The sequence below is a fragment of the Pteropus medius genome, unplaced genomic scaffold, assembly GCF_902729225.1.
Source record: "Pteropus medius unplaced genomic scaffold, Ma_sr-lr_union100, whole genome shotgun sequence".
Taxonomy (NCBI): Eukaryota; Metazoa; Chordata; class Mammalia; order Chiroptera; family Pteropodidae; genus Pteropus; species Pteropus medius.
In genome coordinates, this window is record NW_024349801.1 from 27,166,073 (window position 1) to 27,736,881 (window position 570,809).

General features: G+C 43.9%; 9 protein-coding genes, 1 long non-coding RNA gene, 1 other non-coding gene and 3 pseudogenes across 32 annotated transcripts; 6 read left to right on the forward strand and 8 right to left on the reverse strand.

Moving 5' to 3' along the window:
* Window positions 1–15,209: 15,209 nt before the first annotated feature.
* Window positions 15,210–36,919, forward strand: PLA2G4D (phospholipase A2 group IVD). The gene is made up of 20 exons (XM_039888423.1): window positions 15,210–15,320; window positions 19,627–19,699; window positions 19,913–20,049; window positions 20,631–20,762; window positions 21,497–21,537; window positions 21,907–21,949; window positions 23,805–23,889; window positions 24,207–24,349; window positions 25,199–25,309; window positions 25,427–25,464; window positions 25,647–25,782; window positions 26,103–26,239; window positions 27,414–27,636; window positions 32,891–33,008; window positions 33,426–33,563; window positions 33,802–33,909; window positions 34,055–34,246; window positions 34,529–34,692; window positions 35,256–35,442; window positions 36,573–36,919. Exons 1-20 carry the CDS (start codon window positions 15,276–15,278, stop codon window positions 36,797–36,799), a joined length of 2,478 nt encoding a protein of 825 aa, XP_039744357.1. The 5' UTR covers window positions 15,210–15,275; the 3' UTR covers window positions 36,800–36,919.
* A 34,964-nt stretch (window positions 36,920–71,883) lies between these two features.
* PLA2G4E (phospholipase A2 group IVE) lies at window positions 71,884–107,000 on the forward strand. Its single transcript, XM_039888422.1, has 21 exons — window positions 71,884–72,161; window positions 73,236–73,347; window positions 78,242–78,314; window positions 83,848–83,984; window positions 85,629–85,760; window positions 86,747–86,787; window positions 88,998–89,040; window positions 89,842–89,905; window positions 90,818–90,978; window positions 91,058–91,165; window positions 91,587–91,624; window positions 93,457–93,592; window positions 94,850–94,986; window positions 95,955–96,177; window positions 98,736–98,850; window positions 99,446–99,583; window positions 100,774–100,881; window positions 101,459–101,662; window positions 102,520–102,686; window positions 104,193–104,379; window positions 104,847–107,000. The coding sequence occupies exons 1-21, from the start codon at window positions 72,133–72,135 to the stop codon at window positions 105,065–105,067; spliced, it is 2,574 nt and encodes an 857-aa protein (XP_039744356.1). The 5' UTR covers window positions 71,884–72,132; the 3' UTR covers window positions 105,068–107,000.
* Window positions 103,108–103,225, reverse strand: LOC120580962 (uncharacterized; annotated as a pseudogene).
* A 5,857-nt stretch (window positions 107,001–112,857) lies between the features above and the next one.
* Window positions 112,858–179,659, forward strand: EHD4 (EH domain containing 4). Its single transcript, XM_039888442.1, has 6 exons — window positions 112,858–113,194; window positions 128,735–128,911; window positions 137,434–137,531; window positions 162,557–162,969; window positions 171,731–171,895; window positions 177,194–179,659. Exons 1-6 carry the CDS (start codon window positions 112,959–112,961, stop codon window positions 177,728–177,730), a joined length of 1,626 nt encoding a protein of 541 aa, XP_039744376.1. The 5' UTR covers window positions 112,858–112,958; the 3' UTR covers window positions 177,731–179,659.
* LOC120581054 (5S ribosomal RNA) lies at window positions 126,850–126,968 on the forward strand. Its single transcript, XR_005647141.1, has one exon. It is a non-coding gene; the product is annotated as a 5S ribosomal RNA (ribosomal RNA).
* A 4,009-nt stretch (window positions 179,660–183,668) lies between the features above and the next one.
* SPTBN5 (spectrin beta, non-erythrocytic 5) lies at window positions 183,669–229,429 on the forward strand. The gene is made up of 70 exons (XM_039888542.1): window positions 183,669–183,748; window positions 184,122–184,189; window positions 184,616–184,788; window positions 185,031–185,198; window positions 186,851–186,967; window positions 187,867–188,024; window positions 188,549–188,777; window positions 189,620–190,251; window positions 191,491–191,629; window positions 191,738–191,970; window positions 192,202–192,355; window positions 192,444–192,644; window positions 192,721–192,927; window positions 193,546–193,746; window positions 194,482–194,634; window positions 197,163–197,293; window positions 197,520–197,759; window positions 198,064–198,351; window positions 199,406–199,646; window positions 199,786–199,925; window positions 200,125–200,224; window positions 200,963–201,133; window positions 201,633–201,797; window positions 202,271–202,485; window positions 202,884–203,070; window positions 203,296–203,496; window positions 203,749–203,865; window positions 204,914–205,071; window positions 205,482–205,617; window positions 205,846–205,991; window positions 206,764–206,878; window positions 206,982–207,092; window positions 207,312–207,485; window positions 208,710–208,913; window positions 209,086–209,235; window positions 209,456–209,560; window positions 209,974–210,141; window positions 210,688–210,837; window positions 211,006–211,197; window positions 211,418–211,513; window positions 212,959–213,074; window positions 213,158–213,272; window positions 214,016–214,129; window positions 214,339–214,460; window positions 214,694–214,856; window positions 215,085–215,273; window positions 215,571–215,648; window positions 216,314–216,486; window positions 218,371–218,461; window positions 218,603–218,749; window positions 219,365–219,502; window positions 219,581–219,837; window positions 220,016–220,202; window positions 220,439–220,651; window positions 221,100–221,296; window positions 221,416–221,620; window positions 221,867–222,061; window positions 222,963–223,118; window positions 223,369–223,586; window positions 223,761–223,950; window positions 224,199–224,375; window positions 224,547–224,651; window positions 224,989–225,207; window positions 225,396–225,467; window positions 225,938–226,029; window positions 226,165–226,250; window positions 227,090–227,140; window positions 227,425–227,506; window positions 227,765–227,916; window positions 228,797–229,429. The coding sequence occupies exons 1-70, from the start codon at window positions 183,669–183,671 to the stop codon at window positions 228,862–228,864; spliced, it is 11,382 nt and encodes a 3,793-aa protein (XP_039744476.1). The 3' UTR covers window positions 228,865–229,429.
* PLA2G4B (phospholipase A2 group IVB) lies at window positions 227,791–240,468 on the reverse strand. Its single transcript, XM_039888543.1, has 22 exons — window positions 240,447–240,468; window positions 239,831–239,959; window positions 238,492–238,577; window positions 238,056–238,128; window positions 237,615–237,751; window positions 237,345–237,476; window positions 236,905–236,945; window positions 236,675–236,717; window positions 236,360–236,414; window positions 235,920–236,050; window positions 235,561–235,644; window positions 235,228–235,265; window positions 234,216–234,351; window positions 233,314–233,450; window positions 232,839–233,061; window positions 232,557–232,674; window positions 232,123–232,260; window positions 231,842–231,946; window positions 231,497–231,676; window positions 230,984–231,150; window positions 230,230–230,416; window positions 227,791–230,084 (listed from the first exon to the last, which is right to left on the reverse strand). The coding sequence occupies exons 1-22, from the start codon at window positions 240,466–240,468 to the stop codon at window positions 229,864–229,866; spliced, it is 2,583 nt and encodes an 860-aa protein (XP_039744477.1). The 3' UTR covers window positions 227,791–229,863.
* JMJD7 (jumonji domain containing 7) lies at window positions 240,354–246,955 on the reverse strand. Of its 2 annotated transcripts, none has more exons than XM_039888443.1 (8): window positions 246,864–246,955; window positions 242,958–243,111; window positions 242,630–242,883; window positions 242,240–242,296; window positions 241,657–241,752; window positions 241,346–241,422; window positions 240,979–241,138; window positions 240,354–240,865 (listed from the first exon to the last, which is right to left on the reverse strand). In XM_039888443.1, the coding sequence occupies exons 1-8, from the start codon at window positions 246,925–246,927 to the stop codon at window positions 240,777–240,779; spliced, it is 951 nt and encodes a 316-aa protein (XP_039744377.1). In that variant the 5' UTR covers window positions 246,928–246,955; the 3' UTR covers window positions 240,354–240,776. The 2 variants fall into 2 exon arrangements, with proteins under 2 accessions (XP_039744377.1, XP_039744378.1); XM_039888444.1 differs by having other exon boundaries at window positions 242,958–243,090; window positions 246,864–246,950.
* A 156-nt stretch (window positions 246,956–247,111) lies between these two features.
* MAPKBP1 (mitogen-activated protein kinase binding protein 1) lies at window positions 247,112–297,556 on the reverse strand. Its single transcript, XM_039888440.1, has 31 exons — window positions 297,408–297,556; window positions 296,661–296,880; window positions 273,372–273,463; window positions 263,633–263,695; window positions 263,383–263,440; window positions 262,517–262,687; window positions 262,010–262,147; window positions 261,599–261,781; window positions 260,865–261,025; window positions 259,890–260,079; window positions 259,174–259,320; window positions 258,784–258,959; window positions 257,864–257,955; window positions 257,465–257,590; window positions 257,014–257,084; window positions 256,729–256,850; window positions 256,370–256,445; window positions 256,151–256,262; window positions 255,907–255,970; window positions 255,529–255,663; window positions 255,186–255,322; window positions 254,921–254,976; window positions 253,636–253,872; window positions 253,004–253,170; window positions 252,617–252,762; window positions 252,295–252,492; window positions 252,039–252,123; window positions 251,460–251,743; window positions 250,640–251,236; window positions 250,123–250,208; window positions 247,112–249,516 (listed from the first exon to the last, which is right to left on the reverse strand). The coding sequence occupies exons 2-31, from the start codon at window positions 296,775–296,777 to the stop codon at window positions 249,289–249,291; spliced, it is 4,515 nt and encodes a 1,504-aa protein (XP_039744374.1). The 5' UTR covers window positions 296,778–296,880; window positions 297,408–297,556; the 3' UTR covers window positions 247,112–249,288.
* Window positions 297,557–299,679: 2,123 nt separating this feature from the next.
* Window positions 299,680–378,997, reverse strand: MGA (MAX dimerization protein MGA). 14 transcript variants are annotated; one of them, XM_039888427.1, is made up of 24 exons: window positions 378,949–378,997; window positions 365,511–366,637; window positions 355,621–356,566; window positions 354,788–354,866; window positions 354,576–354,671; window positions 347,453–347,584; window positions 347,130–347,234; window positions 344,024–344,682; window positions 342,356–342,704; window positions 329,608–329,834; window positions 328,368–328,541; window positions 327,712–327,784; window positions 325,914–326,431; window positions 323,368–323,665; window positions 321,454–322,080; window positions 317,709–317,999; window positions 316,023–317,527; window positions 313,103–313,230; window positions 310,774–310,825; window positions 308,435–308,641; window positions 307,446–307,557; window positions 306,949–307,182; window positions 305,783–305,959; window positions 299,680–304,960 (listed from the first exon to the last, which is right to left on the reverse strand). In XM_039888427.1, exons 2-24 carry the CDS (start codon window positions 366,569–366,571, stop codon window positions 303,684–303,686), a joined length of 9,327 nt encoding a protein of 3,108 aa, XP_039744361.1. In that variant the 5' UTR covers window positions 366,572–366,637; window positions 378,949–378,997; the 3' UTR covers window positions 299,680–303,683. The 14 variants fall into 14 exon arrangements, with proteins under 14 accessions (XP_039744361.1, XP_039744363.1, XP_039744369.1 ...); XM_039888429.1 differs by lacking the exon at window positions 378,949–378,997 and adding an exon at window positions 374,581–374,598; XM_039888435.1 differs by lacking the exon at window positions 378,949–378,997 and adding an exon at window positions 373,026–373,176 and having other exon boundaries at window positions 323,368–323,518; window positions 326,244–326,431.
* LOC120623182 (uncharacterized) lies at window positions 345,705–345,823 on the reverse strand (annotated as a pseudogene).
* Window positions 346,245–346,362, forward strand: LOC120581134 (uncharacterized; annotated as a pseudogene).
* Window positions 378,998–400,633: 21,636 nt separating the features above from the next.
* BICD2 (BICD cargo adaptor 2) lies at window positions 400,634–501,359 on the reverse strand. 7 transcript variants are annotated; one of them, XM_039888445.1, is made up of 17 exons: window positions 500,995–501,356; window positions 466,510–466,722; window positions 457,234–457,386; window positions 455,306–455,740; window positions 453,438–454,445; window positions 453,002–453,153; window positions 451,584–451,794; window positions 432,374–432,421; window positions 430,233–430,328; window positions 422,583–422,649; window positions 420,438–420,559; window positions 418,891–418,980; window positions 407,234–407,292; window positions 406,663–406,735; window positions 402,859–403,138; window positions 401,517–401,667; window positions 400,634–400,799 (listed from the first exon to the last, which is right to left on the reverse strand). In XM_039888445.1, the coding sequence occupies exons 1-17, from the start codon at window positions 501,232–501,234 to the stop codon at window positions 400,649–400,651; spliced, it is 3,549 nt and encodes a 1,182-aa protein (XP_039744379.1). In that variant the 5' UTR covers window positions 501,235–501,356; the 3' UTR covers window positions 400,634–400,648. The 7 variants fall into 7 exon arrangements, 6 of the variants coding, with proteins under 6 accessions (XP_039744379.1, XP_039744381.1, XP_039744380.1 ...); XM_039888447.1 differs by lacking the exon at window positions 466,510–466,722 and having other exon boundaries at window positions 500,995–501,359; XM_039888446.1 differs by lacking the exon at window positions 418,891–418,980.
* Window positions 433,266–440,403, reverse strand: LOC120622761 (uncharacterized). 2 transcript variants are annotated; one of them, XR_005658544.1, is made up of 3 exons: window positions 440,272–440,403; window positions 436,116–436,187; window positions 433,266–435,766 (listed from the first exon to the last, which is right to left on the reverse strand). It is a non-coding gene; the product is annotated as an uncharacterized LOC120622761 (long non-coding RNA). The 2 variants fall into 2 exon arrangements; XR_005658543.1 differs by having other exon boundaries at window positions 433,266–435,799.
* Window positions 501,360–570,809: the final 69,450 nt, after the last annotated feature.

Sequence of the window (570,809 nt, forward strand, 5' to 3'; positions counted from 1 at the left end):
AGTTACAGGTAAGTTACAGTTATCAATTTATCTCCTCTCAGCTCCAAATGCCCCTTTGGAAAATATGCCCTGTGATAAATGATGAGATTCCTGTAAGCCTCTCTCCTGTAGGGTGAGCACCTTGTTAAGCTCCTCAGTAGAGGGCACTGGAGGGACATGGCGGGAGGGCTGGGGATTGAGCGTGGGTGTGAGAACATCTGGTAGAGCCTGCCCAGGCTACAGGCCCAGATAAGGTCCTTTATGACCCTCCAGCCTCAGCCTGGTGATGACCTTTCCACCAATCAGAACCTCTGAGCACATAAAGGACTCCTGTCCCCACTGGTGCCCAGCTCCCACCTCACACCCATGTCCCCAGCTGCTGAACACTTGTTCCCCTACCTGCACTGCTAAGAGTGGCCTGGACTCCTCTGAAAGCCCCCACATGGCCCTGGTGCTTTGAAGGGCTCCTGCTCCTCCTCACCTGGTGCCTGGACTCCCACACCACCAGTTGCTGATGCCTGCCTGCTCCTCCATTTAAATTCCAGAGTGATGGCTATTGCTTGCCCAGCAACTCCAGACCAGTTCTGGCCTGGCCAAACCAGCAAACCTCTCTGCCATATGAGGGTTGAACCCACCTTCTCCAAAAGAGTCTGAACCCTTTCCAAGATTGTCTTTCCTTGGGCACTCTCCCCCAGTGCTAGGGTACCATATAAAGGTTCCTTCTATCTTATAGTTACTCTTTTACCATACATAGCTAATAATTCTTTATATTATGTTAACCTTCCCCTGTTTGATCTACTCTTTTTTAAAAAATAAATTTATTTATTTAAATTAGTTTCAAGTATACAGGACATTGGTTGGACATCTATATTATTCATAAAACGATCCACCCAATTGCTCCCTCCCTCCCCTGGTGCTCCACTTAGCCATCATATTAATGCAACCTGCATTCCCTCTGCCGTGCTTCCCATCCCTGTGCCCAAATAGCAACTACTAATTTGTTCTTCTTTAATTCTTCACCCCATTCTCCTAGCCCCCAATCTCCCTCCCTTCTGTCTGTCACCAAATTATCCCCTATATTTGTGAGTCTATTTTTGATTAGTTCGTTCTTTTTGTTCCTTAGATATCGCATATATGATACCATATTTATCTTTCTCTGACTTATTTCACTCAGCATAATAACCTCCAGGTCCATCCATGTCATTGCAAATGGTAGGATTTCATTTTTGTCTAATGGCTGAGTAATATTCCATTGTATATATGATTTCTTTATCCAGTTGTCTGTTGATGGGCATTTAGGTTGCTTCCATATCTCGGCTATTGTAAATTGTGCTGCCATGAATATTGGAGTGCATAGATCTTTATGAATTATTGTTTGCCTTTTCTTTGGATAAATACCCAGAAGTGCAATGGCTGGGTCAAAAGGTATATCTGTTTTAAATTTTTTGAGAAATCTCCATACTGTTTTCCATAGCGGCTGTACCAATTTGCAATCCCACCAACAATGTATGAGGGTTCCCTTTTCTCCTCATCCTCACCAACACTTGCTGCTTTTTGATTTATTGATGATAGCTATTTTGACAGGTGTGAGGTGATATCTCATTGTGGTTTTAATTTGTATTTCTCCGATGATTAGTGACCTTGAGCATCTTTTCATATGTCTGTTAGCCATCTGTATTGCCTCTTTGGAGAAATATCTGTTCAGGTCTTTTGCCCGTTTTTTTAATTGGATTGTTTGTTTTTTGTTGTTGAGTTGTATAAGTTCTTTATAAATTTTGGATATTAACCCCTTATCAGATATATCATTAGCAAATATCTTCTCCCAGTCAGTGGTCTTTTTGTTTTGTTGATGGTTTCCTTTGCTGTACAAAACTTTTTAGTTTGATGTAGTCCCATTTGTTTATTTTTTCTTTTGTTTCCTTCACCTGAGGAGATATATTTGAAAAGAAATTCCTGTTAGTAATATCAGAGAGTTCACTGCCTATGTTTTCTTCTAAAAGAAGAAAACATAGGGGTCTTACACTTAAGTCTTTAATCCATTTCAAGTCTATTCTTGTATACAGTGAGGGAAGATGGTCCAGCTTCTTTTTTTTTTTTTGCAGGTATCTGTCCAATTTTCCCAACACCATTTATTGAAGAGACTGTCTTTCCCCCATTGTATATTCTTACCTACTTTGTCATATATTAATTGAGTGTACGTTGATTATTTTATAATTTGGTTGTAATTTCAGTGCAGTCCTGGGAGGAGACAAACCCTGCTTTCCACCATCTTCCTCTGAACTCCTGATCTACTCTTGATTGGACCCAGACTGCTATGCTTTCCCTTTCTGGTTAATCAGAATTTTGCTTTTTTGATTAAAATGAGAAAGGGTTTATAAGATATCATGAGAATCCCTCATTTTGTTCACAAAGTGCCTTTGTGAAGAAATGCATAAAGTACTCCCTGTGGAAAAGCAAAATAGAAACCAATTGCCTCTGTGGGCTATATAAATTTAGATGAAGCTTGTCAAGTTTCATTGAAAACTGTTCTGGAATTTCATCTGGAATGGCATTAAATGTATAGATTATTTTTGGAGAGAATTGGCATCTTTAGATATGGAATCTATCTAGAAACATGGCACCTTTTTCCATTTTTTAGGTCTTTGTTAATGTTCAATTTTCTTTATCCGTAGTGACTTGCACGTTAAAGTCTCTTTTATCTATACACCAGTCTTCTTAAAATCGATGTTTCACTAATGTAACCTTTTCTAGTCTCTTACTTTCAACTTTTTTGTTTCCTTATGTTTTCAGTGTACCCTTGAAAGCAGCTATAGGTGGTTTTTAAGAAACTCTAGACTAACAGTCTGTCTCCCTATTTAAAATGTTTTATTATGATAAACTTTAATTATACAAAAAAGTAAATCTGTTTTTAAATTGATGAATTTAGTTCATTAACATTTATTATGATTATTGAAATGTTTGGATTCATTACTCTGCTTTTTCTAACTTTTTTCTGAATTCTTTTTAATTCTTTCCCCCTCTCTATTATATTGGGATTTATATGCTCTATTTCTATTATTTTTGTAAGTACCCCTAAATTTTAACCTGTTTACTTAAAGGAACAAAGTTTAAAGTTAATAAATTTCTTTACTCTCTTCCAGAACAATATCAGGTCCTCAGAATGCTTTAGCTCTAGTCAATTTTCTTATTTCACTTGTTATTGTTCTGTGTTCTACTTCTTTCTTTTTTATTGCCAGTATTAGTCATCATAATTATTATTATTCATATAGTCAATATTTTGGTTTATCTTACGTTTACTATTTCCCCATCAATACTATAATTTCATCCTTCGTTCTTAGTTCTATTTCCTTCTTCCTGTAGTAAAAGTGGTTGGTGTGGGTTGTTGTTGTTGTTGATCTGATAAGTTCTTCATTTAATACTCAGTCTTAAAGAATAGTTTGGCTAAGTTATAGTCCCATTTGGCAGGTTTTTTTTCTCTCAACATTTTGAAGATATTTTACTTTCTTCTGGCTCTTTCACTGATGATGAGAAGTCTGCTCCAGCCTAATGTCAATCCTTTGTAGGCAATTTGCTCTCCCTCCTGAGAACTTTTAATATTTTTATCTTTGGTCTTCTGCAGTTGTACTACAATATATCCAGGCTGAATGCTTTTATTTCTTCTCCAGATATGTTATGATTCCTGGATAACAGCTTATAATAATAATGATAGCTAGTATTATTGAATGTTGGCTATGTGCCAGCCACTATTCAAAGTACTTTAAAATGTTAACTCATTTCATAGTCATAACAATACAATTATTACCCCCGTATTATAGATGACTGAAGTATCTTGTCCACTTTCCATTCACAATGGTGAATGTTGAAGGTAGGATAGGAACCTGGGCTTCTCCCAGGGCTTCCCATGGGCATGGACTATATGACTTGCTTTTCTGCTTCAGCCAGTTGGAATATGGTTTCTGGTACTTGCACCTGAAAAAATTCTGACTAATCTATTGGGCAACTTGGTGGATGTTGCTGCTACTTACTGACATAGGAAACTCAGGAGAGGAAAGTTTCTCTTTTGGAAGAAGTAAGCACAGGAACCAGCTGAATGTCCTGGAGATCAGGAAGATTCAGAACCATCCCTGGAACTTGTTATTGCTGTACCTCTAAATTTCCCCTGCCCCAGTGCCTCCTCCTGGAACTGAACATCTGATGGGAACTAACTGCTTTCTGAGCTGTGGTTTGTAGTTATGGGCCCTGAAGCCCTGGGGAGTGGTAATAAATTTTGATAATAAGTTGTGTTGTAAGTGGTTTATTATTAATGACTAAGCGCCCACATTTTCAAATAATTTTCTTTATTTTTATTAAAGTTATTCATGTACTTAGATTTATAAAGCTTATGATGAAAAATGTTAATTCCCTGCCCCAACCCCACCTGCTGAGCAGCAACCACTTTGAACTCTTTTAGTTGTTTCTTTAGTATCAACCTCCACGTTTCTAAGCAACATGCTTATACTGCTGTTTCTTGATTTTTATTGAATTCCTATTATGGAAGATGAGGGGTTAATTCTTTTATTCTATCCTCCCTCATCTCAATATTGTTATATATTTTTGGTCCAATTTATTGTTTACATTATTGTGATCATGTAGTATATGATTATAGTTCTTTTATTCTTAACTTTTAGTTTTCCTGGGAGTTAAGATTTGCCTTACTTTTCATTTGCTAAGTTTCTATGTTACTATAACTAATTTGTCCTCAAACTCTCCACCAGAAGTATGTCTCCTCTCAATATGTCAGGTAATCATCAGTTTTATTATTTTCTCCTGTTTGATCTTCTCTTCCTTCTGATACTTCCTTGACATCCCAATTTGGATTGGTTGTCTTCTAGGCAATGTTCTGGGATTTCCCTTCAATATCCTTCTGGATATTTCCTTTGACTTGCTTTTACGTTCGATCCTCAATTTACTGGATCCCCTTTCTTTCTCTTTCTTGGTTTATCCTCTCATTTTGGTGGGACATAACCTCTACTACCTTACTTCTCAAAGTGTAATCTATGGACCAGCGGCCTTGGCATCAGCTGAGAACTTGTTAGAAATAATGACTCTCAGGCCCCACATCAGACCTACTGAATCAGAATCTGCATTTTAACAAGTGCCCCCCAGGTGATCTGCGTGCACTTTAAGGTTTAGAAATAATTCGAGACCTTGCATTTTTTGTATCTACCTATATTCTACTCTCACTTTTGACTCAGTTTGGGAATAAAATTCTAAGTTGGAAGTCATTTGCTATTCAACTTTTCAAGACATTTGCCCATTGTCTTTTAAACTTCAGTGTTGCTGTTAGGTTCAATTCTATTATGACTTCCAGTCTTTGTATGTGACTTTTTTGTGTTTCTTCTAGGTACTTTTATTTTCAGGTTTCTGAAATTTCTTGATAATGTGCTTTGGTGAGAGTCTTTTTGTTGTTGTTATGATAGCTCTGTGTACTCAGTGAACACTTTTAATGTGGAGGTTCTTCTGGTTCTGCAATCTTTTCTTGTATTATTTATTTAATAATTTATCTAACTGTTTTCTCTATTATCTGTCCCCAGTACTCTCAATAAGAAGACATTGGACTTCCTGGCATGCTTCTCGAAATTTTCTTATCTTTAAATATTTTACTTCTATTTCTTTGTATTTGTTTTGCTGTCAGGGAGATTTTTCTCAATTTTATTGACTAATTCTTCTGTGAATTTTATTTATTTCTGCTACCATATTTTTTAATGTACAGAAGTTCTTTGACTTCTTTGAATGTTTCATTTTGTGACATCTCATTTTTTCTTACATAGATGCATCATCTTTTTTTTTAATCTCAACAAAGATATTAATTAGAGTTTTTTAAAAAAGTTTCTTCCTGCTTCCTACATTGTCTCTGTTTGTTCTGAGTCTCTTATTTAGTTTTTGTGTTCAGTCATCAATAGACGACTTAGTGAGTTTCTTCAAGTATTTGGTGATCGCTGGCTGTTTGTTCACATTTAAGAGTGAGGCACCAAAGTGATCTCTGGAAGCCCTGTACATAATCTGACCTGGTTGAGTCAGGACCTCACTGTAAGTTGATCAGGCAGGAATCTAGAACTGTGTAGTACAACCCTTACCTGTTAGTATTGGTGGGTTTCGTGGAGTTTTTTTGTTTGGGGTTGTGCTGTTGTTGTTGTTGTTTGGTTGTTCTTTTGTCAGCAATTTCTGCTGGAAGGGAATCTCTGTTCTCTTGCCCGGTGGTGGTGATGATGGTGATTGCAGGAGTGAGGGGAGAGGTGTGAGGCTGGCTGCCAGCATTCTCAGGGCTGAGTCGGGAAAGAAGTCTGGAGGCGGTGACTCACATTTCAGTAGGTAGACTCCCCTTCAATCTGCCTGTTCACTGCTGTGCCTGCTGTCTTTGAGTTTATTGTCCTTGAGTCTTCCTCCACTCCAGAGAGTAAATCTTTAATCTTTTGCTGGGGATGGGCAAGTGATCTGTGCAGCTAGGATTTTTCTGCCAGCTTCCAACCAATCCTCCTATTTTCAGGTTCATCTGCACTTTTATCTTTAGGGGTACTTGAAATTTTCTAGGGGTTTGAACCATCAATCAGTTTACTTTTTAGCTCTCTACCCCACCCTCTACTGCAGACTCTTTAGTCATACTTAAATTTTTTTAATTGAGTATAACTTATACAGTAAAGCACAAAGTCATAAATATACAGCTGGATGAATATTTACATAAATGTACATCCGGAGTAACCATCACCTCAATCAAGATATAGAACATTTTCATCACACTTGAAGATTCCTTTGTGCTTCCTCCCAGAAAATAGCCCCAACCAAAGGTAACCACATTTTAACTTCCATCAGTAGATTAATTCTGTCCGTTCCAGATTCGGGAATATATGGAATCGTGCAGTATGTACTCTTCTGTGCCTGGCATCTTTCACTCAACGTTATGTCTGTATAGTACTTTGTTTTTAGTTGCTGGTCTTGGTTTCTGGTTTCTGGTACACAGTCCTTTCATCTCCTTTTTGCTCTTAGCCACTCCTGTCCCTCCTCACAACTCAGTGCCTTCTCTGCTCAGCCTCTGGAAGACTGTGGGGTGATGGACCCATGCTGGCACGGCTCCCACTAGTGGGTGTGCAGTTTCCTCCCTTATAAGCCACAACCAGCTCTTTGAACTTGGGCCAGGTGTTCAGCTGCCACCCCACGCAAACATGGGCTCATTCTTCTAGAAGCTAAAGTGTGTGTGTGTGAAAGAGAATGCCTGTGTCTGTGTGTGAGAGGACCTGGTCTGAATTCCTGGCTCTTTCACAGATGCATCTTTTGATCTGAGCAAGTCTGTTTCTCTTCCCGATTCCTATTCCTGCAAGCCACTTTGATCCACCAAATATTGAGAACTTCTCCAGGGTCAGCAGATTTTAGGTGGGTGAAAAAGACTCATTCTGACCCAGCAGTCTCATCCCTCCCCAGCTCGTCTCTCCTCCCTCAGTGCTGAGCCCCCAAGTCAGGCTGCTGCATGACCTATGCCCCAGTTCCCAGTGCTCTTTGACCCCCCATTTATATAAATATTAACATTAAATATATTATATATGATTAACATAGAATGTAAATAGAAATAAAGTATTTTAAATAGCAAGCTAAGCACTATATTAAAAGGTGAATATTTAATAGTGAAAAATTGAAAGAGATGATATTAGATTTTTTTAAAGTATATCTTAAGAAACTAACTATGTCAAATATATCATCTTAGAGCCAAGGTACTAGAAAGGCTCTTTCTGAATCTATATAAGTCAGGGAATGGTAAAAGAACTAGTTGGAAGTTAATATCAAACTTTCAAACTCTAACATTCTTTTGGGTCCTTTTTCAAATAAGGCTACCCCTTGTTTGATACTTTTGCGGACATCTTACTGAAACATGTTTAATATATTTTTGTAGAGACTGTAATCTTTTAATAACCAGCTATGTTTATTGTTTCAAAGAAAGCATTTACTGATTGTCTTGGGTTTAAGTTGCATTGTGTATAGATAGACTGTTCTGTTCATAGTTATCGTCATTGATTTCAGCATTTCCATGTTTATATTCCAGGTATTCAGTAAATCTCTCACTAGAGTGTACATAATTCTTGCAATAGAAGCTTTGCCTTGTTGATTATAATCTTCTTCCTTTTTCTTAAAGATTAAGGCAGTATAGATAAATGCTTTCTTAGAATGTACCTTAGTTTGATTCAAAATGCTATTACAATACCTGACTCTGCAAGGAAGGAAGAGCTGTGTTCAGCAAGTATTTTCAGCATACTGGAACAATGGAGCCTTTGACATTGGCCTCAAGATGTAAAGACTGATTTCATATTTTGCTTCTGTATTTTAAATGCCAAAAGAAAGGCTCATAGAAAGGCTGACTCTGCCACCTCTGTCTCAGTGCCCTCCTGCCTGGGTGTCCTTAGAGGGGTAGCTCCTGATGGAATTGGTTCCCTGTGTGCTGTCTAAGCTTTCTGGGGATGGACACAGGTATAGCCCAAGCCCCTCCTGAACACCAGTAAACAGATCATCACCTCATTGTATTTATAGAGTATTTATAGAGTATTTATGGAGTATTTATGGAGTATTTATAGGAAAGCTACCCCATTTCAGATGAGTCAGTGCTGAGTAGAGAGAAAAGGGTAAATTTCATGTGAACTCCTGGCAACAGAGCAGGCAAGATGCCTGAAACTCTGGACGTGGGGTCCGGATGGGGTTTTCCTATGAAATCTGGTGATGTGGGAGGAGGTCACCACTGGAGTTCAGAGAAAAAAATATTCTATCAAGATCAACTAATCCACAGAAGTAAAAATCATTAGAGGGCCTTATTTGTGCTTAAAATAGTTTTGGTTTGTATTTTGAAAATGATAAAAAGTCTTAATTAATCCTTTTTAAAAATTATGAGCTAGAATAAAAAAGTTATAAACATAATACATTTTATATGCTCACTCACATTTCCAATGTGTGGAAGGTTTATGGAAGACCAATCAGAGAAGGAAAGACCAATAGGACAGAGTGGGGAGCAGGGAGAGATCCCCTCTGCCCCAAAAGATGGAGAAGGCCAGATGGGGGGAGGCAGAGGCATCCTGAGGGATATTGGTCCAGGTACATCAGTAGTTCTTGAGACGTGCTCATATTTCTCATCCTGAAACTCACGTACCTGCTACCAATTGCCTTTAAAGTTAAATAGCTGAATGTTTGTTTATAGCTCTTCCATGGCTCTTTACCTTGAAATTACAGAGGTTCTATTCTGGATCAAACACCTGCCCCAGCACTCCAGGGCCTGCAGTGTAATGTTCTAGGTTCTAGAACTGATGTGCTCCAGTGGCTGAGAGACATGGAGTAGAGGCAGATTGTACATTGGTTGAAAGCTTCCTGAGGTGGTGATCAGGCCTGTTTTTACTCACCTGGCTCTCTGTCTGGGATACGGTAGGCATTCAATAAATATTTGTTAAATGAATGAGTGGATTGGCTGGTTGGTATCCCACCCCTTGCTTAGGGAGAGGCTCATCCTTTCCAATAGCTCTAGAATGAGGAAAGGGGCCGATGTTCCTTTCCTGTTTAGTGCTGAGCAGTCATGAACAGGAAATGGTCCCTTTTCTCTTGTCAGCTGAGTGAATAACCACTTCCTTGTGAGGCAAGTGCACAGATCTGCCTGTGACTTGACACAGTAATTAGCGCTGAACGCTGAAGGACGGGTCATCCCTACCTCACACAATACATCTTGCCACCTGTCCCACCATCTGCTTCAGGGCTTTTGCTTAGAATTAGCTAGGCCTCTTTCTGTCACCTCTTCCACCCTTGTCAGGTGCCTCCTCTCCTCTATGATACTGTCTTCAAGTGCTATTCTAGTGGAAGGTAAAGGGAAGGAAATGACTGAACCCTTCCTTCCCAGAGTTAAAGTAAATGGGGGAAGGGCTGAGACCCACAGAAAAGCCCAGAACTAGATTTACTCTTTTGGGGAATCAATAAATGTTTTATATAAAAAGCGCTTTGAACAGTGTGATGCACAGGCTAGATCCATGTTTTATTCAGCCTGAAGTTTAAACAAGTTGATACAAAATAAAATAAGCAAGTGAATATTTATTTTAGAGCAATAAAAGAAATCACACACAAATATAAATTTTAAAAGGCTGACAAATACCAAACATCATTAAAAAATTTTAAATAACATAGTATTTGTATGAATTAACCTCTATACCTTTTCCCTTATTGTTTGGTTGCATACTCCTTGATTGCCACTATACTCAAAACCAGTTTTATAATACCATTTTCTTTAGAGCAAATAGAAAGTAATTTTCTCTCTAGCCTGGTGGATTGAAATTTTTAAAAAATTATTGATAGTTAATAATAGTTAATTATTGATAGTTTCTGCTTCACAACTCTTCATTGGCAATGCTCTAAAACCTTATACTTCAGGATTGTTAGCAAATCTGGGAAAATCTCTGATTTAGTTACTATGACTATGTAGCAGATCACCCAAAATTAATGGCATAACACAGCAACCATTTTATGAGAATCCTATATTCTGTGAGTCAGAAATTCAGAAAGGGCACAGGCTGGAGGTGGCTCCACAGCTGGACTGGAATCATTCGGAGGCTCATTCATCCTCATGCTAGGACCTAGGCTGGGAGGATTTGGAGAAGAGCATTGCTGACTCTGGCACCAACTTATGGTCCCTCCATCTGGGTGGGCTTCTGCGCATCACAGGGACCTCAGGGGACTTGGACATCCCATGTGGTGGCTCTCAACGGGAGAAATTGCATGGCCTTTTATGACCTAGTCTCAAAGTCAAGTGGTGTCAAGTTCCTCACATCCTATTAGTTTGAGAGAATCTCCAGTCCACCAGATTCAAGAGGAGGGGAATTTGCCTCCACCTCTTAATGAAGGAGTGGTGATGTTCCAGAAGAACATGAAGGACAAGAGATATTGTTACAAACATCTTTAGAAAAATAAAATCCACCACAATTTCTCTTATATCTGAGCTATTATAGATGTGCTACTTATCGTATAGGAATATGACAACTTCTATTTCTTGATTCCCATCATATAAAGGGAAAAAGGCATTCAAGACATGATCAAAAACATCTCTTTTGGGAAAGAACTTCTGTTTTGATCAGGTGGCAATTGAAACTAAATCTTCCACTTAGGATTTTATGTCTGATTGGACGAATTTTCCACAGACTCGTTTCCTCCTCTGTATATTTTTGACCTTGTTTTTCTTCCTCTGATCTATTCTTCTCATGTAGTACAACTTCTGGCCCTGTGTATCTCTGCGTCACAATGCCAGATGAGTTGTCACAGTGGGTGGTAGGGATATTTTTAAAATTACCCCTACACCAGAATAGCTAACAGTAACTTCATTATATATGAGACTGACCACAAAATGTAACTATGTCCCACTAAACAGAAATTAAATGCAGCACTAACTCAACTTCTTAGTCAGATTCTAAAAATAGCCACAGTCACATCAACACTAACGGAATGGGAAGACAATGGTCTTAACCAGTCGTAGTTAAAATAGCTTACTTTTGCCTCCAGATTTCCTCTGCTTCTCTTCTACCTACTGGCCCTGATCTGTGTCCCTCTTGGCCTACCTCTCCTGTCCCAAATCCCTAATCACAGCTTTGCTGCTAAGGCAAAACTGGAGGCAGCAACTTTGCTTCCCCACTCCTGGCCCCTCCCCCTTTCTATCTTGGGTTTCAACCAAGTAAAATCCTAAGTTTTGGCACTGTAAGTCTTGAAACTGCTGTTGGAGGGTCCTATTTACCCTCGGCCATGCAAAACTCTGTGGCTGGCCCTCTTACAGACCTCTACTCTCTAATAAGGTAGCCACTAGCCACATGTGGCTACTACATTACACTTGAAATGTAGCTAATTTGAATTAAGATATGGCGTAAGTGTAAAACACACAGTGGTTTTTGAAGACTTAGTGTGAAAAAAGTGAAACATTTTAGTAATTTTATATATTGATTACATGTTGAATTGATAATACCTTGGATTAGTGCATTAAATAAAATACACTATTAAAATACTTCACCTGTATCTTTTTGCTTTCAAAATGTAGCTACTAGAAAATTTAGTATGACATATGTGGCTCACATGACATTTCCATTGGACAGTGCTGTTCTAGACCCTTTTCCAGAAGCATTCACATGCATACATGCCCACCTAATTTTGATTATAATTTCAGGAACTGATAGGAGTACCTTAAATCCCATCCATAGGCCCTAGCCCCAAATTAAGACTCTCTGAGTCAGGAATTTCACAGTGTTCACCAGGCTCAGCATCTACCACACCATTACTGCACAGATGGGGAAACTGAGCACCAAGATGCTCTCCTAATTCAACCAGCGGAGTCCTGGGACCTCTAGGGCATGGGGCTGCCTGACCCACCCATACTGGTGTGGAAGGCTGGCATTGGGTTTCGCCTCATGGAGGATGATGCTGCAGCTTTTCCTCTCTACCCCCCACCCCAGGTGTTTCCAGATGAGGCCCACATCAGTTCAAAGGAATTGTGAAATCACTCTCTAAGGGGATGTATTTTCTCAGGACTCTTGTGGTCCTGGGTTGGCTCTGGGACTGGCCCAGATTACGGAGGCCGCCAAAGACTCCATAGTGGGTAGGCTCCAGGCTAGGCTGAACCCAGTCTGGGAAGGGGGCACAGGCTTCCAGTACAGAGAACATAATCCCTGGCTCTGCCTCTCACTAACTGGAGACTGTGAATTGCTTCATCTATGACCCATTTTGGAAGAAGTTGTTCTATGTAGTTTTTTACAGTTACATTTATTTTTTCGTTAGATTTTATATCTGGTTCATGCAAATTAGAAATATTTTCCATTCAATTATTTTTCACTTGTTCATAGACGACTATTAATTTTCTTTTTTGGCTGATTCTGTAATAATACATTTAGACCCATCTATAATAATTTAACATTAATTCAGTTTTATTTGCCTTGAAAAACAAATCATTATTGTTCAATTACATAGTGAGTTGACAGTAATACTGAATTCATGTCATTTCAGAACATTTACTGTTATTGTGTACATTAAATAGTTTACACAGGTGATTTCACCAAGTTTTCTTTTTCTGCAATAGTAGTTATCTAAGAGTTTCCTGATTGGTCTCTTTATATTATTACAAAGTTTGCCATTCGAGTCTAATGGAAGTCCTCCAAACTCCTAGGACCAGCCAAATGGAAGGGGTGAGGGTAAGATTGAGGTTGATGGATCTAGAACCAGAGTCCAGAGCTCCATGCAGCTCTTCAAAGTCTGCTCAGGGTCTCCACCATGACTGCCCGTGTTATACACACAGGCTTGCTGCGTCCAGCAAGTGGTAAATCCTGCCATGTCCAGCACAGCTCTGGAAAATATACCTGAATGGGAACATTAAAACACAACTTTAATTTTGTATTACTTTACTTTTGGCATTTTAATTTCCAATCTTGTTTAGCTCACTTACATAAAATTTCCTCTCAGGATTTCTCTTCACAGATCTTCTACTACTTTCCTTATTTTTTCAGTTTGCCTCTTCTCACCTATTTAGAAATAACTAACTTTAAGACAAACACCTTTCCTTTAATTTCTTTCAGAATAAATCTCTATACTTTAAACCTTCTGTTACCAAAAACATAAATTTTCCTTTCTATCATAATTAGAATTCTTAATTGAACCACCATATTACATACAACACAGACATAGATCAGAGGTCATGCACATACTCATATCCCATCATCAGCATTTGTAACTTCCCTGGGGGTGACAACTCAACTGATTAAAGCACATTCCTGAGTGTCCTCTCCTCCCCTAGCCTGCTGATCTCTGCGAGCCTCCCTCTCTGTTTCTTGTTTATACTCAGAAGGCAATGGTGGCAGAAGGAGGTGGAGGAGCATGAAGGTCCTCATACCCCTCCAAAGTCCTTCGCAGTGCAGCAACCAACTCATTACTGTCTCCTGCCAGGAGTCTCTGATCTTCCCAGGTAGAATTAAGATAATCTCTTATTAAAGCCCATAAGGAGAATGTAAAAATGGGGATCTTATCAGGCCCTTTAGAGGTACAGCGCCCTCGGAGTTGCTTCCCAATCTTTTCCCAGGTCTGACTATTTACAGTTCCCTCCTCTGGGAACCAAGGACAAGTTTCTTGCACAAAATGTAAAAATTGCTGAATCTGGTGAGCGCCCACACGACATCCCCTAGTCCTAAGCATTTAAGCATTTGTGCAAAAATATGCCAGTCTTTTGACCCTTGCTGTCCCATATTTTACTCTTGACTATATTTTCTCCCTCCTCCTTATTACTTTTTGCGTATGCTTTTCCTGAGAGAGTCGCCTCACCTTACCTTAGTTACATGTATCCCCATACTTAGATCCCCTGTTTGGGCGCCACCCGTCGTGTCCAGCAAATGGTAAATCCCGCCACATCTTGAACAGCTCTGGAAAATATACCTGAGTGGGAACAGTGGGAGATGTAGGAAAGAAAGAAGACAGAAAGCTGGGATCAGGAGGTCCGCAGTCCACTGAAGGTGGAGCAGAGGCGCAGTTTTATTTTTGCAAGCTGCTTTTAGACAAGAACATACTAGTTGGCATAAGCAGTTTCCCTTAGGCATAACAACACTGTTTCTTCTACTTTTCCCAAGCCATATCTTATCACGACCTTCAGCTCATTTGCCTGCCTGTGGCTACATTCGTACTTTTTTTTTTTTTCCTCAGAAGGAGTTTGAGGAGGCAAAGTAATCCTTGGCTGCCCTCACAGACTGTAAGGACCTTGTCAGCTTATAGTCCGCTCTCCACGCAGGCTCCTGGCTGCATGGAGCTGTCAAGAAGGCCTGGCCTCTTGTCTGTCCCTGGAGGTGCAGCCCTGTTCCCCCAGAGGCTGGCCTGACTCAGGCTGGGGCTGGGCTGCAGGGGTTTCCTCAGCTCTGTCCCCACCTTGCTCTTAGACCCACTGCTTCAGGGGAGCAGCTTCCTGCCACTGCTCCTGGGACTTGTCTCCCCTCCTTGCTGCATCTGCAGTCCTGACACCCCACATCTGGAAGTGGTGCTCCACCTGCCGGTTTTGGAGCCCCACCAGAGGTTTCTAGAGATGCTGGTTGACTCAGCCTCTTAGGGAAGAGGGAATGTTCTGGGCTAAGGGAGTGACCTGAGGGTGGAGCTCCAACCTGTTTATAGGATCATGGCTCCTCAGAGGCTGGCACATTCCCAGTCAGTCCCATACCATTGGAATAGTCGTTGCCAGCCAGCCAGGGAGCTGGCATCTTAGCCGGAGCTGGGCCTGGAGCAGAGCTGAAAGAGTTGGCATGGAGCGACTGACATCTAGGGGACCACCTGGCCATCCTCATCAGGTAATAGTGTCATCGAGCCCATGGGTATCACTCAGGGCAGGGCCTGGGGCTGGGGCGCAACCCAAGAAGCTTGACACAGCTGAAACCAAGGTGATTCTGGTCTCTGAACAGAACCTGGGTCCCAGACTGGGGTATTTGCCTAGGCAGAGGCTGATGGTGGGAGGCAGAGGATGAGGGAGTCTGTGCTTGGGGATGGGGAGTAGGTGGAGTAGATGATCAGCATTCATAATAACAAGGGTTCAGGAGACCAGAGCCTCCCCTCTCCACCATGAGTGACCAGCCCACAGTCCCCTTTACAGCCCCTTCCCCTCTCATTAAAGGAACACAATGGCTGTGTGTCACAGGAGTTCTACCAGGCCTGCAGCCTACCACTGCAGGCAGTGGACTTCCTGGATCTGGCTGGAGCCCAGGGACCACCATGTGTGTCTCAGCAGCTCTGCCAGCCCAAATCCGCATCTACTGTCAATTATTTACTGGGCCCAAGAGCCATGAGGCTGCAACCAGGCCAGGGAAGCCTACAAACTGCTTACCTCACCTCTGCCATGGGCTTCCCCACAGCCCAGACTTTTCATTCTCTGCCAAGGACCAAGGCCAGAGAGAATGGCTCCTCAGGTCTTCCCTGGTACCCCTATCAGCCATGAAAAAGCTGAGTGTACCAAGCTCGTCATCCTGAGGCATAATCTCATTTGCACCTTACCAGGCTTCTGGAGCCTTGGCCTTGAGACCCAGGCCTGAGTTGGGTCCAGGCACGCTGCTCCAGACTGGTGGTCCTGGAGAAGACTCTCCTGGGGCAGGCCAGACACCAGGGTATCCTGAGGAAGATAGAGAGGGAACCCTCGATTGCCGGATAATACCTGCTGCCCCAGTCTGTGTCAGCCTGAGGTCTGGAGGACACTCTGCAAGGCAGACGTCGGTGGAAATACCCCGATGGGGGTCTGTGAGGAACCCGAAGCTGTAGGAGCAGGGCGGTGGAGGTGCTGGACAGCCCTGGATCCATCCGCTCCTTTGTCAGGAGCCTGAGCCCCAGAATCCAACTAGGAGGTTTCTGAGCCTTTCATCCTCATCTCCCTGGAGAAGGCTGGGCATTCTTCTTCTCCCACCCTCTGCCTGCTTCTACCTTTTGCCCAGCTCAGGGGCAAAACTAAAGCCCAAAGTTTAGTGACCCTGAGAGCCCGAGCCTGCCCTCACACCTGGGAAGCACCTCGCCTCCTGCTGATGTTCCTACAGCTGGCTGAGTCCCTGAGACTGAGCCTTTGACACCGAGCCTTCATGTCAGATCCTGGGGCAAGGGAACTTTAGCAGTGGCCTCACCCAGGCTCTTTCCTGCTCCAATAGAAAACCGGAGCCTGTTCTGGCAGCAGGAACTTGGCTGGCAGGACAGGCCAGGCTTAGAGGACTGACTCTGGGACGTGCCTGCTGTACTCAGCCTGACTCAGGAAGTACAGGGCCCAAGGCTGTGCCACAACTTCCACTCCTTCTCTCTCCAACCTCCTCATTGCCTCACCATGGTCACTCAGTGCCAGCAGAGGGAAAGGTGGCCTGCTCATTTTTCTCTTTCTACTGAAGACTCCATGGTCACAGATACTCTGGACCCTGGTCTGGGGACTTCAGCCCCTTCAAGCTCCCTCGGGCCACATCTACCATGATCCTCTCCATGGGGAGGAGGGTAGAATAGGTCCTAGGGTCCCTGCACAGGGGAGAGACAGTGGCTGGGTCTCTCCCATGATCCTATAGGAAGCTGGGCTGGGGTCCCTGCCGGAGGAACTTTCCATGAATGTTCAGGGCCAATCATCAATTGAGGCAGTATTTCAGGTAGGATGATCTTTCAAAAGGGAAGATAAAGTCCCAATGCCCTCAGGAGAAGAGAATCCTATTAGTTAATATGTTGGTTCAATAATCATATTCGGCTAAAACGAATCTATGAAATTCTAGTTTCTAGATATCCATAGGGCAGTGTGGGAAAGTTGCATGCTTTTACAAAGAAGCAAAGTCCTGGGAAGGTAGCGTAGCACAGGGGTTGTGAACGGTGGCCTTGAAGACTTGGGTTTGAATCTTAAAAAGGTCACCGACTAACTCTGAGACCTAGGGCATGGTAGCATGTCTGAGCCTTGAGTCCCTCATGTATAAAATGAGAGGAAATGAGAGTATTATCTTATGAGGTTGTTGGGAGGATAAATCAAGTTCATATATGTAATATGCTTAGTATAGTGCCTAGAACATAAAGAGCACTTAATAAATTGTAATAAGAGCAATTACTAGAAGCTGCTTGCTTTTTTGCTAAACATTCTAATAGCATTAACACATTTAGCCTCGGAACACTGTATGAAGTCGATACTGTTATTAACCCCACTACATATGAGGAGACAGAGGCACCCAGAAGTTTAGTGACTTGTCCAGGGTCACATGGCAAGTGAGCAGAGGACCAGGGTTTGGACCCAGACAACCTGGCTGATAGCCTGCCCATAACCACTCTGCTCTACTGCCCCCAGTGACTGTCAGTTGTTGTACTTATTGTCAGAGCCCACCCTCTGGGTGCTCTGTGTCAGTGATAGTCTAGAAGTGAAGAGAAATGGGGCTTCACCCTAGGAAAAATATCCTGCCAGGGGTCACAGGGCTTTCTGAGGTGGAGAGGCTCTCAGTGACTGGAGGGAGAAATGGGCAATGACACTCAAATTGGGCAGCGTGACTGGTTAACAAGGGAGCAATTGAGGGCACTTCTTAATAGCCCCAAGTGGTTTGAGAGCAGCTTTGAGGCAGTCGCACTGAGGATGGGAGGAGCCTGCACAGCCTCTGCCCTCCTCCTGTCTTCTAGTGAGCCTTGAAATACAACTACAACCCCCAGCAGGGTCTCAGGACGCCAGCCAGCACTCTCTCTGTGACAGGTGGTGATGGAAAGTGAGTGCGGGCAGTAGATGGAGCCAGGTGTCTAAGAATTCTGTAAATCCCTGCCAATGACAACCTCTGGTTTAAGGCATATAGAGTTGAAGTGTTGCTGGTGTCACTGGAGTTAATTCTGAAGAAGGGAGAGAAACAAGTCTGCCTCGATGGGAGGATTACATGTGCTCTGCCACGAAGCTGACAGGAGTGACAAGGACACTGAGCATGGAGCCACAGGAGAGGGATGATGCGGGGGCCTAGGGGAGAAGAGTAGGGGTGGGAGCACAAATCCTGAGTGGCTTTGCTGGGCCCCATTGTCCTGTAAGTCTCTCTGTGGAGAGTGCAGAGCTAAGTCCCGTGGACACTGAACCAGACCCTAGCAGGCAGCACCTGTGAAGAGCAGAAATCTGTTCCTGGCAGGAGAAGAGACTTCCTAATTACAAGCACCAAAATGGGACAGGCTGTGGAAAGTTGCAAGGCAGGAAGCAGCTTTGGTTCCCTCACCATATTGTCTCCCAACCATGCTATGACAAATGTCTACCTCACAGACGTGATGCTGCCTCGGCCACAGATCATAGGGGCTTATTATAAGAAACTTGTGCAGGGTGCCCAGAAAAAGCTACACAGCCAGGCCTCAGGAAAACAGAAACCCAAGGGGCCCCCCTGGATCCTAGCAGTGCCAAGCACCTCAGCAAGTGGGAGGTTTGGGGATACTCCCCTAGTGCCCTGTCCTCAGCAGGACTTGGCTATGCCCTACCTGCCCTCTGCTTTTCCTCCTGCCACCTTCTTCTGCTCATCTTCTCTGTCCCTCCCAGCTTTTTCTCACTCAGTTTCTTCTTCTTCCTCATTGGGATTGTCCATGGGCTGACATGACCTCGCCAGCCATTAATACACAAGACCTTTCACCCACTATTCACAGTAACAGCTCAATGCTCTTGGAGTTTCTTAATTTCCACCCAAGAGCAGATGAGTACCTGTGGCTATCACACCTCTGGGCTCCCCAAGGCTCAGCCCCCCTGGAGTCATGTGTCTACTTCCTGTCTAGAGGACTAGGGGCACCCTAGGCAGCAGAATCACATGCTTTACCAAGGGGCTGTCCTCCCTGGGAACTCTGGGGGTGGCTGACCCCAAACTGACATGTCCAGTGTGGTGGCCATCCCTTGGTCCTCAGTTGCCTACTTTCCCCACTACTCTATTCAACGATGTCCCTGAGGAGAGGAGAGTCCCATAAATTCCACCTCCCAGGTAGTCTGCCATTCCCTGACTGCTCTAGCCCAGGACCATGGCCCCAAAGACAGTCGTAGTCAAAGGCTGTTTGGTTCCAGAACACCTGGCAGCATCACCAAGCATCTCAGGAGAAACCTGGGCACAGATTGGTGGGGCTCATGGTTGAGCAGGAGGGACTTGGTCATCTGCTATTTCTCTCTAGGGGGTGGCCTCTGTCTGCTGGCGGCTCACGGTGAGGGTGCTGGAGGCTCGTGGACTGGGCTGGGCTGACATGTGTGAGTAACTGTCTCCTGGGCTCCACAGCTGCAAGGGTGACTGGATCCAATGGGAAAGGCCCAGATATGTGCCTCGGGGCTGGGTTGAGCAGCCCACTGTAGCTGCAGGGAGGGGGTGGGGGGGCGGGAGGGATGGTTGGTAGGAAGCTAGTAAGGCTCCTGGAGAAGGGTGTGAGGAATTCTCTTTCACCATGGTTCCCTGGATGTTGGCAGTGAGCGAGGCAGACCCTTACGTGGTCCTACAGCTGTCAACTGCACCTGGAATGAAGTTTAAGACAAAAACTGTCACCGACTCCAGTAATCCTGTGTGGAATGAGACCTTCAGTTTCCTAATCCAGAGTCAGGTCAAGGTAAAGATCAGACCAGCCACCTGAGGACAGGCTGTACCCTGCATAGGAAGGGTTCTTGGGGGCGGAGCACACCTTTCTCCACGGCTTTGTCAGAGAAACTGGGATGGGGTGTCTTTGTGCCCCAGCTTGGATATGCCATGTGTGAGAGAATGTGTGAACTCACCAGCTGCCTGTGGGCCAGACCTCCAGCAAGGGGCTGGTCCTCTCTAAGCCCAACTATAAAATGGAAACAGTAAGAATCCCCTCCCGGTCTGGGTTGTGGTGAGGTTAAATGAGATAACGCACTCCCAGTGCAGTGCCTGGTGCATATGGCACCAGCAAATCAGGGGTGTGGGGTTAGGGGAGAGAATTCCTGGAAATAATTTTATTTTTTATAAAAACAAAAATTAGCAGGGGGGAATTAGGAAATTTGCTGAGCTTCCTTTTACTGCTTTTAAGTTTTACCATTATTTTTATTTTGAAGTACAAAGTATGGAGGCATCATAATCTTTTCTGGCTCTGACCATTAAGTAAGTGTTCAACAGGTGTGGGCTACAGCTGTGAGTAAATAATGCACTAAGTTGTTGTTCTTGGGTCCCTAGAATGTTCTGGAGCTGAGCGTCTATGATGAGGACTCAGTCACGGAGGATGATGTCTGCTTCCAGTTTCTCTATGACATCTCAGAAGTCCTGCCTGGCAAACTTCTCCGGAAGACCTTCTCCCTGCGTCCCCAGGTGTGTGGAGAGTCACTGTGGGGCTCCAGGCTGAGGAAGTTGCACAGTTTCTCCCCTCTGTTGGGATGCTACTGGGCTGAACTCATTCACAGGAAGAGGCAAACCCCTCCCAGAGATATTTACATTCTAATAGGAAAGGAGAAGGCTTAATTTGACTGTAACAGACTGAATCATTCAATGGTGGACTCTTACAGTGTGTGTGTGTGTGTGTGTGTGTGTGTGTGTGTGTGTGTGTGTGTGTGTGTGGAGGGAGGGGTTAGGTGGTGGAGAACTTCCTAATGTGCCTCAAAACACAGCTCAGTGTAACTAATCCTTTCAGCATTTGTGGCTCCTGCTCATGATGTCCCATGTGCCTAAGGCCTGCTTTATGAAGGTCTCTGTGCTCTTTCTCCAGCAGGTGAAGGCCGGGGTGGGAGAAGGCACAGTTGTGGGGTCAGATCCCACTCAAGAGGAAGATGAAATGGGCTCTGGGCATTCTCAAGCCTCCTTTGGCTTGCGCTCCTTGTTACCCCCTCAGTCTTGCCAGAGACCTGTTCTCTGCACTTACTAGCTGTGGCAACTTGGGCTGGTAGCCCATCTGTCCCTAAGCCTCAATTTCCTCATCTGTAAAATGGGAAGAATTGTAAGATCTCCCTTAGAGATTTGAGATGATGAAATAATCAATGTAAAAGAATGGTGTCAACTCTGAAGACGTATATAAATGTTGACAACTTGCTCATCTTCTTTAATTCCAGAGACAGGAGGAACTGGACGTGGAGTTCCTGATGGAAAAAACGTGAGTAATATCCCAGGGAGTATCTCAAGACCCAGGCTTTATTTAGGAAAATGTCAGTGACCCAGATCTTCCTGTTGATCTGTCCAGCTGAGATTCCGTCTCTTACCTCCCCGCTTCTGCTAGTCTGGATGGTGGGAATCTTCGTGGAGAAACGAGGAGAGGGAGGTCAAAGTTTTCTCTGCCTTCCTCTCTCTCTTCACCTTTCACTCTTGAGAAGCTTCTCCCCGCACCCTGAACAGGACTTTGAGACCCTTGGGATCACCCAGGGAGCGCCCCCCATGGGTGGAACCTCGGCTCTGAGCCGGGCAGGTGAGCACAGGGAGCTTTTGCCTTTGCGAGGCTATACTCTGGATGGTTTGATTTTTCCAGGTCAGATCGCCCAGAAAACCTCATCACCAACAACGTCCTTGTGGTAACCAGGCTCGGGAAGGGGAGCTGAGGCATGGGCCCCAGAATGGACACTGCGGTGGGGATAGGGCAGGGCAGGGCACCTGCCCCAAGTGTGGGCTGGAACAGACAAAGCAAAGACAAGGCTTTGTGGTAAATCCACTCTGGACTCTCAGCTAGGTGGTCACCTGGGGCTAAGGTCAGGGGCTGGGGGCTTGGAGGGGTCTGAGGCAAAAGAGAACATGGAGAGAGGGGAGGTTGAGGCACTGCTGAGAGGAGGTTTTAGCCCAAAGCTCTATGGTTGAGGGAGTATTGGGGGAACTGGAGGTGCTTTCTGATGTGTTTAGTCACCTGTGATGCACTAATAGTTCTCAGCCCTTGAAGAGGAAGTCCTGGTGAAGAAGTCACGCAGGCCAAGGCAAGCTCAGGTTGTCAATATCGAGGTGACTGAGGCTCAGAGAGAGTTTCCAGGCTGGTGTGCTATCAATACGGAGGCTTCGGGATGGGTTCAGGGGATCAGTCAGCTCTTCCTTGACATAGTGGAGCGTCCTGGTCAGCTCTCCTAAAACACAGCAAGCTCCCGAAGCTGCAGTAGACTGGAATGGGCACAAGGTGGTGAAACCTGCATTAAAAACTTTCTATTCAAAGTGTGGTCTCTGACCAGAAGCTGGCCTGGGAGCAGAGCCGGGCGTGCCTAGAGTGAGGTAAAGCACCTAGAGCCCCTAATTGAACAAGGCACCACCTCAGGATCCTGCAAATGCCTATTTCAAGGGCTAGTATTAGTTGTTTTTTGTTTTGTTTTGTTTTGTTTTTTTAGTATTAGTTTTTCAAATACATTCATACCTTGTTTTACTGTGCTTTGCTCTACTGCACTTCACTGGTGCTGCATTTTTTACAAATTGAAGGCAAGACATTCCACCAGCAAAAAAGATTACAACTCCCTTTCTTGCGATACTCACTTTATTGTGGTGGCCTGAAACTGAACCCACAATATCTCTGAGGCATGCCTGTATACATTAAGATAGCCATACCTGTGGCTGCTGCCTCTCCTCTGAGGCGATGGATACCAGTGGTACGTCGATGGACTCAGCAGTTCTACTGGAAAAGGGTTAGAAGCAAGAGTTCATTGGGCTGCAGGCATCAGCTGGCATGCATTACAGAGCGAATGCAGCAGGCTCATTTGGCAAATCGGTTAATTGGAGGACAATCAGGAGATACTCTGGTTGCTAAAATTTTAAAGGTTTCTCTGATCTATTACATCATCCTGTAGACCAGTGGTTTACATCAGGGATCTCCAACCCCCGTGGCTGAGCACGGTACCAGTACGTGGCCTGTTAGGAACCAGGCCGCACGGCAGGAGGTGAGCGGCGAGTGAGCAAGCAAAGCTTTCATCTGTATTTGCAGCCGCTCCCCAGCGCTAGCATCACCACCTCAGCTCCACTTCAGATCATCAGGCATTAGATTCTCATAGGAGCACCAGTCCCTGGTGCCAAAAAGGTTGGGAACCACTGGGTTATATAATACTCTTTGGGAGCAGTTGCAGTAGAATGCATCCTCCAGGTTGAGGCTGTAGAGAAAGAGAGAAGAATGAACTGTGCCTGAGAGCTGGGGGGCCTTCAGAGAGTCCAAAAGTTTGTAGGCGAATGTAGGACAGCTTGGAGTGGGTAGAGATGGGGCTTTCTTGGCTGTTCCAGGGCATCTGGCTTAGCAGTTACAGCGGATCAGAGGTGGGGTGAGGGGTTTCTTCATCCAGTCCCACTCTGGACCCTGCTTTTTGTTCTATGTGTGGTGGATTTGGGACAGCGGGGCTCGATGGGTGAGGCTGAAGGGACCTCAGCTTACCCAGCAGAGCCCCCTGCCCATGATGTGGTCTGCCCCAGGCGCGGGAGCTGTCATGCCTAGATGTCCGTCTGGAGAGCACGGGGAGCACAGCTGTGGTAGCAAGTGAGACCTCCTCAGAACCAGGTCTGGCCTTTGCCTGGAATGTGGGGGTGAACAGGGGTGTCTGGGAAGCCCACCAAGAGGTGAACAGCAGGGCAGAGCTTGCCTCTTCCTTCTTGTCCACACAGCACAAGGGCCACAGGTCTCCTCTGGGCAGGTGGGTCCCCCTGACCTGGGGGAGGGCATGTCACAGGGTTGGGGGGCAGGCTGTGGAAGGCCCTTTCCAGAATCCTGTTTGCCATGGTCCAGCCACTTAGGCCTTGACCATGTCCTGGAAGTACTTTCGGTTTCTCAGGTCCTTCCTGGGGCTCTTGTTCCCCTCATGCCCACTCTCTCCTTAGATCAGGACAAGCTGGCGCCGGAGTTAGAGCTGGTGCTAAAGGGGTCATATGAGGACACACAGACATCTGCCCTGAGCACAGCCTCTGCCTTCCGCTTTCACTACATGGAGGCTCAAGAGGCAGAGCTGAGTGGGCATCTGAGGGTGAGTCTTGGCTCTGGAGCTCTCCCACCAACCCCAGCCTGGGGCCGGCTCCAGCTGCTGCAGGCCCCTCCCTGGCCTACCCCCTGCCAAGGCCAGGTTCCCGTGGCCTTGTCAGCCTCCTCCAGTTAGACACCATGCCCTCGGCAGACAGAGAGGATCACCAGGGCCTGGGGTGGGCATGAGGGGCTGCGACACTATGTCTATCTTTGTCTGAACCCTTTAATGGCTCCTCCAGTGATGCTCTTAGAATAAAATCCCATGTCTGTGCCCACAGGCCCTGCACAGCCTGGACCCTGTCCACCTCTCCTGCCTCATTTTGGTCCAGGCTCTGCCTTGTGATGCTCCAGTTATACTCATCTCTTCTTGCTTTTCCAGCATGCCAAGTTCTTTCCCTGCCCTTCTCTGGCTCCTTCCGAGGCTGCCTCCTTGTCTTCCTCCTCCTGTTAAAGATCTCAGCTCAGTGGCATCTCTTCAGAGGGACCCCCCTTGATCCCCCCATCTTAAATGGATCCCATACACCCCACCTCTGGTTATTCTATCTCATTACACTGCTTATTTCCTTTACAACACTTACTAACATCAGTTCATTACCTCTTTCTTTATAAATTCTTTATAAATTCATACACACGATTCGGTTAGAATAATAAATAAATATTAGCTATTATTACACTAAATAAATATTAGCTATTATTTTTGTAATGATTAGTATTATAATTATTATAATTTTAATCATTTAAATATTGAGATTATTTTTGTATTATCAGGGAGGTACTGTGTCTGTCTGGATCGTTGTCTAGATACTCAGTAAAGATTTGTTGAATGGATGAATGAATGAATGTTTCTCTCCAGAGCTCCAAAAGCAATGACTGGAACTCAGATAGTTCAGCTGGGCACCTCACTGTGCCCCTGAAGTCCTTGGTCGTGGGGAAGGAGATGACCATTGATGTTCCTGCTACGAATGTGAGTGGCCTCAACTGGATAAGAAGCACCAGTGAAAAAAAGATTGGGGAGCTCGAGGTTCCCAGGGGGTGTCCACATTCGCCTCATTCTGAGTGAAGTCTCTTGCTTTGATTTCAGGCCCCAGGAGTGAGGCTACAGCTCAAGGCTGAGGGCTGGTAAGGGACATTCATATCTGTGGGGGACAGTGGGGGATGGTCATGGGGCAAGAGAATGCTATGGAAAGAGTGGTCCTTGAGGTTGGGAGCAAAGAGGTTATTTGGCAGCTACTGTGGGCTTGACCAGCCAGTGGCTGAGCTCGGCAGGTGCCCCCTGACCCTTGGATCCTCCACCACCCCAGCCAGAAGGAGCTGGCTGTTCGCCTGGGCTTTGATCTGTGTGCGGAGGAGCAGGCCTTCCTGAGCAGGAGGAAGCAGGTGGTGGCCAAAGCCCTGAAGCAGGCCCTGCAGCTGGACGGAGACCTGCAGGAGGACGAGGTCTGGGGGATACAAGGAGATTTGGGTGCAAATACCCTGGACTGGCCTTAAGAGAGTACCTGATTCCTATATCCTCTCTAGATACACCAGTCTGCAGAGAATGGGGAGTAAGCATGTTGGGGCGGGGGTAGATAATGGGGCATAGGTAAGCTCTGGGGTTCTCGCTCCCTTTGGATCTCTGTCCAGGTCTGAGAGCTATCACTTCCTGGGGAGGGCCTGGGTGCTAGCTCTAACTCTGACTCATCAGGCCTTTCTCTGGAGGCAGGAGGCAGCTCTATCCTGGTCCTTGTGAAGCCAGCCTGTGTGTTTGTGCTGTCCAGGTCCCCGTCGTGGGCATCATGGCCACAGGTGGAGGTGCCCGGGCCATGACTTCTCTCTACGGCCATCTGTTGGCCCTGAAAAAGCTGGGACTCCTGGACTGTGTGACCTATTTCAGTGGCATCTCGGGAGCTACATGGTGAGGGCCCTGGGGACTGGACAAGCAGCGGCGAGTGGAGTGGACATCAGAGGGACCCTCTACATGGGGAAGCCAAGTGGGCATGAGCACTATGGTCTGATGGGTGCCAGTGGCTTTCTCGAAAGGGAGGAAACAGACATGAGTGAGGCATTACAGAATGTCCACTCCATGCTACTGAAGAGGCAGCTGAGTCAGAAGGAGCTGGGTTTGAGTCTCCACAACGCCACTTTCTGACTGGGTGACCTTGACCAATTTATTTCCTCTGATTCTCAGTTGACTCATCTCCAAAATAAGGGTAATAATAGCACATCCTCCATTGGACTGGAGTGGGACAGGCCAAGTTAAACACTTAACGTATCTGAAATATGCCGGGAAGTCCAAATTGGTAGCTCTTTTTTCTTTGATATGACCTCATTTAATCCTCACAGTACTCTCTAGGGTAGTTTCTATTATTGTCCCTATTGTATAGATGAGGAAATTGAGGTCAAGAGATGCTATTTTACCTAAAGACAGTATCGTCTCCCTACACTCCACCCTGCCTATAATAAGGTGGGACTTTTCACTGTTGGAGATTCATTCTCTTGAGTCTTATTGAAATGTGACTTTAAAAGAGTAAAATAGGAGTAAACTCAGGAGTTTAGGTGACAGCTGTTAACAAGCAGTCTCAAAGGGGCTTCGGGACAGACCTGTGAAGATGTGAGCAGGGTCCAAAGCTGTGCTGCACAATACAGTAGCTGCTAGTCACATGTGGTTATTGGCCACTCAAAATTTGGCTAGTCCAAATTTAGATGTTTTATAAAAATGTAAAATACACAGTGAATTTTGAAGAGTTTGAAAAATATATAAACTATGTTAATTTTTATATTGATTACTTGTTGAAATAATGATTTGCGGATATATTAAATTAAATATATTGTTAAACTTAATTTTTACTGATCTTTTTACAATTTTAAGTGTGGTTATTAGGAAATTTTAAATTATATATGTGGCTCGTACTACATTTATGTCGGATAGTGCTCACCTAGAAGGAGGGAAAGCCCTGAGACACTGTCCAGACAGGCATGGCTTTGGTGGGAGAACCCACACGCTGGGAGAAGATGAGGGTGGGGATGAGGAGTCTCAGCCACCCACACTGAGCCTCCCAGCCCACTATACTGTCCCTTTGTTCTCCCAGGACAATGACCCAACTATATGCGGACCCTGAGTGGTCACAGAAGGACCTCGAGAGACCCATTCAATATGCCCGGGAACACCTCATCAAGAGCAAGCTGGAGACCTTCTCCCCAGAGCGTCTGGCAAACTACCGCAGGGAGCTGGAGCTGCGGGCGGAGCAGGGCCACCCCACGACCTTCGTGGACCTGTGGGCTCTGGTGCTAGAGTCCATGCTGCACAGTCAGGTAAGGAGCCTGCGCCTGCGCCTGCGCCTGAGGGGTGGAGCGTGAGTGCAAGGGCGGGGCTGGGGTGGCCTCTCAGCTAGCTGATGCAAGTACGCATTTCCTTCAGGGTAAAAGAGCCCGGATGTGGGAACCACTGTGTTTAAGTGTCTGCCTGGGTTTGGGATGCTGCCTTTTTTGAGTCAGGCTATTCTTCAATTAATTACCATGAAACTGAAGTTTCTGGGTCTCCCAAGAGCTAGGGACAAGTCAATGACAAAATCAGTTAAGCAAACAAAGCTTTTGCACTAAATCAGTGAGATTTCTCAAACTACTTTGTTAAAAATTTATACTACACTATGAAATATATTATTTTTCTTCATTTTCGTGGTAGTGTTAAAAGCACAGGCTCTGGAGCCAGATTCTCTGGGTTCTAATCCCTGTGCCTCTTACTAGATATGTGTCTTTAGGCAAGTCACTTAACTTCTCTGTGCCTATCAGTTTTGTCATCTGTACAATGGGAATGAGAATGATACTTACCTCATGGAGTTGTTGTGAACACTCAATGGTACCTTGGCATACAGTAAGCATTAGTGTTAACTATATTTCTTTACTATTATCCTAATACCATTAGGACAAAATTTAGCATGTAAGTTTTTATACACTGCCTCTTTAGGGAAAGCTTAGTAAGTTAACTGCTGAATCTTTCATTAACTGATACAATTTTAAGATAAGTGACTTTTTTCACACTATTGTTTTACCATATATAATTATCTGAACAAAGTTTAAGTCATTTGAAACAACTAAAACACAGAAAGTATCTTAAACATGCATAACGAAAAGTAAACTATCAAATCTATTAGTGGAACTATATTTGAGGAAATAATTTATAGTGGAAATAAATTAGAGAAAAGATTCTTATCTTTCTTATCTTTGGGTATCAGGAGTTTGACCAAGAATGAATATCATGTAAACAAACCAACCAAAATGAATTTGCTTTGAATTTTTTAAAAAAATTTTATTCTTACTGGTAAGCACAATGCTACTTAGAAATTACCAACCATTCTTATTTTTATGTATTTGTTTTAAAATACTTATGATAAAAATCGTAATATTTATTATTAAGTATTATGATCATCTTTAGACCTAAGAAAATGCATAAAGCATAAAGAATAATGTAATAAATATTTATGATCTCACCATCCAGCCTAAGAAATGAGATGTTACAGAAAGAGTTAAAGCCCCCAGTGGATCCCTCCCCAGTCCCATTTCCCTCCCACTGCCATAAGAAACTCCACATAGATAGCAAACTTTCCCTGAATTTAGGTTTATGATCACATACATGTCACATTTTACATACCTTTATTATATGCTGTGTTATATTTATGTATACTTTATTAAAAATATGTATTCTTAAGAAAAATACAGTATTTATGCAAATGGTTTTGTACAATTCATTTCCTTGTGCACATGTGTTAGAGATTCTCTACACCTTGAAAATGTACGCCCAGCAGTGGAATTGTAAGGATGTTGGGTTTGTACACCTTCAACTTACCTATCTATGGCCAGTCGTTCTCCAAAAGGGTTGTATTAATTCACACTCCCACCATCAGTGTATCATAATTCCTTTTCTCTACATGCTCTTCAGACTTAAATTTTTGTTCATTTTATCGGTGTAACATTTTAATTGTAATTTTCCTTTTCCTTGATTTTATCGGTGTAAAATTTTATTGTAATTTTCCTTTTCCTTGATTTTTAGTAAGACTGATTATACTTTCAAGTATATTTGTCTTTGGGACTTCCTCTTCCATGGATTACCTATTCAAATCCTTTGCCATTTTTTTTTATTTAATTCATCTTTTTATATTATTTTGTAGGAATTCTTTATGTATTCTGGATGTTAATCCTTAACAGTTTTAATAGATTTTGATGCATAATTTTAATATAATCAAATGTATTATTTTTTTCCTTTATCACATATGCTTTTAAGGTCTTAAAAAATATTTCCTTTGTCTAAACTTATAAAATATCTTCCTATGTATTCTTATAAAAGTTTTAAAGATTTGCTTTTCGCAGTTAGACCTTTAATCTTTCCAGAGTTTATCTTCAGGTATTATATGATTAGGAATCCAGTTTTATTTTTTCTATGTGGATAGCAAACTTTCTCAATATCATTCATTGATTTTTTTCCCTCCACTGTGTTGATACTTCTGTCATATGTCAGCTTTCGTATATTCATGGGCCTCTTCCTGAACTCTCCGTTTCATTCTGATGGGGCTGAATGTGCTGGTAGAGCGGCCTGCCTGTCCCTATGCCAGTATCGCGCTGGCATGGCTACTCTACCTTTTGTAATAAGCCTTGGTATCTGACAGGGCAAATTTACCCCCATCTGCTACCTTGGTTCTTCTTAGAATGATCTTGGCTACTTTTGGCCCTTTGTTTTTCTGTAAGTATAATGGAATCAGCTAGTCAAGTTTTATGATAAATGTTGGGATTTTCATTGAAATGGCACATCTAAAACCAACATAATTACTTGAAATCTTTTTATTTTATTATATATCCTATGTATTCTTCGGATTTGTGGTTTAAGTTTATGTTCAGTTTTGAGGGTGTTGTGAGTTATTAACTAACTTTTCTGCTGGTGGCAGTAATTATGTACTATAGATTGGGAGAAGATTGTCTTAACAATTCATTTTACGAGGTGCTAGAAAATGCAGTTTGATCCCAGGCTATAAAGAAGATTTTAATTACCATTTTATCCCCTAGTAATGACTTAATGCGTGATTTTATGTACAAGGTTTATAGTAATTTTTTTAAAAGACAAACTTAATTAGTTCTTCTTTGTTTACAAGAATAAAAATTATTATGTGAACAATATATTCTAAAAAATGAGCACCCATGAGGTTTTAAAAATTTGTCCCAGTAGGAAAACTTCTCAAATATTGTTTCTTTTTCCACAGTTATCATGCTTCATCTCTTAAAGCTAAAATTAACTATATACTTTTAAAAATAATTCTTTATTCAAACAAATTTAGTGTTGATTTCAAATTTAAGTCTTTAAATAAAAATAAGTATCTCTGTACTATACTAACCTGCAGTACCAAAAGTCATTTTAAAATGCCAGAAAATATAACTCTATAACAATTCACAATTTCATTGATGTTAAGTATTATTAGAAAAATATTATACCTTAAATTTTACTCTGAACAACTTTATTAGTTCACATACTTCTATAATGCTGCTTTGGTTTCTGTAAAACTCCATATGTAAAATACAGCAGTTATAATCAGTGCTCCTCAAACTATCTCTTTGAAACTTTTTTCTTTAATCTTTTGTGGGCAAACACTGAACTGCTTAGAAGCTGCTCACCATTCCTCAAGGAGAAATTCATAGTTTTTCTCTTGTCTTTTCCAGAGTTGTTTTTCTTCAACTCTGGAAACCTTGTACATAAAGACTGCGATGCTGACAGTGACACCCCATCCCTGCATCTTGTGGTGTCAGTGGCCCCATCTTCATGGGTCGAAGGGTGGATTGGATGTGGACCTTGAAACACAGTCACGAAAGCACTCACACACACCACACCCTTGCTCATATGCACATGTATTGCTTTCTAGAAAGGACAGAGGAATCCCAATTTAAAAATAATGGAGTCATCAGAGTGGTGTTCTGCAAGGTTGGGGATCCTCATTTGGCAACTGGGGGGGCTTCAACCCCAGAGGCTTGCCTGCTACAAAGGAAAAGGAATCCAGTTTCAGTCAATGGAAGGGTCTGCTGATCCTTTTCTAAACCTTGCCCCAGGGCAGAAATTGTGCATCTGTTGTAAAAGAACACATATCCTCTCATCATATTCATAACCAGGCAAACAAGACTTAGAGAAGGGAAATTGCTGGTAATAATCAAGCCCCCTCCCTTCTCAACACAAACACACATTCACACCTACGGGACTGACTTGTAGATATGACAAATCATCAGTGCCTGAGGCTCGATCCATATCGGGGGATTTTCCCGCGGATTTCCTATTGCGTGTCACTGAAGAAATGGGGGAGAAGATGACTATGGTTGACACATGTGTGCTCTCATCGAGTGTCAGACAGAGGGTTGACGGAGAAGACACCACTGTGCTGAGTATTTGCTATGGGTGGGAGGGAGACTTCGCAGGATAGGCTGGGATAGAATCCTGGGACACACACCTGGCTGATCCTTAGACTCACCTGAGGAGATTTTTAAAAAGGCAAATTCCTAGGTGCCATCTGCTGATTCTCAGAAGAGATGCCGTAATCTTGTGTTGTTACACACTCTCTAAGTAAATCTGAGGATAAGAGCCGATATGGCAGAGGGGAATCCCCTAGGTCTAGCTGCTGAGGGAGGTGCCTTTCAGCTCAGAGAGCCTAAGAGAGGGATCGTGTGTTCACGGTACATGTATTGCTCTGTCAGAAACAGACTGAGACCTTCTCAGGTGGGGCTCCAGCAGTCACCACCATTAACCTTGTTGATGCTTGAAATGAACCCTGTTTGCATCTCTGGCCTAGGATAGAACAAGACCTTTCTGTGCTCCTAGAATTCAGCGAGGTTCTGTGGAAACTCTCCTAAAAGCAAGCCACAGTCCTTGCCATCAAAGACAGAGCCTAGAGTGTTAGTGAAGAGAAAATTAGAAACAGAAGACAAGAATAAACAAAGGCATACAACTTCACATTGTGCAAAGCGGGAAAGAAGGGGCTACTGAGGAGGAGGCAAGGATGTCAGGAAAGCATTTGGGAGGGGCTGAAACTTGAACTGCATTAAGTTGAACCTAGAAAGGGCAGCTCATCCCCTGGCAAAGTTTACGATGTATACTGAACATGGGATTCCTCTGTCCTTTCTAGAAAGCAATACATGTGCATATGAGCAAGGGTGTGGTGTGTGTGAGCGCTTTCGTGACTGTGTTTCAGGGTCCCCATCCAATCCACCCTTCGACCCATGAAGATGGGGCCACTGACACCACAAGATGCAGGGATGGGGTGTCACTGTCAGCATCGCAGTCTTTATGAATGGCACTCTATGGAGATTTGTAGTGCACAACCTTCATAGCCCTACGTGGCAAATCTGCATATGGGGCTGGTTAGAACATCGGGGGCAGGAGGAGAAACTGAATGTGTATACCCACCCATGCCACTGAGATCATAGTGGGGGAGCTGCTGCCCCACCCCCAGCCCGTGCCCCTTCCCCACCCCTGTCCTGGTAGAGTTGCTGCCTTCAGGACACTCTCAGCTTCACTTAGGCCCTCATGCCCCCACCACAGGTGATGGATCAGAAGCTTTCGGGACAGAGAGCTGCACTGGAGCAGGGCCAGAACCCTCTGCCCCTCTACTTGAGCCTCAATGTCAAAGAGAACAACCTGAAGACTTTCGACTTCAAGGGTATAGTCCTCAGTCCTGTGCACTCTACCATGTAATACACACACGCACACATGCACACATGCACACACTCACACCTCTGCACCTTGCAGGTCTCCAGAGAATTCAAATGGGAAACTCCTGCACAGATGGCCCAGACTGCTGGAAGAGTGGCTATTCTCGTGGGCTGATATGCCAGACAGTGGAGGCTCACTGTTCTGGATGTGGGCTGGGGGTGGGAAGGTAGGAGAAGGGGACTGGAGGACCGGGAGGATGTGATCAAGGAGCTGGGTGAGTGGCAGCCCAGCCAGGAGCCAGCCAGGCAGCGGGGAGGCTGAGGCTTGCAGGGGGTGCAGGAGGCAGCATCTTCAGTCCTCGTCAGAGCTGTGGCTCCGCCTGCTCACTCTTCTCTCATTTCTTCCTCTCTCTCCTGCCCCTTAGAGTGGGTTGAGTTCTCCCCTTATGAGGTCGGGTTCCTGAAGTATGGAGCCTTTGTCCCTTCTGAGCTCTTTGGCTCCGAGTTCTTCATGGGGCGGCTGATGAAGAGGATCCCAGAGTCCCGGATCTGCTTTCTAGAAGGTGAGAGGTGGTCACCCTGAAGCCCTGGCCAGTCCCAGGCCAGGTGTCTCTGATGACATGACTCCTATACTCAAGTCTGGCAGAAGCCCCGGTGAGGGCGGAAGTTGGGCTCTGGGGAAGAACCATGACAGAGGTAGCCTACTCCCCTTCTTAGTTTCCACCTGGACCCAGGGTTGGGGGCCACCGGCTTCCAGGCAGTGGAAGGCAGGGCCCTGAGGCCTGAGGGTTTGGCCTTCAGGTATCTGGAGCAACATTTTCTCCCTGAACTTGCTGGAAGCCTGGTATGACCTCACCAGCTCTGATGACGCCTGGAAGCAACACATCAAGGACAAGATCAGGAACCTAGGTAGGAAAGGGAGGCAGCAAGGTGAGCCCAGGATGAGGCCGCTTCCTCTTTATATGCCAGCGGCGATGGTGGGGCTGTTAGGGGGAGGCAAGGCAAAGCACTTCCAGGCCCCTCACTGGATCCATGTCTGTTTCTCTGGGCCCAGAGAAGTCCCCTGCCTCCTCAAAGACTTCCTCATGGCTGGAGGCCTTGTGGCTACAGCCTGGAACTGCACTGGCCCAGGCATTTAAGGGCTTCCTGACAGACAGGCCACTCTACCAGCACAGCTCCAACTTCCTCCAGGGCCTTCAGCTGCACCAGGACTACTGCAACCAGAAAGATTTCTCTATCTGGGCAGGTAAGGGCCACTGCCGTATGTCCCCAGATAACAAGGTTGGGCTCCTGGGTGGAGATAGACTATGGCTGAGACTGGCAGAGGCCTTGGAAGGCATGGCATCCACTTCTGGGGTATGGCATAAGGAAGGTCTTCGATAGGGCTGTCATGTGTATCCAGGGAGTGACACCAGAGGGGTGAGAAGGGGGTGTGGAGTCAAATGCAGTATGAAGGGGAAGGGGATGGGGTGCGTGGGTGATCTATGGTGGAGTGGCTGCCTCTGACTATCTCTGTCTCCCCCATCAGACAGCCAGCTAGACTCCATCCCTGGCCAGCTGACCCCGCAGGAGCCCCATCTCTGCCTGGTGGATGCCGGCCACTTTCTCAACACCAGCTGTCCCTCCATGCTCCGGCCAGGCCGCAGGCTGGACCTTATACTCTCCTTCGACTATTCCCAGAGGCCTTTTGAGGTGCCTCTGATCACACCATGAGATCTCCAGAATTTCTGCTCAACCAGATTGAGCTCCGGGGACAAGCAGCAGGGCCACTGGGCTATGGGCCTCAAGGGAAGGGAGGGGTGACAGGCTCCCAGGACAAGTGGACAGGGAGGAAGTTTGCCATGCCCAACCCAAGAGGAACAGCTGGTCAAGTGCAGGGAATAGACCTGGCCTGTCCACATCCATCCCACTAGGGACTCCCTGCAGACTCTGGGGGACGAGGGTAGAAGGCTGTGATAAAGAATTAGGTCCCCTACTGAAGCCCTCTAGGCTCTGGGACTTGAATAACCCAGCAATAGTAATCATAAATGGGGCAGAGTGCCAGGTCTGTACCCACCTATAGATTTTAACCAAATAGCATTGCAAGCCACTGGCATCCTTTGCCTCTCCTGAGCTTAAATGGGCCATGAACAGAAACCAGGTTGTCTTGACACTGAGCAGTCAGTTGAGTTAGAGCCATCCTAGCATTTTCTAGAGTACTGACCTGAGATGGCCAGGAAGTAGCTGGTGTGGTCTGGGTTCCTCTTCCCCTCCAGGTGCTGCAACAGACCAAGCTGTACTGCCAGGGCCTGGGACTGCCTTTCCCCGACTTGGAGCCCAGCCTGCAGGAACAATGCCAGCCCAAGGAGTGCCACCTCTTCTCAGATCCCACCTGCCCGGATGCCCCTGTCCTATTGCACTTCCCACTGGTCAACATCTCCTTCAAGGACCACTCAGCACCCGGTGAGGCAGCCTCTCCCTTCTTAACCGCCTGGCAGCCAGGCCCCTCCGACACACTGCCTTAGGCCCAGTGCCCCTGTGGCCAGCAGAGGAGGAGAGAGTCTTAAGGCTAGTTCCCTCAGTTTGAGACACAGCAGTGCCCTGGCATGTGTCATGGATGCCCATGTCCAGGCAGAGGCCCTCTGTTTGCAAGTCACTGTGTGGCTGTTCTCTTTGTCATGACCCCAGGCTCCTCTGCCCCTGACCCCTAGCTACACCTGGGCCCCTCTGCTCTCCTGTTTTGTGGGATAGAGTGAGAGAATCTCTGCATCCAGAGACCTCCTGCTTTGTCACCCTCTGCAGCCATCACCACCGCTGCTCAGGCACTAAGTTGTTGGAGGACTTCATAAAGGCTGTCCAGGGTAGACAGCCAGGAAAGAGAGGCGCCAGTTCCCATTCTCTCAAAGTCCCCTAAACCTACCTAGGATTTCAGTTGGCCTCTATCATCCTCCCCCAATCCAGAAAGCCGGGATCCTTTCTCAGGGAGCTGGGCTTCTATCTGGGACCCCTGAAATCTAAAGCCTTATCACATTCCTTCCAATCCTCACCTTTCACCAACTGGTCAGACTTTTTCTCTCCTTTCGGTGGGAAAGAAAGAGAACAAATTTCTGCCCTTGTGCATTATTCCTGGCTTTCTAGTTCCTGCCACAGTCCCAAACCTTCCAGCTTTACTCGCAGCACGCTCAGCCCACATCTTGGAATCCTCTTAGCAAAGACTGGTTCATTGCAAAGCAAAAGTCCTTTAGTTTTTCAATCTCTTGTTGCCATATGAGTTTTAAGAATCCGTTCACTAACCTAAGCAACTTTGTTGTTCTGGCTTTTTCCACTTTACCCGTGAAGGTAATATAGAGGTTGCCTGAATAGTGGAGGAAGTATAATCCTACGAGGGAATCGGGGAGCAGCAAACTCTTCATATCTCTAAATAGTATCCTATTTTCCACACATATTTCTGGGCAAAGGACACAGAGGGCTGGGAGAGAAGCGAAGAGCCCCTTTAGTTGGGAGCAGCCCACCCCTGTGCCCACCTGCAAGGCTTAGCTCCAGCTGTGGAGGCCTCTGGATCTTGCTGCTAACTCCCTCCCACCCCTGGGCAGGTGTCCAGCGCAGCCCTGCAGAGCTCCCGGACGGCCAGGTGGATCTGAATCCGGCCACCTCACCCTATTCCCTGTTCAGCACGACCTACAAGGAGGAAGACTTTGACCGCCTGGTGCAACTCAGTGATTACAATGTCCAGAATAGCCAGGGCTCCATTCTGCAGGCCTTGAGGATGGCTCTGAAGCGCCGGACCCTGGGGGCCAGGCTTCCAAGGGCCCAAACTTGAGGCTGCTCAGGGGCCCCAGCACCCTGAGGGCCAGATTGTTTTCCAAAGCAGCTGCACTGTTTTAAACTCCTGTCAGCATTGTACGAGGGCCCAGTTTCTCTATACCTTCCCATGCTTGTTATTGCCTATCTTTTTTATCGTAACCATCCTAGTGGGTATGAAGTGGTATCTCCTAAGCATTTCCCTAACAACTAATGATGTTAAGAATCTTTTCACGTACTTATTGGCCTTCTGTTTATCTTTAGAAACATGTTTATTCAGATCTTTCACCCATTTTATGGGCCCAGCACGCTTCTGCCGAGCCACTCTGCTATCTTCTTTTGCCCATTTTAATTGGATTATTTGTCTTTTTATTGTTGAGTTGTAAGAGTTCTTAATCTATTCTACATACAAATCCCTGGTTCAAAGTATGATTTGCAGAGTTTTTCTCCACATCTGCGGGTTGTCTTTTTACTTTGTTGATGATATCCTTTGAAGCACAGTTTTTTAAATTTTAATGATGCCCAGTTGATCTACGTTTTCTTTGGTGCTTGTGCTTTTGTTGTCATATTTTAAGAAACCATTGCCTAATCTAAGGTCATGAAGATTTGCCCCCATGTTTTCTTCTAATAGTGTTTTAGCTCTTATATCTCTGTCCTTGATCCATCGAGTTAACTTTTGTATCCTGTGTGAAGTAGGGGTTTGACTTCCTTCTTTTGAGGGGTATATTTAGTTATTGCAACATCATTTGTTGAAAATTCTGCTCTTTCTCCCATTTAATTGTCTTAACACCTCGTTGAAAATCAATTAGCTGTAAACGTGAGGGTTTATTTCCAGATTCTGGTTCTATTTCATTGATCTATTTGTCTGTCCTTATGCTGATTGCACACTGTCTTGATTACTACAGCTTTATACTAAGTTTTGAATTCAGCAAGTATCAATCTTCCAACTTTGTTCTTCCTTTTCAAGATTGAATTTTCATATGAATATTAAGATTAGCTTGCCAATTTGTGCAAAGAAGACAGCTGAGATTTTGGTGGAGATTGAACTGAATTTGTAGATGAATTTGGGGGGTATATTAACAATTATAAGTCTTCTAATTCATGAATATGTGATGTCTTTCCATTTATTTAGGTCTTCTTTAATTTCTTTCAACAATATTTTGTAGTTTTCGGTGCACAGCTCTTAAACTTCTTTGATTAAATTTATTCCTGAATATTTTATTTTCTCTGATGCTATTATAAATTGAGTTATTTTCTTAATTTTATGTTTGGATTGTTCATTGCTATTATAAATAAGTACAATTGATTTCTGTGTATTGATCTTGCACTCTGTAATCTTGCTGAACTTATTTATTATCTCTAATAGTTTTTTTGACTACTTAGAATTTTCTACATATAAGATCATGTCACCTGCAAATAGAAATGGTTTTATTTCATCCTTTCTGACCTGAATGCCTTTTATTTCTTTTTCTTGCTCTGACTAGAACCTCCAGTATAATGTTGAGTAGAAGTGACAAGAGCAGACATCCTTATCTTGTGCCTAATATTGAAAGGAAAGCATTTAATCTGGAACCATTAAGTACAACATTAGCTGTGGTTTCTCTTAGATGCTTTTATCAGGTTGAGGAAGTCTCCTTCTATTCCTAGTTTGTTGAGTGTTTTTGTCATGAAAAGTGTGTTATTTTGTCAAATGCTTTTTTGTATGTCTCTGGACATAATCATGTAGTTTTTTTTCTTTATTCTATTAATGTGCTATGTTGCAATAATTGATTTTGGATGCACTCCTGGGATAAATCCCACTTGGTCATGAGATATAATTCTTTTCATGTATTGCTTTTTATGTATTTAAGACCTCCCACACTCAAATGGACATACACACACCTCACAACTATAGCTGCCCTAGCTCCAGATAAGTGTCATAGTGACAGACTCTAGCTCTGGGATTGCCCTCATCTGATGACCTCTCCTCAGAACCCTCTTCCCTCTGCCTCTTATGTACTTGGCTTTATTTTAATCCTGCAATTTCTCCATTTTATCACAAACTCTTATTTGTCAATGATGTTGATGATGGTATCTACTGGTTTGTGTAGGAAAAAGTACTCTTGAGTTTCTCTTTTACTACTCACACAGAACACATCTGACACCTCCGGTCACCAAACAAGTGGGTTGTTCTCCCACACCAAGCAATTTTCTGTGACACCAACTGGATGTCCTCTAATTCAATTTAATTCTGACATCACATACCTGGAGTTAACATCAGATTCCATGAGATCAGGGAGCAATCTTAAAAGACTGTCTTCAGGTGCCAATCGCAAGTCCCAGGTCGTCATCTATTCTTCTGACTAACTGGCTATAAATTGGGGTTCCCACAATCTCCTCGTTGGGTTTAATAATTTGCTAGAATGGCTCAGAAAACTCAAAAACTGATGTTTACCAGTTTATTAAAGGACATGATAAAGGATACAGATGGACAGTCAGATGAAGAGGTACATAGAGGGAGGTCTGGAAGGGTCCCAAGTACAGGAGCTTCTGTCCCATGGAGTTGGGGTATGTCACCCTCCTGGTATAGATGTGTTCACCAACCTGGAAGGAAGCTCCATGAACCTCACACTACTGAGATTTTTATGGAGACTTTATCACATATGCATGCTTGATTATTAGCTGCATTTCCAGCCCTTCTTCTCCCTCCAGAGAATGGGGAATAGGGCTGAAAGTTCCAAGCTTCTAATTATGGTTTGGTCTTTCTGGTGACCAGTCCCCAAACAGAAGCCCACCAAGAGTCATCTCATTAGAACAAAAGATAGCCCTATCACCCAAGAAATTCCACAGAGCTCGGTGTCATATGCTCCTATCATGCAGGAAATTACGAAGGCCTTAGTATCTCTGTGTCAGGAACTGCAATTAAAGAGTAAATATCAGAAGAAATGATCTCCTAGCACCCCTATTTACGAGAGCTTTAGGAGCTCTGTGTCAAGAACCAGGAACAGAGACAAATATATATATTTCTTGTTATTTTACATGACTTGTGTTTTATTTTATGCCAGGCATTTTACATTATTTCCCTTAATTCTCACAGCTGCCCAAATATTCAATAGAATTATTATCCCCATTTTATCAATGATGAAACTCAGGGCTGAATATGCGACAAGCCCTCAGCCAACATTATACTTAATGGTGAAAAACTAAAAATTTTCCCTCTAAGGTCAAGAACAAAGCAAGGTTGTCCACTATGGCCACTCTTATTCAATATAACATCGGAGATCCTAGTGAGTGCAATCAGACAAGAGAAAGATATAAAAGGCATTCAAATAGGAAACAAAGAAGTCAAACTGTCACTATCTGCGGATGACATGATTCTCTATATAGAAAACCCTAACGACTCCACAAGAACACTACTAGAAATAATAAGCAAATACAGTCAAGTCTCTGGATACAAAACCAACATTCAAAAATCCATAGCATTCCTATACTCTAATAACAAAACGTCAGAAAAGGAAGTGGAAAAAATAATTCCTTTTGCAATTGCAACAACAACAACAAAAAATAGCTAGGAATAAATCTAACAAAACATGTGAAGGACCTATATAATGAAAACTATAAGACCCTATTAAAAGAAATTGAAGAAGATACAAAGAAATGGAAAGATATTCTGTATTCTTGGGTTGGAAGAATTAACATAGTTAAAATGACCATATTACCTAAAGCATTATACAGATTTAATGCAATCCCCATCAAAATCCCATCAGCACTTTTTAAAGAAATAGAACAAAAAGTCATCAGATTCGTATGGAAGCACAAAAGACCCCTAATTGCCAAAGCCATCCTGAGAAAAAAGAATGAGGCTGGAGGCACCACTCTGCCCGACTTCAAATTATACTACAAAGTGACAGTAATCAAAATGGCATGGTATTAACAGAAAAATAGACACATGGACAAGTGGAATAGAATTGAGAGTCCAAAAATAAACCCATATTTATATGGGCAAATAGTTTTCAACAAAAGCGCCAAAAACATACAGTGAGAAAAGAAAGCCTCTTCAATAAGTGGCGCTGAGAAAACTGGAAAGCCACCTGTAAAAGAATGAAACTAGACTGTTGTCTATCATCACACACCAAAATTAACTCAAAATGGATTAAGGACTTGAATACAAGACCTGAAACAATAAAATACATAGAAGAAAACATAGGAATGAAAACTCAAGGACCTTGGACTTAAAGAGGATTTTATGAATTTGACCTCAAAGGCAAGGAAAGTAAGAGCAAAAATAAATAAATGGGACTAAATCAAACTAAAAAGCGTCTGCTTAGCAAAAGAAATCATCAACAAGGTAAAGAGAGAACTATCCGAATGGGAAAATATATTTGCGAGCAACACCTCCAAAAAGGGCCTAATAACCAAAATATACAAAGAATTCATACAACTCAATAACAACAAAAAACAATCCAATCAAAAATGGGCAGAGGACCTGAACAGACACTTCTCCCTAGAGGACATACAAATGGCCAACAAATATATGAAAAGATGCTCAACTTCGCTAGCTGTTAGGGAAATGCAAATCAAAACCACAATGAGATACCATCTCACACTTGTTAGAATGACTATAATCAACAGGACAAGCAATAACAAATGTTGGAGAGGATGTAAGAAATAGGAACCCTCATGCAGTGCTGGTGGGACTGCAAATTGGTATAGCCACTATGGAAAGCAGTATGAAGGTTCCTCAAAAAAACTGACCTACCATATGATTCAGCAATCCGCCTATGGAGTATTTACTCCAAAGACTTGAAAACTCATATTCGAAAGGATATTTGCACACTGATGTTCATAGTGGCATTATTCACAGTGGCCAGGACATGGAAGCAACTGAAGTGTCCTACGATAGATGATTGGCTAAAGGAGCTGTGGTACATACATACAATGAATATTACTCAGCCATAAGAAGAGATGAAATACTGCCATTTGCAACAACATGGATGGACTTTGAAATAATCATACTAAGCGAAGTAAGCCAGACAGAAAAGGTTGAAAATCACATGATATCACATATGTGGAATATCAACCTAAAAGCAACAAATGAACAGGACAAACAAACAGAGACTCATGGAAATGGACAATGGATTAGTGGTTAGCAGAAAGCGGGGGTGGGATAGGGTTATAAAAAATAAAATGTTAAAAAAATTATGTATATATAGTATAAAAAAATAAACTGGCATTTAAAAAAAAAAACAACAACTCAGGGCTGAGAAAGAAAAAAGCAGTTCGTGTTCTGCTGAATATGAACACACTTTCACAGAAAACCAACATCTGATGACAAATCACTATGCAACTGTGATGGAGCGAGACAGGAATAAACCACTCCATAATCATATCTGGGCATGGACAAGATCACTGTGAAACCACCAAAATGACTAAACTTCACTCATTCCTGTTTAGCATGAGGGATTGCTGCTTCTTACCAATTATAGTTTTAGCCCCGCCCCATTTCCCCACCTCCTAGATAAAAATTAAGATACCCAGTCATAGAATTGCCATCATTTTCTGATAACATCCAACCTGGAGCAACACTTCACTTCCTTGAACATTCCATAAATCACTTCATACAAGCCCAAATCCACCAATAAACCCCTTCCACTCCTCCTGGACCTGCCTTGTGTGTCTCTTTCTTTGGTTACTTTCAATTCGTATCCTTTTACTAGTAAAAAAAAAAGCACACACAACAACCTGTAATCATAAATATAGAGCTTTCCTGAATTCTGTGAGTTGTTCTAGCAAATTATCAAACCTGAGGGTGGTCTTGGGGACCTCTGAATTTTTGACTGGTGTCTGGCATGAGAGCCATCTTGTGGGACTATTCTCTCAGATGGCACAGTTTGGTAAGCTCCCTTGCAAGTGGGTCACAAGTCCTGGGCAGATCTGGCAGTCTAGAAAACTGTGTCCTCTATCTTGCAGTTTAATGGACTCAAGGCACCTATGTTCTGAAGAATGAGAGGGAGTACAAGTAGAAGAAAAGACTCATTCAATTTGGGGAACTTTTAATAAAGCCAAAGAGAGAGTCGAGGAGTTCCATACAGCCCTAGAGTGGACTGGGTTGAGGCCTAAGGCCGTACCTTAGTGCATCGATGTGCAGATATGCGTGCATGCTTGCGTGCGTGTGCGTGTGTGTGTGTGTGTGTGTGTGTGTCTCTCTCCCCCATCCCCTGACTGGCTTCTGTTATTCCAGCCCCCTGACTACTGGAGGGCCAGGAGGTCCCGTCAGCCCCACCCTGATCTAGGTGAGGGCTGTGACTCCAGCAGCTGTCAGGCCTGTGCGGATTGCACAAGCCTCTTCCGGCAGCCTGAGGTCCCCTTCTGGGCCGGGCGGAGGCAGGAAGGCCCAACAGGCTGTTTCAACACAGGTCCTGGGACTGGGCTGGCACTTTGCCTAACACAGGTGGTGGCAGTGGGAATGGTGAGCGAAGGGTGAACTGAGAGATCTCTCTTTTTTCTGTTGGATTTAGCGCAACAATGCAAGAATTGTTTTATATTACGGAACTTAGAAATTTTATTTAACGATAGATAGGCCAAATGAGACTAGCTACATAAAAGTAATTGCTTGATAAAATTCAACACAGACTGAGGATTTATATAAAGCTCTTCAAAAAACTAGAAGTAGAAGGGCATTTACTTAATCTAATGTAGGGCATCTGTGATGGTTAATTTTATGTGTCAACTTGGCTGGGCGACAGTGCCCAGACACTTGGTCAAACAGCATATTCTGGATATTTCTGTAAAGGTGTTTTTTGGATGAGATCAACATTTAAATTAGTGGACTTTGATCACTGGTTTGAGTATAAATTACGTTCTGGATTGTAACACTTGGCAGTAATGCCTGGTTTTCTGGTAATTAACTTCTTCTGAGTCATGGTTGCAGTTAAGGCAGCTGTCAACAGGGGGATGTGTTGCTACATGACAGTTACCAGGAAAAAAAGTGGCACGGAGTGTTGGGCCCCAACTGTGCAGAGCATACTCTTCACTTTGTAAACCTTTCCAAAAAATATACTTTAAAACTTATGCGGTGAGCTTAAATATTAATTAGTAACCAGTACTTACATATAGTTATGTATATTCAAAGAAAGACATAATTCAGAACAAAATTCAAAGACAAACTTTTAGGTAAAGCCTCTCATTGAACTGGTAACACAGACCAATAGCACTTGGAATTTACCTATTTCTTGCTAGGATGTTCATCAAAGGTAAAATGGATAAATAAATCCTGGTGTATTCATGCAATGGAACACTGTGCAGTTATGAAAATGAACGCAATGTCTACCCACAACGATATGGATGGATTTCATAATGTTGAGTGTGAGAAGCCAGGCATAAAAGAATAATATTGAGTGATTGTATTTATATAAAGTTCCAAAATTAATAAAATGAATTAAGATATAGAAATCAGGAGTGTTTACCTTTGGGAGTCAGGCGAGGAGTGATTGGAAGGAAGCATGAGGGGGAGTTTCTAGGATAATGGTAATTCTGATCTGTTTGTTGATCAGTGTGCTGGTTCCGTAAGTATGTTCAGTAGTGAAAATTCATTGAACTGCACACTTATGATTCACGCATTTGTCTGTATGTACATCAAAATTCAGTTAAGAGTTTATTTTAAAATTCTGGGGATACCAGCATCTGCATAGAGAATTGTTGTAGCCTTCAATTTGTGCCCACCTTTCCATCACTCTTCTGTCAACAACTCGTGGCCAGTGGCCTCAAGTGAGAGAGTGTGACCAGGACTAGCCTATCACAGTATGTCATATCCTTGGCACTGGGGACTGACCCAGGAGCAGACACTGAACTCAAGCAAACTGATCAGAGCCCTTTCCTAGAGCTCTTTTGTAAAAACAAGAACAAACAAAAAAGAACAAAAACAAACAAACAAAACACTAAAATTCTTCCTTGATGTGGGGTTTAACATCTCCGAACGTGGAAGGAGACAATCTATATTAGGAGAGAACAAGGTCAGGATAAAGACAAGCAGAGCAAGAGGAGATGGGAGACAAAAAAAAAAAAAAAGTCCCGTTGCTTCAAATCCCGGGTTCTATCCTTCCTCAGCTTCCCAGGATCTTCCTTTCTCAATTGCGTGAGTTAATCCAGGGTCTTTACAGGCTAAATGAAGCAACACATTGCTGTTTATGAAAGAGTCCTCATTAATCCATTGAGTACCTGGGTGGATGGCAGGGCCGCTTACCGAAGGAGGCAACAGGAAGAGGAGGAGCATTCTCTTCTGGAGAAAGTGTGAGCATCGTAAGTCTGTCTCATTCAGGAAGGGGACACATGCTCTCCAGATGTCAGGAAGTTTTCACAATTACTCTCCTAGTTGGGGGTTCAAATTGAGATTATGTTCTTTTTCATTATCAATCTAACTGACTTTGAGCTCTCAACCAGTCAACTTTGAATATGTCTTTCCTTTCTGGATCTCTCCCATCAGTGACAACCATACATTCTGCAGAGTTGCTTACGTAGGCCAAAGGGGTGGGTCCTGAACATTAAAATCCTGAGGAGAGGAAACTGAACAACTTCTCTTCAACTAAGGTTTTCAGTTGACTTTTCAGCTATTTTTGTTTTCATTGCCACATGATGTCATTGTTGAAGCACAGGCAAAATCTTGGATCCAGGTAACTGCCCCCTGCTCTTGTCCTGCAGCTCTGATAATGAAATACAGATGCTCACCCTGCTCTGAGGTTGTCATTGCCCACTGCTAAACCACCTGGGTGGGCTGACCATGGACCCCACCAGCATCTGCTGCCTGTCACCCCATGCCTGAGAATGAAGCTGAAGGCTTTGCAGAGCACACACTTACAAGCTCCAATTCCCTAGAGCAGGTGGGTTTTGGCTTGCCCACTAGTTTTTGGGCTCACACTCACCCTGGGTTCCTCAGCTCACGATGTTTGCACCAGCCCACAGCCACTTTCCCCAAGGCCTGGAGCCAGGGTAACAGTGTCTAAAAGGGTTTCTACTCTGCAGCTTCAGCTACACACTGACCCTGAGCTACTTTCCTTTCCCTATTTCTGCATTCTGGCTCCTGGAATAAGGAAAATTTTAACTCGGGCCAAGCCCTGTCCCCTTTCCTGCTTTGTGATGAACTCCTAAGTGTGTGTGGGAGGGGATGATGGGTGTGGGGGAGTGATGCTAAGTGCATCGCCCTTAAAGCTGGTTCTTGAAGGAAAGTTAGGAAAATAACCACCCTCCCCTTCACGAAATAAGAAAATAAGACTATATATATGGCATTATATTATATTAAATTATCTCAATATAATAATAACTTTATATATGTTATTGTTATATTGAGATAATTTAAGAAGTTGCAACAGATCTATGATATTTATATGAATCTATTCTGATAGTAAGCTGGATTATTGAAGCTACCCTTTCTGTAATGGGAGATTGAGCAGAACAGGGACTAACATTGATCATGGTCTAGTATTTGCCGGGTGTGACTTCTCACACTTGTATGGGGCTGGCATCTGGCATCATCTTTATTATCCCTGTTTTACAAACAAAGAAACCAAGGCTCAGAAAGGTTGGGTAACTTGCCAGTACTATGCTCCGGAGCTGTGGGAATGGCTGCCTGCCCCACAAACCCACACCAGCTCCCTAATGGCCTCGCTCCACCCATCTGGAATCAGGACTGGGGAGAAGCACCAAGCCTTTCCATATTTCCTGATGTCATTCGATACTTTTTTCCATGGACCAGTAAGGAGATATTCTAATTGATTATTACCCCCTTGTATCCATGGCTGAATATGAATCAGCTTTTGATAGAACTCCGTTCCCCTTTTTTGAGCAAAATGAATTGAGCTTTTTGTTGCTTAAAAATCACTTCATCTTCCTTCTCTGAGGCAAAGTATTTTAGGTACTTTCTCCCAAGAGCTGAAGCACAAACCAGAAGCGAGAAGCAAACATGGACTGGCGGTAGATGGGGCTGAAGCTTCCAGATGTGGGGTTGGAGAAGAGGGAACTGTTCGTAAGGGTTCCCTGTCTCCTCTCTCACCCCTCCAAGTTTCCCCCATCCTCCCACACCCCCACCATGCCTGACTGCCCTATCACCACAGTTCCTGCCTTGGAGCAGCCCTGGAATCAGGACTATGGTAAAGGGAAGTGGTCCCAAGCAATAAGAGAGTCTTCGAGGGCAGAAAGAAAGGAATCAGGGGAAGGAAGCCCTGGGTCCTCCCTCCCTCGCCCACACCCAGTGCGTGCAAAAGGTTGTTCTCTCTGCTAACTCTTCAATGAGCCACGGCCTCTACTCTTCATGCTGGACCCTCCGCTTCACCACTAACCACTAGCATCAGATTAGCCCCTGACCAAGGATCTGATTGATCGGCTGCCTAGAATCAGCACCCATTCTGGGTCTCACCTGCATGGGTGGGCGTGGCAGTCATGAAGAGCCATAGCAGCCCCTTCCAGGTGCCCTCTAAGATGCTATGGGCAGGGCAGAGGGCTCTGAACGGTGGTGCGTAGGCTTCCTTTCACCTTGACTAAGCCTGAAAATTATTTACCAAAACAACTTTAAAACTACTCCATTGTAATACTTATATTTATTTTTTCATTATAATCCTGATGAGATTTTGAGAAATGAGAACATCTAGGTACAATTACTAATCTTCAGCAATCACCTGTCAATACTTAGTCTAACCTAGGTTTCCACTTGGCATTTTGAAAGTTTACCTAGAACTAGGAGTTTTTTTGGTCATACAAATGGCTTGGACTGTAAGGAATCTTGGCTTCAAATGCCCTTGTAAGTTAGAATATCTCCATCCACAGAATTTTTTTCTTCCAACCTCAAGCTTCCTCTCTCGTAGCAAAATGAAAAATAAGACACGGTAGTCATATCTGGCATCTGCACACTTACTTGACGAATAGTTGCCTTTTCCCCCAGTCATTTGCTGGCACTAGCTTCTAATAGAGGTTTCCAGAAACGAGGCCTCTAAGAAATGGAAAACATAAATGAACCTGCTTTGCAATCTGCTAAAGTCCAGGCTGCTAAGAGATTTGACCACTATGCAGTTCTCTTCCAAACTGCTTCTTATGTGTAAAGCCACCCTGAGTGCTTTAAATAACATTACCTCCTTTTATTATTATTATTACTGTCATTAAAGCTTCCCCGCTACCCCCCCCCAACCCTCCAAATAGCACTGTAGGAGATGGAAAATCTCCTATTCATTTTAGGTTCTCTGTCTGGGATAATGTAAATTAGACTGACAAAAGGTAGATTAACAAGGGAAAAACTACCAAATTTATTAACACATGTATGGACCATGTAACACATTGGAACATTCAGTGATAAGTAACTCCTTTGAGTTAGTGGTTAGGACTTGGCTTTGTATAGAATCTTAGCAAAGGGACAATACATTTTTAGAGAAGTGACAAGACAAAAAAAAAAGGACACTGAGCCTCTAGGGCAACGAATTGTAAGAGGGCAAACACATGGAAGAACTAATGGACGATAAAAGTTAGTTAGGAAAGATTGGCATGTGGTTTCCTCTGGTGCTTCTCTGAGCTGATGAGCGTCCGGAGCCGTCCTTGACGACTACCTGTTGTCCCTCCACTTAGAGAGGGGAAGAAGAACAACTTTGTAAATTGATGCCTTGCTTTTAGACAAATAAAGGACCTGCTTCTTCTTAATTACTTTCAGTTTGAAATACTCCTTATGCCAAAGTGGAATATGGAGAAGGCGGGAATTCTGCTGCCCTTCAGCACAAACAGGAAAATGATGCTTTATACACATCTCCCACTTAAACACATGCCTCTGGTCAGTCGACTGTGGGCCTGGCTGTTTAGACCAGAGATAGTCACCACTGGAAAATCACAGCCTCAGGAAAGAGAGTTCTGAAATGGAGGGTGACAGGGTATCCCCAACTAGAGAGTATGCTGCATCACTCAGAGTCAACGTAGGGAGAGAGACAGAAAGTACACGTATATTTTAAAAAGTTGCAAACAGAACACAAAGAGGGTTTTTCATTTTTAGTTTTGTATTTTTTTCTGTAACATGAAGCAACAATGTGTTGAATGACAAAAGTAAAACAATTTAGTAACAAGTTTAATGTCCTTTATTCAAGGGGAAACAACTCAGGGACCGGGAGAGTACGGTGCCTCACAAGCAATGGAGCACTCTTTCCCAGGAATTTGGGGCAAGTGTGAAATTTATTGAGCATTAGAAGAGGAAATGTGAAATGGTGTGATTGACTAGGAGGTGGGGGATTTCCTTATACGCCCGCAGGTCTTGTTTTCTAGGGTGAGATAAACTAGCCGAAGCTGAGTTGGAGGATTGTAATTGTTGTATGTCAGATGTTCTTAACAGGTATTTCCAGTAAGTGTAGGCTGACTTCCGGTTAGATTTGTGACTTGAGCCAGGCCACTGCAGCGGCCTCCATTTTGGGGTCCTAATAGACAAATTAACTTCATCAAATGCATTCTCTTTCAGCTGCCAGACACAGCACCAATTAAATTTTCTTCTGGCCCGTGGCCCACACCATCAGCCCCGAACATGAGGCCAGGGATTTATTTTCATGGCTCAAAAGAGAGATCTGGAAATGTCAGCTGAAAGCCAGGTGAGTGGCTTTATCTTTCCAGGAAAATGAGCCTCCCTCAAGAGTCTGGATGCCTCAGCCACTCTACCTCCAGCCCTCACTTCCCTCCTCCTTCCCACTAATATATTGAGTTTCATAACTTTAAAAATAGCTCCTGAGCAGTAAGGAGCTATCTCTGAGCCTGGATCCCAGCCCGGAAATGCAGACCTCCCTTGACCAAGAGCTGCCCTATATGCGTGTAATTCTAGCTCTCTGCTTACTTTTCATGCAGCACAAAAAAGTTCTCTCCATCAAAGTAAGCCTGGGTTGTTTGAAATATTCACGGAGATGTGGGACTCCTTTAGTTAAGCCCCGACTTCCCTCACCGCCTTAATAATTCATCAGGATATTTATCTTCAGAGGGAATCTGATGGCATTGATTTCGCTTTTTTGCAAAACTCTCTTGAAATTTCCCGAGAATGTCTGGACACTTTGATGCTAAGAAGCAGTCTCAGCTCCACACAACCTGTCTGGAGCCCCAGAGAGATGGATGTGGCTGGGTTGATGCTCCAGGCCCTGGAAGGCCATGCTGGCCTGGGAGCTGATGTGTTTGTCCCGCAGAGCCTACAAGGGGATGGAGAAGAGAGCAGGTCAGGAAGAAACGTCAGGGAGTTTGAGCACACGCAGGACCTGGAAGCTCCCAATCACCTACTCCTCCTTCTCATGGCCCCGTGGGGCTCTCAGGTATGTCTGCATTACTGGGTAGAGGTCTCCTGGCCCTTTAAATTTTACCCCCCCTTTCCTGACTGAATAAGCAATGCTCACCTGCATTGCTGCAAAGTTAAGAGGTTGTGTTTTTGTTAGTTCCTTTCTTTCCCGGAGGAGTTCCTTCACTCCCACCCTCATTACCTACCTGTCCTTACCTGCCTCTGCGCCGAAAAGAACTGTTAACTAAAACAACTGACAACATTTTACTGAATGTGTTCTATGTGACTGACACTCTGCCAGGAAAGGATTGTATTTCCATTTGATGAAGAAACTGAGACTCCGAGGGGTTAAGGCCACACAGCTTGTTGATGAGAGATCTGAGATGGAAGATATTTCTATTACTATGATACTGAGAAGAGTGGATGAGATCCTACATGTTAAGGACCTAGCAGAATGCCTGACACATAATAGATGCTCAAATTGTGCAATCTAGCATAGTGGTAGGGCAGGGACATAAATATCTTCACATGCAACTCAGAGAGAGTTGGAGGGAATGTACTGATTTGGCTTTCCTCATGGACCCCACCTATTAGTGAAGAGAAAACCTTAAATAAGTCTCATCTGGTAAATTTAGTGAGCTACAAAAATTGAATAGTGTCTTTAGGTAATCCTATCAGTGGATCCAGACCTGCCTCCCCCAGCTTCTCCTCTAGATGGTGTGTGAGTTCTCTGTAGGCTTCTGGCGGATGAGGAGGAGACAATGTTCTTGTGCCTCTTGGGTTGCTATGGTCTCGGTATCCATGCCAGGCTGAGCACTGCAGGGACCTAGCCTTGCTTCCTTCTGTGTGCCTGAGCCTCCCTCACAGGGAGCGCTGGTCATGGTTCCTTGGCCTCCTATGGACCTCTCTGTCTCTGTCTCTTCTTCACCCTGTGTCTGGACTCTGGTGTGGTAGGTCCATGCTGGGCCTCAAGCATGGAGTCCACTCGCCTGGCTGCAGTAAGTCCTACCTCACAGTTGTGGCTGTCAACCCAGTGTCTGCCACACAAGGTAACTGAGGGCTGCTGGAGGTTGACACCATCCCTTAACCAGAAAGATCTCCCCACGGAAGCACCAGGGCCCCTGCCTGTGACTCCTCTCAGAGTCACAAATGAGGAGTGATCCAGAGTACCGTCTCAGTGCTCACCTGCGCCCCACCAGTCCCCAGCCCTCCCTGCAGTCCTCCTGCCCCAAGAGCAAAGTTTCCTCTGCTTTCTCTTCCTGACTCTACCTCCTGTCCAGAAGACTCGGTGGTCCAGTAGGCCAGGCCTGTTCCTCATACTCTGCAGGGGGCAATGGGCCCAGCTCTTGCTCTGCTATAGAGGTCAGCGGCCAGCCACTTCAGAGGCCTCCTGACTCACACTTAGAGATGGCTGGCCAAAAGTTACGAGAGCCATTAAAATACTATGGTTTGATATTCGTAAGAGTGTTGTCCTCGTTAGAGTGGTTGAGAGCATGGGTCACGGAATTGGACTGGGGTTCCATATCTTTCTACATCATTTGCCAGCCCTGAGACCCCACACCAGTTCCTTCAGCTCTTTAGACTCAAGTTTCTTCACCTATGGGGGGGGAAAAAATGTGCAGAGCAAATAAAGTGCTTGTAACAGTGTTGATCATTGTTGCAGTTGTTGTTATGACTGCGATTATTTCTTCCCTTCTGCCCCGTCATCATGATGCCTGACATGGTACAGAAATGAGGCTGCGCCCACAGCACCTTGTCTTGTTCCAGCTGCTTGAGGAAAGAGCAGAAAGGCCACATGGCTGGGACAGAGGCAACCACACAAAGATACTGTATTTAATTTTTACATTTTCATATATATACATATTATATAAATACACACACACACACACACACACACGTAATTTCAAAAACTGTTTGGAAACATAAAGGAAAAATCCACCATAATCCCATCAACTTGACACAGTAACTATTCCCTTTCGGTCTTTCTTTTTCTTAGATAATGTTGATATAGTTGTGCTTATAATATTTATACCAAATTTATGCCCGGATTTTTTTCTTAACCTAAAATTATAGTCATGATTATTTTCTAGGTTGATATTTAAACTTCATAATTGTCACTTTAACAACTAAATAAATATTCCATTATATGCCTGTATTATAATTTATTAAGATTTATGGTGAAATGTCAGAGCTTTTATAGGTGCTTTGTTTTTGCAAATTTCCTTGGAATTTCTCAGAAACTAGTCAATTATTCATTCTCTAAGAGCTTTATGAAATATCTGAACAAGATAAGAAGAATTACAGTCAGCTTTGCAAGAGGAGGATATAACGTTAGGGAGATCATGTGTGTGGGGTGTGTTTGGTTGGGGAGGATGTGTGTGCATTCAGTGACAGAGGAGTCCTTGATTATTTACATGGCAAATTTGGAGGGAACCAAAAAGTCCGAACAATCTTCAAATAGCTCTTCATCTGCCCTCCACTCTTGTCCTTGAGGGGTTTCGCTCCAGGTCCACCCTATGGATCATACCTTCGGTCTTTCTAGGGCCCTGTTAGAGGCTGGCATTACTGGGTAGCATATTGTCATCCAGCAACACTTCAGCAAAAATCATTTTCTCAGATTAGCTGTGACTCATTGCTTGGAGTTACCATTTCCTGCACTGTATTCTTAGGTAACTCTTCCTGTGGCTTGTTACATATTTTCCAAGAAGAGCAGGAACCACATCCAATGTTCATTCATTGAACAAATATTTATTGAGCTTCCACTGTGCATTTAGTGTTGTTCTAGGTGTGGGAGATAGAACATTGAGCAGGTCAGACACGATCCAGTTTATTTTAATGGGGGAGACAGACAATAAATAAATATATCAAAAGCTATCAAAACATATGATAAAAAATATATGATAGGAAGAGACTGGCAGCAGGAAGGAGACATCAGATAGGATCTGAACAATGAGAATATTGATAGAAAAGTGTTCCAGAGAGTGCAAATCTTAACTGCAAAGCCCCTGAGGTGGGCACAAGGTTGGTGTGTTCTAGAAACAGATAAAAAACTAGTGTATCTAGAGAGCAGAGAGCAGGAGAAGAGAGGAAGAAGTCAGTGATATAAGATGAGGTCAGACCTTACACTGGTCCAGTGCTGCAGAAAGCAGCTCTGGTATTGTTCTTTAAAAAAAAATTTTAATGTATTTTTTCAATTACATACAATTGACATACAATATTATGTTACATACAATATTATTAGTTTCAGGTATTACTCTGGTATTGTTCTAAAGCGGTGGTGAGCCATCAGAGGGCTTTAATCTGAGGGTGGACTTCATCTTCTTTGTGTTTTACACAGATAACTCTGACTGATCTGCAGAGAATGGATTAACTGGGAGACAAGAGGGGAGACAGAAACAAGGAGAGTTTTGCTTTAATTTAGGAGGAAATGGTGGTGGCTCGATAGTAATGGACAGTAGGAATGAACAGAGTCTGGATTTTTCTGGAGGCAGAACTTAGAGGACTTGCTGATAGATTGAATATGGAATAAAAAAATCAAAAATACATCCTAGGTTTTTGCCTTAATAATTTGGAGGACCCCTTTACTCAGCTGGGGAGCACCAAAGTAGAGAGGGATTGGTTTGGAGGGGACTGGAAGTCTTGGACATTTTATGTTTGATGTGCCTGTTACGCATACAAGTGGAGATGTCAGGTGGACAGTTGAAAATACAAGGCTGGAAATCAGGAGATAATTGGTTTGAATACATTAAGCAGAATATAGATGGTTTTTAAAGCTATGGAGCTGGGTAAGATCTCCAAAGGATGAGGTGAAGAGGCAGAAGAGAAGAGATGCAGTCTGTGCCCTCCTGCTCATCACCTTGTAGATGTCTGCCAGAGGCAGAAGAGCCATGAAAGGAGACTGAGAACGAAGAGCCAATGAGGTTGGAAGAAACCAAGGAGAAGGTGGTATTCTGGGAGCCAAGAGGCTTTTTCTAGAAATGCCCCATACCATCATCAGAGCAGGCTGTCAGTAAATATCTTCAGGAAGTGCAAGGTTTGTGGCTGCTTATTCGTGTCTTTGCAGAATCTGGCACAAATCTGGAACGTTGAGTGACAGGTGGCTGCCTGGCTGGCCGCCTGTGGGTCTAAGAACCCATACAGCTTCCCATTATCTCTGACATCAAAGCTGATACCTCTGCCTGGCTCCAGAGGCCTGGCGTAATCAGGCCCCACCTTAGCTCCTTCCTAATCCTGTTGCACACCCTGTGGCCCAGTGTCCACCCTTCCTTCCTGTCAAGACTCATCCTACTCAGTGCCACCTACATGGTATGAGGCAAGCTCATTCCCACCTGGTCACCTGGATTTTGCTGCTTCCCTCCTAGAATGCTCTCCCTTCCACCCTCCTGCTGCCTTTCCTAACCTGGCCCACATTTCAGGCTCAGCTCTAGGCTCAGTTCTCCAGTCTCTCCCCTCCACGCTCCACTTTGGTACTTGATAGATGTCTCTTTGGGATCACCCTATGGATTACACCTTTTCCCTACAAGGTTATTGAAGCCCATTGAACATCCCCTACCCTACCCTTCATATCTAGTCCAGCCTCATACCATGTAGGTTCTACCCCGAAATACTTCTTGAATCCCCCATCCATTCTCTCCATCTCTGCACCTCACCCTTGCCCAAGTCACCATTTGTTTCCCCTCTGAACCACTGTAACTCATCTTCTCACCTCCAGTCTTGTCCCATCCAGTCCTTCACAGCACCCAGAGTGATCTTAATTCACATTACATCTCTGTTTAATACCCGCCATTGGCATTTGATACCTTAAGATAAAATACCAAATCTTTATCCTGGCTTTCAAGGCCTTGTGTGATACAGCCAACTGTCCACCTCCCCAGACATAGTCACCTCATTCCTCCTTACTCACGATGCCCCAGACACATGTGCTCAGTTCCTAAACACACCAGCTTTTACCACCTCTCAATGCTTTGCACATGTTGTGCCCTCTGCCTGGAAGGCTCTTCCCTGAAGCCCATGTGACTATAACTCTAACCTTCCTTTAGGTTTAGCTTAAAGGCTGCTCTTTCAAGAGGTCATCCTTGATTCCTCCCTGAATCTAAATCAAGAAACTTCTGTTAGTGTCTTTTATAGTAACCTGTTCTTTTTCTTGACATAATTAATTATCATAAATTGCTTTTTATTTGTTCATTGCCTATCAGCTCTACTTCACTGGAGGCTCCACAAGCCCAGATATCACCTCTATTTTGATACTCAGAACATGTAACATAGTCCCTAATAATTAGTAGGTGCTCAAAAGTCGTCATCGGCGAACGAAACTTCCCCTGACTTCTCCAACTCATACTACCTTTAGATTCTTTGCCTTCTAAGTTCACTTATAGTTAGTTCTTCCCAATTTATTTGTCCTGTAGCAAAAATACTAAAAACAGCTATAGTTACAATTTATTAAAATTTATTATATGCCAGACTCAGCATGCCTATCACATATATATAATCTCCAATCTTTACAACAATCCTGCAAAATAGGTAGTATTAATCTCATTTTACAGGTTAAGTAAATGAGTCTTAGAGACTCATTTGTAATTGCCTAATGCTACCCAGCTAGTAAGCACCACAGCCGAGGTATGAATTCAGGTCTCTGACTCCAAAACTCTTTTCTTTCTTCTATATTTTCTACATGGGTATTATCTCCAACAAGGTTGTAAATTTTTGTTGTAGTAAGCATTTTGTCCTTTATAGGTTTCTTTTATTGTATTCCTCTTTGGTTTGTGATTTGGTCGATTTCCTTTCTTTCTGTCTCTTTTGGTATCTTCTACCTCTACAATGCAGGTGGTCCCTCACAACTTGCCCTTTGTGAGCATATGTCATTGGGCAAATAAGAACCATGCAGGATAAAAGATTCCATGTTTCTGGAAAAGTTGCCCTGCAAGGTGAGTTCCAAGGCTGGGTCTAAGAAAGATAGCATGGATGGCTACCCACCAAATCTGACTTATGGGGGCCCAAAGATCCATCTTCCCCAAGTATCTCTCTCACCAGGCCAGGTGGGCCCTGCCCTGACCCTCTCTTCCTTACCTAGTGAAAATTCTACCCTTGGAGTCGGTTATACATGAGGCAACAAAAGGTTCACCTAACCTTCAGAAGGCTTCTCCCATAGGTGCTTCAAGCTTGGGATTAGCAAACTGTTCCATGGATCAGGGGCATGGCTGGATAGAGTAACAGAATCTCAAAGATGAAACAGATCATCTGGATTCTAGAACAGTCTCCTGCCCAGGACTCTCCTCTGTGCCACCTAGGCAGGTACCTCTTATACAATTCCAGCAATGGAAACTTATTACCCCCCAAGTAACCAAGTGCTTTCTTACACTGAGGTCAAATCTATCTACCCACAGAGGTCCCATTTCTACCTTCAAGTGTGACCAATATCAGTCTAATCATTTTCTATGCTTGACAGTCCTTTTCATATCCAAAGTTGGCTTCCATATCCGGGGGTTTCAAGGCCCTGCTGTCCTGGGCTCTGTATCTGCTTCAGTCAAGTTTCCAAAGAGCCATGGCTTTGCCCTCTTCCTTGTCCCATGTTTCAGGTGGGGGGCGGAGGGAAGGAGGACCTAGGTGGTGGGCAGTGGACCAGCTGCTTGGCAAGAGGAGTAGAGGGCCTCTCTGCAATTGAGGAAAATGCTTCCCCCGGATGGACATGACTGATCCTGTCTTTGCTCAGCGCTTCCTGCTGTTCCTGAGCAGGGGAGAATATACTTGCATACTTCTTACAGAGTTGACATATATAAATATCTGGTATGATGGCCTGGCACAGCGTAGGCATGAAACGCATGTTTGTTTTCTTTCTTTGTCTCTTTATTTAGTTAACATATAATTTTATCTATTTATTTAGCATATAATAATTTTCTTTTTTAAAAATTGATTTTCTGACTATAAAGAACATATAATGTCTGTTCAATATAGACATTAAAATTTTTAATTGAATAAAGAAAATAAATTCCAATAATCTCATCATCTAGACATAATTTCCTGAATGCTTAATAAATTACCGTTCAGTTATTTTCTAGGCACATATATAAATAGAAATCAGTTTTGCTTATATATACACACATATTTACACATGTAAAATTGAGTTCATATTGTAAAACTTGTCTTTTGTACCTAATAGCAAATAGTGATCATTTTCCTCTGCCATTAACATGTCATCTAGGTTGTTTCCAATGCTATGAGTATTACTCAAAAACCTAGAAAACATGTCATTAGTATCCAAATTACGGTGATTCCTCTCTCCTCCTTGCCAAGCTGGCAGAGAATTCAATATTTCCCCAAGATTTTCCTCCAAGTAGACCAGGGAACTCCCAGAGCTACTGCCCTTGACCATGAGGCAGCAACCCCATCACTTGTCTCATGAGTCAGACTTCTCTACAGAAGCAATTATTCTGATTTGCCCAGGCTAAGGAATGCACCTGCCCTGTCAGGAGAGTCCCCCAGCAAAGACCTGGTTATCGCCTTTGATATGGCTCTCTCAAGCCATACACACAGGGAGCCAGTTCCCCCAAAATCCACCAGTGGTGGCAAGAAAAGTAAGTACAAAGGAGTTCTAGCATTGTCCTTGTTCCTTAGTTTCCAGTAACCTAAGACCTAGTACTGAGTCCAAGACACTGGCTCAAGCTTTCCTCATCCTTATGGAGCATTTCCTCTCTGGAACTCTCATTGTCCTTTCTGTCCATCTGACCTTAGTGGATCTCTTGAGGATCTCTTTGTTTATCATATACATTTCAATAACTTGAATTCTCAATGGGAAGGAGTCAGAGTCCCAATCTCTTTTTCTCTGCTTCTATGTAAATTTATAGATTTATAGATTCTTAAGGGAGCGTGCTACATAGTTCCATTTAGCAATGTCCAAGGCCCAAATGCTATGGATATATATTAGGAAGGGGAATGACTTCTAAGCTATAGCCCTTGTTAAGCCAAATAAACAAACAACAAAAATAAAAAAGTGGTTATAGAAATAATGCTAAATCTTACAACTTTGAGGATTTGTGCAAGAGTTTATATACAATAAATTCCTAGAATTATTTTGCGTAATAATAGAGATTACCAAATTGCCCTCCAGAAAGTTTGTGCCAATTTATATCTTATCAACAAAGTCTTGCTGATTCTTCCCCAGACCTTGGCCAACATTGAGTCTTATCAACTTTTCAGCCTTGCCAATTTGATCAATGAAAGATGACATCTCTGTTGTTTTAATTTACATTCTTATTATTTGTGATAATCTTTTATATGCTTATTGCATATTCCAATGATTCCAAACTTTGTTGAACATTAGAATCACTAGGGAAGCTTTTAAAAATCCCAGTGCTCAAGTCACACACCACATCATTTGTATCAGAATGTCTGGGAGCCAGGCATCAATATTTGTTTAAAAATCTCTAGGTGATTCCAATGTTTAGTAAAGTCGGGGAAGCGCTAAAATGGTAGTAATGTACATTACTAACATAAATCGTCTGTTTGTATCTTTTGTCAATTTTTCTATTGAATTGTTGGCTTTTTAGTATTTATTTGAAAGAGCTTTGTGTTTATTGGAAAATTAGCCCTTCACTATAAATTTGGCAAATATTTTTACAAATTAGTCTTTTACTATTGTTTATAGCCATTTTGACATAGAGAAATTTGATATGTATATAGTCAGAATTATCCATTTGTTTTCCTTCCTGCATCACAGCTTTGTCTTATTTCCTCATCGATGGTAATAAAACAATAACCAGTTAGGTTATGACATCTGGAATTTATTTTAATATAAAAAGTGAGATATGGATCATTTATTTTTTCTCCAAATGGTAAAATGGTTATTTTTTCAGAAAATTATTAATTTTTCAACATAATATTAAATACTCCATCTTTCTCCTATTAATTTGTAATGCCATCATTTTCACATGTAGATTTTTAATTTATTTTCCCTCAGGTTTATTTATTGCTATTCTATATGGGATCTTGTTTTCTTATACAATAGAAAAATTTATGAATTTTGCTCATTTATTTTCATAGTCAGTCATCCTTATTATATCTTAAATTCAAATAGATATGTTCTCTTTATAGTTCTCTTTTTAATGGCTGCATAGAATTCAATCATAGGAATGTGCCATAGTTTATTAATATATCTACCAATGTTGAGTATTTGGGTGATTTTCATTTCTTAACTATCAAAAATTTAGGTGCAATTAACATTTTTAAGCATGTAGCATTTTTTTCCCTCTGAGTTTGAGTTTCTAAGAGTAAATTTACTTGGACATAATAGTTTTGTACCTTTTGATAACTACTGCTGTATATTGATAAGTATTGATGGTGGTTGGATTTGACTATGGTAAAAGGAGTGTAGAGGCCTAAATCAGGGATGACAAGTCCCAAGAATATGGGTTGGAGAAAGTAAAAGATCTTGAAAAGGTGCCCAAGATTATTGACAATCAGGGAAATGTACATCAAAACCACAATGAGATGTCATTTCATACCCACTGGATTAGCAAAACTCAAAAAGTCAGACGATACCCCTTGGTATGCCTCAGTAGGAACTCTCTTACATAATGGTGAAAGTGTAAATCAGTAAAAACTACTTTGGGGAACAATTTGGCAATATTAAGTAATACGGGTGATAATAGAGCTTATAACCTAACAATTTATACTTCTGGGAGTATATATGCTAAAGAAACATGACATGAACAAGAAAGCTCACAGTGGCATTGTTTGTACTATTCTTCATCAGCTCCAAGGTACATTCACTAATGGAAAATACTGCCAATTAAAGTATTGCATATCATCATTTTTAATAAGTATCCTTTAATACAGGGAATTTACAACAGGAAGAAAAATACATGCCATAGGATTGATGAAATACAGTAATAGCAAAACTTAGAAACAGTTTAAATGTCCATCACATAAAAGTCGATAAATTGTAATATAGTTCACAGCTATGAAAATGAATGACCCAGACCTATACTTACCAATATAGGTGAATCATATAAACATAATATCTAGTGGAAAAAAGTTTACTGCAGAATATGTATCCTTTATATGATATCGCTTAAAGTTTAAAACATGCAAAATAATTTCAAATAGAGCTTAGAAATACATACCTATTGTAGAAAAAGAATAAAGATATGCATGAGAATGATAACAATGAATCCAGGTTACAGATTATCCCTAGGAAGGGAGAGGGGAAGTGACTAGGTGAGGGGCCCACAAGGGGATTTCAACTCTGTTACCAGTGTTTATTTTTTAAGCTGGGTAATGGATTCATGGATGCTAGTTTCATTACTTTCTATACATTTTGTATGTCATAAATATGGCTTAATACTTTTTTAACAGGAGATATTCAAATTTGAAACTAAACAGGGAAGGTGTACTTTTCTGGGACTCTGTTTTATTTGGGCAGGAAAGCAAACTTTTGGCCTCCCCATATGCCCCCACCTCTCTTTTCTCTCCCCAGCTTCTCCCTGCTGGATATCTTTGGGTTAAGAGGTCATCCTGAAGGTCAAGCATTGAGCTCATTTGTGAATTGTTATCCTGACTTGGATTTCCTTGTGGTCTTTATGCCACCTGCTTCTTCCTTTGCTTTGTCTCCTGGGCCCCATCCTGTCTGCTATTCCCTTCCCTCAGCTCACTGGGAGAGTAGGCTGTCTCTCTCCATCCCTAGCCTGGGGGCAAGAGTGAGCCTCCCCTCTCGCAAGGCTCAGTAGGAACAATAACTAATGCTCTTTCTCCATCCCAGTTTATCAGGCGTCGAAATGGAATGATTCAGGCAATTGTTGATCCTCCTGCAACTGAGGGAGGCTTTACCTATGCTGGAGACGTCATAAAAGCAGGAAGGTATGTGAGTGGGAAGTGGATGCATCACAGGGTTGACTTCTAGAGTCAGGGACGGAAGAGAGAGCCCAGCAGATCCAGGAGAAAGACGGGCAGATTAGAAAGAGGACTCTCTATTATCCTCAAAAGAGGCCCCTGAAGGCATAAGCACAGACATGTGCCTTCTACAATAGATATATCCTGGAGGAGATATGGTTTCCCTAATCTAAAGTCATAAGGAACTCAGTTCAGGAGACAGGTGAGAACAAACCCTGGGTGATCCTCTCCTTCCCTCTTCCTGCTGGAGAGCCCCTAGTGGAGACCTGCCACAGATGTGGTGATCAGGTATGTTAGTCAGAACTCCTTCAGCCACAAGTGGCAGAGTAACTAAAGTCGAATTTAAATAAGTGTAAGGGAGGGAAAAGTGCCTTTCTTGTCTCAAGTCCAAGTGGTATGTGGGCTTCAGGCACTGCTGGATCTAGCGTTGCAGACCATGTCTTTAGAACTTTCTTTTTCCTCCCCATCTCTCAACTTTGCTTTTTTCTATGTCAGCCTCATTTCTTAGCCTGAGTGTTTCCATATGGTGACAAAGATGACCACCAGTACCTCAACCTCTCTCTTTCTTTCTCCTCTCTCTCTCTCTCTCTCTCTCACACACACACACACACACACACCCCTAAAAAGAAGGAGAAGGAGGAAATTGAACTGTTCCTGAATCAATCACTGGGTCTAAAGGATAGGAATGCTGATTGGCCAGACTGGTCAGCGGGAAGATCCCCGTGATTGACAGCCACAAAATCCCGAAGGAAAAGAGTGTTATCAGAAGAAAAGAGAAGGGGTGCTGAGGAGGTCATTATGTCTACTGTGCCACAGTCCCACACACAGGCTCAACCACCCCTTCACCTCAGAATTGGCCTGAACACTTGGAATTGTCCCATATAGACTCAGAAAACATTTTGCCTCAAATAATTATAAAGCCTACAAATAATTATAAATAATAATAAATATAAATAATTATAATCCCAGATATGGCATGCCAGGTATGTCTCTACTTCAAAAAATATTTTTTCTAGGGAAGTTAGGAATAGGGTAGCCAATCATTCTAGTTTGCCCAGGACTCTTTGGATTTAGCATTGAAAATTCCTTGTCCTATACAAACCATGTCCGTTGTTCACCCTCAAATGAGTCTTTGGTTATTGTTTGTAGAAAACAGGAGCTGAGGGCTCCCAGCCAGGAGCAACGGGGGTCAGGTCTATACTCTTGGAGCCCAGAATCCTTACCTCTGAAAATCTGCATCACCAGAAAGAGGACAAGAACTCCCACCCCCACCCACTGCACCCCTATAAACAAATGTGTAGAGAAGGCAGAGAAGGTGTGCAGCCAGCTCCCACACATGGGAGACACATAGGGCCTGAGCCCAGCCCCCGCCAGGGCTCACTCTGGACAGCCGGAGGCAGCTTTCCCAGACTGCTGGAAGCAGACAGGAAGGGGGCTCCAGGTGATGGCTTCTGCCCCTCCCTGCTCCCCAAAGACTGGAGGCCCCCTTCTACCAGCTTGGGTCACCCACATCTTCAGTCTCATCTAGATTACAGCAACCCAACTGCAGAGTCCACCCCAAGGACCAGCCCCACCCACCCTGCCACCCCAGGATACCCTTTTCCCAGTACGTCCTCCTGGCATCTCTGCTCTCCATGCCCTGGTGCTGGATCCCACCCACCACCAATCTTAAAGAACCTGTAAGGAGGCTGAGCAGGCAGCCAGGTGGGAGTGGGCCTCCCAGAAGTCACTGCTGTGTCAGGGCCAACTCAGCCACTCTTCATTTCCTCAGTACAAAATTTTTTAGCTCAAACCCAGATCATTACCTTAAGATCAACCAAGCATCACTAAAAAAATCCTCAGGGTATCTTGCCTGGACCAGTTTCAGGCTGACACAGATCCTGAGTCTGGCAAGGCAAGTGAGATTGAGGTTTGTGGGGACAGTTTGGAAATGGGTCTTTAGGGTCATGTTTCAAGCCCCCTGGGGCTGATGACACTAACCCAGTTTGGTGCAACAAGAGTTTATTCTCCATTTTGAGCTCAGACCTTTTTCCTCCCAAATGTCTGCACAAGAGAGAGCACACATGCATTCACTTCCCAAGGGGCAGGGGGTATACACACATACCACACATACCCTCTCTTACACAAAGCACACACACATAGCACACACACATATACACACTCACATAACATACACACAAAACACACACATACACACAAAAACAAACTCATACACACAATGTGGGGGAGGAGGGTAAGAGGGGGTCTCCATACCTGGATCCTGCCAAGAAGAAGACATAAGCTCTGTTTATGTACACAGCCCATGCCCTCCTCATCAGATCTCCCATCCTCCTCGCCAAATATCAGCCTATTTTAGTCACTTTTAGCTCTTTTCTAACCATATCCTTAGCTGTTTCTCCTTTCTGGCATTAAGCACACTGCTTTTACAGTTTGGCATCTGTCATATCTTATACAGAAGGACCCTGAGAATTCCCCATTTATTTTCACTCTGAACTTATGCCTAAGCATGGCACAGCCTCTATGGGCAGCAGGGCAGGCCAAACCCCAGCAGGCAGCAACATGAAGGGACTCTGAGGCCACCTGGATCCATGGTCTCTCTGTGGCTGTGTCAGACTCACCTCACGTGTTGAAAGATGCAGATGTCAGGGCTCACTCATGGAATGCTCTACTGACCTAGCCCAACCTCTCATTTAGGGTCATGTTTCAAGCCCCCTGGGGCTGATGACCTCTCTGGGCCTCACTTTCCCCTTATAGAAGGGGAAAGTGAGGCCCAGAGAGGAAGAGCCATTTGTTTTATGTCACATGGCAGAGCTGGAACTGGAGCCCCCGGCTCCTGGCTTCCCGTCCAATGCTCTGCCCACCACACCACAGTGCCTTTCTGAATATGAATGGTTGTTGACTTTGAACCCAATAGGCCAGGGCATTCCTCAACTCTGCTGGTCCCTGTCAAACCCAGGACTTGGTATGAAGGCATCTCCTGTTCATGGACCATCCCAGGCCAACATTACCCTGTCCCCATCTCTCCTGCCCTACGAGATGGTGGGGAGGGGCTCTCAAAAGTGACTGCAGAAACTTAGCTCGGGATCTTGAACCAGATGAAACTAGTGGAGTAATATGTTCTTCTGTTAGAATTTGTCTGTTATAATCAAATTTAGTCAAAAGACAGAGCACCAGTGAGTGGAGTAACCTAGAACCATCGGATACAGTTCTTAGAACAATGACACCAGGACAAACCTAGCCCTGTCAAATTACTCCAGAGCTGATCTTGCTAGAACCTCCGCTGCCTTCTCCCTGTGGAGTCTGGGAGTCCCCCCAGGTACCCTGGCTGAGGAGCTGTCAGGAGACCTAGCAGAGTTTGGTGGGGGCGCTTCATCAGCCAGCCTTGGACCAAGAAAATTGATGGCCTCGTTACCTCTACCTCTCTGTGGGAAAAGCCAGGAACTCAGTCTCCCACCCCCATCTGCCATATGGTTTTCCTCAAGCTCAGCGGGAGAGGCCTGTGGGATGGGAAGGCAAAAGGGAAACCAATAGGAGAAAGTAGGATGAGGAAGAGAAGAAAATGAGAGAAAGGAAGAAGAGTAGAGAAGTGCCAAGGGTAGAAGGCTCTGTCCAGGGGGGCTGGGATTGTCATATGAGCCAGATATGACCTCATTCTCAGCTCTGAGTCTTGACTTTGTAAAAATCAATCTGAACTAGCCATTCTACTCGTAGGTATTTACCCCCCAAAAATGAAAACTTACATTTACATGATAACCTGTGTGTGAATGTTCATAGCAGCTTTATTCATAATTGCTAAAAATTGAAACAGCTTTATCCTTAAACCAAGGAATGGATAAACAAACTAATATTTTTACCATGGGATTAAAAAGAACAACCTTAATAAAACGTAGATAAATCTCAAAAACCTTATGTTAAACAAAAGATGTTAGGCACAAAAGACTGAACATGATGATTCTATTTACATGAAGCTCTAGAAGAGACACTTATATAGCAACAGAAAGCAGATCAGTGGTTCCCTGAGGCCCAGGAGAAAGGGGAAGGATTCATTACAAAGGGCTATGAGGCAACTTTGGGGGGTGATGGAAATAGCTATGCCTTAATTGTGGTGGTTACACAGTTGTATATATTTGTCAAAACTCATCAAATGGGTTTTGATGAGTTTTGACAAATATATACATCTCCCGCAGGGCCACTGTTCTCTTAACTTCTGAGACCCCTTGGGCAGCCTTGGGGAGTTTACATGACTCTGCCCAATCCTCTTCCCTCTACTCTCTGGTGGGCAAAGGGCACCACTGTGAGGCTGCATCTCCCAGAGGTCAGCAGGAAGCAGGACATGTGTGCTCTCTAATCTGGGATCCCAAGTCTCTGACTATTAACTTTTTACTGTTGGATGGTGGAGGGGGGCACAAAATAGGATAAATATTTTTCCATATCTATTATTTTTAGGAAAACTGAGACCTAGAGAAATTGCAAAGCCAAGCTTTAGCTTCTGTTTCTCTTTGTGTTTTGGAAATGGCCGCCTTCCTCAGGGCAATAGAGGCCAGGGGCCAATTGGAGGGAAGAAAGAACTATAAGGATTGCAAGGTCAAAAACATAAGTCAAAACTGTATAGGTTGAAATATTCACATTTTATCTTTTTCTTTTTTAACTCCTTAGTAAATCTTTGATCCTCAGGAAGGGATATTTTCTAACCAGAGTGTCCCTTACTTGCAAGATGTCTGTTCAAGATCAGTTTCTCCAGAATCAGAGTCCAGCGCTGAGCATCTCATGAGGGTTCAGTGAATATTCTCCACCGAGATAATGTCAGCTGTTGCCATTTAGCAATGTCATCTGTTGCTGGTACTTGGTGCCATGTGGAATCCATGGCCAGGTGACTCCTGCTTGACTTGGCCTCTGCCAAAATCCAGCCTCTCTTCCCACAAGAGGCTTTTCTGCCCCTGTAAAACAGCTGGAGAGAAAGTCAATGTCTGCCGGCATAGACTTAGCAGGACCCAAACACAGATGGACAGGACTCTGCTCTGGTCTGACCAAGCTGACCAGAGGCAAAATGAAGAAATGAATGGCACCTGCAATCCTACCTCCTACCATCTCCCTCTGACACAGGCCATACTCCAGATTCCTCCTTCTTCTCCTCCACAAACATGTTGATTTATCTTGCAGAGCTCCATCCCTAGGGCCCAGAATGACAGCTAAAGAATCTAAGGTAGAGTCTGCATGGCACTGGGAGCCCTGAGAGACTGCAGGATTTTGGATAAGATGAGGCCCCAGCAGCCATTCCTTACAGGTGAAGAGGGAGAGGCATTTGTCACGAACTTTTGCAGGCCAGTGCTTGCCCCAAGGAGCCACAGGGGGCTGATGAAGGAGGCACACCTCCCTTCCAGCTCACCCAAATCATGCAGTGCTGATTGTCACCTGTTCTACCTGTAGGAGTAGAATTTGCTCTCTTTCTCAAACACTCTTTGCTCAAAAACCTTCCAATGAGTCACCACTACTAACAAAAGAACGAAATTCTTCCGCCTGATATCTGAGAGCTTCTTTAATCTTTCTGAGTCTTTGTTTCTTTGTTAATGCTGTCTCATCTGACAAAAGTGCCCTTTCTTGCTTTTTCATTCATCAGATTTCTAGCCTTCCTTTAAGGTCAAGTTCAAATTCTTTCTACTTAAGGCAGCCTCTTCTGATCTTCCAAGCCCTGGGTGGCCATGCTCTCTGAGCAGCATATTTCCACACCTCTCCTCATATGTGACATGATCATTTTGAGACCATTTGCATGACCTTCCTGTCTCTCCCAATGTAGGCTGTGAGATGCTTAAGGGAGGATGATGTCTTTTTGTCTCTGATGTTACTGTACTGTGCATCACACACATCCCTTATAGTGAACCCATCACTGATTAAGTTTTAGCTATGTGCTAAGACCTTTTATTTCATTTAGTCTTCACAACCACTCTATGAGGTAGGAACAATTATGCTTCCCATTTTACAGATGGAGAAACTCAGGCTTAGAGGGATATATTTACCCAAATTTGTGCAGCTAATATGTAGCGGAATCAGGGTTCAAATCCAGGTTTATGAAACTTAAAAGTCTAGACCCTTAAGCAACTATGTGATGTTTAATGTCATCCTCACAGAGGTGACCAGAGACAGAACAAACTCAGTGTATGAAAGGCTCCAGGCAGTCTTTCTATGCAAGAGAGTCAGGAGCTAGAAAATAAAACCTATCGTCTAGTTGAAACCACAGTCAACATGTTTGAGCTGTGGACATAGGTACTTTGAAAATGCAAAGCACTGAGCTGACATTAACATCTTATTATGAAGATAAAGAAGGACAGAAAATATTTGTGAGCTAGATCCATCGATAACACTAAGAATATAAATATTACTTACATTGGGATGCAGGTCCTTTCTTGTCATCTTTGTATTTTTTTTTTCTATCTTGTCATCGTGAAGTAGAGTCATGTCTAGTTTGTTGGCCAGAGTTCTGAAACTTCTTAACACATTAACTTCAATGGTTGATTTGTATCTCCCATCACTTGAGAGCGATATTTTATGTTGTAAAACTATTTATGCATTGAATGTTAGTTTTAGGAAATTTAACTTTGTTTATCAAGAAACATAGGAGTATAAAGAAGCTTTTAAAAAACTAATCAGAAACAGATTCACAAATATAGTGGAGAATCTGGTGACAGACAGAGGGGAGGGAGGGTTGGAGGGCTGGAAGAATGGGGTGAAGGGTTAAAGAAGTACAAATTAGTAGTTGATAGATGGTCACAGGGATGGAGAGCATGGCACAGGGAATGCAGTTAGCATTAATATGATGACTAGGTGGAGGTCCAGGGGAGGGAGGGAACGAGTAGGGGATTGTTTTATGAACTATATAGCTGTCTAGCCAATATACTATATACTTGAAACTAATTAAAATAAATAAATTAATTTTTTTAAACTAATGGAGAATCCCAATTTTTCGGCACAGTTAGCAAATCCTGAGAGGCTGTGTATGGTGGTTAAAGCCAGAAATTCTGGGGTCAGACTGACTTTCATCCCAACCCTCTCACTTACCCTGGTGACTCTGAGCAAGTTACTTAACCTCTCCATGTCTCAATTCTTCTTTAAAATGAGAATAATAGTATCTACTTCACAGGTGATATAAATCATGTAGAATAGTCCCTATCACTTTGTAAGCTTTCAATAGATGCTAGCCATTTCATTCTTTTGACATCTGTGATATATTCCAGTGTGTGAATGTGCCATAACTAATCTAACCATTTCTTTACTGATGGGCATTAGGTATTTCCAGTTGTTGAACAAAACAAGCAATGTCCCTGCCTTGAAAAGTATTGTGGTCTGGTGGAAAGAGACAAAAGAATAAATGAGCAAGATAATTCAAGCTATTATACATTAAATTAAGTTAAATTAATAGCAGCAATACGGAAGCACGTAGGTGGGCAAAAGGCACACACAAAAGGTGGTCAGGTAAGGGCTGCTGGAGAAAATGACATTTGAGCAGAGCCATGTTGGATGACAAAGATCCAGCTATGCATAGTGGGAGGTCAAGGACTTTAGGCAAGGGAACAGCAAGTGCAAAATCCCTGAGGTGGGAAAGAATTTGGCACGTTCAAGGCAGAGAAGGCTACTGTAGCTGAATCTTGCGTGTGTGGGAAGGAGTATGATAGATGTGAGGAGCCAGACTACATAGGACCTTTCAGAGCCATGGCAAAAAAATAAAGGCAACCAGAAACTGTGGGAGATTTTTAATCGGGGCAGTCACATACCTAGTTTATGTTTCTAGGAGATCACTTATGTTCTCCTGTAGAGAATGGCTTACAAGAAGGCGAAAGTTGAAGCAGAGTTTCCATTAACCAGTTAGGCTAATACAGTAGTTGAGATGAGTGAAGATAATGGCCTGGACTACAGCAGTGGCAGTGAAGCTGGGGAAAAGCTGTATGGAAAAAAATTTCACCTGAATGCAAGGGCTGAGGACATGGCCCCTTATCTTCCTTGATCCCAGAGAGGATCTGTACCTGCCTTCTTGATTTAGTAATTTTCTATATCCACACATCTTTTCCCATTCTCTCCCTGAAGAAAGGCAACCATTATATAACTTTCTCCGTGTTTTCCAATTTAATAGCTGTAGTGAAATCTCATTGTCATTTTAATTTCCCTGATTATCAATGATTTGGAGCATTTCCTCAAAAACCTGTTAGCTTTTTGGGTTTCTCTTCCTATAAATTGCAGATTTAAATCTTTGTCTATTCGTATGTTGGCATGGCCATCTTTTCCTGTGGCGTATGTAAGAATTCTTTGTATATATCAGATATTACTCCTTTGGTGATCTGCAAATGCATTGTGAATATCTTCTGTCATTTTGTCAACTATCAAATTATTAACTTTATCTGTGTGTTCTTAGTTGACAAAAATCCTTAATTCTTATGTAATCAAATTTAGAATTTTTTTCCTTATGGTTCATGATTTCAAAATGTTGTCTAAGAAATCCTTCTTGCCCCCAGATGACAAATAGATTCTCCTACATTGTCTTCTACCAATTTATAGCTTTCCATTTCACATGTTGATCCATTTATAACCCATCTTTTTAAATGGGGTTAAGTGCGGATACCATTTTATTTTACTCTATATAGAGAATAACTCGTGCCCGTTATCTATTCAACAGTTTTTTCTTTTCCTATTGATCTGTGATACAATTTTATCATATATTAAATTCCTTTAAATATCAGGTTCTGTCTCGACTCTTCTATGTTGTTCCATTGGTCCTGTTCTTGCACCAACAACCTACTCTTGGTGTTATTGCAGCTTTGAAGTTGATCTTAGTATCTGGTAGGGCAAGACTCTCCTCTTTATTATTATTCTTTAAGGATGATTTTGTTAACCATGAATATTTATTAACAGGAGGAAATTTAGGATATATTTTGGAGGCGGAACTGTGCTTATGGTTTCTCTTACTTTATTGCAGTTTTACGCTATATGTTCAAACCTAGCAATATTTTTCCCTATGGGCTTCTAGGTTTTATACTTTGCTTAGGAAGATCCTCCTCATCCCAATGTGATCTAAATATTTGGTAATATCTTATTTTAAATCTTTTATACTGTTATTTTAATAGATATTTAATATGTGGAATTTATTTTTTATAGTTATGAAATTGGGATCTAACTTTATTTTATTCTAATGGTAAGCTAGTTTTTTCAGTAATAAATAGTCCATCCTTTCCCCCACTGATCTGAAATATTTTCTTTAACACAGACTAAAATTCTATATATACATAAAACGATAGCCTAGGCTCTCCTTGGATTATGGAAGGTTTTGAAATCTAAAATGTGTTGGCAAGAATGGAAAAGCATTAGATGCCTTTGAGCAGGAGAATGACAGGTTGAAGGGGATGGTTACAAAATTTACTGGTCAGCTAGATGTGTGTGGGATGAATCTGGGAGAGGCAGAGAAGGCTGAGGGAGAGATGCTGCTGACAGAGAGGGCGGGAAGGAAGGAACAGGAACCTGAGCCATGTTGAAAGAGGAAAGGTGAACAATTTGACTTTGCTGGATTGACAAGGGAGCGATGTCAGCTGAGAGGAATGTACTTTTCAATGCTGGGTTACCTGAGGCCAAGAGGCTGTGTGCAAGAGGCAGGTCCTGGTCACCTCATCTTTGGGAGCCAGTTAACAAGCCCCCAGGCACAGCTAGAAGTAGAAGCTTCAGACTCCTTGCTCCTCAGGGATGAGAGGGTAGTGAGTGAAAACTTTGTGCAGAGATAGCTTCAGAATTTCCACATGAAGGAACTCTGGGGGCAGGGAAAGAGGGCCCTTGACTTAGAGCATCAGGTGTGTACCAAGACCAGTGTTTTAGCTTAAATTGTATGTTTATTCAGAGACACCTTCACTCTGTTGTGTGGCTGCTGCCTCTCTGTCCGGCACTCCCTACCTTCTCAGTTCACTTCCCACCGTCCCCACACAGGAGTTCTCTGTCCCACCTAGAGTCCACACTGGACAATTTATCACTTAATTCAGCCCCTCTTCCTTCTCACTAGTTCATAAATTCTCCGTACTTCCTTCTAAAATCTGCTCTGAGCCTTTAGCACCCAGCTGGGCACACAGTAGGTACTCAGTAAGTGCTTGCTTAGGTAGATTGTTCATTCAATTTGCACCAGCTCCCACCTGGGTCAGAAGCTATGGTGAGGGTGTGGAGAAGAACCCATCTTCCTTTCACTCACCTCCCATTAGCCTCCTATTCAGCTTGATTTCATTCAACTACAGCAAGGCTCTGCTCTTGAGGAGTTTATGCACAATGAGCAAACACAAGGATCAGAGAGCTAGATTTTCTATGCACTGCCTAAGATGGATGGAATGGGGTGGGGTAGGGGTATTTTGTGGCTGGGCTCCTTCAGGGAAAAGAGGATCAAGTCCTAGGGTTGAATAATGCCCTAGAGTTTGGGGCTTGCCCTAGGCCTATTTCATGGGGAAGGGTAGAGGAGTGGAGGGAATGAAGAGACAGGTAGGGTCCTCAGGGAGGTCTCCTGGACCTCACCATACCCCCACCCTGTCACTTTCAGGCTACTGAAGTGCCGTGGGTTAGGTTGACCACAACATCTCAATTGGCATTGCCTTTTTAAATTTCAACTCTGATCATGTTACTCTCCTGCTCAAAAACCATCGATGGTTCCCCATTGCCTAGAGAATAAGTCTGAATTTAGAGCATGGCCTTTGAGGGTCACAACTATTGGGCCTTAATGTATCTTTCCATATTTGTTCCTTGACAAAGCCCCCTTCTCTCTGCTTAGCTTCCACCACCCACTGTGTCCTACTCTCCACCCCCACCACATTCTCTTCCATACAACTCACTACGCTGACATCAGATTCCTTGCATACATGCGTATATCCTGCTTTCTGAACCCCCTAGTCTTGCTCATGCTGTTCCTTCCTCCTATCCTGCCTTTTTCATTTCTCATTAGCTACTGAAATCTTATCCATCTTCCAAGTCCCAATGCAGATGCCATCTCCTCCATGAAGTCTTTTCAGCCACTCTTTCCCTTCCTAGCTAACATCCATTTTTCATCTTCTGTGCTCTCTAGTCAGTTATTAGCTCTGTAAACCATAGACGTTTACAAATGTGAGAGATTTATATTGACCCTAGGATACCCGGTTACCACAGGAGACTCACACCTCAGCCTCTGAGGAATTGGAAGCATTTGGCTCCCACATGGACTGCCAGCAACTTCAAGCATGGGATTTTCCCTTGTAGCATGTATACTGTACGTATTCACTAGATGCATAAGCTAAATTGAAGAGTGTGGGTGCCGAATTTGTGTTCTTGGCAGTGAGGTAAATGGCAGGGGCAGGGAAATACGTGAGCTGGTGGGATCCAAGCTAAGGCTCCATCCCCCCAACTGGAGGGCCTGGCAAGCAGAGGAGAACAGAATGGAGGACATCCTCTACCTAGCACAGGAAGAGGTCCCACAGATACCAAGGGCCAGGTTTCATCCCTGTGCTTGGGCTCAGTCGGCTCTGTGTTCAGATCTCACCCTAAGTTTCATAAAAGCACTTTAATCTGTGGGCCAGAAAAGCCGGTTATAAGGCCCCAGGCAATAGCTCAGGCAGGAAACTCCTACTATACCCAGCTGGGCAGCCGAGCAGGAGCAAGCAAAGCCACTCGCCTGGCCCCCTAGTGAGCGAGCTACCAAGTCGGAGATAGGCATCAGCTAGCTGGGTGGGACGAGAGCATCTTCTAAGCTATCCTGAGACCAGGCATTGGCTGGCCACACCCTCCCTCCACCTGGCCTCCCAGGAGGGAGGGCTAGGGGCACTTGCCCTTGACCAACCCTCCTTACCAAAGATTTGGGCATTATTTTCTTTCTTCACCTTCTAATCTTGGGAGTTCTGGCCATGGTCTCTGCCTCCCATGAGATTCCTGCCCGCATCTCCTAGGGCTCTGAGCCATGGGACCATGTGGATTTAGAAGGGTGGGCACCACCCCACAGAGGGACATCTCTGAGCCAGGACCTTGATAAAATGAAGGGTGTGGGCTTATTCTAAAGTTGTGAGGGTCCAGCACTCTTTTCTTGCCACCCCCTGTTCCCATAGATAGCTTAGACATTCTGAGCTTCTAGGGGCAACAGATCATTGACCCAAGGGCCAAAGCCCCTGCTGGTCCCTGCATTTCCAAGATCTGAAGACCCGAGGGTTCCTCGATATTAAGAAGCCTAGGCCTGGGTTTCCTATCTGCTTACCCACCTTTACCCCTCCCTGGGCAATCCCAGCCAGTGACAAGAGGCATCCAGAGGGTGGAGCTCTGAGTCACAGTATAAATTTCCAGTCTCACCACCCAGCTGGAGAACTGCCGTGATGTTTCAGAAGCAGATACCCACCTGGATCCCTCACTACCTGCCAGACCCATGCCAAGCGGAAGATGACAGACCCTCAGCTACCTGTGCCTTGGAGGTGAGGGAGCAGTACTGGATGAATGGGGCCAGGAGCTGAGGGCAGGAGACAGGTTCAGGGAGGCTAGGGGCATTGTGGACTCCAAAACATGGAGCACCTCCACTGGGGCAGCCCCAACTTAGCATGTGGGGATGTGTTCTGGCCCAGTTGGGGATGGGGCTCCAGGGTGGATGGCTCAGTTGTGGTTCCCCATGGGCTTGACAAGATGCCATGGAGTGGCTCAGGGCCATCGTGGGGCCAGGCCAGCAACAAGGTAGACATCGCTCAGCTCTGCTAGGGGTGGGTCCACATTTGGCTTGTCCTAACAGCGAGCAGCCTTTTACCCTATGGACATCCTAAACTGCTATACTGTGTGAGTGTGTGGTGGGGTGTCTGGTGAGGATCAGTGACATTGCCAGCCTGTCACCATCAGCCAAGAAGTCTTCCACCTGGGTCTGTGGTCAGGACTTCTGGGTTTTCCAACTCCTCTCAGCCTGGCAGGAAGACCCCAGGTTCGTGGTCAGGTTGCCAGGGCTCTGGACCTGCTCTGCTTCAGCTTTTCTACCTGATCTCAGCCTTCTAACTTGCTGTAGGCATGCTGTGGCAAGGACTGCCAGCAGCAACTTATTCCTCATTCCCTCCCCCCACCTCAGCCCACGCTAAATCACCGAATGAGATGAGTGTTGCCCTGAAAGTGTCTTGTCCCTTGGGAGACGGAGATGCTGCTCAGTCTCTGAGGAGCCCAGGAGGAGAGCTCCGTGCTGCATGGTGTTGGTGCCCTGGCCAGGATAGACATGGCCTTCAGAGGTGTGCCCACATTTCCCCCACACCCTTCAGGGACACTTTATTTAACAGCTAAATACCCCTCAGAAGCCCAGAGGTGTGAGTCTCCTGTGGTAACAGGGGTATCCTAGGATCATTGTAAATCCTTCACACTGTAAACATCTGTGGTTTACAGAGCTAATAACTGACTAAAAAGCACAGAAGATGAAAAATCGACGTTAGTTGGGAAGGGAAAGAGTGGATCTGAGAAGTCTTCATGGAGGAGGTGGTCAACACTTGCTCCTCCTCCCTCTTCAGTCTTACTGAGCCTCCAGGAGCCTGGGCTGGAGAGACCTCCACAGAAGGGACAGAACCTACCTCGAAGTGGGGAGTGAAGCAACTGAGAACTGTGCCTGTACCTCTCAGGTCCTGGAGGGTCCATGACTCTGAGCTGGGACTTTTTGCCCTGACCCCTCACCTAGACTGGGTGATGAAAAGGAAAACAGCCATAGTGGCTCCTCACAGGTGACCCCTGTTCTGAGATGTTGTTCACAGTAGCTGGGAAATGTTCTGGGGTCCCATAAAGTCCCCACCCCAAAGGTTTCCTTTTAGGAAGGGCCCGTACATCTTGGAAGCTATCACCAGGCTGGTGCGATCTCTGACGCAGGTGTTGCAAGGAACTGTTGGATCCACCCAGCTCTCTGGGAAGGAGGAGGTAGCATCACCAGCCTGTCCTGCCCTGAGAAGCCCTGGGGAGGGGAGTTCCCACAGGCTCCCTGGGAACTGTTTTCCCTGCTCCAGCACCCCAGACCTTGTGGGCTGGTTTGGTTAGGGTATGTTTGACCCAGAGATGAGCCTCAGACTCACCACTTCTAAAACATCGTTGTCAGATCCTCCTCCCTACCCCCACCCTCACCTGGGAGCCTGATCCTGAGTGACTATCTGTAACTAAATATTCTTCTAACTAATTTATAGAGATAGCTAAATTCTTGGAATTTAGGGAGAGTCATGAATTGAGAGCTGAAGGTTTTACTCCTGCCTCTGCTATGAACTAGTCTATGCGTGACCTGGAGCAAGCTTTTAGCTGATTTGGTTAATTCAGAGTGAAGGCCAGCCTCTAAGTAGTTGAAATGTGTCCCAGAAAACTGCTTTCCAGTTGTCTTCCTTACACAGCTGCACCTGTCGTTAAACTGTTTAAATGCACCCCTGTACTGTTTGCCAAAGAGTCCCTGCCTGGAGTTCCAGCACTCTGAGTGCTTGCTGGTCCTCACCCCAGGACCCTTTAATGACCCCACAAACTGCAGGGTTGATGCCTGTTCCTGCCCCAGGGCTGCGGCCCAGCTGGCATGGTGTCTGATCATGTCTGTTTTTAGATATTTCAACTTTCACCTTAATACCCAACCAGGGCATCTTGCGCTAAGGTTGGGTTTGTCCAAGTTTAGCATACCATAAGCTACCCCGTAAACTTGGGTTCCCTAATTTTACTGGTTTCTGGTTCCCAGTTCTCATCTGCAGGGTCACAGACATTGTACTTTATTCTTTTGCATCTTTCTGTGTACCAATTACCTCTGGGGCCATGAATGTTTGCTTATCTCTAGCACCACTTCAATTGAGCATATTATATGAGGAGCAAAATACATACATTCATTTTAAGCCAAAAAGGTTATATTTTACAGATCTGGTTCCTGGAACCATCTGGGCCCAAGACCTGAGTCACATGTTCTCGCTGCCTTTCTCTCAGCTTGGCCCTCTGGGCTCTCTCTCAAACCCACTAGTCTCTTCTTCCCTGCTGGGAGGTGTAACTGGACTTTGTAGAGGGATTTGAAATTGGGTCTCTCCTGCAAATGCCCAGGCTAGAAGACGTGATCTGAGGCTCAAGGTAGACCACAAGGATCCCTCTGATGTGCCTTGGCTGTTTAAAAAAGGGAGAGATCATGGAAAGTGTCCGTAAAATACTGTAACTGGAAAGATGACCAGAGTTTGGGGGTTATTTGGGGACTTTGGGGAAATTCAGGGTAAAAAGAAGAATCTGTTGGGAAAATAGATTCTAAGAGGCAAAAGACCAATGAAGAAGAGATGGGGAAAAGTAGCACCCATCTTCATGTTTGTCGAGGGCCACTTTCGAGTGAGGTGACAGTGTTGGTGTGGTTATGAACACGTGCTTAAGAATTAGAATTAGATTCAAATTTGAGTTCCTCTGATTCTAGTGGAGTGCCTGAAGTCAAAGGACTTAGGCTCAGATTCTCTATCTGTAAAGTGAGGCTAATAATAACTGCTTTGTGGGGTGTTGTAAGGTTTGAGCAAGATATAATGTGGAGGTTATATACAACACTTAGCATATGGCAAACACTCAGCACACAGTAGCTGGTGTGGTTATTGTTACTGAGTTAGAGTAGAAAGAAATGGTCCACCTTATTGGAAGATATTAGGGTTAGATGACAGCAGAGAGCATTTTCTAGAAGGCAGGGAGACCTCAAGTGAGGTCCTATGGGAAGCTGTGAAGGCTCATTCCCTTCCAGTAAAGACACAAGAGAGCTGGCAGGGTCAAGGGCAACCCCTCCTGGAGGCAGGAGGAGGGCCATGATGGCCAAGAGGAATGTGGCCCTGGGTTCGGAACACTTTAACACTACAAAATGTCCCTGAGGGCTGGCCCCTGCCTAGCTGAGGCCTTGGGCGGCTCCCAACTTGGAGCCCTCTAGTTGGCCTCTGAGAAAGTGGGCCAGTGGGAACAGGCTTCACCAGAACTGCTCTCCTGGGTGAAAGCCGACTCCTCCTTCCTCACAAGATCAGCCCAGGACACCACTCTGCTTAGGTAGGGGCTGAGAAGTGAGGAGCCTACTGGGCCCAGAGGGAGTCTGGCCAAAGATCACAGCCATATTTCCAGAACCAGAAGAGGAATATGTGGCCTTTGGTCCAAGTTACAAAGCTCGAAAAAGAATCTTGTTAGAGTAAGTTATCGGCCATGAAGATATTCAATATTTCAAAGTTAATTTCATAAAAGGAATCCTTAGACTACATATGACTGTCAGTTTGGCTTTTGAGGCAGTTATTGGGGAGAGAGGAAGAAGAAAAATTGACTTAACAGATCTATCTCAGGGACTAAGTAACAGCCTTTTCAGTCATTATTCTATTGTTGCTGGTTAGAATTAAGCCCCAGAAGAGACTGGAAGGACAGACATCAAAATGATAACAGTTCTCATAACAAGTAAAAAAATCATAACTGTGTGTGGTGATGGATGTTAACTAAAGATATTGTAGTGATCATATCATAATATATAGATAAAAATATATATGTCAAATCATGTTAGACACCTAGAACTAGTATAATGTTATATGTCACTTATATCTCAATTTAAAAAAAAAGATAGCATCACCTCTATTATAAAGGTCTTATAAGATTAGAAACCAAGAAAAGAAGATTAGAAACCAAGAAAAATATCTGATAAACAGTAAGTGTTCAATAGATGCTAGCTATTACAAATATTATCTTTGATAATAGCCGAGGCAGATGAACTATCTGTGGACGGTCTAAATTGAAAATAAAAATAATTATAATATTGAAAAAAATAATAGTGACCATCTGAGTGATAGGATTATGGGAACTCTTTTTTCTTCATACCTTTATGGTTTTCCCCAAGCCCCAAGATTATTTTAAATAGAGAAAAACTGCATCCTCTTAAAAAGATATAAAGTGATTTTAGTAACACGGAGTAGACAGTATGGAGTGTAAAGGTTCTAGTTTGGAGGCCTCTATAAATATAGTCACAACTTGATGGGTTAGAGGAGCCCTACCGTGGGCCTGAGCCGGAGTGGACTGGAAAAAGACAGTCATCTAAGCCTGGGTAAAACTCTCAGAGAAAGGGCTTCAAATCCTGAGATTCAAACAGGAAAATACAAACAGAACAGGCCTGAAGCTGTTCCTCTTTCAGGGTATGCTGCCTAGGAGTAAGATGAGGACAAAGCCCCTCACTTCAGTGCCTGAGGTCCCCTGGGAACCAGAGAGTCCTCCAGGGCCCAGATAAGTTAATTGACTTTAGAGAAGCCTTCTTGAATCCAGACAATGGAAGCCTGTGGCCAGCTTAAGCTGCTCTCTCCCTCATGGCCACCTGCCACCATTGCCTGAATAGTGAGTCCACTGCCTCTCCATCCACAGGAGGGGCTATCTCCATGCCACCTGCTAACAGTGAGGATCATCAGGATGAAAAACGTCCGACAGGCTGATAGGGGTGAGTATCTTCCTCTCGCTTCCCTCCTTCTCCTTTGCCTGTAGGGCCTTATAGTAGAAATGGTCAGGGTGTGTGTGAATGTGTGTGAGTGTGTTCTATACTCAGGTTGTAATTTTGACTTTGGGTTTTATATCAATTTTCCAGGCCCCTCCCACTAGCTGAACCTTGGCACTACTAGCCCTGTGTTCTGCCTGCATCCAAGAGCACTGTTCACTACACTCCTCCTCCCACAGCCCCCTCCCTAGTGTCCATTTCCAGGAGTGCCAGCCTCTCCCACACTGGGTGCTCCTTGCTTCTGCATGAGTTTATAGGGACTGTTCAGGGTAAAGGAGAAGGAGAGGCCTTTAGGCATCATGGAGCTACCTGCCAGCCTACTGTCAGTACTCCTTCTTAGAATATAGATCCCATATTCAGTTCTAGGGTCCAGGTCAGAAACCCCATAGCACCCAGTTCTTCAGTTCAGCCCCATGATGTGGTTTGACTCACTGAGACTGTTTGTGCAGCCTCAGCTTTACCTTCATCCCAGCCCCTGCGGCATTCCTAGGCCATGGGAGCTCAGGGAAGTCTCTGGCTTCAGGAAGAAATGATGGCATCTGGGTGGGCAGGATGCTCTCCCCAAACTTGTCTTTGTAATGGCATTTCGAGAGATCAAGAGAACCAAAAGCCCCTCTCTATGCTGCCCTCATCTTCCCCCCGGCCAGAGAAGAAGCTTGGACCTCAAGGAGGAGAAAGCTTAGTGTCAAGTTCCCACTCAGGAATGGTCCAAGGGCCACCAGGGTTCTCCAAAGCTCCGTTATAGTCTCCCTGCCCTGGGATTCAACTCAGAGGGGTAGAGTATGCACAGAGCCATGACTATTCCATAACTATTTGGGGCATAGAAGATGGCATTCTAATCTTGTGACTACAGCATTTAGATCCAGAGGAGGATACTGAAAACTGGGAGTAGCTAAGGAAGGCTGTGCTGGGGCCCGAGGTCTGAGAGAGCTAGAATGTGAGTATCCAGAGGCCCGGGAGCCCAATCTGGGAGGGAGTGTCCTGAAGGAGGGAGAGGAACACATTCCCAGACCACCTGCTGAGGCCAGGGTAGGGCCAGATGGCCAAATACCATTTGATCCTCCTGACAAGTTGAGGGTAGTGCTGTGAGGCCCATTTTTCACTTGAGAGTTAATGAAAGAGTGTTTGATCCTAGATCTGGAGAGCTGAGGAGTAGGGGGACAAGCCAGGAGAGGAGGCTGGGGCCAATGGTGGAAAGCAGGGAAACCAGGCAGAGCAGAGATCAGAATCTAAGTGATTAGGCACCTGAGTTCTTCAGGAAGGGATTGCATGACTTCCGCAAGGCTCCTATGCAGACTGTGCTGAAGCATAGGTGGGGAGAGGCTGAGAAATTCTCTGGGAAGCTGTCCCTAGAATGAGTGAGACAGGAATGAGTATGACAGGGATGAGTGTAGAAGGTGGAGGAGGGAGGGCCTGGGAGCCCCAGAGAAAGCAAAGGGAGTAGGCAGGATTCAGACCAAGTCCCCTGGAGGGTGAGTATCCAGAACCTGTGTCAGCAAAAGCTGTTTCAGCCAGCATCCACCTTGGGCCTGGCTCTGCCAAGAGGCCTGCAGAGGGCCAGAGATTTCTCCTTGGGCTTCTCAGGGCCTTCCAGCCCACCAATGAGTGATCTGAGGAGTCCGGAAGTGTCACATGGGCCCGGCTGCCTCTTTCACTCTTCTTCCCCATGGCACGGTGAGTCACTCAGACATGTCACCCAACTCCCCTGAGGGATAGCCACAGCTTTCACATGCCCACTGCTACACCCACCTGCCTCAACTCCTCTCGAGGTGTGTCTGTCCCAGCCCTGCAGGTCGTCCTGGCTGCATATCTCACGGCATGCCTATATCGGTGCTCAGACATTCCCTTGTCGTCCCCCTGCCACACTCATCACTAAAGGTAGGGGGTTGGGGAGCAGACAGCCAGAGAAATGGACTGCGGTCAGGTCTACCACCTCCTCTTCCCCTTTCCCACATGCCCCTCTGCACAGAGGCTGCCTTTTGGGTGTACTTGATCCCCTTTGAGTACCCCTTGTTGTTTATGGTTTTTCATTTCCCCTGAGGAATAGAGTTGGGGAGCATGCATGGTGTCCGGGGTGCCAGACCCATCATATTGTGTCTAGACTCCACAGTTGTCACAGGCTAGGCTCTGTTGCAGCCTTGCCTGGTGAAGTTTGAGACTATCCTGATGCCTTCCAGGTCCTGGGTTACCCTCGCCACCCCAGAGTGTTCTCTCCTAGTTTGGATCATAAACACACTGCTCTCTGATTCAGCTTCTAATATGTGTCTGAGTTTCCAAGAGTTCAAGGAACCTGAAAGGGATGAGAGTCAGGGATGACCCCCCTCAGGGAACGTGCCCTTCAGTCCTGGGTCAGGACTGGGAGGGAGTCCTCCAGAAACCTCCCAGCTGTCAACCATTTTCATTCCTCTTAGGAAAATAAATGCAAACCAGCACCCCAAGGGGTATGAGACAGGTATCTCCAGCGGTATTAGAGAGACCATGTTCTCAACATCTGTAGAGATTAATGAGTCATCTTCGCTACCTACATTCTAGGAAAGGAGATATGTCATTCAGATGACCAAGCCCTCTGTCACTCCACGAAGAATAAGGATTAGAACGTATCTATGCCTAGGAAATCCCCTATGGTCCCTGAAATTCTCAGGATTGTGTCACAGTTGCTTAACCTTCTAGCACTACCCTTACAGTCAGCTGAGGACGCCATCTGGGCTCAGCCAGATTTCCTCCTTTGTTCCTCCCTCCCAGGATTACCTCTTCTTTGGGCTGCACTCTCTTTCTTTCCAACTTATTGGGGAGGAGGAGGAAATAGCTCTCTGCAAAATGACTCAAAAACATATCAACACTTTAAGTGTGGTTGTCTGATTAACCCTGTCCTTTCCGGGAGTATTTTTATCTTAACCAGAGGTTTAAGCTTTAGGCTAAAAATACTGAGATTTTATTTAACGGGTTTAATGAGAGAATTCTAGGAATGGACTGATGATAGGAAAAGGATTTTAGAGGGAAAGGGTACTTTACAGGGCTTCTTATACCGTGTTAAACAGTTGAGTGTGGAGTTGGTGGAGGTTCCTAGTGTGCAGGAGGTGGACACAGGGACAATGTTACAGGCCCAAGAAGAGGGGCTGGTGGCCAGGAAAAGCCATGGGAAGCATCCAGAAGGAATGAACTGGTCCCCAGGGAGTCTCGCTGTGGGCACCACAATTGGACATGCCAACTTACTTATCTGTAGCTGCAAGGACTCAGCCCAGAATTTCTGGAGGTACTGATGTAGCCCAGTAGGAGGAAGTTGAACTTTTCCATTCATTCATTTGTACAACAAATATCTAGTGAGTGCCGACACACGGTCTCCCAGGCCTGCCAGTGCTCAGGGTGCAAAGAAGACAGATGCACCGACATGTCGTTGCAGTACAGTGTAGCCAGTGCTCTAACCAGGGGAAGGGCAGAGGGTTGTGGGGAAAAAGGGGCACCTGGTCCAGACTTGGGGGCTCGAAGAAGGCTTGCAGAGGAGGTTGCTTCTGAAATCTGAAGGGGCAAGCCAAGGGAAGGGCGGGGTGAAAGTGGAAGAGAAGGGTGTTCTAGGTAGGAGTGGCAAGACAGCATGGCACCTTCAGAGACCTACAAGTATTAGCTTGGCCAGAGTCTTGAATGCGAGTGTGAGCACATGTTTGCATGTGTGTGTATGCATACACATGTGTGCGTATGCAAGTACGTGTGCGTGTTTGGGGGCTGGGGTATAGGGAGGGTGGAAAGATAAGGGCGAGACTGGGGAAGCTGGCAAAGCAGCCATGTTGAGTGGTTGGGACTTCTTCCTGCAGGTAAACGAGAGCCATTAGAGGATCTTAAACTGGGGAGTGACATGGTTACAACTATAAAGATCCCTCTGGTTCATCTTGAGAGAAAAGATTAGAGCAGGGCAAAACAGAGGACAGGATGCCCAGTGGGGAAGGGGCAGCAGATATGAAGGTAACCTGCACCAAGGTAGTGGCAGTGCAAATAAGGAGACATGGATGGGCTAGAGGGGTCAAAGAAGTTAAATCCACTCAATGTGAGTGAGGGTCAAGGATGATATTTGATATCTGGCCTGGACACTTGAGTTGATGAGGAGGAGCTGGTTGGGCATGGAAGGGATGGTGGGGATGATGAGGTCATTATTTTCTTTTGATTCTTTTGGGTTTTGGTCATTCTTTGTGTCTGGATCAAATGACGATTATGATATTTAAAGAACAGTTTATTCAATGGGAGGAGGCCTGTGAATTCCAATTCACTGAATGGTGAGCCCTCAAAAGTTAACCAGATGTTGGGGATAAAATCAGAAGCTAAGAATTCTTGTGATGCAATCAATGCTTATCAACTCTGATCAAGTCCTCAGCGTAGTGACAATGTAGGAATAAGTCAGTTCAGGGGTACACCTCTCATTATTAATAGCAGTTGTGAACTAGTTTGGATCAGTCTTACCAGTATAGAACTCCAATCTGCACACCAGCTTTACTGCCTAGAGGACTCTCTGATGCTGGAAACTATTGACTTTTCTCATTTTCTATGTATCTGGTGTGTACCCTGGGAATTAACTCAGCAGATTGCTAGGAGGGTGACAAGGGCAGTCATGACACCTTTTCCTTCCACCTCCCTGGTAGAATGGAGGGAGGGAGCCAGGCTGGGGTGCTATTTTTCACCCTATGCATTCTGGTGCTCCAACCAGAGACCTAGGATGCCTTCTTCCATTTGGGAAGACTTGTTGGGATCACAGCCTTTGTCCCTTCTCCAGAGCACATCCAACATCAGCACACTTGGGTTGTTCATTTCAAATAAAAAATAAATAAATAAGTATGTGGTTTCAGATGTGTGAGATGGGTCACCCACCCCATGCTGGGAGACCAGTGTAGGTATGAAAGCCCAGCAAGTGCAGTTGAAACATTTAGTCATATGTAGATGGTAGTCCTGATGCCTATATCCTGCTGCATAACTTGTTCCTCCAAAGCCCTTTCCCTCTGCAGTCCTCTGGGATGACTCACAACAGACTGTGTCCCTTCTAATCCTTCTCATTCAAGGAAAGAACTGGGCCCTACTTTGGTTTTCTTGATGCCTTGGGCTAATGCAAGTAGTAAACTGGACCCTTTGGGGCTGGTCCGCCAGATCTTTCCCTGGCAAAGGGAAAACTGTGCAGCCATACCTTGTTGCAAATCAGTAGGCATTTTCTTGGAGAACCAGGGTGCTTATGATAAGAGCAAGAGGCCATCTGTGTCATGAGAACAGTCAGTAAGACCTACGTCCCCCTCTGTGAAACCCCTAGCCTGCAGTCTATGACCTTCTCAAGGTTTGGGACAAAAGTCTCTGGAGAGTCAGACCCATGAGTCAAGAGGGGACCTGAAGCTGAGACAATGCCTTGCTCTGGAGATGACTTGCCTGGAGTTACCTTCTGACTCCACACTCTCTCCTCTCTGGACCTGGGTTGGCACCTCACTCTTCCCTTGTCTTCATTGGACAGTGAGCCAGACAGACTGCTATGTGAGCCTCTGGCTGCCTACCGCCTCTCATGAGAAGCTGAGGACTAGGACCATCTCCAACTGCCCAAACCCAGAATGGAATGAAAGCTTCAACTTCCAGATCCAGAGGCAAGTGAAGGTGAGATGTGGAAGATTGTACCTATCTGCTCTGCCTGCATTTCTAGGTCCCTCCTTGCCTGCTTGTCCTTCTCTTTGCTTATGTGTCCTTCTTATGCCCATTTGTCTTTCTTTTTACCTACTTCTTGTGATCCTATCCACCCATCTTCCCACTCATCCACTCCTTCCTTCAGTCTGTCTCATCTTTGTCCCTCTCCAAGTCCACTAATCCCTCTACCTTCTTTCCCGTCTCTCTTGTCCCTCTACCTAATTGTTTCTAGAACAGGGTGCCTCTTCTCCCCAAATAGAGTGTGTTTCCAGTACCTTCCAGTACATACTCCAAGCCTGAGAATACACAGAAGAGTCATTCTATTCACGAGGTTCAAGGCCAGTCTAATTCCATTTAGAGGGCTTTCTCTATCTTAAATTCTTTTTAGATTGCTTTATTTCTTATTCTTTGGGTGTGTGTTCTTTTGTTTGTTAATTTGTTATTTTGTGGTGTTGGTCTTATTAAGATATATGGAGACTCCAAGTTGAGTTCACATCTCCTGTGGGAGAATTCTCCCTTGAGCATCTTGAGTTGTGACAGCCCCAGTAGAGTACTTCTTAAGACAAACTTGACCTCATTATGTAGGCATCAACCACTCTTGGGACACTTGTGGCCTGACAGTTCTATCCAGCTCACTGCTTTCATATTTAAAGGATGTTTATCCATTTCTGGTTCACAATGAGTCCTTTTTATAGTTATTGTTTTTAAAAGATCTTTTCTGTCATACATAAAATTCTGGCAAGAACAGGGATTTCCCTGTGGGCTCAGTCTGCCATCTCGAAATCAGAATTTGGGCTTCCTTTGTCAAAAGATCTAAGGGGCTTCTGGGCTGGTTCTAGGACATATCTGGAATTCTAGTAATTTCAAGGGCAATAGCTCTTATTCAGAACCACCTCAGTCCACAAAATAGGTACCAAAGGGGAAAACCCAGCCCCCACCCACATCTTCCAGGATCCTTAGAACAAGAGGCCTCAGAGGTTAATCCATGTCACCTGAGACCTCTGGCCTCAAAGTTCAGTCAGTTGACAGGGTAGCTGTTCAGCTCTTGACATGCACCATAGGACCATCTATGAGAACTCATTAGGGGCTGATGAACCAAAGGATAAAGTTCTAACACCTTATGCCATCCCCATAAAGTATCGGAATGCTATAGTCTTTGCCACATCACTCTCTTGGAGTGCTAAGATGTTAGCTTCCCCGATCTGGGTTTTCTAACATCACAGGGGCTATCTTCAGCTCCTGAGGCCCGGGTACTGAACACATTCCATATCCTGGCTAGAGTCTTGCTTGCTCTGCCTTTTTACCCTTCCCCAAGGTAAAATGAAATCCCTCACACTTCACAGGCCCCTGCCAACCTTGCAAAATTCTCCAGTAGGAGAGTCAGAGCAGAGGGACTGGAAGGCTTCAGAGAGTTGGAAAGAACAAAGTAGACACTTTCCTTTCTTAATTCATTGCCCTACAAATGTCTCTCACACCTGAGCAGGGATCTCTGTGTTGGTCCCTGTCCCTCAGACCTACCACCTTGCTAGGACTGGGGTCAGACCCCTTGTCCTGGGAATGGGTCAATGGGTCAATGAAACCATGGTAACCAGACTTGCACCCTGCCTTCTCCCCTAGAACGTGCTAGAGCTTAGCGTCTGCGATGAAGACACAGTGACACCAGATGACCATCTTTTGACAGTTCTCTATGACCTAGCCAAGCTCTGCTGCCGGAGGAAAACCCATGTGAAGTTCCCACTTAACCCAGAGGTAGGCAGCTGCCCAGCCCCTCAGCCTTCTGCCTCATGAGGAGCAGCTGGTCATTCCCATGATGCCTTCCCACGAGCTCCTCTCTGTGTAATAAGCAAGTCAGGGAAAGATAGTACTGCTGGTTCAAATCCCAGCACTATCACTTACTAGCAGTGTAACTTTGTGGAAATTTAATTCCTCTGAGTTCTGTTTTTTCATCTATACAATGACATGACAATAATAGTGCCTACCACACACCAGATCTAAATGTGAGATCTAAATCGGAAAATGTAATTAAGGCACCTAGCACTATTCATGGTACAAAACCAAGATGCAGTAAGTTTGGTCCCCTTTCCTCCTTTCCTTCCCTTAGCATCCTGCTGCTATGATGGCCCCAGAGGACAGATGACAGATGAGAGTAAAGGAGGGCAAATCTGCAAATCAGAGAAAGTCAAAGCTGGAAAGGACCAGGATGTTATAGATTTGATCATTCAACAAATAGTCGAAAGTCTACTATGGGCCAGGCACTGAGGACACATCAGGGGACAGCATCCCTGCCCTCACCTGGCTTGTATTTCAGCAAGGAAATTAAGGTCCAGTGAGTCCTGACTTGCCTAAAGTTATACAGCAAGAGGTGGGAAAGAATAGGTGAGGGAAGGGGCCCCTACCCTTCTGAGTTGAACTTTCTAGGGGCAATATCTCAGCTCTCCCTTGCCCCTGGCACTGAGCCCCTTGGGAAGGCAGGAGAGCAATGGCAAGTAGAGTCATGGGTGTAGAAGATGAAAAGAAAATGTTCTAGGGCTGGGGGTCAACTCACTTGAGTGGTCAGTAATTTTCCTGATGTCCAAGACTTGGGGACAGATGGAGGCGGAGGGAACGATAAGAGCCAGGAGCAGCTGCCCCAACTCCATGTCAGCAGGACAGCTTTGTGGGAAGGATGGGGCAGGTCTACAGAGGCTCCTGGGACACTTACAGCTCACAGCTGCCCTCCCTTCCTCCCCCTGCAGGGCATGGAGGAGCTGGAAGTAGAGTTCCTGCTGGAGGAGAGGTGAGTAGGCCCCAGCTCCCAGGGGCTCCTCCAGGATCCTGAACCCCAAGTAGCATTTCAGAGCCTGGTCTGCCTTTTTACTGTCTTCTTCTTTTCTTCTTCTTCTTCTTCTTCTTCTTCTTCTTCTTTATTCTTCTCTTCTTCTTCTTCTTCTTCTTCGCGCGTTGTTTGGCGCGCGTGTTGTTTATTTTGTGCGCGCGTGTGCGCAGTGTTTTGTGTTGCGCGTTTGTTCGCGCATATTTTCGCGCGCTGTTGTTTTATGCGCAGTGTTTCTTGTGCGCGCAAGCGCATTTATTTCTGCGCGCGTTGTTTTTCCATTTTGTCACCGCCTATTTGTTTATTTCTTCAGCGCGCTGCCTGTTCTATGCTGTCGCGCTGTTCTTCAATGTGCTGTTTCTTTTGTTGCCATCATTTTTGCATTATTTCTTTTTTCCATTTTTATTTTCTATTTCATTATTTTTTTCTCTCTCTGTTTCTCTCTCTGTTTCTCTCTCTGTTTCTCTCTCTGTTTCTCTCTCTCTCTCTCTCTCTCTCCTCACCTCAGACTCCTCACTGTGCATCAGAATCACTGGGAACTTCTAAATACTGAAGGTGCCTGGGCCCCACCCATAGTAATCCTGTCCTACCAACATCAGCATTGCTTTAAAGATCTACTACTCTAGCCAAAATCAGAGTATTAGAATACTCAATTCCCTCTGCATCTCTGGAGTGGCCTCTGGGAAGAATTCCTGCCACCTTAGTGACAGAGGCTTGTTGAAGCCAGGCTGAGAAAAAGGTCAGGACCAATGAGTCTCCTCCTTGACCTGAAACTATTGAAACAAACTCCCCCAAACCCTGTCCTAGAGCAGAGGTTGCCCTCTCTCTGTCTGAAGCCCACTCTGGAACCAAGTCGCGGAGGCTCCAACCCAGCATGTGGGGTTATTTCCTGTCATGTTCAATTAGAAAAATGACCCAGGGTCCTGAAGGTCTGACTATGTTGGAGACTCGAGTAGAATTGGGTCACAGAGCTGTAGGATGGGAAGGACAAGGGGGCAAAGAGAGAAGGAAGGAAGGGAAGAGGTAGTGAGGGGGGCAGCAGAGTCCCTGCCCTAAAGGACAAGCCTGCCCCAGGATGGCAGTATACCTTGTGTTGGGGCAGCTGACTGCCCCCGTCTTCGTAACCCTGGCAGAGCTAAGCCCCTTGAACTTGTGATCAGCCAGGGTCGCGGAGGATGAGAGGAATGAGCTACAAGAGGGCTTGACACATTCCACTCAGAGAATCCTCTGCCTAGGCTCTCTTGGAACTACAGCAGGACCTCAGAATAATGTCGTTTTGTTCAACGTCATTTCATCATACGTTGATGAGATGCCATTGAAATATAACTCTTGTTCGTTTCAATTTGCCTGTGCCAAAGTTTGTTTCATTACACATAGTTTCGCCGCAGTTTCAAGATCCCATCAACGACATTAAGCGAGGAACTGCTGTATTGGGGGTGCCTCATTTCCCATCGACAGCTGATTGACAATTTGAAATCACCTTTGTTCCACGCTGAAGGAAATCTGGGCTCTCTCCTCTAGGTCTTGATTCGACAAGAATTTTTTGCGGGGGAGGGCGGGGGGATCCTTGGCCGAATTAGAAAGTGGCTTGCAAAATGAAATATGTCAAAATTGGTAATAAGAGTTGATCTGGAGACACAGTCATCTTGGGCTGATGTGGACTGCTAAGTGCAAACTTGGTGGCTTATATGCTGGGCTTTATAACACAAAGACACTTCCTGTACACAAGGCGCTCCCGGCCTGGGTCAGAACTGTTCATTAAATATATAAATTAAATAAAGCACAGGACAGTGAATGGGTCACTTTTGCTACCAGCACTATTCCTATCTGCTCTAGGTGGTGGTCCGGGTTTTACTCGCAACCCCATAACTCTATGCATTTTCATTTAGTTGGACATAAAGGACAGTTATCCTTTAAGGGTAAAAAAGGGAACTCTTTTTCTACTCCTTCTGACATGTGAAACTACTTTTTTCCCTGGACATTCTATTTAAAATGTATGCCAGTTTTCTCTTTGACAGTCTACAAATATGAGGTTTCTTAAGCCAATATTTTTCATGAGGACCAAAAAAGGCTCCGCTATCTTACTATTAGCCCTATTTAGGCTTTCTATCTCCTGTGTGAAAAATCAGTCAAGAATGATATAACTGACCAGGAGCTCTCATTTTGTTTTTCAGTCCCTCTCCACCTGAGACCCTCATCACCAACGGCGTGCTGGTGGTAATTGTCCTTCCATGTTCCTGTAGCTCCACATGTGGCAGCTGCCGTCAGGGGAACAGACTGCGGGAGAGCACACCAGGCCCTGTCCTGGAGGCAACTAGGAATCAAACCAACTGAAGCTAGCCAAAGGGGATGTAGGCAGGGCTGCAGCAGCAGCTAGGCTCCTGCTCTTGGGGAGGAGGTAGCTGAGACATCAGTTATTCTGGCCCAGCATCCCATAACCCACGATGACCCCTCCTCTTGGGAACCTCTCCAATAAAACCACCCACTGGGAGGCAGCCTTCTCCCAGAATCAATCTGGGTCTTATTTTCTCCCAATCCCAATCTCTCCATAAGCACAAGTTCAATAATTCAGGTGTTGGTATAGCCATTTCAGTTAAATGCATCTAAAACTCCAGGATTCAAGATCTTTCCCCCAAAAATCTGTCTTTGACAGTTTGTGGTGAAGGAATTTGACCTGTCTCTGCTTCTTTAGAAGGCTTTTCCATGGAAGTTGTTTGCTTTCAAAGCCCAGAGAGGTAGGTTCCCTCAGGTTCCACCCCCAACCTGCAGCTGAGATCATGACCCCTAGTAAGTGGTGACTGTACATCCTAGATTTTTCAGGAGAGCTTCATTTTCAAATATCTGATCTCCAAATGAAATGACAGGTCTTGATTGGGTTCTGAAAATGTGATTGGCACACTCAGGCATCCCCAGGCAGAACAGTGCTGAATTTAGCCTCTAGTTCTTCATCTCCTCTCTTAGGCCTGGCAGAGAGTGGAATGGCTTGTACTCAGAATGACCTTCCTTTCTTTGTTGCAGGCTAGACAAGTCTCCTCCCTAGAGGTTCATGCAGAATCCAGAAGGCAGAGGAAGAGGGGGAAAAGTGAGTCCCTTGACCACTTCTGCCTGCTGCTGGGGGGAGGAGGGCAGTACTGCTTTCAAACTGCCAGCACCAGAGTTGGCTGCTCTAGGGCTGCCCTGGGCTCAGTCAGGTAACCAAGAGTTTGGCTGAGATGCCTCAGGATCACCTCACCCTCAGGGATCATGAAACCCTGTCTCCCACTCCACAGCCCCTCCATAAGGGGTGTGCTCTTCCAGGCACCCACATGACGTTGGAGCTTCCCAGGCCTGACGAGCACCCTGGGTCAGCAGTCAATGGCACAGTGTTGCCCATACTGGTCCATGCAGCACCCCTGCCACACCAGGGGTTCCCTAGATCTGGTGCAGTGGTCAGTACTGGGGTAGACAGGCACTGACAGTCTCCAGGTCCCCTCTAGCTACACCCCTTCCTCTAGCCAGATTATAATTCATAGAGTCCTAAGAGATCTACAAACGTGAGACTCTCCTGCTCATCGCTCCACCCCACCCCACCCACTAAGGACTTCCAGCCCTGTCCCAGGGGAGGGGAGCAGCACGACCCCACAGACATGAGGGAAGGAAGAAGGAAGAGGCCACTACCCCCAAACTGGCAGTATGGTGAGGGCTGCTTTCAGTGCAGTAGGAGATGACTTTGGAGTACTTCCCGGAGAAGCAGAACCTAGGAGGACTAGTCCAGAGGACTCGACATCTCAGGGGCCTTTCTGGGGACCTCATTTGTCAGTATCACACACAAGCCTTGTTAAAATGCAGATTCCTTAGCCAGCCCTTCCCTACAAAATGAGATCTGGGACAGTGCCCCAGGTGATTCTAAACCCCTGTCTTGGGCACCACCAGCTACGCTTTTTGCTGGGCCAGGATGGGCTGGGGAGAGTGAGAGTCTTTCTGGCAGTCTCAGCCTTCTTGTCTCCTCTTCCAGAGAGGGACTTCCTGGTGACAGTGACAGAGTCCTTCGAGCACACGCAACGCATCTCGCAACACCTGGAGCCCGGCTGCCCAAAACCTGCCTGCTTTCACTACCCCAAGTACTTCCAGTCTCAGATGCATGTGGACCTGCCCAGGAGCCAATGGAGCTGTGGGGTACAAGGAGGCATCAGGGGGTGATGTAGGGAACTGAGGCAGGTGGGCTGCCAGAGGAGCCCCTCACCCCCACTCACAGAACCACTTATCCTTCCAGCTTTGCTGCTGTGGTGTGCACAAGAAGATCAGCCCTGTCTGCCAGCCCCTCCATTGCCTCTCGGACAGCCAGATGGTGACCCTGCCTGCGGTGAGGGCCTAGGTCTGGGACAGGGCCCCCAAGCAGCTTAGCCTGGAGCTCCTGTGGCAGGGAGATGGGGAGAGCCTGGGGGGGCCTTTGGGGGAATGTGACTCCTGGGGTCTCTCAGGCAGGATAGAGGAGTCTTGTGGGTAGGGGATGCTGAGCTGCAGTGTGGAGCCAGAGGGTGTGGAGGCCAAGGTAAGGATGTTGGGGAGGGTCGAGTCCAGAAGAGGGAGTGGTGTTGGAGCACTTGTGTGTGAGCATGTGTGTATGCATGCCTGTGTATGTGAGAGCATATGTGTGTGTAGACACACATGTATGCTGGGTCAAGTCAGGAGGTAGACAGTGTGGTGAGTCCGTACTTCTTTGGTTGGGATCACTTGGCTCTGAATTGTCATCTCTAACAAGCTTTTCATCTTTTGCATCCCAGGGAGAGAACTGTGAATTACACATGAAGTCTACACCCTGGTAAGTACCCTTTCTGTCTGTCCCTCTGATTTATTCATCCTATGTAGTCTGAAGTAGTATCTCAGAGTGGTTTTGATTTGCATTTCCCTAATGGTTAATGATGTTGAGCATCTTTTCATGGGCCTATTGGCCATTTGTATATCTTCTTTGGAGAAATGTCTATTTAAATCCTTTGCCCATTTTTAAAGTGGGTTGTTTCTATTTTAAGTTGTGAGAGTTTTTTGTATATTCTGAATAAAACACCCTTGTCAAATATATGATTGGCAAATATTTCTTTCATTCTAGGGGTTGTCACAGTCTTGATGGTGCCCTTTGAGGCACAGACATCTTAAGTTTCAGTGAATTCTAATTTATTTTTTTCTCATGTCACTTATGCTTTTGGTGTCATATTTAAGAAACCATTGCCTAATCCAAAGTCATGAACATTTATTCCCATGTTTTCTTCTAAAAGTTTTATGGATTTAGCTCTCACATTTAGGTCTATGATTGATTTTGAGTTAATTTTTATATTCAGTATAAAATAGGGGTCCAACTTCATTCTTTTGCAAATGGATATCCAGTTGTCCCAGCATTATTTGTTGAAAAGATTATTCTTTCTTCATTGAAGTGTCTTGGTGCCCTTGTCAAAAATCAAGTGACCATAATTCCCATATATAATTTGATTTGCTCTCTACCCTTGGACAAGTTATTTAACCTCCTCTCTAAGTCTCAGGCTTTTCTCACCTGTAAACTGGAGCAAGACCACAAATATTGACCATCATTCGTTGCTTTGAGGATCCAGTGAGATAGATAACACATGTGAAGAACTCACTGATCTCTTTGGCAAGTGGAATGCTCAGCAGTTATCAACTATTGTTATTATTGTTGTTCTATTATCCGTTCCTTGTTGAGGTCAAGGAGTTATTCTCTCACCACTGTGTCTACAAGCCTGTGCTAGACATGGAGGAAATGTTATGGAATTGTTCCTAGGCCCTGCAATCAAGGAGATGTGACCCTGTTAGTGATTCACTAAGACTCAGGTCAGATATTGTCAAGGTCCATTTGCCTAGAGTCACTGAGGAGCTGGGCATTGGAGGATGCAAGGGATGTGGGTGGGCAGAGGGAGGAAGCTTCTAGTGAAGGCGAGGACCTGTGCAGATGAAGTGCTCCTGAGCTTTGAGAACCGATGGGCCCTTTTAGGAAGTACCAGGAGGTGAGGTTGGACAGATCATATAGGATCTTGGATGCCAGGCCAGCAGCCTGGACTTGTTCAAGGTGTGGATGCGATTAAAGAAGGTTACACTGCAGCAGCTCCTGCCCTACCTGCCTTGCAGACCTGAGGGGTGACATGATGAGATCAGGGATATGAAGGGCTTTTGTCAACTGTACAAACGCATGGAATGATTATTCTTTCGAGAGCAGGAAGAGCCTAAGGAAGAATGTGAGCTCCACAAGAATGGGGTTGTGTTTTTCCAGAGATAAAGAGCCCTTACTGTAGAGTTTTGTCCAGAGAAATTGGCCAAAAGAATCTCAAGGCCCCTTGAGAATCTCAAGGCCCAGGTCTAGCCTCAGTCTATAGAAGATGCCTGGAGGAAGCCTTTCTGGATTTTCTGGATCTTGCTGAGGAGACAGAGGGCTCAGTGAATCCCTAATTTTGTTGAATATCGGCTTACAATGTACCAGCTAAGGCCTTGGGGCCTTACTTCTATCTCATTAAGTTCTTGAGGCAGTGCTGAGAGTTAAGCACAATAAGCCCCGTTTTACAGATGAGAAAGTAGAGACCCTACAGCCACATCTTATCCATGGAGGTGAAATCTATAGGCCCGCTCAGCCAAGGTTCTCTGTGCCCACAGCCCCAAGACACTGGATGTGCGACTGGGCTACAGCCTGTGCCCGGAGGAACTGGAGTTTCTGCAGAAGCGAAAGGTGGTGGTGGCTGAAGCACTGAAGCAAGTGTTGCAGCTGGAGGAGGACCTGCAGATGGATGAGGTGGGTAAGCAGCAGTAACCTGGGCTCAGTGCCTGCTCTAAACGAAGCTTGTCTTTCTGACACTGCATCCTGCCAGCTGCCCCCCAGCCCTTCCCTGCCCAGGGCAGCCTCAGTGCTGCCTTTCGTGGTTGCTCTTAGTACTAAGGTTCCAGGTAAGGGCTGTGTTGGATGTGATTCAGTTATGTGTTCACAGGAGCAGAGAGAGCAGAGTAGAGAGAGAATGGAAGAAGCACTAACAGATCCTGAGGTGATGGAACGGCCTCCTCTACCCACCCAGGAAATATGTGAGGTTCCACCACCTCCCACACCCCACACGTCCACCCAAAAGGCCTTAGGACCCTCATTCTTCAATTCTCCCTTCCCTCAAGTATGCACACATACACATATTCCCCCAGAAAGAATAGCAGGTAGAGGCTGGAAAGAAGCAGCTTCCACTTGCAAGGTCAACTTCTTCCCACAGAGTAGATAGTGGTCCCTTTGTTGGAGCCCTCTGTCACCTCCCTGGTATGGACTGAGGCCCACACTCCCCTAGGCAGCAGGTCAGCCCTCCCAGTACCACCTTCTGAGGCCAACTATAGGTGTGGACAAAGACCTCATGGAGGGCTGTACTGGGCTTTGGCCTACAGAAGGATCTTACAGTCCCCACTCAGATGAAAACAGTGAGTCTTGATGAAGAGCCCTCTCCTCTCATCTTTAGTGAAACACACCAAGGGCATCTTAAACCTATGTCAACCCAGAGGTGACAACCCTGCTCCTTTCTGCATCAAAATTCACTTCTTCCTGCTCTTACACATATATATGGTACATATTGGGCACATACGAAGCACCAGGCCTGGTGCCTTCACATCAAATCCCTCTACAGAAGATATCAATTTGCAGCCATTAAAGAATCACACACTCGCTAGGTTTTTGAGCAAGCCAACCAGCTCCCTAGACCCCTGTCTCATCATGTCTTAACTGAGGGCTAGATTCGCAGTGCTAACTCTTTCAGCCATGACTTTCTAATTTACAAAGTCTCTGTAAGGCTTCAGAGCCCTTTATTGATGCCAACTATTGAGGCTGGAGCTAAGGTCTAATTCTAGACCTACCAGGTGGACCTCTATTCTCTGAAAGGTGATTTTTAGGACACTCAGTGCCTCACTCTCTGCTGCGTGGCCAGCTATCCCTTCTCCACTGTTCCCTCATAGCTCCTGTCTGGCACTCCAAGTCTTCTCCTACTCAGCACTGCCCCAACAGTCTGTCTCTCTGTGCCCCCAGGTACCACTCATAGCCATCATGTCTACTGGGGGTGGAACAAGATCCATGACTGCCATGTATGGGCACCTGCTGGGGCTGCAGAAGCTTAACCTCCTGAATTGTGCCAGCTACATCACTGGCCTGTCAGGGGCCACCTGGTAAGAAGCTGGGGGACATTGTCTGCTGGAGCCCAGAGCAAGCAGCAAATGGTCTGGCCTCAGATCTCTAGTGAAGCTCTCCCCCATCGCAAATTAGATTAGCTTATGAAGCCTGGGTAGCTCTACCAATTACAGCTCTGTGACCTTGGGCATACAACTCAGCTTCTCTGAGTTCCAATAACCACACGAGGTCAGTGCTATTATTATCCTCACTTTACAGATACAGAACCTAGAGTCTCAGGTTCTGTATCTGTAAAGTGAGGATAATAATAGCACTGACCTCGTGTGGTTATTGGAGAGGCTCTCCCTGTACTGGGTACACAAGGGACACTATATACGTTATACACGTTGGTCATTACTGAAGTTACTATTTCCCTGGGGCTGTGCAGGGACCCAGGAGCAGGATGGCTAGGTATGAACAAACTCCTGGTGCCACTGACCCCATCCCACTGGGGAGACATAGCTGCCCTCTCCCAGAATCTGCCAACCCTGAGTTCAAATGTTGGCTCCATCACTCCGTGGCCTAGCACTTACTTTGAGCCAAGTACTAATCTAACCACTTTATATTACATTAAGTCATGTAATCCTCACAATAACCCTGTGAGGAAGGTACAACTATTATAACTCTCCCGTTTTTACAAATAGGGAAACTGAGGCAAAGAATGGTTAAGTAACTTGCCCCAAATCACATAGCTAGTGAGTGGCCGAGTCTGGTTTTGAACCCAGGAAGATCTGAGTCCAGAATCCTCAATCTTGAGCAGCATGCTATACCTGGTACACAGCAGGCAATCAAGAAATGATAGCAATTGAGACTATGAGTAATAATGTCCCCCCCTTTCCTCCAGGCTTCTCCTCTGGCAGGTTGGGGTTTCCTAGTAGCTGCCCACCTTCCTTCTTGCCACGGTCCAGGGTTGATGGAACCTGGGCTGGCTCAGCTCTATCAGCCACACCTGTCTCTCTCTCTCCAGGACCATGGCTACTTTGTACCGTGACCCTGACTGGTCCTCCAAAAACCTGGAGTCTGCCATCTTCGAGGCCCGGAGGCACGTGGTAAAGGACAAGATGCCCGCCCTATCCCCAGACCAGCTCTCCAGATACCAGGAGGAGCTCCGGCAGCGCAGCAAGGAAGGCTACAAGGTCAACTTTACAGACTTCTGGGGCCTGCTGGTTGAGGCCTGTCTGGGAGATGAGGTAGGTGCCCAGCTTCTCCTGGTCTGTGCCCTGCCCTGGCTGATGTTCAGTTCTTTTCTTCATCAGGGTATCTGGGCTTAGATCCCAGCAGGAAAGAGTTAGGTGAGAACTGCAGATGCATCTTTAAGTTGTAAAAGAAGTGAGATGCCCAAATGAGAAGGATGTTGGAGGTGGCTTAGGTGCAGTCCCTCAGAGAGGCAACATGTCCTCTGAGAGCCATACCAAGACACCTTTGAGAGAAAATGGGGAAGGAGCAAGAAAAAGGTGAAGAGTCACCAGACTGTGATGCAAGTCTGACCCCTTGTGGAGGAAAAAGGAAAGAAAGGCTGGGTGGAAGCATCCTAGACGGCTTATGTGGTCTAAATCCGAGGTCCCCAACCTTTTTGGCACCAGGGACCGGTGCTCCTATGACAATCTAATGCCTGATGATCTGAGGTGGAGCTGAGGCGGTGATGCTAGTGCTGGAGAGTGGCTGCAAATACAGAAGAAGCCTTGCTGGCTCAGCCGCTGCTCACATCCTGCTGTGCGGCCTGATTCCTAACAGGCCATGAACCTGGTACCAGTCCATGGCCCAGGTGTTGGGGACCTCTGATCTAGAAGGTTCAGCAAGGCCTTTGAGAGTCCTCCAGCCAAAGTGGCCATCAGAGGAGTCTGACGCCACCAAGAATTGTCCTGCCTACTGTCCTACTTAGTCATGGGCTGGGACCACCCATGGGAAGCGTGGCCCCAACACAAACTCAGCATGGATTTCAGAGCACAGCAGCTGGGGCCCTTAGTCAATGACACCCTGTGGTCTGCAGGGCTCATTCTCATGGTCACCACACAGAGGATGGGCCCAGTAAGGTTCCTCCCTGCTCTGAGACCTAGTGATCTGAGCAATATGTGCCCAAGAAGAAAACCGGCCTTTGTTGAGAGCTGTATGGGACGTGGTGGAGGAGTGGGATTCCCATGGGAGGCTGTGATCCTGGGCATTAGGGTGAGCTCAGCTAACACCCGAACCCGTGGGGCCGTGCAGTCCCCAGGGAGGACCAACTTCGGCTGTTGCCTCATCCTAAAGCAATGCTTCCTACCTAACTTCTATCCAGGCCCATGGCTGTCTGCCACACTCCCAAAGGTGTCTGAGGATTTCTGATTTCAAATCAGAATTTTCCAGAAGGAAAAGGGATAGCAATTAGTTTCTAATCGGTCCCCTCTTCCGGAAAACCCAAACAATTTGAACAACCAAGGATGGCGCAAACCACATCTTCGACATTCTTTCATTTCCTCATTCAATCTTTCAATAAATTAAGTACCTCCTGCATGTCAAGGGGATTCAGACATGAGGTGCTCACAGCTATTGATAGATCCCACTCTACCCTTTCCCCCGTTGATAACCCACCATCCAAACAGTCCTCATGGTGAAGCAGGGCAGGTGGAGACTGAGGATGTTGGCTTTTGGAGTCAGGCAGTCAGGCAGGATGGGGTTTAAATTCTGGTTCTGTTCTGTGCTATTCCTTAAATGAGAATTATATCAATAAGTGGTAGTTAATATTTCTAACAAGAGTTAGTGCCCCATGTGATGAGGAAGAAAGCACCAAGGCTTTCAACATCAGAAGTCTGAGTTGTTGCCCCTAGGGTTTGATGTGGGGAGGAACCAGGGTCTCCAAGAAGTCTAGGACTGATATTAAGAGGCCTCTGCTCTCCTACTCTGTAGGAGCCAAATGTAGGAGCTCCTTTCCTTCTGGCCCCTTTGACAATGAGTGTGAACTGGGACTGGCTCTACCATGAGTCTGCAGCTTCTTCTGCTTCCAAGACCATCAGCTCCACGGTGCCCAGATCTCTGAGCCTAGTTATGACAGGCACCCTGTTTGCCTTTCAAGGGAGGCCCAAGAGTCTTTCTGCCCACACAAGTTTTGTGGCCCTCACAAGCTCGAGTAACCATGCGTGGTCACCCAGCAGGCAGCTGTTTGGCCTGGGATCAGAGCCTGGGCCTCTGAGACCTCAACTGGCCTTATCTACAGTAGCTGATTCACTTTGGGGGTGGGAGGGTGGCGTGTAACTCTAGTTGATCTGTAAGATTCTCTGATTACACAGCACAGTGCTCTGGGAACTTAGAGAGACCCTGGCTGTCATGTGGTACCCAGGTTTCTAACTCTTTCATACAGAGAGAGAGAGAGAGAGAAGCTTTTTTTTTCACATCCCAAACATATTTTATGCAACATGCAAAGCAGATATGAGAAATGGAGCTGCTCTGGTTTGATGGCCTCTCCCACTTCTACCTTGCCATTCTGTGGTCCATGAGACACAATGAGAAGAATCCTGGGACTCTGAGGGACAGCCCTTAACTGCAGATTCAGTCCTTTCCCATCTATGTATCTGGGGTGGTGCATGGTCCAATGACAAGTGTACCTTCTACATTTTAAGAGCAGGTTTGACTGGTATCAGCCCAAGCCTACACAGTAGCCTGGTGGGCTCAGGAGCTATGAAATGGGCTGCTAGAGGTCCAGACTGTGACCTTATTCTGCGCTGCCCAGGGGGCTACTTATCTGCTTTTTCTCAACCATTTTGTTTCCCCACAGAGAAATGAATGCAAACTGTCAGAGCAGCGTGCTGCTTTGAGCCAAGGCCAGAACCCCCTTCCCATCTACCTCACCATCAATGTCAAGGATGATGTAAGCAACCAGGATTTCAGAGGTAACACTGGGGGCTGGGAATTTATCAGAAGGTCACTTTCCAACAGGCAAAAACACCCAGCACCCCAGCATACACACACACACCCCCACCACACCTTTGCTAATCTCTGCATCAAAAGGCAGTCCTGACAGCTGAAGAAACCTACTTTGCTACCCACTTCTTCCCTGCTGCCTGGTTGGTGTAGAAGGGAGGAGGGGAAGAAGAGGGGAGATGAGGGAAGGGGACAGGGTCCCCTAGCTTCTCTGGGTGGTGGTTTGGTGAGACAGGGAAATAAAAGTCACGGAGAGAAAGGGTCCTAGATATTTCTTAAGCTGCCCAGACAGAGAGATTCTAGAGACCAGCCCTGCTTCGGGGTCAGCATTGGTCCCATTTATCGGGTTATGAGGACCAAATGAGCCCAGCAGGTTACAAACCTGCATTTTGCCGAACCAGCAAATGCTGGCCGCCTGGCACCCCCATGTGTCCTGTGGGGTAACTGTGATGATCTCCCTGTCCTCGTCTCCCCAAAACCCTCGAGCCAATTCAGGAGGTGAGGAGGGAGGGCAGGGCTGTCCCAGCCTGAGACTGACACCCTGTCCTGCTACTTTCTGTGCAGAGTGGTGTGAGTTTTCCCCCTACGAGGTAGGCATGCAGAAGTATGGGGCCTTCGTCCCCACCGAGCTCTTCGGCTCCGAGTTCTTCATGGGGCGGCTGATGAGGAGGATCCCAGAGTCTCGGATGTGCTACATGCTTGGTAGGCAACTTCTGGCTGGGGAAGGCCCCTGGGCACTCTGCCCCATGCTGGGCAAGGCCTTGCCTTTATATTAGAGAAGGACAGGGAAGCATGCTCTATTCCTCCCAGGAATTGTCTCAGGTGAGACTGGGAATGGCAGGCTGAGATGGAAGCTTCTGGAACTCCCACCCCCTCTGGCTCCAGGCACCACCATGCCTACTTCCAGGGGCCAACCTAGTCCCTGGAATACAAGGGGCCAGAAGGGGACCACAGAGCGAAGGCAGAGTCGCTGGGAAAGCCTGGCCCAGCTTCCTACCCTATGCCCCTCCAGAGCAGGGAGCCCTGAGTGCAGGGGTCTCTCTGTGGTATCCACTGGTTCAGTTCTCCCCTTCAAAGTCCAAAATGCATCTGCCAAAGGGCAACCTCAAAAACCAGACCGAACCAGTTATGCTTTATTTAAACTAGTTGCCTGCACCCCCCTCTCTTTCATTTATCCCAATCCAACCCATTCCAGAAGGTCCAACCCAAAACCTATATCTTCCATGAAACCAGTGAGAAGCCCCCAGCCCATGGTGGCCAAGCCTTCCTCTAAATACCTGTGCTATTAGGCATGTGGTTCAGAGCTCCACAGTCAAGACACTTGGGCCTGAACTCTGACTTATTTATTAGCTGTGTGGAGTTAGACAAATTACCAAATCTCTGAGCCACAGTTTTCCTATCTGTAAATTAGGCTTAAGAGCAAAACCTACCTTATAGAGGATCCAAATGGGTCAAAGTATGTGAAAGATTTCATATGAATATTATTAATGCATTGCATTTTAAAATCATGATAATAAGAGATAGCATTATGTTTATCAAGTGCTTGCCATGTGCTGGGCACTGTTCTAAACTAGTGTATTAGTTTAGAAAAGTCGGCATTTGGAGCTGAACTTGAAGCCTTCACCTGTCAGCATTAAGTCACTGCTGGGGCTGTGCCTCATATGCCTTCACACCCTCTCACAGCCTTAAGAGGAAGATGGAGAAGAGTGAGGGCTGGGGATCATCAGTCATCGGGGTAGAGCTGCACCATGAGCAGAGGGAAATCAAAGCCTGTCCCACTCCCCAGAAGCCTGACCCGGAGAGAGAATCAAGGCCAAGGCAGAACCAGTCAGTGTGTGGGTGGGTCTGGGGCCTCTTAGACAGAACTGCTCATGGCTGGCCCTGCTCCGTAGGATTGTGGAGCAGCATCTTTTCCGTGAACCTGCTCGATGTTTGGAATTTTTGCAACACCTCAGAGGAGTTTTTCCACAGGTGGACGAGGGAGAGGGTGCAAGACATCGGTGAGTGACCCACTAGCTTCTCCTCTTGGTTGAGTGAAAGAAGGGGAAAGTGGAGAGACGTGGATCACAAACTGAGGACTAGTCCACCTTCCATGTGTTTCAACATCATCTCTGGGGCTACAAACATGGGAAGGCAGCTAGGGCTGGAGAGTCTTCCCTGCCTTGGAGGGGAGAGTAATTGTTGGTGAAGACACCCACTCCAAGGTCTAGCCAAAAACCCCTGGGGTCAGCTCAAGGGTGACTGGGGGAGTGGGTCCACTGTGTAGCAAGCTTGGCACAGCTGTGAGGAGCCTAGGAGATGTGAAGAGGGTAGAGATTTACGAGCATAGTTAAAGGTCGCTCGTCTGGGACCCTTCTCTGGGACCCCTCCTTACCTATCACCTTCCCACAACCCACCGCCCCTGTTCTATGTCTCTCACTTGGGTACTCCAGCTCCAGGGTCTTGAGAATCAGGCAAGGAAGGTGCAAACGGCACTTACAGTGGCTCACCCCAAGGTGCCAGGCCACCATGCAGGGCTCCACCTGGGCAATCCACCCAACTCTTGTGACCTGCTCTCTATCCCCATCTCCCCTACAGAAGATGAGCCTCTCCTTCCTGAAATTCCCAAATGTGATGCCAACGTCCTGGACACTTCGGTGGTGGTCCCAGGGTCATGGCTGTCCAATACCTTCCGCCAAATCCTCACCCATCGGTCCTTTGTGTCTGAGTTCCACAACTTCCTCCTGGGGTTGCAGCTGCACACTGACTACCTCCAGAACGGCCAGTTCTCCATGTGGAAAGGTACCCCTACCTGGCTGCTGCCTAAGGCCCGCCTCTGTTTGGAGGCAGGAGAAGTAGATCTTAAGGCTGCCATAGCGACAAGATGAGAAAACTCCTCTGACCACATCCATGGGGTCAGAGGGCAGAGTTCCCCCCAACCCCCACAGAGTATTCCTGCATGAAGTGCTGAACAGTGGGTGGAGTGGTGTGCATATTTAATTAATTGAACCTGTACAACTCTAAACGGAATCTCTGCAGGTAGAAGTCGGCCCATTTCATAAATAGGGAACTGTGGGCCCTGACTTTCTGCAGTTGTGCTCCTGAGGCACCTTTTCATGTGAATGGTGCCCTCTAGAGTTGGGCAGGGATGGCCCAGCTCAAGAACCCCCAAGTGGGAAGTAGCAGAGCCAGGCCTTAGACTGTAGTCTATGCAGCCTCCTCTCCACCTTGTTAAGGCTCTAAGGTTGACTGTCAACCTTCTTTGGTGTTTTACTTGGCCACAGCCTACAAATGGCTTCTTGGGCTTGGCCTAATGATCCTCATCCTCACTGTCTGGGTCAGAAAGGGCAACTGGCCCTGGGCACCAAGTTTGCACCAATTTATAGGACAGTAGCTGTACACCCCTGCTACCCCACAAGCTCTGTGGTTGAGTCACAGTGGGTTTTCTGTGCATATTTCATAAAAGATTTGCTAAAACCTCAGTCCATCCAGAGGGGCACCCACTCACCTGGGTGTCCTGGCCAGAAGTTCAGGGCCGAAGGCCTAGGCTGAGGTGAAGCTGCTCAGGGAAAGGCACTTCATCCCTACCAGGTGCCTCTAACTATCTGTTGAGATTAGGGTACAGAAATGTGATGGTAACTGGAAGCCTTGGATTTCAGACACTGTGCTTGACGGCTTCCCGAACCAGCTGACAGAGTCCGTGAACCACTTGTGTCTACTGGACACAGCATTCTTCGTCAACTCCAGCTACCCACCCCTCCTCAGGCCCGAGAGAAAAGCCGACCTCATCATTCATCTCAATTATTGTGCGGGGTCCCAGACAAAGGCAAGTGTGGCAAAGAAAGCACCCCTCCCACTCCACACACACACACACACACACACACTGAGCAGAAGCAGTGTCTCTTCTGAGACAGGCCACTGAATGAGCTCCTAGAACTGGGAAATGCGAGAACGTGTGCTTTCTGCAGGCTCCAAGACATAGCCGGATAGAAACCCAAGCCGCTATGCATGACGTGAGGGGAGCCATCCAAATCTCAGGAGGCAGCCAGCTGACTCTCATGCAGTGGGGCCGGGGTTTGTGTAGACTCACTAAGTTAATTCCAATTCTTGCATCTGAGCATTTGTCATATTTGGCAATTCTTCAGCTACAAAAAAAATAAAACATTTTTGGAGCGAGGCAACCCTTGGTTGACCTCGCAGATTGCAAGGACCTTGTCATCTTACATTCCCTTATTTTTTATTTGTTATGCCTACACACCTGGTCTTCCTAGGTGGTCTCCCATCCAAGTACTAACCAGGCCCAACTCTGCTTAACTTCTGAGATCAGACAGGATCGGGCTTGTTCAGGGTGGCTTGGCTGTAGACCAAAAAAAGAAGTTTTAAAAAATAATCTTAATGGATCCCAATCAATTCCAAGGTTTTATACCACTTCAAGAGCTTATAATGTTCTAGTTTAAAAATAATCACACTGTCTCCCACTCCCAGGGAATATGACCCTTCATATAATTATACTAAAGAACCAAGACCAGAGGTTTTTTTATTTATTTTTATTTATTTACTTTTGAAATGTTCTGGCTTTTTAAGAGACAGAATCTGATTTTTAGTCTTTGATCTAAGTCCCATCCTGAAGCCTGAAAAGGGCAGTGTAGACAGATGATAAGGATGACAAACAACAATGATAATGACCTAAGTTTGTAAACGAGTGACAACGTCCTCTCCTATGCGTGATCTCACTTGATCCTTATACCAGCTCTTTGAGGTAGATGGCACACTCGCTATTATTCCCATGTTGTAGCTGAGGCAGCTGAGGCATGGAGAGTGTAAGAGGCTTCCTTCAGATCACGCAGCCAGTGAGCATGGAACAGAGGGCAGAACTAAGGGCATTCTGACCCTCTAAGTCCACCGCTCTTTCTGTTATATCACATATATAAAGATGCCCTTTCATAGTCCTTTCCAGCCCTGTGACACTTCGTCAGTTCCAAAGCCCACATAAGTCCCACAGGAGACTGCCAGCCATGGCTGTACGTGGCTCAGCTCCAGTCACCCTCAGGCTGCCATCCACATCTACCCAGGTTTGTATTTAGGTGAAGCACCAATGAAAGGGTTTTTGTCCATTTTACTTGGGGAAGGAGCTTCTACTTGGACACACACCAACCTGCTGTCTCAGGCCCTTTATCCTGACCTGGCTTTGTTCTAAAAATAGCACAAAGAGGCCAAGTAGTTGGAGATCTGAGTAGTTACCTGGGGAAATCAGGAAGCTGGATCTAAAAACTCTGTGTTTCTTATTCTCCCCCACCCCTCTTCTCAAACATGTCCTCCTGTGATATTCTAGCCTATAAAACAAACCTGTGAGTACTGCACCGAGCAGAACATCCCCTTCCCCAAATATGACCTGCAAGAGGAGGGGAATCATAATCTCAAGGAATGCTACCTGTTGAAAAACTCCCAGGAACCTGATGCCCCCATCGTGCTTTTCTTCCCACTCATCAACGACACCTTCCAAAAGTACAAGGCTCCAGGTAAGCCGCCTCCAAGCTCAGTTCCCACCACCCTCTGGCCTTGGACAGAGAGCTCCTGTCTTTAAATTTATGCCGTCTTCCAATAGCACTAATGGGAAGTCTGGCTCAGCTCCAGTCTGAGCCAACCTTGGCTTTGGCAAGAAAGAAAAGATTCCCACTCCCACGCGCCCTCATGAACTAGTAGTGTTAAATTCTACTTTGTCAGTCATTCAACATTTATTGACGTCCATCTATGTGCCTGGCACTGTGTTGGTGCTAGGGCAGTCCTAAGATGGCATGTTGTGCCCTGCCCTAGGAGCTTTGAGGTGTGCATATATGTGCGCATGTGTGAGTGTGTATGAGTGTACAATCTTCATGCAGGTGTGTGTCCTCATGCATGCAAGGCTGTGCTGCAGGGAGAGATAAGATGGAAGTCATTATAACCTAATATAATAAGAGTCTATAGTGAGTCCTTCTGCCGCCTCCAGGTGTGGAACGAAGCCCCGAGGAGATGGAGAAGGGCCAAGTTAACATTTATGGCCCCAAAACTCCCTATGCCACCAAGGAGCTGACGTACACGGAAGCTGCCTTTGACAAAATGGTGAACCTCTGTGAGTACAACATCCTGAATAACAAGGACCAGCTCCTTCAGGCCTTGCGAATGGCAGTGGAGAAGAAGAAACTCCTGAAGAGCCAGTGTTCCTCCTAAGTCCCGAGAAGCCGCAACACTCCTGTGTCTGTTTCTACGGTCTGAGCGGGGAACCCATCAGGGCTGACCCGCCTGCACAGCCAGCTCTGCTCTCTGGCAAGGGGTGCAGGCGGGCTGGCCTGGACTTTCTATAAAAAATAAAAATTTCAAATAGTTGAGGGAGACAGAGAGAGAGAGAGAGAGAGAGAGAGAGAGAGAGAGAGAGAGAGAGAGAGAGAGAGAGAGACGTGAAAATAATAAGGCATGTATTGGGATTTTAAAGCCGCTGATATTGTTTTAAACTTTTCTCTGTAGGGAAAAGGGCCCAATGGCCACGGGCTCCCACACATGCCTAAAGTGTGGAGAATAAAATGGCCTGAGGAAGAGAGGCTGGTTCCCCACAATCCTCAGACTTAGAGCTGGAGCTCAGAGCCCTCTCTTATCTACTCCTCTCTGCCTCCTGTTGTGGAGGGCCTAGGGGAAGACACGAGATGACCTGAGAAGCACTCTGGGTTCACTTTTCAAAATTTAAGACAATTATATTCTCATAATTTTTGTAGGCAATTCTTTTTTGTGGTTTTTACTTTCACGAATCAGGAAATGAATAGAGATCATGATGCTAGAATATCTAGATGGAGCACTAGAGACATCCTGATCTCTTCAACAACAAAGCCAAATAGGTGACAGGATTTCAGCAACCCCTCTCCAGCCACTCAGAGCCCTAGGACTGGTGATCCCCATGATCCCTACCAGGCAGCCCCGTCTTAGCATCCAGCTCCAATGAAATGCCAGGCAAAGCCCAAGTCTGCAGCTCAGGTTCATTGTACAAGGATCTGGAATGCAGCTCAGGAGTGTCTGGTCAGGTAAATGGTCAGGCATTAGGTGAGTGATGCTGCCCAGTGCCACCCACTCTAAGAGACCAACATTTGCTGACACGCCTGCTCCAGGAGCTCTTCTCAGTTTTCTATCATCCTCCCCTCTGTTGTCCAGATGGGATTATTTATTTCTAAATGGGATTCCTCTTATTTATCATGTAAACGCCATGGCCAGCACTTCCCAGCTCTTGGAGAGTTCCCCTGAGGGCACAAAACTAGGAAGGATCTACCCGGAAAGGACCTGGTTAGCCCTGAGAATGAAACCCAAACTTGGAGATGGTTTCAAGATGGTTTTCACTGGGAAAGCCCTGGAACACAGAGAAGCCCAATCAAAGTATCCAGGTCTCCCATCAGGCTGGGAACTTAACTGAAAAATGTGTAACCTGAGCCACTGAGATTCCCAGGCCAGTGGAAGGTAGGACCAGAAAGGCACGTGGTCTGCGTGAAGCGCAGCAGACCTGGAAGACGTGCCCTTCTTTCTGTGTTACCATGTTCCTTAAGTGGTCCTTTGGTTGTTAGGAGACAAGTGGTGACAGGTACCAAAAGTTTAGAAGAATCCACCTCCACTTTACATTCTTGCTACTCAAAGTGTGCTGGAGAACTAGTTAAAAATGCAGAATCTCAGGCCCTACCCCAGCCACACTTAATAATAATTTGCATTTTAGAGAGATTCCCACCTCTCCAACGCCCAGATGCTCACCCCCCAGGTGATGCCTATGCATATTAAAGTTAGAGAGGTGTAGATTTATGCCACACTTTCCCACATGCCTGGAAAGAATACTTTCCCTGAGCCAATGATAAACTCAGCTCCTGGACCTGCAAAACTAGTCCTCACCCAGATAATGCTAACCTGGCACACTACCCCTCCCTTCTACCAGGGCAGCCAACTACCTCCACTTTGACATCTTTTCCTTCTGTTTGCAACAAACAAGTTCTCCTTATCAGAGTGAGCCATGCGGCAAGACCTGTTTATTGTAAGGTGAAGGCAGTCCTGCCCTGGATTCATCCAAATATGTAGAGTGAGGTTTCTGAAACCATTGTATTATTTGAGCAAGGAATAAAATGGCCATGTAGGTAAATACTGCTGACTCATTTGCTTTCATTATCTAATGCTGTGAAAATTGCATAATTTCTGCCCTCATCCATGCCTGGTCGCTGCCAGAGGTTGTGAGAAGGCCATTTCTATCCCATTCCTCCTCTCCTTGACTGCTTCCTTTCCTCCTGTAGGGGTCCCCACCTTCTTGCGGTGGGGTGCTCCTCTGTTTTTATGAAGCCACATCAGCACCCAGTGGAGCACCAACTCTTGCTGACCCATGCTGTTTGAGCTCCTGATGGTTTTGGGGAAGTGCTGGTATAGAAGAAGGAAGGGCAGCCAGCATCAGCTGAGCACCTACTTGGTGCATGGAGGCCAGGGGCAGTAAACAGCCTCTGCTTTCCAGGAACTTAGGTTTAGGTTGGGGATAAAAATATGGAAAGATTTACGTTTGGATTTGAGAAGTTAAATAGTGACTTAGATTCTAAAACAATGCTGGAGAGCACAAGGGTTAAGGACAAAATGTCATCAACTCTGAGAGGGGCAAGAACACAGCATCATGGAACCTCCCTCCCCTTAGGTTCCCTACTCTCTGCCTGTAACATGAATAAATAGAAAAAGTTCCCCTCTCCCCCTGCATCCCTGCTCCTTATCTCCCCTTTCCTTCTCAGGAAAGTAGCCAGCACACCACACTGCTGCACAAGCCAGTCACCCTGTCCCACAGTAGATGTGTTCTGCTCCTATATCCCCATGAAAACACTTCTCCCCAAGGCCACCAATGTCCACCCAGCTGCCGGATACACAGAATCAAAAGGCACTGGCCCTTTACAGGCCTTATCTTACTTGATTGTTCTCAGCATTTGGCACTGCAGACCACTCCCTCCTTCCTGAAACCCTCCCTTTCCATGACTTCCTTGCCAACAGTTCAATTCAGTTCTGCTTGCAAATATTTATTGCCTTCCAACTGCATGCCAGTCACTGGGCATTGGGATAATAAAAAGAATCAACAATTGACCCCACATTTCAAGGAGCTTCCTTCTGGTCCCATGTAGGAGGCCTACATGGAAACAGAGCCTTGCAATACAAAGAGAAAATTCCATATTAGCTGTGTACAGAAGGAGCACACATCAGTAGCTGCCGACCCAGCCCTAGAGGGAAGGAGCCAGGTTTGCTGGATGCTCACTATCCTGGATTTCTTCCTACTTTCAAGCCCCTTCCCTCGCCTCACCTCTCTTGTTCTCCTTTAGCTGCTGGTATTCCTCGAGGCTCTCTCCTTAGCTCTCCTCTCTTCTCCATCTATACTCTCTTAAACAATCTCACCTACACCTAGGACTTCAAGTGCAGCTTCTGTTTGGAAAACTCTCAAACCTTTAACTCTAGCCAAACTGAATTCCTAAGTTCCTGATTTGTAAATTCAAATTCTATACCAGTTAGCATTACTTCTGCTACATAATCAAAAGAACTAAAATTACAGTGGCTTAAACAAGATAGAAGTTCATTTCTATTATCAGAAACTCAGGCTCCTTTCAGCTATCCTCAAGTTTGCCTTCTGGTCCATTATCTTAAGATAATGAGAATTACCAGCTGTTCCATTTATCTGTTGCTGAGCAACAAACCCCCCAAAATATAATGGCATAAAATAACCACCATTTGATTATGCCCACAGATTCTGTGGGTCAGGAATTTGAAAAGGGCACATCAAGGACAATTTTTATCAGCTCCATGTGTGGAACCTCAGTTCAAATGACTTGAACTGCTGGAGAGGACTCAGATGGCTGGGGCTGAAAGATCACATATCTGGTGCCTGGGCTGGAAAAACTGAGGAGGACAGAGGACAGGCTCAGTTTGATTGACTATTTGTCAGAACACCTTTATATGGCCTTCCCAGCACGGTGGTCTCAGAATAGTCAATCTTCTTAAATAGCAGCTCAGGGCTTCAAGAGTGAGCGTTACACAGTGGCAGCTGTATGGTGTAATGTATGACCCAGCCTCAGGAGTCACATAGCAGCACTTCCACTGTACTCTATTGGCAGAAGCATTCACAAGCTAGCCTAGGTTTAAGGGGAGTAGACGAAGATCCCATCTCTTGATAGGAGGCATGTCAAAAAAGAGAGGGTTGGGGTTCACGTTTTAAATCCCAGAGTGCAATAATTGAATTCTTAAAGTTGACCTTGCTCCTCTTCTACTAAGCAAATGTCACATTTCGGGTTCTGTTACCGCAGACTCCATTTCTAGTAACAAAGTCATTGTTAGTTAGGAATTAGTTTCATCTCTAACAAAGACCTGACGAATAGTGGCTTAAATGCATTCCTATAAAAGAAGTTCACAGGGAGGTAGTCCAAGGCTCGCATGACACTTCATGATTCATCAGGGATCCTGTTCCTTCCAGCTCTCTGATTTACCATCCCTTGCATAGTCCTTAGCCTCATGATCCAATATGAACCCTGTGGCTCCAGCCATAACATCCAGATCCCGGACTATGAGAGGGAAGAGGAGAGAGAAAGATTGAACTCTCTTCTCTTTAAAGGAGACTTCCTGGAAGTCCTCCACATCTTCAGGTAACATATCAGAAACCAGAAGTTGAAGTTAGTCTCATTATCACACTTAACTGTAGGGAGACTGGAAATTTTTGCTTTTACCTAGTTGGCAAATATGCCCAGTTAAAAATAAGAGCTCGATTACTGAAGAAGGACAATTTATAGGCAACTGACAGTCTTGTTGCAAGTACCTACTAGACATCTCCCCCTACATGTCCTACAAGCTACATCTCCAAGTGGCACCAGTGACCTGAGTAAGTGGCCGCAGAGAATGGAGAGGTGTGTCAGAGAGTGAAGGGGCCTCTTCCCAGGCCAAAGTACCTCCTCTAATCTCCTTATCATGTGTCTCCCAGGTCTTTAACCACTCCAGAATTTAAAGTTATCAGAGTAAGACACTAGACATGATCTAGAGCAAACCTTGTGACCATCTTCCTACCGAGAGGAAGACGGGGGAAAAAACTTTCCACAAGAATTACAATAAAATTCTCATATAGCAAAGAAAATTGTGTCTTGTTCTCAAGATACTTATTTTAAGAAGTATGCAATACAACAAATTTCTAGGCAGCAATAGCACTCCTTATAGAACAGTCTGTAATAGGACTTAACCTGAAAAAAACAATTGGGTTTAAAATTTTTAAAAAGTGACAGAGATTGGAATTGTTTAGTCTGAAGAAAGAACACCAAAAGAGTATCACAACTTGCAAGTGGATGCAAGATAACTATCCTGGGGAGTATTAGCGACTCCCTCACTCCACTGAGGACAGACAAGAACAAGAACAAGAAAGCTGACATCGCAGCTGTAAGAAGACCAAGAAGGAAGAAAAGGCATGGCGCTACATTCTCTGGGCCACGTTCTTTCAGGGCTTTTTTTTTTTTTTTTTTTTAGAATTAAGGACAATACATTTTTTTCATCCTTAAAATTTGTTTTCTGATTATTGTGTAAAATTCAAAAAATGCAAAAGCACATAAAAAAGGAAACTGAGATGACTTATCATTCCAAGACTCAGAGGTCATTACTATTTGGGGGTTTATCCTTTCTATCTTTTTATTGGATACTTTATTTCTTTTTTACAAAAGTACAAAAATCCTATACATTCATTTCTTTTAAAGTTATATATATAAAAAAATACCTAACATAAAATTTACCATCTTAACCACTTTTACGTGTACAGTCCAGTCGTGTTAACTATATTCACATTGATGTGCAACAGATCTCCAGAATTTTTTCATTTTGCAAAACTGAAACTCTATACCCACTGAACAGTTCCCCATTTCCTCCTCCTCCCAGGCCTTGGCAACCACCATTTTACTGTTTTTATGGATTTGACTACTTTAGATACCTCATGTAAGTGGGATCACACACTATTTGTCTTTTTGTAACTGGCTGATTTCACTTAGCACAATATTCTCAAGGTTTATCTAGATTGTAGCATGGGACAGGATTTCCTTATTTCTTAAGGCTGAATAATATTTCATTGCATGATACCACATTTTGTTTATCCATTCACCTATCAATGGATGCTTGGTTTGCTTTCACCTCTTGACTATTATGGATAGTGCTGCTATGAACATGGGTGTACGATTTCTCTTAGAGACTCTACTTTCAATTCTTTTCAAAATATACATAGAAGTGGGATTGATGGATCATATGATAATTCTAGTTTTAATTTTTTGAGGAACTGCCATACTATTTTCCATAGCAATTGCATATATTCACTATTCAACTCATTTGGGTAAATACTAAGGAGTACAATTTCTGAATCATATGGTAAGAGTATTTTTATATGGGTTTGTTTTTTACGTGTGTTTTAAAACATATAGAAGCTTTCACTGTTTTGTTGACAAATCTATTAACCTTTTCTTTCATAATTTTTGCCTTTGGTTTTGTTTAGAAAGGCTTTTCCCTTCTAAAATTTTATTAAAAATTGTATATCTTCTAGTAGTTCTGTAGTTTCATTTTAGTTTTACATTTCAATCTTTGTTTTATTTTGACATGAGGCCAATATGTAATTTCATTTTCCTTTGGCTTTCTTTTCACTACCATAATATGAGTAAGTTTCTCTAAATATTGATCCACACAACAATTCCAAAGGAGTTCCCATTTTACAAACAAGGAAACTGAGGCAGAAAACTCATTGCACTTAAGGACACCACATAGTCATTAATTTACATAATCAGGATTCAAACCCAGCTCTTTTGATGTCAAATCCTGTTCTCTCTTCAGGACAACCTGCGTCCTCAAAGTATGGTCCATGGACAAGCAGCATTGGCAACACCTGGGCACTTGTTAGAAACGGGGCGTCTTGGGTCCCACCCCATACCCACTGAATCAGAATCTACATTTCCATCAAGTTTTAGAAGTACTGTTGTGTGTATTTCTACAAATTTAAAGTACAACAGAACCACCTGGGGCACTTGTTAAGTTCCATCACTCCTCAATATTTTAACTCAATAGGTCTGGGGTAATGATCACAAATCTGCATTTTAACAAGATCTCAAGTTATTCTTATGCAATTGGTCCATTGATCACACTTGAGAAATACACCAAATAAAACAACTGAGAAATACTCAAAAACTGAAAGTTAAAACACCAAAAGTGATGGCTGATTATTTCTTTTAATCTCAATTTAAGTAAGATTTTTTTTTTAACTGAAAAAAGAGACAACTGGGAGGTAAGATTAGATGCGACAATTAGATTATAATCAACGAGGATGATGACTGAATTTTCAATTTTACGAAAAATCAATTAAAACTACGGGCAAAAGGCCTCCATTCTAGCCATAATTTAGTGGAGACAGCGTGGATAAGAGAAATATGTACCCAAGTAGATTGGCGTCTACTTCCCCAACTTCAAATGTTGTCATTTACGTCCGTGAGTCAAGGTCTCTTCACCAATAAAATGAGGGTAATAATAACCTGCCAGCAGGTAGAAAGAACCTGTCTGTCAACTTTCTGAACTTTTGTCTCCGGTATTGACGTCCATAAGGCTGGGACAAGTGAACATTTCAAGGAACTAAGCAGCCTCCGGAGACTCGATTTTTGCCAGCTCAGATTGCCCGGAAGCCGACGCCACCTGGCCAGAGGCGGGGCCCCGGCGACCAACGAGGCCCCTCGGAATACAGGTCTGCGTCACCCGGCTGGAGACACCCTCTCCCCGCCCCAGTCCTCCAGACCGACTCCGTCATCAATAATTCATTAACAGCCTTCTCTCCATTGGTTGACGTCTCCACCCGCGCTGGCGGCGGCCCAATGAGGAAGGACTTGAGAGAGCCCTTCTGAATAGTGAACGAGTTCTCGTGACGTAGCGACCGAGGATTGGCTGCGACGGCGCGAGGCGGGGCCAGCTCGGACGGCCGCGAGCGCAGCTGGGGCAGCTCACCGCCAGCTGGGGACGGTCGAACTCGAAGCGGGGTCGGATTGAGGAGCCGGCGCTGAGAGGCAGGCGCGGGGCGCGAAGCGGCGGCAGCATGTTCAGCTGGATGGGAAAGCAGGCTGGCGGGCGCGAGCGCGCTGGCGGCGCGGACGCGGTGCAGACGGTGACTGGTGGCCTGCGTTCGCTCTACCTGCGCAAGGTGCTGCCGCTGGAGGAGGCGTACCGCTTCCACGAGTTTCACTCGCCGGCGCTGGAGGACGCCGACTTCGAGAACAAGCCCATGATCCTACTGGTGGGCCAGTACAGCACCGGCAAGACCACCTTCATTAGGTAACCCGCCCCGCCCATCCTCACCCCCGCCTGGACCCCTTCCCCCCCACCACCACCTGGATGGAGGGAGTCCTCCCCACGTGTGCGCGTGTAGTCACTAGCTTCCCGCCGCCCTCGGGCTTCCTGCAGCGCCCACTTCCCCTTTTGCGGGCACCCCTCGCCACTGCTTCCCCTCCAGCATCGGCATGTTTTCGGGTTCCGGATCCCAGCGAGGTGCCCGCAGCCCTGCCCCAGGGCGTAGCCACCCGAGTAGGGACCGACTCAACCGCACGCGGGCAGGAGGGTCCCCGGAGCCCCTTCTCTGCGTACTCCGAGCCCTCCGTACTTGCTCGTTACAGGCCCTGCTCCGGCTGGCTTTATCCTGTCACCCTGGCCTGGGGACCCGGGAAAGGGAAGGAGGGCAAGGCTATAATAAGCATCTTCTTGATGAGCGAGTGAGGCCTAGGGCTAGAAATGGGGACAGAGGTGTGGGTTATTAGAATTGGCTGTTGAGTCATAGTTGGAGAGTTAAGCTTCAAGCCCAGTGCCCAGTTTATAACTATTTATTGAATGAATGAATAAATGGCAATCGTAGAGGGTATTGCCTATGTCCCTTTCCTTTGAGGTCCTTACATGCCACCTCCCACCACAGTGTTCTCGGGAGTGGGTAGAGGGTCCGCCTTCTCTCGGCTGTTGCACAGCCTTGCCTTTATCCTGCCATAGGAAGTTAGTTGTGCGTAGCAGCCCGCACCCAGTGAAACTAAGGGGGAGTGTCATATTACTATTCGTTAGTTTCCATTTCTTGGGTTGGTCATTCCTTCCTCGCTCACCCTTGACAACTGAAAATATTTGTCATGCTCTCTGTGTCTCCAAAAGCAAACAATTACTGTGCATGCCCTAAGGTTCAAATCCTATAGCTTCCCGGGAAGTGACTTTTGATGGAAAATAAATGACATTGAAACAGATATTCAAAGAGGCTATTTTACTTCCAAAGCATTTACTGGCAAATTAAGGCTTTCCATTCTTTGGTTAGGAAACTTGCTTTCCTGGGTTAAAGCCTGTGTCAGTTGAAACAAAGTGACTGGCTATTTAAGATTTTGGTCCAGGATTTTGGAAATTGTAACAATCTCTTCAACATCGATGTTCAACAGGTGTTCAGAAAGCTACATCTATATTTGGATTCATGCCATTTCTATTAAGTAGCGGCCTCTTTTTCTCCAGTCCAGTGACCTGAATAGTTCCTACAAATAGAGAAGTTGTCACTACAGGAAATATGTTCAATCCAGGCCTGCAGATATTCTATGAATGAATTCAGCAAAGCAAATACACTATATATTGAAATGTATAGTCCTAGACAGTAAATTGAATGCGAAGGAAGACTGAAGAAAATAATTTTAAAATGGCTTTTTTGGTGCTTATTAATATGCTAAAAATAGTATTAAATGTGTCACCCCAGACACTCAAAATGAGCCATAAAAATACTACAGTAAACTGGTACCTTGAAAGATGGCAGACAATACATTTGAGGTCCTCAGTAATCGTTTTTAAGGATGCGGGAAATGAAGTATTATGACCAAGTGATAGAGTGAACCTTTTAAAATATACAGATGAGGGATAAGAAGGTAACGTTGTTATAATAATCTCAAACACTCATGGTGACATGTTTACAGCACTGCGGGCAGTTCCTCCTGTCTTTGCCACAGGGACTTTATTGTGCCCTGTGTGATTAGGGAGCCCCAGTTGATGCTTTACCATCCTGGATGTGATGTGGCTCTCTCTCTCTGCTCCCATAGCCTGGATAATAAGCAAGCCTGAGGCAGGAGAACACAATTCACAGGAATATGATTTGATCTTTTTTTTAATTTACTATTTCATTGTATTATTTCTCACTCCTCTGCTTCATCATTTGGGGTAGTTTTGTGGAATAGCTAAGAATAGTTTTAAGGATTTTGAGATCTGACTCCTGGAGACTCCATCCAAATGGACCACTGCCAGAGTGAAGGAGGGATTACCATTTCAGAAAGTCACTTGCTCTCGAGATTGTCTCTGGACTGACTTTGTTGTTGGGCAGCAGGCACAAAGTAGACCTGTGAAGTTAGAAGGAAATCAGAGTGGACATGAAGCTTGGTGAGGCACCAGAGACCTGAGTTTTGTTTCAGAGTGGAGCTAGGAAGAAGAGATTTAGCTCCTAGGAGGAAAGCCCCCTCCCTACCCCCCAAAAAAGGGGGACAGCTACCTTCTAGACACCTGCACTGGAACTGGGGAGCAGAAGAACTGATCGTCCTGGATCCTGTGTGCATCTGTGGCTATGTTTTCTCTGAATCTGGTCAGTGCCTATGTTGTTTTTCTCATGGTAAAGCCACTCAGCAAGGCCTTTTTAATGGAACCTTATTCTTCCCTCCTTTTGTCCCGTAACTGGGAAGAACTAGGAGCCCCACTAAAACATGATGAGCAAGGACCCTCATCAGAAATTAAGTGTGTGCCTTGTTTTAATGAAAAGGTCTCCTAGATGGGGTGGATGAAGAGCCTGACTGAAGAAAATATGCTCACTTCTGCGGGGAAGATCACCATGAGGGGCCCAGATACAAAGAAAAGGATGAGTAAAAGAGGCTTAGCGCACTCTCCTCATGTGAATCACAAAGCTGGCCCAGAAGGAGACTTCAGATGTGATGGACATATTTGCCAAAGTCTCTTTGTGGTAGAAGCAGAACAGCTGATAAATCTGTTGTCTCACTGATAGTTTTATTTCTCAGAAGAGGGAGGATGCATAAGAAGAGTTATTGGTGCCCCACCTCTGACCAACAAGAAAGAATTGGCCAGAGAAGGAAAAGAAACAGGCACGGGAGAAATAGCCATGTCATCTTAGTCTCTGAAACAGCCAAGGAAGGGCGGATATTGGGGTTGGCCAGGCTTGTGCCCAAAACCTGAGGAAAACAGATCTGAGATTTCCTCCAGAAAATCCCTGGGCCCAAGTGCTGTGAAGGAAGACATTTCAAATGAGAAAATATGAGGCTCAATGAAAATCAATTCAAACCACACAGTTGCAACTTCTGATTATTAAGAGCTTCACTTTTGTCTCTTCCTCCTATATTCTGTCTCCTAATGAGAAAAAAAGAGGGAAGTCACTCAAGAAACTGTATAGGTTTTAAAAGGTCAGAGACCAAGGCAGTTATGCAAGAAAAAGAAATAGAAAGCGTATTGATTGGATAAAAGTAAAATTATCTCTATTCACAGAGAACACGATCTTTTATATAGACAGTCCTAAGGATTTAGGAAAATCCTAAAAAAACCTCTTAAATGTCATAAATGAGTTCAGCAAAGTGTCAGGATCCGAGATCAATATACAAAATTAATTGTATTTCTATACACTAGCAGGGGACAATCTGAAAAATGAAATTAAGAAAATTCCATTTATAATAGCATCTAAAATACTAAAGTACTTAGGAATAAATTTAACAAATTTAGTATAAAACACACTGAAAACTATAAAACTTAGTTGAATTAAAGAAAACCTTAAAAAAATGAAAAGACCTCCTAGGTTCAGGTTCGAAAGACTTAAAATTTTAAAATGGCAATACAACTCAAAGTGATCTACGGATTCAGTGCAGTCCCTACCAAGATTCTAACTTTCTTTAAAGAAATTGACAAGCCGATCCTAAAATTCACTTGGAAATTGAGATCCAGAATGGCCAAAACAATCTTGAAAAAGAACAAAGCTGGGGTTCTCATACATCCTGATTTTAAAACTTAGCACAAAACTACACTAACAAGAGTGTGGCATAAGGGTAGATATATAGATCAATTGAATAGAATTGAGAATCCAAAAATAAATCCATACATCTATGGCAAATTTGTTTTTACAAGGGTTCAAAAACAGTTCAATGGGGGAAAGAATATTCTTTTCAACAAAAGATAGTGACACTGGATATCCACACCCTAAAGGGATAGAGGGTGACTGCTAATGGGTCCTGGCTTTCTTTTGGGAATAATGAAAATGTTTTAAAATTAGATAGTGGTAGTAATTGCACAACTTTGTGAATATACTAAAAGCCACAGAATTGTACCCTTTAAAAGGGTGAATTTTATGGTATATGAATTATATCTCAATAAAAAAAATTAAAACAATTCAGTTTTCTAATCTTACGCATCCTATGATTAATTTCCGTAATTCTTCATTTAGTATCAAGAAATTTCTACATCTGTGTGCAATAATTTAAAATAAAAATGGATGCCAGGAAGAAAAAAAAAGAAGTGGGAATAGCTCAAAGAACACAAGGATAAAAGGATCGAAGGAGCAGACATGAGAAGAAAGGGAGTAGCCACCGCACAATACCTGTATGATCTTTTTCCCCTATATATCCTTGTCAACGTATAAACACATTCTTTATAACACTCAAGTTAGTAAAATCAAGGTACAATGTTTTTCTATAAAATGCTTGATAAAGTAATTGTATTTTAAAACTTTAAATATTATTTAAATATGTTAGTGGGGCAAAAGGCAGGGATTCCATATGCAAGGATAGGAACAAGGTTTATGGACAGTATGGAGCGTTAAGAAGCTCGGCAGAAATGAGAGGGCAGAAATGCCTCGGACAATTTTAAAAAGACTTTTTAGGCCTGTTTAGAACAAGAAAAATACTCAGGAAGTGATAGGCCCACTGTTTAGCTCTCTTTCTATAACATTAGAGGAAAGCAGAACTACTTCGCTATTTTGCTTCCTCCTTTTTCCTCACAACAAATAATCTACAGATGGCAGAGGGAGCCCAGCTGTGTTTGAGAGGGGGTTCAAACCCTGAGACAGGCACTCTCTAGGGCCCACACAGGCAAGCCCAGTAAATACCTGAGTGGATGTATGGATGGGAGAACTGTATAGGAAGAATGTGTAGTTGTGCTCAAAGAACTGTGGTTGATAATTTTTAAGAAATTATGAAGAATACGACTCAATAACAACAAAAAAAACAATCCAATCAAAAAATGGGCAGAGGACCTACACAGACACTTCTCCCTAGAGGATATGAAAAGATGCTCAACATCACTAGCTATTAGGGAAATGCAAATCAAAACCACAATGAGATACCATCTCACACCTGTCAGAATGGCTACCATCAACAGGACAAGTAATAACAAATGTTGGAGAGGATATGGAGAAAAAGGAACCCTCATACACTGCTGGTGGGACTGCAAATTGGTACAGCCACTATGGAAAGCAGTATGAAGGTTCCTCAACAAACTAAGAATTGACCTACCATATGATCCAGCAATCCCCCTACAGAATATTTACCCCAAAGACTTGAAAACCTATATTCGAAAAGATATTTGCACACCGATATTCATAGCAGCATTATTCACAGTGGCCAGGACATGGAAGCAACTGAAGTGTCATACGATAGATGACTGGCTAAAGAAGCTGTGGTACTTATATACAATGAATATTATGCAGTCATGAGAAGAGATGAAATACTGCTATTTGCGACAACATGGATGGACCTCGAGATAATCATGCGAAGCAAAATAAGCCAAACAGAAAAGGCTGAAAATCACATGATATCACATATGTGGGATATAAACCTAAAAGCAACAAATGAACAGGACAAATAAACAGAGACTCATGGACGTGGACAATGGACTAGTGGTTATCAGAAGGGAGAGGAAAAAAAAAAGTTAGAAAAAATTATATATAGTATGAAAAAAAAATAAACTGGCATTAAAAAAAAAGAAAGGCTACATCTGGATAGAAAAGTCTTGACTGAAAATAAAAATCATAATAATCTTTAAAAAAAATTAGGAAGAATATGAAAAGTATCAGAAAATTGAGAGTAAGCAAATGTCCCAGTCTTCAAAAAAGGGGAGGAATAAGAGCGTGTTTAAGAACAAAGCTCTACTTCATTCCTTTGATAAGCCCTAGGCTCCATTATTAAAGAGGAGTGAAGGCACTCACAGGAGGCAGCCTGGTTCACTCATTTAAAAAAAAAATCCCATTAGGGAAACACTGGGCTCAGTTTGGTGATTCTCACCCTCCACATACTGGAGCCCCTGAGAAATCTTAGTCTTCTGTGCCAAATACCATGCCCTTTGCAGATCTCTGCGATATTGAAATATTTGATTTTTACCGAAGAGTAGACTATTACAATATAAAAGATCATATCTACATACTCTAGCGTAATACTGATTTCAGAAGTGGATTCAGCTATCACAGAACTTAGAGTTTCATGGAGAATATGGGAAGGAATCCATAAGCCATTAAGGCTCTGGGTGACAAGCTACGACACTAGAAGCACAGGGTGGGATGGGGGCATAGGAGGGACCTGCGTTCAGGCTTAGAGGTTGGAAAAGGCCTCCCTGAGGATACAACCTAAAAGCTGAGCCCTGAGGAATAAGCCAGAATTAGCTACCCAAAGGAGACGAGGAGGTGAGGGTGAGAAAGTGTCATCGATGAGGCCCAAGTGTCTTGAGTAACCAGGTGAGTGGTGGAGCTAACCACTGAGGTGGAGACGCAAGAAGAGAAAGTGTAGGGGCAGAATTTGACTTTAGGTTTAAACCTGTGTTTAAGAAGACACTTAGGTGTGTACAGTCCACAAGGGGTCCAACATATGGGTCTAGAATAAGAGGAAGAGGAGCTTGTGGAAACTCTTGGGAAAAAGTTACCAGAGAGGTGGAGTAATACTAAGGGGGGGTGGTGGCTTAGAGGTTGCTTAGGGCTCTTGTGGTTGCAAGAGATGGGAAGTCAACTAAAAAAGGCTTAAGTAAAAAGGTACACGTATTCTCATGAAACTGATTAGACCAGAGTACACTGGCTTCAAGCCTGGCCTAGGACCCCAAGTGGCATCAGGACTCTGTCAGCTCTGCTGCTTTCCTCATGTTGGCTTCCTTCTCAGGCAATGGCCCCTCATGAATTGGGCAGATGGCCATTTCCAATTCCACATTCACATTCTGACAGCTCAGCAACTCCAGTGGAAAAAAAAAATAGATTTTCTTCCCCAACAGTTTCAGCAAAAATCTCAGGTTTGAGTCTCAGTGGTTCGACTTTGGCCACATGCCCATCCCTGAGCTAGCCCTAGAGCCAAGGGGAATGAAATACCCATTCCTGGAGTGGGGTGGCCAGCCCCCAAACCATGTAGATGCAGAGTGGGGAGAGGTGGCTACTAAGGGTGCCATTATCTAAAAGTGGGGATGGATGCCGGATGGGTGAAACAGCAGGCAGTCCCCGCAAAAGCCAGGGAAAGAGAAAGGGGGTGGTCATCAGCATCAGATGCTTCTGGGAAAAGGATTGAAATGGAGCCTGTGGATTAGCCATCAGGAGCCAGGGTGACCTTGTAAAGAGCCGTGTCAGTAAGTGGTGGTGACAGAAGCCAGGTGGCAGTGGGTTGAGGCATGAGTAGGAGGTGAAGTATCAAATATAGAAAACTCTCAGCAACTGGGTGCAAAAGGGGAGGAACTGTGTGCTGGACACAGGCCTTCCAGAGGCTTGGTTCAAGATGAGTGCAAGTTAAAAGTTGATGGAAAGGGGCTATAGAGGGGAAAACTGGTGTTTTAGAAGCCTACGAGTTAGGACGTGGAGCAAGAATTCTCAGGAGAGGAATGGGGGAAATCGTTTTTGTTGTTGTTTCTGTAAACCAACCCTCTCGAAGTGATTCTTAGGCAACCTCCCCCAGGAAACATCTGGGAACCATTGACAGATGAAGGTTCACTTGATGGAATCATGGCAATTGAATCATCAAGCCTGAAAAGGGTCAGCCTCAATTGAGAAGAGAGAGTCTCACTTTAGTGGGCATTTCACAGCTTGTGGTCCAAGTTCCATCTGTTCATATATTTAGCAAACGACCTAGATGAAAAAATAGAAGCTATGCTTACAAAACTGGGGATTATCTAATAAATGCAATTTAATAAATAGCCTTTCTCACTTAATTTGATGTAATGAACTTATATCATTAAGTAAACTTCAAAAATAACTTGAATGACTGCATCATATTGTACAGCTTGGAAAGTTATGTCTAATTTTATGCTGTTACGTATAATATTGCAGTGAACATTCTTGGCTATAAGTCTTTGTTTCTAGTTTTGTTTTGTTTTGTTTTTTAAGAATAGGTGTCTGAGCATGAATTATTGCATCAAAAGGTATAAGTATTTTCCAAGTTTATATATATCCTAGATTTTATAATATATACATATTCCTTATTCCAAATTAGATTCCCACCTGGGAGTCTAATATGAGGATCATTATTTCACCAAACCTCAGTAAAATTAAGTATTACTATTAAAATTAAATAAATATGATAGGAAAATATTTCTTCTAATTTGCTTTTATTAAACTAGTGCGGTTGTAAAATATATAGTCATCATCTATATTTCTTTGTGAATTGTCTGCGAACTTTGCCCAATTTTCATTTGGAGTATTCTTTATCTTGTAGATTTTTAAGTATTTTAAGTTTTTTTTTTCAGTTCAAGGTTTGCCTTTTTAACTTTTTATGATGATTTTTGACATGTAAATATATTTAATACTTGTCAAATTTAATCCTTTTTTCTTTTATGAATGACTTTATCACTTTTACGCATAGAAAATCCTTGTTTATCCTAAAACTTAGTAAATATTCACCTGTATTTCCTTCTTTTTAATAGGCATTTAAAAATATTTGACTCTAATACGCTTGGAAGTAAAATCTGTTTCAAAGGTATTCATTTTTTAACACTATTTACTGAATAATTCTACCTTTTCCTGATGTTACATAAGACTTCTTCTTATGGTAGTTTACTAAATATTGGGATCTTTTGAGACCTTTCTCTTGCATCCTGTTTATCTGTTTATAGATTCTTATACCCACACCATACTGTCAAAAGTCACTTTAAATGTTTTAAGTGACTTTATTGTCAATTTAAAACATTCTTTAATAAATTGCAGCACAGACTCTTTTGATCTCATTTCTCTTTGTTTCCCAAATACTGTCAATCATCATTTCCTGTTATTCTTTCGGAGGAACTTTAAAATTACTTCATTAAATTCTTCCCAGAAAATCCCATTGGGATCCATTTGTATTGGAACTGCATTGTATCTTGGTGTTCGCTCTTCCCAAGCAGGAACTCAGCATTGCTTTTACTCAGACTTTCTGTATCTCAGAAAAGTGGTTGATTTACTCATAAAGGTTATATATACTTTTTTTAATGTTGTTCTTAGGTATTTTATCCTCTGTCGCTTTATGAATCAGATTTTTTCCTTTATATTTTCTAGATGGATATATCTAGTATGTAAGATAGCTACCGATTTATTTTCTTTTCATTTTGTATCCCTTTGATTCAAGTTATTCTGACAGCTTTTTGTTAGATTCTCTTGGGTTTTTTAGATAGCTATATCAATTACATTCATGAATACTTTGTTTCATCTTCTGTTTCATATTTTATTATATTGGGAAGTGAGCATCTATATTAAGCTTCTAATTTTAATGGTAATGTATTTGTTGTTTAAGATATGATGTTAGCTGTTGGTTTAATATTTTATAAATTATTCACATTAAGAAATTATCTTTCTATTGCTAATTTTGAAAGAATTGCATTTGAAAAAGATTAGAATGGATGATGAGTTTTATTAAATGCCTTTTTACCTTTTCCTTTAGAATGCAGTTCTGGGAGATTATTAATAGGTGTTCAAAGAAAAAAAAATGTTCTCTAGTCAAGTAACTTTGGGAAATGCTGTATTCTATAGCCTCCTCAGGAAGTTTACAGTGCTTCTAGATCAACCTAAAGTCTGTTGTCAGATTCATAAATTACAAGTCATAACATAGAAAACACTTAATAGATCTTCATTGCATGAGCAAATGAATGAATGAATGGAAAAATAACAGGGCTGTAAGAAATTGGAAAGCATGTTGCTTTTGATTCCAGTAAACTTCCTCTCCCTTTCTTCTTCATTTCCCATCCTTCCATTCTCTTTCATTTCCCATCTTCCCAAAACAGCATGGAAAGTGGAGTGGAACAGCTACAGGAAATGGCATAGGTTAGACTGCAGTATGCTTTAAGCACATCTTGGCTCCATATAGTTTAAATTCCATTCATAGCTGGAAAATAGAGATGTGAAAAGGCTTTACCCAACAAATTCCAGTTTCTTGGTCCAACAGGTTACTGTCTATTCCCTTAGTAGGTCAGCAGTCTCAAATATATCATCTGAATAAGTATTTCTGGTAATATGTCAATAATTTAACCAAGGGAAAAACAAAAACGAAAATAAAAATTAGGTTTCACACTTACGGAAGACATTTTAAAATGGAAGTGAAGCTCGGCTTAACTTTGTTTTTCAATAGCTCAAAGAAGATTAAAATTTTAAAGTAGATGAGATGTTTGTTCAGGGATATCTGTTTCAGAATAGTTGTAGGAAAATACAACTATTAATAGTTGTAGGAAATGGGAAGCTATTTAAATGCCCAATAGGAAATAGTAAACTAAATTGATATATATTCACCTTAGAACAGTATGCAGCCATTAAAAATTGCATTTTGAAAGAATTTTTAATGGCATGAGGAAAATCTAATGGTGAAAAAAATCTAGATGCAAAACTGTTTAAATACTTTGATCCCAATTTTATTAAAAAATATATTTGCTGAAAAATGACCGGATGGAAATATTTCAAGATGTTAAAAGCGGTCATTACTCTGTGCTAATGTGGTCTCATGCCAGCTACTTAACTTGCCATAAGCACATTTTTCCCTCTTATAAGCTAGGGATAGGAGTACCTGCTCCAATGACAGTGAGGGTGAAGTGATAAAAAGTGTGAAAAGCCTTATAAACTGTACAGCATGGTTTCAGAATAATCTATTGTTTGGTGGTGTCTATAAGTAGAGGTGGCGGTAGTATCAACTTATGTATTTTGAACCATTTTATAAGAATTTTGATAATAAATGTTCGATTCTCCTCCTACTTCCATTTCTTGTTATTAAACATGAGGATAAACAAAGGAAACTGCTTTAAAAACATTTCCAGATTCAAGACAAATCAGAATTGAAGGACTAACCCTTTCTTTTCGGTCTCTCTACTAATAAATAGTGGATCAAGTATTATCAATAAATGCATAATGTAAAACTCTCTGCACTTATTATAAATTGAAATTATTTAAACTCATAGTCCCATATTTAAAAATAAGGAAATAAGACTGCTCTTCCACTGAACTCAAAAGTTGTACTTTGTATATTTTTTTCACATCTTCATGGTTTAAAACCTTAGTGGTACCCGAAAGAATAAAACGATTGTTGGAGTTAGTTTAATGCTCTTTTTTAAAAAAATGTCCCAGGTCATATCAATGAATTGAACCCTCAAACTCTATGCACAGATGCCAGTGTGTGCACAAAGATTTTTTTTTAATCTCATTTATTATTATACAAGCTTCTTCTCTAGATTTTCTTAAGAATTTTAATACTCATAATACACTCCAAATATATGTGCCATATTACTTTCAGAATGCTTGCTTAACTATTGAATACTACTACTAACAAGTCTTAGATTTGTATATTTGTTATTCATGGAATGTGTTCCTATAAAAGCTCCTGGTGGAGACTGACTCAGCCTCTCAAGCTCTGATTTAGGACAGGTAATGTTCTCACATGACTAGTAAGAAATTCTAGGTTCTAATAAAGCATTTAATCTATTTGAGCCTTAATTTTCTCATCTGTAAAATGGGGATAAAAATAGTATTTACCCTGGAAGGTACTTAGGATGGAATAAGTTTAAGAATGCGTGGATGAATGCCCATGAAGACACAGGAAAGCAGGGGAGACAAAATTTACAGCTAGAATTTTGGAATAATTTACCTCTTACAGTTTGTTTGTATTTTAGTCATTCTTAAGCTCATCTTTGAGAAGATGGTGCTTGTATACGTTGAGGCACTTTTCATCGTCTTGAAGATTTTTTCTTCTTGTCACATTTTTTTCTATGAAGTTAAAAAAAATTTTCTAGCCTGAGCAATGAAAGAAAAAAGACACTGTCCACATATACCTTTGCCTGAAAGCAGCTCCTTGAGCCTAGCCTGAGCATGGCAGCCAATGTACCCAGGAGCCATCTGTACAAGGCCGAACCGTGACCCTCAGAGGACAGGGACAAGGAGATGTCGTGTCTCCTGTCCTCCCCCCACACCCCCCACCCATCCCCTCCGCCCAGCTCCTTGGAATCCAAATGTCTGTATCTTTTTATGTTGACAACTTGGCTCAAGACTCTGGGAGCAATCACCACTGGAATTGGCAGACTCTCTGAGAACACAGGAAAAGGAGAGCAAGGTGGAGCCAGGGACAAAAATCCATCTAACGCACAGGATGCTTGTGCAGTGGGCTAGCGGCTCTGAACCGTGGTCAATTCTTTCTGTAGGCTTCCTGTGGCCTCTTATTCCTTTGAATTCTTGTTATCGCAGTAACACCACAAAGTCCCTGGAACTTGTGACTTTGGGAAAGCCTCTGAGGTGTCAGAAAAAAATTTAACGCAATTGATTAGCATCGTGCATGGGGCTGTGTGAGTAAACCATTTTTGTACATCACACTTCAAGATCCACTCAGACTCTTTCTTTCCAGGTTGCTGGTTTTGAACCTCATCACTTCATTCTCACTTGGTTCATGTCAGTTCCTCTGTGTCCTGGTTATTCTTAGTTGTCTCACTGCCTTGCCATGTGCATGCCTGCCCAACAGTGTGACATAAGTGTATCTGAGTTTCACCATCCCCAGTGTAAAAAAAACAAAAACCTCTTCCGGGCAATCAGTGGGGCATGTCATATATTGACTCATGTATCTGACAAGTCCTACTTAGGGAACTAGAAGCTGGGGGGGCGGGGGCGGGGGGTGTGGAACCCTAAGGTTGTAGAGCTAAGCCTAGTATAAGAGCAAAAGCTTTGGGCCAGGAGGGAGGAATTCCAGGCACCCAGTCCGGCATGGCCACAGGCAGGTTTGACCAGCAACAAGTCACATTCCTGCCCTCATCCTCAGTCTCTTCACCTGTCAAGATGTGGGGTTGAACCAAATGATTCCTCATAGACTTTGAGGCTCTAAAGTTCTGAGTGTGTGGCTTCAGCCCTGCAGGAAATAACTATGTATCAGAAGAAAAGAAACTTATTATTTTATAATTTATTCCCTATCTCCCCTGTAGAGTGAAGACACAGGAAAGCAGCGCTTTTTGTCCTGTCTGTTCACTAATGCCGCTCACAGACTGGAGAGGCTACTTTGTCAGGGTGCTCACTGAGGAAGTGCCATTTGACATGCAGAAATGTGGGGCCTTCCAAACAACTCTGAGCTGGGAATGGCTGTAGCATATTGGGAAGGTGGTACTAAGGCCATTGTTATTAGACACTTATACATTCATTATTTCAACAAGTGTTTATTGAGCACCTCAACCATGTGCTCAGAGATTGTTGCATATTATGATAGGGGGGATAAGAGCTATGGGAAAGAGAACACAATTTTTTTCTAATTTTTTGCTGTTATAGATAATGCTGCACTGGACATCTTCATGCAGAAATCTTTTTCATGTCTAGGATTTTTCCTAAGGTTAGATTTCAAAAACCCCCATTTTAAAGGCTTCATTCTTAACACAAAGAATCAAATTTCTTTCCAGTGAGGTTATACCAATTTATTCTTCCACCAACATATATAAGGGTGTTTATTTCATTGAAGCCTCACCAGCATTGAGTGTTATGAGTTTTTAAAAGTGCTAATATGGTCTACAGCCATGCTACCCTGAACAAGCCTGATCCCATGTGATCTCGGAAGCTAAGCAGGGTTGGGCCTGGTTAGTACTTGCATGGGAGACCACCTAGGAAGACCAGGTGCTGTAGGCGTAAAAAATAAAATGAAAAATAAGAGATTGTAAGCTGACAAGGTCCTTGCAATCTATGAAGTCAACCAGGATTGCCTCGCCTAAAATAAATAACTAAATAAATATAAATAAAATAAAAGTGCTAATATGGTATGTCTTTAATTGATATTACTTTGATAATGAAATTGAACATTGAATTTTGGCTTTTTATTATCTATGGGAGAAAGTATTGCTAAGTAAATTAATACTGTAAGCAAGCTATATAATACAGTAAGTCTCCTTAGTTCTTGTTCTTTTGTGTCTGGGACCCAGAGATTGGATTATTCACTGAGGTCACAGTTGAGGGAGCTTCTTTTGGTTCAAACTGATTCACATTAGCAACATACTTAAAGAACAATTATTTATTAATGTTCTGTCTAGCAGCGTTGCTACTTAGCATATTCTAGCTTCTATTACAGTATGAATTTGAAAGTAAGAAACACCTGCTCTTCTTTAGACAATTTCATACTTTACATGTGTCACTGAAACTTCTGTCATTCCAAAATCATGGCGTTTGCCATGCTTTTATAGAAGTGAACTATCGGGAAGCAATTCAGGCACTCCTTAACAGTGATGGTCTGACTTACACACCTTTACATGTGAGTTATTGCCCCGCTGGGACTCAGTGCTTAGCTACAGCTTCCACACAGCCCTCCACCCCTGCCCGAGCCCCATTCTCACATGCCCACCTCCCCACCAGGCCTGAGAAGGTGCTGAGAAGGAGCCATGTTGCAGAGAACCACCCAAGGTAGAACTAAATGCTGAGCTTTCCCCCCAAAACAATTCTCATCTGTTTTATTGGTGTATGTGGCCTTTTGTAGGCTGTTTTGGCAAGCCAACCATTGCAGTTAACATTGATACTAGGGAAAGTGCCTGGCAAGTTTCAAACCAACACTTGGACCTAACCCTTTTGTGAGTTGGGAACTGTGTGTGCAGCAGGGAGCCTGGTGACACTGGTTGCTGCTATTCTTCCAAGCCCTGGCCCCTCTGCCCAGTTGTCTCTTCTTCCTTCGCCTCTCCCCCGGGCTTCCTGTTATAGCATGATCCAGGCCACAGATGTGGGAGGGGTGTGATCTGGACTTGAATTCTAGCTTTGCTGATGATGACTTCAGACTAGAGATCCCAGAGCAGTTGTAAAACTGCATCTGGCCACAGACATGGGCCTGCCTGCAGGGGCCCACAAGCAAAGAAGTACAGTATCCATGGTGAGCACCATGATGGCCACAGGCACAGGGTACCCAGGGCCCACAGAGGAGGTCTCCCCAACGTGCTAGAGGGACAGGGACACTTCTCTAAAGGTGGTGGGCCTGAGCCGGGTCTTCCAGGATGCATAGGAGCTGGTTGGGTACACTTCTCTGGGGTGGTTGGTGTCTGTTGCACCAATGGAAACATGAATAAGAATTGTCGTGCTGAGCAAAGGCACACTTTCAAAAGGCTCGGTCTGCAAGATGTCTGATCTCGTTCGCAGGGCTTCTTATACTTGGGAAAAAAATCGGTTTGTAGATTTTAGGCTTTGAAAAATTATTATTAGCGAAAGAGTAAAATGCCAAGTAGCAATTCTGCCAGACAGAACGTTAACAGATAATTATTTTTAAAGTATACTTCTAATGTGAAATGCCATTCTCCTTTTCTTGGAGGTTATAGTTCCAGGTTTTTAAGTGCTTGTGTTAAAAATTGGTAGATCCAGGAAGCTTTCTGGCCTCTTGCTTTGTGACAACATGCTGTTTCTTTTTTTCCCCCCTCCCCCAGATACTTACTGGAGCAGGATTTCCCAGGCATGAGGATTGGTCCAGAGCCCACCACTGATTCCTTCATCGCTGTGATGTACGGGGAGACCGAGGGCAGCACCCCAGGGAATGCTTTAGTCGTGGACCCCAAAAAGCCATTTCGAAAGCTTAGTCGCTTTGGAAATGCTTTCCTGAATCGGTAAGGTCCAACAAACTGTCATCTTTGGTCAGGTTATTAAAACTTTTCTTTGAATTTTTAGCAATTACATGTAAAGGTTCAAAAACAAGAACAGAGCATGTCTGTCTTAGGAGAGAGGAGTGATAGAGAATATGCTTATTATATTCAAATATTTGAGAGATTTTTCATGGGAAATGATCATTTACATCTATTCTGGGTAGCTTCAGAGGGCAGAGCTAAGGCCAAGGTTTGGACATTAAAAGGCCACACAGTATAAGGAACAGATTCCTAATAATTTGAGCTTCAGATTTTTATCTGAATTATTATCCAGAAATAGATCAAGTTGCCTTGTGAGGTAGTGAGCTGCCCATCACTGGCAATGTTAAATGATGGCTGGATAGCCACCTCTCAGGCATAGTATGCTTGGGGGCCTCCTGCACCGAGATCTCTCAGCCCAGAGGACCCCTGAGGTTCACTTGACACCAGATTTAGTCTGTTGATTATTTCAGGACTACTGCACCTCCGTAGCTGTCCCCTTATGCTTCTTACTCCCATGCTTTGAGCTGCTTCCTTCTACACTAGAGAAGGTCAGGGGAAATAGAGCCAAAACAGCACAAAAAGTTAACTTTGTTACAAGATCATTGTTTTATAGACGCGAAGTTGTAGGCTAGCTGAGGCCTGTCTTCATTGGAGACGTGTTTTATTTGCACTACCCTATAACCTTTCACAGAATTCTCAATGAAATAGGTGTGGGGGCAAGAACAAGGCGGCAGGTTCTCCCGGGTACAGCTCTGCACTTTCAGACGTGATCTGCTCTTACTTCCCTCTCCTCCTCTCTGCCACTCCTAGCGTTTTTTGTTGGTTTTTTTTTTTTTACCTTTTCTCTTTCTTCTTTCCTGTCGCTTCCCTTGCCCCTCCATCCCTGCTTTTATATGTCTACTGCTCTAGACTAGTTAGTTTGGGGGAGTGGGCTACGAGAAGTACAGAGCCAGGGAGGGGTTAGCCAAACCTCTTTACGGAGAGGTGGGACTAGAGCTGACAGACAGGAGACTTGAACTGCACTTCTCCTTTTTAGATGTTTAAAAAAAAGTAGGAATGTATTCTCCCAGCTGACTGCTGTTGTCCCAGGGCTGATGTACCTCATTGTACAACTCCAGGGGGCTCCATTCACAAGGACTATGGAATAATCGTGCCGGGGTGCTGTGCAGTGGCTTTGCCGACGACGGCCCAGGCAACCTCCACAAGTGCCTTCTCTGAAAAACTAAATTCTCTAGGAATCCATACTCTTCTGTAAGGGCTTTTTAATGCTTCTATTATGGATGAAAGAAAGCATCCAAATAGCAGTGAGGAAACTTGGCAGTAGGATAACAGAAAGGTGCTGATGATGTAGATAGAAATTTCATGTTGTTGTTGACAGTGATTTGCAGGATACTGTCTGGGTGATTTTCTTTTCTACCTTCAGGGTTCTCTCCTCTAAGAGGAGTTTACTCCTCCCCTCCAGAGCAGCATTGGTTGGCACCAAACATTGAGAGAAGTAGGGGTCGAGCCCAAGTGAGAAAATACCAGAGGGTCTCTTGGGACAGAGCGGACCATGGTTGAGGGGAAGCAAGGCAAGAAGCTCCCCCATCAGGGCCTGCCAGGAAGCCATGGTCACGGTGCAGGCAACAGCCAGGCTTTCTGTCCCAAAACGGGCCCTGGAAGGTTCCAGAGGCCCTGGAAAGTGTAGGGCACATCATATTATCTGTGGAAGAGTAGAGTCGTGTGGTTTCATTACCACTGCCCTTAGTCTTATTGTCTGTTTAAAAAAAAACCATGCGATCCTGCTGATTTGGAAGCTGCCAGGGTTGGCCCTGGTTAGTACTGGATGGGAGACCACCTAGGAAGACCAGGTGCTGTAAGTAAAAAATAAGGGATGGTAAGCTGACAAGATCCTTATAATCTTGAGGTCCACCAAGGTTGCCCTCAACAAAAAAAAAAGGAATAAGATGCTACTTTTTTCAAGTTCCCATTTCTTGAAGTCCATATTCACAAGGGAAAAACCAGGAAGAGTGGTAATGGCTTGTTTTATTTTGGCAAATGACTTACTTTCCTGACAAAATTTTATTTTCAAATTCCAAACATATAGCAAATGAGTATGGAAACATGTTCAGGAAAGATTTTGAATGGCTAGGTTCATTATGTCAAAATTTAAAGCTTGCTGAAAATAATCCATGCATTATATATTAAGTGTTAATTGAATTCAGAATATATACAAAAATAATAGCAAATAATTATGTGGATTTACTGTGTGTAAGATACTGTTCTAAACTTTATATTAGCTCTAAATCCTCACAAAAACCCTGTGACATAGGTGCTACTATTGTCCCCAATGTCGAGAGGAGGGATTGATCTATAGAGAGATTAATTTAACTTCTACAGGGTCACTCAGCTTAGTGGCCTTCTGTCTCATAGGCCATGCTAGTGACTGTTATACTGAACTGCCCAATGGTTTGATGTTTGGACTAAGAGTCATTGCCTCTTGCCTCCTATCTGACTTTGAAGGCTGTCCTCAATATAGCCCACCAACAATGATGAAGATGATGATGCCCCACATCATAGATTAATAATTTCATAGACACTATCTTTACAGGGTTAACAAGACAGGTGATGCTGTGGCCATTTTACAGATGAGGAAACCGAGAGCAAAGAAGTAAAATGACTTGCCTAAGGAGAGACAGAGAAAGGGCTAGAATTCAGGTTTCTTCTTCCCTTCTGTCAGCTACCCTGAACCTCACAAAGCACTGGCAAAGAGGAGTTTCTGTCCTTCTCATCCTGGTGGCCATGTATATGTGCAAGGCTCACCTGTAAGAGATGTACCTCATATACGTTAATAACATACTTAAGCGTAAACAGCATGATTAAGTTGTATCTACAGACAGTGCTGCTGTTCACCCAGCATTTGTATAAGAAAGTCAATTAGTGTAAGACACTCAAATGTGTGTCTGTAATTTTAGCATCCCTGTGGGAACATCAGCAGGTTTGCTCTAAGAGCAGGCAAACTTCTTTTTACATAGCATACTTTCTGGGAATGAGGTCAAAATACAACATTTAGTAGGAAAGAAAATTGGTTTTCTCCACCTACTGAGCAACCACTAGTCATTACCCCTGGGATAGGGCCCCTTGCCTTGGCCCCTCATTACAGGACATTAGCTTGGGCATCTGACCCCAGGACACCTAGAGGGTAACACTGGCATTGAAGCATTAAGCAAACCAGTGGAGCTTGAGTCTCTATCTCCAAGGCTGGTTTTTAAGAAAGTAACAAGGAGTCTATAGTGCACTTCTGAGAAAGAAGACAGATTCCCAAAAAAGAAAGTTCAAATTATAGAAATTCCCTACTTGAACAATAAAAGGAGTTGAGTCCAAAACAAAAAGAGTTCTATGGGAACGACTTTAATGTGACATTCTGCAATTCCACCGTGCTGCTTTCCTTCCGAAAAGAATTCCACGGGCTGACCGGTCTTGGAAATGCTCCATGAGAAGGTGGCTATTGAGGTTTCAAAGTCTTTTATCAGGAAGCAGTTCCACTTCACAGAGAAGGAGATGCACAGACCAACAGCACCCTCAGGCCACAAGTCTCGGGAGATAACAGTGTATTTTGATCGAGAATTGGCTTCTGACATTTCCCCCTGCAGTCTGTTTTTGAATTGAATGTTTATGTTTTTCCCTCAATCTGCTTTTCTAAAATTGTCTTTTTTCAAATCCAGATAGCTACAGACATTGTTTTTAGTTTAGGATCTAGTATGATTTTAAATTGTAGTCTTCCAAAGAAGAAATTCTTAATCTCATTTACTTCTTAATTGCCTCTGTTTCTTTTTAAAAATAATTACTGGCCATGGGAATTAAAATTTTGAAACTTCCTTTTCAGCTAAAGGAATATGAACAGTACTTCCAGTGCTCCTGTCATTTTAGCCAGGCCTGATGATAGTGATGATTTAAAAAAAAACCAAAAAACTACTGTTATACATTTGTGTAATGATTTAACAATAATAGAATACATATGTATATTTTTGGACTGATACTCTATTTGTTACGTCTATGTAATTTAATGAAGCTTCATTAAATAGACTTTTTTTAGACTATGAATATTTCATAGTTATTTAATATCATTGGGAATTTTTTAAAAACTGACTTAATACAATTATTCAACATTAATCCAGACATATGCTGGCTCCACCAGCTAATTTAGCTGCAGAGATTAAGAAAAATAGGCTCTTGCCAAGAATCACCTTGATTCACCAGCAAAAAAAAAAATTTTAACCTGAGAGATTAATTGGTTTTTTGTGTGTGTGATGTGCTTATCCATAATAAACTCCCTGAAGCTCTTCCATTTGATCTTTAACTTCAGGGTTATGGTGGCTCCCAGGTCGCTAAACCATTGCTTTTTATCAGCAGCTATCCGTACAGTCCTGTCTGACATTCCAGAAAAACAGCTTTACTGCCTGGGTTCAGGCAGATTTTCCTGACACTGGCAGCGAGTGGCACATTGCACCTAGCTTTTCCCAAGGCTTTCCCCCATGAGAGTCAGAAGAAAGAGGCTTGATTTAGAAAAGTACATATTTAGGTTGAACCTAAACGTGAAATTGCCAATACTCAATCATCTTTCACTTGTAAAGTGGTAATTCTGTACAATTCAATCTAAGGGGCAACCACAGGCTTTTTGTAGTCTGGATGTGAAATTAAATTCCTCCTGAGCAGTGGAAGGTTATATCAGCCATATGTGGTAGGACCATGTAATAATTATTACAGGTTAATTGTCAAAGTCTTTTGTATATTGTATTTATTTACTGTGCCAATTTAGGAAGAAGGTGTGTAATCTCTCTGGTCTTAGACTTATCAGTAAAGTGAGGTACTTTGAAACAACTCTGTACTGTCTCCATTGAAGCAAGTTTACTTGAACCTAACAACCTGGGAGTCCTCAGGCTGGTGGAATTGCTCAGAGACCTGCAGGAAGTAATAGGGTATGTGAGTAAAGAAGATGGCCAGAGCCTGGATCTTTTGCTTCCTCTTCACTGCCCCACTCTCCACCATTGGGTTGAGAGCAAATCACAAGTGGGAGCCTCTTGGGTGGGGAGTTCAGGACTATGGCGTGCCACTCCTTTGTTTCAAGATGTTGCCCTCTGTGTGATGAAGGTCCATAGTGGTGGTTCAAATGCATGAATGGTAGAAGCAGCCGACTAGTTAAGAACCTGGACTCTGGAGTCAGAACTGCCAGGTTAGCATTCTAGTTCTGTCACTTATCAGCCATGTGACTTGGCAAGTTGTGGTCTGTGATCCCTCTGTACCCCAGTCTCCTCCTTTGTAAAATGACACAAAGTCCCTACTTCTGAGATTGTGTCAAGAATTGACTTAACATGTATAGAAAGTGCTTAGAACAGTGCCTGACACGCAGTAAGTGGCCCACAAATGTTTGTGCCACTTTATTATTACTTAACTACTACACATCATCACATCTTCTGGAAATCAAAAGCACTATTAAGATACTGCCTGGTTCTTTTAAAATATTGATTATCAAAATGGAATGTTTTCAGAAAATGTATCACATCAGCCCCGGGTGAGGGACACTTCATAAAAGCTTATGTGAGGCTCTTGGGCTGAACCAGCACATGTTTGCAGGTTCCATGTGAAATGCAGAAGGCAAAGCATGGATACACTTCATGTCAGTCACTCGGGGAAGTAATAGGAAATCCATCTACTAGATTTGAGACAGCAAATCTGTGCTTGGAAACATTTCAGCAGACACAGATAGGAAGGGAAGGCCTGACCCACAGCATACTGCGATCTACCCAAAGCCAATAACCTTGCTTATCACCTTCCTTTCTTAGAGCATAAAAGTAAGACAGGATTGCTTTGACAACATTGCATTAGAGTTTTTTCTGATTACAGTATATTTAAGAAAATGTGTGGTTCTAACCCGTAGAGTATGAGTCATACCTCTACAAGGGGTCTCAAAGCTGACTTGTGTTCTATACTCCTTTCTAAACCCCCCAGCCCCTCATATGTGTTTTCTTCCCCAGAGTGGAGCCCAGCTTTTCACACTACCCCAACTACCCCTTCTCAGGGTGCCTCCTCTTCCCTTCCCCCGCTTTCCCGCTTCCTCTTCCCCTTTCTCCTTGAATTAGAATATTTGTGTCCTCCTCTTCCCCTCTCCTCTCTCACTCCCTTCCTCTCTCTCCCTCCCTCTCTTCCTCCCCTCCTCTCCTCCTCCCTCTCTCCTTTCCCCTTCTCCCCTCTCCTCCCTCTTCCCCTCTTCATCTCCTTCTTCCTCTTCCTCTTTTTTCTGCAGTTACTCTCCTGGCCCCTCAGCCTGCTCCCTTGTCTATTGTGTGCTAACTTTGCCACATCTGAACTGCATCTCGTTTTGTAGCTCACACATTTTACCTCTGCTGTTGTGTCAGGAGCCATGGGAGTTATTGAAACGTCACTGTGCAGAGGAAGTGGACAGATTGTAAATTTTTGAATCCCTCTGTTAACTTCACGCTAAAATCCAGGGGTCTTGTGTTTCAGAAATATTGATATTGAGTGTGAGCTTTTGGTTTTGGAAAAATATCAGCCTCTCCCAGGAATACTTTACATCAAGTAGTTCCACATATGTGCAGTTTTTCAGCATTGGCAAATGTCTCCAGCCATCTGATAAAAAAGATGGGACTATGTTAAGAGACCGAATCATTACTGACAAGAAATGCGGTCCGCCAGAGACATGCCCAGAACCCCGTTCCTACCCCCAATTCGAGAGAATTGAATGTGGTGGTTTTTCACTGTGAACTTACAAAGAATGTTTAGTGATCTCAGTGCATTTTATTCTCACAGATCTGCTCTCTGAGTATTGGGCAATGGGGTTTATTTCAAGGTGGAGGGTGCAGGAGAGACTGGAGAAAATCAGAAATGAAGGACTTCTCTTAAATTAACTTGACGCTTTATTTTTCACGTTATGAGATTTTCAACATTATGGGTTGAGTTCTTCTCAACTGACATCAGAACTATTAGGTTGCAGTCTCCAGCCAGTCGTGCATTTGAGGCATGACCCCAAGATGCCATAACTGCTTTGTGCTTCAATTTTTCTAGCTATAAAATGATCAGATCTTTCTTACATCTTCCCGGGCTGACTTGAAAATCTAGGAAAGAATATGTAAGAAACTTGTTCTAAACACCTTCAAATAAAGTTATTTCAAAATGTCAATAGTTGGACCTTTTGCTCAGGGCTGTCCACCCCTGCCCATCGGGCTGCTCCCACGTCCTTTCTGTGGCTGTGCTGTCCACACATGCACTGTGAAGGCTGGGCAGGCCTCCTTGTCCTGCATTCCCAGCATATTTACTTTCTGAGTAATCCCACCAGTTCCACTCAGTGGAAGAATTGAGCTTTCACCGAGGGTTTTCAAGCTTTCTGCCCACACAGACATTGGCAATATAGGAAAGGCGAGGCACTCTGCAGTTTCCTCCCTAAAATATGCAAATGCCTAACAGATCCACCTGGGCTCTGTTACCTGGGGTGGAGGGAACAAAGCATTTCCATCTGCCACTCTAGAGTTACACAGCGTGAGAGCTAAAAAGGACCTCACTAGCTCCTGGTCTAACTGTCTCCATTTATATATATGAGGAAACTGAGGCCCAGAGTGGGGAGCCTTTGTCCAGGGTCCCACAGCAATTTATTGGCAAAGACTGAGCCAAACCTGAACCCAGGTCTGCTGACCCACAGGCCACACTTTCCCTGCCATTCCACTCTGCCTGGACCTCAGGGGAAGCGAGATGAGGAGGAGAAGATAGTATCAGGGAAGTGATGGACAAGGGAGGAGGCTTGGAGAAGTTTGGCAGGGCCCTCTTAGGGCACCCCCAAGACTCAGAAGCACCTGGAGGATTTGGGGAGTTGCCCGCAGGTGCCTGCTCCACCCTGAGCCTGAAGCTATAGTGGGCACCAGGTGGGGTGCTGAGTCCTGGGTCATCAGACAGTGAAAACAGACCCCAGTACCTTCACTGACATATCAGGAGTAGGCAGGGGCTGGACAAGGAGCTCAGGATGCTCAGCCCAGTGTGGCAGTGACCCTGAAGGAGGTGTGGGATCCCTGGGAGGAGAAGCTCGGGACACTTGGCAGAGGAGCAGCATGGAGGAGGCATAGGTGAGACAGATGGGCTTTGGAGTCAGGCTGACCTGGGTTTAAAGACCAGCTCTGAGTGACGCTAAGCAAGTCACTTAAACTCTCCGAGGTTAATTGTAATTTCTTCCTCATGAGGTTAAAATGAGGGACAAATGAGATGATGTTGTAAAATACCTAAGTATTCAATAAATGTTCGCTAAAATCATAATTAGCAGCAGGGGATTCAGTGGCAGGTAGCAGGAGGTGCCAGCACACCCTCCCATTCCTGGTATCTAGTCTCTGTAGCACCAGTGGGATGCCAACAATCCCCTCCAAGCCCCCGCTTTACCACAGATGATGTCAGTAGCCCACAGAGGCCAAGGAGCTCCGTAGTTAGTGCAATTTCTGACCCCACCTTTGATCCTTTTCTTCCAGGTTCATGTGCTCCCAGCTGCCCAATCAGGTCCTGAAGAGTATCAGCATCATTGACAGCCCTGGCATCCTGTCTGGGGAGAAGCAGCGCATCAGCCGAGGTCAGTGCCCACCCCACCCCACCACTCACCCGGTGTTGTCCGACGCTCTCTCTGCTGTTGGCAGAGGGTTTCTGTCCCCATCAGATTCTCTCCATGCTCCAGGACACCCTAAGCATCCCTGGGCATCCCCGGGATACAGAGCTAAAAAGTCCCCAAGAAGTAACCAAGAAGTCATAGCATCAAAGGCTCTGCCATTTCATTGGAGAAACTTGCCAGAGCCTTAGCCATAACCTCTTAATGCCTTTAAACACTGTCATCTACTACTAGGACCCACCTCAGATGAATCTTCAGATTTTAAGAGGAGACATATCACTGGCTAACCATTCACTTGGACACATATGTCAAAAAATAAAGGAGGCAAGCTAGTGACCAGGGAGAGGGGCCTTTGCAGCTGCTCTCTCTTCCCCATTGGCACATATTCCGCCCAGTTGCCTCTGCAGCATCCTTCCATTGAATAAGCCTTTATTGGTATCTGCTTGGCACCAGACACTGTACTATGAACTGGGGGTTCAGCAAAAACAGGTGCAGTTTCCACCCTTAAGGAGCTTAACGTTCTAATGAGGAAGACAGACACTAATCAACTTATCACAGAAATAAGTGGAAAGTGCGGGCCGGGATAAGCATTCTGAGATGGGGACTGTGTGTAAGGTATAAGGAGACCTGGCCTGGCCTTGGGGTGTTGGGAAATGCTCCCCAGAGGGCATGCATTTGAGCCAGAATCTGGAGGCTGACTAGGTGCTACCTAAGGGCAGCTCTGGAGTGGGGAAGGAGAGATTGACTGTGACGAGTTCAGAAGAGATCGTTGGAGAATAGAAAACGCTTCTGGAGAACAGCGGTCTGGGTTTCTTCAGCCTTCAGAAGACAGTAACTGTTTCCAGCCCCTTGCCTGTGGTTAAACGAATGGGCTCGCTCTCTCTCCCACCCTTTTAGAGAAAGGGACCGTCTGGGGCAGAGCAGAAGACACAGTTTACTTAGAAAATTCCTGACTGGGAGGGCACTGTGATGGATTCCTGTGGTCATAGACACAGGTGAAGTTCCCTTCACCTTGGCTCTTAAAACAAAAGATAGTTCCAGGCTTGCTGGGAGGAAGAAGATGGAGCCGATGAATTGCTGCCGTCACTTCTCACTGATACCCCTTGAACAGCAAGTCAGCAAAACTATGTTCAGAAGTGTTAGCTTGCCAAGGTTGAGCAGTAACCTGCCGGGGGGTCACAGCCATGGCTTATGGCCACAGGGCGAAAACTCCCTCGGCGCCTCTGAAGCAAAAGTACAGTTACAGAGGCCAGAAAGAGCTCGAACGCAAGGGTACCATGGCAGGAGTACATAATGGGCTTCCTTGGTCTGTACACCCTCCTTTCTGATGGCATTTCAGAAGCACTGACTGCGTAGTCTCCATGGACTCCCCCAGAGCCTTGCTGTCTGTGCCTTCACTCATTTGCTCAGGGACTTGGTTGGCCATTAGACTGCCCTGAGGCCTCCAAGAACATTGCAATTACAGAAAAAGTCAGGTTATTACTAGTCTTTTCTCATAAATATCTTTGATGGTTTATTTTCTGTTATAAAAGTAATGTTTATTATAAAGGATTCAAACAGTGAATAGGGGTATACAAAAATCTCTGTCACAAATAACAATTTTTAATGGTTTTCTCTGGCTCCTTAGAGACTTTTTCCTATACATGGACAACATATCATTTTTAACAGAAATGCAATTACCATGCACATTTTCTACAACTTGATTTTCTCCATAATAGTCTCCCTCAGACATCATTCTTCCATACCCCTACATTCAAATTACTTTATTCCTTTTAACAGCTGCTTAGGTTCCATCAAAGGGACAAAACATAGTTTATTTAATTTGTGGATATTGTGATGATTTATAATTTTTCACTCTTACAAATAGCGAAAGATATCCTTTTTTATATTGATGCCTCACTGCCAATAAATTTTTTTAAGAGCCAGTTTAGGACCATTAATTTGGCCCCATGAAAGTTGCTCTGCAGACAAAATATTTTGTTTTCGGAGGAAGATAAAGCGAACCCACGTTCCACAGCTTTTCCGAGCTGCCCGTTTCACTGCTTCTACATGTCTAACTGAAGCATGCTAGAGAAACATGTGATCCTTGTGATAAATATTTCTTTTTACCTCTAAATTTTAAGACCTCAAGGTTTTAGCTTCAGCCTTATCCATTGCTTTTCATTGGTAGGCGTTTGGCTAGTTCTGATTATCCATATCCTTCAGGGTTTTTCCTTTGATTAGTAATTATAAATGTCTTTCAAACTGTAGCTCCTGTACAGCAGAGTAGCGTGGCATGATCCTTTCAGGACGCTTTGAAGATCAGTTCTTTTTAACACTTTATAATAACCTGACTCATATCCTGGTCCGACTTACTGCGACATTACTTACTCACATCCTATGCACAGAAATAGCACATATGGTTCCAACCAGTCGGCCAGTCCCTGCCATCCTGACAGACAAAGCAGCTGGTGAGGAAGGACCAAGAATTGCAAACAGTGACAACACTACGCATGCAGCCAGAGTTTCCAAGCTTGAGTATCACGCCGTGGGTGGGCACAGTTGGTGGTTGGAGTCACTCAGCTGATAGTTCCAACACACTAACCCCAAAGAATATGTACTGTTTTAAAGAGGCTTCAGCTTAAACTATTACAAACAGCACTACATTCTTACACATGCTCATATCTGCTTCGATTCCTTCAGCTTCATAAATCACAGCACCACCTTCATTTATGTCAATATGGAAGGAGGTACAGATTTTGACCCCCACAGAACATTTGAAACATCCACATTGACTTGACCAGTGGAGCTTTGCCTCTCTTGTTTTTGTCCCTTAGTGCAATTGAGCAGTCTCATCAAGTAGGTCCCTCTTGCACGTTTAAGGCATATCCTCAAAGTGTGTGTTTACGATAGTGGTATGAGAACAGCCACCATGTGTTGAGCTGTGTGTCTATACTATGCTCATCATTTAAGATTTGCTATCTAAGTTAAACCTGCACACAGTCACACACAAACAGAAGCTAAGCCCTGGCCAAGGAAACCCCCTCACCTTCACTCCTCCTGGAAACCAGAGCCTTCTAGTGATTGTGAGAATTCTTTGCCCAGCTGCTGAGCAAATAGGTGACTGAGCTTGGCATCTGTACAGAGTAAAAACTGTTGACAAGATGCCACTTTTGGAGAACAGGCTCAGAATGAGTGCTTCAGGCAGTTGCTAAAGCCTGAAGCTATAGTGTGAATCCAGTCTACCCTCTGGCCTTCAGGGCTGTGCAGCCCTGGCTGAGAGCATGCTGGACAGACAGTCAGACAGTGCATCTGCAGGAGGAGGTGGTGAGTGCGTGGTGACTGCTGAGTACCTCCAGCAAGACCTGTTAACTTCAACACAGAGTTCTCCTCATCAGCATGGGACAAGTCAGATGGAAAGTGGGGGGTGGGGGGTAGAGCATTGTACTGCTTTGCTGGAGGTTGAATGGGGAAGGAGGACTTGAACTGGGAGAGCCGGTATCACATCATCACTGGCAGGTACCCCCAGTGCATTGCCCAGGCATCCCAGAGCTCTGGGGACCAGATGGCCTAGTGAGGGTGTATCTTCAGAAAAGAGTCCCGATGCCTTAGTGGTGAAGCAAAACTGGAGACTCTGAACCTGAGGTTCAGTCACATGTCTCAGCTCACCTGTGACCCATTCTTCCTCGTTCAGGCTTCTTTCTAATGACAGCATAAGCCTGGTTTCTTTTTATTCTGTGCTGAGTAGAGTGGTCAAGTGTGGTTACAAGGAGGACATGGCATTTCACAGTCATTGCTCTTGTCTAAGCCAAAGTCATAGGTGATGAGAAGAAACACTTGACATTTCTACATGAGGTGTTAGGTTTGAGGCATAACCTGGCAAACTCACTCTTATGTTAGAAGTGACCTATACCAAAAGAATGTGTCTTAGCACAGCCTTCTCATCAGCAGAATCTTAACACTTACCCTAGAAGTCAAGTCACTGCATTCCTTGCCTCCCTGCTGTGTGCTCCAGAATAAATCCAGAATTCAGAGTCAGCATTTGAGGGGAGTCAATCTGTTCTGTAAATAAAATCCACTAGAGTAATTGATTTTGGAGCAATTTTTAGTATACTAATTCATATGGAAACCTGTTACTCTTCAAATTTTCTTTTGTTTACTTACAGTTGGCAGAAAATTTTTAGGAACAGAAAATTGAGCTTGGTTACTAAACTGTAGCTCTCTTGGCTAACATAAAGAATTCCCATCAAAAAATTTAAATCATTTCTTCAATTAAAAAATGAATCCCATCAAGCAGGAATAAGAACATTATGTTTATCATAATTTTATTCTAATCAAGTAATAGCTACCTAAAAGTCTTACAAACTTTTTCTTGATTCTTTTCTTGTAACCAATAAAAGAATGCCTGGATTCTTAAGATTTTCCAGATTATTTTCTTGAAGTGGATGGGTGAAATCTGAGTCAGTTCATTCTTGAGAAACATTCTTTGCCCCTGATGACAGCATCCAAATTTTTTACCCTTATGTGGTGAGAAAGGAACACGTTTATGCACACATCTGTATTTGCATTCTCAACCTCTTATTATTCTGGCTCCTGGACTCTTTGCTTCCTAAAATATTGTTTATTTCTTGCTGAACCTAAACATCATCTAGGATTTATTTCTGGACCTGGCATGAATGCAAGTGTGTTCCCAACTACTAGGAACAATCCTCTGGGTTCTGGCTCCAATCATAATGTCCTTGTCTGACAAGAAGAACACACCGTGAAAAACTCTAATGTGGTATCTGGTGGACTTGTCCATCTACTTAGCACATATATATTTGGAATGTGCTGTTTTAGCAGCAAATATTCCTGTGGTTTCCTAAGAGTATGAGGTTCTGTGTAGCCTTCAACAGACTTGACTTTAGTAACAAAAATAATATTGTTTTTCCCTTTTAAAAATTTAAATAACTCTAAAAAAAACTCTCGATCTGAATTTTCTAATAGATGTGCCTCTTCTCCCAGGACGAACAGCTTGTCAAATGAAAGTAGAGGGTATCTTCTTCTGGTGTTTAAGCCTTTCCCTATATAAGCTTTTTTCATTATAAGCCAATGACTAGAACTGAGAAGATAGTGAAAAATAAAAGGGCAGAAAGCGTTCTGCTAGTAAAAACAATAAATAACAGTAATGCATGAAACAGAAAGTATCTCACTGCACTTCAAATAACATAACAGACAATAGTGTTCGCTTCAAAATCATTGATTAATGTTTTAACATTTACAAACAGACATCCTTAGGTTCTCTTGATTTTGGCAACATTACAGGAAGCCATCAAGAATAAAAAAGGCATTCAAATACTGAGAGATAAACATGAACAGGCAGTTTTAAGAGTCTGCCAACACAGCTGAGGTACCCAAACATAATATCACAAAATAATTGATAGACGTGGAAAATAGAGCAAAGAAATTCCAAACTGTAATCAATAAAGGTGCAGAAAAAATAGAAAAGACAAGAACAAACCGTAATCAGAGAAGTGCAAACACACCTACTTGACATGTTTTTTGAACTTGAAAGACAAAAAATCAGATTTCGAAGGCTGTCCAAAGAAATCAAAGAACATTTAGAGATGTCCAGAGAAGAATGGCTTTCCTCTCAGGCTTTGGAAACCGTAAAGACTAGAGAAGAAAACACACACACGCATACGCACACACTCACTCACTCACCCACTCACTACCACCACCACCACCGCCACCACCCCCACCTTTCCCTTTACAAGAACAAGAAAGCTTAGAGCAAAATGTTAGCCAGATTCGACAGCAGCAAAGACCCTTCTAAGAAGCACTGGGAGAGCTGAGACTAAAAAGACTTCAGAGACCAGCAGCTTGTCCAAGGCAGGACTGCGATGGCAGGTAGAGCTATCACTGAGGTGGCCCTCACAGCCAGGCTGCAGGTATAATGGCTGAACTTCATGAAAAATTTCTGAGAGGAGCCTGTGATGCCTCCCGAGTACCCCTGGAACAAGGAAGTTTGTGCCCTACTTGGGTAGTTTATAAATAAGAGTAGAAATAATCATTGGGGTGGGGGGGGTCATTGTGAGACAGCACTGTTCCCTCCTTCATTCTGGTCACCGTGCAATTACAGATAGAGCTTAGGACCGTCCCAGCTTTTCTTTAGTACTTCTCAGAGTTTATATTTTTATTTGAGCTTTTACCCCAGCTTTTCAGCAGCACCACAGATCTTTTCTATAACCTACACTCATCAGTCTGTAAACCCAGAATCAAACGAATTGCTTGTTTTGGTACCATCAAAGAATTTACGTCCCTGGAGGCAGGTTGTCCTGCATAGTAAAGTGGAAAGTGTATGGACAATAGAATTCCTGGATTCCAATTCAGCTCAGCCATTTACCAACCGTGTGGCCTTGAAAAAGTGGTTAATTTCTCTGTAAAATGAGGGTAATAGTACCTACCGTATACTGTTGTAACTGAGCGAATACCTAGGACACAGAAAATAATGCCCAGCCTAGCACAGAGTACGTGCTCAATAAATGTTAATTGTTATTATCTTCATCATCTCATTGTATGGTCATAATTGTTGAAGGCCAAAGAGTTTTCAAAGGTTGCATTTAATTAGCCTTTATATTGATTTATTACCTCTTAAAGTTTTCTGTCTCATAGAGTAGGGAAATGTTTGTCAAGTTATTTGAAACGTAAAGTTTGTTGTTCAGGGATTGAATATGCTATTTTAGGATAAGTGTTTCTACCTTTTTTCCACATTATCATGGTCATTTTATTGATGATCAGCTTTTAAATTTTGAAATCATATGTCTCGCTGGAAGTAGAAAACAAATAACACTGATTATTCAGTTTTAAAAATATTTAATGGAAAAAGAATTTTAAAATAACAGCTTGTGTGTTTGTCTCTGTGTGATCTTTTTGGCATTTTTCTTTTTTAGAAGTGATGGTATAAAAAGCAATGGGTAATATTAGGGACATGCTAAAGATTTTTCATTCAATGCACATTTATATTGATTATTTAGTGAGTGCCAAGCACTGTCCTGGATGCCAGCATTCAAAATGAGTGAGACACAGGCCCTGGCCAGGGTGCTCACATGCTGTTGGGGTAGATGGACCTGCAAACAAGCCCTCTTGCCCCGTATATTACAGAAGTTCTGATCAAGATGTGCAGTGAGCAGAGGGACCCAATAGCCTCCAGTGGGGGATGGGAGGTAGGCAGAGTCAGCAAAGCTTCTAAGAGAAAGAATTCTTCTTCCCTTTTTTTGTGGGTTTTTTTTTTCCAGGGAAAGATTTCATTTTTCTTTAATTTTTTTCTTAATTCAGTGTGTGTTTTTTGTTTTGGGTTTTTTGTTTGCTTTTTGTATATTTACAGAGTTGTGCAACCATTACCACAATCAATTTTTGAAGATTTTCATCACCCGAAAAAGAAACTTTGTACTCATTAGCGATCACTACCCATTCTCCTCCTCCCCCCAGATGCTGGCAACCACTAACCTGCTTTCTGTATCTATAGATTTACCTATTCTGGACATTTCATATAAATGAAATCATACAACATGTGGCCTTTGTGTCTGGCTTCTTTCACTTAGCACACTGCTTTCAAGGTTTATCCGTGTACTAGCATGTATTAGGACTTCATGCCTTTTTATGGTTGAATAGCATTCCATTGCATGGATTTACCACATTTTTTTTTATTCATTAATTGACGGACATCTGGGTTATCTCCACTTTTTTGGCTATTACGAATAATGCTGCTACGATTATTCATGTACCAGTTTTCGTGAAAACATGTTATTAATTCTCTCAAGAATATACTTAGGAACAGAATTGCTGGATCATATGGTAACTCAATATTTAAATTAATATTTTGAGGAACTGCTAGACTTTTCCAAAGTGACTCTACCGCTTCACATTTCCACCAAAAGTGTCTGAGGGTTTCAGTTTCTCCCCATTCTCATCAACACTGTCATTTCGATTAGAGCCATTTTAGTAAGTATGAAGTGGTGTTTCACTGTGGTTTTGATCTGCATTTCTCTGATGACTAATGATGTTGAGCCTTTTTCCATGTGTTTTGTTGGCCACGTATATATCTTCTTTGGAGAAATGTGTATGTAGATCCCATGCCCATTTTTAAATTAGATTATTTGTCTTTTTATTGTTTAGTTTCAGCATTCCGTATATTACATACTAGTCAAATATATGATTTGCAAATATTTTGTCTAATTTTCTGCATTGTCTTTTACTTTACGGTGTTATCTAAAGCACAAAAGTTTTTAATTTTAATGAAGCCTAATTTATCTATTTTAATTTTTACCACTTGTGCTTTTCATAACCCCAGCTCATGAAAATTTACTAATATATTTTTTATGGGAGGATTATAGTTTTAGCACTTACATTTAAGTCATGATACATTTTAAGTTAATTTTTCTATATGGCATGAGGTTAGGTTCCAACTCGATTCTTTTGTATGCTTATATTCAGTTTCCCAGCACCATTTGTTGAAAAGACAATACAGCTGATCCTTGAACAACATGGAAGTTAGGGGGCTGAACATGGGCAGTCAAAAATCTGTGTGTAGCATGTGACTCTCCCCAAAATTAACTACTAATAGCCAGCTGTTGACAGGAAGCCTTACCAATAACATAATAGCCAATTAACACATCTTTTGTATGTTATATGTATTATATACTATATTTTTACAATAAAGTAAGCTAGAGAAAAGAAAATGTTATTAAGAAAATCATAAGGGAGAGAAAATACATTTGCAGTACTGTACGTATTTACTGAAAATAATCTGCATGTAATTGGACCCACACAGTTCAAACCCATGTTGTTCAAGTGTCACCTCTATGTTCCCCACTGAATTGTCTTGATCCCCTTGTTCATTGGCTATAAATGCAAAGGTTTAATTCTGGACTTTCAGTTCTGTTTCATTGACCTGTATGTCTGACCTTATGAAGCGGCTCTTGATCAGAGTCTGCAGATGCACCCATCAGCCAGCAAGGTCAGGGCTTCACAGGATAGGGGAGGATGAAGTGAGGTGAGAAAGTAAAGCTCTTAGCACCTGTCCAGTACATAGTCAAGGGAAAGATAACCGTGGCAGCTCTTACTATCACTTTTCTCTCCTAGACGGCAGAAAGAGGGTATGCAAATCAGGGAGAGACATGTGAGCCCAGTGCCCTTTGGAGGAATGCTAGCTGTGCACATGGCTGGGACAAGAGTATATGGCAGGTAGGCGCACATGTCAGGAGACCATGGTTTTGTCCTGAAGGCTGCGTGGAATACTGATGGGAATGAAGTGGAGAATGACGTGGTAGAGAATTCTGTGGAATAGAACATATGTTCATAGGCTCAATTGGATCATGAAGCCATTTTTATATTTAGAGCTCGAGCTCAGTGACTTGTCTCTGAGCTTTGTTTGGACTTGGCAGCAACAGAAAAGCGTCCATCTGCAGAGCCGGAGCCAACCTAGTGATTTGTTGGCAGATCCTGTTTTCCCATCAGTGCTAAGGCCGGTCTGAGGTTGGATTGTGAGGTGTTGGACATCACTTGTTTCTTGGGCCTCCAACAGGAAATCCTGGTTTCTTTTTGTTTGGGGGAAGTTTGCTGACAAACACATTCAAGGCTCCTTTTCCGTCATTGCCACGGGAAATTCCACACCAGTGTTGCTGCTTCTGCCCCTAATCTGAGCCGTCATTACTGTGACTCAGAATGGCATTTGCCAAGCCCTGGCAGTTATTTTTCATTTTTGTTGATATTTTAAAGAATGACCTTTTCTACTCAAACTTTAAACCTACCTAGACTTCTAAATGAAAAACAAAATTTTGGGGGAGTCGAGAGAGGTTCACTTCTCTTACCTTCTATATAGAGCAGCTCATTATCATAAAACAGCTTACAGACATTGGGATACAAAGGTTAATCAGAAAAGGGTTGCTCCTTACTCTTTTGATCAGTATAACAATAGCTAATACTCAGTGCATTGTTGAGTGCTTTTCATATGTTATTAACTCATTTGCTCTTCACAAAAGCTTTATGAGGTAGGAACTATTATTCCATTTTATAGGAGAGAAGACTGAGGCACAAAGAAGTTAAGTAATTTGCCCACAGTCCTAAAGCAAATGTGACAGCTAGTCTCAAAAGCTGCCTGCTTATCCCACCACACCTACCACCATGAACCACCCCTCCCAATATTCATGCCCTGGTGCAGCCTCCTCCCCTTGAATCTGGGATGGCCTTCTGACTCACTTCTGATCAGCAGAAGTAATGCTTTATGACTTCTCAAGTCTAAATCATAAGAATCCCCGAAGGTTCTACCTAGATCTCTTGGCATGTTTGTTCTGGGAAAGCCAACTGCCATCTAAAAAGTTCAACTACCCTGAGACCACCATACTGTGAGGGAAGCCCAAACTAGTCACATAGAGAGGAATGGGGCTCAGGCATCCTCCAGCTGTTCCAACTAGCCCAGCTCAGATGTGAGTGAAGAAGCCACCATGGATAGCCAGCTCAGTGTATCCTTCAGATGGCTTCGACTTCAACTCCCATCCATTATCCATCTGAGAACCACCCAGCTGAGCCCAGTCAACCCTTAGACCAGAGAAAATAATAAGTTGTTGTTTAAGCCACTAAGATAACCAAAGAAGCTAGTAAATGGCTGAGTGGGATTCAAACTAGATAGTCTATTTCCAGAGCATGTGCTATCAACCACAAGAGAGTCTCTCTCGCTCACACTCTCTCTCTCCCCCACCTCTCTCCATCCTCCTGCACCCCCCCCCACCACACACACACACACACACACACACACACACACACACACACACACATACTGAGAAGGCAGCACTGGGGAAGGGTACCATGTAGGGCAAGTTTCCATGTACTTGATGGTTTTCCTCTACAAATACCGAATCTCATGGGGGTTCGCTTTAGTGATTTTTGATAGTAATCTTTGAAAAAGACCATCCTGCACACCATCTTGCATTTTCATTCAACGGATGTTGGAAAAGGGAAGAGGTTTGCTTACATTGAATGTCTGCCATACACCACACTCTGGAGATGCTTTCTGGTCCATTTCTTAAGCACATACTATGTGTCAGATGCCAGGCACTTTAGTTTTAGCAACCACAAGATAGACCCCGTGTCTGCCTTGCTGGAGCACACACTGAGCCCAAATGCAAGTTGAAACGAAGACTTGAAGGAAACAATTTCTGAGTCCCACAGCAGGGGCATTCCTACTTTAGATGGATAGTGAGAGGTCTCTGAGGGTGGCATTTAGGCTCAGACCTAAAGAATGAAGGGATGAAGGGACCAGCCTGGCAGCGGGTTGGGTAAGGACATTGAAGGCAAAGGCCAGAGGGTAGGTAAGACCTGGCAGGTTCCGGGGAAGGCTGGAGGTTGGTAAGTAGCTGAGAAGTGGTGGGCAGTGAGGTCCGAGGTTGGGTGGGCCTGCTGATATGAATTGTTCACCTTAGAGAAGCACACAGGTTTTATTCTGAGAGGAACAGGAAGCCATTGAAGGATTATCTTTTATAACCTCCTGATTATGCAAAATTGTCACTATGAACATTCAGGTGTTCTCTTACTGGGCAATACCAAAACCAGCACTGGGTCTGCCTCTCAGTTTCTATCGGTTTGTTTGGTTGGTTGGTTTTCTCTTCCCTTGACCTCAGGCAGTCACTGTCATTTCTTCTTCTGTTGTACCCATTCTCAGGTCACTCTCTCCCCTCTACTCCCCTTCTGCCCTTGAGTCAGTGAGGCTATGAATGAAGCCTAGAGCAGCGATTCTCAGGTTCCAGGGAGCTTGTTAATACACTGCTTCCTGGCCTCAACTTATACACAACTTATACAAATTATTGGGGGGTCCTGAGGTGGGCCCAGAAAGCTGCCTGCCCAGGGGCTCTGGTGCAGTAGTTCCCCACTTGAGGAATCTGGGGTATTATTGAGATTGCATTCTTCTATGTTCTCTGCCACCCCCAAACCAAGTGAAAGCAAAGATCATCTCCAACTTGAGAAACTGACCGAAACAGACCTGAGCTGTGTTCCACGTCTCCATTTCACCAGTGTGAATGCTGCCTTCGGAGGACAGGACAGAAGATGGAAGTGAGAGAGAGGGGTCTCTGGGTGGGGTGAGGTGCAGCCCAGCACTGGGCTGGGCTCTGGGACGAACCAGCACTCTCCCAGGTGAGAGCTCTGAAGCGGGGCAGAGGTAACTTTACCCCATGGGTGTGACCACTCTTGCATTAAATTTGTGGGTGTCTGACAGAGTCCTGGTCTGATGCCGCTGTTCTCTGCCTGTGCCTTCACTCCATGGACGAGCACTTCAAACCATTCTAGACCTCTTTGTCAGGTAGGGTTTTTAGGAACCTCTAAAGAAAAATAAGGAATTTTAAAAAGATTTCTCATTTACATTTTCAAATGTTTAAAAACTTCACTGCTATAATGGGGGGCATTCTTGTTACACAGCCTCTATCCCTACTGTTATGTGGCAAAAGCTCTCTCCTCCTAATCACTGTGCACCAATGGGGGACTCCCAGACAGGAGGTGGGAGTGACATTGTAAATGCAGGGCTCCAGGCGGGAGAGGAGCAGTTTAACAACGTAAAGAAACGCTGGCCTGAGACATTTTCCCATTTTCCTTGCTCTTCCACTCACCAGCTGGGTGACCTGTGCAAGTTACTCTATCTCTGTGAGCCACAGTTTCTTCCACTATAAAATGGGGAAAAGGTACTTTCCCTCACAGGGCGGGATCTTGTGGGGATCTGAATAGTCTGTATAAATACCTAAGTGCTCCATAGACATGAGCCGTGAAGCATGCAGAGAATAAGAGGACCCACAGTATAGATGGAAGGTAGGCGTCATGTTTGGCGGGTAGGCATCTCAAGATGGTGGATATGGAAACACTTAAAATAGTGTCACTTTCAGGGCATCTGTGTTTTCCATAGAAGCAGAGAGGAGGTGATGAGGTGCAGGTAAGCTCACTGTGGTCCCTGGAGGTGTGGGACCCTCAGTTTACACTTTTAGAAAGTGAAGGCATTCTCTTTCCCAGGGTTGTTTGAAAATGAAACGAGGTGTATACACCATCTAGCGTAGACTCCTGTAAGTAATTGGTGGTTGAATAACTGTTTATATCGTGGAACTGGGGTGGTCCCGGAGTAGACTGACTAAGATCACAGGATCAGCTCAGCCAGGTGCTCCAGAGTTTCCCCAGGGAGAGCAGATGGTGACCGAGTCCTAAGAATCAGACAGACAAGGACCTTGCTCTTCCAGGGACCCAAAAAAGGAGGTGGGGAGTGGTAAAGAAAAAATTTGGACTTGACAGCAGAGCTGTGGAAAGAATGCCAGGAGAATGCAGGAATGCAGGCGAGGGCTGGAGTGGGGGGGGGAAACCTGCTAAAGAGGGTGATCTGAGGGAGGTGTTCTCCTGGGACAAAGGGCCCAGCTCTTGTCACTTTTCCAGTTCTCTTTTGTCAATATCCTCTTCCTTGTACCTGGGGATATTTCTCACATGTGCTGTTTCCTCAAGAAACCTGAAATTCTCCTGGATTCTTTTAGTCTCTTTCTCAAAACCACCTTCTGTTTGAATTCAAATCACGACGCAAGGCACAAGTCAGGCCATCGATTCAGCCTTTTACCTTTTCAGGTACCCTTCAGGAGTACCACCGTTTTGTGCAAATGTATATACGTGCTTGGGACAAAAAATTCAAGTTATAGAAAGTTAGATAGGGAAGAGTGTCTGTCCCACCCCACATCCCTTATATCCTCTCCCGGGACAATCCCTGTCAGCAGTTTCTCGGGATTCCTCCCAGAGTGGGAGGACTCTCTGCACACTGCTGTGCACCAAGATTTTTCCACTTAGCAGTAAATCTTGGAACACATCCATATCTAGACTTTAGAGCTGCCTCCTTCTTATTCCGTCATATAGATGTGCCAACATTAATAGCTGGTATCCTTTAGATGGATGACATTCTGGCTATTTGTAATCTTTAACTGTTACACAATGCCACAGTGCATATAGTTTTGCACATACTCTGCAGGTATATACAGTTTGCACAGAAATGTGCAAATGTAACTATAAGATACATTCCTAGTAGTGGAACTGATGAATCAAAAGAAACCGTGGACTTTTTACTGTGTAGCAGATGTCAAATGCCTTCTCTAGATGATGTACCTTTTTACCTTCCCACCAATATCGCAGAAGTGCCTCTTTCTGCATATCGTCCCCAGTTCAGGGCATTAACATTTTTTTTCTTTATCTTTGCTTTATGTTTGCTTATCTGACAAATGAATGGCATCTCATTATAATTCTAATTTTCATTTCTCATTATTAGTGTGATTGAGCATCTTTTCGTAATGACAAATCTTTTTAAAAGATTTCTGGAGGTAGTTACTATTTGAAATACTATTGGTAACTACAATGACTTTTAGTAAAATAAGTGAGTTATTTCTTTTTAATAAGGAACTCATGTGGAATCACATGGTCCTCACTGACTTGATCTATCTTTCCATCTGTGACATAGACCCAGAAATAACTAATTCTGAGTAATAGTTTGGCTTTAGGAGCAATTCAGCTGATACGTTAGTTGCTGGAGCTGGACTTCATGACAAGCTGTTGTCCAAATGCTCACAGAACACTCATGCAACACTGGGAATGTTTAAAAAGAGGGAACAGGGCAAGGTGGGGTTTTCAGGGTCAGAAGGTGCTTACATGCCCTTTGTCAATCCCAAAGTTGTCAACTTCTTGGTTTAACATTTATTTTTTTTTAATTGTGGCTTGAAGAAACATTGTCCTTTTGCCCTTCCGAGCCTCAAAATGACAAGATGCATCGAAGCCTTGTTTGTAAATATTTGGCCTCTTCACCCTCGGGTGGAGTCTGTATACCACTGGCATTTTGCCTCAAGAAAATCCGATGCAAGTACAAACTGACTGATTTATAGACTATTGTCTGCCACTTTCTTGCCTGAGGTACACAAAGCCCACTTGAAAATGAGATATGGGCAATTTCCATGTGTGTGACCTGATTCCTGGATTCCATTAATTATAATAATAGAAAGTTGAACCTGATGACCTCTTAAGCATCCTTGAAAGTCTCAAATTCTGTGACTTTTTCTCTGCTCATTTCTTTCAGCATAGAGTTGTTTAGAATTGGAGGACAAGTAAACTAAATTTCAGGGCAACTAACTACCCCTGTGGAAACATGCAAGACCTTCAAACCAACCCAAAATGCCATAGTACATGAGTCCAGTGGAATGGGTATAATAAAATGAAACTCGCTACTTGGGAATTTTATTTAGATTTAGTCATCGAGTAGTCCTGTAGCCCCTAAACAATTTTATATTCTTATGCTGGTACTGTAATTAGTTGATATCTACTATACAGACACTAAATTGATTTTCCTGAGAATATGACTTTTTATTTCTGAACAGCTTAATATTCAGAACAACCATCTATGTCAGGAAAGAATGTTTATTGATCATCTGACTCCTCTGATGTAGAAACTACGGCCCAGCAAAGTGAAATGCTGAGCCAGGCTCCAGGACTTATGGGTTTTTCTTGGTGGATTTTCACAAAAATTCTCTCTCTCACAAAGAGCCTAAAATACCTTGTAATGTTCCTGTCTTTTTCTAGGGCTCAGTCCTCTTTAATTGGACCTGCTTCTTAACCTGATTTTTAATCTGAGATGGAAAATGAGATATGAAACTCAATTTTCCCTTTTACTTGGTCACATGGCCAGGAATAGCAGCATTCATTGGGCTAAATGTTCAAGTATAGATTTTCTGTTCCCATCCATGATGTGGCATGAAGCTGTGATGCAAGGGGCCTTCAGGGTCACGTGGCCCCGATCTGCCCCATCGTTATCTTCACAACATCCTCCAGAGGAAGGAGAGACAGGCTGTGAGATTAGTTTGTTTATTTTAGGAGGAAACAGGCAACAGAAAAATTAATTCACAGAGTCTTGGACAGAATTCCAAAGGGACATGGAGTGGGGAGATGAGCTAGAGAATAAAGAAGACCAAGCCCATCCCAGGACAGGTTCAGTCCTTGATTTTATCTAAATTGTGGTATGTTCAGTGGCCAAACTCCTTCAGGCCAGGCACAGTGAGGCAGGGGACTGCAGGGACTGTTTGTAGCCACTTACATTCTCCAAGAGATGGCCATTACCAACTGAATACTTTTAGGTACACACACACACCACCCACCCCCCACCACCCCCCACCCCCGGTCCACAAAAAAGAGATGAACTGAGGACACCAGTGCGGATGTGGAGGCCACCGTGTTTGACCTCTCTGCAGTCTTGATCTCTAGGATGGGGTTTGGTGTTAGTACCTCCCCACACTCAGTAGGAGCCTGCCCCCTTCCCCATCCGGTCCCAACTGTGTCTGGTCATCTGGGAGGCAGGGGAGCTGGCGAGAGAGGAGGAGAGAGGGACAGAGGGCAGCAGGAGCTAAAGGTCTATGACTCATTTTCACACAGCTTGTTCCCATTGCTCTGGCAAGCACAGCTGACTGGGGCTGCTCTTCCCCCAGGAGATTGTGCAGTCACAAAGACACTACTCACCCTCAGGGTTTCTTAAGGTGGGATAGGCTGGAAAGCAGTTAGAAATCCAGCCCCTAGCTATAAACACCATTATAGAAGAAAAGGAGCACCCTCCTCAATCGCACCCAGTCACTTATGGACCAATAATTTTGACAATATGCTTATTTCTTATTACAAAAATAGTATATATTCATTGTGGATTACTTAGAAAACTAAAAAGGGATCAAAAAGAAAAAAATAAAAATGATCTCTAATCCCACCATCCTGGTGTACATATGGGGCAGTGCAATGAACAAAAAGCACAGGGCTTGGGATGAGAGTCTCTGGTTTTGAATCCTGGCTCCCCTTGGAAATAGCTGTGTGACCTTGAGTGAGTTATTTAACCTCTCTGAGTTTCTGTATCCTCTCCTGCAAAATGGGGATAATAATAATAGCTGCCTCATGGGGTTATTGTGAGGATTACAGGAGATTCTGTTGATATAAAGCTCTCAGGGCAGTGTAGGAATGTCAAGAGAATTTGGTAAATATTTGCTACAAGTATTTATTTTTAGCTATCATTCTACATCAACCCAATCACATTTTCGAAACCTACCTTTTTCAGTTGCAAAGTAAACTTAGCCTGGAAACAATACAAGGACTCCTTGCACATGTTTAACTGAAGCAGCTGTTATTCTTAACTGAAGTGCCTATTTTTGAAAACATATATTTAATACCTGAGTGATCCCAGATATTTGATGTTTATTTTGAGATGATTTGTACTTCCTATAATTAGTAATGGCCTTTTTATGGTTTGTTTTGGTTTGGTTTGGTTTGGGTTTTTTTTACAAACTCAGTACTATTTAAGCAACCAACCCCTCTAACTTGCTAAAACTCAGTTGCACTTCTTGTCCAGGTCTATTCACTTCATTAAACCAAATTTCTTCTATTTTATTATATTCGCTTAACATGTGATCTACTCTCTTTAATTTTTTAATGTACAATACAGTATTGTGAACTGCAGGCGCAATGTCGTATAGCAGATCTCTAGAACTTACTCCTCTGGCTTAACTGAAACTTCGTGCCAGTGTTCCACAAACAGACCCACACAGTAAGTGCTGGGGTAGAGGTACGAGTGCCCCAGCATGGAATAGGAGCTGCTAGCTCCAGGAGGGGCAGGCTGGGTCCCCGCCAAAGAGGAGTGGTCTGAACAGAGTCTCGGGCTGTGTCCAGCTGGGCAAGTGGCCTTGTCCACCCCAAGAATGGAGCTAAAAGCATGGCAGGGAGAACCTGGCCTCAGTTCTGGCTATCCTCCATTATCTTGAATCCTTTTGTTAACACGCATCTTGTTTAAAACTCATGTAATTAGAAACTTGGCTCTGAGAAGAAATTGAAGTATTTTTCTTCTCTGTTGTTCTATTAAAAATAGTCTGCCAAATTTGTTTCCTCGGGGCCCCCGCTGTGTATTTACCTGAGCTAGGAGGCCAGTGTTCTAACCTTAGATGCCATTTCCTGGTGGGTCTCTTCAGCCGGGATGAAGACTAGTTTCCATGGGGGCTTTGACGGGAAGCCTCTGATTGGGTGGAAGGGGCCCCTTCCTTCCTGCCCCCTCCCTTTGTTCCCAGAACACAGAGCCAAGAATGCCAAGCTGGGATCTTCTGCAGGATAGATTCTCTTTTCCAGCCGCCAAACCTATATAGCTTTGGGGTCCTTTTGCTAAGATAGAAACTATATTTTTAAACATTGGACTGATTACATCCTTCTTTTGTTCCAGACTAATAAAAGTTCCATTGGAAGGTCTTATAGAATTGAAAGGTCTATTATTGAATGAATAAATTTTAAAAATAGATTGAGCACCATAGGAACAATTCCGTTATTATGTTGATTCCTATGGCCTCCACACACACGCTCATGTATACATACATTCAGTACACCCACATGCATGCTCACGTGTGTTCACATACACACCCAGATTTGTATGTGCCCAGGCCAGGTTGCATTCTGCCTAGCTGGAATGACTCCCATAAATTTAGAGCATTCTCGTCCCCAATCCATCATGGGAGGAGGCTCTCTTATCACCTTGGCCAGAGGGCAGGAGATGTGAAATAACACAACTCTCAAAAGTTCCAGTGGACGAGCCAAATTTCACATTAACCTCTTTGGTTAAGACTGATTTCAACTAAAGCATAGGACTCCTGCTTTAGCTAAGTACAACTCCATATCCAGCCGGATTAGTTACATGGTCCCCTGATTGACAGATTTCAGCTTCGGGGTCCATTCAGCAGTTGGTGGAGGTGTATATCTTTAAACTAGTTTAGCAGCCTTGGGTTCTTTCTTTCTTCCCCTTTCTTTCTCTCTTTTTTTTTTTCTTCCCTTCTTATTTTTTTAGTTTTTAAGTCAATTTTATGGAAGTATAGCACTTTAATCATATGGGTATGCATTCATTTAATTAAATGTGAGTTTTAACAGATTTGCACACTCGGGTAACCACCGTCATCATCAAGAAATAGAAACCGTCTGTCACCCTGAGAAGTTCCTTCTTGATTCATGCCACTTGGCAGTCAGTCTCAGCCCCACCCTCAGCCAGAAACAACCGCTGATCTGTTCTCTGTCACTGTAGCTTAGCTTTGCCTGTTCTAGAATTTAAACTACACGAGATTGTACAGTATGTACTCTTTGGTGTCTGTCTTCTCTCAGCATGATGTTTCTTAGATTCACCTGCGTTGTTACATTGCTGAGTAGTATTCCACTGTGTAGATGGTACCACGGTTTATCTATTCACCTACTAAGGAAAATTTGGATTGTTTCCAGTTTGAGGGTATTATGGGTAAAGTTAGCAGCCTCAGTTTTGTAGAACTATGCCCCTCAGCAACAGTTCCAAGCACATCCTAAGTACTTGGTAATTATTAATTATTCCATTTTTAATTTTTGTATTTAAAATGTCTTGTTAAATTCCAAGATGTTTAGTGTGCTTCCAATTTCCAGAGAGACGTATTCTGAAAGATTATCTAAAGCCAGTTCTGGGAATTTTGGACACATTTTTCCACAGAAAACATTCAGTCTTCAAGAAGCATTTGCCAAGATCTGTTCTTGGTCAGCACTATTCTGATGGTGGAGCGAGCAGGGTCAGAGGGGGCCCTGCCCTCAGAGTCGTACGCGGCCCAGCTGGGGAAATGCCTGTAAACTCACATGATACAGTTCTCCAGGGGGCTTTGAGACCCGTGTGGGAGCCAGGGAGAGCTGGGGCGGCTTCTCAGAGGGCACATTTTGGTCTCTAAGGCTGCATCAGAGCTATAGTATTTCCACTCAGAAGTGGGCACCAGGTGAATAATGCATATCCAGACTGAAGACAGCCAACTTGAAATGCAAAGACACTGTGTAGGCCAAACAAAACAGCAGCTGAGGGCCACATTCAGTCTAAAGACCACTGGTTTTCAACCTTGTTTCAATTGGTAGCTCCATCATAGATCTACTTTGTGTTAATTGGGACCTCACTACCCTCAAACAGAATCTTCAGGAAAATTCATTACTCTCCTCCTATAGAGTACAGTGCATGCCTTGAGTTATCCCAGCCAGTTGTGGTATATGCAGGACTTTCCTAAGCCAGGAGGTGTCTGCAATAGAATCATAGATTTATTTTAGGTATGACCCAAGGTCTTTAAGACCAACTGGTAGAACTCTGCCCATTTAACAAACAAGGAAAGAAAGGCTACTGGGTCTTTGTGCGTCCTCTATCTCTATTTATAAAATATGAGTGGTTTTCTGCTCAGTCGGCATCTTCCGTTAGCTATTTTCTGAGCACTGGTGCTCTCACTTGGCTCAAGCATCATTGTATTGTTACCTTTGTGCTAATTAATTTTGTTTCTTTCCATGGCTACAGACTATACTTCACCCAGCCAGGCATCCTTAACAAACATTTTTTGTACCTCCCACCATACACCAGGCACTGGATACAAAGATTTTAAAAATAACTAGTAGATAACATTTTGTAGAGCTTTCTAAATGCTTCACACATATTAACTCAGCAGCACGATAAGGTATGTGAATACTATATTTAGCTCCCTTTTCCAGATGAGAAAACAAGGCACGGAGAGGTTAAGTCACTTGCCCAAGGTCACAGAACTAGTAAGTGACGTAGCCAGAATTTGATCTCAAGCAGTCTAAGTCCAAAGACCACACTGATAACCACCGTCTTGTGCAACCAAGAAGACATCGTCCTTGCGGTTAAAGAATTTATGATCTAATGAGAGCACCCCATACATCCATCTGATAACACACTGAATAAAGTGGTATGATCACAAGCAAAGGGCTCTGGGAGCTTGGCAGAGGGAGCAATTGAGTTCACCTGCAACAGGGGAGAGGGTCAGAAATAATAATAGCTTATATTGATTGAAAGCTTACTAAGTCTCGACATTATATTAAGCACACTAAAAGCATTTTCTCAGGTAATCACTTAGTAACCCGATTTTACAAATGAGAAAATTGGGGCTTAAAGAAGTAGTATGTAACTTAATCAGGATGCACCCTGGTGTTTTAAGGAATGAAGACGGTTTGGGCTAGATTTCTAAGTCCTAAACCAGAGGGGAAGGGCTTGCCAGAGCCAAGGCCCAGCATGAGCAAAGATAAGGGAGCTTTCATGAATTTTAAAAGCCATCTTCAAATAAGCAGATTCAAATTCTCTGTTTCCCCATTTCAGTGATGCACCATCTAACCATATATTTGTAACTTTTTAAAATCAAAAGAAACTAAGTGTGTTTTGTTTTGCTGACCAAAATAACAAAGACGTATCTGCCTTCCATGCCTTGATATTAATCTATGATTAATCCTTAAACTTTACCAGGCATTGAAATTGGCTAGAGAGCTTATAAAATGCAGATCACCAAGCCCACCCCAGGGATTTAAATTCCATGGTTCTAGGGAGCAGCTGGAAGTCTAAATTTTAGCAAGCCCCTTATTTGGTTCTGATGCAAGACCACACTTTGAGAATCAGTGGTCTCTAGGTCCTTCAGATCACTGTTTTCCTTCTGCCTTTATTCAGTCAGACTAAATATCATATCTTAAATAGTTTCTTAAAAATCAGCCAGGAATTTTTGGTATTTGGTGCCTATCTTATGTCATGAAGATAAAAGAAATGAGCAGACCTGTTCAGCCTTAATAAGAAAGGAAATTTCGACACATGCTACAACATGGAAGAACCTCGGTAACATTATGTTAAAGTGAAGTAAGCCAGTCACAAAAAGACAAATGCTGTATGATTCCATTTGTATGAGGTAACTAGAGTAGTCAGATTCATAGACAAAAAGAATGGTGGTTGCAAAGGGACTGTGAAAGGAGAGACTGGAGAGTTAGTGTTTAATGGGTACAGAGTTTCAGTTTGGGAAGATGCAAACAGTTCTGGGGATGGATGGTGGCGATGGTTGCATAACAGCATAAATATACTTGATGCCACTGAATAATAATATTAAAAACTGTTTGCGTGGGGGGGAGGGGTGCAGGATTGAGCAAACAAACCTCTCCCAGCTTTGATAATTCTCTGCTTTCTCCTGAGATACTTGGTGATTTTTTCACCTTTGATTTCATTTCATGATGTGTGACAAGCAATCCTTTTGCAGCTTCTCAGTGACACAGTTCTACGTACCTAGACTTCTTAAACTTTACCGAGCTCTTGTTACTTTAAAACAAGAAAATATGTACATGCAGTCACTCCTCCAGAGATGAATAATGGATATGGTTAACTTATATATGGCAGCTCTGTTATCAGTAGCTTTTCATTGCACTGGAGCATTGGAATGAAGTCTTTTTAAAAGACATTTAAAATAACTATTAGGAACCCAAGTTGAAGTTAAAGTTTAAACACATGCAGTGCTATCAAGGCCAACCGCTCAACACAGCTGGCCCTCGGAGGAAGAGATGCATGTCTGTGTGGCTAAATTTGCACATGCACTAGTGGTGACAGTGACAGGGGTGGCAAGTTTATTTTGGCACTGACTGTAAGAGGCATCCAGAGTTCAAAAATATTCAGATGTCGGAAAAATTATTTACCAATTGTGGTTCTTGGAAGCAAACCAAAGAAGCTGATTCTGGCTAACTTAAGCAGAAAAGGGATATTTGGAAGATCAGGTCATTCATAGAATTAACTGGAAGGTTGGAGAACTAGGCTCAAAAACTAGGTTAGGAAGCCACCACCACTGGACTCTCAATTCAGCCACCTCCACCATGAATAAATTCTCATCCTCCCTATGGTTTTGCATCATTCCCTTAAAATTCAACACCCCACTCTGGTGGAAGGAGATTGTCTGATTCTAAATCCTCTGTGTGTACCACAACCTGCTAACAAGTGGGCAAGGGACTATCTGCCACACCTGCAGCTTCTTTGGCCCATGAGGACCACCCTCCATAGGAAGGGTGTGCAGTAAAACACAACTCGTGTCCACTCCAGCATACAACTGACACAGCATTTTCTTTCATGTTTCTGAGCCTTCAGTTACCCAATTTTGGTCACGAAGGAGACTGAATGAGAAAGGGTTGGATTAGACTGATAAGTCGATCATCCCTTTTGGAAAAGCAAGTTCACATGCAGATCCTTCTGGTGGGTGGTTGCAAAGTGTCTTCCCGGCTCCCAGGGAACAGCACCTTCATTCATCTGCTGAGGATCTACTACCAGCATCTGGGGCTCTCTGGTCCATAAGTCAGTCTTGAATGACAGAACCACTTACTGTTACCTTGGGAGGCAGTTTGTTCTGGCCTCACAGGGATAACTCGGAGTGAAATCTTAACTCTGAATCTTTACATTCTACTGTGCGACCCAATCAATAGGTCTTTGATTTTTCTCTGTTCTAAACCTGGCTGCTGTCAGCGATGAAAATAAACTCCGGCCCATATTCTGAGAACTACCTTTGCTTCCTGGTCCCCACGGAATCAGGGAGTGCCACAGCGAAGCAGAATAGAGAAGTGAAGCGCGTGACCCGGGAGTACCCAAACACACATGGTGACGATAAACACCACATTCGGGCTGTGGTTTTCTCTGAGAGGAGGTAGAGGAAAGGGCTTGGAAAGGGTACACAGGGGGCTTCAGCATTGCTAAACATTTTGGGTTTTTTTATTAAAAATGTATCTGAATCCAGTTTGCTTGTTCAACTGCTCCCCCTACACCTGTTCTTTAAATTCATGAAAACTTTAATGCATGGACCCCTTTTATTTCTGCCTAATAGGTTATTCTCCTCTAGGTGCCTTCTCATCCACCTTAGATCCCTCACTCCCAATATCCCAAAATAGGTGGTAACATTTTGTATTTGTGCTTCAGTATGTATCCATTGGCTGTTGAGTATATTGCTTTGTGGGTTTTTTGTTTTGGGGGTTTTTTTTAGTGCTTTACATGAATGTTAAACTGTATATACCCTTTCAAACTGATTTTTTACTCACCAATTTTCTTGGAGACTTACCTTCGCTGACAGTGATAATCTTATCATCGGTTCATTCTCAGTGCTGTATGGTATTTCATTATGAAAATAAACTAGACTTAAATTATTTAAAATATCTGAAGTGTCAAAATTTATTAAAGTTACCTGATGAGTCTATCAACATTTATATGATTCTCTAGACTTTTATGCATTTGGATGTTTTCAAAATCTAAAAAGAGATGCAAGCACTAAATCAAGAGTCAAGAAAGGTGCCCTTGGGCTCTGATTGGGCTGCACTGAGACTCTGATTCCACAGCTAATCAGATTGAAATTAAAAATAAACTTTGTGGGACTGGCCTCCTCTTGTTTGCCTTTCATGGGTCTCTGCTCCCTGGGGAAATGCCTGAAAGTCTTGACCACAGACTAAGAGGAGTGTTGATTTAGCTGCATGATTCAGAGCATATTGGTACGTGGCCAAAGCAAACTAAACAGAATCTGTTGTGGGCCTAGCCATTTTAAAAAAGAAATTGGCACAGAATGGCTATAAGACATAATTTTTAAAGATATTTACAACATCCTTAAGATATAAATAGTCCGAATGATAAATATTGGTCACAGTTTTGGCCTCCTTAACACCCTTAAAAACTTGGGTTAAGAGAAAGCGATTCCTTTTTTGTTGTGCTTAGGGGACACCCCATGGGATTCCAAGTGGCCTCCAGGTTTTTGTCCTTCTCCATCTTTGGTACTTTCAGAAAAGTTAGACTTTGACAGAAGAGCTTTCGATCCAGGGCCTGCAGTTTTACAGAGCCACCAATCAGTTTTTCCATTGCTCAAAAGGACAGTGCTGGGTGAAATAAGAGACTGGTAAGGACTAAATGAAATTACAGATATGGAAGTAAGCGTTGTCCATGAGCCCCTTTCTATTCTCTGTTTCTTCCCATGGAAAGGCTCCCGGGATCCCCATCACTGATTAAATGCATCCAACCCAGGCAGCCCCATTCGAGGTGACTTCCAGGTCCTGAATCGTCCACTGCCTCTAGCGTGGAGACAGGACCCTCCCTGGAAGTGTGTCTCCTGCAGCAGCGGCTGTGCCAACATGCCCCTCTCTCCATCTAGGGTACGACTTCTGCCAGGTCCTGCAGTGGTTTGCTGAGCGGGTCGACAGGATCATCCTGCTCTTTGATGCTCACAAACTGGACATCTCGGACGAGTTCTCAGAGGCCATCAAGGCCTTCCGGGGCCAGGATGACAAGATCCGTGTGGTGCTGAACAAGGCCGACCAAGTGGACACGCAGCAGCTGATGCGCGTCTATGGGGCCCTCATGTGGTCGCTAGGCAAGGTCATCAACACCCCCGAGGTGCTGCGCGTCTACATCGGCTCCTTCTGGGCGCAGCCCCTACAGAACACTGACAACCGCCGGCTCTTCGAGGCCGAGGCCCAGGACCTCTTCAGAGACATCCAGAGCCTTCCCCAAAAGGCAGCGGTGCGCAAACTCAATGACCTCATCAAGCGCGCGAGGCTGGCCAAGGTAAGCCAGCAAACACCTGGGGCAGCAGCCTCAGGCAAGGGACCCACTCTCTCCTCTCTAAAAGAAAGTGAGGATGGGTTGCCCATTCCAGGAGTCTTAGGGAACAGAACTTGTCATGTGTCAGAAGAGAGCCTCAAGCCTTGTTTAGATTCTGGCTCCTCGCTCTGTGATCTTGGGCAAATGACTTAAACTTTCCAAACCCGTTTTCTAATCTGTAAAATGAAGCTAAGAAGAGCACATCACAGGGTGCTTGTGAGGATTCAGGGTGATAGGGCTTGCAACGTGCTCTGCGTAACTCCTGGTGCACAGGGACGAGTCGATGCATTTTCTACCTGGAAGCTGCTATTCTTTTAGGACAAAATGGAACGTAACCAGCAAATTGCAGAGAGGTAGTGTTGGTAGGACTGGTGGGGTGCTGAAATGCCACCACTAGTCACTCTATGCCTAAGGTATAGAACTTGATGTCACCGCCTTGACCCAGAGGAACCATGGGAGGAAGGTTGGTTCAGCCTAACTTAACTAACTGGTTTTGGGGTCACACCCTATCCCCATTCTGAGCTGTGGCCTGTGAGCGTGCACACAGTGGCCCTGGCTCCCCTACTTCATAGCTGAACCTTTCAGCAGCCCCAGGAGTTTGTGCCCAGCAGGGGTGAGTGGTAGTCTGCTGACCACCCTCCAGTAGTAGAGTCAGTTCTGTCATGTCTCTGGAGAGAGAAAAGCACATGACCCCACTAAGGAAAAGCATAGGAAAAATTATTCTTTTAAAAATATGTGCGCATTTCATAAAATCATTGTCCTCTAACACCAGAAGTGCCTCCCAAGTTTATCTAGTCCCAGTGATCCTCAGAAGTACCCAGTAGCGTTAACCAATGTGAATTCTAGATGCTGTGCCCGAGCTTCCAAATTGTGTGTGTGTGTGTGTGTGTGTGTGTGTGTGTGTGTGTGTGTGTGTGTGTGTGTGTGTGTGTAAAGCTCCCCAGGTGATTCTGATGAGCAGCTGAGTTTGAGAACCAGCGGTCTATCCTGACTCCTTAATCTTACAAGGACAAAGTAGGACAAATGATTTTTCCAGGGTCACCTAATCTGTCAGTGACAAAGCCAGGACCAACAGCCCTCCTGGATCGCAGTCTACCCTTCTATTTTGGCTTCATTTCTTCAGCTAAAACCAGTCCACTGGCCTTCCCTCTTCTAATCTGCTGGTACCCTGGTCAGGAGACGATGTCAGCTCACTTCCCCCTTGTCTTCTGGTGGCAAAGAACCCATGTCCCCTCCCAGATTTTCTTGCTGTTCAGTGAGTGTGTTCTGGTCTGGCTTTGGGGCCAAGCATGCCTTCACCACTTTGCCTCATTCATCCAACAGTTGTTCAGCACCCACAGGACAAGGCCGGGGAGCCTATTCTGGTGGGGGGTGGGGGCGGGGTGTGTGCCAAAACTCCTGTTACAAAATAGTGAGCTGTGTGCCTTTGGGATGTGGACAGTGTGCTCTGAGGACTTCACAGAGGGTGACCACTGGGCAGGTGAGCTGCCTTCCAACACTTTATCTCTTCTCAGCAGCCTCTGTCATCATGCCAGTGTGCTCATACAGCAGAATCTCTCCTGTGTCAAAAAGGCCTCCCCGGCTGCTGTGGCCTCATGTACAGTATCTCTATCTACTCTTTTCCTCTCTACCCAACTTCTGTCCTGGTGTGTGCTCATCTTCTCCTCCCATATTGCTCAGCTACTCTACAGTCACCGGTGCTCCTGTGAGTCACTGCTCTTTATCCTTTCTTCCTGGTACAAGCTACTTCCTTTCTAGAACCACAGCTACTTTTGTTCCAATTCTGCAAGATAATTTTGCTAACCGGTTTATCAGTCCACTTGCTTGCAGCTCTCCCGAAATGATTTCTCTCTCCTACTTGTCCTGAGCCTAATAATTTGTGGCAGGAAGTCTGTTCTTGCCCTTTCAGTGACCGCTTGGCATGTGGTATTTCTCTTCTCCAGCTGATACAGCTGAGCTTAACGTTCAGGGTACACAATACCCAACATTATTTTATGACCAAGGCTGGTAAATTATGTTATAGCCTCTGCAGATCTCAAAAATTTTTGGAACTATTTTTAAATGACCACAGACATATTTAATTTACCAGTCATTGCTGAGGCCTAATGACTTAAGACGCAGTCATATAATTAAATAAAGAGCCAAGAGCTCCCTGGGAGTGTCAAGCACCATGAGACTTCCTGCCATCCTTGAGCATTAGGCCTTCTGGATGGCCCAGCATGGCCTGGGTCTAGAAAGACACAGAATGCTGCTCTGTACTGACACCAGGAATAATGAAGGCTCTTGTGCAGATGAGGGCTGGGGGACAGGGGGCGGTCAACTTGCTGAGCTTACGTCTAGGAAAAAAGCTTGTCTTTTTTTTTCCCCCTGAGAATAGTATCTGGCTTGTTCCTTTTCATAAAGGAACATGTTTGAAGTACCAATGATTCCAGTCTGAGCTTCTCAGTGCCAGTGTGCTCCTGGGGCAGTGCCATGCTGTGCAGGGGGCCAGGAAGCAGTCTCGGGCAGATAAGAAGCAGAACTCAGCACAATGGCCTTCGAGGCCACCCACTTTACACCATCTGCAGTTTTATGGCCATTTGTGAACTTGTTGCTTAAATGGGCAAAAAGTCACCTAAGTTTTTGTCTTTGCTGTATTTATTTATTAAAAATGCTCTTGAATTTTGGTATATTAATCTTTATTTCTTTTGACCCAGTTTTCCTTTTACAAACCAGCACTTATGAAGGGTCTGCAGTGTTCCAGGAGCTCAACGGTTTACATTACACGTTATTTTGTCTGATCCTGTCAATAACAGCACAGACTTGGGCACTATCTTCATTTCTCACACAAGAAAACTGACACTCAGAAAGCTGAAGTAACTTGCCCAAGGCTTCACAGCCTATAAGTTACAAAATACAGATTCAAACCCCAGTCGGTCTGACTCCTTGGGCCAGAAAGCATTCACCTGAAATCCAGCATCTCTTACTCCTTACTATGTATGTTCTTGCTTTCTGCATTAATCTGTCATTCTGTTTATTCTATAAAATTCTCCACCCATCAAAACCCTACAGAAGTTTAGAGGTTTATCAAGCCGACATTTTGAAAACCTGCAAAGGATGTTTTGAGATGTTACCGAGGAGGTGTCAGATCTGAGTTGGGGCATGTCTATTTATAGAACACCATAATTAGGCAGAATTCATGGCCCATCCAGAAATAAAACAAGTGCATCATTTATGTCCTGCCAGTTTTACAGGAATCAAACTCGAGGTGTCATAAAAATGACACTCTTACCAAATAGCTCTTGAAATTTAATGATTTCCCAGATTCTTCTATTTATATGTATTTTTCACAACTCTCTATTTTAAAGAAGAGGAAACCTTTGAAGTGGGTTTTTTGGTTAGCCTCAAAGATCACATCTTGTGGTATTAGTAGACATCATTTTTTGAAGACTGTTCACAATCTGAGATGCCAGTCAGGGTTTATTTGGGGAAAGCCCAGAAAAAGGGTTTAGAAAATATAATTTTATTGTATTCAGCTATAATTAAAATAGCCAAATTAAAGAAATTAGGCTCCTACAAACCCCAAATGAGAGTATTTTATGGGATAAATGAACAAAAGTAAAAATTGAGGCCCATTCGCTATCGGACTTCACCCTTTGTAAATGTTTCCTAAGCATAGAAAAGGTTCCCACCCACTTGGAGATCTTTGCTCAACAAAAAAATAAGTCAGCATTTGAGGAACAACTGAAAATGAGAAGGAAAAGGAGAGGTCAGTGATTTGGGGGGTTCACTATAGTTCTGTGGAATTTAGTTTCATCTTCAAAATGTGTTCTCTTCTTGGTCACATGTAATGTGCAGAGCCCAGCTTTCCGGTCTGTCTGCACTGTCAGTTCCTTCTGTGGAGAAGTTAGACATTTTGAAATTCACCAAATGGAACCAGGCTAGGGTGTGAGAGTCATTCTACAGTGGGTGATGATGATCCCTTTAATGCTTAGGCCACCACGGGGCTTTTAAAAATAGCCCAGTGGGCAGCCCTGAGTCTCTGTGGATGTTCGTAGAGAAGCCTCTCTCTTTGAAGGTTGACCTCAAATGACTGGGTGAGGCCCTCAAGTCCCCTTTGAGCTGTTCAGAATCACACGTGCTGTCGGTACCAGTTTTGATTTCAACAGAATAACAAACCCCTGCTCAAGTGGGAACCTATCAGTTGCTTTTCTCTGCCTCTCTCAGTCTCACACTCTTAGTAACCCATGGGTTCATCTTTTGGGTCTTTAGTTTGTGAACTGAATTTCTTATGTCATCATAAACCCATTTGAAAAATGTGCTGATCCCCTGACGTTAGGTGTTCAGTGTAAGCTTCCAGTTGGGCCTGCAAAGACACGAGTCTCCAACAGGTTGTGTTAAGCTTGCCGAGGAGATTGCACAGTATAGAGCTGTGTTTTCCCACCCTGACTTTTCCCCAAACTGTTCCCAGTATCCAAATTCCATTGAGTGTTTTCATTCCTGCTGACCATGAGCAAGCTCATGGTGGATGTATCCAATGTCACTCTGAGCACATACTTCAGAGTATATAAACACTTGTCACTGGACACAATTAACAAGGTTGTGGCAGAGTACATGTGAACTATAAATTTATGTTCATTTAAAGGGAGGACATCTCTTTCTGAGTTATTCACCCAGAGAAAAATTAACATTTTGATCCATTTGATTTATCCCCAGTCATCACCACAGGACAAGTTGGGGCTTTTCCAGTTATAAACATGGAAAAGGGCAAGCTAGGCAAGATAAGAATGTTCAAAAGCCCCAAGGGTTCAATGTCCTTCACTTGTAAATGAAGCACATGGGACCCAAACTCATCATATTACTATTCAAATATTTAGAGTTTATTAATTACTCAGTAAGGACTGAACAGCCACGAGCCTTCTCTGGCATCGCCACCCCTCCAGCTGCTGGTCTTTGATCTTAGTCAATCACAAGTAGTATTTTCACTCCTCTTTCTAGTGGACAGAGTGCATTCGCATCCAGGACTTCTTCATTCTCATAACAGCCCTGTGAGGTAAGAGCTGCAGTTTCCCATTTGCAGATGAGTAAGGGTCAAACGCCTCTCCTGGAATTGCTCAGCGAGTGGGCACTGGTGGCAGGGCCTCACCCTGGCCTTCTGGCGCCGGGTCCCGCCCTGCCTCCCTCTTTTCCTCTTTCTCCCTCATCTTCTCCTTCCTGTTTTTCTTCTCTCAATTGGTTTTCTCTCATTATAAAGAGCAGAACATCTCAGACCGTTTTCACCTCCTTCCACAGGGACCATCACCTGGTCTGGCCCTCCGTCTGGCATTTATCTGGAGAGACACCTTTGACACATAAAGGCTTTTGCTGAAGTTGACTGGGGACTTCAGCTATCCTGGCTGTGCCCTCTGTTTACCAAAAGTCCTTAGAAAATTATAAGGTGCCGTCCTGCCAGATGATTGCAGTCTTTACCCACATTCTTTGTGGTGTTTATTGTGTTATGTGTCATAACATACCGTTTATGGGGAAGTGGGGAGTGGGGGTGAGTGACCTTCCTGGCTTCTGTGAGGAACAATCAGAAGCCAGGCCTCAGAGTTTTCCACACTATTGTTCTGTAGGATGCAGTTCATTTTGAATTCCAGATTTTTAACAGCTTCAGTAAGATTTTTAATCCATAGAAAGCAATTAATTGTATAAAGATAGGGATGAGGCAGTTGAATGCTAGTGCCGGCTCTGCATCTCCTAACTGGCTGTGTGACCTTGAGTAAGTCATATGAATTTCCTGGAACCAGGATTCAATGAGACATAGGGGATCCCTTCCACCCAGAGCTAAAACTCCATGATTCTAAGGATTACAATTTGCCTTGTAACTTAATAAGCTTCTTAGATGTGACCTAGGTTATTGTCTCAGGATGCCCAGGGCAGGGCAGGAGGTGGGTGGCCATGCAGAGACGGCATAACAGACTTCCACAAAACAGGCCACTGGAACTTCCAGAGGTGGTGATTGAGGCTAAGAGCAGCCTCCAGCATGAGCAAGCCACCTGAGGGTCATGACTCAGGTGGCACTAGGCAGGTGAGAGGAGGAGGGAGTTGAGGCCTGGCACGGAAACTGCCCCAGTTATATCAGGTCTCCAGAGGCCTAGTGTCCAAAGGTGGCCCATTATCCAGCAGCCTCAGTCGTTAGCCATTAAACACAGTGAGGGCTGAGGTCAGGGAGCAGGTGCTAGGCAGTGCGTGGAGAGCTGTGGCAGGTGTACACACCCACAGTCCAGCCCAGATAAAGCAGGCCCCAGTACCAGGCAGTGTTCAGAAATAGGGCGCCAATCCTAGGGGAGCCAGGAGCTGGGTAGAGAGTCAGCCTTCCCTGAGCAGGGACCTGGAAGCTCCGAGGTTCCACACTAGTAGGTGGTGAGGTAGCCTTAGGGAACCCTACGGGGCCTGGCAGCTGCCCCAGTCCTGAGCTTCAGGAAGGAGGATTTGGGGGTCAGAAGCCCTTGTGGATGGGAAACTGAGCACCTGTGGGACTTCCCACTTCAGTTGGGGCTGGCCACAGAGCGGGACAGGTCTGAGCCTGGAAGGGAGCAGTCCAGATGTTCCAGGAGAGCCAAGGCCCAGGAAATGACACAAGGGTGGCTGGTGAGCAGCTGGTTCTCCTCATTTGAATATGGCAGCTCCGCCAAACCCTTCAGGCTACAAGGGCCCTCCTCCAGCCCCATCCAAACCAGGTCAGGCATTACTATCTGAGGCAAGGAAATTACTAGTCTTACCACTTCTCATTATATCCTCAGGAATGCAGTTAAAGCCCATCACTCTAAATGATTCCCAAAGTTTGGGTTTCTCTAGTTATCTCAAAGAATCACGTAAATATTATAGGTTGTCTTAATTTGCAAAATAAGTAAATAAACAAGTTTACTAGTGACAGAAAACTTTAAAATCATATCTCCCAGTCTATACTTGTAGCAATAGCCAGGCAGCACAATGTGTGCTTATGTGAAACATGACCTTTATAAAGATGGAAAAGTTAGCGTTGTCTGGTCTGAGCATGCCAGCATTTGCATTATGTACTTATTTTAGTGTCCGAGTCTTAGCAAAATGTTTTTGGCTGTGCCCAGGGTGTATCCTTACACAGAGGCCCTCGGCTGAACTATGGGATGTATCTGCTTACCCCTTTTATTTAATTTTCATTCTTCCACAAGATTACAGTTGAAGTCTGTTTTCTTTAATAGGATTTTCCATAGCTACATAGTCATTTTATTTTTGTAATCACTGCTCTGTCTTTCATCCTTTCTTATTTTAGTTATTTTCATGACTTGTAAATTACACTGTAGAATTCTAGATGCACAAAGAGAACTTTTGTAATGAACATTTCTTAATGTGCTAACGTTGGAAATCACTGGAAGAGTGGAAATGTTAAGGAATAGGGTGACATGGGCCAAGCAGGATTCACTCCCGCTCAGGTAGCAGTCCTGGGCCTGCTGCCCCCAGGTGATCAGGATTTCTGGGGCTTCTCCCTCATGTACTGGGGGGTCCCTCTCCCGGAGGGAACTTCTGCTGTCCAGCCTGGGCCCAGCCTTTTGCAGAAATACTTCAGTGCCGCCTGTAAAGATCTCAGGGTCTTCACTGTCCACGGGGAGGTAGTGGAATTCTCACCTCACTGCTCGCCAGGCACATATTTCTGTGCAGATCAGCCATTTATGTCTGCTCGTTTCATTTCCTGGTGCTCCTGGGCACTGGCCCCAGCGACCTTTCTCTCTGCATCTTCTGGTTAATCGCCACATTAACCCACCCAGGCTCTACTTATCCCACTCATGCCCTACACAGACACGGGATAGCCACTCAGAGCCACAACTTAACTGTGGCCATACAACTTCCCCAAGTCAGTCGCCCTTCCTCAGGGATGCTTTTTAGAACAGAGCCCCAGGGGAGATCCCCTGTGCAACCTCACTTGCCCCCACCTTGTCCCCAGCCAGGCATCATCAGCCCACCCAGAAAGCAGGAAGCTCACAGCATTATTCCTGACTCTCTCGTCTCCCAGAACCATCATTAGCACGGTATTAGGATAGCAGAGTCATTCTAAATCCTCCATTGGCTCCTAGCTCTCACCAAGCAGAGTCTAAACACAGCCTAACTTCCCCTCTTCTAAGCCTGCATTGCAGCCTCATACATGGCACCGCCCCCAAATACAGCCCACAACGTGTTACCTCTACACCTCCAACCATGCTCTTCCCTCCCCCCAGCTGCAACATCCCTCCCCTCATGTACACATCCTACCTAACTCAGGTCTCAACTCAGATGTCACCTCTTCCCTGAATTTGTCCTCCCACAGCCCTTATCTCCCACATTCCACTTCCTAAGTTCATTCTGGCTCCTCCTCCTCCTGGCCCTTGATGATGGGGTTTTCTCTGCTCACTTCCCCTGGATGGTCTCATCCATTCCCGCAGCTCTGGTCACCAGCTCTCAAACCCATCAGCTAGGCCAGCTCTCTCCCAAGCTCTGGTCCCCCATTTCAGCCATCCTGAGACAGCACTCCCTAAGAGTCCCTCATGTACCTCACATTCTACACACCCAGAACCTGGCTTGTAATTGTCCCCCGTCCTTTCCCTACTGGATCCTTGCCCTCCTCCTGTCCCGAGGACCATGGCTCTGTGTAGGTGCCCATTGTGTGTTGTGACACATATAAGATGCCATCGTGTCTGTCCTTCTGGTGCACTTCTAAATAGCCCATCCTCACTGACATATACCCCTGCAGGTACATGCCTACATCATCAGCTACCTGAAGAAGGAGATGCCGAGTGTTTTTGGAAAGGACAACAAGAAGAGAGAGCTTATCAGCAGGTTGCCAGAAATCTACATTCAGCTGCAGCGAGAATACCAGATTTCTGCAGGGGACTTCCCGGAGGTCAAGGCAATGCAGGTACTGGGCACCCGTTACAATGTCATGAGCGAGGGATGGAGAGGCACTGCCACCTTGCCCAGCTGGTTACTGGGTACACATGTAGGTTTCATGGTTTAGGATGGAGCAGAATGCAATGAATTCATCTTCCTAATGGCGGTCTGTGATAATAGCCTCCTGTGAATAAAGTAGAAGTTGCCTGCCTCCTGAAACATTTAAACAAAAGGGGATACATTTCAAGAAGTCAGTTAAGCTCACATGAGAAAATCATATGAGTGACCCTCTCAGGCTGTGTTCAAGGTCGTTTTGACAAGGTTGAGGTGCCACCTGTTTTTTGGAATCCCAGAATCTTAAGAGAATTAGAGCTGGGGGTGACCTTGGCGGTCACCCAGGTAGCCTCCTCAAGCCGGCCCTGCCTGGCACTGCCCTGTGCTGTGGGATTATGTGCTCAGGCAGCATTGCTGGTGCAGACGCAAGGGCCTAGTCAGAGGCATGGGCTCTGTAGACATAGCTAGACTTCACTGGATACAGCAAGAAGTCCTCACTGAGGATGTTGCTTAAAGGTTGGCATTGGGCAACTTTTGGCCTGGTTTCAGGGTCTCCCTCTTAAGGCTGTAAGTCCATGAGGCCAGTGACCCATGTCCTGTTCACTGCCCTATCTCCAGCACGTGGGATGAAGCAAGTACTCAATGAATATCTGTTGAACGAGTTCATCGGCAAGTTGGTGCATGTTCACGTCAATGGAAGTCCAAACCTATAGAAAAATTTTTAAGAGTTTATTTGAGCCAAAAAACTGAGGACCAGCCCAGAAGCAAAATCTTAAAGGATTGAGAAAATGCTCTGGAGAGTGAGTTTTGCAGTTCTTTTTATACATTTAGAATCAAAGGAGAAAACACGAGGAAGGCTACATGAAATCCATTGGTGGTAGATTAAGGAGGTGAGAAAGCAAAGGGGAGAAATCTCTAGGATTAGATAAAAAGTAAAACGGAGAGATACATACTTGTTTTACATTGGTACGTACAGGGCAGTTAACATTTCACATTTATAGAAAATAGAGACGGCATGGTTATGCCTGTCTAAGGGGTCTAGAAAAGATAGTTAACTGACATTCCAAGAGTATGTTATCTTAGATACACGAAAACAATGGACAGGGCTCGATTAAGGCAAAGATTAACCTTTTATTAATGAATCTATAGGCCCAGAATAGGACTACCCACCACGACCTGCCCAGTTAGGAATTTGAGATCAGACTGTTCTGTGTGGGTACTCTCGGTCACTGAGCTTGTCAGGTTTGCTACATAGCCCCTCTTTCCCGTTCACATTTATATTATAGCAGCCTCTAGGATAGTGAGGATCTCAGACCCAGGCCCAGCCCTGACTCTCACAGGGCTCATAGACCAGCAGTTACCAGAGCAAACCCCTGGAAACTGGAAGACAGCCCTGATCACACGACCCCCAGGGACTCCCCAGAGAGCGAGGCAGGCCTAGAGCCTGTAAGGTATGTTTACAGTCACCTAATACTTTAAGCTAGTTTGCTGTCACCCAGGAAGCTTTGGGGGTTTCATGGTGTGGGTCAGGGCCTCTGTCATCCCTGAGTCTGCTGAGTGTCTGACATCCTCTCCAACACAGATGGTCAACTTCACATTGACTGTGTCTGAGACAGGGGCTGGCAATGTAAAGGCTCGGCAATGACTTTATTGTGATCTTGGCACATCTCAGGGTCACTCAGAGAGCTCACTGATGCAATCTTTAAATCTCTGTTCTCCGCGCTCTCATGGACCAAGCTGGTCCAGCTGACTCTTAGCTGTAACAGTAAGCTGAGTGTATTTCGAAGGCTTTTGCCCAGTGCTGAGAGAGGCCCGTGACCTCCTGGTGAAGCTGCCTGTGTCTGCCTTGCACCCTTTCAGGAGGGAATCTGATTTACCACGCTGATGTGGAAAATGGGGAGAACACTGGCAAGGCCACTTCTATTGCCGACTCGGAGAATTTGGTCCCCATAGCTGATGAGTTGGCAGCATTTCAACAGCAGAGGGCAGCAGAGCCATCCCCATCCCCATCTGCTCAGACCCCGAGGATTTGAAAACTGGTGAATTCTGGGAGTGAATGGGCAAGCCCTGCAGAGACTGGAACTGACCTTTGTGTCTTGGAGAAAGCAGTTCCAGGATCCCCGGCTTGGTGGTTTTGATGGATACAATTGTTGATGGGTAAATCTTTAAACTCCCAAGGACATATTCGTCCCATTAAAAAGATTTGTTTTGGAGCTACCCTGGTGGAGGGCAGGGATGGAGGTGGTTTAATTCGTACCCTATACTTCGTGATCAGGCCGGGGACGGGGAGGTACCACAAGGATGGGAGTATAGGATTTATTTCCTATGTACCTTTCGGGGTAGGAATGGCTGCTGCTGCTGCTGCTGCTTCCTGCAAATATGTGGCCATTTTCCCTTCCCAGCTTCCCAGAGGTTTGCGATCTGAATCCACGTCCCCCTGATTCAGAGGGTGAAAATTTGGGGTGGGCACCGCCCTTCATTCGTCCACTTGGCCAGACACAGAGGCTCTGTGTGTGCTCAGAGCTCAGGCTCATTCATGAGGAAATGGGGTAGGTGTTTGTGCACCCAGGGGAATCCAGACTTGTTTATCCCAGCAGCACTCAGATTTTTGTGTAGGCTGCCTGCTCTCCTCCCCCTGGGCTTTCTAGTCTCAGTCCCTTTGGCTGACTGAGAAGTTGGCAGCAGGAGCCCAAAGAGTTAGCAGCATTGTTTGGTGCTGATGTTAGGGTGGAATGCAGGTGACTGTGGTCTGTCAATGAGGATGGAGGACACGCTAGCCAGAATGCGTTTTAGAAACCTGCACTGCCCCGCTGCTCTAAGCCGAGTGCAGACTGAACACTGGGTGTAATCTCAGCCCAATGAAATGTGATAGCTGCAGAGTTTACTACTGAGAAGGGTGCTGGAGGTGCCTCTGTAGAGATATATCAGGCTGTTCAGCATTCAACTTTGTCCCTTCCACCATCTAAAGCTCAGGGCTCCATTTCCAAATAATAGCATAGAATAGCTGCGCTGACAGTATACCCTACAGACCACAATTTTAATTCTCCATTGGAAATAACCTAAATATCCAACTGCATGGGACAGGGTAAATGATGAATGGCCCAGCTATAAATTCAGTATTGTGTAGCTATTAAGAATAGGTTGCATATGAGGATGATTCCCAGGTTCAGTGCAAGCCTGGCCAAGTATGGAAGAACTGCCCTAGAACAGAGCAATTCTACAAAGATGGGGAAGTGGGTTTTTTGTTTGTTCTTTGGTCTTAGAGTTTGGTTTTTGTTTTAGTTCTGACATTCGAAGACATCTCTGTCAAAACACTAGCTGAACACAAATTAAGGAACAGAGATTTCAGTGAATACAGTCTTTGCAAAAAAATAATTTGGGAAAGTCACTAAAAACAAAAAATAAGGTATAAAAGTTAATAACGTGGAAAGATATAATACATTATTTCTTTAAAATGCAGTTGTTAAACCGTGCGTGTGGTCTTGTTTCAGTTTGTGTGTGTGTGTGTGTGTGTGTGTGTGTGTGTGTGTGTGTGTGTGTATAAAAATGGCTAGAAATGTATGCCCCAAAATATTAGCAGGTTATTTTTGCGTAATGAGATGATAAGTAATTTAAATTTTTATTTTTATTTACCAGTTTTTTCCCAACATTTTTACAATAAAAATACATTTATAATAGCACAAACTTTTAATTTTTTCTAACTGCCTGTCACATTATTTCTGCCTGAAAAGTCATATCTGAGGGGTAAGTGAAACTTCTTTTCCTCAAGAGTCTCTCTGCTTTATCTCTCAAAAATTGTATACCTGGCTCTCTAGAATTTTCCTAGCAGAAATACCTCACTTAAAGTCCATATAAAAACTGCCATACCAGGCATTTTCTGCTTTTATTTGACAAAACAGCTGTTGAAGTTGTTTTTCCTAGATCTTTGAGGCCCCTCATAAAAAGCCCCAGGTAATCTCACAATTCAGGGCCAGAGAAAGTTTGTCTTTTAGATGAATAGGCGGTTTCTTCCTTCAGACAATGAGGGGTGTAATCCCCACCTTGACTGGGGCAGCTGAGGAGCAATGCTTCTTCTCACCTTAGTTGCCCGATGTGATGATTCCCTTTCTCTTCCTTTTAATTACTTGGCTTTTCGCTTTCTAATGACTTCAGTTTCCATTACCGTTTTCACTATACGCTAAGTCAAGCCCTTTTTGAAAGTAGATAGTAACTAGAAAACTATAGTGTCCTTCCTCAGTTACAACATAAACCACCTGAGGGTCCAGACTGTGGCTTTTTCTGTTTATATTCCCAGGCCCCAGAATAGGGCCTGGCACATAACAAATGGCCAATAAATGTTGGATGGATGGATGGATGGATGGATGGATGGATGGATGGATGGATGGATGAATGGATGATGGATGATGGATGAGTAACCTAGGAGAACCAAGGGAAGAAAGAACTATTTCTACAGAGCCATTTACAGAGCCTCTGTGGCATCTATGGTAGGCTCCTGTCGTGGCCCGGAAATTGCCTTGTCTCTCTGGAGCCTGTGCTTCTGCTGCTCCATCTGCTGATAGCCAGTTCTCCTGGGACAGAGACCTGCACTGACCTGACGAGTACACTCAGCCCTATTGGCTGGATTTATTCTCACCTTCCTCCTTCCTACTCCACTCCCTTACCAGTTTCAACTTTTACTTATTTGTACTCGAAATTACACTTTAAAAAACTGATCCCAAAACAGCGTTCTTAAATAATTATTTTACCTAAATAAGTCCCTCTGTCACAGCTTTGTGTTCCAGCACAAGGAGGACTAGTCAAGAGGCAAGAGGCATAGGCTCTAGTCTAGACTCTACCAGGACACTCATGTCCTCTGTGTAAAACACAGTTATTAATGCCTGTCCTTCCTTACTCCCAGCATTGTTTTGAAGACTGAGATGTGTCGTAAAATCACTTTAAAAGATAAAATACGAAATCTCTAGAGCACTAAAAAAAAGAAAAGAAAAAGGCAAGACGAAGGGAGTTTGTCTCAATGCCCTAGAAGATCGCTGTCATTCATATGGCCTCCAGCAGACGTTAGCTACAGCAAAACATTGCATCTTGTTTCTTGTTCCAAAAGCCACTCTTGTCTCTGTTGAGTTCAGATATGGGGACCCCACCAAAGAGAGCCCCGAACAGCCCACGGGGGTGGAATGTCTGCTCTAAGGGAGCATTCGCTTCCTCAGCCATCCCTCTCCCTGTTTGCTTCCTGAAGAGAGGCATGTGACCAAGTATGTGGTTTCTCCTTCTACAGGAACAGCTTGAGAACTATGACTTCACCAAATTCCACTCGCTGAAGCCCAAGCTGATCGAGGCTGTGGATAACATGCTGACCAGCAAGATCTCATCCCTGATGAGCCTCATCAGCCAGGAGGAGCTGAGCATGCCCACGCAGATCGTGCAGGGTGGTGCCTTCGATGGCACTGCTGAGGGCCCCTTCAACCAGGGCTACGGGGAGGGCGCCAAGGAGGGCGCCGACGAGGAGGAATGGGTTGTGGCCAAAGACAAGCCCGTCTATGACGAGCTCTTTTACACCTTGTCTCCTGTCAATGGCAAGATATCGGGCGTCAACGCCAAGAAGGAGATGGTGACCTCAAAGCTGCCCAACAGCGTCCTGGGCAAGATCTGGAAACTGGCCGACTGTGACTGCGACGGCATGCTGGACGAGGAGGAGTTTGCCCTGGCCAAACACCTCATCAAGATCAAGCTGGACGGCTACGAGCTGCCCAACAACCTACCCCCGCACCTCGTACCCCCCTCTCACAGGAAGTCCCTGCAGAAGGCTGACTGAGGGGCAGGCCTCCCACAGGGCAGGCAGTATGGGGTGGGAATCGGGGGACCTGAGCCTGAGACCCATGCTGCCACTGACTCACTGAGTGACCCTGGGCAAGGCACTGCCTTCTCTGCGCCTCAGTTTCCTCATCTGTAGAATGGGGAGGGCAGACACTGGACACTAGATATGGTCCTTTCACCTCTAAAATTCCCTGAGTTTCTATTAAAATATTGGGGGGAGGGAGTAGATAAAGAGATTGTAGGGTTGAAGAGAAATTGACCAAAGAGTACTCAGAAGCCTAGAGAGACACAGGTGTGGAGGTGGGCTTGGTGGAGTCCCAGGAGCACAGAGTGTGAGCTAGGGGCACTGCTGGAGCATGAGTCTGCTGGGCTTCCCTGGACCACTCATCATTATGAACCTGTCTGTCCCTCAGAGGGCACCGGGAGGGAGCAAAGATGATCTTATTTATTTTGTTTCCTGCTATATTTAGAGTGGAAAAAAAAAATAGAGCAGAGAGGGTTTCTTTTCTCTCCAAACTGTCTACCAAAGAGAAGGCAGCTGTTGCCCAAGGTTTGAAAGAAGGATGGACAGTGTCTGTGTGCGCCCCGTCCCTTCTGCAGACTCTAGCCGAGCAGAAGAGGCAGCCAGGCCAAAGAGAGCGTCTGTCCCAGCACCCCACTGACTGGCCTTCCCAGCAAAGTTGTATTTGGTTAGGAATTTGAATGTATAACCTTTATTAATCCCCTGGTAAGATTTCCAGTGTTTAAATCATGCTGAAGTCTAAAAAGTAGCTTTTCTTACTGGTCTATCCAAAAATTTATAGCAAAGTCTATTTATCGTACTTAAACTACAGTAAGGAAAAGGGGTGGTTCTCCCCAGTCATCAGTTTAGTGTGGTTACATGTCCCCAAGGCTCCTCGGTCGATGGCAGAACTTAAACTCAGCAAAAACATATCTTGGTGCATGCAGCGTCCTGGGCCTATGGACACAAAGGGGAATGAGAGGCCAGCCTGCCCTACGCTATCAGATAGAAAAGAATAGTCAACTAGTTTAGACACTTTTTATTTTTTAAAAATAGGCATTTTTACTATAAAATAGTCCACTTTTTTTTCTTCAGGATAAAAGCCTTTATACAGAAACAGGATGGAAACTTTCATATAAAACCTTTTCTTTGAAAGGCTTTGTGGTTCATATCATGACTGCCTGTCATGAGGTATGGGCACATCCCTGTACATCGGCTCCCTGGTTCTCTCCCAGGTCCCCCATGTCAACCCCTCTGGACCACGCACTCAGATGTCTGCGTCAGGTGGAGGTGGTTAATGCTCACTGCCACCCTCCCTGCTATGTGGGCTCCAGCTCCGGGATGCAGTGCCTTTCACCATTAGTTATGCAATAGAAGAAGACAGACATGAAATAGTGATGGTTGCATGACATGGGGCCCTGCCAGCACCAGAAATCAACAAAATCAGAACAGTCCCACCTGAGCTTTTCAAAAAACACTTTTTTTTTCTCTTGACACCTTTGACATCAGGGTCAGAACTGCAGACTTAAGAGAAATTTTTTACCTTAGAAAAGCATATATCCAGATGCCAGCCCTCACACTCCCTAGCTAACTTTCTAAATAATTTAGTTTTAAGAGAAGTAAATGCAGAATATGGTTTTTAGTCTTAATGAGCCCTTTTAAATTAGACACAAAGAAAAGAGACGTTTATAATTCCAGTACTGTAATATGAGCAGATAGTTCTGTGAATGCGTAGGACTTCCTAAGAGTATAAACACAGTGGAATCCACCAAAAGGCAAAATTGAGACAAAAGAGAGAGTTCATTTGCCCATAGATTTGGATATGCCAAAGTTAGCTGATTTTCCCTTCAGAAATATCTTTTTTCTTTAACTCTGCTTGATTATCATACATATATAAAGATAAATATATACACATATGTCACATGAGTATTATTTTTGACACTTGTCAACGCGTAAGTATGTAACTATGGGCATGTTTTGTCCATGTAAAGACATACAGGAAAACTGTTTTAGAAGACCAACAGATTTCTGGTTTCCAGGTGGAAGGAAATGTCCGCCATTATGATCCCTACTCCCCTCCCCCATGCCCTCAGGCGGGATAACATCTGACAGCTGGATCCTTTCCTTACTGAGAAAAAAAAAGAAATCTCATGTCCATTTTTCGTAATATTTTCTTTTACAACATGAAGTCATCGGAGTTGATTGGAAAGAAAAACACTGGAAAGTATTATGGATGGTGGCCAAGTGAAAACCCATATCTTCCGGGGACCCACACAAAGTTCCTTGACTCTATCCAAATTACCCATTATTCCCACCCCCACCCATCAGGATGGCAGAAGAGCAGTCTTCTAAGATCTGTTTGCCTTGACCTTATTGCCCTTCCCACGCCACCCTGATTTTAAAAGTACCCCCTCCCCAGAGTGTTTACAAATGGGTGGGAGGGTGGAAGTCGGTAAACTAGCACTGAGAAACTATCCCCATGTTCTCCATGATTCCACAGAAGAAAACCTAAGAATCTTGAATCTCATTTACACAGCACATGATACATAACACAACCTTCTGCAATGTTGAGTTCAGGGGAAGAAAATGAAAACTTCGGCCTACTCCTCCCAAAGTTGACTTCCCAGTTGTAAGCCTGCTAATGAGACCTTCTTAAACCCATCTAAGACCTGCCGAAACTCACCAGCTCCTGGCCACCTGTAGATGTCTAACCTGCTTCGGCCTCATGCTCCGGCCCAGCCTTACACGTCGGTTTTTTTCTTGCACACTTGCATGACAGAGGGCGGGGTCACTTCCTTGGGGAGGGGTCATTCAGTTGGCTTTTGCTTCTCCAGGGCTGGACTGGGTTCTCTTTGGAACACTCGTCCTTATGCAGCAATGGCGTCTTTGGACTTGGGGCTATGCTTCCTCCCACAGGATGTTAGGCCTTGAAGAATTGAATTCTTATTCTGTATCATGGGACTGGGTGTCCAGGTGGGTCAGAGAGCGTGTGAGGAGAAGCAAAATGATGCCTACTTTACCCCCAAACCCGTCCCCCTCCTTACCAGCCTGCAGGAGAGGCCTCAGCAGAGCCCTGGCCCCAGCCCTGGCCCTACCATCCCGGACCACAGTCCCTTCTGGTGCCCCGCATCTCCTAAGGAGCTGCCTCTCCAACACACTGAGAATGTCCTGTACTGGGGTCCACTGCCCAGGGTGGGGCTTAGCCACCAGAGTCATGCCTGACAGCCAGCACCTGCACCTTTTCCCTTTGCACAAATATACTCCTTCATTACTCCCAGAGCAATAATACCCCAGACGAATCGCCTTGAAGATAAACAGAGCACTTAACAGAGGCACTGTCAATTTCCTCCATGGAATGTGACAAAAAAACAACCTTAGGACAGATAACCACTGAGTTTATTCAGGTAAACAGCCTAATTAAGAGTGTATCAGGTTATATGTCAATTAGCCAATGCAGTTAATACACAGTGCTTCTATTTTTTTTGTAAGTTTGTTTAGAAGTGTCAAAAAAAAAGACACAGTCTATTGATCAATAAACTTCTGAAAAAATCACTCTACTGGCTCTGGTTGTCCAGGGACTGCATGTAGCTGTCTCAGGAGTGAAGTGGGATCCCTGACATCTATCCTGAAACAAGGCAGAGGTGTTAGGGGGTGGGGTGCCCCTCTGTACACCATCCCTGTGACCTCCGACTTTTTGTGTTCTCTCCGAGTGGGACATTCCCAAATTGGAGCTCCATTAGAAGAAAAACGGCTCCATCCGCTGGGGCAGAGGCCAGGTCTGGGAGCAGGCCCTGATGGAGGCTGAAGCCCTAAGAGTGACTGGAAGCCAAGACGAAGTGACCATGGAGAAGGGCCCTTCAGAGGCTAGAACTGTGCATCACTGGGCACATTGTTCTCTCTTCATGCACTTGAAGGTGCAGTAGAGCCAGGGTGGAGCCCTAACTGGCTAGCACTGCTCCTGCCTCTTGACACACCTCACAGGTGTAGACCACCCATAGCCGACATCTGGGTTTTTCCCACTGGCACCCATCTACCCTTCTGACGATCCAGACCAGGAATTTCTTTTGCAGAGCACTCCCCACTTACCAACCCTAATCTGAATTACAAAGTTTGGGTGAGATCGACCCTCACTCCAGGGTGGGTCCTAATTGGTTTAAGCCAGTTAGAGTATATTATCCCCCTGATCTCAGAAATTGGTTCAGGAATGGCCATGTGGTTCAACTGAAGCCTATGAGACCCAGGCCTCTCATATTTCTGTTTCATCTCTTGGGAGAAATGTTCTCTCCTCTGAACCACGCAATGTCTAGAAGTGAGCCTGTTGGTACAATAATATAAATGGCCTTGAGACGATGCCCAGAGCAGCTGGGGGCAGAGGAGCGATGTTAGGCTGATAGCAATCACCCTGTGGAGCATGAAGATGAAGGAGGCATTGAGAAAGGCAGAGGGAGTTTGGGCCTGTGTTGGTATCGTTTAAGCTGCTGGATCAAACCTCACCTAAAGTCTCCCTCCTGCCAGACCTTTCGATTATGCAGGACAGTATATCCCCTTTATAGTGTTTAAATCTATTTGACTTGAAATTTCAGTTACTTGCAACTTAAATAATCCAAAAGTATGTACTGACCAACAGAGATTTTCATTGCAGTAGGGGCTGCAGTCACTGCAAAAAGAGCCAGTGCTCAGAGCCTATGCAGTGGCTTTAGCTGCAGTTGAGCTAAGGAGGAAGAACAGCAGTTCCCCAGCCCCACTCAACCTCAGATACAACAACCTCTGCTGAGTTCTGTGTACAAAGCCTCATGTAGCTCCATCCTGTTTTCAGGTGATCACATCACACAGGTGCCCTAGGCCAAGGGTCTTAATAGAAGGAGAAACAAGATAGGGGTGGGGGGCTTTCTAGACAGAGCAGGATTTCAACTGGGGCTGATAGGAGAATGGGGACAATAGAGAATAGAAGGGACATTCTAAGCCGAGAGAACAGCTGAAGTCTGGACGTGGGCAGGAAAGCTTTGTTTCTGTCCAGGCAATGTGGAGTCTCCATAGGCGTGAGCAGAGATGTGCTCTGGGAAGTAAATCAGGGGGCCACGCAAAGGCCGACGTGCAGGTAGGATGATGGGTTGGGGACTGGTGATGAGAACCTGCAGGGACAGTGAGAGGATGTGGGGTGGGAGGGTGGACAGTGGAGTGCTGGGGCACACAACAGCAGCTGTTCGTGACTGACAGGCTCTGGGCCGAGGCATCGAGAAACCAGTCAGTGGCAGGAGGGACCTCGTACGACAGGGTGGGAAGCTCTCAGACACAGGGTAGCTGCCCCACCCCAGGAGCAGCTCACCCCCAGCCACTGCCGGCCTGGTTCAGATGTGCTCGGTCCTCCCCAGCTCTCAGGGGCAGGCTGTGGCCGCTGCTCCCTTGGCCAGCCTTAGCTGTCAGGGACACCTCCCTGAGAAATGTTGTGTCTCCTTCCAGAGCCTCCAGGGCTGTTGGATGGATGAACCCACAGACACACACCCCAGCTCGAGGACTGTTACCCAGAGTTTAGCCAGACTGTTCTGCAAACCACCTGAATTAGAATTCACTCTCCCTCTGGCATGCTGTCCAAGGCTGCTCAGGGAAGGAGAGAGGAGCAGCAGGCTCCCACCGAAGCCCCTGCCTCCAAGCACTGCTGGGCCAACTCCGTGGGTGCACAGGTGCTGGGGCCCCACCATGGAGCCCAAACAGTGAACACTGTGCCCCTGGCTTTGAAGGAGTCACTGTCATTTTCATGGCCTTTGCAGGTCCAGGTTACCCCTTCCAAAGGGAGCCTCATTCAAAAAGGAGTCCCGGGTGTGAGGCAGCACTGGTCAGCCCTGGGCTAGATTGGGTGCATTTCTGTCGGGACTGGAAAGCCGAAGCCAGGGTCTGATAATTCCCCAGGAGGGAGAGGAGAGGGCTCTGGCCCAGCATGCTCCCTCCCATCCCCACCCCTGTGGGTGCTCCCAAAGAGGCCTTGTGGGGTGCAGAAGAGCAGTCCCCAACCGGAAAGTGGGTTCAGATGCTTCTGACCAGAGGCTCTGTCCTCTGGTGCCTTTACTCAGACTGCAGCACCCCCAAGGTCTCCCACAGCGAGCCAATTCGAGGCCACCGGTGGGCCTCTGTGTCTTGGGAGCCAAGACCCCCACCAGATGCTGGGGGCATTTTCAGTGGAGACAATAAAGGAGGAGATCCTGGACCAATGGTCTGGAGCATTCTTGAGCCGCCCCCTCCCAGCCTAGGCCACGCCCTGAGGCAGGTGGGAGGATAATGCCTGTTCTGTTGTGTGCTGTCACCACTGTCCCGCTGATTTAAGAGGAGGGCCATGGCATGGCCCCAGTTCCAGCCTCAGCCTCTCTTGATGGCTCTCTCCCTCCTCACATAGCCCCTGCTACCTTCCACCTCCAGCCAGCCAGCCAGCCTTGTCTCCTCCCTGGGCTCAGACAGGTCAAGGTGAGCAGTTTCCCGTTTTCCTCCCACCCACCCTATCTATCCCAAGAAGCAGCAGCCAATCACTGTGACCCAGGGGAGACCTCTGGTAGCAGAGCTCTAAGAAGAATAATCTGGAAGGTAGGGTGGGCAAAAGGGGCCCTGGGCCATTCAAACACAGGGTATCAGCCAGAACCTTACCTGGCTAGGTTCCAAGCCACAACCCCACCACCACCACCAAATGTGGGGACAGTCTGGCAGGGAGGGGCCCCTTACCCCTGGCAAAGGCACACCGGTCTCAGGGAGTCTTTATACCCACACACATCCCTCAGCCTCCATGACCCCAACATCTCCGGGTTGGGAAATGTCCACTGGCCCCTCATCCCCAAAGAAGTCCAGGCCTGATGGCTGGCCAGCCCCACAATTCCCAGTAGTTCCTTGGGGCTACAGGACTCCTGAAGCAGAAGGCCAGCCACAGAGCCCTGGGACGGATCTCCCAGCTCAGTCTGGCCATGGACTCTGCATATGAGATGGGCCACATTCGGAAGCTGCAGGTACAGCACGTGCGGATGCAGGAGAAGACTTTCACCAACTGGATCAACAACATCTTCCAACACGGCCGAGTGAGTGCAGCTGGGCGCGCCCCACAGCCCACCTCTACCATCCTGCCAACTCCCTGGCCAGTGAATTTGGGAGGCTGGCTAGGAGGTCATCTGGCTGAGGCTTCTCAAGACCCCACACACAGCACAGCTGAGGCCAATGCTCCTACCTCAAGACAGCTGCTCTGGCCTGTGCCTCCCAGGGCCTGGGACGCGGCAGACAGGTGAGGTTGGGCTGACCCTGTGTCTTCCCTCATCCCTCCCAGGTGGGCCTCAAGATCCAGAACCTGTACACAGAGCTGGCAGATGGCACCCACCTACTGAGGCTACTGGAGCTCATCTCTGGGGAGGCCCTCCCACCCCCCAGCCGGGGCCGCATGCGTGTGCACTTCCTGGAGAACAACAGCCGGGCGCTGGCCTTCCTCAGGGCCAAGGTGGGCACTGGGGGAAGGGCTTCTGGGCATGGTGCTGGGCGGGCAGAGGGGACAGGCTGAACTCTTAGATCATCTCTCCTGGGCTGGCCACAGGGCAGAGCAGAGGCTCTGGAGCCTGAATCCAGGAGAAGCAGCTGGGGATACAGAAGACCAGGAAGCAAAGCCCTTCCTGGCCACAGTACTCCCAGCTTAGAGAGCACCCAACTGGCTGGAGCAGGAACAGCCATCATCCCTAGTGGTTGGGACTAAAATATGCCACTGACTGTAAAGAGAAAATCACAGAATTTAAGGTACTCTTAACTGTCTCTTTTTATAAACAAGGAAATTTTATCAGACACGACCCAGAGTCAGCTGCCCAGCAGAGCCTGGGTGTGGAGCCATGGGAGGCTGGCCAAGGGTAGGACACAGGGGAAGAGCCCCAGACACTGAACCAGGCAGTGGAGGGGAGAGGTTCAGGGACTGTCTGAAGACCTTGGAGAAGTTGGACTGGATAGCAGGGAGGGGCCTCAGCAAACAGAAGAAACCCTGAAAGGCCAAAGAAAGAGTCACTACAGGGGAACCAAGAGTTCCAGGAACACAGCGGGACATTGACGGCCAATGTCAGAGGGCTGTGCAGGGGTCATTTATGCTGAGAAGCAGGAATTAGGAAGCCCAAAGGCTCTAGACCTCAGATACTAAAGCTGAGAGGTGGCCGTCTGGGAGGCTGCGAAGTCACTAAAATGGAACTGGCTGGACTGAGACTGAGTATGTGTGTCTGTCACTTATGTTCTGGATTGGAGGTCACAGTCAGCTCCCTGGGAGCCTGGCATGCTGAAGGGAGACCAGGGAGGTAAAAAGCCAAAGCAAGGGACCTGAGCATACAGAAGAGCAGAAAGCTTCCAGCCACAAGATATCAGGCCTTACTTGGACCCCTGGGCAACGGCCTGTGAGCCAGGCACCTCCCCTTGGGGAACTTGGGAAGGGCGCAAGACCATGGCTCTTGTCAGGGGCCCCTCAAGCTTAGATACACAGCATGTTACTTATACGGAGCCTGTGAAAGTGACAGCCTTGTCTCTACTGTACATCGAGGCAGCAAAAACAAGGAATTGCCCCAATGTACAGTTAATAAGTAGCAGAATGTGGGATACACTCATTTCTGGAGAATGTCATGTGCTGGAAGCTTTATGCCAGGGTCTGGGGACTTCGGTAAGCAAAACCCAGACCTGACCACAGGGGCCTAAAGTTTCAAGGAAGACAGTTGAGTTAAACCCAGATCAGTGGTGTGCTGGTAAATGTTAATAACCAGCTCTAGGAGGGAAAATAAAAGCCCTGGTTTGTAGCGTTTGCTGATTTCTATAGCCTTGATACCTCCACCCTGGCTGATTTCAAGCTACCAGCATGATGCCACTAACACAAAGTTGGGAAGATCAGCCCTCATGAGCTGGTATGAGCAAACAAATACCCCACCAACCAGACGCTCCAACTCCAAGCTCAGGTGTGACAGGAGAAGAGGGCAGAGAATGGGTGGATCCTTTAGAGACCAGGCAAATACAAGCAAGCATACCCACAGAAGCTACCCGGGATACAGCCCCTCCCACCAGGTTACTTGTGGTTACTCTGCATCTTCTCTGGTGCACGGGCTTCACACTGAACCCTGCCATCTGTGCCCGCAGGTGCCAATCCCTCTCATTGGGCCAGAGAACATCGTAGACGGAGACCAGACGCTCATCCTGGGACTCATCTGGGTCATCATCCTGCGTTTCCAGATTTCCCATATCTCCCTGGACCGGGTATCTCACTCAGCCCCCACTGCCAAGTTACCCAGCCCACCCCTGGCTTCACCTCTGGCCCCTGGAGACAGAGCAATTTCACCCAACTGTTATCCCCACAGCAGAATCTTGGCATCCACACAATTTATATTCACACTTTAACCACAGGCAAAGAACTGAGAATGTCAGAGAGATTGTATTATGCTGAAGTGAGAACTAGATTCATGGGCTTCAAAGCTGATCTGGGACAAGTCATTGACTAGTGAGTGGCAGAATAAAGGAAAGTATCAACAAGAGGAACAGGCAGGGGTGGGAGGGGATTGAAACCAGGTATAGATGGTCATTTCCCAGCCCAAAGAAACAGTGCCAGCTCTGCCCTCAGGCAGTTAGCTGCATGCGGCATCAAGGTGGTAGACAGGTGGCTCATACATCAGAGGTGGGCTCCCTGTCAGAAGTTCCTGGGTCAACTGAGACCATCCCCAATCAACTGGAGGACACTGGGCAGCTTCCTAATCTCTCTTATGGCACCTCGCATCATCCTTAGGATGTAAATGCTGATACTGTCTACCTCACAGGGCTGTGAGGAGTGGAGAGCCATTGGTATGGGCCCGATGCGTGGCTGGCAGAAAGCCCACACTGACCAGGAGTGGGTCTGATGAAGACTAGCCTCAAATACCATGTGGCCCAGGGTCAGTTAGCACAATGGTCAGCCCATCAGAAGGGCTACTACTGCTGTTGTCACCAGTTTTGGCTCTGAGGTGACAGCTTTCAGACTCCCTGCTTCTTTGGAAGGACAATCAGCCCTCATGAGGGCAGAAGGGCTAGAGAGGATCATAGCCATGCCCATCCTGCCTCTCGCATGGCCCGTAGGCTCTGCTGCCACTCCATCTGAATGGTGACCCTCTGCCTTGCCCTTCCAGGAAGAGTTTGGGGCCAACGCGGCCCTGCTTTCTGCCAAGGAAGCTCTGCTGGTCTGGTGCCAGCGGAAGACAGCCTGCTACGCCAACGTCAACATCACCGACTTCTCCCACAGCTGGAGTGACGGGCTCGGCTTTGGTGCCCTCATCCATGCCCACAGGTCTGTGTGAGACGGAGAGGCCCCAGCCTTCTTCCTGGAGGCCTCCACCCACTGAGCCAACTGTTCCTGGGCTCAGGTCTTCAACCTGCCCATTCTCCTACATCCTTCCGGCCCCTGCACCCTGAAAACAGAAGTAGAGAAGGCTGCCAGCCAAGGCCCTGGTCTGTGGGGGTAACCCCCTCCCCTCTTTCCTAGAAAATTCCTTGGAACTGGCCAAGTTTGCCTCTGACTGCTGCCTTTCTCTACTTTTCACATCCCGGATCCTATTCTCAGTTCTCTCCCTGGCAAGTGCCTGTCCTTTGGGAGCACTCCCTACCCAAGAACCTGGCCCCTGAGCCAAAGTAACCCCTTCCCTCTCTGTCAGAGCCCTGTTCCTTCAGCCAGGCTCTCAGGTAACCGTCAGGGGGAAACTAATGCACAGCAAGGTATGAATGACTAACAGGAGCTTGTTTGCCTTTTTAACAAGTCCACTTAAATCCAAGCAGTAAATTACTCTGGTGAAGAGCCCTTCTTGCTCTGTCCAGGCCAGATCTGCTTGACTACAGCTCCCTGCGTCCCAACCGCCCGCTGTACAACCTCAACGCTGCTTTCCATGTGGCTGAGCAGGAGCTGGGCATTGCTCAGCTGCTGGACCCCGAGGACATAGCAGCCCTGCAGCCTGATGAGCGCTCCATCATGACCTACATCTCCCTCTACTACCACCACTTCTCCCGCCTGCACCAGGAGCAGACTGTCCAGAGGAGACTCGCTAAGGTTGGTGACAAAGAGAAGGTGGCATCAAGGAGACGTGAGAGTGAGCATGAGCTCCAGAGTCAGAAACACCTGGGTTTGAAGCCTGCCTCTCCCACTTCCTAGCTGTGTGGCCTTAGCCGTGTCACCTAACTTTACTTTGCTCCATCTGCAAAATGGAGATGCTAATGCCTGCGTGATAGAAGGCTGTGATGAGTGTTCAGGGAGCATGAGCAAAGTGCCCAGCACAGTCCTTGACACACAGGGAAAGCCAGCTGAGCAACTCCTTCCCCCTCGAACTCCCCCTTTCCTCTTAGGCTTTTAAGCTCCTAATGGGATTAAAAGGCTCGGAGAGCCAGACTCTGCAAGGACAAGCACAGAAGCAGCTCTGCTGGGCTGAGTCCATGTTTTTGGGGGGCTCTCTTACTCTCTGGGCACGATGGCAGAGGCTGAGGCCTGGGAGGGCTGTTCTCAAGGTTAGTGTCTCAGTTAAGCGTGGGGGAGATAATCCAAGCCAAAGGCTCTGATCTGCTTTAGGGGTATGGGGGCCTCAGGGAAGGAAAAGAAGGCTCAGAAAGAGGATAGCACTCCCCGCCCCCTCCCGCCCAGAGGTGAGGCCAAATGGGGTAAAATAAGATTGAAGAATGCAGGATAGGAGCCCCACACTCCTGGGTCTGAGTGTGCAACGCAGGCAGATCCACTTCTCCGGGGGTTGGGACAACCCCACTTCAGTGCATCCTCAGCTGAGGGAAGGAGCTGCTGCCCACCCGGGCAACCCTGCAGGCACTCAGAGTCCAAAGGGGAGTGCCTCCATTCCAGGCCTGCCCTGAAGTGCCGCCCTGACCCCTTTCCATGCCTTCCTCCAGATCCTGCTTCAGCTCCAGGAGACAGAGGAAATGCAGGCCCAGTACGAGAAGCTGGTGGCTGACATGCTATGCTGGATTGCAAAGAAGCAGGTACAGCTGGAGGCCCAGGACTTCCCAGACTCCCTGCCTTCCATGCGCCAGCTACTGGTGGCTTTTGCCTCCTTCCGCACCAAGGAGAAGCCACAGAGGCTGCAGCAGCGAGGGGCTGCAGAGGCCCTGCTCTTCCGGCTACAGACAGCACTCCGAGCCCAGAACCGCAGGCCCTTCCTGCCTCGCCAGGGCCTGGGCCCTGCAGAGCTGTCCCAGCGCTGGGCAGGCCTGGAACGGGCAGAGGCCTCACGGAGCAAGGCCCTGCAGCAGAGACTCCTACAGTTAGAGCGGCTGGAAACCCTGGCCCGGCGCTTCCAGCGTAAGGCAGCCCTCCGGGAGAGCTTTCTGACAGACACAGAGAAGGTGCTGGACCAGTCCGCAGCCCCGCCTACCAGCCTGGTCACAGTGGAGGTGGCAGGGCAGAGGTTGGGCATGCTGGAGGCCAGCATCCTGCCCCAGGAGGGGCGCTTCCAGGCCCTGGCTGAGATTGCGGACATCCTCCAGCAGGAGCAGTACCACAGCTGGGCAGATGTGGCTTGCAGGTAAGCCCCAAGCACGTGAACCATCTTCAAAGCAGGCTCAGACCTTCCTACCATACCCCTGTCTTTACACATACCCATTCCCGGCCACAGAGGAGAGGAGTAGATTCGGGGCTCCCTTTTAAAAGATCCAGCTCCTACTGATGCCTGAAATTCTACCATATGTAACTCATCCCTTTGGTAAAGCACTATCCTCTCTAGGTAGTCTCTTACTAATTCATTCACTAAACAAGCATTTATAGAGTGTCCACTATGTCTCAAGCACTATTCTAGGTGCTAGAGATTTAGCAGCGAAGAGGACACAAAAATCCCTCCTTTCATGGAGTATATACACTAATAAGGAAAAGAGACAAATAAGAAACGTATGTAGTAAGTGAGATGGCAATAAAAGTAATAAAAAGCAGGAAAGGGGAACAGGGAGCAGGGAGGGAGCTAGATCAGATGGCCAGAGGCAGTTCACTGAGCAAAGACCAGAAAGAAGTAAGAGGCCAGCCTTACATATTTAGGGACGTACTATACTAGGCAGAGGGAATAGTGCAGTATCCCACAGTGGGTGCGTGCCTGGCATATTTGAAAAATAGCATGGAGGCCAGTGCTGGCCAAAGTGAATGAGTAAGAGTCGAGGTCAAAGAGGTACAGGGGCGAAGGGTGGGGCAGATATCATGCTGGGCTCTGCGGGGTACAGTAAGGATTTGTTTTTTCTCAGAAAAAAATGGAAAATCACGGAAGGGCTTGAGCAGGGGAGGGACACAACCTAACTTTTGTTTTACAATGATCATTCTGGATGCCATGTCAGGAACAGACTGAAGGGGCAAAGGCAGAGCAGAGAGAGCAGTTAGGAAGCTATTCTAATAATCCTGGCCAGAAATGGTGGAATTCTGGACATATTTTTGAATCCAAGAGGATCTGCAGACAGATCAGATGTGGGGTATGAGAATGAGTTATCAAGATTTTAGTTCGGGCACCTGGAAGGATGGCATTGCTATCACCTGAGATGGGGACTGTATATAACGCTTGCGGGGGCTGTGAAGGCCTAATCCTTCCAGACCCTCCTGGCTTCTCGTCGTGGGTCTGAGAGGCAGGGATGCACTGCTCCTACTGCCCAAGACTGGGATGCTCACAGACCTCATCCAGGAGGCTCAGGCTCCTCCAGGGCAATCAAGCCACCAGACCAGCTGTGAGTCCCAAGGCAGCTTCCCTACCCCAGCCGGTGGAGACCACCCTTGTTCTCATGTCCTCCAGGCAGTTAGAGATCACACGGCGCTGGGAACAGCTCCTTCAGCATCTCCAAGACCAGAGGAAGTGGATGGCAGGCGTGCAGGCTGTGCTGAGCCTGCTGCAGGAAGTGGAGACTGCCTCCGACCAGCTCAGGGAGCTGCAGGTGGGCCCTGGACCAGCGGACCCTTGGGGAACACAGCAGGTGTGCCAGCTCTGGCACTCATGGGGACCCAGCATCCTGGGACGGCAATGACCACTTCTCCCTGGCCAGGTGCCAGCCAGCTCCACGGCCTGTGGGCAACAACTGGCAGAGGTAGTGGAGCTGCTGCACAGGCATGACCTGCTGGAGGCCCAGGTCTCAGGCCACGGAGCCCATGTGAGCCATCTTGCCTACCAGACCATGGCACTGGACTCCTCCCTGGGCACTAGTGTGGAGATGCTACAGGCCAAAGTCCAGGCGCTGGCCCAGCTCCACAAGAGCCTCGTGTCTCTTGTCAAGGCCAGGTAAAAGCTCGCCCCAACACCTCTACCTTCTCCAGAACTTTTCTATAACACAAGTTACCTCCTGCCCAGGTTAAAATACTGCCAGTATGGCAACTTCCTCATCCCCAAGGCCTCTGTCTCCCCTGTTGAGTCATCCAGGGAAAAGTAAACTCCTGTCTACCTAAGAGGGAGTGTCTGAGCCTACTGGGGAACCCCGCTCCTAGCCCTTCAGTGATCCTTGCTGTCCCTCAGGAGGGCCTTGCTGGAGCAGACCCTGCAGCGGGCGGAGTTCCTGCACAACTGTGAGGAGGAGGAATCCTGGTTGAGGGAGCGCATGCGGATGGTGGAGGATGTGACCCTGGGCGGGGATCTTGGCCAGATTGCTGCCACCCTGCAGAAACATAAGGTGCCTGCTCCCCTGTGCCCTGCCCATCCCCATCTCCCTGCCGCCCCAACTTTACGCTCAGCCAGCTCACCGCTCTGCGCTCCGCCAGGCCCTGGAGGGCGAGCTGCGCAGCCACCAGGTTGTGTGCGCTGATATCGAGAGGAGGGGACGAGACCTAAGCGCACGCGGGCCCCTGACCCGACCAGATCCCCAGGAGTGGGCAGAAGCGGTGCAGGACCTGTGGCAGCAGCTCCGGGCCCAGGTGGCGAGACAGAGCGCATGGCTGCAGGCAGCCCTGCTCGTCCAAAAGGTATCCGGGCGGTAGGTGGTGGACAGCGGGGCGGAGTGTTCAGGGTCCGGCGCCCAGCCCTTCCTTCTGCCTGCAGTACTTCGCGGACGCAGCAGACGCGGCCACATGGCTACTGGAGCAGCGGTCAGCTCTGGAAAGCACGTCCTGTGGACAGGACCAGGCCAGCACTGAGGCCCTGCTGCTGGGCCACCTGCGGCTGGAACCCACCCTGCGGGCCTTCCGGGCTGAGCTGCAGCAGTTGGACGATCAGGCACGGGCTGCCGCCGCGAGGGCATCCCTCACGGTGTGTGTTGGTGGGGGCGGGGTTGGGGAGGGAAAGGGACACAGAGCTACAGGCTTCCAACACCAAATGCGCTGCGCCCCGTCTCCCATGGCCGCACAGAGAGTAGAAATGGGAGGGCATTTGTGGCCGCTGACTCTGGAATCGTGGCCTTCCTCTGGGCTTGCGTGCGCCCCACCACCTCAAGAGTATCTCCCCTGCTGCCCCTGCCCAAAGTTAAGGACTCCTGTCTGCCCACGCCTATGGACGTCATCCAAGTGTAGTGTGGCTCTGCTCACTTTGCCCACCGGTTTCCAGGCAATAATCAGATTCCTTCAGCAATGCCTCCTTTCCTTTCATCCTTAAGAGTTTGGCTCTCTCATCTGATTTGGTTCTTATAGGTTTGGGGTGGCCTAATCACTACACCAAATGCTTTCTGAAAACTCTCCCTCAGTTCTCTGAGCCCATGGTTTTTAAAACACACATGCATGGTGGGCAGGTTGGCCCAGCCCCACTAGGGTGCCCATCAGCCACATCATGGAGCAGGAACCCCAGGTACTACCACTGGCCTAAACCTGCCAAGCCTTCTGCTGCTTAGGGGGACCGCCTCTAGTTACACTGCCCTGTGTCCTGTCGGCACAGGTAGTGTCTGCCCTGAGTTCTCCAAGGGAAGGTCCAAGGAACCTGAGGGCCTGGTGTGAGGTTTCCTGCCACTCTGGCCCCTGGGGTGTCCAGAAGATGGCCCTCCCAGCTAAGCCTGACGCTGACTTTGACCCCAACACCATCCTTCAGACACAGGACCGCTTGAACCAGGATTATGAGGGCCTGCAGGCCCTGGCAGAGGTAATACGCGTTCAAGGAATGTTCGTGAAGCACCTGCTCTATGTTAGGCCCTGAGTCGTGAGCTCAGGGACAGGGCAGTGACTGTGTGCTCCCTGCCCTCAAGGAGCTGACATCATGGCAGAGAAGGTGTGAAACGAGTCACAAGGTGGATGCGGGTGCGATAGGAACATAGGAGAGGGGAGCCCAGGTCAGGCCGGGGAGTCAGGGAAGGCATCTCAGAGGGAAGGACTTCGGGCTGAGGTTGAACAACAAGAAGCTGAGAGCAGCAGGTAGAGCCAGGAGGAAGGCAGGGGAGAGGACAGGGAGACAGTATTTCATGGGCAGCACCCATGAAAAGGCAGGAGCAAGGCCCAATGGAGGCGTGAAGGCCAAGGCGCCTGGTGCACAGAGAGTTGGGGAGTGGCAAATGGCTAAAGGAAAGCCTGGGGAAGAGGTAGGCCTGGCCAGGTCTCAAGGTAGATGTATGGATTGTATCTAAGAGCTGAAGGCTTTAGCAGGACAAGATCACAAGAGCACACTGCCAGGGCTCTTTACCCACTAAGGTCTTTCCAGCACTCCCCCATACCACCACTGGACCCCTCACAGAGGGCCTAGGGCCCAGCAGTGGGGTGGAGACCCCTCTTGCCTTGGCCCTGAGCTCTGCTGGCAGTGGGGGAGTGAAGGGGACGTCCTCTGTTTTAAGCGCCCAATAGGGCATTGACCCTTACCCCAGCCTCTGGGCTGGCCTCTCCCCAGCACCGCAGGGCCCAGTTGGAAGAGGCAGTGGCTCTGTTTGGTTTCTATGGCTCATGTGAAGAGCTCAAGTCCTGGCTGGAGAACCAGACAGCACTGCTCAGGACACTGCAGCCCCAGGCTGACAACTTGGACGTCATGCAGCTCAAATTTGAGGTACAGTCCCCTTGGAGCCGAGGGGGGATTTTAGTTGCTTGGCCCCGCTGCCTCCTTATTTATGTCTTCCCTCCTCACCTTGTTCCTGCCTCCCCATTGTTCATTCCTGTGCCTCAGTTCTCCATGTTAGCTACAGTCCTGCCTGGGAGGAGGGAGCAGAGGAGCTGGCCTTGAATTATTTTTATTGAGATATAATTGACATACAACATTGTATTAGTTTCAGGTATACAACGTAATGATTCAATATTTGTATACATCGTGAAATGATAGCACAAGAAGTCTAGTTAACATCTGTCGCCATATAAAGTTATAGAAGTTTTTTTCTTGTGATGAGAATTTTTAAGATTCGATCTCTTAGCTACTTTCAAATATGCAATCTAGTATTCACTATAGTAGTCATGCTGTACATTACATCTCCATGACATTTATTTTATAACCGGAAGTTTGTACCTTTTGACTCCCTTCACCCAGTTTGACTACCTTCCACCCACTGCCTCCAGCAACCACTAACCTGTTCTCTTTATCTATAAGCTTTTTTTTTTAATCTCACATATAAGTGAGATTAGGTGGTATTTGCCTTTCTCTGTCTGGCTTATTCCACTTAGCATAATGCCCTCAAAGTCCGTCCATGTTGTCCCAAGTGGCAAAATTTTATTCTTTTTTATGGCTGAATAATATTCCATTGTGTATGTGTTTGTATCACATTTTCTTTATCTATTCATCCACTTGTGTTGATGGACACTTAAGTCATTCTAAAACTTGGCTGTTATAAATAATGCTACAATGAACATGGGGTTGCATATATCTTTTCAAGTTAGTGTTTTCGTTTTCTGCAGATAAATACCTGGAAGTGGAATTGCTGAATCATGTGGTAGTTCTAACTTTAATTTTTTGAGGAACATCTATACTGTTCTCCATAGTGGCTGCACCAATTTAAATTCCCACCAACAGCACACAAGGATTCTCTTTACTCTACATCCTTGCCGACACTTATTTCTTGTCTTTTTAAGAATAACCATTCTGACAGGTGTGAGGTAATATCTCATTATGGTTTCAGTTTGCATTCCCCTGGTGATGAGTGATGTTGAGCACCTTTTCATGTACCTGTTGGCCATCCATGTATCTTCTTTGAAAAATGTTTCTTCAGATCCTCTGCCCGTTTTTTTTTTTTAATCAAATAGTGTTTGGGTTTTTTTACTATTAAGTCGTATGGTTCTGTATATATTTTAGATGTACCCTTATCAGATATATAATTTGCAAATATTTTCTTTCATTCAGTAGGTTGCCTTTTCATTTTGTTAATGGTTTTGTTCACTGTACAGAAGCTTTTTAGTTTGATGTAGTCTCACTTGTTTTTCTTTTTGTTTTTGTTTGTTTGGGTTTTTTTTTTTTTTTTTTTTGCTTTATTGCCCTTGCTTTTAGTATCAAATGCAAGAAATCATTGCCAAGACCAATGTCAAGGAAATTAACATCTTTGTTTTCTTCTAGGAGTTTTATGGTTTCAAGTCTTACCTTCAAGTCTTTAATCCATTTTGAGTTAATGTTTGTGTATAGTGTAAAATAGTGGTCCAGTTTCATTCTTTACATATGGCTGTCCAGTTTTCCCAGCACCATTTATTAAAGAGGCTGTTTTTTCCTGATTGTATATTCTTGGTTCTTTTGTAATAAAGTTGACCCATATAGGTGTGGGTTTATTTTTGGTCTCTCTATTCTTTCTGTTCCACTGATCCATGTGTCTGATTACTATAGTTTTGTAATATACTTTAGTTTGAAATCAGGGAGCTTGATTCCTTCAGCTTTGTTCTTTGTCAAGATTGCTTTTGTTATTTAGGGTCTTTTGTGGTTCCATACAAATTTTAGGATTGTTTGTTCTATTTCTATGAAAAATGCCATTGGAAATTTGATAGAAATGCCATTGGAAATTTGATAGAAATGCCATTGGAAATTTGATAGAAATAGCACTGAATCTGGATTGTTTTGGGTAGTATGAACGTTTTAACAATATTAATTCTTCTAATCCATGAACATGGAATATCTTTCCATTTATCTGTGTCTTCTTCAATTTCTTTCATCGATATCTTATAGTTTTCAGTGTACAGGTCTTTCACTCTTTGGTTAAATTTATTCTTAGGTATTTTATTCTTTTTGATACATTTATAAATAGGATTGTTTTCTTAATTTCTCTTTCTGATAGTTATTAGTATATAAAAATGCAACAGATTTATGTATATCAATTTTGTACTCTACAACTTTACTGAATTTATTCTAACAGTTTTTGGTGAAATCTTTAGGGTTTTCTATATATCATGTCATCCGTAAGTAGTTACAATTTTACTTCTTCCTTTTCAATTTGGATACTTGGCCTTGAATTTTTAAAAGTCCTTTTAAAGACGCAAACCCTTGTTCTTCCAGAAGGATGCAGTTGGAACACACCTCTATAGCAGAGTATGTCCAAGGTCATTCATAATCTTGAGAGGAGTGTGGAAAGAGAATAAGCCCACTCAAGGCCTGGGTCCTCCTTTCCCTAGAACTTTCTCACTGCCCTGGCTGTGGGAAAGGACCACTGGGCTGAGGTCAGCAGCTCTGTTGAGGAACTGAAGCAGAGATGTCCTGGAGATTCCCCCAAAATCCAGCAACAGCATGAGGAACTGGGCCAAAGGTGAGAATGAGGAGGGAGTACAGGGCAATAGGGGTAGGCTGGATGCAATGCCCGCTCACCTGCCTTCCAAAATACCAGAAAGAAGTACTGGATATGTCAGAGACAGGGAGGGGAGGGCGTGGGGACTGCCAGCCTGGCAGCTTCTGTAATGTGAGCTTCTTGCCAAGGCCCTGGGATGGACAGGGAGATATCCCTGTGATGGAGACATCTTGCTCCTTCTACCCAGGTGGAGGCAGCTGGAGGCCCTGAAGAAAGAGAAAGAAATGCAGCTGGTGCACACCACGGATATGTATAGTTTTATGCAGGAATGTGGACCCACACAGGTCCAGCTGCAAGATATGATACTTCAGCTGGAAGCCCTGGAGCCTGGGCACTCAGAGCACAGTCACCATATCCTGAAACTGGCCCAGCAGAAGATACTAGCACTGGAGAGGTCCATCCACTACCTGCAAAGGGTGGCCATAAAGTATGGCCTGGGTTGGGCATGGCGATGGTGCTCTGGGAGGGAGGGAAGGCTGGAGCAGGGTTACAGAATGAGAAAGGGGCCAGAGGTTGGGGTGGGTAAGGATGGGTGGGATGTGCTCCCTGAAGGGCAGGGGAAAAGGTGGGGGAAGAGCATGAGGAAATGCTCACAGGGTCTCATGCGCGAGGTGCCCCTCAGTCGACAGTGAGGTGGGAGTTCAGAGTAGTTGCACATTCCCTGGGGAATACTAGGCCTGCTTACTGGGCCCAGGAGAGGGCACTGACTAGATGCTGGGCCCATCTCCCAGAGTCAAGGAGTCAGGCCCCACAGAGAGCCAGTCCCTACAAGAGCAGGTGGAGATGCTGCAGGGGCTACTGAAGAGTGTATGGAAGCAAGTGGCCCAGCAGACCCAGGCCCAGGCCCAGAGGCAAGCTCGGCAGAGCTTCCTGCAGGAGAGCCAGCGGCTGCTGCTGTGGGCGGAGGGTGTCCAGGCTCAGCTGCACAGCAAGGAGGAGGTGGTGGACATGACCTCAGCCCAGCGGCTAGTGGAGGAACACCGAGACCTGCTGGAGGAGATTCACCTGCAGCAGGAGAGGTCAGTACCGGAAAACAGACAGGGCGCACTTGGGGCTGGCCAAGGCCCGTGGGGACAGGCCACCAGAAAGAGAGAGGCAGGAAACAGTGCATCACCCAGGGGGTTGGCCCAAGCTGGTGTTTAGCATGATGCTCGAGGCAGGTTTTCGAGGAGGGAAGATGTAACCAAGGACTGGCCAGGCATCCTGCACACTTCAGGCAGGGACCGAGGACAGAAACTGAGCTGCCTAGGAAGTTCTAGTCAGTCCAGGCCTGGTCACACCCCATGCAGATGAGACTGATGGATTGATTTCAGTCAGGGTGGCCCAGCCTTTCAGCTATTCTGGGTAACACAGATCCCATTTGCCCCTGGAGGCAAATGGCCCAGGACCCCCATGGACTAAGATACCTACCTCCTCAGTATGGCGATGACTCTTCTGCATAGTTCATGGTTTGGGCCTGACAGGCAGGCAAAGTCACCGAGTACAGTTGCAGGCCATGCCTGCACAAGGGAGCCTGACAGGTTGCCCAGTAAGCACTGAGTCCATCCCATCCCCTGTTCACCAAACTACCTGGTTCAGGGCTGCAAAAGCTCAGAGAAGTGGAACCTTTTTCTAATTCACACAAAGCTGTTACCCGTTCCCAAGTCATGTACTTGTGGGCTGCACCCAACTGAGAAGGGAGCCTTTTCTAATTCATTGAGTCTCCACATGGGCTTGCAGTAGCCCTGCAGTCAGACATGTGTGTGGTTTGAGTGATTTCTCTGTGTTGTGCTGCCTCAGCCCCTCTACTTGCCTGGGCATTGGCCAGCTAGAGCAAGGGTATGACATGGCAGGGAGTATGAGAACTATTGAGTCCTAAGCACTGTGCTGAGTCTGTGATGTTCAGTGTCTCACTAGTGGGCCAGGGCACAGCTGTCCCACAGGACAAGTGAACCACTGGGGCTAACCAGCCTCAGATACCCACCAGCTACCCTCACATCAGAGCTCTGAGATAAATGACCGTGGAGGCGAAGTGGGAGGAAGGTTGGTGAGAGGAGGGATGGGCTTTGACCCTCTGCCTGTCGTCCTGGCCAGGATGCAGCAGCTAAAGGCTCAGGGCGAGCCCATGGCAGCCTTGGGCTCCACAGAATCCCAAGAGGTGATCAATGCTCTGAGTCTCCTGAGCCAGCAAGGCCAGGGGTTAAAGGCTGCCTGGGAGCAGAGACAGCAGCAGTTGCAGGAGGGGCTGGAGCTGCAGAAGTTTGGCCAAGAAGTGGATGGTTTCACTGCCACCTGTTCCAAGCATGAGGCCTTCCTGCAGCTGGACAACCTTGGGGTATGGATCCAGGGATGTCCAGCTAGGTGCTGCTTCCCCATCACTGGAGGGAGCTTAGAAGCCAGGCTGGGCGGGTGGTGGGCGAGATGGTGCCGACCCCCATTGTCCCAGGCATGACCTCAGGTCTCTGCACCCCCAGGAGGATGTGGGAGAGGCCCAGAGCCTGCTGCAGCAACACCAGGAGTTTGGGCGGCTCCTCAGCATACTGGGCCCTCGGGCAGAGGCTCTGCAGGCACGTGGCAAGAAGCTGGCTCAGAGCCAACACCCTGCTGCACACAAGTGAGCCTGGGCCTGTCAGGCCAGCACCTGCCACTGTTTCTCAGACTGCACAGCCTCTTGCTCTGACGCTGGGAGAGTGGGTGGAGAGTAGTGGGGGATGGGAAGGGGTACTCCGGGCTGCCTTGGCTGAACTTTGGGGTGGGTCTCAGACATTATAGAGCCCTCCCCATACCCTCCCCTTCCTCAATGTTCCCTCCAGGGTCAGAGAGAAGCTGCAGAGTGTCCAGGAGCAGTGGACCAGGGTCCAGGAGAGGTGTGAGCAGAGAAGGAGGCAGCTGCTGGCTTCCCTCCAGTTCCAGGTGAGGGGCCCGACCAGGTACATGAGGCCTACCCTAGAGGAATGCCTAAGAGTCCGCTGCTGCACTAATAACTGTGCAGAGCACTTTACACTTCATAAAGCACTTTCTCACACGTTATGTCACTGACCCTCACAGCATCCCTCATGAGACAGGCATTATATTATGGCTCTGATTTTTCCAGATAAGGAAAACTGAGGCTGAAGCCACACTGCTGGGAGACAGGGCTGGGCCCAAAGTCTTGAATAATGCCCTTCTTCATCTGGTTATTCCCCTTCCCCATTGTTTCTGGCCACACTCTAGGCTCTTCCATGGGTACCAGCCGCAGACTTTGGCTCTGTCAGATATTTGTTCTACCAATCTTAGGGGCTCAGAGCTTGACCAGACTATGCCCCTCCCAGAGCTTAAGCCTGTTTGGAGAGAGATGGCCATATGTGATCTTACGTGGGCTGCAGTGTTTCTGGCTGACCAGGCACTCCTGCCAGAACAGGGTGCCTTAGGGTCCAGGCCCTTACTCCCTCAGCCTCTTCCTACTGCTTTCCCTGAAACATTTCCCTCACAATCGTGATTTTCCTGTCCCCACTTGGGAGTAGTAACCCAAAGCCCCACCTCTCTTGTACCCTAGGATTGGCTCTGGTCCTGCTCTTCCCACAGGGGTCCCTTAGACTGCTCTCATAGAGGTCCTTATGCCAGCCCTTACCCCTGGTCTCTGAGACCCACTCTCTCCTGGTTCTTGGGCAGGAATGGAAGCAGGACGTGATGGAGCTGATGCTGTGGATGAAGGAGAAGGGGCTGGTGGTAGTGGATGAGCCCTCCCAGGAGCCTAGCAACATCCTGCAGAAACTCAAGAGGCATGAAGCAGCTGAGCGTGAGCTGCTGGCCACCCATGGGCACGTGGAGGGCCTGCAGCAGGTAGGGGCACTGGACAGAGGGTGCAGGGCCTACTCATCTTCAAGTTCCCTGCCCAGCTGCACAGGATGTTTTCATGGAACACACTCATTGAAGGAAGAATTGACTTCAGTTACCATGCAATTAGGATCCCCCAGCTTCCTCCTTCACTCAGCTGGGCAGCCCCTGGTCTGGGCACCCAAACCAGCCCCAAAACCTTCTGTCTTCCCTTTCCTTCAGTTTTCCAGATCTGCTCCAGAGCCTGCTTTCTCCACCTGAACAAAGACCTTCCCCACCATTGGCCAGATGCCTTCTCCCCCTGAGCTACTTGTGGGCATCAGAGGAAAACTCTCCCACCTTTGCTCACAGATTAGGGCCATATGAACTGCACAAGCCCTTGCAGCCTGTGAAATGCACCTTGTAGCCAGGCACACCCACCTCTGCCACCGGGGTCTAGCCTGCTGAAACTGCTCATGGTACCAGCAGCTCAACATGACTCCCTGGGCCTTTTTGTCCACTGCAGATTGGCAGAGAACTGTCGAGCAGCAAGCCTTGTGTCCAGGAGGACGTGCAGGCCAGGCTTCAGGGCCTGAGTAGCCAGTGGGAAGAGTTGAACCGCAAGATGGCAGAGCGTAGGGAGCAGCTCCAGCAGGCAAGGCAGCGGGACCAGCTCCTCGCACTGCTACAGGTCAGATGAAGAGAGGGGCAGAGCACAGGACAGAGATCAAGGCTGGGCTGGGAACAGGCAGGATGAGGAAGGGAGAGGAGGAATCTGGATGTTCTGCTGACTCTGGAGAGACCCTAGGATGTCCTGCAGCCTTTGGAGGCCTCTGGCCTATGGCAAGTCGAGCCTGGTTTTGCCCACCAGCAGGCAAATATGAGATTTTCTCTTGTGTGCCCAGCATATGGTTAATACAGCTTGAGTTCCCCAGGGAGAAAAAAAGTGTGAGGAGACAGGGGTGCTCATGAGGTTCCAGGGGAACCTCATGGTTTGGGCGCTGCTGCTGAGGGGGGGTGGCAGGTGGAAATGGTGGGGACAGAGGTTACAGTGGGTTCCGGGTGAATATGGTGTGCTACAAGCACTCAGTCCTAGAGCCCAAGAAGGGCCATTTGCTAGCCTGTATGTGGAGAGCCCAATGCAGCACCATTGTCCCTCCCCAGGATGCTAAGGAGAAGATGGAGCAGCTGGAGGGGGCCCTACAGGGAGCAGAAACAGGGCAGGACCTGTGCTCCAGCCGGGGGCTGCAGAAACAGCACCGCCAGCTGGAGAGTGAGAGCCAGACATTGGCCAGCAAAATGGCTGCCCTAGTCGCCCAGGCCCACCAGGTGGTCAATTCCCAGCCCATCATGGAGGAGACCCAAAAGTATCTCCAGAGGTACTCGCCTGCTTGTTCCATCTTCACCCCACCATGTGTCACCCTCCCATGTGAACATAAGGGCAGTTTTACCCAGTGAGCCCAGCAAAGTGGCACCTCCAGCACTGAGGTTGCCCAAATCCCTTTTCCTTTTGGGCGAATATGGTGTGCTACAGTCATTCCCAGGCTAGGAGAGTCAGAGACCCCAACTAAGGCAGCTGAGGCACCCCATGATCTGAAGTCAGGCAGGTCATTTGGGCAGGAGGTTGGGCCGTGGGCCCTCTCTAGCTGCCTCCTACCATCAAATTTCCGCCGTACCCCACCTTGTTCCTCACAGGTCCCAGGCTGGGCCGCCAAAAGGACTGAAGGTTTGTTCTCACCTGTCCCCAACCCCTTTCATCTCTTCTGCCTCCACTTAGGTTGGAGTCCCTGCAGGGATGTCTGGCCACCCGGCGTCTGCAGCTACAGGCCTCGGTTGAGCTGTACCAGTTCTACCACTTGATCACCTTGGAGCTCACGTGGGTAGCTGAGCATATGCCCAGTGCAAGCTCTGCCAGCTCCACCACGTGCTTGGATGATGCTCTGAGCCTTTGCCACAAGCACAAGGTAATGGCCCTCTTTTCCTCCCAGGACCCCTGATGCCTTATTCCCAGGCCTTGGAAGCTCTCTGCTGCTACTCGGGGTGTCCTTCTTTCCAAGTCTCTGCCCCCAGCTGCTCTCTGCCTGGGAGCTTTTCCATGTTTGGGGCCCGGAGCCACATCTATGGCTCTGTTCTGGGCACCCTGTGGCTAAGGGAATCTGGGAACAGCCCCTCGTGCTATTCCATGGCAGGAGCTCCGGGCGGAGGTGAAAGCTCACCAGGGACAGGTGCAGCAGGTGCTGGGTTCTGGACAGAGCCTAGCAGCCTCGGGGCACCCCCAAGCCTTGCATATCATGGAGCACTGCCAGGAACTGGAAGGCCGCTGGGCAGAGCTGGAGCAGGCGTGTGAGGAGCGGGCCGAGTGCTTGCAGCAGGCTGTCACTCTCCAGCAGGTAGGATGTAGAGAGCACAGGTCAGGCAAAGTGGCCAAAGTAGGCAGTCTCGATGAACGAGGTCTGCGGGACCTGGGACTCTCTGGGAGGTGGGTCAGTGATGAGAACTCTGGGCCAGGACCTGGCTGGTCCCTGTATGGACACAGAAGCCTCTTTGTGCTGGCCACTGGAGGGCCTAGCATGATGTCCCTAAGCATTGATGGAGGGGTCCCATCTGAGTTCATCGAGGTGAGTTGACACTATCCTTGGCAGTATTTTCTGGATGTGTCAGAGGTGGAGGGCTGGGCGGAAGAGAAGTGGCCACTGGTGAGCAGTCAGGACTACGGTGAAGATGAGGCAGGCACCACCAGGCTCATTAAGAAGCACCAGGTACCATATCCTGAGCATCCTCCACACAGTCTGGACTTGGGCAATGATGGGCCATCAGAGAAACTTCTATCACACGCCCAAAGGGCACTTCCTATTTCTCAGAGGCACAGAGCCCTGCTCTTTCTTCCAGAAGACACAGCCGGCCCCTTCCCCACCACCCACCCAAATCCCGCAGGGTCCCTGCTCTTGCCCAGTGCCCCCCTTCTTCAGAGGCAGCCCCTTTGAAGGACCCATCCCCCTCTTTAGTCTCTGTCCTAATCTATCTCCGTGGCCTCGGGACTTCTCTGCCTTCTCTTCTTGCTTCCTCTCCTTCCCCGGCACCTTTCTACTCTCTTTTGGGGTCGCCCATTCTAGGCCTCTTCTCAACTTCCACAGGGTTCTTCTTCCTCCCATGCTCTGAATATCATCCTTTGAGTTAACCAAATGCCTTTCCTGAAACCTCCCTCCCCCCACACAAATACCCCAATTAAAAGGAGACCTAGAACACCTCTCCTGGGATCAGGCCCTCAGGACCACACAAGCCCCAAAACCTGAACCGAAGCAATCCTGGTTCCTGCTGGATCACTGAAGTGTCCTCTTGTCTGGGCACTTTTTCTGCACAACCCTAGTGACCAGTGTTTCAGTGTCCTGCGACTGAGGACTTTCCATGAGCCATTCCTGTAGCCGTGGCCTCATGGAGCTTCAGTGTCTTGAGCATCCTGGGTACTTTGCTTAACTCTTTCCATCTCTTATACTGTGATGTTGGGGTCCAGTATCGTGCCATCTGTGCCCTCCCTCCCTTGGCTCGGATTACCCAGCATTCACCCTTCCCTGTAAATAGTGAGCCCTCTGAGGCCACAGTCCATGTCTTCACTTTTATGGAACAGTAAGAACTCCATCAGAACAGGTAGGTGGGTGATGGAGCCATGAGTGGACAGTTGGATTAGAAGTGGATGAGAGGATGTGGGGAGATGGGCGTGTGTGTGATCAATAGGTAAATAGATAGGTGGGTGGACAGATAAAAGAGTCACCCAATCTGAGCCTGGCCTGAGTCCTTGTGTGCTGGCAGGCCCTGCAACAAGAACTGGCTCTTTATTGGAGCTCCATGGAGAAGCTTGAGCAGAGGGTCCACACCCTCAGTGGCCCCGAGGGCCCTGAGCAGCTGGGCATGGTGCAAGAGAGGCTCCGGGGGCAACTACAGGTGCTGCAGGAGTTGGCAGCCTCACGGTGAGAGAAACCTTGCACCCCCTCTGGGTACAGGCGGTCTAGCCATGGTTGACTGTACGATCCCATAGCACAACCCTGAGTTGGAAGGAACCCATGACCCCAGGCCCACAGAGATATGTCAGATGAGTCCTTGCTATGTGTTGCTCATCTCCTTCCATAAATTCCTCAATGATGGCCCTCTGGGTAGGAACATGCACCTCCAGCTTCCAGCGAGCCATCTCTTCCCCACATCCATACCTTTCCTGCCCTACACTGGCCTTCCTGTGTTTACTTATCCCTGAATCCAGAGCCACAGGCTTGGGCAGAGAACATGAATAACCATTTCCTTCAGGTCACCCCCTATGGCTTCACCAGTGGTCCCCAGGAGGGTAGGCACCTAACTTCTGGGGAACCATGGGCCATCCCCACAGGGACCGAGAACTGGAGGGCACCCTGAAGCTGCACGAGTTCATGAGGGAAGCTAAGGAGCTGCAGAGCTGGCTAGCTAACCAGACACAGGCGGCCAGAGGAGAGGAAAGCCTCGGAGAGGACCATGAGCACGTCCTGGTGAGAAGCGGGCTGGGGCAAGGAGGAGCCCTGAGGCAGAATGCTGGGAGCTGGGCTGTGTGGAGAAAGGGGCCACGGAAATTATGAGCCCTGGCGGGGGACAGATCTCTGAATAGAGTGGGCAAGTGCTGCAGCTGTCTAACCCCACATTGCTGAGACGTCACTGACACCTCACTTCCAGGCTGCTTGCTGCCTTGCCACCCTGTCACCCATTCCTCTTTTTCTTAGCACCTCTGCACCAAGTTTGCCAAGTTTCAGCACCAAGTGGAGATGGGCCGGCAGCAAGTGGCAATCTGCCAGCAACTGGTGGAGACGATGCTGGAGCGTGGGCACAGCACTGCTCCCAAGGCCCGTCGGAGGCAGCAGGAGCTGCAGTAAGTGCCCAGCAGGCCCGGCCAGAGGTGTAGGTTTGGGGAATGTGCAGGGCAGGCAGTTCTTAGAGTGTTAAGAGAGAGGGCAGCATGCTCTGAGGACCACATGTCTCTGCCTGCCCAGGAGGAGTCTGCAGAAGGCCTGGTCCAGGGAAACTGAACCAGCCACACGTGGCCTTGGCCTGTGCAGGAAGGTGAGGCTGGGAGTGCAAATCCAAGAGCTCTGCCCAGACCCCCAGGGGCACTCTTTCAAACCACTGGCTCCCAGGACCTGGAGGATAAGCTGAGGGAAGACTGCCTAGCTGCCTACCTAGCAAGTTTGGATCCACCCCTAGCCTGTGTACCGTGAGGAAAGGTCATGACTTGTTCATAATCCCTAGCACAGAGCCTGCCCTGGCAGGAGCCTTAGGAATTCAGTGAGAGTTTGCAGAGTTAATGAGAAATGGAAAGAAGACATGGCCTGTGCTTCCAAGCGTTTATAATCGATTGATAATATTCAGACTGGAACACGCAAGATGGAAGGAGTGTCACAAGGAATAGAAATCAACTAAATACTGAACTTGATAGCAGCAAAGGATTGAATTCATAGTGAAGTTGGAAAGATGGGTTCCAGGGAGGAAGGTCTGCAGGCAGGGCCAGAGGCAGGAGAGGAGTTTTGGGCCAGTCCTGGAAACACCCAGAGAGGCGAAGAGCTGGCCAGACTTAGCAAGGGGGCGGAACGCAATGCTGGGACAATAGCTGATGTGTTGCTGGTCTCTTGCATGCCTTGGGGCAGGGCTGCCTGGTCGGAGCTATGGGAGCTGACCCAGGCCCGAGGCCAGCTGCTCAGAGATGCCGAGATCACGCTCAGAATGCACAGAGATCTGTCGGAAGCCCTCACCCAGATCCAGGTGTGAGCCCAGGGGAGAGAGGGGATTCTTTCTAGAAGTGGATCCACCCCAGGCTGTGCTCCACCTTCCATTCCTAATCCTCTGGGCCATGTCTTCTCCTCAGGAGAAAGCCACAAGCCTCCCCAGTGACTTGGCCCAGGACTTGCGTGGACTAGAGGCCCAGACGAGGAGACACGAGGGGCTAGAGCACGAACTTGTGGGCACTGAGCGGCAGGTAAGCTTAGGTCTGGCTGCCTCTCCCACTCGGGCCCCTGCAGCCCCCTCAGGTCTGCCCAGCTGTTCTTCTAGATTTTCTATACTCCCTTGGGACTTATATTTGGGCCCCGTCACATACAGCAGGGCATGGCCCAAAGAGGAATCTGTGGGATGGGCAGGCCCTTCTGCCTCTTGGAGGATATGACTCTTCCCTCCCTATACCTTACCCTGAGCCCAGCTGCAGGAGCTGCTGGAGACAGGAGGCATGGTGCAGAAGCTGGGCCCTCAGGCCCATGCAGTGCAGCAGAGGCAGCAGGCACTGGTGCAGGCCTGGGAGGCCCTGAAACTACACATGGAGCAGCGCAAGGCCCAGCTGAAGCAGGCTTGCCTCCTGGCCCGCTTCCACACAGCGGTGAGGGCTCCTTCCCCTGGGGCAGCACACGTGTGTCTGGGGGGGGGCGGGGGTACATGTTATACCATGCATGGACATGCACTTATGAGGCCCTCCAGCTCTGGAATGAGAAAAGTATGGACATGAAATGGGAGAGCATGAGCACATCTGAATATTGGTCTGGCTGGCCAGAGAGCTGAGCACATGGGTTATAGCAGTGGCTGTTTAGGTTTGGGTCAACACCAGCCCAGGTGAGTGACAAGGCAGTCCAGAGACAAGGGTCTCAGCCAGAGCTGAGAAATAAAAGTGGTCCAAGAAAGCCCATAACTGGAGACTCAGATGTTCTAGACGGTGACCTCGGGAATAAGCAGTGTCTACTTAACATGTGCATTTAGCTCTTTGCTAGGAGGGTGCTAGAATCTGCGTAAGAGAGAGCCACTTCCCTCCTGGAGCCTGTCTAGATGAGGAGATGAGCCTAATACCCAAGAGAGTCAGGTTGAGACAGTGGGCTCTGGTGTGGGATGCCCCCAGAGTCCCCATGTCCTGGTGCCTGGTAGACCAGAAAGCCCAAACTATAACTGTGGAAAGGTTTGTGTTTAGGGACCCTATTCTGCCACTTTCTAGATGTGTGGGCTTCAGCAAGACACTTAATTCTAGGTCGTTAGCCTGTTTGTGAGTGCCCAAAGTTTACAAAACTCTTTCATGCACATGGTGCCATTTACCCTTCTTCATCTGTGCAATGAGATGTTTGGGCAAGGGTCCAAGGCCCCACCAGCTTTAACATGGTGTTTGTACACAAATCAACAAAAGTAGTTTACGTTAAATTGGAAATCCAGAGGACAAAGCGAGTAGTAAGATGTCAAGGTGCCAGGGAAGACTTCATGAAGCAAAGAAGGCCTTGGCACTTAAAAAAATGTGTGAGCTTGGAAGAGATAGAAGGAAGGAGGAAGAGCTTCTGAAGCAGGAGAGGCAGCAGAAGCAGAGGGGGGAGATAAGACTTGGTGAGGGTGACAGGGAGGCTGGGCTGGATATGGAGAGTTTAGTTGACCTGGGAGGACTGGGTAAGATGACAGTAGAGGAACCAGGTGACAAAGGGCCCCTGAGCCTCACCTGAGGCTGTGACCCAGGACAGCTCAGGCCACTGCAATGAATGAGTGGATCCAGGTGGTTGTGCCTCAGAGCCTGGTTCTCTGCCACTGACCCAGTTCTCACCCAGCTCTCTCGCTCCATCTCTTTGGGATCCAGGTGCAGGACTACATGTCCTGGGTGGCTGGTGTATGGCAGGAGCTGCAAGAGGAGAAGAACTCCCAAGAGGGCAGCAGTGTTCAGATAAAGCTCAGCATTCACCAACAGCTTCGGGCAGAGCTGGAGGCCCAGGAGGAGCTACACCAGCGGGCCACCCAGCTGGGCCAGCAGGCACTTCTGGCTGCAGAAACACCCATCAAGGAGGTGGGCCCCCTTTTCTGGTGCCCCCCAGCCTACCCTGACCTCGCCTGAGCCTGACCTCCTTGTGCCCTGCCCCACTGTGCACAGGTCTCTCCTCAGAAGCCTCCCTCAGGATGTGCTTCTCTCTCATCCATGCGGCAACCCCTAGCACAGGCTCCCAAATGCTTGTCCCCAGGTCCAGGAAGGGCTGCAGGCCCTGAAGGACAGGCGGGAGCAGCTGTTCCAGGCCTGGGAGCAGAAGCAAGAGAGGCTGCAGGCCACACACCAGGAGCAGCTTTTCCTCAGGAAGTGTGGTCACCTGGAAGAAACCCTCACGGCCCAGGAGGCAGGTGCCCTTACCCCATCACGCACATCCTAGCGCTCTCTCTGCTCCATCTCCCCTCCCTCTAACTCGCTTCCTTGCTCCTTGGGGCTCTGGCTTTTTTCCCATATGGAGCACAGAGGCTTGTACCACCTCAGCACAGACAGCTGCTAATGGGGTTGAGCAGACTGGCTGTCTGGACAGTCCCTGATGGCCTCTGTTTCTTTTCTGTGGGCTGATCCAGGTCTCCCTGAAAACCAGTGTCCTAGGGAGCTCGGTGGAAGAGGTAGAACAGTTGATCTGGAAGCATGAGACCTTCCAGAAGGTGCTGACTGCCCAGGATGAGAAGGTATTGGGCTCGGGGAGTCCTGGGCCTTGTCAGAGTTGGTGGGGTAGAGGGTGAGGGAGTCTGGGAACTTTGGAGAGTCCTAAAAGGGGGACGCAGTATGCTTGGTGTGTACCCATAGGCAGTGTTGCGGGGGACGGTGACCTGTGAGGCTAGGGGTGTCTGGTTAGGGCTGACTGAGCAGAGTTAGATGTTTGGCTCAAGAGGTCCTTGAATGGGGTGGGCCACACTGCAGGAGCAAAGAGTCCATTTGGCCCCATATCATTTTGTCACTGGGTTCTGGCTCGCTGGGAGATGGGCCAGCCTTAAGTCAGCCCTAGACCACAAAGGCCTGAGGGAAGGGCTTCCCTGTGGGCCAGCCCCTGCTCCAGACTCACCAGCATGAGAGAACAGCAGGCTGTGCCCCCGCCCCACAGGAGGCAGCTCTGTGTGAGCAGGCAGACACACTCCGAGGCCCCAGGGTCCAGGACCTGCTCCACACAGTGTTGGAACATCGGGCTCGAGTGAAGGAACTGGCAGAGACCCGAGGACAGGCCCTGCACACCTCCCTGCTGATGGCTGGCTTCACTAGGGCCACGACCCAGGTCAGAGGGCAACCACTCAGCCCAGTGCCTTCCATTGGGCCACTTTTTACAGTTAACAGATGACATTCACCCTCCTGGGCTCTTTCAGCCCTAACCACAACCCTGTAATGAGAACACTGAGGTTTGGAGAGTTAAATGGCTTTCCCAGAGGCCATGCTGAAGCCCAGAACATTTGAGTCGAAGACCCTGTGTGCAGAGAGCCCACTGCATCCTGAGCTCTTGCAGCGCTGTGTGGCAAAGAAAGGCAGGGGAGGGAGCAATGTGATCCAGGGCCTAGGACCAGGCAAGCTTCATCTCCCAGCATGAATTCCCACCCAAAGGCCCTGCTGGCTCCTTCCTGTGGCTTGTGGGGGAAGTGGGGAGGGCTAGCTGGGCCTGGGACATGTCTTCCTGGTCTAGAATCACTGGTTCTCATTTACCAGGCTCTGCCCAACCCTGCCCTTGGGGCCAGCAGTCAGCTACCTGGACACAGCTAAGGGTAAATGGACATCTCTGTGGACCAAGGCAATATCAGCATCTCGGAATCCGTGTCCCCACCCCCACCAGGCCGAGGACTGGATTCAGGAGCGGGTCCAGCAGTTGGAAGAGCCACTGCCTCCTGGAGATCTGAAAGATAAGTTGAGGCACCTGCAGAAGCACCAGGCCTTCAAGGCTGAGATCCAGGCCCATGAGGATGTCATAACAGCTGTCATCAAGGTAACAGCCAGGCCCTCAGCCCCAGCCCTGCCCCAAAGTTGGACTCCAGGATGGCCAAGGGGAAAGGTCTTAGGCAGGAAGGAGGGTGGGTGAGGGCTGTGATGGCAGAAAAGCAGGAGGAAGGGTAACTTAACAATCATGATCTCCTGGTGTCCTCTGTCTCCCCAGGAGGGCGAGGCTCTCCTGGCACAGAGCCATCCTTGGACAGGAGAGGTCTCCCAGAGGCTGCAGGCACTGCAGAAACACTGGGAGAAGCTGAGGCAGGCGGTGGCCCTCCAGGGCCAGGACCTGGAGGACATGCAGAACTTCCTGAAGTTCCTGCAGAGCATGGACTGTGCAGAGGCCTGGATCCAGGACATGGTGAGGCCCAGCTGGGCAGGGGCAGAGCTGAGGGTGAAGTTGTACAGCTGAGGGTGAAGTTGTACGGCTGAGGGATGGGGGCTAGCCCCAAGCCTGCAGGCCTCTGGTTCCCTGGGCAGGAAGTGCCCAAAGCCGCCACTCACCCTGACGCTGCCCCAGCAGCTGGGTGCTAGGGGGCTGGGTACACCAGGGCTGATGCTCAAGAGTTCTGCCCTCCCAGGAGGTGATGGTGAACATCGGTGACCTGGGCCAGGACCTGGAGCACTGCCTGAAGCTCCGCAGACAGCTCCGGGAGTTCCGGGGAATCTGGGCCGGGGTAAGGAGGCCATGCCTGGGAGAGGTCAGCCAGCGCATCCCCGCACTGGGAGATACAGCTCAGAGTAGTGACTGAGCATGGGCTCTGGAGCCATATGTAGGCTCAAGTGTCAGCTCCACACTCTACCTGCATGTGCTTAGGCAGACTTCCTCATCTTGCTGAGCCTTAGTTTCTTCATCTTTAAAATGGGGATAACACAGAGGTAAGAAAGTAATACGTGCCGTGGTAGTTACACAAATCTATACGTGTAATGAAACTACAGAGCACTATACCTCTCCCCAGACACATACACATGAGCGCACGTAGAAACCGATGAACTCTGAACGAAATCTGTAATCTAGTTAATAGACAAATGTGTTTCCTGGTTTTCATATTATACTGTAGATATGTAAGATGTTAACCAGTGGGGGAAGCTAGGGAAGGGTACATGGGATGCTCTATACTACTTTTGCAATTTCCTGTGCATCTATAATTATTTCAAAATTTAAAATTAAAAACATGCATGCGTGCCTGGATATAGTAGATAATCGATAACCGTCCTTTAGCATCACAGCATCTCCTTCTCACTTCCCTGCACACACCCCCCCAAACATCCTTTATTCTCAGCGTGGTGTAGGGGAAATCGGACAGATATATTCACAATCAGATGTTCGAGACCAAACACATTCCCCTGATGTTAAGTACACATGATTTTTCAAGGGGCTGCAGAGCTCCAAGCTAAGATGTCCTTTACTAATGGAGGAATGTCACAGCCACTATACCAGATGCTGTAGTAGAAAGAACACTAGATTCAGGAGCTGGGCTTGATCCTGGCTCTGCCCCAAAGCAGCCACATCAGCCTTTGAGCTCTGCTCTGGCACTTATAAAAGGAGAGGAACCCTCTTCCCCTGCCTACCTGATCTAAGACACTTCATAGGGAAGTGCTTTGGAAATTTAACAAGCTCTGCAAATACAAGGTGGTTTTACCAAGGGCAGGAAGCCTGAGAACCCCACCCACTGTCAAGGGCTCCTCCCTAGATACCTTTAAGCCCTACCCACTGTCTTAAGCAGTGGCAGCCTCAGCTCAGTGATAGGGACATCCAACTCCAGGAGGCCCAAGCTCACCATTTCATTCTACCCCTTGCTTTGCTTTTCTTATCCCAAGAAACTGCATTTTAACTTTAAACGCTTCTACTAATCAGTACATACCCACCCTCCCACTCCTGCCTGGTCTTGACCCAGGGAGCATGTCTTTTCTAGCCTTAGAGACAACTCTGGGGCTCCTAGTATATCCCAGAATGGGATGGGATACGATGGCCATGGCGGAGGAAGCCGCTGTCTCCACTTCCCAGACAAGCTGCTCCTCACCCTCTCTCAGGCCTAAACAGACCCTCCAAGTGCTGACTGGAGCACAAAGAAGGGGCTTGGAGCAGCTGGTGCCAATGCCCTCATCCTGTCTCACACAGGACATGGTGGATGATGCCTACATCAGGAACATCAATGACTTGTCACTGCAGCTCAAGAACAGGGACCCTGAGCAAGTCAGGACCATCTGCCAGCGGCGACAGCATCTCAACAATAGGCTAGTCCCAGAGCCAGAAATGGTGGGGCAGGATAGGGGGCTAGAGGGCCACCTCAGACTGAGCCTCACACTGTCTCTGCTAGATGGCACAGTTTCCATGGCAACCTGCTTCACTACCAGCGGCAGCTTGAAGAGGCCCTGGAGATACACACATTGTCCCTTGAGCTGGATGCCGTCACAGAGCAGATTGGGGAGAAGGTAAGCAGCCAAAGCGCAAACAGCCCGTGGTGGGGCATTGCCCATGGAGTCCCCCATGTGCCCTGCCCCTTGCCCGTCTCACCTCTTCAGGGTGGGGACTTGGAGGTCCTGCCAGGGGTGTGTCAGGGGGGAGCCAGGGGCTCTCAGAATCAACTACAGACCACAGATGCCCCCACTGCAGGCTCAGAGTCCAGCCCACCTACACCCTTTTGCCCCTAGAAGCACCGTGGGTCCAGAGGCCAGAGCCTGTCACCCCCAGTTTCCTCTGTTGTCCCTGAGCAAGCCCTGAGCCCACAGGAGGTTTGTCCCAGGCTTGTGTCAGCCACCGCAGAGAAACGTGGGCTGCACACCAGTAGAGGTGGAAGTGAAGAGCCTGAGAAGCCCCAGTGGACCATTCTTACTCTTCCTCCGGTTTCCACCTCGGCCAGGCCTGGCTGTCCATGCTCAGTTGCCCCCAGAGGCATGAGAGTTGAAGGAGACCGTGCACGTGAAAGCACCTCACAGATGAATATCACTGCCTCAGAGGACATCCCCACCCCAAGGCTCTCCTCAGAACCTTCCTCCTTCGCAGAAGGAAGGGGCCTCTAGTCAGGGCGGGCACCCCACTCCGGCCCCTCCGAGGACACTGGGAAGGGACTCACGCTGAGTGCTTACTTTCCACCCACAAACCCTGAGGCCAGTGACCTCTCTGCAGTGAGGGAGGAACTGGAGAGAGGCCACACTATCTCCCCATTCCTCCTCAGGCCACCCTGGTCCAGGCCCTGGACTGCGGGAAAGATCTGGAAAGCGTGCAGAGGCTGCTGCAGAAACACGAGAAGTTGGAGCAGGAAATGGGCCTCATTCAGGCCCAGGTGGAGGTGTGCTGCTGGGTGTGGAGGTGGACCTAGGCCAGAGTACCTCCTCTGTGGGACCCTGTGCAGAGGACAACAGAGCTTCAGTACCTTGAGAGCCAGCCAGATCCACTCGGCTGTTATTCCCACAGACGGGGGGCCTCCTGCAGCTGGGGACCCCACCTGAGTAAAACCTGCCCCTCCACCCCAGCCCCTGATCCTGCTTCCCTCAAAAGCCCCTAGAGCGTGAGGTGGGCCGCCTCTGCCGAAGAAACCCCAGGGCAGCCCACAGCCTCAGCGGCAAGCAGCGGGAGATGGTGGACAGCTGGCAGCGGCTCCTAAGCAGGGTCCAGAAGTGGTATGAGCCCTCACTGCCCTCCCTGACCCATCCCTCAGGCCATACACCTCCCCTTGGCCCTGGTTTTCCCCTAAGAATCTTTCCTTCCATCCTTCAAATAGCTGTCTGTGTTATCACCCCATTAATCCCAGCCCCTGGGCCCATCTTTGGCTGAGGGGATTTAGGCACTGGTGGGCACAGGGAGAAAAAAGGGCTAAGAGGCCCCAGGACTAGCCGATGAACCCTGTGGGCAGGAGGGAGTCGCTGGATGCCTCGCACCAAGCTCAGAAACTGCAGATGATGCTACAGGAATTGCTTGTCTGGGCCCGGAGGCTGCGAGCTGAAATGGACACCCGAAGCGCTCCCCGCAGCTCTGCAGAGGCCCAGCACAGGTTGGAGAAGCACCAGGAGCACAAGGTGGGCAGCTGGGATCCTGGAACCTTTCCTGGGATCTTGCCTCCTCTCTACCCTCTCCCTTACTGTGATCCCAACCTCCTCCTGGGTCCTTTCTCAGTCACCTGCCTCTGCCTTTCTCCTCTTCCATCCCACCCCCTCAGCGGTCTCCCCATCTCTCCTCCTGCTCACTGGGCCTCCTCCAGCCCTGAAGGCCTCGGCCTCTGGGATATGAGCCGAGTCCTGTTACAGGCCGAGCTGGACTCCCGAACAGACAGCATCAACCTGGCCCGGAGCACAGGGCAGCAACTACTTGCAGCTGGCCACCCCTCCGCCCCTGACATCTGCCAGGCCCTGGCTGGCTTAGAGCAAGAGCTGAACAGCTTGGAAGGGGCCTGGCAAGAGCACCAGCTCCAGCTTCAGCAGGCCTTGGAGATACAGGTAGGCAGCCTCCATCCTGCCCCCACCCACTGGGGCCTGCACTGACCCCAGGGACCCTGGTCAAAGCCAAAGATAGAGAGGCTGCTATGACAGGGCCTCTTACCGCCACCCACCACTCACCACTCACCAGTCACCACTCACCGCCTAACTCTCCCACAAGTCTGGCCTGCGGTAGACACATTCTGTTGAGCCAGGCCCTGAGTCCCTGCTTTCTCCACTGGACCACCAACAGGTTTACCTCACCTGCAGTGATTGGACCCTCTGCTCATTTCCTCTTGCCTTTATCTTTCCCAACAGTTGTTTCTGAGCTCTGTGGAGCAGATGGAAAGTTGGCTCTGCAGCCAGGAAGCCTGCCCAGCCAGCAAAGGACTGGGGGTAGGTGCCCAGCAGGAGTGAGGGAGGGTTTACAAGAACAGCATTAGGGATCAATTCCAGCCAGTGCTACCTGAGCTCCCCAGGCTAAGAGGATCTCCTCACCTCAACCATGTCAGTCATTGAGCTGTCACATGCTCATTGATGTGAGCAGTTCTTATGCACCTGGGCTAGGTCCCACCAGAAATGCAAATGCCGTGGGAGCTTAGAGGGTGAGTGTGTGACCCTGGACCCGTTCTTGCCTCCTTGCCACCACCCTTCTCTCCTCTGCCCTCCTCACTTCCTTACATGCAGAGGTTTGCTTCTGTCCCACCTCTGTCCCAACCCTGTGGCAGGGAAGCCTGACCCTTGGGAGACTTCAGAGAAAAATTGGGCTAGCCCGTCCTGTGCTGATGCAGCATTACTGGGAGCTTTTCACCTGGTAGATGACAAGCTCCACCTGCCCTGGAAATTGTAACCCTTAAACCTTATTCCCAATACCTTCCCTGGCTGAGAATCTCAATCCTAAAGCCAGATACAGCCTTGAGGGGTTATAAGGTTGTGTTCATGCAGAGCACTCAACATGGGGGTGAGTATTTGCTAGTATGGCTGTAGGTGGGAAAGCAGGTAGCTTGGGATGGGGAGGGGGCAGCCCCATGGACGGTGTCAGCTTCCCCTGCTCCCACCAGGACCCCTTGGCCAATGTGGAGACCCTCCTGTGGAAGCACAACGTGCTGGAGCAGGGCCTGGAGGCACAGGCAGAAAAGATCAACGCATTGGAGGCCACGGCGCGCAGCCTGCACTGGGGTGGGCACCCCGAGGCCCAGAGCACCCTGAGCCGGTGCCAGGCCATGCTCCTGAGGTACCTCTGGCTCTGGGGCTGAGGGGAGCTATGGGCGGGCTGGCGTGGTCATGGGGCGCCCGGCTCTTTCCTTCTTGTTCTCTGCCTCTTGGCCCAGGCTCGCCAGCCTTTTCCGAGGGCTGCAGTCAGATGCCAGGGCCCCACCACTCCCAGCCCTGCTGGGTGTCATCCCTGCAGAGAGTTATGGATATCAAGCAGCACATAGTCATCCAGCTGAGATAAGAAGGAGTTTTACAGAGATGTGTACTGGGAAACTAAGAGGAAATGACCTACTGGAGTGGTGATACCAGGGCACAGGGGTTAAGTGTCGGCCTCTGGAGCCAGAGAGACCTGGCTTCCTTGCTACTTATTCGTGGGGACTTGGGGAAGATTCCTCATGGAGTCTCGTGTCTACAATGAGGGCATACCGATACCTGCCTCTTAGGGCTGTGTGAAGATTGAAAAGGTAGCCTTGGTGTCTTAGCACGTTCCCTGGCAAGTGGGCAGAATGACAGATTTTCCTTATGCTCATTTAATCGAAGCCAGCACAGCTTACAAAGTGGGAGGTTCTGCCTTTTTTTCCTCATAAAAGCACATCTGGTTCAACTGCCTTGCCCGGCTCCTCAGACTTTTAGATCAAGGCAGCTTTGACCAGAAGCCGATCCCCGACTGGTGAGGGTCTCCATCCCTCTGAGAGAGCCCACCAGAGCCCTTAATGTTGGCTCCTTTTGCTGGCGCCCTGGCGGGGGCAGAGTGAGCCATCCCCTCCTCCTCCTTACAGGTGGACCCCTACCTGGGAACCCAGGGGGCTTTGATTGACAGATATCAAACATTGGTTCGCTGGTCTCTATCAATACTCCCTCCCCGCCCCCGCCCCTGTCACCTTAGATGGTTCCTGGCAAGCCTGGCTGACCCCCAGGACAGTGTCACCCTGACCCCCTCCACTCCTGGGTTTCTGACGTCCTCTGGGAGGCGTTTCTATTCAGTCAAGCCTCTCCATGTCTCCCCCGGCCCCCATACACTTTGGTATCCCCAGCAGGGGGAGACAAAAGTTAACACACCAGTATGGAAACCGTTGAAGGGAGACGTTTGTGGACCCCAGGGCATAGGGGGTGGTGGTATTAGAACTTCTTTTCCTATTTATTTTATAGATCTTATTTCTAATTTTTATTTTTGTGCGTATGGCAATGTACTTCATATACTGGTACAAAGGTACACACATATATAAATCAGTATATATACACACATGCATACCCACAAATACGTATGTGAGGGGTACCTCTCAAAAAATTCTTACTAATAGCAGTGCATGTTCAAAAAAGTGGTTTAGACAATGTACCAGTTTGCTCGGGCTGCAATAACAGACTAGGTGGCTTAAAAACAGACATTTATTTTCTCACCGTTCTGGAGGCTGAAAGCCCTAGATCAAGATGTTTTTGGGATTGGTTTCTACTCAGGCACTTCTCCTTGACTTGCAAATGGCTGTCTTCTCCCTCTGTCTTATGGTCATCTGTGTGCGTCTCTGTCCTAATCTCTTCTTATAAGGACATCAGTTGTATCATATGACTTTATTTTAACCTAATTACCTATTTAAAGACCCTGTCTCCAAGTACAGTCACATTCTGAGGTACTGGGGATTAGGACTTCAATACAAGAATCCAGGGAGACACAGTCCATCTCATAATAGACACTAATAAAGAGGGGAAGTGGAATGTATATTTCAAAGGAAACCCCAGATTCAGGGTATACTGATATCCAAGAAACGCTGTCCTAGGCTGGAAGGGCACCCATATGCACACATACGTGCATGTGCACGCACACACACACATGCACCCACGCACCCCTGTAGCATTTCCAGGTCCTGGTGGGAGGACCTGTGGCCTCATGAGACCCTCCTTCTGGCAGGAAAGAGGCACTCCTGGAGCGAGCCCGGAACTGCCGCCACCACCTGGAGGAGCTCCAGCAGCTGCAGACTTTCCTACAGGATTCCTATGAGGTTCCCCATTTGGGGCGGGGAGTAGTTGTGGTCGGGGGAAGGAGCCCTCTCAGAGAGAGGCCACTCTTCCTCAGGGTAGCCCGGAAGTTAGAGGAGAAGAGAGCCCTAGGCAGCAGAATCTGGTCTTCCCTGTGCGCCCAGGTGGCTATGTGGCTCAGGGAGAGGAACCTGGTGGCCACAGAAGAGGGCTGGCGGGACCCAGCCATGCTGCAGGCACAGTTACGGAAGCAGCAGAATCTCCAGGCTGAGCTGGACACGAGTGTGCACCAACGACAAAGGCTGCAGATGGTGAGGCCCTGGGGACCCAGCTGGGGGACCATGGAAAAGTCTGGCAGGCCAGATCATGGGGCAACTCCTCAGCGCCCCGCAGCGGCTCTGGACCATAATAATGGATGGCCAACATTCACAGAGTACTTTCTACGTGCAGTCACCGTGCTAAGCAATAAAGGATAGTGAGAAACAGTAGCTTCCCTGGGCACCCTCTCCAAAACTGGTCCTTTTCCAACAATTGTAAAGATAGTGTTTTGATGTGACGGTTTTTAAAACTAGCTTGGAAAGACAGGAGGGGATACCATCCCAGCACAGACAGCTGTCCTGTGGGTAAAGGAATCAAAGCACAGAACCTTTTAAATTTACTCTCTCTTACTGACGAAGCTCAGGCCCTGACCGCAGGCCGGCTCCCTCTGGTACAAAGTGCCCTGCTAAGTATTTTCAATGTTTGTCCTCATTTAAACAAAATAACCATTATTACTTGAATTAAATAAATAAGGCTAATGAGTTCAGAGACGTTAAGGAACTTGCCCCAAACCACACAGCCAGAACACAGAGACTTGGCAGCTGTGGGGCTGGTGGTTGGCACCGATACAAGTGCCTTGGCACCAGCAGTCCGTATTGTGGTTGTAGGAAGGGCAGAGGCTGCTACAGGGAGGTCACCCAGCCTCAGAGACCATCCAGGAGCAGCTGCAGGAGCTGGGAGAGCTCTGGGATGAGCTGCAAGCCAACTGCCAGAGGAAGGCAGCCAAGCTGCAGGAGGCCTGCGAGGTAAGGCCATGTGGGCTACGAAGCAGGCTGAATGGGGGTCCAGGCCTCTCCCCCATGCCTACCTTTGTTCTGCCCCAGACCCTGCGTCTCCAGAGGAGTGTGAAGGAAATGGAGAGCTGGCTGGAAGCCATGGAGGTTGAGCTGAGAGTTCCCATCGAAGGCCAGAACCAGGCTGGGCTGGAGGAGCTCCTGGGCACTCAAGGAGAGCTGGAGGCAACAGTGGACAGGCAGGCCAGGCAGGCACAGGCGCTGCTGGGCCAGGCCCGGAACTTTGTACAGGAAGGCCACTGCCACGCCCACCATGTGGAAGAGCAGGCCCAGCGGCTGCTTCAGAGGTAGATCTGCCTGTACACATCCTCCCCGCCTGCCTCATTCCTGTCCCCCAGCTCATCGCAGGGCTTCCCCCAGCCCTCGGCGAGGGGCACAGAGTGAGTGAGCTATGTGTCACCATCCGGCCCTCACACTGATGACAATAGTCCCTACCTGCCCTGGCCCTGCCCTCCACCTCTGCAGGCTGGAGAGCCAGCGGGAGCCCCTGCGGGAGCGCAGGACAGCCCTGGAGGCCCGGAGCCTCCTCTTGCAGTTCTTCAGGGACGCTGATGAGGAAATGGCCTGGGTACAGGAGAAGCTGCCCCTGGCCTCTGCCCAGGACTACGGCCAGAGCCTGAGCACTGTGCGGTGCCTGCAGGAGAAGCACCAGGTGTGGGCCCACCGGGGGAGAGGGAGGCTCAATCAGCCAAGGAAATGGTGCTGAGGCCCTAATGGGTGCTCAGCCTCGGGGGCTTCGGGGACACCCTGGATTTTTTGTTGGTCACAAGAACAGGGAATTCCTTGGGGGCAAGTCTGTGGGATCCCACGAAGCTTCAGGCACAACACTAGGGTCCCCAGCAGAGTGTCCAGTAGCAGCCTTGGTCCTGTCTTCCTCCACCTCCTCAGAACCTGGAGAGTGAGATGAGCAGCCATGAGGCTCTGATCCAGGCAGTGGTGGGCACAGGGCACAAGCTGGTGCAGGCTGGGCACTTTGCTGCCCCTGAAGTGGCTGCTCGGGTGCAGCAGCTAGAGACCGCCATGGGCTGCCTGCGGGCAGAGGCTACGCAGAGGTGGCAGCGGCTACAGCAGGCTCAGGAGACTCAGCAGCTCCTGGTGGAGGTGAGGAAGTCTGTGGGGCTCAGAGGGCTGGGGCGGGCATGATTACATCTGGGGTATATGCAAGCCCAGGAGGTGACTCTTCAGGGAGCTCTCGGCTCTGTGCGCCTTCTTTCACCTCCAGTTAGGTGGTCTGCCCTCAAAGTCTTGTGATTTCTTAGAAAACAGACTTTCCGTTTGGTTTGGTTTTGCTGAGTCTTCCAACCAGTGGTTCTCAATGAATGCTTTACATCAGAATCACCTTTAAGAAATGTCGGTACTCAGGGTCCATTCTAGGCCAAATCAGAATCTTTCAGGATGAGAGCCAGGTATAGAGCATTTTTAAAGCTCTCAAGTGATTCCAATGTACAGCGAGGCTGAGAATCACTCTTAATCCTGACGTGTGAACTGTAAGCAAGGATCCCTGGAGGCCATCGTCCCAGGAAAGCTGCTCTCCTCTATGTCACCCCAGCTCCTGGAGGCAGAAACCTGGCTGGCCGAACGGAGCTGTGTCCTGGACATTGAGGACGTGGGCCAGAATGCTGAGGCCACGCGGGCCTTTCTGCGGCGGCTAGAGGCCACCAGGAGAGACTTGGAGGGGTTCAGCATGCGCATCGAGAGACTTCAGAAGACAGCGGCCCTCCTTGAGAGCGGGCAGGGCCCAGAAAGGTGGGTCAGAGCCAGGCCCATCTAGGGAGGAGCTGGGAGGGGCGCGCTCTACAGAGGCATATGAGGCTGGTCCCTCCTGGAGAGGAAGGTCTCCAGTAGGGTTGTCTTTCCTGCCACAGCCCCAAAGTGCTGGCCTGGATGCGAGCAGTGAAGGAGGGGCATTCAGGGCTGCTGCAGAGAGCAGAGGGCAGGCGTCAACGCCTGCGGGAGCAGCTGCAGCTCCACCAACTGGAGCGGGAGGCCCTGTTCCTCGATGACTGGCTGGCCAGCAAGGTGGCCACTGCCGAATCTCAAGACTACGGACAGGACCTGGAGGCCACCAAGGTGAGACACTCCTGAGCAAACCTAGGGGAGAGTGGATTGAGGCTGAACAAGGACAGAGAAGGTATGCGTCTGGGGAGGCAAGGGTGTGAACAGAAGGGGAGAGGGGGATCTCGACTCTGGCAGGATTCTGCAATTCTAGAGTCTGGGGCCGAGGGGAGTTGGGACTGTCAGATACTGCCGAATCCTTCGTGACTTTCGAGAGCTGCTGGACACCAAAGTGACCCTCCTGGCCCTATGCTCTTGCAGGTTCTAGGAGAGAAGTTTGATGCTTTCAGAGAGGAAGTCCAGAGCCTGGGGCAAGCCAAGGTGCAGGCCCTGAGGGAGCTGGCACGCAACCTAGAACAGGCAGCACCCAGGCGCTATCCCCAGATTCAAGCCCAGAGGAGTCTCATTGAGGCCACTTGGGAGAGGCTGGACAGGGCAATAAAGGCCCGCACACAGGTAGATTGCCGTAGGCCAGGCAGCAAGTGGCTAAGGGGCAGAGACATCTGTGCCTTTTGCATGGGCCAGAGACAACCAGACCCTTCGCAGGGGGCGGGGGGCGGCGGTGGGTGGGTGGGTGGGTGGTGGTGTGTGTGTGTGTGTGTGTGTGTGTGTGTGTGTGTGTGTGGCTGCTTCTAAAACTCCCAGCTGGGTCTCATAGTCTTCCACCTCCTGCCCTCTCCACCTATTTGATTCCTCCTAGTACAGTTCACACCTGCAAGAGAAACAGCATTTCTGGCCAGCTTCTGACCCCTGCCAAGACCCCTACACACAGGCTTCAGTTTTAAGATATATGCCTTGTTGGCCCCTTTAACGGCTCTCAACTGGACGTGATCTTGTCAGGCAACGGTTTTCTTCACTCCACTCGTTTACTCTTCTTGTCTAAGTGCTCTCAGTGAATTTTTATGCCAAGGAAATCTTCAGTGGGGTCCTTGAGCTCCTGGCAGACCCCACAGCCAGGAGATCCCATCTCTGAGGAGCCAGGCTAGAGCAGCCTTCTGGGCTGACCCTCTCCTCTTGGCCAAACCTCTTCCCCCGTGACCAATCTCCTTCCTCCCATGGGCCCATCCCTGCCTGCTTCGGAGCCTCCATCTCTGTCTTTCTCATGAGTTGTGCACTGAAGATCCTCTCCTCACAAGATGCCCCCTGAGGCCAGACCACATCATCAGTAACATTCTACATTAGTTCATTGAGCAGTTGCCACATCTAGGGCATTTTCTGTGCCTGGTCGCCATGAGCAAGTCACTAAGCCCTGGGGTCCTTATTATTTACAAGGAGGTGGCCCAGGAGGGTGTGTCTCCAGGAAGGAAGAACCCTGAGAAAGAGCTCAGCCCAGAGCAGGCCCTCTCTCCTCTCCCAGAACCTGGCCGCGGCCTGTGAGGTCCATGGCTTTGAGCAGGCGGTGGCCGAGCTCCGGAGCTGGATGCAGGAGAAGGCCACCCTGATGGCAAGAGACACCTATGACCACAGCCTGTTATCCAGGCAGACCCTGCAAAAACAGCACAAGTGCCTGGAGGTGAGTGCCCACACCCTGTGGGCTTCCTGTCTGAGCCCCTCCCTAAAGGCAATGTGTAGGGGGACCCCAGAGAGGCCAGGACTCTCCCAGCCCAGGGACTGCCTGCCCAGGTTGGGGAGCAGAGCAGAAGTGGCCTGGGAGATTCTGGGAAGTAGAGCAGGACTCCTCAGAGAAGACTTGGTGCTCCCTGAATGAGTAGCATGTGGCAGGTTGCCAGAGGGCGAGGTCTGATAGTATGCTCTGATGGCAGATGGAATTGGCAGCTATGGAGAAGGAGGTGGCACGGGTGCAGATGGAGGCCTGCCGACTGGGCCAGCTACACCCTGTGGCTCAGGAGAGCCTGGCTCAGCAGCTGGCCGAGGTGCAGGAGGTCTGGGCCACCCTGGATGCGAAGGCCCAGGAGCGAGGCTGGCAGCTGGAGCAGGCTGCCCAGGGCCGCACCTTCCTTGGACGCTGTCAGGAACTGCTGTAGGTGGCATCCTGCCCCAGTTGTTGGCTTAGCTATTCCCTGTTGTGTGTGGAGGGGTCACCCCAGCTCTTTAAGGAACTCTGCCTCCTCCTGTGTGGCTCATGCCCTGCCCTCCCCTCCACCCCACGCTGCCCTTCAGACCCTGACAGCTGCTATCTCTCCCTGCTCCACAGAGCATGGGCTCAGGAGAAGCAGGCACTGGTATCCTCAGAGGAGCTGGCTGGGGACATGGCAGAGGCCGAGTGGCTCCTGGGGCAGCATGAGGAGCTGGAGCAAGAAATCAAGGAGCACTGCCTTCAAGCCCAGAATATAAAGCAGGAGGGGCAGCAGCTGGTGGACAGTGGCCACTTTATGTCTCTGGAGGTATCAGCACAGAGGTGGGCCTGGTGTTGAGCTGGACACAGAGCCCCATTACTCAAGGCCTCGGAACCTCTAACAGGAGTGAAGCCTGTGGGTGGGGAAGGCCAGGCTAGGGGCGAAGAGAGAGGGACAGAGAAGGGGAGGGTCCAGGACTCTCAGCCTTCCCTTGACGCTTCTGCTGGGCACTCCAGTGCTGCCCTACCTGGGTGGCTCCGCCCATCATGTCACCCACAGTACCCCCTCCCCACCAGGTGACAGCATGTCTACAGGAGCTGGAAGGGCAGCTGCAGGCGCTCAAGGAGGCCTGGGCCCTGCGCCGGGATTGCTACGAGGAGAACTGGTGCCTGCAGAAGCTGCGGCAGGGGCTGGACCAGGCCGAAGCCTGGCTGGCTTCCCGGGAGGGCCTCCTGCTGGACCCCAACTGTGGGGTGAGCCAAGGTCTTGCCCTCTCACCAGCTGCACTGTCCAGCAGCTACAGCCAAGGGAAGCTTCTGCGGCTCCTCCTCTCAACTGGCCACCCAGGCTGGGCTGCAGAAGGTGAAGGGAAGGCTCTCGGCACTCCCGGGAGCTGGTTCTCACCCTGCCTTCCTTCTCCCCAGGACTCAGTGTCCGATGTGGAGCTGCTGCTCTGCAGACACCAGGACTTAGAAAAGCTGCTGGCAGCCCAGGAGGAGAAGTTCGTCCAACTGCAGAGGAAGGTGGGGGTGAGCAAAGCTGGGGAGAAGGAATACCAGGAGATGGGTCCTGAGGGCTGGTGGTGGGAGCGGTCCCAGTCTCAGCTTGCGAGTTGGCGGGGGGGGGGCGGTCTCCCCAGGGCACTTGCCCTTCAGGAAAACCCCATTGTTCCTCTTGCCAGCTGCAGTATACTGTCATTCCCATATCCTGGTAGGCTGAGGTGCCACTGTGGGCTGGGAAGAGAGGGAATTCTAACCTGAAGGGAAATGGGCTCTCTCTGGGTGGGAGAGCTTTGGGGAGGAGAGACTGGGCATGGAGCCCCCACCCCTGGGGCCCTGACCTGACTCACCTTGCTCCCCTCCCTAGATGGAACGGAAGCTGCTGCAGCAGGTGAAAAGGCTAAAACCTGGAAGAGTTGGCAGTGGGCTGACCTCCCTTCAGCACAGGCCCCTTGGAAGCTGGTGGCCTAGGGCATGGCTGGCTGAGACAAGGGACCTACAGCCAGGTGTCCCTGTTGGGCAGCACATACCCTTGGCCACCATTGTCTCCCTGGAGCAGGCAGCCAGGCCACAGGAGCCCAGCGGGGCCCTGGGGGTAAGGGCCACTCCCTGGAGCCAGTGCCGAGGCCCAGGGACCTGGGGCCACTGGGCAAAGGAGAAGAGCATCGTTGACCATGAGGTTGGGAAGGAGTGGTTACCTAGCCACCCTTACACAGGGGGCCCTGTCCTCTGTGCCGGTCCTCATGTTTCCTGGGCCCTATCTTGCACTTTCAGGATGCAAAGGGTGCCCCCACCATAGAGGAGTCTTTGGAGCTTAAGCAGCAGCTCCTGCCTGGGAGAAGGCAGGTAAGTGCCAGGAAATTCCTTCCCTAGGCACCTCCACAGAACCACTAGTGGGGCTCAGAGGGGCCATCGGGGCCTGGCCCCATGGCACTGTGGATGGACTCTAGGTGGACTCCCCTGGCCCCGGCCCCCATTCTTAGGACAGTTTCTTCTTGGGGCCACTTCACAGTTTTTGCCCCCACCCAGGTGGACGGTGGGAGTCCGCTTCCTCTCATTTTGGTTTCCTTGTAAGTTGCTCCCTGGCTCCCTCATCCCCATGGGCACCTTGGTTCTGGTGAAGCTGGTGTGGCCTCAGCGCCTACTCGCCACAGCCCAGCTCCAGTCCCTGGGACGGCTGCCACAGGACCTTGGGGGACGATCCCTGAGCCTGTTCCAGGAAGCGAGGATGGCAGTGGAGGTAGAGAGAGAACAGAGAGGGCCCACTGGGAAAAGCGAGATGACCATGGTGACCCCTGCCTGTCATATCTTCTCAGAACATGGCTTCTACATCCACCCTTGACCTCATAGGAGCCCAGTGTGAGAGGCCACGGGAATACCGTAACAGGAAACACACTTTTTCCTTAAGGTAAGGGCCAAGTGTGGGAAGAGAGACTGGCCTGGGACAGGCTGCCTCAGCAGGCGTGTCCTCCTGAGAGCAGCCTGGAAGCATGGGTCCCTGCATGGGAGGTGGAGAGTGTGATCCATGGCTGTCTGGGTGCAGGCCGAGCAGCGGGGCAGAGATCCTTTTTGCAGCACCATCTAAAGGACAGGGTGACAGCTGGCATCAAGCCCTAAGCAGCACATCAGGTAGGCTCTAGGGAAACCCTGGGGAAGGGGAGTGGGGGGCACTGACTCCCTGGGCTTCAAGCTGCTGGTATTTTATGCATCCTGGTAAATTTCACATCTAGTACCTGTGTAGCCTGTGAGAGAAGTGGAACTTATTGCCTTTGCACAAAGAATTTAAAGCCCAGAGAGGGTGAGCAACTTGACAAAGCTCACACAGCTAATTAGTAGCAGAGGTGGGGCCAGGCTTGATCCCCTGGCTGCCTCCTAGTCCTGTTCTGTCCCCTTTGGAGTCTGCTGCTCTGACTCTTCTGAGCCTTCTAGAGTCTTCATGGGCTTTCCCAGGCTCTGCTCTGTCTGATCCTGGGGGCTTCTCCATCATTCATAAGTTCTCACACACCTTGAATGTAGACAGTGGTCAAGCCCAGCTCTGCTACCAGCGGGTACATGTAGAAAGCACCCCCTTGTACCTTCTGAATGGACAGTGTGTTCATGGCACATCCTGAGGCTGCTGGGGCACTACCAGGAGCCCCCTCCTGCTCCTCCCCATCTCTCTGGTTTCCTGGCTCCATTTTTCACATTCTGTTCCCCTAGGAGTTCCCTGAGCCTGTCCTTCCAGGATCCCAAAGGGATACTGAATTTCTTCAGAATCTCCTCCAGGCCAAGCCCTTCTTAGCCATCTAGGAGGCAGGATACACTGGGGGGAACCTGCCCAGGGATGCTCAGCCTATGAAGCACCTCCACATGGAACTTGCTGCATACCTAGCTTCCAGAAGCAGGAGCATTTTCGTCTGTTTGGGCTGCTATAACAAACATACCACAGACTGGGGAGGTTATAACCAAAAGGCATTTATTTCTCACAGTTCTGAAGGCTGAGAAGTCCGAGATCAAGGCATCAGCAGACTGGGTGTCTGGTGAGAACTGTCTTCCAGTTGCAGGTGGTACTTTCTCACTGTGTCCTCACACGGTGGAAGGGGCAAGGCTGCTCTCTGGGGTCTCTTTTTAAGGGTTTCACTGTCATTACTTAATCACCTCCCAAAGGCCTGTCCTAATAGTTCTGCCTTGGGGTTAGGATTTCAACATATTGGGGCAGAAATATCCAGACCATTGCCTAGAAGTGGGAGCATGCAGGGACTCTGCCTGTAGCTGGCCCAGTATCTAGGCCAGGGCTGACCAGGGTTCTTCCTTTGCTCTGCAGCCCACAGTCTGAGCCCAGAGCTCACAGCCAGACCTCTGGACTTCCCAGCTGAGGGTGCGCCCAGCATGGCTGCTCCACTCAGGTAGGGCCCCTGGGTGTGTGGGCAGGCGTCTTGAGCCTCCATGACTGGCACGGATGCTGCACTCTTAAGCCCAAGGTCTTGGAACTCTGACTTACATTGTTAGGGGGTGGGGTAACCCCTACATTAGAGAACCTCAGCCACCCCCAGGAAGCAGAAAGCCCCCACTTAGCACCCACCCCATCTAATGTCAACCCCTGCTCTCTCTGCAGTGACAATAGAGTCCGGGTCATGAGGCTCCCCTTCCCCGCCTCCCTCCAGATTCCACTGCTGTCCCCCACCCTCCTCACTGAGGGAGACGCACGTGGGCAGTGACAGCAAGCCACAGCCCTTGGAGTCCCCTGAGATGGCTGGCCCTGCAGAAGACACTGCACAAGGCTCCTGCCACCTTTTCTGCTCAGGCCAGACCCAAGGTGAGGGGCACCCAGGTTACCTTTGCCCATGCTAGAGAGCTTGCCTGGCTCTGTCCACCTAGAACCCATACATCCCTCACTTAGTCCTCCTCTTTCTCTCCAAGATGGAGCATTGTTTGCAGGACAGCCAGACCCCTTCTACACCTTTGATCTTGTCCCTGCTCTCTGCCTTCATCTTCCCTCCCTAGGCCATGGACCTGTTCCCTGCTCCAAGGGGAAACGGGGGACTTACTATCCTAAAGAGACCAGGAGTCAGAATGTCACCCAGATATTCCCACAGATGACCCCAAGACCCACACACAGACGCATACAGAGACCCACTTGGAGACAAACCCACACAGAGCTACTGACATGTAGAGACCCACCAGACACACACAGAAATGATGCACACACACACACACACACACAATACACACACACACACACACAGCCTCATGCCTGAGGAGCACTCACATCTTAATGGGTGGCAGCCATGATGGTTGTGGTCTCTGGTATAATCATCCACTCACACTCCTACAGGGCCTACAGCTTCTAGTTTATGATTCAGGTGATGTGCTGCTGAGTGAATGGGCCTTGTGCTGGACACAGTGGCTTCTAAGGCTACAGGGCAACCATTTCTTCTGCTCTGTGATTCCAGTCATGCCCAGGGCAAGGCCTGAGAGTCACTGGGTCATGAAAAAATATCATCTACCCCACACACCATGGTCACTCCTGCAGCTACCTGCTGGCTCCCCGTATCTACATCCCACCTAAAGGCTAGGAGGAGGTGGGGTGTCCCCAGGGAGGCCAGAGGCCTGTAGCACTGGTGCGTGAAGAAGATTCTGAGGTGGCTAGGTTTCTGAGGCCCTAAATGCACTCTGCCTCCTTGTTCTCCCCATAGGTCTGGGCCCTGAAGCAAACCCTGAGGTGACAGCAAACCTCAGGGCTAAAAGTGAAGACACTCTCTAAGGGATCAGAACAAGACTCAGCTACCAGGCCCCTCAGGACCAACTTCGAGAATAGATGGCTCCTTTTTAAGAGACAGGACACCCCCAAGGTCACAGCTTGGTGAAGCTATGCCATTGGCACTGGTCTCTTTCTTTGGCTCATCTGGTCCCAGGTCTGGCCACCCCTACTGTGGGATTGGAAGCAGCCTTTTGATTGAGTCCCTGGCTACACTCCAAGATTCTAGCCTGGGTCAAGGGTGTGGTCATTGCTCTAAGTTTGTTCACCTGACCCAGGCTGCAGCAGTGGAGACCCCTAGGCCAAACTGGCCTCCGGCCTGATTGGAAAGGGTGGCCCTGAGTGGGGGCAGACATGGCAGGGGGCAGATGGTGGGTGCTTCAGAGGAAAGCCATGCTGACTCACTGGCTCTGAGGTCCCGGGGGAGACATCCTGTTTCCTAACCCAGTCCTTGCCTTGTGTAACCAAGAGCCTGGAATAACATGTCCCTTCTTGGCAGCAATGACAATCTCAGATAATGCCTCGCATTTGTATGAGCTGCTGGAATATATAAAGTGCTCTATTTCACTCTGCATAATTACTTAAGGTAGTAAGGAAGGGAAAACAGACAAGTCACGGGGCTTTGCGCCCTTATACAAAGACGATCATGCTGCTCTGGGCTCCTCCATCTCTACCTCCAACCGCCACAGAATCTCTGAATCTTCTCCTTGCTCAAAAGGTAGCCATCTCTAGCCCACATCACGGGGACCAGGCTCATTTAGAATGCTCGACCTACCCAAAGGCGTCTGTGGCAGACTTGGTGGCTTCAGTGCCACACTTGGGGTGGTGCTGAATACACACTGTGATGGGGCCCCCAAAAGGACCATCCATAGCCCCAGAGGCTCAGAAGACCTGGTAATGATGGTCTCTGCCCTAACTCAGCCAGGCAAGGAGTGAGTCTGAAAGAGTCAGGGGCAGTGGGCAGGCGGGAGCCCCAGGCCAGGGTGCCACCCGCTCCTGCCACCATCACTGGGGCTGGAGCTGCCTGCGCTGCCTCCGCCGCAGCACAGCCTCACGCAGGGCCTCCAGCAGCTGCTCCCGGTTGTTGCAGATATTGTAATGTGTCAGGTGGAGCAGCTTGTCCACATCCTCCTGGCTGTAGGTCACCTTCGAGTAGTGGTAAGGAGAGCTGGAGGAAGAGAGGTTCACCTCCCCAGCCTCTTTCTCCTCAGCTGTCCGTGGGACCCCTAGGGAAGAAAGAGTGCAGCGCTGGCATGGAGGGGAAATGCACTGAGGGGGTCAGGGTGGGAGAGGCATGAAGGACCAAGGAGGTGGGGCAGGGGGCCCAGGGTACCAGGAGGGCAAAGTGGAGGAGCTGGGACCGTGGCTCACCAGGGGCTGAGTGCTCCCGGAAGGAGTCATTGACCAGGGGGAAGTGTAGCACAGCAGGGGCTTCAGGGCAGTCGGGGTGCAAGAACAGGTGACACTCCTGAGGCTGGCGCTGCTCCTCAGGGCTCGGTGAGATGGGTGGGAATGGGATCTTCTGCTCCTGGCAGAACCGGCCCAGGAGCTGCAATTGCTGCAGGGTGGGCAGAAGTGGCATCAGAGGGATAGGCCCACAGGACTCCCCAGTGTCCTCGACAGCGGACTGACTGAATGTGGAGGTCTGCTAGGACGCACGGGGCTTAGTGCTCAGAGGCCAGACCAGACTTGAAAAAATACTCTAAATCTGACGGCCTTTCCACTGCAGCTCCACTGGGCTCAACTGAGTGGGGCTGCCCAAGTTCTGCAATTAGGAGGCAAAAACTTTCACTGGACCAGCATAGAAACTCAATGCAGGGAGTCCTAGAGGTCCATGACCAACTGGGGGTGCAGGTACGGCAAAGGGGACCTAAATATAAAATATACTTAAAAACATTCTAGTTCCCCCATCACTCCAACTTCCTGAGCAAGGTTGTGGATCTCCTGGTTGTGGATTCTACAAATCAGTCTCTCGTTCACATGGTCTCACTGTCACAGGCCCTAAGGGAAGGTGGACCAGATGCTGGACTCCAAGCAGATCTCCCCAGAGGCAGGAGCCAGGATGTCAGGCTGGCCCAGGCCAGGCTGGGGCTGCCCACGGCTTCCCAAGCCTGCCCCAGCCCACCTGAAAGGCTCCGTGGAGGTTGTAATCCAGCGACAGGATGAGGTCCACGTCCCGTGTGGGCCGCAGGAGAGGCGGGCAGCTGGTGTTGATAAGGTAGCCGACATCCAGCAGACAAAGGTGGGACTCAGCAGGTGTCAGTTGGTTGGGGAACCCATCCAGTTTGGTGGCTAGAAAGGTTGGGGGATGAGTGGAGAAGCAACTGTCACTGGTGCTGAGGGTACCAGCCTGTCAGACCTAATGCCAGCTCCTTGCTGCTGGTGGACAGACTGCCCTCTGGCCCTGCTCTCTCCTGCTGAAGCAGCACCTCTACTTCCTGAGACCCTGAAGGTGGGCCCTGATCCCCAACATAAGGAGAGAAAAAGGGGCTCCCACTCCAAGCAGACCATGGAACCAGGCTCAAAGGGCTTGCACATGAGGGGTTGCAGAGTGTGGGTGTCTAGACCAGGGACCCAAGGCTCAGACAGCCATGGGAAGACTCTGGAGAGCTGGGACCAGGGGGAGAGAAGCAGATACCTTTCCAGGTGGAGAAGTGAGGATGCTGGAAATAGTCCTTGTGGAAATGGAGGCCACGCATGAAGTTGTGGGTGGCCTGGGCGAGTGGGCGCCACGTCAGAAGGTCAGTGAAAAACTCAGCTATCCTGCCAGCTGTTGTGGGAGTTTCTTCTATCTTCAAAAGGGGGACCTGCTCCTTGTCTGCAGTCAAGGAGGGGAAGTGGGGCATTCAGGAAATGGGGGCCCCTGGACCTTTCCCAGCCTCTATGTGTAGGGATTCCCAAAGGCCTGAGAGCCACCCCACCTTCCCCCAAATGCAGCCCCACTGGCTGTCCCTTTGAATCCTTAAGGAGCCCAGGCACCTACCCAGGCTGGCCTGATCCTGCGCCCAGCGGTCCCAGAACTGGTTGGGCTCTGAGGCCCAGTATAAACTGTCCTGGAGGCTGGCTGCATACAAGTTGCTCCAGATACCTAAGAGAGGGGACACAAGGGGAGGAGGGTCCCCTTCCTTGTCACAACCTTCGCCAAGGCCCATCTTGGACCAGGAAACGTCCAAGTGACTAAGCTGGGAAGGCCAAGGCTCACCACCTCCCCCAGGCCCATTCTCCCTGCTACCCCAGCTCTTCTAGCCTTCCAATCCCCCTCACCTTCCAGGAAGCAGATGCGGGACTCAGGAAGTTTCTTTGTCAGGCGTCCCATGAAGAACTCAGAGCCAAAGAGCTCGGAGGGAATGAAGGCACCATACTTGGGAAAGCCAACTTCGTAGGGAGAGAACTCACACCACTCTGTGAGGAGGCCACACAGCCTCACCATGAGGCCCAGAACCTGAGGGACCCTCGGCACCATGCACCCACCAGAGGCTTCATGTCAGGACAGCCTGGTGATCAGGAGGCTCCGCCTTATTGCTGGCACTCTGGGCATGGGACCTAAGACCCTTGCCCTCATCCCAAATCCTGAACGACAAGTCTCTGGAAAGCATGGGACCTGGCCCAGAAGAGGTGGATGTATCACCCACCTCCTACACATAGGCCCGACTACCCAGCAACCACGAATGCATGGGTCTCAGCTCCAGGATACTCACCCCCAAATTCGAAGGTGGTCATGTTCTTGCCCTTGGTGTTGAGGGCACAGTAGATGGGCAGAGGGTTCTGGCCATGACTCAGAGCCTTCTGCTGGTCTGAGAGTTTGTGGTCATTGGGCTGCAGGAGAAGGGAGGTGACGATCTGAACCTGAAGCCGTGGCTTCCTGATGCCTGGGGCCTTCCCCACCCTCTGCTACCCAGGGTGACTCCCCATCTTGGGAACTTAAAGTGGCTTTGGCCACCCCCACCTATCCATTCCCCAGCCTATACCCCTCTCCACACCTCATCATGCAGCAGTGCCTCATTGATGAGGGCCCACAGGTCAGTGAAGCAGGTTGGGTAGCCCAGGTGGGCACGCTCAGCCATCTCCTGCCGGTATCGCTGCAGCTGGCTGGGTGCCAGCACGCCCAGCTTGCTCTTGGTCACCTGGGTCTTCAGCAACTCAATGGGCCCTGCCAGGTCCTTCTGAGACCACTCTGGGTCTTCATAGAGGTTGGCCAAAGCCCTGGGAAAAGCCAAAGCCAGGGGGATCATCATTCAAAGAGCCCATTACATGCCTTGGACTCTATTGTAGGAAAACAGCCTGGCAGGCACTTTCTGAGGTCCATCTGAACACATTTCTCTCTGGCACATGCACTCTCCTAGTCCTTCCAATTTGGTCAGAAAGGCCTTTGGGGTCTAAGAGAGCCTACCGCCATCCCGTCACAACCCAACCAGCCACCACCAGGTTCCTGCACTCAACCTGCCGCCAGCTCACCAAGTGGAGCCTGAGGCCCCTGTGATGTAGGTAATACAATCCAAGAGGCCCAGCTCCCTCAGGCCAGCCAGCTGTCCATACAGAGAAGTCATCGCACGGACCCCACCACCAGTGGCCATAACTGCTACCACTGGGATCTGAAAGAGAGGACAGCCAGGCTTGGAGTGGTCTTAGGGAGGCGGAAGAGGAGGTAGTAAGCCAAGTGGCTACTCAGCTCACCCACAGCTAAGGCTGCTCAAGATCTGATCAGGGCTCCTGGGACCAGCACTAGTCAGGCCTGCTGAGAAGGGTTCAGTCAGAAGTAGCTTCTCAAGGGTCAGGTTTGTCTGATGTTAAGTACTCCAGGAAAAATGAACCAGACAAATCTAGGCCTTGTTTCCTCACCTCTAGCACAAGCAGTCTGGTGATTGTTTTGGGGAAGCCCCAGGGCCACTTCAAAAATGTCCATGTACCCATTCTTCTCCCTCTTGCAAGGAGAGATCATCTCCCTAGGAGATGCCCCAGGCTGATCTAAACCTCCAGAGAGTGCCTGGGGCCAGAAGGCAGCCCTCAGGCTGTATATCTCACAATTGGTCAGACCAGGCCAGGTCTCACAACCTGGACCGGGCCGAAAATCAAGAAACAAGAAGGAAAGCCCATCGGGGCAGCTTGCAAGCTCCAGGTGCTTCATGCAATGCTCTGCATTTGATGTGCTCAAGCTCCTGAGAACATCAAGTGAGAGGGCAGCAGAGCAGGGGCAGGCAGAGAGGAGACGGGTCCAAGCCCACCTAGGCACCAGGCCTGGTCTAGTTAGGGAATGAGTTCCAGCCTCTAGCCGAGTTCTCTCCTCTCTTCGTCTTCTTGCCCTCTCTGTGCCCAAGCAAGCTTGAAGATGCCCACCCCAAGCAGCCCAGTCCCCAGACCTCGTCGTCCTGCAGGTCTCCATCCAGCTGCAGGGCCTGCTTCAGGGCCTTGGCCACCACCTGCTTCCTCCTGCTCAGGAAGGCCTGCTCCTCCGCACAGGGCCCACAGCCCAGCCGCACGGCCAGCTCCCTCGGTCTGGGTGAGAGGAAGGGCCCGTGAGGCAGCTCCCGGCCTCATCAGAGGGAGGGATGCTGGGTCGGTCTCCCTGAAAATCCCACTGCAGTGTCTCTTCTCTTCTCTCCCCAACCCTCACCTGTCCTCCTGTGTCCTAACCGAAGTGTGACACGTGTAGATGGGATAAGGAGACGGCAAACCCAGACCCATGTGGGGACATGTTTGGAGAATGCAACAAAGTGGATTCACAGAACCAGAAACTGATGACTAAAGAGGCCCCTCCAGGGTCCCACGTGCAAATAGGCCCTAGGTGGGACCCAACACCACAGATCCACTTGCACCTCTCAGCTTCTCAACCTCACCTACCCAAAAGTAACTACGATGGGACAGGAATCAGTGTTCCCACCTCTTCATAGTGAACAGCTGGTCTTCCAGGCATGTGAACAGCCAGGGCCTGTGACTCCTTGTCTCATGGTTAGCTAAGGTCCGCCCACAATAACTGCCACTTGAAGGGGAGGGATTTCTCTCCTCTCTCCGTCTTCTTGCCCTCTCTGTGCTTCAAACCACTCTCCTCACCTGCCACCTGTTTTTCCAGCCAAACATTTATCAAATGTCTCCCAAGTGCCCAGCCCTGGGTTAAGCATTCAGCCCTCTGACTAAAGCAGAAATGCAAGTTCAAAAGAGTCTTTACCTGCTAAGGCTCCCTACACATCACACTCTGGCCTGGGAGCAAACCCCTGAGCATCTTGGAGAAGATTCGTGGCACAGCAGTTGTTCTGGGAACTGCCCCATCTCTTCCCCTCACTCCTCCAGGCCAAATGCCTGACCATTCATTGGTCACCTGTCCCTGGCTGCTGTCCCCCGTGACCTTTCCCAGGGCCCAGCCCGGCCTCTTACCCTTCTTCTTTTTTCAGCTCCACCCTCATCAGGGGCTCCTGAAAACCATGAAATCTACAGTCACAAAAAGTTGGCCACTGGGTTCCTCTCATTCCAGCCCAAGCCATACCCCACAATGTCTCCATGCTCCCTTGGGCCCTCAGCCATCTCCACAGGCCAGGCCTGAGGCCTAAAAGCAAAAATGTTCAGAGAACCACTCTTCCCAGAGCCTGGTCCAGCAATTGCCAGGGCATGGCCCAAGCACAGAAGCGGCTACAGAAGCAGGCTATCCCTTCAAGGCCTGGGGCCCAGCCCTGCCCATGCATCTGGCTTTCCTCCTCCAGTGGCAAGTACCTGGGACATAGGGAAGACGAGTCTAACCACTTGACCAGAGGGCAGAGCCATGAGGGGTACCTTCAGTTGCTCCTGGGAGGCATCCTGCAGGGGGAATGAAAGAACTAAGAATCTCTACCATTCCATTCCAGCAAGAACTTCAGCAATCGCCCCTGGGAGTGACAAAGCAACAGCAGGAAAGGGGATAGGAGGCTGACATCAGCCCCACAATCTTCCCAGGGTGCTTGACTCTGCCAGGGAATAAAGGGTGGGTTGAGGGGCTCAGGGTGAGGAGAGAGACAGGCTGGCAGCAGGTGCTGAGGGAAGGAGGGGATAAGGCTCCAGGGCCTGCCCGCCTCACAGATCAAAAGGCACGCTACCTGCAAATGAACACTCAGCTCCGGCTCCCAGCAGGCTGGGCAGTGGAAGCGGAAGGAGCCAGCACCCACTGTGGCTTCCTGAGGACCCTCACAGGACCCAGGGACCACAAGGTGAACTTTGCCTTCTGAGCCTAGAAACAGTAACCAGAGCAGAGAGGCTGAGAACAGGATCCCCACCCACAGAGGCCCTCATCTTGCCTAAGGGACCTGGGGGGCACCTCCCTCCTCGCACCAAGATGGACATCTGGCCAGGCCAAGGCTGGGAGATGAAGCTCCCACCACAGCCCCGCTGAGCACTAAGGGACAAAGCCTCAGTATGGACTCACCACCCCACCACCCCAACCCCTGCTCCTGCCTGAGAGCTGAAGGTAGATAGTACAAAGTTCTCTTAGAAAGGGGAAGACAAAGGCTGGGGGCTATCCCAGCGGTCAGGGACTCACCCTGCTGGTCCCCTGCCTCCTCCAGTCGAACGTGCAAGCAGGAAAGCTCCCGGGCCTGAGTCATTAAGACAGGCCCTCAGAGTCGCACCCTTTCTCTGTTAGAGGCCCCCACTCTCCCAGCACCCTGGTTCTTGCTCCTCAGCACTTTTATTGTCCCAAGTCACAAAACATTTACTTGAGCATGTATCTTCTTGAGGAACTGAAATCCCAGGGTTCCCCAACTGGGCTCTGCCCCCGACCCCTGTGGTGAACCTGAAGCTTGGGGAGGAGGGCGGGGGGCGAGCAGATGGCCTGAGGGAGGGGTTCCAGACTCACCACCAGGATGCCATTGCTGAAGAGCTGCTCAGCACGGTCTGTTCTGGAAAGAGCCCAGTGACCCTCAGCAGGAGTCCAGGTTTCCAGGAGCTCACCCCCCAAGGAGGCCTGGGCATTCCTCCTCCACCACTGGATGTCTCCCAAGGAAGGGAGCCGGCTCTGGGTGTGCTGGGCCCTGTCCTTCCCGAAGAAAGCACTCCCACCCCAAACAGCCCCATGGCCCAACTCACAGATTCTGCAGCCGAAATTCAACTTCCAGCTGCTGCTCACCCTAGAGAGAGAAAAAGCAAGTTAGAAAGGGCGAGGAATGTGTGAGAGAGAGAGGGAGGGAGGGAGGGAGGGAGGAAGGGAGGGAGTGCTCCTGCAGTATGTGAATTCCAAACCATAGGCCTGAGCCCCAGCTGTGAGAGACCCATTGTCCATCTCCAGGTGGCTCTGTTCTCCACCTGTGGATGACTCCAAGAGAGCTGCCCTTGGTTTAGGGGCCAAGAAAGAGGGATGAGGATGGGACTGCTCCTCGGGACAGTAGCTATGGCTGAAAGAAGCCGCTGAGATGCCCGGGAAGCCTGGACCACCCACTGGAGAAGAGGGCCACATGCGCTCAGCCATCCTCCCAAGTACCTCCCCTCCGCAGGGCAGAGGCCCTCCCCAGCCCTCCATGCAGCCTTGCCTGAGGGCTTAGGGTGAAGCTCTCACTGCGGAACTCTCCAACTCTCAAAGTTCCTACATCAAACAGCACCGACAACACGGGGTCATCACTGGTCAAAAGGTCCTGGTCAAAGACTTGCAGTTGTAGGATATTCTGGAAGGGGAACAGAGTGCAGGAAGGAGGGGTGGAATAGGAAGGTGAGAAGCACAAGGGCAGAGAATGAGGGGCTCGGAGGTGACAGTGGCAGTGGACACAGAGAGTGAGCAGAGCTGGGGCTGACACCTGGCTCACCTTGAGCAGGCTGTGGATTCGGAAGCGAAAGCTCTGATTCCAGATGGGGTTTCTGCTGTTCCTAACTGTGCGTGTCTGGAGCCTGTAGCTGGAGGCCGTGGGCAGCCACAGAGTCACATAGCAGTCAGAGGGGGTCACTGTGGGAAGGAGGAATGAGCACCCAGTGATTGCCAACAGCCCTTCCCAGTCCAATCACCACAATCTGTGTCCTTCCATCACAGGCAGCCCTGGGAGACCTGGAGACCCAAGAAATGGGGCTGGATCAGGAGACAGGAAGGGCAGAGGTAGAGCTTGACCATGACCTTCTACCCAGTACTTCCTCTCGGCACCCTCTCCAGGACCCCCCTGCATGCCCAGTCCTACTCACGTCTCTTCCCACTGCCCCTACTCCACTCTTTATGCAGCTGCAGAACTGTTGCCCTCCCTGGACCCAGCACTCACCTAAGTCCTTGGAGGGCAGGCCACGGGCCTGCAGGACACGAACGGTGAGCAGGCAGGTCCCAGGCACCTTTGCCTGCAGAGAGAAGGACAGGCTTCTGAAGGAAAATGGGCCCAAGGAGACAAGGGCCAAAGGGGAGGCTGAGGCAACCCTCGAGGCCTAACCCTGATCCAAAAAGCCCAGCCTTGCCCAGCTACAGGTCTGAACGGAAAGAAGGAAATGGTACCTGCTGATGATTCCTGCCAGCAGTTATACAATGCTCTGAACCAACTCTGGTCCAAGGGCTTCACGAATATTAACTCATTTAATCACACAACCACTCTACGCATGGACTACTTATGATCATTCTTATGAGTTAACTGAGGCAGAAAGACTAGGTAGTCAGTCACTTGCTCAAGATCAGGGGCCAGGATTGGGCCAGGCTAGCTCCAGACTTACGCTCTCAATCCCCACAGTAAAGTGCTTCCAGATCCTAGTGTAGTCTCCTCTTTTGTCTTTCCACTCACACTCTTGGCTCACCCTTGCTTAAGCAGACTTAAGACTGGTCTTGGGTGGTGGGGTGCCAGGAAAGAAGCACAACAGGACCCAGCCTGGCCTTGGGCTCCCTGGTTGAGCTGCGCCCCATACTCTCCCTTCCTGGCCAGAGGACAATTCTGGAAATGGACTCTCTGCTAGGGTAGAGACAGCAGTTACCAGCTCAGACCACCCATGGGTTGTCAAGTCTTTCAGGTCCTACGAGGTGAGGGTAACAATGGCCCCCAGGCAGATCTATCCAAACCCATGAGGGTAACAATGGCCCCCAGGCAGATCTATCCAAACCCATGACCCTGGGTCTGGGGATGTGGACCCTGGCAGGTTGCCAAGGCAGGGGTCCTGTACCAACCAATGCTTCCTTTGGGCCTTCAGCCCTGCCTCGGGAAGGGCCCAGATGGATGGAGTCCAGGGGTAGAGCTGGGCAAGCTCATTTATCAGTGTCAGCCATGGGGCACCCACACCCCAAACAACTGAGTCAGGAGCACTGGGGCAGCCACTTCCTCCTGGGGCCCATGATGCCAGGGAGCTCTGCCTGGAACCTGTCCCTACGGGAGGAACTCAGGACCGTCCCTCATCAAGACCCTGATTCTTCCCTGGCTCCAGTTCACCAAGAAGCCCACGGTTCCCCCAAAGAAATAGTACTGACCAGGCCCCAGGGGGACCACAGGTCAGAGTGGGGACCCAGTTCCCTACCTGTCTTACCAGAGCCATGAAGCCGAGAGTCCTTGGGAACCAGGGATGATGACAGGCAGTGGCCCTAGACGGAGGACTGTCGGCTTTTTAATCCAGAGCCAGGAATGTCCCAGCTGGCTCCAAGCTCCTCCCAGGTCCCTCCCAACCACCTCTACTCCACCCAAGACTCACACTCACTCCTGGATCAGACAGCTATCCAGGAAATGAGGCACCTTAAACCTACGTAGAGCCACTGACACCCCTGTAGTGGGGGCTTGATACACCCAAATACCCACTATCTCCAGCCATCAACATCTGTGCCTACCCCACCCAGCCCCAACCTAGCGAAGGGGCCCCCAGGAGAGCTCACTTTCAGAGGCTGAGCAGGAAGACTGGAAAGTGGGGCCTGGAGGAGCCACTGAAGTCTGGAAAGCAGGGGGTGGGCCCAGAGGAGTAATGTCCCCTGTGGCAGGGCCTTTCACAACCTTCCAATGCCAGTATGACAGGAATACCGAGTCTTGACTGAAGCACTTGGCCAATCTGAGAGGAGTGCCCTAGGTCCCATCATCACCTGGCAGGGGTGTGGTTTGTTCTAGGAAACAGCCCTTCAAAGCTGGCTGCCTCCACCCTTGGAGCTGGGTGGCCAGGGATGGAGCCTCTGGGTTGGCACTCAGGATAGGGGGCTCTTCGACCTCCAGAGCTGGGTTGGTAGAGGGAGAGGAGGAGTCTGAGTGTGGAGACCCACTCCTTCCACAGGGGAACAGTCTCAAGAGGGGCAGGGGCTTCTGTCCCCTCCTGTGCTTGTTATGGGAGAAACAAGATGTTCCTCAGGGCACCCTACCAGCTGCCCTGGAGCAGGAGGGTAGCCAACAAAGCCAAAGCAAAGTTTTGGATGGGGTCAGCCTGCTTGCCCTGAGAGGGGTTGCAATGGCTGTCATGGACAGAGGCGTCTTGGCAGCAGAGAGCTCCTCAGGCCCAGGCCTGGACCCAGCCCTCACCTCCTCCAATCTGAGTCACCCTGAAATTTCCACCTGAACCTTTCACCTGAAATTTTCAGTCCACACCAGACCACAGGAGGCAACTACGAGAGGGAATCTCAGTACACACAAATCACAGCTATCTTTTATTAAACACTTGTTCTGTACCAGTCCCATGCTATCCTTACAGATACCATCTCCAAGCCTCACCACACCTTGAGGGAGGAACCATCATTATCTCTGCTTTACAGACAAGATACCAATGCTCCGAGACAGTAACTTGCCCAAGGTCACAGAGGTTAGAGGCGGTGCTACACCTGGAACCCCATTCTTCCTCCAGTGTGGCAACTTCCTGGGAGCCCACACCCAGACCTGCCTGGCGTCTCCTGGTCTTCCAGACTGCCTCCAGAGATTATCCGAAGCTGAGCCGGGTCAGCAGCCAGCACACTCTGACTTCAGGTTGCTTTTAGGATTGACCTGGCCCAGAAGGGATATGACATTTTCCACGAGTTGTCTGCAGCAATGGTCACCAGGGCTCCATCAGTAGAGACCTGAGGCCTTAGTGAGGGAGTCAAGCAGCTGGAAGTAGCTGTACTTGAGGTCGTACTCCATGTCATACCAAAAATTCACTGTAGGAAGAATGGATACCAGAGCATGAGGGGCCCCCATCTAACCCACAGCCTCCCCAACCCACCACCAGATGCCCTACTGGACCTGCCCGGGTGACAGGGCAGCTCCTTACCAGCAATGCAACCATGGGACTGCTGGACATGGTGAAACCACAGGGCTGGCAGGTAGAGCATCTCACCAGCCTGCACTGTGCAGCGAAGTGCCTGGGCCTGACTGTAACTGGGGTACCGGGCCAGATCTGGAGCCAGGGGGTCCAGTGGGATCCAGGGCACCTGAGGACACAGGGGATGCCAGGGAATAGAACCAAAGTCTTTGGGCTCCCCAACTCCTCTCAACACAGGCCTTGCCCTGCAAAGCACTGGTAGGCCCCAGACTTAGGCATGTTTCAGGTGGCACATCCCCAGCTCTTTCATACCTGCTCCTCAGAGCCCAGATTCCTACCCTTCCCTCTCCCTGGGGCCCAGGAACAAGACAGACACCTTCTCCATGGCCTCTTCATCCACCATTTTAAAGGAGCCCTCTTCCGTCAGCTGATAAGTTGCTGGTATGTACAACTCTGAAACCAGAGGGAGAAAGGTATAGGGACCCACAAATGGCCTGCGGCTTGCCAGCCACTCCCATTTACTTGTTCCCTGGTTACAGGAGCAAGAGAGGGTCAGGAGTCCTAGTACAGTGGAGACACTGTGTCCACAGCTCAGGCCTGGGGCACCAGCCCTGCCCAAGGCACTCACTGCCTTCCCTCTACCTTGGGCCACCTGCTTCCCAGAGCCCCTGAAGGCTACATCCCTACCATAGGGGATAAATGGCCGGTCGCTGGGTGGATGTAGCAGGAAGTGTTTCTCTCCTGAGATCACACAGTAGAGGTTCTCATAGTGGTCCTTATGCACTGGCAATACAAAGAAGGCCCAGTGGGCAGGGATGTGAGGGGCAGGGAACAGGAGGGGGCAAATGATTGTGCTTGGGGGTCTTGTACCCCATGACAGATTAAGGTGTAAGACAAGAGCATGCAACGTCACAGCAGGCTTGTGGGGATATGGAGGTGTCTGGCGGGTATTCAGGCATTTCCAATCTCTGACCACCAGGAACTTGACATTCGCAGACTCTAAGCTCATCTCCACCAAGAGGGAAATTCAAGCAAAGAGAGCTCTCCTAGCTGATCTAGCTGACCTTCGGAGAGTTTTCTAGAAACCTAGAAGAAAACAGTGCCCGCCACCCCCAATGCCACAGGTACCTACCCCGGCCTGAGCTGTCAGGAGAGGCCCTCTATTGTGCCCGAGCCCAGAATCCCAAAAGAAATCTTAGAAAACAGACAGTCTAACTTCCGTCCAGGCCCCACCTTCCACTCTTGGCTTCCTCCCCCACCTGGTACCTACAAGATGTCACTGCAGCTGCCTCCCCCAGCCAGAAGTTCACAGCATCAGGCATCTTTCCTGTGAGTCAGAGGAAAAATGTTAAGTTAAGAAAGGGTGCCCCAAAGGCCAGGCTGGGGTTAACCCCATACAGTGATGCTGGGCCAGAACCTGAGTGGGGAGCAGAGGGGTTGCACAGAGAGAGCAGGGGAAAAGGGTAGAGGTGGGCCACCTGGGGAGGGGCTTCCCTCCCCTGGAGCAGAAAGAAGGTCAGCAATCTTCGGTAGTTCATCCATGTGAAGTCAAGGCCTAGGGGTTTGAGTGTTTAGTGCACAGCACCTGACCCTGATCCCATGGGGCCAAGTCATCATCAAAGAGAGAGAAGCAGGAAGCAGGGCGCCAGCCTCCACTTACCCAGTGCCTCAGAGGCCCAGGGCACGTGGGGCTCCAGATCAGGCAGCAGCTGGGGCAGCTCGATGGGCAGGTTAGAGCACTGCTTCTGCACATAGAGGACTCCTGGGTGTTGAGCTCGGCCCTCCAGCACATCCAGCACACGGCTCAGGGGCAGGTGGCGTTCAGCGGGCATCACAAAGCGGTCCCCTCGCACAGCATCCGCATAACCATCCGGGGTTACGGCCACACTCACCTCCGTGGAGCCCACTGTGGCTCTGGAGGAATGGACATTCAGCCCATGCCCAGATGCCACAAAGCACCACCCACATCCCATCAGGGCAGCCCCCACCTGAGGTAGGGGAATGACCACTTCTGGAGGGCCGGCCAGTGCTGCAAGGCGTTGCGGATGATGCAGGGCCTGTTGGGGCAGACCCAGTCCCGGTAGAAGTGAAGTGGAGTGGGGGGCTCATCCAAGTAGGGCACAGCAAGAGGCACACTGAGCTCTGAGAGAAAAAGGGGGGTGGGGGGGCTAAAGCCAACATTTCCCAGTCACTGCCCCACAGCCTGCATAAGAGATGCCCTTTCTGGATGGGCCATACTGGACAATGTCCATTGGTGACCAATGGACAATGTCCATTTCCTACTATGGAGTGGCCAACTTCCTGGCATCCATTAGGAAAGGCAGCCACTGAGGTGGTGTTAGGGGCTCCAGAAAGGCCACAGGCTGGTGCGGGTGGGTGGAGGCTCTGGAAAGCACCCCCCAACAGTTATATTTACTGAGCACCTAGAATGTGCTCAGTACTTGGCTTGACCAATGTGGAGATATCAAGATATAATCTAATCATCATCTAAGGAAGCTTACAACCTAACTGGGGAGACAGACTGCCACACAACTACAAGGGGAAAAGTGCAGGCTGAACTTTGGCTTTTGTCTTGCTAAACAGCATCACCATCCACAGACACCCAGGGCTGCCATGTGCACTTGGGCAGCTTGTGCAGTGCGGCACCTATGCAGATGTCTATAGGGGCTCTGTGTCACTCTTAATAAAAATCTTTTTGACTTTTCCTTCTTCCTCACTCCTATCATCCTTTTGATCACCTCCAAGTCCTGTTGTTTCTACCTCCTATGTCTCTCAAACCATCACCCCCCTTCCATCTGCTGGTATCCACATTCACACTACTTCCTTTGGGTCCTCAAATGTCGATTCGATGAAGCTTCCTTCCTTTTTAAAAACTGTAACCTTCTCCCAATAATCTTTATAACCCATATCTTTTTTTTCTCTCTCTCTATCATTTATCACCATCTAACACACTATATATTTCACTTATTCAAATTGTTTACTGGTCTTATTAGAATATAAGCTCCACGAGGGCAGGAATGCTTGCCTTGTTCACTGGTATATCCCTGGGACCTAGATAATATTGATCACAGAGTAAGTACTCAGCAAATATTTGCTTCATGGTTGAACATCTCCGACATCTCCTGGCTGGACAGTTACTACAACGAACTAACTGGTTTCCTTGGCTTCATTCCACTCCCTCTCAAAGCATCCCTTACCTTGAACCCAGTAATCTTCCTCTTGTCACGCCCCCAAGAAAAAATCCTTTGATGACTTACCACAACTCCTCATTTGAGATGCTCCATGATCAGGCTCAACCTACTTTTCCAGTCTGGTTTCCTCCTGTCTGGTACCTGCCCCCTACACATACTATTCAGACGGTACCAAACTTTGTTCCTGCTGCTCAGACTGGAACACCTTTCTCCTGGCTTTTATAAACTGTACAGGGCCTCACTTTGTTATTTTCATCTTTGAATCTAACCTGAATGTCTTAACCCCCAATGGGTGGTTACTGCCTCCTGCTCTGAACGGCCACTGCACTCATTTTCACCTCTAAGGTCATGCTCTATCTCTTGCAAATGTGTTTCCATGCTGGTCATCTTTGCCTTGCAATCAGAAAGTAAATGTCTTTAGATCAAAAATTGTAACTGAGTAGAAAGACAAATCCTAATAGGCCCAGGAAAACTGAAAAGGAAAGAGCTGGCATGCGTGCTTGCTTAACTAGCTAGAGAGGTAAGATAGAACCTGCCAAGTAGATAAGGGAGCAGGGGGAAGAAACCGGCAAAGGGCTGTGCCAGTCATGCCAACCCATCAGTCACCTTGGGGGCGGGGGACACAGGGTGTTGATGTGGGGCTCAGTAAATCTCCCTATTATTCTCACTGGAATTTTTAAAACATGTGGAAACTGCCATTTTTTTTTACTCTTTGTATATTCTGCAACTACTTCAGTTTTACTTTCTCATCATTTAATAGTTTTCCTTTAGAGAATGGCCACTGTTCCCTCCTAGAGCTTCAAAGTGAATTTCAAAAGGGATCCAAACAATTCCTTTGGCCCAACAATTCTGCTAGGAATTTAGCCAAGAAAAATACTCACACATGTGCATAAAGAATGTGCTCCAGGCACACTGGCCTCTTCACTGTTCCTTGAACACAAGAGCATTCACCCAAGCGTGCCCTCTACTCAAAATGTCCTCAGTTGTCTGCACAGCTCACTCTCCCCTTCTTCAAGCCTGTGCTCAAATGCTGCCTTATCAAGGAGGCCTCGCCTGACCATCTTATTTAAACTCGTAACCTGTCCCCACCTCCACGTCCTGAGATCCATCATTCTGCTTTGCTTTTTTCCCATAGCACTTATCTTGTAACCCAGCGGTCCCTAACCTTTTTGGCACCAGGGACCAGTGCTACTATGATAATCTAATGCCTGATAATCTGAGGTGGAGCTAAGGTGGTGATGCTAGTGCTGGGGAGCAGATGCAAACACCGATGAAGCTTTGCTTGCTCACCCATCGTTCACTTCCTGTTGTGTGGCCTGGTTCTTAATACTGGTCCATGGCCCAGGGGTTAGGGACCCCTGTTGTACCCATTTCTTTTACTATGTAATTTATTCATTTAGTGTGCCTATGGTTCATTGTCTGTCTCCTCACTTAGAACTGTAAACTCTACAAGGGCAGAGATCTATTTTGCTCAGTGATATATCCTAAATACACTGAAAAGTCATGAGCCAAGAAACGATGTTTTGGTCAAAGAGGGACTGCAAATGATGGTGGTCCCATAAGGTTTGTGGTGATGCTGGTGTAAACACCCTACTGCTGCCAGTCACATAAAAGTATATATAGTACATACAGACACAATAGTAAGCTATACCATCTAGGTTTGTGCAAATATACTCTATGATGTTCCCACAACAAAGAACTCACCTAACCTTGCATTTGGCACAGGGCCATATTTGTTAATTGAGTACTCCAAGTACTCCTTGCAGTTCTGAAAACAGATTGGGAATGACCTAATGCCTATCCACAGTGGGCTAATTAGTAAATCACAGCACTAGCACCCAGGTAGAAAAAAAGACTGCAGTAGAGGGATATGGAATGATCTCCAAAATAAATACCGCAGAAGAGTATGTTCCGCAGACTGCCATTTGAATGAAAAGGGAGGTATCACGTGTGTGGATGTAAACAGTATTTCTGGAAGGATGCAAACTGAGGCCTGGAATGGGAGGAAAGCTTACTTTACGATATAAACATGTGCCGGTGTTATACTCAGTGGTTAAGAAATCGCTTAAAAATAGAGAAAAGTGAGACAGGAAGGAAAAGAGAAGGGAGAAAAATAAAAACAAAGCAGAGGGGAACCAGGGATCATTTGTACAGCTGCTTCCCATCGTCCCCAAGCTCTGCACCGCTCCCAGATTGGAGGGGGTCTGCTCGTGAATAAAGTTCCAGCAGGAGTTCAGACAGGGAGTATCTGACTATCTTAAGCACTTCACTACAGGAAAGGGTAGGAAGAGCTACAACACGCCCCCGATTATTTAGTGTGGGGCTGACTGTGAGAAACACAGGACGACAGGGTCAGGACTGAACCAGGCTTTGGGAACGTGAAGAACAGTCACCCCAGGATGACACGAGGGCGTGCAAACATGGCAGGAGGGGAGCTTGAGCACCCAGCCGCGGGCCTGAAGGAGGGGACTAGAAGAGTGATCAGCAGGAGAGGGAGGGGCTGAATCAATCAGTCACGTGCACGAGGATAAAGTTCTGCGCCCCGCATAGGAACTAGGGTGCGTCTTGGAGTGAGCGGCCCAGGAAGGACCAGGTGCACACGACTCTGGGACCGGGTTCCCGGCATGCCCACGGCCCCTCCCACGCCCTGAGGTTACTCGGCAGTCAACGCCAGGACGCTGCAGCCTAAATGAACCCACTCACCCCTGGCCGCGACCGGAAATTCTCGTAACTCCCTCCGCACAGCGTCCAAAGCCGCCTCCGCCATGACGCCGCCGCCGCCGCCGCCCCGACGCCCCGCCCACCCTGCGTCCTTTGCCGAGGCTCCGGCTCCCGCCCCACCCGCCCGCCGAGGTTTTGTCCAGCCCCGCTGGTGTACACCCGATTCTGCTATTCGTACAGCGAGCGGCAAGAGCCTTCTGTTGTCTGCCCCACTGAATGGCTTCTCAGAGTTAACAAATGATTGTGTTTATTGACAAGTTCAAACATCAATACAAACGGACATATTAAAAACAGCCTCTGCCCCGTGAGACCTGGGGAGGAAGGAAGCGCCAGGGACTGGGCAAAGTATAAAAGTTATAAATAAGGGTCTTTTAAAACTGGGTCAGGGCAAATCTGGACAGGGCCGGCAGTTGCCGGTGGCCTCAGACATGCAGAAGGGGACGGGCACCAGCCTGACCACAAGACCCCCGCCCCACCAACGCTGGGCTAGGGGTGGGGAAAGGGTGGCCACCTTCTCACAGACCTTAGCAGGAGTGCAGTTCCCTCCTGTGAGGGACAGGCTGGATGAGGATAGAAGAACCCAGCCCAATGGGCCAGGCCTGAGCCCTATTTGGGGTGGACTGTGGCTAGCTAGTGTGCAGATTTGGGTAGTGGGGTGGGAGTGAAATTCTAACCTCACAAGGCCAGCTGCAGCCCCACCAGGGTCCACCCTCAGCTACAACAGTTTTTGGGCCCAGGATTTCTCTGCAGGATTGGCCAGGTGCTGGTAGTAGAGAAGAATGGGGATGAAATAGATTTCATCTGTTCAGGTACACTCAGGCTGCAGCAAACAGAGCTGGGCACCTTTTGGAATGCAATTTCTTTCAAAGCCTCTAACTATAGAGCCAGTAGGGGGCCCAAAGGCCCACCCATGGGAGAATGGGCTTTTGTGGCGTGGAGCTACAGTAAAGCTTTCCAGACTTATCTGAGGCACAGGAAAGCAGTAGGGCCCAGAGACACATTCTTCATTCCAACTCAACGACTGCTTCACTACTTGGTCCTACTCTACCTGCCCACTGTGCCTTATCTTCCCCTCACCCCAAACAACTGTTTCTAATTCTAATCTATCCCCTCACCTCTACAACTTACCTGTCCCTCCTACCACCTTTCCAGTGTCTCTTGGCCCCTACTGTAGTCACAGGTGCCTCTCCTCCCTCAACCTCCAGTATCCAGAGCACCCTGGGTGCCCAGCTCTGCCTTTCAGGAGGCTCTTTCCACTCAAACCTGGTACCCTATGGGCCACACAAGCTAGGCTGTGGACATCAAGAATCCAAAATTCGAGTTTAGTATGCTCCATCCCTTTCCCAGAGTGGTGAAGTTGGGGCAGGACGTGAGAGGAAACCGAGCACACATCAGCCAGCCAAGTACTATGGGGGGGTGTGGGGTGTGGTGTGGTGTGGTGTGGGTGTGTGTGTAAGATGCCATCTGTGGCCAAGGTCCTTTAGAAGGTGGGCCAGCGCCCTGTAAACCATGAAGGAAGTTCCAATAGGTTTCTGATTGAGCATCACTCAGGATGCAGGGAGAAGGAGGCTTCTGGGCTCCAGCAGCCTGCTGGGGAGCAGAGTTGGATAGGGAAGGCTGAGGAGCTGAGGAAAAGAGGCCAGGGCTTCATGTCTGCCTAGCAGAGGGCATTACTGTCCTGCAGCAACATCCCACAGCTGGTTCCACACATTCTGGCCAGGACAGAAAGGGGGCACAGGGAAAGGCAATGTTAGGGCCCTCTTGGAGGGGGAATGGGAGTGGAATGTGGGGGCTCAGGCCTTGATACCAACTCAAGCCTCCCGATGCCTGGGAAGACCCTGAAGGGCAGAGGGCTCTGCCTTTCTGAACTGCCAGGAATTGGGGGAAAGGAATAACCCGTGCTCTGGCAGCCAGGGTAGTGCAGCTGGTATGGGAGGGGAAGTGGAGGTAGAGGAAAGGCTCCACTGTTGGCTGAAGGGCACTGAATACCATGCCTCTCACCTCTACCCACTGAGTACCCTGTGTGCGCTCCACCCCAGGGAGCTGATCCCTGCAGTAATTTCAAATGGCTTCTTAGAGGAGAGGGCCAGCCCGTCCGGATTTCCCCCAAATGGGGCGGGCTGCCCTCCTACTCCTCACAGCACCAAGATGACAAAGATCCAAGACCTACTCCTGCATGAACCACTAGAGGAGCTGTGGAGGCAGGAGTTCCAAAAAAGTGAGGCAAGAGTCAGGGAAATAAATTAATAAATACAGGGGCACCGTGAGGAGCAGGTGGGAAAGCTGCTTCTCCACTGAGCACTGATCCCTGGTATCCACTCCAAGCATCCCCACAGGTTTTGGTGAGTGGAGGAGGGGCTACAGTTTGGAAGACGGGGAGCATTCACTTGGGACAGACTTCTGGAACTCAGAGTCTGCGTTCCATGCGCCGCTCCACAGCTCGAAGCAGCAGCTCTGAGTACTGCTCTAACAGGGCCTGTGTTTGCTCAGCCCCTACTGTCCCGGGGCTCCCGCCAGGGCTGGACAACACCGTTCCAGCCAGGGCCTCTAGCTCCTGCCGCACTGAAGAGAAGGTGTTTCTGAGGAGCTGAGTGATGCGACCTTGCTCCATTGAGGGTGTCTTGCAGCTGGCCACCTGCAACAGGATCCCGGAAGTGGGTTGGAAGAACAGGGGAGGGATCTGTCAACAACTGTATGACAAGGAGGGGCCCCACCTGGGTAGCCTGCCCGCTTCCCAAAAAAGGGACTGCAAGCCCATCTGGGTGTGGCTGGGAGTTCCATACTCCCAAGATCAGCAAGTATGACCAGAGGCTATGGGATTGAGGAAGACTCTGGGGTGACTCCAAAGGAGGAGGCCATCAGATTATGGCACCATCTATATTTTGCTAGCAACTCCTCTTTCAAGGCTTGGGTCCTGCTGTACTGCCCCCATGTCTAGGGTGCCAAATAGTTTTTGAATATGAAAAGCAATACTATTAATAACTACACTGGGAAAAGATGGTCCTGAGCAAACTAGGACATGTGGGCTCTCTACCCACCCTCTTCAGCTTTTAACCAGACATGACCAATAGGTGCTTGGTTCTAGAGGCCCAGCCTGGCCTCTAACCCCGTCACCTACTCTGTCCAGGATGTTCTTGATTGCAACATCCACCCATTAGTGGAAGAGCGTTATCATTATGTTCTGGATACTCAGCATTCCTGACATGCTCTGTCTTCCCACTAGTGGGTGCCTAATACGTACCAAGTGGTAGAGCTGCACGGCCTGGCGCACACTGCTCTGGAGCTCTGCCACAAGTTGTTCACACTGCTCCAAGCTCACTGCTGGTTCTGGGAGGGACAGAGACAGCTCAGTAAGGCCCAGCAAAGCTGCCCTTTCAGGCCTCCCCACCTGCAGCCACTCAGCAGGACAAGCCTACCCCACAAGCATCACACCCTCTCCACTTGCCCTCAGTCCTTTCCTCTTGCCTCTTCCTTCCCAACACCCTCCCAGCATCACACAGAAAAGAAGGTCCAAAGGAAAGGGCCAGCCCTAGCCCCAGGGCTAGGCATTGAGGGGCAAGTGGGTCACAGGGAGATCATGAAGATTGGCAGGAGTGTCTCACCATCAGGCGTGTGACTTATGGACTGAGACAGGGGCAGACAAGACAAAAAAACACCAGAGGCTGGACGCACAGAAATGGAATAGAGCCAGAGAGCAGCCAACAGATACAGAAGAGAGAAGATGGAGCAGGAGATAAGAGCTGGGGAGCCATGCACACCTGAGGCCTGGCTTGGGGCTGCCCCTGGCCTGGTACACTCCATGGGGTTGGGAGTCTTCTCAGGAGGTGGGGGCTGCAAGTTCTCAGAGCCTTGGAGAAGGCTGCCCACTGACAGGTGCTGCGCGCAGGGGCTGTTAGACCCAGGCTGAGCTTGGCATTCTGTCCTAGGCCTGGGAGGGGTACTCTCCCCCAAAGAGGCCTGCTTCTCAGATGTACTGTGAGTCTTTCCTAGGCCCACTGGGGAGCCAGGCTGTTCCGCCTCACCAGGGGACCTGCCCTTGGTAACAGGTGAGAATGTGGCCAGGGTAGGACGATCAGGCAATGGCTTTGGAATGTCCAGGACCAAGTGAGCCCGGCTGGGCAGGGCCAGCTTGCTAAGTGGTGAGACTCGAACAGGGGCAGGAGCTTGAGGTTCAGCCGCCAGGCCCAGATTCTCTCCAACAGAGATGCTGCGGGATATCTTGGCCATGGAACTGGTGGTGGGGTTCTGGTAGGAGTGGGGCCGAGACAGACGGCCATCAGCCTGGGGCAGGGAACGCAGGCCTTCCTGGGCCTCTATCTCTCGTAAGAGCAATGGGCCTGGTAGAGAAGCCTCCCCTACAGAGAAGATAGAGATACATGCAAGTCAAATGGTGAGGAAGGTATCTCAGGTGCCAAGGCTCAATTCCCAAGGAGCTGCTATGCCCTGCACACACCCACTAAAGGACACCCAGTGGCAAGCACAGTGACACATCAGGGCTCATCAGGCCCTCCTTTCTCTAGCATGCTCATGTGCTCTACATTTCCCATACTCTAGAGCTGAGCCCACCAGGCTCCTTACCCTGTGGCACCAGACTCTGCACAGATTGGGCCTTCTGGAGTCTACCTAAGGAGCTGGTTGATGCCACTCTCTTGGGTGCCCAGTTGCTGTCTGGGCTGAGACGGCGTCGTGGCAACAGCACAGGGGCTGCCTGCTGGGGGCCAGGATTTCCGGGGGTAGGCTCCGCCTCTGGAGGTGCTCCTGGAGGATTGGCACGACTGCCTCTCAGCTGCTCGCCAGAAGTCTGTGGCATCAAGACTGGTCTCAACGTCAGTGCTACGTTTGAGGAAGATGGGGATGGTTCCCTAAAGGGAAGAAATGTGGAAGAAGGCCCAGAGGAGGCTTAAGGCTCTCCCCTGCCAAGACAGGGAGAAGCTCTCTCAACACTAGGGAAGCACTAGGAGAGAAGGGCAGGCACAAAGTCAGCCAGCCCCAAAACTTGGAAGTACAAAATACTGTTGGACGTGGGAAGACAAGCCTTAGAGAGAGAAGGGCTACATGCTGCCCCAGGGGCAGAAATGGCCCCCTATTAGGAGCACTGGGAGGTCAGGAGAGCTGGAGCCCCTTGTGGGAGAGCAAGAGCTGCTGTGGGGAGCATACCTGAGTGGGGGGGTCTGCACTTGCAACAGGAATCGTGAAGAGATGCTCTGAGACTCTGTCCTCTCTGGTACTCGGACAGGGCCTCCTGCCAAGGTGACAGAAATCATAAAATGAAGGAAGCCCTTGCCCCAGATTCTCCCCCACCCCCCAGAAGGCAACCCCAGGGCATGCTCTGCCTTTGGACCCTCCCTCTTAGCCAGACAAAAAGGGGAGCAGGGCAGATTGCAGTGACCAAATGTTGGGCCTCTGACCACACCTGGAGCAGATCCATTGGCCAGAGTCTCAAAGTGCTGTTTTAGAAACTGCTCCTGGTCCGGGGTACGGGGGCTGCCTTCCTGCAGTCCATAGGGGCCAGGGCCTCCCTCCTCTTCCTCTTCTTCTTCATCTCCCTCAGCTGGCTCTTCAAGGTCTGAGGAAATGCCATCCACACTCAGGGGCTCCGTGCTCTCAGAGTCTGGATGTGGGGGAGGGAGAAAGAAGCATCACACTGCACCCATCTGTCGCCAGAGTCTCCACTCCCACCTCAATCCATTGACCTGTGTGGTGGCTCTGGCCCTCCCTCAAGGCTGCAGCCTCACCTTCGTTGGGGTGCTCAGGGCTAGAAAGGCGGCTGCTGCTATAATCCACAGAACAGGCACTGTCAGGGCTGTGCTTCTCTGAGCCCCTGCTGCTTGGATACACTCTTCCCAGGGTCCCTCGCGCTGATGCCTGCACCTGGAACTCACTGTCGGGAAGGCGGCAGGGGAAAGAAGAGGGAAAAGAAGAGCAGGGGTGAGCAGCAGCCCACTAGACTCCTGCTTTCCTTCTCCCCACCTATGAGCAGGACTGGGGGATGAGGCAGTGGTGAAGTGGCAGGCAAGCCTGAGTGCCCTGGGGCCAACCCTCTCTTCATTAAAGAACACTTAGAGGGAAGAGAGACTGGGGGCTGCATGGCCTCAGGGGTCTGGTGGTAGAAGGATGCTTGCCTGGTATCCAAAGTGGGGCTGTCACTTGGCTCCGGGTAGACAATACCATCTTCAATGGGTGTAGGCTCCAGATCTTGGGGAAAGACCCCTTCCTCTTGGGACAATAATCGGATAATGTGGGGGCAGGAACAGGGTTGTGAAGTCTGAGACCGAGGGTGCTTTTCATTCTGGAAACATACAAAGGGGAATTACTGGAGTTGTTGATGTGACAGAGAGTCTGAGAAAATGGATGGAGGGAGGTAAGTAAGGGTTTGGTGTGCACCGTTCTGGGAGAAGCTGGATTCTCTAAATCTGAGGACAGACACCAAGAAGCTGGGCTGGGCTCCAACTAGTGTTCCTGAGCTTCTCGAAGTACTGTATTAGCATTCTGGCTGCCAACCTCCAGCCACCATTTAATATCATAAGCCCTCCAAGGAACCCAACCCAAGACAAAGGCTACCCTTTGCTTCTTCACATCAATCACCATACCACACAGCCTGCCCAGCCCTACTCTGACTTTGCAGTTCAGGTTACCCATATGCCACATGAGCAGAGCAAGCATAGCTGGACCAGTGCTCAGGCTCCAGCTGTTGGCACAAGGCTGGCTAAGGCTGCCTGGAGAACTTTAGGGAACTGGAAGAAAGCTGACTCACCTGGATAGTATGTGAGGTCTCAGGGGCCTCCTGATCATGCTTCCCAGGACCAGAAGGAGTCATGGCCAGCAAGTCTTGGCTACAGCCCCGAGGGCTTGGGGTCAGTGTCTCTAGCTGCCGCAGGTCCAGCATGGAGCGAACACTCAGCTCAATGCCAGACTGAGCCCAGCGCCCTCTTCTTCTGGGTCTTTGGTTGGCTGCAGGAGCTGGGTCCAGGAACTCCACCGTGTCCGGTGCCTGGTGCAGGGCAGGCGTGGGAGAGGAATAACAATAACAATTACACAATAGTCTTAGCGAACATTCATATATCACTTACTGTGTGCTAGGCACTTTACACATATCAGCTCATTTAAACCTCAAAACCACCTCATGAAGTAGGTACTATTCTCATATTTACAGATGGGAGAAAAACCAAAGCACAGCTGGTTTAAATAACTTGTCCAAGTCCCATAGACAACAAGCGGCCTGCCTGTGGGTTACAACTCAGGGAGTCTCACTCCAGAGTTCATGCTCTTATCTTCATTCTACGTCCTGTATTCTGGTCTCTGTCTTCACCTGCTGTCATGGCAACCTCAAAGCTAGGAGTCTCTATAAGTCCGCTACTCTGAGGACAGCCCCAATGGCACCAAGAACTAACTAACAGCCCAGCCTTGAGACTCCTGGCCTTGTCAGAACATGCCAGAAACACCACACCACTATCATTCCATGTAACTGCTACTGACAATGAAAGGTACTGGCACTTGAAATCCTGACATGGGACAAGTGAGGGCTGGGCTGCCCTGGGGCTTGCTCCGAAAGCCTTTAGCCTCCTTCTGGTTAAAGGAGCCACTCAGTTATGGCCTTTCCCCTCTACCTTACCTCCTAAACTGAGGTCTTCAGAACAAGTTTCTCCACATTTCTGCTCTTTGAATCTTTGATTTTCTTGAACTTAAGTTCTAACCGTGTGGCTCACACGCCTTCTTTCTACTCCCTATCTCAACCTGGTATTTTTCACATTTACTCCAAGGCCTCCAGGTCACGGAATGGGTGGAGTACCTCTCCTAGGGAAGACCAACCCTTGCAGGCCCCCAACCTGGCCCACAGGAAAAAAATACCTGGGCTTCATCATCTCTAACCTAGGGCCAGCCCACCTGCCTGAACTTCCCCCATAAGGCTCTTCCTTGGACACAAGGGGTAAAGCATGTGAGCAGACCCCACACCCAACTCTCCAGGCCCAGAAAGCCCTGCTTTCACCTTCCTTCATCTCTTGTAACCTTGGAAGGGCATTTTAACAATGGTGACTCACCCGACTCATCTCCCAGTGGGACAGACTTCGGGGCAGGGCTGGGCTGGGCACCGAGGCTAGACAGAGACAGGCAGTCAGAGAGAGTGTCTTCTGCGCCCCCGACCCTGGAGCCCTGGCCCCACACCAGCCCATATCCTACATGGCCACAACAATGCTCCAGTTTCCTCAGCTTACACTGCTCTTACACCCCGCAGTCCCAGAAAGGGCAGTTCTAACCACTATACCAACTGGTTCCTGTCTGACCCCATAACAGACTTCTACAGACCTCGCTCTTTCTTGGTACCCTTGGCAAGGATAGGCAGAGCTGGAAGTTCTTCTTCTTCAGTGCCCTCATCTTCTCCCTCCTTGTCACTGTCTGATGAGAGAGCTGGTCCAGAAGACAGCACTGACGGGGCCTCATGCCTGTGCCAAGAGAAGGAAGGTCATGGAGAGAGAAAACTCAAAGGAGGAAGGGTCCAACATCATGGGTCTTTTTGTGAAAAGCGGGCATTGGGGGATACAGAGTTGCTGAATGGCAGGTCCAGAGCAAAGAGGAAGAGCAGTGAGATCATAGGGAGCAATCTGGATGCCCAGTCACTGCTTGCCCTTATCCCATACTCTGTTCTCACCGGTTGGGCCCAGCAGCTCTTTGGGGAGAAGATGGTCCTTGCTGCTTGCTCCCTCGCTGATGCTGGCGCAGCTCGGCCAGACGCTGCCTCATGCTGATGGTCATCTCAGAGCTCAGGCGCCACACAAATACGCAGCTGGGTAGAGCCACAAAGTTGGGTGAGGGATGGTTAGGGTAGGACCCTGGGGGTGGCAACACCATCCGTCCCCCTTCTCCATGGGCTGGCAAGGACACCAAAGCCACCCTCTAGTGCCAGGTCAGGCCCAGTCAAGAAATATCCTTGATCAGCCCTAATTGACAGAGACATTATTGGGGTGAAGAAAGAGGAGGAGCAGGATGTATTTGTGGCACAGAGGAAGAATCTGTGGCTTCCGCTTACCTGTCCCCTGACACAGAGATGAGATGTTTGCAGTCATTACTAAATTTCATGCCAGTGACAATCTCTGTGAAGAACAACGAATATGGCCTATAAGCCACTCAAAAGTCCCAGCCAAGCTTCTGTTCCAACAGTGGCAAGGGGAAGTGGGTTGGCTAGAAGGGAGGGGCAGGCAGATATGATGGGCCTAAGAAACCAAAGGAAGAAAGAGTAAAGTTCCAAGGGTAGAGTACTGGGCTACACTCACCTGAGTGGCCAAACATAGTGGCCACGCACTCGCCTGAGGAGAAGTCAAAAATGGAGAGGTTCTTGTCAGAACAGCTGGTGGCAATGTAGATCCCTGAGGGGTCTGTCTGCACCTGAGGGGTGGGACACACAGCTGGAAGAGAATGGGAAGCACCAGTCTCTCTCCACCTAGCAGCCCGTCCTGTTCTCTGGCCCAGTGCCCATCCTTCTGGGCCCTTACCTTAATCAGAGTGCCATCCTCACCCTGTGACCCTTTAAATAGCTTCTTCTGCTTCCCACTGCTGATGTTAAAGATGCTGTAAAGAAACATATTCTCATTCACACGAGGAGAAGGTCATGATCAAGCATACCTGGGTGGCAGTAATGCCAGCACTCATTCCCAGCCCCATTCTCTATGGGAACCACTCCCCAACACCGAAGGGACTACCACCTCTTGGGTGAGGCAAAGTACTCATTCTGTAGGCTCAAGGGGGCACAAAGTCCTGGACAAGAAGACAGACATAGGGACTGAGCTGCCTAAAGCTGACCCCGTTGGGCATGAAGGAGTGTGGTCAGATGGTCTGAGAAAGGGATTCCCACCGAATATTTCGGTCCTGGCAGCCAATAGCCGTGTACTTCCAGCTGGGCTCCACATCCATGTCATAGAGGGTCGTCTTCCGTACCACGTGGTGTGTCCGTGTAAACTGTACTCCATCTCCAGACTGCAGGGGTGGAGCACGTGGGCAGACCCCAAGCCCAAACGCCTCACCAGGCCCAGAGATGCCTGCTTTCTCCTCTCTTTACCTCTTATAATCTCAGGTAGGGGACTGGTAGAGACCCCTACCACCACCCACTGCCCCATTCAGGGAAGCCCCGTCCCCTCACCTTCTGTGCAGTACGGAAGTAGATGCTCTTGTCTGCTCCACAGCTGATCATGCGGACTTGCCCATCGCTGGCTATGGAGGAAGGGGGCCTAGCTATTCCCACTGCTCTCACATGGGACCAGCCCTTCCTCGGCCTTCCCTCAGTATTCCCTCCCCTATCAAGCTACTCTACATGGCTAGGACAACCAAGTAAATCAGGATGCTTCCCTCCAAACCTAGGCTTTCCTTTCTTCCTATTATCAACCAACCTGGTTGGCTCAGGTCCCCTGGACTGAGAGTCTACATTTCACCTGTCTTCCCATCCAGCCCCAGGCCTTCCAGCTGCTGTCTAACATCCCCCACACCCCACGTGACAGGCACGCCCTTCTCATGGAAGCAGGAGGCAGGTGGCAGTGGGTGGGGGGGATGTTGGTGGTATGTGGCAGAATGTATCTCGATTGCCCTGCCCCCACCTGCAAACTTGACAGCAGTGATGGAGGATGAGTGCTCATCCAATGTCTGCTGTAGGCTGTACTCCCGTCCAGCATCCAGCACGTGGATCAGCCTGTCCCGGCTTGCTGAGGCTAGCAGCTTCAGACCTGGGGTTAGAAGAACTCTATCAGCCCACGAGTGCCCAGAGCAGGCCCCTATCTAGGTCTGGCAAAGAGGCTTGCAGTAACTGAGCCTATATCCCTAAGCCAAATGAATCACGAAGCACAGATGGAGTTGTCCTTCCTTAAACCTACAAAGACACCAAATGAATCAAAGGACTTACGGTCCAACATCCAAAAGCCGGGACAGATATAAGTGGCACTGGCAGGAATGGTGGAGGCCTGTACCATTCTAGGCTAGGGACCAGGCATCCTCCTTACCTGTGTCTGGCTTAGAGTACTCCAGGCACAGAATTTCTGAGTCATGGGCCTCCACTTTCAGCATCTCACTTAGGGACTGTAACTCATGCACCCTGCAAAGATGAGGAGAGGAAGGAGGTCACTGCCAGGCTTCAGAAGGAGAGACTCACCCTGCTTCCTTTGCTACCACCTCTCCCCCAACCTTTTTCAAAATTTATTATTTATTTTTGAACTTTTAGGCTTCAAGAAAAGTTGCAATGAATACAGAGTTTCCATATTTCCTTTACTCATCTTTCCCCAATGTTAACATCATACATAAGAACAGTTCAATTACCAAAACCATAAAATCTACACTGGTACAATACTATTAATTTAAGGCTTTATTTGAATTTCACCAATTTTTCCACAATGTCCTTTAATGGATCCCCAGGATCCCATCTGGTGTACTTTTAGTTATTATTGCTCTTTCCCATGTATATAGATATCTTGATCCCCGATCTTTTTGAACCAAAAAGAACTGTAGTCTGCAACAGTTCTTCAGTCTTTCTTTACCTTTCATGTCCTTGACACTTTTGAAGAGTATTGATCAGTACAGGTACTCTGTCGCAAATACCTCAACTTGCGTTTGTCTAATGTTTTCTCAAGATTGGACAAAATTTATGCATTTTGGGCAAGAATACCACAGAAACAATGCTATGTCCTTTTTAGTATATCATATTATGAGCTTCATGACATTGATATGAGGATGTTAAGCTTGATCATGGTTGAGATGGTTTCTGCTGGGTTTCTTCATTTAAAGTTATTATCTTTCCCATGTATATAGATATCTTGATCCCCAATCTTTTTGGGCCAAATTTTTCTAAAGCTCTGTACTTGGGGACCTAAATTCTCTGGCCTGTACCACGGAAGGCTGTCAATACCCATTCCAGGCCTCACATTACCTGAGCGTGCCCATACGGTCCCCCGAAGCTAGATGCTGTCCATTGGGGCTGATACACACAGAGCGGATGCCCACACGGGGATCCATCAGGGACCCGTCACCTTTGTCTCCTCCAAGCAGCTCAGTGTCCAGCAGGGCCTGAGTGTTCCCATCCACATAGATGATCTTAATGAGGTCCTAGTGGAGGTCAGGAGAAGTAGATAAGGCAGGCCTGACTCAGTACAACCGCAAGGGGAGAGGAATGCTGGACAAGATAAACCTTTGGCTCTCTGAGCTCAGTCAAATAAGAGCTGGAAGATCACAGTTTGGGGACCCAATTCCTGAGAAGGTGTGAAGGCTGAGGGGATGGGGATATTAGTGTGGAGTGGGGCCCTAAGGCCTCAGGGCTCACATTGCTGAGGATGTTTCGGTGCAGAGTGGAGCCATGCACCCCAGAGCTCTCTGTGTTCCACAGGCGAATGGTGTTGTCCGAGGAACAGGTGATAAAGGAACTAGGGGGCAGGCAGGCCTGATTACTGTCCTTCACTTCAGGGTAGACCTAAAGGAGCAAAGGGAACAAAATCAGATCTCTAGTTAGGGAGCAGTCTCTTGCCTGCCCAGGGAGAAGGGAATGCGATTAAAGGGATAATGCTGGCCAAGACTTAGCCCAGTCACACAGTCAGCAAGCTGTAACTAATAGATCATCTTCATAATCACTAAGGGAAAGCACATTAACCAAGTACCCACTATGCACCAGGACTCTTCTCTATCCCCCACTTACATTATTTCATTTAACACTTAGAACAATTAGATGAATCAGGTACATCACTTTACAACTGAGGAAACTGAGCCTCAGTCAAGTTCAGAAACTTGTCCAAGAACACCCAGCCTAGAACAAGGTGAAGCTAAGGATGGACAGTGGCATATTAAAAGTCTAAGATACATAAGCACGAAAATTCAAACTCAATCCTCAGGACCCATCTGAGGCTAGACAGATACACAGGGGTGTTGCTGAAGAAACGAGGAGGAAGCAGGAACGTAACATTATACTTGGGGATCCCCACTTTCCATCTTCACAATGGTATCCTAACAAATCTGGTCAGTCTCAAGCCAGCCCAGCCCACATACCTCCACACTCCAGACGCAGGAGGAATGATACAGAGCGGAGTACACCTTGCCCACTTTCTTGGGGTCTCTCACGTCCCAAACATAAATACTGTGGTCGTTGTATACACAAGACAGCCACTGATTATTGGGATCAAAGGTCAATGCAATGGTGTCTGGATACCTGGCATTGGCCGCTCCAGAGAAGAGGCGACTGTGGGAGAGAGGACAGGGTAAACTGGTGAGTGAGGAGCTGATAAAATGAACGACTGAAGGGAATGAAAACTAAAGCCACCCCATGAAGGAAGGAGCAGAGCATGGGAAGTCCTCTCCAGATCTGCAGGTTTGAAAGCAATTGCTTAAGAAAAAAAAGCAACCCCTGACAGCTGTCAGCTGGGAGTTGACCCGCACTAGCTGCTGGGCCATGGTGTTCTCCTGATGAACACAAACAATGTCACAGAATGTCACAGACAAGGTCACTCTGTGGCCATGACAGAGCAAAATAAAAACAAGACTACTCTGTCATTGTGTCTGGGCACAGATAAAAACAAGATCACTGCACAAACCACAGAAATGACCGAACATCATTCTTTCCCATCTGTAAAGATTGACTGCTGCTTCTTTACCAATTACAGCTTTAGCTCCCAACTTTTAGATAAAAATTATTAGGCTGTCCAATTAGAGAATTGCCCCCGCCTTCCTAATGGCATCCAACCAGAGCAAAACTTCAATCTCTTGAACTATTCATAAAATCACTTCACACAGTTCAAATCTTACAATATTCCCTGCTACTTATCATACGCCCCACTTCCTAAGATAGTCCCCGGTTCTCCTTGGTTACAACTAGTACCAATAAACCTTAATTTTTTTGTCTACAAAGGTGTTCTGGTACTCTTTGGGGCATCGATACACTATTCACCTTGTTCCATGAAGCACAGCCAGGGAAGGCTGGGCACAGCGTGAGGCTCTAAACGGAGGTAGGGGGCCCACATAGCTCACCTGGCTTCAGTGATGCTGGCAATGTCTGTCCCCAGAGCATGGGGTCGGGGCAGGGTGCTGAGGAAGTGTAGGTTAGAGGGGTTGAAGAGGCGCACAGTGCCATCAGCGCAACCACAGAAGATGTAGTCTTGGTTCACAGAAATGCAGTAGGCCACGGTGGTCTGTAAGCAGAGGGGCTCAGGTCAGCAAGGGGCACCTGCCCAGCCTTTCCTCAACAGTCACCTGCCAAGAGGAGAGACCAGCCAAGGCAGGGGCAAGGGAAAAGCAGCCCAGCTGCTCTAGACTAAGCCTCTCAGCTGTCATCTAGAAATGCCCCTCCCTCCAAGAACAGGTGGCCAGAGGAACCACAGCTACATTTGGGGGATGGGAGTCAGGGACCCCTCAAAGTTACTAGAGGTTTTGGCAAAGAAAACCAAGTAGGAAGAACCCAGCAAAGAGAAAGAAACAGCTTGAGAAAGAGAGGAGAGTCTAGGCACCACTTACTGTGAAGCTGTCTGTGTTCTGAGCAGAAGAGGAAAGCAGGGGAAAGAAAGACAGAAAGAGAGCAGAGAGGAGGCAGTTATACAGATCTCCACAGGTTGGAACTGGGCCAAACTCTGGCTCCCTCAAGCTTTTCTCCTGGGGTCCCCTCATGCATGCATAAGGGCCCAGCCTGTGGCATGAAGCTATAGGCATCAGTTCTCCCCTGAGCTAAGATACGGGCACTCCCAACCCACTGAGCCAGAAGTACTTACTCTCAGCTCCACCCACTTATCCAAAAGCCTTCGATCACTGAACTCGCACAGGAGCCCAGAGGATGTGATGCAGAAGGTGCTGTCTGCCTTCTTCCCTCGGCCACAGGCTACATCAGTGAACAGGTTGTTCCGTAGTTCTCCCAGCAGCCCTGAGCGACCCAGCAGGGGCACAGTGGCATTCACCTGTGGAGAAATACCGCTGTTGCCCACCCATCTACCCCAGAGCCCACCTCTGGAAACCAGGCCCCCTGGCTCTTTGAGACTATTCTTCAGCACAGAGAGTATCTGGCTTATCCAGAACTTCTGTATGTCTGCTGAGCAAGCCAAGAGGGGCCCAAATGGGAGCAAGGTCTTCTAAGGTGGGCTAAGCTGGCCCTGACCCTGATGGCTATTTCAGCCTCAGCATCTCACCTTTGAGGTCTTACTGTCATCGAGGTACCAGAACTTGATGTGCCGGTTGCCTGCAGTGACAAAGTAGCTGCAATCTTCAGAGAAGGACACTGCTGTCACCCGACTGGACACCTTATTGGAAGCTACCACGATGTTTTTCTGGAGGGAAAGCCAAAGGAAAAATCAAGGGTCTGCCTCTTGGAGCTAAGAAGAAAGAGGGTTAGATAGGATTTGTACTTAAAAAGTTTCCAGGATTTACTGGTCAGAGAAAAAAGGGGAGGGAGGAGAATTTCTTTCAGGAGTTGAATAGATTCATTTCCTCTGGCGATCCTCAAAGAGATGACACTAGCCCCTTTTTACCAACATGCTTGGCTATGTGGTTGCTCTTTCCTGCTTCAGATTACTTTCCGGAATGAGACTGAGATCAGCAGAGTGGAGTAAAGGGGCTCAGGTCAGCATCTTCCTGGTGCCCCAACAGGCCCTTGGACCCCCATGAGGCTGCCGGGCCAGCCTACCCAGCCTACTCACCTTCCAAGCCCAGACGTTAACGATCATGTCATGCTGGTAGCCCACGGAGACAATGTACTTGGCACTAGGAGAGAAGGCCACACAAGCCACACCATACTTATGCTCCTGCAGCTCTGCCACCTGGCAACGTTCAGCCACATCCCAAACCCGCACGGCAGGCATGTGACCACTCTGCAGGGAGGCAAGAACTAGAAGTGAGGGCCAGAGGCACACAGCACCCGCTACCCTTTCAGAGTAGGGACCCCTGCATCCCCAGCAATTGGATACAATCTCTCTAATGACCTCTTGGTCAAGGGCAGAGTGCTACACAAGGAAAAGGTAGAGAAGAAACACAATAAATATCTCAAGACAACAATGATTATCGGGGAGAAAAAGGCCCCAGATTTTGTTCAATATCTCTGGATAAGGGTCTGCACCTCTATTTATTCGAAGTTCCCCGAGTGATCCTGATGGGCAGCCAGGGTTGAGGACCACTACTACTCATGCCTACTTCTGCCCCCATGACCTCCCTTTCAGACTGAGAAGGTAGAGGTATTCTTCATGTGCCCAGAAGGGGGCCTCCGGGGACAAGGAACATTCTAAGGCAGTGTTTCCCTAAAAGGGTGATTCCCAAACCGGCAGAATCAGCATGATGTGGGAACTTGTTAGAAATTCAGATTTTGGAGTCCCAGCCCAGACCTACAGAAACCCTGCACTGTGCAATTTAACAAGCCCTCCAGGGCTTGTTATAGAAAAAAACAGGATTTGGCATCTGTTCACGAAGTCAAAGTGGCAAGCAGCCTTAACTAGGCCTAGGATTGTAACTCTGTGCTGAGGCCAGGCCTCCTACCCTCTTCCGAAAACTGCAGTCCTCTTTCTTCACTTACCTCTCCAGTGACCAAGTACTTGCCATCAGGGGAGAAGGCAAGGGCAGTGATAGTTTTTCTGTAAGAGATGAGGCAGGTCAGAGGGGTGCTGGCAGCCTGGCCTAAGCCTGGCTCCCTCACAGTCCCCTCAAAAGGCAAAACCAGCAAACATCGATGGCTCATGTGGCATTTCCCCAGAGAACCCCAGACAGTGCCCTTCTCAAAGTCTCCAGGAGAAAGAGGTGCTCCCTGAGGGCCCATACCCATTTACCTGGAACTGTTGAGGATGTGGTGCTGTTTGTGTTTCCGGGGATTGAACAGCACGACCACACACCTGGGGAGACGAGTGAGACAACAGACTTAACACGAAACCACAGCTCTCCCAGGAGCTCCCACACTACCTGGGAATTCCAGTCACCCAGCAGAGGGGATCCACTTGCCACTGACGGCAAATGACTGCAACCTGTTCTTGCTTCCTTTCCCTGCCCACAAGGGCCTATCTTTGCAGCTCCTTGAGGGTGAAAGGACTCCCTGGAAGCCTATCCCCACCGGGTCAACTAAGCACTAGCACCATCTCTGATCACACTCACAAAGGGCATCAGGGACAACGATCTTCCCACAGCTCTCGCACATAACTCAGGAAGGGGTGCAGGTGGGGAGAGTACAAGTGATTTGGCAAAACAGGCCACAGGTATATGGCCAGTTCGCAGGCTTGGAGTCACACTTTTATCAAGAATTTGTGCTCCAAGGAAGGGTGAGGCCTCTCAGGTGTGCATCCACATGTATATCTGGAAGCAGCCAGCCCCCCACACCCTCTACATGTCAGATGAAGAAGAGGCATGGGACCAAAATTGCAGGAAAGCTCAGTAAGACTAAGGGGAGGGGAAGAGAGAGCTTGAGAGGGCCTGGAGCAGCCTGTTCAGTGCCTAAGAGCTCCAGGGCTCAGCCCTGAAAATCTCTGACCTCTGAAAAGGACCCTCCAGATTATGAGAAGACTTGACCTGCCTTACAGAAAAGGCTGGGAGTACCCTCTCAATCAGGCGTCAAGGCTAGATGCCAGCAGATTCAGAGTGACTTTCCAGAGGCAGCTCCAGAGAGGCTAGATGATAGGAGTCAGGGGCAAGAAGCCAGAAGGCATAGCCAGGCAGTGTTCTCCCTTAGGCTCCTTGGCTGTCAGCAGGCCTAGGCTCATTGTGCATCTGCCTCCACATCATCAGCACTGTAACTAGCTGACAAGAGCAAGTGTGGGGCTTGCTGCTCCAGGTAAGGGAATGTGTAGAGAATAAGCAGAGGGAGACAACCCCCAGACCCAACCTTGTTTAGTAGGAAATCCCCTGTAGCTACCACATCCGGACCCCACATTTGCTAGAAACTTAAAGCAAAGGTGAGTATAAGCTGCTACTGAGTGCTCAGCATCTTAGGCTCAATAAACCACTTAAATATGCAAATTCCACAGGCAAGCTCTGGAGATGCTAGGATCTCTGAGGTGTACCAGGTATGCCCAGAACTTCCAAGCAGACCAAAAGCCTTTGAATTCCTGAGTCACATCCTCTTCTCTTCTAACCCGATCCCTCAAATCCTTCCCCACTGTTTTCTTTCTCCTTCTCTCCCCATCCCCTGATCTTTCCATGTTACCTTTTCTTCATTCCTTTCTCTCTTTTCTCTTTATATCAACTTGCAGTCTCCTGCTTCCCTTCCAGAATGCCATGTCAGGAGAGTTTTTTAACATATGACAAAAATCAGATGGCTTTAGAAGCTCTGTGCCCCATCATTCTCCCTCTTCTGTCCCAAAACACACACACACACACACACACACACACACAGTCATTCACACACACACACACACACACACACCACTTCAGGCACACTTGCTCAGTTTCTGTTAGGGGCAATCCAGGATACAGGGAGCCTAATTCCTCCAAAACAGATAGACTCATAGGACCTTGGAGCTGGAAGGAAGGATGGAAGGAATTAAATGTTCTATATTAAGTGACTTTAGAGATCACCTGGTCCAACTCTCCAAAATTTTGAGGTGAGGAAACCTAGATTCAGAAAGCTAGGCTCTGATAAACAGCTAAGCCAGGACTCTCCAGTGCTCAAACACTCGTGCACTTCTAATTGTGTCACCCTTTGCTGATAATCCCTGGGGAGCTTCTAAGACCAAACTCCTTAAAGTGCCCATGAAGGCCCTGGGTGGTGTGACCCCCTGCCCACTCTCCAGCCTCACCATGCACTATGCTCCACCGCATTCTTTCACTCCCTTTAAACTTGCTATGCTCCTTTCTACAGGGTCTTTGATGGAGCTCTCCTTTTCCCAACTAGTTAACCCTAGCCCTCATTCAGATCTCAGGTTGAAAGGCCTATGAATATGCTGTCATCACCACACAGTGTATCAATCTTTTGTAACATTTATCACAGCTGCAATTTTACATTCATTTTTGATCACCTCTCCCACTAGACTGCATTCCATGAGGGTGGGAACTGGGTCTGGTTTGCCTTGCTGCTTTGTCTCCTGGGCCTAGCAGAGTCTGGCCTATTGCAGTTGATCAAGAGCCATTTATTAAATGGGTGAACGCCTCCCCTGGTCCACTAGCTTGGTCCTGTGGGGTATCAGTAGGCCCCAGCTCTCCTCCCTACTCCTGTCTTCTATGAAAGAAGGGACCGATGACCTCTGGATCCTCATCGAGGCAGTGTGGGACAATGGGGACACTGTGGGTTTTGAAGTCAGAGGCCAGGGTTTGAGTCCTTGTTCTGCCATATATACCTCTGTGACCCTGGGTAAGTGACAAAACTGTTTTCTTATCTATAAGAAAAAAAGAGAGAGACTCTTGGATCTAGCTCATAGGACTCCTGTGAAGATTAACTGATTTTTTCAGACACACATTAGAAGCCAAACGAATGGAAAATGTTACTATTACTACTCTTGGAACATGGAAATGAAGCTGAAAGGGGACTCCTGGCAGTGGGGAATGAGGTGCTAAGGGATTATGTCAGGTTTTTCCTTAGGAAGAATGCAGGTGAATCCTGTTAGGAGCCTAGTAATGGTAAAAACTTTAAATGATGCTTTATTTTTTGTCCTGGGGAGGCAACCAAGAAAGAAGAGTTGGAATAAGGTTGGGGGAAGAAAGTCTCTGCATCTTCATTGACTTAGGAGATGACAAGCTTAGAAGGTAGCAAGGAAGGGATGGGGGAATACTGAGGGAGAAACTACCATAATTGTCTAAGACAGCAGCACAGAAGCATGGAAAGATAACAGAAGTAACATCTCCTGGCTAAGTTAAAAAGCACCACACAAGAGTTTCAATGAACTCTAAACACAAAGGTGTCCATTTCCTCAAGTAACTGTTCTACTGCTCTTCACACTTATCAAGCACTTACCACTTATCAAGCACTTTCCATGTAGCAGCACCTAAGATGTCTGGTCTTAGCTAATCCTTAAAACAACCTTGGAATGCTGGTACAATTATCCCCACTTTATAGATGCACAAGTTCAGAGCACTGAGGTAATTTGCTCAAGGCCACTCAACTAAAGCAAAACACAGTCAGGATTCCAGAAGTAGTGCTCTAAGAAAAGCAGAATGGAGTGAGTGGGGAGAAAAAGAGAAAACTGAAGTTGAAAGACATGAAGCACAATGAATTAATGTGCAAGGTAATGAGGGCAGAAGCCTCTGAGAAGAGGGAAAGAAGACTGGGGCATTTTGAGGGTAAAGGGATTTAGGTTACAGAATTTTAGAAAATCAGAACAAGCACAGTGAAAATTATTAGCAGTTATAGTTCAAAGTTCATAGATTTAAATATTTACATTTTAATATTTTATTCAGTGTGTGGGAAATGATATGATACCCCGAGCAAGTTTTCAGGCTGATGTTTGCTGAACCTTCTGCTATCTGTGCTGACCTATCGAGGAGGCCCTCTGTAGGCTCTTCTTTCTAGCAATGGCTTCTAGTCTGAGTGGGTACAGGTTACCTAGCTTTCAAATCAGCAGCAGATAAACCATGGCAGAGGGCTTCAGTGGAGAGCTGATCTGACTTAAACTGACTCAATGCATATTTAGCCAGTCACATTCCAAATCCAGAACAACAGGTGATGAGGGCTCTATGGTAAGCTTTTGAGTTTTCTTTTAAACCTATCATCCCAAAGCAGCATCCTGACCTTCAAAGGCAATGCTTCAAACTGTTTAAAACACTTTCTAAGTCACTGCACACAAATTCTGAGTCTTGATAGGCCACAGCATTTTTTCCTCCTCCTAAATTCAACTCCATGATCGGAGGAGGAGGGAGAGTAGCACGTGTGTGTGTGTGTGTGTGTGTGTGTGTGTGTGTGTGTGTGTAAAAAATACAATGTAGATAGAAAGATGGTTGTCTGAGGCAACCTTCCCTCTTCTAACATCCCCCACCCCCAACACATATACACACAGTATAGCCAGGTGTGGCATGGAAGAGTTAAATAAAGGAGGGAAACATACAAAAAAGGGAAACACACAGAGGTAGCCCTTAAGCTGGAAATTTTACTAATTATTCAAATTTGGAAATCTTCCAACACAGACAAAGAGGACGAAAGAGACCAACCCGTGGTCACATTTATGGGGACAACAATGCAGATGTTGAAGTAAGGGCGGAAGGTATCCAAGGTTCTCCCTTTGCCCAGCTTGTTGAGGTCCTCCCAAGAGAACAGACCTCAAAAACAGTGATGTGGGAGCCTCCTCTATCTTCTTTGATCTTTGAACAAGCTCCTCAGTCCACTAGGGAAAGAAGGTGGAGCACACTTTGCATCAATCTTTGGCCCTCAGCCTCAATGACCCAGCACAGCAGGCAGCCATCTTCACAAGGCCCTTGCAGCAGTGCTGGCTGAAATCCTCAACATAACAAGGGCTGGGCTGGCCCAACCAGCTGAGTCCCGTAATTCAGAACCCCAGGGTACATGTACAGGAAGACTGCTCACTTTCTCAGGAAGACAGAGGCCTCAGTCGCTCCAGGCTCAGCCCGGGAGTCACACAGAGCACCAGATGCTGGGCCCACTGCCCAGGAACTTCTCTGAACCAAGAAGGGACAAGCCCTCAACAGCCCCCTCCCTGGGCAGGTCCAGGCCTGCTGCTATCCTGAAGAGCCCAGCATTCCCACGTGATCCGCCTCCTACCACTCCCCATCCTCCAGAAGGCAGAAACAAATGAACCCTGGGATGAGCAATGGATGCAGTAGCACATACAGGGAACAGGACACAGAAAGTTTAAGCAGAGACCCTGTGCTTTAGAATTTCTTCTTTCAGACCAGGTAAAATCAGAAGGTGACTCACAGAGGCACACCAAAGTTCCCTCGAGCCTTGCTCAAATATCACTCTCTAGCCCTATTTAACATAACCCTACCCCCGGCCCCAAATTCCCTATTCCCTTTGACTGCTTATTGTTTACAATTTTTCTAAAGCACATGTCAACTTGTAATATTCTATACAGTTCACTCTCTTGGGGGGAGAAGATATATCTTCTTCACTAGATTGCCAGCTCTGTGAAGGTGGTATTTTTGTCTCTTTTGTTTACTGTTACATCCGCAGGGCCTAGAAGACAGTTGCTAGCTACCAGATCACAAAGCCCTGACTGCCTAGGAACCTCCTGAGTAGCAGACCTGAACTAGGGCAGAGGGCAGGTCCATGGTTCTCCCCACCTCAGGCTTTTAGGACTCACTGACGCTTGAGGGTAGTGTGATGATGGAAACAAGAAAACTGGGGTCAGGCAGCCCTCTCTGCTAACATACTGTGCAATCTTGGGCATATTCCTTAACTTCTCTGAACCTCAGTTTCTTCATCTGTAAAATAGGAATAACAACATCTACCTCACAGAATTGTTGTGAGACTGAAGAGATCATGTGCAAAGTAACCAGCATGATGCTCCTGGCCATCTTCTTGAAGGGTACTCTGTTATCCAGGGAGTCAGCAGTTACAACAGGCATCCCAACTATAGCATCCCATACGGGACTTGCTGGATATAAGTAACTCATTAGGGTCCTCATCCAGGTGTGGAATTACAAACTGTCCCTCCAGATTCGCCCCCAAAGGGGAAATCTTATAGCTTTAATTATTCTAAAAGATGATGAGTCTAGGATGTTCCTAGAGAATCCTTGGTTGTGGTTCTCTTTAGATACCTGGACTCCAAAGCCTTCCAAATAAGCCAGACCAAGAGACCCATTGCATCCCTGTTTCTGGGACACTTTACAAGCCCCCCACTCCAAAGGCCTGAGAGAAAAGACTTGGTGGTGATAACCCAGTGAATAACACAGCCACCGGTGTTAGAGCTACCAATATGCTTCTCTCTATGGACTCTAAATCCTAAATATATTTTCTCCTAGAACAAGAGGTAAGTCTCTGTGAGCTGCCACACTTACAAACCAGGTCAAAGTGGCAGTGTCTCAGCCTCCTTCCTCTCACTCACTATGGTCCAGTCATAGTGGCCACTATTCAGCTCCTCAAACAAGTAAATTTATCCCTCCTTTCCTTGGGACTTTTGTACTCAAGGTTTCCTCCACCTGGAACACTCTGACATCAGATCTTCACATGTTGATTCTTCATCATCCAGTTTTATTTTCTTCAGAACATTTAATATCAATCTCTGATATTACCTTGCTCATTTATTTGTTAACATGCTTACTGTTTGCTTGCCCATCTTGAACCTAACCCCCACAAAAGTAGTGACCCTGTCTGTCATATTCACTACTGCATACACTGTGCCTGGAACAGTGCCTGGCCCAGAGCAGGTTTTTGACATATCTGCTGAACAAATGAATAAATGTCTCCATGAACAAACTGGAGAAGAATGAATGTCTCCAGGAACAAACTGTTTCAGGTGTGAGATCTGCATGGAAACTAAGAGAAAAGGCCCTGAGGGGGCTGATTCTTGTGAGTGCTCCTACATATGATTTACATCCATCAGGGCACCAAGTTTTAGGTATCCTCTTGCCTCAGGTTCACCCAGTCTCTCCATAGCCCCACACACTCCCTGGCAAACCCACATATAGGGCTTGCCACAGAGAGTAAAGAGGTAGCTGTGTGCTCCTTCTTACCTGATATCACAAGAACACAGTTCAGGAGGAAAAACTGTGGCTTCACATACTCCAGTCCAGTGCTTTGGAGCTAGGGATCTCAGCATAAATTCTAACAGGGGCTGAGTAAATGGAGGGCTTTCTCAGGAGAGCTGGGTTTCCCCTCCTCCCCCCTAGAGCAACCAAGAGGTCTCTTTTTGGCTGCCAGATAGGGCCATTCGCCTTTCCAAGACACCTCCCACTCCGGTAGCTCCTCTTCTCATAGCACTCACTCAGGCCAGGCCCTGGCATTAGGGGTCAGGAGAAACTCCTTCTCAGAACTTATTGGATCCACAGTACCAATGGTAGCTGTGCTGGGCTAAAGCCCTGGATCCCTCTACCAAGCCAACTAGGGAAGAGGCCTAAGTCAATTACGGATGTCTGACTAAACTGAGTTAGTTCCAAGAGGCTATCTGGGGACCAGCCTGGTCCTCTAGGGCTGTAGGGCTTAAAGTGTGACAGGTGAGGGTGGGCTTCCTGTGGGGAAAACAACAGCAAAGGGAGAACTCTGGAGAAGAGATGCGGGAGCCACTAAAACTGAGGGGTCTCTGCCCAGAGACTTCAACCTGCCTCTTCCTGACACATATCCCCCTCTACCCTACCCTCCCTGAGCTGTTTCATTTCCTTTCAGAAAATTTTGTTTTGGTTTGATATTTGCCTCTAGGCCTCTGGGAGAATTTTTCTGAGCTTTGTTTCTCTTGTTTCTAGGATACCTGAGCTACTCCTAGAGCAATAAGCTCAGTAGGAACAAGAGAGTAGGGGTGGGGGTGGGGTGAGGTTAGGATCACCAGATAAGAAGAGAAGAGAGGGAGGGAGCCTGTTTGGCTCACACAGACTTTGGTGGCTCCCAGATACCCCTGAGGTACATCAGGGAACTTTAGCACAAAGCAAAACTAAGACAACCAGAAAGAGGCCATTTGCAAAGAGAGAACTTCAAGTTTCGGGAAATCAAAAGGCTAGGGAGCAGATCGTGACACTCTGCCCAGGCCTGGCCCAAGACAAGCATACTAAGGAAATCTACCAGAGGTCACAGCAAGGAAGCTTCCATACAACACCTGGAAAGATAATGACTTGCAGGCACTTGAGCCAGGCTGGGACTTGTCCTTAGACAGAAGCACACACCCTTAGAGGCGCCAGGCCCTGGTCAGGTGCAAGTGAGGAAGAGAGAGAACAGGGCTCCATGACCCTGAGGGCAGGGACACAGGGCTCAGCAGGCCCTGAGCAGCAGTCCAGGCCCTTTCCAGCCAGTCCCAGCCCCACTTCCAACAAGAAGGAACCTGGCTTTCCCAGGCAGAGGCAGGCACGAGTGGAATTCCCCTGAGGCAAGCTGCACGGGTATCGAGCAACACAAGTCATTCATCAACTTGCTTCTGGAGAGGGAGGAGGAAACCAGCTCAGTCTCTATAGGGTAAAGCCAGTGCAGATCCCACAGTGTCCCCACCAGATATCAAATGCCAGAGAGCCACTCAGGAGAGACACTGAGCCCTGAATTTAGGGGCAGAAGTCTCCCTAGCATACAGACTGAGATGTCCATAAATTGGGCTCTTGTCATTCAAATGGCAGATAGCCAGCTTAGGGAAAAAGCAGCTTTTAAAAATAAGCAGAAAGTCTACTGTTCCCCCATTTTAAAAGTAAGAGCTCTAAAGTCAGACTACTGGAGTTAGAATCACAATTCAGACACTAGCTGTGTGACCTTGAGCAAACTGTTTAACCTCTTTGAATATTAGTTTCTAAAATATGGGATGATAATAGTGTCAACCTCACAGGGCTGCTATGAGTATTAAATAATTCCCGTAAAATGCTTAACAAAGTGCCTGACACAGAACAAGTTCTCGATAAGGTAGCTTTTCTAATGCAAGATAAAACCTAAAAAATCGTACATCTGGTACAAAACCTGCACGAGTTGCTATGAAACTCACATGGGGAATTCAGCATTCCCAAGTTGAGGGTAGAAGAAAAGAGGCCTTTCCATTTTCACATTCCTGTGCCCAGCAGCAAGGAACAGAGGCTGACAGAGAGAACCAGAAGTAGGAGGGGCCCCAAGCCTCCAAAAGAAACACTTCTACAAAAGCCTAAAGAAACAATGGTCGGAGGTTTCTCATCTGTAGGAGCAGAGGAGTGAAAAGGCACAAGAGAAAAAAAAAGAACACCAGCCCCAGAACCCCTTTTCTTCCATGGCACTGACATCTCTCAAGGTAACTAGAGTAGACAAATGCTCAGAGCAGCATTATTCATAATAGCTAAAAAGTGGAAATAACCCAAATGTTCATCAACAAATGAATAAATTAAATGTGGTATATCTATACAATGGAACAGTATTCAGCCCAAGAAGGAATGAAGTATTGATATCTGCTACGACATGTATGAACCTTGAAATCATTATGCTAAATGACAAAAGCCAGTAGCAAAAGGCCAACTATTGTATGATTCCATTTATACGAAATATCCAGAATAGGCAAATCTATAGAGACAGAATATAGATTAATAGTCGTCTAAGGCTGAGCTCTAGGGCAGAAATGGAGAGTGACTGCTAATGGGTATGGGATTTCTATTTAGGGTGATGAAAATGCTCTAAAATTGATTGTGATGATTGCACAACTCTGTGGATATGCTAAAAAAACACTGCAGTGTGCATTTTAAATGGGCAATTGTGTGGTATGTGAATTACATCTCGATAAAGCTGTTTTTAAAAATGACTAAAAGGTAGATATTAAAGATGTTTCTGGGAACTATATATAATATAGAGTGTCAATCTATACGTGTGAGAGTGGACGGCCAAAAAGGCAGAGCCTCTACCTGGCCCTGTATCTCCATTACAAAAATGGCACCAAAACATTAACCTGGATATATCTCCCAGAAGATACCAGAAAACCCTTGCCCACCCCAAATGGTTTCGCATGGCTACAAACCCCCATGCAATTAGACCTCTTCCAAGGCACTTACCCAGCTGGGTAGGCAACTAAACCAGATCGAGGGTCACAGGCAAGTCCTCTGCCTCCAGATACTGTTATTCCAAGCACCTTCTCCAAGGTCACCTGTTAGAGCAAGACAGAGAAGTGACATGTTATGGACAGAGTAGGGTTGGAAAGGAAGTGCTGAAGATACTCAGGACCATCCTGCACTGCTGAGTACTTTCCTGATGCCCCTGTCTTCAGGAGAACAGGCTACTGAATTCTCCAGGTTATATTCTGGCCACAGGCCCCCTAATCATACAGGTTAAAGTCAGTGTGCATCATCAGCTTTAAGAAAGCTCAATTTGCTGGTATCATGGGAAAGAAAATCAAACGGTTAAAGCTCTGCTCATGGCCATAGAGGAAAAAGCACTCCCCCAATCCAGGAAGGCTCTATTTATAAGATAAAGCCCTAGATCCCCAGACTGGGCTTTTGGGTCGATAAGACCCAGGGGAGGTCACTGATATTCGTGCCTTGGCAGGCATGAAAGAAAAGCCACTCTGATCTACCAAGGGTCAGAAGAATGTTAGGTATCAATTAGGTGACTAATAATATCCCTGATCTTTGCATTCCATCACGTTCTTCCCCTCCATCAGAGAACACCACCCCCCACCCCCACACATACACCATATGTCTGCCAGTTCATACAGACTACAAGCCTAAGAGGCAGAAACATGGCTTAATTCTGTGTTTTGCAAAGCACAGATGCTTAGAGTACTTAATTATTACTATTAAGCCACAACTCCCACCGAGATGAAAGGGAAACATGTGTAAAGTGCTCAGAGATTCTGAGAGGACATGGCCACACAAGACATTCACCATCACTCTCATCATCACTATTGTTAACCCACATTGTCTGCAGCCCCCAGGGTGTACAGTGAACTAACTCCAAATTAGTTTACTGGTCTTTCTGCCAGATGATGCCATGTTAGATTCAGACTGCCCTGTAACCTCTTGCTTGTCACTCAACCTCACCCGCTGCTACATAAAGTCTTGCTTGTCATTCCAAGTCCAGTCTCCTCTAATATTGTCTGGACTCTCTGAACTGGCCTTCCTCAGGAATGCCCTTGGTCTTTGTTGGCTCAGAGAAAGGGGCTTCTGAATGCAGAAGGGCCATGTAACAAGCTAGACTATATTCTTCTAAGAGAGTACCAGAGGCCTCATGAGGGTCATATGAACCAGAAACACTTCATGGGCGTTCATTATCTGTGGCAGGGTGGTCTATACTTAGTCCAGGCCAGTTTCCAGCAAGGGGAAGCCCAGAATCAATTAGGGTAGTTTTAGGATCACTCCTTCTCTCTTACTGTCCCAAATGGAGAATTTAAAGTGTACCTAGAGGGCCTGTTTAAATTCTTATCTCCAAGGACCATTTTAGTTTGAATTAGGTTGGAAAGAAATGCCCTGTGGTTGCCAAAGACCAAAATAAATCTCCTGGGACATTATAGTTAAAAACTATTTCCCAGAAAGGTCCCCAAGAGTCTTCTATGCTTCTTGGGGATGTGGATCAGGAATTCTCAGTCTACTCACGGAGAGGCAGTTTAGTTCCAGGGTACCATACCAACTCATAGCCACCTGACAAGCACCAAACTTGCCAGTTACTCTTGGGCCTATCTGAGGCACTAGTATGGGATAAACAAACTTTAGACTATTCAATACATTCTCTTTTTAAATTTTTTAATTGTTTAATTATCAAGAGAAACTATTCCTTAGCCCAAATATTCATGTTTCATAGTTCAGGAACACAGGTCAGTGACAAACTTCCATGGAACTCAACCCAAAGAAATTCTTTACATTCTGAAATCATTTTATACTCAAAGATACCAGCTTTCTTCATCTCCTCAAAATCTTTCATAGAATCATTACTTCTGTAGAACTCCGTGTATGCCTTCTTTCTTAGTTCAACCACGGCAAACATAGAAAGCTGCAACTTCCAGAGATACAACGATCACTTCGACAATATAAAATTGCAGACACTTAGCCAGAAGGCCACCTATAGGAGGTTTTGTCAAAGCACTGGAAGGCATGGTAGTTTTATTCTCCTTAAAACCAAGATCCTTCTTGATGGAGAAATGGACCCTCAATACATTCTTGATAATATACCCTAACTTATGCCTTCTTCACACTTTTTCTCGGCTTAACGACCCCCTGGCACCCAATCACCTTTCTGAAAGGCCTGAGTACCAGGCACTGGCAGAAAGCATAAAATAAACCTGGGGAAGTATGGGGGACACTTACTTCAGGGCACCATTCCCTATCCTGGCACTGTGCCTCTCTCTGGCTATCCCAGAGGAAGGGATGCTCGGGAACATTCCTGCTCTACCAACTGCCTACTGCAGAGAGAGAAAGGAGCCCGAAGCCACATTACCCACATAGATGGAGAGGTCACAAAATCAAGTGCAGTGAGCTAAGAGGCTGCTCAACTCCTATTCTCTTCCAGCTAATCTGATTTCTGAAAAATCCTTTAGATTCAAATTTGCATCAATCCCTCCCTTTGCTTCGGCTTTGGTCTCAAAGAATCAGACCAGTCTATTGGTTCTCATCTTTCCTTCCCTCTGACAGGAATTTGGGAGGTGTTTTGTGGGTTGATGATCCAGTTCCACAGAGAATTCTGAAACTAGCTTGGACTTTTCAATAGTAGTCTAAAGGAGGAAGGAGACATGAGTTACTCAGACGTTAAGACCAGTGTTTATCAAACGTTTCTGACCATGACCCACAATAAGAGACACAGTTTATATTGACCCAGTATACAACACACATGTACGTGTATGCATACACATAAAACTGAAATAAAAGTTTTACAAAACAAAACTTACTCTTATTGCATGTAGCACTATATGTAATTAGTAATGTAATACTCTATTTTCTATTGTATTCTAATTCATTAAAAAATAATTCTGGTCATGACCTACTCTATTGATTTCATGACCTATGAAACAGCTGAAGCTACAGTTTAAGAAACCCTGCTACAGGCCATCTTTTTCTGCTGGGCCTGGGTTTCAGGCTCTGATCTCTGGCACCTTTGTGTTCCCCAGTTACTTTCCTCCTAGGGCTCTCAGCAGTGTGCAGACATCCGGGCTAGGGAACCCCATGGGCAGGAGTTTATCTAGGCTCAAAACTTGGCTTATTTTCAAAGGATTTATGTTTTTTGGCTTTTTCTGGCTTTCTGAGCAGCTAACCAAAGGGGAAAAAAAGGCAGTTTCCTTTGGCTCTGTGGAGGGGGAAGAGGAGGGGTAAAACATTCAGGGGCATCAGCTGGTTTTTATTTTATGTTCTAACTCAAACCAGCTTCCTGTTTGCTGGGAGGTTTTGGGCTGAGCTCCACTTTGAAAGGATCTGAGAGTTTAGAGCTCCTGCAAGGCCTCCAACATCCAGGCTTATTTTGCAAGACTCTGGCATGATGGACTTTTTAAACTGACTTTCTCCCTCTCATAACCTTCTTCATATCCTCTCTTTCCCAAATCACAGTATGGTTTCCGTCTACCCTATAAAATGGAGACAAACCTGGACCCTCCCTACAAACACACCACAGGCTAAATGCACCCAGGTTCCAGCAGTTGTGTGCTGGAGCCTATTTATACTGGCTCATAAATGCTAATTGTGCACATCTTTTCCCACCTCCACATTCGGTGACAGCACAGTGGTAGTTTGAAATCACCACTGTGGGACTACTTACACCATGGAAATCAGCAAACACTACAAATCAGGGTCTTTTTTTTTCACCCTCTGAGAGCCTATAAACATTTACCAAGACACCACGAGTTAAAGCCACTATTATCTCTCATTTGGACTGTAGCTGTAAATGTTTGGGGTAGGTGTTTTGTGTTCACTCTGCTTCCGGCCTTGCCCCCTAGAGTCTTTTCCCAACGGGACAGGCCACAGTGATTCTTTTAAAATATACATGAGATCAATAATTACTCTGCTTAAAACCCTCCAATGGCTTCCCATCCCTGTTCAAATCCAAATACTTTACCCCTGTTTATAAGGCCCTAAATCACCTGGCCTCTGGCTACCTCTCTTACATCATTTCCTATACCCTCCCTCTTCCTCTCCCCTAACCACCCTGGCTGCCTTAAGCACCTGGAGCAGATTGTAGCCTCAGGTCCTCAGCATATGCTATTCCTTGGACTAAAATGCTCTTACCTCAGCTATTCACATAGCTAATTCGCTCAAGTCTTTGTGCAAAGGTCTCCTCCACAGAGAAGGCTTTCTAGACTACTTTTCTGCTTTCACTCTATACCCAAGTCATCCTGCTTTATTTTTCTTCATAGCACTTAAAGTCAGGTAGTGACCTGACATTGATTATATCTCTGTCCACATACTGATTGTCTGCCTTCTCCATCAGCATACAACCTCCTTGAGGGCAAGACCTAAATTGCTATCCCTCACTGATATACCCCTAGTGCTTTAAACAGTGCCAGGCACACAATGGGCAATGATAAAAATGTCTGATGAATAAATGAATGCACCGCAGAGGCTTCAGAAACAGTGAAAAAGCAGACATGAGAAGCCCAGGAAAACTGGGGTATTTCAGGCCAGTAGAGCTGCTCTCTACAAAGTACTTAAAACTTGTGACAGAAAGACCACATCCAGACAAAGGTCAAGCACAAACGGAGCTTAATGGTACAGGTAACATTTTGTTTCTTAAGTTGATGATGGACACATAATTGTTCAATCTAATATTTCACATGTCTTTATGGTATGTATTAAATATTACACAGTAAATGTTAAAAAGAGAGAAAAACTTTGGTCCAGGATGTGGTGTGGGGCTCAGTATCTCATGAGCAACATCCTCCTATAAATCACATCTCTGACTTGTCTCTCTATCCTCAAGCCATTTCATTGACATTCACTGATTCAGCAATGTGAGGGAAAACGGTATCAAGAACTCAAAAAATATGTGTTTTTATTTGATTTAAGTTTCTCATTTAAGTGCTCATAAAGCTGCACATTTTTATGATGCTCTAACATGCCACTCCCAGTGAAAGCTCTCAAGAACCACTGGATACACAATCCTTCTTCTGACTGCTAAGCATGGCAGCAGGCGATGAGATGGGGCAGCCTCAGCCCAGATCCCTGAGTAACTCTGATGAACAGAGCCCCTGTGCTGACTCACACAATATAAGCATGAACAAGAAATAAAGTAGCCGTAAAGTCTGAGAGATGTCCAGGTGATTTGTTACCACAGCATGACCTAGCCCAGCAATTTTCACCCTTTTTGGTCTCTTACACTCTGGCTTCTTTCTTCTCTTGGTACACTCTTAGAAGTTATCAAGGACACCGAAGAGCTTTTGTTTATACAGGTTACATTTATCAATATTTACTATACTAGAAATTACAATGGAAATACTTAAATATATTTGTTAATTCACTTAAAAATAGCAATAAATTCACTACATGTTAACAGAACACTTTTACACTTCTATTGAAAAATAACTGTTTTCCAAAACAAAAAAAAAATTTTAGTGAGAAGAGTGGCACTGTTTAATATTTTAGATAATATCGTATCTGCATCTGTATTCAATCTGTTGTGATATTATTCTAGTTGAAGATAAAGAAAATGTGGCCTCATTTGGATATGTAAGTGGAAAAGGGGTGATCTCATACATCCCCTGAAAGGGTTTTGGGAATGCCAGGGGTTCTCAGACTACACTTTGAGAACCAATAACCTAGCCCCTCCTGAATACTACAGCACCTTTCCACATAAGGAAGCAAGCCCACTAGTGTGAGAGTTCTGGCCTCAAGCATCATTTGAAAAAACTGAGGCAGGGAAGAGGCCCTCTGAGAAAATAGCTGTCCTCAAAGCCTGGGATAAGGCCCAAAATTCTGACAAGAACTTCAGGTCCAAACCCTCATGATCTAAATGCCAATGAAACATAGCCCAAAAGACACACTAGTCCAGGTATCTGATTATGGCCAGTGACTCTGGACACACTGCTACAGGCAGCTAGCATCCATAGTTCTAAGAACATTGCTTCATGTACAAGTGAACTGAGAACACTCACTCTGTACACTACGTGATCTCCACATCTGAAATACAGCCTAAAAGCAGGAAGAATAGTCGAGTTGTGGCTCAGCCTTTGCTTTGGCAGGTGGAGAGTGCTGAGATGGAAGAAAGCCTATACCAACCTGAAAGAAGGTGTCATCTTTCCCTAGAAGCAAGGCTGTAGGAGAGCAGAATTACTACAGGTATACTGTAAAGGAAGGTCTAAATACCCACCACTCCCAGCATGCACTAGGCAGGGCAGTATTATATCCTCTTGAAAGAAAGAAGGCAAAATCATCCCTCACTATAATGAGAAAAAAGGATAACTTCATAATGGCCTATTCCCAAGAGAGAAAGAAAGAGTAAAGCCAACTGTTTAAGTGCTCTTCTGGCTCTCATTAAAGGAGATGGAAAAAACAGGTGGTGCAGAGGTAATAGATAGGATGACTCATTCATACTACAAGGAGCAACATTTTCCAACATGAAGATTGCAGCCTATTAATGGGACTTGAAATTGATTTAGTGGGTAATGAATAAATTTAACAAAAATAGATATCATGGCACGTAATAAGGGTATTGATCATGAAACTTTTGTTTCAGGGGTGTGTGTGTGTGTGTGTGTGTGTGTACTGGGACATAATGTAAAATGTTATTTCTTAAAAAAAAGTTTGAAAGCCACTGGGAGGCTATGGGAGGTTCTAAGGTGAGGAATACACAGACACTACTGTCTACACTCAAAATCCATTTGGAAAGATGAATAATATATTACAAAGCAATCCAGTATGTGACAAAGGTCATGAGAAAGATAAAAAGTACTCAAAGAGGAGGAAGAGAGATGACTTCCGCACAGGATCAGGAAAGGGAAACAACAAAGTTTTCTTGGAAGACGAGATGGCATCTGGCCTGGGCCTCGCAGTGAGGATAGGATTTTGACAGGTGGACATACAGAGAGAAGGAATTCTCAGTAGGAGCTGCATGACCAAAAGTCTGGCAGAATAAAAGAGCAAGTGAGCAATGGTGAAAGCAAAGACTGTGTAGGAGATTAAGTCAGGAGAAGTAGGCTGCAACCAGACCAGAAAGGTCTTGAATGTCAAACTAAGTGGAGGTCATCTGTAGGCCTGGGAAGCCATTAAAGGGTTTTGAACCAGAGCCACAATCAAAGCTATGTTTTGATGATGACATATATAAGACATACAAGACAGGCAAAGACCCCAATTAGGAGGCTGTTACAACAGTTCAGGTGAGAAGTAATGAGGATCTACACCAGCATGAAGACAGTGGGAGTAGAAAAGAAATGATGGATTCAAAAGTGACAAAGCAAAGAGAAATGACAAGACTGGGCACAGTACAGCTCTGGAGGAAAAAGGCAGAAAACTCAAATTTTGAATCTCAGAGATAGGCAATAAGATAATACCGTAAAAAGAAATGGTGCCATGATCAGAAAGTGGACCTAGGTCTGGATATAGAAGGAAGGATGGAAGCCAATGAATGAAGTCTGTTTTAGAAATGTTAAATCTAAGGTGCTTCAGAGATATTTAGTAGGAAACACAGAACATTTAATTTAGCAACATAAACAAGGAATTAATACTTGGGAGAGAGGTAAGGACTAGAAATAGATATCTGAGGATTATTTACATGGATGTGAAAACCACCACTGAAAGTATAATGAGACAGGAGAAGACGGAGGGAAGGGAGAGAGAGGCTGAAGACAGAACTGTAGGGAATATCTATTTTTAGAGTATAGAGAAGATGAGGTGCCAGGCAGTTAGAAAGGGAGGAGGAGAACTAGGAAGCCAGTGAAAGGTAGAGTTCCCAGAAGGGATGGGTAGTTGCAGTAAGTGCTAAAAAGTGAAATAGACAAGGACTCTCCAGAGTCCAGAGCCATCTGCAACATAGGTGGCCCAGCAGTCCCAAACCCCTAAAACAAGATCCCAGAGACCATGGGCAGGGCCTTCTAAGCTCTTCTGGTCTCTCGCTCTCTTTAGTCCCTAGAACTGATCAGTCCACAAGCTAGAAGATAGGCACAAGCCAATGAAAGATCCAGTTTGTAGAGCCAAGACAATGGCATTGCTAAAGAAGATCTGACTTGGGCCTGTGGCATAAATGGTTTAGATCTGCTCTTCCTTTCTTAGTGTGAGGGGCCACTACAGGGAGTCTGCAATAGCAAGGGAGCAGCTGCTCCCTTGAGAGAGAGAACTAAGAGACCAGAGCCACAAAAGGCCAGGGTCATTTAGGATTTAGCTGACCTCAAACTGGTAAAGGAAACCCCAGCAACTGGGAGGAAGCCGATCTCTGTTTTTGTTGCCATGTTTTGTTGCCACCAGTTTTCCTTCCCCTTCTCCCTTTCTCCATTTCTCAATCCCACTCAATGCAAGTTATAAATACCTGAGTCATTCCAGCCAAACCATGGGCTTGCTATTTCTATAAACAAGCATATCACAAACCTGTCCAAGGCAGAGCACTCTCCGCCTTTCCCTCCCTTCCTACAGATTAAGAATAACTATCCTTTCTTGCCCACACGCTATACTCTAATCTCACAAAGCAAATTCTCCACCAGATTCTGAGAATTGACACTTACACAAAAGCCACAGAAGCCCAAAGCCAGCAGGTTTTTTGCACAGACTTAGCCAGCTGGGCAGAGACCCAGTGACTGGCCTGAGGAGGGGTGCGGAGGAGGTGGCTATCATGCCCAAGCTCACTCACTCCTGCTCTTTCAGACTCCAAAGTGCCATCTGGTCAGAGGCAGGAAGAGATACAATGGACACTCCAAGACTGAAGAACAGACCTTGCCTCTCTGCTCTGCTCCTGGTCTCAATCCCATCTGGCTGACTTACAGTTCTACTGTCTTGAAGGCTCCCAGAAACAAGTAACTTCCAGTATGACAGAACAACCAGGCTCCCTTAGAGTTCAGAATTAGTTGGAATTGAGCCAATTCTCTGGTGCTGAGATTAAAATAGCCTCAGCTTCTAAGGAAGGTAAATCTGCCACTGCCCAGGAGGTGACCTTAGAGATCCTCTAGCCATAAGCCCCTGGAAACTAGAGAACAAATGTTCCCAATCCTGGCCTATCAACAGAACTACTCAGAGAACTTAACAATTTTTTCTCAGATATCAGTCCCATCCTATCCCATCCGGGCCTCAAAAGATTCTCAATCAACAGATATGAAGTGGAGTTCAAGAATCTGTATATTAAAGCTCTCCAGGTGGTTCTCATGATTAATCAGGTGGGGAACTATTAAATTAATGCAGTTTCCTTTTTGTTTCCAAATTTAAGCGATTCTTGGGACTAAGGAGAAAACAATGTTCCTAGTATTCTTACAAGAATACCCAGATCTATATATAAGGTAAAGGGTCTTAGGCAGAGAGAAGAGCTACAGCTATAACAGCTACCATTTACTGAATGTGTATGTACTCTCTGCCAAGAACTGTGCTAAGCACTTTACAAGATTATCTCATTGAATACTCTTGACAACTTTATGAAAGACTAGTATTATCTCCATTTTACAGATGAAGGAGTCAGATAAGTAGGGAGTGGAAGAACCAGGATTTAGACCCGGCTCTGTCTGCTTCCAGAAACCATGGCTACCTGAGGAGGGAGTTCAGTTCAGGTTCTGTAAAACCAACAAAATGTTGCAGTTTCTTGAAAGAGCACATGGGAAAGTCACCGTGCCCTTATGGAAGCAATAGAGACAGATCTGAGAACCAAGGTAGAAAGTGGAGGGCACAAGATGAAGTAGAGGGCCAAGAGAGTCCTCTCCTGGTAGCTTTTTTAAAACGTTAGCAGGCCTTATCAGTAGGTAATATGGGTCTGAAAAATGGTTGACCTCTCTTCAATGAGATGACTACAGAGAAAGAGGAATGGAGTGTCTTCCAATACCAGAGTATCCCACATGGTCAGAGCTTGCCCATGTCCAGCCAGTGCTAGAACCAGTCAACATGAACAGCTGACACCATTTACAAGGCAACTGACATTACAGTGTCAGAAGCCGGAGAATCTGAATTTCTACGCAGATGGAGGGCATCGGACCTCAGACCAGAAGGGAAGGGAATAAGGGGGGCCTCCAGTTAAAGCAATCAACGATAATACAACCATCGGAATGTGTTCAAGTCTAAAGAACAGCTTTAACAACGCAGTGCCTTGTACAGAGAAGGCACTTCTACCCTCCCTTTCTCTCCAGTTATCTGCAGGGCAAGGATAGGAGATACCTCAATTTAAGCAACCAGAATAAGGGGAAAATTTTTCTTACTCTCTACAGCAAGACCAGAACCACAAACAAAGCCATATGAGCTAAAAGTCTGATCATTAAAAAGGGTCTAATTCCTCCTTAATCACCAATTCAACATGTCTGAGTTTTCTCAATCTCTTGGTTTACAAATTTTGTAACCAGGGAGAATACTAATTGTTCCTTATCTGGACAAAGAGTGTAAAGTCAGTGTGTGCTCTGAGACAAAAAGAGGAGTAGGGAGGATTCTTGGTGCCCCTGAAATCATGTGAATTCTTATAGCAGCATTTAATTTGCATCATTCACATGGCATGTGATACTTAGTACTTTGAACAGAAGTTCTTTAAGGATCTGTCTTATCTCTCTTACTAGTCTATAATCTCTCCTGGAAGGCAGAGACCATGTCTCATACAACTCTATGCATATAGCACATGGCACAGTGTTTAATAGATATTTACTGAATCCATTTTTAAAATATTAAAACTATTTGTGAATTTTTAGTTCATCTTAATTAGTAAATTCTTTAACCTCCTAGAGAATTTTCTGTCTTCAGAGTCAGCCCTAGAAGTTGGAGCAGGAAGCAGGATTTTGATGCCTTTCCAGAAAGAAAGAGGAAGGCCTAAATGGAATAATCCATGTGCCTTAAATGATTATAAACAAAACAGTTTATCCCTGACTTTAGTAAATACATGCAGGCCTGGCTCTTCACAAATCTGACAAATTATAATTAAAGAATAAGTCCAAAAAGGTTAGAGATAACTTTTTTTATAAAAGTGACAATACTATTGTTTCAAAAAAGCTTTATCTGTCCTTTATATATAGCAATGAGAAGTTATTCTGGATGTTGAAATTATGAATGACTTGTTTTCTTTGTTATGCTTCTCTACATTACTTGTGTAAAAAATCTTTTCAGAAAGCACATGTACTTCAGAAAGTAACAAAAAATATTTTATTTACCAAATTATATGTCTAACCACTATGCTGTATACCTGAAACTAATATAAAATAGAAAAATTTTTAAAAAGAAATGAATTATCTTAGATTTAACAAATTAATGATGACTTCATGAGAAAATATTTTACATCCTATTATTGCTAAAAGTTTACTATAGTTTTCAATAACATTTGTGTATAACTGCTTTAATAAAATGAGTATGCAGATTTTAAAATTCAAACATTTTGATTTAATTATGAGATGCGCAAGTTTAAATTGAAGACTTTTATCTTTATTGTTTTTCTCTATTTACAAAAATAATACAGACTCATTGTAAAAAATTCCAAAATTACAGAAATATAGAAATGTAGAGAGTGAATGTCTACCATAATTTACTATCCCTCTCTGAGGTAACCAGTATTAACAATAGTTTGGTATTTATAGCCCCACATTTTTTTCTATGCATATACTAACATGTATGATTTAACAAAAATATACACAATCATGAACATAAAAAACTGTTATACAGTTTATTTTTTGTCACTTAATATATCTTGCATACTCTTTAATGTCAGTACATATGGATTGACCTCATTCTTTTTAGCAAGAACAAGGTACTTCATTTTATAAATGTACACCAATCCCCTATTGATGGCTACTTAGATGACTTCACAGATTTCACTATTATAAATAACACCAAAAAAAATCAGTTATATATACTTTTCTGTGGCATGACTGTTTGCAGAGATTAAGATCCTTGAATTATAACTGGAAGATCAAAAGATATGAATATACACATTTTTCTCTAATGAACACTACCAAATTGTCCTTTTAAGAAGTTTCTACCAATAGTGTAAGGGCATGAGTGCACTTATTTCCCCACATCTTCACATTTTAAGTAAAACTTATTTAAGTATATTAATTTACTCTCATCATAATATTAGAAGCTTAAAACAATGGGTTATAAAATTAACGTATTTTCACTCTGCTTTAAATGTTTAGTCTGAAAAGAAGCTCTAGGACTAATTCACTTCCCAAATTATTTCTCAATAGAAATGAATTAGCCTCAAAAGAAGTAAAAAGTTATTTCTATTCCTAGAGAAGCTATTGCTATTTAAAAGCATGCTCATCACTCCAGTGATTTCTAATTAGACACAGTAAATTAGGATCCACCATCCCATCCTTGGTTCACTGGTTTGATTTTTTTAATTCCCAAAACTTATATCCATAGCCCCGAAATAAATTACACAATAGTTAGTATCAAAAAGAATATTTGCTAAGCCTTCCTTTTGGTAATTAAAGTATTGTTGATAGAAGCTAGAATACTGGCAAGAAAAAGGTACTGAAGATAGGTCACAATAAAAAGCTGCAGGGAAGATGATTAAATGTTGGAACAGAGGAGGCTGAACATGCAAAAAAGGACTTCTCACTAACTGAAACTTGAAGAAATAAAATCTTGCCAAGTACAAATTAGAAGAAATTACTGGGTATTCTAGAAATCTATGGACTGAGTATTTTAGAAATCTATGGATTCTGAAATAATATTAGCAACCCCTTAAAAACTGTAAACTTATTTAAACCTTACAATGTGCTTTCACACTCATGAAATCTCATGTAATCCTCACAACAGCCCTGGAAAAAAGCCATTAGTATTCCAATTTTACAAATGAGAAGTGAGAGAGCTGTCCCCCTACCCTCTACCCTATCCCAACACACACATGCCTGGATACTCAAAGTATGGCCCAAGGAAGAGCAGCATGGACATCACTTGAGAAATTTGTAGAAATGCAGAGTCCTGGGATGGAGCTGAATCTGAATCTGAGTCTCCAAGACCACTGTCTCTCTCCTCCACCCACTAATCTGTCTGCACATTAACTCTTAGAAGCCCTGTCCACTAGCCAGCTCTGGGTTTGCTATGATGTCAAGTCTGCGGTGGGGCCTCACAAGAGAGACCAAAGCAGCCTGGGGAAGGAAGGATATCATAAGGAGGAAGGACAAGTTTAGAAAAGTCAGCAGCAAGTTATAATATCATATGAAACAGTGTGCAAAGATACTGTTTTCCTAAAAAGAAGCTGACCAATGAGTGTCAGGGCAATGTTAGTAGGCTTGTAGGCAACCTGTTGCATGTTTAATCCTTATAAGCAAGCTGCTTACTTTTCTCCAAGACAGCAACTAAGAGGTGGCAAGGGTCAGGGTTTCTGAGCATGCTCTGAGCTCCTCCCCCATCATCACAAACTGTCTGTGGGCTGCCCTCAACCCAATCCACCTGGCTTGGGGCTTCCTCTCTTCCGGACTAGCTGGGCCAGCTACAGGAACATGTGCATTAAGATTCCATGCTTTTGTACCCATATATTATCATGTTGCCTATCTGATGAAAGAAATCAAAATACAGGTATCCCCCACTTTTTCAAAGTTTCTTCTATACCACTTCAATTTTACAAAAGACCTACATTAGTACCTGTTTTCATTAACTGGAAGAAATCCTAAGAGGACTTTCACTTTTACAAAGAAAAATAGGTAAAAAGTGAAAATAGCATTCAGTATTTGTTTTGCAGTGAGCTGTTATAAAGGCAGCATACACCCTGAGTAGTGAGAGTGGCACTGCTTTTACTATATGTTAGTGTTATTTAGAGTTTTATGTGTTATTTGGTATGACCTGGTAGGCTATTTTTCGGATCTGTGAATATTCGAAAAATTTTCCATATAAATCACTGGTAATCGCTTCTTTGCTTTATGCCATTCTGGCTTGCAAAAGGTTTCATAGGAACGCTCTACTTTCAGGTAGTGAGGGGAACCCATAATACAAATTTGAGATCAGGTAAGGAGGTAAGGCACTTGCTCAAGGAACTTAGCAACCCTGAAGCCCACCCAGCCAAACAGAGTCAGTTGGGCAAATGACCTCAATTTTGCTCATATTCATGTTCACTGAACCCCAACTGTCACTGACATCAGATCCAGTTTTTTTCCCCCAGAGAAAATAGGCATTTTAACTCAGCAACTCTTCACAGCGTCAAAGACAAAGTCTGGCGTGGGTAGGGACAGCTACAGAGATAAAGAAGTAAAAAGGGAGAAATCTGGGGCAGGCAGCACTAGCAAGCAGTCAGGGGTGTGAGTTACACAAATGACTGCTAAGAGCAAAACAGTTGAAAACCCATGATACTCACACACAAATATAGCCAAACGATCTGCTGGTCTCCACATCCCCACCTCGCCCCAGCCCCAAGAGAGAAACAGTAACCGCTTGTGGCTTATGGTCATCTGGAACCATGCAGCTGCACCCTGTCAACCTGAAATTCACATACCTAATGGTACCACGGGGAGAGAAATAGAGATACCAATTCAGGAAATCTGGAGTTGTGGGTGGGACGACTAGCAAGGATGTAGGACAAGGATTACTGAATGATGGCTCTAAAACAACTGTCTGTGAAATTCATTAAATTAACTTTTATGGAGAATGTTGGGAGAAAAGTATATTTTTTAAAGTATGGCCTTTTTCTGAGCTGAATGCAGGATGTGCCTTTTGTCTATAGCAATACTGTACATATTTCTGTACTCAGTGCATGTTTTGCACATAAAACTTCCTGAGAGAACAGAATAAAAATTAAGTGTGGGCTTTGTAGTTAAGACCGCAGAGGTTTGAATCCCAGCTCAGCCACCTACTGGCTATGTAACCACCAGCTACTCACCTAATCTCTCTTAACTTCGGTTTCCTTGTCTACAGAACAAGGATAGTAATAAATCAAGGATAGTAATATTTATAGTAGAGTGGTATAAAACTTGAATGAGATAACATATGTAAAATATTTAACACAGTATCTAGCAAAACTCAATGAATGTTAGTCATTATTACCACTACAAATATTATTATTTCTAGCATTATTGGGAAAGTAAGATAAGGACAGGAAGCACTAACGACAAAGGTTGGAAGCGGGTAGGTAGTTCCAGTAAGCATATTGCCTGAAAATGTTGATTGGCACAAATCTATAATGGATGGGAAAAGAAGAAACTTGAAAAACACAAGGACGAATAGTTAATAGATAATAGTTAATAGTTAATAGATCAAGTCCTTGGGTATTTTCATTTTTAAAAATAAAATCATTTTAATTACATAAGATGTCATCCTCACCCACCGTGACAATACCATTAGCATTACATCCTTCAGAAACTACCAAACCTTGGCAGTATTCTATTTGGGTAGTGTTTACATGGGCAATCCTTTTATAATTATTTGCAATTCAATATTATATTGTTACATTTCATAAACTTTTCTATGTCTTTATATTTCATAATTTATTTTGAAGTTTTGCTGTTTTAAGTGCCAGCATCTTTAATGGGGTCAGCGAAACTTATGGGGAAATGACCAGAAGTGCCACTAAAAGAACACAGATCTCAAAGACTGATAAGAAGTATGAAAGGAAGTTAGAAATTGTAGTAAGCTTGGCATGAATGAGAAGCAATGTTCAAATCCAGCAGAACCTATGAAACTCCCTTCTCAGGATCTCTCCAAAAGAGGATTTGACAAAGTGAAAGAAAAATCAGCCATGTAGTTTCACAAAGGGTTGTTCCAAGTTCTTCAAGTAAATTTAAATCTCAACTATGAGTAACGGGGCAGGGACGGGAAAACATCTTTAGCCAGTTTTAGGGGGAGAGATAGGTATATAAAATTAAATTTGTAGTCTTTTTTTAAAAAGATTATTTTACAGGCTAGAGAAGCAACAACAAAAAAAAGCATTACAAATATTCTCTGTGATAAAATGAGAGAAGGTGGAATTTACTCCTAAAAGTCTAAGAGGAAATATCCATACTGTGAACTCATTCTTCTATAAGCATCTTCAAAATCAGAGGAAAATGCTGTAGCTAATTAAGAAGCACTGTGCACTTGCTGATATAACTACTGGGAGGAAGGAAACCAAGACTTGGAAAATCTGAACACTCGAAAATACCAACCCTAAAGATCCACACTGTCCAGAGTCTGTCATTCTCACTTTATTTCTTGCCCTCCCCACAACATTTTTTTTAATTTTAAGAGGTAACAGAAGTTAAAAGTAAAACCCACATTATGGATTTGATTCAGTAAACTTCCAAGCAGGTGGGCAGTTCTCATTCCACACCTCTACTGAGAGCTATTGTAAAGGAAGCTGACAGAAAACCTGGCCTTGTCCTACACTAAACAATGGAGCCCAGAGGACAGGCTTAACTTGTAGCAATGGGAATATGATGTATAATATAACAAATCCTACTGAGAACACTAGTTTTTTTTTTTGTCTTACCAACACTGCAGTCAGGACATGAAGTAAAAACAACAGATACTCTGAGAACTACAGACAGACCATGTTCAGAGAAGCTTAGTTTGAATAAACATCATCCCAAATTTCAAGTCCTACACTGTTTTCCAAACAAAGGGACGATGATAACAGTCATAAGCCTAACTTTAGACTTGGGGGTGACAGAAAGGTTACAGAGGTCAGGCTGAAGTGTCTCTTCTATCAATGTTTCCTTTAGTCGAGAAATGAAAACACACAGATGACAAATGGATGAGAGAAATGAAGTCAGAGAAATACCAATGGCCTCAAAGACATTCAGAATACTGGCAGGAAATAATAGTGACTCAAATTGATCCAACAGGGGAAACTTGCCCTAAACTGCAAGCTGAGAGAGGGAAAAGAAATTTGGAAAGCAGTAGTACTGTTAGACTCTGAAATGAGTTACGCCAAGTAAATGAGGGAAGGATTGCAAGATAACTTAGAGCCTGAAGAGGATGGGGTATTTTAGACAGCAAAGGAAGAGGTGTTGAGCTGGGGAGAGAAGACTCCTCTCTCCAGTGAGAATCACTTTGAAGGCTGAGGGTAGCTGCAGGTACCAGAAGAAGAAATGAAATGGAGATCAAAGAAGCAAAAGCAGGACAAACACATCACACTTTTCATTGTACACCACTTGTTCTGAGGATATTAAGACACTTCACAAGCCTTAACTGAAGAATACATCAGAGACAGAAAACTCAACAAGAACCTACCCAAGTTCACTCACAAAGGCCAATAAAGGCCAAGACTGCTGGCCACAGGAGCCTCTACTCTTGGTCACCTATTCTAGGTGGGAAGCCCAGGGAGTATATATTAAACACTAAAAACTCTTGGTTCCTACGAGTCCCAGTGGAAGTGGGTAGTGGAATGGTGACATAAAAAACAGTCCAGGATGCAGAGATATTATCATAAAGTTTCCTACTCCTGCCCACAGAGGAAATTCCTGCTGATCTGTATTAGTAAGGCAATGATCAGCTCCTCATATCTGACTGTATAATAGAGCATTTCTCTCAGTTCTATCTGACATTGCAGTTTATAGAACAATCAATCTAGAAGACACAGTGGAGATAAAAACTATTCAAAGAAAAATACCTAGGAATGAATTTAACCAAGGAGGCAAAAGACCTGTACTCAGAAAACTGTAAGCACTGAAGAAATTAAAAAAGATACAAATAAATGGAAAGATATACCTCACTTGTGGGTAGGAAGAATTAACAATGTTGAAATATCCATACTACCCAAAGCAAACTACAGATTCAATGCAATCCCTGTGAAAATACTGATGGCATTTTTCACAGAACCAGAACAAATAATCCTAAAATTTATATGGAACCACAAAAGACCCCAAATAGCCAAAGCAATTTTGAGAAAGAAGAACAAAGTCGGATGTATCACACTATCTGACATCAAACTATACTACAAGGCTATAGTTATCAAAACAGCATGGTATTGGCACAAAACAGACGCACAGATCAATGGAGCAGAATAGAGAGCCCAGAAATAAACTCACGCCTACATAGTCAATTAATCTATGACAAAAGAAGCAAGAATATACAATGGGGTAAAGAAAGTCTATTCAATAAATGGTGCTAGGAAAACTGGACAGACACATGCAAAAAGACGAAATTGGATCACTTCCTTATACCATATAAAGAATAAACTCAAAATGGATTAAAGACTTAAATGTAAGACCCAAAACCATAAAAATCCTAGAAGAAAACACAGGCAGTAAATTCTCTGACATTGCTTTTATTAATATCATTTTAGCTATGTCTCCTCGGGCAAAGGAAACAAAAGAAAAAATAAACAAATGGGACTACATCAAACTAAAGTTTTGCACAGTGAAGTAAACCATCAACAAAACTGGAGGAAGATATTTGCCAACAATATATCTGATAAGGGGTTAATATTCAAAAACATATAAACAATACATACAACACAAAAAATAATAATAATAATCTGATTAAAAAATGGGCAGAGGTTCCTGAATACACATTTCTCCAAAGAGGACATACAGATGGCCAATAGACACATGAAGAAAAGATGCTCAAGGCCACTAATCATCAGGGAAATGCAAATTAAAACTACAAGGAAATATCACCTCGTACCTGTGAGATTGCTATCATCAATAAATCAACAAACAACAAGTGTTGGTGAGGATGTGGAGAAAAAGGAACCCTCGTGCATTGTTTGCGAGATTGTAAACTGGTGCAGTCACTATGGAAAAAGAGTATGGAGGTTCCTCAAAAAATTAAAAATAGAACTATCATATGACCCAGCAATTCCACTTCTGGGTATTTATCAGAAGAAATTCAAAACACTAATTTGAAAGGACATATGCACCCATATTTCATTGAAGTACTTTTACAATAGCCAAGATATGGAAGCAACCTAAGCGTTCATCGATAGGTTGGATAATGATGTGGTACATATATGCAAATGGTATTATTCGGCCATAAAAAAAGAAATCTTGCCATTTGTAACAACATGGATGGATCCAGAGGGTATTTTGCTAAGTGAAATAAGTCGCACAGAGAAAGACAAATACCATATGATTTCACTTATATGTAGAATCTAAAAAACAAAATAAATGAACAAACGAAGCGAAACAAACTCATAGAGAACAAATTGATGACGCCAGCTGGGAGAGGAGTTGGGGGATGGGTGAAAAAGGTGAAGAGATAAAGATAATAGAAATTGCCAGTTATAAAAACAGTCACAGGGATGTAAAGTACAGCATAGGGAATACAGTCAATAATATGTAATAACTATGTATGGTGTCAGATAGGCATTAGACTTATCAAGGTGATCACTTCATAAGTTATATAAATATCTAATCACTATGTTGTATACCTGAAATTAACATAATATTGTATGTCAACTGTAATTGAAATTTAAAAAAAATTTTTTTAACTACTCAAAGAGAAGATTACACTTATTGGGCTAGCTTTATATATTCTCAAGAAGCCTCAATGAGGACTTAGGTATGAAGCCAACAGATTTCAGAGTCCTAGCACTTAAACCAGGGGTTCGTCACGGAGCAGTGGGCTTTTGGTAGAACTTAATATATAGACAGCTACCAGACTCTACCTGCAAAGCTTCTGATTCCATATAGCTAGGATGGGGCCAAGGAATGTGTATTTTTTAAATGATGTACATATTCTGATGTTCTGATGTCTTACTGCCCTCCTGACTCTTCCCCCAAGTGAGAGCCAACAACCTTGAGCCAATGATCCATAAATATTTTTAAAATGAATAAGTTTCTCCACTACCAAATAGGTGGATTAAAGAATCTCAATACTAATACCTGAGCTCAAACACTGAGCAAAAAGTTGAAATTAGATTATTGCCAGTTTTTTCTCCTCCATGAAACTCATCTACACAAACTCTTCTTAGAGCCACATGTTAAAAGGCTCAAAGTACCACTACACCATCAGGCAGGAGAAAAAAATGGGGAATATGAGAGAGAGAAAAGGGGAGAGGGGGCAGAACATGAGAATTAATTAGACTTGTATTCATAAAAACTGAGAACTAGAAGAAAGCTGAAAGTCACCTTGCCATTATTTCCAGAGGGATAATATAAACCCAAATTGGATTAAGAGCTATTAAGGAAGAAGATTTCAAAAACTCCTTCACTTAACTTTTTCAAAACCTAACAACCCTTCAGCACAGGGAATCCTTTTTTACCCCTAATTTAAATCTTGCCTGCTCGGCTTCAGTCCACTTCTGTCCTTTGTTAAGAGAGAAAAACAACCTAGCTCTTTCAGAAACTTTCAGAAACTTTAAGAAAAAAGGGGGAGGATTAGCTACCAAGAGCACATGCATTTGCTTCTTAAGGAAAACATAGCCTCAACTGAGATGAAAGGTTGAACTGACATTTGTACAGGATTTGAAGTTGAAGAGTGTTTACAACTGACAACTTTGAGAGTTTTAGTTCATCAAGACTCAGATCTGCCATAAAATATCAAATTACTTTTTTCCAATGCTATTACACTACAGAGACTTCCTTCCCTTAGAAAAAGTTTTAAAAAATCCCAGCTCTCATCTACTCTAATAACTTAAAATTCCCATCTCTACTGGCTCTCACTTCAGCTTTTAACTGTATTTTAACCATATTTTTAAGTAGGCCTCACTTGAATTAAAAAGCCTTTAATGAGCACTACTTTCTGCATATACATACTTCCCCCTCTCTCTTATGCCCTTCACACCTATCTAGGCTGCATCTCTACTTCTTTTTCAACAGTTTACTGTTTTTAATTTTGATTTATCTTCTAAAGAGGTCACAAACTCTTCCTGATTATTTTTTATTCTTTTGGAATTCCCAGTTTATCCCTACTACATTTGACATCTTTAAATTGTTCTCATTTATTCAATTAGTATTTACTGCATACCTTATACTGTACTAAACAGTGTGGTGTAAAAAACATGACCCCTGACTTTATGAAATGAAGACACACACAAAAGAACAATTAGGGACTGGTTCCAAGGTAGTGGGCTGGTCAGAGAAGGCCCTGTGGCTCCAGTAAATATAGAGTGGGATCTAAAAATAAGTGGAGAATTTGGTAAAAAGGCTACTTTACATAGAAGGAACAGTGTGATTCAAAGCAGCAGGCCATGTGAGGTAAGAGCTGCATAAAAAAGCCCTCTGTCATTTCCTTCTTTGTCCCCCACCCCAAAAAGACATAGGTCTTTTGGTCTTCAAATTTTATTTCAGAGTTAGTTATCCATGAATCACAAGCTCTCTCTGAATACCCACAGCCACCACACATTAGAGCAGCTGACAAAGCCTTACACACCAAGTCCTGTGCGGGTTACCAGAAGGTAGGCTTTTAGAATCACCTTAGGTATAGTCTTTCGTAAGGAGTGTGGCAAGTCAGGCAGCTGTAGAGTTCTAGGCACACAAAGACAAATACAACTTTTGGGTGCTAAAGATATGTATCAGTACTCTTGTTCTGTCAGACTATTCAAGGGTCATTCAACTTCAGCTAAGTATTTCCTTCATTCACAGCTCTAGGACAAACAAAGCCATTTAAAGAGTCTGAAGCACTGAATCCATATTTTAAAGGAAATTTAATGGTGGTACCGGGGATGCCTTTTTCACTGTTTTCCTGGAGAGCTTCTCTTCCCCTCTTGCCTCAGGACTCACAGTTCAAGCAGCCCTTCTGTGAAGTCTTTCCTAATTCCCCTAAGCTGACTTAGGTTCCCTCCCCTGTGCTGCCATTAACACCTGTTGCACACTTCTAGGACAGCACTTACCACATCATGTTGTAATTATTTGTCTGTAAGTCTAACTAGCCACAAGCTCTTTGAGGACAAAAATAATGTTTTATTCATCATTGATTCCACACATAATAGGCACACAATAAACATCTGTTGAATGCATTAATGATGAATGATATGGGAAGATTTAAAGAATGGTAACCATACCTTCTGAACCACAGACCAAAATTACAGTAAGTATTAACACTAAAGACTAAATTCCCATCATACATTTATACTACCTATACCACTCTTTGTCAGAAAAAGAAGCCAAAGATATGAGAAGATTGCTCTAATAGTGCCGGTCGCTGCCAAGTTACCGGTCGAGAATACGAGTGCTTGAAGTACTAAGAATGACCCAATACAAAAGGAAGAGTCATATCTAAGAACATTTATAAATTTCAGGCTCATTCCCCTGTCTCTGGAAAACATGAAAAATTATTAATGAATAAGAATCCTTGGAAAAGTCACTATCTCCACTGTCATGGAATCTTGTGGCCAATTTTGACTTAATATGACCTCTGATGAAATATATAGGAAAGCCATTCACCTTATGATCAAATCCGAGTAAGGTTCTACAAAGGGATAGGGATCTGAACTAAGTCCTCCCGTAATCCTGCCATGTTGTACATTAGCACTCTAAGTCATTTCTCATCTCTAAAGTGATACAGGCGAGGCAATAAAATGCTGCTGTCTCAAACGCCTCTCCCTGTGGCAATCCTGTACCACACAAGGCTACTGTGTTTACAAGCTGCTAATAAGACAGAAAAGTCTAATCCAATCCTGTGGGAACAAAGTCCTGGATTCCCTCAGGGATTAAATAAATTTAGTCTACTTTTGTATTCCCGAAGTTGTGGGGCTCAACAAAGTTAAAGAAAACATAAAGAGGAACACCCAGACAACTAAGGTGATAAAAAGGGACTTGGCTTCTGGGGAACTTCTGCAGCAGCAAAGTGGAATGTGGCTCTTGGCATACAGTGAATGAGATAAGCAATGTTCAAGGGCAAAGAAGGAAAACTGTTTTGCTGTCAAGTATTTCACTCCTTGCATGTTATCATTCCTAAGAAGCCAAGAAGCTCCAGTTAAATTAATCTAGGTTTCTTGAAGAGACCAATAAATTTGTTTTGACCCCAAGCAAGAGCATTTGCCAAGCCAGTACCTCAGACTAGGTCTTACATAACCTAGCTGTGACACTACCACTTGCAGCTACATTAGTCACAGCTTAGCCCTTCATAAGATATGTGGTCCCATTACCCTCTTTCAAGAAGAGAAATTGAGTCATAGCATATCAACTGGCTTCCTCAAACACAGACTTAGTTTGTACTGAGGCCACAACTGAACCTGGGTCGCCTTTCTCCTATTCCTCTTTTCAAAAATGAATCTCAGCATGTCCACCCCGCTGATCTTTTTTCCTTTAACCTAAAACGTCACTGCTTTCTAGAGAGGCAGAGATGCGCACACCTGATCCTTTAGAACCAACAGGAGCTTCCAGTTCTTTTCTTTCTCAAGAGGAAGGAAAAAGAGGAACATGGAGCAGAGGAGGGGAGGGTTGGAAAGGGGTGGTTCTCAATATCAGGACTCACCTTGGAGCTGAGGTCCTCTCGCCGGTTTCCTGCCTTACTCCTGCGTAGTTTGATGGATGGAGATCGCAGCAGGTTCTTGATCCGGCTGGTAATGGTTGACCCTTCAACAGCCATCATGATGAAGAGTCCTGGGACAGTTCTGGCCCTATCTTGGGACTTGTTTCAACAGCAGCACTGCCCTTCCACTCCACAGAGTCTTCCAGTATGCCTTCTCACTGACCTGAGATGGCAGAGGCCACCTTACCTTCTGCAGCTCTTATCTTTAGGTATTCCCCTTTCCCCTCTTATCCTCCGCTGTCAAGCCCTGCACTATTCCTTACAATGTCTGAAGGACAGACCCGTGAAAAGGGGGGTAAAAAAACTCTGAGCTGTGAAAAAATGCCAGGCCCATGACTGCCAGATGCGTTTAAACTGGAGAGATGGATGGACCCCTAGTAGGGCTAGTGGCTGGCTGGTCTGGTCCCCGTTAATTCCCAACTGTTCTCATGGCAACTGCTGTGCCCAAGGAAGGCGGCCACCGGGGAGCTCCTGGGGGGGAAGGGGGTGCTGAGCACCTGTGCCGGGGGCTGCAAGGACACTCAGTGTGCTGTGGCCCGGCAACCCGTTCTGCCACGGGAGTCTCCCTCCCCCACCCCTGAACCTCTGGAGCTCGCTCTTGGCACTCCACAGGGACCCTGGGCCTTTCTCTTCCACCTCTCTCAGAAGCCCCTGCTACTCGCCAGCGCCCCCGTTCGGACCCAGCCTCACCAGCCCTGGGGCCCGGGGGCCGCGCCGCTCACAGCGCCCTCAGGCATCTCGCTCCACTATTTCAGCTCCACGGCCGCGACGGCAGCAGCAGCTATGGTGGCACGAGCGGCTCAAAACGCGAACTACTGCCTGGGCCAAGTTACGGGCTGGGTAGGCGGAGCCGAGGCGATGGGGTGTGGTCTGTAACTTGGAGGTCATTCTGAGAGTGGACGAGTATGGTTTGTGGGGGCGGAGCCAATGAGGGAGCCCGGAAGCAGAGAACCTGGGACTCGAGAACCACGGATTCCGCACACGCAGTCGCGGGTATAGCTTCTTAGTAGAGAAGGTCAACACAACATGGCTTCATAATTGAAAGAACGAAGCCTTTTATGGTATCATGAGGCCTGGTCCCCCTGAGTACTGCATTCCCCAGAGCCCCAATAAGACAGTAACCACGCCCCAAGGGCGCCACAGTTGGTAGTTGATCCGCCCGAAGGACCAGAGCTGAAGCTAACTCCTAGCTCAGACTTAGAAGATTGAGACACAGCCATAGGCTCAGCTCCCATCAACCCCAATAGCTGGGACTTAAAGTGGTTAGAACAGCCGCTCGGCAGCACGTTGACTTACGTGTAAATGACTCTCTGGACTCTTTTCGACTGTTACTACCTGAATAACCTGATTGGCCATGATGCAAGAAAGGGGAGGGAGATAATTGCCTGGAAAACTTTTAGGCGTTTGAGGGGGAAGACAAGTCAATGTGCCCATGGGACACATTTGTTTCACGGTTTCTTTAGCCTCCAGTGTCCCATCGCGCTCTCACACAGAATTAACCAGGACTTTCTTTAGATCTTTTTCCTTGTCCCTGTCAAAATTTACTCGTGAAAATTTTCCCCTAGTACTGCTACTTTGAGGAGGTAACTGCCCAAGCTTGCTGACATCGCATTTACTGACAGTCTAACTCTTGGGGGTCAGGGATGAGCACAAATACCTTTACAATATTATTTTACAGGTATCTCAGGCTGAGTTTATTTTCTAGGAGCCTGACTTTCTGCCTCCTTGCTACTTCAAGATATTGCCTTATGAAAGGGTTAGCCTAAGCCAAAAGAGAAATCAGTGATGTAACTGCCTTACTGTCCAAATCCTTGGAACCCCTGAAGAACATTAGCAAGAGGGAAGGACCACTAAACCCACTGCTGTGGGTCCTGTTCAGCTAACTGGCAAAACAAGTATGTGCTTGTGTGTATTGTAACCAAGTATTAAAAGCAAAATCTGTAAAGCTCACAAGTTGACAAAGATCAAGAAGTCACCTCTTAGAAAACCAACTGGCAATAGCTACCAGGGGCATGAGGCTTCCCCTTTCCCTTCAGCCATGCACTGCAGATGTAATGAAAACTGGAGTTTTCACGTTTCCCAGACCTGGAAAAATGAGGTAAGAGTCACTAGCCACAACAGTATGAAATATGGCATTGGTTCCTTCAACTCTTTGCTAGTCTGGGATTTTACCTCTACAGGGATAGGAACCAATATCACACTAGTAAATGGTGCCACCTGGTGTCCTTACTTGCGTGCTGCAACCTCAGTAATTTCATCCTGAGTTGTCCCTCATTCTCTCCAGTTTTGTCCACTAGTGGTTTCTCACTCATGGCCAGGTAGATGGGTTTACAAAGTTGTCATTGGTCACTTCCTGTCAACGCTACAGTGGTATATCCCCTTTAAAAAGTTCCCCAAATTAATCTCACCTGAAGCAAAAGTTGCAAAGGCAAATTCAAGCTCTTGCTTCCATTGTCTATGATGATCTTGGGGAAAAGCAACCGAAAAGTGTAATGAGTCTGGATACTTTCAGTCTAGGGATAAAACTACATTTATTTTTAATTCTTCACAATTTAGTTCAGCCTTTATTGTCTAGGTATCAAGCAGCCTCTGAAGTGCCAATATGGGAATAGGCTGTAGGCTGTTCCAAGTTTCATGAATTCCTCAGAAGTCTCAGATCCAGTGTGAATAAAAGCCTTATTCCCTTTTCTCTAAATACTTGCCATTCCACTCTTCAAAATGCAGGTGACCTTTATGTTAAGTAATTTCACCCGCCATATACTATTTCACTTTTTAGTCTGCTTATGTATGTCCTAAACATGTATACATAGTTGTCACTCTTAAATACTGTCTAGGAAAAGATATATACACTTGTCTGTTTTGCACCTATGCTCATTAGACCAGATTTTTAAATTCACCCTAACATGCCAATAGGTGCAATCGAAAGATACTGGAAAACTAACAGGCTAGAGTAAACAGTTGCTCATCAATTCAAATATTTATTGAGCACCTTTACATGCAAGGCACTGTAGGACAGCTGAGACCAATGCTTGCAGTTGGAAACAGGATGAATCTCAAAACAATGCTTCCAAGACTGCTTTTCTATTTAACAAAATCTCTTCTAATCACAGAGTTTACAATAGAGAATTTAGTAGAGCTTATCAGATATGTCTCAAAATTCCCAACTCATTCCATGTTTTAGTCATCTTACAATCCACACACACCTCCATCACTATTATTCAACACTTACATATTGTAGAGAAGTTCAACTTGAATCATACCTCAGTTCAAAAGTTGTATCAAATTTCAAATTTCAAAAATTCGTTTTTGATTAATCTTTATTCCTCCAAATGGCAGTCTGTATACCTCGGCTTTAATTTTCTCTTTATCCATTCATGTTCATGTAAAATTTCATTAGAGATAATACATGAAATATTGATGCCCTTACAAGCACTTTCTCCAAAATCAACAATTTTGTGCAAGAAATGTATTGATTCTTGGTTATCAATCATTCTCTATAAAAGCACCTGAAAATGTGCCTCTTCTGTGCAGTTTTTAAAATCTTCTAGGAGTGAACAAGGGTTATCACCATTTTTTATTGTCTTCAATTTACCTCTCAATTTATCCAATCCCATTCCATCTGAATATCTCAACCAATATAACTAGGAAAACAAAAACCAAAACCTGTACTACTAAACCCTGCCCCAAATAATGTGTGAATTATGTCTTCCTTCTGTGTTCAAAATATTTCCAAACTTGTTTATTGATAGGCCTACTTTCAGGCATTTCATCCATAATTCTGTGTGGGAAACCTGTATTTACCATAACATTACACAAAGTAATTTGTATGAAGTTTATATAACTGGACTTGATCTGTAACCATAGAGTATAGTTCAATCTAAAGACTCCTTTAATAAATTCTTTTTGTAAACCATGATACTAATTAACATTTATCTTGCTTTAAGAACACCTTATTGTCCTTACCTGCTAAGACTGTTTATGTCTTGGTATTTTCCAGGGTAACAGGTATATTAACTTGCACAAATTGGTACTACGAAGCTAGCCTTTCTTCCTTATAGAACAATTTGAGACACACACTTGCCGTCAAGTTGTACAGAATTCTGAAGTCTCCATGTAAAACATGCTTCAAGGAAAAGAACACCAAAAACTTCCCCCAAATGGCATGTCAGAAACTTTGAAAACAGTTAAGGAATTCTTATGATAAAACTATTTCAGTGGCACCTCTCTCAAATATGTCTCCAGACATCAGGATTCTCTACTCCAACTCAGTATAAACCTCCCAACACCAAGTCCTGCTTTAATTTTATTATAACTGATTTATTTATTCCAAGTTTATACATTCTGCTTTCCATTCACCAAATTTCTTTTGTTCTTAAGTTTCTAAAAAAATAGTCATTTTTCAAAAGCAGAAAAGAAAAGATATATATTTAATATATAAAAGAAAAGGCTAAATCTGACATAATTATATTCTTAAAAACATTCCATTTATTTACAGATGTATAAAAAGGCGAATTATTGGTCTATTGAGATCATGCTGCTTATAGAGTTAGGGTGAGAGCTCACGCTTCTTCTGATTCCTTAACTCCTCTCACTCAACTGCATCTTTTATATTCACATGTAATTTTCATAGACCAGTTTCTCCTGGGGTAAGGTTAAAAGGTAGGAGTTATTGGAGATTTTAGATTTCTATCAAACTGCACGATTGTTCTGAAGACTGAGCCCTCCTCAATAACGCCCTGATAACTTCCTAGTTCTAAGAGGTCTTGAAAACACCATTATCCTGGGGGTTTGTAATGACATCTGCAGTATTCCTTGAACACTGGAAATCATCTCTTATTTCCTTTGTATATCTCTCATAAACAGAATCACATTATCTTCCCATCCAGACTGATTATTACCTGTTTGTCTATAAAAAAGGGAACAGTGTTCAGAGCAGAATGGTCCTTCTTTTCCTGAGGATTATTCGCTCACTTGCCTGTTTCTTGGCTGACCCTCAAAAGCCTAACACGAGCCTTGGTAAGTCAAGAGGAAATGTGAGGACAAGACAAGCAAGGAAATAATGGAAAACTGCTATACCTGGATTAAAGTACTAGCTTCTCCAAGAACAATTACTAGCAAGGAAGACAGGTGCTGGACTCCTTGGCTAAGGCATTGAATGAAATATGCTGAGTAAAGAGGAGTGGGAAGGATAATGAGAAAGTGAGGAGCATTCATCACCACTTCAAGCCTCTTCAGTAACCTTAAGAGGAGGGAAGGTTAAATGCTAGATGAGCAAGGTCTAGAAAGCCAAATAACACAAAATCAACAAAGAATTTGCTCCTACTGCAATTTGCAGAGGAAATTTTTCCACCCTTTTTCAATCTGTTGATTACCAGAGTTACTAGAGAGGGAACCAACCATTGAATTCACTGGATAGAACCATTCCAAAGCTGGTCTCACAACTTAGGTCTGAAGATATGCTGAGTGGGATTTGGGATAAAGGCGGCAGGGGATGTAGAAGAAATAGCATCACCTAGGCACAGCCCAGGCACTGGAAGCTCTTGTGTTAGTGTTTAACAACACAAGCAAATCCTGTCAATTGAAGACAGACATGGGTTACATTCCAAAAAATTATTCAAGAAAGGCAAAATGCAGCAGCTAAATCCAGTCTATACATTTTCAGAATAGTGATTCTTGCCCCCAGGAGTTTCCAAGAGACTCCTCAAGTGCACCATGATTATTTACAAACTAGATAGGAAACATTTCTATACTCAATACAAATCTCATCTTCTAGGTTGAAAACTTCAGCCTTTGAGAAATCTATGAAAACTATACAAAAATATAAATTATCTTTATCTTTACAGGCTGTCAGTCCTTCATACCCTGACAGCTAATGAGTGAAAAAGCTCTACAGATCATTGAATCCACGGTAGCAGATAATAAAAAATATATCTTGTGATTCAAATACTGCCTTATTTCCCTGGTAAAGAGTGCCTACTGTGACTTTCCTTTGCTTAACATCCTGTGTAGATAATAGTGAATGAAACCTTCAAGCACCAGAAGACTGGTTTGATTTGGGAAATCCAGCCCCACAATTTATTTTGGCCACTGTCTCTGGTCTGGTGAGGGAATGCTTTTCATTTTAGCTGTTTCTTAAGTGACATGATTTGTGAAAGGGGAAGGGCTCCCTCTATGCCTACCTTCAAAATGTGTACACACACACACACACACACACGCACGCACGCACGCACACCAGGTAGAAATTCCTGGTACCGTGAAATGGTCTTTTTCGACGCCCAAAGACAATAAGGGAGAACTAGTATATTTTTTAACATCTCAAAATAATTATCTTAGTAATAAAAGTTAAAAGCATTCCTACTTTACCAGGTTTGAGTTGGTAATTCTGATTGAAAAGGTGAGGGAATGGAAGCTACGTGGGATATGAAAAAAGAGAATTTTGCTGAATGACACGAAGTCCTTCACTTTGGTATTCCATGGTACCCATCCCTCTCTCCCCCTACTCTTGAAACACCAACTAGAAACTATTTCTTCTGGATCCCTCTGCACAAGTGCATCACATTCCTTGGATTTCTGACTTAAACAACGGCTATCAACTACAGTTCAGTCCATAGCAAGTCCAAAGTCCCAAGCAACTTCTCTGGGAAGGAAGAACTAGGAAACACTATGGACCTATAATCTTGTTATGAATTCCTTGTGTAAGAGGGGCACCTCGTGTTCAGTAATGGATCACATCTTCTTAGAGAGGATGAGGAGACCCAGCACCACAAATGAGGTAACACATTTTAACATGATCAGAATTTCATAGTAGTAATTTCTTACACCGAGGTCAGCACCCTACCCTCTTTCTCTACCATTATCCACTGCATTAAAGTCAAGGATCACAGTTCCATGACACAAATAAACAGATGCCAGCAGAGAAAGGTGGTTTCCTCTCATAGCTTGGCTTCTGCCTGAGGACAAATAAGTTCATTTCCCTGCAGAACTTGGTGAGGCCCCAGAGTTGCCCAATTTGGCCACAACAGGTGCCAATGTAGGCATCACCTTGCTCTCCCGGCATTCCTGATCATTCCCTGTTAAGTTTATTTTGTGTCCAACTGACCCAACTTTGGCAGCTACAGGTGCCAAGCAAGGCATCACCTTTAGACTCTGACCATCTGAATCACTGGAAGGATTAGCTACTTTTAAACCTAGAGGTGCCAACTTTGGCATAGGCCTCCACAAAGTATCTGTGCTGCTGTTCTCTGGGCCAGCCTTCATGTGTAGAATGGGAGGTGAGGACACACTTTCAGGCTCCGCAGGGATACCAGAAGTATTCTTCCCTCCATCACTGGCTTTCCTGTGGGAAAGAAGGGAGTCCTTTATCTCAGAGTCAATAACAATCTTAAGGACATCTGGCTCAGAGGCTGTTTCTGTAAGTTGTTTTTCATTCTCAGAAAAGTCATCATCTTCCAAGTGCAAGAGGAGGGGACTAACAGAGTCACTCTCCCCTTGTACATCAGGCAACTCTTTCAAACCAGTTCCCAAGTGGCCAACCTGGAAAGTTGCTCTGTGTCCAGGAGGCAGCTTACTTATAAAAGCCCGTCGAGCATCCCCTGGGAACTCTGTATCCATAGCACTGGGTAGTTCTGCCATGCTAACAGAGTCATCATTTAGTTGCTGATTAAGAAAGGCAATCTCATTAAGCAGAGAAGTCAGTGTCTCATCAGTATCATCCTCATCTTCCATATTAGTAAGCAGTTCGCTGGGATCCAGTGCTGCTTCCTCTATAGCTGATGCTACCTTTCTCAGTTCCATCTCTATGCTTGAGTCTTTAAGATCTTTCATCTTTAATTTATTAAATGGAGACTCCTTTGGCTTCAGTCTCTCCCGTCTTGATTCACTCTCTTTCCATTTATACTGATTTCCTCTCATGTCGCCAGAAATCTTTTGGGGTAAGAACTCTTGTGCTTCTTGCATACTGGAAACATCAACTATTTGTGGAAAACCAGAATCTTTATTTGCCAGAAAAACCTGTGTTGTACCCAATGCCATTCTGCCATCTCTATGGTTGCCTCTGGAAGAGATTCTACCTGAATCTTCAAAGGAGTTCTCTTCATTCCTGACAATGTTTTTCAGGTGGTCAGGTGGCTTACCATCAGGAACTTCATGAGAATATTTGCTGCCACCCATATCTACCAAACCTCCCTCTGTGGCCAGTGATGTCACATTAACAATTCTTGGCATCATAAATAAGTCGTCATTTTCTAGGGGGGAAAAAAAATCATTTAGATATACAGTGGTAAGCATCTCTCTCTCATTCATACCTAATGAACACCTCAAGGAACTATAGTTAAAATTTACCAGTCTACTTGTAAAGATGAAATATTAGACTTTAAATTATGGACCTAAACTAACAAGATAATAGGTAAAAAGTAATCAAAAAAATTCTTTAATATTCCATCATTAATAAGCTCTAATTATTTCATAGAGATGCTCCCAAGTTAATTCTTTATCTCGAGGCAGATATGCATCTTCATTCTGTTCACTCCATTAACTGCTATTCTGAAGGGAAAAATGAAGCCCTTTAGCCAGAACTATAAAAGAAAGAATGACACCTCCAGACTGGGTTTAACAGTATTAGTAAAGATATTCTTTTACCTTAATAGGACTTTAGATGCCTAGAACCTAAATCATCAAAGTGAAAACTGTTTTCAACTCTACTTCTTATCCCCCAAAACAAGTGGTGCTCAAACGCAGGCTGATAATGTAGGAATGCACCACCTCTGAGTACAATATAAAATTGACAAATATTTATCAATACTAAAACACTGCTTCATCTCCCTTTTACTCTCACATCTTTTCAATTCTTTTCCTACTGAGAAATAACTAGATATCACAAGAGTTCCGAACCCCAGGTAAAAAGGACCAATCAATACCGTAAGATGGAGCCCAAATGTGTTCTAAAAAGAGGGACATCTCTTACATGTGAATGCAATAGTTCATCATTACAGAACACATTTAAAGGCTTTCTCTGTTACTGTGAGATGCCAGGTGTAACCTTTTTTCACTATCCATAGAAGACGTACCTGACTGGGCCACAGCACTATTGGCAACTTGAGGCTTCAGATCTGCTTCTAAGAGAGCAGAAGAAACAGTTACCACTGGTCCTGAGAACAGGGGACCTTTTAAGGTGAGCAACTGCCCTTGCGGAGTCATCACGATGTTGGCAGAGGAGTGTGGAGTATTAGAGGGTGAGGTATTTTCTGTAAGAAAGATCAGAAATTAGTTAAGGATAAAAAAACTTCAACTAATGCTACTGTAGCCTAGGAGTCTAGGAGACATCCCAAAACCAAGCACTGACTTAACAGGCAAGAAATAAATTTCAAATGTAGTTAGGGAATCTCAAGTTGGAATTTACTTTCTGAGCCACTTTTCACTGAGTAATGGTTACCTGTCCACTGATTCTTATAATGAACAGAATTTCTTATTGCTGAGGAACAAAGCTATGGAACCACTTTTTCAATGGAATGCTTCTGATAGTCTTGATGGTGAATGTGGATGAAAGTACACACAATTCTATCCCAGGCTTGCTTTCCTATACACCTATAACAAATTACTTCAAGTTTCTAGACCTTGGTTTTTCCATCTGTGAAATGAGGTAACTGGACTTACATGATCATTAAAGTTCTTAGCAATAATATCACTTGATTTTGCAATGTTAAAATTAAGTCATTTTTCAGTATCCATTGATACGTTCCTAGCTGATTTAATTAACCAAATTTGCTGGTTCATACATTGGGCTTATCCAAAGAGTAAAAACGAATATACCACTCTCTAAATATATAAACAAGTAATTAAATTTTTAAAAATTTCCAAGTTATTTGTCTCAGCTAGAGACAAACTTCCTCAACTTATGAGCACATCTGCTGGGAAATCAAGAGTTCATGTATAAAGTCGGAAAAGATAACAGCCTAACAAAATACTCACTAAAACACTAGAAGAAAATATATGACTGTAACCTGCTATTAAAATTAGGTCTTAAATGTTACCAAGAACGGTAACTTCTTAGGATTTGCTTGAGTGTGAAAACTAGAAACCAAAATCTAATGAAGTTAACGTTCTACTTTTTATACAACTCATATTTAATTAATTCAATTACAACTAAAATTATGGCCACGAGATGTCCAGTCCACTAAACTCAACTAAAATGATGCTCATCTACATTAAAGAAATCAACGAATGTCCCTCATACCTGTGGCCTGGTCTCTTTTTCTGGAAAGAATCAAAGGTTTCCCCTTCCTGTTATTTATAAACATCTGTCCAAGATCTACAGATGATGCAGAAGATCCTTCCTGCTGTTTGCTAGTTCTGGGAGACACATCAAACTCATCTGATCCCATCTTCTTTTTTCTTTTTTGTGCCTCTAGTGCTTGTTGTTTTGCATAAATATACTCTAGCTTCTTCAGGACCACTTCTTCTGTCTTACCTATAGGTTGACAGGGAATAAATTGTCACTCTGTATATGACTTCACATAATAATGAGAAATAGAGTCAACTGAAATCCAGTTGATTTAACTGTATTCCCCAAAACTATGGAAGGCAAGAGTGATTATAATCCAGAAGAAACGTCCCACCCGGTCAAAAATTAATTCTGCTGTTAACTCTGAACCAAGCCTTAAACTAAGTAGTACCTAAAAAATCTACTGAGGATTTCTCCTCACTAAAGCTGTTATCATTCATATATCTCACCTGAAAGAGATGATACTTTCCGTATCAAAATATTCCGTTTTCGAGTCAGGAGATTTTTCTGTCCTATTAATTTGTCTGCCTGATCAGTTAGTCCCTGAATTTCACTGAATGCCTAGAACAGAAATAGTAATATCACGTCAATCGATTCACTCTTTCCTAAAAGCGAATGAGGTCTACACAGTTTCTTTAAAGAAAAAATTTAATCTAACATTTTAGAGAACTTTATAATGCCATTAAAATAATTCTTGATGTTTCGGAAATTATTTTTTGTTAAACTGCAGGTTTTCTGGCTTATACTTCTAAGAAACATGATTATTTCCAAAAGGAATCAATAAGTGGTTAATAGGTGTTTCCACTACTATAAGGTGATACAAAATTTTACTCTGCTTTAATTTTAATAATCAACTTTAAAATCATCTCCTAGTCTAAGTAAAAGCTGGATGAAGTAACTCTGTTCTAAGAGGAAGACGAATGAATACTGCTTGCCTTGTAGTTACTCTTCCAACTTTTACTACTTTAAAAGTAATTTAAATGAAAGTGTCTTATATATTCTATATGCAAACTTAAAATTTCTGCTAGCTTGAATATTTCAGATTTTCTTTTAAAATGAATATCAACTGTACTGACATACATAAGTAGTATGTTAAAATATCACTTATGTTGTGCTTCTTCACTGTGATAAACTATTCTAAGGGTTATGGAGAACACCAATGTAGAGACTGTGCTAAAGAGAGCTTCCCAGGGTTTCTGACTTTAATGGAAGACAGGACAGCCCTGCCAATTAAGAATCTAGCAATGAATAGCTACTCTGACTCAACACAAGAACTTTCTCCCCTAAAGAATATATTGGGCCTTCACTAGTCCACATTCAAATGTTAAATACAACTCTATCTCAATCTCCCTCATATGCAAATGTTTTCTCTTCTCCTAGCATCTCTAGAAGACTCTCTTAGTCAAGCTCTTATTTGCCATTTACACAGAACACTTACCCTAGTGAGAATGAGACTTTTGGAGACTTTGGAAGAATGAAGTAATCCCAATGTGATCTTCAATTTCTCAAAGAGATCCCTCATTTCACCACGCCTGCGCCGCTCATTGGCAGTGTGTGTCCGGCGATAATAAGCAAATGCTTCAGCTTCTTTCTGTAGTTTTTCACTCCAGTAATCAGGCTTCAGTTTTAGAGGCATCGGAGGAGCCTGTCCAAACAAAAGATTTCTACCTAAATATTTTTCACATGTACCTTCCCTCCTCCTCCATCCCAAATAGCACTGCCCTGTATCAGACACAAACCATCTTCTGTCTGGACTATTCTAACAGCCATCTTACTACCACTGTCTATTCTACCTCCAAACCTACTTCGACAGTGTAAATTCTTAACATTTAAAACTCAAACTTTGCATTTTTCAGAAAAGCCTTTCTTGACTCTCAGGATGCCTTAGACTCATTTTTTATTTATTTCATTTCAATTTTTTAAATTATTTACTATATAGACATAATAGATGCATATAAGATTTTAAATATAAACATTTAAAAGGCTTAATAATAAAAAGCAACTGTGCCCTGCATCTGTACAGGGGTCCTCAGAAAAAACTACTTTTTGATGCTTTTAGCTACCTTTCCTGGTTCTTAAATCTATACCTATATAAACGTGTTTATTTATATATATATATATATATATATATATATATATATATATATATATATATATATATAAAAACAGTAACGTAAGCCTATTTTCAATTTTCAATGCTATTAACTTCCTGCTACAAAGATTTAGCTCACACAACTCTTACATCATCCCATCTTCCTAATATAGATATATCATTAATTTTACTTCTTCCATTGACCCCTTTGCAACTTGAATGTAATTCTATTTCTACCTCTCATTTCATCAATAAACAATATCTCTTTGTAAAATGACGGTATCAGCACTCATTATTCTTCTCCTTATTTTTTCTTTCTTCTTTAACCTCCCAATCTATTATCTGTACTTACACATTTTTCAAGACTGAAATTAAGTCTTCATACTTTATTAACAGATTATTAAAGTTTTAAAAAATCATTAACAGTGGCTACACTATTATGACAATGTGAATATGATTCATACAAAGAAATGAATAAGTACATTTCCTGTCTTCCAGTTTCTTGTTTGGTGTTTTTCCCCCTCTGATGTTTCTAATTGTATTCCTTTTCATATGTTTGCCTTTACCATAACCCTGCCAATACCCCAAAACTCTTATATAAAAATTACTGTTTTTCTGAAGTTAAACTCACTGAGCATTACCAGTATAAAAGAATAAAAGATACAAGATGGAAAATTAGCACCGAGTTTAAATATAGCAAAACGCTATATATAATTTGCATGTAATACTTAATAAAAACAATGGATTATAGAAATAAGCTATTATGAAATTCTTATATCTGAAAAATGTTTTAGAATAAAAATAAAATGTAGCAATATATACAAAATAATTACAAACATGTAAATATGTATCATATGACCCCCCAAACCAAACCCAAACTAAATCACTCTGATTTTTGAAAAGACCTGAATAACACCCTCCAACTCAATCCAATCTCCATCATTGTCTTTATCTCTTAAGACAGAATAAGAAGTGGAAAATGGTTTAAACAACCAAACTCCCTTCTATTTTTTTTTTTTTTTTAAGAAAAATCTATCAACTTTCAACTTTAAAATTCCTCTTTTTTTTGGCTTTTTTCTTGGTTTTCTATACCTTGCCTTAACAAAGACTATTTTATTACTTTTTTTATAATTTTTTTTATTGTGGTGACATTGGTTAACAAAATCCAGTAAGTTTCAGATGTACTCCTTCCATTTAGTGCTAGTAATGCTAAAGAGAAAATCTTGCTTAATTATGGTTTAATGATATCATATAGTGAATACATTTAATAAAATCAAAGGTTTATAATTTCATGGCTCCTTGAATTGCTAGTCATCATTTCAGAGAATAATTAATTATTTAGGTCATTGAAAAGCATGAGCCTAGACAAAGAAGAATGCCAGCTTGTTTTATATCATATCATTACATTATAAAATTAAAATCCATATGGAGTTTATGAAAATTGATAAGCACTCCATACCCATTTTAATTCTAAATTATTCTATCATTGGGGGGGAGGGGATAAATAGAGAATTAAGAGAAAAAAAGCATTAATAGTTTAATTTCATTAAAGGGAAAAAAGCTGATTAACTGGTAAGATTAGTCCTGAAAAATGTTATATCTAATATAGTTAATGTCCTTAACTCTAAGAACAATTTTATCAATTTCACTAAATAAGTAATTATTTTTAAATACATTATAAATACCTTTCGACTCCTTTCAGCAGTTTTTTCATCTGCAGAGATATGGGTACGGCACCTAGATAAAGACAGTATTTTCCAATATCTTACTGAAATTCAATAATCTAAGACCTATTTTCACAGCTATATTAAAACAAACCATCCCAAATTGTCTAAATTGTAACTAGCTTCTTTTTTCCAAGGTCCACTATGTGGCAATATAATTTATTCAACAATATACTTTTTTATCTAAGAAACAGTGTCCAAATATAATCCCTAAAACTACAAATTATTATTTTCAATCATAAAATATTTCAGACATACAATACTATATAAACAAACATATAATGAACATCCAGGTATGCATAACGTAGCTTGAGAAATAAAACCTCTAAAAAATTATAGGAGGATCCCACATGCAGCCTACTCAATCACATTTCCTTCCTTCTCACAGGTACACTCCCAAACTGAGTTTACCATGCAAATCTTTACAGTTTTATTAGGAATGTATGATATATCCATACACAGAAAATATTATGTAGCCATTTAAAGACTATATTACGTACAGTATAACTCTCAACTGATCTGTTTCATCTATTTTATCTCAGACATGTTGATGTATATAGTTCTAGTTCAATCATTTTAACTGCTATGCAGTATCCCAAAGTGTGAATTTTCCCCAATTTTTTTTTTTTTTCAGAATGTTACTAGGTTTGTTTCCAAATTTTCACAGTGCTGCAATGGATAGTTCCATACATGACTCCTTATACATATGTGTGTGCTTTTCTAGGGTATATACTTAAGAGTGGAATGGATGGGTAGAAGAAAGGCATGAACATCTTCAAATTTAGTAATGCCACAGTTCTCTCTCCAAAGGGGTTATTACAAGTTACACTCCCCACCTGTAATATGTTCCTATTGCTCCACAACTAAATAGCAGTGCTATCAAAATTCTCAATTTTGCAACTCTTATGGGTTTGTGAATTGATAAAGTCACTGAAGTTTAATGTGCATTTCCATAATTACTTGTGAAATTGAACACATTTGCTTTGTTGACCAGCCATCTAGGTTTCCTCTTCTGTGAATTGCTTGACATACCCATTACTAACTTCTCTAACTGAATTATTTTCTTACTGACTTGTAACAATTATTTTATATCCTTGATAATAATCCTTTGTCAAACACCTATTACAAATATTTTCCTTATAGTCTAAGTTTGCCTTTTCACTGTTTTCATGGTATTCTGACAAAAAATTTTTAATTCTTAACAATCTGCTCTTTTATAATAGTTTGTGCTCTTTTTGTGTGTTGGTTATTCTTGGCCCTCCATTATAACATGGTAACTCTCCATTTGATGAAGTCTTCTTCAGTGTCAGTAACATTTATAAAAGCTTTGCACAACTTTGGTTTAGTCCCAAACAGATTTTTTTGTTACTACTAAAAATGGTAGTAGTTTTTAGATTACACTTTTTTGTTTGTTATTGTTTAAGAACACGATTTTAGTATGCTGAACTTATATCCAGCCAATAAAGCTGAAATTGAATCTTTACTTAAGTTTTTAAGAGATTTAAACTCTTTCAACCTTCACATTGAAGAAAACTATTAGGACTTCTCCCTCCTTATACGTTCTCAGCATCACTAGAGATGAAAAATTACTCTTTCTTAACTCATTGCTACTTTATATGGTAGTTAATGAGATAAAAGAAAAAGTACAGTGTCTGGCACAAAGGTAAGAACTCATCTCACCTTTTCTTTCTTTTTCTCACACCCCAATCCCTAATCAATATAAGGCTCACTAAAACAGAAAATGGAATAAATTTTCCTGAGCAAGTTGTCATGTCCTCTGTATTTCCATCTCATCAGCTGAACAGGTAGGAAAATTTTCCTTTCTGTATCTCACCTGTACAAGTAAGCAAATTTAAAACTTAATGCCTTATTCTTAAAAGACAAAGGAACTAATAACCTTTGCTGAGCAGTCCACTTGTGTCAGTTATGCTAGCTGCTTATATTAACTCATTTAACATTTAAATGGGGGCATTTTCCTCATTTCATAGGTAAAGAACCTACAAATCTGAGAAATTAAAGACTTTGCCCAAGGATAAATAGCTACAAACTAGCAAAACTATTATTTTATTACCAATGTGTCAGGCTCCAAAAGCAAATGTTATTCACATTTACACAGTCTCCTAGAAATAACCAAGCCAAGTTAACCACCTCTGAATTTCAGCTCCTCTCACCTACACATCAGAAAAAAGCTAGAGGAATAAAGGAACCAGGTCAGTTACCCAGAGCACCCAACAGAACAGTTTTGTTTATGGTCGAAAACAACAACAATTCGTGGAAAAATAAGACTTACGGCTGTTTAAAAGTTTCCATGTGAGCAGCTGTGGTCTTCATGTGGGCAACATTAATTTCCTCAGAGAGCTCTTCTACAGTCTCGATGTCCACCTGCTCTTCATCCTCAATGAACTCTATACAGTTATCCTGAAATACAGCATTCCATCAGTAAATAATGTACTGGGAGCAAACACACCTATACTTTTCAACTGAATGCTCCCCTTATAAAACCAACCAGTGCCAAGCACTGATTTTACACCATGAGTACTGACAATTCTAAACTTGTTAATCATAAGGAATTAACTCACAAAGCAACAACCAAGAACTAGATTATAAATCACAGATATATATTAAATAGACATCATTAAACTAAACAGAATCCCCAAAAGGCTATACTGATGCTGCAATGTTATTTCTAGTGGACAAAATTCAAGCATGGATATATTAAAGCTGCCTACATCTTAAAATTAAATAGCAGTAAAATAAAATTTGGCAAGTGGAAAAGAGAAAATTTCAGGTTCTAGTTTAAGAATGCTTCATAGCTAACCCCGTATTAGATTCTCACAAAAACATACTCAAGCCAATTACAGAAAAAGAATATAGCCCAGACAGTCTTCTAAGTCTCTCAACTTTACAGAACAAGGGCTTTGGAAGAATTTTAGATACCAAAAGAAGCCCAGGCTTCTTCTACTTATTATACCAAAAAAACAAGTCAATCAGTAAGCATTTATTGAGCACCTGTCACAGAAACTCACTGTATATTTTATGTAACAGAATATACAGATTATGAGATGTGCAGATATTTTTAAAGTCCACCTTTAAAAGTAGTGTTTACTATGCCAGACTCTAAACAGGGAATAGATTATCTATATTAATACTGTACCAAAGAGGTACAACTCAAAATAAGGCATCTTAATCACCTTAATAATTCTATGTTTAAACTTGTTGGAAAAATTACTTACCCCCAAATTATGGGCTCCATAAGGCTGATAGACACTAAATGCAAGCCATCATTTATGTTCTCAATTTAAGCACAATTTAAACAATGTATGATAAATTTAAACAATGTAACAGTGTATATTAAAATTAACTCTAGAAAGCTAAATCAACAGAGTCCCAACAGAATCTAAATAGTCTGAATAGTAATATAGGTAGATGCTTTATAGTATTAAAACTGAAGAATTTCTGACTACTGCATGGCTTTAACTTCAGGCCTTTGTAAATAATATCCAATAAACTTCACAATGGAAGATTTATAGAGGCTATTCACAATTTTCCTTACACTATTCCAATATGGTAATCACAAGCATAAAGATATCATAGGTATATACAGGTACATAAACACAATGTAGAATTTAGATTTTAGAAATCTTTTAATATAATGCCCTTACTTTGAAAAAGGTCAGCGTACCTTGTATGTCAGAGTCCCTATTAGGAAATTCAAGCAATGCCACCCTGTATGATTAAGAAACTCCTCTAAAGGTTACAGTAAGTCAGTTCTACTGACAGCAATAGTTTTCACTGGTTTTAAAGTTGGACTGTTTTCGTCTGATGCTTATCCAGGCTGACATACAATGGGAGACTGGAAAAAGATCTGCAATCTAACTCCTAAACTCAGTGAGTTCAGATTCTTCAGCTGCCTAGATATCTGTCCTCAAAAAGGATTAGGCCAGGGATAGAATATAAGGCAAATACTACAGAACCATCCAATTATAGAACTAGATCCTCGTTTTACAAATGAGACAACTGAGGTACAGTAATAACCAACACAAAAATATTAAAATATTTAAACATTTTAGTTTTAAAATATTTATCTTTTTGTTATGTTTTATCTGCATAAGGCAGTTAGGCATTAACACAGAAGGACCAGGTAACACAAAGGCTAAACGAATCTCAAGAAAGTGAGTTTCTAAAACAAAAAATTGCTTGACTGACAATCAGTGCATAAGGCCATATTATCTGCTCCTGAAGAGAGGGACTAACCCATTTAGATTTCGGGGCACCCCACAGGCAACTAACTATAATCTCCTTATGATTTAGAGCATATCTCATGTTAGGGGTCATCAAACCACAGCCCACAACCTGTTTTGTAAATAAAGTGTTACTGAAACACAGCTCCTATACTTATTCACTTACTATTGTTAACGGCTGCTTTCACGCTACTTTCATGTTACAACAGCAATTGAGTAGTTACAACAGCAAACCATCTAGCCTGCAAAGTCTAAAATATTTACAATCTAGCCCTCTACAGAAAAAGTTTGCCCAACTCCTGCCCTATTATTATACCTGACTCTCAATTACTTAGTTCAGGAAATACAACCCTAAATAAGAAGTCTACAAAATGACTTCAGAAATTCCAAATTATAAAGGTCATATTACAAAGGAAGATGACCAAAGTTCAGAATGTAAATTATAAAAACTAATTTTAGGAGTTAAAGAGCAACTTAAGGCACAGTTATGTTAAAATATTAAATGGTATTTTCCATTTTTCTCCAAAAAGAACCTCTCTCTTAATGCAGGTAGATAAGTTTTCCTCTAGTTCTAAGGTCACCCATTCCCTGGTTTCTTATATATCTATCAGATAAACTATAATTACTTTATATAGAAAATGTCCAAAAAAACTAACTGGGATCAAATGAGAACAGTGGTTTTAGGATTTCTCTTTTAAACCTAACCTGACAGGGACTCTCAAGCATCTATCCCCCAAAGATTTAAGCCAGCCTTTCCATAATATCAGACAAGTCTCAAAGAACAGTATAAGCTCAATAAATGTTACCTGACTGACACAGCCTAAAAAATACAAAGTCATTTAAACATGATCTAAATCTAGGCATCCAACTGAATGTATCAAGGTCTTAGTGATCTTCTGGAAAAGCTACTGTCCCTACTAAATCATTTAAATCCTTGAGGTTCAGTCACAACAAAAATGGGCTCACCACCTTTTCTACATCATCAACCTCCTCACTCTGGTAGTCAGAAACAATATCCACAATGTCATCAATAGAATCATCGGTTTTCTCATTCTCATCTTCCTCATCTTCTTCTCCCAAATCCAAAACACTGAAGTCAGCACTGCTTCTCCCACCCTTCTCTTCTTTTGGTTGTATCTGTTCTCCTGATAGCAGTAAATGATCTTGAAAATGTCCTTCCCCTCTGCTCCTTTTTGTAGCTCTCCTAGGAATGGAGATGGCTGCAGAACTAGAAATCTTACTCCAAGAATCACATTCAGTTTTTAAAACTCTGGTACTCCCAGTAGTTCCACTTTTCCCAAGTAAATCAGAGATGCCTTGTTCTTGTTGAAACACATCTGAATTTTCCTGACAAGCCTTTGTTTCTTTAATTAACTGCTCATCTGCCTCTTTCTTGCATTCTTGTGAAGTTCCAACACATTTCTGGGTCAATGGGCCCTTCAGGTGTTTTCTCCATCTCTCCTTAATACTGTCCTTCAGAGAGTCTCCACGTCCCTTCTCCTTGGCCTCTGGCTGTGGATCAGACTGATGCTCTGCCACTGTGCTCCCTGATAATCCGAGTTTACACTCTTCCTTGGAGATTACTGGAAATTCATTTGATTTTTCCTCTGGACTGTCTAATACTTTCTGCTGTTCCACTTTCACATTACCAAGTTGTTTTTTAAGCTGCACATTACTTACACTTTGGACTGTCATATTACTGGATTTTTCAGTAATGGTCTTAATTTCTAGAACAGTCAGTTTTTCTTTGGAACTGTTTTGATTCCTAACTGGATCTTCATCAACATCTTTACAGGCTTCACTTGTGTGTGATCCAGTGACACAGGAATGCTCAGAAGGTTTAAGAGTTTCAGGACCTTCTTCTGTAAGGGATTCTTCATCTAAATGATCACCCCCATCTCCCGAGGAATCATTCAGGGTTTCTTCTAAGGCAGTAGCTCCTGAGTTTTGCTTTATTACATTAGTCTCAGAGTCTATAGTTTCTCCTTCTGACTGTAGGACCTTCTTAGTCTCCTGCTCTCTTTTTAAAAAGCTTGTTTCATCTTTCTGGTCTGCATTCTGGGATTCTCTCTTCATCTGAAGAGAAGCAACATGTTGAAGAATGGAGCTGGGAACAGGTTTTTGTCCTGGGAGCTGCAACAAGGCAAAACTACCAGACTGGAGAGGAATGAGGCTGGCTGTCCCAACAGGCTGCCCTCCAGAGCTATAGGTTATTTTGGTTTCAGAGCCTGTTTTACTTGCAAAGCTTTGTGGTTCAGGAGGGGAAATCCTCAGGGTCAATGTACCAGACTGAGACACAAAACTAGGTCCAGAAGAAAGCAATGATGGTGCCTGAGTGAAAACGTTCACTGCTGGAGAAGACCCAACAGCCTGAATTACAGGACTCATAACAGAGAAAGCAGAGGATGAAGCAGAAGATGGTGGAGTCTCTGAAGGCTTGGAAGGAGTGGGTAACCGGATTCCCATCACAGACCCTGGTAAGAAAAAGAAGACTTTAAGTCACCATTACCCATATCAAGACTTCCAGGGTATGCTTTTCTTTTTAGACAGGCGATTCTAAGAGACTAAGAAAACCAATTCTGGCATATTAACATTCCATATGGCCAAATGATTCAACAGAGGAAAAACTCATCAGAGAGATCTGTAGTGTTATACCTGGGTTTCGAAACATGACAGGCTGTAAGTTAGGCTGGGTATTAGAACCTCGAAGCTGATGCAAAGGAAGAAGCTGGACAATCTGCCCATTAGGGTGCCTGAATAGGTTCATTCCACTTGGGCTCCTAATAGGCTGCAAGACCATCCGATGTCCTGGAAGTTGTGTATTTGACACAGGTCTAAGAGTAGGGGAACCCTGCTGCACTGGAATCAACAACAATCGAGGTCCAGTACGTTTCACTGGGTTAGGAGAGACCTGTGGAGTAGCCACTGGAATCTGAGGGGCATTTTCTGAAAAACAGGAAATGGAAACATAGTATTAGAATTTCCCTTTAACACATTTAAGAAAAAATTATTGACATAGGATCTGACCATGCTACAAATAACTTTTAATTTGCATTAAAAAGCTGGTGAAATCCTGTACCTCTATGATATGCTATGATATGCTAATTAATAGTCCTACAGCTGAAAACAATTTATCTTAAACCTAAATATTAACCAGACATTGCAGGACCTTACATTTAAACTGGTAAAGAAAAAGAAAAAAAAAAATCAATTGTCAAGAGGTGTATTTAAACAGATAATACTTCTGCCTAATGAAAAACATAGGCTGGCCTCTAAATCTGGATTCTCCCTAATGCTGAAGAGATCATTCATGATGAAATTCTCTTCAACTTTAAAATTCAGGCTGTTAACACTTAACTAGACTTATGACTTATGACTTAGTTTCACATATCATATTCAAATATCATAGTCAAAAACTAAAAATTATGAGGTATAAGAAACTTCTTGGTTTTTAAAATTCACTGACAAATAAGCAAAGCATAAAGATTTGTGGAAATTATTTTTCATAAGGAAAAAAATACATACCCCCAAAAAATGGAATGAAATTAAGAGACATCAAAGAAGCAGGGAAATAAAGCCTGGTTAGAAGAGGCAAAAGATAGTTTTAAAACAAACAGAAAAAGCAAAAATTTAATGCAGAAGATGGAATTAAAAGAGATTTCAAGCTATCAACAATATCTAAAGATTCACTTTAATGTTTGGAAGAGATATTTAAAAATGCTAAATCTTATCTACAGATAAGATTTCTGTAATCTTATCTACAGATAAGATTTCTGGACATGGGGATAAAGAGGTAGGAATAACAATAATAATAAGCATAAATGAAACTGGTCTAACATTACCATTCAAATTAGTGAACTTATTTAACATTATTAATAAATTTTCATTAATTTGTCACTAAATAGAAAAATCAACAGATTTAACATGTGATATCCTTTTAGATAGGCACCCTGCCCCATGAAACGTATCAAATTTCTACAAGAAAGTCATACTCAATATTAAAATGACAAATTATATATATAGAAGACCCGGTACTCTTGAAAATGAAATAAAAAACAATGACCCAACTGTCCGTGAAAAAGTGTACAATTTAAACAAAAACATTTATGTGAATTAAGAAACATGTTAGAGCATTAATTTCCTAAAAATTTCTACTTAAATTTTAGTGACTCAAATTACTCCAGTTCAGAAAATGAAAGCAGTCTTCAATACACATGGTAATAAATATGACATTGTTTACTGAAATGTGAGAAAGGCAAGAGAAAAAGAAGGTAAGTCAAATGAAAAAATCACAGATATCTAAGTGCCCAAGTTGGGATCCTCTTTATAAACCTAGAACAAAATTATACACACTTCCTTAGAAGTAGCAGTTATCTAGGTCAGCTCCATTTGTAAAATGGCATGAGAAAAATCTGTTAACATTTCCTCAAGTAATACATAAGATATTAGGTTTTAGGTGGCATATGGATATAGAATAAACCATGTCAGAAATTCCCCTTCCAATTTTAACCTTTTGATTATATATAAAAGTACCAGTCTTTATGTCTTTAATATTATGCCAGCATTTTCTAGCTTTCTTCATTAATAGAGCAAGCCATATACTAAAAACATATTATAGTAGCTAGCTAGAATTTATTATTTTTATTATTATTGTTTCCATGTGTTTATTTATGGGATTAACCTCTATTTTGGCAAGTAATGTTTTCCAATTACAGTAAATTGCTTTTTTAAAAATACACTTAAGTAAACAAATGAGTTGATTAAATAAACACACTGTCAATGTAGTACATGGGAATGAGAGCAAAATACACAAATGTATATTCGGAGTGACTGAAATCTGAGAAACAATAAACTACAAAAAGCTAAATGGCTTTATTAGTTTCATTCATGACAATTAAAAATATAAAGAAAGGTTGGAATCCATATGACCAGTTAAAATGACAAGATTTAAACTGATAGTTTTCTAAACCATATGTATGAAACCTTGAGATTCGATAGGAAATCAAAGCAGCTTCATCAACAATGACCTCACTTCCAAGATGATGTATTAAAATAACTTTTTATAATCTTTTTTATATATTTATTTATGAGAAAAAGCAGAAGATAACTCATTTAATATTGTGATTCACTTTTCAATGAATAATTCCAACTTATGAACTAACTCCCAAATCACTTCTTTCCTAAAATATCAATAGGGATTTGGACCATGTCACTAAAGGCAAAAATATTTAGGAATAAAAATATCAATAACCAAGACAAAATTGCTGATAGCTATTTATTTCCCTTTATTTTTTTAAATTTATTTTTTATGGTGACATTGGCTAATGAAATCTGGTTTCAGCTGTACATTTTAACAGTAAAGCATATATATATTTACATTGTGTTCACTTCCCATAGATTTCTGTCAACACATATTTGACCCCTTTTACTCCATCTACCTTCCCCTAACCCCCTCCCTATTTATTTCTCTTTAAATCCTGCCAAATCTCTCACTCTTTTCCACAGTAATTATTCTTTGAGTACACTAAGGAAGCTACTTACTTTAGCTTGTTAAATTAGGATAGAAAAACTACCAAGTATGGGCTATTTCTATATCAAATTCACTTAACCTAAGTCAACAAGAGAAAATATTTTTAACTAAAAAGTTAATAAACATATAATAGAGTCCTAAGCAAAGAAATACATCTCCTTATTTCTATTTCAATTAGTTTGTAAACAATAACTAAGTAGAATAATGTCAGTAGTATATAAGATTCAGGTTGATTCACAAATGATTTTTACTAGTCAAGGAGACCTAGAATTTTATTCCTCAGCAAGAAAGAAAAAGAAAAAGCCCTCAGCTTGGCTGCAGTATAGGCAAAAGCCCTGTGATCTCTTTTTTAATTAAAAAGAAGCGCCAGCCCACTCTACTCCCAAAAAAGGTAACCCCTACGTTTGAGTTCCCTCCTCAGAGACGTGCACCCCTAGCTCTCAGCACACAGCAGACCACACCCACCAAAAGGACTGCTTTACTGGCTCAGAGCTCCACTCCCATATGCTTTATCTCAGTATCCTTCAGCCAGCATTTCCATTCTAATGTTTTTGAGTACTTTTAACATCCTGAGGAAATCTCCAGCTCCATTTATCAAGGCTGTTCAATTTAAATCCAAGGTACCAGTTATGATTTTTATTCATGTTCTGGGTGATAAGGTTGCATAGATTTTCAGTGATTTGTCATAACATGAGCTCTATTATTTTCATTGTTTAACTTTTGCAGAATACTAAGGTTTTCAGGAATACATGTACCATGTTATAGCAGAAACATCTACCCTGTTACCCTGATATATCTATAATTCTATCACAACCACAAAGTTATGTGAACAGCTGTATAGTAAACCACCTAGTAAGAACTAGGCCTTACCTGGTCTCTGGCTCACTGGTGGACTCCCATCAATTCCTGAGAGTATAATGGGAACAGAGCCAAGAGATGAAGTTGGTGTGGTCACCATGGAGGAAGATGCAGCTGTGGTCACCACGACTATGGAGGTGGAGGCAGTGGAAGCAACAGGAAGAGTTATGGTTGGAGGAGATGCTACCAAAGACTTAGGAAAAGCAACTGAAGCCACAGGGGTGGTTATCCCAGTTGTTTTGATAAGGTTCACAGTGGCTGTAGACTGGGTAGGTGTTACAGGGGTGCTGGTATTAGTTTCAGAGACCTCAACAACCCCTGCAGTGGTGGCACCAGAAGGATAAGTAGTTTCTTTAATTCCCACGTCAGAAATAGCAGTCATAGGTGTCACAGCAGTAACATTCTCTAAAAACACTTGAGGGGTGGTAGTAGTGACAGCAGCAGTAACAGGGCTGCACACCTGAACTGCCTCAGAAGAAACCACAGGTGTGACGACCATTACTGGAGAAGGTCTGATACTGAACTTCTGTGGCCCTGTTAGGGGTTGGGGTGTGCTAACTCCAGGTATCTTCTGCTGCAGGGCTCCAACTTTACTCATCACAAACTGTGTGAACACACCACCAGGAGAGGGTCGAGCCGCTGCAAATAAAAATTTGCAGGTCAAAAATCTTCAGTTCTCATATTTTATCCTCTTAGTGATTGTGTTTATCAACATTTATTGTGTGCACCACTGGGTCAATCTCTTACAGGTACTACCTATCTGCATTATATGTGCCAATTTCTAGCCACGGAAATCAAACACTTCCCTTAACCCAAACCAAACCTTTATAATGCTAACAAGAAAGGGATTAAAATTTGGTGTTCCTACTAAAAATCTTTGTTTATGCAATATAGTCAAATTGCCAGGACACTAAAAAAGACATACAGCAGTACACAATTTCATCACCTAAAACGGATAAAGATTTTTTTTTTCTAACTCTAATTTTAAAACTTGTTTCCATCACTTCTTTCTGTTGCAGTATCTCCATCCCTTTATTGCTATCCTCTTATAAAACAGTTAAGTTTTACATATTTCTGAAATGTATGAAGATATTTTTCAATAGAGGGCAGAAGAGGACTGTTTATTTTTAAAATCACAAGTTAAAGCTACTTTTTAAAAAAGAGATAAAACGGGTTCTTTTTAAGGCATACAATGCCTACCCTCCCATCTTCACACAATTCTGGCATTCAGCCAGAGACTTCAATTTCCTATTAGAGAAAAAATACAGTAATTGACACTTTTACTTAACATTCCCAAATAGATTTGAAAAAACAAAGAGGAATTCAATAAACCAACTCTATATACTCTCAATGCTAAAATACAAATGTTTTCAAGAAGGTAATTTATTACAGATTTTAGCATTGAAATAAGCAAAAGAGGTTTTCATTCACAGAACAGGGATGAATAAAGAAACGTTTCCGAAATCGTGGTTTACAAGCGCCTTCTCTATACTTTAAGCCTATACTAACTCAACTTACTTTGATTTTGCTAGCTCCTTAGTTTTATAAGTTCAAGGGAAATACATATCATTGGTTAAAAAAACACCAGTCCTGATAGGAGCAATATTAAATTAAGGAAGTACCTTTAAGAACTTGTCTTCTCTTTTTAAAAACAAAATTAAAAACCTAAAAGTCTTTTCTATATGAATAAAAGTCTAAAAGTCTAGGAAACAACTGTAAAACTAACTAGAGTTCGATTCATTTAGTATTGTACGTCATCAGAAGAGTTACACCTCACTCCAAAAAAAAAAATGAGCAAGATAGACAACAAGAATAAGAATAATGCCAGATTCTTTATTTCTCTAAGTTTTACAACCTCCATACTGTATCCACTGGCCCAACACCAAGTCACAGGACTTTTAAAAACATATATATAGTCCAACTTACCAATTGGTCTTTTTGCCGGGACAAATGCCTTCAGATTCTTCCCAGGGTGATTTGTTGTAGTGCCGGAGGAGGATGCCGTTTTGGAATTGGGTGTTGAAGGCAACAGGGTACGTGGTTTCCTGGATGCAGCCACCTTGGCATTGGATGCTACCTTGGAGATGACAGTACTGAGGGTTGAGAGGTCCAGGACTGAGGGTCGCAACCTGCCTGTGATATAAGCAGCTAGCCTATTGGCTGGATGCAATGCCCCCATCTGTCCCAATAGCAACTTAGCCTGCGGGTAACTCTTACCATTAACCTGAAACAAGTGGCAAAGAGAAATTCTGTAAAGATAAAATTCTCTTGCTTACTCATCTCCCTTGACAGGGGTTTCATTTTAACAAGATTTTAAAAGTCTATTTTCTAGATTTAAAGGGAAAAAGAAATAGTCTTTTCCCATTTGGTATAATCAGGAGGTGTTTAATTAGATGAAAAAAAAATGCTATCATCTGATATTCTGAACTGATCTCATTCTTCATTTTGGTAACTGAGAAACAAATCTACATCTTAGATATGTGAAAAAAGACACAGTGAAATCTAAGGAATAATACAACTGTTTTACTTGTCAAAAAGCAATTCTGGTTGTTAACAATCACCAACAAAAAATAAATTATTGTGTTCCACAGAATCTCTGACAAGACCAGAGAGGCATAATGAAGCCCCCTCACAGGCTTCTTTGAGGCATCCTTCAGATTTGAGAAGTATGTGCTATGTCTCTATTTTAAGTTATAAGAAAGCCATTGCTACAATAACCTAAGTCACAAAGTCACCTTAGTTTTTGGTTTTCTAAAAACTTAACTTTAAAAATATTGTCTTCATCTCTTAAATAGAACTTTAGCTCAAAATAAATGCCAGTAGAAACTTACTGTATTTTTAGAAATAGTCACTAAATTATCAGAAAAAGTAAATCAATGAATGAAGTATTTTTCTCTACTGCCCGAGTTGACAGACTGCCCATCTTTGTAATAGGATAGTTTTTTTTTTTAAAGAAAAGAAAACAAAACAAAAACCTCCCAAGTTTCTTACCCATGTTCCCTAAGTCATACTGCTGGATGACTAGAGAAGACATTCTTTTCTGTCCCTCTTTCACACCATTTAAAAGGGGAAGGGTGTAGAATGAGATGGAGAAACTCCTACTCTCTAAATTAATAGGTAATGGGTGAGGAGAAAGCTACAGCAAAAGTCATTCTCTCTTCGAAGACACAAAATGTAATTACTCTTTGCTACTGAAATGAAACTGTGATTATTCCCAGGTAGAGCAAGACTATCTTTGCCTCAGTTTGGTATAAAGAATGTGATCTTTCCATCCCACGGTAAACTTTACTATATAGTTTTCTTTAGACTCTGTGGAGTCCAGATCAGATACCCCTATCTGCTCCTTTGGGAGGTGTTCTGAAGACCACTGAGCAGTTTTCTCAAAGCCAACAGTGGCCTGACTGCTTTTGTGAATTTACATTTTATGGTGCTTTTCTGAGTCCTAGCCAGTAGAAGAGAAAAAAATTTCTATGCCTGTTATTTCAGAGAGTCTAGTCTCTCTAGAAATGACCTTAAGTCTCTGCTCTCAAAGTATTGATCAATAAATGAAATGAGAAAACACTGTTCTCCTAATCATTTAAAGAGTTTAAGAAATACAATGAGAAGCAGTTCTACAGAATAAATTGCAATGAAAAGTTTCTGATCAAGAAGATAAGCCATATTATTATTGGCTTATTACTGGAATAGTCCTTAGCCCAGAGAATAGGTCAAGCTAATAGAGTCAAGTAATCTTAGCAATGTCAGATACTTCCACACATTTGCTATCTCTGATATAAAAGTGCATTAATGTCAGTGAGCAAGAGGAGAAAACTTTTTTGACTATGATTACATTTTAATTCAGGACTTCTCTTTCCAAAGGATCTTCTATGTGCCAGGATAATTTTATTAATATAACCTGCCTGAATTACTAAATAGTGAGGATAGAGATATCTGTCCTACAACAATGATTATACCGGTAACCTTATATGACTCATATAAAGCAAAAAATAAGTAAATAGTGGCTTATTTTTTAAAATATTTTTATGTATTTGAATAATACCTTACTAAATTAAAATTTTCTCTAAGTTTCCAAACATATACTGCCTATTTTAAAATCAAGTTCACCTTGTTTTGTTTTGAAAGCTGTCGGCTAAAAATAATCCCATGAACTAAACTAGATCCCTTACTGTCCTTGCTTGTTTGTCAAAGTATCACTTAGAGCTCAGATGATAAATTTTATGAGGAACAGCTTTCCAGGAAGACTAGAAAGAAAATTATAAGCAATAGTTGGCACTACATTCATTTATAAATATGCCAAAAATTCACTTTAGGTATGTATCTAATCTAGGCCTATTACAAAAAGAGATGATTTTGTCACCCAGTTCCCAGGAAATATGAAGATAAATGATATAAGAGCCACAAAGGGCTCTGAAAAATCAAGATGTTACCTAAATGCAAAAAGGTGCTACATCCAGATTAAAGATAATTCTCACCTGGATAAGCCCAGATGTGCTTGAACTGGATTTACGTTTATAGGCCACAAGCTTCCCTGCAGGAGAAAGCCCTGCATAAAAGGGCAGACCTTTGCCTCCATGTAATCTCTCCCTCACTGAATCCAGGGCATCTGTCTGCACAGGAGAGATATCATCCATTTTCCCAGGGGATAATGGACCATCAGGAGTCTCTGATCCAGATTTCTCAGCCATATCATCTTGGTCTTGACATGATGGCATAGAGATTTTCACACGAGAAGAATACACAGGGGGGTTCTTCTCACCCCGGCTCTTTCGCTGAGAAGCCAACTCAATGATGAAGCTGCCCACCTTAAGTGATTGTGGCATGTTGCTATTGATGTGCTGAGATAAGATGCTCAAAATCTTGTTCCGATCCTCCTCCCAGTTGCAGTCTGAGATGATTTCTATCAGTTTGGTGGGACCACCAGGAGACCTCTGATGCACATACGAGGTAGAAGAGGATTCCCCTTCATTGCAGGAAGACTTCCAGCTCTTTTCTGATAAGGAGTTGACAGATATTTCAGTATCACAGCATTTTGTACTGAACTTTGATTTTTTTACTTTCCGTAAGTTCTCAGAAAAGTACCAGTGGTATAAAAATTCAACCCAGTGTCCTATTCCCATGCACTTTAAGTGGTAATTTAACATTCGTAATTTGGGAGTTTTCCAGGAAAAAGATTTCAGAGAATCAGACTATAATTATCTTCGCTATACTGCTGACTCAGCTTTCTAATAAAAAGGGCATCCCACTGAAGACTGCTCTAAAAAGCCCTTAACTATTACATAAGAAGGTGTTACCTTACAAACAAAGCATGACCTAAAACCAAAGTTAAGCTTATTTGGTACAGTTTAGTGTTGTGCTATCCTTTTATGCAGAGCAAAAATACTTGTAAGATGCTTTGTAATATGTGATAAGTAGAGTCTATCCTAAAGAACAGCAAGAAAGGTAGTGTTCTGGTTTTGTTTTGTTTTTTAAGTGCACTCTACCTCTAGTTTCTATTGCAAATACTTTGGAATTACTTTTGTGCCTCTAGATATGACTGCTCCACTTCTACATTGTGTGCAAATTCAGGCAACATGTTAACCAGATGTATATTTCATTAGACACCTAGCTTTCCACAGTAGAGCCTCCCAACCAAAGTGCTACAGTTAAAGGTATGCTAATGACATAGATACACCCTCAGCCTTCAGGGTGGTCATGCTCTCAGGTAGGATCCCTCCACCCCAGCAACCTCCTCCACTTACCTCAGTGTGCTATCGAAACATTTTCACCTACTGTGTATACCATGCCATATAAGAAAAAAAAATGTCTGAAAGTCTTAGGAAGCATACAAAAACAAATTGTTAAATCCCTAAACACTATGTCTCAACAAAGTAATTCTGGCAATAGCCTGCTAGATAAATCAGTAATATTCCTTCCTTTCTCCTTCTGCACTTCTCCAATAGCAACAGCTTGTAATATCTTAAGGGATAATTTCAATAGCTAATAATGCCAATGCTGCTGAGGTTTGAAAAGAGATTTAAAAAAGAAAATCATTGACCTCATCCTAAAGGTCTCTTGCGACATGCCGTTATCAATAAATTAATTTGATTTCTTAGAACACGAGTGATAAACAGACCAATTACAGGAAAAATTGTAATTTCTATTTTTAGGAGAAGCTGGAAACAGATTAGGTCACCATACTATGGATTGGTAATTTTGGTTTCCCCCCATTTTTATTATAATCCACACCTGAATAATTACTATCAAATGATAAGATCTAGTTTTCATGCTGACCTTGTGATTTATCAGAATCATCCTCTAGGTCACAGGTAACTGGTTTCAAGGGCTGCTGTTCAGAATCGGGCTCCTGAAGAAGGGAATAACACAGAAATACTTCAATGTAACCCATGTTTACTATTGATAGAGACTAGGACATAAACATTAAATCTCTCAAAGAAGCATAAAACAGCAGAAAGATTAAAATGACAATAGCTTCACATCTATAAGCACACCACCTGCATTACTATCATATTATACAGCCCTTGGCAAAAATAAGTAGCCCTGCTCTGTAATGTACTTGACAGTGACAAATCACTGTACTTTATAGTGTGTTCTAGTAAGAAAGGAAAAATATTTGATATTTAATGGAACAAGCTTTTTACAAAATTCACCTACGTGGAAAGATCCAAATCTTAACTGATTTAATCAAAACCAGAAATGTTTAAACTTTAAATTATTCCAGCATTAGAAAGAATAATACATTTAATAAGTCCAAGGGACTGTTCTTCAGAATAGGTATGCAGAGAAACAGATAAACTGATATACACATCAACTAAGCCTTCTCTGCCCCAAAACAATAACTCTGAATTATTCTGATAATAATGCAAATTCTAATACCACCAATAGTGAACTGGAAGTTAAAAAGAGAAATTATGCAATAAGCAATTCACCTTTGTACAGTTCTCGGGACTAGAATGACATGAGCCCTGCTGCTGAAATGATGGGGATGCTGATGGTGACAGCTGTCTCTGCTCCTCTTTTTTTCGTTCATATACTCGAACTCGGGCACAAGTCATCATACTTTCAAAGTACAAGTAGACTGGATCCTTGTCCTCTTCCCGAATCTGTAAGTTTCATACAACAAAACATTTCACACACTGGAGAAGTCTCCTGGACTCCAAAAGGAAAAAGATGTTTAATTTTTCTATCACAACACTTGAAATTTTAAAATGCAGACTTTAAAGTCAAATAGTACAAATACAGTTCGTATGTGCTGGATCTTGGGAAAGTCAGAAAGGATAGGTTCTCTATCAAGAAATTTCATATCACACCAGAGCAGTGCTTCTCAAATGATTTGCAGTGAAGAATACATTTCTTAATTACCAGTCTAACATAGATTGATACGTCTGCAAAATACAAAAGTAATTACTAGAAAAATACAAATTGCTAGAAAAGCAAAGAACATGTAAAATACAAGCCCAAGATTTTTTAATATTAGATTTAATAAATATAAAATGACTATCAACTTTCTGGAAAAGTTTCTAATATTTACTCTTATTTTCTATATATACTCATGTCATCACAGAATGGTAAGTTTTTGGTCAGCACTGGTACAGAGACTACAATGAACAGTATTACACTAAAGGATCTTTCTTCCAACTTAATGGACTGGGAAGAATGAAATGGATTTAATAATCAGAAATGCTTATCAGCTCTTTTACCTATCAGTCTTCGCATAGTCATATAAACTATTATTTTAAATCTTGAACTTTATTGTTGTTATTGTATAAAAAGAAATTTGCTTTAAGAAAATGAGTTATTTTTAAAGATTTTTCTTAATGGTTTCCTACTAATATGTACAACTCAATTACTCAATATACTACACTACAGGAATAAGTATCTTTAACAGAGTTTTGTAAGTCATGTTGTTTAAAAAGCCCAACTTTATATGATCTATCTTCCTGAAGAGAGACTTGGTTATACTGAAGAATTATAATTATGCACCTCTATTTTTATAACATTTGTTAAGTGCCAGCAACTAAACTGATTAAATAAGAAAGGAGATGGCTTAAAAGATATTACCTGAAAGCAAAATGATTCACAGAGTATAAACCAAAAATTGGTTGAAACTCATCAATCTTTACAAATGATTTCTGCAACTTTCAATAAAAAATGAAACTCCAGGCTTACCACAGGATTGGGTTTGGGAGTATATGCTCGTGCAGGTTTAATTCCAGAGAGCAGTTTGCCCTTCATAGTAGTAGATAAAACTTCTGGCTGAGGCAACAACAATGGTTTTGTAGGCTCAATGACAGAAGGCGTTGGGATATAAACTGGCTCTGGATCTACTTCACCTTCTACTTTCACCCACAATGGGTAATGTCGAACAGGCTGTTCAGGCTCTGTTTCACATATAGCTTCACACACAAAAAAAAAGGTAAGATTTTAGGTGCCTTTAGCAACAAAAGTTCACTGAGGCATTACCAATACAAAATATGCTCCCTCATAAAAAGCAGTAACTCTTTAAAACAATACCCCCTAAAATACCTTTAGTTACCTTCCTGCACCTTCATTCATTCATCTATTAACTAAATATTTGAATAACTAATATATATCATATACTGTTTCAGACAGTAGTAGATTGAACACAGCCATCTTGCCCTCACAGTTTATAATCCAGGAGAAGAAAACTAATAAACATATAATCAAATAAGTGCCATGCAAAAACATAAAGCAGGGTAAGGAATGAGGACTAAACAGGAGATCCTAATATATTGAGCACGGTCAAAAAAGGCCTTCCCATTCTATACTACACTTTTTCATTTCACAAACAACAACAACAAATTATTGAACTTTACTATGTACCTATTCTAAGCATTTAATGTGTTTTAACTCATTTGACTGTCACAGTAGTTCTTGAGATATTATTCTCATTTGGCAGATGCTGATATTCAAGGGAGTCTAACAGTAAGAGGACCAAAACCATTCAATCTGGCTCCAGAGACTGAACTGTTAGTGCTGCCTTCTGACAACAAACTGATTCAAAAGATAGCATGAACTCAGCATAGGAGCACAAACATATCAATAGAAAAGCAATAAACCCAACTGAGATGAAATCATACTATTGAGAAGTTCTACACAAAGGAAAACATGCACTGACTACTTAACGAAATGAAATGAAGAATCTAGAGGCTACTGACTTTATTCTTTAAGCATACGGCCGGCCATCCCATAGAGAGCTACAGAGAAACACACATTATATTTTGCATTTTAATGATCAGTCCTCAAAGAAGATGTAGCTGGTTCCAAGCCAAAGAGCCAAAATCTTTGCCTAAAATCACATAAAATGTGACTGAGCAGTATTCGCACTTAATTCAAAGACTTAGTTCAAATAATCTTTCATAAACAAAGGAGAATCCAAACTGCTACCTGATTTCATAATAAGCATATCTGCTCTGAACACTGAGACCTCACTAGTAAAGAACAACTTTGTATAAATGGCTCCTACTACATCACCATTCAGAGCATAACCACAAAATGTTGATAAAGACTTAAAGATTAAGAAAGGGAGAGGGAAGAAAAAACCTTCAGAGCTAGAAAGTGATTGAGCCAATTACTTAGCTGCTTAGCAGTCTCTTATCTAATTTTTATAACCCAGCTCATTTATCACATCATTCACAAAGGCTTCTAAGACCCTAGTATTCATTCATGTATAAATAAATATCTTAATGCTTACTATGTATCAAACTTTATAGATATACTAATGAACAAAATTGACAAAAATGCCTGGCTTCATAAAGTTTACATTTAAGCTGGAAGGAAGAGGGCAGACAGGCAATAAACAAGACAACTAAAAAAATATGTTGGATTATGGTGAGTACAAGAAAAAGCAAAGCAGAAGAGAAGGGAAATAAGTAGTTATGTAAAGTATGTATGTATCGGTATATATTTGAAGGGGAATGTTGAAATTTTAAAGAAGGTAATCAAGGATACCTTCACAATAAAGGTGGTATTTACAGAGGCCCTATACCATCCATTTGGTAAAAACTTTACTGTCTAGTGCTGCTAATTATTTCACATACATATTAAAACTATTACAAAAATAAAATTGCCTTAGGACAGAGGTCTTTGACTTCTTTTAAGTATCTTTCAAGGATTTTTTAAACCTCCATAAGCTAATGGTTGTACTAAGTAAAGGTCCCTTTCCATTTTTTCTTTTTAACAGCTTCAAACTACACAGTATAGTACTCCAGAAGGAAACCTCTTAAAATGTCTTAAAACATTTTACTCCTTCATTGGGAATTAAAGACAACTCTAAAGTTTTGACTATGGATAAATGGTGGTTCCAATAAGTAGGAAAATTCATAAAAGGAGTTGACTAAGAAGGGTAAAGTTCAGTTCTGTTAGGACATGTAAGACGGGAGTGACAGCAACATAATCAAACAGGGTAAGTAATCAGGACTGCTCAATGAACTTAGGGGAAATGTAGATGATTTCAATGAGAACTTTAAGGAGATTAAAAACATAAAAATGGAAATGGAAATTAAAAAAGGGAACCAGTCAGAAATGAAGTACATATTATCTGAGATGAAGAGTACATTAGAAGGAATCAACAGAGTGGATGAAGAGGATAGAACCACCGATATAGAGGATAAGGAAGCCAAGGTCACCCAATCAGAACGGCAAGAAAATAGAAACCGAGACTATAATAATAAATTAAGGAGCCTATGGGACGAAATTAAATGTAAAAATATCGGGTCATGGGGTACCTGAAGGGGAACAAAAAGGTGAAGAGCTATTTGAAGACATAATGATGGAAAACTGCCCTAACCTAGTGAAGGAAATAGATATACAACCCCAAGAAGCTCAGAGTCCCAAAAAAGATGAACCCAAAGAGGCCCACACCAAGACACATCATAATTAAAATACAAAAGTTAAATACAAAGAGAGAATATTAAAAGTAGCAAAAGAAAAGCAGTTAGTTACCTACAAGGGAGCACCCGTAAGACTGGCAGCTGATTTCTCAAAAGAAACTATGCAGGACAAAAGGACTTGGCACAAAGTATTCCACATGATGAAAACCCAGGATCTACAACCAAGAATTCTTTATCCAGCAAAACTATCATTTAGAAGGACAGATAAAGAGCTTCCCAGACAAAAAAAAAAAAAAAAAAAAGCTAAACAAATTTATCAACACCAAGCCAGTATTACAGGGAATGTTGGAGGAACTTCTTTAAGAAGAAAAAGCATGAAGGCGAATAAAGAATGGTACTAACTACATTCCTATCAACAAGTACCTCAAATGGAAAAGAATTAGGTGTTCCAACCAAAGAAAGAGTGGCTGAATGGATAAGAAAATAAGACCCCCACATATGTTGCCTATAAGAGACTCAATTCAGATTAAAAGACACAGAGAGACTAAAAGAAAGGGGACAGAAAAAGACAGTGCCTTGATGGACCTACAGGGTATTGCGCTGAATGAAGTTAGCAGATAAAGACAAAGATCACATGATTTCACATTCATGTGGAATCTAAAGAACAAAACAACAAAAAAAAACGGAAACAAATTCATAGACACAATATTTTTGAGGGCTACTAAATGGAAGAGGGGTTGGGGGGATGATGAAAAAGGGCAAAGGAAGTAAGAAGTACAAATGGATAGTTACGAAACAGACATGGAGATATAAAGTGTAGCATAACGAAAATAGTTAATAATGTAATAAATATGTAGGGGGGAAGAAGGGTACTAGATTTAGTGACGTGATCACTTTTTGAATTATATAGATCTCTAATCGCTAAACTGTACAACTGAAACTAATATATTACTGTGTGCCAACTACACTTGAAAAAAAAAAAACAACATTGAATTGTACAATGTATATAAGAACAACTAACTGTCTATTACATTTCAATAAAGCCAAAGACGGGGAAATCTTTTCCTAACATGAGATCATATATATATTCTTCTACATTATCTTCTAAAGATTGTATTGTTTAGCTTTTCATAACAGATCTATAATATACCTAGAAATTATTTCTATGTATGGTATTAAGGAATAAAGTTTCACTTTTCTCCATATGGATATTCAATGGTCCCACCACCATTTATTGAAATGATCATCCTTTCCTTATTCCCCCGCCATTTTTGTCAAGTCAAGGGTCAATATGTTTGAATCTACTGTAGCCTCTCTATTCTGTTCTACTGATCTGTTCACTTTAAACTCAAGCTAGTATTGCCCTGTCTTAAATGTGATAGTTTTGTAAGTTTCAACATCCAATAGAGCAAGTCCTCCCACCTTATCATTGTTCAAGATTGCCCTGGCTATTTCTAGGTCCTTTGCATTTCCATATAAATTTTGGAATCAGGTTTAAAGTTTCACATAAAAAGCTGTCAATATTTTGATTAGGACTGCAATGGAATTACTGATGAAAATTAGAAGTGGACACTCTTACAATATTCGGTTTGCTTGTTAACAGTTTTTAATCAAGAATGGATGTGGAGAGCATTCTGGGAAGACAGCAGAGTAGGTAACAACAGGAAATCTGACTCTCCTAAACAACAACTGCACTGGCAGAATCTGTCTAACATTAACTTAGAACTTTGGAGTCTGTTGAAAACTTGCAACTTCCAGGGGAAGACATGGACAGTAAACTGTCATTAACTGTGATCAATTTCATCCACTAGCACATTAGCAAATACCCTTTCCCCATCCCCCACCACATGGCAAAGAGCTGTGCACGCATTCCTGGAGTAGCTTGCACAAAGCTTATGGGAGTCAGGGTGGGCAAAAGGATCCTGTCCTCAAACTATAAGAGACCTCTGCTCTGATTACTGCTTCTGATCACAGAGGTGCAGACAAAGAGGCAGGTAGCCACTGTTGTTGTACCTCCCCTCCACTGCTAAAAGCCCTTAACCCTCTATCTTAAATGACTTCCAGAGGATTTAGAGGGCCAACACCCTTTACCCTCCCTCCGTTTTCCACTTTTACCCTTTCAGAAGCCAGACATTAAAGACTAGAACATTCATAAACAACTACATATACAAGAAAAATTAGAAAGTGACTGTGTATGCCCAAGAAAAGGCTCAGAAAAGACCTTAGGAGACCTTAAGCTTACAACTCAGTCTGATCCTCAGCACAAAGACAGCCTACATCAATCAAAAAAATAAAAACAGTAACAAACAAAGAAACAAGCCAAACCCTGAGGAAGGAGAATCAGATTTCTATAGTTACCACATTATTAAATTCAAATGTCCAGTTTCCAACAAACATCACAAGGCATACAGAGGAAAAGTACAGTCTATTCAAAGGAAAAAAATAAACAGAAACTGTACCTGAAAAAAGACCTAATGACAGATGTACCAGACAAAGACTTTAAAACAACAGTATTAAAGATACTCAAAAAAATAAAAGATGTGGAGAAAGTCAAGAAAAGTTTACATGAACAAAATGGAAATATCAGGAAAGAGATATAAACCATGAAGTCAAAAGAAAATCCTAGAGCTAAAAAGCACAAAAACTATAATGAAAACTTCACTAGAGGGATTCAAAGTCAAATTTTAACAGGCAAAAGAAAGAATCAATGAACTTGGAAGATAGAACAATGGAAACTATGGAGTCTGAAAAACAGAAAGAGGAGATTGAAGAAAAGCAACACCTTTGAGCATATCAACATATTCATCATGGGACTTCCAGAAAGAGTAAAGGTCAGAGAGAATATTTGAAGATAATGGCTAAAAACGTCCCAAATTTGAGGAAAGACATGAATATAAACATCCAAGAAGGTCAACGAATTCTAAGATGAACTCAAAGAGACCCACATGGAGACACATTATAGTAAAATTTTCAAAAGAGAAAGACAGAGAATCTTGAAAGTCCCAAGAAAGAAACAAATCATCACATACATGGATCCTCAATGAAAATATGAACAGATTATTCATCAGAAGCTTTGGAAGCCAGCAGATGGTGGGCTTATATATTCAAAATGCTAAAATGAAAAAAAAAAACTATTAACCAAGAATCCCATATCAAGCAAAACTGTTCTTAAAGAGTGAGAAATTAAGAAATTTACAGGTAAAATGTGAAGAAGTTCGTGACCACTAAACCAGCCTGCAAGAAATGCTCAAGGGATTTCTGCAAGATAAAATGAAGAGACATTAGACAATAATTCAAAGCCATATGGAAAAATAAAGATCTCACTAAAGGTAAACACAAGGGCAATTTAAAAACTAATATTGTTGTAACAATGGTTTGTAACTGCACTTTGTTTTCTACAGGATTTAAAAGACTAATACATTTAACAACAACAAAAAAAAAGTTTAGTGTGAAGCCTAGTATTATGTAACTTTGCTTTTTAATTCCAAATTTTGTTTTCTACATAATTTAAAAGATTAATGCATTTTTTAAAAATTATTACTTTACGTCTGGGAGCACACAATGTATAAAAAGTAATACTGTGATATTAACAACTGAACAGGGTGAGGACAGAACTAAAAAGCAGCAGTTTTTGTAGGTTATTGAAGTTAAATTGGTAGAAATTCATATTAGAGTATAATTTCAGGATGTTAAATGTAATCCCTATGGTAACCACCAAGAAAATAGCTATAGAATATACATTCTAAAAAATGAGAAGAGCTTAAACATTTAACTACAAAGAAGAGTGCTGAATAATGTTAGCATCCCTCTGTTCACACCAAGGGCCATTAATGGCAGAAAAATTTTTAAGTCTATTGCAATGACCAAAAAAATGTATTAAATGCCTAGATTTCATGTATTAAAAACATTTCTCAATAATATATTAACTATAAATCAATTCTAAAAACCAAAAAATCAATTTGCTTACAAAATTATGCTTATATGATTAATCCTTGCAGAACCAATTAATCTGAGTGACCCCTGAGAGTAGAAGGAAATGTAATACCATAAAATTTGTTCAAATTGTTCAGATGAAGCAGATTCTTCTTATAGTTTTACTGACTACTCAAAATTTCACCAAAAATTTTACAGATTCACAGTTGGATCATAATTTTCCTATACAAACTTTTTCCTTCCTGTGTTCTTAGCTGTTTTTTTCTCTTAATGAGGTGGCAGGTACCTTCACCTATTCACAAATCATACAGGGTTCTTAGCCATGTTATTTCTTAAAATAAATCTAATGTTTTTTTGAAGTTGGCCTTATCGGCATCTTCTGATTTTCTACTTTAAATTGAACAGGATGCCTTCTAGTCTTGCTACATGGTTGTCATCCTAAGATTTTTTTCCCCCACTCTTAGTCTAGGTCCACTCTACTAGATGTATCTCCCGCTTCTTGAATTTCTATTTTCCAGAGCACAATCTCAAGAAATTTACCAGAAGTTTCTAACAGGCCGACTTCCTACATCATTGTATATTTTAATGTATCTTTATTTTATACACGTATTTAATATATAATTTGGCTGGCTAAGAATGCTAGGTTGAAAATTCTCCTGACTCTGATTTTAGAAACAATGATTTAAACACCCAGTGTTGCTAATAATCTCTTTGACAATAAATTGATTCTAAATCCTTCATAGGCAAACTGCTTTCTCTTTTAAAGAGTTCAGGATATCTTCTTTAATATTCTGAAATGCTACAACGTGTCTAGATAAGAGTCTTCTTACAATTATTACTGCCTGGTATTCAGCGAGCCCTTTTAATCTGAAATATTATGTCCTTCAGCTGAGTTAATTTTTTCTATCATCCTTTGAGTATTTTCTTGCTTTCATTTTCTCCTTACTTTCTCTAATTCCTCTAAATCATCAACGACTTTTTTCCCATCTGCCACCTACCTTTTTATAAAACGCACTAAGCGATTTCTTCAGTTTCTTCCAGTTTTATATTTATTTTTGTTTTAGATCTCAGCAACATTTCTGCAACAAGAACTCTTCCCTATTTCTCCTCCTTTTACATAGCAGTCATAACAAAAATATCTTCCCTCCTTTCCTCATCCTTCCCTAACACACAAGAAAACTGATGGCTCCTAGAGCACTGCAGGCTAGGTTTTTTATAATGGACTGTACCAGTGAGAAAACTCAAAAGTACTTTGATAATTGGCTGATTTCTGCAGTTTAATTCCGGTCAAGGGAAAGACATAGGGTAAAGACACTAATCAAAAACTCAAAATAATTAAAATCTAATAGATATACAGTATTCCTACTTATGTGGGAGGCTTCTGTAACTTATTGTTTTTCTGAAATGCAAAACTGTTGCTTTAAGTACAATATGAGAATAAACTCAGTAAAAAGATATGGATAAAACTAATGATTCTGCATTATATTTCATTTTAAATCTTTTAAATCTTATTTATATAAACATCATTTAGGTATATGAAGACAATATCTTATTTAAACACTAAAATATCAATTAGAACAGCCTGGCACTGGTCACAAGACAGCAGAGACCAGAAACAGATCCAAATATTAACAATTTAATTTTTAAACCCATTTATTAATCTAATTAAATGTGTTTTTTTAAACCTTGGGGATAGAGAGAAATGTTCTAAGCAAGACTCCAAAGACAGAAACCATAAAACAAGACCACCAGACTTAATCATCTCTGCTTTACCCTTTTGGTGGGGCGGGGGGCAAGCGGGGAGGAGAATTTTGACAAAAATTAAAATATAAATTACAAAATGACACCCTAGACAATATAAAGTTCTTGGAAATATAGAGGAAAAAAAACACAGCCATTACAATAAAGTTAGTAAAGAATTCAAAAGGTGAATTTACAGGACAACCTGGAAGAAATGGATAAATTCCTAGAAACATACAATCTTCCAAGATGGATCAAGAAGAAAATTTAAACAGACTACTAATGAATCAAATCAGTAATCAAAAATATCCCAATAAACAAAACTCCTAGACCAAATGACTTCACAGGTGAATTTTACCAAACATTCAAAGAAATTAACACCTTTCCTTCTCAGACTATTCCAAGAAACTGAAGAGGGAAGGCTGCCAAGCTCATTTACGCAGCCAGTATTACCCTGATACCAAAGACATTACAATAAAAGAAAATTATAGGCCAGTATCCCTGACGAACATAGATGCAAAAATCCTCAAAATACCAGCAAACTGAATTCGGCAAAATATTAAAAAGATCATACACCGTGATCAAGTGGGATTTATTCCTAGTACAAAAGGTTGGTTCAATATCTGCAAATCAATTAACATGCTACACCACGTAAACAAAATGAAGTATAAAAATCATATAATCATATCCATAGATGCAGATAAAGCATTTGACAAAATCCAGCATCCATTTATGATAAAAGCTCTCAGCCAAGCTGGGATAAAGGGAACAAAAATTTCAACATAATAAAGGCTATATATGACAAACACGCAGCTAATATACTCAAGAGTGAAAAGCTAAAAGCTTTTGTTTAATATTAAGTAACAAGAGAAGGATTATCTGGTTTCGGCACTTTTATTCAACGTAGTGGAAGCCCTAGACACAACAATCAGACAAGAAAAAAGAAATGAAAGGCATCCACATTGGAAAGGAAGAAGTAAAACTGTCATTACTTGCAGATGACATGACACTAGATAGGGTCTACCAAAAAACTGTTAGTACTAATAAATGAGTTCAGTAAAGTGGTGGGATACAAAATTAATATTCAGAAATCAGTTGCATTTTTATATCTCAATAATGAATTATCAGGAAGAGAAATTAAGGTAACAATCCCATTTATAATTGCATCAAAAATAAAAAATACCTAGAAATAAATTTAACCAATAAGGTAAAAGACCTGTACTCAGAAAACTGTTAAGACACTGAAGAAAAATACTGAATATACAAATAAATGGATGTATATACCATGCTCATGGATATAAAGAATTAACATCATTAAAATGCCCGCACAACCCAAAGCAATCTACAGATTCAATGCAATCCCTATCAAAATACTAATGGCATTTTTCACATACTAGAACAAACATCCTAAAATTTATATGGAACCACAAAAGACCCCAAATAGCCAAAGTAATCTTGAGAAAGAAGAACAAAGTTGAGGTATCATGTACCTGATATCAAACTATACTACAAGGTTATAGTAATCAAAACATTATAGTCCTAGCATAAAAAAAGATGAACAGCTCAACAGAACAAAATAGAGCGCCCAGAAATAAACCCATACCTATATGGTCAATTAATCTACAACGAAGGAAGCAAGACTACACAATGGGATAAAGACAGTCTCCTCAATAAATGGTGTTGAGAAAACTGGACAGACAGATGCAAAAAAATAAAACTAGATCACTTCCTTTCACCATATACAAGAATAAACTCGAAATGGATTAAAGACTTAAATGTAAGACCTAAAACCATAAAAATCCTAGAAGAAAACACTGGCAGTAAACTCTCTGACATAACTCTTAGTAGTATTTTTTTTTTGGATATGTCTCCTCAGGCAAGGGAAACAAAAGAAAAATAAACGGGACTACATCAAACTAGTTTTTGCACATCAAAGGTAACCATCAACAAAACGAAACAACAACCGACTGTATGGAAGAAGGTTATTTGCCAATGACACATCCGATAAGGGGCTAATATCCAAAATATATAAGCAATTTATACAACTTAACACCAAAAAAACCCACAAATAATCTGATTTAAAAATGGGCAGAGGACCTGAATCAGACATTTCTCCAAAATGTCTGATTGGACATACAGATGGCCAACAGACATATGAAAAGATGCTCAATATCATTAACCATCAGGAAAATGCAAATTAAAACCACAATGAGACATCACCTAACACCTGTCAGAATATTTACCATTAATAAATCAACGACGAGTATTGCTGAGGATGTGGAGAAAAGGGAACTCGTGTGCACTACTGGTATGACCGTAAACTGGTGCAACCACTATGGAAAACAGTATGAAGGCTCCTTAAAAAACTTAAAACTAGAACTACCATATGACTCAGCAATCCCATGTCTGGGAATTTATCTGAAGAAATCCAAAACACTAATTCGAAAAGATACATGCATTCCTATGTTCACTGCAGCATTATTTACAAGAGGTAAGCTATAGAAGCAACCTAAGTGTCCACTGACAGACAACTGGATAAAGAAGAGATGGTAATACATACAATGGCATATTATTCAGCCACAAAAAAAAAAAATGAAATCGTAACATCTGCAACAATACGGATGGACCCAGAGAGTACCATGCTAAGTGAAATAAGGCAGATAAAGACAAATACATATGATTTCACTTGTATGTGGAATCTAAAAAAGCAAAATAAACAAAACAAACACTCATAGACACAGAATAAACTGATGGTTGCCAGATGGGAGGAGGGATGGGGACTGGGTGAAAAATTGAAGGGATTCAGAAATACAAATTGGCAGTTAAAAAATACTCACAGGGATGTAAAATACAGCATAGGGAATATAGTCGATAATATTTTAATAATTATATATGGTGTCAGGCAGGTATACTAGACTTATCAAGGTAATTACTTCATAAGTTATATAAATGTCTAGTTACTATGTTGTACACCTGAAACTAATATAATTTTTTTAACTAACATAATATTGTATATCAACTGTAATTGAAAATTTTTTTAAAAATTTAAGGCAATTTACAGAAAAAAGTTTATGCAAATGGTCAGTAAACCTATCACAGAAGAAATATAAATTTAAAATAAGATATCAATCTTTTACTATTAATTTGAAAGTAGTGTTAAAAGAGTAAAGAACTGGCACTATACAACTATTGGTAAATATGTGATTGGTACAACGTCATAAATGCTTAAAGTGTATTATTCACTGTCACAGTGATTCCACTTTAATAGCTTATCCTGAACAAAGATGTTCATCACTGCACTACTTATATATAATAAAGAAAACCAAAAAAGGCTAAACATCTAACCAACAGGACTATAATAACATGAAGCCATTAAAACTAAAATTATAATATAGATCTACGCTTGCTGATATGAAAAGTAGGATATGATTTTATATTAAATTTCTAAAGGTTATGATACCACAGTAGTACCTTTTCTATAAAAAATATGTGCATGTATACACACAGTGGATTAACAGAAAATCTGGAAAGAACATACAATGAAATATTAATCACCCACTCTGATGAAAATAAGTACATGCCAAGCAATAGCAAATAAATGTAACTTTTAATAAACTAAGAAGAAACTCTCTTCAATTACATGGTAAAATTATACTCAATACATTTAAATAAGAGCAGAAAGGGAAAAAATTAAGAATGAAATAATATGTAACTTGGTCTACATAATATTTTACCAAAAAATAAATAAGCTTTTCAAAAGAGTACATAATGCTCAACTCAGTTATGCCCTTACTCTGTCCCCAAATCTCCAACCTCTTGGTTAATGGTTCAAATCATGACCAGAGGGTTCTGTTGCAAATTTTTTCTTTTAGAAAATAAAATGTTGGTTAACTTGATTACAGTTATTCACGACGTGTACACATGTCAAATCATCATGTTGTACACTTTAAATACGTACAATTGTATTTGTCAATTACACCTCAATATAACCTGGGGAAAAAAAGAAAGTGATGGATTATACTGAACCATCAAAGAACATTCAAAATACATTCAAAGAACATGGGGGGAGGAGGAAAAACAGAAAAATAGATGAAGTTTCAAAGGCATTCTGGAAGTCTACATGAGAGAATGATTCAAATTAAGTGCAAAAAATAGTCATCTTCGAAAGAAAACTTCCATTCAAAAAAGGTGTGTGTGTGTGTGTGTGTGTGTGTGTGTGTAGCACACACGTCATACAGAAAGCATTTAAAGATAACAAGAATTTCTCTAAATTCTTATTTGATCATAGATCAAGATTAAAGTAATCCTAATACTATTTGAAATAGGTTTTCAAATAACTATACTTTTCAAAAAATAAAACTATACTGTTTCAACTCTGAATTAATACTCACTGTACTCCAGTTTCTTTCTCTTCTTTTTCTCTTTCAATTGTTCTTCCTCTTCTTTGACTCCCTCTTCTCCTTCTTCTCTTTGCTCTTCTCCCAAAGTATCATAACATACTGCATCACGATGACCAGCCTTCCTCTGGAAATGCTTAGTTTTGGATCCCCCTTTAACAAGTACAACTTTTCTTTTCAAACAAGTGCAACCAAACATGCAGTCTGGTCGGCGGCAGTGAGCAGGCTGGCGCTTTTCCAAAGCTAGACTGGAACACACGCAACCCAATCGACAGAAGTCATTGTTGCATGGAGGGGCTCGTTTCCTTATGATTGTGTGGATAGGTTTAGTTTTGAGAGATGCCTAAAGTGAAAGCAGAAAATTTGAAATCTACTAAATCATTCCCCAAACCACCAAATTTACAATCATATGTTGGTCTGCCTTCTCTGATTCTGAGCACTCAGTACTAACAGCACAAGATTAGGGCAGATTTGAAGGACAGAACATGAATATAACAGGGACTCTGTGTAATCTCCCGTTCTAATGCATAGCACAGACAAGCAAAAGAATAACTATTTTAATTAATTATAAGCCAAAATATCAACAATAATGAATTTATTCTCAATGGAAATCACACATAATGTTCTAGGGCATGGGTTAACAGTTTAAGCCCCAAGGATCAAATACAGGCTGTTTCATTGGAACACAGACAGGCTCATTCATTTACATAATGTCTATGGAATTACAACATCAAGGTTGAGAAACTGCAACAGAGAGTGCATGCCCCGCAAAGCCTAAAATATTTAGTGTCTGTTTTACAGATAGTTTGCTGACCCCTGCCATATGGTAATAAAAAGGGAATATCAACATTCATGCATGAAAGTCTTTAGGAATGATTAATAATAAAGGACACAAGTCTGTATTTAGTCCCAACATCTGATGATATTCAGTTCTAGAATTTAGTCACAATTAAAAAATGGAAAGTACAGAAATTTTGTGACTAGAAAATTACCGATATTTTATTTTGTCACTTCACATGCACCAGAGGCTAAGATAGGTGAATCCATAATAAATAAAAATTCTTAATATAAAATTTTCATGGGGGGCAGGGGAAAGTAGATAGGGTAAAGGGGGTCAAATATGTGGTGACAGAAACCTAAATATGGGAGGTGTTCACAGTGTAAATATATATATGCCTTACTGTTAAAGTGTACAGCTGAAACTTAGATTTTGTTAACCAATGTCACCATAAAAAAATTAATCAATTAAAAAAATTTTTTTTAAAGCAAAAAGCTTTTCTCTGTAGGTTTATAATGTTTTGGATTTGGCAAGATTTAGTACTTTTTAAACAGAATTTTCAAAGCTGTTTTTAACAAGATCAGCAAATGTACTTGCCCATATACCAAAGAATGAAATTAGAGACATTCAGAATGACCAGCTGCCTTTATACAAAAGAGGAACACTATTAAAGGGCACAATTATACTTTTTCCCCCCTGCTGGCAGGAGGGATCTACATTTGGGTGTCTAGTTGATAAGAAAAACAAATGTGGAAGAAATTTCCTTAGTTGTCACTGAACTAACTAAATGCCCAATCTTCCTGCTAGAAAGCCCCATTCCCTTTTCCCCCTAATTCATTCTAACCAAGAATGAATACGCTTCTGAAAAAAAAAGAGATACTTACTTGAGCCGTAAGCAGAGTTGTTAAGGATACATCTGCTCGCTCTTCAGTGATATAGGTCCTTGGTTTTCCTTCCCAAAGTGCACAGTCCTCCAGGTCCATAAGCTTCACTTGAGATTTAGACAAGCCTGGAGGGCGGGTTCCCTGTTGCTGCTGCTGCTGCTGGTGTGCCTGTCGCAAACTAATTTGCTTTGGGAATGTATTTTCATCTAAAGTTGGCACAACAAAGTTATTCACCTGATTTTCTGAGATGGTGCTTGAAGAAGTCTTGGTAACCTTATCTCCTAGAACCACATGAGTGTGTTTCTGCTTTGGTGAAACAGGGTATGGTAAAATGGATTTATAAGATGATTTAGTTCGGCCACTGAAAGTTGTCTGTTTGTTTTGAGCCTTTGCTTTTCGAGAAGCAGGGGGTACAGAATGAGGCTTCAGAGAGTAAGAGGTAGAAGGGGAAATGGAAGATTGCTTCTTTAGCACACTATCAAGTGTTCGTACATAGCTGGTACTCTTGGTGGGAAGCTGGTATACCACAGGAGATGTGGGAGCATTGGAAGAGAAACCCATACTTGTTTCCATCAGCTTGCCTTCGTTTTCCAAGTACTCATCTAGCTTATCACTGCAGAAAGCAGACCGGTTTTTCAGTGAACCTTCTGAATTTCCACCTAGAAATAATGAGACACAGATACTTAAAGAAATCTAGGACAGATCTAACTCCAGAAAAATACACTTAAAAAGGCCAGGAGCATTAAGTTAAAAGCTACTGAATCTTCTAAACTATCCCTCCTCGGAAGGAAGAAAAATAATAAAATATAGAGCCAAATAAAGGAAAGCATCTGAGATCTTGCTCCCTGGTATATGTCATTGGTCTGGCTCAAATGAACTCTTATACAAATTTAAAAAAGGAAAAAAAAGAAAAAAAAAAAACAAGAGATTAAATGATATATACTAATTACATTAAATCCATTAACATCTTAAATTTATCTAAAATTGCCTTATTACATATATGTAGCAATAATTTTTGCAAAGTGCTAATAGTAATAATTAACACTAAGAGTCTACAAATTTTGACAACTTATGACCTCAGTATAGAGACCACATGCAAGTAAAAACTTAAGAGCAAAAAATATACTTAAATCTGACCTCAACAGAATGCCAAGAGATTATTTAAGAGACTATAGTACCTGCACTCTGATACAAAATGCAAGGGAAGAGGAAAGGGCTCAAAAAGAGGAGTATAAAATTTAGATTTTAAGTAATGAAAAAACAAATTTAGTAGAGAGACAAGCATTAATTACACTATTCTAACAGTACACAAAAATTCAAAGACGAGAAAAACTATTCTGGACAAATAAATTTGTCTGGTTAAGAGTGTAAACTGCCAAAGAATGAGATTTGGATTTATTAACTATGGGCATGGAGTTAGGAATGTATTCATGTCCCACAACTATCTGACTTCTGTAGGAAGAATTTATATTGAATAGGATGAGTTGGGAGGAAAAATGTCCAGCTAAAATTTGACAATTTACTCTAAAGCATCAGTTTTTCCTGCATGCTATAAAAGATTTTTTTAATTACTGATATTCTTTTCACATTTTGGAGTTAACATCTAAAATTTTTATATGTATAAATGGTTGCAAACTATATAATTTTTTGTGTATTTTAAAGATTGACTTTTTTTTTTAAATGCCTACAGCACCTGGTCTTCCTAGGTGGTCTCCTATCCAAGTACTAACCAGGCCCGACCTTGCTTAGCTTCTGAGATCAGACGGGATTGGGCACGTTTAGGGTGGCATGGCCATAGACAAGAATGACATTTTAAAACGGAATTGTTCCATCATGTTTAATGTGAGTCGAATGAATCTAAACACCATAATTTTAAGAATATATAAGCAAGCTCTTCGTCCGTAAGAAATCTTACATCATTCCTTTTTCTCTCTGAACTTACATTTTCATCTTCCAGTCCTCAAAAGATTATTGGTCTTAATGCAATATATTGATATGCTTGAAAATCTTTTACTGATCAATCTGTCATATTCTCTTCAATAAAATATACATGTAAATTAAATTTTTAATTTTCAGAAATGATATAGGACCATTAAGTATGACAACCTTTCTTCTGGATTGAATTATCATTAAAATTGCTTTTAGTGCATAATCAATGAAAACATAAATAAATATATAATTATTTTAATAAATATAAAAGAAAATTTAAAAAAAGAGTGTAATCTACAGCCATGCCACCCTAACAAGCCCGATCCCGTCTGATCTCGGAAGCTAAGCAGGGTCGGGCCTGGTTAGTACTTGGATGGGAAACCACCTAGGAAGACCAGGTGCTGTAGGCGTAAAAAATAAAAAATAAGGGATTGTAAACTGACAAGGTCCTTGCAATCTGTGAGGTCCACCAAGGGTTGCCTCACCTAAAAAAAAAAAAAAAAGTGTAAACTGCAAAAAGTGCAGTGGAAAAGAAAACACAATGAGAAAAGAGACCAACAACCATACAGTCAAAATGCCTGGATTAGAAGTGTACTGTGAAGTATAATGCTGTCGGGAATCACTATTCAGCTCTAAAGTATACAGTTTTGAAGTAATGCTTGACAATGATGCTTTTTATAATTGCAAGAATAACAGAAAGGAAGAACACTTAAAAAAGGCTGCAGGGATTATTTAAGCTTGACACATGGTTAAGGATTGAACCCCCAGATCAGGGCCATGGGAACACAGACAATAAAAATCAGCAAGACAATTATTTTCAGTTTATTTTAAAGCATGAAAAGAAGAGATGAAGCAAAACAACATGTTTTTTTTTTAAATAGGAGAAAATAAAATTTTCCAAAGCATGAAAATTCCAAAGACAGTAAACATGAAAATTCCAAAGACAGTGAGGCAACCACACAGTATATATGACATTTCGGACAAAGGAGAAAAGGTATGAAATGAAGTCTTAGACTTCAGAAGTGGGAATGGGTGATTTACCAGTAGTTGAGGAAGAGCGGAACACAAGAGGCAGGCAAAGTCTTGCTGAGCTACTCAGAAACAAAGTAACACTTTTAACAAAAGGCTGTAGTCATGTTTTAGAACGAGTTTACAGTTTTTTTAAAAAGCTGATTACCTTCATTCCTAGATGCAGAAGCACTATGGAACTTTCCTCTCCATCCTTTGATCTTGGTGAAATCATTGGTCTTCCCTGTTCTAGAAACAAAGGGAAATCCAGCATCTATAAAAGAAAAAGCAAGAGATGACCAAAATCCTAGCAAGCCATATTTAATATCTAATTAAGTTCTAAGACTTTATCAGAAATGTATAACTCACTAGGACTATGCCACTAGATAGAAGATCTACTCTAGGCTACCCTAAACTTACTATGTCTCTGACACAGGTAGCTTTTCATTTAGATCACAAATCTGTTTGACTTCACAAATGCTACGCACTCACCAGGAGAGGCAGGGTTGGTTCCTGTAACGTTCCAGAAAGGAAAGCTAGTGGCTGGAGCCAAAGGTAGCTGTACTCCCAAGTATTTAAGATCAATGCTCATTGTTGGATCCACTGAATTCAATTTTAAGCCCACTACAAGAAAAAAGGACCACAAATCATATCGGCTTTTTTTTTAACCCTTTGGTTGAATGAAGAGGGGAGTTAATACAGATAAAAGAGATAGTGAAGAGGAAAAACGATGAAATAAAAATTAAAAATGGCAGACAGACTTTAAGGCGACCCTATGATCCTCACCTCCTGGTATTACATATTTGTGTAAACTTCCCTCCCTCCACCACCGAGTATGGGCAGGACCTGTGATTGGTTTCTAAGCAATGGAATGTGATAAAAGGGATAGGATATATACACGTGTGTAATAATATGAGTATATCACCCATCTTGCTAGACCTGCAAGGACATAAATTCTACCAACAACCTGAGGAAACTGGAAACAGATCACTGCTCAGTCTACCTCTAACAAGAAACCAGATCTGACATCTTGATTATAGCCTTGTGAGACCTTAAGCAAAGGATCCAGTCAAGTGATACCCAGACTTCTGACCCAGAGAAACTGTGAGGCAATGTGTTGTTTAAAGGTGCTATATTTGTGGTAATTTGCTAAGCAACAATAGAAAGCTAATAGATGAACACAGCAAAATTCAGATCTTTTATGCTTTAAGACTTTCTAAGACCTCTAATACAAATCTGCCATAGATTTATGCCCTGCTATGCACTGCTTATGGCTACTAATTCTCTAGTTATTATAGATATTTGTAGTTAATTGAGCCTCAAAATATTTTGACTTATTTGTAAGGGGCAATCAATCTTTGGGGGAAGTATTTATTTATTTTACATATACTTTTACTTTTTTTTGCTTAAGATTTTACATCTGAGATTCATCTATGTTTATAGATTTATCTCTAGATCATTTATTTTCGCTGTTTTACACTATTCCAGATTATGAATATACTCCAATTTATTAACCATTCTTCTACTGATGAGAAATGAGTTGTTTCCTATTTTTAACTATTACAAAGAATGCTGCAATACAGTTGTACATCTTGTACAAGGATGTTCATCACACATGTGACCATATGTGAGAGCTTTCTCTAACTTATTTAGCTTTTCCTTATGTCACTTACCCAGGAATGGAATTGCTATATAACAGGATATGTTCATCTTTCAACTCTATTGATGGTGTATTTCATATATCTGTGGCTGCCCAAAATATTTGTAATACCCTTCCTATAAGCTGTTGCTTTTCCCCATTAACTCCTACTGCCTTCAAGGCAGGTGTTAGAAAAACTCTCCAACTTCTCTTGTAGTTTATCTGTGGACATGTAACACGGGTTTTGCTAATCAGATGCATCCATGAAAAACTTACAATTTAAGAGAGAGCACCATGAGGAAAGGAATACTGTGCAGAATTATGTAAATGAGGGTGACAGTATTTGGCCAAAGAACAAACTTTTAAAAAGTAACCAAGCTCCTAGCCATAGGGCACTGTGTTCAGTGTCTGTACTGACAATGGTGTTGATTGTCCAATGTTGTAGGATTGTATGAGAAGTCTAGGAATGTAATTTGGGCATTTTTTCCTGATCGCATACTTTTAAGGTCTGTTTCACTGTCTTTTCAGGAGACTGTAAGTTATCTGATATTCTTTAAATAATTCATATTCTATTTTAGCTGTGTAATGGATTCTGATGTTTATAACTAAGAATTCTAACTGAAACAGTTATTCTGAACCCTTATGTAAGGGAGTATAAGAAAATGATAATTACATAACATACTGGGATAAACATGAGGCTGCTGTGGCTAGAGGCAACCAGCTCTACAATTATTAATTTCCTTTGGTCTTGCCTGGCCTTTGAGGAGATCAATATCTCAAGAGCATACCTGTCACACAACCATGGATCACCATGTGCAACAATGCACTAGTTAGGAATCCGTGTTCCAGATGTTGCCAAATTACTCTCAATTTATGTTGCCTCCAGTAAGGGCTGACAGTTCTTGCTGATCCACACCCTCTCCAATATTTGATATCACTGGATTCTAAAAATTTCCCCAATCTTATTGGTATAAATTTATATTCTATTGTTCTTATATTTGCATTTTTCTGTTACTAGTGACAATCTTTTAATTTGGATTTTCTCATTTGTAAATTACTAGCTTCACAGTATTAAGCATGAAAGTATTTAACTTAAATTTTAACATAACTGAAGCCAAAAGAAGTTCAAAGTACTAAGTATCATAGTAAGAACCATTAAAAGTTATAGGTACAGGTTTCCAATAAAAAACTTACAGTGTTAGTTCTTTAAAAGGTGAAGACATTCGGTAAAGTATGAGCTACAAATTCTTACAACTAATTTGTGTATCCTCCACATAGAACTTAGTTGGAAAAAAGACAGCTCTTCTGTTTAGTGTGGAATTCTAAATATATCATTCTTATTTTATTTAATCACAGTGATTAAAAATAACAATAAAATATTCTTTCCTCATGTTTCCAATCAACTAGGGAGAAAATAAGATTATGAATCAAAACACAAAACAACTGGTTTCTAATCTTGTCTTTGGGCTAAACTTCTCTTAGCCTTAGCTTCCTTATCAGTAAAATAAATATTAATCCACCACACTGGGTTTTATGTTTTAAGAATTTACTATACCTTCTCTGTGAAATATTCTGTAATATGGATGGTGGTAGACATAAAAGACATTTCCCAGACCTCAAGGAGCTTTATTGTTATCTTTCCCCAACTGACTCAGTAGTTACATTAGGGCAAGTAAGTCCTATGACAGGTAAACAAAAAGAAATGACACTCAAAAAACCCAAGGGAATCTGGTAACTTTACAGAGGGTGATATTCTTAAGGTGTTCTAACTTAATTAGGAACTAACTAGGAAAGGTGGGAAGGGATAGCAGAGTGGAACCAGAAAGCAAGGTACTACAGAGATTCAAGTGAGAACAAAATCCTAAACTAAGGATAAAATGAGATACTGTACAGCTTTCAGAAGAAAAATACACTCCATTATTATTACTGACAAAAACTACAACAGCTGACTTACAGAGAAAGTAGAAAGGAATTAAGTTGTTTAAAATGTACCACACAGCCAAGTTGATAGACATGCAAAATCTAGACCCATACAATCAAATTTGGAGAATGTTTGTCCTACATTTTTTGTCTGTATTTACTTGTATTTTGAACTGCCACTTTCCCCAAAAGTGATACTGTCCTAAAAAAAACCAAAAAGACCAAACTTATTTTAAATATATATTAATTTTTAAAGCCCTGAAAGTAGAGGTTAATGGCACATAAACAATGTTCAAAGTAACTTCCAATTTAGCTTATTTAGACTATCCTGAAATGTTTGCCTTGCATGAAAATCCCTGCTCAAGTAAGATACATGAGACCTAGACTCAGTTGGTTTCATATGAATAACCTGAGCTTGCGGAAAATGAGTTAAATAACATATAAAGCATAGCTGAAAACATAATTCTTTACACATAATAGTTTAAACAAAATTGTACTCCTAAATTCTTTTGCCATTTTGCCATAGTAGGAGATACTTCTTAAAAACATATTATCACACTATTGTAAAAAAAAAAAAAAAACCATAAAGGTAGAACTAAAAAAGGAAAAAACCTTCAGACTCAAAGTCAGCTAAAATAATTAACTGCAGCAAAAAAAATAACTGCCTCTAGCTAAACACCCTGAAATATAAAGTACCCACAAAAACACATGCAAGAGGAATAAAACACCTAGGTAACCAGCCCATAACAAAACAGAAAAGCAGATACATATATAAAACTCCTGCTGATTTAACACTAAAAAGGCGAGTGCTCTGCAAAAATCTCACAAAGAATTTTAACATTAAAATTGATGAGTTCATGTTGACATAAATGAATAAACCAATAGAAAAGGCAAATCTCTGGTGCAGAATTCCAAATAATTTATTAAAGTAGAGTATAACTCTCTACTCAGTAAGCTTAGGCTACACAGTAACTTCTTTCCAAAGAGTACAGCATGGAAAGAGGTCAGTGACAAACCATGTTAATATATAGCCTTAATATAATGGGATGACAATAGCCCTATATCTTTGTGGTCTTCATCCATGAACATATAATCCCAGTCTAACCATATAACATCAGACAAACCTCATCTAAGCTCATTCTACAAAATACATGACCAGTACTCCTCAAAGTCATTAAAAATAAAAAAGAAGTCTGAGAAACGGTCTCAGCCAAGAGGATCCTAAGGAGACATGAGTACTAAATGTAATGTGATTTCCTAGATGGAATCATGGAACAGAAAATCTGAACCAAGTATGAACTTTGGTTAATAATACATCAATACTAGTTCACTAACTGTAACAAATGTACCACACTAATGTTAGATGTTAATAGTGGAAACTGTAGAGTATATGGGAACTCTGTACTATGTTCCCAATTTTTCTACAAATCTAAAATCTCTAAAATAAAAAGTTTACTTAAAAATTGACATGGGGGGGCGGGGGTAGCTCCATATTGTGGTGGTTAGCATGTCTGCTTTGCACGCAGAAGGTCCTGGGTTCGTGCCCCAGGTGGAACCACGGACTATACCCCACGTGGCGCCAGGCCCCGGGTGCATACCACGAACGTGTGGGAGGAGACGCCCCGCCTTAAGAGATCCAGTTCTTTAAGGGGAAAACGGCAACATCCATGGGTCAGGTTGGGGGGATGGGGGACGGGGCGGTGGGTGGGAGAAGGAATTAAAGAGGGGAAAAAAAATTGACATAGAATTAACCTGGTAATAATAAAGTAGAAATGCTTTTAGAAAAATAGCTTTAAAATTCAAAAACAGATAATCATTTCAGGTAGACAGAAAATAAATCAATTCGGATATAGTAAAGAGTCTGGAGACAGAACAATATAATACTGTGGCAAACCTTACTTTATTTTAGCAACGAAACTACCACCAATATTAAAAACATTTTCTCTGGCTTAATCAACATTTCTTCCATTATTGGATTGAAATTTAATAAATTATTTCAAGCATCAATTTTTGGAGAGGGATTTGGAAGAATATTCGTTATCTTCAGAGACCAGGTTGGCGTTACTCAGTTAATACAAAAACTTAGCTAATTTAACTCTTTATTTTGAAATTTTAAGTCTTAAGAAGGTTAGGCTGGAGGGAGGGAACATCTACCAAACTAAAATGGAGGAAAAAAATCCAAAATAGAACTCTACTTCATACCTTATGAAAAGTAAGTACCATATGGAGTACAGATTTAACTGTTTAAAAACAAAACTATATAAGAATGCAATTGAATTAATTTTAACAACATGAGGATTAAGCAAAAACATGACACCAGATGAAGATTCTGTATAGCAGTGAAAACTGATGGCTCACATGTTTTGTTTGGCTCACAGTGTTTTTAAATAAAGCTTTGCCCGAAAAACTGGTATCAGCTACTACCACTTAAAAGTTGAGAGACATTTCATAAAAATACTGACTTCAGCTTCTACTGAATAATGGGAATTTCTGAAAATATTGGACCCACATTACCATATGACAACAATCCACCAATGTGGCTGTCCCTTTAGAAGAGGGGACCTCCAGTCCAGAGTCCAACCTCACCCACAAATTCAGGCTAATTTCACTTTACTTATGTTTCTTGCTTAATTTCCTTAAGCATTTGACTTTGAAGCTCCGTTACAAAACAGAAAAAATTACAGATTTGGCTAAAATGTCTATAAAAGGAAAAAACTCAAACTTTAGCCAACTAGGAAATATTAAGCAAACAAACCAGAGCAAAAACACTGGCAGAGATCTCTGAATATATTTAACTCTACAACTAAGACTAAAAACAAATGTGGAGATTAGGGTGAAAGAACACAATTTAAGTGTTATAATATTTATACATTATCAGAGTACATAACTAACAAAAAATGAAAGTAGAAGGGGGAAAAGATAAAGGATAACTAATAAAGAGAATATTATTTAAATAAAATAGCAGAAGTGAAAGCTGACAATATATAACAGCAACTGTTATTTCAGCAAGACTAATATGTGACTGAGACTGTCCATTACAATCCACAGTACCCAATCCTTATCATTTGAATTGAGATCTGCACACTTATCACATTGTCCAACACAAGTGGTCTCATATTAAAGCAAAAGTTCTTCAAGCATTACCATCTGATTTAGAAACTGAACTATCATTTTATAAATAAACCTTCTGTTAGCATATAATGCTTTGACTCTCATAAAAATGACCTACTATACAATGTAAATCAGAGTCTTCTGAAAGGAAAATTGACTAAGTCAAAAAACTCAAACTACTCAAAGAAGCACAGTTAAAATCAAAGATGTAAGAAACTAAAAATTGCAACAGTTTACAATCTTTTATTTACAGTACAAATGAGAAAATCTGTAGTTACTATGACAGTAATAAGTATGGTAGATTTCGCTATTTCAGAAACAAGGATTAAGCAATGTAATCAAGGTCAAGATAATCTATTACAACAAAATACTGATAATTTTACATTAACTCTCAAGTAATGCATAATATAAAATATTTATAGCCACAAAATGGTAAAACTCTTTTCTATTTACACATCTAAATATATTAATTACTGTGTAAGACTACGTAGAACCATTCCATCCCCATGCCCACCCCCCCCACACACAAAAAGCCACAGAAACAAAAGTAATCAAAATTTAAAAGATGAGAAATGGCGGGGTGGAGGGGGTGGGGGGGATCGACACTGTGTTATAAGAAAGAGAAGAAAAGAGAAAAACTTTTTAAATGCATAAGGTATTGTGCTTCACCAAGATAAGACACTATCTTCAGAATAGAGTTTCTCTTAAGGTAAAAAAGATCCAGACATGTTTTTAAGAGGGAAAATTAGCAATGGAGAGAAGAGAAAAATGCAAGCTGAGAGGCACTGAGAGAAATGAAATCAAAGATGGAAGAAAAGAGGTAAAACAGAAAAGGGAGGAAAGAGAAAAAGGAAGTGGGTAAGGGGAAAAAGTGGAAAAGGAGAAGAGAAAAAAAAGATTTTTTAAATTGGCTTGTGTGTATGTATATTCTTTAGAGACTATTACCTTCTTGAAGACCAGGATGTATCACCTGCTTGTGCCGCAAGGCCTTCAAATCTTCTATCAATTCCTTTTCCAATTGGGAAATTCTTGCTCTGCAACCTACTCAGAAAACAAACAATGATAAAATAAGTTAGTATACAGTACAGAAGAATAAACATTGTATCTTTCATTTCTAGAGCCAAACCTCAAAATCTTTTTATATCATTACATAATACCTGGGTCATTTGTGGTTGATGCCTGAAGACTAGAGGGTTCTTCTGTTGTCCCATCCACTGCATGAATATCTAGAGCTTCCTATATTTAAAAAAAAAAAAAATGTAGCTCACATCATTTCTAAAAAGATTAAAAATAAACCAGGAGCATTTCTTTTCTTTTTTATACTTTTGATGTTTTCTAAATGTTCTACATTAACATCACTTTAATAATCAGAAGAGAAAAAAGGAAAGCAAAAAATCTGAATATAATCAGCTAACTGATCTAAAACTGTATTTATGCAATTTGCATGATTTCTTAAAAGCCTAAGACCGCTTACTCAGCAATTACCAAGGAGGATAGAAAAGACTAGGTAGAAAGAATCCCACCTCTGCGCAGCCAATTCAGAACTAAAAACTAGGCTTTTATAAAAGTCTAAAAGAAAAATAATCCATTTGAAGAACTGGAGTAAACCAAACTATCAATGAGTAAGAGAGCATAAGTAATAAGATTTAATATTTGTTTCTCCAATGGTACTGTTATTGCTTCATGTATTTATGCCTTTTTAAAGTCTATAATAAAGAGAATTCCAATAAGATCTGAAGATTTTTAAATTTTCAGCTACATAATGCAAAAAAAAAATTATAAACTTGGATCGAAGCAAACAATTTTTTAAGTGCAAATGAAATATCTTAAGTGATGCCTGTTAACTAAACCAAACACTCAGCTCCCCACACACACACCCTCACATAATGGATGCATTCATAAAAACTAGATTCAAAGTTAGTTATCAGCTAGTATATCATTCAAGAATGACTATTTGGCCTTAGGAACAATACTGAAATAACAATCTTACCTTTGATTCAAAGGAAACAAAGAGAACACCATCCACGTCTTCCAGATCAGGCTTCACATCTGGAAAGGTACTCCCAGGGCCCATAGGAGTGTTCCTTGTAGAAGTTAAAGATCTTCCTGTGTTTTTAGGTGGTCTCCCTGCCTTAGAGAGTTTCAATTTTCGTGGCCTTCCTCTTTTTCCAGTGATATTTGGATGGGCATTCTGAATAGCATTCATATTCTTGGATGCTGTTGAAATCTTAAGTATAGTTGTTCTCTTTCGGCCCAAGTCTTCTCTTCCTAAAAATGAGTCCCCAGCTGAACTCTTTGAACTATCAAGTATTCTTTCTGTGTTAATGCTGTCAGAGATATCAGCATATTTCCACTGAGGTTCTTTAAGTAAGGGGTATTTTTGTACCACTCTGAGATCTGGTGAATGTTTTCTAAGACCATTCTCTGATTCCTTGCCTAAGCAGAAGCCAGTCTCATTGGAATTTTCAATGTACGCAGGCAAATAGTCAAATTCTGTCAACAAAGATTTATCCTTCCGAGATGTGGAAAGCATGTTATCAGGGAGCTCAGAAATCTTCACTGTACTTTTGGTGACAGCACAGGGCTCCAGATAGACTACTGGCATCTTTCCAGCATCTAATTTGAACATTTTAGCTTTAGCAACACCTGATGGGCTATTTGGTAGCCATTTAGAAGAATAGTCAGCTTCTAGGTTATCAACTTTATTGTGCCTCTTTAGCTGTTTCTCTAGTATAGGATCATCATCACTGTTTGAGTATACATCTGTTTCCTCATCTGTCTCTTCTTCCTGTTTCACAGTGACCCCTTCTGGGAACTCACCAAGTTCATACTCGTAATCATCTAGAGGCTCCTCTTTAATGACAACATTGAAGTTTCCATTTGGATCTAATGGTGATACTACATGGGAGTCGTCTTCAAAATTGCTGGCAACAAGTCTGGAGGGACAGTAGAAAGAGGGTTAAAAAGGACAGAACTTTCCATAAATAAGATTCAAGAGGGAAAAAAAAGTTTTTTTGGAAACCAAGTGACACATCAGATTTTATGAGTTTTTCCTCAAGAAACTCTCTGTATAACAAGAATCTCAAAAGCGGTTTATTAATACCACTTTTACATGTTGTCAATGTCTCACAAAAAATATATAAAGTTTTCATAAGTGACTCTTACCACGAAATCAAAAAGCAAGATACAACACGTATTTTTCAAACAAACTAAATTGTGAAACAGCTGGCACTGATCCAAAATCAAACTCTAGAAACCTACATATTGATTAACAACTGCCAAGGAAAGCAAACAAATGTCAATTACAATTGAGAATTGCAATAAACACTGGGAAGGGCCTATTCAAAACGGTCTTATTTTTTCCTTTTTTTTTAAATTAAGACAAAATTCATGTAACATAAAACATAACACTTTAACCATTTAAAAATGTACAACCCAGTAGTAGTTTTTTAGTATATTCACAATGTTGTTGCCAAGTGATTTTTCAACTTAAAAACTGAAAGTCACTTTCAGTATAAAAAAATCTACCATTCATTCTTCCAAAACAAAAAAGTAGAGTAACTGAAGGCAAGTACATATGACTCAGGTAGATTCAGTGTTTATAATTCTTCAAAAAACAAAATCATATTTTTTAGCTTCCCCATTCTCTCAATTATCCATTAAAAGAATATAAACTGTACTAATGTATCTTGAGGATATGTCAGAACTACTCACTAACCCAATTAAAGTTAGTTTGTAAAACTTTCATTTATCTCAAATATGCACAAGTAACCATTACATTAATGTGTAATGACTTGTTTCTTGTACAACTTAAGATCTTGACCTTACTCAAAAATCCTTCGATGGAGGACTTTCACTTCCAGTTAGAATGTGGCAGATCACAAAGACCATCACTTTTGCCCTAACAATGAGAAAACACTAGATAAATTAAAAACCCTATTTTTCTTTAAAGCCATTAAAACTTCTAGACACAAATCTAAATTAAATGAATCCCAGAGAGAAACCAGCCTTCTCTAGGTGACCAAAGATTGCTACTGCTTTCAACCCTGAGTAGCATTTACAATACCTAAAGCAAGTGAACAGAGTAAAAAGCAACTATAGGCAAAAGATCTTTACTAAGACACAGAGATATCAGTTAAAATTTTAATGCCTGAGTATGAGCACACTAGAATCTGGAGAACTCCCAACAGAAAACTAGTCTTCGCTCCCACCAATTACTCTCCAGGAGACTTTTGTAGAATAAGCAACAATGATACAGCAAGGCTGGCCTGAAAACAGAGAACTGGTACTCTCCCAGCACTTAGATCCCAAGGTCCTGCCAGAGAGGAGTCCAATCCTACCCTTAACACATCAAAATGCAAGGTAAGCTGAAATTTATTAAAGTAAAACATCTAGACTGAAGGACAGAGGGGAAAAAAAATAGAAAGCCTGTCAGAGATCTATGGGTCAACATCAAATGATCTAACATACTAGTAACTGTATTTACAAAAAGGCAGGAGAAAGGAGAAACATTTAAAGAGAAAATAAACCAAAATATTCCAAAGTGAAATTTGAACCCACAGATCCAAGAAGTTCAGCAAACACAAAGGAGAACAAATACGAAGAAAATCATACCTGGGCACATAAAGATCAAGGTACTGAAAATTAAAGATCCAGAGAAAAACCCTGTAAGCAGCGGTGGTGGGGGTGGGGTTGGGAGGACAATGAGAACAACAGAATGACTACTCATTAGAAATAATGTGAGCCAGAAGACAATAGAATGACAGCCATCACAAAGTATTGAAAGAGTTAACCTAATGTTCTAGTCCTACCAAAAGAAGCCTTCAAAACTGAAGGTATTTTCAGACAGCTGAGAGAATTCAGATTTAAAAGAGATACTACCTCCTAAGATCAGAAACAAGACAAGAATGTTAGCTGTCACCACTTCTACTCAATTGTACAAAAGGTTCTAGGAAGGTGATAAGCAAATAAACAGAAGACACCCAGATTGAAAAGGAAGAAGTAAAATTCTCCACTCACCGATGATGTGAAATCGTATACAGAAAATTCTAAGGACTCTAAGAAAAAACTACTGAAACTAATAAAAGAATTGGCAAGAGTGCAAGATCTAAAATCTATACATACACAAAAAATTGTATTTCTATATACTATAATTAAAAGTCAAAAATAAAATAGAAAAAACAATTCTATTTGTAATAACATCAACAAGAATACTTAGGAATAAACTGAACTAAAGAAGTATAAGATTTGCACACAGAAAACTACAAAACATTGTTGAAAGAAATTAAAGAAAACCTAAATACAAGGACAAATACCCCATGTTTACATATTAAAAGACTTAATATTTGGTTAAGACAGCAATACTCTCTGAAAGTAATCTACAGATTCAATACAATCTCTATCAAAACCCACCTTAGATTTTTGTGGAAAGTGACAAGTTGATCCTACATTAAGAAATGCAAGAGACCCAAAAATAACCCCCCAAAAATCTTGAAAGATTAAAAAGAAGTTCTCTGAGGATTCATACTTTCCAATTTCAAAACTTACTTCAATGCTACAGTAATTAAAAGTGTTATACTGGCATAAGGCTTAATATACAGAACTAAACAGAATTCAGAGTCCAGTAATAAAGGCCCATATTTTTTTTTATGCCCACATTTTTATCAACTGATTTTCAATTGCCAAGGGTGACAATACAATTAATTCAGTGGGGAAAGAATAGGCTTATCACTACCCAAAACTTTCCTCACAAAAATCTGTAACCAAATGTTCATGGCAACATTATTCATAATAGCCAAAAAGTGGAAACCCCTTTAACATCTATCAAGTGATGAACAGACAAAATGTGGTATTATCCACATAATAAAATATTATTCAGCAATAAAAGGAATGAAGTAGATACATGCTACAACATGAATGAACCTTTAAAACATACGATAAGAGAAACCAAGCACCAAAGATGACATATTACATAATTCTATTTATACAAAATGTACAGAATAGGGAAATCCACAGAGACAAAAAGGAGACTGGTGGTTATGTATGATTGAGGTGGGGTTGAAGAGTAGCTAAGGGAAAATGCACAGTGACTAGGAGAGAACCCCGGTTTTGGGTTCTAAAAATAACTGTGGTCGTGGCTGTATAATTCTGTGAATATACTAAAAACCACTGAACTATATATACTTTATTATTTTTTTTATTGTTTATTGGGGTAATACTGGTTATGAACTATATACTTTAAAAAGATGAATTTTATGGCACTGAGTTACATCTCAATTTTTTAAAAGTTAAAAAATACTAAAGGAAGATTTTTGGACAGGAAATGAACCAATATGAAAACGGATCCAGAAACAAATAAAAAAAAAAAAAAACAAGTAAAAGTAAATATATGAGTAAATATAAAAAACTATGTTCCTTAAATGACTAGTGACAGTTTAAAACAAATAATGTTTTGAGGGTTTATCACACAGAAGGATATGAGCTATATAAGTTATTAGTTCTTCAAGAACTGTTATATAATATTAATGCGATTCTACTTGAGTTATTAAAGATGCATATTATAATCTCTATACTGCTGCTACGAACGGAACTGTGTCCCTCCCAAATTCATATGCTGAAGCCCTTAACCATCAATGTGACAGTACATGTAGATAGGGTCTTGAGGAGGTAAATAAGTGTAAATGAGATCACATAGGTAGGGAATCTCTCCACCTCTACGTGAGGACACAGCTAAAAGGTAGCAGCCTCCAAACCAGGATAAGAGCTCTCGACAGAAACTGAACCCTGCCAAAACCATTATCTTGGACTTTCCAGCCTCCAAAACTTACATGAAACTGGTGCTTACTAGATTAACAGAAAAAGGAAATCTACTGGAAAAAAGGAATGTAGTGTGCAAAAGAAAATAGAAGAACTCTTGGAAACTGAAATCTGATAGCTATAATAAAAATTTCAGTAAGTTAGAAGCTAAATCAATGAAATTTCAACATAAAGTAGAGCAAAAACAACAGAAAAGAAAAGATTGATTTATAAAATAATCCAGGAGATAAAACATCCAACTATAAGGAGCTTCAAAAAAAGAGAAAAATAAAAGTAAAAAAATTAGAATACTGAAAATGTTCCTAGAGCCAAAGAATATCAATTTCTTGATTGAAAAAACACAAGACAATGATGAGAAGAACCACACCTTGGTTCATCATTTATAAAATTTCATTAATATGAAGGATCAACAAAAGATCTTAAGAGCCTTCAAATGATCAGGCATCAAAGTGGCATCAAATTCTCAATAGGAAACTGAACACCCAACATATTTTCAGCTCAGAACTCTATACCTAACCAAATAATTTACTAAGTATGATGGCATAATAAAACTAGTTTTCAACATGCAAGAAAAAAATTAGGGGTTGAGACAGGTGAGGCAGGAGACTACTATTTTCATCAGAAGTGATTCTAGGTCCCATAAATCCTTTCTGTAGAAATTACTGAAAGATGTACTTGACAAAACACACACATACACACACAGCAAGAAAGACAGCTTAAAATACAGGAAATAGGCAGACCTACATAAGAAAAAGCTAAAACAGAGTTAGCAGGATGACAGCAAAGTGAAATCCCAAGAAGGCAGTTCAGATTGGCAAAGGAGGATAAAGAGCAAGTTAAGGAATTATTCAGAGAAAACAAAAAAATTTAATTTGATTAGATGAGTGTTTAAGTGTATGTGTGCGAATGAAGTCAGATTTCAAGTTTAAAGTATTTGAGAAGAATTAGTAGCAGGTATATAGAAAACCAAGAAAAAATATAACAATAATTATGGAAAAGTAAAGTTATATATATGAGAAAATGTTTACGGTATATTACTTGGCTCAACAGTATAGAACATTGATATAACATTAAAAAATGGATACTTATTTCTGTGGTAACTATACTGAAGGACTCGGTTAACATGTAAAACTGATCATTAGTTTCAGGCAAATATCATGAGAAACGACTGAAAGTGGAAATCAACAAATTTCCTTTAAGAAAAAAATTAGAAGTGAAGAGGAATGAAGCAAGGGAGTATTATTTTCATCATGCAGTTTTATTTAGACTTTAAATTATGTATATGTATTTATTGTATAATAACGAATTTATCTGGCCCTTCTCCAGGGTTCCTGGCAGAGTTTTTAAAACCCTTTGAAATTCCTGAGTGACAAGTATCTTTCTCATTCATAAGCCCAATGGATCATACCTAAGATTATGCTAATGAGGTGATCCACAGTCAGCCTGGAGATAGCTTCATAATGGCGATGGTCACTAAAAAACCAACTCCATGATTAGAGGATTGGGACTTTAAGATAGCCTAACCTTCAGGAAAGGAGAGGGAGGGTGGAGACAATTCAGTCACCTGGTCAGTGATTTAATCAACTAAACCTACTTAACAAAACTCCAACTAAAACTCTGAACACTAAAACTCAATGAAGCTTCTTGGCTGGTGAATACATGGATATGCCAGGAGGGTGACACATCTTATGTGTCCCCTGGGGAGAAGGCACCAAAGCTCTACATTTGAGACTCTCCTGACCTTGCCCAACATGTCTCTTCATTTGGCTGGTCCTAATCTTTATAACAAAACTGTTCTAAATATAGTGCTTTCCTGAGTTCTGTGAGTCATGTTAGTGAATGAGTGAACCTGAGAGGGTTCATGGGAACTCCTATATTTGTAGCTACTTGGTGAGAAGTCCAGGTGTGGACTTTCTGGATGGTGTCTGACGTAGATAGGGGTAGTCTTCTCAGAGACCTTTCCTTTAAAATCGTGGAGTCTAACACCTACTCTGAGTTAAGTGTCAGAACTGAAATAGAATATATGTCAGTTGGCATTGAAACAGAATAGTACTATTTTTAAAGTTTTGTGGTTTTTTGGTTTTTTTTGTTTGTTTGTTTGTTTAATTTAAAGGCAATAGGTAGACCTGAAGAATTAAAGAGTGGTAACAATGTCCAATTTTCTTTCAAAAAATTAAAAGCTTGACAAGGGCAAAATTAGAGGAAAGGACATTGCAACAATCAATAATAAACTGAATACAATCAAGAAACCAAATAATAATATATCAAAGTAGGTAAGAACCAGTAATGACTAATTTTAGTAAAAGGCCTTACCCCAGAAATGAAATAGGGTAGGACCATATAGGTGGAATCTAAGAGTTAAGAAGTTACCATTACAAAGTTATACTAATTAAAACAATGTGGTTTTGGCCTAAGGGTAGACAAACTGAACTGGGGGGAAAAAATAGTGTCAAAGAACAGACACTCACATATATGAATCACCTAAGCAGTCCCAATGGTCAATAAATATATAAAAAAGTGTTCAACTTTACTAATCATTAGAAAATGCAAATTAAAACCAAGATGCTCCCACTTTCACTTCTATTCAACATAGTACTGGAAATTATAGCTAAAGCAATTAGGCAAGAAAAAGAAATATGCATTTCAAATTGGAAAAAGAAGTAAAGCTATCGCTATTCGTAGATGACAAGATATCCCATGTTCATGAACTGGAAAGCATAGTACTGTTACGGTAAAAACACTAACCAAAGCAATATAGATTCAGTGCAATCCTTATCAAATTCCCAAAGGTGCTTTTTGCAGAAGTATAAAAGATGATACTAAAACTCATATAGAATTTCAAGGGATCCCAAATAACCAAAACAATCTTGAAAAGTAGGAAAGAGTTGGCACGCACACTTCTCAATTTCAAATTAATATAATAAAGCTACGATAATAAAAAACACTGTAATACCAGCTTAAGAACAGACATACAGGCCAATAGAATACAGAGCCCAGAAATAAACCCTCAAATTTATGGTTAACTGATTTTTGACAAGAGTGCCAAGATCATTTAATAAGGACATTTTTTTTTGACGAATGGTGATGGAAAAACTGGATATACATGCAAAAGAGTAAACTCAGACCCTTTCCAAAATGGACCAAGTTTAAAAGCTAATATATAACTCTTAGGAGAAAACACAAGGGAAACTCTTTATCACCTTAGATTTGCTGATGGTTCCTTAAGTAGAACACCAAAAGCACAAGCAACGGAAGAAAAAATAGAAAAATTATATTTCGTCGAAATTAAAAACTTTTGTTTTTACGCAACGAAGAATACTATCATTGGTCAATGATAGTAGAATGGGAAAAGTATTTCCCTTATAGAATGGGAAAAGTATTTTCAAGTAATTTATTTAATAATGTATTAATAACCAGAACACATGAAGAACTCCCATAACTCGGCAAAAACAAAAAAAATTTAATGGGCAAAAGACCTGAGCAGACATTTTTCCAAAAAAGATGGACAAATGACCAATAAGCACATGAAAAGATGCTCAACATCACTACTCATTAGAGAAATACAAATTAAAACCACACTGATACCATTTCATACACATTAGATGGCTATTATCAATCCAAATGAACTGAAAACTGGGACAAGGAAGTTTTTAACATACTTGCCAAAACTTGGAAGCAATCAAGATGTCCTTCAATTTGGTGACAGACAGAAGGGAAGGGGGTTGGGAGGATGGGAGAATAGGGTGAAGGGTTAAAGAAGTACAAATTAGTAGGTGATAGTTGGGCAAGGAATAGGGAGCACAGCAGAGGGAATGCAGTTAGCATTAATATGATGGCTAGGTGGAAGACCAGGGGAGGGAGGAAGCAATTGGGGGGATCGTTTTATGAACTACATAGATGTCTAACCAATGTATTGTATACCTGAAACTAATTTAAATAAATAAATTAAAAAAAAAAAGATGTCCTTCAGTAGGTAAACAGATAAACTGATACATCTGGACAATGGAATATTACCCCGCACTAAAAAGAAATGTGCTACCAAGCCATATAAAGACATAACAGAACCTTACATATGTATTACTAAGTGAAAGAAGCCAATATGAAAAGGCTACATACTGTATGATTCCAAGTGTATGACATTCTGGACAAGGCAAAGCTATGGAGACAATAGAAAGATCAGAGGTTGCCAGAGGGTGGGGAGAAAGATAGTAGATTAACAGGCAGAACACAGAGGATTTTTAGTGCAATGAAAATACTCTGTAAGGTATGTATGGATGGACTGATGGATACGTCATTATACATCAGTCCAAACTACAGAAGGTACAACAAAAATAGTAAACTCTAAGGTACTACTATATGGACTTGGGGTGATTATGATATATAAATGCAGGTTCATCAATTCTAACAAATGTACCAAACTAATGGGAGATCTTGACAATGGAGGAGATTGTACATATGGAAGCAGAAGGTTTATGAGAAATCTACCTTCCTCTTAATTTTGCAAAGTTTGCTGTGAAACTAAAATTGCTCTAAAAAGTCTCTGATTAAAAAAATAATAAATAATGTAAGATCAAATTAAAAAGACAACAGTATATCATGCTATTTTAAAATGTAATAACCGTCAGCCTTTTTTTTTTTTTTTGCCAGGCAATTCATGGATTAGGATGCTCATAGGGCAGTAAATTCTTAACTATTAGCTATAAATAAGTTTACTTTGAATCCTTTCTGTGCCTCATTTGGATAAATTTCATGTCACTTATGACATTTCTTGGGGGTCATTTCTCTTCTTTTCCTCAATTAATAGAGTTGTCTACATATAACCAAGAAACAGTAACGCATGATTAACAAAATTCTAAATTTAATGAATGAAAGATCCTCATTCTGATAAATCATCTAATTTGCCAACAATTCTGAACCCTGAACCCAACTGATATTCATTACAGAAAAATGAGCCGCTTTTTTAGCGGCTTACATTTATCAATGTCTAAAGTCAGCAGTCCACACAACCAATATATTAAATCCAAAATCTTTCTTATCCCCAAGAACAGAAAAATTGTTACCTACCTTTCAGAAACCTCTTGCTTCAACTGTGGAACTTCAAGTGATGAAGCAATATCCATGAAACCAAGGAAGTCTCGATTTATATTAAGGGAAGGCTTCTCCAAACCTTTGCCTGATGTTTCATGACCCCTAGATAAAGGATCCGAATCAGTTAGCTGTATCTCTGACCCCTCACCTTCTATAAGACGGACCCGCTGACCAGGAGAACTAGTAATACTATTCCCTTCTTGGTCAGAGATGTTCTTTTGCTTTCCATCTCTCTGGGGCTTACTATTCAGCCCATCATCCCGGAACCCTTTAGCAAATGGATTGTAATCTATTTTCAGCTGGGTAATCTGAATGTTCTGATATGCTGTTACTGCAAAGAATTCAGTCTGTGGGAAGGTAAAAGTGTGGACACCAGGGCCATTTAATTGTATCACTTCCGTAGCCTTTTCTGCAGGTACCAAATGAAGCCTTGGCAGGTAACGATGCATAGAGTGCAAGATGATATGCCCTTCTTGGTCTAGTGTATTGTTGGTAAGTTTGAGTTTATAGAAAGATACAGGTTGATGCATCCAATAATGACCTGTAGAAGGAGATTCTGGATGAATAAAAACCCTCCCCAAAACATGGGGCTCAGCCTTCCCACTGGGTTCCCACCAGCGACCATTCCACTTATAACGATGGTTATCCACAGGAGATATATCCATGACAAGGATATACTTCATATTTGAATCTAAACCTGTTATCCAATAACGACAGTATGGAAACATGCGTCTTCCCTGCTTGGTCAGAATCATCTCTGTGCTTCGATGATAGAACTCATTCCACATACTATTGTTATCCAAGGTGACAGTGATTCCTCCCACAGTACAATCAGCTGGAAGGCAAATCTTCCCTTTAGATTTTCCTGGTGATGACACACTGCTAGCCAAAGCACAGGCATCTCTATTAGTAACCAGAATTCCTTGATCAGTTTTGCCATTTCCTGGCTGTTTTAGAATGACAAAGAAGGTAGGTGCTGCTCCTGCCACTGTCCCACCATCTTGATTAGCCAAAATAATTTGCTGTTTCTCCTCCATGATTCCAGTGGGAAACTCAGTAGTAAAATAACTGTAGTCACCACATAGTCACAATGGCCTTCCAGCCTAAAGAACAAACAGGAAAAAAAAAAAACCTTCAATTAAGTGAATATTTATTTTTACAAAAGTATAAGATTGATTATGTTATCCCCAAAATATATTACTAAATTCTTCTAAAATGTTGCTTCTACCTTTCTCACAATCACTGTAAGGATAGTCACTCTAGAATATTTAATCATCGTTTTAAAGTTCCATTTAATCTAATTAAATCGCTCATATCCCAGCCCTCCAATAACTCACTATAAATACTATAATCTCGCATAAAAATAAAAAATACTTATTTGTTTTAGAAAAACTATGTAAATTGTTTTTAGGAGATTAAATTGGAAGATTATTTACATTTAAAAACAATCCTAACACTTTTATGAATTTTCCGGAATTATGAATTGTTACATATCAACTTCTCCCGGTATAAGTAAAAATAAACAAATTTCCATGTTATCACTGTACATAATTTACTCTTCATTATGGGATTGGCATGGGTTCATAAAAAGTAAAATGCTACCTTAACTTGATAGTACATACATTTAAAGAAACCATGACAAATTACTGGAACTTACTGGGAAAGAAACAGTTGGCTCCATACTTCAGACCTTATATTGAACAAAATTCCGTTAAGGATCAAACATTTAAATTCTTCCCCCATTCCTCACTGTAACTTTTTAATTCTTAAATCCTGAGAAAACTTTCTGATAAAAACACAAGACCTTTGATAAATTCAACATCATGTAAATTTTTTAAATCTCGCCAAAACTCCAAACAAAATTAAAAATAAATGGCTACCAGGGAAAAGGTATTTGCAACTTATTATCATAAAGAACTCAATTCCCTAATATAAAAAGGGTTCCAACCAATTGAGACGAAAAATCTAATAGAAAAATGGGCAAAAGGAGGAAGAGCAAATGGCTATGAAAATGTATAGTCTTAGCATATGAGAAATACAAATTAAAACCATCCAAAGATACTGTTTTTGACCTTACAGACTGGCAAAAATCGAAGTTTGGTAGGGATACTGGAAAGAGTGTTAGATCAACCAGCATACACACATCTAACCAGCTGCTGAGAGTATAAGATGACAGAGTCTCTATATGTAATAAAGGACAACATAAAAATATCAAAAGTACAAATAAGTATATCCTATGGAACAGCAGTTCCTCTAGGACTTTATCTTAAATACACACGTGGGCACACATTCCTGATAAAATGATACAGATTATTCCCTGCATTCCATTTATAACAGCAAAAGATTGGAGAAAAAGTCCATCAACGTAGACTGGTTAAATTAACGGTGGTACATCCACAGAGTGTAATATTCTGCGGCTATTAAAAATGAATGAACTTTATGGACTCACACAAAATTATCTACAAGATATATTAAGGGCAAAGTGTTCAAAAAAGAGTTGTTCTAGATTATGCTACCCTTCTCCATAAAGTAAAAAACAAACAAACAAAAAAAGCCAAAGAAAAGAGTATGTATCTATTTGCTTGACACAGACTTTAAAGATAGAAAAGGAACTGCCGGTACTGGCTATATCGAGGGAAAACCAGGTGACTGGGAAAATACATACTGACACTTTCTAAAATTTTTCTTTTGGACATACAACCCATTCGAAAAATAGTTAAACAAAAATATTTAGACGTTATAACAAAAAACAACACATATATTGTATGATTCCACTTACACGAAATGTCCAGAATTAGGCAAATCTATAGAGACAGAAAATAAATTAGTGGTTGCCAGGGAATAAGGAGAGAGGCGTAACTGCTAATGGACATGGGGTTCAGAAACTAAAAACCATTGAAGTGTATCTATTAAAATGGTGAATTTTATGCTATGTGAATTATATCTCAATAAAAAGTTATAAAGAAATCTCAGATTGTTTAGCACATCTGAGCTTATGTGCCAAATTACCTAAATCTTCTACAAGATGTAAAGCTATCACCTCCAATCAACCTTTACACAAAAAAGATGCTACATTAGTACTCCTTTGTAAGTGGGTCAGTAACTTTGATTAATCAAATTTTAGCCACTTATTGGTGCTCCTCATTTTAATTAAAAAGTCTAATTTTACGTTTTATCAGAGCTACTGACAAGCAGCAAAAGCACCTGGTCTAAATTTATCTTTCTACAGAACTTGCGTGCGCGCACGCGCGCGCTGTCTGTCTGTCTGTCTGTCTCTCTCTCTCTCTCTCTCTCTCTCTCCACACACACCCACCCACACACCCACACACCCACACCCATACCCACACCCACACACCCGCCCCCAAAACTTAAAATATTCTCTAGCCTGAGGATAACAGATACAGGTTTTCTAAAAATCAAGACTTCAGAAAGGTTGGCTATTGTTTCCTATTATGGTTAAATACAGAAAGAGAAACCCACTTCCTAATACTAAAATACTAATGCCCCAAGAAAGGTGAAAAAAGAATCACTCCTCTGATTTGGAGTGTATTTTTAAGAGATAAAATTTAGGGAGATTCTTTTCAAAAGCGGCCTCAGGCTTAAGACGATTAAATGTACTGGTTTCCTAAAACTAAAGAGTTTAGACAACACCTATCAGATATTCATAAAACAAAATTTAAACAGATTTAGGTCACAAATAAAGTGACTTTGTAAAAACAGTAAAGCTTAGAAAACACAAAAACCAGTTACTCCAAATAACTCAATGCAAACTCCTAAACCTGTATTTAGTCCGTGAAGTTCAAAGTTTTGTTACAAATCACCATTTTTGTGAGCAATCATGCTATATTCTCAAGTGCATTTAAATATGACTATGGTGGCAAAGAACTACCTGGAAAAAATTTTTGGCTATTCCAAACCTACAAATAACTTAAAGGGTACAGAATTCTTTAAAATTATCTTCTACGATAGTAAAAGCTTGGTTTTCAGATCATTACAGATAAAATTAAGGCAAAGAAGTTCTAACCAATGCTTTAAAAACCTTAAAAATTAATCCGTGAAATGTCAAAAGTTCAACTGTCAGAAATCGTTTAGTGCTATGGACTGCACTGAAGTAAATTTTATGCTAATTTTATATATACACATTTCAAATTTTTCCTTTTGCCTAAATAATTAAGTGCAGAAAAGTCAGACTACCCTATTTGAACTCTACACAGGTATCTAATTTAAATGAAAAATGTGTATAAAGACAAAAAAAGTTAAAACTTTCAGACTTATGATTTGTGTAAGGTCTTTTTATTAAGAATCCTCCAATCATGTTATTCCATGAAATGATCAACATGCATAAAACCAAAGACCTAATTTATGACCCAAAAAACCTCTATCTTGACCCATACCTTCTAGGAACAAGGAATTGAATTCTTATTCCATATCAATCTTTACGCACAGATTCCACTTCGCTATAAGCATATAGATATGCTTTTAGGATACTATGTTAGCTTTTCTAATCAAAAGATAGTCAATTCAGCAAATTAAGCTGTTTCAGACACACAATACCATTCTAAAGTCTAAGACAACTTTAATTACAAAAACTAAATATCCTTTAGAAGAGCTAGGTCACTCATGAAGAAACAAAACTCCTTCCAGTAAGATTCTAAAAATACTTTGTATTTGGCTCTCTAAAAGCTTTAAGGAAGATCACAGTTTTTGTACATCTATATAATTTAACATCCCAAAAAAATCACAGTTCAGCTCTTCAGAAGCTAGCATTTATCTGCATAACTATAATAATGAATCAAAGAAATAAGTTTCGTTGAGAATGGAAAATATATATAAGTAACATTCTGAAAATGTCACAGGAGACAGAGAGACACTTTCACGAAGATTGTTTTCAGGTAAGTAATGTGGCAAGTTCCATTAAAATAAATGTTACAATTTCATAGTCCCTATTCTAAATGTCTTTTCACCAATGACCTCCTTGGGAAATGTTTACTAAAGCGGTGACCCTCACACAACTTACAAAATACACAATTTAGGTTACTATATAGTTATCTAATTCAGTGATTCATGTATTGCAAAAAAAAAAAAAAAACACATCAAATCAAAATTCCGAATCAATACTACTGCTTTAAAAACACAAAATATTCAAATGCTAGTCAATCCATTCTGAATGCTTCCAAAGTTGCTAAAAATAACCATAACCTTTCATGCAACAAATGCATTACAGTATTGTAGGCACCAAGATGTTAGTTTGTTCCTTAATTTGATCATTCACCACAAGAGTATGATTAAATTACATTACTGAAAAAATCTGAGAGAACAAATTCACTTGAATTTACAATGGGCTCGCACATTTAAAAATCTTAAGAATAGATTTTGGATATAATCAGAAAATATGATAGCAAAGGGTGGCAAAGACAATAAAACCATGTGCAAGTTTTTAATTAGATTAACTTTAAAAATTGAATAAATGGTACTTGTTGTCTATTAGTAAGCACTTACTTCGGATCAGACAATATCCTGAACATTTTATCATCACCACAACCTTAGTAAGGTAAATTTCAAAATATTGTCTCTAATGCTTTAGGTTTTAAGGCACAGAATTGCATTTGCCTAAGATAGTACGCTTTCTTCTCTTCTCTCCCCAAATACTATTCGTTAATGTTGGCTTCAGAGGCACTTTTTACTCCTAGGAATGGTACCTTAACTATAACTACAACTTGGGGTTAGCAAGTTCTCAGGTCCTTAGTAGTTACACAAAAATTTGAAGAACTAACTTTTATGGTACAAATGAACAGCCGCCCTGCCTTGAAGTAATCATGGCAAGGTACCCAGGGCACTGAATTTCCTCAACTCCTAAGCATGTGTTTTCTGTTAAGTGAACTCAATCCACACAACTGCTGGAAAACAGAACGCTACGGTGGCAAGAAGCACTAACGCTGATCCCATACTAGAAACTAAAAGGCCGCCTGCCAGTCCCAGGGAGGAGCAGTCGCCGTCGACTATTAAGGTCCCACAATCACCTCTTTTCAACTGCAGAGGCTAGCTGGCCAAGAACCACGTGAAAAAATGCCGCAAGGAAAGCTCTTCCGGGGAAGAGGAGTCCCGACAGATCACGTGCCGCCGGCCGGAACCCACGGATCGCTCGGCGGGATCCAGTCGCATTCTGTTACCGTGGAGACTACAGAACCAGCCACCCGGCCCTCCCAAGCCAATCCCCTTCCCAGCAGCCGTCACGCCGCCGCCTCCCAGCACTTTCCCTAAAGCCTAGCCACGGCGTCGTGCCCAAAACATAGAGGCAGAGCAGGCAGCGTTTGCCAGAAACTCCGCCACAGAGCCCTGGGGAGCTTTAGAACACACACCGCGGCGAGCTGGTGGGCTCCAGAGTTCTCTTGATCCACGTGTCTACTCTGGTGACGCGAACCCTGGGAGAGTGGTCTTTCCTTAGGAGGTTACTTTGGTTACTCACTGTGTTCTGCCATCAGTAAACCCTCTTTTCTGACCTCCTTCACCCCTACTTCCACCCTAGCCAGGAAGCATCCACAGGGTTCTAAAGGCAAAGCAAAAATCTTCACAGCAAGGCACGACCACTCTCCACTCACTTTCAACCCAGTTTGAAATACCTAACTTCTCCATAATCTTCGCACAGATTCGTCAACTTTAGTGCTGCTCAGAGCGGTTTATTTACGTCCCTGACCCTCCCTACCACTGAGGGCAGAGACCAACTTGACAATTTAACAGAAACGGGAAGCCTCAAAAACAGAAAACTAGCCATAGGCTGCCCCACAGAGGGAAAAAGAAAATAACACCTGCTCTTCCCACCTGTTTTCCCCGCCCTCATTTCGGCACTTACGTACCACCAGTCCTTTGTTTACCAAGTTCTCACTCATATACAGCTCACTTCCTCGCCCTCCTTCTTTACTAAACTCGCAATCCTGCCTCAAACAACTTGCTCAGAAATTACATGCTAGAAGAGACATCTGTACAGGTGTCAAAACGCTGCACACAGTTGCTTGAAAAAGCGACGTCAGCGCCGTTTCCCTCGGAGTTTTGGAACCCAGGGACCAGAGCTCTAAAATACAAAGCGCACAAGCAGAACTCTCAACCTAAAGCCCCGAGCCGGATGGAAGTCGTCACGCAGATCGTACCACGCGGTGCGGCACCCCACGCACGCGATCGCAGGGCCGCGCCATGGGTGCGTCCCCGCCCGCCTCGTGGCCGCTCTCTCTGGCGTCGATGTTCCCAGTTAGTTCGCTGCGCGACGCGGAAGTGAGGCCGGGGACGCGCGCGAGGTGACATGCGCAGCCTCGCTCAGGGGACCAAAGGCGCGCGCCAAAGGCGGCCCCGCGCAAGGCTGGGCCTGGCCCGGGCGTGCGAAGATCGCTCAGCGGAACGCTTCTCACGCCGTTCAGATACACAAGAGCTTCAAACTCTAGAAAAACTCCAATCCGGCCAATACTAAATCGACGCCCCCCACCCAGGCCCGAGAGTTACCGTGCGGGGCGTGGCCGGCCTCACCAGGAGTCCTTCACATCGCGCTGGGGGCGGGTTATTCTGTTCGGTTCGCACACCGTGTGTCCGCTCCAGCTGAAGAGCCTGCGCGCGCACCAAACGTCCACGTCACCGCGCACGCGCTCCTACCCGCTCAGAGCCCGCCGCGCATGCGCAAAAGGAGGCGCGAGCACCACCTCCCTTGCCCCTCCCCCAACACCAGGAGGCCAAACAGCCCCGGAGCAGCGACAAGACCCTTGGGACCCGCCCCTGGAGCTGAAGCCGCTGCCTTTCCGGGTCCCAGCAACAGAGAAAAGCCTACTGAAGCTTCCAGAATCAAGAAAGGCGAGGCAGGAAGGAGGCACCCCAATTCCCTCAGCCTCGCACACGAAGCCTTCGTGAAAACTGTGAAACCTTTGCCCGCAGACTTTCTCAACTATGCCTTCTATCGTTTCCCTCGGGCTCCTTGCCGGCCCCGCCCCTGCCGCGCCCAGCCCCACCCACATGGGGATCCGCAGCCCCCAGGGCTTCTCAAGCCCGTCAAGAGAATCCGAGATCTTTCCTCCCTAAGTGCTCTGGGCTTGGATAGAGCCAGAACGTCGGGAAACCTTGAAGAAAAGACCTTGAGAGACGAGTCTGCAACAACCACGACCCAAAGAACACAAGGAAAGTAGGGAAGAGAACGAAAACCTCACTGCCGACTGGAAAGGGAAGAACTGCCACTAACTTGCCTGATTAAAGAAAAAGATGCCCTGACAAAACAGTAAAACTTAGAAGAGAAAATTTTGCACGATAGAGTATTATCTGAGCTTTTAATACCTTGATCCTGTGTTTTCAATTTTTGTTTGTTCAAGATATTTAAGCTATGAAGTGCAAAGAAAAAATGACCGAATATCTGTGTCAGACAGTTGCTGAACTAAGTTTATGGACAGTATTTCTCCCAACCAAACATCAAAAATTACCTTCTTCCCTATACCTTACCAGCCACTCTTTCTTTTGTACTAACACTCTAGTAAAAAGGGAGAATTATTTAAAGTGAGAGGGAAAAGAGGCAAAATAGAAGTAGGTAGTAGAGAACAGAAACTGTGTTCCATGTTTCCAAACTGTTTTTCATTCTTTTAGAATAATTAGCAAGAACCTACTACCTGCTATATGACTAAATACAAAACTCTATGAAGGAGAATGAGGAGGTTGAAAGAAAGAAGCCAAGAGGAGGCTTATCCAACAGGACTGATCTGAGCTGGACTCCAGGCATATGAGGGTCTTTCTCTTCGTTCTTACTTTGCTCAGTGGATATGCCACACCATGGGAAGAAACTGTGCTGGAATTTAGTATGGACTGGAAAATGTGTATGCTAAAGTTTACAGACTTCAGAAGTTGCTCTGAAACTCCCATTCAAGCACTGTCATGGAGAACACTACCAGTGCAACGAATGAATAAAATACGCAAGACCCTACACAAAACTGAAAATTAACAGTTTCTTTGATACCTTCCTCCTCTTCCCTGACCCCAAGAACCTGTTTCCTGCAAGCTGCCTTGTCAGATTCTCCCACTTTACCTCATCCAAGAATGCGTTCCTTTCAAAAGTCCAAGGTTTCTTCGTACAAAACTTCCATTTTCTGAGGCAGAAATAAAATTTGTGTTGACTTAGCATTAAAGCATCTGATCCCGAAGTGTAAATGACTGGTAACTGATTAACAACCATGCCTCGTGGTAGGTAGTTGGATCCCAAAAGAGACAAGTTAACACATATGACATGTCTAATTGGGGAATCTGTGAGGACACCTTGGTGGAGAGGACGATTTTCTTTTGCTTCTCTTGCCCTATATCAGGCAAACATTATGAAATGCCAGATACTTTGAAAAACACCACCAAATTTTCAGGATTCAGCACTGGATCTCCTGGTGGGAAAGGTAAACTACCAGTAGTTTTTTAACCCATTCCCCATTTGCAGACTTGGGGCTGCAGTGTTTACCCCATGGTAAATTGCGGATTACAGTCTTAATCTTACCCCCAAAGTTTGCCATGAAATATATCGCTTTTATTATTATTTTCGCATCGCTCTAATATGTCGATAGTCTTTGGAAACAAATTATTCTATTTATAGCATTCTGTTTTTAGTAGTGGCATGTCCATTTACAAAATACAGTAATTCACAATCACTGAAAATGTCAAATCCTAGAAAACAGCATTCCTACACATGATGTTAACATCGTTCTTAAACAGTTGTTAGCCAAAGGTTCACTTAATGAATCCAATTTATGTATACACTTCTGTTACACTAAGATTAGAAACAAGTTCTGTTTAGAAATAGCTTCAAGAACAGTTTTTATGTTTTATTTTCACATTGAAAACCAGTCAGATTTGCCTCAGCCTCAAAGAGCATGTTTATGTAAAGTTAACACTGGCGGCGAGTTGCACTTCTTTCTACTAAACGAAAAATAGGTTAAAGTGGGATCTGCCTAACCCATAAAGGTCTAGAGATGTACCATCAAGAATCTGAGAGCTTATAAATGTTTTTATGTAGATAATCTAAAAATAATAATACTGCCACACCATTTCAGTGGCCCAGTTTTGGTTTAACATCACGCTATTACCAAATAACTTTTTTTGTTTGGTTTTTCAAGTGATCTCTCAAATGGTTATATTCAACTTTGAACGCAGTTTCTCAAATTGGGGTTCTTGGTTATATTTTTTTTGGATATATATACACACAAATGTCTTCTTTTTAAAGGCATCCTTATATAATCCAAGTTTTAAAAATGCCAAGCTAACTACTAGAGTCGATGCTCCTGAGTTTTACCTTGCTATCAGAATTCTCTTCAGTTATAGCATACCCTGTTCGTCCAACCTAACACAAAAATCCTTCCCTTGGTTTTCCTTGGTTGAACTTTCAAAGAGATTAAATATTAGGGGTCTGGGGACTGAAAAAGCATGAAATATAAACAATCTGGCCTAGAAAGTCAGTTTTGATCCAAGATTGCTCTATAAACACACAGGCCCTATCCCATTTACATGCACATTTTTCCCATTCAACGAATATTTGAGTGCTTTGTATATGCTGAGGACAGAGGAAAGAATGCCACCTCATGCACTGATCAGATGTCTACACTAGAACCCCAAAGAGCTGGCACAACTTAACAGAATCCACTAACAAGACAAAATATATACCTTATCTAATCTATTTAGATCCCACCTTCCAGTTCTGATCTCTACTGAAGACATAACTCTCTCAAATAACTAGAAGAGAAATGACTTCACTTGTCCAAAGATGAGACCATCAGAACCCATCAAAACCTGAGTGTCGTCTTGTTTACAATATCTTTATTCAATACAATAAGACCGTTCTTAAAATAAGAGCTACATTTAGACTGGGTTACAAAAGAGGCTTGGTTTTGTTTTTTGTTTTACAAAAAGTCCTTCACTGGCCATAAAAACTTGTGTGCTACGCAGAGGGAATCATACTAGCTTATATACAACTCTATCTTTGCTTACCATTTAGTACTGCACCTAAAACCAACTCATGTCAATTGCCAAAGTTTGTTGGCCCCAATATCTGAAACTTGGACTTGGGAATTAAAAGTGGCAGGAGTCCTGCCCTCAAGGAGCTAATAATCCACCCAATGAAGAGGTTTATAAATTTCTAAATCAGATACTAATGCTATTAAAAGCATGTTTTAGAAAACATCAAGAGGAGGATAGAAAAAGGATAGATATGATAGAACGTTACTAATGTTCATTAGGAAATACTATTCCATGTTTCTGCCCCCTATCTCAAGACCTCACTATCATGTTCCTTACCCTTTGCCTAAGAAGATCCTCCCAGATGCCTCAAACCTAACTCTGATTCACTTTTCATGCCTAAGTTTAAATATCACTTCTTCAAGAAACTTTCCTTAAACCTCAAGATCGGAAAGGGTCTCCCTGTTAATATGCTCTCATTGTATCCTGTATTTCTTTATAGCATCTACCACAAATTATTTTTAAAACTATGTATTAATGAATGTCTTGCCTGTTGTGCCTAGAACAAAGCAAACACAGAATATTTGTTGAATACATATGAAATCATAGGTTCTAGTTTCCCCAGCAAATAATATCAAATATTGATTAATTTCCAACAATTTGGGATTTGGAAAATAATATATTTAACTATCCTCAAGTTATAGAAACAAACGAGCATCCAGCTTTGGCCAACATTTTTCCAAAAGAATACAGTTGTAATTAGAAGAAACTAGTACCACTGACTCTTACCCCAAATTATTTCTCCTTAGAGTGATGGATAAATATTGACAGGGCAGATGCTTGAAGAGATAATAATCATTTTCTAGAAAAGTCTAACCTATTGAAGGCCTTTTCCCTGAATGTTACTTAGAAAATCAACAAAGGCAAACAGATTTTTTGTGTTGAAAGAAATGTTATGATTCTATAATCTACCATCTGGTAATAAAAGCAACAAGTTTGTAACAGAGACTGCCATTTGCATATACTCATCTAAAAGAAAAAAGTTAATAAATACAGTATCTTCAAGATGAAAGGACACTTTAGTAACAGTGAATTTGTTTTACTAAGATCAAAAAGAAAAATGTCAGAAATCAGTAAAATAAATGAAGTTCAGAAAGCTATTTTCAGGGTTACAAAATAGAAAATAACAAGTCTAAAAGAAACATAAACAATAAATGTTTTCAACATACTACTAAGCCCTTAGAAGAAATGTTTTATCTAAGAAACATAAAAGGAAGAGAACAGTAAGTTTCCTAACTAAGCCTGGAGCTGCACAGAGATTTAGAACACACATGAGAATGTATAAAAACAGAAACTAGAACTACTGGCCAAAGATGACGACAAGGAGATAGCAAGTAAACTGCAAGGCTGGAATCAGGCAAAAATCAAGAACCCTATGACAAAAAATAGACTGAAAAATCTGTCTGCAAATACATATGACAGAAGCCATTCTTACTTTACACAAAGGGTACCGCTGCCTCGTGGAAATGAGTTTCAGTGGTCAGTGGCACCCTATACTACTGGAACATCATGGACCAGTAATATTTCCCAAAAAAGATTTAGATGACTATTATAAGGTGACTAAATTTTTATCTTACAAAGTATGCCATCTATTATTACCATTCTTTCTTAAAATAATGTGTATTTGAAAACCAAAATCTAGAGAAAACATATCTCATAATAAATCTTTTATTTTGAATACATTTAGATAAAAAATTTACTACATTGTCCTTATTTGACAGTATACCATTGAAAACTTAGCAGAAGGTATTTAGAATTGACTGCTAGCCATATAGCAGGATTCCTGGATAGCTAAGATGTGGTCTTCCAATAAAAAAATAACACATGATAGGTCTGAAATGGGGTATAAGCTGCCCTGCCAAGAAGTCACGAGTCGGCCTGTAGAGAAGAGGATGTTAGCCATGAGACATCCCAATCCAGACTAAAGGACAGCCACATAATTAGCAAGCTACTTTGAGTACATATGTTTGGGGGACAGTGGAGGTACTGAAAGCAAGATTTCAGCCTTTGCTCTGTGGCAAGATCCTAGAACCTTGGTAGAGCTACATGAGAACAATGTACTGAAACCAGAACCAAGATCGGACTGAGTAAACCACCTACCCAATCACCGCATACTTAAAAACATAGTGGCTCATGGTGGCAAAGGAAGAGAAAGGTCAACACTTATAATCTATATATAGATAATTTAGATAAGGCACTGCATTCTAATTGCTTGAAAAATCTTTATATTCTCTATTTCAATATTGCTTTTTCCTTTCCTTTAACAGATGTCCTCTACTGTGTAAGCTGGGCATCAGAAAATCGAGGTGGGTGGGGGGGCCTTGTTTTATCTTAAAAGTAAACCTAATGGGATTTTAAATATGACTTAAAAATAAACACTATAAAAAGAATTTATAACCTTTACCTTTACTAAAAATGTTAGCCATGATGTAACCACTGGAGGGCAGGGGACACCTGTTAAAGGAAAGGAAAAAGCGATATTGAAATAGAGAATATAAAGATTTTTCAAGCAACTTGAATGCAGTGCCTTATCCAAATTATCTATATATAGCTTATAAATTATAGATTATAATACAGGGCCAATATTTTTCATCCCAGGATTAGTCTCACCCAACATATTCTGGGTTATCTAAGTACAAGTAAAATAAATAAGGATATGATCAGTTAAATATTTGTTAAGCACCAACTATGTGCTAGACACTGAACTAGGGATAAAGGAATGAATAAAGAAAAGTCCCTTCATGAAGCTCAAGTTCTAGATGAAGAGACAGGATAATCACATTGCAAAACTGTTGTTGGCAATTTGGAAAAAGCCTTTTAGGAACACTGTAGGAACACACGCAGCCTAGGGAATCTAGAAAGGTTACAAAGAAGAGGGGACTTTTGAGCTGGGTCTTGAAGGAGAAATAAAATTAATGAGCGAAAGGATGGCATTGCAAGTAGCGGCTTTATAATCAGTAAACAACCACGATAAATTATCCAGAATTCAAAGAGAGGGCTGCCTTGAGAAGAGTAAAATACTTAAGATCAATGGTAGAGTAGGTAAAAGCTGTGCTCACCTCCTTCCAGACCATATAAAAATTACACCTAAATTACAGAACAACCATCATTGAGAACTGCCTGAAGTCTACCTGAAGAGAAGTTCTATAACTAAGGATATACAGAAGAAGCCACATCAAGACACAGAGCAGCTGGTTCCAAACTCATGTGTTGCGGTTAAAAATTGGGAGGGATATCTCAGCTTTGGAGGTCCCCCCTGAGGAGTGAGGGGTCCCAGCCTCATAGCAGGCTCCCAGCCTCGGTTCCAGTGCCAGGAAGAGAAGTCCCCATAATTTCTGGCTTTGAAAACTAGTGGAGATGGCGGCTGAGTGAGACGGAGGGCTGCTAAAGTCTCAGGCATTTCTCTTAAAGGGTCCATGCAGGGACTTAACTCACAGATGGACTTACTCTCTCAGATCTCCAGCACTGAAGCAGCAACTTGAAAGGCACCAGGGACATATGGAGAAGAAGTGAATTGTCTGTCTTAAGGGTGAGGGTTGGAGGGGCACCTTACTCCCAGACAGAAGTGCTAGTGGAATCCAATGTTCCTATGTTGAGCCCTCCCCCCTCCCAGCACGCAGACACAGCTGGTGCCATTCCTGAGACTCCACGAACCTGGCTAACACAGTTTGCCCCACCCTGGTAATTCCCTGAGACGCCCACTACACCCAACTTGCGGGCCTACTCAAGCCACTTCCAGTGGCTTTTCCATACAAATGGCCCGTTCTGGCTCATGTTAAAGACCTTCCTAAAACCTCTCAAGAGTTCACAAACCCCAAACAAAAAGCATCTGGCATACCCTGTACTTCTTGCTAAGCAGCCCAAGCCCAGCACTAATGAAAGCTGGCCTCAGTTCACAGCTTAGCATCTCCCAGGCATCTCCAAGCCCAGCATAAGTTGCAACCATCTGAAAATCACTTTGTAGCTCACACCAAGTGGCCCCAAGCAGGGCACAGGCAGCAGCTAACCTTGGCCTTCAACAGAGCCCCTCCTAAGGGGTCCCAGAACCAACACACCCAGTGGCCAGCTTCATACTACATCAGAGCACCACCTAACCACACAAATGATAACCAAAAGACAGACTCAGCAGCACACCAGGGTCCTGATAAATTGAATCCCGCTCCATAGGGTCAGCCTTTGCACAATAGCTCCTCCACTGTAGTCACGGGCAGTCCTCACAACCAATTTGCCTGAGGGTCAATCTCTCCCACTGACATGTCAAGAGCAATCAAGCCTCAACTACAACAGGAGGATACGCACAAACCACACAAGGGACACCCCTAAAGCACCCAGCTCAGGTGACCAGGGAGACTGAGCCACTAGGCCCCACAGGACACCTACTACATAAGGCCACTCTACCAAGACCAGGAGACATAGCAGCTCTACCTAATACATAGAAACTAACACAGGGAGGCAGCCTACAAGAGGAGACAAAGAAACATGTCCCATATCAAAGAACAGAACAAAACACCAGAAAAACGACTAAATAAAACGGAGACCAGATGTAGACTTCAAAACACTAGTTATAAGGATGCTCAATGACCTCAGTGAGAACTTTAACAAAGAGATAAGAAATATAAAAATGGAGATAGAAAACATAAAAAAGAACCAGTCAGAAATGAATAATACAATAACTGAAATGAAGCATATATTAGAGGGAATCAACTGTAGATTAGATGAAAGAGAAGACTGATTCAGCAATTTGGAAGATAAGGCAGGAGAAAACAATCAGAATAGCAATGAGAAAAGAACCAAAAAAAATGAGGATAATATAAGGAACATCTGGGACATCATCAAGCATATCAACTTTCACATCATAGGGGTACCAGAAAGAGAAGAGAGAGAGTAAGGAATTGAAAACCTATTTCAAGAAATAACAATGGAAAACTTCCCTAACCTAGAAAAGAAAATAGATATACAAGCCCAGGAAGAACAGACAGTCCCAATCAAGTTGAACCCAAACAGGCCTACATTAAGACAGATCATAATTAAAATGCCAAAGACAAAGAGTGAATCTTAAAAGCAACAAAAGAAAAACAATTACCTACAAGGGAACTCCAATAAAACTGTCAGTTGATTTTTCAACAGAAACTTTGCAGGCCAGAAGGGATTGGCATTAAATATTCAAAGTGATGAAAAGCAAGGACCTACCTACAACCAAGATCACTCTACCCAACAATGCTATCATTTAATCTAAGGACAGATAAAAAGCTTCCCAGACAAGAAAAAGCTAAAGTTCATCACCACCAAACCAGTATTACAAGAAATGTTAAAGGGACATCTATAAGAAGAAAAGAAAAAAAAAAGGATTAAAAATATGAATAATAAAAAGGCAATAACTACATATCTATCAATTAGTTTAAATGTAAATGTAGTAAACAGCTCTAATCAAAAGACAGGGTAGCTGAATGGATAAGAAAACAAGACCCTAACATACACTGCCTACAAGAGACTCATTACAGATTGAAAGAAACACACAAATTAAAAGAGGTGAAAAACGATATTTCATGAAAAAAAAAAAAAAGGAAAAAAAAGCTGGGGTAGCAATATTTACACTAGACAAAATAGGCTTTAAAACAAATGCTATATAACAAGAGACAAAAAAGGACCCAGCACTTCTGGGTATTTATCCGAAGAAACCCAAAACACTAACTCAAAAAGACATATGCATCTACATATTCACTGCGGCATTATTTACAATAGCCAAGAAATAAAAGCAACCTAAGTAACTATCAGTAGACGAATGGGTAAAGAAGTAGTACATATATACAATGGAATATTACTCAATTATAAAAAAGAATGAAATTTTGCCATCTGCAACAATGTGGATGGACATAGCGGGTGTTATGCTAAGTCAGAGAAAGACAAATACCATATAATTTCACTTACTATGTGGAATCTAAAAAATAAATAAAACAGAAACAAACTCATAGATACAGAGAACATTTTGACAGTTGCCAGGTAAGAAGGGACTGGGGACAGCTGAAAAAAAGGGCAAGGGATTGAGAAATACAAATTGGTAGTTACAAAATAGTCATGGGGATGTAAAGTGTAGCATAGGGAATAGTCAATAATATTGTAATAACTATGTATGGTGTTGCATGAGTACTGGATATATCAAGATGATCACTTCATAAGTTATAAAAATGTCTAATCATTTATACAAACCTGAAACTAATGTAATATTGTATGTCAACTGTAATTGAAAGAATAGAAAATTCTTTTAAAAAATAATTGTTTAAAAATATCAATTCAAGAGGTAAGACTAGTGTCATGCAGAAGTAACCTACCCTATGAAATGAACTTGGACACTTGGGAAATAGTTATCTAATCTACAATTCCATGATGCTCATGTTGTATACATTGACTCATTCAAACACTACACTGTACTGTCAAATATTTATCAGAGGTATAGAAAAGAAAAACTGTAGAAGCATAGTGGAAAAAGGAACTATAACTGAAGTATCAAGAAAGGCTTAGTGTTAAATAAAAGATGTCTAGTAGTTTAAAGCAAAGGAGAGAAGAGCATTCTAAGCAGAGAGAACAGCTTGTCCAAAGGCATATGATATAAAAGAATATTCATTAATTCCTTGAGTCAAACATTTATTGAACATCTACCATGTATAGATCTTGGAACAGAAGGCCAATACATGATTCCTGCCATTAAGAGCTTGCAATCAATTATCAAATAACAAACTGTCACATAACCAATGACAACAAAAAATAAAGAATGCTATTATTATGGCTCTCTGTCCAGGGTGCAATGGAAGCACAAAGAGCAGCTAAATCAGAATGAGAAAGTCAGAGAAGAATTGCCAGAGAAAGTGAAAATGGGTAGAGATTAGCAAGGCATGAAAGAGAAGGGGTAGGGTGGGTATAGAAGAAAAGCATTTCAGACAGAAAGCAGCCTTTATGAAGACAGAAGAACAAGAGATCATATGAAAACAGAGGAACAAGAGAGGGAACACATTCAGAGAGCACAAGGGCTGTAATATGGCTGCATTGAAAAATGCCAGTGTCCTGTATAGGACTGTAGAGGAGCGTAACTACAGGACAAGAAAAGGTAAAGGGAGCCATATTACACAATACCTAAAAAGTAAGAGTTGGGAGTTTCATCTTGTAGAAAAAAAGGAGCTATTCAAGGGATTATAAGAAGACCTATGACATACTCAAACTCAAGTGTTTTAAGAGAATTACTTCTGGCCACTAGTTAAGATGGTGTAGAAGATGACTAGACTTGAAGCCAATCAGATTTCTCTCCGCATCCACCTACATAGTGCTCATTTCAGAAACCCAAGTTGTTCTTCACACATTCCTCTTCTTCAACTTCCCCCTACATCTTAGTCACTCACCAAATTTTCCATATCCCTGACCTTGCACGTGACATGCTCTCAAAGCACTGTATACCTACTCTTACTAGAACTTACCACGGGTTTAAATCTTATATTTCTATAATTCTTTCACTGTCTTCTCTCTCCCCACTCCATCCTACCACCCCTACAAACGACTATAAATTAGGAATTGTACCTTTTTAACCTCTATGTTTTACCCTTAGCTCCAATTATAATACCAGTACTTAGAAGCACTCAACTTAGAATCTATAAGCTTCTCACTTCACTTTGCTGCAAAACAGTGCATCACCTTAAATGCCTTTGTTCTCCTTTTTTGTCAAGCTTGAAAATCTAGAAGTTATCCTTAATTATTTTCTTTCCTACTCTCCTTTATCCAATCAATCATGAAGTTTAGTTGATTCTACCTTCTTTATATATTGGGTCTGATGCTTATCCATTTCCATATCCATTCCCTTAATTCAGGCTCCCACCGTCTCTTAGCTGGACCATTTCGACATCCTTATTACTCTAGTTGCTGCATCCTGTTTTCCTCCTTTCCAATGCCACAAACTTTTCCAAAATTTAAATTTAAATATCACACAGCCTTGCTCAAAACACAAAAGGCAAAATATGTCAATTGCCTTTAACATAAATATTAAATATCTTTCATACTATATATCACATCTGCAAAATCTGGCCCCTGACTTCCTCTTCGGTCTCCTATTTCCCACTGACTTTTTACTCATATATTACTCTTGATCCATACAGAATTCCTTCTTATTGCACTGGGCTTTCACGTACTTCTGAAGTTGTACACGGGCTGTGCTTAGAATTCCCATTTCCGGACTCCCCTGGCTGATGGTGTATGTCAAAAAGACTAACAGGTTTCAGAGTATAGGTGGCAATATAGGGTCTATTTCTAGTCCTCCCACCAATTAGCTGTAGGACCTTGGCCAAATTACTTAGTTACCCCAAGTCTCAGTTTTCTCATCAGTAAACAATGATAGTAATATTGTCTTCCTCATTGGATTCTTGTAAGGTTTATGTGTGTAAAGTGTGAAGTACAGTGTCTGGCCCATGGTGATCAATGGATACTACCTATTATCGATGCTAATAATTAGTAATAATTATGTCCTTATCATCAAAGGAAATCAAAGCTAATAAGTATATCATGTTGCATCTCATATAAAAAAATTTAAATTGGTAAGTTTCATTCCACCTCCACTGCTGCAAATTAGTCCTAAATACCAACAGCTCTTACCGAGACTGATACAATAGACCACCTTCCTTTTTTTCCCCAAAGATTCTTAAATTGATCTCTAAGCATTCATTCTAGCTCTTCTCTAATTCATTCTCTACATAGTATCGAGTGACCCTTTCTACATGGAAATAAGTTCATGTCATCTCTGCCTTTTAAAATCTTCCATTAGCTTCTCATTTCGTTCATAATAAAATCTAAACTCCTTAATATGGCCTACAGATTTCTGCATTCACATCATTCTCTCCATAACTTACCATAATACTCCAGGCACAATGACCTTCTTTTTGTCAAAAGCTCCAAACCCTTTCCTACCTCAGAGCCTTTTCACCACATTTTATTTTTGCCTGAAATACTTCCAGTCCCCACAAATCTTTACCTAGTTAACATTTTTTCATCCTTCAGGTCTAAATGCTACTTCTTCTTCAGCAATGCTATCCCTACCCCCTAATCTAAATCCTCTTTCATAGTTCCTTGTTCTATTACTTCATAACACTTATCAATATGTATAATAATTTATGATCTTTTAATATCTATCTCCTCCACAAACAGTAAAAGCTAACATTTACTAAGCATTTTACACATATTAACTCATTTAATCCTAATAACCAATGAAGCGGATACTAATATCCACATTTCACAGATGAAACTGAGGTAGAAGTTAAGCAATTTGCTCTAGGTCATAAAGCAGTAAGAGTCAAAATCTGAACTAAAAGTTCACACTTAATCACTATGCTATAAAGTTTGAGAAAACAGAGTAACTATAACTGTTTTGTGTATCACTATACACTTCGGCTTGGTGCTAGATATAAAGCAAGCTTTCACATTTGCAGAATAAACAAATTAGTAAATAATTAAGAGGCAAATTATTCGATTTAGAGGCATAAGAGAGAGGGATAAGAATAAATGGGTTAGAGGCAATGATGAGGCATCAATTTTGGACATGCTGAATTACAGGCAGCTGAGGAACATCTTAGGTCACAACTTCTTACCTGGAAGAGCACGCACCTCTAAGGAATCCATGGAGAGGCTTCAGGAGGTCCAGGAACACCTTAAAACTGAATATAAAATTTGGTGTATCTGTGCACTTTTCTGGGAAGAGAGATATACCTTTAACCAGACTCTTAACAGGATATGTAATCCATCAAATATTTAGAAACTATTAGTTTAAGTGGAAATGTCTAATAGGCATTTGGAGATAAAGGTGTAAACTTTAGCTAATTAAAAGATATGATAAGTAACTAAAGCCAGAAATTTGGAAATGTTTTCCAAAAACATATAGAGAATGAAAGACCTCAGAGGATTATGGCCAGAATCCTGGGGAAATAGACATTTAGAGGACAAATGGTAAAAGAAAACTCTAGGAAAGAGGAAGAGAAAATATTGTCACACAGGTAAGCAAAAAATAGGTGAGAGTAGCATCACAGAGGCCAAGGAAGGGATAATGTCTCAAAGAATAAGGAATCAGTCAGCAGGGCCTAATAACCAAGGAGTCAAGGATTGAAGAACAGAAACATGTGTTCTAAGAACTACACAGTTTCATAAATTTGAAATACAAAGTACAGGACATCCAGATTGCCAGAAAGTAAATAGATATCAGGTTTAGATTCTCTCACGAAAGAGAATCATACTGAAGATATAGATGAGAAATCATCAATGTATTTGGAAGAATATATAAAATTGTTCTGGGAAAACACATAGAGGTGGAGCTCTAATCTGGAATCATCTTGGGAACAGATGTCCTACAAAACTCCTAAAACTATAAACAGAAGTCTGTGTAATGTACATATGTCCAATTTTCTGGGGAGAGTCCATAAGTTTTATCAGATTTTCAAAGGAGTTGTGACCTCTTAACCGCCCACTACCACCACCCTCCCCCATAAAAAAAAAAAATGGTTAAGAACCAAAGGAACTAAATGAGAAAAAGAAAAGGGTCAGGCTAGAAAGTAACTTTGGAGAACATCGTATAAAAGAAACCTGAAGCTTATTAAATAGGATTAACAAATCTAAAGAACTAATGTGTACACAGAATACAGGCAGTCTTCATGGAACTCAGAATTTAAAATTAAATTTGTTATCATATATGCTATGTAAGTATTTCTCAAACTTTTCTGACTATGATTCACAAAGATACATTGATAACCAATTTTCCAATAACCTGGAATGACAATATGGCACTTATTCTCTAAAATGTTCATCTCTCTAAAAACAAGAGGGTAGAGACTGGAGTTTATAAAGAGTGGGTTATTAACGGCTTGTGTTTCTGCTTTTTTATTGTTGTGCATGTCTTCAATAGATATTTCTCTTCAACTTAATTTTTTCAGTTATTATATAAACAATTTTAAGTTATTTTTTCTTTCAAGAACCAAAATTAAAATGTCTTTTGGCTTCCCTACTTTACTAGTTTTATTTCCCCTTGATCTATACCATATCTCACTACTGGAAAAAAGGGGGAAAAGAGATAGGAGGGTAGGCAGATAAGATTACAAGCAAGAACAGAAGAAACACCAAGGTCCCAAAGAGTAGTCATTCTAAAGTACAGGCCCTATAAATGCACCATTTAAGTGATCAGAGTTTGAAAAAGATGTTCAACAGCAGATAGACCAAAGCAGTTCCATAAAGTGGATAAGAAACAAAGATTCTGGAGTCACAGTAAATCTTAACTCTGCCATTTCCTGATTGTGTAACTTGAGAAAATTATTTCATTCTTTTGTGCCTTGTCTATAATTCTTTTGTTTTCTTGTCTATAAAATGGAAATAATTTAACAGTTCCTACTTCAAAGAGCTGTTAAGAGCATTAAATGAAATATAAATAAATGTAAAGCACAGAGAATGGTACATGGGCCACAGAGAATAGCACATGTATAATCAATCGTTCAATAACTGTAAGCTATTGTTGAATTCTTAATTACCTATAACTTTAAAAATAAAATATTAGCCATTTGTTTTTTGAAAGCAACTATATAAAATAAATAAAATTTTAAAAGATCAGTCCTAAAAAACTAGGTTTTCTACATTCTTAGGAGACTTAGAGCAATGGATTTAAAGTAAGATTCTTGAAAAACCACCACACTAATCTACAGTGCAAGAACTGTATTTTTTACTTATATCACATGATGTATATGTATTTAAATATTTTTCTACAATAACCAATACAATTAGAACTTTATAATAATTGTCTCTGAGCCCTAAGTATGTCTTTTTATACATTCTGAATATTAAGGTTTTCTCCTATTCTATATTCTCCCACTTAAATGACTTTTAAGAAAATCAATAATTTTTTAAATCACTTCATAAAGTGTTCTGAAAATAGAAAATTCCATATAAATGCTAAGTTTATTACCAAAAAGCAGTAAAATAATCAAAAGCACTTTTATTTATACAGTTAATGAAAAAATAAACTCACATTTGTATTGATTCTTATCTTTTAAGCTGTTGACTTGTTTAATTTAATCCATCTTTAATGGTTAAGCTATAATAACTTCTGTTGTAACTCCATTTTAAAAAATTAACAATAAAGAATGAACAATCACAATTACACACACACACACAAAAAAAGAAGTAACAGGATTATGTGGTTTTCACTCAACCCTAATAAAGGATTTTGTACCATAGCTATACTAAGAGTGTACTTAGCTTTCCTGAATTATCTGTGGAGATAAATTCCACCTACTTACAATTTCATAGAACTCTGCCAAAGCTTCCTACAACTTCATTACTTGTTGAGACTTATGGAAACAAAACATTACAAAAATGAAAACTTATTTTACTTCCTATCCTATGCAAAAACAGCCGAAATTAAAATTTCAAACCAAAATAAGAACAGTACATTACATGTTTTAAAAATCAGTTCAAAAATCTTAATAAACAAACTTTTCTTATGGGGAAAGTTCATATTCATACTTATTCACAGTTCACATACGTATGTGAACATACCTGTTCTAGGTGGAATCTGAAGACCAAATTAAACAAACAAACAAAACAGAAACAGACTCATAGAGAACAAACTGATGGTTGCTATATGGAAGGCGGGTTGGAGGAGCTGGGTGAAAAAGGTGAAGGCATTAAGTACAAATTGGTAGCTACAAAATAGTAAAGGGAATGTAAAGCACAGCATAGGAAATATGGTCAACAATGTTGTAATCACTATGTATGGAGCCAGGTGGGTACTACACTAATCAGAGGAATCATTTCTTAAATTATATGAATGTCTAACCGCTACACTGTACACCTGAAACTAATGTTGAATGTCAACTGTAATTGAAAAATAAAATAGTATGTTTTAAGGGTTGTCAAAATGTCATCCAGAATAATTTCCCTCACAGACCTGCCTCCTCCATCAAGCGTGATTTTTCTCCCATAGACTTATTCTTTTGGATTAAGGTAGAAGTTAGCAAACTATTATAGCCTATAGCTCAACTAGGGCCCTCTGCCTGTTTTTGTACACTCCATAAGCCAAAATTGACTTTTACATTTTTAAATGGTTAAAAAGAGTACTGTTTCATAATATAAAAATTATATACAATTCAATTTTAAATAAAGCTTTATTAAATAAAGCTTTATTAAAACATCATCACACTTATTTACTTACATAATGTCTATGGCTGCTTTTATAATGGCAGGCTTCAGTATTTACAAGAGACTGTATATGGCACTCTAACAGTTTTGCATTGCTGCTCAGAGCATTCCAAAATAGAGTGATGCAGTTATAACCGGATAGGTTTTCAAGCACTACACTTATCACCATATGTTTTCTTTTTTATTACCTGTGCATACCCTTCAAGTCAGAACAAGAAAATAAAAATGAGCTTCAAGTGTCATACTCTTAAGATACATTACAGTGTAGATAATCTTGTTATATTAGATGGCAAAGTATTATGTTTATTATACAATGACACCACAGCCATGCTTAAAGAATACAATATACATCAACATTACCAGACTAAGCACGCATCACAATATTTCCAATTCACAGGAAAACAGTCAGAAGAATTAGAAAATTTAAATAGATCTCATCGCAGTTGAATTTCTTCATAAAAATGAGGATGCAACCAAAGTAAGCTTTTTATCAATGGTGAGTAAGTTAAATCATGTTTGTAGCAGCCAAAGAAACATGTCTAGAGAAAATAAATTTAGTCTACAAGTCTTTTGACAAGAATGGTACCTTAAAAAAAAAAAGTAGCTGAAAGAATGGAAGACGTTGGTAACAATATTTAAAAACCATTTTATTTTTTAATTAAAAAACAACCGCAACTTGAGTGGAAACATGGCAGAGTAAGAGACATCCCCAGATTTCTCCCCTTGAAACAACAATAAGCTGAACATCTAAAACTCAACAAAAAACACCCAAACTACACACCAGCACATCTGAGGGTGTGATCTACCTATAAGAGCTACCAGAGGTCAGAACCCCAGGTGTTGGGCAGTGGAATGGGAGAAATAAAGAAGCTACTTCCTGTAGCAGCCTCTGGAGCTCCCTGCAGGAGGAGGGGGAGAAGGTGTGGCAACTTCATGGAACGGCCTTTCCTGGGAGAACTGTGAGTTCCATGCAGCTGGCAGCAGGGCCCAGTCATCAGGGCAGAAAGCAGAGAAGCAAAATGGATGGCAGAGAAACAACAGTTGATTTTTACCAGCCATGGTTGCAAAACCGAGGCTGAGCTGCAGCCCCCAACTCCCTACACAGAGGGCCCCTCCCCCCATACCCTCCAAGACTGATCACTGCGAAGCCCCAGGGGAATCTAAGCAAACACTGCCAAAACAATTGCTGACACTGACAGAGACTAAAACTGAGGGTAGCGAGTGTGATTAAATATCTACAAGAAAATTAAAAAGGCGTTATTAAGGCATTATATAAAGCAAGGATCCAAGAGGCTTAGACGCCACCTACTGGAAACCAAAAGAAAAGCACCTTCTTTGCAACAGGCTAAAGAGAGACCTTTATATAATAAATCTTCTTTCTGGAAAAACAGTAGAATACACTTCCATTAATGCCCAGGCAGAGAAATAGTCCATTAAACACCATGAACAACCAAGGTGACAAGGCATCTCAGAAAGAAAGAGAAAAATCTCCAGAAAATAAGCTTACAGACATAGAAATTTGCGACTTAAATGACAGAGAATTTAGGATAGTATTTATGAAAAAACTAAGTGAACTCCGAAACGAGTCATATCAACAATATCAGAAATTGAAAAAACAACTAGGTGAGCAGAGCAAGGAGATTGAAACCTTCAAAAAGAACAGAATACATCTTCCAGAGATAAAAAACACACTGCAAGAGTTGAAAATGAAAATAGCAAGCTTGCGAAATAGAGTTGACCAAATAGAGGAAAGGATCAGTGACATGTAAGACAGATATATAGAAATAAATCAGAAGAAAGAAGAGAGAAACAGAAGAATAAAAAATAAAGAGAAACACAAGAACTATCTGATAACGTCTGCAGAGGAAACATAAGAATAATGGGCATTATCAAAGGCGAGAAAAAGGAGCAGGGAATAGAAAGCATTTTCAGACAAACAGTGGATGAGAATTTCCCAAGTCTAAGGAATGAATTAGAGCTTGGAATTCAAGAAGTCAACAGAAAACCTAATTATCTCAACCCAAAAAGGCCTTCACCAAGACACATTGTATTAAAATGATCGAAAATCAACAACAAAGCCAGAATTCTCAGGCAGCCAAGAAGAAAATGGTAACTTATAAAAGAAAACCCATTAGATTATCATCGGACTTCTCAGCACATATCTTGTAAGACAGAAAAGAGTGGAATCATATATTCAAAATATTAAGGGAAAGAAACTACCAGCCTAGAATAATGTATTCAGCTAAGCTCTCCTTTAGATATAAAGGAGAAATTAACACCTTTCAGACATACAAAAATTGAGAAAATTCTCCACTACAAGGTCTGCACTACCAGAAATATTGAAAGGAGTCAGCTCACCTAAAACACAATGACAAAAAAAATACATAAATAGGAGGATGGTGACTTATCAGGCAACTAGAAGGAGAGGAGTGCAATCCTTATTAATAACAAGGCATTACAAGCTTAAATAATAGGAAAATAGATACAGCGAGATGGTAACGAACATTCAACATACATAGGGACAAAATGAGACAATGATGACTGAAAAGGGGAGGATTCAAAGATCCAAATTCGCAGAGGAATGTAGATAAGGCACGTGAAGAAGAAAATGGACTATTGTATATAAATATATATAACTATCCTTTACATATTTGTAATGGAAACCACACACCAAAGATTCAGAACTGAACTATATAACATAAAACAAGAAGGACCAGAGGCAAAACCCACAAAAGCCAACCAAAATAAAGACAACAAAAACACAAAGACAAAGAAACAATGAAAACACCAAGCTACCAGAAAGCAAAAGATAAAATGGAGATAAGACCTCACATTTCAATAATCACCCTAAATGTAAATGGACTGAACTCACCAATAAAAAAGCACAGAGTTGCAGAATGGATCAAAAAACCAAACCCAACAATATGCTGCCTCAGGAGACACATCTCAGGTCCAAAGAGAAATATAGATTCAAAGTGAAAGGGTGGAAAATGATATTTCAAGCAAATGGCATTCAGAGAAAAGTGGGAGTAGTGGTACTAATATTGAACAAAATGGACTTCAAATAAATAAGGTAAAGAAAGATACTGAGGGACACATAATAGTGATAAGGGAATCAGGCACCAAGAGGACAAAACATTTATTAATATCTATGCTCCCAATCAGGGAGCCCCAAAATATGTAAAGCAATTACTAACAGAACTAAAGAGAGAAACCAAAACACTGTCAATAGTAGGAGACATAAATATCCAACTGTCAGATATGAATGAATCATCCAAACAGAAAATCAATAGGGAAATAACATTCTTAAATGACACATTAAACCAACTGGACATAATTGACATTTACAGAACCTTCCATCACAAAATAGCTACTTATACTTTCTTCTCTAGTGTGCATGGAACATTCTCAAGGATTGACCACATACTAGGACACAGAGATAGCCTCAACAAATACAAGAGGGTTGAAATCATACCAACCATAGTCTCTGATCATAATGCTTTGAAGCTGGAGATCAACTGTAAAAAGAAAGCAGGAATAACCACGAATACATGGAGAGTAAACAACATGCTACTGAAGAATAACTGGGTCAGAAAAGAAATAAAAAGAGAGATCAAGAGATACATAGAAACTAATGGTAATGATACTACAACATATCAAAACTTTTGGGACACGGCAAAAGCAGTCATAAGAGCAAAGTTCATATCATTACAGGCCTATCTCAAAAAAACAAGAACGACGCCAAATAAACAACTTAATGCTTCATCTTAGAAAACTAGAAAAGGAAGAACAAATGAAGCCTAAATTCACCATAAGGAAAGAAATAATCAAAAACAGAGCAGAAATCAATGAAATTGAAACCGAAAAAAGAAAAAAAATAGAAAAAATAAATGCAACGAAGAGCTGGTTCTTTCAGAAGGTTAATTAAATTGGCAAACCCCAGGCTAGACTCACTAAAGAAAAAAAGAGAAAGGACACAAATAAACAAAATCAGGGACAAAAGAGGGAGAAATTACGACTGACATCCAGGTATACGAAGGATCGTACAAAAATACTATGAAAAAGTATATAACAACAAATTTAATAACCTAGAAGAAATGCACCAGTACTTAGAAAGATACAATCTTCCTAGACTGAATCAAGAAAAAATGGAAAATCTAAATAGACCAATCAGCAGTATGGAAATTGAAACAATCGATTTCAAAAAGTAAAAGTCCAGGACCAGATGGCTTCATCAGTGAATTCTACCAACATTCAAAGAGATTTAATTCCTATTCTCCTCAAACTCTTCCAAAAAATTGGAGAGGAGGCAATACTTCCCAACTCATTTTATGAGGCCAAAATTACCCTGATACCAAAACCTGGTAAAGATAACACAAAAAAAGAAAACTACAGACCAATATCTCTCATGAAGACAGATGCAAAAATCCTAAATAAGATACGAGTGAACCGAATATAGCAACATATTATAAAGATTATACATGACGATCAAGTGGGCTTCATCCTAGGGGGCACAGGGATGGTTCAACATATGCGAATCGATTAATGTGATAAACTACACATACAAGTCATAGAATAAGAATCATATGATCATATCAACAGATGCAGAAAAGCCTTTGACAAGATACAGCATCCATTTATGATCAAAACACTTAACAAAATCGGTATAGAAGGAAAGTATCTTAACATAATAAAGGCCATATACAACAAACCCTCAGCCAACATTACACTTCATGGTGAAAAACTAAAACTCTTCCCTCTATGATCAGAAACAAGGCAAGGCTGTCCACTTTTGCCACTGTTATTCAATATAACACTGGAGGTCCCAGAAAGTGCAATCAGCCAAGAGAAAAATATAAAAGGCATCCAAATAGGAAATGAAGAAGTCAAACTGTCACTATTTGCAGATGACATGATTCTCTATATAGAAAACCCCAAAGAATCCACAAGATCACTACTAGAAACAATAAGCAAATACAGTAAAGTCTCTGGATACAAAATCAACGTTCAAAAATCCATAGCTTTCCTATACTCTAATAATGAAGTGTCAAAAATGAAGTGGAAAAAATAATTCCTTTTGCAATTGCAACAAAAAGAATAAAATACCTAGGAATAAATCTAATGAAACATGTGAAGGACCTATATAATGAAAATTACAAGACCCTATTAAAAGAAATTGAAGAAGATACAAAGAAATGGAAAGATATTCCATGTTCTTGGATTGGAAGAATCAACATCGTTAAAATGACATTACCTAAAGCATTATACAGATTTAATGCAATCCCCATCAAAATCCTACCTGCCTTCTTTAAAGAAATAGAAAAAAAATCATCAGATTTGTATGGAAGCACTAAAGACCCCAAAATGACAAAGCCATCCTGAGAAAAAAGAACAAGGCTAGAGGCATCACTCTGCCCGACTTCAAATTATACTACAAAGTGACAGTAATCAAAATGGCATGGTACTGGCAGAAAAACAGACACACACACCAGTGGAATAGAATCGAGAGTCCGGAATTAAACCCATGTTTATGTTTATATGGGCAAATAATCTTCAACAAAAAAGCGAAAAACATACAGTGGAGAAAGGAAAGCCTCTTCAATAGATGATGATGAGAAAACTGGAAAGCCACCTGCAAAAGAATGAAACTAGACTGTTTCTATCACCACACACCAAAATTAACTCAAAATGAATATAAGATCTGAAACAATAAAATTCATAGAAGAAAACATAGGAACTAAACTCAAGGACCTTGGACTTAAAGAGGATTTATGAATTTGACTTCAAAAGGAAGGGAAGTAAAAGCAAAAATAAATGAATCGGACTACATTAAACTAAAAAGCTTCTGCTCACCAAAAGAAATCATCAACAAGGTAAAGAGACAAACATCCGAATGGGAAAATATATTTGCAAACAACACCTCCGATAAGGGCCTAATATCTAAAATATACAAAGAACTCATACAACTCAGCAACAACAAAAAAACTAACGATCCAATCAAACAATGGGCACGGGACCTGAACAGACACTTCTCCCTAGAGGACATATAAATGGCCAACAAATATATGAAAAGATGTTCAACATTGCTAGCTATTAGGGAAATGCAAATCAAAACCACAATGAGATATCATCTCACACCTGTTAGAATAGCTGTTATAAACATGACAAGTAATAACAAATGTTGGAGGTGATGCAGAGAAAAAGGAACCCTCATACACTGCTGGTAGGACTGCAAATTGGTATAGCCACTATGGAAAACAGTATGGAAGTTCCTCAAAAAACTAGGAATTGATCTACCATATGATTCAGCAATCCTTCTACTGGATATTTACCCCAAAGCCTTGAAAACCCATATCTATAAAGATATTTGCACACTGATGTTCATAGCAGCATTATTCACGGTGGCCAGGACATGGAAGCAACTGAAGTGTCCTACAATAGATGATTAGATAAAGAAGCTGTAGTACGAATATACAATGGAATATTACTCAGCCATAAGAGATGAAATACTGCCATTTGCGACAGCATGGATGGACCTCGAGATAATCCTGCTAAGCGAAATAAGCCAGACAGAAAAAGTTGAAAATCACATGATATCACATATGTGGGATATAAACCTAAAAGCAACAAATGAACAGGAAAAACAGAGACTCATGGAGGTGGACTATAGATTAGTGGTTACCAGAGGGTAGGTTGTGGGGGAGGAGGGGGTGCTTAGATGAGGTAAAGAGGGTCAAATATGTGTTGACAGAAAGAAATCTAACTATGGGAGGTGAACACACAGTGTAAATATATATGTGTCTTACTGTTAAAGTGTATAACTAAAACTTATTGGATTCCATTAACCAATGTCACCATAAAAAAGAAATAAATTTTAAAAAATTAAAAACATTTTTACATCAAAGAACATGATCAAAAAAGTAAAAAGACAACTGACAGATGGAAGAAAATATTTGCAAATCATATATCTGATAAGGGCCTACTATCTATAACATACAGAATTCTTACAACTTAACAATAAGATTAATAACATATTAAAAAGTAGGCAAAAGATCTGAAAAGTCTTCTCCAAAGATATAAAAATGGGCAGCAAGCACATGAAAAAATGTTCTTAGTCTTCAGAGAAATGCAAATCAAAACTACAATGAGATACCACTTCATATCCACTATGATGGCTAAAATCAGGACAGATAAAGATATGGAAAAATTGGAACCGTCGTACACTGGTGGTGGGAATGTAGGTAACCATTTGACCCAGCAATTTCACTCCTACGTATGTGCCCAAGAAAAGTAAAAATATATGTCCTATATAAAAATATTTATACTACCATTATTCGCAGTAGTCAAGAAGCTGAAATAACCCAAATGTCTGACTGATGAATAGATAAACAAAATGTTACTCACTCATTAAAAGGAATAAAGTTTTGATATATGCTACAATATAGATGAACCTTGAAAACATTATGCTAAGTGAAAAAAGCTAGTCATTAAGGACCATATATTGAATGATTCCATTTATATGTAATATCTGGAGTAGGCAAATAAAGATAGAAAGAGATTAGTGGTTGCTTAGGGCTTGGGGATAAAGGGATGACAGCTGAAGAGTATAGGACTCCTTGTTGAGTTGATGAAATGTTCTAAAACTGACTATGGTAATGACTGCACATGCCTGTGAATCTAGACATACCACTGAATTGTACATTTTAAGCAGGTAAATTGTATGGTATGTAAAGCTATTATAAAAAAAGGGAAAAGAGGAAAGATCTTGGATGTTAGAATGTTGGATAAAGATATGGGCAAACATGCAACAGCTCTGAAGAAACATCTGCATAAAATAATACTATAAATTATTATTTTAAAAAAGAATAAGACAAATAGAACTGTGGACAATAACTGCATGTGTTGAGAGAGTTAACTGTAATTAAAGTATCCTAATACCTTATATTGTGTGTTTGTGTGGCCAGGCTTGTGTGGTGGGGACAGGGTGGTTAAGTTATTGATTAACTTTAGACTTTAAATATGCATGGTCAAATTGGAAGAAATAGAAACAGTGTATAAACCTCTAAACTAATAGAGGAAAAAAAATGGAATATAAAAAAATGGAATATAAAAAAGCAAAAGTGAACAGACGTCAGCAAACTACAGGCTGAGATCCAAATCCAGCCTGCCACTTGTTTTTGTGAATAAAGTTTTACTAGAACACAGCTGTGCTCGTTTATATTTGTCTATGGTTCTCAGTTACAATGGCAGAGTGGAGTCCCTGCAACAGAGACCAGCTGGCCTACAAAGTCTAAAGCATTTACTATCCAGCTCTTTATAAAGAGAATCTGCTTGATTCCTGCTACAGAATGCTACACACAGACAGAAAGCAAGAGTCACGCTGGGCTAGTTTCCTGAGCCTGGAAATAAACACAATGTCCCCTCCACTTTCATTTCATCAGAGGGACGTTAGATAAACAGCCTTCAAGAGAGAACTTTAACAGTATGTGGCTGAGGAATGTTCTCAACCTGCTTCCCAGCTTATGCTTCACAACATCCCTGTCAATTCCAAACACCAGATACTAATTCCTTCAGACAAAGAGAGGCACATTCTTATATTCCAACAGAGAGACCTTATGCCACATTATATTAAATGTAAGCTGGCAAACAATGCACATAATATGGACAATCCCCTGAATGGTTTGAGAGTGAGTGTGTGCATGCGTGCGTGTGCACGCACGCATGAGTGTGTAAGTGTGTGAAGTTCTGAAAAGACACATACTGTTAGCCATGGATATCTATTGCTTGGGCAGGAATACAGTCACATTTCATACAATACTCTCACTGCTTATTTAGAGATAATTACAGGTTTACATGCAGGTGTTACAAATAATGCAGGAATCCTGAGTGCCTTTTACCCAATTTCCCCCAATAGTGACATCTTACAGAACTACATAGTACAATATTACAGCCAAGATAGTGATACTGATACACTCCACGATCTTATACTGATCTCCCAAGTTTTACATGTACCTCTGTTTGTGTGTGTGTGTATTTTATCACATGTGTAGGTTCGTACATCTACTACCACAGTGAAGACACAGAACAGTTCCATCACCACAATTGGCATCTACCTTCCTTCTACCTCTTTCCCAACCCATGGCCACAACACAACTTTGTCACTTCAAGAATGACATCTAAACAGAATCATAGTGTGTAACCTTTTGGGATTGGCTTTAATCACTCAGCACAATTTCCTGGAGATTCAATCAAGGTTCTGTGTGTATCCAGAGTTCATTCCTTTTCATTGCTCAGCAGTGCTAGTTTGTACAACCTGTTGTAGGTCACCTGCTGACAGACACTTGGGTTGTGTCCAGGTTCTAGCTATTCTATTTAAGGCTGCTATGAACACTCCTGCACAGGATTTTGGGTAAGCATAAGTATTGCTTTCTCTGTGATAAGTGCCCAGGAGTGCTGGGTTACAGGCTACTTGCATGTTTAGTTTCGTATGAAGCTGTTATACTGTTTCCCACAGTGGCTAGTGCCACTTTACACCCCCACCAGCAGTATCTGAGTGACCCAGTTTCTCTGCACCAGCATTCAGTGTTCTCCCAATGTACTTATTTCAGCCATTCTGATAGTTGTGTAATGGTTGTTTGAATCTCTTACAAGATTATGTTTACATATGAAGTTTAAAAAACTGAAATAAAATTAAAAAGTAATCCATCCTTATTTAGTAGAAATTTTAAAAAATATAGAAATCTATAAAAAAAAGGAAGTCCTATATTTCTGTTCTTCAAAAAGAAGCAAGCTATAATTTATTCTTAAATCAATGTACCCAAGTTCCAGACAACATAAGGCAGATACTGTCTCTTTATTCTGAAGCAGAAGCCCCACTTTTGGACCTCTCCCCACCTTGAAGACAGCTCTGCCTTCGGAAGGGAGCTCCTCAGTCCTTATCCTCGAAAACCCAACAGGTGCAGAAGAGGGAGCAGCCAGCCTCGGCCAGAGACATCAGTGGGAACCACAGACACATCATCAGTACCAAGAAAGATGAGCTGAGGGCTCCAGGGCAGCTGTCCATGTGCACGCAGAGGAGGTTTTGTTCTTGCCTTTTGTCACCTTGCTCCCATAACAAAAGAGTTCCTTAATTGTTTTAGCATCTAGCAACACCTTTGGGAGCCCAGTGAAGCCTACAGATGCCTCCAAACAACATTTTTAAATGCAGAAAATAAGAAACAGAAGGTGAGCATATCAGATACCAAATTTTTTAAAGACAAATGTGTTATGTAGAACTATATAACCAAACATCAGGAGTGATGAATACAAAGTTATCATGAAAGAACTGTAGCAACTGTATGTGAAATGAAAGGTCTGATTTCTTGCAGTGTAGTCAGGAGTCCTGCTGACCCTACTGTGGTTGTTGCCATATTCATAATGGAAGGAAATGCTAAATTTCAGTTAGAGGTTAGTAAAAGTGTAATTTTTTTCTACCGAAGTTCATGGTGCCTCTGAATTCCTTCATTTGACAGAACCAAAAAAAAAAACAGGACCAGAACTCTTCCCTAAGAGATTCTCCAAGCTACCCCTTGGCCTGAGCTCTGGGGGAAGAAAGCCATACTCCAGCCATGGCCAGGCCCCCAGTGACAGCTGCAAAGAGACAGATGGTTGGCACCAGTTGGTTCTAAGATTGCTGACAAGGAAGCGCAGAGAGGTGCCCCTGGGTCCTGGACCCCAGGATAGGGGTACAGAGAGGTCTGGGCCCGGGGGTGGACTGGAGCCAAGTGAACAAATCCTTACCCGGCCCAGTCCATCTGGGGGAAACTTTAGCCATTTTTTTTAATACTCAAGTTTTCTGTTTTAACCATCGGGGATAGGTAGTGGGAAACCTGTCTCAGGAAAACCCCAAGGTAGTGTTGTTAAGAGCCTAAGGAGCACACAGTGTGTTTCCAAAAAGGTCTACCCACCTTTGTCAGCGCAAAGCCCACTGTCCCATCATCCTCAGTAGAAAGATCAAGCAACTTCTGGTAGAATGCTTCATCGTAAGGTCCATCTATTTGCAATGTTTTTCTGAAGGAAAAGGCACAGAAAGCAAGATGACAAAACTGACTGGAAATTGCTTCTTAAACTGCTAACAATTTAACAATCGCACATCTGGTATTAAAGAACATCTAACTGATCTTCCTCTTCCTAATACTATATTTTGTCCCAGGGCATCAAAGTTTTAAAGAGGACTTGCAAGACCAGAACCCGGGGAGCTGAGGCTGAACATGATCTATTTATGACAAACAGCTTCTGGGTCAGAGATCCTAGTGAAGGGGCAGTGGGGAAGAAGGGGGTCCCAGCCTCTACCACATGCTGCAGGTGTGGACCCCAGCAACCCCCATCAGGAGGGCCAGGGGAGGAACTGTTGCACAGGAAGGCCTCAGACAGCAAGCCAGGGCTTGGGCAAAGAGGCTTGCAGCTGTGGAGCAGCACTGCCCTCTGCAGGCTCGCCCTGATTCAGGACATAGAACTGCCTGATGCGGATTGTTAGATTCACAGGATGTGCTTTCTTTTCCAGAAAAGCACCAGTGACTCCAGTTCCTCCTGCAAGCAGCACTGAATCCCCTGGCTGGGCCTGGCACCTGGGGGCAAGAAAGGAAGGTGGCTGGGGTGAGTCATCTTCCTGGGAAGTCTGTACTGTCTTTCTGTTGGGGTATCCCCTCCCCCCATTCCCCTCTTACCCTCAGGGCTACTCATGGCCCCATATGGGCCTGGAAGGGGCACCACAGGCCCAAATCTCACCTCTGCTCGGGAAACTCCTCCAGGTACTGCTCAACTCGTCGGTACAGAGGGTAGAGACCTTCGATGTCCAGCAGATCCAACATCTGCACCTGGAGGGTTTTGTACAGAAGACAACCCTTCGGTAACCCCGACCGCTCCAGGCTGCTTTTTCCTACCAAGAACATCAGGGGAAAATGAGAGGCTTACTGTCAAGAACTGAAGAAGTTGGTGGGCACAGGCTGCACCCTGCCTCATGGAGTTGCTGGGACTGTTGGCACATGCATGGCGCCAAGCACAAAAACAAAAGGAGCAGGTAACCCACATCTTGCTCCGTGCCTCTCTTGACTCTCAGCATCTTTCAATTCCATCCCACCAGCGCAGATCTAAGTTTAGGGAGATAACCCTCAGTCTAAATAGGGTTAGATTATTATCAAAATTGATAACCATGCCGACATTTCCAAATCTGCGAGACCATGTCTGTGGAGCCCAGAGCCATAGCCCACACAGAAAGGTGGGTGGCCACACTGAGAACAGTGGCGATTCGTTATGCCTGGGCAGCTACATGGCAAAAACAATACCTAAAAGCCAAACGGCGGCAGGGCTGCCATCTTCCTACACCACAACCCTATGGCCTTCCTCACAGGGCTCTTAGCACAAAAACTAAAGACTCAGTTTTCCTAGTTGGCCTCCCAAAATAAGTTCCTGGCTGTGGCTCTGCATGCCACAGACCTGAGCATATTGTGGAGCTACCAGCAGATGACAAAGGGGCAAATGAGGAACCCATAAACACTCATGACAAAAACCAGCAGGCCACCTCAAAGTTGGAACATCACTGAGTCACAGCTGGCCACTGTGAGTTTGTGAGCAACATGGGCCTCTAGCAGGAGGTACCCAGAGCCAGAGGCCCTGAATGCCTGTGTTCACACCTATCTGCAAATTGCTGCCAGGTGGGGCCACCCCCTATCCTGAAGAGCCTGAACTGTGGGACTCCAACTTCTGTGCCTCAGTTCTCTGCATTTTAAGAAAAAGGCCAAGAAAACCTACTCCCAGGGTTGCAAAGACGATGAACCAATATAATATAGAGAAAGCACTCAGGAAACCGCAGAGGATGCACAGACATGAGAGACGATGTTTTAGGGAAAACTCTACAACCTAAATGTGTGCAATTATAAACAATTTATAAACCCAGACTGAAGATGAGAAAGGGAGTCTTCCCACCTAGGGCTGAGAGGCAGGGGGCTGGCTTTGGGGAACTCTGTCGGGGCCCTGGCTGCTCCTGCAGAAGCTCCATGAAGCCAGCAGGACACATGCAGGCCTCACCCCAGGCTCTGCCCACTCACCCACCTGCCCCCACCCGGCCTACCTTGGTGACGCAGGCTCTTGCCGAAAGGGCTGGCTTCACAGACACATGGGCCCTGTGACCCGGGCCCCAGCCTTAGGGCACCCGCCCGGCCCTTGTCCGAGCCACTGAGCAGCACCCGAGTGATGACACGCACCAGCTCTCGGATCACAGCCCTCGTGCAGTGAGGCCCGCTGGCCAGGCCATTGGATGGGAAGAAGAAGGGCTTCAGGTGATGCGCCAGCTCACTCCAGTCAGCCGCAGGGCTGCGGGCATCTTTGCAGCCATAAATCAACTCCCCGTTCTTCAGAAGGGAAAAGGGACAGAGAAGTGTCACTTCCAACAGGTGGGTAGGGAAGTACCTCTGTCCCCATCCCACTGGGCAGGCAAAGAGACCTGACATCATATATGTGCCCTATCTGGGGTCTCTCCACACTGTAGCTCTGTGAGAAAACCCACCCTCATGCACCCTGACACAAGTCCCACTAGAACATGAAAAAGAAGAAAAGTTCTCAAAAACTGAAGACCAGAGTCCTGGCCTAGAATACAAACCCTCAGACCAGAACGCAGCACATTGGCAGCAAACCCAGCCTACAGCTCAAACTCTCAAAGACCCCAACCAGTTACTCAAGAGGCTGTGTGACACTCATGCTCCTGAAAGACATGTGGTATCAGTTGGACCCTGAGCAGGGAAACTTCTCAGTCGGTGTGGAGGTCTGTGGTGACCAGCTCTCTAGAGGGCTTCTGTCCCATGTGACAAGTTGGGCCAGGCACCCACCAGGGTTTGTGGGGCCACCAGCAACACTATTATGGAAATCTTCATCTTTGAGGCCATCCTGCCTTCTAAGACCAAGTCCAGCAAAGGAACTCCTTATGGCACCAATGTTCCCAGGCCTGAAGGCAGGGACACCAATGGGCCCAACACTATGACTTGGGGGTGGGGGGCTGTGTTGTCTGATAAAAAGCCCTTAAGAGAACTCTGGTCCCCACCACCCTGAGCAGCAGCTGACACCATGGGAGTGGCAAACCCCTTGCCCCTAGTTTCTCCATCTGTGAGACAGGATGGTCAGCTACTCAGCACAGACCCCAATGGCCCCATCTCATGATATACTCTGTAGTCCTCTCCACACTGGAGGTTTGGTCTGTGTGACCAACAGAATATGGGCAGAACGACAGCTCATCCTCAGAAAGATTAAGTTACAAAAGATGCCATGGCTTTCACCTTGGTGGCTCTTTTCTCAGATCACAGCAGCCATGTTGAGTAGCCCTGTGGAGCCCCTTGTGGCCAGGAAAGAAGACCTCCTACCCAGGCTGGGGCGAGAGTGCCATCCTGGGAGCAGAGACTCTGGCCCAAGCTCAGCCTTCAGATGGGAGGCAGCCTCTAAAGAGACCCTGAGTCAGAATCAACTAAACTTCACACCTGGAACTTCACAACAACAGAAGGCATGGGCTTCAGAACCAGAGATGGCTTGTTGGAAGTGACAGCACGTGCGAAAATGTACTGCATTGCTCAATTCCTGGCCACAGAAACTGAGACAGTTAAGAAGTGGCTATTATGCAGCAGTAGATAACGTTGATGAGGACGATCCTTGCTCTGCTGCCAGGTGGCAGACGGGAGTCAACTCAATCCAATAACAAGTGTGGACAGGGCAGTCCTCACTTGGCAAGGTCCTGGGATCCAGCAGCATGACGCCTCCCCTAGGAGGCCCCTATGGCAGTGAGAGCTAACCGTATGGGTGTCCAGGGCGATGAGGACACAGCTTAGGCCACAGGACCAGGGGAAACCATTAAGAGACACTGACCCTTGAGATGGGCCGTACAGTGGGAAGAGGGTGTGGGAGGAGGGTATGCCAGGCAAAGGGAAGGCAGGAGCTCCCAGGAGGAAAGTAGGCAAATAAGAAGTGGTGAGCCAAAACCAGGCACCATGGGCTACAGCCAGGAGGTGGGCCATGATTCAGCCTGCAGTCTAGTGCAGTGTGGCTCACTATGAAGCTGGTCCTTCCTCCCAATCCATGAGTGGTTGAATGACCCGTAGAAGCGGAAGGCCTCTTTTCCCCAGTGTCTGGAATCTGGATAGATGGGAGTTTTACATATACAAATACAGTGGCTCAAGGACATCATGTGATATTTGGTAAAGAACCATCATCCCAGACTCCATGACTACCCCATGTGTCCCCCTAGCAAGTCTCACAAGTGACCAGTGCTGGGGTGGACAGAGCCACAGCCATGGAGACTGTGAACAACACTTGGACACACAGTATGATGACAGCACTGACCATGACCCAGGAAATTTCTCCACACTTGGAACTTCACAACGGAAGGCATGAGCTTCAGAACCAGAGCTAGCTTGTTAGAAGTGATGGCACTTGCAAAAATGTACTGCATTGCTCCAGGAGTTATTTTTAAAAGCTATTCTGTGTCCTTTCTCTTAATCTATCTCTTTGGAAACTATTATCTCAACCTCTGGATTGTTTTCCATGCTGATTTCAAAATAAGCGGCAGACAGCCAGACTCAGGCCCCAAGCCTAGGACAGGGCGTCCATCCAGGGGCCGGGCCAGACCTACCACTCCGCTTAAATGTGGGCTCAACAAGCCAGCCCAGGCAGGGGCAGTCAAAAAATGGTCCACTTGGGACAAAATGCAAGCCGTACTCTAGGTTTCAAATTAATCTCCAGATGAAAGGACATTTATCTTTAGAATTTAAACATAAAATTCATGAAGTCTTTATATGAATTAAAAATATAAACTTACTTTAAAATATATCCTACCTTTCTAGATTTGGGAAGGTGGAGGCAGACATGGTAAAGTTGATTCACTCTGACCAGATTTCTGAGCCAGATGAGGGGAAGCGATCAAGAATAGGTTCCCCAGCACCCTCCTTCCCCTACACCACGCTCCCTTCTGAGGGCTGTGTGTAGAACAGCGCCATCCACTCAGTGTAGAACACATAGAGCACAAGGCTGTCCAGATCCAACAGTCCTGCTTTTCTACACAGAACTGATGTCTGCAAGCCTAGAGCCTGTCACAAACTCTCACTTGATTTCACAGTTAATTAGGACATAAATGAGACTGGGGACAGAGTCAGTGGCAAGGAGAAAAACAGATGATAAGGGGGACCCCAGGGGACACATTTCCAACACAGGCCACAACTAGCTCTCCTCCAGATCTGGGCCAGCCTTGTTCCCCTCTCCCTGCACCCCATCCAATGCCCTGACTTCTGCTAGCACCAGGCCAGCCAACAAGGCTTCAGTGAGCCTGGGTCAGGGCGGCAGCTGCAGGTAGCAATGAGGAAGGAGCCTATGCCAGATAGTGAATGTTCCATATGCAGAACCCTCCCTTGCACAGCCAAAACACAGGATGATCAGAGCTGCAGGACTTGGAGAATTCACTAATTGACAAGGAGGTATGCAAATTATAAGTTCCCTAAGTTAACCAGGAACAAAACGCACAGGTGTGGCTACCGTCCAGGTTGTGCCACTCTAGTTCCTGCTCCTACCTCAACCACACAGCCCTCAGAGATGCACAGAACCATGTCAGGGCTATCCTCATCCAAGGCCAGGATCAGCATTTGGATGTCAAAGGAGCCTGATGCCACCCAGTGGTCAAGGAGTCGATATCACATTCCCAAGGGATCACAGGATGTTATGCCCATGGAATAGGCCTTGGAAAAGTGATCCAAAAGACTGTGCTAAGGCAGACCCAGCCCAGATGCCCTCATATGTAAGCTGACAGAGACCCATCAGGGACCAGAATGCCAGTTCACCTGGCTCAGGCCAGGCACCCACTGGTTCCATCCCAAAAGGGCCATAAAACAGAAGCAACTCTTACCTTAAATATCTTTAAGTTGTTCTGTGCCTCCCGCAACAAGCTTTTCAAGGCAAAGTACATTCTCTGTTTATTTCTAAAAGGGGGAAAAAATTACTGATAGAATTACAAGCAGTCTTTGCATTCACCTGCCTGTGTCTCAGGAGATGTGGTTCAGGGGACATGCCTGGGAGTGGCTACTCCAGGTCTCTGAGCTTTGCAGGTTAAGGAGCCACATTCTCCCCAATCCTCCTCACAGAGGCACCCCCATCATTGCCCTTAATCCCCATCCTGCTCTCAGCTCCTTCCTTGTGGCAACATCTCCCCAGGTGCTGGCTCCCACAGGTAGCTTGCAGGAACCTATGGAGGCAACCCCGATCCCAGGGAAGAAACTAAGCCCTGCCCAGGGCCCTGGCTATACTCAGGCCAGTAGCCCCACCTCGCAGAATGCCAGCTCCACCCTCACACCTGTACCACCCCCACTCACAGAACTCCACACAGAATGACCTCCCATGGCCCCCACCTCACAGAATACCCCACCATCCCCACCACCAAGAAAGGTGGCACTAGGGACAAAGTAGAAGTGTTCTCTTACCCTGAGTAGAGATCAAGGGGACAGTATTTACTTATCTGTTTCCATTTCCCAGTTGCCACCTGTTAAGAAACCACAACGTTGTGTCAAGTGATTGGATTGGGGGCAACACTGGGCTAATGTTAACAGAGAACAGCTGAAGTGACTAAGATGACTAAGGTCCCAGCAGACGCCACCACCTTCGGGTGCACTAGCTGAGGTGGTCTTGACTCTAAACCAGGAAACCTTGGCCCTCCTCTGAGAGCCTCATGTGGCTGCCAGCCCAGCCTTCTATGAGAGCAGGGAAGCAACAGCAACCATCTTTTTCAAATGACATGGCTAAACTTTGGTAAACAGATGAACAAGTCTTTAAAATTATAATATCCAGGAAGGGAAGGGTGTGGCTAATAAGTAATTTCATGTTGTCAGTGAGAAGGAAAATTGGCACAATCTTTTGAAAGGCAACTTGCTGGTTTCTACCAAAATTTAAAATGTGGGTGTCTCTTGACTCGGCAAATCTACAAGGAATATGAGGTCAAGAATGTTCACTGCCACCTAACTGTAATAGCAAGACCTGGAAACAACTAAGTAAACACAGTACATCTGCTCTCATGAGCCAGGACACAGCAGGCCACATGTGGAATGTAGAAAGAGATAAATGATACGCAGCCACTAACAGAAAGGCAGAGCTAAAAATCATCAAGATTTAGTCAAGGAAAAAAGCAACTGGAAAACAAAGCATATGATGTCACTTTTGCTAAAAATAAATGGAAGGAAGGAAGGGAGGGAGGGAGAGAGGGAGGGAGGGAGGGAGGGAGGAAGGAAGGAAGGAATATGTGCATCTATAGATGCATATATCCAAATATGCAATGAAAAAGCCTTGAAGGATACATAAAACAAATGATCCTCAAGGATTATTTAAGTGAAAAATTAGCAGAACAATTAAATGTGCCAAGATTCCATATTTACTTTAGAAATGTGTGTATGTACACACATTGCATATTTGGATATATGCATGTATAGATGCACATGCAAGCGCACAGTAGAATATGTGTAGAGACAGGCATCACTTCATTTCCACTTGAATAACGTGTATATATTTTTTTGACACAGGAAGAAGTCTGGAAGGATGTGCAAAATGACAACATGAGTTACCTCTGGGAAGGCAGGTGACTTAATTTACAGAATTCCGTATTCATCAGTTAAATGAGAAGGTATTGTTTCATAGTTAAAAACAGTTCTTAAAAATCCACCATATATATTGAAAATAAACAGTGACAGTGAAAACTATCTCCTAGAAGGAATGGCTCATATACTTTCTTTTCCCTAAGGGCATAGAGAGTTATAACACCAAGAAAAGATGGGGTGAGTCAGCAAAAATGGTGGAGTAAAGACTGCTGGAAATTCTTTCCTCTATACAGGCAATGAGAAAACTGGCAAAAACTGTCAAAATCAAAATTTTCATAACTCTGAAAATTAACCAAAGGTTTGCAACAATCTAGGGAGCATTTATTCAGAAAACGGCCAAATTTAAGTCAGAATGGTGAGCTTCGTGGCACTTTTAATATTCTATTCCCACCTCTTCTCTTTCTAGTTCCAAAGGAACCCTGAAACCAACGGCCCTATCATGATGAAAACAGATGCTTGGCAGCCTCCAGAGAATGCTGAACAGGATGGGAACTTCTCCAAAGCCTCAATCCCAAAGAATGGTCGATATTTGACCAGTTTCTTGGTTTCCTGTCTTCAGTCTCAGAGCTTACAAGGGGCATTTCTCCCCAGGGAATTTATAAAAAATACTGTTTAACTTCATGACCTCCTGAATAATGTATAACAGTTGTGGCAAACAATAGGCTAAACTGAAAGCTAAAAAGAAAAAGCTGAAGAGTGAGACATACACAGGGCTTTGAAAAACTCCAGCCTATCTTGGGCACCATGCGCAACCTCCAGAAAGACCAGGAAAGACCCTCAATCCTGCTGATCTGAGGCTTTGTGCAAGTGAAGGTTAAGGCAGAGTTGCCAACTTTACCACTGACGGTTGATGGCAGGCCTCAGCACACACACAGAGTCCCCTGACAAAGACTGAGAGACTTACTGGTTCCAGGCATTTAAGAAAATCTCTGTCAAACCATTAGCTGCTTACTAAGCTAACTGAGACTAACAATTAACGATGACAAATAACAATTATAACAAGCAGCAACAACAAATCCTAGAGAGGTTGTAGAATCTGATTTCCAGAGTGGCTACACTATATTACTTAAGGTACCCATTTTCAACAAATCATTACTTAATATGCAAAGAAACAAGGAAGTATGATCCATACTTGGGGAAAAAAAGCAATCAATAGGCTGTCCCTGAGGAAGCTCAGATACTGGACTTACTAAACAAAGATTTTAAATCAACTACTTTAAATATGCTTAGAGCTAAAGGAAATCAAGGATAAAGACCTAAGGGAAACAAGGGGAACAATGTCTTTACAAGAGAATATTAATCACAATAGAATTTGTAAAAAGGAACCAAGCAAAAATTTTGTAGTTGAAAAGTACAATAACTAAAATGAAAAAGTCACTAGATGGGCTTAACAACAGATCTGAGTAGGCAGAAGAAACAATCAAATTTTAAGATAAAATCCAAGAGATGCACACCTAGACACATCATAAAAAAAAAACTTTCCAAAGACTGAATAACAAAAGACTGAATCAATAATTAAAAATCTTCCAACAAAGGAAATCTCAGGACCAGATGTTTTACTAGTGAATTCTTCCAAATGTTTATAGAAGAATCAACATCAATACTCAAACTCTTCCAAAAAACTGAAAAGTGAAGAGAAGAAAACACTTCCTAACACATTCTATAAAGCCAGGTGTTAATTCAGTAACACAACCAGACAAAAACATTTCTTTAAAAAAAAAAACCTACAGCCCAATATTCCTTAAGAAAAAATCCTCAACAAAAAATAACAAACCAGAGTGACATCAGAAGCATGGAGTGAGAGATGTCCCCAGATCTCTCCCTTTGAAATGACAATAAGCTGAACATCTAAAACTCAACAAAAAAAAACAACCAACATGCAAACAATCACGTCTGAGTGAGGGATCTGCGAATAAGAGCTACCATAGGTCAGAACCGCAGGAGTCAGGCAGTAGACTGGGAGAAACAAAAAAGCTGCCTCTTGCAGCCGGAGCTTCCGGCAGGAGGAAGGAGAGGAGAGAAGGTGTGGGGGGTTCCCTGAACAGCCCTGCCTGAGAGAGCTGCGAGCTCCATGCAGCGGCAGTGACCAGAGATCAGGGCAGAAAGCAAAACAAACTGGGGACAGCAGAGAAGCAACAGCCACAGTTACAAAACCCGAGGTTGAGCCACAACCCCCGTTCTCCAAACCAGAGGGAACCTCCGCAGATATCCTCCAAGACAGAACACCACAGAGCCCCAGGGGAATCTGAGTAAACACTACCAGAAACTGTCGCTAACACTGACAGGGACTAAACTGAGGGTAGCGATCATAATTGAATATTTGTAAGAAAAAAAGGCATTATTAAGGTTTTATATAAAACAGAGATCCAAGAGGCTTAGACATCACCTACTGGAAACCAAAAAAGAAACCTTTCTTAACAACAGGCTAAAGAGAGGCCTTTATATAATAAACCTTCTTTCTGGGGGGGGGGAAAAAAAGGCAGAATACACTTCCACTAATGCCCAGGTAAAGAAATAGTCCATTAAACACCATAAACAACCAAGATGACAAGGCAGTTCAGAAAGAAAGAGAAAAATCCCAAGAAAATTAGCTTAAAGACATAGAAATATGCAACTTAAATGACAGAGAATTCAAGATGGTACTTCTGAAAAAACTCAGTGAGATCCAAAATAATTCATACCGACAATTCCAGGAATTGAAAAAGCAACTAAATGACCACAATGAGTTTATTAGCAAGGAGACTGAAACCCTCAAAAATAACCAAATAGAACTTCTAGAAATGAAGAACACACTGAAAGAGCTGAAAAATGAAATATCAAGCTTGGGAAATAGAGTCGACCAAACGAAGGAAAGGATCAGCAATACTGAAGACATATCCATAAATAAATGAGAAGGAAGAAGAGAGAAACCAAAGGATAAAAAATAATGAAACAGAAATACAAGAAATAGCTGATACTGTCAGGAAAAGAAACACAAGAAAAATGGGCATTCTCGAAGGGGAGGAAAAGGAGCAGGGATTAGAAAGCATTTTCAGACAAACAGTGGACGAGAATTTCCCAAATCTAAGGAATGAAATAGAGCTTGGAATTCAAGAAGTCAACAGAACACCCAATTATCTCAATCCAAAAAGGCCTTCACCAAGATACATTGTATTAAAATTATCAAAAATCAACGACAAAGACAGAATTCTCAGGGCAGCCAGGGAAGAGAAGACAGTAACCTATAAAGGAAAATCCATTAGATTATCATGGGACTTCTCAGCACAAAACTTACAAGCCAGAAAGGAATGCAATCAAATATTCAAACTATTAAACGAAAGTAACTACCCGCCAAGAATAATGTATCCAGCAAAGCTCTCCTTTAGATATGAAGGAGAAACAAAGACCTTTCCAGACATATAAAAATTGAGGGAATTCTCCACTACAAAGCCTGCAGTAGAGGAAACATTGAAAGGTATCAGTTCACCTAAAACAAAATGACAAAAAAATATATAAGGAGACTAGCAGAAAGATAGAAGGAGAACCAAACAACCCTTATAAAGAACAAGGTAATAAAACCTTAAACAATAAGAAGAGATTTGCTATTGCAAGATAGTAATGAACATTCAGCATACATAGTGACAAATTGAGACAACAATAACAGAAAAGGGGAGGATTCAAAGATCCAAACTCCCAAAGGGGAATGGAGATAAGGCACATGCAGAAGAAAATGGATGACCGTATATATATAACTATCCTTCATATATTCGTAATGGTAACCACACACCAAAGATTCAGAACTGAAGTATATAACATAAATCAAGAAGGACCAGATGGACAACCCACAAAACCAACAAAAATTTAAAAAACAAAAACAAAAAAACAGAAACCCAAGAACAAAGAAGCAACGGAAACACCAAGCTACCAGAAAGCAAACATAAAATGGTTATAGAAAACCTCTTATTTCAATGATCACCCTAAAGATAAATGGACTGAACATACCAATAAAAAGACAGAGTTGAAGATGGGATTGAAAAACAAAACCCAACCATATGCTGTTTCCAGGAGACACACCTCACTCAATTCCAGAGACAAATATAGACTCAAAGTGAAAGGGTGGAAAATAGTAATTCGAGCAAATTGTGGGAGTAGTGGTAATAATACCGGATGAAATAGACTTCAAAATAAAAAAGTAAAGAAAGATACTGAGGGATACTTCATAGTGATAAAGAGAATCATACACCAAGAAGACATAACATTTATTAATATCTATGCTCCCAATCAGGGAACCCCGAAACATATAAAACAATTACTAACAGAACTAAAGGGAGAAACAGACCAAAACACTATCGTAGTAGGGGAGCTAAACACACCACTGTCAGATATGGACAGATTATTCAAACAGAAAATCAATAAGGAAATAACATCCGTAAATGACACATTAGACCAACTGGACATAATAGACATTTATAGAGCCTTCAATCTCCAAACAGCTGCTTATACTTTCTTCTCTAGTGAGCATGGAACATTCTCAAGGATCGACCACGTACTGGGACACAGAGATAACCTCAACAAACATAAGAGGGCCGAAATCGTACCAACCATATTCTCTGATCAGAATGCTTTGAAACTAGAGATCTGCTGTAAAAAGAAAGTGGGAAGAACCACAAATACATGGAGAGTAAACAGTATGCTACTGAAGAATAACTGGGTCAGAGAAGAAATAAAAAGAGAGATCAAGAGATACATAGAAATGAGTGATAATGATAGTACAACATATCAAAACTTTTGGGACACAGCAAAAGCAGTCATAAGAGGAAAGTTCATATCATTACAGGCTCATCTCCAAAAACTAGAACGAGACCAAATAACCTAATGCTTCATCTTAGAAAACTAGAAAAGGAAGAACAAATGAAGCCTAAATTCACCATAAGGAAAGAAATAATCAAAAACAGAGCAGAAATCAATGAAATTGAAAACGAAAAAACAATAGAAAAAATAAATGCAACAAAGAGCTGGTTATTTGAGACGATTAATAAAATTGGAAAACCCCTGGCTAGACTCACTAAAGAAAAAAGAGAAAGGACACAAACAAAATCAAGGATGAAAGAGGGGAAATTACGAGTGACATCCCAGATATATGAAGGATCATATAAGAATGAAAAAGTACATAACACCAAATTTAATAACCTAGAAGAAATGCACCAGTACTTAGAAAGATACAATCTTCCTAGACTGAATCAAGAAAAAATGGAAAATCTAAATAGACCAATCAGCAGTATAGAAATTGAAACAATCATCAAAAACCTACCAAAAAGTAAAAGTCCAGGACCAGATGGCTTCATCAGTGAATTCTACCAAACATTCAATGAAGATTTAATTCCTATTCTCCTCAAATTCTTCCGAAAATTGGAGAGGAGGCAATACTTCCCAACTCATTTTATGAGGCCAAAATTACCCTGATACCAAAACCTGGTAAAGATAACACAAAAAAAGAAAACTACAGACCAATATCTCTCATGAAGACAGATGCAAAAATCCTAAATAAGATACGAGTGAACCGAATATAGCAACATATTATAAAGATTATACATGACGATCAAGTGGGCTTCATCCTAGGGGGCACAGGGATGGTTCAACATATGTGAATCGATTAATGTGATAAACTACACATACAAATCATAGAATAAGAATCATATGATCATATCAACAGATGCAGAAAAGCCTTTGACAAGATACAGCATCCATTTATGATCAAAACACTTAACAAAATCGGTATAGAAGGAAAGTATCTTAACATAATAAAGGCCATATACAACAAACCCTCAGCCAACATTACACTTCATGGTGAAAAACTAAAACTCTTCCCTCTAAGATCAGAAACAAGGCAAGGTTTCTACTTTTGCCACTGTTATTCAATATAACACTGGAGGTCCCAGAAAGTGCAATCAGCCAAGAGAAAAATATAAAAGGCATCCAAATAGGAAATGAAGAAGTCAAACTGTCACTATTTGCAGATGACATGATTCTCTATATAGAAAACCCCAAAGAATCCACAAGATCACTACTAGAAACAATAAGCAAATACAGTAAAGTCTCTGGATACAAAATCAACGTTCAAAAATCCATAGCTTTCCTATACTCTAATAATGAAGTGTCAAAAATGAAGTGGAAAAAATAATTCCTTTTGCAATTGCAACAAAAAGAATAAAATACCTAGGAATAAATCCAACGAAACATGTGAAGGACCTATATAATGAAAACTATAAGACCCTATTAAAAGAAATTGAAGAAGATACAAAGAAATGGAAAGATATTCCGTGTTCTTGGATTGGAAGAATCAACATCATTAAAATGACCATATTACCTAAAGCATTATACAGATTTAATGCAATCCCCATCAAAATCCCATCAGCCTTTTTTAAAGAAAGAGAACAAAAAATCATCAGATACGAATGGAAGCATAAAAGACCCAGAATTACCAAACCCATCCTGAGAAAAAAGAACGAGGCTAGAGGCATCACTCTGCCTGACTTCAAATTATACTATAAAGCGACAGTTATCAAAACGGCATGGTACTGGCAGAAAAACAGACACATAGACCAGTGGAACAGAATCAAGAGTCCAGAATTAAACCCAATGTTTACATGGGCAAATAATTTTCAATAAAAAAATCGAAAAACATACAGTTCAAGAACTAAAAAAAGCCTGTTCAATAAATGGTGCTGGGAAAACTGGAAAGCCACCTGCAAAAGAATGAAACTAGGCTGTTTTCTATCACCACACACCAAAATTAACTCAAAATAGATTAAGGACTTGAATATAAGACCTGAAACAATAAAATGCGTAGAAGAAACGTAGGAACTAAACTTAAGGACCTTGGACTTAAAGAGGATCTTACGAATTTGACCTCAAAAGCAAGGGAAGTAAAAGTAAAAATAAGTGAATGGGACTACATCAAACTAAAAAGCTTTTGGTCAGCAAAAGAAATTGTCAACAAGGTAAAGAGACAAACATCTGAATGGGAAAATATATTTACAAGCAATGCCCCCAATAAGGGCCTAAAATCCAAAATATACAAAGAACTCATACAACTCAGTAACAACAACAACAAAAAAAACCGATCCAATCAAACAATGGGCACAGGACCTGAACAGACACTTCTCCCTAGAGGACACATAGATGGCCAACAAATATTTGAAATGATGCTCAACATTGCTAGCTATTAGGGAAATGCAAATCAAAACCACAATGAGATACCATCTCACACCTGTTAGAATAGCTGTTATAAACAGGACAAGTAATAACAAATGTTGGAGATGATGCGGAGAAAAAGGAACCCTCATACACTGCTGGTGGGACTGCAAATTGGTACATCCTCTATGGAAAACGGTGTGGAGCTTCCTCAAAAATCTAAGAATTGATCTACCATATGATCCAGCAACCCCTTTACTGAGTATTTACCCCAAAGACTTGAAAACTCATATCCAAAAAGATATTTGCACACCGATGTTTATAGAAGTATTATTCATGGTGACCAAGACATGGAAACAACCAATTTGTCGTACGATAGATGATTAGATAAAGAAGCTGTGGTACATATATACAATGGAATATTACTCAGCTATAAAAAGATGAAATACTGCCATTTGTGACAACATGGATGGACCTCGAGATAATCATGCTAAGTGAAATAAGCCAGACAGAAAAAGTTGAAAATCACATGATCTCACTTATATGTGGGATATAAACATAAAAGCAACAAATGAACAGGACAAACAAACAGAGACTCATGGACTATAGACTAGTGATTACCAGAGGGTAGGGGGGTGGAGGGAGGAAGGGGGAGGTAGATGGTTAAAGGGGGTCAAATATAGGGGGTAGAGGGAGAGTAAAGTGGGTAAAGGGGATCGAATATATGGTAGCTGAAAAAAACTGGACTTTGGGTGGTAAACACACAATAGAATATACAGATTTCAAATTATAATGTATACCTGAAAATTAAATAATTTTATTAACCAATATTACTCCAATAAACTTAATTTAAAAAAAAAAAAACAACAATCCAAGCTGGTTTCTTTGAGGAAATGAAAAAGCTAAAGGCATCTAAATTGGAAAAGAGGAAATAAAACTCTCTATTCACAAATGACATTATCCTATACAAAGAAAATTTCAAAAAATCTAAAAGAAAATACTACAGCTAATAAGAAACATAGCAAGATTGCAGCATACAACATCAACACACAAAAATGAGTTTTGTTTCTATACACCAGCAATGAACACTCCAAAAAGGAAATAAAGTAAGCAATTCCATATATAATCACATTTACACTTTTCTAAAAGAATAAAATACCTAGAAATAAACTTAACCAAAGTGGTGGAAGACTTGTACACTGAAAACTACAAAACGTTGCTGAAAGAAATTAAAGAAAATCTTAATAAGTGGAAAGACAACCTGCGTTCATGGATTATAAGACTTAATATTGTTAAAATGGTGATACTACCCAAAGTGATCTACAGGTTCCTGCAATTTCTGTCAAATTCCAAGGCTTGTTTTACAAAAATAAAAAAATCCAATCCTCAATTTCATATGTAATTGTAAGGGGCCCCAAATATTCAAAACAATATTGAAAAAGAAGAATGAAGCTAGAAGACTAACACCTCCTGATTTCCAAACTTACTACAAAGCTACAGCAATCAAAAGAGTGGACTAGTAGTTACCAGAGGGTAGGCGGTGGGAGAGAAGGAGAGAGGTAAATGGGGTAAAGGGGGTCAAGTATAGGGAAGTAGGGGGAGGGTGAAGTGGGTAAAGGGGATCAAATATACGGTAAGTGAAGGAAACTGGACTTTAGGTAGTAATCACACAATAGAATATATAGATGTCAAATTATAATATACACCGGAAAATTATATGATTGTATAATCCATAAACTTAATAAAAAAATTAAAAAGCAAAAAACAAAAAAAGAGTGTGGTACTGGCATAAGGACAGACATATATATAGACCAATAAAATAGAAAAGAGAGCCCAGAAATAATCCATTACATATATGGACAAGAGATCTTCAATAATGGTGCCAAGTCTATTTAATGGACATAGAACAGTCTGTTCAACAAATGGTGCTGGGAAAAATAAATATACACATGCAAAAGAACAAAGCTAGACCCTTACCAAGGGCCATATACAAAAATTAACTCAAAATGGATAAAAGACCTAAAACCTAAGAGCTAAAACCATAAAACTCTTAGAAGAAAACATAGGGGAAAAGCTTCACGACCTTGGATTAGGCAAAGATTTCTTGGATATGACACCAAAAGCACAGGCAAGAAAAGAAAAAGTCGACAAATTGGACTTTATCATAATTAAAAACTTTAAGCCTCAATGGCCACTCTCAACAGAGTAATAAGGCAAACTGACAGAATGGGAGAGAATATTTGCAAATCACACATGTGATGAGATTAATATCCAGAATATATAAAGAACCTCTAAAACTACAACTGAAAAACTACCCAATTCAAAAAATGGGCAAAGGACTTGAATAGCTATTTCTCCGAAAAAGATCTACAAATGGCACAATAAACACAGGAAAAGATGCTCAGCATCACTGTTAGGGAAATGCAAATGAAAACCACAATGAGAATACCACCTCACACTCATTAGGATGACTATAACCACAAACAGGGACAACAACAAGGGTTAGCAAAGGGGTGGAGAAATTAGAATCTTCATACGTTGCCAGTGGGAATGCAAAATGGTACAACAGCTGGGGAAAACAGTGTAATGTTTTCTTAAAAAGTTAAACAGAATTTCCCTAAGACCCAGCAATTCCATTCCTAGGAATCTACCCAAGAGGACTGAAAACAGGGATTCAAACAAGTAAATATACACATATGCTCATAGCAACATTATTCACAATAACCAAAAAGTAGAAACAAACCACATACATCAATAGATGAATGGATGAACAAAATGTTCCCATACAATGGAATGTTATTCAACTATAAAAAGAATGAAGTACTGATATTGCTACAACATGGATGAACTTCAAAAACATTACACTATGTGAAAGAAGACAGTCACAAAAGGCCACATACTGTATGATTCCATTTATATGAAACGTCCAGAACAGGTAAATCCACAGAGACATGTGGTTGACAGAGGTTAGCAGGACAGGAGATTAGAGAGTGGTGCTATACTGGGGAAAGGATTTCTTTTCAAGGTGATGAAAATGTTCTGGAATTAGATAGCAGTGACGGTTGCCCAACTTTGTGAATACACTAAAATACACTAAATTATACACTTTAAAAGGGTAAATCTTAAGGTAAGTAAATTATATCTCAACTTAAAACAACAAGAAAAGGAGAACATGAAGTACTTGTGAAATAAAAAGTGAATAATAAATATCTACATTTCCTTTTACTCTTCTGAAAACTCTAGGTGGTCACATCTTAGGCCCAACCACCCACCATGCAGCTCTGTGCACAAAGGTACCCAGGCTGATGGGCTCTTCTCACCTTGAGGTGCTGGTGCATGCAGTAACGGCACACTTTATGTTTCATCTCATGTGTAACATCACTGGAGAAAGGAATAAACCCACATTTGGGCTGCAAAATAAACAAGTAAGGAAGAAAAACTGCTTAGGGAGAAATCACATACCTTTAAGTAGACATATAACTAACTACATGATAATCAAGGGTGACACCAAAGAGCAGCAGCAAGAGTCAGAGAGAAACATCCCCCAAAGTTGCTTTTCTCTTCAGCCTTCCGTGGGAACTGATGCTTCCCTCATCACATCAAATAAACATCTCTTTACTGCTACAGACTCTCAGGTCAAAACTCTCACTGGGGAAAAACAATGGCATCTCAATTGCTGGCTTAGAAAAAGTACAACAGAGAGTAGCTTTGTGTTTTCATTACAGAACATGATTGGAAAGACTCTAGGAGTGCAGATCTGACCTAGGCTCCCAAGTCCAAGAAGCAGAACCCTTGTTCCCTCTGACCAGAATTCATGAACAGGAAGGTGCCCATCTGATGGTTGCTAGGCTCTTAGAACATCTGGAACCCCAGCTGCCTTTTAAAAGCCATGGTTTAGAGGCACATACAATATGCAAGGCTTGTAGTACTTAGCCTTGGGGCACTGAAGACCATGCCACTATTGTTTGTGATGCCTAAGACACTCACCGTTTGGTAGGGGAAGCAGATAATCAGTCCCACTGAGCACCCAGGGCTGTGAATGTTCAGGGCCAAGAGTGTGACCCAGATTTACTACCACAGAGGTTTGGAGGAAAAAGACAAACAATGGCCTGGGATGTCTGGGAATCTTCTGCCCTGGACACTGGGCAGCAGAGCTCAAGCCAGGGGCCTGGCCCTTATCCTGCAATCATTGCTCTCCACTAGATGAGTGATGTCCTTTGTCGCTCTCCTAAGGACTCCTGGCCACAACAAACCAGGCCCTTAAAAGTCACATAGGCCTCTGTGCCTCTGGGGCAAAGGAACAGACTGCCACCCATTCTAATGGGAAACTCTCAAAATGACCTCCTAGAGCACAGCATGTAGTGTCACCAAGTCGCCAAAGGGGCATGGCAGGAAAGGAGGTCAGGAGTAGGCTCAATAAGCTGCATTTTCCAAGGAAAACAGGGAAGGCATAACCCAACGCGTTTTCTTCTGGTGGCCATCTGCCAGAGCTTGTCTCTGACTGGGTCCCAATCGTAGTGCCTGGGAATGGACCTAAATCTGGGAGCCTAGGAAACCATGCTCTCAGGTCTGGCTGGTAGGAGGAACCAGAACAGCAAGGTGTAGGTGACATGCATAGAAGGAGGAGGAAGAAGCCTCATCTCTAGGAGTTGGGGGTCCCTGAGAAGGGGCTGTGGGGCCTTTAAAAAGTTAAACAGAATTTCCCTAAGACCCAGCAATTCCACTCCTAGGAATCTACCCAAGAGGATTGTGGGGAATACCAGGTGCTTCTGAGGGAAAGTGTGCTCCAGGCAGTTAACATGGATTTGCAAACCAGGATCCACCTTTCCCTTTTCCCCACACCACTTTCCCCTTGACAAAACTTCACCTTGATCTCTACACACAGAATTGGTCGGTGCTCAGCAAAATGATAGGTCTGAAGTCTGGCTAAATTGGGAAGGCACAGAGCATAACCACTGAGAGTATCCAGGTCCTTGTCACAGCGAGATTCTAGAAAACAGAGCAAAAAAATACCTGAAGATCAGTGCAAGAAATACGAGATGATCCCATGACAACCTGGTGGATTCCTGTTGGTGAGGGGTCGGCCTTGCCTAAGAGAGGGCTGGACTTGGCCTCCAGCTCCTGGGAGGTCACCTCTAAGCCTTGCAACATCCTACCTGAGGAATGCCCGTGTTTACTTGGGGACTTCGAGCCATATGAATGTAACACTGTGATCCATGGTGGGAATGTGAGTCCCATAGTATCAGCTTGACCTCCAGAGGGGCTCAAGACTAAGAGTAGCCAGTCGGCTCTGTCTACATGCCCAAGCCCTAACAATAACCTTGACACCAAGGCTCAGGAAGCCCCCTTGCTTGGCATTCCTCCATGTGGTCATACATCACTGCTGGAAAAAGTAAGCACTAGCTGCATGACTCCAGTGGGAAAGGACACCTGGAAACTGGTCTCCCTGGACCTGCCCCCAGGGCCTCTTAATCTGTGTCTCTTAGTTGTGATAAGTCATAACCATGAGGGTAACAGTGAGTACTAAGGGTCCTTCTAGCAAATTATCAGAACCTGAAGTTGGTCTTGTGGACCCAAAAATATGTGGCTGTCATCAGAAATAAGGGTGGTCACAGGGACTGCCCCCCAGTTCCATGAGTCCTTTAACCCAGGAGCTCAGAGAGAATGGAGGCAGCAGCCTCAACCTTCCGCTTAAAACTGGTTCCTTTGGAATACTCAAACACCATTATTTCTTCAGCACTGACTGCTAAAGCCATAGTGTAGACAGTTACAGAAGCATGTGGCCTCCAGACCCCAGGAGAAATCAGCTTTTCTCCTTTCACATAGCAAGGCTAACAATGAGTCAGTACTACAATGAGGGGACAGTTCTGATTAATGTTAAGTAATATAAATTTAATTGCTAATTACAAAATAAGGTGATGATACTCAGCAGCATTAGCAGCTGGATAGCACAATCCTGGAACACGCCTATCTTAGGAAAACAGTGTGAGGAAAACAAAGCTGAGACACAGTCCTGGCTCTAACGTGGCTATGACCTCTTTCCTCCTCATCACCCATTTCCACACACAGAGCCCTGCTCCTCAGTGCTCCCCAGACCAGAGGCTTGCACAGTGTTCTGTTTGCTTTAATGTTCTTAATCAAATAAGAAAAGATTTTTCTATTGGCTGTGCTTCAGGAGGAGGCATTTCCATCCTCAATAACATGGACTTTACATCTTTGTTTCTAACTGTGAAAGGAAAGGCTTTGATATGGTTTCTGTCATTACTGCCAAGACCAAGTTCAGGGAAGGTATGTGAGGTGATGGCAAGAGAGTACACAAGATGATGAGATGAAGGTATTTGAGGTAAGAGGGGCAGGTACAAAGGTGATAAGGGAAAGATACATAAGGTGATGGGGGAGGCATGTGTGGTGATGGGGTGAGGGTATGCAAGGTGAAGGGGTAAAGGTACTCCAAGTAAAAGGAGGAGGTATAGCAGATGATAAAGAAGAGGTAGGGAAGGCGTGGAAGCATATGTGAAGTGATGCAGGGAAGGTACATGAAGTGATGGGGGAAAAGTACCAACCACAAAACTCACATTTCCTGCCTTCCGCCAGGAGGATAAGCAGGCTAAGTGGATTCCAGCTCTGGGAGAGGGTCATCAAGCTACGACCTTCTAGGACCTGGCCCATCCTCTGTGGTTTGGGTCTAGCTGGTTTTCCTTGACTTCTCCAGGCCTTCCTATAGCCCACCTTCACGTTCTAAGTCTCCCCTAACTCCTTCAGCTCCCTCTCTCTCCCAAATGCACATTTATTTTTATTAATCATTTCTTGGTCATATATCCTCTGCAGTGACCTGGGTATCTGATGCCCAGAATTGTATTCATGAACTCCTAGGATTTCTACCCCAGATAATCAAGTTTCTGGCAAAAGAATTGCTGAAAACTGCACCTACCTACCAAGAGTAATAATGTCAAACACTTTTCGAATGGGATATGATAAAATTACAAAAAATTTCTAAGTTAGAAACCCTTACCTGGTCTTTCAGACTGTACCTTTAAACAAAGCTGTTTCACAAAGTCCAAAGGCAGCTGAACAACTTCCTGTAAGAACAAATACAAAATACTCAGTATGGGTCGCACAACAATGTGAAATACTTAATGCCACAGAACTGCATATTTAAAAAATGGTTAAAATGATAAATCTTATGTTATGTATATTTTAGCACACTAAAAAAATACTCAGTATGTAGGCCTTAGGAATAAAGTTGCTCTTTGAAGAACATATCCAGATTAAACAGAGACACTAATGCTTCTATGCACGGAGTGACAGGCTCTCCTCAGTCAGCTGGTGTCAATGTTGGTGGCAACCAACAGCATGCCCCATGTCACCCACGGTCAGTCTCCACAGAGCACCCCTGACATGGCACCTCTTCTGTACCCACAGTGTCTGGGGACAGCAAAGCAGGGCCTGAAGCAGTTCTGCCACCATAAACGTTCCTCACCAGCTTTCTCCACAAACAACCTGAGGCTTCTCACACTCCCATCTGAGAAACAGCTTGAGAAAGGGCTATGATTGAATATTAATTTCTAGGTGAGACATCCTGTGCGTCCATCAGCCACAGTGCATTTGGGCAAAAAACAAAGCAATTTCTCTATACTTTGATGCTTCTTTGCAATTTCTCGAAGTAATAGATTTTATTTAATCTACATTGCTCACCATCTTCCTTGTGTTTCCAGGGTGGCAGAATTCTGACTTCTGAAGAAGTCCCAAGAGGAAGCAAGAGACCAGCCTAGAATGAGAATGCCAGGACTCTGTCTGCTTACACTCCATGCCTTTGCCATCCCACCCTGTCCCACCTACGTGTCAGCACCAGCCTGTGACTGTCCTATCACATGGATGCACCTATGCCAGCCCATGGCTGTGCTGCCACATGATCTGCAAGCCAGCAGCCATCCCATCATACAGACATGCTTCTGCAGTCCGCCCTGGTCCAATCGATCCTTTGCTTCCCAGGCTGCTATGGCAACTTAACTAAACATGTTATAAACTGATAAAAGATGAGTGGCTAAAAAATTTAGTTCTGAATTAGGCAAGGTGAAATGATGGAAGAATGGGAATTACAAAAATTCTAAATTCAAAACTTAAGATGATATCACAAAAGTCCAAGCTCTCACTATACTTTAAAGAAAGCAAAAGCACAAAGTGTGCAGATGGCAGATTATGAACCTTTTTTTTTAAGTTTATTGGGGTAACATTGGTTAATACAATTATATAATTTTCAGGTGGACAATATAATTTGATATCTATGTATTCTATTGTGTAATTACCACCCAGAGTACAATTTCCTACAGCTGAAATATATTTGATCCCCTTTACCTACTTCACCCTCCCCCAGCTCCACTATATTTGACCCCCTTTACGCTGTCTACTTCTTCCCTCCTCCCCCACCCCCTACTCTCTGGTAACCACTAGTCCATTGTCCATGTCCCTGAGTCTCTGTTTATCCTGTTCATTTGTTGCTTTTAGGTTTATATCGCACATATGTGATATTATGTGATTTTCAACTTTTACCTTGTTGATGATTTCTTTTGCTGACCAAAAGCTTTTTAGTTTGATGTAGTCCCATTCATTTATTTTTGCTTTTACTTCCCTTGCTTTTGAGATCAAATTCGTAAAATCCTCTTTAAGTCCAAGGTCCTTAAGTTTAGTTCCTACGTTTCTTCTACGCATTTTATTGTTTCAGGTCTTATATTCAAGTCCTTAATCTATTTTGAGTTAATTTTGGTGTGTGGTGATAGACAAGTTACATTCTTTTGCAGGTGGCCTTCCAATTTTCCCAGCACCATTTATTGAAGAGGCTTTCTTTTCTCCACTGTATGTTTCTGGCTTTTATGTCAAAAATTATTAGCCCATAAAATATGGGTTTACTTCTGGACTCTCGATTCTTTTCCACTGGTCCATGTGTCTGTTTTGCTGCCAATACCATGCCGTTTTTATTACTGTCGCTTTGTAGTATAATTTGAAGTCAGGCAGAGTGATGCCTCCAGCTTCATTCTTTTTTCTCAGGATGCCTTTGGCAAGTAGTGGTCTTTTGTGCTTCCATGCAAATCTGATGATTTGTTCTATTTCTTTAAAAAAGGCTGATGCGATTTTGATGGGGATTGCATTAAATCTGTATAATGCGTAGGTAATGTGGTCATTTTAATGATGTTGATTCTTCCAATCCAAGAACATGGAATATCTTTCCATTTCTTTGTATCTTCTTTGATTTCTTTTAATAGGGTCTTGTAGTTTTCATTATATAGGTCCTTCACATGTTTCGTTAGATTTATTCTTGGGTATTTTATTTTTTGTGGCAACTGCAAAAGTAACTATTTTTCCCACTGCATTTTCTGATACTTCATTATTAAAATATAGGAAAGCTATGGATTTTTGAACATTTTGTATCCAGAGACTTTACTGTATTTGCTTATTGTTTCTAGAAGTGTTCTTGTGGATTCTTTAGGGTTTTCTATGTAGAGGATCATGTCATCTGCAAACAGTGACAGTTTGACTTCTTCATTTCCTATTTGGATGCCTTTTATACCTTTCTCTTGCCTGATTGCACTCACTAGGACATCCAATGTTACATTGAATAACAGTGGTGATAGTGGACAGCCTTGCTTGTTGCTGATCTTAGAGGGAAGAGTTTTAGTTTTTCACCATTAGGTATAATGTTGGCTAAGGGTTTATCATGGATGGCCTTATTATGTTAAGGTACTTTCCTTCTATACCAATTTTGTTAAGTGTTTTGATCATAAATAAATGCTGTATCTTGTTGAAGGCTTTTTCTGCATCTATTGATATGATCGTATGATTCTTATTTTTTAATTATTTTATGTGGTGTATAATATTAATCTTTGTGTATGTTGAACCATCTCTGTGCCCCCTAGGATGAAGCCCACTTGATCGCTCCATATAATCTTTATAATATGTTGCTGTATTCGGTTCGCTAGTATCTTATTTAGGATTTTTGCATCTGTCTTCATGAGAGATACTGGTCTGTAGTTTTCTTTTTTTGTGTTATCTTTACCAGGTTTTGGTATCAGAGTAATACTGGTCTCATAAAATGAGTTGGGAAGTATTGCCTCTTCTTCTATTTTTTGGAAGAGTTTCAGAATAGGTATTAAATCTTTGAATGTTTGGTAGAATTCACTGATGAAGCCATCTAGTCCTGCACTTTTACTTTTGAGTAAGATTTTAATGATTGTTTCAATTTCCATACTGCTGATTGGTCTATTTAGATGTTCCATTTCTTCTTGATTCAGTCTAGGAAGATTGTATTTTTCTAAGTACTAGTCCATTTCTTCTAGGTTATTATTGGTGTTATATACTTTTTCATTCTTTTATGATCCTTCGTATTTCTGAGATGTCAGTTGTAATATCCCCTCATCATTCCGGATTTTGTTTATTTGTGTCCTTTCTCTTTTTTCTTTAGTGAGTCTAGCCAAGGATTTTCCAATTTTGTTAACCTTCTCAAAATAACAGCTCTTTGTTGCATTTATTTTTCTATTGTTTTTCATTTTTAATTTCATTTATTTCTGCTCTGTTTTTGATTACTTCTTTCCTTCTGCTGACTTTAGGCCTCATTTGTTCTTCCTTTTTTAATTTTTAGAGATGAAGTGTTAGGTTGTTTATTTGGGCTCGTTCTTGTTTTAGGGGTAGGCCTGTAATGATATTAACTTTCCTCCTATGACCGCTTTTGCTGTGTCCCAAAAGTTTCGATATGTTGTACTATCATTATCATTTGTTTCTATGTATCTCTTGATCTCTCTTTTTATTTCTTCTCTGACCCAGTTATTCTTCAGTAGCAACTGTTTAATCTCCATGTATTTGTGGTTCTTCTCACTTTCTTTTTACAGTAGATCTCTAGTTTCAAAGCACTATGATCAGAGAATATGGTTGGTAAGATTTCAGCCCTCTTATATTTGTTGAGGTTATCTCTGTGTCCCAGTATGTGGTTGATCCTTGAGAATGTCCCATGCTCACTAGAGAAGAATGTATAAGCAGCTGTTTTGGGATGGAAGGCTCTGTATATGTCAATTGTGTCCAGTTGGTCTAATGTGTCATTTACGGATGTTATTTCCTTATTGATTTTCTGTTTGGATGATCTGTCCATATCTGACAGTGGGGTATTTAGGTCCCCTACTACGATAGTGTTTTGGTCTGTTTCTCCCTTTAGTTCTGTTAGTAATTGTTTTATATGTTTCGGGGTTCCCTGATTGGGAGCATAGATATTAATAAGTGTTATGTCTTCTTGGTGCCTGATTCCCTTTATCATTACAAAGTGTCCCTCAGTATCTTTCTTTACACTTTTTATTTTGAAGTCTATTTCGTCCAACATTAGTACCAGTACTCCCACTTTTCTTTGAATGCCATTTGCTTGAAATATCATTTTCCACCCTTTCAATTTGAGTCTACATTTGTCTGTGGAGCTGAGATGTATCTCCTGGAAGCAGCATATGGTTGGGTTTTGTGTTTTGCAGTTCTGTGCCTTTTTATTGGTGAGTTCAGTCCATTTACATTTAGGGTGACTATTGAAATATGAGGTCTTCTTATAGACACTTTATCTTTTGCTTTCTGGTAGCTCGGTGTTTCCATGCTTCCTTGTCCTTGGATTTCCATTTTCTTTATTTTGGTTGGCTTTTGTGGGTTTTGCCTCTGGTTCATGTTTTATGTTATATACTTTAGTTCTGAATCTTTGGTGTGTGGTTACCATCATAAATATAAAAGGGATAGTTACATATATACAGTTGTCCATTTTCTTTTCCCTTTGCAAATTTGAATCTTTGAATCCTCCCCTTTTCAGTCATTTTTATCTCAATTTGTCCCTATAGATACTAAATGTTCACTACTATCTTGCTATAGCAATTCTCTTCTTATTATTTAAGCTTATAATGCCGTGTTCTTAGCAAAAGTTGCCCTCCTCTGTTTCTATTTGCCTAATATTCACCTTACTCCTAATTATGTATTTTTGTTTTGTTTTCTTGTTTTGTTTTAGATGAGCTGACACCTTTCAGTATTTCCTGTAGTGCAGGCCTTGTAGTAGAGATTTCCTTCAATTTTTCTATGTCTGGAAAGTTCTTAATTTCTCCTTTATATCTAAAGGAGAGCTTAAATGGATACATTATTCTAGGCTGGTAGTTCCTTTCACTTAGTAGTTTAAATATTTGATTCCATTTCTTTCTGGCGTGTAAGGTCTGCGCTGAGAAGTCTGATGATAATATAATGGGTTTTCCTATATACATTACCATTTTCTTCTCCCTGGCAGCTCTGAGAATTCTATCTTTGTCATTGATTTTTGATAACTTTAATACAATGTGTCTTGATGAAGGCCTATTTGGGTTGAGATAATTGGGTGCTTTGTTCACTTCTTGAATTCCAAGTTCCACCTCATTCCTTAGATTTGGGAAATTCTCGTCCACCATTTGTCTGAAAATGTTTTCTAATCCCCTGCTCCTTTTCCTCCCCTTCAAGAATGCCCATCATTCTTATGTTTCCTCTCCTGATGGTATCAGCTAGTTCTTGTATTTCTCTTTCATTATTTCTCACTCTTCAGTTTCTCTCTTCTTCTTTCTGATTTATTTCTATATTTCTGTCTTCGATATCACTAATCCTTTCCTCCATTTGGTCTACTCTATTTCCCAAGCTTGTTGTTTCATTTTTCGACTCTTGCAGGGTGTTCTTCATCTCCAGAAGTTCTATTTGCTTCCTTTTGAGGGTTTCAATCTCCTCTCTCTGCTCATCTAGTTGTTTTATCAATTCTTGAAATTGCTGATCTGAAATGTTTTCAATCTCAAGTTTTTTCAGAAGTACCATCCTGAAGTCTCTGTCACTTAAGTCTCATATTTCTACATTTTATTTTCTGGAGATTTTTCTCTTTCTTTCTGAGATGCCTTGTCACCTTAGTTGTTCATGGTATTTAATTAACTATTTCTCCACCTGGGCATTAATAGAAGTGTATTCCGCTGTTTTTCCAGAAAGATGATTTATTATATAAAGGTCTCTCTTTAATCTGCTGCAAAGAAAGCGTTTTTCTTTTGGTTTCCAGTGGGTAGCATCTAAGCCTCTTGGATCCCAGCTTTATATAAAGTCTAAATGCCTTTTTTCTTTTCTTGTAGATATTTAATCACAGTCCTTGTCAGTGTTAGCAAGTTTCGGCAGCATTTGCTCAGATTCCCCTGGGGCTCCCTGGGGATCGGTCTTGGAGGGTATGGGGGGAGGGATCCTCTGGGTTGGGAGTTGGGGGCTGTGGCTCAGCCTCGGTTTTGCAACTGGGGTGGGTAAAAATCAACTGCTGTTTCTCTGCGGTCCCGTCCCGCATCTCTGCTTTCTGCCTTGATGGCTGGGCCCTGCTGCTGGCTGCTAGAAGTTCCAGCACTTCTAGGCAGGCTGATCAGGGAAATCACCGCACCTTCTCCTCTCCCCCTCCTCCTGCAGGGAGCTCCGGTGGCTATAAGGCAGCTTCTTTATTTCTCCCAGTCCACCACCCAACACCCAGGGTTCTGACCTGTGTTAGCTCTTATGCACAGATCCCACACTCAGACATGCTAGTGTGCAGTCTGGGTTTTTTTGTTGAGTTTTAGATGTTCAGCTTATTGCTGTTTCAAGGGGAGGATCTGAGGACGTCTCTCACTCCGCCATGTTTCCCAGAATCCCTCCAGATTATGAATCTTGTGTAGGAAAGATAAAGAGCTGCATCCAAATCCTCTCTCAAAGAAACACCTTGGCCCTGCATACCATGAGAGCAAGGCTGAGAGGTCATGGCAACCACACACCTTTCAGGTCCATGTACAGCAGGAGTCTTGATGCTCCGCAGCTGGAAAAAGAAGTCATGGCTGATGGTAGAGCCATCGATGCCATGACAGAAATGTGAAAAGGAATAGACAGGATCAAGTCCAGAGCCAAAGAGTCTCAACTACTCTTGACACAGCATCTACAAACTGCCCAGCCAAAGTCCACAGTCACCAAGATAAAAAGTACAACTGCATTTCTTTAAACGACTTTAAATTCCTGATTTTATAATGAGTTCTATTTGTGTGTTAAGTCAGAATAAAATGTTTACAATAGACATCCTTCTTAACATTTGGCTACATTTACCAACCCTTGATTTGGATTCATGAACCATGTGAACCATGCCAACCCCCTGACAGATGGATGGACAGACAACTCCTACGGAACTCTGGGAGAACAGTGATCATCAGCGGGGCACTCGGCCAGCACCTGCACAAAGTATTAACTTAGAAAAAACTATAGTTAAGACTACAGAATTGCTCTTATGGAAGTACAACTTGGAAGTTGTGACCACACCAGCCTCCCTGCTGATAAGCATCTGCCCTCCAAAGGATGAGGGAGGGCTGCAGAGAAGGACAAAGGGCTGCCAAGACTGGAGGGGGCCCGGCAGGTGAGCAGCATGTCTACAGTCTTCTAAAAGCTCCCTCAGGAGAAGAGCATGGTCTCCATGAACCTCATGCTTTTCAGCTAGAAAATGGGAATAATACTATCTCCTCTGCTACCTCACAATGCAACAAATGAGAAAAGCACTTGCAAACTCTGTAACTAACACCAGGAATTATTGAGAAGTTGGTATTATTGATAAAGATCTTACCCATGAACTTAGCCTATTTAAATACAAATTACTTACCCCACAATGAACATAGTTTTCCCCCAAAAACTCTCTCATTACATTTTTGCCAAAGTCCACTATGTTCTGCAGGTGCTGAAATATTTCTTCCGAGGTCTGTAAAAGAGAAGCACAGGAAGGCCTCAATGACCAGGACCTGGAGGGAGCAGACTCTGATACCATCACAAGCCCATGTCACACATAGGGTTGCCACATCTGCAGCCATGGATAGACGATGGTAGCCCTGGACTTGGAAGAAAGTGAGCCTCACTACAGAGACCACCAGACCCACTGGAGCTTCTGTACCCTTGGCCTCCCAGATCCATCTCTGCATTCTACCCAGAGCCCCATCTGTGCCCACACTCCTCCCCAACCAGGAACACTTGTGGATTCCACCAGCAGCCCATGCACACGTTTTAAGGAATTCAACTTTGAAAATCTCTCCCATCTAAAAATCACAAGGTATTTAGATTTTATTTTTCATCTTCTAAATATAGACTAAAATATTTTCTCACAAATCAGATGTTCTTAAAGAGCAAATAAGCTGTGAGATTTGGGTGAGACAGGAAATCAGCCTTGTGTCCCTCCCTCTGACCAAAGGCAAGAGGTCTGAAGGGTCCATTTGTAGGTCTCTCTCAGGGGCAAGAGGACTACTCATCGGGGGCAAGCCAAGAGGTGCGTAACACATGGCTCAGGCTCTGGGAAGGTCTTGGACTGAGCTGCCACCTGCACCTGTAACACATGAAGACCACGGCCTGCATCCTGTGGCACATGCAGTGTGAATGCATTAGAAAGAAGCTTGACAGAAAAGCTCGGAACATACCCAGTGGCTCCATACAACTGAGGCTGCAGAGTTTGTGACAAAAAACTCTTCTTATTGACAGAATTACCACACGATTCCTCACCAATAATGCAACTGGTGTCACACCATGCCATTTATATAAGAAACAAACGCAAGTTGTTGCCTTGAAAGATATTGCCTCAATCAACCGAAACGGGAAAAGTTGACAGAGGCATCTAGGGAGCTCTGGCCCTTCACTGAGTGTCGGCTTTGCAGATGCTGAGTAGGGACGGAAGGGGCTGGAGGCAGTCTCCCAGATGGTTCTAGTTTCCAAGTGGATTCCGCAGAAACACAACATCCTGCACAGTTCTCTTCAGCAGCTAAGGCGGGACAGCCCTCTACCTATGCCCTTCAGTCCTATGCCATCCTTCTCAGCACTGACCACATGGTCTCCAGATCTCATGGCAGCTCCCCCTGCCATTTCTCCCACAGGCCCCTCTTCTCTATGTGGCTGATCTTCATTTCCATGGTTGGCCACCACTGGTGCCCATAGGCTTTCTGGCTGTCTCACCATAACTCGGTGACTCATCTCTCCTACAATCCTGATCTTGCACCCAATTTCCACTCGCCACCCAACTATCACTGCCCTATCCCCACTGTGTATGGTGTGCCCCAGCTCCTGCCTTTGCTCTCCTTTTAAGATAAAAGCCTATGCTTTGGAGTGGGGCTCACACCAGCTTCTGTGCCTCCTTCCTAATACCATGAAAGAGGAAGGGCTCTTTGGGGATCTCCATATTGACCACTGCAACCACTGAGATTTAAATAAAGACTACCATGAAATCCCACTTCCAAGGAGACAGATATTATAACTCAGTGGTCAGCGAGCATGCAAAAGAACAGCAACAGCTTTCCGAGGGCATTCACAGTACTTTGCTTAGATGACTCAGCAAATAGAAACCAATGCTCCATTTGAGCTGCCTGTTGTAACCTGTAACGCTGTCTACCACAGTGTTATAGACTTTATTTTCATAGATACAATTCTACAGATTGAGAAACTGAGGCTGCAGGGTATAAGGAAATTGCCACAGCAAAGCTGAGACCTTGCACTGGGTGTCCTGGCTACCAGCAGGGCTCTCTGAACTCGACAAGGTGGCACACAGCGCAGCACCCAGGGACTCACCAAAACAACCCACTGTGACCCCAGCAAGTCAAAGCACTGGGTCCTACAGGGATCAGAGACACAGCATTTTCTGCATTGAATGCTTGTGTCATATTTAAATTTCCACAATTAATATCAATACTTCTACATCAAAAATAAAATCAAAGCTTTCCTAAGTAATTGGTTCAATAACTGGGTCCAGGGCAAACCCACCCATCTTACCTTCTTCCTATTTGGAGGAAACTTCAGAAAACGCAGTACCACACAACGCTATTGGAAAATAAAACAAAGTCTGATTAGTACCCGCCCAAAGCCCAGGAATAAGAGTGGGTGGCTGTGGAGAGGGCCAGGGCAACTTGGGGGCTGTCCTCAGCAGTATGGAGGCTGGAACCCCCATAGACAGCCCACTGGCCTAGAACACCTAGTGCCCCTGGGAAGGTGGGCCAGCACTGGGTCACATTCCTGAGGATACGGTGGAGCCACAGGACAACCAGGAAATCCTGTGCCCTCTGAACTAGCCAGCCTTGGGAACTGGGATTCCTGGAGTACCCAGGAATTTATCTGAAAATAATTAAGGATCTGCAAAAGATTTTAGCTACTGCATTTAAAATTACTGATTATAATTTTAAATAAAATGGAAACAACCTAAATGTCCAACAATAGTGAGATGGTTAAACACAGTGGGACACATTCCGGTCCATGGAATACCATGCTGTCACTGACAAGGATATAGGAGGAAGATCTGTATTTACAGACACAGATGTACAGCCATCATCTACTGATAAATGAAAAAAGTTACAGAATAGGGCTTACAGGATGAACCTATTTTTATAAATATATAATTACACATGTGTTTATATGTGTATATATGTGTATATTTCTAAATATGTGTGTATATATATGCATATATGTGTATACATACATATTTATATATATGTGTATGTGTCTGTGAATGATGTACAGATACAGTTCTATTTACATGACATTCAAAAACAGGTAAGACTAAGATCTGGTGATCGCCCCTCAGGCAGGCGGGAAGATCTCTGACAAAGGTTCCAGAAGGGGCTGGCTATGGGATTATGGGTCCATGTATTTTGTAATAATACATGGTTGTTAAACTTAATTTTTTTTAAATTTGTAAAATAAAAATGTTTAAGTAAAGTATGTACGCACTCCATTTGTATGAAACATCTGAAAGAACTTTTTTAGCATAGTTAACAGCATCTCCAGGTAGCAACAATTGAGATGACTAATTTTTTCTAAGCTATGCTTATTTGAGTTTTCCAATTTTTTATAATGTTGACATAATATACAAGACTGTAAAAAAAATAACTTTTTAAACAAGACAGCTTTGGGGGCAGCCGTTCTCTAAGGAAATAACCTGTAGACTCCGTGGAGCCTCAGTAACCAGACTCATTCCACTGGGACTTCAGACACCCTTCCTGCAGACACAAGAGTGCCAGACAGAGCACAGAAGTCAAGGAGCTGGGCTGTGCCCAGAGAGAAGCCATGATGAGGAGGAAGAGGGTGTGGGGGCCCAGGGAGGTATGGAAGCCCTGGACCTGGGCAGGCAATTGAAGAGGCTCAGAAAGTGTAGCTTTCTGACCCAAAATGTGCCTGGGAGCAAGGAAGTCCCTATGGAGACCAGATCCTTATCCCCCACCCAGAGTCCCTCTGGTATCTCCTGCTCCACTCAGAGACAATGCAGTATCCTCTCAAAACCTGGGATACTTGCCACCAAATTGGGTCCCAAGCCCAGACCTGGGGAAGCCAAAATCAACAGCATGGCCGTGTCACCATCTCCTCCCAAGTCCAGGTACACATTCAATACTCAACCAGCCAAAGATCGTTTTGATAGAACTATAATTCCATCAGAATTAAAGGAAAAACATAAGATGATATGCAGAAGCTCTAATTTGAGGCAACTTCACAGAAACTCAGCCCCCAAAAGTATACTAACTCCTCACCTAGACTTCACTGTTCTGTTCAAGACATGTCAAGAAATTCTGAGTGTCATGTTTTGTCTGCTTCAAGGAAAACTGCTTTCTTTACTGACCCATTTATCATCCAAAAAATGTCACCAGAGATCACCAGCCCATCCCAGGGAGCTGCAGTTTCAGCATGAAGGCCAGTTCCCCAAAACGCAAGCACTTACAGAGCACTTAGTTGGCCCACATTCTGGAAGGCGAGCACCACCTCCACCTAATGAGGGCCTGACTGAGCTGGGCTGGGCTAGTGGCCCCGGAAAATGCCAAGAGGCCAGCTCTGGGGCCCAGCAACATCCATTCAGGTGGAAAGCAAAGAAAATATTGGAAATCAACCTTACCAGCCTTTGTTGGCAAAAAGATGTCGTTAGTCCAAGGGCCACCCACAGCAGATGAGCAGAACTGCAAGGCCACCAACGGGGAGATGCCCACCCCACCCAGTAAGTGCCAGGGTTCTGCCAGGTCTCCAGGTCTTAACCAGTTGTGAAGGAAACGACTCCTTTCCTTTTAAAATGAGTATTTGAAACTAGATGTTTAAAATGTACCATCTTCTTAATGTCTAGGATAAAATGCTAAGAAAGTGAAGAGAAAGGGGTACGATTAAGAAGACGGGAGCTCCGTGAGGGTTTCTGCACAGTCCGAGCCAAAGCAGCTCTTCACCACACAGCAGGGCAGGAAATTAAGGTGAGGGCCACACCTTTAATGTCCTTGAGGATAGAAAAACATGGTACTCTCATTCATATCAGGGAATACTAGATGAGAATCAATGACTTTAACAATCTGAAAAACCCACTGATTGGAGTAATGACACATAAAAACACACATGCGCATTAAACAGCCTAAAAACATACAAAGTTAAGGGGACAACTTGTCACTTATAAAAGAAGCAGAAAGCATTCAGTGCTGCAAACATCTCAGCTCTGGTAGAGGAGGTGGACTAGCACATCATGTGCTGAGAGGCCCAGGAAATGTACCTTTGATCCACACTGAAAACCTATCCAAGCTGTCAGAACACTAAGATGTTTGGCAAAGCCCGGCTAATAACAACTCTAGAAGCACAACCATGCAAATGTTTGATAGCACAGGAGTGGGGACACTGGCTGCCCAAGTGTTCTGCAGCCCTGAAGACGTGCAAGAATAATTTTCTACATATTTAGGCTGTAAGGTTTGAGGGAAAAAGCAGAAAACAAAAACAAACACATAGGATTTTTAAGTACCCAATAAAAGCACATAATGGAAGGATGGGCACCAGAGTGTTAACAAAAATTATTTTCTTAGTGTGAAAATATTAGATGCTTTTTATTTTCTTCCTTCTAATATTTTATATTTTCTGGAACAGAGAAGGGAAGCAATAATTAATATTAAATAAAAATAATTAATATTAAATAAAAATAATTAATATTAAACAAAAAACAATATGTTAAAAGGGAATCCTGCCCACCTGAAGCCAGAGGGAGGGAGCCAGTGGGTAGAATGAAAGATTCCAGAGTCTCCTAGCAAAGATCATGGGGAAGGCCACCATGACCCACGGGCATTCCTGGATGGGTTGTCTCGGGCCACAGCCTCGCTGCCACAGAATAGGCCCAGGTGCGATCTTCCACTGGGATGATGAGATGACCCAGGACAGGGCCTCAAGCAGACCCCAAAGTAAGAGATCAGGCAACTTTTAAGGGAAAGGGAGACAGACAAACACAGCAAAAGAAATAGCTCCTTGGGGTACTGCCCTGGACATCCAAAATGGCTCAGGGAGCTTCTCAGTGAGGCTACCTTCTGAAGCCACCCCACCGGCTCCAGCCTGGGTCATCAGAACACCTGTGACACAATCTCTCTCACCTCTGGTGATACAATTGGGAATATGCCCCAAGGCCCACAGTGGGATTATGGGGACAAAGGAGTGGGACAAAGGGTGGGACACAGTGCTAGCTGGACAGCCTCAAAACACACGGGAGGACATCTCACAGAGGGAGCCCAGGACTCACCATGGAGGCCAGATGGGAAGACTCTTTTTTTCACAATCTCTGGTGGCCCCATCTGGACCCACAGTTGCTGAACTGCAGCAGACACAGATGAAAGCCATGAGGTGGGGGATGGGAGAGTGGCAGTGTGAGCCCTGGTGATGTGGGGGCAGGACACTCAGAGGCTAAAGGGATGGATGATGTGGCAACCAGATGAGAAGCAGAACGATTAGTAAAGATAAACCAAACTGCATGGGATGCAAAGTGAGTCCGGGAGGAGCCATCAAGGCCCCAGACCCTCCCAGGCCACATGAGGGCCATGGAGCAGGTGCATAAACATATAACATGCAGTGGCCGGAGACCTGGCACCATGTTCTTATTCCTCTGCAGCAGACACAGAAAACTTCCTTACCTTCCTGATAAACAAGGCCATTGCTGTTCTGAGTTTTGACCAAGGAGGGGGAAGGAGAGCAATCATGCCACCTTGGGAGACCAGGTCCAGCCCCACAGAATACCCACAACTCTGCATGCACTAGGAAGGCTCACCAAGGCCAGGGCTGGAAACCACCAAAGGAAACACAATTGGGAAATAACAAATCCTAACCATTTAACTGCAGATGATCCCAGGGCTACGTGTGGAGCTCTTAAATGAGACCTCACCAAGAAAGAAGTCACATCAACAGTATTGACCTGTATTAATACTAATAAAAATCTCAAATACAGAATAAATTACTTGTTAAAAAAAATACTAGAGGTAACATAAAGTTAAGACTCTCAACTAGATTCAGGAGAAAATTAAAGAAGGCAGTGGCCCAGGTCTTGGGAAAAGCTGCATTCAAAAAAAGAAAAAGGACTAGAACAAAACAACTCCTATTTGCTTCCAACATATCCATTAAGAAGTATGATCTATGAATCACAAATCCTAAAACACAAGACAAGAAGAAAACAATCAGATGGCCTCTGACTGCTGGAACCTCACACATTCAGGACTCAGATAAACACCTCAGGGCATCAAAACAACTGTCCCCACAGAATCTTAGAAAGGCTGTCAAACCTGAAAGATAAGACAGCTGAAAGAGCAGCTTCCTTCGTGCTTTTGCTTTTGATGATGAATGATCGTTGCTGGCAGGTCTTTTACGTTACCTCTGTCATAACAGCTTAGTGTGATGAAGGGAATGAGGCACTGTTTGCCCTGCACCCCACAGGTAAGGGCAGCTGGAGGGCAGCTCAGGGCCTGGTGATGGCTCTCTGCCTGGCCTGTCCTGGCCAACTCTCACCATTGGAGACACTTGAGAGATCAAATGTCAAACCAAACTTACAGTGACCTTCACAGGACAGGACAGGACACTGAGCCAAAGCCAACAAGACAAAGGTGAAGAAGGGTAAGTGCAGATGTGAAAGCAACACCATACAGAGAGAAAAGACAGCAACGCACAAGAATGCAGCCCCAGACCTCACTAATCACAGCTCAGAGTGAGCATAAGTGTCACATGGCCACTAGAATAAGTGACAGCTCCCTTGCTTGCCTGCAAAAAAAAAAAAAGCTCTTGCCCTAGACCCCCATGGGGCAGTGCCTAGGCCTCCAGGCATACATTGGGGTATGGTGCCAAGCTGGCCACAGCCTTGGAGCACCTCGGAGAGTCAGTGCCAGAGCCAAAAGCCCAGTGCCTGGGAAAGGGTTAAACTGCACAGCTGGACCCAAGGGTACTGAGCACCAGGTTGAGGGTGACAGACACAGGATGCCTAAAAGAGCCACTGACAGCAATCTGCCAGGAAGTGGCCTGCTATTAGGGTCTTGTACTGTCCTTTCTTCTGCCTAGCCCTGAGCACACATACCCGCAACGTCATGGACCTCCCGAGGCCTCCACTTAGCTCCTCCATCTCCAGGCCCCATTTTACATATCCTATGCTCCTTGAAGCTCCCAACCCACCAGCCCAGAAGGCTGTCTGTCTCTCCTCTCATGTTCCTTCAGTGCAGATGCTGGGCCCCAGTAGTAGCTGCCTGAAGGCACTGTGTTCTGAAGCTGGAGAGGAGAGAGTACAGACTCATCACTTTTTAAGAACCTTTCAATTCTGAAAGAAAATGATGCCCTCTCTGAGAAAGGGACTGTCTCCGATCTGGAAAAAATATGGTAAAGGCTGCCCTCTATCTTGGAATGAATGAGGTGGGTCTGGGGAGTCTACCAGTGGAAGAAATAATCTTTGTGCTCACTTGTCCACCTTTTATCTATTCCACTAGCACACACACCCCCTTCTTGGGCACAGCACAAACCTGAAAGGCTGCCTTCCAGGACTCTCTCCTTCTCCCTAGTTCTCGAGGCCCAGGCAAAGCACAGAGGCTTTTCCACACCAATAGGGCACAGTCCCCCCTCACTTGGTGAAAACATTTTCTTACAAGATTAATTTGCGATGATAATCTTCATGTTCAAACAATGAGCTAAAAACAACCAAGTAAGAATAAACATACTAGAGCAAATATGATTTAAAATAAAGAATGAAGAACACAGGTCCAGGGTAGCCTGATGACTAAGTTTAAAAGGGAAAAAGAAAACGAAGAAGAAATACAACCCTAATAACAGGAGCTGTGCAACAAGGAAGGGGGCCAGACTGCCCTGAAGGGCACACATGTACTTGTCAGGGATGGTAGAGAAGGCTTCTGAGTGCCCAAGGCGTCTGATCTTCCAACCTGGAGTCCTTTTATTCCAAATCTGAATGGTATTTGCTCCTTCATCCAGCACTACCTTGGAAACTCAGTACATTAGCCTCCACTGAAAGAAGACTTAGCTTTACATAAAATGAAGATACACCATCTAATCTTACTAAGGAATTAGAAGATGAGTATTTGTTTTGTGAAAAGGTTCAGGGATCACCACAACAACTCAACAACAAAAGTGATTCATGCTAGAATAGCTTGTGCTTCACCTGACAGTGAAACACAATGGGGCCCAGCAGAATGCACAGAGAAGAACAGCTACAGCTTAAGTTTTGTCCATTATTAATTCATATAAAGATCTTGAGCAAAGCCTGTAGTTTCAGTTCTTAAGTTTCCCGACTGTGTTGATAGATAACAAGATGCAAAGGCAGAACACAAGAGCCACCTGGGTGACTGCAACTCACCCTACAGCTGACCCAGCATGCCAGCACTGGAATGGCAGAGCACCACCCAGGGCCTGCACCATCCAGTAGGAGCTGTTGGACTGGGTCAAAGCTCTTAACCTCACTTGCCAGGCATAACTTGTCCAGCTCCTGCTCATTTCATTTTTCTGGCAACTCCACACAATGGATTCTGTTACCAGCTCACTCTGCAAATGCAGAAATTTTGGCCAAGCAGTGGTAAAACTGGGATTCTGCCCAGCAATGTGTGACTCCAACCCCCGGGCTCTTAACCCCTCCCCCAGCCCACCACATTCCTGCCGGGTTGTATCAGACAGCAGGATGTCAGAGGTCTGGGCCTTCACAAACCTCCACAATCTTCTCTTCCTGGAATTCACCTCCCTGGGAGTCCTTATTACACTTTCTGAAACTCTCATCCTCCCTTGAAAAAGGGAAACTCTTTCAATTCTAAAAGATTCTGCAGAAGAACCTGTGGGCAATGCTCCATTATTAGTAGCAGCCGCAGAGGCTGAACTCCCTCAGTGTTGAGAGGTAAACAGCATTCCGAGCACTTTCTTCATTTCTTCCTCCGGAACTGCCCAGACTCTCCGTACCCGCCGGCGGCATCCTGGAGTAGCCTCTGCCCCACAGCGGCTGAGCAGTCCAATGGGGGGCACCCACACGGCGGGAGGTCGGGGCGTGGTGCTAGGGAAACTCGAAGCTGACCCAGGCGGAGGAGGTAACACTGGGGTAACACGGAACTCACTTCAGTGGAGGGGGTGACACTGGGGATACCCGGAACCAACCTGGCGGGGATGAAACTCGGGGGATGTGGCACCGACCTGGGGGAGGAGGTGACGACGTGGGGACGTGGAACTGACCCCGTGGGGTTGTTCTGTGACACTATGAGGGGACTCGGAACTGACCCGGTGGAGTAACACTAGGGGGTTGCGGAAACAACTCGGGAGCGGGGAGCCGGTGCTGGTAGGACGCAGAACCGATTCGGACGGAGAGGGTACTGGAGAGACGTGAAAACGACGCCGGGTAGGGTAAGGGTCCCAGATCGCGCCGACTGTCTGCCGCTCACCTGCGCGTGGGCCACAACCAGGCTCTTGTTGCCTTCGCCGTGATACCCCCATTCATTCTCGTCCATCTTCCCCTTGTCCATCCCCTGGTGGGGCTCTGGAGCCTCGTGGGACCGCGAGCTGGGGACTGCCAGTCCACCTGGGCACCAGCCGCCGCCACCACCGCCGCCAGGGGAGGAGCGCCTGTCAGCCGCCGCCTGCGCTCGACCTGTTGGCCAGGACTCGCAGGCGCGGGCAGCCGGAAGCCACGCCCCCGATAGCTGCCATGGCGGAGCCGGGCAACTTCTGGGTTCCTGTTTGCTTCTTCTCCATTGACCACAGCTGGAAGATGGGCCAGTGGCCATCTTAGGTGCTGGCATCGTGACTCACTTCCGGAACGCGGTCTTGACGACCGGAAGTGAGTTTTTAGCCTGCGCGCCGGAAATGAGGCAAGAGAGGCAAGGGAGGCGGAACCAGGGGCTGATCGGGTGGGGCGGGAGTGTGGATCCTAGTGGGGACAGGAGCTGGGGTCCAGGTGTACCTGAGGTCGAGTGCTCCCCTCAAACCGGGACATGGGGAGCAGGGGTTCAGGTGGGATTGGGTGGTCTAGGTGGTCCAGAGATAGGGCGTAAGGTCTGTCTGGATTCACTTTTTTGCATGTAGATGTCCACTTGTTCCAGAACCATTCTCTAAGCTGTTCCACTGATCTATTTGTCTATTCTTTTCCCAAAACCCTACCATCTTGATTACTCTAGCTTTATAGTAAGTCTTTAAGTCAGTATTCCCTTGGCTTTTTTTGCCTTATGGAAGAGATTGTAGAAGATTAGTATAATTTCCTTAAATGTTTGGTGTAATTCACCAGTCAGCCCATCTGGGCCCAGTGCTTTCTGTTTTGGAAGGTTATTAATTATTGATTCAAATGCTTTACTATCTAGGCCTATTTCGATGCTCTATTTCTTCTTGTGAGTTTTGGTGGATTGTGTCTTTCAAGGAGTTGGTCTATTTCATTTATGTTATAGAATTTGTGGGCATATGTGTTTATAGTAGTCCTCTGTTGTCCCTGGGATCTGTATTATTGCTTCATTTCATTCCTTATATTAGTAACTTGTCTTCCTGTTTTTCTTAACCTAGTTAGAAGCTTAGCAATTTTATTGATCTTTTCGAAGAACCAGCTTTTGTTTTAATTTTCTCTATTGAATGTTTGTTTCCCATTTCACTGATTCTACTTTTATTATTTCTTCTTCTTACTTTGGATTTAATGTGCTCTTCTTTTTCTAGTTTCCTAAAGTGAAACCTTCGATTATTGGTTTTAGATCTTTTTTTAATATGTATTCAATGCTATCAATTTCCCGCTAAACACTGCTTTAATACATACCACTTTTGGTAAGTTGTACTTTAATTTTCATTTAGTTCAAATTATTTTTAATTTTCTGTTGAGAATTATTCTTTGACCCATGTGTTATTCAAAAGTGTATTATTTAATCTAGACGTATTTGGGGATTTTCTGTCTTTGTTACTGATTTCTAGTTAAATTTCATTGTGGTCTGAGAACGTACATTGTATGATTTCTGTTCTTTTAAATTTGTTAATGTCTACAGTTGTCAATTATATCGTATCGACTGTTCATGCTGTTGAGTCCAACTATGTCCATACTCATTTTCCGTCTGCTGGATCTGTCCATTTCTTATAGAGGGGTGTTCAAGACTCCCAACCAAAATAGTGGATTCATCTATTTCTCCTTGTAGTTCTGTCAGCTTTTGCCTCACAACATGATGCTTTGCTGTTAGGTGCATATACATTGAGGACTGTTATGTCTTCTTGGAGAATTGACCCCTTTATCATTATGTAATTCTCCTCTTTATCCCGGATAACTTTCCTTGCTCTGAAGTCTTCCCTGTTTGAAATTAATATAGTTACATCTACTTTCTTTCGATTAGTGTTAGCATGGTATATCTTTCTCCATTCCTTTGCTTTTAATTTATATGTCTTTATATTTAAAATGGGTTTCTTGGAGACAACATATAATATAGTTGGGTCTTGTTTATTGGTCCACCCTGACAGTCTCTGTCTTCTAATTGATATATGTAAACCAGTGATGTTTACAATGATTATTTCCCGTGTTCTTTCTTCCTGTTTTGGTCTTCTCCCTTTCTTAGCATTGTCAATTGCATCTTTTTTAAAAACCCTTTTTAATGGTTGCCTTAGAGTTTGTAAAATACATTTACAACTAACCCTAACCAAGTCCACTTTCAAATAACACTATACCACTTCACAGGTAATGCAAGTACGTTATTACAAAATATTCGTAATTCTTCCCTCCTGTTCCTTGTATAATTGCTGCCATTCGTGTCATTTATACATAATATCTAGTTATCAAATATGCTATAGTTATTTTTAACAAACTTATCAGGTCAATTAACAAGAATTTTTTTTAAAATTATTTTATCTTTATTTTTCTCTAATGTTCTTCCTTTATGTGGATCTGAGTTTCTGACCTATATAATTTTCCTTCTTCCTGAAAGTTTTTAACACTTGTTGCAAGGAAGGTCTACTGGCAACAAATTAACTCAATTTTTGTCTAAGCAAGTCTTTATTTCTTCTTTGTTTTTCAAGAATAATTTCACAGAATACGGAATTCCAGGTTTTTTATTTTTTCCTCTCACCAGTTTAAATATTTCGCTCCACTTTCTTGTTTGCCTGCTTTCTGAGAAGTCGGATGTAATTCTTATCTTGCTTTGCTGTAGGTAAGCCTTTTCCACCCCCCTCTGGCTTCAAGATTCATTTTCTGCAGTTTGAATATCATATGCCTATGTGTAGTTTTATTTTGGCCTTTATCCTGTTTGGTGTTCTCTGAGCTTCATGGACCTATGGTTTGGTGTCTGACATTTTTGGGAGATTCTCAGTCATTGTTGCTCAAATGTTCTTTCTTTTGCTTTCTTCTCTTTCTGGTATTCCCATTATGTGTCTGTTACATCTTCTGTAGTTGTTCCACATTTCTTGGAAAGTCTCTTCCATTTTTTTTTTGTTTCTTTGTTTTATAAGTTTCTATTGACATATCCTCAAGCTCATAGTGTCTTTCCTCAGCTATATCCAATTTTCTAGCCCATCAAAGGCATTCTTTATTCTTGTTTTAAAATTTCCAGTTTTAAATTATTTTTTAGATTATTCCATCTCTTTATATTACCCATATGTTCTCACATGTTGTCTATCTTTTCCTTTAGTGCCCTCAGTATATTAAAGTTATTTTAAATTCCTAGTCTGATACTTCCAACATTCTTGCCATATTTAAGCCTGGTTCTAATATTTGCTGTCTTTTCAAAGTATGTTTGGTTTTTGTCTGTTTATTTTTATTATACCTGTTTTTCTGGAAAGCCAGACATGATGTACTGGAGGAAGGGAACTGCAGAAAATAAGCATTTAGTAATATAATGCTAAGGTTTCGGGGGGAGGGGAAGCATTGTATAGGACCATGCTTAATCTTTTATTAGTGCCCCTATACTTTTTTTTTTTCTTTTTACCCCTTTAGGTGGTAAAGTATGGCCAGAGGGGACTGGAGTTGGGTATTTCCCTTCCCCCATTAGTTACGCTGTGGTTAAATAGTTTGACTTGAGGGTAGACCTGGTTAAGAACAATGCTGTAGGGCATTTCAAAATGGTTACTTTTCCCCTTCTGTTGCTGGAAGACTGAGGGGATTTTTCTCCGGTATTCACTATGAGAACCTGATTGAGCTCCTGGAGGTAAAGCTCATATAAATGTGAGGGTCCCCCTATGCCTGGGTCCTCCTGGCACTTTTCTCTCTCAGATTGGTCCACACTAAGCCTCCAGCAATTTGTCAATTATAGTTCAGGTTTTCCTACCCAGGTACTACTTACAGCTACTCTGGTGAGTTGTGATTCTCTGTACTTGTCTGTCTCTACAATATTGGGGGCAATGGCATATGTTGTGACCTTACTTCTATAATGGATCTAAAAGAGTTGTTGGTTTTTCAGTTTGTTCAGCTTTTTATTTATTGTTAGGACAAAGTGATGGACTTCTAAGTTCCTTACTTCTAAGTTCCTTACATGTTGGACCAGAAACTAGTTGTAAGATTTTTGGTTACTGATTCAATTTCTTGTTATAGGTCTATCCTCTGGAGTCAGTTTTGATAGTCGGTATGATTCTAGTGATTTGCCATTTCATTAAAGTTATCTAATTTGTTGGCAGTTATATTGTTTTTTAATAATTTATGTAATGTCATTAGCAATGTCCCCATTTTCACTATTGTTTTCAGTAATTTGAATCATCTGTCTAGCTAAAGGTTTGTTGATCTGTTGACCTTTTCTAGGAAACTACTTTTGGTTTTATTGATTTTCTCTATTGAGTTTTCTATTTTATTCATCTCTGCTCTAGTCTTTACTGTAATTTCTGCTTGGTTTGGGTTTAGGTTATTCAATTATTTGGTGTATAGTTATTCACGGAACTCTCATAATACTTTATGTTTCTGTAAAATCAGTAATAATTTTTTCATTTCTAATTTTAGTAGCTTTTTATCTAAAGGGCTTGTCATTTTGCTCATCTTTTAAAATAAATAACTTTTGGTTTTGTAGATTTTCTCCATTCCCTATTTCATTATCCCCGCTCTAATCTTTACTTCCTTTCTTCTGCTTGCTTGGGGCTTTTTTCCTAGTTTCTTACGGTGGGAGGTTAGCTTATTGATTTGAGAGCTACTTTCTTTCCTCTTGATACCTTCTTTGACACTGATTATTAAGAAGTATGTTTCATTTACACATTTGTAAATTTCCCACCTTTCATTATTTCTGATTTTATTCCATTGTCACTGGACAGTAGAATTTGTATAAATTCAATCTTCAGTTTATTAGGACTTGCTTTTTTTTTTTTTTGGTTTAACATATGGTCTATCCTGGAAAATGTTCCATGCACTCAAGAATATGTATCCTATTGTTGGAATATTCTATAGATGTATTAGACTTAGCTTACAGCTCTGTTCAAGTAATCTTGGCTTATAGTCCTGTTGATATATACTATTTCATTTTTGATATTGTCTTGTTTTGTGTATTATTAAAAGTGAGGTACTGAAGTCTCCAACTATAATTGAACCACTCCCTTCAGTTCTGGCAGTTTTCGCTTATTATTGGGCTCTGTTGTTTGGTGCATATATGTATATAATTGTTAAATCTTCTGGGTGAATTGACTCATCATTACATAGTGTCCTTTCTCTCATAACAATTTTTGTTTTAAAGTCTATTTTGTCTATTGTATAGCCACTCCTGTTCTCTTCTGGCTAGTCTTTGCAGGGAGTATCTTTTTCCATTCTTTTACATTCAATGATTTATATCTTTGAATCCAGTGAGTCACCTGTAAATGCATAGTTTGGTCATGACATGAGAAATCTATGAGGTTTGGTAAGTAAATCTATCAAAGTTCTGAGTATCTATTATATGCTTCCATTTATATAAAGTACAAAAATAGGCACAGGTGACCTGCACTGACAGACTCAGGGAGTTATTCCTGGGAAGAAGAGTGGGAACAGAGAGTATGAGGGCTTTAGGGGTCTGCCTTCATTTGCTTCTCATTTGGACGGTGACTGTACAGTGTGTTCAGTTAGCAAAAATCCAGCCAGTGGACACTTGTTTGCATTCTTACATGTGTGCTGTACTTCACAACACTTTAGGAAAAATAAAGCAAATCTTGATTCTTTGAGATTGAGGTGAACAAAATGGATCCTGGTGTGTTTATGTGTATGACTGATTCCTGTTCTCCTCCTAGGAGGGCCATGCAGGGGTGTGCTTACAGTATCCATGCAGGGAGGCCTTTTCTGTGGGTGAGGTACTGTGGTATTGCCTCTTCCTGCTTGGGGGGATGGGGAAGGACTTCACCCCAGGGACCTGGTCTTACAAAGGCAGGCTAGGCTCATGAATGAACAAGGTAAACTCATAAGAGCCAATGTGCTTGCCCACAAAAACTCTGACAAAATGGCAATACATACTCCTTACAGCTTTGCTGTTTGGACACAGCTGAAAGGTGAGTACACACAGAAGCAAACCTGATGGCAGCCCATCCCTGCCAAAATCCCATGCCAGGTGATGTCAGAGCATAGGCACGTCTGTCTCTCAGGAGGTTTCCATGGCAGGAGGTAGTCCAGCACCTTGCCAGGGCCAGCAGACAGAGGCATCCCATTAATGTGTGTCCCAAGAAGCACTCCTAGGGTGGCCCAGGGAACTCTGTGACTATTGATCATACAACTGTGGTTCCTGTGTGCAAATCTAGACTGTACATTAGGATGTGCATGCTTTCCTGAATGCAAATTATAATTTGGTAAAAAGTTGACTTGAAAATCACACTCCACAGGACAAAGGCCCAGCTCCGTGTCCTGGTATCCCAGATCTTGGTTATAATGATAGCAGCAAGAACTGTATTAGCAACACTCATCCTCTGAGCATTTGCTGCATGCTGGATACCTAGGGCCTAATGAAGCTTCACAACACCCTCTGAGCAAAGAACTACTACTGTTCCCAACCTATACTGGAGAAACCGAGGCTCAGAGAGGATAAGTCAGCCAGGGTAAGTCAGCTACCAGAAGGGGATGATTCAACCAAAGGTCTGTTGCCAAGCTGGAACTGTTGTTTCCAGTTCTGGTATCCTGCTGAAGGGGTACGGGGGTGAAAACTGCTATTGGGAGATGGAGTGGGTGGGAGTGGAGACATTCCCTCTTAGAAGGCTGAGCAGGAGGCCTTTCAGCACCAAATGCCCCCTCCCACAGGCTCCTAGGATGCCGCCTACCTGGAAGGCTGTCACTCGACCCCTGAAATCAAAAATAGCATATGCAAGAACCCAGAGCACGCTGAGGGGCAAGGAAGGCCTCAGCCTCTGTGCTTGTGCAAATCAAACATTCGCCAACACATGAGACTGGGCCAAGGCCACAATGTGCCCCACACATGATGAGAGCCAAGGGAAAGGTGGCGTCCCCACCTGGAAAGGCCCTGCCCTGCACAGCCCACTACCAGTGTCCCCTCCTCCTAGGGGTCTCCTCCAGATCTAAAGCAGACTCTTCTCAATCTCTTCCAGGGATCTTACACGGGCTAGCAGAAGAGGAAGAATCTTTCTAGCCATGGAGTTAAAAAAACAAGTCTTGAAAGAAAGTTTCAAACTGAAGATAGGTTCAAGTCAGGACAGTGTGAAGGCAGTGTGCTCTCATTGCCACGGTGCTAGTTGTTCAAACATGTGACACCCATCTGAGGAGGCACCCCAAACTCCCTCTTCTCCCCACACCTCCCAATTTGGACCCAAGGTTGCTTCCAGCTCCCACCACCAGGGTTTCTGATAGGCTGGTTTTGTTTTAGGTGCTGGAAATACAGTGCATAGCAGGACCCACAGTCACCTGGAGTAGCAAGTCAGAGCAGCCACAGATAACAAGCCTTGTGATTTGTCTTTGTATTATTCTTTATTTATTGGTCCTAACAATGTGACCCTTCACCCAGGCCCACTGTTCCTATGTGCACTGGCTTTACAGACTTTCATGCCATGTCTGTCCCTAGTCCCAACAGATTTCTCCTTCTTATTCCTTTTCCATGCTCTGCCTCATTTTCTCAGAATCTGAAGGCATTTTTGTTTGGGTCTGTGTAAAGGGTCTTTGGCAGGAGAACATGCATATGATCTTAAAATAAAGACAACATTCTGACACTAAGGCAATGCACAGGGGGAAAAAATACAGTACTCAGACATCATTGCAAATAAATACCCCATACAGATGAAGTTATCATAAATGTAACATTATTTCTTATGAATCAACACTGTAATAGAAGGTAAAAATACAGGTCCCTACAACTAGGAATAAATGCTCGTTCCAGGAAACAGAACTTTTATTCTTGCTACTTATAATAATTTGTCCTTTATTTTGGAGGAGGAAGGACACTTTCTTCTTCCTCTTCAAGTACCAATTTGATCATTCATACAGCCTCACTCAGCAAATTGGACAGGACACAGACCTGGTTTGCTAAGGAGCTTTAGCCAGTTCTGTTTCCTGAAATTAACAGTGATTAGTTACACCAAGCAAGAGAATATATAATGTCTTTTTCTCACATTTGCAAAGAATACTATGGCTAGCCCTCACCCCCACTGCATGAGGCCGACAGCACTGGCTCCCCTGCCGCCCGGCGGCTCTTCACAAACGTGGCATATTATTCACACCACTTGCTTAGCTTGTCCCATAAAGTCCATTTGGTTCCCAGAGCACGCTCAAGGTTTGTGTTCACTTTCATTTCTCAGCCCCTGAATTTGCAAGGATCTGCACAGTAAAGAATCACTGACTAACAGAATTTTGCACAATTGTTTTCTTTCCCTCAATGAAGATGCCCAGTTTCAGGCATGAAGGTTCAAGCCCATTCACACCTATTAGTCCACACTGGCCTTCAACATTCCCAACTGGCTCTTCACTGTCCACTTTAGAGAATAAACTATGCTGGGACACTTCCCTTAGCTGATGAAGGCACTACTGGCAATGATTACTAGCAAAAAGGTGTTGAAATAGAACACCTTAAAAATTGACTGCAGAATTTTCTAAGTGTACCACAATTTGGCACAACAACCAGAATAACAAAACAATTCCAATTTGGAATTTCACTGGTACAGTTGTATAAAATTCTGTTAATCAGTCATGCTTCACAAGGTCCTAAAGCCCAGAAAATTCTGGAATTTGTAGGTAATACTACTCACTCAATAATTTATCTTTTTGTTTTCAAGTGCCTATAACTGTTTAACCAGAGCAAAGGTCAAGTTTTCTTCTTGTTACATTGAACTATTCCTAAGAATAATAATAATACAATATGAAAAACCCCAGAATCAGAATACCCTGGATTTCTTAATGAACATGGCATTTAAAACCTGTAATTTCAAACATGAACCACAATGCCGTATAATCAAAAAGGCTGCTGAACCACAGCGTGGATATGTTTAGCTGAGCTCTTTGCTGGGTCGAAGCCTTCATCTAAACAGTCCAGAGCTACACACTAGGACACATCTGCGCACGTGCTGATGTCAGATCAACACGTCGGGAGCTAAGATGGAGCACTATAGGACCATGAGATGGACCACGGTATTTGAAACCGTCTCTATGTGAGGGATTAAGGAAGCAAATATAATATTAAAATGTCAAAAGTGCACAGGTTGATCAAATGAAAAAGCAGTATCTGTAACAGGGAGGCCCCAGTGGCAAATGTTTCTAGCGGGTTCCTAAGCAAGCCTAGCAGTCGCTGTTCCAGCAGGTTCTTCAGCGCTTGTACAAGGCCCTTCCAAGTAGCAGTTGGCGGCTTTCTGAACATTAAAGCTTTTTTCCTCTGCCATTAAAAACTTGGGAATGCTATTTTGAAAAGAACTGCAGTGGTATATCCAAAAACGTTTCTAAGTGGACTTTTAGGCTGCCCTTCCTTCCTCTGCGTGGGCCCATGGGAGGGGAGGGGAGGGGCTGCAGTGTGACAGGGCCGGCAGCCGAGTTCTCCCGGCAGCTAATCTACAGCTGAAAATGGGAGAAAACAAGACAGTGTTAGAACCAGTCACCTGTCAGATAAGTAAAGTTCTCACCGAGCTGTGAGGGTGTGGGTGCGTTAGTAGCAACAGACTAGACCTGCATGTGTTAGGGGCGCCTCTAGCCCCGAGTGCCTAATGAAGATACTTTAAAATTATGAAGAGAAGCTGTGTGCCAGCCTCGGCGATGGGGGGTCAGAAGCGGTGTGCAGGGCCAGCAGACAGCCATGCCCCTGGAAGACCTGATTGCACAGGAGGGACAGCTTGACCCTTCTCAAGTGGGAGGGGAATCCAAGACCCAACATCCCAACAGCAAAGCAGCCCAGAGCGGGGGACAGGCATGCCCAACCAATATCTTTCCATTCCAGCAGTCTGCAAAACTCAAGGTGGTATGTGTAGCACCTAGAGTCTGGTGAGAACTGAGACACACTTGGGAACCAAGGGGAAGAGGAGAGTGGGGACAGATAGCTATGTGAAGGGGCAAAGCAAATTCCCCCTCTGGGACATGGAGAGATGAGGCAAGGAGCCCTTCAGGGAGAGAAGCACAGCCTCATGCTCGGTGGCCCCCACTGGGTGACAGGGAGAAAAATACTGAGAGGTTCTGCTTCCAAATGTGTCAACTCAGATGGCCTGATGCCAAACCTCTGATGTGACTGCAGCCTCTGGGAATGAGAGAGCCCCACAGCTGCCTCTTCTGCCTGTCGCCATTCTGCAACTGCGGAGATTAAGGAGAACCATATTCCACCTCAGTGAATCCTCGAACTAGCCCTGGACCCATGCAAGGTTCCTTTCCCACACGGGGCTGGGTTCAGGCTGGGGGTTTCCAGAGCTTTGTATCTTAGGATCTAACATCTCCTGGAAGGAAGGCCTGATAATGGAACATGGACTGGAGAAATTTGCTCTGAAAGCTGGGGACGTTCCAAAGACAAAAGGACAGGCTTCCTCCAAGAACAGGAGTCTGGTCAGGCACTTGGGAAGTTTTTTTCACTGAAAAAACCCCAGGCCTTGGGCCTGCCAATTTGTCACCTCACAGCCCACTAAACCAGTGTGCAGTTCTCAGAAACAGAAGTTGAGGCTGTGAGTTCTGGTCTCGGGGTATGGCCAGGAGTGCTTGTGCCATATGAGTGTGACTGCTGCCTGGCACACATGTATGCCTGGGCTGGAGGACTCAGGGCTCAGGACTGCTCTTTCTCTGGGTTTAGAGGAAAGAATTCTGTACCTCTGTACCAAATAAGATTTGCAGTGAAATGCTGCACGAACTACAAAGTAATTCTCTCCATCATCTGAGGCTATAGGTGGAACCCCGGCTGGAACCTCTAACACTGCTTCCTGAGTGCCAGGACAGCACAACTGCACATAGATACATATGGAGGACATGCAAGTTTCAATTCAGGGTCTGCCCCTTCCTGTGGGAGCCGATGACACCCAGGCCCTGGGAAGCCATATTTTTGTAAGGACTCATGGCTCCAACCCCGCCCTGACCCCTACCCCGACCCTGCCAAAGTGCTGTGAAGGGTGGTCCTGAAGGATGAGAAGCAGACACAAAGCTTGCAGTGTCCAGGTGGAGCAGTACGCCACGTCGGCTAAATCCTTCCCTCTGTGCGTTAGTCATGGTTAAGACCAGCCTAGCACCGCGGTCCCGCTGCTGCCAGGTTAGTTGAGGTGAAGCAGACAGGTGACATGTGGCAAGTTAGCTGTAGTGTGCGGCCCTCTGGCCCTAATCACAGCAAATGTTATACTTCTCGCCACAGAGCACCTGAGTAGCGAGCCCAGCACCCTCGGTCCTGTCGCTGGCACAGGCGCAGGTGTGACTTACGCTTGGGGTGCTGGGCTTGGCCTTGGAGGTGGCCTTGGTACGGCCCCGCCGGGTCTGCTCATGGTCCAGCTCAAGCAGCTCTAGTCGCTGGGTCAGTGCGAGCTTCTGCTGGATAGCCATGCGCAGCAACGAGTTGAGTGTCTTCTTCTCATCCTCGGCGGCTGCCAGCTGCCTTTGCATCTCGTCCAGCTGTGTGATGTACTCGTCACACCTGTAGGGACATGAGAAATGAGAGCATGGCTGAAGGACTCAGGCAGGGGACATGGGCTGAAGATGGGAGGACTTCACTGGGGTCCCTCTGCTTATTGGGCTAGAAGAGATCCTATCCCTTAGCAGTTTGGCTTTCTCTGGGAGAGGCTCTATGAAGCCTGTTTTCACTAAAGAAAGTGGAGGCTGCCCTTCAAGTCCTCAGGTAATCCAGGGGAAAGACTCAGATTGTTCCTATATCAGTGCTTACACACAGGAAGTACTCAGTAAATCTGCACTGAATGGCCAACCAGAGCCTGAAAAGGGCAAATGTGGACACTGTGAACAACCCATTTTGGCATCTGCTTAACTGTGACATGTGCCCTTACCACCACCACTGGGGTATGGAGCTGGGAGAGAAAAATGCCCAGTCGGGGTCTGTCCCTGAGGGAGCGAGTGGGGCTTGGGTGGAGGGGGCAGTGGGCACACCCACCCACAGCCCAGCTGCAACTCTTCCTTCTCCAGCGATCAATGGCCCACAGCAAGTTTTAACCCCTACCCAGCCAGTCATGAGCAGGTTTATGATCTCAGATCCATCTGAGAAGTCAGGTTTTTTAACGAGTTGAAGTGAGACAACATAACTAGTGCTGAGGGACTGAGATCTTTCCCAAGCACTCTGCCCAAGAGAAGAGGCTTCCCTAGAAGCCTGAAACTTTCCTTTTCTTCCAACTCTCCCATCCCACATGCCTGGACTACCTAAGGGCTAGTCCCTTGGTGCCTGCCAGACACTGGCCAGCAGATGGCGATATGCCCCTCAGGACTGCAGAAACACCAGGAAGCTGTGAACTTCCCAGGGCTGTGTCCCTGCTGTGCTTCCCCACTCCCAACCTTCCTCCCCATTTCTGACCAGCAGGGTCAGACAGGGAACACTGGGACCCCTCATGCGGGGAGAGGGGAGCAGACAATGAGATGATCTTCTTTCTTAACTTACAAACTTCTTGCCAATTTCTCGGGGGCAAATCATCATCTGTCAGTTATTGACCTCAAATCTAACTTGTGTTAACTGCACACATGCAGCCCAACCTCTGGGAACCCGTCCTCTTAGCCTTTTGCCTTCAGCCCCCTCATCTTACATGTAAAGTGGAGATAAAACTGGGCCCTCCGGATTTTTACAAATTTCAGGAATGACACTTTCCCCAGGGCCAAGCAGCGAAAGGAACAGTAAGGGTTACCTGGTAGCAAACATGGCACGCAGGGAGGAAAAGGTGGCTGCGTCCTCCTTGAGGGCTTTGAGTTCATTGCGCAACTTCATCATGGTCTCGGTCACCATCGCTTTTTCATTCTCATACTTGCTCTTCAGGTTGGCGAGGGCCACTTCTGCTGTCTGGGGTCATAGACACACAAAGTGGGTGGGTGAGAGGCGCAAGAGTTGTTCTCCTGTTTCAGCAAGTGCCACAGGCCAAGACCCCAGCATGCCCCTGGCCCCTCAGTGTGCTAGCCTCTCCCAGGGCACCAAGTTGAGGCTCTCTCACATCTTTCCTTCAGTAGCATGACCACTACAGACTGCAGCCTAAGGCTTGGGCTACTTAGTGGTGACAAAGGCCCTGGGAGGGACACTGGAGAGGATGAGGAGCCCCGCCCACCTTGCCACCCAAGTACAGTGCGCACCTGCTTGTTGGCCTTGAGCACCGTGCGCAGCGTGGTGATCTGCTCCCGCTTGGTGCTGAGCAGTGACTTGAGTTTGAGGATCTCTTCCATGAGTGCCTCTCGGTCCTTGTCCACAGCGGGGCCCAGCTCTTGAGAGGCCAGGCGCTGCCGTGACAATTCTGTGGTACGGTCCACAGCTGCCTGCAGGTGCCTGATCTGGTCACGGATGATGGCAATCAGGTTGTAGATGTTCATGGGTTCCCGGCGTGGGTCACTCAGAGGTGAGGGCAGGGAGGAGCTAGGTGAAGGGTTGCTGTCTCCAGCCCCACCCTCAGCAGCTGCCGGCCCCTTGGGCAGGACAGGTGAGTGGCGCCCACGGGCCTCAGGGCTGCAGCGACCTGCACCAGCTGGGCCCTCTCGGTAGTAGTCCAGCACAACACGGGTGGGAGTCTCATTGTTGCACATGCACACATGGTGGTAGAGACTGGCTAGCTCTTCACTGAAGGTCACCAGCTCATCCTGGGCCACACTCAGGCTGCCCTGTGTCTCACCTGCGACATCACTGACTTTCTTCAGCTCTGTCTGCAGCCGGACCAGCCGCTCACGGTCCTGGCAGCTGGCCTTCTCCAGCAGGGATACCTTCTCAGTGAGCGCCTGACACTCAGCCTCGTGTCGACCCTTCTCCTCAGCGTGCCAAGCCTCACTGGCCTCGTGTGCACTGCACAGAGCCTTCAGCTGCTCCCGGAGCTCACCAGCCTCTGCCAGGGCCACACGGTACTTACAGGCCAGGATCTCAGGCCCATTGATGTCTACCTCATAGTAGTCACCATCCTCGTGGCTGTCACGCTCTTTCTCACTATCCAAGGCCGTGCGTCGCTCCTTGCCAGCCTGCAGGCGCTGCAGAGCACTCAGGTTCTCTGTGAGGCGGTTCACTTCCTCTTGCTGCTCTGACAGGGCCCCCCTCGCCTGCTCCAGCTGTTTCTGTGTATCCTGCAGTGTTGCCAGCAGGCCCACTTTCTCCCGCTCCATCTGCAAAGGCACAGAAGGGCCTGTCAACAGCTTGCAGGAGTCCACACAACTGGTGAATCCAAGAAAAAACCCAATAGTGACCCCATCTCTCATCTTGCTGGCCTGTCTGTGACACTGTTAGATAGAACAAGGGTCTCAAGGTCTGGGTGATTCTTACTATATACTATTCTTGCTAAATGTTAAAATGTAGTGCCAGTGTTTTATGGACACAGCTGTAACCAGATGAGCTTGACCATGACCCAACGAGATAAATTTAGCCAACTGTAAAAAAAAAATCAACATGTTATTAACCAAACAGCATATATAAGCATGGCTAAGCCTCCCTTCTGGGAGACAGAGCTTTGGATATAAGAATCCTGTCTCCCTGACTACCTAACAACAGCCGCGTCTTTTTCTTGAATAGAATACCTCAAGTGACAAAGCCCTTGAGTTTGGTAACATGTCTAGGTAGGGGTACCATGTGTGAGGTTACCGTCAGTCTTCTACCACCCAGAAGTTTGGGGGCCACATGGGCCCCTCCTCAGAGATGTGCAGCAAACTGAGGACCTCGGTACAGACCCTGAGATTCTGTTCAGTTCAGGACAGGAAATCCTGATGTGGCATGTCTGCAAGACACAGCAAGGAAGACTACATGTGGGCACTGCAGAGGGACAGTGGTGTCAAAACCCTGAGTGGTGTCAAACTTCAATGTCATAATCAGAAACCTACTTCTCGGGGCATCTTCCACCTGTAATGCTACAGGTCCATTTATGTAGCAATAGCAGTTTCAGATAAATGTGAGATAAGGTTCGTGAACTCAACAAAGTGTTGGGGGTGGGTGATGGGGGCATGCTAGGAGTGGAAGTAGGCCCCCCACTCACTTGCATCAGCTGCTGCTTCAGCTTCTGGATTTCAGAAAGGTTGAGCTCGCTGAGGAGGTCAGACACAAGGCTGGGGCAGGGTGGGGCCAGGCCATCCTTGGTGGGCACAGAGGTCTTATTGTCCAGTGGCAGCTTGGCCAAGCCGCTGTGCTCAAAGCCATTGGCCAGGGCCTCAGCATCATCACTGAGCTTGAGGCCATCCAGGGAGACGTGCAGGTGGCTGGTGTAGAGAGAGTCATTGATGCTCATGTAATGCGACAGCTCCTTGCGCAGGCTGTTCTTCTGCTCCCGCTCTGTCTTCAAGGTCTCCAATGCCTCCTCTAACTGCCGCTCTGAGATTTCCTTGAGCCGGATGGCATCCTCCAGCTGGCTGTTGAGGTACTCAGTCTCCTCCTCCAGACGCTTAATCTCATGCTTGAGACCCTCAAACTCCACCTGAGAAAGAAAGGTCGATACCCTTTTAAGCCTGAACCATCAGGAGGAAGCACCAATGTGCTAACTCCATGGCTGCTCAGAGGGTTCCGGGCATGAGGTATAAACACAAAGGACAAGTGTGCATAGTACGACAGCTGGAGCTGAGCTGGAGACTCTGTGGAAATCAAAACAAACACATCGCACTGCAAATTTGTTAAGATGGCTTAATATGTCACCAAGTGTATTTTAAGTTCTATAAAACTACTTTATAGTTGCCTAGATAGTCTAAGATAAAATATGTATCTAGACCATTACTTCTAATGATATTTCAAAACCAAGGAATTAAAGTTCTCAGCGAGGTGGGATATGCTGCAACCCGTCAGCACCCGTATCCGGAGACACCTGAGTGAGTGGGAGAGGCAGAACACAAAGTCATGCCTGCTGAAACTGTATTTGCAGATGGACAAGGAAAGAGCAGGCAGAAACCTGTGCTGGTTGTAGGGGCTCAAGGTCTACAGGCAATTTTGAAAAATGTTTTTTATTATTCTGTAATATTTATGCAAAAAAATAAGGAACAAACGATTCATAGGCAGGACTAAGCGGATCTCTGTGAGTTGCAGCCCAGAGGAGAACTCCAGGAAGGGGGCTAGACTCCACCACATGCCACCCAGGGCCCAGAGGTAAGGTTTCCCTCTCCTTAAGACTCTTGTGCGTATAAGAGCTGACCAGCAGAGCATCACAGAAGGCCTCTTTTGTGGCCAGATGCAAAGCTCCTGTGCCTGCATTCTCAGGGAGCAATGAGTCCTCTGCTGGTTTTTATAAACACAGAGATTCTGTGTTGGGATAAACACATGGGCCCACACTTTCCTATGCAGAATTTAAACTGGGTAAAAGGTCCCTGCAGGGCTGTAGCTCTTGGAGAGGTATGTGCCAAGGGCAAACACTGAGGGACCTGAGTGCACAGGACCACCTGGGTGTCATATCACAGGTGAAGATGACCCTCCTCATCCCATCCACTGCTGAGATTACTTGAGGGCAGAAGATGACAACTTTGACATCACCACACTGCTCCTCAAGAAAGGCCCACTGTCTTCACCCAGAGGCTCCCCCAAGGCAGGAAGGATGGGAAGGCTGACAGCTCCAGGGTACCACAGGACATGAGGATGTCTTGGGCCTCCTGTCAGCACCTGAAAGGGAACTGAGCTGGACTCCCAGCCTCTGGAGTTTTCTGGTGTCACCTCTTTATTGGCTTCTCTATTTTTCCCCATTTTTGCTGGCCAAGACATGTAGCCAGGCCAAACTGGGTCAGCAAACACTACAGCCAGAGGACTTATTCTCATGGTCATGCAGGAGATGGACTCTACCACCACATCCTGATCCACGGTGATGTGCAGCCCTGGGCTCAGGTGTGTGGAAGGAGGCAGGGAACACCTGCTGACCATAGAGATGGCAAAGTGAGGGGGTACGTTAGCCATGGTCCAAAGCCAACCCACCTGCCCAGGCCAGTCACTCACCTGGTTTTGCCTGAGCACAGACACCTGCTTCTGCAGACTGATGTTCTCTTCCTCCAGCTCCGAATAGTCTTGCAGCAGGCGGGCCTCCCGGAATTTGTATTCCTTGATGTCATCCCGAAGGCGGCCCCGCTGGAGCTCCACATTCTGGTTGATCTGCCAGGAGAAAGCCAGATGTGACCAGCCTGCCCCAGCTGGCCCCACCACCCCTGGAGCACAGGAAGCTCAGCACAGTCAAGTCAAACACAGCTGCCTGGAGGGGAGCTGGGGCCCCAGGCGGTGTTGGGTGAGGGTGACCAGCGAAGGGTCTCAACTCATTCTGACCCTCAACTCCTCCATGTTATAACATGAATGAACCTTGAAAACAAAGTGAAATAAGCCAGATACAAGAGGTGCCATATTATATGATTGCACACATATGAAATGTCCAGAACAAGAAAATCCAGAGACAAAAAGTAGGTAGATCAGTGGTTGCAGGGAGGACTGACAGTGACTGCTAACAGGGTTTCTTTTCTGGAGTGATGACATGTTCTAAAACTGGTTTGGGATGGTGCATAAATCTGTGACTATACTAAAACCCACTCAAAGTGGGTGAGTTATAAGGATGTGAATTATCTCAATAAAGCTATTAAAAAAAAATAGTTCCTGCCTCCAAGTTGCCTTGAAGGAGTCTGACATCCTGCAAGGAGTGACGAGAGCAGACTTACCTGTGGATTTCTCAACCTGATGTTGCCACGTACCATGAGCAAGAACCTGGGTCCCTTGGTCCCAGACCCTGTGACAATCTGGGGTCATCTTGGCCACTGAAAGATGTTTAGCAGTTCCCTGACTCCTGCCAACCAAATACAGCCCTTTTCCCTGTTATGACAACTAAAACTGTCTCCAGATAGGGCCAATGTCCCTGCAGGCAGAACTGTCCCCTAGACAAACTATCTCCCCTCACTTCCCTGCTACTCCAAGTGGTATCTTTGAATATCTGCAAAGATCTGGTGCCCTCAGACCACCACCACCCAACCAGGGCCCTGGGCTAGAAACGCCTCACCCATGAGGCCCCACAGCTCGCTCTGTTCTCTCCAATGGTGCTGGGAGTTCTCGTGATCACATCCATGCACACACTTTGCAGACAAGATTCTAAGATTCCACACAGGCACACACAAAACAGTGATGGTGCACTGGTACAATGAAACAGAACCGAAAAGAAAAAAGAAAAGCAAGAGAAGAGGGGAGAGTCATCACGTACAGCTAGCACTCTGACAAAGGCTTACTACCATGATCTCTAGCAAATGGAAGGACAAAGCCTCCTCAGTAACTGACCCAAAGAAGTGCCCGAGAGCTGACGCCAGAGGAAACAGACACTGAGTTACCAGAGAAAAGTAACTAGAGAAAAGACCCCCTACCCAAGAAAGTAAAACTCCTGGTAAATAGGAAAAAATAAGCACAATGACAGTGTAAGCAGCAATATGAAACACTCACTGACTTGTTTTCATTTATCTGGAGAGGCAGCTAGAAATCCCTAACAAAGTTCTCGTACAACCTTGACGCAGGTCATCATACATTTATAGCCCAACTGTGAAAGTTAATTTTAGTGTCAACTTAGCTAAGTCCCAGCGATCAGATAGTTGGTCAAACACCAGTCTACATGTCACCATGCAGATGAGAATAACACCTAAAATAGCCGACTTTAAATACAGCAAGATGACCCTTCATAGTGTGATGGGCCTCATCCCATCAGACAAAGGCCTTAAAAAAAAAAAAGACCAGAATTCTCAGGAAGAGAAATTCTGCCTCCAGGCAGCCTTTGGACTTGAGCTACAACATGGACTCATCCCTGGGTTTCCAGCCAGCTGTCCTGCCATGCAGATTTGGGGCCTGTCAGACTTCACAATCCTTTGAGGTGACTCCTTACAATAAATCTCCCTCTCTACACACATACACAACCCCTCCATCACACACATACCCTCCAGCATATATACAAACACACCCTCCACCTCCATCACATACTCATTTTCCATCTCTCACAGACACACCCTATCATACACACATGCTCTCCATCACACACACACATACACCCCTATTGGTCTGCTTCTCCAGTGAGCCTTCATTACTAACACAATGACTAATATATCAGAACCATGACCATGTGCTCACCACATCCACTTTGGTAAGGCAGGCTGGGTCCTCCTCACCTGCAGTTCAGCCTACTCTGGCCAGGGACACCTGCTGGAAGCACTTGCCCACTCTCAGCATGGGAGGACATAGGAGATGAGATGAGACTGGGGAGGCCATGAAATTCCATTTCTGTCCCTGCAAATAGGCTTTATTTAAAACTCAACAACTCCTCTCAAAAAAGCAAGTGACTCTGAGGTGGTCGAAAAGAAGACAGAGATAAGACTAGGTTCCAGGCTGACTGCACAGGCTGCACCCGGAAACCTGTGCTGAGCTGAATCCATGCACAGCCTTCCTGCACAGGGGTCGCCTTTGTTCTTTATTGATATTCTTCACACACCAAAAGATTCACCCACTGAAAGTATACAAATAGTAGTTTTAATTTATTCAAAGTTATGCACCATTATCTAGCTCCAGAACATTTTCAGCACTCTAAAATGAAACTGTATGCAAAGTAGTGAGCACCAATCTGCTTTGAGTCTCCATGGATTTGCCTTTTTGGGATGTTCACAGAAATGGATCTGGATGTATGGCATCTGCCTGGCTCAGGGCTTCTTCATTGGCACTGTCTCCTATGGGTACTGCGCCTGGTGCTTGACTACCCCAAGAGGCTTCCCCCATTCCTTCTCTGCTGAGCACCGACTATGCTGAGGAGTTCACTGAGGCTTCCTAAAGTTGCCCATGGATGACACACCAAGGAAGGCTCCGAGCAGATGAGGAAGGTGCTGTGCTGCAGTCAGGCTAGGAGTCTGCACTGCAGAGGAGCCAGGACATCATGTCGCAGAAGCCCCATCCGTGCAGTACAGGAAGGGTGCACCGCCTGCGCAGGAGCACCCCACAGCTGGTCTGTGCTTTCCCTCAGAAAGAGGCTACCACCTAGCCTCAGTCCTGCCAGAGCCATAGAGTCTACACAGGAAGGTGACCACCAAGGCAGAGACTTGAGCAATGAAGCCACAAGACAAGGAAAACCAAGGGTTGCCAACCACCAGAAGCTAGAGGGGCTCCACGGGGAGCACAGCTCTGCCAATACCTTCAATTCAGATATAAGAAATCTAACAGAATAAATTTCTGTCTTCTAAGCCAATGGTCTGTGGCAATTTGTCATGGTGGCCCAAGAAGAGAAATACAGGTTTGTATCAGGAAAAGAGGTGCTGCTGTAACAGATACTTGAAAATGCAGAAGTGGCCATTGGAGTTACATAGCCAGAAGCTGGGAAAGTTTTGAGGAGCATGACAGAATAAAGCCAGACTGCCTTGAGACTGTTGGCAGAAACAAGAAACAATCATTTCATGTGATCCTTGTAAAGTGAAAAGAAGAGAGGCACAGAGAAAGCTTCCGTTGTCTTAGGAAGTGCATGTAGCATCATGAGAGAACACTGGGAGAGGTGTAAACACCAGGTAAAGGTGCTCCTTAGACAAGGAAAGGCTGTCGTCATTGTAAAGCAGCAGAAAATCTGGTTGAGTTGTGTGCTTGTGCTGGGTGGAGAGCAGAACTAGTAAACAAGGAACATGGACACTTCACTAAGGAGATTTTAATTAGAGTGATGAAAGTGCAACCTGGTTTCTCCTTGCTGCTTATAATAAAATGTGAAAGAAGAGAGAAAATGAGGAAAGAACCGGTAAGCAAAACAACGACAACAACAAAAAACCCCAGAACTTGAAGATTTGGAAAATTCTCAGCTTGTCCATACTGTGAAAGATGAGAAAAGAGTGTTCTGGAGACAGCACCAAGCGTGTTGCTCCCAGTCAACCAGCTGGCTCAGAGGCCAGCAGGCCATGGCATCCTGAGTTCCAGAAGGCAAAACACCAAGCCACAACGATTATTCTCAGACCTTGAAATCCAGTGTGACTTCCTCCATTGGGACAGCACTTGCTGGGACCTGCATGCCCTTTATCCCTTCTCTTCTGCCTGTCCCACCACTGTTTTCTGGAAGCAGATATTCTGCACAAAGAGCAATTTTGTCCCAGGATGGACCATCTCTAGAGTCTCTCCATCCCTGATTTAGAGGATTTAGATGAGATCTTAGAGTTGATGCTGGAACAGGTTAGGGCTTTGAGAGATTTTATGATGGGGTATATTTTGCATGTAGGAAGGATATGAATTGTGGGGGCCAGGGGATAGACTGTTTACGGGTTTAACTGTGTTGCCCCAAAAGATAAGCTAATTGCCAGAATCTGTGAATGTTATAGATATAATCAAGTTAAGATGAGGTCATAGGAGATTAGGGCAGGCCAATGACTAGTGTCCTTATAAGGGAGAGTTGGAAATACAGACACCCAGGGAGAAGGCCATGAAAAGACGAAGACAGAGACTGGGGTGGCATATCTACAGCAGCAGTCTCCAACCTTTCTGGCACCAGGGACTGGTGCTCATATGAGAATCTAATGCCTGATGATCTGAGATGGAGCTGAGGCAGTGATGCTAGCACCAGAGAGCAGCTGCAAATACAGATGAAGCTTCGCTCACTTGCCTGCCACTCGCCTCCTGCTGTGTGGCCCAGTTCCTAACAGTCCACGGGTTGGTACCCAGTATGTGGCCCAAGGGTTAGAGACCCCTGATCCAGAACAGAAGGAGAGCTGGCAGGAGCTGGCAGAGGCATGGGATGGACTCTTCTACGAACCCTGCCGACACCTTGATATGGGGCTTCTGACCTCTTGAACTGTGAGAGAATAAATTTGTTCTCTTAAGCCCCCAGTTTGCAGTAATTTGTTCTAGCAGCGACAGGAAATGAACACAAATTTTTGTTTTTGCCACCCTGGAAATTGGAATTAGAGCACCTGAATGGGGAGTGTGGGCTGTTACACTGGGGTAAGCGATCAGAGGAGACCCCAGCACCGTCAGCACCATGTCAGGCAGCCCTCCTCTCATGGATAGGGTGGTGTGGTTGCCCCAGTGAAAGCTGCCAACGAGCAGGGGATGTGACCCCAGACAGTCCTGCTTGATGCCTCTTGCCCTCAAAGGGTAGCTTTGCCCACTTGGCCTGTGCGTTCTCAAAGAGCCATCAGCCATTTTTTCTCACCAACACATTGTCACCAAATGGACCCACATCTGGAGGGGCAGAAGGAACCAGCTGTGATGAATGGAACCAGAATGGATCAGGCAGGAGTGGCGCTGAGGGGACAAGTGAGCTGCTGAGAGAACACTAAAGACAGAGAGGGGCCTGCATAGTTGCCAAACCTCAGCGTACCTCTCAGGGCTTCTTCTCTATTCTGAAGATGGTGATGAAGAAATCTATTGGGGAAACTGTGGCCTTTTCATGCATCCATCCGATGCACCACCCTAACCTGCTGCAGGCCACACAGCCGGCCATAACTAGCTAATGTGCCTAACTAGTTTTCTCACCTCTAGTCAGCCGAGGCATACTCACACAATTGGCTCTGTTCTCACATCTCATATTTCTCCCCTGCTTAAATGCTGCTGGAACTGTTCACTGGCTCCCACTGCTATAGAGGGGCCATGAGCCCCTCGCATGACCAAGCCCTTGCTCTGCCACTTCCTGTCACCCTGAAGAGAGCCTCCCTACTTTCTGTGAATGCACAAGTGAGCACTTACTCATCCCTCTGCCAAAAAGGTGTAGCTAAGTACTCCCTCCTTCCTTGCTAAGTCACAGCACTTGGCATTCAAGAGGTGCCCAAAGATGGGCAGTGTGATCTGACATGGCCAACTGGCAGAGTAGAAGCCAAGGGGAAGGTCTGAAACCCACCAGCTCTCTACAGGTCTCTGTGCCAGGACTGACAGACCTAGGAGGCCCTCTAAGTTGTGGGAAGACAAAGTTGGGACAGCTTTGCCTGTGGCCGGGGAAGACTCGACTTTCCCAACTCAGGACTTGGGCAGACACACCTGTGGCAGGGCCTGTGCAAGTCCCCAGGGCCCCAAAAGTCCTATCCCACCTTGGTTCATCACCAGGCCCAAGGGTGGGTACTGTAGACAGTGAGGTGAGGCACATCCAAGTCACAAGCTGGCCCAGGACACCACGAAGCAAGGGAGTGCACTGTCTACTGACACTGCAGGACACATAGGCCGGCACTTTGGTTCCCTTAGCAACTGAGGTTCCATCCCATACCATAGGTATAGGCATCTCTGCCCAACACATGGCCCAAATCCATGGGCTCAAACAAGCTCCAATTGGTCACCATGGGGGTGTGGTTTTCTCCCAGGGAAACACTTTCTCGCAACTGAGCCTGTGGATATCAGCCCTGATGGAGAAAGAAGGTAGGTGAGTGGGGTCCCATCTAAGCATCCCTTCCAAGGGAACCCCTGACTTTAGCTTACTTGTTGGTAAAAGGATGTGGGTACAGTGGCCTCAGAGTCCCAGCAGACACCTAATGGAGTCAGCCACTCTTTCCTGTGCCCCTCAGAGCCCCTACTCTATCTACCCAGCACATTCATACCTCATCCCCTCAGGTAGACACTCCCCTTCAATAAAGAAACCATGCAGAAATAAAAAAAGTAGAGAAAAAAAAGAAAGAAAGAAAGAAAGAAACCATGCAGAGGTCAATGGAGGAACACGCAGAAGGGATGGCCATCCTCGGACCAGCAGAGAAGCAGCTTTAGGGCAGGAGGCACCAGCAGATCATGAGGGCAGGACCTGGGCCAAACCAGTCCTTTGGCACCTGGTCAGGCCCCTACCCACTCTCCCTGGAGGGCCCAGGTCCATGGTGGGGTGCCAGGCCCCAGGAGAGACAAGGCAGGAGGTTGAGGGGAAGCAAAAAGACAAGTACAGAAGGGAGCATCGGGTGAAGGAACCCAGGGACTAGCCTCACGTAGATACCTGTGATGACCATGTGAGCCAGAGAAACAAACTAAAGCGGGGCTGGGGCAATGATCCCACAGGCAAGGTTGGCTCTCTCCTCCTAGCCCCATGGGCCTGGGCCCCAAGCCGCACTTCCTACTGCCTTTCTTCTACCAAGGTGATGAGTGACTGCTCAGGCTGGACACGTGGTCCAGAGGCAGACACTGACTCTGGTCTGACTAGAGTCCCAGAGTAGGCCAGACAACATGGTTCTACAGGAATACAGAAGGTTCCAGAGTTCTGCTGTGCACAGTGTAGCCATGAGGCACATGGGTTGATCATACTTCACCGAAATTAAGTAAATATAATAAACTAGAATTCGACTCCTCTGAAGCCCCAGTACCCACGGTTATAGCTGCCTGGCAAAGGCTGGCTCTGAGTGGGTAGCAGGAGAAAGGCAGCAAATGCACCTGCCTGGGACCAGGGGCGCCTTCTCCTGGGTGTCCTGGGTGTCTGGAAAACCCACAAGGTGTATGGGCAGGTAAGTAGTTTTTCATGTATAATTTCAGAGGCTGGGAGCGGAGTGAGCTTACTCTATGCAGGCTGCCCAGGCAGAGACATCTACCCTGGCCCTGTGGACCCTCCCTCACCAATTATCCTGATCTCCTGGGGGGCTGCTGGATGTCATACCTAAGCAACTTGGGTCCAGCCCCGCTCCCTGGGTGAACGTGTTTCCTCACGAGGTCCACTCCCTCAGGAACCATCTGTGCCCCCCCAGCTCCTCCTCCCTTATCAGTCTAAATGTGAATGAGGCAGGATCAGGCACCGGGACACAGACACCCTAGTGAAAGGGGCATCTCATGGGGTCACCTCGCAAGATATGTGAGGCCAGGTCATCCTGAGACAGCAGTGAATTGGTGTTTATCAGGGACAGTATTTGGCATTATGTCCCCACAGTCCAGGCTCCTCAGCCAGGCCTGAGCCTTGGGCATGAGCCTCATGCAGGAGGGGGGACAGCTATGCCAGAAGCCACAGAGATGCTTGGCACAGCAGCTTGGGCAGAAGCAGCAGGGCCAGGACTGGTGGAAGAGCCATGGGAAAGGGAGAGGGACAAGAGTGGGAGAAGGAACGGAGAGGGGTATGGACTGAGCTGGCAATGGAGGGGACACTGACTAGGACTCTGGTCCAAGCTAATGGCAGTAGAGAGCCTCCACCCCAACCAGGAACCCAGGAAGGCTCCACGTTGGCCTGTCCTGCAGGCACTTCAGGGGTACAGGCTGGACCTTGGGAGAAAGAGATAGCTGAGGATGTATGAGGAGTGGCAAGCTTCCTCCTGAAGCATTAGCAGGAACAGCAGGGATCCCAACCCCACCAGACCTGTTCTTCTTTAACAGCCTGTGGAACTGGCTGAGCTCACTTCCTGGCACCTAAAGCCAGGAGTCAGCAAGTCCCAGCACTCTCCTCTTAGCCCAGGACAGGCCCTTTTGGAAGCGGGAAGGGGCAGAATGTGCCTGGGCTAGGCAGCAAGGAGGTCAAATCCTCAGCCCTGACGACTCTTCCTCCCCACCCCAACCAGGGCAAAATGAGATCATATACTCCAGCTCCAAGCCTCCGAGGGTTACCCACCCCTAAGATACAAGTCAATCTCCTCCCAGACCTACAAGCCTCAACAACTTCTGACCCAAACAAAGCAGGGTGTGTGACTGCTCCCAACTGCTGCTGGCTCCTGGGCTCTGCCCCAAACCTCACTGGTGTCCCCAGCCCTGTGGGACCCTCATGTCTGTGGTGTGTACCTCAGAGCTGGCCGCCATTCAGAACCATCTGCCTGTGTGGTCACCTGTCACTGCCTTCCCAGGAGAAGAGAGGGCAGAGGGTGAGTCTTTCTGTGGCCCAGAACAAGGTCACTCTCCCTTGATGAGAAACCTGGGGCCCCGAGCACCAGGGGCCCCAATGCCACAGCTAGGACTGCAGCTCACACAGACTCCCAGCTGCTCTTGGTGTTCCATCCCATCTTGGAGTTGGTGGCCCACCCTTCCACTTCCCTCAGAAATCACTAGCTGCTTGCCCTGTGCTTTCAACTTGGCCAGGCCTCTCACGTCTAGGACTTCATCGGGGACATGACTCCAAGCTAGTCCCAGTCACCGTCTGCAACGGCCCCTTCTGAGTTCGTCATCACGAGCCAGCAGGTGGAAGCTACAGCCCCACTTCCCACCTAAGGAACAGGCTGCCCCTGGGACCCAGAATTCACACCAGCTCAGGCATAGAGCCAGTACACGTACTAGACCCCAGACCAGGTGAGACGACTGTCAGTGTGTCCCCTTCTCCGGCACATGGGGGCTTTCTCCTCACCCACATGGGCAGCCCACCCAGCCCCACAGTACCTCCTTCAGCTCCTGTGCCACCGAGGCCAAGCGCTCGCTCTCCGACTGCGCATTGGCGAGCACATTGCGCAACTGCTTCAGCTCAGTCTGCAGCTCCAGCACCTTGCGCACATAGTACTGCTCCTTGGAGGCTGACTCCTGGATCAGACTCTCCTCTCGGCTCTCACCATCTGCAGCCACCTTCCTGTGGTTTGTGTGTACCTGTCCAAATGCCTGTGTAGAGAAGAGACTCCATGAGAGTGAACCAGGCCAGCCAGTCCTGCAAGCATGCAATGCATGTAGCCTCACACAGGGAGAAAGAGGCTCAGAGAAGTACCCTTCTGCTGCCTGATCTTGACCCATCTGTTCACTCATCTTGAGTGATGCCTATGCCCAAGGAGGCCTAGGCCCATGTGAGGAGACTGGAGCACTCAGAACCAGCCGACAGGCCACCATGTGTGGCTGATTCAAGAGACCCTACTCACCTGCCCAGGACCTAGGTATGGAGCTGAAATTGCCAGATACAGGAAAGAGGATGCCGCCACTCCCATACCCAATCAGGGCTTTGCCTAAGAGAGGTGAAGGGGCATGGTAGGGGGAACAGGGGCTCAGGGAGGAGTCCCCATGGCCAAGAGGGCAAGAGAAACTGGACTAGAGTCCTGGGCCAGCTGGGGCCTCCCATCATGTCATGCTCCGTCCCAAGCAAGGGGCCAGGCCTGCAGGAAGTATCTTTGCTTCTCCTTCCTTCCCACCCTGCACATCCCAGGATGGCTACTGGGGATGTGCAGGGTGGGAAGGAAGGAGAAGCAAAGATAGGAACATTTTCATTCATTTACTATGAGTGTCTAGGCAAATATGCTAATCTGACTAGACTAATATAATAAACTAATATGAAGTCCAGGAATTTAGTCCAAGAAAACAATTGGGAAAATGTGTAAAGCTATATATAAGGATGTTACTAGGTAGGACTCTTTATAATATAAAAAATCAAAATGTAGAAAGTAACTCCTTTCTCTGCAGTGGGAGACTAGCTAAATGAAGTATGATCTGGTCAGGATAACTGCTCACCCTTTCAAGGGTGTGTCTTGCTCATCTGCCCCAGCCACCAACCAACACAGTCATTCTATGAAGACACCGGTTTCTTTCCAAAGCAAGTCAGCTCAGCCTTGTGATTTCTGTTGCTGTCCCCAGGAAAAGCCTAAAGCATAAACCATGTCTATGCAGGACCTGCCTCTTCCTGAGTAGCAGCTCTGACTCCCAGCTGTACACCAGCCCTGGGCCTGCCAGAACCTGCCAGGCGCCCAGAAGCTCAGGAAAGCATTGGTCAGCTTGCGGTGTATCTCCAAACCTCCAGACAAGCCTAACTGGGTGAAAAGAACAGAACACACTTATGAACCTCTAGCTGGAATGCAGACATCTCACAAGGCATCATATCACCCTCAGAGGCTGTCCAGAGGTGGGACAGCTAAACGCCACAACAAGCAAGGACACACAGGTATAGGCCTGCCAGCTTCAGCCTAAATCTTGCCTAGGCCCACCTCCCAACAGGGGGCCCCCTGAGCACCTAAGCAGCTTTTCAAAGACAATGGAGATGGAGACTTGCAATCTCTGCCAGACAAGGCTGTTACAGGGACTGAATCTACCTCTCATGTGGAAAAACTAAAAATAACTGGGAAGTTGATGTGATTGAGCAATGGTTTTCAAGCCAATAGACATCAGGTAGTGAGAGACAGGTGTAGGCAAGCTCCACGACAATCTTCATTCCTCCGGCCACAGAGCAGAAAGAGTATGAAGCGGCTCGCAGGCCTGAGCAGAGGAGGAGGTGCTGGAAGATGGTGGATAGGTGGCAATGATGGCAGACCTGCAGACAGAGGGACTCTGATTCCTCATAGTGGACAGTCGGTGCAAGCCTGTGAGTGAGCCATTGAGGCTGGAAAAGGGCCACCAGCAGGACAGAGGGAACCATCCCATCATTTGCACAGTCCTTGGCCAAAGTGGAATTAGATAAATGCTCTCTGGCCCTGACCAACAGTTTAAGGGCAAAACCTGAAAGGATCCAACTACATCCCAGAACAAAGTACAAGAACACACACAGGAATAACAGTGCCATCTCCCAACATGTAAAATCCAGAGCCCAGCATCCTAACACAGGTGATACCGCCCACAAATGGGCAGAAGAACAGCCCTGCAAGGATGTGGGGATTTAAGAATGACATAGTGACAGAGCTGGGAGACAGGGCAGGACTGATTCCACAGGCTCAGGATGCCAAAGGTACAGAAAGTGGAGTGACAACATGTGAGATGAAAGAGGCACTGGATGAGATTAACAGATTATACAACACAAAAGAAAATATGAGTAAATATGAAGAAACAGCAATAAGACTACCCAAAACGAAAGGCACAAAGAGGAAAAAAAAGAGACTAAAACACCAAACAGCGTGACTGAGCTTGTGGAACTTCAAGGAGCCTAATAATACCTAGAGTCTGTGGGTTTGGTGGAGAAAAGAAATGAGGATAGAAAAAATACTTTAAAACCAGTAATATAGAGAAAATACTAAAATCAGCAAGAGAGAAAAAGAATACATTACTACAGAGAAGCAAACATAAGAACGACAGTGGATTTCTCCGACAAGCATGGCCAGTGTAGCGATTTCTTGAAAAAAAAAAAAAGAAAACAAAACAAAACAAAACTATTAACCAGAGTGCTATACCCAGTGAAAACGGTTTACAAATAGAGGTGAAATAAAGACTTCAGACATACAAAAGCTGAAAAGATTTTATCACCAGCAGATCTGCATTACAAGATGTTAAATAAAATCCTTCAGGCAGAAAAAAAACAATACCAGATGGAAATCTAGATTTACAAGGAGGAGTGAAACTACGCTGATAAATATAAAAGACGTTTTTCTTATTATTTAAATCCTTTAAAAAATAATTAGCTGGAGATTCAATGCAACCCCTATCAAAATCCCAATGGAGTTTTTTGTAGAAATGGAACTTCATATGGAATTGCAAGGGGCCCAGAATGCCTAAAACAACATCGAAAAAGAACAAAAGTGGGAAGCCTAAATTCTCGATTTCGAAACTTAGTATGAGGCTCCAGTGATCACAATAGAGTGGTACTGGCATAAGGATGAGCGATATAGACCAATTGAACAGAAGAGTCCAGAAATAAACCCTCACATATGTGATCAATTTATTTTTGACAAGGGCACAAAGATAATTCAATAATGAAAGGATAGTTTTTTTAACAAATGGTGCTAGGACAAAGGGAAATCCACATGCAAAAAAAAATGAAGATGGATCATATACATCACATAAAAAATTAACTCAAAATGGATCAGAGACCTAAATATAAGAACTAAAACTATAATGCTCAGAAAAAAACAGGGATAAAGCTTCATGACCTTGTTGGCACTAAATGTGTTATACTAAAAGCATGATCAACAAAAAGAAAAAATAGCGAAACTGGACTTCATCAAAATTTAAAACTTTGTGTATCAAAGGACACTATCAAGTGAAAAGACAACCTACACAACAAAATATTTTCAAATCTTATATTTAATAAGGGTCTAGTATCCAGAGCATATAAAAAAAACTCTGTAACTCAACAATAAAAAGATAAATGACCCAATTAAAAAATGTACAAAGATCTTGAATAGACATTCGCCAAAAAAGATAAACAGCCAACAAGCACATGAGAAGATACTCAACATCAGGAGACATTAGGGAAATGCAAATTAAAACCAAAATGAGATAGTACCTCACGCTCACTAAGATGACAGTAATTAAAAATAAAAAAAAGGAAAATAACAAGTGCTAGTGAAGATACGGAAAAACATTGGTTTAGTTGTGGTGGAAAACAGCCTGGTAGAGCCTCCAAAAGTTAAAGAATTATCATATGATCCTGCAATTTCAATCCTAGGTATAGATCCAAGAGAAATAAGTACATACATCAATACAAAAACTTGTACACAAATGTTCATATTAGCCAAAAAGTGGTAACCCAAATGTCCGCCAACTGATGAATGGACAAATAAAATGGAGTATTACCTGGTAATAAAAAGAAATGAATTACTGACACATGGCATAAAATACATGAATCTTGAAAAATTCTGCTAAGTGAAAAAGCCAATCACAAAGGACCACATAGTGTATGATTCCATTTACATAAAATGTCCAAAACAAGCAAACCTATAGAGACAAAGTTATTTAATGGTTGCCCTGGGTTGGGGGTGGGGTTGGGAAGTTGGAGGGGATAATAGCTAAGGAGTATGAGGTATCTTTGGGGGCTAATGAAAATGTTCTAAAATTGGTTGTGGTGACAGATACACAACTCTGTGAATATACTAAAAGCTACTGAATTATACATTGGAAATGAGTGAATTGTATGGTATGTAAATTACATAAATAAAGCTGTTAAAATATAATTGTTTTAAAAAGTTAAAGGATAGAAAAAGATAAAGCATGCTAACACTCATCAAAAGAAAGCTAGAATGGCTCTATTAATACTGGATAAAGTAGATTTCACAGCAAAGAATATTACCAGAGATAGATCATTTCACAATAAGGAGATTAATTCACAAAGAGAACATAATAATTCTAAATGTTTACACATCTCATAACAGAGCTTCAAAATACATGAAGCAAAAGCTGATAGAACTGCAAAAATAGACAAATCCAATATTAAAGTTAGGAGAGTTCAACAGCTATCTCAACAATTCCTAGAACAAGTAAACAGAGGATCAATAAGGATATGGAAGACACAAACAACACTACTAACTAATTTGACCAGTCAACAGCAGCAACACATAAATTCTTTCCATGCCTTATACCCAGGCAGACCAAACTCATGTCTCAAATTTAAAGGGATTCAAGCCATAAAAAGTATGAGTTCTGACCAAAGGGAATTAAATGAGAAATCAACAACCAAAAGACATCTAGAAAATCCCCAAATATTTGGCCACTAAATAACAGACTTCTAAGTAATTCGTGGGTCAAAAAAGAATTCAAAATGGAAACTAGAAAGTATTTTTAACTGAATGAAAATGAAATGAATATAGGAATCTGTGGGATGCCACAAAAGCAAGTAGGTACTCAGAAGGATATTTACAACACTTTATGACTGTTAGGAAAAAAGAGCAATCTAATCAATAACCTCAGCTTCCATCTTAAAAACTATGTGCAAAGCTCAAGGCACAGCTATCAGCCCTGAGGAGTTGAACCCTTTCAAAAGATGAGCAGACTGAGGGTCTTAAGGCCAAGAGCCTGGGTGCCCTGGTACACAAAGCTGGTAAGAGTCTGGTGTTCACCCTAGCTCACCATGCTTGATTTCATCAAATAAGACTCCTCTAGGCCTTTACCCAAATGGTTCATGGGGTTCCTCCAGGCCAAGAGATGAAGGCCTTCAAGTCTGCCTGATGGCTACCATGCTCCTCACCGCCATGTCCCAGACACCACAAGTTCCCTAGTACTGAATAAAGAACCCCAAAACCCCACTGGAGCAGTTTTAAACCCTCTGTATAGGCTGTGCATTCCTTAGGGGAGGGCCTTTCTTGTTTGGGTGAGTCTTTGGGACAAGATGGTCTCTGATGAGAGTTCAGCCAGCCCCAGTTCAGTTCAGTTCAGCCAGTGTCTTGCGTCTCACTCAGTCACTCAACAGACACTGGATAGCATCAATGGTGGACCAGAACACAGATTGTCAAGGCCTGCCTAAAACCCTTATGAACGCTCATCATCATGGTAGTGGAAATGTAACTGGTACAACCACTTAGGAAAACAGTATCTATTAACAGTAAGCACACACCTGTTCTACCATTCAGCATTCCCACCCCTACTGGAGAGGAATGTTTACACGTGTGCATGATAAGACATGTTTATAGGAGCATCATTTACAAAAACCCAAAACCACAAAGTTCCCAAGTATCTGTCAACAGAAGGAAAAACTGTGATACAGTCAGAAGACAGAATACACAGAAATGAAAATGAGTAAATTATTATTATATAGACAACAGAAAAGAATCTCACACAATGCTGAGTGAAAGAAGCCAGGCACAAAAGAATATATACTATGTGATTCCTTTTTATGTATACAGTTCCAAGAATAAGTAAAACTAACCTATGCTGGTAGAATTCAGGGCAGTGGTGGTGACCTTCAGGCTGGGAGAGGGTTAGTTACTGAGAGCGCCCTCAAGAGGGGCTTCTCTGATTCCTGACTTGGGTGTTTGTTGTATGAATGTGTTCAGTTAACAAAAATTCACACTTATGATTTGTGCTTTATATGTTTTCCTCAATAAAAATTAAAAAAAATAGAAAAAGGAAAGAAGGAAGGAAGGAAGGAAGGAAGGAAGGAAGGAAGGAAGGAAGGAAGGAAGGAAGGAAGGAAGGAAGGAAGGAAGGAAGGAAACAAAAACAAATGAAACCCAAAGAAAAAGAAATAATAATGATCAGAGTAGAAATCGATGAAATAGAAAAAACAGAGAAAAAACAATTAAACCAAAAGCAAGTTCTCTGGGAAAAAAAAAAAATCAGTCAAATTGATAAACCTCTAGCCAGACTAAATGGTGTGTGGTCAGGAGTAGGGAAGGCAGTTTACAAATTACGAAAACCAAGAATGAGAAGTGACAGCAGTACGGATATTAAAAAGAATAAGGAAATATCAGGAACAGCTCTACGCCAATAAATTTGGTAACTTAGATAAAAAGAACAAATACCTTGAAAGACATAAACTACCAAAATCCTCTCAAGAAAAAACAGATAACCTGGATTATCTATCAAAGTAACTGAATGTGAAGTTGTTAAAAACCCACACAGAATAAGCTGGGCTCAGATGGCTTCACTGGTGAATTCTACCAAACATTTAAGAAAGAAATATATCCAATTATACACAGACTATTCCAGAAAACTGAAAAGAAATAGTTTACAACTAATTTTATGAGGCCAGCATCACCCTGTAACCAAAACCAAAGGCAGTATAAAAAAAACTACAGACCAATATCCCAGATGAACACAGATGCAAAAAACTCTTCACAAAATTTTGTTGAATAGAATCCACTAATCTATAAAAAGGATAAGGAATAATGATACAGTGGAACTTATCTAAAGAATGCAGAATTGATTAACATTAGGAGAGGGAAAAAAAAACAGTGTAATTTAGCATATTAACAAACAAAAAGGAAAATCCATATGATCATCTCAAAAGATGCAGGAAAACGATCTGACAAAATTCAGCATCCATCCCTGATAAATACTCTGAGCAAACAAAAGAGAGCTTCCTCAATCTGATAGAGGGCATCTTCCAAACATCTTATAGCTAATACTATTTAATGGTGAAAAACTGAGCTTCCCCACTTTTGTTCAACATTGTCCTGGAATTCTCAGCCTATATAGTACGATGAAGCAAGAAAAACCAAGGCATCTAGATTGAAAAGGAAGAAGTAAAACTATATTTAATCATATGACACACAAATCTGTATTTAGAAAATCCAAAGAAATCTATAAAGAAGCCACTGGAACTAATAAATGAGTTTTGCTAGGTTGCAAGATACAAGATCAATATACAAAAATCAAACTTATTTCAATATATTAGGAATGAACAATCAGAAAGTGAACAATTTTATATGCTATTTACAATAGCATCAAAATTATTAAATGCTTATGTTTAAATCTGACAGATGTACAAGACCTATACACTAAAAGCCACAAAATACTGTTGATAGAAATTAAATAAATGAAGAGATATACCTTATACCTTGTTCACAGGCCAGAAGACTCAATATTCTTAAGATGCCGATTCTTCACAAATTGATCTTTCAATTCATCATAGTGCCAATCAGTATCCCAGCATTTTTTGGTAGAAATTGACCATCTGATTCTAAAATTTATATGGAAATTCAAAGGACCTAGAATAATCAAAATGATTCAAACAAAAACAAAGTAGAAAGACTAACACTACCCGATTTCAATATTTATAAGGCTTTAGTAATTAAGATTGTATAGTATTACCATAAAGAAGACGAACAGATCTGAACAGAATAGAAAATCCAGAAAAAGACCTGCACATGTGGCCAACTGATTTGACAAAGGTATAAAGGCAACTTGGGAAAGAGATACCTAACCATACCTTACAGCATATATGAAAATTAATTAAAAATGCATCACAGACTTAAACTTTGAGTATAAAACAAGAGAAAATGTTCATGACTTTGGACATGACCCATAAAAGGAAAACTAGTAATTCAGACTTTAAAACTAATAACTTAAGCTGTTTGAAAGACAAGAGAATGAAAAGACAAGTAATAGACTAAGAGAAAATCTTTGTAAATCAGGTATCTGATTAAAAACAAAAAAACAAAAAACAAAACTTGTACCTAGAAAATAAGAACTCTTAAAACTCAGTAAAAAATCAACTCAATAAAAAATGGGCAAACCAACTGGATACTTCACCAAAGAAGATATAGGTATGAGAAAGGATGACATGAAAAGATGCTCAACATTGGAAAATGACAACTACAACGAGATACCACTACATATCTACTAGAATATGTATATTTTAGCATGAGATACTACTACATATCTACTAGAATATGTAGATTTTAGCATTTTGAAGATTAAAATGCTTGATGCTAACTCCCCAGCACTGTTGGGGTAGAGAAGGATGTAAAGTAGTACAACCACTTGGGAAAAGAATTTGGCAGATTCTTAAAATTTAAGCAGGTATCTGATATATGGCATAGCCATCCATCTCTAGGTTATTTGCCCAAGAGAAATGAAAGCATATGCCCATACAAAAACTCATGTAGGAACACATGTAACAGCCAAAACAAAACAAACTAAATGACTATCAACAGGAAAATAGATTTAAAAAAAAAAAACTATGGTGCAGCCATACAACAAACTACTACAGACATACCTCATTTTATTGAGCTTCACAGATGTTGCAAGTTTTTTTTTTACAAATTGAAGGCAACATCCTTCACTAGCAAAAAGATCGTGACTCACTTTATATATTTATTTTATTTCAGTGGTCCGGAACTGAACCTGCAACATCTCTGAGGTATGCCTGTACTCAGCAATCAAAAGGAAGCAGCTACTGATACACACATCAACACAGATTTATGTTAAAAATATGTTTAGTAGAAAGCCAGACAAAAAACACAATATATCTATATAATTTCATTTACATAAAATGTTAGAAAATGTAAACGAATGTATATTGAGGTCACCTGGGGAGGAAGAGGGGAGAGATTAAAAATGGGTCCAGGAAACATAGGGTGATGGATACCTTCATTATATCAATGATGCTGTTAATCTCATGAGTATACACCCATATAAAAACTTATCAAACTGAATACTTTAAGTATATGCAATTTACTATACGTCAACTATACCTCAGTAAAGCTATTTAAGACAACAACTGAGATGTTTTTGAAGCATCCTACCCCCAATCTGGAGAATGTAAACTTAGGAGTCCCCATCACTGCCCCAGTCACAGGCCAGGATGAGGGTCAGAGAGGTGAAGACCGTGTCCCTGGTCACTCAGCCCACCTGTCTGTACTTCTTTCTGACCAAAGCATCCTCACTCTTGCCTCGCACCATCCTGTGCGACCTTAAGTCCGTCTCGGAACATGCCTCCCCATCCTGGGAAGCACTCAGAGAAGTGACATTAACCAAATGACTGGAGAGTCCAGCTGTGGGTGTGCTTGTCCTTGCAGCTTCCCCTGCCTCACCGCACACCTTCCACCCATAATCATCCAGAAGGGGATCCAGCCTGGGCCTCCACCCCAGCCCAGCCCACAAACTTCCCCAGCTGCTCTGGGGAAGAAGGGTAATGCCTCCTGGACTATAGGACACTTGTCTGGGCTTCCAGGAGGCAGTGGCAGTGTTTTTGTGATATCCCTCCAGGGGCTGCCTTGGTGTGGGCAGGCTGACTGCTTGCTGTTCCTGACGAAGACTCCCAGCCCACGCCCTGCCTACTGCTCTGAAGCTGCCCAGACGGGGCAAGCCCTGACACAGCCTGGTGAGCTCAAGCATGAGGTCACAATCGGCCTCCTTGCAAGTTCACCCACACAAATGTGGACCCTGCACAAACACCTGGGGCCAGGGCCAGATGTGTTGGGGTTGGGGACTGGCGGGTGGGGAAGCCAGGACAAGCTTCAGGCCAGAGAGGAGGAGTCTGGGGGATTTCAAAGCCTGGCATGGTGGGAAAGTGGGTGCAGAGGGGCAGCAGCAGCAACAGGAGGAGGAGGAGGAGGAGGAGGAGGAGGGAGGAGGAGGAGGAGGAGGAAGGAGGAGCAGCAACAGCAGGCAGCAGCAGCATGAGCACAAGGCCGGGCAGGAGGTCCCTGGCTCTTTAGAAACACTGGGAGCCTGGTGGGTAGCTGGAGACTTGGAGACAGTGGGGAGGGCCCAGAGAGGAAGGCCCAAAGGAGGAAGCAGAGGACTGGGTAAGGAGGAAGTCGGGCCTGGGGGCTTTTTCCAATGATGGCCTAGGGTCCTGGTGAGGGCTCTGGGACCAGGGTGAGAATCCACAGAGACAGGATACATTGGGTTCCCATCATGAGGTTCAGGCTCTGGGCAGCCATCCACCACGGCACGCATCAATTTCCTCCTCCGTAACCTGGGTGCATGGTAAGAATTTAATCAGTTATAATTCAGTAACCAGAGCCCATGCAGTTCTCACCCCATGTATGCCACCTCCCTATAAGAGAGCTCCCACTCTCCTCTCTAGGGCCCCCCACACTCTGGCCATACGGTCTTGCCCTCTCACACACATCCTGTTTCACACACATACCCGTGGACCACCCATACATACACCTTTAGTCTCTCTCACACATACACACCCTTGCTCACACACAAGCATGTATATGTGTACGCACACACGCGCACCCTATACAGCATGCTCCTTGCTCCCACCCAGCCCATCCCTCTCCTCTCATCCCCACTCAACCTCAGCTTTCCCCCTAGGAGTCCCTCTCCAAGCTCCCCCATACCAACCCCCTAGACCCAGCCTGGATAAGGACTGTCTGAATCCAAGAATCCAGAATCCAGTCCTCCAGGCATGGGGAAAAAGGGGTCTGGGAGGTGTCGGTGGGAGGGGCATGGAGGCTGGGTCTGAACCACCACAACAAGAGCAAGGAGGTAGTCAGGAGGACCCAGAGGTCCAGGATGAGTGAGCCCCAAATACAAGGAGAGTGCCAGCAATGCGGTGTGGTGAGGCAGTAGCAACTGCCCCCAAGAAGAGGGTGATGCAGCCTGAACAAGGTGACGAGAGGTGGGGCCTAGGATTCGGTACCCACGGAATGGTACACAGAGGGAGCTGAGTGAGCAATTCCAACTGGGGGAGTGCTGCACTAGAGAAAATAGTAAGTTAGCAACCACTGATGAGGATGGGGGCTTGGTGAAGAGGGGGCTCCCATGAGGACATTCTTGCAACACACTAACCTCTGCTACCACAGGGGCTGGGGCCCACTAAGGGATGGGCAGCTCTCCTCCTGCCTCCAGTGGAACCAACACCTCCAGAGCCAGCATTTCCAACTACCATCAACATGCTAAGACCTCTGAAGGTCCCCAGAGAAGCAGCACATGGGAAGTGCTGTGCTGTCCAGGATCAAGCCTAGGCCCCCACCAGATCCTTGGGCCCCCACCATATCGAGGAGGCCAGATCCAGAGACAGAAGCAGACACAGAAGCAGAGATTACAATTACAGAAAACAGGCTTCTACTGACCACCTGAGGAGAAGCACTCCTAGAACAGGGCTTGGCACACTGCAGCCCCACAGGCACATCTGGCTCAAATGTGGTTCTGCAGGTAAAATTTGCTGGAACACAAACAGGAAAGCAGGCTGGTATGATGCTGGGGCCACAGCCTTGGGTCCATGGGCATGAGACCTGGGGCTCAGAGAGAGTCGCTGGGTGCTAGGCCTATACAAGGGTCAGTCAGCAACCCGATGAGACCAACCCGATGAGATCCCTGGTGTCCATGGGGAGTGTGTGGACTTTCCAGGCAAAAGGCCCCATCTGCCTCTTCCTATCTTGCCCAGCTCAGGGCACAGGCAGAGAAGGTCCCTTTGGAGAGGTCCTGGCCCTAGACCTCAACCCACCCCCAAGGAAGAAGCCAAGCAACCCCTCTGGGTGGTGGGTCCAGAGCAGAGACAAGGATGGGAGGATGAGAACAGGAAGGCAAACAGGAAGAGACTCCAAGTAGCTCCATACTCTTGGTACCAAAATCTATATTAGTCATAGTTTCCCACAGGAACAGAACCAAGAGGATATGGACAGAATGGAGTTGGGGCGGGGGGGCGGTGATGATAGATAGACAGACAGACAGCGGGAGAAGGGGTAGGAAAGGGAGAGAGAGATTATAGGGATTGGCTCAGCTGGTTAGGGAGGCTAAGTCACACCCACCATCTGCTGCATGCAAGATAGAGACTCAAGAAAGCCAGTGGTGTAATTCAGTCTGAGTTCAAAGGCCCGAGCCACAAGCTCTGGCATCTAAGGGCAGAAGACAGACATTCCAGCTCAAGAAAGAGAATTCGCCCTTCCTTTGCCTTTTGTTCCATCTGGGCCCCAACAAACTGGAGGATGCTGCCCACAGTGGGGAGGCATCCACTAAATCAAATGCTGGTGTCTTCAAGAAACACCGTCTACAGACACACCCAGAAACGATGTTTCACCAGCTATCTGGGCATCCCTCAGCCCAGCCAAGGTGACAGAAAATTAACCATCACACAGGCATGGAGTCTGTCACAACAACTCCCAACTCCATTGCTGTGGTTTGAAAGCAGCGTAGATATCTACAAGACTGAGTAAAACATTCTTTATAAGACCAGGCTGAGGGCCAGGTGTGACCTGTAAGGGGCCGGCACCTCGTCATCACCTGACACCCATCTTCTGTGACTCATTATAAACTGTAAGCATATGCTGGACAGGCCCATACCTGAGCCAGGTACAGAGGCAGAAACATGCATCAGGTCAGAGCATGAAAAAATGTGGGGGGCGGGGTTCTCTAGGTGCAAGAACAAGAGTGGCCAAAGAGTGGGTCCTTACACCATGCCTGAGCCCTGGACAAGAAGCCCCTTTCGTCCTTGGCCGTGGAAGTCCCCCCAGAACCCACAGGGCAGAAGAGCAGGTATGAGAACCATGGAGCCTGCTACCTGGGTGCGTGTCCTGGCTGATTCCCAGCAGGTCCTTCCCCCTCACTGAGCTGGCTGTAAACTGGGGCATGTGTGTGGAATACCCAGCCCAGTGCTAAGGCAGGTGACAAAACCCAAGCCCATAAGCGAAACAGGCAACACATCAAGCTCATTTATGAGGAGTGCTAGGGCTTGAAAAACAACCCATGTGGGCCAGACCCTTCAGCCCCAACAGGGCAGTGTGTCTGTTTTGCAGTGGTCTTGCTGTCCACTCCCATCAAGAAAACTGTGTGGGCATCTCTGCAATGGGCACAGGTCATCAGTCTCAGCTTACAGAGGCTAACTCTTAGTCTGACACACCTGTGCTGGACCTAGAAAGGAGTTCTGCATGGGGAGACTGAGACCAAGCCCCAATCCTGACCCCAGCAATGTGGCATCTGAAGCAGCAAGCACAACACAGGCCAAGCTAGGAGTGCTGGCTTCAGTATTTCCACGAGGTATGAAGCTGGGATTTGAAATTCTCAACTCCTTTGTTGCAATTCTTGGGCTGATCCAGCCCCACTCACCTATAGCAGGTCCCACAAGGCCCTTGAAGGGACCACCAGCCTGCACTGGGGAGAGGCAGCCCAGGAATTCCAGAACTGCCAGCTGCCTGTCCTACAATTCTGCCAGGCTCCTTGCCTGATCTGCAAGCAGGGTCTGGGAGGCTCCTAACGTACTACCCCACACCCATCTTCCTATGCAGGCTTAGTGAAACTCCACCAGCTAGTTAGTTTCATCAGGACCTTACTGGGTAGCTTTCATGGTCTTCAGCCTTTACCAGTGCATACTGCATGCCTGGCCTCGGATGGGTGCTGCTGGTGCAAGGACAGCAGACACTGTCAGGCCCTAGGACCTAATTCTGTCCCAGCTGGGACCTCAAAGTTTGGCATCCTGGAGAACCACCGAATGACCAGAATCACAGCCCCTTTGGCTCAGTCATCAGTGACCATCAGCACCACAGCCTCTCTCTCCCCCAATCAGAGTGAGAAGCCCCTGAAGCATCCAGTGCCACTTTCCCAGTTCCAAGTGGTGTCCCTACCAGAACCCTGCCCTAGGGAGCTGCTCCTAAAAACAAATGTCCACCAGGAACCCCAAGGGGCAGGGCACCAGCCTGGGACAGAGCTGCACCACAAGGCAGTTAGTGCTTAGGGAGGGAGGGCTCCTCTCAGCTCTCACTTCCCATAGTTATTATCTGCTGGTACTTTTGTGCCTACTGGATCTACTGCCAGCCCCACCTAACTGGCTGCAGCTGTAACTGACTACTTCTGACCTGAGGGCGGAGAAAGCAGCCTTGGGCGCCCACCTCCCTACCCTCCCTGGCATGGGGATGAATAGGGAGACAGGTAGGCAAGAGGAAAGAGCAACTCAAGCTCCACGCTGGCCTGCCACAGTGTGTGCTCAATAGATATTGATCGAGTGATGGATTCTCCGCCCAAAACTGGTACAGAGAAGCCACAAGGCTTCACCACTCACTAGCATCAAAGGGAGACCTGGCAACTCTGAGGACTAGAAAGAAGAGAGGGGGTACCTGTGACATGGGGACACACACGTGTTTCTGTGTGGCCAGCTCCCTCTGCAAGACCCTGTCAGCCCTGTTAAACCCCATTTCCACAGAAGACACATCAAACTCAAGAGGGGGCTCAGGCCTGTGAAGTGAATACAGCTTTAAACTCAATGATATTACTTCGAGATAGAGATTTTATAGCATTAAATTAAAGTCACTGCCAAAGGTTGATTAAACCTATCAACACGAATTCACTGGCCCAAACAGCCTAGCACAAAATACTTAACAATGGTAGATAGGCACCAATGTGTTACCTAGAGATCTGGCATTTAGCAATCACAATCATTTAACAATATACAAACAAATCAGAATTAGCATCAACATAAAGAAGATACAATAGCAGGATAAAGGGCACAACCTTCTTTTCAAGACAGACTGTTTCCCTATGGAAATGGTATCACAGTGGGATGGACTGACATCACAGTACTATAAAAAAGGAAGAAATTCCACCCATGTTATGCAACCCCCCATAGAACAAAAATTTTTAAATGTATTTAAAAGTTTTCTGTACATCTAAAACTCCTTCCAAAAAAAAAAGCTACTGAAAAATATATAAGCATGCAGATGGAAATTGAAATTTTCAATAATGTATCAAAAAGAGCATACAAGACAAAACAACAGGAAATCGAATAAACAAAAAATAAAAACATCTCATATCAGAACCTGGGACTCGCTGCCAAAAGGGTACTCTGCTGAGGGCGGGACTATACTAAAAACACACATTAACAATAAAAAGAAACTGTGTTCATCAAGGCTGACAGTCTGTGCTACGCACATGTCACTAAACCAGGGATCCAGAGGCCAGTGCCCCACACTCTGCCTCGACATCCTGGGCAGGCAGGCTCTCGCTATGGCAGGACCAGGGCTGAAACCCAGAGCTTCTCTGTCTACTGCCACGTCCACTCACAGCAGAAGACAGGACAGTGGAAGGGGAGAGAGGGCAGTCACCATAGGCTCAATGGACATACCAGAACTCCTACAGAAGCTCCAAAAATTCTCCCTTCAAAGAAGGGCGCTTAGACACCCAAGACGACTGCATGAAAAGCCCTGGACAAGTCCTCAGCAAACAGAAGTAACAGGCCACCTTGAAAATCATTCACATGCCCCAGGAACACAAAACCAGAGGAACCTATTCATTTTAATTTAAAAAACACTGATCAGGTACCTGCCGGGGATCAGGATAGATAAGCACAGTGAGTAAACCATACAGTATAGTGAGCGTGTCAGAAGTTGAACCACAAAATAATGTTTAAAAAGTAAGAATGTCATCTGCACTAGGATGCATTCACTACGACCTGGCCTCACTTCTCAAGTGAAGCTTCAGAAAAATGGATGTGGTAATTTTCTTTCTTAGTGTTATAAAAAGAGCATCTATAGCTATAGTAAATCCACCTACACAGACTTTAAATGACAGCAAACATTAACAAACAACAGAATAAATTAATAAATAATGGACAAGCACTGGTGTTACTCCCCTTAAAAGGACAAGGCAAGAGAACCTCCTACCACACTTCACAGAGACCAGAGGAAACAGAAGTTTAAATTAATTCCATATTGTTTGCAGGTGATGATTTTCTCTAAAAAATGCACTAAAAAACACCTCAAAAAAGATCATTTATAGATCTCTAATTCTACCAAATTGTTAGGTTAGGAATACATAATAAAAAACAGCAATTACATTTATAATCGTGACATCAAAAAACCTTAACCCTTGAATACTACTTTAACTAGAAACACAAGACTTACTCAAAGAAAATGATAATTACACTAACAAGAAAGGCTGAACCTGAGGAAGAGGAGAAGGTACCTAAGTTGTCCCGTGGAGCTCACACATGGGTACCACAGCTGTAAGGCTTAAAGAAGCTACCCGAATCCTCTTTAGCAAGCAAAAAGACTCTCCCCTGACAAAATTTAAAGACATAATTCATGTACTGTAATATTCACCCTTTTAATGTATCCAGTACAGTGTTTTTTAGTATATTTAGTGTTGTGCAACCTTCCACATTTTCATCACCCCAGAAAAAAGACCCTTGTCCCCGTTACCAGTCACTCCCTAGTTCTCCTTCCCCAGACCATAAAAATCACCAATGTATTTTCAGGTTCTATGGATTTGCCTATTCAGGACATTTCATATAAAGGGAACCTCACAATATATTATCATCTCTGGCTTCTTTCATTGAATATAACGATTTCAAGGTTCATCTACATTGTAGCATGTACCAGCACTTTACCTCTTATTACCAAACACTATCCTAATTTATGAATAGACTACATTTTATTTATCCATCCATTAATAGACATGTGGGTGGTTTCGACTTTGGGGCTGTTATATAAATAATGCTGTTGTGAACACTTTATGTATAAGTTTTTGTGTGAACATTGTTTTCAATTCCCTTAGGTATATACACAGGAGCAAACAGTTGAGTCTTATGGTAACGCTATGTTTAACACTTTGAGGAACCAGACTATTTGCCAAAGCAGCTATACCATTTTTCATTCTACCAACAAAGTGTGAGTTTTGATTTCTCCACATTATAGCCAAGACTTGTTTTTCGTCTCTCTTTTGATTTTAGCCATCATAATGGGTGAGAGGTTTCCCATTTAAAAAAATATTAGTAACAATAGCTAGCACTCTTATAATTCTCTGTAATTATATAATTATATATAATTATGTAATATATAATATATATAATATATAATAATTATGTAATTATATAATATAATTTCACTTGATATCTATTTCAAAGTTCTTGGAATTCACTCCCATTTTATGGACAAAGAAACTAAGGCTCCAAGAGGCCAAGCTATTTTGGACAGAGGCGCATCTGGAACTCTAGGCTGTCCAGACCTCTCATGCTGGCTCCCTTTATTGCACCAGTGTCAGAAGGAGAGCAGGAGGATCCATATCTACAGTACATAAAGAACTCTAACATGTCAAGTAAGGAAAAGGCAGACACCCCACAGAAAAGCTGGCTAATAGGCTCTTCACAAGAAGGTCTCTAAATGGGGAAATGCAAATCATCTCCAGAACAGCAAGGACTCACAGATCAGAAAGGCCTTAATTTAACAAGGAAAATGCCAGTGTAGGTGGGGAGGAAGCTGAGAGCCAGAAATATCTACACTGCTGATACAACTACCCTGGAAACTGCCTACCCTCCACTCACCCACCTGCCCCACTCTAAGTACCATCCACATGCATGTTCACAGTGGCATGGAGTCTGACAGCCCAAACCTGGGTAAAGAAGCATGGTGAGTCCACAAGAACCCTACCAATGACAAATGCCAACAATGTGCAAATCCAAGCAACAGCGGCTTCACAACACAAAACGCTTAGTGAACACACAAAACACAAATGGAACTGCCTACAATAAGTCGAAAACGGAAAAAATCTGTGAGGCAAAGCCAGAACCAATACCCCTGGACAGAGTCAGGGACCAGCAGCTGGAATGCTGACAACATGCCACATCTATGGGGCTATGTGGGGCCATCAAGCTATACAATTATAATTTGTGTAGTTTCTGTATCTTATCATCCAAAAAATAGCTCATTTTAATAAAAAAACCACAATATGACAATTTTCAAAACTATTAAAAAGTTTAAAAAACAGTAAATTATATCTCAATGAAAAGTAAACAAATAAAATGATTTCTGAAACAATACTGAAACAGACACAAACCACTAAAAAGGATGCAGTATCTGAAATGTTATCCAAATGCAGAACACTAGGAGATGAGACGATCAGAGCCTGGCAATAAGAAAGCAGCAGCAGCAGAACGGCATATGTGCTCAGGCCTGGTGCGCACATGCACTTAAAGTCTATGTCTTCCTGCATGTAATTATAGCTAAAAGATCAATGAAACCCAAACCAATGTAACCCTGGTCTCGATATACAACAAGGAGCTGAATCAATCCATACTGAAGAAACAGAAGGCATCGAAGACAAGATCAACTTCCCATAAATGCACTTCAACAAAAGCCTGATATAAGAATGCAAGGTCCAGTCAAAATGAGGGACAAGAGATGGACTGCAGGTCCACTCTAGACCATATGCTTCCCATCACTCACATAGGCACACAGCCTTGCTGGCAACTAGAGAAAAAACAAACTCCTACATGGCACCTGCTCAGACAGGTCAGGGGAGAGGGGCATAAGAATGTCTGGAGCCCACAATCAAAAAGGATGCACCCAGGGCAGCCGTCCTGAGGAAGGCATCACAGAAGGCTCCATGGCACCCAAAAACGGAGTGGCTCCAAGGCCCAGCCTACAGCCTCAGCAGGTTCAGCTCTGCTTCCTGTCCCCAGGCCCCTGCCAGGCCCTCTGTACCCTTCCATGCTGGATGGAGTCCAGGGAGGAAATGAAACAGCTGGGAGAGGCCTGGAAGGGCAGGCCATAACCCAGGACTGTGCACTTCACAGTCTGCACCAACATGAGCCCATTAGCTTCTCTCCCGGAAGGGATCTCCTTTCTCAGGTAAAAAACTGAACTCCATATCATTTCTTGGTGGGACCGTCAGAAAAAGACAAGAAAGAGGCAGAAGAGGTTGAAAGGCAGAACCAGGACTGGACCCACATCCCCATTGCTCAGCTGCCTGAGCCTCAGAATCACATCGGGAGCCAGAAATGTCCATTCTCGGGTGCTGGCACACGTGCCAGTCAGCCCTTCCTGGTCTCGGGGCCTGGGACCTGGAAATTGGAATGCTTTTGCTTACTGGGGCAGTGCCTGATAATCCTCAGACCTGGCTGAGGCCCGTCATGCTGGACCCCAGCCCTACTGCACACAATTTATGGAAAATATCTCCCTCTAGGTACTAAGCCCCACCACGCCCAGGAAATAGGTAACTAAAGGGGCAGAGCCCAAGGAGGGGCTGGCTTTTTTGCCAGGGGACCAGGGTGGCTGACTATATGTCCATCTTGAACAAGGAGAGATGGGCTCACCTCATGGGAATCACCGAAAAAGGTGAAAGTGCAGGTCCGCAGAGCCTCACACATGGCTGTTCACAGTGCTGTGCTACAAAGGGCCAGACACAGGTGACCCTTAGGTCCACCAAAGGGAGGAGGTGTTGGTGACTCAGACATCACCACAAAGGCATAATGTTCAGAGAAAAACCACCAGCACACAAAACTCCAATGCCTGTCAGGGTAGCCAGATACAAAGGCAGCCTGGGCATAGCCATCAACATGGAAGTCTAGAACAGAACCTGATCACTGCAGTAAGGCTTCAGGGCTGCCTGGGGGTAGGAGTTGAAGCTGGAAGTCATGTGAGGGTGACCCTCAACAAGGGTCACCTACAGGAGCACAACAACTCTGCATCTTCCTATAAGTAAATTATGTCCCAGTTTTAAAATGAGTGCTGCTTACAAGACCGAATCATCTGGGCAGAAGCCAAAGTCACTCTGAAAGCATCCATACCTCAAGATCAGAGGCGGCCATGAACAATGTAGCCTGCTGCTAGAAGAGGAAATCAGCTCGTCCTCACATTGAATCTCACAAATCCTGACAGGTGGGCGGCTAGGGTCTTCTAGGTGAGCCTAGGACTGGCCATCAAGAGCTGCAGGTGCAGCTTCCTGGAGCCTCTGGGAGGGACATCACTGTGGCGGGAGGGTCCTCATTGGGCCATATCTCAGAGCCAAGGTGTCACCAGGGGTTAAGGGGTCTGCCATGGAAACAGCAGGGGCAGGCAAGCAAAGTGCCAGAGGCTACCCTAGGACTTTCTCTGTAGAATGCCCTCAGTCCAACACCACCCTAGGGCAAGCACTCTACCATTTCGGTTCACAGACACAGAGAGTGGAGCTAGGGGGAGGCAAGGCACAGATACACAGTGTGGGCCAGGATGGCTTCTCACATGGTGGCTTCTCACCAGTACACCCGGACATCCCATGCCTGGCACCAAGTCTGTGCCGTCTCAATAGGGTGCCTGCTGAAGTAGCAAGCCCACACCTGGCAAGTGAGAAGTGTTTGGTAAATACCTGTGGGCAAACTAGAGGACAGGGAGAACGTGGAGAAACTGCAGGGGGTGGTGATAGGCCTACATCACAACTGGGTGGATGGGGAGAGCAGGTCCAGTGAATAGAAAGTTGTCTCTCCAGATCTGCTGGGGAGGCTGGGGAGCTACAGGTTCTGGGGGCTAGGTGCTACAGGTATTTCTTCTTTACTGTTCCCCTCAGCCAGCAGGAGACATATCCACAGGGATCCAGAGGCGCAATGGCCTCAGTCTCACCCCTCTACCTGGGTCTGCCCTTGGCTCACACACACCTCCAGAGAAAGGTTCTCTCGAGGCCCAGGGCAGCTGGTGGCCCCGACCTGGCCAGGAGGGAGATGCAGGCACAGAAGCCAGCCCTACCACCAGCATGTGGACAGGGCATGGGGGCATTCCTGGGCCCCCAGTGTGGACCCAGGCAAAGAGATGAAGATAAATACTGCAACTATGGAGACAAATGCAGAGTGACACTCAGCCCATGTGGGCAGGGGGGTTCAGATCCCAAGCTGCAGGGACAGGATGGGGCTTCCAAACTTGTCTCTCCATTGGGGTCCTTCCAGAAACATAAACACTCCAGCCTCGGAGTCCCACCTTGAGACTGATTTGATCCATCTGGGTGTGGCAGGTGCTTTGAAAGTCCTGAAAGCTCACCAGGTGATCCTGGCCTACAGGAAATTCAATTATCACATTGGCTCTTGCAGGTGCTTCCAGTGGAACACAAGTCAGCTGAGAAACCAGAGACCTGTTCCCCACCCAGGTTCTCTGGGTAGGGATCCGCCAACCGCCCAAAAGGACCTCTGTAAGCACTACATGAGAGACCTCAGCCTAACACCCACTATCAGCTCCTCCCAACCACTCCCACCTGGGTGGGGGGCTCTAAGAAAGACCCCAGACCCACTCCCTCCTTGCTTGCTCAGAGGGTGTTTCCTGAGCAAAAAGGTGATCATGTTTGAAGGCAGCATGAGAAGGGCTTGGCTACTACTCCAAGGAGACAGAGGTGAGTGTGATCTCATCTGATCTTCACAACAGCCCTGCAAAGTTTGCTCACCTGTGAAACGTTCACTACATCCATTTCACAGGTGAGCAAACAGGCTCAGTGAGGTCAGATGATTTACCCTATAGGCACCACATGGCTTCTCACTCCCAAAACCACTTTTTTTTCTTGTAACAAAGTGGTATCCAGATCTGGGGTGTCCTGAGAGGGGTGGGGTATGCTGGGGAACGAGTGGGGCAGAGTGGAGCTGGACCTCAAGGAGCCCCAACAACCTCACCTGGCAGCGGGGCAGGGAAGAGCTGGAGAAGGTTGCTTGGGTCCCTGCAGGAGAAGGCAGGCTCCTTCTGGGAATGTGGGGCAGGATGGAGGCTGTGGGCACGTCTGCCACACGTTGCCTGGCAAACAACCCTTATCCATCAGACCACCATGCTGAGGGCCCACATCGATCCCAGGCCCAATAGGACCCCTGTAAGCACTACATAGGGGCACAAATGTGACCTGTGTCATCCACCAGCCCACTCTTCCCACTGTATTGTTTCTGGCCTCAGTTTTCCTTCAGAATACCTATACGCTGGCTGTGGGGATCGGAAGAACAGGCTGTAGTAGTTGTCAACATCCCCCCACCCATGTTCATCCCATCACCAACTGCTCACTCCAGCTGCCTTGGGCAGCGTCCAAACACTAAGCTACTTTTAGAAAACTGGGATCCACTCTTGGGCAGGAGGGATTTAGCCAGAATTGGGCACCATTTAGAAAAGATTACACCCTAATTGCCTCAGTGTCAGCAGACAGGCTTTTGGCCAGCTGAGCCCTGTAGCTGGCGGCGGTCTCCACAGACTCTGGTTCCGCTGCTCAAGGACACAGAGGCCAATCCTGGGGCCTAGGAACAAGCCATCTTCCACAACAGCTGGCTGCCTTACACAACCCTCCTTCAATGGCCTGTAGTTAGGGCAGGAGAGGCAGCTGTCCAGCTCCCATCTGTCCCAAGCCTCAGAGGATGGGACTACATTAGGTTGGAAACACCAGAAGAGCAGCCAGGTTGGAGTAGCCAGGTTTTCTCACTTCATCTCTAATCTCAGCACATTTCCTCAAGTTTTACACCCATTTTAGGAAGGGACACCCAGCAAACGTCACAGTCAGCTAGTGCCCAGAGACTCTTAACATAGGCTGTGTCCCCTTCAAGTACCCAGAACTCTGCGGCCTTGGAAACAATAGTGGAGCAAGAGAGTGGAGCCTGTGGAGAGGCAGGCATGGCTGCTCACACGTGCTCAGAGAAGGTCTAGAAGGTGGAAAGGCCTGTCAGCAGTTACAGCCAGGGTAGGGGAAAAGGTTTCAGGGAACGAGTGTCCCCCACATGGGGCATTCGGTCTCACACATCCTGGCAGGATCAGTCCTGGGTACCCTGAGGGACTGATTACCACATGCCATGAGGAGCTCCCACACCTTGAGTGACCTACAACACTGACTATGAAAGGAGATGTGAAGCTGAGGCTCAGGAAGGGACAGCCAGGACCCTGAACTATAACCAGATGTCTGGTCTCCCAGCCTCCACCCTCCACCCAGCACACCTGGAAGATGCCAAGAGGGGTGAGGCCTATGGGATATTTCCTGTGCTATCTGTGACACACGCAAACATACACACACGGTCCACTTCATCACAGCAAGGGCACAAAGGCCCAGGACCCACCACTTCTGACTCACCCGGGATGCCATCTGTAGAGACGGCCTGGTGCCATTTCACAGCCTAATCACAACAGCACCAACACTGTTTCACGCTGCAGCAGCCACCATGCAAACCACAGCCAAGGAAGAGTACAATCTCAGGACCTGACCCACCACCCTGCACCTTTGGCCAAGGTGCACTTACTCTCTGAGCATCGCTGCCCCATCTGGGTCCTGAAAACACAGAGGCATTTCAGATTTCAGTCAGCATGGGAATGCCACAGTGGAGGTGAGACAATAATACCAAGAAAGTATGGGGGAAAAGAGGTATGTACCACATGGAGCAACCATTAATCCAGTGGGTTCCTGCAGAGCTGTCCTGAAGCTGGGGAAGAGGAGGAGCAGGTGTGGGGAGAGATCAGGCAGGCATCTTGGGTGGAATCTGGCCCTAGCACCCAAGAAAGGGTCAGACTTGGGGGTGGTAGCAGGCAGGAAAGGCACTCCTGGAGGGTGGTGGGCACCTGAAATGACAGCGGAGGCATCTGAAATCCTAGCAGCCAGCCCTGCCCATCGAGCAAGCAGCTGGTAAACACCTGAGAGGAACTCCATCCCAGTTCTGACCAGTAGCTGCCACTGCACCCCTCCTCTAACTGCTCCCAGGGTCAAATGCACAAGGTAGTAAGTTAACAGATTGCAGGTGGTTAACCAAGAATTAAGTCCACCCGAACTGAGCTGAACCCAAATGGAAGGTCCTGTGGACCACCTTAACAGACAAGGGCACAAAGACATGGATAGAGACAGAGAGAAGCCTCACACTCATCCTCTATCAAAGAATCAGACCAACTACATTAGTGATTTTTCTTTCTAACCATGTGCATCCTATTACTTTTTTTCAAGATTAAAAAAAAAGGGGGACCATCATTAATTGATGGTGACCAGAACCAACTCCGCAGTCCAAGGGCTGAAGACCCGGGCTGCAGACCCCAATGAAGTATACTGTCACAGAACAAAAACCACAAGGCTCAAGAGAAAGATTTGTCAGTGACACACAAAAAATAGAAACTTAATAAAGCCAATACACACAATCAAGACAGCAGGGTACTGGCAAAAGGATAATTGCATAGATCAGTGAGACGGAAAATGGAGTTAAAGGGCTAGTAGCAGACCCACACACATACAGCCAACTGATCTTTGACAAAGGAACAAAAGTAATTTCATAGAGAAAGTATACTCCCTACAATAAACGGTGCTGGAACGACATGCAAAAAAGAAAATACAAAAAAAAAAAAAAACCCTACATCTAGACATAGACCTTGTACCTTTCTCAAAAACTACTCTAAATGAACCAAAGACCTAAACATAAAATGCAAAACTATAAAACTTCTAAATAAAAACATAGAAAAAGAATCTATGCAACCTTATGTTTGGTGCTGATCTAAACCAGAAGCATGATCCATAAAAGCATAATGGCATTAAAATTAAAAACTCTGCTTTGTGAAAGGCACTGTTAAAAGAATGAATAGAAAAGCCACAGACTGAGAGAAATTATTTGCAAAGTAAGACTTGTATCCAAAATAAAGAACTCTTAAAACTCACAATAAGAAAACAGTTCAACTTTAAAATGAGCAAAAAATCAGGACACTTCACCAAAGATGATATAAAGATGGCAAATAAACATATGAAAATAAACATAAAACGGGGCAAATGCAAATTAAAACCACAATGAGATATCACTACACACTTATTAGAATGGCTAAAACCCAAAACACTGACAATGCCAAATGCTGTCAAAGATGTAGAGCAACAGGAACTCTCATTCACTGCAGCTAGGAATGCAAAATGGTGCAGCCCCTCTGGAAGGCAGCTGGTAGTTTCTTATAAACTAAACATACTTTTAACCCTACAATCCAGCAATCACACCCCTTGGTATTTACCCAAATGGAATGAAAACTTATGTCCATTCAAACACTTGCACATGGATATTTGCAGCAGTTTTATTAATAATGCCCCAAACTGGAAGTGACCAAGATTCCTAGTTTGAAGAAATAAAACTGTGGTACAACTAGACAACAAAATATTCTGTGATTTAAAACAAAAAAAAAAGGGCTATCCAAACACATAAAGACACAGATAAATCTTAAACACATAATGCTAAGTCAAAGAAGCCAGTGTGTGAAATGGCTACATACTGTATGAGTCCAATTATGTGACATTCTAGAAAAGGGAAAAACTATGGAGAAAGTAAAAGATCAGTGGTTGTCAGGGGTTCATGGCAAGAGAGTGTTGGATAGGTAAAGCACATCTTTTTTACTAAAACAATTCTATATAATACTTTAATGGTAGATAAATGACATTGCGCAAGTCAAAACCAGATAACTTTGTAGCTCAAAGAATGACTCTTAATGTATGCAAATTTTTAAAATCATTTAGGAGGTCAATAGATCCCAGGATGGAATGTAGAATGTGGTAAAACAATCTAACTGTATTACAAATAAATGAAACTACCTCACTGAAGGGGATGAGTAGTAAGGTGCTTGTTTAAATAACTTATTTGGAAATAAGTAAAGCATATAAGACCAAAGCAAAAAGAACTGCACATAAGACTATACTCTAGTTGATAAACTGTTTTCCAAGGGGGTTCAGGTCAACAGTGCAGATACTATACTGAAGTGCTGGAACAGAACAATCACGGAACAGTGGCTGATGGGGGAGCCAGGTGTCTCACTGCTAGAGAGATGATGTTACAGATAGCAAGGGAAGGTGGTAGGAACGATCCACACGGTAATGGATCAGAGCTGGGAACTCATGTTTCTCTTAATATACATACAGGTGGCTACACCTAGAAATGTTTATATCTGTGTGTGTACATAGGCTAGATACACACATTTACCTCCTGGCTCTATTGCCTGAGAGGACCTTAGAAGCAGTGACACTCCATGGCTCCTTGGAGAAATGGGTAATTCCAGGACTGTTTTGACAGGATAGGCCTGGAGCATCCATTAGTACTGGAAAGTAAATAAATGCTAAGGAAAGGAAGGAAAGGAAGGAAAGAAAGGAAAGGAAGGGAACGAAGGGAACGAAGGGAAGGAAGAGAAGAAGGAAGGAAGAGAAGTAAATCACAATGACAGGTAGCTCAAAGGGACACAGGAGCCAAATAAAAGAGCTGCCAGGGACCTAATCTGCAACAAGTTGAGCAACAAAATAAAGCAGTATTAAATCATAACCTAAATATAAAAATCACTCATGAGTTCATACCAATATAAATGAATGGATGGATGTATGGAGAAAGAGAGAGAGAGAGAGAGAGAGAAAGGAGGAGAGGAGGAGGGAGGAGAGCAGGCAGGCAGGAAGGAAGGAAGGAAGGAAGGAAAAGACAAGTCTTCCATGCAGAAAAATTCCAAATAATACATGTAGATGCTCCCCCCTTAAGGAAGGGAGCATGACTCTTAGGTAGGGCCACACAGTTTGAAAAGGGGGAAAGAGCACCTTCATAGGAGAGACACTGACAAGTACTTCAGTCAGGGGATCAAAGGCAATATCAACAGGGAAAGTCACTGACCCCTGAGAGGATGTGAGGAGAACAGTACTTCACCTTTGCAGTCTTCCTCCCCAAAACAATTACCCCACCCTATGAGAAAAAATATCAGACAAATTCCAAATGAAGGACATTCAACAAAATACCTGACAAGAACTCCTCAAAGCTGTCAAAGTCACCAAAAACAATGGAAGTCTGAGAAATTGTTACAATTAAGAGCCTAAGATGTGACTGTCATGTGGGATCCTGGATGGGGTTCCAGAACAGAAAAAAGACAGCAGGTAAAAACTAAGGAAATCTGAATGAAGTATGGGCTTTAGTTAATAAAGACGCATCAACACTTGGCTCATCAACTAACAAAATGTGCCACACTAATCGAAGATGTTAGTGACAGGAGAAAACAATGCAGGGGGTACATAGGAACTCTCTGTTTCACAATTTCTCTGTAAATCTAAAACTTTTCTAAAGCAACTTATTTTTTAAAATTAAAATAGGTAGCACAGTATTACACGTTAAGTAATTTAAAAAGACATAATTGCTGTAACACATGGCACTCTAACTTTGCAAAGCCCTGAGGTTTGCTGATGGGCGAGGTGTCTCTGGTGGGGAAAGTGGGCCTTCTTAAACAGAATGGAAAGTGGCACCAGATACAAGTGGATGGGTCGCTGGGGGCAAGTTCTGTGTTCATGTGTAATCTGGAGACAAAAATCACGCATAAACAAATTCTAAAATCTCATTATGTTCACACTGTTCCCTCAAATATCATCCGTTCTGGAATAAATCCACAGTTACACAACAAGTGTTATAGCAGAACTGACTGCTTCATAGAAGAAATAAATCAAATCCGATAAAACACCATTTCTCCCTCACCATACTGGCCACAATGACAAAGTCAACAACACTAGGTGCTGGTGAGAATGCAGACTTGCTCAAATGCTGCAACAGTAGTCTGCCCTCCCTGACTTGGTTGAACATCCACAATCCCAGAATCTGTACCAGGTGATGAGGTGACAGGAGTGGCTTTGGTTTCACGACTGTAAACAGCCCAACTGGCACATCCCCTTCTAGGGGCCAGTGTCCACTCTAACCACCCCAGGTCACAGTTCTACAATACCCAGTGAATACCCTCAGGCTGGTGGGAAAACTTGGACCACTACAGTGTATGTAGGACAGGGTATGAGGGGGCGGGAAGAAGCGGGGCTAGCACCCAGGGAATCCTAGGCAGCAAACGTTAAGAGCCTGTAGAATGGGGTCCCAGTCCACCCTGACGCCATCACTGAGGGAAAAACTGGTCCACTGCCAGAGCTTCATGGATGCACTAACCTAAAACAACAAAACCAAGGCCAAGGGAGGGGACCACTCAGGGTCATGTCAAATGTTGCTAGCACACAGCATGGGCCATCAGCCCTCACTCTTTGAACCCCAGCATCCCCACCTACAGAACGGAGACAAGGACAGCTCCTCCCTCCTGGGTCAGAGAGAGCTGGGAGCGTCTCGGCATCACAATCGGGACATACTTAATGGTGACCACGAACCCCAGCAGGCACAGTACGGGCAAATAAAGGTGTAATGAACTAGATGGGCAATGTCAACCCAGCAACGCAAGAGCCAGGCCATGCATCAGCTGAAGGCATCACTCTGATCAATTTTTTAAAAAAGAAAAACTTAAGATAAAAATGGGGTGCCAGGCCTGCACAGAGCTAGGGAGAGGAGCTCTAGGTTCCCAGCAGGAAGGCAGGATGGGCAACCACAGGACAGGTACACAGCTCTGTCTGTACAGCAGCGAGACTCTCAGCCAAGTACACCAAGCAGACCCTACTTGGCTCCTGATGCAAACAGAGTAACCAGAAAGGTACATTTATGAGCCAAAGGCAAGAAATCTGAACAATGACTGGATAGGAGACAGCATTAAGGAATCATCGTTAACTTTGTTAGGTGTGAAGATTCACCTATGATTATGTTTTATATAAAAAAAAGAGTTCTTATCTTCTCAGCACAACACACCAATGCACGTACAAAGGAAGTAACAAAGAGAGAGGCTGCCAGAGCTGGAGCTGCTGGAGCAGGCAAGAGAACACACAGGTCAACCATGCTATTCTCTGCTCTAGTTATGCTTAAAACTTCCCCTAAAAGGTGAAGGAGGCTTTTGAGGAGGGGAACAATGCATAAAAACTACCTTTTAAAAAGCAAACCTGTGAAATGCAAATCACAACAATTTCACATGATACAACAGATTGGAAGTGCACAGAGCCTTCCAAACCCATGGAAACTTCCCAGTCTTTATCTGCTTCAGTGAAACCTGTTTTTCTGCAACTCAGAGGGTAACACCAAACTCTGTATTTAAGTATTACAGATGCTCAAAGCACTTGCTATTTTTTGTGGTATCTTATCTCACATACATACACAGGAAGAAAAAAGCCAGCAAGTAGAAATATCCAATTATTCCCATGCTTGTCATCATCTTCATAATTGCTACAAAGACAGACACTGCTCAAATTGTACTTTCTGATGTTCCTAAAATGAATGGACAATTTTTAAACATGTTAAACTCTAAAAAAGAAGCTGGGCACTAATTCTTCTCAATGCCATCACTTGCCTGAGCCCGAACTATCTGCTCCACTCCAAGGCCCACCCTGCCCCTGCAGCCACATCTTTCAGTCCATTTGGCATGGCAGAGCCCAGTCAGGACAGCAGGATTTAATGCCCAGGATGGGCAGCCACACTGGGCCCTCTGCTCTGGGGGATGTCTCGAGGAGCAGCATTCTTAACACTGGAAAACACAAGGCCTGGGAGAGCCTCACTTATCAGAGACTGCAGAGTCCTGGCCAGCCTCCACCTCACTAAGAAGAATCCAAATTTTTCTTTCGCTCCAATGTGTGTAGTGGTCCTTCACTCAGTATACTGATGTTAAGAAACATGTCTGACTGAGAAGCTGATCTTCACAGGAAGTGATGGGAGAGGGACAGCTGAAACCCACGTTGACCTAGCCATGGCTTTCTTGAAGGCGGCTGCTCAGACCCAGAAGCCACAGCCACTGCCTGCCCACGGGCCCCAGATGCACTGACCCTTGCAGTGACCTGCGCCACAGTAAGCCATCCTGGCCCCAACAGGCAGAGCCTCTTGTTTAGGGCCACACAGCAACTCAGGGCCCAGGCTGGGTCCAATCCCTCCCTGAAATCAGTGTGGAAACCACAGCCCTAGACAGCACATGCAGTATCTTGCCTGCCCAAGCAGTGCCGCTTTCAGGCCACAGGCTCTTGGACCTGGCCTCCCTCCCATCCTACTTGCAGGAAAGCTCTGTCACAATATGCCAGCTCTGAATCTAAGGCCATGCCCCAGGGATGTTGAGGTGCAGCTGCTTGTCCCTCAGGCCCATGGAAGGAAACAACTCAGGTGATGCAGCAGTCTCCAGCGTTTTAAAAGTAGAAGAGTCCTTAATATTGATTCACAACCCCCACCCAACACACACTATGCCCATGGGACAGAGGGGAGTGCCCACAGCAGGCCCTGGGGTCATCGCTTCTGGGCACCTATAGCTGCCTCTCCTGGCTGTCGACCCCTGGGGGCAGGGCTACCTTAGCACCTCCAGGATTCCCTGGACCCCAGCTTCCATCCCAAGTCAGGCCTCTTCATGCTAACAACAGAACACTGCGCACCTCAACTCCGAAAGGCCCTGGGACTACCAGAGCCTCCCAGGGCACAATGGTTCTGTGCTCAAGTGCTAGGCTGGTATCAGAGGAGCAAGAGAAGCCCTACAGGCTTGACCAAAATCAGGACTCTTCCTGCCTGGAAGCAAACACTTGAAGAGGCTGGGCCTCACACAGAGGCCTCCAATTACCCATCCCTCCTTAGCAGGTGCCTGCCCTCTCAAGAGAGGCTGCCTGGGCTCACAGCCCTCAGTGAAATATAGCTTATCTGCATCTCAGTTTCCCCAGCTGTACAATGGACATAAGAAATTGGAGACCCGAGGGTTGGTGTGAGGGCTGTAGAAGTCAGTGGGGCCTAAGGAGGCTACAGCAGGAGTTCAGCTTTAGAAGTGAGGCCGAGGGGCAGCCCTCACATCATCCTCCTCCATCAGATTAAACTGGCTCATGGCCATGAATCCGGCAAATATCCTGGTGCCAAAGACCCCTTCCCTTTCTGAGCCACTGGGCTTTCCTAATCACTCCCACTCATCCCTACCTCGGTCTCCCCATCCTATAGGAGAGGAGGTTATAAGAGGAATGGAAGAGAGGGAGCAAGTAGGACAGAGCAGCTGTTCCCACCAGCTCTGCCTCGGCCTTTCATGTGGTCACTGAGCCTGCAGGATAGGAGGGACACCTGGGCATTGAGAGCTGGGCTCAGGCAAGTCCAGAGACGATGGTAGAGGAGACTTAGAAGCCTCAGATGGCGAAGGCAGAGCAGGCTGAGCCAAGCTGGAGGCCCCAGTGAGCAAGCTTGGGCCGCCCTCACAGATGCAGTGAGGCCACTCCAGACCTCCCCAGGACTAGGAGCAGAGTCCAGGTGGCTGTGGGAAAGGATCCAGGCCTCAGAGAGGTGGAGGGAAGGAACTGAGGACAGCAGCCAGGAGACACTTACAAAGTAAGCACTTCCTGTGTGATAGGAACCATGCCCAGCTCTTGACATGCCACAGCTCACTGAACTGCACCCACTGCTTCCCCAAGATGTACATAACACCATACAGACAAGATCCTGAGGTGGCACAGAGGCAGAGAGAGCGTCCAGACCCATCTTCCCACTCTCTCTGGGAGCCAAGAGATGGTGGGGCTGAGACTGCATAAGGACCTTGGCCCCTGGCCTGAGGCATGCCCTCCAACCCTAACATCCCCCACCCATGAGGACCACCCACTTATGGCACCTGTCTAAGCCCACCAGGCAGGAGTTGCCATCCCAGCACACCTGCTTCCTTAAAGCTGCAGCTGAGGACACAGTGCAAGATGTCCCATGGCCATTCAGGGCAGTAAACACATGCTGACAAAAGTCCATCTGATTCTCTTCCCCACCATGGTGGGGAAGGGGCTCAGTGGGACTTAGGACAGATAGGACCCTTATTAAGCCAGGCTCAATCACTAGCAAAATGATTAGGCAAAGTTGGCCAGGCGGTACCACCCTCCGCAAACATATACTATGGTGTCAGCAAGACACAAGACAAGGACATGTGCGCGCACACACACTCATCATGTGAGAAAGGCTGCAGAGCCAGCCAGTACTGCCTCCCACTGGCCCACCATGGGACCCTCCTCAACTAAAGGCACAAACCGACTCACCTAGGCCTGGCCATCCAGCTCCCCGCACCCCAAGACAGTATTATCTACAAATGCTGGGCAGAAGTACAGGCAACCCCATTTGCAGCATAATTTGTTAGTAACTGAACCCACTTTAATTCAATAGTTTTAAAAGAATGAAAATGGTTCACCTCTCTACAAGAGAAAAAAAAAGACCCACAATACTATCTATTTAAATCTTTATTTTTAAAATAAGAGTTAATATTTTCAAGTATGACATTAGCCAAAACTAAATAGGTTGACAATAGCCTGTGCTGGCATGGGTGTAAATGAACTAGTGCAAGCTTTCTAACATCCACTGAGACTGATGCACATGCCCCTGGCTTCTATCAAAACTTCCCACACACAATGGGGGAAACTAAAGTTCAGAACAGTGGGAGAATGTGTCCAAGACCATGGAGCCAGTGTGTGCAGGAGCCAGGAGGTGACATCAAACTAAACAAGCAAGTGCTTGAAGAATATCTGCAGAGACTGACATGCCTTCCTCTTGATTTCCCCAGGACCCACCCTCCACACACACACCCCACAAAAGAGCCAAGATTCTTGCATTGGCCAAAATGTTTGTGTCCACGATAGTAAAGAGCAAACAACTAAAAGGTCCCTGAGTGGCAAACAGTTCCCTCTGTGATGATCAGTCTGGTCCATTCTTACAGCAGACAAGAATGCAGGCTTGTGAACACAGAAGAGGACTATGAGTGCTGTGGGCAGGGGGTGGTAAGCCCCATCCAGGGAGACAGAACGGGGCTGAAGATCCTCGCACTCCATATTCTCACAGCCTCCCAGTCTCCCTCTATTGTGGGTGTATCCCTCACCACCACCCCATACAAGATGGAGCCCTTGCAGGAGGGGCCATCCCTCTTGCAGATCCAGTGCCAACTGACCTTGGCTCAGCCAAGGCACCGATACCTGACAGATGACAGGTCCGAGGGTCGGTGAGCTGCCGAGTGCCTCTCCTCACCCACCTTGCTTACTGGTGCTAATGCTGAGCACCCACTCTGCCAGTCATGGACTTAAGCACCCATGTGGATTTATTTATTCTCTCCTCCTCGCTTCAGAAGAGGGCTCTACTGGTCTTCCCAGTGAGACATGGAGGCTTTGAATAGTCCAGGCACCTACCTGAGGCCACTGGAAGTGTTAGTGCAACCAGGTAAGCAATGGGGGAAGCAATTAGCATGGTGGATCCCAAAACCAAGGTCCAAGAGCAGCCCACCAGGATGGGGGAAGAGTCAGGTAAGGAAAAGGCACACTGACAGGCCACACACTGATGACACCTTTTCAAATATAGAACCCCCAAAACGACACTTTTGAATAGGTAATGTTGCAAAAGAAGAAACTAAGGCCCCTGCCGACAACTACATCAGCAAGAGTAGGGCCTAGGTCAAAACCCGAGTGTTCCACCCAGATGGCAATATCTTTCTCCCCAACCCCCACACAGGGCTGGGGAGTCAGGAAAGACCGAGAAAGAATTTGATGTTTAAATCACTAAGAACTACTTCATGGAAAGACTGCCCAACTCTCTCGCTGCCAGGCTCTCAGGCATCCTGGAGATCTGCCCTCCTCAACCCCTAATGAAAATCACACAGGGCCCCTCTGTGACACACACGGACCTGTCACCAGTCCCAGGGAAGGGCCTGGGAGGGTGGCCAGGACAGGAAGTGGGCGGAAGCAGCACTGCATCCCAAAGTAATCAAGGAGTACTGTCAGAAAGCTGAGCCTGAGAGGGACACTGGAGGATCCCGGCCAGCAGCGACGGGCACATGCAAGGGGAGCCCCTGTCCCAGCCTTTTCCTGGCCTCGGGACAATCACGGAAGACACTGAAACCGCTGAAGGCAGCTGTGCCCAGAGAGAGGAAGTGATGTGCCTGAAAGTGATGCAGGACCAGACCTAGCTTTTCCCTGCATCCATCTCACATCCTCATCTCCCCACACCCGAGAAGCCAAACACCGCAGAGAACAACCCCACCGTGCCCGAGACCCACCATCAGAAACAGACACGGCCCCACAGCAGCCTTGACCCGCAAAGGCAAGGGCTATCTAGTACACACGCAGCCACTACACCTGAGGCCCGTGTCCTCCTCTTCCGGGCGGGGCCTGAGCGGGCCCACCGCCCGTCGTAGCGCCTCCAGGCTGGCCGTTCACCCCAAGCCTGGGCGCCCTGGGGCTGATCAGTAGGTACAGTCCTGGGTCAGGGATCCACCCGGGGGTCGGCCTGGCCCAGATGAGAGATTGGCTCTGGGGACCGACCGACCCAAATGAGGGGTCGGGGGCCGGCCAGGAACGCCAGAGGGAGTGGCGGTGGGCACCCACGCTCCTCACCTCCTTCAGCTGCTCCATTTCGCCACGGATGGCCTCGTAGTCCACCTCGAGCTCCTCGAACTGCAGCTTGAGCTGGTGCTTCTCCTCGAGCACCGCCAGCCCGTATTCGGCCGCCTGAATCTTCTCGCGCGTTGTCTCAGCCAGCTCATGCGACAGTCGCTTCACCTCGGAGCGCAGCCACTCGGGCTGCGCCTCCATCACCAGCCGCGCGTACTCCTCTTCCTCGGACGGTACCGACATGTGGCCGCGGCCCGGCTCGCGTCGCTTCCACCGGGACTCAGGCCGGTAACCCGTCTACTTAGCCACCGCCCAGCCCGACGGCGCCTGGGCCGCCGCGCAGCCGCAGGGCGTTCCCCGCCGCGCGTGGCACTGTGGGTGCCGTAGTCCCGCCTGCGCGACTACAAGGTCCGTTGAGCCATGGGCCCACCCGCCCCAGCCCATGATTGGCCGGGGCCCTACGACTGGCGGCCTCTTCCCATGCTTCTCCTCGGTCGCTGCCCCCCGGGGCATTGTGGGTGCCGTACTCCCGCCTGTGTACCGACTACAAGGCCCGTCATGCCCCGCGCCCGCTCGCCCACCCTCCGGCCGTGATTGGCCCGCGAGAATCCCCTTCCCCCACGTCGTGGAGCCGGAAGTACTAGTATTTCCGGTGGCCGCTCCCGGGGCCAGTGAGGCGGGGGCGGTTTGTGGTACACTAAGCTGCTGGGGAAGGATCCACCTGTGCACAGTGAGTGGAGATCCGGCTTTGGTTCGTGAGGAGCCCAAACGTCTGGGGGACAGTAACCCAGCAAGTGTCGAGTGGGAAAAATGGTCAACCATTTCTAGTAAACACGTTTGACCAGATCTGTATTTTGAGGGAAATGGCAGCAGACAAAAGCACGCAGATTGAGGATCGCTAGCGGAAGGGGCGCCTTCGCCCCAACTAATTACCAAATGCTCCCAGCGTCTTTCCTAAGAATTAGATATTTTCATGTACAGTCCACTGATCTGATTCAGGACATGCCTACACTGACGCCCCCCTCAACAGCCGCTGTTTCATTCCTGGACCCAACCCTGGATCACGCCTCACATTGCTGTCATGTTTCCTTACTATCCATTTGGGAGACTTTTTTCCTCTTTGTCTTTATGACCTTGACTTTACTGAGGCATACAGGACAGTGATGTACACATCTACAGGACAGAGATGTACACATCGGTGTGTCCCCACGGTTAGATTAGGTTATGCACTTTGGCAAGAATATCACTAGGTGATGCTGAGTTCTCAGCGCGTATTTTGCATTACTCAGATCGCTACTGGCTTCTCCTTTGCATTTATCCTATGAGAAGACACTTTTGAGACTATGCAAATATCCCATCACTCTTCAAACTTTTAACCCACTAGTTTTCATTGATATTTCTTGCCCAAATGAATTACCATACTATTCTATTTCCATCATTCCTTCTTACTAGCTTTATATTATAGAGAAAATATTCCACTCATTAGCAGTATAAATCAGTGGATTCTTATTTTACAAAATGAGTTTATAATCTTTTATTCTCATTATTTACTTAGATGCTCAAACAGCAAATTTAGCCCATGGAGACTCCTCCGAACTGGCTTCATATCCTTTAAATAACGTCATAATTTTTGACTACTTCCTTACTTTCTAGCATAAGCTGTTCCACAATCATCTTGTACTCTGTGTCCCAGACCTGGAATCAGCCATTTCACCAAGGAGTCCTGATTCTTTTTAGTGGTTTAATGTTTCATTTGTATGAGAAGAATGTCATAATTTTACTTGTGAAATTTTAAGTAGGAAAAGGATGTCCAATTATCCTGGGGATGTCCTGGTTTTAGCACTGAGAGTCCCAACTCCTGGGAATCCCTCAGGCCTGGGCACATCTTTCAGCCTAAGTGAGAGAGATACTAGGGAAAAGAAGGAAGGAAGAGCAAGCCTTGTTTGAGCAAGCTTAGCATAGGAGGAAGGACTGATGCTTCAAGAATTGGTGGTTTGTCCATGGTCACACAGCCTCAGGAGCAACATCCCCTTCTGACCCAGTTTGGCCAGAACCCCTACCCCCATTCCTTTATATGGGGCTGGCCTGAAGATGGAGGGGAGAAAGGCCATGGGAATTTAGGGCTAGCATTGACCATGGAGCTTTAACTTGGGGACAGGGTGGTGGTAGAAGAGAGACAAACAGAGACTCTTCTAGATGCTAGGGACAGAAAACCTATCACTGCCACTGTGGACTTCCTGTAGACCATCAATGTGAGACCCGTGAAGGAAAAGCCGTGATGTGTGACAGTGTTGGGCGAGGGGCATCAGGGAAGGATGTCTTAATAAGGTGATACCTGAGTGGAGACCCAAAGAACATAGCCAGTCAGGCCGCCACAATAGGGAAACTGGTTAAGAGAAGCAGAGCCACTCTTTGGTCCCACAGGGCCCCTAACATGGATAGCTACCTGACCTACATTACTCATTGAATCTTCACAACACCCCAAGAGGTGGGAATTAGGCTGTTTCCTTTGACAAATGAGGAAATAGACTCAGCAGAAAATCCTCAGTATTATCCTCCAACTTCTCACACCCCTCATCCGATTCTCAATCTGATGGCAAAGGACAGACCCAGCCTCAGTCTCTTGCCTTCTCAACTGCCCCCTCCATGGCCTGGGCCCATTGCCTCCCACCTAGACTATTGCAGTCATCTTCCCACTGGCTTTCCCCCTGCCCTTAGTGAAGGGGCAGGATACTCACGTACACAGGTGTCCAGGCTGGGGTCTGGCTTGGTTGTGGGCACTTTGGCAGCCTTGCAACTGCCTTCCTTGCTGTTCCTTCAAGAGCTCTGAGTGCCCATGCGAGCCCCTCTTCCTGGAATCTTGTCTCCTTTCTGCCCATGGCTATCCGTTTGTGGGCTGAGTTACAAAGCCTTTTCTATTAGGTAACTGTCTGCCCAGGTGTACTTGGCTCAGGTGACAGCACAGTGAATGGCATGGTATCTCCCACATATACATTCTGCATGCCATAGGATGAGTCTTTGGCCCAAATGTCATTCACTCAATAAACTTCTCTGTGCCAGGTCTTGGAGCTTCAGATACAATAATTGTGGAAGTAAAGACCCCAGCATACATACTGAGCAATTACCTTGTTCCAAGGCCAATGCCAGACAGTTTGCTTGCACTCACCATCTCTTGTAAGCCTTACAAGTTACAAAGCAGCTATCACTGTTCTCATTTTATATGTGAGCAAACTGAGGCACATACCTTATATGGGAGAAGCCCAGAATCTGAACCAAGGTGGTTGTGAATCCATAACCTTGCCCCCAGCCTTCCTTGGGGGCAACAGGACACAGGCCTCAGGGGCTTATATGCAGAGGAGAACAGAAATAACTGGCTAACTTGGCTGATGCACCCAGGGCACTCAGGAGCTCTCAAGGGGAAGCACTAGATCTGGAGAACTCAGGACACATTATGGAGTGGGTGGCAGTGGGCTGGTTTCTGCAGGATGCTCAGTTGTTTGCAGGGCACAGAAGGTAAAGAAGAGCGTCCTAGACAGGCAGAGGTGGAATCATGGACGAGCAGAGCCTACGGGTGGGTGGGGGACAGGAGGTAAATTCAGGACATGATGGAGCGTGCGTGTGTATACATATGTATATGTGCCTGTGCACGCACGCATCAGGAGGTTATGAGGAGGAGCTGTTGGCATCAGATTGTAAATTTCTGTCCCAGTCAAGTACCTGCATCATCAGTTTTAAGCCAATGTTCACTAGATCCACTGGGTGTGTTACCAGTTGAGTTCTCTGGAAGCAGGAAGGTGCTGAGATAAATTTTGAGGTTTACGATGTTTATTAGGGATCAAGGCCTGTGGAAGGAAAAAGGAGGCAGTAAGATGGGGCAGTGGAAGAGACTAAAATTCACTGTAGATCTGACCAAGCCTCACCAGCACTATTCAGAGTTCTTACCTGCCATGTGGAGGCTGCAGTCAGCTTGGCTGGGACAGGTTCTGAAGCAGTGACTGTTACAGTGTAGCACAATGATTTCAAGGTGCACCTGTATTATAGCATGTCTCAGAACTTCATTCCATTTTATGGCTGAATAATATTCAATTGTATGGATAGACCACATTTTGTTTATCCATTAAACTGCTGATGCATCCTTGGATTGTTTGCACCTTTTGGTTATTATGAATAATGCCGCTAGACACATTGGTATACAAATATCTGTTTGAGACCTTGCTTTCAATTTTTTTGAGTATATACCTAGGAGGAAATAACTAGATCATATGGTAACTATTTTTAATCTTTTAAGGAACTGCCATACTGTATTTTCTATTTTTAAAATAATCATGGTTCAAATGTATGTGAAGTGGTATATTATTGTGATTTTGATTAGATTTTCCTAATGACTACTGGTGTAGATCACCTTTTCATGTGCTTATGTCCCATAAGCACATGTATATCTTCTTTAGAGAAATGTCTGTTTAAGTCCTTTGCCCATTTTTAAATTGAGTCGTTATATCTTTGTCGTTGAGTTGTAGGAGTTCTCAATATATTCTATATATTCTAGATATTAATCCCTTATCGGATATATGATTTACAAATACCTTTTCCCATTCTGTAGGTTCTCTTCACTTTTTGGAAATGCTTTTTATGCACAGCAGTTTTTAACTTTGACGAAATCTAGTTTGTCTACTTTTGTGTTTGTTGCCTGTGCTTTTGGTATCATATACAAGAAATCATTGCCAAATCCAATGTCATGAAGACCCCCCTTAGGTTTTCTTCTAAGAGTTTTATAGCTTTAGCTCTTAAATTTAGGTCTTTGAACCATTTTTAGCTAATTTTTATATATGGAGTAAGGTAAGTATGAAACTTTACTCTTTTGCATATGTTGTATATCCAGTTTTTCCAGTGCCATTTGTTAAAGAGACTGTCCTTTCACCATTGAATATTCTTGACACCCTTGTCAAAAATTAATCAACCTTACATGAATGTTTAATTCTGGGCTCTCTATTCTATTCCATTGGTCTATATGTCTATGTTTTTGCCAGCACCACACTATTTTGCTTACAGTAGCTTCATAGTAAGTTTTGAAATAGGGAAGCATGAGTCTTCAAACTTTGTTCTTTTTCAAGATTGCTTTGGCTACTTGGGTTCTCTTGAGATTCCACATGAGTTTGGGGATGGGTTTTTCTATTTCTGCAAAAAAATGCTGTTGAGATTTTCATAGAGATTGCCCTGAATCTGTAGAATGCTTTGAGTAGTATTATAATTGTAACAATATTGTCTTTCAGTCTATGAACACAGAATATCTGTCCATATTTATGTCTTTAATTTCTTTTAGCAATGTTTTACAATTTTCAGTCTATAGGTCTTTTGCCTTTTTGGTTAAGTTAATTCCTAAGTATTGTTTATGCTATTGTAACCGGAATTGTTTTAATTTTTTTTTTTTTGCAGGTTATTCATTGTTAGTGTATAGAAATGCAAGTGATTTTTTTCTGTTAATTTTTATCCTGTGACTTTGCTAAATTTGTTTATTAGCTCTAATAGGTTGTTTTGAGTGTGGGGGTTGGAATCATTTGGGTTTTCTATACATAAGATCATGGGAATATTCTGTATCTTGCTGTGATGTTTAACATCAGTATGCACGTGATAAATTGCACAGAACCAACACACAGTGAATACATGTAAACCTACTGAGATCTGAATTAGATGGGTAGCTTGTATCAATACCAGCTTCCTGGTTGTGATATTGTACTATTGTTATAAGAAGTATAACATAAATATAAACTGAGAAAATATGGTGTGGCTTTTAATTGGATGAGCAAGGCCTTAACCCAAAGTGCTTGTTTCCATCAGAGATAAAAGAAACTAATAATAGTAAAATTATACATATTTGTACATGAAAAAATTATATAGAGAAAAGTAACCCCCCCAAAGAGATATGCAAGCATATATTTCTTTTCCTTTTAAAAATTGCAGTTTATGATACACATGGTTTCCTATCAGCATATATTTTTATGGCTGTATATAAATGGTATAAGTATTCCATACTTCCACTGTGATAGACATTTAAGTTGTTTCTCATCTTTTAGAAATATACCTGTGCAGCAGTGATTATCCCTGCCCATCATCTTTGAGGCTTGCATTATTCTTTTGTTCTTGGAAGGGAGAATTTCAATTGGTAAAAGTTGTTGAATTAATATTCAACAATATAGCTGCTGTGATGGGAACTGTTTGGATGCCTTTCTCAGTCCAGTTTCTTACTGATGAGTGGACACCTCCATCTCCTGGGCTTTCCTGCCAGGACTTCACTTCTGTCATTAGGTGCCTAGTGGCAGGGGGTCCTCTTGCTAGAGCCAGGATAGTTCTGGAGGGGGCATCCAATCAGGACAATAGTCCAACAGTCAAAATTGTCTGCTAGAATCTCTCCTCCTCCATATGGTTCCTTTAGCCCTTTGAAACTCTGACATACTCCATAAATTGACCTATAGATTAAACACAATCACTATAAACATTTCAGCTGACTCTCTTGCCCCCTAGAAATTGATAAATGTTATAGAGTCCAGAAATTAACCCACATATTTATGGTAAGTTGATTTCCAACAAACGCTCCTGGAACAATGACAAATCCATACACAGAAGAATGATGTTCGAACCCCACCTCTCACCAGATGTAAAAGTAACTAGAAGTGCACCAAAGACCTAAATGGAGAAACTCTTAGAAGAAAACATATGTGTGCATCTTTGTAACCATGTATTAAGCATAGTTTCTTGAATATGATAGTAAAAGCAAAAAATAAATAAATTGGACTTCATCAAATTTAAATTACATGCTTCGAAGGACAATATTAAGAATAGGATGAGGAAAAAATCTTTCAAATTAATATCTCATAAGGGTCAAGCATCCGGAATTCCCCGAGCGCGAGTTAACTTAGAGTCAACCTGCAAGACTTTGATGTCAGTCCCGGGCTCAGACTGGCGTCCCTGCGCCCTCTGCTGGTGGCTCGCATCTCTGCACCTGAGGATCCCAGCTGGGGCAGGGCCTGGAGGGAAGGGTTCTCACCTAGGGCAGGAGAAGGCAGGGTTTAAGAGACTGGAAGAGGAGGGGATCAGGAGGAAGAAGGAGGGAAATTTTTCCATGCACAAACACTGCACCACCAACAACACCAAGTGTCTTAGCTTAAGCTCCTATAACAAAATACCATAGATTGGATGATTTAAATCACAGACATTTATTTCTTACAGTCAAGTGTCTGAAAGTCCAAGAACAGGGTGCCAGCATGGTGGGTTCTCGTGAGAGAGCTCTTCCTGGCTTGTAGACAGCCATCTTCTCCCTGTGTCCTCACATAGCAGAGAGAGAGAGAGAGAGGGAGAGATACAGAGAGCTCAAGTGTCTCTTCCACTTCTTATAAAAGTATTAAACCTATTGGATTAGGGCCCGACCCTAGTTACCTCATTTAACCTTTACCATCTCACAGGCCCTATCTCTAAACAGAGTCACATTGTGAGTTAGTGCTTCAACATGTGAATTTTAGGGGAACACTACTCAGGCCATAGCAATAAGAATAATAGATATCAGGAGGTGTGCTCTTAGATATTCAACAACACACTCACCTACTAAAAAAAAAACCCTTCTCTGTAGAATTTTGTGATTTCTCCACCTTAAATTCCCCCACGGCCAACTTCAAGCTACCTAAGGCTACTATACTGAGTAGCCTTGGAAAGAGAGGCTCAGTAGCAACCATTATATGGTATTCCCCCACACAGGTTATTTAACACATAAATAACTTGAGAACACAGTAATAGTGAAATGTAGCAAATAATTAGGAAATGATGAATCTTGTCATTTACTATCATCTATTTATTTGTATATAATTAAATGTTTAATAGAGGCTGAGTTTAACAAGAGGCTCCCGCTTTCCTGCAAGTATAACAATGGGCCCTTGTAGCCAGTGTAGTTTAACTCCAGCTTGCCCCGATTCCATGCTATGGGCCATACACCGAAAACTTGGTTACTATTGTTATTTTCATAATAATAAGTTTTAATTGTTGAGCACCTACTTTGTTCTAGATTATCTTAAAACTACTAGCATTTATCTTTTTTAATCCTTACAAAAGCCTTCTGGGCTACTTATCCCTACTTTTCAGATGAGGAAACTGAGGTACAGAGATAGAATAAAGCAGTCATGAGTTGGAACTCCTGAGCCCTGGGAGGCAAAGAGGGAAACCCAAACTCTCACTCACCACCACCCTACTGCCACCTAAACTGTTCCTCATGTCTCACCTCACCTATGGGTCCTCCTGGATCACCAGGTAACATGACATTTCTGGCTGGATTTCCAAAGCTGTATTAAACACAACTCACCGTATATGAGTTTCCTGTCTTTCCAGGTGCTCACCCAAACAACTGCTGTGGAGAGCTGCGGTATTTCAGAGCCCCTAGGATTGGAATCATTCCCCATGTTGGAAGACCTCCTTATTATGTGAGTCTTGATGGAAAATGAATTAACTTCCCAGTATTGGAGCCCAGAGAAGGGGCAGATCCAGGCTCTGTGCAGCTATGGTTTGGGCACTTGAGCTGAAATGTTTGAGATTTCAATAATAAACAATTCTTCTCACAAACTCTTTCCCATATACGCACTTTAAATTATGCCCATGGGTGGCTCCATAGTGTAGTGGTTAGCACATCTGCTTTACACGCAGAAGGTCCTGAGTTCGTGCCCCAGGTGGAGCCATGGACCATACCCTGGGTGCTCCAGGCCTCCTTAGTGCACCTGGCCCCAGGTGCACACCGTGAGCGTGTGGGAGGAGACGCCCCACCTTCAGAGATCTAGGTCTTAAGGGGAAAATGGCAACATCCAAAAGTCAGGGATGGAAGTGGCGGGGGAGGCGGAATTAAAGAGGAGGGAAAATATAAAAAAGGAAGGAAGGAAGGAAGGAAGGAAGGAAGGAAGGAAGGAAGGAAGGAAGGAAGGAAAGAAGGAGAGAGAGAGAGAGAGAGAGAGAGAGAGGAGAGAGAGAGAGAGAGAGAGAGAGAGAAGAGGAGAGGAGAGGAGAGAGAGAGAGAGAAAGAAAGAAAGGAAAGAAAGAAAGCCTATGCCTACATAAAATATATATATCAATCCTGCCCAATGGAGACAATCCAAGTCTCATCTATTTGCTGCATCCCAGTTCAGGAACTGTGGGTGATTTGTGATCTCAGTCAGGTCTGAATACAGCTTCTCAAAGGACGGTGACCATTGGTTAAGTAAGAGTTTAATCACCCACAAATCCCCAATGTATAATTGTATAGATGAGGTTATAATGCGGGAAATAGAAATTACTCTAGGTGTTTCAAACAGAAAGGAGTTTAATTCAGGGAATTAGTTGCTTGCAAAATCATGGAAAGGACTAAAAGAGTCAAAGTCAGTGGGGCTATGGCTGGACCTCAAAGTCATACCATAGCAGCTCTAAGCCGGAGATCAAAAAGCTGCAGAAAACCATTGCCAGGGTCACAGCTGTCCACACACATGAAGCTGGGTGAAAAGTCAATGGGACATGAAATTGGGCCACTGCAAAAGTTTACATCAGCCAAAGCTTGCACATTACATGCTACCGCTGCCAGAAGAATGGTACCGTCCTCCCTTTTGCCTTTCATATCTCATGCAATCACACCTTATTGGCAGGCCCTAAGTCAATTAATCTAGAACCCTAAGAACACAGGTCTCTGATAAATGTAGTTTTTAGCCTTCAAGACCTTGCAACACAGGAAATAGAAGAGTAAAGTTGTAGAAATCAATGGTGAGTGAAAATAGAAAATATCTAACATTGCAACGATAGAAGAGAATTCTTGCAACAAAAATGCTATTTGTATTTTGACATGACAAAGTGAGCAGGTCTACAAATCCTCCTCCCAAAAATCATCTATAAAAGCTGGGGAAAACTATCAAAACCATCCAAAACTATGTCAGTACTTAGAAATTCACCAAATGCACACATAAAACTAGGAAGTATTTATTCATAAAAACTACTGAAATTCAGATGCAACAGTAAAAGTCTATGTTCTTGCTTTAAAAAGCTGTCATCACCTTTCACCACTATAGTTCAATAATTTGATTCCACTGCCAGAACTATCTCACTTGATTTGGAGTTTTGTCATTTAAAGTATATCTCATTGGCAAGTGGTCAGGGAAGGCTAGCAGCTCTTCTAACAGTTCAGGACTGTTCTGAGCAATCAATGGACCAAAAGGAAAGTTGGAGATTTACTAGGACATTCCAGGAGGTGAGATAGCAATAGGGGCATCGATAAATTTGAAACATATCTCAAATTGACCAGAGGCTGTGAACATATGTAGGAAAGACTAGAGCAGGCTGAAGATACACATCCCCGGCCAACAAAGTATGACTTTATATGAAGAGAAAAAGCAAGAGATCTTAGTAGAAGGTGAAAGCCAGCATAAACCTGAAAATTACCTGAGGTTAGAAGATGCTCTCCTGCCTACACACAGATCCATCAGCAGAAAGTGGAAGCCTTATTGGCTATGAGCATAATCTGACTAACCTTTGGCTGAATGCTAAGCTATACAGTCACAGGAACAAAACCTGGGAGGCAGTGCTTAAAGATAAAATAACAAACAACCGAGCAGATACATTAGCAGCCATTCATTTCTGGGGAGACAGATTTCACAAAACAAACAAAAGAAAAACAACAATAATGCATGATAAAGAGAGGAACTGTAATCCAGAGTTGCTATAATGTATTATCTATTTAACAAAACATTATAAGATATGCAAAAGCACAAGAAAGTGTGGTAGCGAATGGAGAAGGGGTAAAAAGGGAGTCAATAGCAATTGGCTCTGACTATCTCCAGATACTGGATTTAGCAGACAAAGCTTTCAAAGTAGCTATTATAAATAAGTTCGAAGAGCTAAAAGAACCCATATTTAAACACAGGAGTGCATTATAGCAATGACCCAACAAATAGAGGAACTCAATAAAGATATAGAAGTTATACAAAAACCAAATGGAAATTCTGGAACAAAAAAATACAATAACTGAAACTTTTATTAAAGGAACACAAAAGCAGAATTAAGATGGCAAAATAAAGAAACAGAAAACTTAATAAATCAATAAAAATTATCCAATCTGAGAACAGATTGATAAGAGAAAAAAAGATTGAAGAAAAATGAAGACATCCTCAGACATCTCTAAGACAACATCAAGGGTACCAACATAAGTATAATGGGAGTCTCAGAAAAAAGGAGAAAGAGAAAGGGACAGAAAAATATTCAAAGATATAATGGACCAAATATCAGAAAGTTGATGAAAAACAATCTACGGATATAAGAAGGATAAACACAAAGAGATTCACACCCCAGACACTTCATACAAACTGCTGAAATCTCTCACCATCCTGTTCCAGTCCCACCTGGGATATGAATAATCTTTTTGTCCAGTGTATCTACACTGTATACACTATCTGACCATTAGTCACTCAGTAGCAGTCTTGATTATCAGATCAACTGTTGTGGTATCACAGTGCTCATTTTCAAGTAACCCTTATTTTACTTAATAAAATCCCCAAAGTTCAAGAGTAGTGATGCTGGCAAAACAGATATACCAAAGAAGAGTCATAAAATACTTCCTTTAAGTAAAAAGTTATGTATGTACAGGAAAAAACATAGTGTATACGTGGTTTGGTACTATACACAGTTTCAGGCATTCACTGAGGGGACTTAGAATGTATACCCTATGGATAAGGAAGGACTACTTACATCACAAATACTCCAGAAAAATGAGCAGGGAGATTCTTTAATGAGGCCACCCTGATACCAAAACCAGACAAAGACATAACTAAAAAAAATTAGAATACTATCCAGCTAATCATAGTCATAAAATATTTCCAACCCAAATTCAGCAATTCATAAAAGGGATTATACACTATGACCATGTGAGAATTATTCTATAGTGATTATAATACCTGAAACATTAATTAGTGTAATATACAGTAATAGAATAAAATATAAACATGTTTATCTCAGTTCATTCAAAAAAATAAAACATCGGGAAAATCCAACAAACATTCATGATAAAAACTTTCAACAATGTAGGAGTACATGGAAACTTTTTCAACCTCATAAAAGGTACCTACAAAAAAAACCTACAGCTAGCACCATATTTAATAATGGAAAAGTGAATATTTTCCTCCTAACATTGAGAATAAAGCAAGGAAATCTAATTCATCGCTGCTGTTAAAGATAACACTGAAAGTTGTAGCCAGCACAATAAGACAAGAAAGTGAGGTAGCAAGTGGGGAAGGGGCTGTGTGGGGGCATGCTGGCACCTGGAGCTGGGGTGCAAGAAATTGGTTCTGCAGGCTTTTGGTTGCTAAGGGTTTGTAGAATGCACAGACAGGAGAGAAGGTTGTTGCTTTGCATCTCCGGACCCCTGCAATAAAGGTACCTGGAAGCGGTGGCAAGGCAAATCTGGCAGGAGATCTCTGTGTGGTAGGGTGGGAGATGGGGGGGGGGTTCTACACTCCTGCAGGACATTTCTACAGACACCTCAGGTACTTTTCAGAATAAAAGGCTTTAGAGTCATAAAATGTATTTTGAGGCTTCCACTGCAACATAAATACTTGCTTTTGAGAGTGGGAATGTTATCACCTTTTCTGTCTGTAATAGGTCTGTTATCATACCTTGATTATACCATTTGGTATAAAATAATAAATAACAAGAAAATGAAATAAAAGGCATATATATCACAAAGGAAGAAATGAAACTGTCTTTATTTGCAGATGACATGATGGTCTACATAGAAAATCCCAGTAAATCTAAAAACAAATCCTAGGACAGATAAATGAGTCCAACAAAGTTACAAGATACAAAATTGACATACAAAAATCATTTATCTGTATACTAGTAGTTAACACATTAAAATCAAAATTTTAAAAAACGCAAAAGCTCAAAATAAGATAAAATATTTAAGTGTAAATCTAAGAAAACACGCACAGAACTTTAATGCTCAAACTGACAAAATTCTGAAAAAAATCAAAGAAGATCTAAATAAATGGTCACATAACTGTTTATGCTTGGAGGACTCAATATAATAAAGCCGTCAATTGTCTCCCAAGTGATATACAGATTTAGGGAAATTTCTATCAAAATCTCAGTAAGAATTTTTTAAGATATAGACAAGATTATTCTAAATTTACATGGAAAGGCAAAGGAACTAGAATAGCTAATAAAATTTTGAAAAAGAAGAATGCATTGGGAAGCAATCATAAGAATTTTTACATAGCTATGGTAATTAAGACTGTGTGGTACTGGTGTAGGAATAGACACATAAATCAGTGGAATAGAATAGATCAGCAGCAGCAGCAGCTGTTCATCATCAAGTATGAACAGATGATTCTTGACATAGGTGCAAAGACAGTTAATGAAGGAAGAATAGTCTTTCCAACAAATGATGCTGGAGCAATTGGATATCCATAGGAAAAACAAAAACCTTGACTTAAACTCACACATTATACAAAAAACACAAAAATGTCATAGATTTAAATGTAAAAGTATAAAAATTTTAGAATAAAACAAAGGAGAATATCTTTGGGACTTAGTACTTGGTTAGGAGTTATTAGATATGAAACCAAAAGCATAATTCACAAAGAAAAAAAAAATCGATTAATTAGTCTTCTACAAAATTTAAAACCTAGGCTCTGTGAAAGACTATTAAGAGGATGGAGGCGAAAAAGACAAACTAAAGACTGGGAGAAAATATTCAAAAACACATATCTTACAAAGAACTCATATCTAGAATATATTTTTAAAACCTTTCAAAACTCAAGTTAAAAAAGTCCATTTAGAAAGTGAGCAAAAGACTTGAAGAGATTCCACTGATGTAGATAAACAGAGGGCAGATAAATACATGTAAAGATGTTTGACTTCACTAGTCATTAGGAAAACACAAATTAAAACTACAATGAGATTAGTACACAGCAATTGACCAGCTAAAATAAAAAACAGTGATGTTACCAAATATTGACAAGTATGCAGAGAAACTGAATTTCTCTTCCATTTTTGAAGGGAATTTTAAAATGTACAAGCATTCTGAAAAATAGTTAAGCTGTTTCTTTAAAAAAAAACAAAAAGCAAAACTTAACATGCACTTACCATAGTACTCCACAATCTTGTTTCCTGGGCATTTATCTCAGAAAACCACTTCCTAAAAAGATGACACACAATGCAATATATAGATATGCCTTACTGCTAAATTGTATACCTGAAACTTACTGGATTTTGTTAACCAATGTCACCAAAAACAAACAAACAAATAAATAAACAAATTTACATTGCTTAAAAAAAAAAGATCCAGTGAATCGATTTGGCATCTCTGTGGAAAACCCATTGACCACATGTATGGATCTATGTGTGGATTCTTGATTTTGTTCCAAGACGTTAATACCATACTATCTTGATTACTTTAAATTTATAATGTCTACAAATCAGGTAATTATGTTCTTCATCTCTATTATTAGTTTTCAAAGTTGTTTTTGTTATTCTAGGTCTTCTGTATTTTCGTTTGAGTTTTAGAATCATCTTGTCAAATTCTACAAAAACCCCTACTGAGATTTTGATAGGGATTGGGTCAAACTATAGATTAGTTTGGGGAGAAATGAGTTTTTTGATCTATGAACACAGTATATCTCTTCATGATCTAGGTTTTTAATTTTTCTGAGCAACGTTTTATAGTTTTCAGTGCAAGTCATGCTCATCTTTCGTTAAATTTTTCCTACAAATTTTACATTTACGATGCTATGGTAAATAGTGTTTAAATTTTTTTTAATTTCCCATTTTTCATTGCTATTATGTAGGTAAATAATTGATCTATGCATATTGATCTTGTATCCTACTACCTTGCTAAATTCACTTAGTTCTAATACTTTTTGTAGATTATGTAGGATTTTCCACAGAGACAATAAAATAAAGAAAGTTTTACTTCTTCCTTCTCAATCTGAGTGTCTTTTACATGAAATAGAAATTGTGAGAGCAGACATTCTTATATTGTTTCTGACCTTAGGCAGAACATTCATTCTTTCACCATTAAATATGTTAGTTATACTTTTTCATCAATGCTGTTTATCAGGTTGAGGGACTTCCCTTTTTTTCCTGGTTTGTTGAAAATTTTTAATTTTCAGGATGGATGTTGTCAAATGCTTTTTCTGCATTATCGAGATGATCATATAGTTTTTATTTCCTAATCTGTTAATACAAAGAATTACATTAATTGATTTATGAATGTTTAACCAATCCTGAATTCTTGGAAGAAATCCTACTTGGTCATGATATACTATTTTTTTTAACATATTATTCAATTTTCTAAAATTTTTTTACAAATTTTTACATATTGTATGTTAGAATATATTTTTGAATGTTAGAATATATTTTTAGTGTCAGAATAATGGTGGCCTCGTGGAACACATTGGTTTACCTACCTGGAAGAGCTTGTGTAGAATTGGTACTATTTCTTCCTTAAATACTCATTTGGGTTCCCCAGTGAAGCACTTTGGGTCTGCAGTTTTGTTGTAAGGAAGTTATTGACTAATAATTCCATTTTTAAAATACCTATAGGGCTATTTCAATTATCTATTTCTTTTTGAGTAATATTTGGTAGTTTTATTTCATATAAGTTGTCAAATATATTTATGTAAAATGTTTTACATAATTCTTTTATTTTAAAAGATTTGTCAAATCTGTAAGGATATCCCCTTTCATTCTTGATATTAATAATGTCTTCTCCTTCTTTTTTCTCCACAATTAGTATAGCAAGAGTTTTTTTCAATTTTATTCTCAGAGAACCAGTTTTTAGTTTAATTTATTTCCATTGTTTTATGTCTTATATGTTTCTGCTTTTTGTTATTTTCCTTCTTCTGCACAATTAGTGCTTAATTTGATCTTATTCTGTTTCTATTTTTAAGGCAAAAGCTGAGTAGTTCATTGATTTGAGTCTGTCCTACTTTTCTTCTTTTCTCTTACAGAAGTAGTATTATAAATTACTCTGTGAGGACTGCTGAATACTGAACCCCCCAAATTTGAATCTGCTGTGGGCATTTTCTCACTCAGTTCATAACATTTTGTACTCCTCTTTTTTATTTTTTTCTTTACCTACAAGTTGTTTAGAAGTACAATGTTTAGTTTCCAAAAATTTGGTTATTTTGTAGACATCTTTCTAATATTTTGTTATTTCTAATGTAATTCAGAGAATATGCTTGGTGTGATTTAAGTTATTTTAAACTTATTGAGACTTACTTTATAGCCCAGAATATGATCTATCTTAGTAAATGTTCCATATGCATCTGAAAATAATGCCTATTCTGCTGTTGTTAGGTGGAATATTTTATAAATGTCAATTAGGTCAAGTTGGTTGATAATATTGTTCAAGTCCTCTATGTCTTTACTAATTTTCTGTCTACTCATTCTTTCAGTTGTTGAAAGAAGGATGTTGGAATCTCTGATTACTATTGTGATTTGTCTATTTCTCCTCATAAATTTCAATCTGGGATAATTTTCTTCTGCCTGAAAAACTTAAAAAAAATATGTCTTGTATTACAGGTTTGCTGAAGATGATCTTTCAGTTTCACTATGTCTGAAAAGGTCTTTATTTTGCCTTAGGTTTTGAAATGCAAGTGCTCTTCAACTTATAATGGGGTTATGTCCTGATAAACCCATTGTAAGTTGAAAATATTATAAGTTGAAAATGCATTTAATACATATAACTTACTAAACATCATAGCTTAGCCTAGTCTACCTTAAACATGCTCAGAACACAATATCCAAAAAAATGCTGGCAACACAGTACACTGTAGAATATTGATTATTTACTCTCGTAATCGCCTGGCTGACAGGGAGCTGTGGCTCACTGCTACTGCCCAGTATCACAAGAGAGTATCATACCATATATCGCTAGCCTGGGAAAAGATCAAAATTCAAAATTCGAAGTATGGTTTCTAAATGTGTATTACTTTCACACCATCATAAAGTCAAAAAATCATGAGTCAAACCATAGTAAATCAGGGGCCATCTGTATTTTTGCTAGTAATGGAAATATAGGTTAACAGCCATGTTGGTCTAGAAACATTAAACATTTTTTTTTTCCCATTCGTACAGGGGTAACACACTGTATTAAACACATAAGGTCTTATTTACATGGGTTTGATTACAGAAACTAATAAAGTAGTCTCTAAATTATATATATATGTAGGTTGACTGCTCCACCCTTAGCCTCCAGTACTTTAAAGATGTTGCTGTACTGTCTTCTGGCTTGCATTGTTTCTAAAGAGATGTTTATTGTCATTTCAATCTTTGTTGTACATATGTAATGTGCCTTTTTTCTGGCTACTTTTAAGATTTCTCTTTATCACTGATTTAAGTAATCTGATTATGACATGATTTAGTGTTATTTTCTTCTTTTTGTGTGTGTTTGTGTGTTGTGGGGTGGGGACTGATTGAGCTTCTTGGGCCTCTGGGTTTAGAGCAGGGTTTCTCAGTCTCAGTACTATGAGACAGAGTGGGGCTGTCTACACATTGCAGGGTGTTTAGCAGCATCCCTGGACTCTACCCACTGGATTCCAGTATTACTCTCCAGTGTGACAACCAAAAATGACTCCAGACATTGCTAAATGTCCTTAAGGGCAAAATCACCCCCAGTTGAGAACTACTGGCTTAAAGTTTTTATCTGATTTGGAAGATTTTGGGGACATTATTTTTTTAACTACTGGCTTAAAGTTTTTGGGGACATTATTTTTTTAACTACTGGCTTAAAGTTTTTATCTGATTTTGGAAGATTTGGGGACATTATTTTTTTAATGTCTCCTCTCCTGCAGAGACTCCAACTGTATGTGTATTAGCCTGATTAAATTTTTCTCACAGATCACTTATGCTCCATTAATTTTTTCAGTCTTTTTCAGTTTCACTTTGAATAGTTTTTATTGCTATTTCTTCAAATTCACTCATCTTTTCTTCTATATTGTCTAGTCTGCTGTTAATCTCATCTTGTGTATTTGTCATCTCAAACATTGTATTTTCATCTCGAATAGCTCAGTTTGGGTCTTATTTTTTTTTTTAAATTTCCCCTATCCCTACTAACATGTTCAATTTTTCCTGAATAAATGGAATACAGTTATAATTCTTTTAATGTCATTATCTGCTAATCCTAATATCTGTGTCATTTCTGGGTGTACTTTTATTAAATGATTTTTTCTCTCTCATTATGGTTCATATTTTCCTGTCTCTGCATGCCAGAAACTGTGCATTTTCCCTTGTTGGGTGTTGGTTGATTTTGGATTCTTGTGAACATTAGTGAGCACTGTTCAGATGCAGTCAAGTCACTTGGAAACAGTTTGACTTTTTAAGGCTTGCTCTTAAGTGATGTTATATGGGACCAGAGCAACCTTTCTCTAGGGCTGATTTCACTACACCACTGAGGAACTACTATACTGAGCACCATATCTGATGGCCTGAGAATCACAAAGTTTTCTCCTCTAATTAGTGAGCAGGAACTATTCCTAGCCCTGCAGATCTTTGGTGATTGTTATCTTAACTCCTCTCTAGTAGTTCTTTCCCCAATCTCAGGTGGCCTCCCCATGCTCTCACACTGCTCAGTATTCAGTACTTAATATTGTAAGGGGACCCTCTGGAATTTTTCAGAGTTCTCTCTCCATTCATCTCTCTTCTCTGGAACTCTACCCTGTGAACTTTTGTGGCTTGGGTCTCCCCAGACTTCTGGCTCCTTCTTCTCAACTCAGATGGACCACCTACTTCTCCTGGAGTTGCCTCATCCCTCTGCATTCTGGATGCCCTGTCTAGGGAATGAGCTAGTCATAGGTCTAGGCAGAGTAGTCGTAGGTCTTCCTTTGTTTGTTTCCATTCTCTCAGGGGTTACTGTCCTTCATCACTGATAGCCAATAACAGAAGACAATTGTTTCATATACTTCCAGGTGTGTTTCACGTACTTCCAAGTGTGTCACTCTGTCCTAGAAGCAGAAATCATTTTTTAGGCACTTAATTTTAACTTTAATGTCTATATCGCTTTTTAAAACCTTTTTCTTTTTCTATTTTTAAAAGTGTTTATAGAGATATAGCAGCTAAGCGTAGTTTTAAAATTATATACAATTTAAAAAATCTCACAGCTTTAGTATTTTTGTTTTTATGCCTAACAACAGCAAGAGGGGAGTATCTAATTAGAATCTGGCATACCTTTGTGTAGGAAATAAATTGTGAGTATTCAGTTATTTTTCTACAGAGTAATATACCCCATTTTCAATGTCTAACTTCCATAAAGGAATTATAAATGAATTCTGTAGTAATGTGCATCTTCTTTCCTAGATACACACTTCTAACATTCTCCCTAATTATTTGTGTGATGTATATATAGTTGACCTTACACAAATGGTTTTGAAGTGGATCATGAAGGGAGAAAGTAAGACTTGGTTCTATGTTACTTTAAAACTACAAACCACATGTTTATTTTTAAGCTAAAATAAAATGTGTTTTTGTGTGGGTTTTATTATGTACAATTAAAGTATGACTCATTTTTGAAGACCACGAACATGATAAGAAACAAAAATATATCAAAGAAGCAGTCTTTGTCATACCATTTTTGGGTTATAGGTGGTCTCTCTCTCTCTCTCTCTCTCTCTCTCTCTCTCTCTCTCTCTCTCTCTCTCTCTCCCTCCTCCTTCTCTCCCTCCTTCTCTCCTTCCCTCCTCCCCCCTCCTCTCCCTTTCTCTCTGTCTTTTCCAATTACTTAGTTTTTACATTTTAAAAGTTATCTTTTCTGCCTAGATTTTTGAAAGTAGAGAAAAGGTGAAGCTTCTAATTGGGAAGCTTTCAGGTCATCTCACTTGCATTGATAACGATAATAGTGTATCACATGGATCAAAACTCAATTCTTTCAGTTTCCATTTGTCCAGTTAGCTACCAATTTTTATTGCTTCCACCTTTGGACACATCTCTCATCTGTCCCTTTAGGTTCTCATATCTCACTGGAATGACACAGTGGCCTCTTGAAGCCTCCTCCTTCAAGGCTTGATTTCCACATGTATCCCATAGTTTGGGTTGTAAATGGTCCCACAGGACACCTTCTTTGCCCCCTCCTGATACAATGTGGGCTGTTTCCCCTGTCTAACCTCATTCCCCCCTCTCTGAGTGTGTTGGCTCTTTGAGTGTGTGAGTGTTGACCAAATTCTTGTCTTAGTACCTTAGCACATGCTGTCCTCTGAACCTCTCTGTTCCTTTCTTATGTTCATCTGCAGCTGTTACTAAAGAAGGAAAGATTCGTCTTCTTTGAGTGTAGTAGAGGAGCATTGACAAACTTTCTGTAAAGGGCAAGGTAGTAAACATTTAAGGCTTAGCAGACCACAGGTCTCTTTTGCAACTACTCAACTTGATGTTTTAGTGCAAAGTGGCAAAGACAACACGTCTATGAATGACTGTGGCCATGTTCCAATAAGACTATTTCTAGACACCAAAATTTGAATTTTGTATAATTTTTGTGTCATGAAACATTATTCTTTTTTTAATTTTTTTCCACCATTTTAAAATGTAAGAATCATTTTGGCTTGTAGGTAGTACCAAAACAAGTAGCAGACTGGCTTTGGCCTTGAGACGTGCTTTGTCAAACCTGTTTTGGAGAAAGAAGCATTTGAAAGAGGACTGAAAACAGAAGTATATAACTACCTGCCAAACTCAGAAAGAAAATCTCCCCAGAGAGAAATAATTGACAGCTCTGACCTTATTGAATTGAATGCATTCAGAATATTTGTGGAGCCTCCAGTGTGCTGACGACAGGCTTCCCTCCCCTACTCTAGTCTCTACTGCTGCTTCCCCAGCCAGCTCACTGTCAGAGTCTCTTGCTCTGCCCCTTCCAGGCCTTCTCCACCCAAAGCTACTGTGATCCTTGACAAACAGAAGTCAGGTGGGGTCTGCCTGCCTTATAGCCCTCGATGTCCCCACTGCTCTGGGAAGGAATTCCAGGGTCCTATCCTCACAGAGGCTCTGCCTGGCCTGGGTCTGCCCCCAACCCCTGCAGCACTCTAGTTCACCAGCTGCCATGCACTTGGGGACACAGATGGTGTGTTCCTCCAGCAGGATGCTTGTCCAAATCTTTCAGATGGTTCTTTCTGTCTGCCCATCTGTCCCACTTACATAGGATCCCTCTCTGCTACTTTGTCCCCTTCCCACCTGCACGCTTTGGAGAGAGGCAGCACTGAACTTCCCATGCTCTCTTGTGATTTAAGGATTAAAACTAATCAATCAGGAGTGACCTACAGGGCCTCAGGGCCTATGGCATGGGTTGGCATGGGCTTCTGCTCTGGGCATCATGGTGTGGGGTACACTCAATAGCATCACCCCCAGTCTATCTGGGGAATCTATGGACTTCCCAGGACTGGCACTGGGCACAGGATGGCTCAGTGTGTACCTGGTGAATGCGTGTGACCCCCGTGGATGGAGGCCCCTCTTCCTGGTAAAAGGACTGCCAGTGAATAGATCTAAGGTGATGAAGGGAAGTATTCACTGAGCACCTGCTGTGTACCGGCTGCTTTAGGAGGTGTCACACACCAACTCATTTATAGTGATAGGTCATGGGTTCAGGAAGCATGTGGTCCCCACTTAAGGGGAATGACTCAGAGGGAGGGGCTGCATGGGAGGATGGGCCCCTCCACAGCCCCCTCACAAGCAGGACAGTGGGGTCAGGAGTGGGATGGAGTGCTCACTGCCTTGGATGCCAGGCCTTCCATGTGTCAGTTCATTTTCTCATCTGAGCCTCCCACCTGCCTGGGCCACTCAGTGAGAGGCAGAGCCAGGGTAGGACCCCAAAGGACTTCACTTGGCCTCGGAACTGGCTCATTACTTTTCACCTATAGTCATAAAATCAGGGGATTTCTGTTCTGGCCTCACAGAGGGGCACGTCTCTGTTCCAGCAGGGAGAGCAGGTATATACCCCTCCTGTCCTCAGGACTCCCATAGTCTGACCCAGACACTTGATCTGGGTATACAGGAATTTGCCCCTGTCCCCAGGGTGCTGCCAATGTCACTGGCTCAACAGTTAGCTTCTCTACAGGTACTCATGGCAACCCCATGGGTGGGGTGGGGGGCACACTCATTTGACAGATGGGGAACCAAGACTTTCTTAAGGCTGCCAAGCTCATGGATGAAAGGCCAGGGCTCAGGTCCAGGAGCCTTTTGACTACTGGGCAGTGAGCCTTTGTTACAGCTCTGTGCATGGAGTTAGGATGAACTGCGAGTAAGGCAGGCAGGGTCCACGTTCATGGCCACACAGTTCCCCAGCAATGCTGAAAGTGCAAGCAGGTCTCAGGATATCTCCCTCTGGGTCCAGAACTAGGCCTCAGAATCTGCCTTAACACCGCACTCCAGCCAGTAGCTCTTTGCAACATCTTTACTCCCTATCCCTACCCCTCCTGGTTTTCTTGCCCCTTCTTCCGCCTCTTCCCCTCCTTCAGCATGGACAGCATCAGGAGAAGGCATCCCAGAATTGGGGACCCTAGAGAAGGGAGGAAGGGGGATGCAGGAAGACCTGGAGGGAGTTTCCTGCCAAGGCCAGGCCCCATTTCTTCCCCTCTCCATGCTCTCTTCCTCTCATGCAGCGCCCTCCTTCCTCTGGTCAATGAGGAGGAGTGAGTCCTTATAGGGTTGAGGGGAAGGGACCTGCAGAAATCCAGGGTGGAGGGGTTCAGCTGGCACCAGGACCAGAGGACCATTGAGGAGGGTGGGTCAGGGTGGGGAGGGATTCATATTTGGACCTGGGGCAGGTGTGTCTCCTGGACCCCGTGACCTAGCACATTTTGTGACTTGTCTGAATGATGCTCTGCCTCCTAAAGGTTGTGTGGGTCCCCAGGTAGGGCAACACACATGGGGACTGTCATTCTCTGGAAGGTCACATCATGAATGGTCCTGACACCGTAGAAGAGAGTATCCCACATGAATCATCTCTGGCTTTGGGGCTGAGACCATCACGGAGCTTGGGGATAGGGGCCTATAAAGTCAAGGAACCCTCGCCCTCCCACACTGACTGTCCACCTGGATACAATCAGATAACTGATTCTCTTAGGCCATGAGGTCCTCTTAGAGCCCACATTCTGGGGAGAGAGACTGGGAAACAAGTAGATAAGGCTATGCTGGGCTGTGTAGAAATGAAATGGACACTAGGGGGAGGATCAAGGGGAGATGGGAGTCAGAGGGCAGCTCTCTGCCAGTGGCAGGGAAAAGCAGGTTAGTTGTGGCAAGATCGGGGCAGTAGAAGCAGATGATGACAATGACAATTGGATGTGATGTGGACCATAGTGCAGGGAAGAGTGCAGCTGCCCTCATGGAAAGGAACAGACTATGAAGGAAGCAAATAAATAAGATTATATCAAATGGTAATTAGTGCTAGGAAGACAAATAAGGTGATGAGGTCAGGATTTTCAGGTGGGCAGGAACAAGGGTGTTCCTGGGAGACTTCTGTGAGGGGATGCCTATGAGCTGACACATGTCACATGAGGGCATTCACACCCCGAGGTGAAGCTAGCTGGGGGGACAGCAGGAGGGCCAACATCACTGGAACAGAATGGGGTGTGTGTGTGAAGTGAGTCCCAGGAAAGAAGGGCAGGGCACGGCTGGGGCCAGGTCATTCAGGGTCTTGTAGGCTACAAGTGAGGAGGGAGCATTTTATTCCAAGTGGCATGGGAACTGTGGCAAGGTTTTGAGGAAGAGAGAGCATGTTCTCTGTTTTAAAAACATCCCACTGCCCACCTTAAGGAACTAACATTAAAGGCAAAGGAAGCAGAAAGAAGAAAATGGTAGATTAGAGCAGAAATATAAGAAATAGAGAATCGAAAAACAGCAGAGAAAATTGATGAAACCAAAAGTTGATTCTTTGAAATGACCAGCAAAATAGATAAACCTTTAGACTAAGAAAAAGAAAAGAAAAATCAAATTATTAAATGAAAGAAGGGACATTATTGCTAATTTTAGAAAAGCAAAAAAGATTATAAAGGCATGCTATAAACCAAAATTAATTTTAGACTGTATTAAAGAATAAAAAGTATTTATTAGAGCAAAAGGAGCTGCTGCCTGGGATATACAAATTCAGGTAGCAACCTAAATTGTGCTCTACTGAGGCAAAGGGGATGCCATCTTTTATAAAGAAATTTCTTGTCCAAGTTCCCAATGTTAACGTGAATGAGGTTTCCAAATCACGCCGTTCTGATTAGTCAGTATAGATGCAAATGGGGATACAATTTGTATAGTTGTGATTGGACAGGGAAGGTCTCAGTCTGTTAGTAGAAGTATAAAACCAGAGTTTCCCTGCAGTATTTGACAGGATGGTGTAAACAAGCAGGGCAGAGGGCGGGAAGCTGACAGTTCAATCTGAGGTTCTTCCCAGTGTCCAGAGTATGTGAGGCGCCTTGTGAGGAAATGGCCCTTAGGCTGTTATCATTCATAAAATTTGGGCTCTCAGTTGGCTATGAGATGTCCATCTCAGCAGATAAATTCTTTCTTAGGATTCACATCAAGTAAATCTTTCTTCTCAGGGTCCACAATGCTATGAACAACTGTATACTAACACACTGGATAACCTGGATGAAATTGACCAATTCCTAGAAAGACGACAACTACCAAAACTGAGTCAAGGAGAAATAAGAAATCGAACAGACCTGTGACAAGTATAGAGACTGAGTCAATAATGAAAACCCTCCACCTAGAACCTAAACCTGATGGCTTAACTGTTGAATTCTACCACAGTTGAAAGAAGAATTAACACTAATTCCTGACAAACCCTTCAAAAAATAGAATAAGAGGGAACAAATCCCAAATCATTTTGTGAAGCCAGTAATCTCCCTCTTACCAAAACCAGAAAAAGATATCACAAGAAAATAAAACACAGGCCAATGTCTCTAATAAATATAGATGCAAAAATCCTTAATAAAAAACTAGCAAAAGGAATCTAGCAGCTATTTAAAAGATTATGCACTAAGACCAAGTTAGATATATCCCAGGAATGTAGGTTAGTTCAACACTCAAAAATCAATCAGTGTTCAGTCAACTCTCAATATTTACAGATGCCATATTTGCATATCTGATTACTTGCTAAAATTTATTTGTAGCCCCCAAATCAATATTTGTGTCACTTTTATGGTCATTCACAGAAATGTGCAGAGTGGCTGAAATCTGAGTCGCTGATATGCGCATTCTCAACTGTTCTGCCTTCCTGTTTTGGCTCATACTGTAAACTCTCTTTTGAGGTCTATTTAGTGCCACATTTTAAGCATTTTTGTGCTTTTTTGGTGTGATTTTTCTATTTAAAATGCCCCCAAGAGTAGTGCTGAAGTGCTGTCTAGCATTTCTAATTATAAGAAGGCCAAGATGTACCTTACAGAGAAAATACTGTGTTAGATAAGTTTCATTCAGGAATCAGTTATGTGCTAGTTGCCAAGAACTCATTGTTAATGAATCAAGACTATATATTAAATAAGTTATCTCTAAATAGTGTGTGAATTAAAAAGGGGCTCTGTAAAAAATCAGTGACTGAAAGTAACCTCATAGGGTGATCTGATCATAAATTCCTAAATGGGCAGGTCATGGTGGGTAGTCAGGCACTAGGCCTATGACTTATTTGATAAAAGGTTTATCTTGGCCTTAAGCAAGCCCTGAGCATTGTTCCTGTGCATCTAGTCTAATATACCTTTGAAGTACCCAAGTAATTCTTTTTTTCAGACCCCTCAGAGGCATAATCACTCTCGAAAGAGCACATGATTTTGTTAACTACCTTATAATACAATCAGAGATTTCCCTATCTTGCTTTCTCCCACCTTCATGTAATCTTTCTTAGTTCCCTCTTAAATTCTCAATATATAAGAAGAACTGCAAAACTGTCCTTCTCTGGAGCATTTGAGATTTTGCTTCCCTGTAGTGTCATCAGTTTGGCTCAATAATCTCATAAAAATTCTCTACAAGTTTGGATGTGTTTATGTCAACAAGTGTTACCCTAAAAATAAAAGTCTAAAGTGAGAGGCCACAGTGTTTATTTGAGATCCAAAAGAATAGCTATTCTGGAAGCACTGATTCAGGCAGAAACCATATAGTGTTTTGTTAGGAGGTGAAGGCAAAGTGTATTTATGAGAAAGGAAAGAGGAACAATTACATGAAGAGAAAGAAGGAATTGCTATAGATAAGTGAATTTAGGTTAACATAGTAATGCCTTTAATAATGTCTTTAATTTTCAGCCCAGTAGTTATAATATTTGCTTTCTTTTTTAATAATGTCTTTATTTTTCAGCCCAGTAGTTATAATATTTGCTTTCTTTTTGTCCTTGCCAACAGTTCTTTAGGACACAATGCTGTTTTAGGCATTTAGGTTGTTCTGACCAGTTTTAACATTCCACAGTTTTGAGGAGAAAGATGTGCAAAGCAGTTTCTCTGGCATGGTGACTCCAAATCCATTATAAAGTGGCTATATTTATATTACTTTTCACAACAGAAACACTTATGAGAAAAAGCTATGTATTGATCAGTTGATAAAAAAGTGTGACATGAGGCTATTGTGATCCTAACCCTGGATTTCCTTAGGAATAGCAGTTAAATATTTGCTAGTTTAGTGTTCGCAGTGACTTTACAGAACATAGCTTCTCAAATAACAAGAATTGTGTGTCTTAGTTCATTTGGGCTGATATAACAAAGTACTATAGATTGGGTGGCTTGTAAAGAATAGAAATTTAGGTTCTGGTCAAGATAATGGGCTAGGTAAAAGCAGGTTTCATCTCCTCTCAGGATTGTATTAAAATTACAACCATATTATAAAACAACTTGGAGAACCACCTGAAGTCTAGCTGGTCATAATACATACATCAAGGATATAAAGTAAAAGCCACATCAAAACTGGTAGGAGGGGCTGAAATGCAAAGTGCACTGGTCTTGCACACGGGGCAGTAGAGTACCGGGAGGGAGACCATGGCTACAGAGGCCTTCCTGAAGGAACAAGGGTCCCTAGCCTCACACAGGGGCTTCCCAACCTAGAGTTCTAGTCCCAGGAAGAGGAGCCCCCGCAAAATCTATCTGTAAAAACCAGTGGGGACTCTGCTCGTCTGGGTGAGACAGAAAGAACCTGAAAACCCAGACATTCCCTCAAAAGGCCCAGGTGCCACATCCAGCAAGTGGTAAATCCTGCCATGTCCAGCGCAGCTCTGGAAAATATACCTGAGTGGGAATGGTGGGATATGATGAAAAGAAAAAAGACAGAAAGCTGGTATCAGGAGGTCCACTGCCCACTGATAGTGGACAATGGTGCAGTTTTATTTTTGCAAGTTGCTTTTATACAAGAACGTACTAGTTGCCACAAGCAGTTTCCCTTATGCATAACAACACTGTTTCTTCTACTTTTCCCAAGCTATATCTTATCATGATCTTCAGCTTGTTTTACTGCCTGCAGCTACATTTATACTTGTTCTAAGAAGGAGTTTGTGGAGATGAGATAACCTTTGGTTGCCCTCGCAGACTGTAAGGACCTTGTCAGCTTACAATCCACTCTCCACACCCACACACAGACTCACTCGCTCACGGGCACTCACCCTGGGCTCCACAAAAGACATATGAGAAAAGACTGAGTTGTGTGGTGCCGGGGCAAGGGCTAGAGGAGCAGCTACGATAGTTCCTTTGTTGGGCCCCGCTCTGGGGCAGTCTGTAGATGGTCTCTATCTTGCCAGTGTTGAACCGTCCCCCTGTGCATCCAATTCTGAAGCTGCATCATCCCAGTGAGCTCAGCCCACTCCATCTCCTATCTCTCTGGGGCTCTGCCCCGCCCAGCTCACAAATTGCTCATAGTGGCCTGTTCCTGGGCAGCCTGCTCCATCCTGTGCTTTCTCTTGGCTGCCCATTATTGGCAGGCATCAGCCCTCAGCCCATGTGGCCCACATGTGGCCTGCACATTTCAGGGGAGACTTTCGGTGGCAAGCCACTGGTGACAGCCTGAGCTGCAGTATCTTGAGCAGATCATGGGGTTCTGAGGGCCTGAGATGGACAGTGGCTGGCCTTACTGTGATCTGAGACTTTTACAGAACGTCTCAGATTCAGTATTGGTATGAAACCTGACTCTGCATTGGCTGGGTGAAATTTGCTCACTTTACCCTGGTGACTACCTGGGTCCCTGCCTCACCCAACTCACATACCACCCAAAAGCTCTTCCAGCTGCAGAGCCATACCAGTAGCTGACAGGCAGCCCCAGGCCATATGATGCACTGGTCCTTTTGCTAAGCTGCCCCAAGCTGGGTACTGGGGATAATTGACCTTGGCTTGCAGTATAGTCTCTCTCACTTGCCTCCAGATCCAGCATAAGCAGCAGCCACCCATAGATTGCTTTGTAGCTCCTACCAAGTAGCCCTGATAAATCAAAGGCAATGGCTGACCTTGGCCTACATGGGATCCTTTCCCAAGAGGCCACAGAACACACCTAAAGGCTGGCGTCAGACCACAATAGAGCACCACCTCATTAGTCCCATAAGTGGCACACCCAAAGGGCGGTCTTAACAGATAAACAAGACTGTTGGGGCAAATCTCGCTCTGCAGGGTCAGCCCCACATAGTAACTCATACTCTGTGAGTGTGGCCAGTCCCCACAACCAGTCAGCCTGGGAGTCAATCCTATCTACTGACATTCTAACAGCAATCCAGGCTTAGCTATAACAAGAGAAAACACACAATCACACAAAGAAAACACCCAGAGCCCCGGCACAGGTGAGCAGGGGACACACAGGACACTTACTCCATAAAGCCACCCAGCCAAGGGCTGGGAGACCTAACATATCTTCCTAATACATAGAATCGGACACAGAGAAACAACTAAAATGAGAAAACAAAGAAACATGCCACAAATGAAACAACAGGAGAAAATCCCAGAAAAAAAAACCCAAGTGAAATGGAGGCAAGCAACCTACCAGAGACAGAGTTCAAAACACTGGTTATAAGGATGTTCAATGAACTTAGGGGGGAGAATAGATGATCTCAGTGAGGACTTCAACAGAGAGATAATAATATAAAAAGTGGCATAGAAACCATAAAGATGAACCAGTCAGAAATAAAGAATACAGTAACTAAAATGAAGAATACATTAGAAGGAATCGACATTAGATTAGATGAAGAGAAAGATCAAATGAATGAGTTGGAAGACAAGGCAGCAAAAAACACCCAATTGGAACAGCAAAAAGAAAAAAGAATTTGAAAGAATGAGGAAAGTTTAAAAGACCTCTGGGACAACATCAAATGTACCAACATCCACATCATAGGGGTACCAGTAGGAGAAAAGAGAAATCAAGGGATTGAGAACCAATTTGAAGAAATAATGACAGAAAACTTCCTTAACCTGGTAAAGGAAATAGACATACAAGCCCAGGAAGCACAAAGAGTCCCAAACAAAAGGAACCCAAACAGACCTACACCAAGACACATTATCATTAAATGCCAAAGGATAGAGACAAAGAGAGAATCCTAAAAGCAGCAAGAGAAAGTTACTTAAAAGGGTACTCCCATAGGAATATCAACTGATTTTTCAACAGAAACTTTGCAAGCTAGAAGGAATTGGCACAAAATATTCAAAATGATGAAAAACAAGAACCTACAACCAAGACTACTCTACCCAGCAAGACTATCAATTAAAATTGAAGGTGAAATGAAGAGCTCCCCAGATGGGAAAAAGCTAAAGGAATTCATCACCAACGAGCTAGAGTTGCAAGAAATGTTAAGGGGACTTCTATAGAAAGTAGTAGGGGGAAAAGAAATCCCATAAATATGAATAATAAAATGGCAATGACTATATACCTATCAATAATCATTTTAAATGTAAAAGGACTAAGTGCTCTAATCAAAAGACATATGGTTGCTGAATGGATTAGAAAACAAGATCCATACATATGCTGTCTACAAGAGACCAACTTTAGATCAAATAACACACATGGACTAAAAGTAGAAGGGATAGAAAAAGATAATTCAAAAGGAAGAAGAAAACTGTCCTTATTTGCAGATGATATGATACTACATAGAGAGACCCCTAGAGATTCCACTCACACACACACACAAACAAATTGTTAGAACTGGTCAATGAATTCAGTAAAGTAGTAGGATACAAAATTAATATTCAGAAGTCAGTTGCATTTTTACACACCAACAATGAACTTTCAGAAAGAGGAATTAAGAAAACAATCCCACCTACAATAGCATCAAAAACAATAAAATACCCTGGAATCAAGATGACCAAGGAGTTAAAGACCTGTACTCAGAAAATTATAAGTCATTGAAAAAAGAAATTGGAGTAACATTACAAACATGGAGGAGTCAGAGATGTTCCCAGATCTTGCCCCTTGAAAAAACAATAAGTTGAACTTCTAAAACTCAACAAAAAACACTCAAACTGCACATCAGCACATTTGAGTGTGGGACATATGCATAAGAGCTACCACAGGTCAGGACCCTGGGTGTTGGGCAGTGGACTGGGAGAAACAGAGAAGCAGCTGCTCCCAGCCAGGAGGAGGGAAAGGTAAAGGTGCAGCGAGTTCCCTGAACAGCCTGGTCTGGGAGGGCTGTGAACTCCATGCGGCCGGTGGCAGTACCCAGGGATCAGGGCAGACAGAAGAGAAGTGAGGATGGTAGAGAAGCGGGGATGGCAGAGAAAAAACAGATGATTATTACCAGCCATGGTTGCAAAAACAAGGCTGAGCCGCAGCCCCAATGCTCCAACCCATAGGGCCCCTTCCCTCATATCCTTCGAAACCAAACACCGCGGAGCTCCAGGGGAACCTGAGCAAATACTACCGAAACTGTTGCTAATATTGACAGGGATCCAAGAGGTTTAGATGCCACCTACTGGAAACTAAAAGAAAAACACCTTCTTTGCAACAAGCTAGAGAGACCTTTATATAATAAATCTTTTTTCTGGAAAAAAGCAGAATAAACTTCCATTAATGCTCACTAAAGTAGTCCACTAAACACCGTGAACAACTAAGGTGACAAGGCAACTCAGAAAGAAAGAGAAAAATCTCCAGAAAATAAACTTACAGACATAGAAATATGTGACTTAAATGACAGAGAATTCAGCATGGTACTTTTGAAAAAACTCAATGAGATCCAAAATGAATTATATCAACAATTTCAAGAATTTAAAAAACAACTAGATGAACAGAATAGTTCCTTAGCAAGGAGATTGAAACCCTCAGAAAGAACTGAAGAGAACTTCTGGAGATAAAAACACACTGCAAGAGCTGAAAAATGAAAGCAAGCTTGGGAAATAGACTTGACCAAATGGAGGAAAAGATCAATGGTATCGAAGACAGAAATCTAGAAATAAATCAGAAGGAAGAAGAGAGAAACCGAAGAATGAAAAATGATGAAAGAGAACTTCAAGGATTAGCTGATACCATCAGGAGAAGAAAGAAAAGAATAATGGGCATTCTCGAAGGGGAAGAAAAGGAGCAGGGATCAGAAAGCATTTTCAGACAAATAGTTGAAGAGAATTTCCTAAATCTAAGGAATAAGCTGGAGCTTGGAATACAAGAAGTCAAAAGAATACCAAATTATCTCAACCCCAAAAGGCCTTCACAAAGATACATTGAATTAAAATTACCAAAAATCAACACAAAGACAGAATTCTCAGGGCAGTCAGGGAAGAGAAGATGGTAACCTATAAAGGAAAACACATTAGATTATTGTCGGACTTCTCAGTACAAACTTTATAAGCCAGAAAGAAGTGGAATCAAATATTTAAACTATTACATGAAAGGAACTACCAGCCTAGAATAATGTATCCAGCTAAGCTATCATTTAGATATGAAGGAGAAGTAAAGACCTTTTCCAGACATACAAAAATTGAGGGAATTCTCCACTATGAGGCTTGCACTACAGGAAATACTGAAAAGGGTCAGCTCACCTAAAACAAAATGACCAAAAAAAAAAAAAACGTAATTAAGAGTAAGGTGGCTATCAGGCAAATAGAAGCAAAGGAGTACAACCCTTGCTAGGAACACGGCATTATAAGCTTAAACAATAACAAGAGATTTGCTATAGCAAGATAGTAAAGAACGTTCAGCCTACATAAGGACAAATTGAGACAACAATGACTGAAAAGGGGAGGATTCGAAGATCCACATTCGCAAAGGGGAATAGAGATAAGTCATGCACAGAAGAAAATTGATGACTGCATATATATATATATATTTGTATATATATATATATGTAGTTATATAACTATGTATATAAATAACTACATATATAACTATATATATAAATAACTATATATATATATATATATACACATATATATAAAACTATATATATATATAACTATCCTTTACATATTCGGAATGGCAAGCACCCGCCAAAGATTCAGAACTAAAGTATATAACATAAAACATGAAGAACCAGTGTCAAAACCTACAAAAGCCAATCAAAATAAAGAAAACAGAAACACAAGGACAAGGAAGCAATGGAAACACCGAGCTACCAGAAAACAAAAGATAAAATGGCTATAAGAAGACCTCACATTTCAATAATCACCCTAAATGTAAATGTACTGAACTCACCAATAAAAAGGCACAGAGTTGCAGAACGGATCAAAACACAAAACCCAACCATATGCTGCCTCCAAGAGAACATCTCAGTTCTAAAGACAAATACAGACTCAAAGTGAAAGGGTGGAAAATGATATTTCAAGCAAATGGCATTCAGAGAAAAGCAAGAGTAGCACTACTAATATCAGATGAAATAAATTTCAAAATAAAAAAGGCAAACAAAGATACTGAGGGACACTTCATAATGATAAAGGGAATCAGGAACCAAGAAGACATAACACTTATTAATATCTATGCTCCCAATCAGGGAACTCTGAAATATGTAAAGCAATTACTAACAGAACTAAAGGGAGAAACAGACCAAAACACTATTGTAGCAGGATCGACCACATACTGGGACACAGAGATAACCTCAACAAATATAAGAGGGCTGAAATCGTACCAACCATATTCTCTGATCAGAATGCTTTGAAACTAGAGATCTGCTGTAAAAAGAAAGTGGGAAGAACCACAAATACATGGAGAGTGAACAGTATGCTACTGAAGAATAACTGGGTCAGAGAACAAATAAAAAGAGAGATCAAGAGATACATAGAAACGAATGATAATGATACTACAACATATCAGAACTTTTGGGACAGGGCAAAAGCGGTCATAAGAGGAAAGTTCATATCATTACAGGCCTATGTCCAAAAATAAGAACAACCAAATTAATGCTTCATCTTAAACTAGAAAAGGAAGAACAAATGAAGCCTAAAGTCAGCAGAAGGAAATAATCAAAATTAGAGGACAAATAAATGAAATTGAAAACAAAACAAAACAATAGAAATAATCGATGCAACCGGGAGCTGGTTCTTTGAGAAGGTTAATAAAATTGACAAACCCCTGGCTAGACTCACTAAAGGAAAAAAAGAACACAAACAAAATCAGGGATGAAAGAGGGGAAATTATGACAGACACTGCAGAAATACAAAGAATACTGTGAAAAAGTATGTAACACCAAATTTAATAACCTAGAAGAAATGAACCAGTACTTAGAAAAATACAACCATTCTAGATTGATTCAAGAAGAACTGGAAAATCTAAATAGGCTGATCAGCAGTATAGAAATTGAAACAATCATCAAAAACCTACCAAAAAGTAAAAGTCCAGGACCAGATGGCTTCACCGGTGAATTCTACCAGCTATTCAAAGAAGATTTAATTCCTACTCTCCTCAAACTCTTCCAAAAAACCGAAGAGGAGATAATACTTCCCAACTCATTTTATGAAACAAATATTACCCTGATACCAAAACTTAGTAAAGATAACACAGAAAAAGAAAACTACAGACCAATATCTCTCATGAACACAGATGCAAAAATCTTAAATAAGATACTAGCAAACTGAATACAGCAACATATTAAAAAGATTATACGCAATGGTCAAGCGAGCTTCCTCCCAGAGGCACAGGGATGGTTCAACGTATGAAAATTGATTAATGTGATACACCACATAAACAAATTTAAAAATAAGAATCATAAGATCATATCGATAGATGCAGAAAAAGCCTTTGACAAGATAGAGTGTCCATTTATGATCAAAACACTTAACAAAATCGGTACAGAAGGAAGGTACCTTCACGTAATAAAGGCCATATACAACAAACCCTCAGCCAACATTATACTTAATGGTGAAAACTAAGAACCTTCCCTCTACAATCAGAAATAAGGCAAGGCTGTCCGCTTTTACCACTGGTATTCAATATAACATTGGAGGTCCTAGAAAGTGCAATCAGGCAAGAGAAGGATATAAAAGGCATCCAAATAGGAAATGAAGAAGTCAAACTGTCACTATTTGCGGATAATATGATTCTCTATATAGAAAACCCTAAAGGCTCAACAAGAACACTACTAAAAACAATAAGCAAATACAGTAAAATTTCTGGATACAAAATCAATGTTCAAAAATCCATAGCGTTCCTATACTCTAAAAATGAAGTGTCAGAAAAAGAAATGGAAAAAGTAATTCCTTTTACAATTGCAACAACAAGAATAAAATACCTAGGAATAAATCTAACGAAACATGTGAAGGACCTATATAATGAAAACTACAAGACCCTATTAAAGGAAATCAAAGAAGATACCAAGAAATGGAAAGATATTCTATGTTCTTGGATTGGAAGAATCAACATCGTTAAAATGACCACATTACCTAAAGCATTATTCAGATTTAATGCAATCCCCATCAAAATCCCATCAGCCTTTTTTAAAGAAATAGAACAAAATATCATCAGATTTGTATGTAAGCACAAAAGACCCCAAAATGACAAAGCCATCCTGAGAAAAAAGAACGAAGCTGGAGGCATCACTCTGCCCGACTTCAAATTATACTACAAAGTGACAATAATCAAAATGGCCTGGTATTGGCAGAAAAACAGACACACGGATCAGTGGATCAGGATCGAGCGTCCAGAAGTAAACCCATATTTATATAGGAGAATAATTTTTGACAAAAAAGCCAAAAATATACAATTCAAGAAAGGAAAGCCTCTTCAATAAACAGTGCTGGGAAAACTGGAAAGCCACCTGCAAAAGAATGAAACTAGACTGTTGCCTATAACCACACACCAAAGTTAACTCAAAATGATTAAGGAACTGAATATAAGACCTGAAACAATAAAATGCATAGAAGAAAACATAGGAACTAAACTCAAGGACCTTGGACTTAAAGAGGATTTTATGAATTTGACCTCAAAGGCAAAGGAAGTAAAGAAAAATACATGAATAGGACTACATCAAACTAAAAACCTTCTGCACAGCAAAAGAAATCATCAACAAAGTAAGGAGACAACCATTTGAATTGGAAAATGTATTTACAAGCAACACCCTCAATAAGGGCCTTATATCCAAAATATACAAAGAACTCATACAACTCGATTACAACAAAAAACCATAAGATCCAATCAAAAAATGGGCAGAGGACCTGAACAGACACTTCTCCCTAGAGGACATATAAATGGCCAACAAATATATGAAAAGATGCTCAACATCACTAGCTATTAGAGAAATGGAAATCAAAACCACAAAACCATCTCACACCTGTTAGAATAGCTGTTATAAACAGGACAAGTAATAACACATGTTGGAGGTGATGCAGAGAAAAAGGAACCCTCATACACTGCTGGTGAGACTGCAAATTGGTACGGCCACTATGGAAAACGGTATGGAGCTTTCTCAAAAAAAAACTAAGAATTGATCTACCATATGATCCAGCAATACCTCTACTGGGTATTTACCCCAAAGACTTGATCACTCATATCTAAAAAGATATTTGCACACGGACCTTCAAACCAGCAATATTCACAGTGGTCAAGACGTGGAAGCAACTGAAGTGTTCTGCGATTGATGATTAGCTAAATAAGCTGTGGCACATATGTACAATGGAATATTACACAGCCACAAGATGAGATGAAATACTGCCATTTGCGACAACATGGATGGACCTCGAGATAATCATGCTAAGTGAAATAAGCCAGACAGAAAAAGTTGACAATCACATGATATCACTTATATGTGGGATATAAATCTAAAAGCAACAAATTCACAGGAAAACTAAACAGAGACTCATGGACATGGACAATAGACTAGTAGGGTAGTAGTGAGGGGGGAGGTAGACAGAGTAAAGGGGGTCAAATATGTGGTGACAGAGAGAAATCTAACTATGAGAGGTGAACATAGAGTGTAAATATGTATATACCTTACTGTTAAAATGAAAAGCTGAAACTTATTGGATTTCATTAACCAATGTCTCCATCAAAAATTAATTAATTAATTAATAAGAAATTAGTAAATAAACTTGGAGAATCTTCACTATTTTTCTTCAAAAACAAACATAAAAAAATAAAAAATTAATTAATAAACAAACAAAGAATTTGAAGAAGATACAAGTAAATGGAAGCATATACTGTACTCATGGATAGGAAGAATCAACATTAAAATGGCATACTACTCAAAGTAATCTATAGATTCAATGCAATCTCTCTCAAAATACCAATGGCATTTTTCAGAGAACTAGAACAAATAATTCTAAAATTTATATTGAACCATAAAAGATTCCAAATAGCCATGGCTATCGTGAGAAAGAAGAACAAAGTTTGAGGTATCACACTACCTGATATCGAACTATACTACAAGGCTACAGTAATCAAAACAGCATGGTACTGGCCTAAAAACAGATAAATTGATCAATGGAACAGAATAGAGAGCCCAGAAATGAATCCAGGCCTGTATGTTCACTTAATATATGACACAGGAGGTAAGAATATACAATGGGGTAAAGACAGTCTCTTCAATAAGTGATGTTGGGAAAATTGGACAGATACATGCAAAAAAAAAAAAGCCGACCACCTTCTTATACTGTATACAATAGACTCAAAATGGATTAAAGAATTAAATGTAAGACCTGAAACCATAAATTATCTAGAAGCAATCATAGGCAGTAAACTCTATTACTAATAGGAATTTCTTTTTGAATATATCCCCTCAGGCAAGGGAAACAAAAGAAAAAATAAACAAATGGGACTACATCAAACTAAAAAGTTTTTGTATAGTGAAGGAAACCATCAACAAAACATCAAGACAACCGACTGTTTGGGAGAAGATATTCACTAATGATACATCTGATAAGGGGTTAATATCCAAAATATATAAAGAACTCATACAACTCAACAACAAAAAAAAACAAACAATCCAATTAAAAAATGGCAGAAGACCTGAACAGACATTACTTCAAAGAGGAATACAGATGGCAATAGACATATGAAAAGATGCTCAAGGTCGCTAATCGTCAGAGAAATACAAATTAAGACCACAATGAGATATCACCTCACACCTGTCAGAATAGCTATCATCAATAAATCAAAAAACAACAAGTGTTGGCAAGGATGTGGAGAAAAGGGAACTCTCATACATTATTGGTGGGATTGCAAATTGGTACAGCTGCTATGGAAAACAGTATGGAGGTTTCTCAAAAAATTAAAAATGGTTATACTGAGAGAAAAACATGATGTAGATGATGGAGACTCTGTTCATCCCTCTGGCGACCAAATCAAAGTTGTGATGGAAACAAGGAGCAACAGCAAGGAAAAATCGCCTGAGATCACAATGAACAAGCCATACAACTACGGAGAAATCCAAGAAATCACCCTGCAATAGCAGAAGGTAGGACAGGGAGAGGATGCGGGGCTGCCTGGTCCTGAGCAGCTGAGTGAGACAGAGGTTGCAGCAGTAGCAGTGGCGGATATCTCTATAGGGGCCATGTCTGCGAGCATATTTTCGCAGTCATGGATCTGCTCACTCTGAGCACCAGTGCCAGTTCAGCTATGCGCAGGGGCCACCAGGGACTTACTGGGAGACATTGTCGGAGTGAGGGCCAAAGCAAGACTAGCCCTGTACAGAAGTGCTGGCGGTATCCATTGTTTCCTGTTGCGCCTTCCCCACTACCAGTGCTCTGGACACAGCGCTGCCATATCTGTGATGTCATCAAACTGGATAACAAAGGTCGCTCCGCCCAGAGGTTTCCCTGAAACCCTGCCTACCCCAGCTCAGGCCCCACCCAAGCCATATCCAGGTGTGTCCTCACTTAGTCAGATTTCTCATGCTGAGCAGCATCTAGACTCACACTGGAGGCAGCTGGCCTCAGTTTCTGGTGTGGCCTTTTGAGGCAACTATAAGCACAGCATCTGTGGATCACTTGCTGAATCTTAACAGGTGGCCCAGAGGGGCACGGGCTGGGGCTAAACTTGGCCTGCAGCTGAGCCTCTCTCAGGACTGTGCTACTGGACACCTACTATACAAATCCACACTAATAAGACCAGGAGACTTAGGTGCTTCGCTTAGTACATAGAAACAGACATGGAAAGGCAGCCAAAATGGGAAGACAAAGAAGCAGAAACAGTATGAGAGAACAGAACAGAGATCCAGATATAATGGAGTCAAGTAATCTAACAGATGCAGAGTTCAAAACACTGATTATAAAGATGCTCAATGAACTTTTGGAAAGTGTAGAGAACTCCAACAAAGAGATTAAAATGGAAATGGGAATGAAAATTATAAAAAGGAACCAGTCTGAAATGGAGAATACATTATCTGAGATGAGAAGTATATTAAATGGAATAAACAAAGGAATAAACAAATGAATAAAGAAGAGGATCACATGCCCTATCTAGAGGATAGGAAACCCAATCAGGACATTCAATCAGAATGGCAAGAAAAAAGATGCCAAGACTATAAAAATAATTTAAGGAGGATATGGGACACTCTTAAGGCTTCAAATATCCATCTGATCAGCGTAACTGAAGAAAATCAAGATGCTGAACAGTGGTTTGAAGAAATAATGATGAAAGACATTCCTAATCTGGTGAAGAAAATGGACATAAAACCTCAGGAAGCTCAGAGAATTCCAAAAATCAGGGATCCAAAGAGGCCCACACCAAGACACGTCATAATTAAAATGCCAAAGGTTAAATACAAAGAAAAAATATTAAAAGCAGCAAGAGAAAAACAAATAATTACATATAAGGGAACATCCATACAACTGGCAACTGATTTCTCAAAAGAAACTATGCAGGACAGAAGGGCTTGGCAAAAAATTATTCGACAGGATGAAGACCCAGGATCTACAACCAAGAATAATTTACCCAGCAAAGCTATCATTTAGAGTCCAAGGACAGATAAAGGGCTTCCCAGACAAAAATAAACTAAAGGAATTTGTCACCACCAAGCCAGAATTACAGGAAATGTTGCAGGGACCTCTTTAAGAAGAAAAAACATGTATCAAAAACATGAATAAAGAATGGTAACAACTATATTCCTATCAATAAGTACCTTAATTGGAAAAGAATTAAGTGCTCCAACCAAAAGATAGAGTAGCTGAAAGGATGAGAAAACAAGACCCCTACATGGGAAAAGGAAGGAAATGGAAAAAAATATTGCTTTGATGAACCTAGAAGGTATTTAAGTCAAAGATAAACACTATATGATTATATGCAGAATTTAAGGAATAAAAAGAACAAACTAATCAAAAACAGACTCACATGGACATTTTGGTGACAGACAGAGAGGAGGGGGGTTTGGGGACTAGGAGAATGGGGTGAAGAGTTAAAGAATTATAAATTAGTAGCTGATAGACATCACGAGGATGGGGAGCACGGCATAAGGAATGCAATTAGCATTAATACATTGGCTAAGTGGAGGGTCAGAGGAGAGAGGGAGCAATCGAGAGGATAATTTTACTAACTATATAGACGTCTAACCAATGTACTGTATACTTGAAACTAATTAAAATTTAAAAAATAAAAAAATCTCTATTTATACAAAATAAAATGGTTATGCCTTTTGACCTAGCAATTGCACTTCTGGATATTTGTCCGAAGAAAACCAAAACAATAATTTGTAAAGATCTATGCACCCCTGTATTCATGGCAGCACAATTTACAATAGCCAAGATTTGGAAGAACCTAAATGCCCATCAACAGATCATTGAAAAAGAAAATTGTGGTTCAGATACACAATGGAATATTATTCAGCCATTAAAAAACTGAAATCTTACCATTTCCAATGACATGGATGGACCTAGAGGTTATTATGCTGAGTGAAATAAGTCAGATAGAGATAGATAAATACCATATGATTTCACTTATATGCGGAATCTAAGGAACAAAAAGAACAAACTAATCAAAAACAGACTCACAAATATAATGGACAATTTCGTGATGGATTGAGGGGAGGGGGATTGGGGGCTGGGAGAATGGGGCGAAAAGTTAAAGAAGTACAAATTAATAGTTGATAGATGGTCATGGGGATGGGGAGCATGGCATAAGGAATGCAATTAGCATTAATACACTGGCTAGGTAGAGGGTCAGGGGAGGGAGGGAGCAATTGGGGGTATCATTTTATGAACTATATAGATGTCTAACCAATGTTCTGTATACTTGAAACTAATTTAAATATATAAATTAAAGATTCTTTTAAAAAAAGAATATACAGTGGGATAAAGACAGTCTCTTCAATAAATGGTATTGGGAAAATTGGACAGATAAATGCAAAAAAATGAAACTGGATCACCTTCTTATACCATATACAAGAATAGACTCAAAATGGGGTAAAGACTTAAATGTAAGACCTGAAACCATAAATCTTCTCTAAGAAAATGTGGGCAATAAACTCTCTGATATTGCTACTAGTAATTTCTTTTTGGATATATCTCCTCTGTCAAGGGAAACAAAAGAAAAAATAAATAGAACTACTTCAAACTAAAAAGTTTTTGTACAGCAAAGGAAACCATCAACAAAATGAAAAGATGACCTACTGAATGGGAGAAGATATTTGCTTATGATACATCTAATGATATATATCCAAAATATATAAAGAACTCATACAACTCAACAACAAAAAACAAAAAATCCAATTAAAAAACGGCAGAAGACCTGAATAGACATTCCTTCAAAGAGGAAATACAGATGGCAATAGACATGAAAAGATGCTCAAGGTCGCTAATCGTCAGAGAAATGCAAATTAAAACCACAATGAGATATCACCTCACACCTGTCAGAATAGCTCATTAATAAATAAAAAAACAACAAGTGTTGGCAAGGATATGGAGAAAAGAGAACTCTCATATACTGTTGGTGAGATTCCAAATTGGTACAGCCACTATGGAAAACAGTCTGGAGGTTTCTCAAAAAATTAATTCATAAAGATCTATGCTTCCCTTTGTTCATGGCAGCCAAGATATGGAAGCAACCTAAATCCCATCAATAGAAAATTAAAGAAATTATGGTTCATACATACAATGGAATATTACTCAGCCATAAAAAGACGAAATCCTACCATTTGCAATGACGTGGATGGATCTAGAGGTTATTGTGATGAGCGAAATAAGTCAGACAGAGAAAGATAAATACCATATGATTTCACTTACACGTGGAATCTAAGGAACAAAAAGAATGAACTAATCGAAAACAGACCCACTAATATAGAGAACAATCTGGTGATGGCCAGAAGGGAGGGCAGTTGGGAGGCTGGGAGAAAGCGGTGAAGGGTTAAAGAAGTACAAATTCAAAAAATGGGCAGAGGACCTGAATACACACTTCTCCCTAGAGGACATACGAATGACCTACAAACATATGAAAAGATGCTCAGCATTGCTATTAGGGAAATGCACATTGAAACCACAATGAGATACCATCTCACACCTGTTAGAATAGCTATAATCACCAGGACAAGTAATAACAAATGTTGGAGAGGATGTGGAGAAAAAAGAACTCTCATACACTGCAGGTGGGACTGCAAATTTGTACAGCCTCTATGGAAAACAGTATGGAGTTTCCTCAAAAAACTAGGAATTGATCTACCGTATGATCCAGCAATACCTCTACTGGATATTTACCCCAAAGACTTGATCACTCATATCTAAAAAGATATTTGCACAGTGATGTTCATAGCAGCATTATTCAGTGTCCAGAACATGGAAGCAATCAAAGTGTCCTACGATAGATGATTGGCTAAAAAAGCTGTAGCACATAAACACAATGGAATATTACTCAGCCATAAGAAGAGGTGAAATACTGCCATTTGTGACAACATGGATGGATATTGAGATAATCATGCTAAATGAAATAAGCCAGACTGAAAAAGTTGAAAAATCACATGATATCACTTGTATGTGGGATATAAACCTAAAAGAAACAAATGTGGGGGAGGAGGGGAGAGGTAGACGGGGGTCAAATATAGGGGGATAGTGGGAGGGCGAAGTAAGTAAAGGGGATCAAATATATGGTAGCTGAAGAAAACTGGACTTTGAGTGGTAATCACACAATAGAATATATAAATGTCAAATTATAATGTACTGCTGAAATTATATAATTGTATTAACCAATGTTACCCTAATAAAAAAAAACTTAATAAAAAATAAAAAACAATAAAGAAGTACAAATTAGTTGTTGATAGATTGTCACGAGGATGGGGAGTATGGCATAGGGAATGCAGTAAGCAGTAATGTAATGGCTATGTGTAGAGCTGGAAGGGTGAATGAGTAATCAGGGGGATTGTTTTATAAACTCTATCAATGTCTAACCAATGTACTGTATACTTGAAACAAATAATAAAATTTAAAAATGCCTAGAAAGAGAGTGCACTAATAATATGTCACTTTCAAAATTAAAAATATATGCCACAAGGAGAAAGCATTTTAAAGGACAAAGATGCCCAGAGTGCAGGAGAAAACCAGGGTTCTATTCTCAGCCCACCCTTCCCTGGGCGATTGGCCCCATCTCCTCATCTATGAAGTACAGATCTTTCTCATGGGCCCTCCAAGTTGCTGGAGGACTCTGAGTGCCACTGCTTGCACTTCAGTGTGGGCCTAGTTCATGGCAACTGCTCTGCTAATGACAGCTGGTGTTGAGACAGTACTCTAGTGTTTACAAGTGCTTTTTATTTTCTAACCAGAACCTACTATACATTGTATTAGAACGTGATTTCTTCACCGCACAACATATTGCAAACTTTCTCCTATTAGTAAATGTTCTCCCATAGCCCATTTACTTATATTTGTTCTGCCTTGGCCAGTGCTGTGCCCACAGGCTGAGCGAGTCAAAGTAGCGGAGGCATCTCTACTAATACCTCTTCACCCTCTACCCCTTCAGCCCAATAGCATGTAGAAATGGGAGGAAACCAGTAATCAATTGATTTCTCTTTCTCCAGTGGTTCACAAATACAATGGAATATTACCCAGCCATTTAAAAAAATGAAATCCTACCATTTGCAACGACATGGATGGACCTAGAGGTTATTATGTTGAGCGAAATAAGTTAGATGGAAGAAGACAAATGCCATATGATTTCACTTATATGTGGACTCTAAGGAACAAAGGAAATTAACAAACTAAAAGAAAACAGACTCACAGATACAGAGAACAAACTGGTGATTACCACAGGGGAGGGGTTTGGGGGCTGGGTGAAAAATTTGAAGGGATGAAGAAGTACAAATTAATAGCTACAAAACAGCCACAGGGATATAGAGTACAGTATAGGGAATAAAGTTAATATTATTATAATGGCTGTGTGTAGTGCCAGATGGGTGCTAGAGTAATCAGGGGGATCACTTTATAAATTATACAAATGTCTAATCATTATACTGTATATCTGAAACTAATATAAATATAAATAAAATTAAGTTTAAAAAAGGGATGGAGAGGAACTGGTAAATTAAGAGATTTAAAAGACATATCAAATTTTTCAAATGGGCCAGAATATAGTATCTAGAGATGCACATCTGTGTAATAAAAGACACAGAAAGTGATTCCTTAAAAGTCAGGATATGATTACTTGTGGGGATGTGAGTAGGCTGGGACACCTGTGTGGGGCTTTTGGGTTGGGGGCAAAGTTCTCTTTCCTGACGTAGGTGTTGTTTGCCTTATAAGAACCCATTAAGAACCCATATACTAGATTTGCATGGTTAAAAAAAAAAAGAACAGAAATTTAGGAATTTCTTGCAGTTATGGGACTGAGGAGTCCAAGATCAAGGTACTGGCAGTTTGGTGTCTGGTGAGAGCCACTACCTTGTTCATAGATGGCTTTCTTCTCCCTCAGTCTTCACTTGGTGAAAGAATGAGGGAGCTCTCTGGGGTCTCTTTTGTAAGGGCATTAATCCCATTCATGAGGGCTCTACTCTTATGATCTAAGCAACCTCCAAAGACACTTGAATTTTGGGGGACACAAACATTCAATCCATGGCCTGTAATACACCATATTGATAGAACAAAGGACAGAAACCACATGATCATCTCAATTGGTGCAGAAAAAGCATTTTACAAAATTCAACACTCTCTCAGGATAAAAAACGCTCAATAAACTAGGGATAGAGGGAACTTTCTCAACCTACCAGGAACATCACACTTAATGGTGACAGACTGATGCTTTCCCCTACTATAAAAGCATCAAAAGCAAGGCTGTCCATTCCACTTCTATTCAATATCAAACTGGAGAGTCTAGCCAGAGCAGTTAGGCAAGGGAAAAAAAGGCATTTAGATGGGAAAGAAATATAGAAAATCCTGAGGAGTCCACAAAAAAAACTATTAGAACTACTGGAAGCACTGTTTGAGGAGTAATTGTTTTCATTAGTGATTAACTACCTGTGGAAAAACAGGCTGTTTTGATGCCAAGTTGCTTGCTTTCCTCATTTTTTCCCCATCTTTTTAACATATGTCCATGTAGATGTTCCTATTTCAGTCTTGGTGGCCAGGCAGAAAATAATAAAGAGGGAGATTGTCTTGGTACCCATGCTCTAGCATTCCACTTGGAAAAAAAAAAAAATAATAAGATATGGGAACAAAGGTTAATTCATGGTTTTTCTCAAACTGGAAATTAATATCAGCCCTGGGCATGTCCTTGCTGCCTTGGGGAGCAGTGGAAATGTCTGTCTAGTAATCATGGGGATAGGCCTGTGTATGGCGGTAACTCGCCCCAGCTACCTGGCATCTCCTCTGACTGTATTCCCTCCAGAGGATCCATGGGCAGGGGTGCTTTCTTGGGAGGAGGGAACCTTCTTTCATCAGGTCTTGCCCAGGGTCCTGGCCTTTTCCAATAACAAGGGGAGCTCCTTTCAGGAAAGACCTGAGGGTCACCCCTACCCCATGCAGTGCTCACAGGGTAGTGGGAGGGGCAGCTAAACCAGCCCCCAGAATTATACTTGTCGTGGAGGAGGCATGTGGAGGAGAGAAGACAGGCCAAGCTTGGGGAGGCCTCTGCAGAACAGTTGGAGTGGGCTAGGTCAGGGAGGTTAGGTGGAGAAGGAAGAGGGAGGGGGAGTGGGGAGGCAGGGCTGAGGAGGGAAGTGGGAAAAGGAAGGTGAAGGGGTTGGGGGAAGAGGTGCAGTGAGGAGAGTGAAAAGATCCAGACCTAGCCTCTGGAGCTAGAAATGTGGACTGTTGAAGACGGGGGTGCGGTGGCCAAGGGAGCAAGTTTCTCCTCCTCTCTCTGAGCCTCAATTTTCCCTCTATAAAGTGCCAGTTGGTGTCTTGGCATTGCTTTCATCTCCCTGGTGGCAGTGCTTGGTTGGAGTTTTGCAACCTTTTCCTGCAGGGTCATTTTCCTGGGCTTGGTTTGTGCTACAGGAAGTTCCTGGCATAGCCTACAGTCTGGGAGACAGTCCCTCTGTCTCTTGTTGGGCCAGCTCAGCAGGTGCCCTGTTATTGGGAAGGGATGTGGGCTCAGGTGCTGCCTGGCCAGGGGTGGGACAGGTAGAAGGGAGTCTGCACAGCAAGCCTGGAAGTCCTTCCTCTTCCTTTTGCTCATAATGCACCATGGGTGTTTAAATCTCCTTTTCTGAAAACAGGGTTTGGTAGGATCTATTTTCCAGACTTCCCATGCCCTTACTCTTCAAGACTATTTGTACAACTTAGAAGTTACAGGTGTTCTGAAGTGAAGGGAAGGGGACCCTGGGCTTTCAGAAAGCTTGAGGTTAGGGCCTGCAATGCTCAGTTCTGTGTTCCTCAGGTGGTCCAAGACCATAGTCCTGTTTGGAGTCAACAGCCCCTGCCAGGGCTTTTCCAGTGTGTTGACACTTGAAATCCATGTTGCAATTGAATGTCAGATCTCAGCACTTGACTAAAGCCAGTGTTTGGGGAATTTTCGGTTTTTAAAAAGTGAAGTCATGACTCATACAGATATAAAACAAGCCCAAGCCAAAGATTTGATCCGATAATCATAAAGACACTCCTGCCCAGGCAACTCCCTCCTCTCTCCTCCCCTCCTCCCAAATTTCTCAGCAGAAGTGGTTCAGTAGCATGTGTTCAGGCTTACAGTAAGGATTCCCAGCAAATGACTGATCAGTACAAAGTATTGGTTCACCCACACCCCGCGTTTGCATTCCTGTGGGGAAGGATGATGATTTACATTATTATCAGTTGTCTCCTACTTTCATAGCAGAGGAAAGGGAAGTGTACCAAACTTCTCTAAGTCTATAACCATGGAAGAACAAAGAGACTCCTAACTAAAATTCCTTAAAGACAAACCGTGGGGGTCAGTCACTACTTATCTTACAAAGTTTCAACACTGAAGGTCAATGATTACAAGAAACAGTGTCTGTTCTTTCTGCACCCTGAAGAGTAAGGGCGTCACCTCAAAGAATTTCAAAGTAATTGGATTGTTTCCAGACCCTACTCTCAGTCTCTCTGATGCCAGGGGGCACGGCAACTCAACCTTACCTTTTCTACATATTCCTTTCATTTGAAATAAAACGGTTCATCATTGAAGCGTAGTACCCTAATAGTAACTTCTAACATACCAAATGTAACCTTGCTTACTTTTCTGCCTACAGATGTGCCTCTCACTGTCCTGAAGTCAGAGCGCTGTTTCAAGACTTCTTGAAGTTCTGCTCTCAGGCCAGTCCTCAGGCCCAAACAAAACTCTTTGCTTAAATTTACAGAGATTCAGTTTTCCTTTTGTTGACAACAGCTTTCTACAGTCTTTTATAAATTTTCCTTCCACTTGGTGAAAAAGATGATGCAGCATAGATTCTGAAGAAAAATTATGTGTGTGTATGTGGGGGGATGGGGATATTCATTATCCCAACTTTTGATGCCACCAGGGATTTTCAACATAAATATGCTATTAAACTGCTGTTTTACATTTAGATTTCCCCCCCTATTCCACAAGAAATATAAGCAAGTTGTACAGACTTTGCCATGATTTTCATAACTTACAATGTTGTGTTGCCTTTCTGTATGCCCTTATCACTTGGTGTTGAAACATTCATTCAGATATCTTTTTTATTGTAGAGGGGGCTTCAGCAGGGAGCTATGCTGTCGTTGATCCACTGAGAAATCTTAGGGGTGCAGAGTCAGAGTGCCCAGGTCTGAGGACAGGGACGTCCTTCATTTGGCACATGTTGGCAAGCTAGACCAGTAGGCTAGCTGCTGCAGTTACAAGTGACTTTGCTTCACCAATCTTTCCTACCTTGGGTATTATTTTTAAAAACATTTAAAATAATTGAAAAGCTATGAAGTTGGGAGAGGGTGCATATGAGTTAGGAGATTCTAGAGATCTTTTAAGAGTTCTGAGATCATTCATTACACAAAGTCTTGAGTTCCTGCTCTGTGCCAGGGCTATACAGGATCCTCTCTCCCCCAGAAGCCTGAGGATACTGTGTGTAAGTAGGCTCCAGGGTCACTCCAAGAAGAAATCCACTCTCCAAGAGGGGCAGGTTTTGTGCAGTTTCTGAATTTCTGGCAACTGAAAATTGGAATGTTTTCATTTCCGGTTTATTCCTCCACCTATCGGAATGTGAGCTTAGAAATGTTAGATGAGGCCACATATTTGCTTCAGGGAAGCTAGGATGTGCTGCAATCTTTTTAAATTTAGTTCCAGGTTTGAAGGGGCTGATAGTGGCCTGTGGAGACCCTGTGTTGGGTACTGCCCACAGAGTCACAGGGACACCAGCACCACAGAGAGATGATGTCATAGTGGCACTGATAAAGAGGTGCTGTGCTAAACCTCTGCATGTGTTGCTTCTTTTAATCCTCTCAATAACTGGAAAAGTTGGTACTCTTATTATTCCCATCATATAGATGAGAAAACGGAGGTTGAGAGAGGGTAAATCACTTGCCCAATGACACAAATCCCCTAACTACTTCATCTGTTACCTCCCTAGGTGAGGATTGAGCACAAAGTAGAGTAGAGGAGATATAGTTACTTTTTTGAATGCATGCCTGGTGCCCCTAGGCTCAGAAGGCCAGGAGTCCCAGTGTGTGTATAGTGGGGGTGAGAGGGGTTATCATTGAGGACTGGCCTCTGAGCTGGGTTCAAGGGATCGGAAAGTTGAGGTGTGGTTCTCAACCTCACTTTAACCAGAATAGCTTTCCTCTTAAAGACTGAATAAAATGCTATGTTGCTAGAAAAAAAGAAAATGCATTTCTTCATTCCATGGAAGGCTGGAGCCATGCAGAGGAGCTTTAAATGTCAAGATGGGACTCTTGTACTTTATCCTGGAGGCCATGGAATGACTGAAACTTTTTTCTTTTTTTTAATGTTTTTATTTTGAGCAAACTTTTGAGTTATAGAAACATTGCAGAACTAGTGCAGAGTTCACATAGACCTCCCTCTTAGCTCTTTCTCATGGAAACTAAACAACCCTAGTACAGTATAAAAACAAGCATATTTACCTTAGTATGAGATTATTAACTAAACTCCAGACCTTTTTCAAATTTTGTCAAACTGCTCACTAATATCTTTTTCATTCTGGGATCCCACACTGCATTCAGTTGTTATTTCTCTCAAATCTCCCCGTTTGTCACAGTGCTTGGGTTTTTCCCTGTCTTTCCTGATCTAGATTAAAGATAACTGGTAACTGTTTTCACAGAATGTCCTCAGTTCCGGGCTACTCCCCTGTTTGTTCATGATTGCAGTGAGGTTTTGCATTTTGGCAAGAATACTACAGAATCGATGAATCCTTCTCAGTGTGGCAGGTCAGAGCATCTGTGACATCAGTGTATTCCTGTTGAGGTTAGCTTGATTTCTTGGTTAGGCTGGTTAAGTTTCTCCACTGTCACGATCCTCCTTTTCCCATCCTAGTTGATATGAATCTTGGGATCTGCTGTGCAAACCCTGTTCCTTCTCAGATTTTCACCAGTGACTTTTGCCTCCGTTGGGGCATTTTGTCTACAGTCTTTGCTCTTCCTTCCTTCCTTCCTTCCTTCCTTCCTTCCTTCCTTCCTTCCTTCCTTCTTCCTTCCTTCCTTCCTTCCTTCCTTCCTTCCTTCCTTCCCTTCCTTCCTTCCTTCCCTTCTTTCTTTCTTTCTTTCTTTCTTTCTTTCTTTCTTTCTTTCTTTCTTTCTTTCTTTCTTTCTTTCTTTCTTTCTTGTTTTATTGAAATATAATAGGCAACTATTTGTTTGTATTTATATTGTACAATTCAATGAATTTTTTTCATTTATAGTTGGCATACAACAATATATTAGTTTCTGTTGTATAACATAGTGATCAGAGATCCACATAACTCACAAAGCGATCACCCCACTAAATCTAGTACCCCTCTTCCCCTTACATATTTATTATAATATTATTAACCATCTTCCCCATATTGCACTCTACATCACCATGTCTATTCTGCAATATCCATTTGTACCTTTTAATCTCTTTGCCTTTTTTTGTTCCCTCATCTCCCCTCACATCTAGTATCCCTCTATTCTCTGTATTTATTTCCACTTTTGTTGTTGTCTTTGTTGATTTTATTCTTTAGATTTCACATTTACATGAAATCATGTGATATTTGTCTTTCTCTATCTGACTCATTTCATTCAGCACAATACCCTCTAGGTCCATCAAGGCAATATCATTTTCCATCCCCTTCCTTTTAGTCTGTGTATGTCTTTTAATCTGAAATGAGTCTATTATAGGCAGCATATGTAGGAGTCTTGTTTTCTTATCCATTCAGCCACTCTATCTTTTGGTTGGAGCACTTAATTCTCTTCCATTTGAGGTAGTTATTGATAGGAATGTAGTTATTACCATTCTTTATTCATGTTTTTGGTACATGTTTTTTTTCTTCTTAAAGAAGTCCCTCCATTTCCTGTAATACTGGCTTGGTGGTGATAAATTCCTTTAGCTTATTTTTGTCTGAGAAGCTCTTTATCTGTCCTTCAACTCTAAATGATAGCTTTGCTGGATAAAGGATTCTTGGTTTAGATCCTGGGTTTTCATCACATTGAATATTTTGTGCCAAGCCCTGCATAGTTTCTTTTGAGAAATCATCTGCCAGTCTTCTGGGTGCTCCCTTGCTTTTCTCTTGCTCCTGTTAAGATTCTGTCTTTGTATTTAACCTTTGGCATTTTAATTATGATGTGTCTTTGTGTGGGCCTCTTTGGGTTCCTCTTTCTTGGGACTCTCTGAGCTTCCTGGGATAGTGTGTCTATTTCCTTCACCAGGTTAGGAAAGTTTTCCATCATTATTTCTTCAAATATATATTCAACTTCTTGTTCTCCCTCTCCAGGTACCTCTACGGCACAGATATTTTTACCTTTAATAGTATCCCATAGGCTACTTAAATTATTATTACAGTCTTGGTTTCTTTTTTCTGGCACAACTTTGATTTGGTAGACAGAGTGATGAAGAGAGCCTCTATCATCTATGCCATTTTTTCTCTGCCTCTACAGTTTTTGCTCTTGGTGTTTGCCTTACTGTGGTTCTCTATGTCTCTCCAACACCATTTATTACTTGAAATTCTGTAAGGATGAACTGCCTTTTCTGCATTATTTAGTAACTTCTGAATGAAATGCATGGTTGCAGTGAGGTTTTGCATTTTGGCAACAATACTACAGAATCAATGAATTTGCTCTTGGTGTTTGCCTTAATGTGGTTCTCTATGTCTCTCCATCACCATTTATTACTTAAAATTTTACAAGGATGAATTGCCTCTTCTGCATTATTTAGTAACTTCTGAATGAATGCATGGACTCATGGATATCTGTTTTATTCTGTGGGTTAAAATCTGATACTATCATTTATTTTGTTGTTAAAATTATTCCAGCTTTGCCAAGAAGGGGTTCTTCCAAGTTGAGTGTGGTGTTCTTTTGACAAGCTCCCATCCTTTTTAATGAGGGGACATTCCTGACTATCTTGTACAACAAGATACTCCAGGCTGATCTTGTAATTTCTCTGACTGAGCCCTCAACCAAGGGTCTCTAGGAAGCAGAAGGGTGCAGTCAGCGGGGGTTGTCTAGGGACATGTCTAGGACAAGGAGGGTATGACCGGGGTGGGAGATTGGCTCTAGGGACATGTATGTAGTCAGGGGATCTCTGAGAACCAGGAGGATGTAATCAGGGGTCTCTGATGGACCAGGAAGATGAGATCAGGGAGTCTCTGATGACAAGAAAGGTATGGACAGGGTGTCTCTGAGGCCAGAAGAGGATGGCCAGTGGGGTGTCTTAGGACAAGGGAAATGTGGTCAGGGATTCTTTGAGAGACCAGGAGAGTATGGTCACGGTGTCTCTCAGAACAAGTGAGCGTGGTCAAGGGGTCTCTGAGGACCAGGATTGTATAGTGCCTGGGGTCTATAGGAGCAGAAAGGTGTAGTCAGGGGGGTCCACTCTGGGCTGGGGTTGGGCTGCAGAGGTACAAGGCTGGGGCTGGAGGTTGGGTGGGATCGGTGACCTCAGATTGAGGCCCCTAGTCTCCTTAATGTGCAGGGGGACTCTGAATTTGGTAACATCAGGGTCTGGTATGACTGGGCTTCTGCGTCTGCTGATGCTCTTCTTGGCTGAGTGAGGGAAGTGTCTAAATCAAGATTTAGGATATGCTGCTTTCCAAGGAAGAGTTGGCATGGATTTTAAACACCATACAGTAGTCCCCTTTATCCATGCTTTTACTTTCCACAAGTTGACCCTGGTCATCCGAGGTTTGAAAATGTTAAATAGAAGTTCCAGACATAAAGAATTCATAAGTTTTAAATTAATTGCCATTCTAAGTATTGTGATGAAATCTCGAGCTCTCCTGCTCTGTCCCACACTTTGTCTGTCTCATCACTTTGTCCAATGTGTCCACACTATAGATACTTCCCATCTATTAGTCATCTTGATTATCAGATGAACTGTTAAAGTATCACAGTGCTTCTGTTTAAGCCTCTTTTATTTTACTTAATGATGGCCCCAAAGTGCAAGAGTATGCTGGCAATTCAGATATGCCAAAGAGAAACTGTAGAGTGCTTCATTTAAGTGAAAAAGGTGAAAGCTCAGTACTGTCCATGATTTTAGACATTCACCAGGGTCTTGGAAGGTATTCTCCATGGATAAATGTGGACTACTATATTCTCACAGCACTGATGTGGCTGAATTTGCACTTGTCATCATTTCAGTTCATGGTAAAAACGTGTTAGCAATGGTGAGAGAGCACCCCAGCCTGGGGCAAACTCTGTGTGCTCATGTGTTTAGGTGGCAAAGACAGTAATGAGAATACCAGAGATTTGGGATGTGTTATCTGGGAGTGCTGGCGCTGTGGAGCAAGGAATTGAAGCAGGAAGGGCCTGTGATCTGCTGCACAGATCACAAACTCTGGTGGAATCACATGTGTTTTTTCCACTGAGACAATTTCTAGACAATCCAGGGAGTCACTGAAGCATCTTTCCATGTCATAGATGAGGCCTCGGCAAACATAACAGGCTTTCCTCACCCTGGCCATGGCAGCCACCTTCATCTATCTTGCCACATCCTCAGGTCTTAGCACCACTGTGGGGGCCACTGTCACCCACAGAGGAAGCGAGAGGGTGTGCAAGAGGGACCTGGCCAGGTGCAGGGAAGGATGCTCCTAAGGGTACCAGGGGCGGGGCTTCTCTATCTGTGACCCCCTTGTCTCCAGGCTGACTGGTTGAGCAGCTGGTCCTGGTCTCTTTGGGAGAGAGAGGGTCTATACTAGGTCCTGCCCACCTGGGATTGACCAGCCTTAAGTCTTGCAGCCTAGGATAGGAGAAGATCCAGGTGCTGGCCTCTGAGGCCATGCCAGGGGACCTGATTTACTTCAGGTCTGTCAGGATCAGATGCCACAGGATGTGTCTGTCCTGCTGCTTTTGGGGGGGCCGTAGACTCCCTGGACAAGGTTTTCTATATTGGTTTGGCTCACAGCTATCTTCCATGCCTAACACAAGCCTCTCTCCTATTATTCTGGTTACCATACATTAGAAAATTCTGGATTTATCATAATGGAACCAATTGATTGAGGAGTGTGCATGAGCATGTGTGGTGGCAGCACATGTGCAGGTGTGCATATGCATGTTTGTATTGCACATATATGCATATGGTAAGTGCGAGCATGTGTGTGCATGTGAGCACATGTAAGTGTGTGTACACATGTATAGACACACATGTGGCTCACCATCCACCCTCAGGATGGGAGCCTCAGTGGCACAAGGTGGGCTGACCCTAGAGCTCACCAGCACCAGTGCCGAGTTTGGTAAGACCAGAAACTGAGGAAGGAGAGCCCGAAGCCACCATAAAAATAAATCAGTGATGTGTTGTTCATTATGTATTTGTTATGTAAATACTTAGTAAACAGTTCTTATTTAATTTATATTTAATAAATAAGAATAGTTTATTTCCAGTCTGTGTGTGTCTGGGCAGATCCATTCAGCATTTATGAAGGGGGCTGTGGTTTTCTGGGCTGTAGGCTTTGGCATGTCTGACACACCCCATCCTGAAGAGATGAGTTGTGCCAGTTCATCCGACTAATGCAGGAGTGTTGGTGCTGCCACGTACCTGTTTTTTCTCCTCCAGGGTCAGATCCATGTGTGGGGGCCAGCCGGAATAGCTGCAGAATTGTATTTTGGGTGGCAGGAGGCTCCTATTCATGCTTCTGTGAAATGTGAAATACTCACTACAAAGAAAAGAAAGCATGTCTGGCTTCCTGGAGATGAGGCACTTCTGCCCTTTATGCTCCTGGGCAGCACAGGAAAAATTAATGTGGTAGCCACCTGGATATTTTTAAACCCAGCATTTAAACCCAAATAAATGCTCGAAGTTAAAGTATTTTTGCCATTTGTCTGCATGCCACAGGAAAATTACATTGCTCGAACCTCAAAGACACTTTTTTTTGCTGAGGTTTTGAACAAGAAAAAAAGTCAACCATGGGGCCAGGCCCCTGGGACTGAGTTATTTGGTGACACCTGGGTAATCTAGTGGCTACTTCTGGCAGAGGACACCTTCTCAGGCAGGATTTGGGGCTGAATCTGGAAATGTTGCCTTTCTCTGAGAGATAGTCAGATGTTAGTTTTGGGTGAAAAGACCCAGATTTAGACAATTAAATGAAGTCACCTACAGAAAGCACAGTAAACCCAACAAGTACTTAGAAAACAAAGGAAATTCCCTTTTCTGGCTTCTGTTGATTACATATTTTTCATCACAACAGCATGAGACAATCCCTTCCTCCTTTGCAGAAATCGTTAAACAAAGTGATAATCTCAGCTTCTCTGACTCTGCCATTTCCCTCTGGGCATTTTCCCATGTTAGTACACCACTCTCCTAATTATTTTAAGGGCCTCACATATTTCATGCATCAGTGCTTCAGGAACAAGTACACATTTAGTGACACAACAGCATTTTGCCCAGGCAGCAAGTCTGTGTTTTTATTTGTAAATTTTCTAAGCATAGTAAAGGCCACATGGGGAGATTTAGAGCCTTGAGACTGGAGCCATCTCCAGGGGATGGAAGGAGAGGCATGGCATTTCCTGGGCACCTCGTAGGGCCTCCCTCAGGCGTCATCTCTCTTCCCTGACACTGCAGATGTGTCGCTCACTGCATGGGCATGTGTGTGGGGGAGTGTCCCTCACTGATTGTGACAGCAGCCCCATGAGGCCGGTGCTCTGGGACACAGGTGCTGTGGAATTAGAGTGTAGGTGGCTTACACTCTAATTCCACAGCATCCTGTCCCTCTCTGACAGAGACCTGAGAATACACCAGAAATGTGAGCCTGCAAGGAGGCCCAATCTGACAAACCCAGACCCTGGGCATATGAATAACCACAAGATCTGGGGAGATTTTAGTCCATATAGTCGCTAGTGGTATCCTAGCTTCAGAATAATTTCTTCTTTCGTGTAAGCATGTAAAATGGGTCGCTGCAGTGTTATGACTATCGTTAGGGCTGGGTGGGATCTGTGGTTCAGTGCTGGGGAAGAGAGAGGTGCCCACTGGAGAAAGAGAAATCAGTTGATTGTTGGCTTCCACCCATTTCCACCTGCTATTGGGCTGAAGGGGTGGAGGGTGGAGAGGCATCAGGAGAGACCCTCCCATTACTCTGTAGACTTGATCAGCCTGTGGACACAGCAATGGCCAGGCAGAAAGAATTTAAATGTTCTTCAGGAGTGGGGAGGTAGATAGGGTAAAGGGGGTCAAATATGTGGTGACAGAAAGAAATTTAACTATGGGAGGTAAACACATAGTATAAACATATATATGTCTTATTGTTAAAGTGTACAGCTGAAACTTACTGGATTTCGTTAACCAATGTCACCATAAACAAACAAACAAACAAACAAACAAATACATAAATGTTCTTTATGGTTATGGGAGAACATTTATTAGTAGGAGAAAATTTGCAATATGTTGTGGGGTGAAGAAACCACGTTCTAATACAACATATGGTAGGTTCTGGTTGGAAAATAAAAAGCACATTTAAACACTAGAGTGCTGTCCCAACACCAGCTGAGACATCAGTGTGAGCTAGGCCCACAATGAAGTGCAAGCAGTGGCACTCAGTGTCCTCCAGCAACATGGAGGGCCCATGAGAAAGATCTGTACATCACGGATGAGGAGATGGGGCCAGTCGCCCAGGGAAGGCTGGGCTGAGACTAGAACCCTGATTTTCTCCTGCACTCTGAGCATCTTTGTCCTTTAAAATGTTTTCTCCTTGTAGCATTCATTTTTAATTTCAAAAGTAACATACTAGTGCACCCTCTTTGCAATTTGTTTCAATGCTACCAGGAATGTATATACATAAATACACAGTGAGAAATTAGGACTTCACAGTTTGACTCTTGCGAGGGAAACTTGGTGTTTGCAGGCTTTCCCTGATGAATTGCAAAGACTTGGGCTGAGGCTGGAGGGCATTAGGATGCTCAGAGTCTGTAGTCAGGGTGCCTTGGGAAGCTGAGGCACTGCACTTGCATTTGTAGGGTGCCAGGCTGGCCTGGGCTGGCCTGCCAGAGCTGCCCATAGGGGACCATGATCTTAGCACTTACAATGTGTGATATAGCCTGTAGTCCACACTCCCCATTTATAGAGGGAATGATCTGGGGGGACAATTATCAACTCTGTGCCTCAGCTTCCTTGGCTGAAAACACAGCGGTAATAGTACTCAATTTACAGGTATGCGGAGAAGATGAAACAGTTAAGTCTGTGTCAAGTTCTCAGCATAGGGCCTGGGGGAATCCAATGTGCCCCAGGTATGTGAGTGTCATCATCCCAGAAATTGAAAGACGTGGATGAGAGTGAGGGTGAAGTGGGAATGTGGGAGTGAGCTTGAGTGTGAGAAAGGTTGTGTAACACACACACACACCCTCCATCACACACCCGCATCTCAGACACAACCTTTATTATATTCACATACATACTTATACACAAATACCCTCTGTCACACACACATACACAGACACACACACATGCACACACACACACACACACACACACACACACACACACACTCTCTCTCTACACAAAAACCTCTTTAATCAGATGCATATTCCCACATGCCTCCCTAGCCATGTGGTAAGCATCCGCATACCGCAGAAGGAGGTTCACTGTGGTGATGGGGTATTTAAAATGCCCCACTGCCTCAGGATCTTCTGGATGGGTGGCAGAATGTTTAGAACAATGAATAGCACCCTCCTAGCCTGCCTAGGCCCCCTCCACAGCCCAGGGCTATAAGGACCTCTGGTTCTGGGTCCCCCCCTTCCCAGCCCAGGACACTCCCCGTCCCCATGCTGCCATGGTGACAGTGGGCATCTCTGGGCTGTGCTTTCTTCGCCCCTCCCGCTGGCTCTGGATGAGCAGGCAGGCTTTGTCAGGGCTCTAGTCTCCCTGCAGCTGCCAGACCAGAAGAAAAGGGGCTGGCTGCAGATGTCGCCGGGGACGCTTGAGGGCCCAGAACAGGGAGGCAGGGCCACGCCAGACCAGCCCTGGGCTGGTGGGGACCCCGCTGGCTTCAGCCTGGACTGACCAACTACAGCATGCCCCAGCACAGGAGCTGGGTGCTGTGTCCTGCTGCTTGGTGACTTGCTGTGGTTGCCTCCAGCAAGCGGCTCTGGGCAGGAGTGGCAATGGGGAACCCCTGGCTCTGTGTGTGTGCCTATTTCATGGTTTTTCTCCTCAAGGGACAGCGGTGAGTAGGCTGTTGTCTGAAAGGGGGAGGTTTTCCCGTTTCAGGTGGTATTGAAATCCTGGGTGGGCGTTGTTCTGCTTGTTCTCCAGGGTGGTGGGGCTGGGAGTCTGCTGTGTGACTTGAGGAGGAGGTTCCAGTTACCCCCACCCCTCAACACCAGCATCTAGGCTGATGACCTGGGCCAGCTTCTCCGATGGAGTCTTGAGGTCCCTGGCTCTTAAACAGAATCTCCTGGGATATTTAAAGAACAAATGTACGCTCTTGGACCCGTGATGAGACCTGGTTTATCACTGGATTTCCTCACCCTTACTCACCTTCCCATATCTTTTTAAATGAATGGAAAGTGATAGTGTGCTTCAGAAGTACAGTTGCCTGAGGTTGCGATGATAACAGGGACCCCATTTCAGATGTCAGGATTGTCTTTCTTTCTTTTTTTTAAAAAATAGATTATGTGTTAGAGCAGTTTTAGATTCAGTGCAAAACTGAGGGGAAGTACAGAGATTTCCCACCTCCGCTACCCCTCAGAGTCTCCCATTATTACCCTTCACCATTGTGGTGCATTTGAAATAATTCATGAACCTGCACTGACACATCAGCATCACCCAAGTCTAGAAGGAGCTGCAGAACAGAATCCCCTAAATGACTGCAGGAAGCTCAAATACAGAGCTGCTCTTCCTTGCCCCGGGACACAGGACATGAGCTAGAAAGAGATCTGAGAAGGGACACGAAGGAACTCAGAATATTACACCTGGACAGAGCAGGACGAGGCGAACGTTTTTGTTGAATGTATCTTTCACTCAACTTGTAACATGCTAAAATGAACTGCTGTCTCATACAGATGTGAGGTTATTTCTGTCCACTCCTGTGTTCTTGATCCTTGAAACATCTATGCCCCAAGGATCTGCATTGCTATTGCTGTGGCTGCAAACTAGATGAAACCGTTGGCCTCTGAGATGTAGGTTTGGAGCATTCCAGTCAGCAGGCTGTGACTTCTCAGCAGCCTGTGTTGCTTCTCCAAAGACTGGGTTCAAGGAGTGCGACTGTTGCCTTCTCGTCCTGAATGACTGGTCATGACTTATGGTATGGGTGGGGGCCTGGCCTATTTCCTCGTGTGAGTGTGTGCATTGTGTTCAGGGGGTTTGTGCATGGAACCAAGGAGGTAGCAGCCTTGCCAATGCCAGGAGCTACTGCAGAGAGGGTCCTGCCTCCCCCTGACCCATACATGTGGGGTCTCAGGCAGGTGCAATTTCAGAGTCTAAGATTTTCAGTGCCGAAGGGGGCATCTGGTCCTCTGATTTTCTCTATGATCTTTTGTCTTAAAGTTCAAAAAAATTTTGTATGCAAAACAAACTACACTGCTTAAGAAATAATTGTGTGTGTGTTGGTGGGGGCAGCAGCTTTTCCTGACCCTAATATTGCTTTGTAACAATGTCCCCTGGCTTCCTGACTCACATGCACTGGGGGCCAGCCCGTCTATGTGCATTCTCAATTAGGGAAAGGATGTACATGCACATTATTGTGAAAATCAAAAATGTAAATAAAACTGGAGCCCCATACTAGAGTTCACTTCAGTATTTTTAATGTTGGATATGTGTACCTTGGACTCTGTGAGAGACACTCAGGTTCCTTCCTCCATCCCCCTTCCTTCCTCCTACCTCCACACTTCTTTCTCTCCCCTCCTCCTCCCTCTCTTCCTCCCCTTTCTCTTCTTCTCCCTCCCCTCTTTTCCTCCTCAAATGTCTTCCCAGCCCATGTCAGGGCCTCTGTAATTATCCTGTCTTGTCTGGAAAGCTCTCAAATGACATTTCTAAGGGTTTGAGGCACAATTGCTTTTCCAGTGCAAAACCAAAGGCTCCTTTTGTCTGACATGACTAACACCAGCAAATATTTTTAAAGCGATTCTGTTTTGTTTTGTTTTGTTTTGTTTTGTTTTAAATAAGGGAACAAAGCGAGTGATGATTAATCAGCTCCTCACAACTCACACCTTAGCATCGGATGTTCATTTTCCTAGGAAGCTCCATATAGTCTGGTGTTGGGGTGAAGGGGCTCTCCCACAATTGCCAGGTGAGTATGGCCTCACAGGCTTCAGGTCCTAGCCTTGCCCACTCTCCTAGCTGCCTGATGGATAGTGAAGACAGACGAAGTTCAAGGCACATTTAGGAAATAGTTTCTGTCTTTGAATAAAATGCAGTTTCAGTTTAAAGCAACTTAGAGAACTATTTGCAAAAGTGTGTTTTCAGAAAGCAAAAGGAAGAACTCCGTGTCCTTCCTTTTTGGTATCTTTTTTTTATTTTAAAAATTTTTTATATTTTTGAACTTACATATGTATCACTTATTTAAAAATTAAAGAACTATAAAAATAGCTTCCAGATTGTTCTGTTGCCATCAGAGTGACTTCAGAAAGATGTTCTTGTTTGTTTAACTTTTTGTTTGTTTTTGTATTTTTTTTTTTTTAGTTTCAAGTATACAGTACATTGGTTAGATATTTATGTAGTTTATAGAACTATCCCCCTAATTACTCTTTCTCTCCTCTGGCTCTACACGTAGCCATTACATTAATGCTAACTGAATTCCCTATGCCTCCCAATCCCCATGACCATCTATCAACTACTAATTTGCACTTCTTTAACCCTTGACCTCGTTTTCCCAGCCTCCAAACTCCCCTCCCCTCTGGTCATCACCAGATTGTCCTCTATATTTGTGAGTCTGTTTTCGATTAGTTTGTTCTTTTTGTTCCTTAGATTCTGCATATAAGTGAAATCATATGGTATTTATCTTTCTCTGTCTGACTTATTTCACTCAGCATAATAGCCTCTAGGTCCATCTATGTTGTTGCAAATGGTAGAATTTCATTTCTTTTAAATGTCTGAATAATATTCCACTGTATGTAGTTTGGTATCTTGACCATGTTTTTCTTCAGAGAGATTTAGGACAGCTAAGTAGAAATTAAGTTTTCCATACATAAACAAACGTGGAGACAGCTGGCTCTGACTACAATGGCTGAAGGATTGGAATCTCGAATGAGCAGCAGAAAAGCTTTTATTCTTTTATTTTTAAATAGGTTGGCTTTCCTTTCAATTACAAATATAATAAATGTTCTTTGTAAAAGTTTACTTTACCAAGAAGCATGGAGAGGAAAATGAAAATTCCCAGAAGCCCATCACCCAGAGCCGGCAAGGCCAGTGACTAGTGCCTGTCTGGAAAGGTTTTCCTTTCCTTTTCTGGGTGTTAGATGGAGTGTTCAGTAGGGTTTGTCTTGGGGCCTGAAAGTCGACAAAGGTGCCCCCACATCCAAAGCTAGTTGGATTCCCCACCCTGGCCCCCAGCCCCAGCTAGTTTGGCACTTCTATGGCTCTCACCTGCCTGGTATGATAGTGCTGCACACTTGTCTCATCTTTGGGGTCTGAACGGCATCCCCAGTGCCCAGCGCCCATGTGTCTCCCAGTCATGACCCTGCCAAGTGAGTGGAAGGGATGCAGACGCAGGCGTGACTTGTCCCAGAGGAACTAGCAGCCCCAAGTGCCCACCCCTCTTCGGGAGCTGCTTTCAGAGCCTGTCTTTGTTCTGTACCTGGTGGCTACTCAGCAAATGGTTGTTGACTGAGTATATCTGACATCTCTGACCCTGCATGTCATTATTGGTAATGTGGTTCTTACTTCTAGGGCTATCAGTCATCCTCAGGCCTCTGAGGTCCCTTGCGCCTCGGCTCGGCTGTTCCTGGTGGCCAGTTGTCCTGGCTACACCCTCTGCTAGGCTCCGAGCAGTGTAGCTTGGCAGTTATCTCACCTTCCAAATCACAGTTTCTTCTAGAGATAGAGAAATGGAAGGTGGCTTTGAGGTTGTGCCTTGTTCACTGCATTTATGGGATCTCACGGTCTGGCCAGAGAATTACTGACACCAGGTCTAAATGTCCATAGGGGAAGGTAACGGAGCTGGATGCCTGGAGGGCAGGAGTGACCAGCCCCTGCACCCTTGACCTGGGTGTGGGTGGGTGAGACATTGACCAGTGCCCTCGGGCAGAGGGCACAAACTCGAGGGCCAGGCCCATGTGAGGCAGATAATGTGGAGGTGCTAGGTGGTGAGGAGGTTGGCAGGAGTCAAGGCTCAGAAGGGCCTTGGGTTTTGGCCACCTCCACCTCTGGTTATGCTAAGAATTCCAGGAATTGCTGTGTTTCATTTGCTAGCTCACTGTTTCTTCTAAGAGCCAAGGGACTCCATTAGTCCTTTTTTTAAAAAAAAATTAAGCTTTTTATTTTGAAATAACTGTAGATTCACATGAGATTGTAAGAAATAATGTAGAGATCCTGAGTACCCTTTACCCAGCCTCCCCCAATGATAACATCTTGCAGAACTGTAATCTGCCAGGCCACAGCTAGGATGTCGGCACTGACACAGCCAAGATCCAGAACCGTTCAGTCACCCAAGGATCCCGCTTAATGCCTGTTTTTTTTTTTTAAGTATCCAAGTCAATGGTTTTTAGTATATTTACAGAGTTTCACAAGTATCATTACAGTTTTAGAACATTATCATCACCCCCATTAGTAGTCATTCCCCATTTCCCCTCATCCCTTGACAAATCTGCTTTCTACCTCCATGGATTTGCCTATTCTAGACATTTATACAAATGGAATCATACAATATGTGATCTTTTGTGACTGACTTCTTTCATTTAGCACACTGTTTGCAAGATTCATCCAAGTTGTAGCATGTTTCAGTACTTCACTTCTTTTTATTGCTGAATAATATTTCACTATATAGATACACCACATTTCATTTATCCATTAATCAGTTGATAGACATTAGAGTTGTTTCTATTTTTTGGCTATTATGAATAATACTGCTATGAATATTCATGCACAAGAGTTTGTGTGGACATGTTTTCATTTCTCTTGGGGATATACCTAGGAGTGAAATTGTTGGATCATATGGTAACTCTATGTTCAAACTTTTGAGGAACTGCTAGGCTGTTTTCCAAAGCAACTGCACCATTTTACATTGCCATCGGGAGCATGTGAGACTTCCAATTTCTCTACATCTGTAGCAACATTTATTATTTGTCTTTCTGATATAGCCATCCTAGTGAGAGTAAAATGGTATCTCATTGTGGTTTTGATTTGCATTTCCCCATGGCTAGTGATGTTGAGCATTGTTTCTTTCTTTCTTTTTTCCTCAGCTTTATTGAAATATAATAGACAATTAGTTGCTTGTATTTACATTTTTTTCAATTATAGTTGGCATACAATAATATATTTGTTTCAGTTATACAACATAGTGATTAAAGATCTACGTAAGTCACAAAGTGATCACCCCATTAAATCTAGTACCTTTCTTCCCCCTTACATATTTATTACATTATTAACTATTTTCCTAATGCTACACTTTATATCTCCATGTCTATTTTGTAACTATCCATTTGTACCCCTTAATCCCTTAGCCTTTTTTTGCCATCCCTTTCAACCCCCACTCCAATCTAGTAGCCCTCTAAATATTCTCTGTACCTATGAATTTATTTGTTTTGTTTTTGTTGTTATTGTTGTTTATTTTGTATTTTAGATTTCACATGTACATGAAATCATGCAATATTTGTCTTTCACTATCTGACTTATTTCATTCAGCACAATACCTTCTAGGTCCTTCAAGGCAATATCTTTTTCCATCCCTTTCTTTTAGTCTGTGTCTTTTAATCTGAAGTGAGTCTCTTGTAGGCAGCATATATTGGGGTCTTGTTTTCTTATCCATTCAGCCTCTGTATCTTTTGGTTGGAGCACTTAATTCTTTTCCATTTGAGGTACTTGTTGATAGGGATGTAGTTATTACCATTCTTTATTCATGTTTTTGATACATGTTTTTTCTTCTTAAAGAAGTCCCTCAAACATTTCCTGTAATACTGGCTTGATGTTGATAAATTCATTTAGCTTATTTTTGCCTGGGAAGCTCTTTATCTGTCTTCCGACTCTAAATTATAGCTTTGCTAGATAAAAGATTTTTGGTTGTAGACCTCTTGATGCCCTTTAATAGCTACCCTTAACTCCCTCCTCCCCTGACACCCATTAACTTGTTCTCCACTTCTATAATTTTGTCATATCAAGAATGCTCTATAAGTGGAATCATACAATATGGACACTTTTCACTCAGCATTCACTCTGAAGGTTCATCCAGACTGTTGCATTGGGAGTCTACTTTTTTTACTGCTAAGTAGTGTCTGTGGTGTGGACATGCCGCAGTTCAATAATGCAGCCCTTGAAAGACATCCACGTTGTTTGCAGTTTGGAGCTTTTAAGAATAAATCTGCTCTGAACATTCATGTACAGGTTTCTATGTAAACACAAGTCTTCATTTCTCTGGGACAAATGCCCTGGAGTGCAATTGCTACATTGTAGGGTAGTAGCACATTCCTTTTAAAAGAATCTGCTAAACAGTTTTCCAGAGTGGCTGTCTCCTTTTTGTATTTCCACCAGCAATGTATGAGTGACCCAGTTTTGACACATTCTCAATGGCATTTAATGTCATTATTTTTTTATTTTAGCCATTCTGTAATTATATGGTGATATCTCATCATGGCCTTAATTGGCATTTCCCTAATGACTAATATGATGAACTTCCTTTCATGTGCTTCTGTGCCATCTATGTATCCTCTTTGGTGAAATGTCTCTTAGTGTCTTTTGCTCACTTTCCAATTTTGATTGTTTTGTTTTACTGTTGAGTTTTAAGAGTTCTTTTCATATTTTATGAACTAATCCTTTGTTGGATATGTGGTTTGCTAAGATTTTCTCCCATTCTGGGGTTTGCTGTTTTTTGTGAATTATCTGTTCCTGCCCTTTCCCCAGAATCATCAGTTTTTGTAATATTCTATAGCCCACTTGCTCCGTTGACGCTCCCCTTACCCACTAAATGATGGAGGGTGACTCATGTCATGAGGTCGTGGGCCATCTTAATCTTAGAAAAATTAAAAAATGAGCCATTTTGCAACAAAACCAAATATGGGTTGAGTCAAATCAACTCATCCTACTCCGCACAAATAAACATCAGACAAATTGCTTTATATCGGCCTACCAGCAAATGGATCGTGAAGGGAACTGATGGGGACACTCATAGAAGGCTGTGGCTCTATTCCTGAGGCTGGGCCTTGGTTGACAGTGATTGTTTTGGAGTAATGCAGAGTTGAGCACAAAGCAGGAAGGAATGAGAACAAGCTGGAACCCATGCGGGTCTCTCTCATCTAATCACAGTGACCTTCAGAGAGAAAGGCATCACTTCACTTCTGTCTCCTAGGTCTCACACAAACTTCCCTCTGAGACCAGCCCCAATTTAGGCCCTTAGGGAGAAAGGATTCTGGGAGATGTGGGTCCAACTCAGCCTGTCAATGGTCTGGGGCCCAATTCCTTCCATTTGGTGGATCCTGGTCCCTCTTCTACACATTTGCCCTGCTGACCAGGAAGATAGAGATAGAAGGTTTTGTGAGTACCTTTAAGGGGCCAGGCCTGGAAAGTTACATCGTATGTTGTCTAGGGCTGAGTAACATGGCCCCACCCAGCATCAGGGGAGGCCAGGAGTAATAAGACGTGATCACTCCAGTCTTCAGAAAAAAAGTCAGGGCAGTACTACAGTTCTGTACTCCACACATTCAAGCAAGTCCAGATAAAGATAACCCAGAGGTACTATTTTATGCTGTTTAATATTTTATACTATAAAAATACCCATTTTTGACAACAAGTGTTGAAATTGTCACTGCAGGTTATAATATCCATTGTCTTTTTGCAAGATGGTTTGTCATATACATCAGTCCTCACCTCACTGCTTCTGTCCATGAAGCTGGGTGTGAGGGACCTAATGAGTCATACTTGTGAAAGTGCAGCAGCGCTCCCCAAAAGGATATTAAAAATGGTGATGCTGTTTGAGGTTAAAACTTCTCTCAAATGGCCAGTGCGATAAGAGTATTAAAAAGACTTGAGAGATTTTTCCAGGACCTGGCAGACGAGGTGTCCTGTGTGTCCATCCCTTCGATTTTACCCAATGGTGCAGAGAAGTTACACTTTTTACCCAGAGAGGAGCCAAAAACTAACAGAGTGGCTTGTAGTGGTCAAAAACTGGTCAGAGGGTGGGGCAGGATAGGGCTGAGAAGAGTACTGATGTCCAAGTGATGGGCCACCTAAAATGTTCCACTAGGGGTGGGGAGACAGTGTATCTGATTGGGTGTGGCTGCCATAAACTGGCTATTGAGCTCATGTAGGCTAGCTAATCCTGGGTTATTAGCATGAAATTAGAATTGCTAAATAGAATACAAGATGCCTAATTAAATTAGAATTTCAGATGAACAATGAACAATAAACAATTTTTTAACAATTTTTTTAAGAATGTGCCAAATATGGCATGGGGTATACTTTTACTAAAAAAATTATTCGTCATTTATCAAAAATTTAATTTAATAGGGCGTCTTGTGTTTTTATTTGCTAAATCTAGCCACCCCAGCCAAATGGTATTTCAATAGGAACGTTTTGTTTTTTAGCATATCCCTGACTGCAAGCTCAGATATATACCTGGAAGGGATAGCAGACGTTGGCCAGTGTAGGCAGTGACTTGGACAGTCTCATCTCTGCTGCACAAAGCCTCCAGGGGGCCAGATAGCAGGGGGGCTGAATCGGGACTCTCTGAGGGTTTGAGAGAGGCCTGCATGGAGTGGGGACAGAGAGACAGTGGGAAGACTCGCTTCATACCACACGCCACTTTGAAACTTTGACATTTTTTGTGCCTTGTGTAACATTTCACCTTAAAAAACCAAAACTACCTAAAGACACACTGGATAACATGTGCCCAGGAGGCCTTAGGACCTGGCCCCTGGCCTCTTTGAGACTCTCTATTTTTACTTCCCCTCATAATCTGTCCAAGATCAGCTACACAGAGCTCTTTAAATGTTGGGCTGTCTCATGACCCTGAGAATTTGTAAATGCGGCACCATCCAGGTATGACTGGAGCCACTGCAGAAAGAACCCCCAGACCATTGCTGGTCTTTTCTCTTTGTTTAAAATTTTTTGCTGTGTAGACATTCTAAATTTTCATTAATTCTTTTCCTTTATGGTTTATGCTTTAAAAGTTCTGTTACCTGAAGTCATAAGGACATTTCCATATATTTTGTTCTAAAAGTTTTCAGGTTTTCTTGCTTCTCATGTTTGGTCTTAAATTTACTTGGAATTTATTTTTGTGAATGGTGAGAGATAGTGATACTATTTGTATCCCTTTCCATATTCATTGAGTGGACATCCTTTCCTCACTGATTTATAATGGCATCTCTGCCATGTTTGTATCTGTACCTGGCACACACATGCACCCGGCACACACATGCACCCATCCTTCCTTATCTGCAGTCTTGGTGCTGTGGCTGGGTGGCCTATTTGCAGATCTTTATTCTCCAGGCTCTGAGCAGCCTGAAACCTTCAGAGCTCAGTTTAGTCTCAGATCTGCCCTAACTTTCTCACTCACTAGTTGTGAGGTTTGGAAGGTTAACTTCACCTGTCTGAGCCTCCATCCTTCATCTGTAATGGGGATAATATGCCAAATTAATGGATTTATTGTAAGGATTAGACTGAATAACACCAGAAGGGCTAATGTGAAGTATGGCATGCAGTGAGCAATTATTCAGCATCTGTTGTCATGACACTTTCTGTGTCCCCTGAGCAGGCACAGGACAGTGCTGTACCCACTCTCAGAGTGAATGATGAAACAGGGAGTTGAGGGTTGGGCAGGAAACAAATGTACAGACTATAGGGAGACTGTACACACCTTGAACTTTACACACCCCTGTGGCTTCTTTGGTCACTCTTTCTACCACCCTTTGTGCAGACCTTCTTGGTTCCTCACTGGCCTGTCCCTTATCCTGATGGAGGGCCCCCTGCCCTCCTCTATGAGGCTGAACTGACAGTTGCCTCCCCCTAAGATGTGGGCTCTGCCCTGCTCAGCCTAGCCCAGATTGGTTTTTCTTGTCTAGCCTAGGGCCCTCTCCCTCTGGGTCACTCCTAAGTGAAGTAAGTGGACATTTCCCCTGGTAGAAGGACTCTGCTCACCCATTCTTCCAGCTTTTGGTTCCACACAATTCTCCTGATGTGCAGAAGGCAGAGGAACCCTGAAAGCCAAGCATCAGCTGCCCCAGGTCATTACCAGCTATTCCTGGGGAGACCCCTCCCCATCAGAGCTGCCTCCTGTACAGCAAGCTGCCTGGGGGAGGAGCAAGCAGCCCCCCTCTATGAGGATGGGCAGGGGAATGATGGGAGAGGGGTACACAGTCTTCCCTTGAAGAGTCTCTGACTTGTGAAGCAATTCAGGGCAATCATGAGTGAAGAGCACAAATGGATCTTCACCATTGTCACCTGGGAAACTTTCAGAGTTGATGACCCAGTTTGGACCATTGAGTCATTGATGAAGTAATTGGACAGAAAAGTAGGAATATATGCCATTAATTTCCTATGGACACCTCTCCACTGTGGGCCAATGCCCCCAACCTTGAGTCACATCTTGTCCTTTTTTCCAATGACCATATTATATCGCCTATCTATCACTGCATACCAAATTACCCAAAACTTAGTGGCTTAAAATGACAATAAACATTTACCAACTCTGTTAGTTTTGGTAGGTCAGGAATTGGGGTGCAGAAATTTGGCTCTGGCTTGGGGTGTCTCTTGAGGTTTCAGTCAGATGTCGACGATGCCTGTGGTCTGATCCGAAGGCTTGACCAAGGTCGAGGATCCACTTCCATGTGATTCACTCCCTCATGGCAAGCTGGTGCCGGCTGCTGGATGGGGGCCTCGCTCCTCCCCACACAGTGTGCTGCTTGGGCATCCTCATGACATGACGGCTGGCTCCCCAGAGCAAGTGACCCAGGAGAGAAAGGCAGAAGCTGCAATGTGGTGCATGACTTGGCCTCAGAATCACCTATCATTTCTGTACTGTCCTATTTGCTATGTTACTAGGTCAGTCAAGGTGAACATGGCTGCACACATGCAGGATCACTAGGAGGTGACTGTCACTGGGCCATCTTGGGAACTGGCTGTCACAAGCATGTTTTCTCCCTGTTGGAGATACCCCTCTTGGAATGAGAGGACTCTTGACTTCAGTTCTGCTTTCCAGCCATGCCTCCCACTCCACTTCACCTTTTGTCTGTCACCTGCTAAGACCCATCACCTTTCGGGTCATAGTACCTGGTCTGCCCCATGCTACCAGTATTCATCTCTGCCTTCTTAGGCCATTTCTGTACAGTGGAGACCTGGGTCTGGGTCCCTAGGCCCTAATGGGGTCCTGCTGCCAGTCTCCTGGCTCAGGGATGTCAGTGTGGAAAGGGCTGTGCTGGGGGATGGTGGCAAACACTGTCTTTCCCTGTCTGAGCTGGAAACATCTGGATGATCCACTTGCCACGGGCCAGGCCGTCATTCCTCACACAAACTCCAACTATGAGTCCTGTAATCTCTCCATTTTATGGAGTGAGAACTGGGTCTCTGATAGGCTCAACGAGGTGCAAAGTTTACAGGTTGTGAGCCAAGATGTGAACTCAGGTGCCTCTGAGACACCAGTCACCCGTCCTCTGTCAGCTGCTGGGCAGGATGGCTCTGAGTCCCCAGCGATGGGTGGCAGCTGCTGGGGCTAAGACGGACTTGTCTGCAGATTCCTGGAGGGAGACACACCTGTATGAGCTGGGCCTAGATCAGGGCCACAGCATAGCCAGGGTGCATCACACAGTGGCTCTTTGTCATGGAGGTGAATGAATACTCATCGGTGCCTTGGTTGTAGAATCTTTCAAATCTGGGATTGAAAGGAAGAATATCTGGAGATGATACTATGTAGCATCTCCCAGCCTGCCCCCTGCAAACAACTGGTAAATATTTGGAGAAACTGAGGGGAGGAGCAAGTACCCCCTCCATATGATGGAGGCCTCACTTGAGAACACATGGAGAAACAGGGCTGTGCACTCACGAGACAGGCGAGGAGGTCAGAGAGGGTTGGAGAAATTGACTCACGAACTCGCCCTTTTGTGAATTTCATTTGTCACATTCTCAGCAATTCCTGTGTGTTAGGTGCTATCCCTAAGAAGCGTTCTATGGTGACCCCTTTGTGACAAAAAGGAAATCAAGGCCCAGGAAATTGTTTTTGTTTTGAAAAAAAAGCCTATATGGTTGGATGAAGAACCCATCATTTAAATTTGGTCAGAATTTGTGGTCTAAACCTGTAGGACCCCTGGGTCTCTGTGTTTGCTCTCTCTCTAAAAGTCACAGAGTCCTCCCCATGGGTGCTACAGGGGGGACCTGGCTACAGTAACCCTCACAGGGCAGGTTTCCCCAGGGGGCTGGCTTTATCCCGGGAACCCCTTGAAGTAACC

What these genes read in the sequence shown, in the direction of transcription:
- PLA2G4D (XM_039888423.1), top strand. Translation starts at nt 15,276, where the DNA reads ATGGAGCGACTGACATCTAGGGGACCACCTGGCCATCCTCATCAG. An exon ending in GAAGACTTTCGACTTCAAGG is followed by an intron (nt 33,009 to 33,425) that starts GTATAGTCCTCA and finishes CCTGCCCCTTAG; the next exon opens with AGTGGGTTGAGTTCTCCCCT. An exon ending in CCGGATCTGCTTTCTAGAAG is followed by an intron (nt 33,564 to 33,801) that starts GTGAGAGGTGGT and finishes TTTGGCCTTCAG; the next exon opens with GTATCTGGAGCAACATTTTC.
- PLA2G4E (XM_039888422.1), top strand. Translation starts at nt 72,133, where the DNA reads ATGGGATTTTCCCTTGTAGCATGTATACT. An exon ending in AGATCCAGAGGCAAGTGAAG is followed by an intron (nt 83,985 to 85,628) that starts GTGAGATGTGGA and finishes CTTCTCCCCTAG; the next exon opens with AACGTGCTAGAGCTTAGCGT. An exon ending in GCAGAGGAAGAGGGGGAAAA is followed by an intron (nt 89,906 to 90,817) that starts GTGAGTCCCTTG and finishes CTCCTCTTCCAG; the next exon opens with AGAGGGACTTCCTGGTGACA.
- EHD4 (XM_039888442.1), top strand. Translation starts at nt 112,959, where the DNA reads ATGTTCAGCTGGATGGGAAAGCAGGCTGGCGGGCGCGAGCGCGCTGGC. An exon ending in GAAGCAGCGCATCAGCCGAG is followed by an intron (nt 137,532 to 162,556) that starts GTCAGTGCCCAC and finishes CTCTCCATCTAG; the next exon opens with GGTACGACTTCTGCCAGGTC. An exon ending in AGCGCGCGAGGCTGGCCAAG is followed by an intron (nt 162,970 to 171,730) that starts GTAAGCCAGCAA and finishes ATACCCCTGCAG; the next exon opens with GTACATGCCTACATCATCAG.
- SPTBN5 (XM_039888542.1), top strand. Translation starts at nt 183,669, where the DNA reads ATGCTCCCTCCCATCCCCACCCCTGTGGGTGCTCCCAAAGAGGCCTTG. An exon ending in TGGCCTTCCTCAGGGCCAAG is followed by an intron (nt 185,199 to 186,850) that starts GTGGGCACTGGG and finishes CTGTGCCCGCAG; the next exon opens with GTGCCAATCCCTCTCATTGG. An exon ending in AGCTGCAGGAGGCCTGCGAG is followed by an intron (nt 219,503 to 219,580) that starts GTAAGGCCATGT and finishes GTTCTGCCCCAG; the next exon opens with ACCCTGCGTCTCCAGAGGAG.
- PLA2G4B (XM_039888543.1), bottom strand. Translation starts at nt 240,468, where the DNA reads ATGGTTCCTCCCTCAAGGTGTG. An exon ending in GAGCTGAAAAAAGAAGAAGG is followed by an intron (nt 234,352 to 235,227) that starts GTAAGAGGCCGG and finishes CCTCTCACCCAG; the next exon opens with ACCGAGGGAGCTGGCCGTGC. An exon ending in ACCTCCACGGAGCCTTTCAG is followed by an intron (nt 230,417 to 230,983) that starts GTGGGCTGGGGC and finishes CCCACCCTGCAG; the next exon opens with CAATTGCAGCTCCTGGGCCG.
- JMJD7 (XM_039888443.1), bottom strand. Translation starts at nt 246,927, where the DNA reads ATGGCGGAGGCGGCTTTGGACGCTGTGCGGAGGGAGTTACGAGAATTT. An exon ending in TGGTCATTCCCCTACCTCAG is followed by an intron (nt 242,884 to 242,957) that starts GTGGGGGCTGCC and finishes CCATTCCTCCAG; the next exon opens with AGCCACAGTGGGCTCCACGG. An exon ending in CCGGCCATTTATCCCCTATG is followed by an intron (nt 241,423 to 241,656) that starts GTAGGGATGTAG and finishes CTCTGGTTTCAG; the next exon opens with AGTTGTACATACCAGCAACT.
- MAPKBP1 (XM_039888440.1), bottom strand. Translation starts at nt 296,777, where the DNA reads ATGATGGCTGTTGAAGGGTCAACCATTACCAGCCGGATCAAGAACCTG. An exon ending in ACTTCCGTACTGCACAGAAG is followed by an intron (nt 256,851 to 257,013) that starts GTGAGGGGACGG and finishes CCACCCCTGCAG; the next exon opens with TCTGGAGATGGAGTACAGTT. An exon ending in GTGCAGACCCCCCCACTCAG is followed by an intron (nt 251,744 to 252,038) that starts GTATGCTCCCCA and finishes TCTTCCCTTTAG; the next exon opens with GGAACCATCCCCATCTTCCT.
- MGA (XM_039888427.1), bottom strand. Translation starts at nt 366,571, where the DNA reads ATGGAGGAGAAACAGCAAATTATTTTGGCTAATCAAGATGGTGGGACA. An exon ending in CTCCCAAACCCAATCCTGTG is followed by an intron (nt 328,542 to 329,607) that starts GTAAGCCTGGAG and finishes TGAAACTTACAG; the next exon opens with ATTCGGGAAGAGGACAAGGA. An exon ending in GAAAGTATCATCTCTTTCAG is followed by an intron (nt 307,183 to 307,445) that starts GTGAGATATATG and finishes GTCAACCTATAG; the next exon opens with GTAAGACAGAAGAAGTGGTC.
- BICD2 (XM_039888445.1), bottom strand. Translation starts at nt 501,234, where the DNA reads ATGTCGGTACCGTCCGAGGAAGAGGAGTACGCGCGGCTGGTGATGGAG. An exon ending in TGGCACAGGAGCTGAAGGAG is followed by an intron (nt 457,387 to 466,509) that starts GTACTGTGGGGC and finishes TTCTCCTGGCAG; the next exon opens with ATCAACCAGAATGTGGAGCT. An exon ending in TTCCTCCAAATAGGAAGAAG is followed by an intron (nt 430,329 to 432,373) that starts GTAAGATGGGTG and finishes TCTCTTTTACAG; the next exon opens with ACCTCGGAAGAAATATTTCA.